This window comes from Ooceraea biroi, chromosome 2 (genome assembly GCF_003672135.1).
Source record: "Ooceraea biroi isolate clonal line C1 chromosome 2, Obir_v5.4, whole genome shotgun sequence".
Taxonomy (NCBI): Eukaryota; Metazoa; Arthropoda; class Insecta; order Hymenoptera; family Formicidae; genus Ooceraea; species Ooceraea biroi.
In genome coordinates this window covers 13,177,712-13,687,059 of record NC_039507.1, presented here as the reverse complement: position 1 = coordinate 13,687,059, position 509,348 = coordinate 13,177,712, and the positions used below count along the sequence as shown (strand labels likewise).

Here is a 509,348-nt window from a genome sequence, read left to right as displayed (position 1 = left end):
AGAGCCACGCGCTCGTTGTTGGTTACGGTGCAGTGAGGCAGCGATGCCAGAAAGCGTGCTTTGTAGCATGCAGTGGGGATGGAGTGGGAGTGGTCTTGCGAATCGTCGCACGCTTTCTGGCCTCATTGAAGTGAGTGGAGAGGGTGAGTATTTTCTAGAATTAAATAAAAGTTTTTGTGTATGATCAAGTAAAATGAGACTCCCTGTGTATTACAAGTTATTGAAAAAAAAAGATATTAACTAATAAGGACGTTATATAAAGAGAAAAGCCGAATATAGCATAGTGTAAATACGAATGACCGACTGTACAAACGACGATGATGACAAGGATGACGACGTTTCTTAAATGTAAATTTGCCAATTCGGTCTTTGCATCGCAATATCTCTGCTCGTAAGGCACGTACACAAAAAATAAAAACACTTTTATTAAGGTGCAGTGAGGTAAATGCAGACTGGGTTTTGTAAAGTTGGACATTAAATGTATATATTATCAATCTCTAACAGAAATAGTTAATATTATCGGTGTTCCAAGCATTGTGCAATTATTATTGTTCAACTTATAGTGACTTTGGTGACATTTTTCCTTTCAAATTTACATAATGACAGAAAATTGTACGACGTGTCAATTGCTCTTTCCCTCAAAACGGGGCAAGAGCGTAGATGCGAGTTAAAAAAGTGTATTGCAGCCTTATTTTATACACCACGAGGCAAGAGAGTAATTTTTAACATATCTGCTTTGAAATGCTTTTTACCGCATTGAATTATATAGTTTAGTTTCAGAGTTATTATCTTTTAAAAATACAAGAACTCTTTGGTACCTCTTTGGTGGTTACCATAAACTGATGACTGTTTTTAACAATTGATAAAATAAACGGGAATTGCATATTTTACTGCGACATCTATGTTGAAGAGAACACTAACTTCTGGTACATCTCTACATATCAGATACTCAAATTTGACTCATATAATAATAAATATAACCACTAAATACACTTGCCCCGGTTACGCACTTACCCCACCTTATATAATTCAAATCCAAGCTATCCATTGAGCCTACTCTGAACTTGATCAGCGGTTATTAATGGGGTAGAACAGGGTGACGGAACGAAAAACATAGGTATTTTTAGGAATTTTTTTGAAGCAAACAATATAATATAACACTTTTCTGTTTTATTATACATAAACTATAACTATTGAAGAATGTATAAAAAAATGTTGCAATCGATTTGATGATGTTCAGGCTTGTGTACATGTATTTCAAAATGGACGTCTCCGAAAACAGCGTTGACAGCAAATTGACCATATACTTTACTTGAAACTAAAAAATCAAAAAACTTTAGAATCTACATATAAATGGTTATTGCAGTACGTAGGGAAATTCAAAAATTTTGAAAAATAACAATTTTATATAACTTTTTTTATACGAAGAATTTGTAAAATTTCAAAGAACTATTTCATATGTCCACCATTTTGTTATTTTTCAAAAGTTTTGAATTTCCCTACGTACTGCAATAACCATTTATATGTAGATTCTAGATGTTTTTGGTTTTTTGGTTTCAGGTGAAGTACATGGCCAATTTGCTGTCAACGCTGTTTTCGAAGGCGTCCAGTTTGAAATGCGTGTACACAAGCATGAACACCATCAAATCGACTGAAACATTTTTTTATACATTCTTCAATAGTTATAGTTTATGTATAATAAAACAGAAAATTATTATATCATATTGTTTGCTTCAAAAAAATTCCTAAAAATACCCATGTTTTTCATCCCGTCACCCTGTTCTACCCCTTTAAGATACGATAATAAAAGAGGCTCTGAAATCGTCGTTTCGCGTAAAGATACACGGTCGGTCTCGCTGCGCGTACACTTGGCGCGAGCACGGTCTTATAGACAGGTCCGGCAACTCCAGTGGTGAGGGTAGGCTACTTTAGCGAAGATCGGACGAAGCTAGGAGTCACTAGGAGCGCGCTGCTTCACAAGCAGATTTTGGCTGCGTTTCGTTATTCACTGCATCTATTACAGTATTACAAAGCATTTGGTATTGTGTACTTGCTTCGTAAACGCATAGTTTTATAAGTATGTGCACGTTCATTTAAGAACCTAAGAAAACGGCACATGCTCCTAAGAAATCTGCTTGTCAAGCAGCGCTCCTCACTCCGCCTATTCGATCTTCGTTAAGGGGGGAGCCTGGTTTAGAACGCTGAAAATAAGGTATATTTTACGAATTGTTTTTGGAGAAACTATACAGCGGATCATTATAAAACTTTGATGCATTTATTAGTACATGTTTAAAGATAAAAAAAATTATTTTTTTATTTGAATATATCGCTTGTAGAGGTCGTCCTGGAGAAATCTTAGTGCAGCCGCGTCGCCGGCATTGCAAATTGGTGAGCATTCTCCTGCCTCCAAATTTCGTCTAAACTGAAAAATTGAAATATGTTCTCGTTATTTATGAATTCCCATCGTCGATGAACCAAAGAGAGAAGAAAAAAGTTGAAAAGTGCCAAAATGGTGGAACTTAGAACACAAAAGTACGATTTTTAGGCAAAGTTTTTGAACTTTTTCATGCAAAAATAATTGTTTAACTTAATGTTTTTATGAATATTAAAGGTTCATCGACGATGGGAATTCATAAATAACAAGAAAATATTTCAATTTTTCAGTTTGGATGAAATTTGGAGGCAGGAGAATGCTCACCAATTTACAATGCCGACTGCACTAAGATGCCTCCAGGACGATCTCTACAGGCGATATATTCAAATCAAAAAATAATTTTTTTTATCTTTAAACATGTACTAATAAATGCATCAAAGTTTTATAATGATCCGCTGTATAGTTTCTCCAAAAAAATTCGTAAAATTATACCTTATTTTCAACGTTCTAAAGTAGGCTTCCCCCTTAAGATAGCCTATCCCCACCACTGATTTGGCCGAGTTGCCGGACCTGTCTATAAGACCGTGCTCTCGATAAGTTACTAAGTTGCATCTTAGCGTATCAGTAATGCGTCAGTAGTGCAATATGTTATATTCTTCAGCGGCGATTGGCGGAAGAGTGTAACAACAGTTTGCCATTAATAGCAGTAATAAGTGATTCGTTGTCGCAATTGCAGTTATTTAGTGTGGTGCCAACAATTAACATGTTATTAATGTACAAGAATCGTTATATTTTTTTAAAGAAAGAAGTATTTAGCAGAAGTTTTACGAATTAAGTGCTTCTTGAGAATACAAGTTGGGATATAAAATCTATGCAGATTTGCTATATTTGCTGTACGTTTATTATTATTCTATTTTACAATATTATTTTTGTTTATTCCCATCTATTTTGTTTATTATTTTCATACCGCATGGTTTTATCATATTTTAGATTAAATTTGTGGTTTGTTTTGCATATATCAAATCGCAATCCATTTAGATTAAATTAGTTTCTAAATTAAACATCTAATGTATGAATTTTTACAATTGCTAATTTGAATGAATAAGAAGCTAAATTTTTGTCTAAACTTCTTCGTCTCTTTATCAAATTATAATTGTCAGAGTAGATATTTCTGGGCTATTTTTAAATATAATATATTCTCAAAAGATACATGTACTATCTATTAGCTGAGAGCAAGATCAATTCAGTGATACATAATCTTCAAATGACCTCGAATAAAAAATTTGATAAAAATAATGCACGAAATTTCAAGTGCAGATACATAATAAATTTATTTTGCAGATATTCAATATGGCAATAGTTTATATTTATACAGTTTCGTAATAAGTTACTATATATATTGTATGCTATATATCGTTACTTACGATAATTGCGCGACTACGACATTATAGATGTTTATAAGAAATAAGACTGATAACATGTTTACAACGCGGTAGATATCTCAGTTATAAACAGAGATCTCATCGAGCTCAAGAAACGAAGTCCACAATCAGTACCGGATCTACACATAAGCTAGATAAGCTGAGCTTAGGGCCTCACATTATAAGGGGCCTCCTAGACTCATTATTTCTTGTTAATAAAACTGGTATTATAAAATAATTTTTTAAAAATAATTTTTTGTTATTATGAACTACTTTTTATTAATTACATTTTTTATATTTATCACAAAAAATAATGTATTACAATATTTCTTCGCGAAGAGCTGTAGATTATAAAATCTTAGTTTTTTCTATTAGCTACAACAAAGGCTGTGTTCCATTATTCACTGCCAGTATTGAAAATCTATAGTATACGCACGATGTGAACTATAAATTTTCAGTACTGTTGTCAGTGTACTGTCGTCAGTGTATTTCAGAACGCAGCCTAAAATATATGAAAACTTGTTTATTTGTAACTATGGAGACGGTATGGTACGTCCGCGGTTGCGTGCAAGCATGCTTCAAAGTAAACTATGTTCTTTGAGTATTTTATATATAGAGAGTGATAAACGAAGAACTTTGTCATTCAAAGATATTGTAACAGACTTCGCGATAAGGAAAACACGGAAACAGATGTTTTAAATAAAATTCGATCCCAATATTTTGTATCATTTGTTTGTGATGTTGCAATCTTGCAATAAATATATACGGACATATACATATGTACATATGTATGTATTGTTATTCCTACGAGTGTATTAAACATGTTTTTTTATTGTCCAAGTTTACTATTTTGGGAAATATAGGGGGGCCTCTGAAAAATCATAGCATAAGGGCGACAAAATCATAAATCCGGCCCTATCCATAATTGTATTCCAATAATAGCAGTGATATCAAAATGTATTATCACAACATGCGCATGTGGTTTCATTTATATCATATGAATGTAATTTCTTATGGGAATCTATAATGTTACATTCCATTACATGTTATAATAAGTTATTATAACAAATTTAACAATGTTATAATAATTAACATAGTTAATAACACAGTTATTAGAACAAAATTGTGTTATAATATATCTATTGTGAGTATTGACAAAGTACAACACAAGCCTGCTCACTTTATGCAGAAAGGCATACGCATACGCGACATGTGTGAGGAATATTGTTAATATCAGAAGAAATATTGTGAACGTCGAAACATTAAAGCGAAACAGGATTCGAACTCGATGACAATACGCTTATGATGTAAACAGGCTTATTTGTCTAAATTTCCTCTATATAAGGAGGTACCAGGCTGGAGACGAGAGAGGCTGTTGTAAAAGTAGCCAATGAGATTAGCACAATTAAATACGTGGAGTCTTATTAAGCCTGCGGCACACGGTACGATTTTTCGTACTGATTTTCTTACTTGATTCGTTACATAATGTTAATTAATAACATGCTCTGCGTGTTCTAATCATAAGAGTGTTACTAGTTTTACTACTTCACACGTGCAAATTATCTTATGTGTTGGATTAATATTTTCGTTATAAGATTTCTAGAGATTTTAATGTAATTCTGCAAGACTATAAAAATCTTCTAGATAATAGTCAATATTGCCTACAAATATTATTGCACACAAATTAAAAAAAGGAGTTTCACACACACACATGCAGAAATATATTCATACACATACACTTGTTTGTGTGTATTAAGTTCTTTCACAAAGTTCTTTTTATAAGACTTAATAAAATAATATATATTTAGTTGGTTACAATTAAAATGTAATTGAAATCACTGTTTTTATTTATATTGAAGAATTATAAGAATTATATACAACTTTTTAAGTTAAGTTTTATAAAGGTTAGGAAAATTATCACTTTTAACTAATTATATATATATTCAATTAATATCATAATTATAAATAAAATACATAATTACTTATACAGGGTGTATTACTAAAGGTGTTATAAGCTTATATTTTTAAAACTAGATGAAGTATGAAATTTTTGTTTCCCAGCAAATATTTGGTATCGAAAATAACATCATATGATGAAATTAGTTTTTTCCTAGGTGGAGTGGTTAAAGTCACATCAAGGACATTTTGATTTTTTAACTGTCGACATATATTTTTTTATTGCGTACGATTGTAGCCCGTCTCCTGACGAGTAGATTGACCACAAATAGTCATAATAACAAAACAAAGTAATAAATCCTTAAAGCAAATGTTCGAAATTAGCGCCATTCAAAAATCAAGCGACTAAGCGCGGTAGCGTCGCGATGTCAAGGATATAAAAAAATAAGGTTCCGAGCAATGAGCATCATTGCATATACGTCGAGCGTTGCCAAATTCATTGCATAAACGTCAAGCGCTACTGCATAGCCTTATCCGGAATTTCACGTCACACAAACTTTCGATTAAAATATCTCAGGAACTACAGCCTTATTTAAAAATCTAACAGCATTTTTATTATATAAAGTGGACGCAAGCTACCGATTGCGACCAAGTCGAATAAGATTGGTGCAGTCAATCCTGAGATATTGTAATCGTATGCTAGAAATGTGACGTTTCGTTTTTCAGATTCAGATTATTCAGGTTCAGCCTCACATATGTATGATCGCACGCACACAATCAAAGCGATTTTGTCCGTCAAGGTGCGTTCACATATGCACGACTTATTTAATTTATTAGGAATTAAAAATGATTTTGATACATGAGAAAATTTTATTGGAATATAAATAAATAAAAATATAAATTGCAAAAATTATAAAAAGTTTACATTTAATTATTTTAAATTCAACGACGCGGTAGCGTCACGATGCCAAGTAAATAAAAAAAAATACATAAAACAAGGCAAAATTCGAACATATCCGATATAATAATGCTACAAATCTGTTAAATAAAGATTTATTTTGCAAGGTTAACTTGAAATTATAAAAATTCAAAATTAAAACTGTATTTACTGAAAAGATCTCTATCGGTTTGCATATATATAAAATTATTAGTGGAAATTTTCATCAAGGTGAAAGTACAATTGACGGACATTATACAAATATAATACGTGTTAAAGATACCGAATGTCAATTACTAAATGATTCGAAAGTACAAAAGTGTAGTTGGCCTCGAAATGCATATATATTTTTTGCAGACAAAAATACAAAAAATTTTACAAAAAGCAAGGAGACCCACTAACAAAAACTCACAAAGGTGAAGAAATACGCCAAGTACATAAAAACTCCCAACTTGTCAAAACTCAAAACTAAATATGAAATCAATAATTAACTAGCCAAGTATCTAGAAGCAGTTTGAGTATTTTACCCAAACGTTTTCTATGCATACTCTCTTATTGCATGATGACATTGAAGTACTTGGAGTACCCGGATCGTAGTAGTCATGTATTCTTGTAAATTTGTACAGTATCTTGATTTGTATTGTATCTTGTATCTTCATAATTTTCAATAATAACTCGCAAATGATTTTGTGTCTCTTATAATAGAACAGTACGTTTTAATATGATTCGGTTTTATAGTAAAGCACCAAGGTTACGATATGCCACGTGTTTAAGATAAATAAAATTAATATACATATGGTCTATACTTCCTTGTACGGCATATTGTTTAGCAATACAAAGCACCTTGTCAGATTATCTTCTATAATTATCTCTTATAGCCTTAAGTTAATGTTCTTTAATAATCGCAACAACACAATTTATTTTTTATTACAGCATAATACAGATACATTACATAAATGATAATAATCATTACAATTAATATCTGAAAGAATTGTGAGAGAGACGAAACGAAGGAAAGCTGCACACCATTTTACATTATTCAGTAAACGATGGTTGTTGGCGTACTACTGTCATGTGCTGTTATTGCATTTTTATATTATTATGTTATCCATCTTGCAAGATTCAGACGGCTTATCAATCTTATTCCGGGACCACAAATGTTCCCAATTTTCGGTGATGTTGCCAATGTATATGATCGTTCAGGAGGCAAGTTAAAGTTTGCAAACATTGTCAATCTGTCAACTAGGGTATGATTTGTTTATAAAACCTATCAGTGTATAGATAGTAAATTAAGATAGAAAGGGTGTATTTGCTTAATGCCTTAATGGTAATAATACGTGTTGAATTAAGTTTTAACAACTAAACTCAATTCAATTCTCTCCAAATTTCTGAATTTGCATACACTTGAATACTAAAATCAAATGCTTGAGTTTATTATTTTCGATTTTTTAATTTGGTTTTTTGATATTATAGAAGATCTCTGGGATCTTCGGGATTTACGATTTAAAAGACATCGGCCAATTTATAAACTTTGGAGCTTGACAATCGCTAACGTCGTCCTTAGCCATCCGGATGACATACAGGTACAGTAAATTAATTGTAGATCGATGTTGTTTGTTATATAAAATCTTTCGGATACCTATGATTATTTCTATGAATGATCGAAAATAAGAACTGCATGAACAGATCTTTCCTAAAGTACACTTTTCTCAAGAACTTCTCGCGAAGTGTAGATCGCGCTCTACATTTTACTACATTTTATTACATTTAAACCTCGCCCTGTTTCATGAAAAGCATTATATACATATAATTTGAGTTTTTCTGGTTTTAGACAATATTGAACAACACAAAATATAACACGAAAGGCCTGGTGTATAAACTTCTTCATTCATGGATGGGAGACGGTCTTCTCGTTAGTAAAGGTACCGCAACATAGACTTAAAACTATCTTTTGCATCTAATATAAAAACACACGCACGCACAATTATAAACTTTTTTTCTATATAAATAATACAAAAATATTTATATTTTCTGTTACTTAATGCTCATATGTGTCTGCGTTCTATTAACTTAAAAAACAGATTCATGAAAAATATTTTATATACATGCTCTTTTTAATAATAATAAACTTAAATAATTGGATAAATTTGTTATCCCCATTAAAAACATCGTGATTAAAAATGCCATCTTATTTTTATTTCAGGAGCAAAATGGCAAGAAAGGCGAAAGATACTAACGCCTGCGTTCCACTTTAATATTTTAAAAAACTTTTTTGATATTTTGGTCGTGGAAAGTAATCGTATAGTGACATCGTTAAAAAATATGAAAGACTCGACTGTTCCGGATTTACAGTCTTTCATTAGCCATCACACTTTGAATATAATATGTGGTAAAAACGAAATATCTATAATTCTAGAAAAAGAAAGAAAAGAGTTCTTGATCTAACTATATCTATGAAAACAAATTTTTTAATAACATTTTGCATTAAGCTTCTGTGGTTTGCCCTGTATGAACAACACTAAACTAGTATTAGTTAATAACGTATAATATATAATATATTATTATAAATCGATAAATGTTTATTTAATTTCAACTTACAGAAACTTCCATGGGCATTTCATTGCGGAACATGGAAGCGGTTGAACAACAGCAGTACCGCAAGGCAATTCATGACTTAACTAAAATATTATTGTACAGGTAATTATGGAGTTAATATTAAATTTAAGGCTCCTGGGTAGTCACCGCAGACATGTTGAATTATGACGTCAGAGGCGAGAAATGACACGCTGAAAATTCTTGCGTGCCATTGCCAAATAAAAAGATATTCGCATAAAACAACACTTTAGATCGCTTTAGCATACTTCGAAAATAGTCCGGAAACTAACCTTTTTTGTTAACAGTTAATCAATAGCCGTAAAATATCTGTAATATGAAAATAGTCTTGCACATGCACAGCCATTTCCGCATGACCAAGTCTCATATCACAGTTATTTTACGACTATTGACTGTTAACAGAAAAAGTTAGTTTCTGGACTATTTTAGAAGTATGCGAAAGCGATCTAAAGTGTTGTTTTATGCGAATATCTTTTTATTTAGAAATGGCACGCAAGAATTCTCAGCGTGTCATTTCTCGTCTCTGACGTCATAATTCAACATGGCCGCCAAAGTATACGGAAACTCGTAGTGTCGTAATAGTTATAAAACACTTATTGTTAAACAAAAAGTACATTTATCTTTTTATATGTATTTCAAATATATACATATTTCTCATGATCAAATTATATGTATAGAATGTTCCGTCCGTGGTATATTAACGATAGACTATTTTGGTTCTCGTCGAAATATAAACAACAAACTAAATGTTTGAAAGTATTACATGGTTTCACAGAAAAAGTGAGTACAAATAATATTACACATAATTATGAGAGTTCTTGAGAAAATTACACAATCTTTTCCAGTAAGATATTAAAAACTTTATATAATTAACATAATATATGTTTTAATGATAATTAACATAATATATGTTTGAAAATTTCAATGTTGCCGATAACCTCCTAACGAACGCATATTTTTACAACATAAGATCATTTCTTGTAGATTATTGCGGAAAGGAAACGATATCACGAATCCACTGGTGGACGATATCTAAATTTTGAAAATGAGGCAGAAGATAATGATATGATAGGAAGTATGTATAGAATAAACGCAATAATTCCGTTATCATATTAATAAACTTTTCGATTAGAGCGTCTTCCATTTGTTTTATTTGTTTAAGGCCGAAAGAAGCGCCTTGCCATGTTGGATCTCATGATAGCAGCGTCCAATAATAACCAAATGAGCGATTCGGACATCAGAGAAGAAGTTGACACCTTCATGTTCGAAGTAAACGCTTTCATCTCATTTATGTTTTTCGGAAAATATTACAAGATATGAGGAATAAATTGAACAGGCAGATTAAAATAAGTAAAAATTGTTACAACTACGTCTCATACTTTTAAATAATTATTTCCTTAGAAACTTGTAATTTCTTTTTAATTAAAAAAACTAAGCGATGCTAAGAAGTTCTATGTGAAGTTCTTTAAACATAGAGATATAATACATGTGGATTTCGAGTTATTTAATTAATTATTTCTCATAAATTAATTCTGTTTTCATCACAGAAGTATCTGTGACTGTAACATGACAAATGATGATAATAGACTTTAAAAAGCATGATTTTGTTTCAACATATATATATAATTATAGGGTCACGATACCGTATCAATGGCTCTCACCTTCACTATATTACTATTAGCCGAACATAAGGATGTGCAGGTATTTTTTATAATGAAATACCGAATTAAGATAAATACAATTAATTTAATTCAACTGTTTCATTTACTTGACTTTCACATTTAAGTGAAATTGTTGTATAGTATAGAAATATATAGTATATAGTTATAGAATAGTATACATATAATTGTGTTTTTACCTTAATAGTTAACTATACGAATAATCATATGATTCAAAATTCATCTGAAATATGAAAATCTGTTTTATGTAGGATCGCGTCAGAAATGAAGTCAATGCTGTAATGGAAGAAAACGGTGGAAAACTGACTATGACAGCGTTACAGAATCTGCCATACCTAGAGAGATGTTTGAAGGAAACGATGAGATTGTATCCTAGTGTTTATTTGATAACACGAAAGTTAGCGGAAGACGTAATGCTACGTGAGCAGTTAATAATTATAGCATATTATATAGTTTTTGTATCATATAGGTTTTGTATCATAGCAAAGATACTAACAAGGAGAACCTCCCAAGTGTAAGTCTGAAATCGGCATGAACTTTTGTAGAATGAAAGGGCTTTAAGAGTAAGTAAACACCTGTATAGACTTAAGGTGCTATGAACAGCCGTTTCGGAGAAAACAACAATTAAAAAGGACCCCGCACATTTTATAGGAAAAAATCGGCTCCGGTCAAATTGGCTGAAATTGAAATATGTTGTAGTTTAGGTGATGTTGATTAAAAGTTTCCTTAGGCAAAAACGCCAAAAATAAAAAATATAAAAGATACGACGACTTACGTGTTTAAACATTTTTTAAACTCCAATTTTGCTCACTTTAAGTCGTCGTATCTTTTATATTTTTGATTTTTGGCGTTTTTGCCTAAGGAAATTTTTAATCAGCATCACCTAAACTACAACATATTTCAATTTCAGCCAATTTGACCGGAGCCGATTTTTTCCTATAAAATGTGCGGGGTCCTTTTTAATTGTTGTTTTCTCCGAAACGGCTGTTCATAGCACCTTAAGTCTATACAGGTGTTTACTTACTCTTAAAGCCCTTTCATTCTACAAAAGCTCATCCCGATCTCAGACTTACACTTGGGAGGTTCTCCTTGTAAGACGTGCAACATAGAAATCAAGTGTTTCATGCAACAGAAACTCATGATGACATTGTTCCATAAAAAAATTGTCGATACGTTTATTGTTCGTTGCATAACATTACTGATATGCTAAGTGCATCGTTACTGAACTGAAAATGTATCAAAATTAATAATCTTTGATATATAAAATAAATACATCAATACATAATCGATCAAGTTATAAATTTAATTTAATACGCGGAAGCTGTCGTTTTTATTAACGTAGATAATAATTAATAAATTAACATTTACTCTGCACTATCCGGATTGCTTTTTAATTAATAATTGCTGGAATTATAATCTGTAATCTTACTCTATTATACTATTTTTAGAATCGTATCTGGTACCTGCTGGAGCAAACGTGATTATTGACATTGTACATCTCCACCAAAATCCTGATTTTTGGCCAAATCCAGAGGTGTTCGATCCAGACAGATTTTTGCCAGAACTGGTGCAAAATCGTCATCCTTTTGCTTATCTACCGTTTAGCGCTGGTTCGCGGAACTGCATAGGTAATCTACGAGATCATAATATCTTGTTGCGTACAAAGCAGATTATAATGCGTTTACTCATAACAGGTCAACGATTCGCCATGATGGAGATGAAAACTGTAATTGGTACTCTGGTGCACAACTTTAACTTGGAGCCCATTGATCACTTGAAAGATGTTCGATGTTCAGCCGATATAATTATTCGCATTGGGCAGCCCATACGCGTGAAATTCGTCCCAATCTAACAGAAATTGTGCAACTGCTACAAGAGAATATGCAAATTATGTCGGTGTGAAAACCTAATGTATGAAGAGAAATAACGAATTATTTATGTATATTATTTGTGTAAGCGTTATTATATTAGTAGTGTGATTTAGTTTTGAGGGTTTTGCAACAGATGGCTGTAGTGTCAGTTTGTTCCAATAGCTGTTTCCGATAACTGTTCTTTCTTACAGTGTTGACATTATCTATGACATTTAGTAGCATTATAGCAATAGATGCAATAACAGTCGTGTTTATATCATCGTAAAAATGGAACTTCCAAAAGCTCTTTAGCATTTTCGACATGCGTTGCTTTTGTTTTTTAATCAAAAGAAAACTGCGGCTGACGGTTATAGAATTCTTGTGAAAACTTATGATGATTCTGCCCCATCAATTAAGACGTGTGAATACTGGTTTAGACGCTTTAAAAGTGGTGATACTGATGTGAAGGACAAAGAACGCTCGGGACAACCAAGAAAACTTGAAAATGCAGATTTGCAAGCATTATTGCACGAAAATCCAACACAATCCACTTCAGAACTTGCCAGAGCATTAAATGTTGATCGTACAACAGTTACGAAACATTTACATGAAATGGGAAAAATTCAGAAAGAAGGCAAATGGGTTCGACATGAATTATCGGAAAGTGCCATTGCGAACCGGTTGAACATTTGCATTTCGTTGATCGCCAGGCAAAAAAAGAAGTCTTTTGTCTCGGATTGTTACTGGGGATGAAAAGTGCATCTATTTTGATAATCCGAAACGCAGAAAATCATGGGTGGATCCAGGCGAACCATCAACATCCACTCCGAGACGCAATATTCACGGTTCAAAAGTAATGCTCTGTATTTGGTGGGATAGTGTACTATGAGCTGTTAAATCCGCATGAGACTGTCACGGCTGATCGTTATCGACACCAATTGTACAAGTTGAAGCAAGCATTGGACCAAAAACGACCACCAATTGCGAGTAAAGGACGGAAAGTGATTCTTCTTCGTGACAACGCTCGACCTCACGTTGCGTTATCAGTGAAACAAACACTATTAGAGCTCGAATGGGAAGTCTTACCGCACCCCGCGTATTCTCCGGACATTGCTCCATGCGATTATTATTTGTTCCGGTCGATGCAACACGCTTTAGAGGATACACACTTTGATAATTTGGAAGAAGTGCGAAAATTCGTCGACGAATGGATCAACTGAAAAGAAGAGTGATTTTATCGTGGTGGAATCCATCTCTTGCCAGAAAGATGGGAAAAAATTATAGAAAACGAAGGAAAATATTTTGATTAAGGTATTCATTCATTATCATATTTAAATACATGCGTTTATGAGCAAAAAAAACCCTCAAAACTAAATCACACCCCTAATATTTCTCAAGTAATATCACGCACAAAATATATGTTACGTATATAAATATTTGATTGAGAATGTATAGGATACTTTTATCATTTTAGCAAAATCATTGTCTTTGCTTTAACTTTGTAGGAGGTATTTCCTCGGATAGTGTAGCTTAGGCAATGCTTTTAGAAAGAATAAGCATCATTTATATAATCTATGAGACATTATGAATTTTTTATAGCATCAATCTATGATGTATGATCGACATTTTTTTTATTATTACATACTCAAGAGTAAAATTACATTTAAAATTACATTTGTGTGTTTGTTATTGTGGTAAATAATTTGTATTCACAACAATCTCTCTTTCCCTCACTTCTCGTTGCGAATCTCGTTTAAGTAATATACATATATATATATATATATATATATATGTATATATATATATTAAGTAATATATGTACATACTTCTATTGGATTAAATATTTCGATTGTTTTTAAGAAACACGTAATCACTTCTGAAAAAGTGATTATCCTATGCAGTATGTCTTGAACAAAAATCAATAAATATTTCCAAGACAAACAAAATCTTTCTTGAAGCAGATATTCAATTGCATAAAGCTATATACATTTCTTGAAGCAGATATTCCATTGCATAAAGCTATATATATATAACCATGGATATTATGTAACCATGGAATTATACGTATAGATACTGTTACATCCAGTAGACTCCACGGTTCCTCGCTTCCAAAACGAAATATTCTTTAAAAGATTTTATATAATATTCTATGTACGATTAAATCAGCGAACGTCGTTGCCACGCGCGAAAAAGATTTCGCGTGAGCGGAGGTCTCGGGGTCACGATGAGAGATATCGCGGTTCCCGGAAAAGAAATAATTAAGGTGCAGTGGGGTAAGTGCAGACTGGTTTTTGTAAAGTTGGACATTAAATGCATATATTATCAATCTCTAACAGAAATAGTTAATATTATCGGTATTCCAAGCATTGTGCAAGTATTATTGTTCAACTTATAGTGACATTGGCGTCATTTTTCTTTTCAAATTTACATAATGATAGAAAATTGTACGACGTGTCAATTGGTCTGCACTTTCCCTCAAAACGGGGCAAGTGCGTAAGTGCGAGTTAAAAATGTATTGCAGCCTTATTTTATACACCACGGAGCAAGAGAGTAATTATTAACATATCTGCTTTGAAATGCTTTTTACCGCATTGAATTATATAGGTTAGTTTCAGAGTTATTGTCTTCTAAAAATACAAGAATCCTTTGGTGAAATTTGAAAGTGGGTTTGGTAGAATAAAAGGACATAAAATATTAAAACACATAAAATAACAAAATATTAAAATAAATAAGATATTTTACATAAAAGAACATTAATTCGGTAAATAAAAAGGTGGTTTAAAAACTGTAGAATATAAGATAAGATAAACAAAAAACAAAAAATTAATAATTCAGTTACTTTTAACAAAAACAAAGTTGCAGATAAATATTAATCAGAATTTTCACATCGTTCGCACTCGAACCATGGCAACCCTATATAAAAACCATCAATAAACAAAGCAAACTAGCAAATTTTTTAAGAAGATACATGAAGAATAAAGTCATTAAGAAATTTACAAATATCCTGGCTAAAGAAAGCAACGATGCTTCTGTCGACGGAAAAGCTCTCAGTCAACTGGTACCGGTGAATCTGGTAACCAAAACCAGAAAGCATTAAACGATAAATGAAGTCTGGGGCAAGAGCAGACCAATCTGCACTTACCTCACCACTTTGGTCTGCACTTGCCCCAATACGTAATATTAACAGGGCAAGAGCAGAGTACTGATTTTTATGTAAACTTACAAAAAAACTAACAAGCAACATTACCCAAGTGCCACACGCCGATTTTGATAAGCTATGAATATGTTGTTGTCTAGGTCAAAATATGAGACACGTATTTTTTTATACGGGCCCGTATCGCTATTAAGAGGGTGAAACACCCTCTTGAAAAAAATCGGTTTTTATATTTCTTAGCGAATACCGTGGAAACAATAAAAAATATAAAAAAAAGTTTCAAGTAAAAGTTTTATGGCTTCTAATGTACTTCATAATAGTGCAATTAGATTTTTCGAAAATGTCATATTTTTCGAAATCCCACCCCCGCCTCAATTTTTCAAAAATTTTTAAATTTATCTTTCAATAAAACTTAAAGCATATTTAATGTCAAATTCAACCATATATGATAAAGTTATATTCTGAAAACGAATTTTTCAAAAAAAAGCTAAAAGTACCTCTATATCGCTATATATACGCGCCCCATCTGTATTTGCGTTTTTAATACGCTAGTTACTTTTGGCAACAGTTTTTTCGCACTCTCACAGAGATAACAATGAAGTCGGGAGATTACTTTCAATAAACAAAATAAGTTAGGTTCTCACTCTCTGCCGGACCCAGAAATGGTCAACGTGAAACTGGTAAGAAATTTTCACTTTTTTAAAAACTTTTTCAATATTTAAAAATTTTTTTTAAGGATTCTTTGTTTTTTTGTAATTGTATATATACTAACATTTCTTAATAACATAAATTAACATATATTTGTGTATATATTTGTTACACACACACACGCGCGCGCGCGCACGCACAAACATATGTTTTATTGAAAGTTTTATTGAAAGATAAATTTAAAAATTTTTGAAAAATTGAGGCGGGGGTGGGATTTCAAAAAATATGACATTTTCGAAAAATCTAATTGCACTATTATGAAGTACATTAGAAGCCATAAAACTTTTACTTGAAACTTTTTTTTATATTTTTTATTGTTTCCACGGTATTCGCTAAGAAATATAAAAACCGATTTTTTTCAAGAGGGTGTTTCATCCCCTTAATAGAGATACGGGCCCGTATAAAAAAATACGTGTCTCATATTTTGACCTAGACAACAACATATTCAAAGCTTATCAAAATCGGCGTGTGGCACTTGGGTAGTGTTGCTTGTAAGTATTTATATTTTTAAGAAATATTTTAAATAATATTCTTTACACTTACTAAAAAATTACAACCCAAAACACAATATTGCTTAATTAATAAAATTATCTAAATAGTACACACAACTTTAGAGGTCACCACAAACTGATGACTGTTTTTAACGGTTGATAAAATAAGCGAGAATTGCATATTTTACTGCAACATCTATGTTGAAATGTTAACACTAACTTCTAGTAGATCTCTACATATCAGATACTCTAATTTGACTCATATAATAATAAATATAACCAGTTAATGCACTTGCCCCGGTTACGCACTTACCCCACTGCACCTTAACTGATTCCTGAGCGATTGCTCTCATTAGAGCCGTGAAATTTGGCACATGTCCGGCAAAACAAGTCTTTAAATCATGATTAAAACTGGGCTAATGAAGCAATTGTCTCGTTACCGCGACGTTCGAAAACTATTCATCTAGGGGTTAAAAAGGTTAATTATTGCAAATGACACGCGAAAACAATTATCAAAGAATACCGCTAAGAAATTTCTTTGACTTACAAAAACAAGTATTAGACCCATTCACAGATATCAAGTAAATTAACTATCGCAAATGACGCGCAAAAACAATTATCAAAGAATACCGCCGAGAGATACGAAAACAAGTATTAGACCCATCCGCTGATACCAAATAAATTATTACAAGCGATAACCAATTGTGCGGGAGTTTCGTAAAATACAAGTCTCAATATTGAAAAACGGACGTGTGCCAAAGATCAATCCCTCGTTCATTTTCTGTCTCCCTGTTCTGGAGAATTGGCAACCCACAACATTGAACATCGTCAAAGTAAGCAAATTTCCATTTTATAATTACTAACAATTTGAGAAATGTCTTCACCCGTGGTTATTATTTTTCATTCCTTTTAAGTGGGTCCCACCAAACGCGGATCCGAAAGTTCGGGTTCCCCGCAGGGAAATACCTCACGGGAATCCCATGCATCACAGGGAAATCAACTATCCTCGGGCGAACCATTGCGAAAAAGAAATTGTTTGGGGTCCCCTAGTACCGAATTACCCTCAACTAGTAGTTTAATTTCACAAACAACACCACCCTCTCACTCTCCTTCCTCATCGTCAGAGATATCAGAAGAAATTCCCTCCATCGTTTCATCCTCATTAACATCAGTAAATCCGTCTTTGTCTCCACACTCTTCCCCTTGCCCTTCTCCCGTTCCCTCATCACCTTGGTATTCACCCATTGGTTCCCCAGATCTGGAGGAATATCTGGATGAACCTATTCCTGCTCCAGCATCCCCTGAACCAATACCTACCTCTCGTTTTCCTTCTCTCGAAGGCCTGAGAGATTTCTACGAGCGTAGTCTCGAAGTCTTTCGGGAACATCTCCTCAACCTTTTTCCCACCTACGAGTTACCCCTTCCGCCCAATGCATTTCTCCTCGGTCCTGATCCCATTGACGTTCCTAGGTTAAGGGCCGCACTTGTCCATGTCGACCCTAACATCGTTGTTCCCCTTATTACCCGGAACCGCCAATATCCCGTCCTAATCCCTGCGTTCCTTATTCAAGATTTCTTTAGAGATTACTAATGATTCAGATATCTATCAGAATTATAAATAGTTTTCATCAATGTAAAAATTATATCGATATATTTATTTTGCGTATTTCATTCTTTTCTTATGTATTTTATTTGCGAACAATTTTGTTAATTCCTTAAGGAAAAAAGGATAATCATTCTTTTTTATGTATTTTATTGCGTTACAAATATAATATGTTAATTCCTTAAGGAAAAAGGAAAATCTAATTTATTGAATAAACCTCAATCACTCCCCTTCCCACAACAGGTCGTACAGGTCCTATCCCAGGTAAAAGAGATTGAATTCTCTTACCTAAAAGGGGACCAACGAGCAGACTTGTTCCAAATCTAAGGGTAAAATCGATCTTGGTCATTGACCCTACAGATGAAACTCGCTGTCAGCTCGACTCAAATTTTGAGACCGAGTGTCTCAAATTTTGAGAGGCGTGTGTTACGCCCTTCCCTCGAGCTCACGGAGCTCTGGACGTAACAGACCATAAATTTTGGAGGCTCGTCTGGGATTAAAGTACGATCTGTTGAGAGGGGAATGAATACGAGGTCTCAAAGTGATAAACGGGTGGTTGAAGAGAATTATAAATTAGCAATAGGCAGAATTGACGCTCCTTCATCCTCAGCTCTTCACACCTCCACCCCCATTCAACCTCGCAAAGAACTGCAGTTTTCACCAGACCATTCCTTTTCATCAGACCAAACTGTAGTCGGCGAAGAAACCTCTCTATTTGCATCCTTTGATCACAGCGAAAAAACCCTCAAACTTTGCGCTCTTGCACTCGAAGAAACTGAAAATTCGATAACCATGGCTCAAAACCCTTTCGCCACTCTAAAATACGCAATTGAGGCCGTGCCCTTTTTCGACGGTAGCAACATCCCTCTAAGCTATTTTGTCGAAGGTTGTGAAGAAGCAAAATTTATGCTACCTAATGAAACCGAATCGCAGTTCACGAAAATAGAACACGCGTAGTAGGCGAAGCTCGTAGAACAATACAGGGGCAAGTTTTCGAAACCATAGCCCAACTGACAAAATATTTAAAACAAATTTATGGCTCTTCGAAAAATGCCTATCAATTACAGGAAGAATTAGGAAATATATATCAGAAAAGTGAGGAAGATGTAGTCACTTATGCTAACAGAGTAAAGGTTTTGGGGAAACAAATATTAGAGGCATATCGCAGCTCTGGCAGCATTTAAACCGATCCGAATGTTAAAATTTCATTAGAAAAGGATATAGCAAAATGTTTCATTAGGGGATTAAAACCGGAAATAGAACAAAGAATCGCTAGAGATCTAGATGTGCACGCAACTATTGCGGATGCTTTAAGAATAGAAAGAGAATTACACGCAATGACAGATTTACGAAAACGGTCGGATAATAATTCAAACAAAAATAATTTACAGAATACAATTCAGCCCTGCCAGATATGTTACAAGGTAGGCCATACAGCTAGTAATTGCAGGAAGATTATTAGATCAGACTTAGGGAATGAGATCCTAATTTGCCAAATTTGCAAAAAACGAGGGCATAGCGCCGAGAAATGTCGTCTCCGCGATCCTCAATCGCGAGCAGCCATAAATGTAACTCCGGCAAACACAATAATTTGTCAAATATGTTCTAAATCTGGTCATAGTGCTAAAACGTGTGGTTCTAACCCGGAAAACAGCAAGAGAATTTTCGTAATTTGTCAGTGGTGCGAAAGGCCTGGTCATTCAGCCAATAACTGCTGGAAAAAACAAAGTTCCGAGCCTAACTCTAAACCAAGGATCACATGTCAACTTTGTAATAATTTCGGCCACGTCGCAAAAGATTGCCGGTTAAAATTACCTCAAAAGGATAGCCCTTCTTGTCGATACTGCAAAGAACAAGGGCATTTGATTGAAAATTGTCAATTGCGTATCATAAACAACAATAAACGAAACGGTAATTCGCAGGAAAACTACAACGGTCCTTTGAAATCGGGCGTACAGCAAGGGACCAAACAAGCACCACGTCCGTCAACGTCTCAGCAACCCAAATAGAAACGCACGAAACACGGCCAGTGACAGTAAACCTTGACAAATATGGTCGGTTGCCTACTGTAAAAATTGATATTGATAATTACTTTACGGAAATACCTTTCATGTTAGACACAGGATCTGGACCTAATATTATTAAGGAACACTTTCTCCCAAGAGGAATTCGCATTAATCACTCAAAACTCTTACAACTAAATGGAATTAATAAATTTCCGGTATATACACTCGGTGAAACCGCATTATCACTTTTTAATACATCAATCGTATTTCATATAGTACCAGATGATTTTCCAATATCTCAAGCTGGAATATTAGGAAACGATTTTTTTGTGTACATGGGATCCAAGATTGATTACGCAGATGGATATTTAGAAATGTCCGATATGAAAATACCTTTTTTTTCATCGGAAACTATCATCGTTCCCCCGCGATCCGAATCAACATTTTACATCCGACTGCAAAATCCCGAGATTAAGGTAGGCTATTTGCCGAAGATTACATTAACACAGGGAATTTATTTAGGAGACATCATCGCAAACAACGTTAACGGGAAAGTTCATTTGCCTATAATAAGTACTTTGGACAAGGAAGTGGAAATACGCGTGCCGATTTTGCGAATGATACCTTTAAGTGAATATCTGGATGATTTATTAGCGGACTTAAGTAATGATCATTTGAACAAACAAAAGAAGGAGGAAAATACAGAAACGGTAAGTATAGAGGATTATGATAAAGGAAAACAAGATTGTTTGATAAATACATATCTGGATGATCTATTGATGAAACCCAGCGATAATTCCTTGATAGAAGAATCCAATATTTCCGGGGAGGGAAGTTTCCAAACCTCTCCAAAAGATATAAATTATTTAGGAATAAGTGAGGATTATCCACCCTCAATCCAGTATTCCTGTCCTGTCGAGTGCGATGAGGGAAGTTATCAAACCTCATTAGACACTACGACTCTAAATGAAGAAATGAAAGAAGAAAATATAAAAGGAAGAAAAGAAACAAACGAGAATAGAAATAAAGAGGAAAATAATTACTCCAGAGAGGGAAGTTTCCAAACCTCTCTAAAAGATATAAATTATTTAAGAATAAATGAGGATTATCCACCCTCAATCCAGTATTCTTGCCCTGTCGAGTGCGATGAGGGAAGTTACCAAACCTCATTAGTCACTACGAATCCAAATGAAAAAATAAACGAAAGAAATATAAAAAGAAGAAAAGAAATAAACGGGAATAAAGAATTAAAGGAAAATAAAAATAAAGAAGTAAATATAAATATAGAATCAGACATAAACAGTGAAATAAGAAAAAGAAAAAATAAGAATGGAGAAGTAGCAGGTAAAAAGAAAAGAAAACTTTCCAATATAAATTTTAAATTCTCTAGAGAAGTAAGCTATCACACCTCTTCAATGGAAACCAACAATTTGGAAAATAATCAAGTAAATTTAAACAAACTACCCTCCATGGAATTTGCACCAGTACAAATGAAATCACAAGTAATAGCAAACAAAGCTATACGGAAAAGGAAATCCAAACCAAGGAAACTACAGCAATGCTTCAAAATAACAAGTGATGCATCAACGAAAAGGGCTTCCGAAATAATAGAATTGTTACGCCTGGATCATCTGAATGAGGAAGAAAGAGGCAACATTGAAAAACTCATTGCCAACAGTCAAGATAGGTTCCACTTGCCCGGAGAACAGCTGACCGCAACAAATGTATTACACCATGATATTCTGACAACAGATGATTGACCCATAAACACACAATACAGGTTCCCGCAAACGCATAAAGAGGAAATCAACAGACAGGTAGAAGAACTACTAGCTGGAGGAATAATAAAACATTCGCAATCACCATACAATACACCTATCTGGATAGTACCGAAAAAGGAAGATTCAAAAGGAAATAAACGCTGGAGAATGGTCCTTGATTTTCGCCAATTAAATGATAAAATCATAGGAGATGCATATCCTGTACCAAATATAAACGAGATCCTAGATTCAGTTAGGAGGAGCTAAATATTTTACTGTATGTGATTTAGCCTCAGGGTTTCATCAAATAAAAATGAATCCAGCACACAGTCACAAAACTGCATTTACAACCCCTTTCGGACATTATGAATTTGTAAGAATGCCGTTCGGATTAAAAAATGCACCTTTAACGTTTCAAAGATCGATGGATTTGTCTTTAAAGGGAATGCAAGGCCGGGAAGTATTTGTGTACATAGACGACATAGTTATTTACGCGAAATCTATAGAAGAACATGAGAGGAAGTTTAATTTATTAATAGATCGTCTTCGGAAAGCTAATTTAAAATTACAACCAAACAAATGCGAGTTCTTGAAAACTAAAGTAACCTATTTGGGTCACGTAATTAGCAAAGATGGTGTTAAACCTGATCCAAAGAAATTGGAAGCAGTGCAACAATTTCCCAGACCTAAAACTCCAAAAAATATCAAACAATTTCTGGGATTGGCTGGATACTACAGACGTTTCATACCAAATTTTTCAAAATTAGCTAAACCACTAACAAATTTATTAAAAAACGTTACACGTTACGAGTGGACCGAAGCTCAAGAGGAATCCTTTGAAATATTAAAACAAAAATTGTGTGAAGAACCCGTGCTACAGTATCCCGAGTTTTCAAAACCTTTCATTTTAACCACAGACGCTTCAGGTATTGCCGTAAGAGGTATATTGTCACAGGGTGAAATAGGCAAGGATCGACCGATAGCCTACGCTTCCCGCAGTTTAACAGACACTGAATTTAAGTACGATACTTATGAAAAGGAAGCCCTAGCCATAATATATTGCGTGAAACACTTCCGACCCTACTTATACGGACAAAAATTCACTCTAGTTACCGATCACAAACCATTGATGTGGTTCAAAAACGCACAGGATGCAAACATGCGAATACTCCGATGGAGATTGAAATTAGCCGAATATGACTATGAGGTGGTATATAAAGCCGGTAAAACGAATGTAAATGCCGATGCATTATCTAGAAATCTAGTTAATTATAATGAAAATGATTGCAAAATAATTAAGCCTGGATTCTATGATCCTGACCGTCCAGAAGACGCTGAAGCAATATCTAGATTACTGGAAGAATCCGACGAAGAGGAAGATGACAACTTTGAACTATATTTACAAGATGATGAGAATTTTGAGGAACTCCAGCCAGAACAGAATCAAATTGCAGAAAGGACAGAATTAGAAGAACAGATAACCGAGACAGCATTAATTCACGATCCACCTATTATGGAGAAAAGACAAACCCGCAGTCAAACCGCCAACCAAATGCAAGTTGGAAATGCAACCACTGATAACAATGAAAGAATGGAAATTACCGATAAAGAAAGTGACAATGAAAGCGAGAATGAAGAGGAAACAGAAGAAGAATCGGAAGACATGGATATAACCCTAGGGCCTATTAATCAAACAAGCAATATTATCGAATCACGGGAATTACTATTTCTACGAAAGGACAACGTAGCATATTTCGTAGATACGGACGGAAACCCTCTGGACTCTGGTTCTCAGAAACTGTTTGAGCGTAATGAGCTACCAAAGATAGGAACACTCATGTTGGGGCAAGTTAAGTAATAAAACACAAGAAATTCTTCCATATGGTATTACCCATTAGCGAAAAACAGACTGAAGGACCAACAATGACGATGGATCGGATCATTTTTGTCATACACAACTTGAGGACTATTACCGATAAATTAAATATACAAACGCTTAGTATCGCAAAAACTGATTTAATTAATAATGTACCATGGAGCAACGTGAAGTCACAACTACAAACAGTCTTTGCAAATGCACCGACAAAGCTAATAATTTGTAACGGACAAATTAAATATCCACCGAAGGATTTACGCTCCGAGATAATCAGAGAAATGCATTGTTTGCCTACGGGAGGACATCGCGGCGTTACTAAAACATACAATAGAATTAAACATAAGTATTATTGAGAAAATTTAAAAACGGATGTGCAGAAGCACATACAACAATGCTTACAATGCCAATTGAAAAAGTTAGTCAGAGTAAAAACTAAACAGCCGATGATAATCACCGATACGCCGGGTGTAGCCTTTGATAAAGTTGCTATGGATATCGTAGGACCCTTGCCAAAAACTGACAGGGGCAATGAATATATCTTAACCCTTCAGGATCAACTAATCAAATTTTGCATGGGAATACCATTACCCGATCAAACTTCCGAGACCATAGCTGAAGCATTTGTGAACAAATTCATTTGTGTATTCGGAGCACCCAAGGCCATACTAACCGACCAAGGAAGAAATTTCATTAGTGATTTGATGAGAAAGTTAGCAAAAATATTCAAAATTCGGAAATTCCGAACTACCGCGTTCCACCCACAATCGAATGGATCATTGGAGAGATCTCACCACGCCTTAAGCGAGTACCTTAAACAATACGTTAACGAGTAAAAACACTGGGATCGATGGGTTGACCTTGCGATATTTAATTATAATACTAGCGTACACGAAGCTACGAAACACACTCCGTATGAACTAGTATACGGCAAAATAGCTCGAATTCCGTCTCACGATCCTTTAAACCCCGACGATAAATTGGCTACTTATGACGAATATCTAGTAAATCTAGTTACGCAACTTCATAACATTCAAACAACCGCCCGTGAAAATGTTATTCAAGCTAAACATAAATCCAAAAGATATTATGACCGGAAAATAAACCCACAAGTCTTTAAACCAGGTGACCAGGTATTTTTATTAAAGGGACCGAAACCAGGAAAATTTGGAGACCAATATACAGGACCACACGAGGTTCTAGAAATATTAAATAAAAATAACGTGAGGATTAGGATAAAAAAGAACAGTAGAGTAGTTCATCCGAATCGACTTAGAAAATCGCATATAACACCTTAACGCGAAAATAACCTTTTTTCAAGATTCCAGATGGAACCGATAAAAACAAGCATTTTTACCTTCATATTGTTATTCACAACATGGATACATAACACACATGGAATTATTGGATACGATTGTGGTGCACCCACTACAAATATAACTACATTGTCTTTACTTAACACCGAGGAATGTGATATACCCCAAGTAACCGTGAACTCCAGCAGACAGTTCGTACAGCTGTTACAATTGAATGATTTCCAAACCGTGCACGTAATACAATGCAAGGTAAAAATAGACAGATTAATCCGGAAATGCGGGATGCTCTCCCACACCATGGATGTTCATAATGGAAAATTTGCTTATATAGAAGAAGTAACTAGAGAAACTTGCCTTCGCATGCACGTAATTGGAACCGCACAAATAGCCGGAGTCTTTATAACAGGACTAAAATCAAACGAAACCACGAGTCGGCCGGCTACATTCACTGGATATGTAGATGCCACTGGGACCTGTAACGGAGGAGGTTACTCAGATCATTACGGAAGCTGGACCGACGTTGTAGTAATCGGCACCATAAAAATTACTCTACAGGACTATGACGCAGACGTACGAATAAATACAAATCGCGTACAGCTAAAATCTGGAATAACCTGCGAACTAAGTGACACAACATGCGTTGACATAGAAGGTGGAAACACCTTTTGGGAAGCACTACCACAAGATTTTTGCAAATTCTTAAGATATAGTCTTCTATTCGAGGGATTCACAGACAAAATTATCGACAGGATAACTGAGCGTTCTCAAACAATATATTCCCTAACCGCAGAAGAAACTAGTTTTGCTCTGGCAGCCAGAGGAGAAGAAGTAATTTGTGGACATATACTTATAAGGACGGAACATCCTAAACTGATAATATTTCCAACTGAACCTGGACTCAGGTTATTCAAAGCACCAAAGCGGGTTAACAACCTGGATATTTTACCTATATGAATTCAAAGTTCGTATATGTCGAGAAATATATCAGCGCACAAATTAATCAGTTATACTGGAACATATTAATCCAACAATGCAGGTTAGAGCAACAAATGTTGCAGAATGCTCTAGCCACAGCCACGCAATCACCTGATATATTTGCATATCATCTGATGAAAAGACCAGGATATATGGCATTGTTAGCTGGAGAAGTGATACATATCGTAAAATGCGTACCTGTGAAGTGAAAATTCGACAGACATTAGAATGTTACAGTCAGCTACCAGTCACTCGCAACAATCAATCGTATTTCTTAACTCCTCAGACACATGTATTATTAAGGCAAGGCATACAGATTTCTTGTAACCCTTTGGCACCCACCATGTACCTTTTAGGAGACGCCTGGTATAAACTAGCACCCAGACCAGTGGACACTCTACCACCGGTCACAATGAAATCACTGACAAAACCAACATGGAAGTACATTAGTCCAGGATCACTCGCAACTAGTGGCATATATACACAACAGGACTTGGAGACACTCCGAGATCACATAATGTTTCCGGCTGAACGACCCGCAGTCCTTAACACTGTAGCGAGGGGAGTAATGGGCCGACCTACCACCCTACACGAAGGTTCTATCGCCAACCTACTTGACGAAACTTCCATAGAGAAAATAGCCATGTCAACCTGGGAGAAATTCTGGAATAAGTTTCTAATTTTTGGCAACCTAAGCGCAGGATGTATCGCCATATATCTAATCATCCGCGTAACCAAACTTGTACTGGACACCTTTGTACATGGATACGCGCTACACACTGTCTATGGCGGTCCGTCTATTTACTCGGAGCCTTATGGGATTCCCTCACACAATTGCTATTGCATTTAGGGCGTAAAAACCCTAAGGCCGCACCGCCACCTGACGTAATGATAATAACATCTTCACAGGATACCGGCAACGAAATCAACAATAAAACAGTAAAACCAACTGCTCCAGAGAATTCTGTCAAGCATAGTTCCTCGGCATCCAGTGTTTACCCGCTTCTGTCCTCTTATCCTCCCAAAGATGAACTCAAAAACGTTACCTTCTCATTAGACATCAAAGAATAAAATTTTATTAAAAAAAAAGAAAGAGAGAGAGGAAAAAGGGACGTCCAAGTCTACAATTTGATTACACCATTATTATAGATATCAAAGGTTCCTGATCACCATGGAAACTAAGGGAATCCAGCCCTCCGTATCACCGGTTAATGGTAGATTCCTAAGGTGATTCTGAGACGAATGTTCCTCTTGCAAAATGTCGAGGGTGGCGTAGTTTCGGCGCTACGAAGGGTTGTAGTTATCCTATCCTTGTGTAGAATTTTCCCGCGTTCAGTGACGGTGGGTCGAAGGGGTCCCGCGCATCGCGCACACTAAAATTTGATCAGCCACGAAAAATTAAGATCAAATTGAAGTGTGCGCGATGCGCGGGGCCCCTTCGACCCACCGCCACTGAACGCGGGAAAATTCTACACAAGGATAGGATAACTACAACCCTTCGTAGCGCCGAAACTACGCCACCATCGACATTTTGCAAGAGGAACATTCGTCTCAGAATCACCTCAGGAATCTACCATTAACCGGTGATACGGTAGGTCTGGGACACCCTGTATATACATATACATAATAAAAAAAAGAGAAAAGAAAAAAATATATATAATATATATATATATATTCATATAATAACGATAATAATAACAATAATAATAAATATAATACATATGAGTACACATATATTTACAAAAAAAAATTGGAGAAGAAAAAGGAAGGGTACTTTTAGTCAATTGTTTTATTGAAAGGTATCGTTTGAACTGCGAACTGAGAACTAAGATAAACTGAACACGGAAAAGGATATATAACACACATATGTGCACACGACAGTTTTTAGAATGGTAACATTAGAACTGCCTTTTATCCAGGGAAAAAACGAGAGACAAAGGCTGCGCTTTGTACCTGCAGTGAATAAAGAGAACACTAAAAAGGTAAAAAAAAACAAAAAAACAATAAAATAAATGAATAATTAACAAAAAATTAATAATAATAATAATAATAAACAAAACTTGTAAAGGAAGGATATTATATATAATGTTCTCTTTTAATCAGGAAAGAGATATACATAAACACCACATACTGTTCTTTTCTTATCACTCTATTAGCCTTGCGTAATACTAGTCAGCGATAAATACTACCTAAGTGACCACTGGAAGCAAGGAACCTTTTCTTTATTATACATTGCAAATATCGTGTACCCCCTGATATTTGTCTAAGGTGGGGGGTGTTACGTCCAGTAGATTCCACGGTTCCTCGCTTCCAAAATGAAATATTCTTTAAAAGATTTTATATAATATTCTATGTACGATTAAATCAGCGAACGTTGTTGCCACGCGCGAAAAAGATTTTGCGTGAGCGGAGGTCTCGGGGTCACGATGAGAGATATCGCGGTTCCCGGAAAAGAAATAATTAACTGATTCCTGAGCGATTGCTCTCATCAGAGCCGTGAAATTTGGCACATATCCGGCAAAACAAGTCTTTAAATCATGATTAAAACTGGGCTAATGAAGCAATCGTCTCGTTACCGCGACGTTCGAAAACTATTCATCTAGGGGTTAAAAAGGTTAATTATCGCAAATGATACGCGAAAACAATTATCAAAGAATACCGCCGAGAGATACGAAAACAAGTATTAGACCCATCCGCTGATACCAAGTAAATTATTACAAGCGATAACCAATTGTGCGGGAGTTTCGTAAAATACAAGTCTCAATATTGAAAAACGGACGTGTGCCAAAGATCAATCCCTCGTTCATTTTCTGTCTCCCTGTTCTGGAGAATTGGCAACCCACAACATTGAACATCGTCAAAGTAAGCAAATTTCCATTTTATAATTACTAACAATTTGAGAAATGTCTTCACCCGTGGTTATTACCCTAACAGCACATGATATTATTATAATATTCTATACTCATACTATGAATATACGTACGGTATATAATATAGCGAGAATATTCCTTGTATATCTCTTATAATATATTATGTTTCGTATATTCTCAGAATATACTTTTAATATCTCTTATTGTATGTAATTAAATAATAGAATCGAGTGTAGCAGGTTGACGGTGCTGATATTTATTAAACCAAAAATTTTTCCATATTTGGAACTACACAAACGTTTCGGTCAACATTTGACCATCTTCAGTGTTGAAAAAAACCTGTTAATTCAATACAAATAAATACACGAATATTATAAAATGAACACATTACGCACATGAACACATTACGCAAAAACTCACGCACCAGCGGAGTACGTCCAACGAAGAATCACATCGCTGTTATTCAATCGACATTTCAATCAGACAGAACAGAGCATCGCAAATTTATAAGAGGCAGGCAAAAATCATCGGAGTACATTATTAAATCCAAGGCGCGATCAAAGTCATCGGAGTACATTATATACATGGCGTGATCCTGTCACAAATTGGAAACCGTCAGAATTATCAATAATTTAGCATGGAGAGTAGTCAAAGTAGAGTAAAGTTAATATAATAAAATAAACTTACAGTCATAAATCTACGTGGTCACACTAATAAAATAGAGAATAGAATACAGTCATATCTCTCCGACGTTCCAACCGCGACTAAGATCACAAACATCACAGTCAGCATTACGTAAACAAGCAGATAAATCGGTAGCCAAAGCTATTTAGATGGAAAAGTATTCAAAATAGGTGAATAAACATCAGGTAACGCCAAAGTGTCACTTTGTAAATTAAGAGGATTTAATTGCCTCTTAATATTTATCATCTCAGATACCATTCGTTTTTTATATGCAATTTCCTCGTCCAAGATTTCAACATGATTCCAATTAAAATCATGCCCTGACTCCGACTTATGGGTAGAAATGACCGAAGGAGAGCCCGATCTCTTATTAATGTCTCTTCGGTGTTCGTTGACTCTAGTGTGCAGTTGGCGCTTGTTCTGTCCTACGTATGAAGCGTCGCACTCATTGCATGAAATCTTGTAAACAACATTGCAATGCGACATTCCATCCAAAGGATCTTTTTTCACACCAATGAACTTATGCAATGGATTGGTTGGTTGAAACGACATGTTAACGTTAAACTTTTTTAATCTATTGGACAAATCTTCTGATAAATTTTTCATTCTGAGTTATTTCATTTTGCTGATTTAAAACATAAATAAAAGAAACATAAAGAGATAGATATAAGAACAGCAAAGTGCATGCTTATTTTTTTATATTATTATATTATTTCAACAATCTAAAACTGTTGAGATAAGACGGACGCAAATAATATTGTTGATTACATATAACCCAGTAAGCAAATTGATTGCAGACTGCGCTCAGATTGGCAGCAACTTTGATCAAACAACCATATCAAAACCATAGCCATCTGTGTCCGCATTCAGCTTGTGTTTTGGCGACAGAGCCTGCTGTCAAGCAATACGAGCAGATTTGCAGCAAAAATCGCGTAAAGTCTGCGCTCATAATCTGGCAGCAGATTAGCGCCAGAAACCGAGCAGGGTCTGCGCGCAAAACTTCCCAGATAACATTATGTTGTCTTAAAGACGTCTAAAAGACGTCTTATATTCTTATAAGACGTCTTCTAAAACTATCAGATTGAGAGCAGATTGATTTTAATCTTATATAAATTGTATAAATAACATTAATATTATTTAAATACTAAAATAAAATTAATGAAATATAAATTTTATCGAATTATGTAATTTTCTTTCCACATTCCTTCTTCAGAATAAAGAAAACTATTAATATAGCAATATAGGTTAAGCAATATATTGTATATAGGTCATATATAAAAGCCATTTAAACAGCTGATTGGGTGCAGCGTCTGCTCAGTGTTTGCTATCAATCTGCTTTCAAGTTTTGCGCGCAGACCCTGCTCGGTTTCTGGCGCCAATCTGTTGCCAGGTATGAGCGCAGGTTTGCGCGGTTTTTGCTGCAAATCTGCTCGTGTTGCTTGACAGCAAGCTCTGTCACACTTCTGGCAGCAATTTGACAACATAATTCCAGAAAACAGATCTTGCTTCGTTGCTTTTCTGGTATCAAAAGTTTGTAGCAAGCACTGCTCGAAATTTGTTTACTCAGATTTTGCTATCTGGTATACAGGGTGTCTCGCGTAAGTTGTCCAATCGCTCAGCTGCAGGTAGATCTCGTTAAGTTGAACGAAAAAGTCTTATACCATTTTGCATTTTGCACGCAAAATTTTGAGATATTAATGAAAGAAGCTGAGCGAATCGTTACGCGCGATACGGCGCAAGGCGGGTAGGCGGGAATAGTAGGCTTGCCGCGCGCGCGACGCGATGGCTGCGAGTATCGGGTTACAGCGGCAGGTGGAACGACGCGTGGACAATGATTTCTCGGCGTCTCATTCACGCGCACGTGTTGACAGTCTCGTTCGCGCGCCGAGAATGTGTTGTCGCACATTTCTTTTTTATACAGTTTTCAAGTTTTATTAATTTATTAATATTATTATTATTATTATTACTACTAATTATATTAATTTATTACTATTATTAATTAATATGGTTAATAATATTAATTGATATTATTACTCAGTATTTTCGTGCTATCTTTTCCACACCACCTGGCGGTAGATAGCATGGCGCGTTTTTTTAAGTGGTTTCCTCAATAGGCCTAATCCACTCTAATTACTTAATGTAATAATTGTTCGAAGTGCCGTCCTCCCTCTTGTACACAGATTTCGGCTCTTCGACTAATATTGCGCGTCGCACGGTACGCCATGTCCGGCGTGATGGTATCGAAGGCCGCAACAATAGCTTCACGGACTTCTTGTTCTGCACCATCACGCCGGTGCTCTATCGCATTTTTAATATACCCCCGTACGAAATAATCTAATACATTTAAATCAGGCGACCGTGCCGGCCAGATGATTGGGCCACCTCGACCCATCCACCTGTCCGGAAAACGCGCGTCTAAAATATCCCGCACTTGCCTGCTGTAATGTGCAGGAGCTCCATCGTGTTGATAAATCTACTTCTGCCGTATGTCGAGGGGAACATCTTCAAGGAGCAATGGAAGTTGATTCTGAATAAAAGCCGCGTACAGTGGTCCGTTTAGCCGCGGCGGAAGAAGATACGGACCGATCTGAAAATTATCATGAAACGTTAGCAGATAGGAGCGGAAGAAAAGTTGAAATAAAAGCTGAAATAAAAGATGTACTCACCACTCGATTTCCAATTACGCCAGCCCAAACATTTATGCTCCAACGATATTGGAATGCACCTTCTCGAACGGCGTGCGGATTTTCTTCTTGCCATTGCAAGAAGTTGCGTGAATTAAACACGCCGTTCGGTGTGAAGGTGGCCTCGTCCGTCCACAGGATGCAGTCGGGGAAGAAAATATTCCGCCGACACTGCGCGAGGAACCCTATACGTATTTCACTGATAATTAAGACGAATAGGCGATAAATACACTGCAAATGTCAAATAAAGATAATAGAAATACCTTCACAAAAAAAGACGCGCGATTGTAAATCGCCGGGAAGAAGCTGCTGCACCCGTTGGTAATGATACGGATGCAGTCTGTTCCTCTGTAATGTGCGATGTATTACATCCTTGGATATGCCGAGTGTATTTGCTGCTCGACGCACACTGTATCCGGGATTTCTCTCAAATTCCCGTAGAATTCGTTCCTCGTCGCGGACGTGCAGATGCACTGCTCTTCCGGGTCGTACATTTGAAAGGAGAGACCCCGTTTCTCACAATCGTTGGACGTTTCGTAAGATTGTCCTTCGCGACGGATGTTGACGTTCGGGGAATCTTTCCGCGTATAAGCGTTCCGCGGCCAATGCATTTTCGCCCGCCATTCCATACGTGATAATCATATCCGTATATTCACTTGCGGTAAATTGGGCCATAATGCAATAAAAGCTCGATTTGCCTCGTACGGAACCAAATCGTGCACTGCAGCGTAAGCGTCGAAGACGAGCATTTCGACAATAAACAATTGACGCTCGCAAACTGCCAGTGCCGGAAGAAAGACATTCTGTACCTTTGATTTAATTTTATAACATTAAAAAATTTCTCTATAAAAACATCTTTAGAAACGTGGTCACGCATTATTGCATTAGATCGTACGCGGTTTGAATCGACAGATCCTGTTTCGCATAATCTTTGGACATTTTTCGATGTTTTTATAGAGAAATTTTTTAATGTTATAAAATTAAATCAAAGCAGAGCTCGGACTTCAGTGCCGCTATCCCCACTCCAGGTGCTCGAGCGCCGCGAGAGACAGTGCCGACTATGCCGGTGGAGCGGCCTAAGCAGATGAGAGGTACCGTTGCGTAAATTGAAACATTTTTTGATTGTTTGAGGGACCGTCTCTCGCGGCGCTCGAGAGCCTGAAGTGGGGATAGCGGCACTGAAGTCCGAGCTCTGCTTATTAGTAAATACTTTGCATTCCATTTGGAGTTACTAGTACTAGTACTGCTTACCACACCTCCATACACAAAATTGGCCCTTTTTAGGGCCACTATGATGTACAAATCCGACCGAGCAACCTCCCCGCGGTGTACATCGGGTAATGCGAATGCCGGCGATATGTCAACTTTGACGCTTCATATCTTGGGAACTGCTTGGGCAAAAAACAAAAGTAGGTAGTGTTTTGGAAAGCTCTCGAACTAAGCTACAAGAATATACAATAAAAGAGGGGGGGGTCCCATTTAAGAAAACATCCATCACATTGATCTGGCCTTCAAAAGGTCACTCAAGGTTAAGTACATATTTTCATCATGTGGCCCCCTTCAAACCATGCAACTTTTGTTCGAAACATTTTTTCGTATGTCCCATATTTTTCGAGATTTTTGCCCGCGGCATTTAAAATGGGACACCCTGTATATCTGGTAAAGGAGATATATGTTTAGTAATTTTATAAATACGAAAAAAATTGGATTAATGTAGTTATATACTGTATACATTAACAATTAATATAAAAATATATTAATAAAGGGGTGTGTGTGTGTGTGGCGGGGGGGGGGGGTGTAATAGTAATATAGTTATATCAATAGTAATATTTTTAGGTTGCAAAAGCTAAACCACCTATAGTAGGATTTATCCCGTTCGGCCCTGCACCCTGGCTGAAGGAATACATCGATTGCCCGAATTATCCAAATATGCGACCTTATGGGTATACAGCGGTCGTGAGACCTGTAAATCTATGGCAAAGAACGTTAAATGTTCTTTATTACATCATAGACGATTTTATCGATACTACTACTTCTTTCCCGCTTCTCAACGGCTTGCCGAGCAATACGTAGGTCACAAAATCAAGCCATTACGTGAATTAGAGAAAACGATTAGCATCGTGTTGATAAATAGTCATTTCACATTTGACAATGCAATTCCGTTGCCGCCAAACACCATAGAGGTTGGTGGGATGCACGCTCAAGTGCAGTCAACCACTGGGGTAGATGCAACTTACTACGAGGTAACGATTAAAGAAAGCAAATACTTTTCTTAAGAATGTATATAAAAATACTAACAACAATATACCAACAAAACATTTTAGGAAAAGCTAAAAAGATTTTTTTAGTACATTCCAGAATTATTAATAAATGATTAGATTAAATCGCATTTGAAGAAATACATCGCTTTCTTGTTTAGCTATAACTCATTTTGTCGTTTTGAATTAATGAGTTATATATATGTTTTTATGTATTGAAATGTATTCTCTCACGTTACCTTGCGCACAGAGTATGTCTAAATTCCTTGATGGAACAGAGAAGGGAGCGATAGTAATATCGTTAGGAACAAATGTAAATTGGAAATACGTCGGAGTAGATAAACTGAAGGTCGTCGTGTTGGCTCTGATGAAACTAAAGCAACGAATACTTTGGAAACTAGATATTGATGCACCAGTTAAAATGCCAGACAACGTGATGACCGTTAAATGGCTTCCTCAAAACGATGTTTTGAGTATGTTTTTCGATCAGTTGGAAAATTAAAAGATCTAGTATTAAGTCGGTGCATAAGTTCTTACTGATTTTGCAATTTTTTTTTATTGGAATGAAACAATCGTTATAGCATGAATCAAAATATTTTCCATCGTTTTCTGTGATTTTTTCCCTATCTTTCCTGCAACATGCGAATATCACATCGAACGATCGAAGGAGTCATCTTTTGAGGATCCATTTATCGATCCGTTGGCAGGAACGTACGCATCGACTTAATACATTAACATAATAAGAAAATCCAAACTTAACAACAAAAATATTTTAATTCATGTCAGACTTTGACTTTATAATAAGCCGTTAAGTTAAAAACTTTAAATTACATTAAAGTAAATTAAACGATTTGTAGTATATTACTATGTGATATACTTTTTGTTTAGATCATAAAAATGTAATAGCAATTTGGACGCATGGCGGACTTCTCAGTAATGCAGGAAGCCATCTGGAAAGGTGTGCCAGTGATCGAGATGCCTTTCTTCTTGGATCACACATATAACGTAGAGACTCTAGTAGCGAAAGGTGCAGGTTTACGTTTAGACTTTAAAGCATTATCAACGCAATCTGTATTAAATGCACTTGAAGAGATAGTTTACAATAAGAGGTATAACATTTGAATATCGTTGGTATCCACTATATTATATATTATATTTTATTCGTCTTTAAGTACGTTTTCTTTAATAATTATTATATAAATATTAAGAAAACAATATATACACAATAACATGTTTATAACATAATTATATAAAGTAAAACATATAGGATATATCATTGACAGAGCGAGATGTAAAATTTTAGTTTTATTTATTACTCTTTTGTTGTATCCGTTTTTCGTTTCATATTTAATTCAATTCTATTTCAAATTTGTATCTTACATTATTAGTAATACAATATCTCTCCTGCAGTTACATGGAAAATATGAAACGGTTGTCCAATGAATATCGAGATCGTGCATTGCCACCGTTAGATCTGGCGATTTGGAATATTGAATATGCCGTTCGCAATCCAAATGGCTTAGTATCGCCGGTTAGATCTCAGAGTTGGATGGAGAAGAACTTGATTGATATATATGCGATTCTGGCCCTTAGTTTGGTCGTAATATTGTCAGCTGTATTCTTTTCAATGAAGATACTATATATTTATTTATGTAAGAGTACTGCATCTACATCATGTAAAGACAAACAAATGTAAAGCCTTAAAATATTAATAACATCATTAGTCACCTATTATAAATATTTAAATATTTAATTTCCAGTGAACTTGAAAGCTTCGTTCTCTAAATAAAAAAGAATTTTTTTCTGCCCAGTAATGTATGTTATATACATTAAGGAGTCCTTCGTCCTAAATAAAAATTCATATTTATCAGTAAATAAAAATCGAATGCAAAATCTATTATAGTGTCTCGCGTAAGTTGTCCAATCTCTCTCTTGCAGGTAGAGCTCGTTAAGTTAAACTAAAAAGTCTTGTACTATTTTACAATTGACCACGTACAATTTTGAGATATTAATAACAGAAGATTAGCGAATCAGTACGCGCGTTAGCGCGGCTCGTGCAGCGAGGCCATCGGTAGGAGAGCCGCGCGCTCGTTGGTTACGGCGCAGTGAGAATGCAATGCCAGAAAGCGTGCTTTGTAGCATGCGGTGGGAATGGTCTCGTGAATCGTCGCACACTTTCTGACAACACTGAGGCGCGCCACACCTTCTTCATTTAGCCAGAAAGCTTTTCTGGGACAGGTCCAACTCAGCTAAAGTTACGTTTTGTTAAAAAATCCCATATTACTCTTGTACGTATCACCTTCTACGTTCTCTTTTCTATGCCGTAACTGGTCCTTTTAGATTTCACCTCTAATTATTTTTTTAAACTGACTTACTTGATTTTTTATTATACTATCTCGCTATTATTAATAACTGCAAATTGCTAGAAGTTATCTTTTTATCTACATGTAATATTTATATACGAAAAATCAAAGCTCAGTGATAATATAATATGACAATAAACTGATGCAAGAGCTAAGCTGGGTGTAGGTGCTTGTTATTTAAGATCGGAGATACATTGATCGTGAATCACAAACGTTTCGGTCTATACGTTAGACCATCTTCAGTGTGTTAATTACGGACGAATTGACGGCTCATCAACGGCAAACCAAGAATCCAGCACTATCATACACAACGCAAATCGCTGACGAGATCGTATTCGTTTTATTTAACGCATGTGGGAGCTCATTAACCATTGAGCGCACAAAGACGTTCGGGAACGACTTCCGATGAGTGTCACAGAGCGAGTTATGTAATATTTATGTTTTATCTCAAGGTTGACCAATACTTTGTAGTCAATAGTTAACTTTGACTTATTCATTGCATAGTTAATTTACTCATTGCATACTCATAGTTTCACCTAACAGTGAAACTAAACTGAAAACTTGATTAGTGTGTTTGTCATAATGGTGTCGAGATGGTCGTTATTTCCTTTTTTTATTATAATAGAACTCATGATTACGTCTACAGCTCCGCTGTCAATTTTGCTAGTCGAGTCCCTCATGTCGACTAGTCATCACATTTGGGCAATGACTTTGGTAAAAGGACTACTCCAAGTGGGTCATCATGTACATGTGGTGAGCATTCACGAAGCCAACATCGAAGATAATTTGGTGCAGAATTTGACATACGCTGTAAGTAGAAATTACCAGATCATAAATTATTCCGCATAAATTGTATATATTCAGCATACGCGATAAGAGAATTATCGTAATCGTGTTCTTATCAGAAAATGTTTCCAAGATTTAACGCTTTTGACGAAATTTTATTTGCTTCTTTCACATGTTCTCCTTCTGTTTAATGGTGTTTATTACTTTCAGGTTTTCGAAAATGTGATGAAAGATATACGCGAAACCAGTGGTCAAAATTTTATTGAATGCATGGACTTTAGTGTATTTTACACTACATATGTTGAATATTCTTGGAGCATCAATACGTGTGAAAAAATAATCCAGACCAAAGGGGCGAAGGAGCTTTTAGAAATGGTTAAACACCATGAATTTGACGTGATAGTACAGGACATTACGTTACATCAATGCCTATATGGATTGTGGCAGGTAAATAAAATATATAATATATGTATATATTTGCATGAGTTGCTTTTTTATTTCTATTTTGCATTATTAGTTAAATAAAGTTAAAGATACGTGTATATAGAATATATTCCTATACAAGGACTGTTTGATAGATATAATATAATAAATGACATATCCTGGTAGAAATCTGTGCAGTTTCTCTAGACGCCCCATCAGTTACTGTGTAGTATTACTGCATTCTCATTAGTTGTATCAATACTGTAGGAAATGGACAAGAATTTGATAAAGAACTGATAACTACGTAAAAAGTAAACAAACTATAAATAATAAGCTATAAATAATAAACTATAAATAATAATGCAATATCAGAATAAGATTAATAAGAGTCATAGTATAGGAAATCTTTGATATAGGCTAATATTATATATGCTAATTTGAGTGCAATATATATTGCACTTCACAGGTTTCCTGTATGGTGATTTTTAGTAACCTTAAAATTGTACAAATAAGCAAGTATGCACAAAATATGAATTTTATTAACCAAAACTGCCCATTTTATAAGCAGCAAACCTGTATTAATTGGTTGAATAGTTTCTTTATCCACTTATTGTTGTTTTTCTCCAGTAAATGAGTTTAGAGTTTGTGCATCTTTTGTGCTCAGTAACTGCAGGAAACGCATTACATCTTGATCCCAACAATTTTACTCGTCAGTTATTGGACAGAACATAACTGTTCAATAACTGCTTAAAAACTGCACGAAATTTCTACCAGGGTAATAAAATCCTTTTTCTGCCATTTTGTTCCCTTTTTCAAACAAGAAAATTTACAACTACAATTCAATACATTGTTAATGTTCAATGCATAGTTTGTGTTTGCCGGTCTGTCTGCAAAATCATATGTCTTCTTTATCATATATAATATATATGGTAAAGAAAACATATGTCAGTAATTTTGTAACTATGAAAAAAATTGGATTAATGCAGTTATATCCTATATACATGTATTAACAATTAATATAACAATATATTAATAAAGGGGTGTGTGTGTGTGTGTGTCTGTGTGCGTGTGCATGTGCGTGTGCGTGCGCGTGCGTGCGCGTGCGTGCGTGTGTGTAGCGGGGGGGGGGTGTAATATTAATATAGTTATATCAATAGTAATATTTTTAGGTTGCAAAAGCTAAACCACCTATAGTAGGATTTATCCCGTTCGGCCCTGCACCCTGTCTGAAGGAATATACCGATTGCCCGAATTATCCAAATATGCGACCTTATGGGTATGCAGCGGTCGTAAGACCTGCAAATCTCTGGCAAAAAACGTTAAATGTTCTTTATTACATCATAGACGATTTTATCCGACACTACTATTTTTTGCCCGCTTCTCAACGGCTTGCCGAGCAATATGTAGGTCACAAAATCAGGCCATTACGTGAATTAGAGAAAACGATTAGCATCGTGTTGATAAATAGTCATTTCACATTTGACAATGCAATTCCGTTGCCGCCAAACACCATAGAGGTTGGTGGGATGCACGCTCAAGTGCAGTCAACCACTGGGGTAGATGCAACTTACTACGAGGTAACGATTAAGGAAAGCAAATACTTTTCTTAAGAATGTATATAAAAATACTAACAACAATATACCAACAAAACATTTTAGGGAAAGCTAAAAAGATTTTCTTAGTACATTCCAGAATTATTAATAAGTAATTAGATTAAATCGCATTTGAGGAATTACATCGATTTCTTGTTTAGCTATAACTCATTTTGTCGTTTTGAATTAATGAGTTATATATATATGTTAATGAGTTATATATATATGTTTTTATGTATTGAAATGTATTCTCTCACGTTACCTTGCGCACAGAGTATGTCTAAATTCCTTGATGAAGCAAAAAATGGAGTTATCATAATATCATTTGGAACGAACGTAGATTGGAAACATATTGGATTAAATAAACTGAAAGCCGTCGTGTTGGCTTTGTCAAAATTGAAGCAACGAGTACTTTGGAAGCTAAATATTGATGTGCCAGTCAAAATGCCGGACAACGTGATGACCGTTAAATGGTTTCCCCAAAACAATGTTTTGAGTATGTTTTTCGATCTGTTGAGAAATTAAAAGATCTATTATTAGGTCGGTGCTTAAGTTCTTACCGCTTTTGAATTTTTTCTTTATTGAAATGAAACAATCAATATAGCATGAATCAAAATAGTTTTCATCGTTTTCTGTGATTTTTTCCCCATCTTTTCCCATCTGCAACATGCAAATATCACATCGAACGAAGGAATCATCTTTTGAGGATTCATTTATCGACCCATTGGTAGGAACTTACGCACCGACTTAATACATTAGCATAATAAGAAAGTCCAAACTTAACAACACAAATGTTTTAATTCATGTCAGACTTTGACTTTATAATAAGCCGTTAAGTTAAAAACTTTAAATTACATTAAATTAAAGTAAACGATTTGTAGTGTATTACTATGTGATATACTTTTTGTGTAGGTCATACAAATGTAATAGCAATTTGGACGCATGGCGGTCTTCTCAGTATGCAGGAAGCTATCTGGAAAGGTGTGCCAGTGATCGGGATGCCTGTCTTTTTGGATCACACATATAACGTAGAGACTCTAGTAGCGAAAGGTGCAGGTTTACGTTTAGACTTTAAAGCATTATCAACGCAATCTGTATTAAATGCACTTGAAGAGATAGTTTACAATAAGAGGTATAACATTTGAATATCGTTGGTATCCACTATATTATATATTATATTTTATTCGTCTTTAAGTACGTTTTCTTTAATAATTATTATATAAATATTAAGAAAACAATATATACACAATAACATGTTTATAACATAATTATATAAAGTAAAACATATAGGATATATCATTGACAGAGCGAGATGTAAAATTTTAGTTTTATTTATTACTCTTTTGTTGTATCCGTTTTTCGTTTCATATTTAATTCAATTCTATTTCAAATTTGTATCTTACATTATTAGTAATACAATATCTCTCCTGCAGTTACATGGAAAATATGAAACGGTTGTCCAATGAATATCGAGATCGTGCATTGCCACCGTTAGATCTGGCGATTTGGAATATTGAATATGCCGTTCGCAATCCAAATGGCTTAGTATCGCCGGTTAGATCTCAGAGTTGGATGGAGAAGAACTTGATTGATATATATGCGATTCTGGCCCTTAGTTTGGTCGTAATATTGTCAGCTGTATTCTTTTCAATGAAGATACTATATATTTATTTATGTAAGAGTACTGCATCTACATCATGTAAAGACAAACAAATGTAAAGCCTTAAAATATTAATAACATCATTAGTCACCTATTATAAATATTTAAATATTACTTATTCTCGCTCGTTATTTGGCTACAACTGTCTCTCCTTCTTTCGTTATGATTTTCTGATCGGAGAGTTTCTTCTTCGGTATGAGATGAAGAAACGAATATTCGTAATAAATCTAATTAAATTACTAAATAATTGTTTTATATTGTTTCATTCATTTTATATATAATAGTAGTAGTTAACGTTAAACATAAAAAACAAATAGGCAAAACATAAATTATCATGTGTAATAATAGAATAACACAGCGCGATATAAACAGTGCGCAAAAATAAACGTTGCTCGAAATAGAGCGATAACAAAATATACGTTGCTCACCGTTCGCTGTACCCACTTATCGCAACTACATAATAAACGTGACCTACATATATGGACGTTATGTATGTATGTTTATTATAATAAACATTACATAATAAACAAGTCAGAAGTGCGTAGTTTTCTAAACCCGGCTCCAAGATCCATGTTCCAAGGATTTGAAGCGCATTTCGCGCTATCACGACTGGATTAAGGCATTAAGGATATCCGAGCAGTCAGTCAACATTCGCACTTCGGATTAAGATGTCGATCTATTGGTATCTATTGCATTAGCTTGGCAATATTGTTTGATTGTATATTCGGTCCGAAAAGTATCAATTAAATAAACGTTTATATCATCACGTAGGTCGATGTGTGGTTATTTTATGTATTAGTCATGATTTGGACAGGACATTTAATCGTTACTTTCCCTTGAAATATTTCATTCGGCGAAATATCGGCAAACGTATTTATAATTACAGTTTTCCGCATTTATGGGCAACATTTTAAATACCCAAATACTTCAATAATTACTATTCGGAAACTGTCTACAGAAAGTATTACTGTATATATCAAAATAGTGTTCCGTGAAATAACATACGTAAGACTCCGTACGGGCTAACGATAAACCAAAAGAAAATAAAGTTCATGCGTACCTCTACAGTAAAAGATAATGAGAGAAACCACCTCGAGATAGGAAATTACAGCTTCGAAAGAATGCCTAACTTCGCTTACTTGGGGTCACTGGTGAATGAGGAAAATAAAATCAACGAAGAGATAAAAGCAAGAATAGGGAAAGGAAACAGAATTTCGCGGTAATACTTAAGGAGACGGGCTTCCTCACCGATTTCCTTCTAACTTTGCAATATCGTTTATTTTGATGAGAAAATACGATTGTGAGAAGGAAAATCGTCGCTCTCAACTAGGAAGAAAGTTATCACCTACTGAAAAATGACAGTTTCGGGGTTAGGAAAACTGTCATACCGGCGGTCTACGGGCGTAGCGCACACTGACCGAGCATGCGCGGTGACGTTAAAGTGCGCGGAATTAGAAATGTTGCGTGATTGTCGCTATCCAATAAGTAAGTTATTAACAAATCATTTAATTTATCGTACTAAAAATTATTTGCTACTAATCTAATCTACCCTAATCTGTTATCTGTTAATTCATGTGAAGCGAGGTTCCACGCAAAGCAAGGTTCTACATTGTAACTTCCACAGAGTACTTTTGGTCACCTCAAAGTTTTGTTATATTTTTTATGTGGAAGAGTACTAGGTGACGGGCGAAGCCCGTCTCCTCGTGCTCTTCCACCCAAGCATATACTTTCCCAGTATAAACTTTCTTACTTTAATATTATTAATTTTTTATACTGGGAAAGTATATGCTTGGGTGGAAGAGCACGAGGAGACGGGCTTCGCCCGTCACTTAGTCCTCTTCCACATAAAAAATGTAACAAAACTTTCAGGCGACCAAAAGTACTGCGTGGAAGTTACAATGTAGAACTTTGCTTTGCGTGGGACCTCGCTTCACATGAATTCAAAACCTATTGGATAGCGACAATCACGCAACATTTCTAATTCCGCGCACTTTAACGTCACCGCGCATGCTCGGTCAGTGTGCGCTACGCCCGTAGACCGCCGATATGACAGATTTCCTAACCCCGAAACTGTCATTTTTCAGTAGGTGATAACTTTCTTTCTAGTTGAGAGCGACGATTTTCCTTCTCGCAATCGTATTTTCTCATCAAAATAAACGATATTGCAAAGTTAGAAGGAAATCGATGAGGAAGCCCGTCTCCTTAAGTATTACCAATTTCGCTAATAAGAGGTTACTGAACTCCAAGTTGTTAAGCTATAAATCTAAAGTGCAAGTATACTTGAGTTTAATAAGACCTATAGCGACCTATGGAAGAGAAACATGGATCTTACCCAAAAAGCAAGAAAAGACACAGAAGGCTGAAATTGAACAAGCATTGTCCGATGGTAAGATATAACTTAATTGTGTTCAGAGAAATTCGATAGATATAAGAAAATTCAGTATCAATACTGGCCGTTCTTATTCGACCTTCCACACTGTCCGGACATTTGAGAACGATATCTCAATGCATTTTTGTCTATCTCCTTCTTCGAATAAAGAATATTGTATAATGTTTTTCTCTTATTGTTAGTGTATTTTCCAAGGTAAATTAGTCCTTAATTTAAATGTATCGATAAAAGTAACATAAACTATCAATACTACAAGATGCTACAGAAATAATTTGCTCACCATTTAGATGGGAGAGAAAGGTGGGCGATTAATCGAATTTGATGCCTTCATAAAAGTACAACATATATTTATTTCTCACAGAAAAGTAGATAACTTGATAAGTTGATAACTTGATCTAACTTCGCGCAATTGACATTTCCAACCATTTCCAGTACGTCTTCATGTTCTGCATTTTATTCCTAGCACATAATTTCTAGAACAAGAATTGCCTTCTTGATCTTACAATGGCACATATACTCTCTCAACAATTTTTATTTTTGTTATATTATATGTAACTGCATTAACAAATTTTAGTTTTTTATAAAGCATGCATGTTTTTAAACATATATATTTATCTGTTGTATACTGTGATATCATCTTACAATAGAACAATTTTATAATTATATCCTAATAAAGATCATTTTGATTATATGACATCCGCGGATATATCCTTTCCATAACGATTATAGATGTTTAGCAGGTTCCGCGAAAATATTTCAGTTTGTAAGATATTAAATGTAAATTAACAATTACTTTTATATGTACAGATATAGAAACACTACAAAGTGAATATATGTATATGTATTAAATTAATAATTTTATGCAACAAGTTATTTGAAAACGGAACAGTTTCTGTCACTTATTTGTAAGTTTACTCACATATTTTCAGTATACTATCAGATGATTGATACTGGTATCACTTCTGTACAGAATATATAACAGTAAAGTAAGATACCGATGCAGTACACAACTGTAACAAAAATATTAATTTGGCTTCCAAAGTATGTTATGTTATATATGTGTCGCACATATATCTAATACACTTTTACCGAAGCAAAGCCCTCTAAAGATGTTATAAACAGTCCACCTATTTTGATAAAGTGCATCTTACAGCTTCTTTGCAACAGGAACAATATGAATTTCTGTATGCGTATAGGAGCCGTATACCACTGAATGCTGTATCTGGAAAATAATAATCAGTTAATGAGATGATTTGAGATATATGCGAAATACATGAATAAGCAAAAACATTAATATTGAAGTACATGCTTTACAGGTTATGTAAATAATTATTAAAATTACTTATATATATATATATATATATATATATATATATATATATTATATATTATGGATCAAACCTGGCAGATGTCGATGTTCAGACATGAAACTTTCTAACAAAAACAACTGTGCGCTAACGGGATTTGTTAGACTTTAAAAAGACAGTTATTATTCTTATTAGAATCAAATATGAAGTATGAATAAATTAAATTCGCTGCAAAAAATGTCACCCCAGCCAAGGTTTGAACCTGGAGCCTCCCTCATACCGTGCGGTCGTCTTACAAATTCAACCACTGGGGCATGTGGCGACAATCATATTTGATTCTAATTAGAATAATAACTGTGTTTTAAAAGTCTAACAAATCCCGTTTGCGCACAGTTACTTATGTTAGAAAGTTTCATGTCTGAACATCGACATATGCCAGGTTTGATCTACTAAAATATAAGCAATTTTAATGACTGACTGGCGATTTAATAATTTCTACAGTAAATAATTAATTTCATCATGTTTATTATTCTACTCTGATATGTTAACACATTCTATGATATTATTGATATAATAGGAATCAATGACAAATTAAGTTAAATGTTTATGTGAAATATCTTACGCAGTAGAAAACATGTTGCTGTAGTGCTGTATAATTTCTTCACCGCAAGAGTTCGACAGATAATAATATACAAGTATAGCAGATGCAAATATAAGATGCAATAGAAATTCCTCTACTTTTTCTCGGAGCAATGCAGTTTCAAGTAGCTAGAACAATATAATTTTTACATTGCACATTAGTGCGAGCGCGCGTACGCACGTATGTGCGTGCTACATATTTATATGTCATAATATAGGTATACGTAAAATGGAAAATACGTAAAATGTTTTTCATATTAAATACTTTTGATTTTTTATTAAAACTTGGTGGACATCATATTGATAATGTGATGAATTTAAATTTCGTATACGCATGTATAATTAAACATTAAACTGTCCAACACTATTTTTGTAACACGAGTGTGAATAGTCATTTCCGATGTAGTTTTGCCTACTAAATACGAATCCGTTGTCCAAATTTTTCTATCACGTCACAATTTTGAGAAAAATGGCGTCCAGAGACCAAAAAAGATGATTTTGAAGGTTTTTATAACGTTGTAGCAGAAAATTTTTTCCTAAATTTCGTTTACGCCATGCGAAAGTGTCAACTTTTTAGCTCTAAAATGTGCGTTGTTTCGTTTCGGTATGATTTTTCATTCTCGAGATATATTTCACAATAATTCGGGTTCTGAAGATATACGACTAACTGCACAGAAACAACAGTGTTGCTTATAAATGCGGAGCAGTGATGCTAGATTAGAAATCGAGCACCATCATTAGATGAAAACATATGCGCGCGCATATACAAGTACCCACACAATATGATATTCTTTTATCTTTTAATCTTTCTGTCTATTGTATTCTATCAATTTTATGTTGCTTTTGTAATATGATTCTATTATATTATACAATAAATGTAACAGCACTTACTTTCCACATAACGCAGCATTAAGAAGGAATGACTTTTCCATGGGAAAAAGAGCTATTTTCAAATTACTATATCTTGAAAACGTAAAATCACATTGAAATGAAACAACGCGCATTTTAAAGCTAAAAACTCACACTTTCACATGGAATAAACGAAATTAGGAAAACATTTGCTGCCGGTGCTCTAACGTCATGAAAACTCGCAAAATCGTAGTTTTTGGCCTCTTTGACGCCATTTTTCTTAAAAGTGTGACGTGATAGCCAAATTTGGACAACGGATTCGTGTTCAGCAGGCAAAAGTTCATCGGAAATGACTATTCACACTCGTGTTACAAAAAAAGTCAATTTTGTCAGTGTTATTCTTAATATTTGTTTTATTTGTTTTCTATGTATATTTTTGTACATCTGCTGTTCCATTCAGCTTACATGTCCTGTTGAACTGCTCATACAAGAATACACAAAAATTGCAAACCTTTGTTAAAGAACTTACTTCATATAAACTAAGGCATAAACAAAGTACGCTTATCACAATTAGACTAAAGTATGTTCCATTAAAAGTAGACGTAAATAGGTCAGACAACCTTAACAAACATAAGAGAAATTTATTTCACATATACAAATATTTAAAAAATAGGAAATATAGGTGTTCCAAAATTACGTGTATTAAGTATGGCATTGCGACATATCTGAGCGCGCAAATTTTAGGTAGGTTTGATATTAGTAAACTTCAATCATTCACTTCTAAAACCTTTACACATTATATCGACATTTTTGTTCTAAAATTTTTGTCTTAGAAAGCTCATCTGCGCTAGTGTTTTCGGATCATCGTACATGTGTAACAGAAACGCACTCAATGGCTGTGCGATGGACATCCACTGCAAGACATAACTTCTTCTCGATCATCTTGTTCCTCAGATCAGTTTTTTCATAAATATTTAATATCATTGATTGTTCTATACGGTAACTACAAATAAATTTATTATTGAAATTATGTACAATATTTCTACATTTCTACTAGTATAATAGATAAAAACCATTTTACTCATAAACACAATTGTTACGTCTATTTTTACATTTGTCTCTTACCTAGCAATGCTAAATAGTCCGGAAATGTGTTTAAGGTATGCACATACTATCATACCTCCTCCCACAAGCGCAATTATTGCAACGTAAACGAACGCATATGTGTGTAGCAAAAGTAAGTAAAAATTCTTTTCTTTATCAATAAAATATTCAGTTACGAATTGCATATTGTAAAGTGGTCGAGATATATTTACGAGTAGAAAGGTGCTAAGAATCCGCGGATAAATTGGCATAAGAGTCATAATAAATGCGCAGCACCCCGCCATTACTGTAAGGATATTTTAAAATAATTGATAAGAGAGTTTAATGAATTAAGCTGGTATTTTTTATTATCTCGAAATATTGTTTTATAACGTAAATTTCAGTTTTTCTATCGTTTAAGTAGGGTAAATTCGGGTAAGATGGCAATAGTTTTTTAAAATGCAAGAAACATACGTTTATTTTTGTTATTGTTTAATAGCATTTGGCACATTATGATCACTGAAACTTAAAGTACATCTACTATCAAAATTAAAAAGAAAATAATTATTAGGAGTTTTATATTATCAAAATATTACAACATAATCATCTGACTTTTAGGGAAATGATGGCCATAGTATTACAGGACAGTTAGCTATACATATAATTTCACATATTTAGTTTTATTTTGACAACATTTATTTTGAACTGAACTCTTATACATAAATAAGCAAAACGCATATTTTAATATTTTAATACATAAATAAACAAAAACCTTGTAAAATATACAGGGTGGGGCAATAACTATTACCACCTTAAATATCTTCTAATTTATAAGGTCCAGAGGAAAATTTATGTAATCAAAATTATACGTTACGAAGGGGGCTAACATATGGCGATAATAATTTTTGTCCTGGTGGAGGCGCTTCGAAGATATCAAGGTCACCTTCATTTTTTTTAATGGGTTCGGTATGTTTTTTTCCATAATTTCATAGAGGAGCTTAAAACAAGTACGGAACTCATAACACAAAATTATTGAACAAGAATAAATGTAAATGAAAACGATAAAAAATACATTTTTTTTAATGAAACTATGTTATTTTATTACGTGACGTTTTATCTCTTATTTTATTATTAATGTTTATAAAAGGTGTTCGAAGTGATGGCCATTACTATCAATACAACACTGGATTCTTCTGATCACTGATTGGCTTGCTCTTCTAATAACGTCGGGAGCTATTGACGCACAGGCTTCAATGATCCGTTGTCGCATGATTTGAGGTGTAGACCATGTCTTTTAGGATTCCCCATAAAAAGAAATCCAGTGGTGTCAAGTCTGGTGAACGAACTGACCACCCTACAGGACCTCCACGTCCAATTCAGCGATTTGCAAATTTTTTTTAAGTTTATTTCTCGCAACTAATGAAAAATGAGCAGGGCATCCATCATGCTGGTACCACATTGTTCGTCGTGTGATTAAAGGCAGGTCTTCTAATAAATGAACCAAGTTATGCTCTAGGAAATTGGCGTAGCTGTTGCCATGTAGATGTCCGTCGATAAAATAAGGACCAATAATTTTGTTATCTATGATACCACACCATACATTCAAAGACCATTGTTTCTGGTGTTCAATCTGCCGCAGCCAATGAGGATTTTCCACTGCCCAGAAATGCATATTATGTAAATTAACATTCCCGTGATTAGTAAATGTTGCCTCATCAGTAAATAACACTGTATCAAAAAATGAGTCATTGATTCGAATCTGTTGTTGAGCCCATTGGCAAAATTCAACACGATTTACAAAGTCCATTCCATGTAATGCTTGATGAAGGCTGAGGTGATATCGATGGAATTTGTTAATGATGCAAGATGCGGAGTACGCTCCTCCGATTAATACCAGATTCTCGTTCAATTTGTCGCGAACTAATGTGCGGATTTTGAGCCACCATTGTGAGAACTCTAATTTCATTCCCTTCCTTAGTTTTTCGCTTTTCACGCTCACTTTTACGTGTATTTAAGGGGGGAGCCTGCTTTAGAACGCTGAAAATAAGGTATATTTTACGAATTGTTTTTGGAGAAACTATACAGCGGATCATTATAAAACTTTGATGCATTTATTAGTACATGTTTAAAGATAAAAAAAATTATTTTTTGATTCGAATATATCGCTTGTAGAGGTCGTCCTGGAGAAATCTTAGTGCAGCCGCGTCGCCGGCATTGCAAATTGGTGAGCATTCTCCTGCCTCCAAATTTCGTCTAAACTGAAAAATTGAAATATGTTCTCGTTATTTATGAATTCCTATCGTCGATGAACCAAAGAAAGAAGAAAAAAGTTGAAAAGTGCCAAAATGGTGGAGCTTAGAACACAAAAGTACGATTTTTAGGCAAAGTTTTTGAACTTTTTCATGCAAAAATAATTGTTTACCTTAATGTTTTTATGAATATTAAAGGTTCATCGACGATGGGAATTCATAAATAACAAGAAAATATTTCAATTTTTCAGTTTGGATGAAATTTGGAGGCAGGAGAATGCTCACCAATTTACAATGCCGGCTGCACTAAGATGCCTCCAGGACGACCTCTACAGGCGATATATTCAAATCAAAAAATAATTTCTTTTATCTTTAAACATGTGCTAATAAATGCATCAAAGTTTTATAATGATCCGCTGTATAGTTTCTCCAAAAAAATTTGTAAAATTATACCTTATTTTCAACGTTCTAAAGCAGGCTCCCCCCTTAAGCTATCGGTTTGTCTAAGTTTATCACACACATTTTTAAATGTTCGACGCGAAGGCTGAGTGCGATTAGGATATCGTTCAGCGTATAAATTTTGCGCTCTCACTGAATTTTTTGACATTCTCCATAAATGAGATCATTCTCCATCATGTTGACTGGTTCTTCAAATGAATACATCTTGCACGATTGACTTATCTATCGATACTACTTTTTATGTTTATCTTATCCTGTGAGCTTATTAAGATGGCCTTCAAAGGGTCTTTGTTTTCATTGAAATAAGTTTACGTCACTATTTATTTTCATCGATGATCCGTTTGAAGAACAAGTTGATCCTCATTTATGAGGAATGTCAAAATCAAAACATTCCAACAAAACATACTAATACTGCGTCATTTCGTATATCTTTTAAACGTAAATTTCATTTAATATAAAAATGTATTTTTTATCGTTTTCATTTACATTTAATCTTGTTCAATAATTTTGTGTCATGAGTTCCGTACTTGTTTTAAGCTCCTCTATAAAATTATGGAAAAAAGCATACCGAACCTATTAAAAAAAATGAAGGTGACCTTGATATCTTCGAAGCGCCTCCACCAGGACAAAAATTATTATCGCCATATGTTAGCCCCCTTCGTACCGCATAATTTTGATTTCATAAATTTTCCTCTGGACCTTATAAATTAGAAGATATTTAAGGTGGTAATAGTTATTGCCCCACCCTGTATAATTATATATTATATTGCATATTTCAAAATTATAATCTTTATTTTTTGGAAGAAAACAAACTAATTGTTTCTATAATTAAAAAAAACAATATTACTTATTTAGTTTTTAATTAGTATTATTGGTATAGTCGGCTATCTTACCCAAACTGTGAGGAATAGATGGCCATAGTATTTATAAATAAATAGTAATAACGACAATACAAATTATAGGTCAAATTACAATTTATGTACCTTTATTATGAATCTGACGTTGAATACGACAACTTAACTATAATTTATTTCACGTTATTGCAGCTTTTAGTAAACACATGAAAAACTTTGCAGGCAGTCGAAAGTAAAAACATTATACATTATTCACAATATTGTTATTTCGAATAGTGTATGTGCCACGGTCTTATGTACAAGTCTGGAAACAATGATAGTAGAGATAGATCCCCTTAATGAAGTTGTTTTTACTTCTATTTTCAGCCATAAGGTGCGCGATGATGGAGGGATGTCATTATTGCGACAAAGACAGAGTAGCAATTCTCTGTCTGTTTCACTACATCCCTCAATAGCAGCGACACATAGCGACAAATACACGAATGAAAAACTGCTTCGATAAAATGACTTCCCCACCACTGAAAATTCGACTTCGTTTCCAGATCTGTATATATTTGTATATAAGACAGTGATATGTACATTGACTACAGTAAATATTAATTATCTTTGAAATTGACTACCAAAACGCACTATTTAACAATTATTGGAGAAATTACAGCAGCCTATGGCCATCTCTTCCGTATGGCCATCATATTCTAGTTTATCCTATTCTCTACTTATCGTACTGTAGACCACGTATCACTGTAGACATCTTTTAGAATAATATTAAAATTGTCACAGTAATTGTGAAAAAAAGTATAAGATGTGCGCGAATTTTTTATGCATAGAAACATGATTAAAAATTTCGATTTTTTATTGTTTTATATATTCTTTATAGTTTTGTATATACACCAGAATTAAACGTTTGTTTGAAGAATAAGAAATAAACTAATAATTATAAAAATATATTAAACAACAAGTAGGAGGAACAGCTGCATTTTTCTGAGAGAAACAAAATAAGATATAATTATAATGTAATCTTTATAGTAATAATTCCAATAAATAACTATAAATGTTAACATGTTCGCTATCGGACCTCGGAGAGAGAAACCGTCCACCACAGATCACGTTATATACAAGCACTGGAAGCTAATCTGTTTTAATAATTGCGAAAGTGCGAAAATGCATTGCAATATAGCGACATACTCTCACAATCAATCTATCAGTTATAAGTCATCAGTTATTAGTTATAACTTCGGTTATAGCTTCAAATTATTTCCAAATCTGCTAATCTGCCAAGTTCTGCGTAGATTTTGTTTATTTGCGAAATCAACAAAAAAAACTGTTACCGTCACACATATGTGACACAAACGTGTTAAGTAAAAACATAAACATTAACATTAATATAATGTACGGCATTATACATATATATTTAGTGAAACACAATATATTATTAACAGGTCATAAGTACAAGTTGTTTTTTTTATCATATAATAAATAATTACTTTAATTAATTTTAATTAATTCATAATTACAATTGAGATCTCTGTTACTTCATTCATGATATTCTCCCCGTCGCCCAATCAAATAATTACTACTTATTCTGATATTAACGTTTTACATTGGAAATTAGTTTTCATATGACATTACTGAAAATGCCAGAAACGAAATTGCAGGATACCACAATGCATATGTGATATACTATGTACAAAATGTCAATCGCTTATCGCACTTTTAACAAGCGAGACGAAAAGTGGTGATGCTATTGCTCCCGGCAGTAAAACAGTTCAAACGTTTCCATATTTCTGTAATACACTTGCAACTAACTTTGCTTAGAATTGTTTGGTGTCCCTTTTGATTTGCATGTTTATACATTTATATTATAATAACTATATATATATTAATATTATAAATAACTTAAGTGCGTGCGCTCGCGGGCGGAAGTATAGGTGTTATTCAATACTTTCTTACATGTAACTAGAATTGTGATATATTCCGCGCTGTTTGCATATTTCTTTATTATAGCGATTTCGTTTTCGTCTTTTAAGTCGTTACAGGCATGCTGGAGACACTCCATAAGAGATTTCACCTATCGTATTATATTAATAATATTAATATTAGGCAATTTGTACTTGTTATTTTGACAAAATTTGTAATTAGTGACGTATACATTAAACATAATTTATCGGAAGATGTTTAGAAGTATATTCATGTAAAAGGTCAACTCACAACGTCTATGTTAATCTAAAAAGAAATTTGATGAATTACGCAGGAAAGACAAAAGAAAATGTTAGACAGAATTTTTATAATAAAATCACTAGTACATTTGGAAGTTATAAACGGTGTTAGCTGCAATTAAAAATTTATTACAGAACTATAGTAAAAAAAGTATATATGTATAATATATCTCTTATTTTAACATATCTATAACATATCCATTATAACACTGTTCAACAAAAAATGATTTTTTTTCGAACATCGGAACGAGACTAGTCGTTTCTTAGAGTTTTTTGGACACTGAACATGAATCCGGTTTCCAAATTGCTCCATCACGTCATTTTGAGACATTTACAATTAGAGTTTCAAAAAAGGACTATTTTAACAATGTTCATCATAGTATAGCTACAAAATGTAACGTGCTAGAGAAGTTTAATTGCAATCAAAATAAAGTATGTTTTTGGGACTTTCAAGCCTCAGAAGGAATTTTTGGTGTCGATCATAGTTTATAAGATATCCTCGGTTAAATATGAAATATATCAGAATACAAATAATTCGGGTCCTTCAGTTAGTTAGCGCCCCCCTCCCCCCCTCCACACACACACACTAAACACATTAAACACATTATTTAATTTTTATCCGTTATACTAATTCCAATATTTTGTATTTTCGATAAGTATTGGATGTTGGATGGATTCATATTCAGTATCATGAAAGACATCTATACATTAATTTTTGTAGCAATCTAAACATTTTTTTAAGTTTTATCATCCATCACATTTAATCCACCATTTCTAATTTGACAATTTTGACACTTGATTCGTATTCAGCGACTTAAAAAACCCTTAAGTTTAAAACAATATAATTGAAAGATACATTGTCTACGATCTAAGTCACAGTTAATTTCTGTAACAATACATCTCATATTTAACCATGGATATCTTATGAACCATAATTGACAAAAATTCCTTTTGAGAGTTGAAAGTCCTACCAACGTATTTTATTTTGATTGTAATTAAACTTCTCCAGCACGTCACATTTTATAACTATAATATGATGGAGTTTGTCAAAATAATCCTTCTTTGCAACTATAATTGCAAATTTCTCACAATTGTGACATGATGGAGCAATTTGGAAACCGGAGTCGTGTTCAGCATCCAAAAAACTATAAAAAACGACTAGTCTCGCTCCGGTGCTTCTTTTTTTTGTTGAACTGTAATTATAAAATATCAGTTTCTGTTGATGTAGGTTTTGTTAATAGGCAAACCTAAATAAACTTTAATTATTTTTTTGCATAATTTTAATACAAATTTAATTTTTATATGTTTGTTCGCGGATATTAATACAATTTATAGCAAACATAATTTATAGGAAATTTGCGCAAAGATTAAAAAAAAATTACCTACTTTTATGACATAAACTTTAAATTGTAATCCAATTTGTGTCATTTGTTGTTATCAATTATAAATATTATTAAGTAATTTATTAAAATTATTTAATTAAAAGGTATTATAATTTATACATATGTTAGAAATATACATTATCCAATTATATTTTCTATATTGATATATTGATATAATAAACATGCATAATAGCAAAGTTACAATTGTATTATACTATATTTTAATAAATAACGGTAATATAAGAATATTTTAAATATTGCTTGTTATTGAACAATTATTACAATAATAGAAAGACGTAATGCTTTATTATAATAATATTTAATGCTTTATGAAGTAATAAAACAAATCAATATATGTACACATACATACCTGAAATATAATAAAGCTATTTGTAACAATCAAAAACACTGAATATTGAAATCGGACAAATTTTGATTGGTTGTAGGGCCATATGCCAATAGCGAATAGCAAAATTCGTTGGATTCTAAAATGTTCAACTATACAGATCATTTCTCTTTGAGCATTCAACTACATCTGAGAATATGTTGATCGGGGTTTACATCTCTTATTTTCTGAAGTATACGTCGAATATTTTAGAATATTTTTCATTTAGCATAAGGTAATTTACCTATGGGGCAAATTATCTAATTGAAACAATTTACCTTATTGCTTTAAAATGAACACAATTTTTCTTAAAATTTGTCATAAACGTATGGACATACGTATAACATAAAATATTAAATACGACGTAGTAAGTAAAAGCTATGATACTATGGAAGTGCTACAGAGCATGTCATATAATGCTGTCGAAATGATACAGAAATAAAAATGCTATAGAAATAATTTTCGCGCAACTTGCGCGGGAGAGAAAAGTGAGCCGTTAACCGATCGATTTGACGACGTAATGATAGTACAACGGATATGTGTTTCTCACAGAATAGTAGTCATGACAGGATATCTTGCCCAAAGTTCGCGCAAGCGCAATTGATTTTTCCACGCAGTACATCTTCGCGCTCTTCATTACAGTTCACGCATTCGTATCGTATACATGTCTCTGAAAAGAAGCGTTACCTGGTTAATCCTACATACACATCAGTTTTGATATGACGGTAATTATGTAACATATCATTATCTGCGACTTATTACGTTTGTAAAGAATGTTGAATTGCATCCTCAAATGTCGTTTTTTTGCAAAACTCATATTTAGTGGATTGTAACATATATTCGCTTTTTAGTGTTTTTGATCATCACGTTAGTTTTATGGAAAAAGTATAACATCGTTTTAACGCAAAAAGTTGTGATATCAACATATCATTTCGATTATTGATAAGGTATAACATAATTATATTTTATAAAAATAGCCTTATTAAAAACAGCTTCTATGAAAATAACGATGTCACAAAATACCGCCAGTTGTAAATACAAATCTTCATATAAAATATATGACACGAAATAAGTTATTTCGATTCATAATTGTAATATATTTACTATATTACGATTTCTACAAAAATAATATCACAAAATGCTATAAATTGTGAATGCAAATGTTCATACAAAATGTATCACTCGAAATATCTTGATTCAAAAGTTTATGTAACTGTATGCTTTTCATTCTATTGCAACCAGTTTCTACAAAACCAGGTAATACAAAAATAAACAAGTTTTCCTACACAACATAATATATAACATGAAATCAGTTATCTTGAATCACAAATTCATAGTTGTCACATATTTATGAAAGATATATTTTTCAAATGTAATAAATACAAATCTATTTAATGTAAGAGCTTGGCGTTTCTGGAATAACTCATGTGATATTATGTGTGATATTATAATTGAACTGTGATAACCGTGAATTGTATACACTTATATAAATCATATAATTTCTAAGTTGACATTAAATAATGTCACATAGTTTGAAATCTAGTAGCCAAGTTTTTTGTATTAATTTATATACGTAAAATATGATAAAACTAATCGTAGGAAGAAAGACACAAAAGACTAAGTGCATTGATTTCATGTATATTTTTGAAGAAATAAATTTTCATAAACACTTTTTTAGAAAGAACGATACGATTTTATGTACTTGGCGTACATACTTTTTCTTTTTTTAAAAAGATTTTTGTAGGGTAAAAATATACAGAATATATCATTGACAGAGCGAGATTTAAAATTTCGGTTTTATTTACTCTTTTGTTGTATATATTCACGTTTTATATTTAATTCAGTTCTACTTCAAATTTGTATCTTATATTATTAGTAACACAATATCTCTCCTACAGTTACATGGAAAATATGAAACGATTGTCCAGTGAATATCGAGATCGTGCATTGCCACCATTAGATCTAGCGATATGGAACATTGAATACGCTGTTCGTAATCCAAATGGTTCAGCATCGCCGGTCAGATCTCAGAATTGGATGGAGAAGAACTTGATTGATATCTATGCGATTCTAGTCCTTAGTTTGGTCGTAACATTGGCAGCTGTAGTCTTTGTAATGAAGATACTGTACAATTATTTATATAAGAGTATTGCATCTAAATTATGTAAAGACAAACAAATGTAAACTATTAGATAGTAATTACGTCATTTTCGTTATGCATTAGTTATTATAGTTAATAGCTATTAGTATGTAATTCGTAAGCAATTGTTTTTATTATTCTTTTATAGCCAGTTTAATAAAATGAAATACAGTAATATTACATTATTAGAATATAACTAGATTAATATAGTACAAAAATAAATTATGCTAAATATTTGTTAAGTTTGAAATGATAGGTATTTGTGCCTCTTCATTTAGCTCATATAAATAGCTTATCTCAAAATCTGGTGGTGATGGTGGTCTGTTACTGAATCTTTAACAAGTGGGATGTAACATTTCTCATTAAATTGTTAAATTTTTATAAGTATTTCTTTATTCTTAAGATAGTTACTTCCGTAATTTTTAATTTCCGGATTGTAATCATAATCTTTAATATTGAATTTCGGAAATGTTTTGCTATCGCAGGTTTTTTGAAGCTATCCTTTTAAGCTTTTGTTACATAAATATTCATAAAATTATAAAGAACTCTGAAATAAAATAGAGATATTAATTAAGCGTCAGGATTGGTCAATCCTAAAATTAATTTTTCTACTTTTTTATTTATTTTTAATTTTTTTAATATAATACCGATAATTTTGCTTATCGAAAACTCTAGACCACTTTGAAAGAAAGCACACAAGCTATGGAACTATTCAATCTTTAATATCGGCTATGGAATTAGGTAGTTGTTAAATGCATCTAAGGTGGTGTTAATCACTGCATTTAAAATTATATTATATTGTAGAACTTTTACGTCGTTAATTTCACATATCCGCTATCGAATGTCCGCAACGCTGACTATATGTTGTTTGTTGCAATCATTCGATCTGCTGCCTGTTAATCTAATCCTATTAGGTGTGCAAATTAATTCGGTACTTTTTTTAAAGAAATTAAGATTTTAGGAAAAAAATATATACATATAGGTCAATCTTCGAAATATTTGCCATGATTTTCTAATACTTTTTTGCAGCTATTGGAAAATCGATTGAATCTCTTCTTCTGAATTTCTTCTCGAAAACAAAAACGTAAGGTGCAATTTCTTAAAAGCTAAACATTGAATTTGCACACCGAATACTTCCTAATAATGCTTCCTTACTAACTAACGGTAATTATAAAAAAGATTCAATATTTCACCGGTCAAGTAGAAATCTACGTGTAATTTTAAACTGTTTCCTGCAGGTGATAATATGATTATGCACTGTCGGTGCATTATTGTTGATTGGTAATACGTAAACCATATTTATCAATACATTCACGTACGTACGTAATAGAGAAGAGAACCTTTAAGAAAAGAAGAAAAATATTGTAAATTTCGACACTAATGATTTAAAGATATTAAAAGATATTCTATATTGTAGTTAAAAATTGTAATAAATAACCGGAGAACACTTATAGTATCTTTAATTATATTCAATTGAAACTACTACTATATTTGTTTAAAATATATTAGATTTATAAGTATTACTACTATATGTTGAACACTTCGCAGTTTGACAGACATCGAAACAATATAATTTAACTTTTTTGCAACAATGTACATTTTTATTAAACTATGAGAAAAATGTTAAGAACATATTATTTTATTTGTATTTATTTACTATAATTAGTATGCTTAGAATCTTATAAAAATTTTTAATTAAATAATATTATATAAACAATTCTTACTTTAATAAATACTATATTAATTAAATTTAAAATAAAGGATTAAAATTTAAAAAAGAATAGCCACTTTACTTGCTTTCCTATTTCGAAATTATTATGTATCATTTGTATCACAATACATTTGTATCGCATATTCATAATATATATCACATATGTAATATCGATTGCCGATTTGTTTATTATGTATCGATATTGTTGATTTTGTAAAAATTCATATGAATGTTGTTCCAACATTACGATAAATAATCGCAGCTATACTTGCATAAATACTGCCCATATTCGTACATTTCAGCTAGCTTTTACTTTTTTTATGCACATATTTACTATAAATGCAATTCATATTGCATATATACGTACTGGAAATGGTTAACAGTTTATCACACTGACTCTCATCATGATAATATAATCTTAAAATGCAAATAAAGTCAGCTGCATTCTCCAACAGCATCGCACACATGATAAATTGTTATATTGTTATAAAGTATAATTATTGTACTCAAAATTGTTATGTAATCAACGCACATCATGTAATCACAATATAAATATGGTATAACATTCGTTATATCACCAATAGTATCATCAACGTTCATGATAAATTGTTATCACCAATAGTATCATCAACGTTCATTATTTCAAGGTTGCCTATTCGCTTGCGGATATTAATAGAGACAGGCTGACTTACCAAGAGCATTCTGCTCTGAAGTGTCGACGCGTGAGCGCAGAATATTTAGTTGATCTTGACTTTATCATAACAATGTCGAGATATATATTACTTTTGTGTATTTTATCAGGACTCGTGGCCCTATCGACGGCTTCGTTGTCGATTTTGCTGGTGCAACCTCTTACGTCGACCAGCCATCACATCTGGACGATGACTTTGGTCAAAGGATTGCTCCAAAAAAATCATCGTGTACACGTAGTGAGCATCCACGAGGCCAACGTCAACGATGATTTGGCACGGAATTTGACATACACTGTAAGTAAAAATTACCAGCAAACACAGTTATGTATTATATTGTCGTAATAAACTGGTATGTAACAAATAATACAAGAAGAATATTACAAGTAACGTACTTGTAATGTCCCACTTATGTAATAGTTATAAAGTATAATTATTGTACTCAAAATTGTTATGTAATCACAATATAAATATGGTATAACATTCGTTATATTATATGTTACTTCCACATTGTATAACTGCTATAATCTGTTTGGTGCGTTATTTTTAACGAGCAAAATAAGGAAATTATTGTAATCGCGAAGTTTTTATTCAAAACATTTTCCAAGATTTAACGCCTTTTAAAGAAATTTTAGTTGCTCCTTTCATGTTCTCATTCTATTCACTGTTATTTATTACTATCAGTTTATTACTATTATTATTATCAGGTTTTCGAGGATGTGATGAAAGAGGTACACGAAACCGACGTTAACAATTTAGTTGCATTGCGGAACCTCAATGCATTTTATTCCGCATACTTTGTGTATTCTTGGAGCATTGCTGCATGTGAAAAAATAACACAAACCAAAGGGGCGAAGGAACTTCTGGAAATTATCAAGCACAATGAATTTGACGTTATAGTGCAGGATGTTTCATTACAACAATGCCTGTATGGATTATGGGAGGTAAGTAAAATATGTATGCATTATATACATATACATATATGCAGTGTTGGGAACGTTACTTAAAAAAAGTAACGCGTTACCGTTACCGTTATTTTTCGTAAAAAGTAACGCGTATCGTTACTCGTTACCAATTTTAAAAAGTAACTCGTTACCGTTACCGTTACTTAAAAAAATAACGATTCGTTACTTTTTTATAAAATATTTAAATAAAATATGTACTTGATTAAAAAATGTAATTATTTTTATTTTTACACAGTTGGAAAATTTGTGTTTTCTTGTTAAAAAATATGCCGGTTAACATTTTTGTGTTAAATATTTAACACATTCATGTGTTAATTTAACATGTTGCTGTTGTGTTAATTCAAGTCAAGTGTTAAATTTTTAAAACAACTAAAAAAAGTGTAAAAATTACACATTGTGCACCTATTTTTTATTTTACACAATAGATATGTTCCGTATTATTAGTGACAAGTTTTATCTGTTAAAATTTACAGAAAACTATGTTGAGAGTAAAGATGTATGTAAAAATAACTTTTTTTTCGAGTTAATTTTATCATTAAAAATATGTTGATTTTACACAAAATTTATTTCAAATTACTTCGCAGTTTGCATTCATTTTGGGTTAAAATATTAACATAATATTAGTGTCACCATTTAACATATCCATATTATGTTAAATTAACACAAAAATTTATGTGGACCGTTTGGGACATGTGATATCTGTTAAATTTAACACAAATTTTTCACCTGTGTATATATGTTAACATTTTATTCATATATACATATATATATATATATATATATATTATTTTAATAATAATAAATTGGTTTTGCGAAACTCTTGCACTTATAATTGCACAATGTTTTACTTAAAATGATAACACTAAAATTAATAAGTAATAAAAAGAACTTAATTAGTAACTAATGAAAAGAACTGAAAGTAAAGAGCTGTTGCCTGAGTGGAATCTGTGCGTTCATTCTGCTGATTTATTGAGTAGAGATAAAAATTAAAATAACGATAAAAGTAACGGTTAAATTCGTTACCGTTACTGTAAAAATGTAACTACGTTATCGTTATCGTTACAGACAGCAAAAAGTAACGATCGTTACCGAAAAATAGTAACGGTAACGGTAACGACGTTACAAGTAACGCGTTACTTCCCAACTCTGCATATATGTATACATATGTGTCCATGTACATATACGTGAGTTGTAATTTTATAATATATTTGCGGCATTATTTGCAAATCTAATTACAAGTGCATAGATACAATACATACATAGAGCATGTTACGAGTTACTGATAACATCAGCATTACATAATAGTAGATCACAGTCTGACGTAACACGACAATTCTAAATGCGTGAGTAATCGAATCAATCGAACGTAAAAAAGAGATAAAAAAGAGTAGAAAAGAGACAGCAATAGAAAAGAGATGCGGATAGTTATGCTAGAAGTAATTGCTTGTGATGAGAAATCAGAAATCTCAATTAATCGGTTATAATAATTTGATCGATTGTAAAACTTACATAAGAAAAAGTCTTTGGATGAACTTTTCCTTTCGTTAAATTTATCAATATTCCTTTAAATATGTAAATTTTACGTTTGTTTGTAATATACAGGGTGTTTCCTAAGTAAGTAGACAAACTTAAGGAGGATATTCCTTGGCTTATTTTAAGAAGAAAAGGTCATATAAACATATGTCCTAAACTGCTTTGTTTTCCAAAAAAAGTACATCACTGTTTTCGTTCACTTTTCGGATAGCGTGCTTTAAATCCAGTAGATTTTTTTCTATGGGGACAGCTTAAATCTTTAGTTTACGCTACACCTATTCAAAATGAAGAAGATCTCAGAAATCGCATAATAGATGGATGTGAAAGAATACGTAACACTCCAGGTATTTTTGAGCGTGTACGTCAATCAATGGAAAGGAGAGTTGAGGCGTGTATCATGGCTGCAGGTGGACATTTTCAGCAGTTACTGTGATGTTATTATTTTTCTTTTTAGTTACTATTTTCTTTTTCGTTATAATTTTTCTTTTTGGTTACTATTGTTTTTCATTTGTTTCATTTGCAATAACACAAACTGTTCTATAATAAACGAAAAGTGAACAAAAACAGTGATGTACTTTTTTTTGGAAAACAAAGCAGTTTAGGACATATGTTTATATGACCTTTTCTTCTTAAAATAAGCCAAGGAATATCCTCCTTAAGTTTGTCTACTTACTTAGGAAACACCCTGTATATATAAATATGTATATATTTTCTAATCTTATTTTCAAATAAGACAAACATAACTCAGTTTCAAATAAATTTATATCTCAAGTTATATCTTAAATTTAACGCAAAATGAGTCTTAAAATTTTGTCAAAACTTGATTTGCGAAGAGACGTTTATCGTTTGCAATTTAGGTGTATATATATGGACATCGAGATAAATGGTATTTTTCTTAGGCATGTACAAAAGAAAATCTGCGACATCTGCGAGACACATATGAACAGACGGAGCATTGCCTATTTTCTCCTAACGAAAATTGTCTCTCGACAATTGAATAATGAGACTGCGATAGAAGAGAGAGATGGATAGTCTCTCTCTCTCTCTCTCTTTCTCTTCGTGCATACACCGTTTAATAACATCGGAAAATATGGAAATAGAAGAGCACTTCTAGCTCAAGTAAATATAATTTATTGTTTGGCAAAATATGTGCAAATATAGTAAACATACACGCGCCTACTTACATCTGTATTTTATATACATATAATAATTATATTCACATAGACAATAGTTTTTATTGTTTTTATCATTTTATGATTTTATTTAACATGTAAAACTTTAATTTGTTTAATTTACAAATTTAATATAATTTTGCGTATTGCACTTTCGAAGCATTTTTGTATATGATACAATTAAAGTAAATAAATAATAAATGATAAAAGATATAAATTAAATTAATAAATTGCTGTATCTGCTGTATTTGAACATGACAACTAACAATGTACATGTGCGAAGAGAGAGAGAAAGAGAGAGAGAGAGAGAGAGAGAGAGAGAGAGAGAGAGAGAATACGTACAATCTCTGTTTCTATCGCACATTACTCGCCAAAGCACATGTTTTTAGCGGCATGTCTATTCATATAAGTCTATGGCGATATCATGATATATTTCCAGGTTGCAAAAGGCAAACCACCTGTAGTAGGCTTGATCCCGTTCGGTCCTGCACCTTGGCTGAACCATTATATAGGCGGCCCACATTACCCTAATGTGCGATCTTACATATATACAGGCTCGAAACCTACGAATCTCTGGCAAAGAACGTTAAACGTTCTTCATTTCATCGTAGATGATTTTATCCGATACTATTATTTCCTGCCTGCTTGTCAGCAGCTTGCTGAGCAATACATAGGTCACGAAATTAGGCCTTTACAAGAAATAGAGAAAAACATTAGTATTGTGCTGATCAATACTTATCCTACGTCCGACGGTGGGATTCCGTTGCCGCCAAATGCCATAGAGATTGGTGGGATGCATGCTCAAATGCAGTCAGCCGTGACTGGGGTAAATCCAAGATACTCCGAGGTAACACGCAACAAATGCTTTTTTGAAGAATTCATGAAAATATTAATGAAAGTAACAGCAGAATGTTTTAAGGAAAACTGAAAAAATTTTGTTTATAAATTCCGATATTAATAAATGATTGGATTAAACAAATTCAAGGAAATATGTTGCTCTTTGTCTAGATATAATTAATTAACATTAATTTTCATTCTATAGCTAATTAATTAATTTTTAAATAACTAATTAAATAATTGTTTAATTTACAACTACTCTGTTATAACACGCATGTGTTAGTTGCAATATGTTATTAAAATGTATTTTCTCATCCTTATCTCTCTCGTAGAGTATGCGGAAATTTCTTGATGAAGCAGAGAAAGGAGCCATCGTAATATCGTTAGGAACGAATGTTAACTGGAGACATATCGGAATAGATAAGCTAAAGGTTGTCGTACTTGCTCTGTCGAAACTGAAGCAACGAGTACTCTGGAAATTAGACGATGAGATGTCACAATTAGTCACAATGCCGGATAACATAATGTCCGTTCAATGGCTTCCTCAAAACGATGTATTGAGTACGTTCTTCGATTTATTAAAAAATAGAAAGATCTATTACATTAATATAATAAGAAAATTCTCACTTAGCAACAAAATATTTTGGTTTATGTCAGAGTTTGACTTGATATTAGATTTGCAGTTTACTATCATATGCTTTTGTGCAGATCATAAGAACGTAAAAGCAATCTGGACGCACGGCGGTCTTCTCAGCATGCAGGAAGCCATCTGGAAAGGTATACCAGTGGTCGGGATGCCTTTCTGCGTAGATCAAGTGTACAATATAGAAAATCTAGTAGTCAAAGGTGCAGGTATACGCTTGGATTTTGATACATTATCCACACAGTCCGTATCGAATGCACTTGAAGAAATAGTTTACAATAAAAGGTACGACATTTGCTATCGTATTATATCGTACAATGGTATCATATCGTAGATGTTGTTAATAATATATAACGTATTTTAATTGAATCGCAAATAATTAAATTAATCGTTAAATGAATAAAACAGTAATATGCATAATACCATCTTTATGAAATAATTATCCAAAATGATATGCATATAAAATTATGATTTACTGTGAAAATAATGATCCGAAATAGAGTGAATTCTAATTAGAATTAATGTTTTGTTGTACTCGATAATCTTTCTTGCTTAATTAAAACATGGTGCAAGTTTGTGTATTATATAATATTATTAGTAATACAATATCTCTTTTGCAGTTATATGGAAAATATGAAACGATTGTCCAAGGAATATCGAGATCGTTCATTGCCGCCGTTGGATCTAGCGATTTGGGGTATTGAATACGCCGTTCGCAATCCGAACGGAAATTTAGCATCATCAATTAGATCTCAGAGCTGGATGGAGCAAAATCTGATCGATGTCTATGCAATTTTGTTTCTTGCTCTTGTCGTAAATTTGTTATTTAATTTCTTTGTACTGAAAATGCTGTATAATTGTTTTTGCAAGAGCACTCCATCTAAATCACGTAAAGACAAACAAATGTAAACCATTAAGATATTGATAGCTTAATTATGTTATTAGGTATAATAATGATTAAGATATTAACATCTTATTGTTATTATATCTATGTTAATATGAAGAACTATTTATACAAAATTTGTAAGTAATAGCTTCTTCTCTTATTGTTTTGTTATTATTGATAAAATAGATTCTATATGCCAACATGGATAAGGTGATAATAGTAAACTTAGTAAAAATATAGTATAAGTACAAATATAGTACATAAATATAGTACAAATATAAAAAAATAAGTTACTGCAACGTACATTTATACAAAACTTATATCGACAGTCGACAGACGAAAATACTTTTCGTGCGTAGCAGCTATCGCAATAAGTAAAATATATATAGTAAGATACATGTATATGTATATGTACGTTATATTTTATACAAGAATTTTTATATAACAGTTTGTATGAATGTAATAAAAAGATATATTGTTAAAGTTCTTATAATCCAAGACTATGGGTGCGATTTCATAACAGTTCGCGTAGAAAAATATTATATGCTAATTTATACCTAATGAGGTTATACATTTTTTATTAAAACCTTAAATTTTTATAAGTATTTTTTCTATTCTAGAGATGTTTAATTCCGTAATATCTAATTTCCCATTTCAATAGTCATTATATCTTGTATATAATCAGAAAATTAATTTTGAGTATGTTACCAATCTGTATTGCATAAATAAATAATTGCGTGCATTTTGAAAGAATTCTATAATTTCCCATGTGGGTTTCGCTAATAACTCTTTTTCAAAAATTCATTTATATTATTGCGTTAAATTATCGAACGACGCAGCATTGTGAGATTAAACGATAGTTATTATTTCCTTCAAAATACATATTATAAATATAAATATGAATAATATTATCGTTTAATTCTCCGTATTCTCATCTACAATATTGCATTATGTTATGGATTACGTTGCATTATTACATGGAAATTCAATTTTTCATCGGACAAATTTATCGTGATCCTTCGTATCCCAACAAATTGTTCATAATAGTCCCTTATACATATATATTTTCATTCCATTTATGAATGTATAATTATGAATGTATAATATGGAATAAAACGAGAACGATTCTCGCGGAGAGATGCAGGGCAATATGGACGCCAGTTCGAGAAATCACTTCGTTAATGGAGTTCAAGAGTTTCTACCCCAAAACGAAATCGCGATCGTGCGCGCGTTGATCCTTTTTTCTCTCCCTGCTCGATATTCCTTTCGGAGCTACGCGGAAATGGTTTTTTCGGCATATTGATCCTAGATACACACGCCGAGGGCAGCCTCAGTGCTATTATTTCTCGTAATGTGCACTGACCTATCCTCCAGCACCCGTGTTCTTTAGCCTATCTTTTTATTTACGAGCCGATCGAACGAGCTCGCTAAAACGATCCCGCTCGGATGATGTCGTTCCTTGTATTCAACGATCGCGATACCTTAACTAGAAAAGGGCAGATCTCCAAGCGACGTGATTCCGCTCGCAATAAACCGCAAGTATCGGAACAATGCGCAACCAGATTGTCTCAGGATATATATGATTAAAAGGGATGTAATGAAACACGCGAGTACGTGAGTGCGTGCGTGTGTGGGACGCTGGATGTTTCCAAGCTTCAGTTACTGCCGATGCGAACCTCGATGACTATGCGCCAATGTTGCTATTTATTTAATAAAAAGATCTATAAATTCTTTTATTATGTCTAGGAGAAGTGTGCAATTTTTAATGATGCATTTTGAAGTTTGCGACTCTTCCACTGCGCTGTGAGAAATGTTCGATATTTGAGGAAGTTCACTTTCGTTAACACGCAAGATTAATCCCACTGAAGTAATGGTCTTCTTGATTTATTTTGTTTCCAGCGAAGTAGTGTGTATCATGAGGGATGGCTCTGCTGATGGCTAGTTCGGCAAAGTAACCCATTTGCATGCCAGACGCACTGGAGAGGATGATGAAACAGATGCGAATGTAGTAACTGCAGGCGCATCACACTCGCCGTCATAAAAAGAGTCAGAAGAAGGCTCTTCTTCTTTCTTTTTCATCATGGAAGCGAGCAAATTGACCGAATAATCTGCCTGTATAATTACTAAGAGGAAGATGCTGAATCTGTTTGAAAGGCTATGAGTCTCTCGCATTTCGTCTCATGCATATCGATCAACCTTGATTTCTTTATGAAGAAATCACGGATTTAGTAGAATAATTTCGCAACTTTTGCTTGTTTGCAAAAGTATTATGATGTAATACTATATATACTATATATTAAATATTTATGATGCACATAAGCATACATATGATATATTCTATTTCGAAATACATTTTTTAATCAAGATTTCCAAGAAATACGTGTACGTCTGAAACAGAATAAAAATGTATGAATAAAATGTTTCTCAGTACAGTAAAACTTTTTGACAAGAGCCTCGGATTTAGACTTTTATAGGATTAGGAATAGGAAAACGGCATGTCTCAACCGAGAAAATGCAGTAAAATTCAAATTATTTATCGGGCTCGAATCCGGATGTGCCCGACGCTGCGAATCACTTTAACTCGATCGCTTTGCGCTTCCGGTATGATATTGGGATATCGAGCATTAAATCGGGATTCGTCGAACGACGTAGAGAGATAAATAAGGACACCCGACAGATACAGCCCGCGGCTTTTCGACATCGTCAGATCCGATCAATCAACGTAGTTCCCGGGCTATACCTTGCCGGAGTTAAGAATACTCGAGGTGCCTTGCGCCTTCTCACCCCTCGTGAACCAGATGGGAAAGAGCGAAGCTTTTTTGACAGGCGAACGTAACTTTTAGATTACATTAATGACTACTTGCTATGAAGAATTTCAGCATTTTTCGTTTCGCAAAGTAGACGCGTAATATCTGTTTTTTATTACAATTTGCATGTTAAACAGATATTTTATATTATTTAAGTGCTATTTTAAAGCAGAGACGCGCACGTGAAGCGAAGCAAGTATACGCGTACAAGTCACATCTCGGAAGAGAGAAAGAAAAGAAAATTGTGTGATGATTATATTTGTAAAATTTACATTTGGTACACGATTACGCAGTGTTGAATATAAAATGAAGTGCACGTATTTTAACATGCAAATGTAAAAATGATGAAGAGTTATCCAGGTAAAATGTATTGAATAATAAACCACACAATAATAATGAGAATAAAAAGATTTAACTTTGAGTTTGTTAATCGTTAAGGTCCGGCGATTTGATTGCAGATCTGAAGGAACTCGCCCGTACAGATTGTACGTGTCGCGGATGTCAGAGAGTGCAGACGACAATCACTTGGGAATACTTTCTTCCCTCAGACGTTAGTAACGGTTCGCGACCGCGGCAGATCGCCCGTGAAACTGAGACCATTTTATTTTCTTGCAAACGCCGCAATCGATCTTCTCAAGCCGCGTATGGGAAATCACCATCACTTTTACAGCTGGAAAATTCCAAATGATGATAACATGTCCAATAAATGCACTTGCGTTACCACTTGAAGTTACGCTATATTTTATCTTAATGACCACTTTATTTGCTGGAGAACGTTAAATATACATAATTTGCAATTATCTGAAGATCTCCTTGATTGATTTCGTCAAAAGAGTCGCCTCTGTGAAAGAATCTATCTTTGAGGCATGTATATTTTCTGAAGTCTCAGGTGCTCCGTACAGCGTTTTAAAGTTTGAATGATAAATTTGACTCTTTCCGCCGCAATTCGATAGAGAAGATTGGATGCTGAAGATAATGATCATCGATCGCACATCACGGGCCAATTCGCGGACGGTTACATCGAGTTGACTCGAATACACGTTCGCAAGTACACGTGTCTTTTTCAAAGGTCAGTATGGTGTGGCATCGTTTACCTCCCCATTGTCTTTTATATAATATGTCACTTTATAAAAATACGTTGCAGAAACGTTAAGGTGACTTTCGCTTTGTTCGAAGAACACTCGCGGCAAATCGCGAACGATCGATCGGGAACGTCGCTCGCTTTTGTTCGAAAAGTGTCATTGCTCTAATGTGCTAAGTTGGACAATAATATTCGATAACGATGACATTTTACTCTTGAGAAACGAATTTTCAACTCTACTCTTATTCTGCATAGACATTCTCATTTGCAATAATGTAAAATATGGAGTGTGTGTGTGTGTATATGTATCTTCATAAATTTAAACTGGTCTTTATAATTACTTCATATCCTCGTTTTTGTGCATCGACGTGCTTCATGTTAAAATCATAATCCTTCCAATAACTCTCTCTTTCTCTTTCTCTGTCTCTCTGTTTCTCCTTCTTTTTTTTAATTATTTGCAGTTGCACATGCCAGAGTGTACAATAATATCGACACACAAGCCTGTTAATTACATATTTCTATCATAAACGCCATGTAATTTATATAGTCTTACGCTTACTTTTCATCGTTATCTCGACAGATTTTCGACAGTTGGGCGATAACCAGCCAGATACAACGATAATTCCTTAATGCGAGAATCTCGTTAATATTAAACATATGACACATTGCGACTGATCAGTGCTCCTTCTGGCCCATTCTGGTCCAAAAAATACTATTTAGAAATCGTGCGCCATCATATCGATCGCGTTTATCAAGAACGATAACATTTGACAGCGCATCTATTATCATATTTTGCAAGAAGTCGGAATTATATGAAACAAATGCGTGCGCAAATCTTGCTCCCCTCTCGACGCGAATGTTTTAGAAAGCACTTCTGAGAGACTTCGCACTTACCTCAGTTTTGTTTTACAGCATGGTTTCCCATAAAGATCACCATCTATTGAGATAACAAATACGAAGGGATTAGCGCGCTTGGGGGTTCTAATTCGGTTATCACGTCTGTCCTCAGGCGAAACCCATGTCGCCTCCTGCACAGGGTTTATATTTCCGATTTGGGGGACACGGATGCTACGCGCGCGCGTATTCGATCACGTAGTCGCTAAAAAAGAGGTTTTGTACTTGTACCTTCATGGGTGATTCTTTTTTAATTTACTTCTTAATCCTCGCTTGCCGGCTTGCAAGCAAAAAAAACTTTTGACAAAGTAAGAAACACAGCTGATAATTCGTGGAATGTAAAACGTCGAGCAGTGCGAATCTTAGCATATGAAGGTGTTAGCAGCAAATAGCGATCTCTACGTGACTTGTCTTGATAAAAGATTCTGTGATCGATGTAATATAATAATACTGATGTATAATTACAGCTCGCGGTTTTATAATGTGTTCTGGGTGATAAGAAGGGTATATTGCGGCGGTACTCCCTTTTTAATGATTTTTTTATAGAACGCATAGTATCTGCTTCACATCTTGTTACATCACGCTGCCGCATGCACATAATTTTACACGTATGCGAAGTATTAATAACATTAGATATTTTTTAATGAACGTATTCAATGAGAGAATATTTTCCTGCATTATAAAATCTGAAAAGAATACCTTCCCGCGGGAAAGTCATGTTTCTCTCAGTGTATCCTTTTACGCTACCACGTTGATCATCGATTGCTCTAATTTTATCGATTGCCGTTCATCATGTAAGAGCAACAGGACACGTATTTCTATGCATTCAATTCGCGAAAGGGTTTCGCGGATAAGAGACTCACCCTTTTTCCTAAGAGACGCCAATCGATGGGCAACACTAGCTGAGGCGTGAACAATGGGGTCAGGGTTGGTCAGTGAAGTAAATGAACTCATCATGCCGAACGCGACGGCGTTGCCTTTCGTCTTAATGTCGGCGATCAGTTTTATATCGCCTTCCATTCACCGGTGTGCATGCCATCGACGTCATGACCTGACGCTTTTCACGTGGGCGACGACCGGCCAAAGGGGGATGAGCAAGAAAGAGGGGTAACATGCGCAGGAAAGGAACCGACGTCGGGAACGGGACGATCGCCGCGACAACTCGTTCGTTCATCCAGGTGTTCGAGATGCAAGCTCCCCTCGAACCTCGGTCGGTGGGGGCCGTTCCACCCCTGTTCGGGGCGCAAGTTCAGCCTTCCGATTGGTCCGTGTACCCCGTGACGTCATCGCGCCGCTGGCACACGTATAACTTGAAGCACGCGGAGCTTCAGAATTCAGTCAGTTGACCGCCGTACGCCATACCGAACAGGTCTCACCTTGAAGAAAAGAGCCTGAGGGTTGCTGAGCGAACGAGTCTACGAACCCTTACCGATTTCCCCGTTACCTCGCCGTTTCTTCCGGCACTCCCGGCGTCACTCCCGAAAGGTGAGTGGCTTCAATTTTTATTACAGAGAATACCCTTCTTTATTTGCTGCCTTTGATTTATTTTTAAATTTATGTTGGAGCGAAATGATTAATTTCAAATATATGTATGCAATTTCATATTTTATAAATTTTCTGTAATTTTACAGTTTTCAAGTTATCGAAGGAAGTTATAAAAGTTGGGTTTCTTTATATACCATTTCACAAATATTTCATCAAGTGATATTCCATTTGACATTGTAACAGATTAGTGTCGAAAGTATTTTAAGTACTGATGGTAAATGATGTTTGCATCACATGAAATTGTGCTTTATTAAGTCAAAACCGCTTGGCCGGTCCTAAGTAGTATTAATCCGCAATGAGTCATAGTGTAGATGTTCCTTATTAAGTTAATTCCAACGGCGTAAAATATATTAGTTTCCTCAAGAGTTATCGTGTATAAGTAATCGTGTAGATGGATAATATTCGCGTTGACGGAGTTAATATTAGCCTTTTTAGAGTACTTTGCTGCTTCTCTGACGCCGAAGAGCAAGTTTATACATTACGTGTGTTGTTTTATATAGCGTATTCGTGAATTTCACAAAATGTAAACTTATCAGGATAAAATTGCAGAAAGATCTCTTTCATGGAAAGTTAATTAACTGCTATACAAACTTTCCGAGAAAATCTGGAAGATGAGACGCGGAGATGAGATTAATGGGTGATTTTTATAGATGATTTAATGAAAGTAATATCTGTGTGGAAACTAAAATATGCACGTGGAGAGTTTTATTTTTTTTTATTAATTAAATATCTTGATTTAAGAAATTATTCTGCAAAGTATTTTCAAGCGTTTTTAGATTTATATTTTGTACCTGGTGTCTTTTTCCCACGGAAACTTTTATTTTAATTTTAACTGTCTGATTATATTTTTAATGGAAAAGAATAAGATTTATTTAAGGGAATAAGATTTTTAATAGGAAAATGATGTAGATTAATTGATGCAAATCGAAACGTAGATTTAACAAAAATTACTGCAAATATTATCAGAAACGTATCCCTTTTATTTATTTAGCGATATTTGGATAAAATTTCATAAAATTTCTTTCTCCAATATCAATCAAATTACATACATATATAAACCGTTTGTGGTAATTGATTATCTCATAACGCAATTTCATGCAATTTTAACTCAGCATTTGTCATTTAAACCGCACATTGAGCGAGACGGGTAAGTTTCGTGGCAATGTACGATTATATCATGGAAGCAACAGGCTTCCGACGCAACATATATTCTTGTGCGAGATAAACGCGTTTCCTTTTATAATATTGAGAGTTATTTCTACATCATTAATTTATTCTTTGTATCGATAAAATTTTTATAATTTAATTACCAATTGTCCTGATCTCAGTGCTGACAGAACTTTTATTCAAAAATTATCCATGAAGATATTTTTCATTTAAACCATAGAATTTGCGTAAAGGATTATTCTCTATTGAATTTTTGCACAAAACAAAAAGACAAACATGAAATTTATCAAATTGAAAGATTTGCCATTGCAATTTAATTTGTTAGTTTCACATCTAGTATAAGAAAAAAAACGGATACGCGAAAAGGCAAAAGAAAGAAACATGCAGCTACTTTTATTCTCTCATTGGTTATAGATACAATACACGCAACAAACATGTATCAAACACATTTCTGGCCTTTATTCCTGGTTCTTTGATTTCTTGCGCATTGACGTACCATTTCCTGTTTTCTGCAACATGCCGTCATCATTCTTTTCGTTACAGGGATTGTATTGTAATACATAAATCCTTTTTCAATTCACAAGATTCAATTTACACAAGATTTCGGAAAAAATAACAGAAAAATTTCGAATGCCTGCTTCTTCTTTTTAAATCTGTATCTTTAATATTTCGCAGCATCACGTCCATACCTCTTAGAGCAACATTTTGAAAAGCGATTCCGAAGATATTCTAAAGTTAGAGTAACAGTAAAATCAGTCATATTTTAAAATGAAAATAGTGATAAATTCAAGATGATTGATAAATTTTAGTCAATTTACATTTTTCCGTGCTTTAATATCTGACGATGGGGGATATACGATTACAAATCTTTTCTTTTTTCGTGTACAATCTCGTTTGAAAAATGTACCTACCTCAAGAATTCCTCGAAACACTCCAACGTGTCGCAATACGCGGATTATACGCTTCCCCGCGTAGAATTGCTGTCGCTTTATTGATAGAGAAGCAGGAGAAAAGGATAGGAAAAAGGGCGCTGACAAGACACACCGGTTGCACGGCAGTAATTTTATTTTCCGCCCAGCGCGACGAGCGATCGAAACTAAACGCAATTTTGAGGGTACGTCAACGGGGAACTTCATTTCGAACGAGACACAATCTCGCGGGGGTTGGGGAGGAAAGATGCGAGAGAGCGATAGATAGATAGCCAGATAGCCAGAGAAAGAGAGAGAGAAAGAGCAAGGAAGTCTTAATTTCCAAAGTGCTTTACAATGCGATGCGGGACCTACACCTCTGTGCGTTACTCACTCCCCTGCGACCGTTTTAAATGCGACGCCGCCGGTAGTACCCGGCGCGTCACCGGAACCGCCTCGCCGACTTCCGGCGGCGTTATCCTCGTTAGCGCGAAGTCGGAATCATCCATGTCGTAGCCGACGTGCTCTCCAAGGGGATGAACGCGGAATTTATCGGACTCGACGGGGGACGAGATCGGCGTAAGTGCGGAACTTTTTATCGCGTGGGAGAGAGGGACGTCCCGAGACGCAGACGCAACTTTCGGATTCCGTCATTGCTTGTCCATTCGCCGTGTCCATTCTGCTTGCGGAGCTGTCTCATGTTTTTATCGCTTCTAGAATTGTCGAGCAAACTCGTTCGTTGCCGGTGTACATACGTGCACGTATTTCCCCATGGCACGCCGCAGAATTTCCGCCTGATGGGCTCTCTTGTCTCGTCTGAGAGTTCGTGCGGAAATCTCCGAGACGGGAATTCGCGCTCCTCGAATTCTTTCCGCGAGGATTTTTCGGCGCTCGCGTTGTAATACTTATACCTCGCGAATAGGAGAAAGGTTCGCGGATGTGCTCATGCGTTGCTTTACGTCCAATTTATTACGTTGCATCTCTTTGCGTTGTACATATTTGCGACGTTAGGCAATGCATTTTCTTAGTTTTAATTCTATAAATATGATAATTTATTAATTGTTTTATTATTATTTCATATAAGAATTTATTGTTATTTTGAATATATTCTTTCCTTGTATATTTTGATTATCAATATTGTTAGTATTATTATTATAATTTTTAAGGAAATTTGTTATATAGGATTTGTTATATAGGAAGTTAATTATTTTTATAACGTTACGAATGTTACGAGCAATAATCGCAAATGGTACGCTTTATGTAATAATGTTTACTTAGAAGAACAAATAAACAGAGAAAAACCAAGAGGATGTTACAATATTAATTATAGCATGTTAACAGATTTCTAGATAGTTTGTCAAATTTAATCCTTTATTTGTTTGTGAGATGAAATTGGTTCACCAATTACATTATTCAGATATGTCATGCCGAAGTAGAATTCTCAGTCAGGATAGTCTCTCTTTCTCAATCTGCGAGTATAAATTGACAGTAATCATGCATAATTTAATCTGGCTATAGCATTCTCACATTCATGTACATGTAGAAATCACGAAAGTAATTAGCAAGTTTTGTACAATACATCATTTGCAACGTATTCCCCTCGAGAAATCTAGCTCGGAGAATTAATCGCTACGAAAACTTATACGTAATTCATACAAGCGTTTCATTATCTAATTCTTATGCAACGTGCGTGCCATGATATTTCTTTGTGGTTAATTGTTTTAATTTATCTGATTACGCAATCACGAGAATATCCACAGATATTTCTGTAATCTCAGCTTGACGAGTTGTAAAAGAACGTTTCGATATTTCCAACAAATATCTTTATAGCAATTACATTTTATTAATATCTAGAATTCAATTTTTTACAGTATTTTTCCAATTGTGATAAAATATTTAATAAAACTTTTTTGTAATATTGCATTCTCATAAATACAAAAGAGATACCTTTAATATTTATATTCATTTATGTTGCACATGTTTTGTGGATAATATAGATTTGTAGCATTTGGAATAATTTAAAATATTTTCAGCATTTTAAATGTCCAAAGTGTTCGTTAACGCTAATTTCGTTTAACGCGTTACAATTAATCCGCTTTTTACGAAATTACATTTTTGCGTAAAGTTCACAAAAGTGTCACAAAATAATGTAAAGCTGTAATCGAGATGCTAATGCATATATAAATATGTAAATATCAAAATTTGCAAATATCAAAATTTATTATAAATTACCGCGAAAAATCATCAATTAATTTTTTTTATGTCGTTAATTAAACTAAAAGGGAGGAAACGGTAAAGGCTTTTTTTAATCCAGTAATTTCTGTTTTAATCTATGGTATAAAATAGCTGTAAAGATTATTATAACGCTATATATCTGTACGAGAATCGTCATTATCTTAAACATACATGATCCCATCAATTTCGTTATCATTACGCGATGCGATGAGAAAGAAGGAAATGGCATCAGTGATACTATATATGTTTTCGTTCATCTTTATTGCTCCTTCATTCGTCGTATTTGCATAGAGAACAGGACGTGCAATGTAAGCTGCGATAGGTTGAACTTTTGGGAGCGACTTACCAAAGAGATTACAGCTTGGGGAACGATAAGAGTAAGGAAAGGAATATAAGGGAATAGCAAATTATAGACTCAATTTCCAGAACTCCGCGTGGAAGAGAATTAGTAATCTTCATTAAGACACACGACGACTAATTACAATTGTGATTAGTTAAATAGTTCAACAACCGACGAGAACAGCTCCACAGCCTAGTAGTAGTATTCTCCTTTCTTCTCTTTCTCTGTGATTTCCACTAAAAAAAAGAGAAAAAATATTTTGCTACAAATATAAAATTCATTTTTATTTGGAACTTATTTTGCTTTATCGTTAATTAAGTATAATGAGTCGTATACAAGCATATTGAATAAGCCATACAATTTTGCAAATACGTTGGAACGTTGACATAAAAGTTGCACGAATTAAGTTAAATCTTATAATTAATTCGGCATAATTAGATATATGTTTGAATTAGATATATGTGTGAATAGAAGCAGAGGACGAGCATGTTTTTTACTTACGTTTGTACATACATACATACATGTCCATTTCTGATTAAAAGATGACCTATTTACATGCGAGTTTGGAAGAATGCAAGACTACTTCTTTTTATTAGAGAGGCAGCTTTCTTTAGTTCCTAACTCTTCCTTCTAAATTTTTTTATCTTTTTAATTCGTACATACATAGTTTGTACGAAGTTTTTTTACATAGACGCGTAGGTCTGTCTCTGTTTGACGAATCGATTATTCGACTGACAAATATATTATAAAAATATTGTATTAATTAATGTAGATTTTATGTAAATTTATGATTTCTCGTAATAGCTGGATACAGCGATACAATTTATTTACTTGTACTGCGTGATTTATAGTCAACTTACAGTGCAAGAAGAACGAAATATCTATTTACTGAATTATGATTTATTTTTCTCGTCGTGATAAATCGCTCTAGCATCTGTGACAACGTTGTGCGATGAGATTGCAAAGTTTGGCAATTGCTCTGTTTTTTTTTCTTTTACGTGTTCGGCGATCTAGTACTAACGTATCTGGTGTATGTGCATTCATGGTGAACGCAAAGCGCGGAGCTATCCTCGTAGCTTTTTGAGATTACTTTCTTTACCTTTTTTGGTATCCATGGCCAGTAGAATGTTCTGTTTCTTTCTTACTAGTTGATTTGATTTTATTATTTCAAAGAAACGAATAAATCTGATTTAGCAAACATTTACGTCGTGCAATTTACACCGTGCAATCGCAATGTATCCCGCGTTAATTATCGATATTTCATAACAATGATAAATTTTAATAAATATTATTCTATTCTATAGCATCTTTATTCTATGGGCAAAACACACAATGAACATTTTATAATTAATTAATCCCAGAATATATTCTATTCCAAAAATATTATCTGATGAAATACGCGCAAATACCGACACTGTGGTATTGGCAGCGGGGAGCATTCATACAAAAGAACCAGAAAACAATCGCATCTGGTCATATCGTAGATTATGTTTTCACAAACTCTTAATCTGATCTTCGGTCACGAAACACCCGCGCTCAATTGCATAACGAATAAAAAAGATGTTTCTTCATCGTTCACATTGCAGCAACTAGTCAAATTCATAAACTGCTATTTTTGCAGGATTACGTAGCTATCTATGCGCATAAATTTCGCCATGGACGCGAGATATCGATAAATGAAACCAAATTGAAAGCCATTTGTGCCGTTCAGAGCATATTGCGATCCTCCGCCGATTTACATAAACGCGTACCAGCTGATACTGCTTCGAGTTTAGATCTGTCATTTTTATCGTGATAGCCCTATCTCGAATCGCTGCCGAGCTCTGATTCTACGTAGGTCTACAGATCTACTGAATTATTCGACGGTAGACGGTAGACGGTAGGCGTTTCAGGGCTCTCGCGGGACGGTTTCTTTGTATGGATAATATATCGGATTTTATCGGTAGCTTTACGTCGCTATTTGCAGACTCGAAATCATTGCTGCCCCTCTCCTATATGGCCTTTGTAAAGCAAATTGTAGCTGATGCTTTCCTCACGAAAATTTCACGAAGCGTTTTCGAAAGCGCGAAATAAAAATTCCACTGAAACAAATCGCGATAATAGAAATCTCGAAAGAACGGTTTTTCCTTCTTATAAATTCTTGGAAAAGTTTTCGAAAAATAAATCATAATAATAAGGATACCAAAAGATGCTCGTTTCCTTTGTGCAAATTCCTTTTTCATATGTTCGTTAGTTGCTGTTGCTTGCGAGGTATTACTTTTTGATATGGACCATAGTGTTGTTATGCGAGAATAAATCAAGTAACGCGACAATTTCTTCAGTTAGTGCCACGAGTTGAAGCAGATTCTAATCGGTTTCGCACAAGATAATTAATCCGCTAAAAGTATCCCGGTGATGCTGATCACGTTCCGCCCGTAAAGATAGGCTATTAATTAAAATTTTTCCGCGTTGCGGCGACGACGCCGCGCTGATGAGAATCGCAAAATATCAGCGATAATCCTAATTAGGATGCTAATTAATCGTTACTACTCTCCTGCAAGAGTCGCCTTGCCGCAATTATGTAAAATTACGCGTCGGGGTAATGATTAGTTTCTAATGCCGCGCAGCCAGGATGTCTGACATGTGTGCGCTTGTACTACTTGTATTACAGGCGCGGTCCATAATTTCTATTGTTGACAATGAGCTAAGATTGATCAGCATGCAAAATGTTGGAAAATTATGATACATTAAATCGCGCTTGAGATTTAAAAAATGACCGTATATACATAATTAATTCGTATGTTATACGAAATAGATAAAAAATTTGATAAATCTCGCACCGAAGGAAATTACGTTTACGATTATTCTCCGGCCACTTTTCACTGGACCCTCTTCTCTCCCTTTCTCTCTGTTAATGAAATTTGCGGTTTGGTAAATTTTCCGGACACCACAAAATAATGCGAGATGTACATGTAACGATAAGTTTCATGTTCGGGCGAGTGTAAATTGGCAAACGCGATATTGCAGCATAACAGGAGTCCGACTTTAATTTCCATTCCCGCGTGATAAACGGCCGCGTATCGCGCAATATGAAAAGTTCGCCGTTTCAATCGGACCGTCGACGGACGAACAGAAAGTGTTTTACTTGTTGAGCCGCGCGCATGTCGACAATATAGTTGCGCAACGTTGCTGTCCACTCTGTCGCCGTATTGCTGGAGCTTCAACTGCGAAACGTGCACGTTCGAATCGCTTAAAATCCGCGTCTCGAATTAACGTCGAACTTTAGTTTACAATAAGCTCGTGGCCAATTGTTATTGTATTTTGGTCGGTGAATTAGCTAAATTTGTGACATGCACACGTGGGCGAAACAACGGCCTGAAAGTAGAACGCAAGTTACATAAGTGATCACTTAGCTCGGCGTGGCATACAATCGCGTTTTACTAATTTATTAGTGACGTATTCGTTTTCTCTCTCTCTCTCTCTCCCTCTTACTCTCCGTCTCCCTATCAGCAATGAGCTATTTTAAGTACCATTATATCGTCCTACAATTGTTAAATTATTATTCATAGTTAAATGCGCGCGCTCGAAATACTTCATCCGTCGCGGAATTATTCGCAGCTGCGAAACGTGCCGTTTTCCGATTACATTGTAATACATCTGTTGCTGCGTTTAACTGTCGGATACTGTTTAACTGTCGGCTACTGTTAATAGAAAAGTAGCGAGTAGTGAATAGATTTAAAATTCAATATGGGATGGATGTACCTGCGCTGCATGTCATTTCAGTCTCCGCGAATTGATCTTTCTTCGTCGTTCGTCGTGGGAATCACGCGAAGATGTCAGGCGTGTTCAATAATTCGGTGCCTTTACGCATAAAACTCAAATTATTTATTTATGCAGAAAGTGCGAATAAGATAAACTTTTCAAAATAATCTCCAAATAATCTGAAAATAATCTTCAAAAGAATCTTTCACAATAATTACTTTCTTGACTTCTTTGACTTTGTGTCATTTTCTGACTAACTTTCTGATTCCATCGTGAGAAGAATGGGGAGGTTTTGATTCAATTAAGTCGAACGGATTAAATTAAAAGCATCAAGCATCAGATCTTTCTCTCTCTCTTTTTCTCTTTCTCTCGTATAGATACTTTCTTCAGAAACGCGTCGCGTTTGCTGATGGGAATATGGAAAGTTCGCTGCGAGGCAATCTAAGGAACATTTAAAATCTCGGTGGACACGATTTGGATGTTTATACATTCTTACGAGATACAAACCGTCAGATAGAGATCTCACGAACGAAGGCAGGTCCTGTGAGTATCCTTCACGAAAACTTCATAAATCACCCTCGTGAGAAAAAAAGGGAGACAGCGGCGGGCTTTTCTCTTGGGGAAGATATGGGGAATACAGCATCGGTTCTGTCACGTCGAAAGACAATAATGGCATAAAGAAGAGGGATCTTCTTAACGTTGCTTCATGTGCAGTAACAATTACATTTAATATTAAAAGGTGATAATTTGTCTGCTAAATAGGTCGTTTAATTAATTAATTTGAACAAGAATTTTGTACGCCTCTTGCATACAACTGTAGAATGTAACACCTGTGGAATGTAACATCTGTGGAATGTTCACGCAATAATAATATAACGCAAACGTTAAAATTGCAGTCAAAAGATATAATGAAACGGTTGAGATTTAATAAATCGCATTCTTCTTTTGCGAGATGTAAAATTCTTTAACGATGTTATTTAAACGCTCGACGGGAAAAAGAATCTTCCTGCAGTGCGATACAAAGTGATCGACGTTGATTTGATTTTAATTATAAAATCTGTGATACATCAAGAGCATGCTTCACTACGCGGAACGAGTAAACTCTCTGCAATATCCGTAAGTAAATGTAACGGAGTATTTAAAATAAGATACTCCCGCGAGACGCGAGCCATCGCATCGGAAATTATTATTCGACATACTAATTTTCACGTCGCGTGCTCCGCGACTGCGTTACCGAGTGCGTTACAATTTTAATGAGCACATCGTACAAGAGCTCCCCAGAAAAGGACGCCATTTTCGTGAGGTACGCTGATAAACAAAGACGGAGAACGCATTATCGATTTCAAAGTTCTCGCATATTTCGCGACACGCAACAGCCTTGCATTTACATCTTTGCGAGACGTTGGATGTATAATTAGCGCGCGCGCCACTTCCTACCCTTTTCTTGAGGGAGGAAGAGAAAAAAATGAGACGGAGAAACAAAAAGAGAAGGCTCCAAGTTTTCTTTCGTTGAGGCCGTTATTTTAAAGAAGCATTTCGTTGTCTGCGAAACAGTCGTATCGAGATGCGAGATATGCACAGCCAGACGATTACAATCCCAACGCCGACAAGCACGATGCCGCCGGTGCGGAGATGCTTCATTGATCTATTTCGCGTGTGTCCCAGCATTCAACATCCAGGACTGAATCCCGGAATCCAGAAGATTTCGCGCTTTCGTAATATAACGCGCGTTTCACTCACACTCGTCACGCGTGCAACGATAATCTTATTTCCCTGTCGTGTCCCGGCCCGTGATATCATGCTCTTACCCCTTATTTGCGTGCACCGACGTGCTGGATCGGTCGCGTGACAACGTTATATTAACGGGAAAACCTTTTCCCGTGGGTGGGAAAAGAAAAGAAAATGTGTAGCCTTTTTACATTAGCATCGCGAGACTCGGGGTATAAAAGTGCCGACAATGTGGCGCTTTTCTAGTCAAAGAGTGGGTCACTATTTCAAGAGATTCCATAATGAGGTCTGGATGATCGAGATACATTGTAAAAAACGAATCAATATTCAAATTCTGATGCAGGTAATCTTATCTTGGTTGATTTTTAGTCGATGCGAAATGTTAATCAAGTAGTCTTGGTTGATTTTTAGTTGATGCGAAATGTTAATCAAGTTCGCGTTATCTGTGTGCGATACATTTTGGAACTATTAGCTTGCGTCGCGTCAATACATTTAAACATGATTTTAATACACGTGGGGATTTAAAATTTAAAAGTTAAAAATATTAGGTAAACGTTACGTATTTTCCTTTCTTTTCGTAGGAAACGTTTCGCCCCAATTCGATGCTCCTGAGTTTATTTTTGGCATTTGTAACCGAGAAGATGACGCTACATACTACTGCTCCATCACTGTATTATTCTATTACGCAATTGTGTTTTAGGCGTTTTATCAAGGATTTATCTTGACAGTTGGACGTGATGCGAGAAGTATTCGCATGGAAAGGTTGTTGAGCGTGAAAGATAGTGGATCGTAGGACGAAAACGGCGATGCCAGGGAGATTTCAACGCACCGTGTGATGAAGTATAAGCGGGGGGTTGTTGTGACGCACGGCAAATGCCCAACATTTCTGGGCTACGTGACAAATAAAGGCATAAGACAGAAGATAATAGATGATAGATATATACGAGACATTCCTCGAAAGATCTTGGGAACTGAGCTTTCCTGGAGCTCATTCTCCCGATGAGAAGCCGGTTAATTGAATGCAAAAAGCAACACGCAGATGAAGGATAGCAAAAGCAAGTAAAGAGAGAAGTGACAAAAAGTTACGTAAAGTAGGATGGGAAAATATGGAAAGTTACGCGACGACGGGAGGAATTATAATAATATTATTTTTTTCATAATTTAATTGATATTATCGAAACACGCGAGAATTATTGCGCTCGCTAGAATGCGTAATTGCGCGCACCGCGTAGACAAGATGAGCAAGATGTCGCGGTGAGATGAGATTCTGATTGGAAGCTCGTTAGAAATTTACGTGGTAAATCGCGGATTACGAGGCTCGAGGTAAATACAATTTGGAGGCTCTTAAGCGGTAATCGTCCTAAGCAGACAAGTTTTCTCATTGCTAGCTAACCGGACGCTAATCCGGCGGTAATTGGATAGCACTCCGTTATTGCCTGAACTTAATCAGCCCTTAAGTACAGGGATGCAAGGAAAGAAAAGAGAGAGAAAGAGAGAGAGAGAGAGGGGATGGATAAAACAGGACTTTGTATTCGTCGGCTGTAAAATTGCATGCGTGTCCAGATTCGCCGATATAAATTGAGTAATCGACGAGCAAAGCACGTTGGAAGAAACTGTTATCTCAGATTGATATCGATGAAATTCTTAATAAATTTCACTTTTATATATCGCCTTTAGTACGGCGGAAGTTATTAAGAAAATTATTTGTATTCGGAACGATAGTCATCTCTTCTCGGAAGATTTGAAAGAGTAATTCAAAGTTTAATCGAGATGTACGGAGAGATAGATGGTCGCGATAAGCAAAAGCGGGACATCCCGTATATCGTTTACAGCTTCAGGGGAATGTGTATAACTTAGCGTAGAAATGGAAGCTTTAGGTCTGTACAAGGAGGCGTAACAAGTTGAAGGTTTTTCTCTCCAAATGCAACAGGATTTACGTCTCGTCATTCAGTCTGATGAATTGCTGAGTCAATTCTGCTCAGCACCGCCATGATTAATAATCGCAAACCATTACAATTATCTTTTACTATCTAATAATAAATAAATCAATCAAATAATAAAAAAATAATAAATTTACTAGGTTTGTGCACAATAAATTGCTCAATGTAACTCCATAAATCTCTTATCGCCGTTTATCCTTGTTCAAAGAATCCAATATACCTTTATCTTTTTAAATGTATTCACATTAAAGTATGGAAATTCACTGTTTTATCAGTTTCGTAATTAATAGCAACCCAAATGTGCAACGTTATAAAGTTTGCTATCTTGACCGGGTATATTTGTAGCTTTTATATAAATAATTTCGCGAGCAAGTATATATTCCTATGTTCTTTTAAATTCCGCGCAGAGCAATTGAAATTTCCCAGGTTAAAATCGCACAATCATGCATCTGAATAGATCGGAAGAGTTATACCTGCTGAGTTCGTGGAATTGCTTTATGTACTTAAGAGAGACATTATAATTGCAAATTGCTTCACCCGGTCTTCTCAATGGTCTGCTTACCGCGAGTTCACGATATTTTAACGCAAATATGAAGTATTCTCGGAAAACTGCTACCCATGATGCGCACAAATTCGTGTTCGTTTAAGGATATTATTGTCGGTTGTTCAGCAAATCCATTTATGCTATTTATACGAGTGCGGAATAATAAGTAGAAAAACGGATTCGCGGAATAACTGTTCGTTCATCCAGAAAATATTTGATAATCCATTAAAATTGATGCGCACTGTGCTTGTAATTAGCAAACTAGCAACATAATGCGTAAAGCTCATAATAGTAAACGTAAATTATGAAAAATTATAATATGTAATAATTATATAAAATAAATAAAGCATAACAAAAATAAAATAATAAATATAAAACTATAATAATAATAATAATAAACTATGTTTATTTGATTGGTGTTCGTTTAATAGAACTTTTGTTTCTTTCATTAAAAAATCCAAACATTTTCAATTAATTCAATTAATCTTCTACCTAAATAATCACAGATTGAACAAATTGACAGGAGAGAAACATTGACGTGTTTCCCGAGAAAAGTGCGTTTACGTGCATCTTGCTAGATGACAAGTGGAGCAAGCATGGGCGTTACGTCCTTTTGCGATATGACAACAGTTGGTTGAACGCCTCGCGATCCTTCGTACCATAATCAAGGGGCGAAGCTCTATATAGACTTACTCGCTTCTTGCCTGTGTGCAACGACGTTTTGTCTCGTACTAATCCGTTTGCAATTGCCCTTTCCGGGGTTTACGTCGGGTCATGCTCATGCGGAATACCGGAAGGGTGGAACGTTAAGTGATCAAAGATATAATGATGTTGGCATTTGAAAAAAGAGTGATCGACGAGACGCAACACTGCATCACGGGAATTATATTTTTTGTGAAAATGTTTATTATATATTGTTATTTAATTACATGTTTTAAGACTTTGAATGTGAAAAAGCAGAGGGAGTGATTTTAAATAATTTTCTATAACTGCCAATGTGTAATTACGATATATAAAATCAATATACATTTTATGTATTATTTAATAATTTTATGTAATCGAGGAGAAAATTTTATCATAAAATTTGTATACTTTAATTTTGATCTGACAAATATTTGATTATCAATAAAATTTAATATTCGTTGAGTGTGCGATGTATAATTCGTGACATTGACAATTCTTTCGAGAATTATTTAATGGCAACAAACAGAAATATAGAACGACACAAGAACGTGGTTTATTTTTAAACTTTTATGCCGATTTATGATTGACACGCAATGAATTGGACGTGCATGTCCCTCGGGAGTTGTTCTGCAGATTTATGCAGCGTCGAGGGAGATGAATATTCTATGGAATCAGATATCGAAATGTATATAATATAAAAAACATATGGTGCGAGAGAAGGCAACGGGCAGCGGCGAAGCGCAAGTATAGTCGGATCATTAACTTTAAATGATACGTTTTTAACATATTTTTATTTTCCATTTATTTTTAATTCTGCGTTTTCTATGTATTTTTATATATGTATTTGTATTTTGTGAATAATGATACAAGAGATATATATTTTTATCTGCTCGTTTCGTACGCGCTAAATCTTACAGTGTATTTAATGTAATAATATTTGGTTACGCGAAATTGAGATCATATTATGCTATAATCTGTTAGACTTTCCTTTGATTTAATGTAAATTGTGTTTAAAGTAGGCGTTTTAAAGTGTATAGGCATGTAAATAATTTCTGAAAATATTATATGATCAAGAAAAATTTATGTGTGTCTGTGATTGTGATTGTTTACATTGCTCTCGCAATATATGATTTATTTATCTCGTCTGATAAATCATATGTATGAAATGTCAAAGCGTCCAATAAATAAATTCTCCACAAGGGAAAAACTGCGAAAGGTTACTTGCGATAAGAGTACGCTTGATAAATTGCCGTTTCTGGAAAGCGGTGTGTTTTATAAATTATTATTATCTTTCTCGAAAATATTTGCAATTTTAAAGTATCTGGCTAGAGTACAATATCACTCGTGTAGTATCGACTCCGCAAATTATATTTAAATGACTGGTTTATGAAATTACTTTTCCTTCCCTTGTTTCAAAATTTTATAGATACTTTTGCGGAAATATTATTATACGTTATCTTTTTATCACAATATTGTGTATCATAACTCTTTTTAGTTAAATATATAAGCGATAATAATTGTACTGTTAATTAATTTATGTAATTAAAAGAATTATGCCTATTATCATCATATAGCATAATTCAGGATTATTATTCCGTATATTCCGGTTTGTGATCGTAAGCTTAAAACAAAAGATATTAAAAAAAGCTTGGTATTCTCGACAATCTAATTGCACTGCGAGTCTCGTCTTTATCAAGTTGTTTTAAAAAGCTACAATGAAACTGTACACTTTTACGCGTCTGAGACATCACCGATAAATAAATACCCAATAAATAACAAACTGCTTGCCTGAAGAACGTAAAACGTGGCGAGGAATGATCTAAAGCACAATTCTGTCGTGCTAATTGGTGGTAATAGCTTAGATTCAGACGATGATACGTACGCCCATGATTTTTTTATTTTTCAGTTCTTCACCCTTTTTTGTCACCGTTATAAGATCGCTGCAGCTGATAAGTGGTACCGTCTACACTAAATTGTTAAAGCACAGATTACACGCAGTAGTTTTATTACTTATTTAGTTTATTTAGTTTGCACGTGAGTCTCTGCTCTGTTTGAAATTTTTTGTCACGCGTTCCGACGCGCAAGTAGGAATGCAATTACGACCTGCCTGTTTGAGCAAGAGTGCTACTTTGTAAAACAGTCGTACAGTATATTATACAATACATATACAATATACAAAATCAGAAACGATAATATACTAAAATATGTATTAAAAATATGTTTATACATTATATATATGTATATATATACGTTTTATATAATTATATTACTTTTATATGAAACATGTGTTATATATTTTAATCTTATCTATATGCACATGTTATAAACATATAAACATATGTTACAAAAATGTATCTAAAAAACATATAAAATATAATATCAAAGAAAGAAAGAAACAAAATCACAGGAAGCAAATAAAAGTTTCTATCTCCATCCGATCTTTATCTATTATTCGAACGGAATCTGATCTTTCTGTGCAGTCCGACCAAGACAGGCGCAGACTGCAATTCCATATCAGGAACGCTTTGAAACGGGAAAACGATCTAAACAATAGTCTATTGCATCCGAATGGCTACTGCTACTGTACTTGGCCGCTCGAACGGCCAAGCAAAATAAATATACCGTCGATCATCGCGATGCCTGAGAGTAAACACATGATCGGTGAAACGATGAAAGTCCCGCGGCGGTTCCAACGTAGGGTCGCATAAAAGTTTAATCGTGCTTTTGCATTTTGCATTTTAATGCTCCACCAACCGTTTTTCAGCGGACGCAACATTCGCGAGATTCGTCCAATCGCGATAAAATCCGGACGTTTAATAGATGCTCGGGGAAGCTTGTTCGTGCGTTTTCCTCTTGCTCAACCCCTTGCTTAGGAATAGCATAATGACACTCGTGCCGTAAATTATAAACCGAAACTGAAAAGCACGAGCGTGACTCGTCGTGGTTGCTGTATTCGACGACACTGTATTCAATCATTTTAATTTATGCTAAAACGATATTCTTATATATTTTTTCAGTTCCATCAAATATTACAATTTAATTCTCTTTTTCGTAAGAACACAGGGTGTCCCAGACCTACCGTATCACCGGTTAATGGTAGATTCCTGAGGTGATTCTGAGACGAATGTTCCTCTTGCAAAATGTCGAGGGTGGCGTAGTTTCGGCGCTACGAAGGGTTGTAGTTATTCTATCCTTGTGTAGAATTTTCCCGCGTTCAGTGACGGTGGGTCGAAGGGGTCCCGCGCATCGTGCACACTTCAATTTGAACAGCCGCGAAAACTTAAGATCAAATTGAAGTGTGCGCGATGCGCGGGACCCCTTCGACCCACCGTCACTGAACGCGGGAAAATTCTACACAAGGATAGGATAACTACAACCCTTCGTAGCGCCGAAACTACGCCACCCTCGACATTTTGCAAGAGGAACATTCGTCTCAGAATCACCTCAGGAATCTACCATTAACCGGTGATACGGTAGGTCTGGGACACCCTGTATATACTGAATCTGATCGGTTGATTGTAAGTAGGTGTTTATCCAGCAGATGTTTATCCTGATGCATAAACTAAATAGTCTCTTACGCAACGACAAAAATCATATGGCAGGGAGCTGATTCTGAGTGAGGGTGCAAGAAGCGTCTCGTGCATCGTAACGTAACATCCGCGAACTTCATGACCGCGTAGGACTCCCGTAATTACTGTGCGGCGTGCGCTTATCTCGCGCATTAAATCTCGACTATGTTGTTAATTGCACATGTGTAATATGCGCGTCGAATCTCTAAGTGACTACTGCTGGAATACTCGACTAAAAATAGCGGCTGTAGGCGATCATAATTTTAGAACGCCAATGGGAACCCGGGAAATTTAATTTTCACTTGCAAGTAAGAAAATTAACGACGCAGTAGATGCCTTTTATTAACTGAATTTGCTTATGAAGATAGTGGATCGACAGGCATGCGAATAAATTGCCAAAAGTGCAAACAGAATGTAGAATTATAGAGATGAAGCATCGTGCAAAACTTCTTGATCTCGATGAATTCAGATTCGAAATTATTTATGTAAAGGCTATAAATATATCCAGTCCAAAAATATCAGACTTTATAACATTATGCGACTGAATTGTTGTTATACGTACGAAATTCTCATATTAGCGAGTTGCTATAATGTAATAAAAAATATCTCTAAAAATATAAAATCGGTATGGACTTGAGGAAAAAAGAATCATTATCGAATATCGAATCGCGCATTCTCGTTTAATATGATGTTGTTAGTAAGAGTAGCAATTATCATAATACAGAAATTATATATTATTGATGGGGAACGATTTCAATAAAAATGTGTTATCTTTGTTATTAACATAAACAGCCTGAACGATTCTATTTTCAATCAGGAGCAAGTGAGCTTTGCGCATCGAGCGCGGCTTTTCAGTCGCTTTATTATTCGGTAATGCGCACAGTTTTCTCTTTCTACTTTTTAATAACAAAAATAGAAAAGGTATTTAATTTCAAATACTCGGAACCTATTACACATGCTCGTATCTATTAATATTCATCCAGCTGTGCACGTGCGTTTCAAATAGGAACTGCAACGAATGCGTATCACGTGACGCTCTATTATGTTAGCAATATTATTACACTGTTACATGTTTTTTTTTCTATTTGCTCTCGTGCAACCGCGCTGCGGAGCCGCCCGCAGAGACGACGAATTCGCATTGAATGCGCGAATAAATGTTTTATTTCATTATTCATCCCAGTGTTTATATGCGCGCCGGCAGTACACAAGGAACGAATACATCCTCTTTGTGACGGCAAAAATTGCTTTTTATCGCGTATTCCATGGCGTTCTGCGCTCCTATCTGTGAATGTAACCCGTCGGTTTTTCTTCCCTATTTTTTTCTTTTTTTTCACACTTTTCTGCATCGCTTTTACATGTGTATAATTCACTCGCACGGCGACGCGCTGTTGAATGGAAGGGCGCGTGCAGCTTGCCGCATACGTACGGCGCGGCGTTCCCTTTCTGAAAGCTTGTAAACGTTAAGAAACTTTTGCCGACAATCGACGAGCAAGACACTTTTGTTCCTGTTGTTCCATCGACGGTGCTCGGTATTGATTATGAGGCTCTGGATTAAGACGCGTAAGCTATGGACTTTATTTTCATGAGCTTAATGGTGCACGATAAAGGGATCGCGTCTCGACCGACAATGGCTGCGGCTGCAAAAGATATGAATGAAGCTAAATTTCTCAGTTTCTGCAACAAGTTAGGCAACAAGTCGTTTCTAACGCAGCTGATATCTCGTGCTATTTTTTACGTCGAGTATCAACAATGGACCGATGAATATCTTCACCGCTGAAATTGGCTGAAAACAATGGTAAGCTGTCTTATTGTTAACGCTACTTAATTTGCATCTTTGTGGCGCAGATTTTCAGCTACAAATTTTCGGCTACAAAAGTGGCACAAGAGAAAGACGCACGCGCTTCTCTTTATTAGCATTATTATATTTCTCGGAAAAGGTATGGACGTTATTATTCACTCTAATTTCGTAACGAAACTTTTAATTAGCATTAGTGACAGCTGCTTAGACATTGAGAGATTAATCCTCTTAAAACTTGCGCGAATAGTTTTAAAGAGACATTTTAAAGAGATATGTATCTTCTTGGACCAATAAACATCTTGCAATTAAACGCAAATACGCCTACTTGCGCGACTATGTATAAAGCTCCGTTGCAGAAGTGACTATACCTTAATTTCACATTTTTTTATAAAGGCTCTCTTTCGTATCTAATCTTATATCTTTTAAGCGGCGTCACACATATAATAATAATTATTCATTAATTTAATGATGCTGTGCATATGACACGAATCGCGAACTGAAATTTAATTTCAGTTATTTAACATGTAAATCGTTAATAACATGAATATCGAATTATATAAATTAGAATTATTTTAATGTATATTGCAATTGTAAATTAATGTGTACTGTAATTGTAATGTGTAATTAATTCCTCTAATCAGATCTATTTATTATTAATATTTAATATTTTAAATACAGTTGTTTACTATTGCCTGCCCACACGTTCATTCCAAATCGACTTACGATTGATTACTTCTCTGATGTTGTCTGAAATTGCATTTATGTTTTTTGCTTTTCATACATTTTATAATTTATGTAAATCACATGAACATAAAAGTTACTCTTGCATATTATTCCCTCTGAAAAGAAATTCATTCTTCTCAAACTGCCATACATATACTGCAAAAATGATGATGCTGTTTATAGACCTTTCGTAAATCTGCTGCTCGCGTTACCTCGTGTCTGCGTGCGGCGTTTTACATTTCCGACATAGAGGAGAACGTCGGGACGCGTCTCGATGGTTCCCGCAGTGGCACGTTCAACATCACAATTTAATCTAGATCTATGAAATTGCGCGATTCCGGTAAATTAGAATCAGCCGGTTATGGACGAATTGATCGAGTTTGCGAGCGCGATCGCGCGTATACGCACGCTTCCCTGCCAGCCGCGATTCGAACGACTCTTAATGAATCCTCCGCGATTGACGGATGTGCACGTCGATTAAAGCAATTACGAGCCGCTCACTGTCGCAAATTGCGTCGATCGCAGGCATCGTCATCGTCGGGCAAGCGTGACTGCGCGATCAAAATCTTCCGGAAATCTGTGTGCACACACACGCATCTCCTCCGTCGTCGTCTCGTCTTCCACTGGGATTCATACTTGTTTGCTCCGAAGTCGAGAGTTTCTCGTATAATAAAATTTAATGCTCCACGTTGAAGCGGCGGATTCATGCGTGGGAAGTTGCGTTATGTGCAGCATCCGTTGCGTGCATGAAAATCCAGCGAAAAATACATTTCCGAGCCCCGAAACTTTATGGGTCGATTAATGAAATTTCGGTGCGAGAGAAAACGCTGATTGTGCTCGCGGTCTTCGTTCGTAATAATCGAGCCGCATATCTCGCCTTACATCTCACGTAAATAGGGGGATGGTGTGTGGATAACGCCCCTACGTAAATAGACTAACGAGCGTTCTACTGGAAACGTGTGGAAGCACTTTCACCCAATCCAAGTGCAAACAACTGTGTCGCGAGGGCGGTTTATCGCAAAAGCGCGGGGCGCGCCTTTGCGCTCGAGTCTGCTCGAGATTGTTCCTTACGTCTCGTGTAACGTTCAGGAGGGGGTTGATTCTATCTACTGATTACGATGACGCATGGGGAGCATTCGAGCGTATTTTAATACGGTGACGTTCGAGCATCCGATACATATTTCCGCAGAATCAGTGAGGAACGTATTAAACGCACCTCAAGAGCAAAACACGTGCGAGACAAGATGTAATCTTTACGCAAAAGACTATGAATAATAAAGTCTCTAAATATGTTATTTGTAATTTTAACGGTAAAAATGGAGGTATATATATATTTAAAATATATTTAAAATATAAATATAAAATATATTTATGGAAATATATTTTCTGGAATAATCGGGTATTTAGATTTAATATAATAGATTTAGAAAATTGCAGAGGATTGGCTTTCAACAATTTCGAAAATTAATTAACGAATTAATTTTCGAATAAATTTTACATTAATTTCCGCGATATTTATTATTGCATACGTGATGCTTTAAAATCAGCGTCTTTCGAGGCTTCTTCATTACGCAAATGTGCGATTGTGCGCAACGATACGTTGCGAGGGACACGTTTCCCACGTTTAATGATTTTTTTATCGCTACCTTGAAAGCTCTTCGAGCACTTCCGCGCCTGGAAGGTAGTTGAGGTGAAATACTACTGCGAAGGTGAGAAGAGGGAGAAACGGGGGAGAGCGCGATTTTAATCCGTGTTCTTAAAGCGGTCTTAAAGCTACAGGCGTCGCGGGATATTGTACGTCCGATAGGTCGCTCGCTAATTTTAATCGAATTTGCTGAAATGATTTTCTAAATTCCTTCGCGAAGCCTGTCACTGCGATTATGATGGATCGTTTAGAATGAGAAAGCGATATCACGATTCAAATATCAGCAGTACGGTAAATGAAGAATAATTAAGCAGTTTCATTAATTATTATCATCGGCTCGTTCGTTGCTCGATTATCATGTAAAAATGATGATGAAAATTATGTCCGAGTTCGATGAAACCATAGATCGATACGTTAATTATCGTTTGATCCACTACACAGTAATGACATAATAGAATTTTGGATGTTGCATATAAGCAAGTGTTATCACGTCACTGAACAAGACCACGTTTTGTCAAGTCAGCTGACATTATTTACGAAAGATTAATTTCATATCATAAAATAAACAGCATGTCGCGTGTAATCTCGCGATGCGGAGCACTCGCGAAAAAAAGTACACCAGTCGAGGATTGTACAGAATTTTACAGTCTGAAATGAAACATTTTCACGCGACTCTCTGCGTATATTACATTGCAATGCGATTTAACTTTCCGGCGTAATCGGGGAGAGAATCTAATTAAATACGTAGGGGCGTAATCGTCACATAACATGTGCATCAACAATTTGTCATATATCAAGAATTGTGACGTGCTAGACTGATTTTTTTATGAACTGATTGTTTTTTTTTAAATTGTGATTTGTGGCGATATAGATTACAGATTCGCAAGAGAGAAAGAGAGACAGAGAGGCAAGGCAATCATTATAAAAGAAACTGTATTACAACCCTCAGCGCGGAAATGTGAAAATCCATTTAAGCTCGAGCACCCCCCTTTGTAAGTTGTAATATCTCTATTGTCTGAATTGTTGTTTACATTTCTCGTGTTTCCCTAATTTCGTTTTATCGTGATGTCTCGAGCTTCTTCACGCAACTCGGCGATGCTATCAGTCCCACAGCTAAGTTACAACGTAAGGACGACAATCGTAAAGAACACGAACTGCGACGAAATTAAATATGTAAATATGGAACACCGTCTGCGAGTGTAGATCGCATTATCGTGCGGGTTATTAAAGTTTCAAGTTAATTATTCCTATAAGACAGATGTGACGTTTCCCTTCGACTATCTGCTTCTTTAATTCGTGTCTAACAAGCCGAATAAAATGAGATAAAGTAAAACAAAGATGGAAATATACAAATCTATTGAAACATTTCTAAATGAAATATAGAGAAATACAGAAAATAATATAATGTATAAATATATAAAACAAAGTGTAAAATTATGAAAAAAGATGTTTCACGAAATTTTGCCACGGGCGAAGAAACATAAGAGGTTTCTGCGACTAGAAAGCAGCGTAGGTTTAGCGGATATATTTGTCGCGTGGATGCTCGTAGGTCGACAAGATATTACGCCGTATATGTCGCGTATGTGCTTTGAAATCATAGAATCCTGTGTACGTCAATCATTCATGGCAGCTGCACATCAGCGGAGTGCAAATGTCACACTGACTAACGTTATCCGTTATTCGATACGAAGCAATACACTTTCATTTTCACTTTAGTTTGCGCGACATGCGATGGAGGTGGATGTAATCGGACGCTAGGTAAACGATGTATAAAGCCGATTCGAGATGCGCTTCGTGTTCAGATAATAATGTTGAAAACGTCTATTAATACACTTCTACGTAATACTTTTGCCGACAGTGTACAGGATTGTAACTACCGCTCTAAACTACTGTATAGAATGTCTCTGTAAAATTCTGCGATAGTGGATTACTTTTGTCAAACAATTTATTAAACATCTCGCACTTGGCTCGTGTTCCACTTCCGTGCCTTAAGCTACTAACGCGTTTTCGCTTTGTAAAAAAATAATTTCGTTGGGAGTTTCGCAGTTCCAATTCGTCTCTTTCACAATCTTTTACACGATCAATATATGGAAAGCGAAACAATCCACCAGAATCTGCTTGAAGGCAATACACTCTGCTCGATCTTTCTTTCTCTCTTTTTCTCCCGTATTAAACTTCGAAATCGACTTATTATATTGAAACGATCGAAGTTAAAACTTCTTGGAAGGTGTTGTTTTATTCGCGATAAATGATATTTGACGAGATACGCAAGTATTCTGGATATAAAGAGATTTCACGAGATATTCGAAAAGGAAGTTCTTAGCTTTTTCATCCGTACTCCCTTTGCAGTAGTCCTCGTAGGCTTTGTTGCATCCTGTTGCTGGTTCTCCATTTGTTGAGATTTGTACCACAATTGTACCGTTCTCTCCTGTTTCATTCTCGAATCAGCTTATTCCTGCGCGCGTCTGTTTCCTGTCGTCTTTTTCTTCATTGATAATTGCATCCGTTCTCATTTTCATAAATTTTTATTTACCTCGCCTTTTTACGTGATATTTTGATGAAATATACAATTGTCCCTTGCAATAATTCATATTTGTGTCGTACGTTGTTGAGCGTATTTTGTTAATGTTTGAACATATCAGTGCGCAGAGGATTCTACTTTTTCTGTAATTATAAATTAACATACTTTCTAGCGTGGGTAGAATTTTCCGTTTGTGCTGACCTTTGGTTGACTCGAGAATAAAAGTAAGGTAAATATGGGCGAAAATTGCGAAATAATAGAATTCTACGAGCGTATGCGCATGTACAAGCATTGACATCGTGCGAAAAGACGTTATGTATATATAAATTAGAAGCAAAAATTCTCGCAGAAAGCCCCGTTCCGAAATATCGAATTAGTATTGACAGAAAAAGAGCATGACGCTTTTACGCTAAAAACAACATGCAAAAAACGTATCGGATGCCAAAAGTTTCATGCAATAAAACGAGCATGTGTACACACCATGTGTACATATATAAGGTGTCTCAAGTTAGATTTCCTGAATATTTTCGTTAGAATAGATTTTTAATTATATGGAATATAATATTTAATTATATTAACGCTTTTTCCAAGAAAGATCAAATTCAATTCTTTGAAAAAATTGATGAAAAATTTATCAGATTGTAAACAGAATGCGGTGTTATCCTACAAAGAAGTTGAGACAATTTATGTGTACCCATAAAACACAAATCAAAATAGACGCTGCATAACTGTCTGGCAATACAGGAAACAAGTGCATTTTTTCCGGTATTACATCTTTTGTTATGACATCGTAGATGTTTTATTTATTTTTCTAAATTTTTTATTTTTATAAATTATTTTTTATTTATATAAATGTATCAAATAATTAAAGAATAATATTTTAACACCATCTGTTCTAACACTGCAAACTGAAATATAGTCCAACTTTTTTGTTGAAAATATTTGATAACGCTGAGAATATTGATTATTGAACATATATATGTATATGTGTAATAAAAATTACTATTACATTTTACATATAAAATATTTGTAATGTTTAAAATATAGAATGGGCCCCTCCATCGTCCATTCCCGTGAGACGCAACCAACATATTGTTTCATTGTCTCTCCGATTTTTTTTTCCTTAACCAGAGTACACTTGCAATGTGCATCTGATGCGATATTTATTAAAGTCAATCATCTCATGAATGGATCGTCTCTGTTATAAAATATTTCTTTCACCAGAATACATTTGCGAAAAGCGCATCTAGTATAAAGTATTTATTAAACTTCATTTTAATTAATATATAATACAATAAATATAATATTTCATAATTTAGTACACAATTTTGAAACAACATTTTATATAATACAATTAAATAATACAATAATACAACATACTACAATAAATTGATATAATACAATAATACAACAAATATCATTTATCGAAAAACAGTGTCTGTTATATTATATTGACATTTTCAATAAAGTTACTTCTCATTATTTATTTAAAAAATATTCTGCAATAATAATAAAGATTAAGGTATTATGTGAAGAAGAAATTAAAAACTTTCCGTGTCAGTGATGGAAAATTAACAGTTTTATTTCTTATTACTTTTTTATTTTTGCCATTGCTGTGATGTATAAAATGTATAACAATTAAATTTTAAAGATACATTTAATATTTTTATGAGTAATTATTTTAGTACCTATGCAGCATCATATGCAATCATATTTTTTTTCATCACTTGAATGTTTTTATCTTTATCTGAGAAGTCGAAAAGATTATTTTAGATTAAAAACTGTTAAATAGACAAATATTTTATTTGTATCTAAAAACTGTTAGTTTTTCATCAACCAGAAGTTGAAAAAATAATCTTTTCGACTTCTCAAATAAAGATAAAAACATTCAAGTAATGAAAAAAAATATGATTGTATATGATGCTGCATAGGTACTAAAATAATTACACATAAAAATATTAAATGTATCTTTAACCTTTATTATAATTGTTATACATTTTATACATCACAGACAACGGCAAAAATAAAAAAGTAATAAAAAGTATGCATATAACCAATCGCAGAATAATCAAAGCCACGTATTGATGTATCGATGGATATTCAATATTTTCTGATTTATGCATAATGCATAAATCAGATAATAATGATATCGCAAACCTAACTAAGCCTAATGAGAGATTTCGCACACATTTAACAGTAAGTTTCTATCTTACGAATTTATCTGTAAATTAACATTTTACAAAATAATGCTTTTCCTGCAATCCTGATAATCTCGCAAACCTTAAATTGCATTACATTGTTTAATGTAGACAGAATTTCTTTGCACGTTTTTCAATTATCCGTCTGCTACTAAGGCCCAATTTCACCAACTATCTTGTAATCGGCGTTTAGCTAAACTTCGTTCTGTGTAAGCGAAGATTTTAATCGTGATTATGGTCGAGCGGATTTCACCGGTTTCACAGTAGCACAATTAATTCTAGTTTATTAAATCGAAGTTTAGGTGCAAAAGAACACCGGCAAATCGCAAATATGTGGATCTAGATGGCAATGACCATTTGACAGTAGACCATAATAACCTTTTACAATTTGTCAGCAATTTGTTCAGTAATAAGCCTTACTGAAAGATGTCAACTATTAGTAACAAGACTATTAGTAACCTCATCACAAAATCTGTGTCGTCTGTGGAAATGATCTTCTCTGTCTCGTATCCACCTTGGTCGACGAACAACAAATTCATCCTCATCATCACTATTCTCAAAAACTAATACATATCCTCTTAGCATTATTATTTCTTGTCGGTTTGATATAATGTTGGGAGTTTCCAGATGAATTTTGATGTTTGCAGTCGTAATCGCGGTTTAAATTCGTTAACCGACCAAAATCGGTCAGTTAGTTTTTAAACGTCGATTATTCCTAAACTCGATTAGTTTCTCTTGGTGAAATCCAATATCGAGGGTTAAAAACGTAATCGAAGTTTAATTTCAATTAATCGCGTTTTACGTTGGTGAAATCGGGCCTAAATCTCTTAAAGTGCCAATATATAGGGTAGACCGGGGCGAAGTTGTCACTGGGGCGGAATCGTCACTACAGTTATCTCAAAATCTGTATGTTGCGTTAACTCGCTATTAATATTGTAAACGCCACTTATGGTGCCCACGTGACCAATGGAGTTTAGTGAAGTTATGTGTCATGTTGTGATTTTTCGACAAACGTGTTTTCGGACGTTAAAGTGAAATTTTTTACGCATCAAAAGTCTTTAATATTTTAAATATTATTTTCTCTCCAAATCTCGTGATAAGATAAGGTGATTCTAAAGAGTATGTGTACTGAACACGAATCCAGTGAAGTGTTTTTCATTTTCGTTGATTTCTAATATTTCATGAGCGACCAAACTTGAAATCTGTGTCCAGGGCAAAGTCGTCACCAAGCCACCGGGGTGAAGAAACGAAATAAGAAATAGCTGAAATTATACGATACACTAGAAACGCATGCCGTGGTCGGCAATGCATGGAAACGAATTCGATTCCACGACTTCTTCCATATACAGGGTGGTCCACTTAAATCGATCATTTTAGATATTTCACTTGTTTTTAATGATACGAAAAAATGTCTAAGGAAAAAGTTGCACCGTTCGAAGGGGCTATCATGATGACAGAACAAACATTTTTTCAAGGCTATTTTTTTCGGAGATTCAAAGGTCAAGATAATTTTTTTAAATGGAACTACATATTTTTGTTTGCGCAATTTTATAGCCAACATCGAGAGGAGTTCAGCGACCTATGACAACATGACCTTTAAATGATCTTGAACGCGAGAAACAGAAAAATCAAACTTTATGCTCTTCAACACAAAAATTTATTTCAGGAGGTGTTCGAAATGATGTTCTCCGACTTCAATACATTTTCTAAGGCTCCATGGACGTTCTACTTATCGAAGCCACCTTAGATTTTCGACGGTCCAATAGTTCATATTTCTTCTATTTACTTGTCCATGGATAGTGAACATTGATTCATCGGTAAACACTCTCATGTTCTGGAATTCAATGGAATGTAAGTTTGAAATAATTCCATACATGTATTGTGTGCGTGTGTGTATGTATATGTAAATATTTATGATCGTGAAATGCTTTCGCAGTTCAGTTCATTTCCTGAGCTTCTCGATATCAGAGTTTAAATATGACTGATTATACGAAAGAGGAAAGAATAGAAATGCTTCTTATTTACGGTGAAAGCGGAAGAAGCTCTACAGAGGCGCAGAGAATGTACGGCCAAAGATACCCTGAAAAGCGTTTACCGTCTCGCGCTGCTTTTGACCGTCTTATTAAAACATTTCGTGAAACTGGAAGTGTTTGTTCACGTAAGAAAATGCGACCTCGTTTGCAAACTAATGAACCAGTAGAAGTTACTGTTTTGGCTGCAGTGGCAAATAATCCACATATCAGTTCTCGACAAATACAAAGAAATACTGGTATTTCTAAGACAAGTGTTTTACGCATTCTTAAACGCCACTCATTTCATCCATATCACATTGCATTGCATCAAGAACTTCATGGAAATGATTTTATTAATCGAATAGAATTTTGTCAATGGGCGCTACAACAGTTGGAGGTCAATGAATTCTTCTTCAACAGAATATTGTTTACCGATGAATCAACTTTCACTAACCATGCACAAGTAAATAGAAGAAATATGCACTATTGGTCCGTTGAAAATCCAAGGTGACTTCGACAAGTAGAACGCCAACGTCCATGGAGTCTTAATGTATGGTGTGGTGTTTTACACAATAGAATCATTGGCCCTTTTTTATTGATGGTACATTAAATGGTCAAAAATATGCTGATTTTTTGTCCCAACAATTACCAAACTTATTGGAAGAGGTGCCGTTAGAAACTCGTTTACAAATGTGGTATCAGCATGATGGTTGTCCGGCTCATAACGCACGTGTTGCACGTACAGTTTTACACGAAATGTTTCCGGAACGCTGGATAGGAAGAGGAGGACATATCAGTTGGCCAGCACGTTCTCCTGATTTGAATCCTTTAGACTTTTTTTGTGGGGAATGTTAAAGAACACTGTTTACAATGATGTACCAACTACACAAGAGAACATGAGAGAGCGCATTTTGAATGCATGTGCTAGTATAAATTCAGAAATGATAGAAAGGGTAAGAGTATCATTTGTGCATCGTATTAGAAAATGTATTGAAGTCGGAGGACATCATTTCGAACACCTCCTGAAATAAATTTTTGTGTTGAAGAGCATAAAGTTTGATTTTTCTGTTTCCCGCGTTCAAGATCATTTAAAGGTCATGTTGTCATAGGTCGCTGAACTCCTCTCGATGTTGGCTATAAAATTGCGCAAACAAAAATATGTAGTTCCATTTAAAAAAATTATCTTGACCTTTGAATCTCCGAAAAAAATAGCCTTGAAAAAATGTTTGTTCTGTCATCATGATAGCCCCTTCGAACGGTGCAACTTTTTCCTTAGACATTTTTTCGTATCATCAAAAACAAGTGAAATATCTAAATTGATTGATTTAAGTGGACCACCCTGTATATGTCTCGTCGTAGTAAACTTTAAAACCGCAGCATTCGATGAGCATCGCAATCAAGGAAGCAGCAGTAGTCGGGTTCCGATGAATGTTTATATTTTTAATTAAATGTTTATGTTTTTCTATTAAAAAATAATTAATAAAATGTAGCCTATCATTCTTCATGATGGGAATTATGTTTTTTCATTTAAATTTAAATTTTGACATTTCAATTTTTGCATCTTTGTCATTTTTACTCTATAAAAACGACAAAATGAAGTATTAGACTAAAAATGCCCATATAAATTTTATAGCTAAGAGTTCACTATTTACAACGGTACACCACATTTCACGAAAATTATTTATTTTGTTGTTAAAAATCGGCATCGAAAAAAAGTGACGAGTTCGCTCCGGTTTCCTCTATAATAAAAATATTAATAAAATAAATATAAATATTCAAAATAAATAAATAAACGTTCAAAAAATGTGTGAGCATAATAAAAATATTTATCACTGTAAAAAACTTTTTATTAGACGTAACATTATTTTCTTTATAAAAAAGTGTAAAACATATTTAATTATAATAAATCTTTTATTGAAAATCAGTGCGATTTACAAACTGCCGTATGCATTATTGCTACTCTACAAGTGAAAGAATTCAGCGCTCACCAATGCACGATGAAATCACACGTAATCCTAGTCCATCCATCGATGAAAGTAACCGCTTGGAACCTCCTCAGCACATGGACTATCTTTTCTTATGGTGCACCTCTCATCGTTAGGTCTGCACTTTAGTCTTTAATTTACTTTGCACTCGCGCTAACGCTCGCGACCCGATACTGTCATCGCTCAAAGTTATCTCTCTGTCCTTGATTGATTGCACTCGCGACAATACGGCACTCTCGATGTGACGGCTTTCGTGAAGCGCTAAAACGCGGTTTAGCACCATGAAACGATCGCGCTAGCTGATCACGCAGATCAGCAAACCGAACGTTCGCCCAGCTGATAATGCGTGACAGCAGAACGAGTATTCGCGACGTGACGCGTTTTATACGATGGCCGCTTAGGTTTTGCGAGTCATTGGTGGCATCGTTCCAATCTTTTCGTAATAAATAACAAAGTAATGTCACTTAACCGGCAATGCACTTGCCATATCGCCGGGGCCCGGCCGTCTCGGAACAGAGGGTCAGATTAGACACGAAGTAGAACAAGCTAGATCAATGTAAGATCAACGCGAATGAGATTCTCAACCTCTCGTTCCGCGCATAAATCGCGAAATAACTTCGAGTTTAAGCGATGCTTAGACGCTATACATACAAACCCCACGAGTCATTCGGCGACTCACGAGACTCGTACAGCTGGTGAACGTTTCCAAGAGAGAAGGGGCTTATTTACGAGGGTTTTAGGAAGATCGCTCCCCGTCCCCCGTGGGCCGAGTCCGAGCGGAGAAAGAAAATCACAGGAAGTAAACGCGGGTCGCAAAACATATTCGCATTAACATCTTTCGGAAGGGTGGGTCCGCCTAAACGGGACATCCTAACTAAAGTTTTAAATTTAATAAAATTCATATTAAGAATAAATGTCAGTATTTCTTTTAATCTCTGAGGGACAGCTAAATTAAGAGAAAAGCTTTAGAATGCTAATGTATTAACGGTTTAACTCGCAGACACTATTCCCTAAAGTATTATAAAATGCGTAAAGTTCGCGAATTGTTTCGGTCGTGGTATGTACGTGCGCATTTTCGCTCGTTAGCCAATATGATATTACTGAAAACATAAAGAAAAACAATGTTAGGTTTCCTATTACGTTAATTCTTATTGCATATCATATAATATGTAATATTAATATTTAAATATTAATTTCATTGCTGTTTTGATTTAAAATTAAAATAAGTAAAATTAAAATAAGTATAATTCAATTCAGTAAAATATGTTCTTCAAGAAATATCTAAATATATTTATGATTTTTTCCACAATAATGTCTACATTCGCGCGATGCGATCATATTCCTCAGCAATTTTCGATATGAAGTTAAGTTTGTTTAACCCTCCAAATCAACAAATAAATCAATGAACAAATTTACGCCGTTCGAGCAAAAGTAACATGTTTGTATCTGACAAACTGGCAAACCTGCTTGTTTCAATAAATAAATAATTTTTATCAAACTGACCATGACGTCAACAAAATTTGAATGAGAAAATAACGTCATCAATTACAATGTAGATCAATGTTTTATGAAAGTTTCAGATTTCTTTAAATATTTAAAAATGAGGAAAATAACGCATCGGACGCGACAGTCGACACTTATGCATTCTGGAAAGGTGATTCTGTGTCGGAGGATTACTTAAAATTTAAGCTTTCTGATAATATTCTAATGAACTAATTCTAAACACCGATCTTATTACAATATTCAGTTAATAATGACAAAATAGGATTTGCTCATGTGATTATCTGTTAATGTGATCGCGTCGAAGGGTAATCTAGGAATGACGCGCGGCTCAAGGTAGACCTCGCGATTATCGATGCCTTTTTATGTGTCAGTAACTTCAAGGATAAATAAATTCAGCATGAAATTTAGTATTTTGGCTTGACACGATGAAACATTAGGTTTTGATATGAAAAATGATGCGAAAAATACACTCGATTGCGTATAAAGTACGCACTTGATTGCGTTAATTGCTCGCGTTTCTTTTTTACTATACACGATATCCGCGTCAATTAAATAATCAAATGTAATTTTTCTCGATAATAATTCGACAGGTATCTGAAAGATTTATGGACTTACCTTCCTCGATTCTGCGTTCAATGTCCTTTCTGAGTCTCCTTCTCTCAGTCATTGATTGCATTCGCGCAAATACGGCACTCCTGATCCGATTCTAAAACACGTGAAAACACACGGCACTCCCGATGCGACAGCTTTCGCGATGCGCTAAAACACACCATAGTTTAGCACCATGGAACGATCGCGCGAGCTGATCATTTAGCATGCACGTCTCTGAATTATATGATTCCAACATTATTTCGGTAATGTGGAACACGATAGTGTATTCCAATTACAATATCATTCGTTCTGACAGCTGCAACAAACAGTAAAGAATATTATGCGTGTAAAACAAATATTGTATACATATGCATCTCGATAAAATAATGTTAAAAAATAACCGTGCAATTAAAAATGTCCATAACTATGTTATCATTCATAACGACATAAGGCTATTTAAGAATCCTTTCTTTTTCTCAGAAAGAATGCCATTTACTTATAAGTTTCATTAGAAACAAATCTTTGAAGCAGAGCGTGAACAGTGAACTAGTTTAGAACTAGTCCAACCAGCCATCGTTTCTTTTTGTACACTGGGTGCATCGCGTACACATATATCCGTCACTGTCGATTTTATCGCAGTACTTTTTCTCTAGTTTCAGGACGATTGTAGCACGTAACACGCGGCAATCTAATTTATTGCTTGCACGACGTAAATTTAAAGCCTATCACGTACACCAAGATTGATAAATTGTCTTGCTAATTATACTTACATGAAAATAAATTTCTCAAGGCACTTATCAAAAAAACACTATTCCTTTATTCTCCGATGATGCCAATGCTTATTAATAAAACTTTTTATAGTTTTTATAGTTCAGAATTTATTTAAAAAAGTCATAAAAAACTATTATTATACTAGATATAAATAGATATTAATTAATTATTATATGTAGTTTAGCGCAACGTGAAACATCTCTTTCAATTATTTTACTCCTTGTTGAAACAAGCTAAAAGTACAACTGTGTTTCATCCGCAATCTGCAACATTTCAGTATTTTCAGCAATAAACAACAATTTTCAAATTCTGTTTATGTAGGGAAGGTACTATAATAATGCATCGATTAAAATAAATAGTGCTCGTACGATAATAATAAAACAAAAAATACGATAGAAACGCGATGACCGTATGTAGCTTTAGCTGCGGTTTATTTTTAAAAGGCTGAAAATTATGTACGAGCACATAAAAGCGCCGTTCATTCGTTTATCGGCCGATAGACGAAAAATGCTATCTCACTAAAGATTTAATTCTTTTATGTCAGTCGCACCGAAAGTCCCGCTTCAACGTTTCGCTCGCAAGATCGTTATTACGCGCGGAAATGCGGCGCAGGAAAAAGGTGAGGAAACAGGAAGAGGAGAAAGGGACCGCAGCGAGATATTCGCGAATCGATATGCACGTGTGAATTCTCTTTTTTGACTTTCCGCGGACGATGACGGGAAATAATTCTCAAAGTAGCTCGCGTTGTCACCGCGTCAAGTCACGTCTGATAAAACTGATCGAAGGAACTTACGCGCTTTCGCGTGCAATCGCTCAAACGCTGTCGATCGGTCTCGCGAAGAAACACACTCACAAAAAGGTAGCAATAATGCTTTGTGCTGACGCTCAAGAAAGGAACCTTTGCATTTGGTCCACGGCGATGCATCACGTACGCAATATTTCTTGTTGCGAAATTGCAGATCTTTTGAAGCTTCTAAATGTCTATCTGTCTAAATATCGCGCTTCGAGATGTCTATCTTCGGAGAATTCCACGTTAACGTTCTCTTGTGAAGACGATCCGAGTAGTATATCGAACGGAGAATCTTTTCTTGCTTATCTTGCCGCGAGGGTATGATACGCCAGACTCCTCTTTCTGAGATTGCAAATCTGTCGAACGTAGAGAAGCCGCCTGCTCCTCGAGATTCGTCTCGGGAAGGCACGCTTTACGCTAATGCTCCTACAACTTTTTTTATTTGATACAAGTATATTTTTTCCAAGCAGCATTTTCTCCTAGCTTTTTCCTTGCTTATCGTCCATATGTGGGCGAGAAAAAATTGCCGCGCCGCTACCGTTCAAGATTTAAGATACAAGAATATCTTGACGCCTTTCCAAAATTGCGTATTAGTTAGATGCAAAAGTAACAGCAAACCAGGACTCGTCTCCGGAGGGTTTAACAGGGCTAATGTTCCCCTGCCGATCCTTCTAAAGACACCTACGTACCCGTTCGACACGGGTTGATGCTTAAGTCGTACATACATCAGTCTCCATGTAAGCTAAAACCTTTATTGGATCGTGGTAATTGTTAATTATTAAGGTTGACATGATCAAAAATAATTTCGCTAATAATAAGGATAAATATTGAAAAAGAAGAAAAAATAATCAAGAAAATGTAGATTTCATGTGAAGAGTCTTACAGCTTGTACTAAATATATTCTTGATCGAGATTAAGAGAGAAATTTAAGGTAAATTCGATCTCTTATTCTAGGCAAAGTTTGTAGGAAAACGATTAATGTCACTGTACCGCTTTCATGAATGCGTAAGATGGGTTAATAGTAAAAGTCATTTACTCTAAAGAGTCGCATTCATGTTGAGAAAGCTGTCCGATTCGCTCGCCATTCACATAGAGTAGTACGTTATATAGTACGTTACATAGTGCATCGTCCTCCCCCGTTAATATTGCATTAAGTAAATTTCATTTCAATTTATATTGTAGTTATATTGTCCGTTGTGAATACACGCAAAGGAGGTTTGTGTGAGAGAGCCTACGCAAAAACAACTTTTGCTACTGATAAACGAACAATAAATTGAGAATTTATTTTATGACGACGCACACGGCATTGCGAAATGTTAATTATCGCCGACAGAAATGTTATTTCATAAACATTATCGACACAATCGAGCAATGAATGTAAAATTTTTGATGACAATTTTTAACAAATTTAATACGGCGGAGAATTTAGTCAAAGGCTTGCATTATGTTATGTAATTACAATTAACAATCAAATAAGCAACAAATATTAAAATTGTTTATTAAAGCTGCGCCAATCGACCTAGCAGATATAAAAATGTTTTAAAAAATTACAGTTATATAAGAAAGGAAAATTATACATTTGTATACAAACATTTATGTTATCTATTAATGGCAAAGCGTAATTGATAATTATAATTACTTGCTAATTATTAAAATCACGGTTTACGGTGCCTTTAAAGAATTTGTTATATATTCTTGATCGAACAAAACGCTTCTCATAGAAACTTAATTAATTTTTCCATAACACGATTAATAAATACGCGTCCAATTTGAGATTGAGACATGCCATTCGTTCTTTAAATTATCCTTATTAATTGTTATCGATTATTCATATATGGAAACGAAACGAGTTAACGATGAGTACTCTATGAGTAACGACGTTTTACATTCATAATTGAGTTGATCATTATATTGAAGCAAGAGACTATGTTCTAATCATTCAAGAAGAAAATTAAATATTCTTCTTTCGTTTCGCTAATTGTGTAGATTTCAAAGTAAACGTATTGAACCATATACTTTACGATACAATTTTTGCAGACTTAAATATAATATTCATAAAGAGTCATTTGCGAGAGTTGCCTTTACACACCGATCGATTTGACTCGCGCGCGCGTGATCACCGCGTGAGTGGAAAGCGAAAGAGTAAAAGGGCGCGAGGGGAGAGGTACGCCTCTGCGTTTCGCCCTGTACACCCGTTAATGCAATCTCTCCGCGTAACTGCATCCCGAGCAAATTCATCTTCGGAGGGACGAGATCGATCCTGCGAGTCGCTGACTCAGCCGTGATCGGCGGAACACTCGTATTCCTCGTCCGTCTCGACTTTCGGCGACGCGCCGGGCATCCACGTCGGACTCACGAATTTCTGCACATACGTCACGCTATAGCGGAATCCCGTGTCGGCGTTGCCCTTCACGCGGCAGTTTATGTTCGACGACCCTTTGTAGAGCGTTAAGGGCGGTCCAGCTTGCCCTCGCGGCGGGTAGATGAGAATCTTCTCCAGATTCGTCCGGTCGCGACTGTATCTCGGCCTGCCGAATCTCACACCAGCAGGATCCGTTAGCCACCCTCTTCCAGTAGGCCCTGTGGCCTGGCTGGCCGCTTCATTGCTGGTTATGGATTGATTTTGTTCGTTGGTATCGCGAGGTTGCCGTTGCACGTCGGCCCTTGTCGCACCACGACATGTGCACCTCGATGGCTCACGGAATGCGCCTTGATTGTTCTTGTTATCGGAAGAGGATGATGAACAGCAGCAGTACGAGCAGTAGACTTCCTCGGTAGGTATTCCTCGCGAAGAGTCATCGTCATCATTGTCGTTCCGCTGGATGTTACCATTGCCCTCGACGCAGGTGCAGGAACCGGTCAGACACGCTGCTGGAGGATCATGAAAGGGTTCCCTGCATTCACAAGTGGATTCCGCGGTGCCGTATCGCTGCCCTCGAGGATCCCTCAACGCGAGTTTCCGCGGAGTTCTTATTACGAAAGAGGATTCCTCGCCCGTAGGATATTGCCTGATCTGCCTTTGCAACGTCCTCCGTATTTCCCTTCTCGTTTCTCGTCGGTTGTTCTCTAGATCGCAGCTCGATTCCTCGCATTTTCGCGCAATCTCGCTAAAACGGCGCGTTTGATACGTCCAATCATCCGGAAGCGGTGCGTGCGGATCTAAATCTCCCAGTTGCGCTCCATCGTCGCGATCATTCGCTCTATCATCGGCAAAACTGACGCCAACTTTGTCAAACATCGAAGCATCATCGTACATCGCCGTCTCATTCCTCCGCGAATGTTCTCCAGTTGACAAATCGAAATCGAGCGCCTCTTCGTGGTTGTTCCACTGCACCGATCTGGACGATACCTCGCGAACCTCCCTTTCTCTCGGTCGGAAATCGCGTCGATTCACGTTTTCCGGGTAGCGGCGGTGCATCGAGCGATCTGCCGTCGCCTCGTCTCGCTCAATGTCCTCGCAACAGCAGCCGAACAGCAACTTTGAGCTACCCTCGCGAGTGCGTGTCACTTTGTACAGGTTCCCAGATTCCCTCAGGAAACCAGGCCTGCGATAACACGGCAATTCTCGTTCCCCTGAAACGCCCGGCTCTCGTCGCCGTTGATCCGTGTTGTTCTTGCGCCACGATTCTCGCCAGTAACTTCTATCGATCGATCCGGCGCCCGTAATAGAGCCGGTCGCTTCAAGTGGAGGCCCCACTTCATTCTGCCGTCTAGAAGCTCGCAAGCTCGTCTCGGGCAGCCTCGACGTCGCCAACCTGTTGGAGCGAGATTTTTGGCCCCAGGAAGTCGATCGCGCGGATTTGCTTACGGGATAACGATACCCGGAGGTGTAACGTCCTTCATGTCCCTCGTTCCTCGATGAATCCTGAAGAAGTGAATCGATCGGATACGCATCTCGGTCGAGACAGAATTTATTCTGCCGTTGATTCATGATCGAGCCGCTAACGTCGCCCTGATGATTGAATCTTGACGTCCGGGCGATCTTGCTCCGATCTTCGCCGAAACGAGGAAGATTCTTAAGTTTTGCATTCTCGCTAGATGCAACGTTTGAATAAATACCCGCGTAAATCGGCTGATCCATCTTCTTCGTGTGCAGCGATTTAAACGCGCGAAGCCTCGCAGATTTCTTCTCGGTGATCCTCGAGCTGTCAATCCCACGATCGAGAGTGACATTCTCAGGGCGATTCGTGATGATCTCGAGGCTGGTTGTCTCGGTCGTTGCCGGACGCGTTCCGCGGTCCTTTCTGGAGTACCATCCGTAGAATCGCGGCGAAGACTCGCGACAATTGTACGAACCTCGTTTATTCGACGATCTTGGATATCGAAGCGTGGATTCAGCTGGAGCGTTTACCTTCTCTTTAGGGTTTCCTGGGATTGCGAGGTCGGGATTGTCGCGGAAACGGGAGTTTCGCGACGAACGGCTATAACCGCGAGCGTCCATCGTATTACGACCGGAGGACCGTTTTACCTTCCGCGCCGAAGAGCCTGTGCTCTTATTTCTCCTGGACGTTATTCGGGATTTGACCCCCTTGGATGATCTAAATCGCGCATCTGGAAACCTTACGCTGCAGTTACTGGACCTTTTTGTGCCGGCATAATCCTCGTCGCCGCTACTCACCTCGAGGCGACAATTTCGCTCGATGTCCTTAATGTAGTTCAATATGTCTTTGTTCTTCAGGCTCTCGCCGGTCTTGCCAAGTTTCTCATAATTTTCGAACCACCGAATGTCCTCTCGATCCTTCTTGCTATCCAGTTTCCCATCATTTCTCGGCATCATGTGCAACACTTTGATGAGGCAGATTCACTCGTGCGCGAGTCAGGATGTAATCATGATAGAGTTATATGTATACGTGTGTTTACAGATTTCTCGAACAATGCAGCGAGCAAAGCATCATGTTTCTTCGGCTCACGATACCTTCGTGAATAGCACAATCTTGAAACTTGATAAAGGTGCTAGGGTGGATCTTGCCTGTCGACATGTCAGTGTTGATGTCGACAGCACTCAGAAGGTCGCTACTGCATAGGGTTAGACAGATTAGGATTAGGAGCCCTTCGATACCTTTGACATCTACGGTAGCGCGCGGGTTAGTCGTGAACGTGGTCACAGAGATAGAATCGACGTTTGCCGCGACATTTTGCGTTTGACATAAATTCATGTGATCTAAATGATTCATACAGTTTCGAGAAGTGCTACTTGGTGCAAGGCACTTAGGGCAATATGCATAATAACAGATCAGGAATCTGACCTAAATGTAAACGTGAAATTTAAATCATAGCGGTCTCCGTGAAACACGCGATATGAAAATCACACGAATATTCTATGATATTCTCGTTGATAAATTTACATTTTTTAATTAATTATATATCTGACTTTTATGACTGAACGAATGAAAAAATAATAGGAACGTTACAAAAGAGGCAGCAAAACTAATATCCCAATAATTTCTCTTTTTTAATTAAATTGTTATAATATTAAAAGTCTCGAATTATGTGTATCTAACTTTAAAATCTAATCACGTCCAGGAATGTCAGTATTTTTCATTATTTTACCAGCAAAGACTTGTTATAAAAAATATATGTTCTTGTTTGCGTAATACTTTACAAATTCAAAGATGAGAGAAAGTTTGGCACAGCAATTCAATTTGTTCTGTAATCTGAGTATAGTCGGAGAATCGGATAATAGAGACACTTTCCGAGTTCGAATAATTGTAAGAGAAGGGAGCTACAGATTAATATGGATGCCAATTACGTGACGCAATCTTTGTCGGAGCCATAAAAATGTCTTTCATCAAGACAGAGCGCTGATGAAGAAACGTTGAAAACGTTGCACTTTTGCCAAGCACTTCAACAAAACGACCAAAGCGCTGCATGGCAATTTTTATTCGCATAATTAATAAATAAAAAAATTAATAAGTAATAAATTATAAATAAACGCGCCAGTTGTTTTAATAATGCTGTGGTTACTTTTAATAACTTTTTTTTCCTTTATAGCTTTTGGTGTGTCTATGTATTAGTTTCTATTAGTTTCTTATGGAATAATTTTTGATAAATAAGTATAATATAAGAAAAATAAGTATAAATTGCATTAATTGCACTCCCTCATCGCGTCACAAATATCGCACTAATTTCTATTAACGTCCGGAACATCATTATGATATTTTATCTTCCATGTAGTTTTTATTAATAGCTTTTGTGAATTAATTAATTCTTTGTAACGAATTCTGTCTAACAAACGTAGAGAATCGTAATGATATTTTCACGCCTCGTCGCTAGAATTAATTTCTATTTAATTTAATGGATAATTAATCCTTATTTTAATGTAATTGGAGATCGATCTGATTGTTCATATAAAAAGATACTCGGATCTCCATCTGATTTATATACATGACGCGTGAGGAAAGTTGTGAAACGAAAAACAAAGAAGATTCCAAATTTCAACTGATCGCGTGCGTCTTCAAGTGTATCCTCGCCGCAGTCGAGATTTCGGCAATTTTGTAAACTGTTTAACGATTAATAACGATCAGCTGCAACTGTATGCTACGCGAGAGAAAGCATGGGTGACGACATTATCAAAGTATGCGCAGGAATGGTGATATTATATTATGCTTTCGAACACATACGTGTGCAATAATTATGACGTAGCGTCAATAAATTTGCAATTGCAACTCGGGCAGTTAAGGGAAAAGTAAGTTTGTAGGTTTACATTTGCCGTCGAGTAAACAAAATTGTTAATTACCTTGTATCGTGCGATCGATGTGTGTCTGCATTAGTTTTCTGATTAAAAGTACGCGAACGTTAAATACGAGCGTATCGTTAATTGGAACAGGCCGCGCGTCTTCTTGGCATTTCCTAATTGGAGAAATTCCCGACTCTGAAAATGTATAATTTTAAATACGAAACGAACAGCGCGTGCGGTTAATTGTATTTTTTTTATGTGTTTTAAATGGCTGATACAGTGTTGTAATTGAACAAGGTTGCTGAGAAACGCGGAAAACGCGATTGAAAAGCTTCGCGTAATGGGAGACTATTCTGTATGACTGATCATGGCTATTATTTTATTGTTTGACGCTTTACGCTGCAATTGCGCTCGTAGTAATCGCGAAGTTTTAATATCTGTTGTTTAATCGCGAGCACACTCTTTCAGCAGCATTGGAAAAATCCCTTTGACGGCACTTCATCAATTTGCTGGACATAGAATTTCAAATGATATGATGACGACGGACTGTTACGAGCGAAACCTATCGCTCGATTATTATCTTTGCGGGGACATTATGCGATTATGCGGAACATTAAGCAGAAAAATCCGAACCACCTAAATTACTGCCTCGTAAATGTCATTTTAATTGTATGTACATATGTCTGTACATACGTGTATATATAAAACAAACATAAATGATTGAATTATTGGAATACAGATCATTCGAATTTAAGCCCTCGATAAATGTCATGAAGATTACTACGGCTTACGATATAATATTAAATCTCTTCGCATTCTTTTTAATATCTGATTTATATATGACATGATTATATTCACATACGTACGAAAATAATATCTTATTATTTCTGATTTTTTATGTTGAAACAGATTATAAGCTATGGGCACGAAGAGTTTGTAGTTTTGTACAAAGATAAAATATACGTTTTCTCTTTATATTCTTGCGTGCACATTGTTATGCATTTACGAAGATACGTCTTCGCTTTAAGATGCTTGCCCTTCTCCTCTGAGTATCCACTTCGTCGTAACATGGTCTGTAACGTAATAGAGCTAAATTTAGCTTTTCAAATTAAGTTATTCACTCATCCTCACGAGAGTTGATTTTTAATTAATGAAAATGGTTGATTTAGGAGTTCCAGAATATTGTATTGCCGTTTGCCATGAGGCAAAAATTATCTTCTAGTCTTTGAACTTTGATTTCTTTTTTAAATGAATTTTATTTCATTATTCACTGGAATTATAATTTCGGTACCGGTATTCCATTCCTATATCTATAATGGCTTCCTGTAATCGCTCGATGGTTGAACGCCATAGTGTCACAAGACTGTCTTCTACCGGGTCTTCGTCATAGTCGTGTCCCATCCAGGTGCCCATAGTGAGAATTATGACTATTATCACGATTCCTTGCAATATTAACAGCCACTGAATACGAAGCACGTCCTTCCAACAGTCGTTCGCTGTAATCTGCACGTTACGTTATTATAAAAGAGCACAGCGCATATAAATAATATGTTTTCAATTCGCGAAACGGCGACCACATTTTTCATTATGTACAGATGTAACTAAACAAATTGCAATTTTGGCTGAAGACATTCTTAATAATGCAATAATGAAAAATGAGCGCATTATGATTAAATCAAATTAAGGAACACACGAAAGCGGCTAGTTTTAAAGCAAATTTTTTGCTAATTCAATCGCAGCCTAAATTTAATGTGAAGCTTTATTTTGTAATGTATTCATAATTAGGGATTTTATTAGCAGCGACCTTTTCGGTATTAATAAAAATATTTCTATGCAAACTTCGCGGTTGAAAGCTCGTTTGTATTATCGTTCTCCATTCTGCAGCAAATTAATTGATGCTGAAAGGAATATTTGATAATCAATAAATTTTATTCCAGCTGTCGGATTATCTTTACGCAATAACGCGATTATTAAATGCGGGCCAATTTGTTTAATTTTCATTATGGCGAAATAAGTTCTCGGCAAGCACGCATACAGATGTCGTGAATTTTCCCTTTTATCTTCAACATTTTTTGGGGACACTCTGAGCATCATTGAATCCGAAAGTTTAAAGGTCTCACGTTGTACGCAAAGTGCGCCGTCACTCCCGTGAAAATCACGGCGCGGCTACGTAGTGCCGTAGGAATTCCATTTATCGAGTTTCTCGACAGCCTTTCTATCGATTGCTCACGTGCCATTAAAACATTTAAGCCTGTTGATGTCCTTTTGCACGACGCCGAAGTATTACTAGCAAGTTCTATGAAATTCGAAGGCGAAAGCCCAGTTTTCTCACTTTTGCCGCTTCCCGTGCGGGAATCAAATGCACCGTCGTGCATGTAGGGGCGGATTTGCGTCACGTATACTGGATATCCCTCCGGCTATAGATAGACACAAATAAAAGCGTGCAAGCGAGATATGAATGAGGAGTGTGCTGCCTTAATATTGCCGATTTATTTAAAAAAAAATCGAAATGCTCAAAGCGAGAGACTACTGCTAAAATTTTTTAAAAAGAGCGGCGAGAATAGAAAATAACGTTGATATTGAAACTCCAGTAACAGTCGTGCGTTAAACGGGGAATGGGGTATTAATTAAACTTGACCTGCGAAGAATCACCCTGAGAGAGACTCGAATCTGGATATTCTTTGCGCCTTTCGGATGCATTCTCAGCTTAATAGGCTACAGTTATCGTTACCGAAGCTTTGCAGTTACGATAAAGTGATATATATTGGAAAGAAAATTACGAACAAATTGCAGCGAACAGAGTAACCTTTAATTTGTTCTTGTATAGATCTTCATTCCTCCGTATCGTTTTAATACTTTTATAATTGAGATCATCACTCCAAGAATTCGCTCGTGAACTCAACGCTCTCGATATATAACTGGCAGTTTTACTGAACCTGGCGATACTAAAAAAAAGAGAAATAATTATTAATATATTATTCTTTATCTTTTTTTATTCTTGACATGCGTGCTAGATGATCCACGCGTGTTGTCTCATAGAGTTGCAGAATTTTATCAGGTTGTTACATATAGTTTTACGTGAGTATACGTGAGTTCGAGCAATCCCTAGACGTTCTCCTTCTCGGTCTGTAGAAAATACGAAATGGTGTCTGAGCCACGAACTTAACCATACCGAACGAAAAATTTCGCGAACAAGCGGACACGAGAAATCAAACTGAACGTTCAATTCATGCATTATCGATTTATCAGGATATCGATAGTGCAAGAAAACTTCATAAAGCTAAATGACCCGCTCTTGTTCAGTTGAATCTTGCAAGCTTCAATCAACACCATAATCCTTTGACGGATGACCCTGAGATTGGGCTCGACAGCTATCACGTAGCATGCATGGTGTCCGATCGACGATGCCGATTTCCGACTAGCGAATTGGCGAGGAACTATCGCGTGTGCGTTATCGCTCCGGCTTCGAATTTCGAAATCGATCTCTCATCATCGTGAAACAGAACAAGCGATAGCGGTTGCACAAAATCATGGGGAACACGAGTTTCCGATCAAAAACTCTCCGATCTCGTTCCGACTGGAAACGATATTTTCTTCACTCCCGCGTATAGCGCCGGATGGATGAGCCCTTTGCAGATGTGGCGCGCGATATTTCTAACTTCCGTTCTCCTGCTAGCTCCATCCGCTTGTGGTCTCACTGGAGGTTTTTGCGCACACAAACGCCTCTGTAATCGCGAAAGCGATTTTAAGAGTGATCTATCTTTTTCGAGAACGAGTGCTCTTAAATTATTTCTTTTTTAATGTGATAAATGGGGGTATTTCAGTAAGCGTCTAAACGCTGGACGGTTCCATGAGTCATTCACGAGTCATTTGTTACAGAATTATTTTCGTGCCAGTATTTAGTGATACAAGTGATATAAGTTATCTTAGTTTCAAATAAACAAACGTACCAAATGTTTCGTTGTATAATACACATACATGTTAGATCTATATCTCGAGCGGATCCTCTCGATGATTCTCGAGAATTTACCGCTCGATGTCATTTATAATCCCCCATTAGAATACTAAAGGTTAACACTGGTATTAGCCACGGCTATTAATAAGTCATTATATTATTGCCCGCTTTTACAATGGCCGCTCCCGACAGGGCGAGCGTTGTAACGCGTAATGTTCTAATTTAATATGTCGCATATCTAATGTAATTGTATACGCCATACGGTTTTCTGAAAACAATTCCGCACAGCCATTATATATGATTAAACGTATGTATGTGTCAACGTGCACATGTGTTGCACGTAATACGCAAGTCTAGTCGCTTCACGCTAACGCTATATTAACAACGGGACCTTTTACAGAATTAGTGTTGACCATGGCGTTAGTTCACTGCATAATTCGATAATATCCGCTAATGTGTGCGCTAATCTACTCGTAATCTTCCATGACGATGCACATTTCGGCTCGGAAAGTTCAGTTGATCATGATATATATGCGTGTATATCGCAAAAATATACATACATTATCGCAGAAACATCTCGCGATCGTATAATTCAGTTTGTTCAATAAGGCAAGTTTGTTCATAAAGGAATACTCCATTAACTCCTCGATATCCATTTTGAATATTGCGAGACGAGGGACGCTCGTGTTTTACACACACATACACACACAGAGGGAGTCAAACATTTTAATAAATATGCCAGAAAAGTAGCAAGAGCGGCAAACTTTCGGCAATAACGTTCGCGCGCATTGCAATCTCTCCGACTGGGGGAGGATAATTTACCCTCACCCTCTCGCGTTCTATAAATTGATCGATCTCATTTCCATCCGGCCGTATAAAATTAGACTATCTGCGTCTCGCAAGATGTGCGTAGCGAACACATCACAACGGATGGATCAGATCAGCTGGAGGTTGCAAAGGTCACGGTCCTTAACTGCGTGGGCGATGTTGGCGGAGATCTCGGAGGAGAGACCTCGTAAGATTGATTGCAGGTGCGAGAACGAAAGTAGCGAGAAACGAGTCGGAACCGGCCAGCTGTTTTTGCGCCAAACCACAACCGACTCGTGTACATCCGGCGTACGCTCGGCTGCTCGATTGCTGTGTAATTGCTTGTGTTTCATGTTGCGAGACACCAGCAAGATAAATAGCGATTCGCGACTCTTTGTCGCGGGTATAATCCCCGGGAAAATCGCGGGAAAATCTCGGATCTTTAAATCTTGCGATGCGGCTGCACGATGCAGAAGAATGCATTTTCCGGCGTGTGTCTTGATGCGGCGAACGCCGCCAACGCGAGGCTTTGTTCATGCGTTTGCTCAACGTTTGATTAATTATTCGTTTACGTCATCTTACGCATGCTACTTGTGTTTGCACCGCGGTAACGTTTGTGCGAAGTATTTCGTTCGTACTCATGAATGAAAATTGGATTATATTCGAGCAGCTGCGCGCTGGATCTTGGGATATCTCGCGATTTGATCTGAAATTTAAGTAACTTTATGCAAAGTAATGCATGGTGTTGAAAATCCTCGCACACAACAAAAACGAAAATTTTCGTCAATTGTATATCAATTGTATTATTTATTACTACAATATAACGTTCTGGGATATTTTTGAAAGTTCCTTTCGCGCTAAGCTGCGTGCTAAACGCGATTCACATTAGTGGAATTGACGATAAACGCGAATCCGTTGATCAGTTCGTTTCGTACGTAGAAACACGATTAAAGCCGTCGTCGATGAGTGCAGCTTTATTATTTTACGTTCGAGCAGCACATTGGACATTATTATGCACTCATTATGGTTTTACGAGCGATGCGCTATAGGGAGCCCCGCGCAATTTACAACATTATTCAATCAATGTACTGTGATTTACTTTTAACAGTAATTCATATCGAGTGTGAGGTGATAAACGATATAATCCCTTTAGAGACTTTTCAGTTTAACCGATTGTGTAAATCGAATGATGAATACTGAGAGCTTGATATTGATGGAGAATTTTAAGAACTGCATCGCACAGTAGCGATAAATAAATGATATTAGTAATAATAGATATTAGTAATGATAGCGATATGAATCGAGTGCAGAAAGCAGCCGAACTCACGCTGACGTCTATACGGCATTTGTGTCCAATTTGTGCTATCACGTTCGAAGTTGCTTGAGATATATGATGAAACTATTCAACAAGTTTCTTACTATTACAGCGGTCGAATCACATGTCCCAAGAATGGATGAATTGTCCATAGGACAGCTTTGTTCTTGCAGGAATATATTACATGCATCTCTCTCTCTCTCTCTCTCAAAAAAAGGGTATCTGCTCTACGTCACTCTCTTTCTCTTTCTCTTTCTCTTTATTTTTCGGAAGACGTTGCAAGTAAGTTCGATGAACTTTCCTGACACTTTGTCGCCAGATTACAGTCTCTTAAACTTACATGGCGCACAGCGCATTGGTTACGTTACATCACGTAACTGAGTTATGAAATGATCGCTTCGATAATATTTCTGAAACATAATGTCTCAAAAAATACCTTCATAATGCCTTTTCTTGGGATTTCTAAAACTAAAGTCGCGACGAACGGTACATTCGCGATAGCGTACCTCGCTAAGTTGTTCTTGGCGCGCTCCAAAGTGCGCCAAGAAAACGTTCCGTCATATTCGCTGTATAATAATTTAATCCGATTTGATTCTCGTGCATGTCAAATACTCATCTGTATTCGACGGTAATCCGCAACTACGCACAATTTCTCTTGAATTATTCGTTCGAATTAGTGTTCGTTCGACACAAGGACGCGCGAGTACGTCGAAAGATTTCGCTTCCTGCGCTTCGTGTTTGTTCGATGGCTCGACATCCTGCAAAACTTGTGTAACGTTTGGATAATAAAGTTAGCGACAGTCAAAACGCCCCCGATAATTATGGTAGCAAAGCGAAGCCGAAGCGATTAAGCGATATGGAAATCGCTGGTGGATGTATTTAGAGGCCTCATCGGGAAACACAAAATTGAATTTTTCTCCTTTACAGACACATCATTAATTAGAATCCAAATAAAGCGACGAGATCGCTCGAAATAATACACCGCTTTTTAACGACGTAATTTCAGCGTGCTTTGTGCGGCCAGTTCTTCCGTTTTTGCATGATATTCGATCAGAGTTATTAGATTTTTCTGCGGCCGTTGTAACTGAGAATCGTTATCAGTTTCTACAAGCGAGCTTTTAATTGTTTCATTAAGCGGAGAGTTCGCTTTAATTGTGTGATTTCAATGAAAATTGGAATTCCCCGAAGCAGAAGAGATAGTTAGTATTGAATATCTTATAAATATCAGAACGATCATGGGAAGATTATCAATCAAGAAACTTGTCAATACTTTTTAATTTCGGACATTTTATTTCAATTTATGACAAACATAGGTATTTCCGGATAATATTATTGACTTGAATAAATATTCAAATTTTCAAGAAATATAATATATTATACTATTAAAGATGTGATGTAACACAAGTCAATAAATGACGTTATTAAGAAATATCTGAAATAGTTATTTGATAAAAAATATGTTTGCTGTAGCCTAAAATAATTTTCTTCTTCCATCTTTACAATAATCGAAGTAGCCGTATCCATGTGCGTAGGTGAAGGGGTAAAAGTTCCTTTCTGTTATAAAAAAGATACTGATTTAACAACAGTATCATAGTTTCACTATATTTTTACGATATTTTAAAGTGTTTAAAAATAGTTTTGAAACTAAAGAAACAAAAGGACGCGTTTATCCTGTTCTTGTTACTAAATTTGGGTTTTATATTCGTAATTTTTTGTATAAATTTGTATAAATCAAGCTGTTACAAAAATTAGTGACAAAAACAGAACAGTAATTTGCGACGCGGATTCGTAGATGAGTCTCAGCATGCATTGTGACTATTCTGCATTATGTCCTGCGCCACACTCCCACTCTGAAGAAGTAAATACACTCCCGCAGACAATGAAGGCTCTCCTCCTCCCGAGTGATTTTCTCTCGTAGCGATATTTTTCCTCGAGCATTGTCTAGAATCATCTCAGCACCTCCATCGATTTCTGCCTTTTTTCATGGAAGTTCATCGTTCAAGTAAGCGCCCTCGTTCCTATGTATAGACCACGTAGATGACATACTAATCGATGTTACACCAAGCCTTTTCGCTGAACATGATACAAACGTCAACGTTCGAGGCGGTTTAAAGGTCAATAAGGCCTCAAAGTATACATCCGTTCATCCTCGTTCATTTTGTAGAAACCCCTTCAGCCTTATTCCCTTCAAAGCCACCGCTCACGAGCTTGTCGCATTTTCTTATTTACGTAACACCCCATTCAACCTAAGAATAATCAATTAATCTGCTCTCTAAATTACGTGTAACGTTATTCGCAAAATCACTCTTGTTGGAAGTCTTCAAAGGAAGTTTCGACGCATCGCGCGTCCAACATACCCTCACGAGAACTGCGGCCAGTCGATCGTCGACTTTAAGGGTAGCGTCATGTAGAACAAGCTTGCTTAGAACGATTATACGAGTGACCGACTGGCCGGCGCTGGAGGAACAGCTCACCAGCCAGCTCTCTCCATCGGTCGCTACAGTTCCTCGCGTATTCGCCACCCTCCAACCCTTGACCAACCCCCTTATCACGGTGCTCCTTTTCTCATCTCCTTCAGCCGACGCCGGCACGTTTCTCGTCACCGAGCGAGAATTCTCGCTCCGTTTACTGTGCGCGACGAAGAGGCCGACCTCGACAGTTTACAACGGTGCGCGCATTAATACGTTCGACGTTGCCGGGGCCTCTTTTTTATGCCCGACACTCGGCGATTCCACGAGATGTGATCTCGTGATGATCGAAATCCGTGGACGCGATGAATGGATCTCTCGTTTCTATTTTTCTCTTATTTTTTCATAAGCATTATGGATTGATGTTCAAAGTGTTCTGTTATCGCTAAAATTTCAAACGCTGGCAAATCTGTCGGCTGTTAGAGCAAAATATAATGTAATTGTAATGGTTCATATATTGGTTAAATATCAGTTTTCATTGATTAATACGATTAATAAACATGCTGCAGATATATTATGAACACATTGCATAATAGCCGGAATAACCGGTTCCGGTTAAGTTTGTGCACATCGTTTCTACATATCGATAACGTTTCTAGCGGTGCGTCAATTTGCCTATATTTGCGTTGAATTAATTAATTCGCCGGGACAAACTGTGGTGTGCTTAAGATGATAAAGTTTCTGCCGAAACTTACGCGTATACGGAAACTTATGTCCAGTTATGGTAACTTGACGATGTGTACACTAAATGTTTTCTCTATGTTAGATAATCTGAAATTATTAGTTAATATCTCAAATATTGCAAGTTATAGAATTCCTATTAAATTGTGCTTATATATTTATAATAAATTAATATAATTGATTAAATTTTTATATTCTATCAAAGATAATAGCTGAAGGTCTGGACTGAATTGAATAATATTATTGTTCGCCATACTTAACAGAATGCATAGTTATTTTTCTCTGGAAATGTTTATGTTTACATTAATTCTTAACGTTGATGAAGATTTAACGTGCTAGACGTTACCTAATTTATTTACACATTCATGTTGTATATGCAACATGCTAACGCCTACGCACGATATCGAATCGCGCTGAATAGGAATGCATTAAACTGAAATCGATCACCGCCTAACAATACGGCGGCGAATAATATTAATAGACTATAAGAGCAAAGAATAATAAAAAACGTCACTCTTCCAGCCGATGGCTTTAACGATATTTTATGCAAGTAGACACGTAGTACTGTGTCTTACATCGATAAATAGCTTATCTCTCTCTGAATCTTGTTTATATATCTACGTAGAAAAATAGTATTACATGAATAAATGCTCCCATGTCGACTATAATGTCAAGATATAATATGCAATGTAACAAATAATCGTTAATGTGCGTAATAATGTGCTGTTGTTTACGCGTGAACCCTCCAAAGAACGTCAATAAGTGATCCGTGCAGCTATTTTATTGCACGAGCTTCGAGCTCGTGCTTTCGATTATTCAGCCAGAACGTTTCTTATTTTTCGTGGATGGACCATGTATAGATATTCTTTGTTCTTGCTGCCGCTGGGACGCTTTGAGAAAAGCAAGCCTCTGTCCCATCCTACCGTTCGCTAATTATAGCCTCTGCTTTGAAGGGTACCGGCACTTTTAAACCGCTGTAAAATTGAATAATCGAGCAGCATGGCGAAAAAGAGATTACGCCGTTTTTATTCATCGCGCTATCGCTATTTATATATTTTTTATTTATCGTTTTATATATCGCTATATTTATTCATGTTCGCTATCGTCGCGCAATTTTTAGCTTTTCGAGTTTAAATACGCCTATTCGCTTCTCTTCAATAACAGCGTTTCTTCTTCGTGTAACCGACCGTTTTTCTCGCGCCAGTCTCAATTTGCCACTTCTTTTAATATCACGGTCGTCTATGCAGCGTCTCCTTTTTTTTAATGTAACTTGCGGATTTTCTTCTTGGAAAGGCGCTTTTCCGTCCTCTCGAATTTTCCGCGACTGCTCTCTTTACATGTTCTACCTCGCGTACAACGCGAATATTATCTCATTGTCAGTGCGATACGACTTTCTTCGACGATAAATTCGCACGCGTAATGCAATATATCACGCATTAAGCGTGCTCCAAACTCCTCGCGTCTGCTATCTTGTGCAAGCACAAGAATTGATTTGCATGCGTATCGCGCTCACGCTAAATGAACTAACGCAAGATACATCGGAACCGGTTCCTCTTTTCCTCTGAAATTAATAAATTAATAAACAAAATGTACTAGGAGATATTATTATATTATCGACAAAATTCAATTAGCGAGTCGGACGATACAGAAAACGATGCTTGCTTAAATCTTCGTTGAGAAATATTGATTAAAACAACGTGCTCCACCAGCAAAATCTGCATGTTTTTAAGAGAATTCTTTACTTTTAATGCACCTGTACATATGTCTCGCTCTATCCATTTATGTCTTCGCATGCTTGTACTCTCTCTAACGAGGAGCAGGCGTGTGATTGGAATTGGCATCATTTGAGTACTTGACGGCTATACCCGACCGATCGGTAGTCTGGGCTAGGTGAACAATCAAATGTGGTTACGTAACACGTCGATAAATTAGTTCAACGTGATGCAGCTTGACTTTCGTGTAAATGAGACCAGAGTAACAATAGATTGAATATCTATCATGCTATCATACGAAAGTTTGATGGACGTCCACGTTCAAGCGATTGGGGGACGTGCGTCGAAGGCGGATAATCATCTCCATTGGACGTATCAGCATTGAATACCTTTCTCCAGATATCGATCATTTATCTCTGTGTTTCAGAATGATTATCAGCTCGATTCTCTTTCTCGCGATCTGGACTAGTTCATCGTTCGCAGAGGAATCCGGTGATGTCGCGTCCGTCAAACGGGCGCCTATGGGGTTCCAGGGGATGCGCGGGAAGAAGGATCCTCTCATCCTCACGTCTTCGGAACACGATAACGAACTTTCCAAGAGAACGCTGATGGACTTTCAGGTAAGCGGGCACACGTGTCGAAATTGGCGAACGGAGAGAACGTTATAATATAATTATATTTTTCTTTTTTTCTTTTTTATTATATATAACTTGTGTTACATCACATCTTTAGTATAATATATTATATTTCTTGGAAATTTGAATATTTATTCAAGTCAATAATATTGTCCGGAAATACCTATGTTTATCATAAATTAAAATAAAATGTCCGAAATTAAAAAGTTTTATTAGAATTTTTTTTCTGCGGTCGTTGTAACTGAAAATTGTTACTAGTTTCTGCAAGCGAACTTTTAATCGTTTCATTAAGCGGAGCGTTCGCTTTAATTGTGTGATTTCAATGAAAATTGGAAATTATTTTTATACGTAGTTATGCTTGATTTTCCAAACGAATGTAATCATATTTCCCTGATTCCTGTTTCGAGTATCTTGTGAAGGAGGGAAATAATCTTTGATGATGATTTATATTGACAGGATATGCATAAGAAGGATGCGAGCGCGCCCGAAATCGAGGATAATCTGTTGCACGAGGAGTTTGAGAAACGGGCGCCGATGGGGTTCCAGGGTATGCGGGGGAAGAAGGATTACCTGCTGCCCGATTTCGAAGACGCGTACTTCCGCGACGACTACGAGAAGAGGGCGCCGATGGGTTTCCAGGGTATGAGAGGGAAGAAGACTCTGCTGGAGGAGGAATATTACAAGAGAGCACCTATGGGGTTTCAAGGAATGAGAGGAAAGAAATCTTTGGAGGAGGTGAGCCCGCGTGAAACGATGTTAAATTAAATGATGTTAAATTCCATTTCTCGGAAACAGATTTCGGACGCTGACCACGCATTCGTAACTCGTAAGATTCCCCTCGAACGAGGTTCTTTCATGCGAGGTTCGATATGATCGTTTGCATACGAGATTTTATATTCTTCTATATGAGATGGTGTGGAAAATGAATATACGGAACGAGTTTATGTTCCATATTATTATATCGCGCGAGTCCTCTCGGCCGTTTTAAATAATCGAATCTTCATTAAATTAACCAATTTCAATTTGCTTAAAACTCAGAAGAGCGTCATTTCCATTCGATTTTCGTATCACGCTACGTTTCACTGAAAATAGTCAAATTGCGCAAACAGGTGTTGGGCGAAATTGAAAAGAGAGCTGCGATGGGCTTCCAAGGTACGAGAGGGAAGAAGACGTACATTTTTGAGTATCCGCAAGGTTACGAGAAGAGACTTCTCGCGATGGGATTTCAAGGTATGCGCGGCAAGAAGGACGAAATTCCGACAGAGTGGGAGAAGAGGGCTCCCATGGGATTCCAGGGGATGAGAGGCAAGAAAACGTTGCTCGACGAAATAGAGGAACTCGAGAAACGAGCCATCATGGGTTTCCAGGTGAGTCGCTCGATCAGTTCTGGAGTGGCTACATGACTGAGAGATTTTTCGAAAGCAAGTGAAAAGAGAAATGGGAATTGTATTAAGTCTCCACTTCATGACTTATTGATGCAGTTAATGACTTTCAGGGCACACGAGGTAAAAAGGACGGCTATGAAAACTACATAGATTATTATATGGACCCCATGGATTTTGACAAGAGGGCACCGATGGGATTCCAAGGGATGAGGGGCAAGAAAGACTCTGACAAAAGAGCACCTATGGGTTTCCAAGGCATGAGAGGCAAAAGGAACATGGCACAAAGGTTTGGGACCGACGCGGATTTCGAAACCCGATCATCGATCGAATATCAAGGTAATCGATCTTGATTCATTTGTGATCTCGTAATTGTCGACAGCAAAAAGAGAAACCTCTGAAGTTCGTTGGGTGGCAGGCGCCAATACTAATTTTATAGTTTTTCTGACACTTAATTATTAGAAAGTTCCATTTGTATAGCGTGCTACCGGAAGTTTCTCTTTTTGCACGAGAGGTTTTCAAGAAGCCGACTAGCCACATTCGATCGATGTCAAATATAAATAAATAAATATAAATATAAATAAATAAATAAATAAACGATATTTCCATATATTGCAAATTGTACTACAAACATCGCCGAACAAACAAAGTCGGTTATGAGCATTCTATTAATTAACCGCGCTGTTCAATTAATTCTCCCATAACTGGATGAGAAATATTTTCTCTCGTTTTTACCACTCCAGGATATTTTGTGAAATAGCTCGTTGCTTCCCGAATACCCCTCATAATGGCGATAATCGATCCTCCATCAATGAGACTCCACGCGGCGCGAAGGCTTGCCGGTTGTTTGTCTTATTGTTCATTGTACGGTCGAGCCCGAAAGTATATAATCGTCGATGTTGCAAGGGCGGGTGATTTTTGTTTTCCTGTTTTGTTTGCCGCCCCGCGGAATCGGTGCGCTAAATCTCGAGAACTCGAAACTGGTCACACTGGTCCCACGTTGTGTTTCCCCCCTATCGCAGGAACGGGCGATAGAAGAAACGCTCTTGCCTTGTGCCAAGTCGAAAAGCGATCGCCCTTCCGGTATTTTGAGATGCGCGGTAAGAAAAATCCACGATGGGAGTTACGGGGGATGTTTGTGGGGGTGAGAGGCAAAAAGTGGGCGCCAGCCCCGTACGAGGACCGCAGCCCGTTCATAAGCGTACTCGATAACACCGGAAGGACCGGCGTGGTGGATGGAGACTCGTCTGCAGCATTAGGTAATTCGATTAACTGATATACACTGGCATCAATCAATCGATTATCAGTAATCAGACCATTCATTCGTCGCGACTCTCACCACGCTTCTTCGTTTGTCTTAATCGTCGTACGTGTCGTCCAATAATTGATTAATTGTGCTTCTCGAGTGTTTGTCATGTAAAGTGAATCAGCACGATGCAAAGAAAGAGCGAGAGAGAGAGAGAGAGAGAGAGAGAGAGAAAGAGAGAGAGAGGAAAAGCAAATTGTGTCGTTATTCCATCTTAGTCCAGAAATGTTTCCCTGAAGTGTTTTCCGCAATTTCGTCATGAGAAATACATGATGCATTGTTCACGGAAATCTTCACGTATCGCGAGTATCCTGTTTTCTTTTATCTTTGTCTTGCACGCACACACGCACACACATACAAAAGCTAGACATTTAAATGTACTCATAATTCTACGATATATATCGGTATCTTCTTCTTCGCTGCTGCTCTTGGCTCTTGGCTCTTGGCTACAACAGTTTATTCGTGCTTTTTAATTCCGTACTTCTCCTGCATTCTGCATATTAGCATTAACACTTACGATCCGCCCGTTTGCGAATTATTCCGCGCCATTGATGCTGCAAAAACATTTTTCCTACAGTATGGGTGCCAAGTGACATTTAGAACAAAGCTGCGGATTATCTTGCCGGCAACTACGGGACAATAGTGACGCAAGAGTCCGCTTTAAAAGTTTCCCTGCGCTTATATTGTCATCGAAAAGTTGTTTCCTATTGTGCACACACGCGCGATTGCACGCAATATCGATAAAATTCTGCGTACTAACCAGTTCGTACGCAAACCATCAGACTTGGGAAGTCTGATTGTTTGCGTATGATTTGATTGAAACCTGATTTTGAATGCATACATGCTTCCTCAGTTTTATATTTTAATATTTCAATTATTTAAGTATATGTTTATCTTTTATTTTTTATCGGAGAGAAAAAATAAAAAAGTATGAGAATGTTAATTTCGAAAATGCGCACTACGTACATTGGTTAAAATAATTTATTTATAATGGCATATAATTTTATATCAATGTCATGATGTTATATCATATATGTTACCCTCATGATATAAATAATTAATTATATTTGTTCAATGTTTAACATGTAAATGTACAAACATCAATTGACTTTAAGTGACAAATACGGATTATAGAAATAACGCAATTGTGATGATGACTTCTCATATCGTCCAATCTTACAAGTTAACAAATTTGTTTTGACGATTAGCGAGAGAAAAGAGAATGGAGACTTTATAATTACGCTATTGTCAGATTAGAGAGTCTTTCTATTAGATATTCACGGAAGAGATCGTACATAAACGTCGTCGCCTGATTTATGTTTCAGATTCACAATAATGTAGCAGTCCTTAGAGAAACGGTAATTGTTAACGAAACGTCTCCTCCAAATAATTAAACCGATGTAGCTAAATCTCTAAAACCGAAGAGAAGAAGACACGTCTGTCAGTCACGATGACAGGTGCGAATGCTGTCGTTTGATTTATTGATCCATTATTAATTCATTAATTAAACCTTTGTTAATATTATTTCACGTATCTTACTTAGGTCAACTTGAGTATTGATCTAGTCAATGAATATTGCCTCTTTTTATGTTAATATATTATAATTAGCGGGAATTAACCAAAGATATTTTGCGCCGGCTGCGATCGTACACGCCAGCAAAGTCTTTCAGAAGATGCCTATATCAGTATTATCATTAATTTGTATACGTTGTAAAAATGTAGTAATCCGTAGCAGCGGTATATTCTCGAATAAATTTGGAAAAGATTACGAGTCTGGCTCTTTAACGAAGATCCTAATTGATCGAAATTTTCGAATTCTCGAATTCGGTTGAGTATCTCGACGCAATCGAGCGTCATATTCAAATGTTAGCTAAAGTAGCTGTTGAATTTACCAAAGCGACAGAGCTTTGAGATTTAATAATCATTTGAAACTTACGACGACTATAATTCCAAACGTTAAATAATAATAAATAAATCTCGCATGCGAGATAAGAGTTTACGGCGCAAAAGTAGCATCATCCAGGAAAAATTAACAAAGAGAAATTCAAGAATCAATTGCATTTCTACTACTAATCTTTTACGGAACAGCTTGCGTATCTATGGGGCTCGTGCAGAGAGGCGAGATTTATTCTGTCCTAATTTATTAATACACACGAGCGCATTTACGATAAAGTAATTTCACGTCCTCGAAATCTCTAGTAACAAGATCTATTGTAAAACGGAGAACAGGCGGTGTGTAAGCTAAGATTGAATAGTGTATAAATATCTATAGCGTAACGCGACATATAGATAGGAATTATATTTTTCTCTGAATGTTAATCGGTAACATATATATATATATATATATATAAATATGAATATATAAATATAAATATTTATATTTATATTTATACATATTATTATTGTAGATATAAACGACTATAATCTCCCGATCGCGTCGTCCAGATCATTTTACTTTTTTCTTTGTCTTCGAGCGAAAGGCGAAATAATGACGTTGAAAAGTGACCATTTCTGTGGCCGCTCTGGTTGCGTTCAACGAGATGAAATTTTATTTTGAGACTTCTAGAGATTTCAACATTAATCTTTTCTACGCGAATCTAATCTAAAACATTGCTTCGTTGTTTAATACTTACCGATGTTCATATATCTTTTTTTTCAACCTTTCATTGAGATACGACGATAATGTTTTGCATTTAATAAATTCTTGTTGAAGAATTGTAATTTATCAACTTATTACTTACCATCACGTGGTGTACGTGGGATTTATATTGCTGTGTACCTGTGTTTGTTGCATATGTTGTTATAAAATAATAAATTGCTTGAGGCTCTAACGTTTCTATAGCCCGCAATGTTTTATTCATGTACCTTTCTTCAGTTATCTCATATAAGTGCGGAAATGGAAAAGTTGAAAATATGATCGACGTAATTCTTCTTCGTATAAAAACACGTAATTCCTCTTCGACTTCGTGTGTTGTAAGTCTTTCTGGACCTGTCATAAATTGAAAAAGATTACGAGACACTTGCAAAAATTGCTATAAAAAATTGCAAATCCATGATTGTAATTAGTAGAAATAACAATCAATAAATGACTGTTATGACAAATAATTCTATAACTTGATATCTCTCAAAACGATAGCACCCTTTTACATTTATTTGATATATATAAATGTATTTGTTAATAATTGATTGCGTTAATTGAAAAGGTAATTTGTTAATCTGCGTTTGAGGCGTTATATAATACAAATATAATGCACAATGAATAATTATGTATATACAACTGTGAAATATACATATCAATAAAAGCAATTTATTGTAATTATTCTTCACCGTATTTTTCTTAATTATGGGTAGAAAATTATGAACAAAAGATGAAGAAGAAGAACACTGACAAATCCTACTTTCTGCGTATTAAAATCAGCACAATGTTTGACGCACATTTTGCTGCTAATTTATTAGTTATCAATTATGAATATATGTATTACATATTGTGTTATATGTATTATATATTTAATAATCAACTCACGCGAGAGATTTCTTTCTTCTCTTTCTTTATCCTCGGTTGGCAATATCCTCTTTTTTTTACGTTTTTGACAGACTTCAGCTATATGTCATATACTATTTTATAAATTGTCTTTTTCTCATTCTTTATATTGATTATAATTTAATATATATTTAAATTGATGCATATTTAAAAACTTTTTACCGTTTGTAGATAAAATGGAAATGTGTAATTTCGCCCAACTGACTTATCGACTGAGTTGAACTGTCACAATTCTAACCTCCCCGATGCGTGCGAGTGTCAAATGAGTTGGTGCTGATTTTTGCAAATATCGACGTTTATCAGGTAATCATTTTCATCATACATAATTCTCATTGATAAACATAATCGCATTAAGATGTTAAACTATAAAGTTATTCACAGCATGTGAGGCAACGGGATATTTTCTCACCGATTCTTATCACATAGGTTATATTTTGCACTTTCAATGCGAGAACCAAATGAGGAAAAGCGTTGCACACTCGCAAGCTCCACAAGCAATTCTCCAATAACCAATAATAGTTCTTTATTTTTATTACTAAGAGACTCTTATGCGTTATGTAATTCATCGGGCGTCCTACTATACATATGTGTCATTTGAAAAAATTGCCGTGATTCTCGTCGCAACGATCTTTTAGCCTTCAATAGGACCCAGCCTGATGAGAGACCGGCCACTCCTCCTCGTCGAAGCGTTACACGTTACCGCGAACGTTAACGTCGGACGCAGCCAGGAATCACGTTTTGCACGGCGCACCTACTGAAGCTTGTCGTTTCGCGCGGCATCCTTGTTGAACGACACGTCTCTCTGATTCCACGACGGTCGCGTCCAGGAAGTCATCTTCAGGACGTTCTCCAGACTGCCGCGTTTTCCCCTGGCCACGTAAAACGGATCGTATCCAGCGAGGATCTCGTCGAGCGTGCCACGCCGATCCCTCGGCGCGAGTTCCTGCTGGTCCGGCAGGCTCGGTTCGCGCGTGTTCCGGTCGCAGTTGTCGCTGCCGCACCTGGACTTTGCCATCAGCAGCATCCTCAGGAGACTCCTCGCAGCTGACGGATTCAGCAGCATCCTGACGCGACTGTCCTGATCGTTGACGATTCGCGACTTCAGTGCCGAGTAGAGACGGTCCTCGGCGTGCAAAGCCTTCTTCCCGCGTGAGATCACGTAGGGCTCCATCAGTCGCAGGCTCTCCAGGATGTCCCGGTGCTTGTCCCTTCGTTCGAGCGACAGGGAGTCGTGGATCTCCTTCTCGATGTTCTTCAGCCACTCGTCCGGCAGCTGCAGCTGCGGGGACATGCAGCCCGGACCCTCGCAGGCGCTGCGCTTCTCCCGATCCGGATGGTCCCTCATCACGGAAGCTCTCGGAGCCTCGGACTCGCCGAACAGACTAGTCAGTCGCGAATCCGCCGCTCCTGCATTATTAGCAATCTCTGATTTGTCTTGCTCGTCGCTCAATTTCTTATGATTGAGATCTACATTTTGTTTGCTTAAAGTTTCCGTCTCAGATGATTTCTTTCCGCGAGACAAGATGAACGTGTCGTCTACGTTGTCGACCTGGACCTTGTTCTCCAACACATCCGTTTCATTCTTTTTAATCTCTTTGTCGGAGCTCGCATCTGTCCAGTCAACCGCATGAGTTTCATATTTTTTGCGACCCTCAGCGAATTTTTCGTTTCTCGGTATTACCGATTTGATGTTCCTCTTGTTCACGTTGAGAGCAGCATAATTTTCGTCATTATCGGGTCTTTGATCTTGATGAACAATGTTGTGAACCTTCTCGTCGATCGCGTCCACCTCGATGGATCTTCGGACTCGATTTTTCACTGACGATCGTTTGCCTTTGCTCGAATAATCGGAAAACTCATCGGAATTCTCGACTATCTTGTTCGCTTGTTCCGGATTCTTAATGCGGAAGATCTTTTTACCGCGCGACAATATGTAGGGATCACCGTTCACATTTGACGAACTATCAACGTACTCGGGATCGATCTCGATCCATCTTGGCTCATCGACGTAGAACGGCTGCTGCAGCTGCCAGTTTTGATTGTGCTTGCGATGGTTCTTCTTCGAGCAATTTTCTTGCAAATCATCGCTTGTTTTTATTCCTGGTATGCCGATTGAGATCAGGACCGTCGGTTTGCCGATATTCAGTTTCAGCTTGTCTGTATCGGGCCACCTGAAATGACGATTATGTCTCAACTTTGATATCTATAACATTAAATATAATAGTAAAATTAAACTGGAAATTAAAATTAAATAATAGAAAAATTATGAAAAGGAAGAATTAAACAATGTAAGATATTATTACTGATATGAGAACACCCTTTTTTCATATTAACATATGTAATATTAATAAATTCATTAATCATACTAATATAATAAAGAGGTAAAGTTTGTTCCATTGTTCGGGGTAATCTCAGAAACTACTAAACCGATTTGAAAAATTCTTTCACTGGTGGATAGCTTAGATCTTCCTGAGTAACATAGACTATGTGCAATCGTCTTGCAACTTCTAAAAATGTGCGCGTCGCAAAAAAATACGTTCTTTATGCTTTATATTTTCCAAATATACCGAGCGCGCGAGGAACAAGCGCCAGCTAGTTATAAATAAAGTGATTTATAGCGAAATAATTAATTAATGAATATTAATATTAATAAATTAATATAGGCGCAAATTTCTCATTTATAATGATACATAAAATAATATATTAATAATTTGGAAACGTCGACAAAAGTTTATATGTAAATTTTCCGTGCAGAAGGCAGTTAAAGTAAAATATTACGAGCATATTGTCGCATTACTTCATAAGCGCTACAGAGGGCAATTTCACTGGTTCGCCGATGAATCGTGTATCCGAGATTCGAGGGTACTGTCTATCGTCATCGTAATTCGAGGGTTCTTCTACTTCGGATGGGCTGTCGTCCTGTGGCATACGCTTTACTTTTTTTAATTGCTTGTCGCGAATCCATACTCTCTGCGGTCTCGAATGATTTTCCATCTAAGAGCAATAATGCGCATTATTAAATTCTGGTTTATTTATATTTCTTCCGCGATTCTTTGGAGCAGTGTATGAATAATTGCAAAATAATTATAGAATATTTTACATACCAAGATATTCTCGGACATTGCTGTCGATAGCAGGGTCGTGACCAGCAATAGTTTCTTCATTGCTGAAATGTAACGTATGCTTGAGTGGATTACATTTTCGCTTGATGTTTATCTGATTTAATGTTATGTAAAAATTAATCTGTCAATAACGATTTAATTATTTCTTTATTATTTTCGAAGTTTCTTATGATTTACTCGTACATAAGAAAATGTTTCTTCCCACAATCATTTAATAAAGGAATATGTGGGACTTATAATTATCGATATTGTGACGATCGTACAGAAATTCAATTTCTATCCTACTTTTCCCATTAACCTGCAGAATTTCAGAGCAGAAAAAAGATATACACAATGTTTTATATTGCAAGATCACACTCTGCTAATGACGACCTTAATATCGAGACGGCAAGATACGCGCGCTTGCGTTTTTATATATTTGAATTTAATAGGAGACGACAAAAAAACTGACATGGAAGTTAACAAAGAAACGCATGTCGAAAGTTGCTTTCACTAATATGCTGATTAATACAATCTTATCATTATCACGAGCAATGAAACAAGATTATTGTTAATTAAGCCATTGAGGTACCACCTTCGTTCATCAAGAAATATTTAACAAAACTCTGAAATTGCAATAGTCAACGGAAGAAAAATCTCAGGTCGCAGCAACTATTTCTGATAATAATACAGTCGAATGATACGAGGATTGAAGGATCGTGCAAGAACTCACTGCCCTCCCGAGTCGGTCCTCCACGTCTCCTTTACCTGTTGCGCCGTTCTCCTGTCGGCGAGCGTTGTCCGGTGTCTGCGACTACGTCGAGCAGAGTGGCGAAAGGCCGGCACCGCGTCCGGTATTTATGTCCGTTGACCGAAACTCCCGCGGGTCATCCCGACGCGGTCGAAGGATTAGGCGGATTGCATGGGGAATTCATACGGCCGGCGCCAATCTACTCCGCCGAGGAGCGCAAACATTCTGACCAATTCGCCGTCGTAACATTATGACGTATTGTTAGAAACATTATCGGTATGCGGGAAAGGTATCGCGGAGCAGCACGGCGGAAAATGTCTCGCTATTTTCTATTCTGAGGACACGTGGAGGACCCGAGGGCACACGAAGGAACCGAGGTCCACGGTGGATGCAGAGAGTGTGATTGGCTCTGGATTTTTCTGTGGTTGCATGGTTGAGGAAGTGAAAACTCTTGATTTTCAATGACGTTGGTTAAACATTTCGTAGAATTCGTGCGTCTTCTATCCTAGAAAAATTGATAATAATTAGAAAAATAATTGCAATAAAACTTGTTCATTATATATAATATATGAAATGTTCATTATATAAAATATATGAGATAGGGATGATTATGTGATACTTTTAACTTTGACTAAAATTTATAGTATTGTTATTATAGTAACAATGTTAGTTTAATCGTTAAAAGTATATTTGTGTACATGGTCTGATTTTTAGGAGAAGGGAACGTTTAGGTTGGAACAGAAGTAAGCACGAGAGAAGACGAAATAGAACATTTATAAAAATGGTAAGACTTGCTCCATAATATTGTTATTGTATAAGAACAGTTTCGTAAAATCGCAATATTCTAAATGCAATATTGCAGAATAAAAAATAAATAATTTACGTTTCTCGTATATTATTTTCCATTCACATAACGTAATCATCAGTAGTCGATAAATCGATGAATGATAAAGATTGTGTAGGTATATACTATTTAATTTTAATATTTACAAATTTTTTTTTTAATATCAGAGGTTCAGATTTCTTGGCGATGGCGATTGTCCAGATTGGTTGCTGGCAGAAATCAACACGCTTTCGCGAATGGTATTGTTGAATTTATAATTAAATCTAAGATATGTAAATATTTGTATTTCTCGAAGATATATTTAAATAATTTCCACCTTAGTATTACAATTGAACAATTATAATATAATAAGTAAAAATGTCATGGAAATTTTATGAAATATAGTATATAATATTTATTATCTTATTACTAGACTTCAATTAAAATGAAAATGCTAGGCCAAGCAGTGGCCAAGTACTTGACTGAGGGAGAACTTGATGTAAGTACAGACTTTGGGAACTTAGCAAACAAGATCAATTTTAAGCAAGACTTGTTATATACTTTGTTATTTATAATACTCGCTTTTTATTATTTCTTGTACATTTCTTTAAATTGTACATTTTTTTTATTATTTTTTGTACATTTCTAGCTTAAATTGTACATTTCTATGCACGTATTACATTTTTAATTTTGAGTGCAAGTGAAATAATTATTCTTAACAGCACAATGCTCAACTTTTCAGGAAGAAAAAATAAAAAAAATCACACAAGACGCTAAACTTGGTGCGTGTCACTATTTTATTATTATTAGAAATATGAATTACACGGTGATTAAATAAAACAGATAAGGACGATAAGGAGAAACTCATTTTATCTAGATGTCAATGACGCGAAAGCGATGGTAGCCGCTCTCGAATTGATCTTTACATCTTCCGCCCGATACGGTGTTTCCGCCGCTGACTTGAGCAGCGAGCTGCAACAATTGGGACTTCCACGAGAGCACAGTACAGCTGTAGCGAGGCTTCACACAGATTACTGTCCTCAGATCACAGCTGTTCTTTCATCTCAATCGTTGCGAGGTGATTGAGCTGAGTTCTCACGTTTTCACAAGATTAATTAAATTAAAAAAAAAAAACAGAAAAAAATATGATCGAGAGTTCAATTGCAGAACTGGAAAAACACTATGTGATTTAATATAATATTTGCAGATTCTATATTGTTTAAATTAGTTAGATTCATCAGAAATTTACTTTCAACTTGCAAGCTTACTCTCAAGAAATTTACTTTGCAGTCAGTCGCTTATCCTCCATTGAAGTCCTGCCTTGTGATAGCACCTCGCCAGTTTCCACGGTGGCACTAAAGTTAAAGAAAATAGATGGCAATGAAGAAGCTTCCACTATCAATATCTCAAAGGATGATGTGCAAATGTTACTAAAAGGTACGCACTAGATAATTGAATTGTCGCGAGGTTTGAAGAACGAACTTTCTCAAAATCAATGCTTTTCAGAATTGAAAAGGGCACGAGCGCTGATGGAAAATCTGTGAATATTAAATATAGAATATCCAATTTCAATATCTTGTCATATGATTACTGTGATTCGCCAATGAAAATTTTGCTGTTTGTCAATAAAAATGAGATCTGAAGAAACGCAAGTGTTCGAAAAATTTTCTCCCTTCGAATCCTTTTTCCTAACTCATCCATTTACGCAGGATCGTGATTGAGGAATGGTAGGGGAGGTGTCGAGTGCATATCAGGCCGCTCATCGAATAATTTATTTTTATTATTCTCTTAGTAAATGAATATACAAAGTTTACATTTAGTTTACTAGTTTATACGATGCATTGAATAATATTGATACGTTGTGACGATAATAATGTCGCTGTTAATAATCGCGCATGTCATTCTTCCCCTCCGTCTTCGCTGCGTTCACACACATTCGAGCACGATGGTCGGAAAACGTGTCAATTTACTAAAAAAAAAAAGAAAGGGAAAAGCGGAAGGAAAGCAAATTCGGAGTATGTGTAATGCATGAGGAGTAAACGCGGACTCGTTCGAAACGCAAAGCGCACATCAAACCCCTATGTACCATCAGCCTTCATTCTCTCTTTTTTTTTTTATCTCGAGATCTGCTGTATCTGTAAAACACACACGCGGAGCTGAGCGGAATAGCGATGCGAAGCGAACGGTTTGCACAGGCGGGGAAAATGAGCGTTCCGGGGGGATGAAGCCCCCGGTAGGCCGGATTCCTCGGGAAATCGGGTGCGAGGGGTGCGAAAAGCCGAGAATTACTTGCTTCGGACGGGAAAATCGGGGAAAGCAACGGAAAGATGATCTCGCGGACGTGATAGACGGGAGTAAGCGCGTATCAGTGATATTAATCGATATCCTTGCCGCTCAAACGAAACAGATGAGAATGCACGCCGGCAAATACCTTTGGCATCGTGCTCCGTGAGTATTTTGGGGGTGGCGCGCGCGGAAAGCAGTAGCGTTTATTTAATCTTTAGGTTCGAATAAATACCAAGGCTAATCTAATCAGTCTTTATACAGTTATTCGTACACATTCGCTGTATATGTGTCCGTCTCTTGCACGCGCTCGCACGCATCCGTCACTCTCGCATTCGTTTTCTTTCTTTCTCTCTTTTTCGCGGTTCCCTTCAACATTCGCGCGACGTGAATCCTTAATTATTTACAGTGTTCTTCGGAGGAGCTATGTCAATAATGACACATTGATTAAGCACTCTCTCTCGCGGTTATACATACGTTCCTGGGACGCGACTCTTTGGAGGGCTCTGACCGGCTCTTTTCTTCAATGCTCTCGCTCAGGTGGAACCAAGGGTTTCGCGCGACCAATGATTAAATAACAAAAAAAAGGGTGATTTCGATCAACCAATTTCTCGCTTACTCTTATCTTGGCGTCGTCATATTCACTTCGTGACCTTAACTCCGTTTCCAGCGAATTCGTATTCGTATTAAACGATCGTAAAGGTTTTATCAGAGTACTCATCCTGTTCCTATGGCGAAATATTTTTCAAATAATTTTTAGATAAACTCGATAGAAGAACTTGATGAACGTAAAAACGTCGAACGAAAGTCCTGAACGACCACGTTCTCCTTTGCGAGAAGTTATAGGAAAATATTTTTTTATAAATTAAATTATAAATTATTTTTTATAAATTAAATACTTGTAATCTAAGCGTGACGATTGTGTCAAATTAGACACAGATGTAACGGCCGCTAATAATAATGAATCATAATTGAATCATAATTGAAATGACTCGCCAACGGGTTAAGGTACGAGCAATCCTGCGGATTGTCACGACAATAGAGATCTTGCTCCTTGCTTCTGAAACGCCTCCGGTGCGGAGCCTTCCTCGACTTCCTGCCTACGATCACACCTACGTCTAGGTTCTAGCCAGATCTAAAACGAATTAGAGTACGGTCGCTAGACGGTAAAAAAATATTTCTGCGAGAGGCAACTCTTTCTTTTTGTATTTCGCCGTCGCGTTTGTTTCTCGCGTACGTCGACGTGGACTACTACGTGATTTTAATCGCACGCAAGTTATAACGAAGCGAAACCGTCAAGAACGGGACAGAGTCATCTCCGCGAAACATTCCGGGCGCGTGTGTGAATATCCATACATCTGCAAAAAGTATCTTTATAAATTTTTATAAAGTTATAAACATATACGGTTCTAATAACCGTAATAAACATAACGGTTAAATTCTTGCTTTTACAGAGAAACGGAAGATACTTGCAAATTACGCAACATCGAGCTACTTCATTTTTTCTATCGAGTCTTTTAACGAGTTTAGAAATGCAATAATTTTTCTATTCGTCTTCACACGAGTGGAAAAAATAGATTTTACACTTTTAATTGAATTTTATATGAAACTAAAGCTGAACACGCTGTATCCCCGAATGATCGCATATCGAGATGCATGCCCCATAATCGACGATAACTATTTTCTATGATGGTCATCGCGATTACGCCGTAGCAATATCCGCCGTACAGTTGGTGCAGTTATCAAAAGATAGTTTTTTCTTCTTTGTGCTACTACCGTTGCTGTGTGCATTTTTCAAAAATTGTATCAGTGGCGGTTACAACGGCGCGATCAAGAATGTATCGATTGTGTATACACAGGCTCGCGCTATCAGGAATCTCTCCGTTGGACGCCTGATAAATTATGGATGCTGCTCGAGGGAGCACTTGTTATCGTTCTCGTGATCGTACGGTGCTCAAAGGAACATTGAAAACATGTAACGAATAACGTGCTCAAAAGAAAATACTCGACTTTTAGACAGCTTCAGTTTAAACTCGATTGAAAAGATTTAACTTTCGAAATATAAATATAACAAATGAATATAAAAAGGTAAAAGAATTAGAAAGATTTTTTATTTCATTCAAAGTCTCCTTCTTAATTTATATTCTCTCAAAAAACGGCGAATTAATTTAGAAAATAATTTGACAAGAATTATATACGAAATTTGTATCGATAAGAAGGATCAATAACAATAATAACAGCATTCAATAAATGAGACTAAAGAAAGCGAGAATACATTTGTGAATTTCTAGATTGGAAACTGCGACAGTGGATCAACCATGGAAAAACATCGCAACGAAGTCCCCGATAGCGGAAACGCCTGCGGATTTGTGGAAGAGTGTCGTGCCGGAGCACTTGCACCGAGAAAAATACGTGATCCTAGTTATAAGTATCTACTATCGAAACAGAATCAAGGGTAGAGAGCGGATTGATTACGCGGTGACTACGATCAGGAGAGACAGCACGAAAATCTATTTAAATTTCGATTTGAATCCCGAACTCCCTTCTTCTTCTTCTTCTTCTTCTCGCTGGCGTGTATCTCGAAAATAGCGATTAAAAAATATGTTCCGTGCCGCACATTGTTAGAGCTCATTGATCATTAAGAAGTCTGGTCCAGCCCTTGATCGAAGTTTCGTGCTATTGCTTGAGTATCCTCAAAAATGTCTTCGCGAAATGCAATGGTCCTTGCGAGATGATATGTACGATCGGCAATGACGAAGCGTCCGATAATAAATCGTATAAAAGTGCTCGATTTGCCGCTCGTGATCGATTGGTCGGTCTCTCTCTCTCTTTCTTTCCTTGGCAAGCGCTCGCTTGCAAGGCGCGACGCTTGATTCCCGCTTCAAGAATCGGAGCCCGAAAGTCCTGACCGTGACTACTACAAGTCGATAGCCTTACAAGTGAACAGCTCGTGAATAGTAAGTAGTCGGTACAAGCCCGCGTGAGAAATGTCTAAACTGTCGCTAGCATACCGTGATAGAATGAGATGTTTCCTCGATATAGTACCAAGATCAATCATTACAACCCACTAGATTTGCACTCGGATTACTCTCATCACATTTTCTCAGAGTGTAATAGTATTATTAGTAGTAATAGTATTATAAATAGAGAAGCGCAGGATCTTCCGGAGTAATTCTACGATTTTTTGTGTGAGTTATTATCCTTGCTCGCGTATATGCGTAACAATTCGTAACAGAAATATGATAATACTTTATCAACGAGGCTGAGAACACGCTATTTCCACTACGATTGGAAGATACTGAAAAATACAGATACTTGAACTTTATACTGCAGTGTGCGCGCGTGTGTTTGAGACAAGTACGAGCCCCGAGCGGTGGCTCATATCCTTGCTCTCGATTCTGCTGTAGTCGCCTTTGCGGAATGCGTAAAAATCCTTTTAATCGCAGTCACATGTGCGTGTTACACTGGTATACAATCGTAATACTATTAGCATCGCGTTCATCTTTCGCATTTCGGTGATTACAAAAAATATCGTACATTGCGTCAAGTGTAATGCGACGTCTCGCAAGTTCGCCCGGAGAAACGGTACGTACAGTTTTCTTTTTTTTTTATACAAAGCTGATAATGCACTACAACATATTTAATGCGCAATCATGGCAACAACGCTCTCTCGGAGCTCATAAAGTTCTGTAAATTGACGTAGATCTCATGTGCGAGCAAACTTGCAAACCAGCGGGGATACATTGTGAGTATAATAACTCTTAATCGTTCATGCGAATTACATACTGAACGAGTTTTCACTTTTATTTCGATTTTCGATTGAAGTAACTTCGTAACTTCGCTGGAGAATTCGGCTTACGCGTTATTAGAACTCCGTCTCTCAGTGCTGCTTAGTCTATCGCAATCTACCGGAAAGTCGATGCGCTGGCTTGTACGCGATCTGCTGCCGTTATGCAGTCACGAATAATTATCAATTATCGCGATGCAAGATTTGAAATCGGCGTTTACAAATTGGGTAGACGATCGATTTTAATCGGCGATATTGTGGAAAGAATTCTCTGAGAAGCGGAGAACGCGCGTCGCGGCGCCAGCATTTATTACACGTTAGATTGCGAGAGAGACTCTGAGGAGATGATGCACATATCGTTGCGAGGCCAGTCTTCGCCGTCGCGCGTCTCACAATACCGTGATATAGTCGCGAAAGAACGCAACTTAGCGGACCGGCGTATGCTCCTTACGCGCGTACCAGCAGCATACGCACAAGCAAATGCTAGACTCGAATACAAAACGATTACGGCGATTACTTATGTTCACGAAAGGACGAAATAACATGGCAGTTGACGAGAAATCAGTAAATATAATAGAGATCTGTAGGATCCTTGCGATTAGTGGCAGTAATCGTTCCCCAAACCGCCTACGACGTGACTGCGCCTTGTCATTGTCCTCTGCTCGTGGCGCGATTCAACAATTCTTGAGCGTATATTTATATATATTCGCAGGCATGAAATAAATACTCGTTGTTCGTCTTAAATAACATCAACAAATAGGAAAATCAGGTAAAAAAGAGAGAACGACGAAAATAAGGAAACAATAAAATGAGGCGTACGAAATTTTGCACGTGCGCGCGAACTTTGTTGCGCGCGAGTTCCCTTAACGAAGAGTAGAATATCGAGCCTATGAAGATGCCGAGCATTCTCAGAAATAAATAACTAAATAGCACACATTATTCTCGTGATAAATGATCTTCAGCTCTCTTACATACTCACAGTGTGTAAGAGTAAAATGCTACGAGTAATGCCTGGGTGCCATAGAACTGCTCCGTTCTACGAACTACGCTGATCGTGCGCTGATTAATCTCGATGGCAGTTATTAATATTGCAAATCGTACGACACGGTTACCACAAGGCGGAAGATTGCGGTGTCCCGTTGTCAGGCCATAACAAGATTTAACGTAACGGTAAATTTTTACAATATATACCGCGTGAAAAAAGAATCTAATCAAGGCCGAGACTCGTGCGACTGCAATCTCTGCGCTGTATTTTTACAGTAATTCATATAAAAAAATCGCTCGCGCGTCATCTCGTACGTAATTCCCATAATATTTAAACGTACAATATTTTAATACAATAATCGGACAAATGAACATTTATCTCGATGACGAACTCGATGTATATATGAGAAAGGAGCAAGAAAGACCAAAAGCGAATATAAAAAAAAGGAAAACGTATTGCGCATAATTGAAAAACATCGCACTCGAAATGAGAATGCTTTTCTCCTTCTCGCGTTATATCGCAGCAGTACAGGTGGCTCGTTCGAGCCGCAGTATGAACAAACGATATTAGCAATATACAAATTACGTTTTAACAAAATTTACAGCGTTATCGGTAGAAAAAAGATCTTAATTATTAATACAAAAGCGTGTATGCTTATATGAAGAGGAGCGGTCCGAGGTTTTCCACGGTTTTCCCTTAATCAGCTATCCTTAATTCAGTCTATACACAAATTTCTTTTATTTAGGACAACACGTAACGTTTTTCCATACCTAAAATGGGATAACTACGTTATTCTCACTCTTGCCTGCCAACGATCAGTTCCCGGCGGATTAATATGCGGCAAAGCGCTGGTTCCCTTCGAACACTCCTGCATCCTCGTAAGATGATCAAGTGGAAATGATGATTTTAACTATAAGCACGCGCATCGACACGTACCGAAAGATGTTTGCGCAAACTCGAGCAGCGATCCATCATTATCCGTTATACTTATCGCTGATCGCGTAATCTGATCGTTAAACACACTCCCCTTTAAACTGCTTTACATACGCGTATTACATATTATTTTGCGTGACTGCCTGTTGCCTAAAAGTACCTCGCATTAACCAGGACGAAGATCTCTCGAATCAGTAAACCCCTATTGTTTATTTATCACTACTGGCTGCAAGATATTTTATTTTATTGCTGCGAGATTAGAGATTAAGTCGGAATCACAACGTATGGGATATGTAACGGGGAGAATTGGTGCCTTTTTATAGTTATAGTTATTAATCTTATCTTCACAAGATGAAACATCACGTTTACTTATGCTTCTCTCATTTTGCTCGCGTATTCGCGTTCTACACGACGCCTCGATACCTATTCAACTGAATGGAATTTTCACGTATCTACGTAACATGTGGAATAACTTCTAGGATAATGTCGTAGACATACTTATATGTATAAATAATTAGGTAAAGTCTGACCGCCGTAGTTGGAGCTGGGTCAGATGGTAAAAGTGGTTTGTAAGAAAATAGAGGTAGTCAGGGAATGCCATATTTTATACGCTAACAAATGGCAGAAGTAGTGTGATATGTCCGTTTTCAATCTTGATTCGTTCGCTTGTAAAATTCCGACGTATGTGAGCGCGAGACAAGTACAAAATACTTAATCGAGTGAGAGCCTTTCCTCACAATGATCTGTAACCTGGTAATGCAGCGCGTTAAGGGCGTGTTACGACTTTTTGCGTGATTCCTAACGTCGATTTCGAAGCGAGATATTCGTAGCTCGTCTCGAGTTCGCGCAAAACGCTTCTTCTCTGCCTGCTAACTATCACTCTCGCCCTTTCGAGTGAGCTCGTTGGGGGAGGATCGCGATTGATCGTGAGCTGTCGCCCGGAAACCGCGATCCTCGCCGTCATCGCTTCACGGCGAAGCGCGTCATTACGAAAATACCGAGCCTAATCTCCGATCACCTAATCTCGAGTTCATCGGGGCCGGTGACTCGCACTTCCTAATCGCTCCGTTCTCAACGAACGATCTTCGACGACGCGCGCTTTAGTGCGGCAGACACGTGTCCGAGTCCCCGCTGCTGGCCATGGAGAAGTTCGCCGAGTCCCGATCGCTCTGTCTGATCTGTGCGGTGGCGGTGAGCTTGTTGTTAGCCTGCGGCATCTGAGGGAAGGTGTGGTGGCCCGGCAGAGCCCACGGCTGGGTGTGCAGCTGCACCGGCGGGAACCTCTTGACGAACGGATTGTTGGGACCGCCCGGGGCAACGGCACCGTGCAGCAGCCTGACGCCGTTGTGATGCGACGGCAGGGTCGTGTGCGCCGGCATGGCACCGTGTACCTGCGCAGGCACGAACGTGTGCCGTGGCACGGAGCCGCAGCTGCCGGCGGAACCGCCGCCACCGCCGCTCATGTTCGCCCCCGCCACGCCGTGCGACGCGTGGGGCAGCGGCATCGTGGAACAGTGCGGGTACGTGACGATCGGCTGCGTGGGATAGTGCGGCAGGGTCGCCGAGGACGACTGGATGCGGATGTCGCTGCTTTCCGTGAACGAGGTCATTCTCATGTTGGTGGAACGGCCGAACGGCTCCTCAGGGTTCAGCGGATCCGTGAGCTTCGCCCGCGACAGCTTGCGCCGGATTACGACCGTCGCCTCGTTCGGGTTCTCCAGGATGACCGCCGGGCAGCCGGCGCCGATCTCGCTGGTGGCGACGTTGCTGAACGGTGGCACGTGGTTCACGTACTGCGGCGACGAGAACGACTGGCTGGTACCAGGACGACTGCTGGGCGGCGAGAACGTCGTGTTCGCCGTGGGCGGCTGCGTGCCCCGCTGTAGCGAGCAGCTGCGCCACTGCTCGCGCGGTTCCTCGCGCGGTTCTCCCGTCAGGTCGTCCACGCTGGTCGCGCGCCGCTGCGAGCTGCTGTGGCTGGCGTTGCTGGCGTTGCTCGCGTTGCTGTGCACGCCGCTCGACGACTCGCTGTTGCTGCTGGTGTTGCTGTGCCCGGTGACGGAACCGGCGCCTCCGCCACCGCCGCCCACCGCGTCCAAGGGCGGCGAGTTCGAGGAGTCGGAGCGTGGCGTCAGTTCGTCGTGGGGCATTCCCGAGTCGGCGCGACGCAGGCATCGCGGCGTTTGCCCACCGTTCATCTGGAAAGGTTCATCACGAGTATTATCGACTGACGTCACGGCGAAAAGCGTCGTTCTTCGCTTTGCAGAGGAACGTGCGTTGTGCGCATCTTCTGCGGTGTTGTAAAAGCAACGGCAACATAACAGCACGGGGACATACGATGTTAACGTAGGAATACGATGCAAAGGTACCCCGAAGTAATTATCCACACATATAGCAAGCTTTTACAGAACGCATGTATAACTTTCTTTCACGACAGATTTCATACTTGTCCCCTTCCACCGTTTCTCAATCGCACAGGACGTAGGAGTAACGTGTAGGTAATTGCATGCAGAGTCTTCAGCGTTGCAAACGACGGGCGAGATTGTCAATGCACGACAACTATTTCAACTGTTTCAGAAATATTAAAGCGCGACTTCGAACAGCATTAATCGCGGATGTGTTCTAGTGCAACGACAATCCCGTATCTTCGTCTACGTGAGCTAGACAATGCGCGGCTTTTGAGGCTGTTAGTACCTGGGCGTTTGTAGTTAGTGGCGCCGTGACAATATCGGTGGTTGGTGCGATGGTTGGAGTCGGAGGTGGCAGCGGAAGCGGTTCTTCCGCAGGATCGGGTAGAGGATCGGGAGTCAGAAGTGGCGAAGGATCACCCTCCGACGGTTGCAGGTCGCGACTCGCACTCGCGTAGTAAGTCACTTGATCGTCGTTCACGCACTCGAGCAACTGTCAAAAGGCGGGCACCGTTAGTAGACGTTATTCGAATGAGGATAAGATTTTCCTTCATGCGCAATGATGAGATTGTTAATGATGATTAGAAACACTGTCGTCTATTATTAAAGGTTTCATTTGATTAATCAATCGTTCTTCATTTTATTGTTCGTTTCTTCTGTTAGTCAAACAATCGAACGCACACGCAGTTGTTAATATGAACGTGACATGGAAGCACAGAAAAAAAAGAATTTCGTGTATCTTACATTCCTGAATTTAGGTATACCGTCCCTACGAGTTATCGACCATCTTTGCCACTGCCAAATGCAAAAAAATCTCTAAATTAAAAGCGGCAGGAGGTGCGATGAAAAAGCGTATTCGGTGCGATAAAACAGAACTCGACGATGTGAACAGAGATAGATTATATCACTACGGTTGTATATTCGCCAGAAAGCAATACGTAACAATCTCGCAGATCGCAAAAAAATTGATAAACTGTTTCGTCAAAATTTTTAACGAACTTTTTGTGAAAAGAGAATACACAATATTCCGCGCGAAATAATAATTTAAGAAATTTTCTCTTCTGAATCAAGAAAAGACAATTTGTTGAAATTAAACATATAGTTTACCTTGTTCTCCTCAGAGGTAGAATCATCGGCTGGGTCCAGCGAGGTGATTAGCGGTAATTCGCGTAGCGTGGCGTAATCTCCGTCATCATCAGGCCCGCCGTCAGCGACGCCTCGTCTGGTTTTTCCCTTATTACTAGAAAATAAGAAATAACAATCAAAAGAGTGTCCCATATTCTTGCGCGATCATAATGACTGCCAATGAAGTTCACAGAAAGACAGAGAGACAGAGGATGATAACTAGCTTGGATAGTGTATCAAGCGGAACAGATATTGCACGCACGCAGATGAAGTAAGGATTTTGTGGAAATCGCATCTATTACGCACACGTGTAGTAATAATAAAATACCAATCCCAGATAAGACGTCTTCGTTGAAATGCGACAGAGATAATACACTGATAGAGATACTGATAGAGAAGATAGGTGAAGCAAGTAGTAGAAAGTTTGCAAGAGTACAACAATATAAAATAAATTCCTAATAGTTTTTCAAATTTCTTTGTTATTTTAGTTGATTAATTATAAGTATCCCTTTATCAAGATAATATGGGAAAAGGGGAAACAGGATTCAGCTTCAGGGTGAAACGAGCGAATCGATGAAGTTCCAAGTTAAGGAATAGAGCGGACAGAGTGCTGCATGTATTACACAAGTGTAACACGGTCAGAGTGCCGAAAGCCCAGAGACAGATACACAAAGACACCAAGAGGAGGGAGGAGGGTAGTTACCGCGAGCCTGACGTACTAGGCAGGTCGTTAAAGGTGACCTTATGCTTGAGCTTCTTGTTCAGCCAACCCTTGTCGGACGTCGGTGCGCCGCTGGTGTCGCTCGGGGATTGCGCGGGTGAGGGACGTAACTTTGGTCTAAGCCAGTAGATCTGCTCGTCACCGTCGGCCGTCGAATCGCAGTCGACCCCGTCGACGTTTCCGCCTGCAACGGCAAGGACGAGAGGAAAGGGATGAATAGTGCTTTCAGGTATTAGCGTGCTTTTTATCGATTAGACTTCACGCATCTCGACGCGGTCTGTTTTACGCACGACAGTTCTCTTTCTTGTTGCCTCGAGGAGAAAAGTGAATGTTTTAAAAAATCACGTTCCTTTCACATTACGGAAAAAGTATCTTGCACAAAAGATAGAAAGATAGATAGAAAAAACGGATTAAGTTTTGATCTCTTAAGAATTTATTTTGGCACATGTTGAAGAGAGGAAACTAAGTTCGCGCGTCTAATAAGGATGAAAACTCAATTTCTGGGTTCCAAGGGTAGACACTTGGCTGACACTTTACCTTGCGATCGCGCCTTCCTCTCCATCGCAGCCTTCTGTATAACACTCATGATGGCCCGCTTCGGCGAGGTGTCGGCGATGGTGTAAGTTCTGCCGTTACCAACAACGAGCAACGGTGCGCTAGTGCCGTCGTCGTCGTCCCGGGCGGAAAGCAGGTCAACGTCGGTCACGAGCTTGACCGACCTGGCGGATCTCAAAGTGGTGCGGCCGATAGAAACCCGCAGCTTGAACGTCCAGTGTTGCTTGATGGTGAGGAATATCCAGAGTAGCAGCCAGAGGAACAGGTGGAATATCGTGCCGATGATGCAGGCGAGGATGGCGCCGTCCAGGCTGCCGCGGTATACCACGATGTAGTCGTAGAGCAGGGGTGCGCTGCAGATCGCGATCGCCAGGAACACGACCAGCGCGGCGCAATGCGGCAGATAGACCCAGCCGTTGCCCTCGCGGCTCTCCCTCGAGAGAATTATACGACGCTCACGTTCCTGGTTCAGGAACGCTATAAACCTACGCATAGCATCGCGCACGATCAGGCATACTTGCTCGCGATATCGCTGTCCGCATCTATAATTGGACTGAAGCGATAACGAGAGTCCCGTTCCTCTGAGACTTTGCGACTTTAACGAGCCGGAGGACGATCGGTTTTACGTAATTATCACGTGTCAACGAGCATCGAAGAAGGATCACTCGGTTCTGCATTATGTAACATTATCATACATGTAATTGATCTTGTTATTTGTATGCTTTGGAATTTCTAGTAGCTTCTAGTCTACTTTTTCGACAGGACTCGAGAGACTATTTCTTCTTTATATTACGTCAAACTCTTTAGTTCTTCTAAAGATAAGACCGGAAAAGGATACCCTGCGATAACGCTGTTAATTGCTATTCTTTGTTGTATGTAGCCGGGAAAGAGGAGGATCAGACCGTATCAAGAATATCATCGAGTTTTATACTGAATAATAACAGTATCGAGGAGGCATGCCTGTCTGTCTTGTGCGTACAAGTGCTGCTTTAAATTAGCGAATTAGCAAGTCAAATAAAAGCCGGATAAACGGACGGCAGAAATTACGGGGTCGTTGAATCCTTCCGCAGTAAAAATGCTTTCGCGCTCAACGATGAAAGATGAAAGATTAAAGCACGGAACGCAGCGCGACTCCCAAAAATACAAACGCATCGTAATATCAATCATCACTTTTTTTCAAACGTAAATATGTGTTTCATGAAAAGAAAGAAGGGAAGAATAAATCAACTGATAAAGGGCTGGTATGTATGTACAACCGCCCTCGCGTAATGATCCGCGCATGTTACGCTGTTATAGGGCAGACTCGTTTATTTCCCCGGTATCAGATAGCGACGGACGAGCCAGATAATTCTTGTTGCGAAAAACGAAGATCCGGCAAGTAATCTCTGGCGGAGCCTTAATCGATGAGCTACGGTCCGGATAAGCCCCGCCGTGCGTAACACGCCTCTATATAGATATTTACCTGCCGTGAGCGTAGAAGTACATGACCATGCTGGAACAGAGCACGAGGAAGGACGAGAGGGCGAAGAGCACCAGAGTTACCGGGGGATCCAGCAGAAAGTAAGAGTCTCCGAATATTGTCGAGATTGTACTGGTGGTCGCTACGGTGCGATGCCGAAGCAGCGGCAGGACCTTCAAGGCACCTACCACCTGAACCTGGGAACATTTACATTTACTGTCTGATGAGACAGGGCTTTTCGATAAATGTACATCGAGTTTAATTAATATCTTAATTAACTTTTAATTAAGATATTGATTTTGAAAGATTGACTTTATTAATTAATATCTTAATCATCTTATTTTTAATTAATTAATTAAGTCAATTTTTGTGAAATCTCGTGTATCAATAATTATAGTTCTCGTTCTTGATGGAACATGTAATTGGCAATTTGATTTTATACTTGTGTTACGAAGCTGAGAGATTATTAATCTGTCAAATTAATGCGATATAATACAGCTACAGAGCTAGCCATAAACTTCCATATCTGTATGAACGTTTTTATTTTCGGTGTTTCTTTGAAATTTTTCGTGAGCTTCTCTTCCAATTATGTCAATTAAAGTTTGAGGTTTTTCAACCCACAAAGTATCGCAATCATCTCGTTTCGTAATGTATATCCCGGGAGTTCCGACGTTTCTCGGATTCTTAGCCAGCGTTTTATTAAGTTTCCGGCTTCCGTGGCAGTGTACACGGGAACGCGCGGACTCGAGATGCTGCCGAAGTTTGCCGCGAGTTTTAACTGGCATCAGATACTTTGCGTTGCTTACCTTGTAAAGGACGGACATTCCGGCGTAAGCCAGCAGACTCTGCGCTGAATTTACGACCAGCTGCAGACTGAAAATTGTACCCAATGCTTTGTTGCACGACCAGAAGACGGCGGGATACCTTACCGAGTAGACGCCGAGCGCGGCGATGTAATTCAGATATTCCAAAGTAATCGGGCCGTATGATTCGGCTGAAAAATAGAGTGCGCGGCACATGAATATAATCGCCTTTCAACGAGAGCGCGGATATTCCGCCTGCGATATTTATTCCCGACTGTTGACATCACTGTTGCTGTCGGATCCGACGCAGATAATTTCTACCGAAATATATCACGAAAAACAGCGACAATCGCTCTTTGGCCAACTTATCACCCTGCTAATGGATTCGCCATGAAGTTTTTTGCCAACATTATAACGAAAACAAAATGCCTCCCCATTTTCTATAATCATCTTCCCCGCAATGCACGTGCACACATTAACTAATCCGCGCTCCATAAATATTTTTCCCATCAAGACAACGTTTCACGGAGTAAAGAGACGATCGGATTACGACCTGCCGGACAGCTCGAAGCCGCTTTACCTGAAGTCTGAAGCTCCAGGTTCAGGTTCTCGGGATGATCGAGATCCGCCAGGCTGTTCATCATCAACGACATGCTCTGCGCCGTCATGTTTCCAGCGGCGGCTCGCGAGGGCCTTGCCGTGGTGGATAACCGCGTGAGATTCTTCGCCTTTGACCTGCCCTTTGAACCGCCGCTTCTGACGACGCTTCTTAAGGTCGGGCGTCTTGCGGTGCTGTTCCTTGGCGGCATCGTTGTTCTCGAGTTCGCGGTTGGAGTCGGTGCTTCGGTGCTGGTACTCGTGGTCGTCGATGCGGTCCTACCGGAAGTAGGATTTGCACCGGGGTTGGAAGTAGTAGTTCGGACCAACGGCGGACCCGTGGCGACCGGGTGAAGAACGGCCGAGAACATAGTGGTTGCCTCGCCAATACGAGTCTCGACAATGTTGGGAAGCGCCGCATTCGTCAAACTGGGCGTTGAAGTAGTGAATTCGTCCAGGTTCTCGTTCACGCCTTCTTCCGGGATCTGGGTTACGTAGGGCTGAGGAGTTATCGGACCGGTCAAGGTGCTCAGGTTGCCAATCGGGTTCATGAAGCTTAGTAGAACCAGCCGATCGCGATGTATCACCATCCAGTCCAGATCGGTCCTCCATATTGCATCTAGAAAAGAGTAAAAAACGAAATTTATATAATGTAACGCGTTCTGTTCGGGATTCGAACAAGTCTTCAATATATTGCATAGTATAAAACGGGCTTTAAGACGGACTTTATTTTTGTGCTCCCGTTTTTGCTCGTTTTCGTGTGACACGTCACATCGCGAGTTCTCGTTCGCGCGAACAGCTGACTTCCTCGTGCGATCGAAAGTGACCATCAACGTATAGTATGGACTGCGTTCAGGCATAGAAAAATATGACCGGCCGAAAGAAAGAGATAGCGACTGGTGACGATGATGAACCAAGCTCTGTCTCTTTCTAATCAGTAGCGTAGTAGAGAATTGGAAAAAGAGCAATTGGCTGTCACTTACAATTCCTCTTTGTTTAATTGTAGTGACACGAGTGACACTTTTCGTACACTTCCATGTACGGATCGCGCAATCCATACTACATGTCGATGAAAGAGACAAAGCGAATTATAACATCGAAAAATGACTGATTTCAGCCTATTTTTCTAGGGATAAAGTAGCCAAGAATTCTCTCTCGATCGGCTCGTCGAAGTCCTCGCCAGTCAGTCCAACACGATCTATCGAGGGTCTAAAAGACCATCTACAATAGCAGTAAGCAGTAAGAAGAGTTTGAGCATTCAAGGAAAGTTTTATACGTGCAACAGATCGGTAATAATGAAACACGCTTTATAAATTCAGAAGTGACGAATGAAAAAGTTTACGGTAACCTAATTTATTTAAAACACTTTTGCCATCCCCTTGAATAATGGGTTTTGTGAAATTCCTGAGCTTTTATCCACCAACACGTAGCTGTCACTTTCCGGGTCGTTCAATTTTTTGTGAGACGTTACTCAATTGAATTATCCTCCAGCCGGACGAGTTTTTTTGTGATATCCTGCTTTATAACCGGCTTTATTGCATACAGTAAAGCTGTGGCGAGCTTGAAAGGGGACAATGACAGCACGGAACGTTCCTTCGATCGAGTGACCCTCGAAAGAGTCTCGTCGCAGAGTGTTCCAGAAGAGATAAGTGTCGTCATGGTGCCCATGCGGTCATAGATTTCATATCCAGTATTTGGTCACTCATCGGCCATTCCATTTATTCTTGTAAATAAATGAAAATGGAAATTGATGGGAATGTAATATAATTAAGCGCAAAATAATTACGCATATTCACGCACATTCATAAATAATATTAAAGTAATACTATAATCCTAATCAATAATACAGCAACACTAATTTTAGACATAATATCACAATGCGTACAAATTTATCTAATTATTTTGCGACAGTTTATGATGTTTAATTAAATAACATGAATATTTGCGTGCTTCATTTCTGTGATAATATATATAATAATATGAATTAATAGTGCGTCTCTGATAACGAGTTATAAAATTTGCAATTAAATTTTTGTAATATTCACTCGTGTTTGCTGAACTTTCACCGGTAGCTTTCACGGAAGTATCTAAAAAAAAGCTTTGAATAGATGTTGAAGGGCGAAAGAAAATACCAATACATCGATTTCCCATCCGGAACAATCGACTACCCTCTTTTTCCTTGATAAGTTCCTTTTTTTCCGTCGCGATTTAAAATGCTTCTTAGGTCTCTTTAAGTTCCGTTTTTCTTTTGATTTGTTTCTTATTGGCTCACCCGCTTTCTTTCCTGTCGTTTTTTTCAACCTTTGAGCCTCGCGTAACTATTATCGATTTCATTGAACCACAATCGCAGGGCGATATTTTATTCTTGCACCTTAGATAACAGATACAATGAAGACCGAGCGATTTTTAAAGCGCCTAACGTATTATAGAGCGATTGGATATCGTGCTTTCTTGCTCTTTATTTAACATCTTTTTCGAATTTAACATCTTTATTTAACATCTCTTTTTAACATCTCTCTTTATTCAATATCTTTTTCGAATTTAACAGCTTTGTGTCATCTTTGTGTTTCAAAGTCTGTCGCTTTTGATAGTTAGATATTCTAAAATTTTTAGAAATTTATTTTAGAAAAAAGTATTTAGAAAAAAAAGAGTACATATAATATTCTACTATAATATTAAAAACACAAGAAATAAATTTCTCGACACAACTCGACGAAAGCGTAATTAAAGCGTTATTATTAAATAACTGATTTTCTATATTTTCTACAAATGCATTATACGAAAAGCAGAAACGTGTTATCATCGTTCGCTTAAATTCTCTGCTCTCAGCGATTTTCTTTTTTTTTCGATCGACGTTGCCGGTGGGAAAGTGCGTTCACTTAACGGGCGAAATCACACGTGCTGACATTTACGATTGGCTCATAATGGTTTTATATGTGCTTATCGCGATTACCGTAACGTCAGCCACGGGAATGAAAGGCTCTTGCCTTCTCCAGCTGCTGTACGGTGTCTTGTAATGGCGTCTTCATTTGTAACCCGACGAAAATTTTGACACTGTACGTCCGATGTAAATTGTGTCGGGGTTTTAACTGCAATGTTTAAATTGACAGCACCTGCTGCCTCGCACGGTACGTACTTTCGAAACTTACTGTTTCGCCAGGACACATTCGAATGTGTTTTGCTCGCCTCGGAGATCTGTCATTATTGCGCGCATCTGCGATCATGATTGCATTCTCGGGGAAATTTCAAATTCCGCACAAATATATTAATGAGGCGTCACAAGATAGCCCCGTAAAATCCTTGCGGTTATTCATCGGTTAATGACAGTGATCGATAAATAATTTGATATTGCATGAAACTGATTAGGAGTTGCATTAAATGGAAAATAGCAACAAAATAGGTACGACAGACTTCATAATTTTTAACATTTCACGATTATGGAGAGAAACAATTGGCAGTTTCTTGTGCAAATTTCCCGCGTGTTCGATAATATTTATATAATAATTTATATTCTTTTACGCGTGCGGAATGTGGAAGAATTAATATCCCATTACATCTTAATAAGAGATGTCGTTAGACATGCGATCATTTACTGTAAATATAATTTTTTCTCGCATGAAATTCATTATTTCGCAATATACGAGAAATATGAATGCGGCATTGAATTAAATTTATCGGTGACGGAAAATTAAATCTGTCCGTCTCGGTAATTGGTTATAGTTAATGAGCCACCGACGAAACTTTGTCATCTAACATTCGACCAGTTGTAATATTGCGGTAATATTGGCAATACTTCTCCGCCGTCTCCGTCATTGGATAATTACATTTTAATTGTATTTTCGCCAATACCGCATTGAACATGGAATTAATAAACTCCTTTACGACAAGCTGTGATCTGAAGAACAATAAAGCTACTTGTTAATCCTACGCGCGGGACCTTATTACAATCCAATATAAATAGATTTGATAAAATAAACATGATTTACATGCATTATTGATACGCATCGAACAGCGTCAGCTAATCAATAAACTAATGTGTCCAATAATAAATACATCCTTGCCGTGATGAGAGAACATATATCTTCTCTCAAAAAACTGGGAACAATCAATTACACGCTTTACAAAATAAACGTAAATCTTTAGTGTTTTGCACGTCAACAACAATGTTGCAAAGCAAACGCTTGCAGTCGACGCTTTCGTTGTTGCAGCTTACGCGCACTGTTGCGTCATCCATTTTAATGTAGCGATACGCTGAATTTTGCAAGTTGTCGGATTCAGCGGATTAAAACGAGCGTGAAGCATCGGTATATGTATCGTGTGTGTCTGTTCTCGATTTCCTCACAAACGGACGCGCGCGGATGCTGAGAGGGCGAAAATCACGCGGGAAATCCAGTCGAAGGTACAAAGTCGCGCTTAATTGACCGTCCCTTACGTCTGTCCCTTCCGCGGGACTCGAAATATTTTTACCCTTGGAATACAGAGTAATTACAGCCGAGGGATTAAACTTCTCTCAACCTACGGCGCTCCCCCGTCCTTCACCGTTCTTCCGCATTCTCGGTATCTTTAATCCCGCCGAGGATGACGTGGAAGGATTTAAGCCGCGTGGAGGACAAAAATAACGGATATCCCGCTGCCTTAAGTCAGATTACGTCGCTTTCATTGGAGCTTCCTCGTGCTGGCGAGTGTCACTTGGCAGCTCTTAATTGCGCAAGTTGCGCACCAACAAATTACAGAAACGCGTTCTAATCAGCTTCACCTAACGGCATCAGACCCGCTAAGGCGGAACGCGCTAGGCGGAAGTGGTTCGTGACAGTTGATTCTTTTTGCAAAAACAATCGGAGAGTGATACATCCACTTTAGTTCTCGCCTGTGCTGGTCCGGAACTTGCGACGGGGCACGCATACAGAGACAGCCACGAACCCGTCTCTTATTCCAAGTTGCTCCACCATACATCCGAGATGCGTCGAAATAGCAACGAGGAGGTACAGTTGTTCCTTCTCGAAAGGGAATTCCGAAGAGATGGAACAATTCCACCCCTTTAGACAGACTTCCTCCTCTCCTCTCCTTCCTCTTCTTCTTCTTCTTCAGACTTCAGAACGGTTTTCTTGTAACGACTACAACTGCTGATCGACGACGGCAGCACGCGCGATGCACACGAACGCATTCAGAGCTGGCGAGAATTGGATGATTTGGACAACTGCATTCTTTAATCGTGAGCGAGCTTCGGTCAATTAATTAAAATGTGTATCGGTTGACACGGCGCTGTTTAACAATCGCGCGCAAAAACATTTTAATGTAAATCGAATGAGCTCGCGATTCATTATAAATTTACCAGTTCGTGCGCGTAATTATATTACTATGTACAGGCCAATGAAATTTGCATTCTTGGACGCTCGGCTTTGCATGTTTAATGGCTTATGAAACCGCATCGGCCGTTGCGCGTTTCGACTATTTTCTCCTCCATTGTCACAAAGTTTTCATTGTTTTAAGCCGTCTGTCCGCCCGTCGCGGCACACGTCACGGCATTGTATTTCCATAACAATATATCACGTTCGTTCACACGCACCCCCTCGTTACGCTCACTTTATCGTTTATTAAGATACTCGGAAATGGCCGGAAGCCGCCGTTATGCAGTTTTGCAAGCATAAACGCCGTAGTACATAGAGTTGGACCAGCGAATTCTCTCTGGCAACGCATTCACCGACACGTTTCTTTCTCTCTTTCGACGCATTTCGTGTTTCAAGCTTAAAGAAGGAAGTACCGTTGCGATCGTGCCGGCTGATGCTGCCTCCTCGCGTATGCAAGTCGGACGCGATCGGTCGGGTCGCTAACGGTCACGTTCAACTTCATGAATACAAGAGAGCGCGACGTCGGAAAGCGGAGGGGTTGCTGGCAGCTTCCAGCAACCCCTGACCCTCCTATGAGAGCTGAGCAGCCATCTACCCACTCACCCGCTCCTCCCCTCGCTGTTGACAGGAGGGTCACGACAGTGACCTTTTGTAATGGCGTTATCACCGCCACTCGGTTTCCAGCTCGATGAACAAAAAGGAGCCGCTCACAATTATAACGGACCGGTCGTGCATCTCCGCCGAGTGACTTTTCGAAATGGCTTTCCGTCCATCGGCAATGCGCCAACTCGCCACGCGAGCGTAGCACGTCGACACGTAAGGGCGAAGGGCGCGGTGGAACGTTTATTCTTCGCCGCTCACTAATTACATCCGGTCGCTAATTACGTAATGTGCGCTGCAGTATCTGCGGGTCGATCGGATGACCTGACCTTCGCGTAAAACTGCGAGGAAAAGGTGCAATCCCTGCTCTTAGCGACTGGATCAGACTTTCGGGTTGCAGCCACGTTTCTCATCACTTTTTGGTTCCTTTATCCTGTTTCTTATTTCATTTTTATTATTTCTTCTATTCCTTCAAAGGAAAATTTCCTTCAAAGCTCAGACGAGAATGGGACGAGAACCAGACAGAACCTCCGCAATGCATAATGCAACGACGCATGGATGTAAGCCAAGAAGCATTTTTGTCAATAGAGGATATTATGCGGCGAGTTCAAAGGGAAGTAAAGAACAACAGGTGCACCTGTGATAACGCCAACCATCCAAACAATCGTAAACGATCGCGCGATTTCTCGCGTGTCGAGTTATCCGCGCTTTCAGAAATGACATTGTAACGTCGAAGCGCGCGTCCGCGCGCGGATAACGTATCGCCGAAGCGTGTAATTGCCATTATCGCTTGCGCTCGACGCTGCCGCGCGTGAGCGATGCACCAGGTAGAGCGGTAATGATAACACGATGCATATTTTACCGGATATCGGGCGCCGGAGGAATTGCTCATGAAACATGTTGCGCACCGCGTTGAGTCTATGAATACGAGATGCGCATCGGGAGAGATGCACTCGGCAGACGCACCGCGTGCGCGGTATCTTCCAGCTATTTTTCTCTGGGAAAAAGTATGCAGATTATGCGCCATTATCGCGCGTGCCACCAGGTATAAACATGAGTGAAAAGCTCGATTAACGAATTCCCGCGACGCGGCTTCCGATTGGCGTATGCAGTTGCTTTGCAATCGAAACGCAATCATTTCTCATTGCTCCTGAAAACAGGATGATTATTACGACTGTTAAGAGAGTAAAGATAACGAGTAGAAGAAAAGAGGAATAAAATGCAATCATATTGATTAATAAGAATAATCAAGCTCCGCTAAATACGCGATATCAGAGGTTTAATCGATTCTGAAAGCAGGACAAAAACGAAGCTTCCCTATCTAGACGTAACTACTTTTTAATGAAACTTCCGTTCCATTCCGATCTAAAAGTGCTGAAATATCCCATTTTCTGCGGCCGATTTCCATCAAGCGGCGAATTGTAATAAACAATTGACGCATATCGATACTCTCTCGTCGCTCCGAAACCGCGAGGCCGGACACTTCCGGGTGCTCGAACGCGTGGTCGTCAATCGACAATTGCATTTCCGATTTCGCGTGATCGAGCAACACGCGCACAGCTTGTAAACCGCAGCGGGTGCGTCCTGGCACACTTCCGGTCGCGACGCGACCCGGGATGCGTTCAACTAAATTACCGATAATGAAATTGCGTAGCAGCATGCCGGGGTGATAGGCTCTCGAGCGTGTTGGCGTGACGACCGTGATAGGGGTAGGTGCCCCGTACGCGTAATCGGCCGCTCAACCCGGAAGACGGGCTCGGGGGTGGCGGAGGAGGGCCAAGGCGGGTGGAAAAGGGCGGAGCCGGTCGACGTAATTTTATGTAAACTAATTACGCGCTAATTCGGTTATGGTCAACGTGCGCGGAATAGAGCTGTCAGGCGGCCGCACTGCAATCAACCCCGCAAGGGACAGCGCGGGGCAAACAGAATCAGGAGGTTGCGCGGGGGAAAGGTTAGGAAGCGAGGAGGGTGAAGGGCAACGGAGACGGGGACGAAAAAGACGGGAGAGGAAGACCTGAAGAGAACAAGAACAAAGGGGGCGGAAGAACTTGGAATCAGCTCTACCCAGTGCGTCGTTCTTGCACGGTCTTGCCACCCTCCGCCGGCCTCCACGCGAGTCATTTCCGTGCCGCGAGTGCATGAGGAAGGAATGCGCACACGAGGGAGAGAGGAATCATTTATAATCCTTGACGGCTACAGTCGCTTATTGAAATTTTTCGCTCGCGCGAGCGAGTCTTCTGATAAGCGATCGCGTCGCCAGCTAATTAGAATTATGCTCGAACTTTTGCTGCTCCTGCTACTCGGGCGCGATTCAAATTGCTCAGGGAGTTTCATTCGACGTGTTCTTCCTGCAGATACATACTGCATACGGTAATTGGGAGGCAGATAATTCGCTTGAAAATGCATGTTAACTATGCGGAATTAGTGCACCCTTTCTCCGAAAATTAATAGTCGTACATCCATCGACCATCGTCCGCAAGAACATAAATAATAACAGTAATGATACATTCGTGCACATAAACGTAACATGCACGCGTTATTTAATTCCTCGAAAAATATGTTTATAGTTTTGCACGCGCTCCTTCATTAATTATCTCTCCTTCTCTCCCTGTTTCCTGCCAGTTACGATGTTATATGCTAAAAAAATGAAGATAATAGTAAACGTAGTATACATGAGACGTGCAGCTATTTCCATGCAAAACTAGCGTGTATATTGAAACAAAATGAAGATAATAGTTTGCAATAGTAAACGTAGTATACATAACACTTGCAGCTATTTTCATGCAAAACTAGATGCATATTGAAACAACGCTCTTTTGTTGAAGTTTGTCGGGAGAGTCCCACTGTACTTTCACTCCCGCGGAATAGCGCGACGCTTTGTTGCACGCCGCGGTTGTATTTTTAGTTAAAAATCGCGCGCTGATATTATTTTGCAACAGACCGGCCGTACCTCGCGAAATCCGTATCCGAGAAAAAGCAGTCGGTCGCCGCATGAGGTACGTGGGGTGCGAGGAGAGTTGGAGTTACGTTGTGAAATTGCATCAATTCTCCGCGAGGGAGACGGGACAGAAATCGCCGCGAGCTTTCAAAGGTTTAAACGAGACGGGGGCGTTCAAGGAGGAGGGATTTTACGAACGGGAAATCCTGCAGCAAACTGTATGCACACACCTGACCGATCAATACACGAGCGAGGACGTAGCCAGGACGAAGTTACCCTGCTATATCCCCGTCCGCCTCTTCACCCCGCCGCGGGATGAAACTTTCGCGGCGATAACGCAGTTAAAATTGGAAGCTACTTTATTGTCAGTATTATCATTAAAAAAAAAGAATGAGAGGAAGAGAGACTAAAGATTTATCTCTGGCGGCTTATTAAGCGGTGGCGGGGAGAATCAAGGTACGAGAAGACTTGAGAAAACTTGGAGATTCGGGAAGGAAGGGAGGAGGCGGGGAGGATGGAGAGATTAATGAATTTTAATCGAAAACGCGGGCGATTATTATTTTCGCGAAGTTTGCTACGCGTTCGACAGGAATCGCGATTAATCGCGATCAGGAGATGGAAGGAAGAAGAGGGTAAATATTGCACATGAGTTGAATAATTGAGACTGTGTCAAGATTCAAAAAAACGCAACTGTTTGAGGGATAAGCGATTCCGTGGAAAGCGTAACGTGAAATAACGAAACAATAAAAATCGTATCATTGTTATTAATCATTATTATTATTATGAAACCGATTGGAGAGCTGCGCCTATTTTTACATTACGTAATAAATACATCTCTATATCCTCAATTTATTTGCGATATGAGGCACGTCATATCCACGATATCGCGTCTCTTTTTGCACATTTCAGTTATAATATCGGAACATGAGAGATACAAGAGCACACAATGGGGAACGCAATAACTTGATTTTCCTTCCTTTAAAAAATTATCCGCGATTGAAATACGATCTCATGTTACCGTGGATCGCTATTAACAACGTTGCGCTCGATTCTCGATTTTCGCGTTAAATCGCGCATCGCGTATATTAAATGTCGGAGCAATATGCGCTGTATATTGTCTGACAACTTCTTTGTTTATAAAATCAACAGACAGGAGCTACACCTTCCTTCTCCGCTGCCCGCAGAGTGATTTCGAAAGTTTTGTGGCGCACAATGTTTTATCCATACATTTACGGAGGGAGTTCGAGGCGCTTAAATATTTATGACCGTCGAGGAATATCCATGGTCGTCACTTTTCCGTACCTCTTTATTCTGATATTCAAGCATACCATCCGTATGATTGCAGGAGACCAAATCGACTGCCTGCGCCGCGGATCTATAGACCTCGGGTTATAACGGACGCTCTCTGTTTGACCATTAAACGGCAAGGTCTCCTTATTTGATGCAAAAAATTTAGTATTTTTCGTGGGCACATTAAAAATTTCTGTCTGAACGAGGACGCGAGCAGAGTAAGCTCGCGAATTATTTGAGTGCATTTAATAGCGATTCCATCTATCTGCCTGCTTGTCTCCTTCTCTCTATTTCTGTCTTGAGCGCGTCCGATCATCCGACCCTTACGGAAACGAAGAGGAATTTCACCTCTTACGGTCCTTTAAAGTTTCTAGCAGGCGAATCATTAGCACGTGATCCCTATTAGCAACAGGTATAATGAGCGAACTTTGACGCCACCCTCTCCCGCCGCGGGAGTTTATGTTCAATAAACCATCTCCTCTCTCTTTCTCTTTCCCACTTGCTCGACTTCTCCTTCACTGAAATCAATCGATGCGTCAGTCGATATCTGCGCAGAAAATTGGATACGTCTCGGTGAGCTGGCCCGGGGATCCAGTCGATTGCGAGATCTCAGACGGAAAAGCGCGTCGAAAGTTTTCCAGCTACGGCGCGAATGCGAGGAAAAAGGGATCGGACATAATGATAACACGGGTTTTCACTTTAACGGTCGAATCGGGGGGTACGGATATTCATGCAAGAACAACAGCCGTTGGTTACCTGTCAGCTCTCCCTCTGACAGGAAGATCGAAGCAGGTGTAACATTGCTGTCAATCGAACGATCTGATCTCCATACAAAGTTTCCATGGTTATTTATGCGTTTAGCTAGAGATGTTGCAATGCCGCGTAAGCAACGTGGAAATCCACTCTTGCCTTGTACCACATAAAAATCGCGTTAGTACCACACTCTGCACGCATTTTCGCAATTGTGTTTTACCATTCGTATGGTTTATATTTTTATATTTCTTCGAGAGATTTTTTAGATAAACGCATTAAAAAAAAACGTTTTTTGGAAAAACTTATATTACTTATTACTATGTTTAATCTTGGAAATTCAATTGGTTCGCGCAGAATAAATTCAATTAATTAAAGCAGAGATGACTAGTCAAATAAAGTTTCATTTCACATTAACACGGCAATGTGTTCTCGCTGACGTAAATTTTATTTATGCGTATGCATAAGAACGTCGCATGTAATTATGTATAAGACCTCGAAGATGCAGGGAAACATGACGTAATGGAAGATAACATCGGAAAGCGTAACCGAGGAGGAGCCCCTATTATAGGAGGAGTGGAGAGACGCAAAGGGAAACATTTACTTTTCATTCTGACTTCTTGAACTTTGCATATAGCTTTGCACCATGCTCTAATGAACGTCAACTCTGTTTTGCGAGATATTGTCTGTCCTCTCCTCGGTGCTTTCTCTCCAAGTGCGAAATGTTCTTTACCTTTCCTCTTTCTCTTACTTTCCCTTCCCTCCCACTCTCTCTCTCTCTCTCTACTTCTTCCTCTTTTCCTTCTCTTTAACGCCTCGGAGCAAAAGAAATTACAAACGCATCGGATGTAATACCACCAAGAAAATTTCTGCGGATTACGAAGGGCCTTCGGGTGATCTTTGCAAGTTAAGGCGCTGCTAATTCCATTACAGTCCGAAGGGATACAATTGCTTAATTCGGTCGGACGGTTACTTTGAAGTCTCGCCACAAAGTGCTTACATCATTAGCGCAATAGCGGACGAAAAGAATATTTCTTGAATCGAGGATTGAGTATCTTGCGGTATCTTAATTGAAGAAACGGCGTGACTCAACAGAAGCGTATCAAGAAAAGTGCTTGAAATGTGTGCGGATTTCAATGCCGTAAAATCTTCTCTCTCTTCCATTCCAATTCGTCGATAAATTTCGCGCTGATCTGCGAGATTTATCCTCAACGTAAGGTCCTCAACGTGAATGAGATACCCATATAAAATTATGGACTCATTCCACACTCGCTCGAGTTACCGGCACTGTATTTCTAGGAGGACATATCGATCCGCTACAAAGAGACGAGCGAAATCGACGCGTATTGGCGCGAGCACGTATCGAATTAAATACAGGACGGACCGTACAGCTGCATAATTTTTCAATCGGTTCGTATGATTCATATGGGACTAATGAAATCCATCGAGTTTGTCGAACGGCCGGCGCTCTCGAATCCGATTTTCAAGCCGAGTTTAACGAAGGCCGCCCTTAACGAGGCGTATAATCTATCGATATTTACAGCGTTGGCCAGACTTTCTGCGCGAAGCAAATTATTAACAATTTCATTATCCAGGTCTCTTTCCATCGTTTTGCGGTGCAACATGGCTGAGGGCGGCTCGAAGGGCGCCGGATCCCATCAAAACACTGGCGAGTGCAATCGCGTAATGCGGTGCTAAAGCAGCAAGTTTAAGTGCGGCAAGTTTAAGTACGCCGCTCGTCCTATTTTTCAAGTGCTCACACGGTCGAGAGCAATCTTGTGTCGCATGCGCGCTCGAGGTACTCGAATCCGTTCCAAGAACTCGCAGTGTGCGCCCAGAATCGTCGGCGACGGTCCTGTCCACGTGAATTGTTGACTCGTACTACTGTGAGATACCAGCGTCGACTTGAACTCGCAAGCGACTGAGCGAGTTCTCGCTGTGCTCAGCCGGAAAATTATTCTCTCTCTCCTCTCTTGCGCGGCACTCGTATAAAACACTGTCTCGCAAGTACTCTCATCTGTCCTTGTCTGCAATCCTTTGAAATAAGAGCGCGAGTTATTGGAATGATGTAGGGAGGATTATATTAGGAAAGGTGGAGGTCCCATGGAAAAGAAGTGGAAATGTCTCTTTGTGCATTTTTATGGTGCGATGCTCGTGTACACTTGGCTTTATCCGCTTCCTCGATTTTCCAACGCGTTTCCCTTGCTTTAATTACGTGATTAAGCGCGGATTTGTATAATCGCGATTACTGCGCTAACTGGATTGAGTGCGCGCACACTATTTCATGAAATTCACACTATTTCATGAAATTTCGCTCACGCAGTCACTTGCTTGCGAGTGTTTGCTGCTAGAGAAGGTATAATCTAGCAGAGCGGGATTTTAACCCGCTATTCGGCTGACGCTGCCGTACGCCAAAGGTTTAAACGGCGAGTGCACGAATGATGTTTACTCGGCTAATGTACATACACGAAGGAGAACGCAAATATCTCACGTGCATCGGGCCAACGATATTTCTTTCAGCAGCCTTAAGTACAAGCAGCGATATTTACGGCGATATTAGCGATAGGATAAAGGAGAGAATATTGCGCTCGTGATTATGCCTCTGCTCGCCTTCCTTAGAATGCTGCCGGCGTATCATCAAATCTGTTGCACGGCGACTTTATTGCACGTATAATGCAGATTGAAGCGTACGACCATGTATTTCTCATTCACGGGAGCCAGCCGGGGAGCTTTTATGAAAGTTAAAGGCTTTCTTTTCGAGCGTTCCCCGAGGAATCTTATTATTCGCGCGAAACGGCCATCCGAGAATATTTATAATGAAACTTGAAATTTGCATAATTACAGTCAGAAGGTGAAAGGTATTTATTCGGCGCGCGGGTATCCGCGTTACGCACAGTAGAAATAAACGTTATTCACGCGGAATACACGTTGATACACGAATCCGTTTTAATTTTCTCGTTCGCATCAATCACGTACGTGTCGAGCTTATTCGGTGAATTTTGCGGATATCTTTTTGTAAATTAATAAATGAAGATGTCGAATTGTCGATGAATTTAACGATCGAGTCGGATAAAGTTCTACTGAAAATTCTTTTACGTTGTCCCCATAATTAAGTGAATTGTCAAATGTCTTCCAAGTGTTACAGATGTACAGAGAAACGAGGCATGGCACGCGATCACGGTCGAATTAATTACGGTAGTAAGAGTCGACGTAACAACGATCGTATCTCATCGAACCGCGTATCAGTAATCAGAGTCGTGGCATTTATTCAACGCGTGCTCGGCACGAAAAATGTGCCGCTCGCACGATAAAACGCTATAATGTATCATTGTGTTTCCGTGGCCTAGATTCGATATGATTATTGCGCAGTGGCAACTATGAGCGATAGAAAGGAGCAGCAATAAAAGCCATTCGCCAATTGTTCCCTGTCCTTTACAATTTTAATATTCCTTGTGGAATCCGGACATGTGTTCTTGATGTCTTGTAATATTCTCTCATATTTTCTCTGTTCAATTAATTTATAAAATCAAAACGCACCTGTTCATATAATTATATAATAATATAAAAAATAATATAAGAATAAATTAAACAAGAAATTAAATTGTAAGAGAATAATAATATTTAATATAATTATGCATACATTATTAATATAATACTTAATAAAAACAAATTTATTTGTGATGATATTAACATTTAATTATTACCAATCACTATAGAAATTATTAGTTCGCCAGTAGAATCATTAAAATTGCTAATATTTTATTGAATCGATCAATTCTGGCAATTAGTCAAATTGATTATTACACTCTAATTAGAATAATGGCTGTTTTAAAGACCGATAAATCCCGTTGGCGCACAGTTTCCGTTAGATAAGACATCTCATAACATCGAGACTATTGCTAGAATTGATCGATTCAATAAAATATTAGCAATTTAATTATTAAATTAAATAGACGTTTATCTGCAACAACGTTGACGCATTTTTTACAAGAAAGAAACGACCGATGAAACTCCAATTCGTGATTACATTAAGTAATCACGAATGTATCTATCGGTGGCCTCATTTTTCTTCAATTTTTCTCACAGTAACCGCGAGCTGTGCATGCGTTCACTATGCTCTCACTCTCGTACATTTATCCTAAGCATACCAGAGAGCTACGAAGGCACTCAATCTTGTGAATTCATGGTTTCCCAGCCACGTGCATGAACGTTGCATGGCCAAATCCCAAACGGCGTCGAGTGCCTCGATAAATCGGATTGCTTTGACGAGATGCAACCAAGTTGCACGTATACTCCGTATTTAGCGAAATAGGCGCCGGCGCGCTACGTGAAACTCGTACCTGCGACAAACTTAATTTCGGTCGGAGAACAGGAGAACGCGGAAGGGGTTCTCCGAGACAACCCAGGGGGATGAAGGACGATGGTTTCCTTGGGCGCATCCCGACGCGCGCGCAATACGTTACACGCTGAGCGGCGTGAATAGGGGTTCCTCGAGGCGTACACTTTGCACGCGCTTCCCGTGCTAAACTCCCGTAAACGTAAACATGGCCTTGCGTAATACGAGCGTTAAACTAGCGCAAACTCGCGTGCAATGGCCCAAGTTTTGATCACGCCGGACCAGACCGGCACAGGATCTATCCTATGGTTTTCTACTCCAAGTTTCGCTGCCGCCCTGATATTTTCCGCGCGCCTCCTCGTGCGAGAGGGCTGTTGGTGCCGCAAACAGTATGCACTTTTCCTGCCAGCGATATTTACATTCCTCTTCTAAATCGGACTGATACGTCCAGTTATGAGGGAAAGTTTTCCCGTACACGTGCTAAACACACGGGACTGTCCGATAGACTTGCGGGATTCGAGTGAAGTACCTCCGCTGGTGTAATATTAAATTCATTATTAAATTGGAGAATTTGTTCTAGAACCCTAATGAGAGTTTGTAATTATTGGAATTGCCGTTGTCATTATTATTATACGAACTTGTTTAATTAATGTCTGATCGAATTCCTGCTCTTCCAATCGAATTTGGGGAACAGATCGATCTTTTGGGGGTGAAGAGCAATTTTCTGTCAGAGACGCAAGAGCGGCACTCTCGTACGTATCGTTCCGCGTAAGAACGATGTTCTGCAATTATTATTTGCGCCGTCTGATTAACGCCTGTCAAGGGAAAGTACAAACTTGTTTCAGGATTGATCTACGTGTCCAACTTCCGCCATTTCTCGCTCTTGAATTTCTTTGGGCGTTATATGCGTGCGATTAATTACGGGTAAAGAGTTAAACGGAGCGCGGTAATTTATCTCGCTATTCTTCAGGCCGTCGCAATTTGCTCTTTTCGCGGGAAACCCCTTGTTTTCTGACGGCCGCGCAGCGGCATTCAACCGTGATAAATTGCGCGTGTACGTGCGACACTGATTAGAATAGCCACGCTGATTAGAATACAGCTACGTTGTCCTTATAATTGGGCTCTTGGCAAGGATAGCGTTAGTCTCGCGATCAATAACTCCAAACGTGCATTGATTCTTTCCGAAGCAAAAGTTACAAGTCACAAAAATTCGAAGAAAGCGAATGATTCATGAATCTCGATCAAGTTGAATGAAACAAATCTAAAATCGGAAGTACTAAGGTATCACATAATTTGCACAAAATAATTTCAACGTAAAAGTTACTAATAATCGGCCGACAAACATTATCCGAGAGGATAACAGATTTGCACGGCACACAGTGAAACACGAAAAGAATACGATAGTAAGCGAGAGCGTGAAAAATGTTCTTGGCACTTGACGTGGTTTGCGTTTCAGTCTATAATTAATCCTAGCTGGAGGAAAAAAAGTTCGCTCGAGGCACGGAAGGAACCGACAGCAGGGAGGTGGTCGGGGAAACAGCAGAGCTCGAGTTTGCACATCCGGTCCAGTTTGTGCCCGAGTTAAAGATTTTCATTTCGTCAACAATTTCGTGCGGGTGGAACATCCGGAGCGGCCGGCAATTACGCGCAGGCAGCCGCCGGGAAAATCGAGAGGAAAAATATATCATTCCTCAGCCAGAATCGAGCTGACTCCTGACAAATCTCTCTCTCCCTCTTCCTCTCCCTTTCTCTCTACCTTCATCCCTCTTTCTCTCGGACAAGCGAGCGTGTACGCGCGTGACGTTACAAGGCGAATATGTGCGGATGTACGAGGGTGTTTGCAGCGATGTTACCGCGCCATGATGTCCCGTCGGAGCCGAATACGTACGTCACTTTACCGTAATTACGTGCGAGCTTAATGTGCTCTGCGAATGATACCTATTTGCGAGAGCGCCAACGGTGCATTATCCCGAATACCTTTGGACGTACGCGCGTACGCACGCATGTATACGTTTGTATAAATATGTATGTTGATCCCGTATTAACGGGGCTGAAGTCCCGAAGCGCCAGCCTACCACCCCCACCCACTATCGATATTTGAAAATCGACGAGCACGAAAGCCCGGAATTGGAAAATGTAGAATCGCGATTACACTTGATTTTCCGGCATTTAATTACAGCAGTCCGTTCGAGAATGAGTTACTCACGGTTATCTCTTATTAGTGCGCCGCGGACTGCAGTATCTCTAAATTAGCAGCTTGGACTACTCTACGTCATGAATAGCGTAATTTATCAATTTCGTACCATGAATATCTATACTCCGCGCGAAAGTACGGCTGATATTATTATTCAAGTGTCAACGAGAATGATAATTGCGGTAATACGGAGTTTCGAACTGTATAAGAATCTTCTTTTTTTCTTAGTTATTAAATATAGTTATTAACTATAGTTATTAAATATAGTTATTAAATAATATAATAATTCACATTGTTATTAATTGCTGTTGAAAGAGACACATTTAGAAAATCGATCGCACATTTCATTATTTCTTTAACAAATAACAAATTACTTAACTATCTCGCACATTTTCGCGGCGTACGATCCCGATTAATTAAAAATTTTTTGCAGTGGAATAAATTTTCAAACCCGGCGGGGAGCAGACCCGCTTGAGTGGAGATACAAATTAATACAATTCAGACGTGTGCAGACGACTAATGTTCCCTACGCACCTTCGCATGCACGACGACGACATCGACGAGTTTGCCAACGCTATTATGCGTTATCACTCGCGAAGTTGGAACGTCAGGTGATATCCGCTTGAAAGTTTTTTCTCGCAGCGTGATACATTGCGCGATCGCACGCGATTGGAAGATTAAAAGGGCAATAATGACGACAATATTAACATTTCCTGATTGCTCGTGACTGCTTTACACGTGGACGTGTATAATACAACTACTAATAATACAAGCACGTAATTTCACTCAAATTAATTCCTCGGAAGTATAAATTCAAAAGCAGCTGAAAAATACAGAAACTCCGCGTTTTACTCTAGTAATATTGTATTTTCCTCTCAATCGCTCGCATCAAAATGGAAAAAAAATTGCTAATGTACCTATATCAAACACGCCGCGCAACTCTGCGCCATCGATCCACGCTATATTTTCTCGATGGTTTTAATATCCGCGCGAGAGCACAGACGTTACGCGAAATCGCATCGCGGTGTCACGAGCGGTGCACGCCGGAAATGAAGAACCGCAGCACGGGCGATGACGTAATGACATAAGCGCCCGTTAAATTTCTCATTTTATGCGTCAAGATACCCCGCCGTAAATCGCTGCTTATCGAGTTTAACTTTGACGTAGAAACGCGTTTATTCAGGTCGGCGCGACTGCTCGCCGGCTGATGACATTTCCGGTGTCGAGGACCGACTTGGCATTATCGTTCCGCCGACGAACGGGATGTGAAAACTTCGACAGAGCAATTTTTGAGAGCGCGAGCGCACGTGCTTCAACGTACTGAACGAAGCGCAGTCGTCCGATTACTCCGTTTCGACATTTTGATTCAATTTTCAGCGCGACCTCGTGATAATGTTAGTCTCGCTTCTTAATATTAGGAGTGTGATTTAGTTTTGAGGGCTTTGCAACAGATGGCTGTAGTGTCAGTTTGTTCCAATAGCTGTTTCCGATAACTGTTCTTTCTTACAGTGTTGACATTATCCATGACATTTAGTAGCATTATAGCAATAGATGCAATAACAGTCGTGTTTATATCATCGTAAAAATGTAACTTCCGAAAGCTCTTTAGCATTTTCCACATGCGTTGCTTTTGTTTTTTAATCAAAAGAAAACTGCGGCTGACGGTTATAGAATTCTTGTGGAAACTTATGGTGATTCTGCCCCATCAATTAAGACGTGTGAATACTGGTTTAGACGCTTTAAAAGTGGTCATACTGATGTGAAGGACAAAGAACGCTCGGGACAACGAAGAAAGCTTGAAAATGCAGATTTGCAAGCATTATTGCACGAAAATCCAACACGATCCACTTCAGAACTTGCCAGAGCATTAAATGTTGATCGTACAACAGTTACCAAACATTTACATGAAATGGGAAAAATTCAGAAAGAAGGCAAATGGGTTCGACATCAATTATCGGAAAGTGCCATTTGAACATTTGCATTTCGTTGATCGCCAGGCAAAAAAAGAAGAGTCTTTTGTCTCGGATTGTTACTGGGGATGAAAAGTGGATCTATTTTGATAATCCGAAACGCAGAAAATCATGGGTGGATCCAGGCCCAACCATCAACATCCACTCCGAGACGCAATAGTCACGGTTCAAAAGTAATGCTCTGTATTTGGTGGGATAGTGTACTATGAGCTGTTAAATCTGTATGAGACTGTCACGGCTGATCGTTATCGACACCAATTGTACAAGTTGAAGCAAGCATTGGACCAAAAACGACCACCAATTGCGAGTAAACGACGGAAAGTGATTCTTCTTCATGACAACGCTCGACCTCGCGTTGCGTTGTCAGTGAAAGAAACACTATTAGAGCTTGAATGAGAAGTCTTACCGCACCCCGCGTATTCTCCGGACATTGCTCCATGCGATTATTATTTGTTCCGGTCGATGCAACACGCTTTAGAGGATACACACTTTCATAATTTGGAAGAAGTGCGAAAATTCGTCGACGAATGGATCAACTGAAAAGAAGAGTGATTTTATCGTGGTGGAATCCATCTCTTGCCAGAAAGATGGGAAAAAGTTATAGAAAACGAAGGAAAATATTTTGATTAAGGTATTTATTCATTATCATATTTAAATACATGCGTTTTTGAGCAAAAAAAACCCTCAAAACTAAATCACACCCCTAATATTATACTTCTTAATATTATACGTTATATAATATATAACATTAATATTAAGACAAAGACAAAGACGTACAAAGGTTACACAAAGACGTGTTTTATTTTACTCAATTCAATGCTTCCATCAGGAGGTAATAAAATCCTATTAAAATGATTAAAACCGTCAGCCGTACATGAGTAACGAGCAGTCCAAGTGTTAAAAGCGATTCCATGGCGAACATCCATCTGACAATTTTGGTAACAAGGACTCTCTTGCACGGAACGTTGCGCACATTGCATTTGTTTCGACATACGTGATTTCGTGCACGCGTCGACTGTTTTAATTATGGGGATTATTAGCTGCCGCTCGGGCACTCGTTGAAATTTACGGGATTAATGTATGGCCGGCCTAAATTACGTGCATATCGTTCATTGCCCGCTGGACGGTTTAAAGCTCGCGACATGATGCATTCACCGAAGTCTCACCGAATGTGGTGAATCCGAAACTCGCGGACGTGGTTTTATCGCGCCGCGCCTCGGTGGTAATTCCCGCAGGCGTAAAAATACCGAGGCGCAAAATTATTCGGCGCAAAATTACAGTAATTTTTTCACCGCGATGGAAACATCGAATAAAAATATGAAAATCAATTTCACCGATGTTTCACGTGATTTACTAAATTCTTTGCAATCGCAATTTACGAAATTCGTTATCGAAGCGCTTCGTCGACGCGAAATATAAATACATTGAAAATATTTCGGTTGCGTTGTTTTGGTTGCTCGAAGCAGTCGTCATCTACCAAGTAATCGGTACTTGGCGAATCGTTCAATTCAAGACGGCGTTTACGATTCGATAGATCGGTGTGTGTTTTTCGAGTGCCATTCTCGAGCGCGCGCCGCATTAACGAACAGTAGGGACCTTCCTTCACTGCACCCTCTTACCGCACTGTTTGCACGAGCGAGGGTGCGTGCGCCAAGAGGAAAACCCTGGAAAAAAGTGATCGCGGGAAGATGCTCGGTTTCTCACGTGGATTTTATTGTTTTCCCTTCGTACATATATCTGACGCATAGTACCTCCCCTTGCATGAAAACTCAGCGAGCGTGGAACCGAGAGATGCAGGGAAAAAGTGTACATTTATGACTTTCGCCTTGAGGGTGAGCTCGGTTATTACTTATTCAATAATGTTTTATGAGGTAAGCAATGTGTAGTCTGATTGAATAAGCCGATATGCAGTGCATATAATAGTAATATTACTATTAACATTAATATAAAAAATATATTTGAAGCAACGTGTGCACGAGAAATTCGTGTTTTCACTCTTGGAATGATAAAAAAAATATTCAGGATCGATCAAATTTTTTCTCTCTTATTCGATTGAAGTAAATTAAATCATAAATTATACTAATCTGATTGGGAAAAAATATTTGCTTGCGCGATGCAAAATTTGTCGTATATTTTGTATTTTTCCGGACGAAGCGCGCATCTCTCATCTTTAGCTGAAGATGCATAACGAGTAGCAATGCAGAGACATTTATATTACCTTTTGGCAGAAATCCAGCGTATATTAGCCTCGCTTCCATGAGCAGGGAGGGCAGGAGGAAGCACATGGCCGTGCAGAGGTGCACGAAGGCCGCTGTAGGGCCGCCGTGTCTCCATAAATTATTTGCCAGACCTAAAAAATCGTATCATCCTGCTCAGCATCTTTTCCCTCGAGGTGCACATCGTGTAATTAAGATTAATCAATCGCTTTTCTGAAACGCGAATTGAAAGCCTGAATACATAACTCGTGTAGGTTGAATTAATTTGTTTCTTTCGAACCTGGCGGTATTAAATGTGGCAAGCGAGAAGAGATTGTCGCATTTATTATATTTCCATTTCATTATACAATGTGTAATATAACAAATATAGCAACACGATACACACAACATCGATAAAACTGATTCAAAATCCCGTCAAAATTTTTGTTTTACATAAACTTAAGCAAAACCGTTAACCATTTTTTTTCTTATGTTTTAAATAAATCAATCTATAAATGCAAGCTCCATATCGTTTAGGCTGTTACTATTAATTATGATTCACTTACTCGTATCGGGATTACTAGTGAGGAACGAAGACGGCGGATCACGCGAGCAGGCGCTCAAATGTCGACCGAGCTTTATGCCATCGTTCGCGAGATTGCCAAACTTGAAGATTGCCGCGCCAAGCAACACCGGAAGTAGGATGATACCGGCGCCGGCCAGCACCACACAGGCGTACAACTCGATTTTCGGTGGTGGCGTTTCCCCTGGCCATGGTAGTGCAATATAAGCTGGAAGCACAACGTAGAATTGCACAAATTAGACACGCCAATTAATGAAAAACACTGTGTAATACGCAGTGTACATTTAAGAATAGACCGAAGGCAACACGCCAGGAAACTAAAACCTTGCTCTCAATTTATCATCGTAGCTTCTTATATCAATAACAAAAATCGATCACAAGTTAACTTGACGTGTAAGATTGTATCAACTTTCATGCGGGATTCAATTACTGTCAATGAAACATGCCTCCTCTCGCGGAGAGAGAAAGATAATCTTGTCTTTGAACGTGAGTTAAGTGAGTTTCTCGATATCGCGAGTGATTAAATAAAAAGGAACGGGGAAACGAGGACCATTCGTTACCGCCGAAACCTGCGGCCGATAAAGCTAAAGTACTATCAGGAAATAGCGTTAACGTCCTGCTAATACGACGGCAGTTGGTCCACGACGCTCTGGATCTATAAACTACTTAACTATCACTCCTATCTCCGATTTTTCTGTTAATCCCGTCGAGACGGGTGGAATTAAGGGTGAAACCCGCGATGCGGCGGAAGATAGGGAGCACGAAAAATTTCGCTGGCAATCCCGTCGCTACCGTGTGTCTTTTATGTAACGACCTCCAGTAACGAAAACGTCGTACCGACTACCAAAGAGGAAAATTTACGCAGAGCCGCCATCGCGCCGGAAACGGCCGGAAAATAAGGAAAGGCAACGAACCATTCGAGACCTCGCCCAGAAGTTTTACTGATTAAAGTGACCTTAAACGAACGAGGGGAAGGCAAAGGAGCTTCCAAAGTCCCTAATGTAATTTCATAATCGGGTCGCATTGTTCTTTTCATTTCGTTGCTCACAATATAGCTCGCGCGATTCCGCGGATCCGCTTTTCTTCAGAAAATTTCACGCTAGCTTGAACGACAAATCCAAAATCGTTTACAAAATCTCGGAAAAAATTTGCAATATGAAATCCTGGAAAATCTCGAGAAATTATTGTCTCTCAGAAATTCTGAGAAGTTTAGCGAGATAATTAACTATTCTCAAAAATGATAATAATAATGAGTAAATAAATAAAAATTTGCAGACACACACACACATAATCGAGTCGCTACTCGATTTTCGCGACGAGAGGCGCATTTGAAAACGGAATAAAACGGGAAAGAACGGTATCTCACCGGAGAATCGTCTGGCGTATCTCATCGCTATGTACGCCTGAAAAGCAACAGCCAGGATGCCGTACCAGACGGACCAGAGGCTGTTCACATGACTGCGTATGCACGACTCTCTCCTGGTCGATCTTCGTGATCTCTGCCTCGACTGACTCGTGCTCGTTGTTACGCCACTCGAGCTTATGCTCGACACTACTGGCAGCGGCTTCAGCGGCTTCTTACACTTGGCCTGGTTCACATCGTTATTGTTCTCGTATCCCATCAAGCTCCCAGTCATCGACATTTTGTCCTGCAACATCAAATCAACCGTGGACGTGCTTATTACATCGGAGCTATTATTGTGGAGTATTTCAGTCACTTTGATACAACAAAGTGGCGAAACGATCTTCCTTTTTTTAGCATTTTAAATATTTTATGGAACTATAATTTTTATAACACTATAATTATTTTATTTATAATATTATAATTAGACTTATAACTGTGTTGATAACAATCTATTGAAGATTAAACGAGCAATATTTGCTTTTGCTAAATCTTAAGCGGTGTAAATGGAGTGTACAAATTACGCGTGCAATATCAGAGTTTATATCCCAGTACTAAAATTAAGCATCCTGAAAATAAGCTTTCCCTTTTCCCTTTCGCAGAATTGTTCTGCCGTCCGACTTCCCCGCAAGGCGATCGATCGCTCGACAGCAGCCGCTCGCATTAATCGTTCGAATTTATTGGCTCGAATAGATTTCCCGCGCCTGTTTCAATGATACTCGCCCTACACCTGATAATTACCCGAACCGGAGCGCTTTATCTCACGAAGGGCTTCGAGTCATTTCCATTTTGCCCGACTACACGGGAGTTTCAATGCGTACCGGCGGTTTATCTCTCGTGCGCCATTGAGCCTCCCGGGAGGCCTTTCTCTTTTTTCTCTTTTCTCTTGTGCTTTTCCCTTTTCATCGTTTTTCTGAAGTACGCGGCTTTCCTCATTCGCGCTTCCTTCACCTGGAGCACGCGGCGTCTCGTAGTCACGTTGCACGGAAACGCGTGGATATATACGGTTATGCTAAAATATTAGGTTGCCGCGCAGGTTTGCGCGTCTCTTTTTTAAATATTAAACAGGATCCGATGTACGAAACGGAATTCGAAGTAATTCCCTTCGTATTCTCCGCGCGCAAGAGCCCGCCAGCATTATGCGAAGCGACCCGGGGATTTGGCGTACGTCAACATTCTTTCAAAACGTTTTTTCCTTCTTCCCGTTTCCCGCGAATCGAATTAAGCTCCACGTACTCGTAGATTAAAACGCAGCAAATCGAAAACTCTTTAATCGTAAAAAAACTTGACTCATAATCCGCGGCAACTTTTTAATTGGCTAGCTAAGGGGACGTGTTCCATCGCCTCACGGTTTTATGATTAACTTATAGCTTTTAATTAAGTGGATCGCGCGACACATGGTGAAATGAGGCACGGTTTACCTCAGGCCGGGAGATCGTGAGGTCAGAGTAATTAAAGTACAAACGAGCGCAGTTTCCAATTTAGGGCTCGCTGGAAGAGAGCATGGCTATACCTGTTTGTTCGGTTATGAGCCGGGCTTCAACCCCTCGCGCTTGACTTCTCTAAACCCGGGGGGTTGTAAAGTGCAAAGTTTTATGATCGTTTTCGTTGGATTCGTTCCGCGATAAAATTTCAAGGGAACGTCGACGACGACGACGGTGCGTGCGAAGAAGCACGTGCGTGACCGTATCAGGGATCCGAGGCGTGTACTCGCCTTCCTGTTTCACGAACTGAGAATTTACAGTTCCCCTGCGTATACGGCCAACCACGAAATCCTCGTCTTTTACAATGCAAACCGCGAGTGTCCACGAAAATATTCAACGTCTGCAGCGCCGCGATTTCTGGCGGTCACGATTATTAAATAAAAAAAATTTTATCAACGCATTAACCACGATGTGACGGCCACCGACGACCGATGTAATAAATGTAATAAACGTATTAAGACACGCGAATAATATTATAGTAAAGCGTAACGGCTGAGGTGCATTTGTAAACGACTTGATATCTTTATTAATATTACAGAAAGTTAGATATCACGGCGAGTCTCAATAATTTGCATAAACGGAAAATTAGTTAAATAACGGATGCTGATAAACGTGTCAAGACGCGGTTTAATCAATAACACACCGCGATTGTTTTTGCTTATATGATGCAACGCAGTTACATTTCGAAATAATTGATTTGGATGATCGGTTCGTCCAAACAAGTGCTTCGTATATTTACAAACGTAGACGAGTTAATACAAACGTTCACTGGTTTTATGTTACGCAGCTTTACGTTTTATTATAGATACTCGCCGATTTCAATTAATTCATACATATACGAAACTCGTGCTTTTAGTCGAGTATCTCGATGAAACGTCCAATTAATAATATTTGATTGTTAATAATTTTAAACAATTTCAATGTTGCTGTGGCAAGTATAATGATAAGTAACAATCTGTATCAGGACTTCCGCAGCCCGACAGCAAGAACAGACAGTAAGAATGTTCGTGCTCTTCACCTGCTTGTCACTCCTACGCATCAAGCGAAAATATTAACATGGACGGAGATATCTCACATTTTATATTGCGCATATAATCTTAAAATATTTGTTGAAAATAAGTTTAACATGACAATGATTTTTAACTATTAACAACTCATGCATAATTTGAATTTAAAAAAAGGAAAAAATTCTTGATGCAAAAAAAGAAAAAAATACTTTACGCAAAAAAAGAAGCTGGCTGCTAGATATATAATTAGCAATATAAAAAAAATGTCCGGTCTGCAATATGTTAATTAGTATCCAGATCGATCTACTCGAGCATTTGAAAAAAATATTTGAAGAGTTGGGCTTTATGAAGATCTTTTACACATGCACAGTAAAAAACACATGTTTCAGTAAATGATCGAATTTGCTTTCTAAAAATTCTGCTCGCGTTTTTACATAAATATTCTACATCTCGTATCTTTCTAGAAAATTATGCAGAAACTTATCCAGCGTTACAACATTTTCACATGATGATTAATTTAAAATATATATTATATAAGATAAACGGGGATAATTATGAAGCTTCAAGGCATTTTGCTTTAAATATTAAGTGAAACATGAAGTCCCTTCAACTTCAGTGATTTCACGTCAGAATGATAAAAGCTGCTTAAAATTAGCTTCCATGCCTGAAGGATTATGCTTAAAAGTCGCTGGCAGATTTGGAAAATCTTTCACTAAGTCTGGATCGTCGTGAGAGCGTAAAATCCTCACTTTGCTGGACTTTTCGTTTTACTACGAGATCTTTGGTCGGATGGACGACGAAAAAATCCACGTGCAGAACTTGAGGGTTCAATCGTAGGTCGTGTATGTCGACGAATCGTTTCAAGTTTAAGCTGCGAGTAAATACGTGATTTAAGGAACGAAAAAGGAGAGAAAAAGTTTCGCAAATTGTAATCGTCGGAAGTGAGGCACCGCGTTTTATCCGCGTTTTTTCACAGAAAATTTATTGCAAAAAATTTGACACAGTTTAACTTGTTACGTGCGCGATGTTGCGGATCTACAATCTTGTATCGTTTCTGCGTTTACACTCGGAGGCGTTCTTCCAAGTTGCAATCCAGTTACAACTCGTCGATGTGTTTACTGCGCGCTGCTCTTCGCCGAGAAACTCCACTTGAAAACTTTTTAATCAGAAAATTCAGCCAATCACCCGACGGTACAGGTAATTTATACTCTCCCCGGGTGTGAGAAAGCGAGATGTTCAAGTTAGCGGAACTCACCAGATTTCTGTCGAGTCCTCTAAAGTCTCGAGTAGGCTTCTCCACGATAATTGATTCGAAGATCTCGCATGTTTGGCGGTGGCAGCGCCTGAAACAGGTAAAACAATAGAATGCTGTGAGTCAAATCCTCTGCAAGTCCGTAAATTTATGCACGTGTGCAATTTTAATTAACTTTCGTGCGTAAAACGGAAGCACACAGACGAGAGAGAACAGCGGCTTCATTAATCAGATTCTCGTCATCTTCGTGATGTTATTTGCATGGGATTAGGTGCTGTTTGCTGACTCGTCGTGTTTATCCTGGGACAAGAAAGCCTGGGAGCGACGTGATTCGCGAGAATCCTTTGTTGATCAATAAAATTTGGTGCTTGCACAAGTCGGATAATGAGCTTACGCGCGCTTGGACAAGCTGCGTTAATTACGCGCCACGTCCGCACTTGCGGTTTACACAACTCGCGCTTCGCATTCCCTTTTATTGCGTCGAATAACTTGCTTTATGCGCACGTACCGCGACGTATTATCACGAGTGCGTGTCTGAAAGCCTGCAGCAGTGTAACACGAGCTCTGGCGTATCGGAGTCCATTTGGCACGAAGTGACTCATGACTTACACTGTAAAATCGTTTTTAATCCCGCCGTAAAGATTATCGCTACAAATGCGCAGGGAAAAGATTAATTCTCTCTGTTGCGTTAGGATAACAAATATAAACTTTATTTCCATCTCTATTTCCAATTTTTTTCCATTTACCCTCAATTTTTAACTGACCGATCACCAAGATTCAAATAATTTTGAGACTATTTTTAACCTTGCGGCGAGAAGAATAGGTTCGAGTCCGGAGAGTACTGAAATTATTTTCCGATAAACGATCAAGTTATTGGAAAAATAGCTATAGATTTAAAAACCGATAATGGATCAATCCCTCGATCGTGGCACGTCAAAACTAAAACGACTCAATGTCCAGGTTATCTTCTTTTCCTCCAATAGCCGCGCGGTCGCTTTCACAAAGAGAAAGATAACACAGCGCCATTAGTCTGATTACAGTTTCGTATTACGTAGCCCGAGCACCACCTGAGCTCTGTAGGATGGCGTTTGGTCATTGTGCGCTTCGGTAGCTCGAGTCGAGCAAAGGTAAGCTCGTGTAGCCGGTATAAGAAGGCAAAACCACGAGTTCATTAATTTTACCCCTCGAGGCAAACCTCGAGCCGTATAAAGCACGCCCGCGAATTAACGCGGTGCACAATACGAATAAATAATTGCGCCACGGTGGACGCCGACGCCACGGACACCTCGTGCGATAACGATTCTGTTCGCGCACGCGGTGGGAATAATTTTTAATCTCGCCGGAACGTTAACGAGCGGATAATAAGAGTAAAAACGATGGCGATTCCTCGGGACGATCTTTATTAAGCACGCGAGAAATTGCCGTCCAGATCAACCTCGGGCTTCCGCGTAAAATCGCCGCTAATTTCGAGTCGGATACGTCGCTAATTGCATCACTCGCCATAAATCAGAGCTACCTTCCCGCGCGACATTAATTATCCGATGGAAGTAAACGGTGTCGCGCAAACGGCAAAAACTTCCCGGAAGAATGTCCACGTCGATAAATGTTTAGCGCGATGCCGATCCATCATCCTCGCGACTCTCGTCGCGTGTTGCAGATGCACGCGTGCTCGCGAGGGTGAATGGGATCGGGCATGAAAGAAGCGCGTATCGAAGAAATCGCGCGGCGAGATGAATCCAACGAGACAGCATTCTTCGTGAATTGCGCGATTTTTCACGCGAGAGAACGCGGGCTAACGAGAAAATCTACGCGGGATTTGTTTGTTACATTTTGTTCGTCCGCCTTGTCGCTTTTTCCTTTCGCGACACGTTTTCACACCAGTCAATGAAACGGAACTAATTCGACCGTCAAATGCGATCGTAAATATAAATCGAATTACGCGATTGTCGATATTCGGTCGAACTCGCGGATTTCATCATTTACGGCGCAACGAATAAAAAAGCAATCTCTTTTAACGCCAATCATACACTTGTTATCCGATAAATATTGGTTTCGATTAATGGCTGCTTGTAATGCAATAATCCAGGAACATTCACTCCCTCATTCATCGCGTAAAACTGCATTGTGTAACATTAAATGAAACCTTTACATTCGCAATAATATAATCTCGCACAATATTTACCGCAGTCGCGAGAAGGGAAAATGCGATTCTTGCGATGCAGATGAAAATTCAGCGCGCAAGGTTGATCGCGCAAGCCGGAAATTCCGCGAAAAATTTAACTCGCGCTCGGCTGTGAAAAGGATTTCAGTGATAGAATGATCCCGCGGGAATTATTTATCAGGCGTGGCAACACGACATGCTCTCTCAGTTCTCGCGAGTGCTCTTGCACTTGCAAGGATCTCGTATCGCGAGGATTATTCATCGCGGTGAACCGCGCTGCATGCAAAGATGCTGCGGTGCTTCCTCGGCGCGGCGGCGCGATGTCGCTCGCGGAGAAAATGAAAATCGTGATTAATTCGCGGGCCGACTTAACACGGCGCCGTTTGTATCACGGGTGAATTATCGCGCGGCGTGGTATCCGCGAAACCCCATTATCTCGCTGGATAGAGTGAAAATTCGAGTACGGCAGGTCGTGAGATGGATTTCGTCATTTTGCCGAGTCTGCGGCTTTCGTTCGAGAGCTGCCGCCTCCTACTCCCTCTCGTATTCGCTTTTCTTCCAAAAGCCGTTGCTATTTCCGCTCCTCCGGGCTATCGTTTGTCAGATCTGGTCTGGTCAAAGGAGAATCTTCTGTTATGCGAGATAAAAGATACGCGACTTCGTGAAATCGAGGGGAAAAAGAAATATCCCAGCCCAGAGAGAAATCCGCGGTTAATTCCTGTGCGGAACAAACGCGCAGTACGTATAGCGTATTTAAGCATCGGAGAGATTGATGGCTGCAGTAAACTCTCGTATCACGAGTCGTTTTTATCAAAACAGGCGACATGCGGTGTACAAGATACACCTAATACACGTAATTTACGTGGCCCTCAAAGTTTCTTGCGCCGCAGCGCCGGCCCGTGTAATTATTATTATTGCGTATTATAACGCCGCGTATATTTCAGATAACGTATTTCCCCGAGGGGGACGCTAACCCGGGGAGCAGAGCCCTATTATCCCGCCGGAAAGCGTGAAAATTCGAAAGCAGAAATCGGGATGAGTTTCGGACTTTCGCCGAGCTTGCGGTTCCGCGCCTGCAATTTCTCTCTCTCTCATACACCCCCTATCTCTTTTCCATGACGTCTGTCTTCCCCATGCGGGCGCGCCGAATTCAACGCCGCCACAATTTAGAAAGGAAAGAAGCGCGCGCGCGCGCTCACAGAAAAAAAAGACTGATTTCGAGAGATTTCCTAAAGTTGGCGGAGAGGAAGCTTAAAGCTCCACAAGCGGAGGAACCGCTGATTCGGAATTCTCCCGGAGGGGACACGGAAATGCGGCGGGCGGGCCGATGCGGTTAGAAGTTTTCGAGATTGTTTGCCGTGCTAGCCGGAATATAAATCGGGCTTAACTCGTCGGTTCCCTTTTCGTATGGTTAGGCAAATGTAGCTTTTACGAGCGCCACCAAGAAAGAGGACGTTTTTAATTCACTCGCTGCTTCGTCCTTCCATTAAGCCGTCGTGAATGTGGCAGGAAGGAGAATGCCCGTCATCGTTCGTTCGACATTATTGATATACCGCTTGCAAAGTGTTTCAAATTTCGCATCACATTTCGCATCAAATTTCGCAGTCGTTCCTTTATTTCATTTTACTGCTACTTTAATAATTTCACTAAAACCAAGTTTACAAGCATCCTGCGTCTGCACGAGTGTTTTACTGATTTGTCTTGTTGATGGAATGACACACGATGTTACTCATGAGATGTATAAACACATACAAAAATATATATAACATAAAAGTACCTAATCTAATATCAAAATTCTGATGTTAAACCCGAATATTAAATTTTTAGTTCAACCAGAATTCTCTGCGGTGACACTTTCTTTCGAGACGCGTTTGCTCGCGTGCAATTTTTTATGGGGACAGAGATTTGCCGCCCGTCTGAGATAGGCGTGGATTCGGCGAGATCGAAAACGCGCTTCGTGCCCAAAGTGCCGGATCGCAGACGGGGTTCGCAATGTGCGAAGAATAGGCAGGAAGAAGGGCGCCAGTTGATGATGAGAAATGTGTATTGTCTGCCCTCCCTTCCCCCTTTCCCCCCACCGGGGGAGGGAGATAGTTACTTATGATGCCCATTTGTGGGCGTTTCTCGATGCAACGTCGTGCCGCGGCACACTTGTGCAAATAACTCGTGCATGTGCACGCACGCACACCGCATCGGAGAAAGGAACCGCACAAAGGGGTCCCGGGGAGCTGAAGATGGGCAGAGAGATGGGGAGACAGGGGGCAGGGGGTCGCACCGTGATAATTCTAGAGCCCTTACCGCGTCACGACCCATCGTTCGGAGCCCTCCTCTCAGCCCTCGAGGACCCTACGCCAAGGCTAACTGTTGGCCGTTTCCCGTATGGCAATGCACGTCGTTTGACACGTGACGGGCCTGCGTTAATTGGACTCGATAGTGCTCGGCGACGAGCAAAAACCTTGATAAAAAATGGAGCAGCTTCACTTTCGATCCGAATCACGCACGATAAAATCAAGAGCGCACGAGTTGCTGCCACGTTGCTGTTTTGTCTACATACGTTCATCTCACGTGCACAGGTATAAAATTCAACACGTTAGGATGGTACGTAGAAAGGATGCAGATATCTCGATGTTTCTGTTATTTTTGATAAGATAACGAAAAAAACGAATGATAAAAGTAAATGGGATGATAACATGATCGCGATAACAATTATAATTTCCGATTGAAAGCATCTTGAGATGATGTAAAAGATTTAGCGTTTGAGTGTATTTCAGAGTGTTATGCTAGTTCTTCATTTCAATATCAACCCCTAATGCACGATTTAGTAACTGAGTTTTGTCGGTATTACGGATAATTACTGAATAAACAGAATTAAACATTCCTGACGAGTCGTTCATCTGGCATCTATACTCATCAGATGTGTATACATAAATAACTTTAATGTAATTATTTTTCATGTCCGAGTTAATACGAGTCTGTGTATCATTTAATGTTATGTAATATACAGCGCTGCCCGAGTTAATTCGGACTTGCGCGTTAAGAAACTCGATACAAATGCAATTGTATTCACTATTAAATAATGAAAATTGTTTTTCAACTATGCAATAATGCTTTTACGATGCGCATTTTGAAATTATTCAGAAAGAGAAACAAGTTATTATTGGTGTGTCCACAAATACCTCGTCAAATCATTAATAATTTTGTGCTGCCGCGGTCCCCCAGCGTGATAAAACTTCATGAAATATGCGCGTCCGGCCTTTCTTTTAATTAAAAATCCAGGATATCCCTTCCTCAATGCAAGGATAATAGCGTGCGACCCTACTCGTTAAGGAACCGGCAGTACCGACGTTAATTATCTCACTATGCTCCAGCAAAGGTAGTAACGTCAGTGGCGAGGGTGAACATCATTACGAAATAATAGCGCAGTACAGCACTCAAGTGAGATCAGTTACCAGCGTCGCCTGCTCCACGATTTATCTGTTAATATTTCCGGAGAGCGAAAGGATACTCGATTACCTTGGAACGTCCGTAGACACTTCAATGTAACAAATAATTAACTAAGACTCGGTCTAGAAATGTCTTTTGTATACATTCTGATTACATCCCCCTTCTCGAGCGTGCGATTGATTGATGCAGTTACTTGGCGAAATGTTCAAACGCATTAACGTCCATTAACACCGGTTCGCACCTGCACGCGATCGATACGAGCACCGTAGTAGCATAGATATCCTTCCAGAGAAGACAGAGGCGGCAACGCGAATAAAGAAAAATAAAAGGAGGATTAAGATAAAGACGAGAGGGAGAGAAGGAGAGAGAGAGAGAGAGAGAGAAACGCAGTGTACGGCAGAAAATTAGACTTGGAAGGCGAAACGAAAATTAGTCCGTGGATCTCATTAGCGTTGTTCTTGGCAGACGTGCATGCCGAAATTATCGCTGGAACTGTCGCAACCGAAGGGATAAAATAATCTGCGAATAATCGAGTCCTACGAGGACGACAGGAGACTGACGAAGTACGATATAAACGCGAACTCGACCGTGTTTGCAGGTGTAAAAGGATTAAGGAACGGTGAAAAGGGGGAAGGAACGGCAGAAGGGTTGACACGATAGCGAGAAGATGGGGTCGAAGTCGCGGCACGTGGAAGTTTCAGCGATCAATTACGTTAAGTTGCTACCCTAATCCCGAGTTTCGCAAGTTATACGGTAATAGTAGGACGGATATCTCGCGAAATTTATGCCGCAACGAATTCTTGCGATTTACGACGGTGCATTCGCAAGTTCGCAATTGCAATTGCATGCGTGTTTCACAGTTCGAAGTACATAACGAGCACCGCTAAATGAAGGGAATCATTTAAAGTCCATTTCGTGCTAACCGTATCGAACTGGCTTTACAAGTTTATCAACGTTTTCCGAAAAATATGTGGAGACACGCCGGAACAGGCTAAATTTTCCAGTAATTCAATTACGATCTTATCAGCAGCCATGCGATAAAATTACGTGTCACATTCACGCAGTTAATAAATGTGCAACAATATTAAAAAACGTGCATGGGTATAATTAGAAATCTGGACAACACGAATCACAACGCGAATTTACCGCAATTATACGCACAATTTTTAAGTATTTAAAATTATTATTGTTTGTTCAACCGTATTCGTCCAAAAAACATTTATAACATATTTTATTTCGCAGCACCGATCAGCAACACAATGTTAAACCATGGTTATCGATTATGGCCTTTCTTTCCCACTCGATGGGACAATCAACGATGTCGATGTAGCGGTACATACTAATGATCGGCCGTTTGACAGGAAAGCCGCACACACGCGCGAGCATTTTGCTCATACCGCACAAAAGAGGTTAATAGATATTTGACCCGGTGGTTTTGGCACGGTGGGCAGTAACCACCGTAGCCATTTGACTCTCCATTTGCCTCATGAAAGAGCGACACGTGAAGGGTCGGAAGATCAAGGCTCTTCGAATCGCGACGCCGGCGCGCGATTTGCATTTACTTACCTTGCGCTGCCAAGCGCGAGAGAATCCGAATTTTCTCCTCTCTTTGGCGGCTATCGAGAATCTTTATTGGGGTTAAAGAGTTTCCGCGTTATCGTGCGTTTTCGTACGAATGCGCATTGGAGAAGTGTTTTGAATTAACAGCGTGCGCGAATTAATTCGTTTGTCTCGCGCGGACGCTAATTATTCGAGTTAATCGGACGATGTTAATGAGCAACCATAATTTCGAGGAGTTAAATTAAAGGAAGCGGTACAATTTTCCTCCGTGACTGAAAATGAAAATTAAAACCGGAGCGAAATAGACGGGCGACTAAGGAACCAAAAAAAAAAAGGAAAAGGGGGAGAAAAAAAGCGTACGCATTCCGCTGGCGCAGTCGTGCAAAACTGTCGGCAGTGTTTTCACGCACACTCGAAGCTGTTCGTTCTCTAGGCTCCCGATTTTTTCTCTCCTTCGTTTATGCGAGAAAAGCGTTTACTCGGAAGGAGAGGGAAAGAGAGAAAGAGATAAAGAAAGAGGCCCTTTGCGTAAGATGAGTCAGGGCAAGTTCACTCCAACGCTCGACATCTCTTGGACAACGAGCAGTTTTCGCTGGCGCTCTCCTTAAAAGTATGCCCGTGTAAAACGAAAACAGTCGCCGGGAAGAAAAGCCGTTCCGAATGTTCAAGAGAACGGAGAGAGAAATTTAAACGACTTCAAAAATCAAGTCGCGTTCGCATGCTCGTCCGCGACGGCGGCGGCGGCAGTGGAAAAGAGGGAAAAAAGATAATGTCAATTAAAATAATTAAAAATGCTGTAATTTATATTAAGCGCTGCGTCGCAGAGCGGTGTTTCATCGTACGCGTCCAACTCGGCTCGCAGCGTTGAACATTAAAGTTATGTTTCTGCGATTGATGTGCCGGCCGACGACGTCAAGAGCGTCCCCGTAATTTAATTAAACATAAAACGCCTCGCGAATCTCGCGTATCCCAACTAAACGGTGCTCTTGGAATCGCCGCGTATTGATCAGAGTAGCGTTTCCCGAGGGAGTTTCTTCCAGTCTACCTCTCGGTAATTCTCGAACGCGGAATAACACGCCTTCCTCCGTGAGAGAGAGGAGTAACTTAGCTCCAGCTTTTCACTTTGCGCTTTGCACTTTACTTTCATCGTGTTATAAATAAAACGCGCAAAGGGAAGAGAAGCGAGAGATGCGAGGCGCCGAGCGAGGTATCGCAAAGACGCCGCGCGTGAAGAAGCCGGGAAACCGAGCCCTGAGAAAGGGCGACGAGTCGTCCTCGTTCCCTCTCCGCGAAGCTGAAGGTGAATCATACTCGGCATCGATATCCGGCGTAATACCCCGGAGAAACGCGTTTCCGTTCCGCGCGACGAAGACCAGCGACGACGCGGCAGAGAGTCGCGGCGGGAGGGTGTAAAGGCGCGAGGGAGCCAAAATGATTCCGCCAGGGGGATGGAGGCCTGTTCTGCACTTGACATTCAATGGGTTCCCGCGCGCTCGTGCGCGGCGACAACGAAATTGCATTCTGCGCGATGACGAAGGCGACGAATCGAGATGCTCGCGCGCGAGCAAGCCGCGCCGGTCGAATCGCATTAAGGAGATACACGGGGATGAAAGTCGAAGCCCGGGGCCCGCACTTCGCTGCTGAGCTAACGAGGGTGACTCCCGCGGGAGAAAGAGGAGGACACGACAGAACGTGGATGCGATCTGACGTCGATAAAGTTTGCCCCGTGCCCTTTCGCCCCCTCCCCTCCTCTCGTGTTCGATACTGCGAGAAACCGGAGACGCACCGTTGATGGTGGTGTGCCGCGGATGCGCATTAAGCTCGATGCACACCGAAACAGGCGGCGGTCACGCGAGTCCTGGCGCACCTTCAGACGGACGAAGCGGATGCTCGATCGACTTCTAACGTGGACTACAACGGTAATGCGATTACAAGCGCTGACTTTGGGGGTGGTGGTGGTGTGATACTCGCTTTGCGAGAGTTCGCTCTATTGAGTTGTAAATCCCACAAGGAGCGATACATTTCAGTCGCGTGATTTCAGCCGCCGACATGAATCACTCGTAAAAGGAATGCACGGTTCCGCTCGCTCGTTCATTCGTGCGTCCGCTTCGATCGGAATGCCTTTACGTTGCTTTACGTACAGCTCGATGAGTGTCCGTTCATCAATGAAAGAGACGCTCTGACAAAGCACTGTCGCCAATGCTTACTTACCGGGATCTTATTTTAAGGTACTCATCACTTATTTCCGATACCAGCTGCTTAATTGAGACACCGAGTATCGGTGAGAGTCATTAAAATATTGGGTTGGCCAAAAAGTAATTGCGTTGTTTTCAAATAGATGGACATACATGTCTTGAAATGTAACTAACTTCATTCTAAACCGCAAATTCATTATGTAGGTTAACAACTCACAGTTCAAGCTTGTTTTAGAAAAAGAAAGTACACGATTTCGTTAACAATTGTTTCTTTGCCGTCGATTTCAAAATGGAAAATCAAAAAGAACATTTTCCTCATATTTTGTTTTATTACTTCCGAAAGGGGAAAAACGCTGTGCAAGCTCATCAAAAGTTATGTCATGTATATGGCGAAGATGCTTTAAAGCTGCGGCAGTGTCAAAATTGGTTTACTAAATTTCGATCTGGAGATTTTAATGTGAAAGATGCACCACGCTCAGGAAGGCCAATCGAAATTGATGATGACAAAATAAAGGCACTGATCGATTCCAATCGGCGTTTAACGACACGAGAGATTGCTGAGAATCTTAACATATCAGAATCGAGTGTTGAGAACCATTTAAAACGACCATTTAAGACGACATTAGTAAGCTCGATATTTGGGTACCACATGAGCTGAAAGAAATTCATCTCACTAAGCGTATTGACATCTGCGATTCTCTTTTGAAACGTGAGGAAAATGATCCATTTTTTAAACGTATGATAACAGGTGACGAAAAATGGATCGTCTACAACAACGTCAAACGAAAAAGATCGTGGAGCAAGCGTGATGAACCTACTCAAAGCACTTGAAAAGCAGATATTCACCAAAGAAAGATTATGATGTCAGTCTGGTGAGACTTTGAAGGTATTGTGTATTTTGAGCTGCTTGCAAGGAATCAAACCATTCATTCAGACGTATACTGTCGTCAACTGGATAAATTAAATGATGCCATCAAACAGAAACGTCGAGAATTGGTGAATCGCAAAGGTGTTGTGTTTCACCATGATAACGCTAGACCACGTACAAGTTTGGTCACTCGTGAAAAATTCTTGCAGCTTGGATGGGATGTGTTACCATGATGTTACCACATCCACCATATTCGCCAGACCTGGCACCATCAGATTACCATTTGTTTCGTTCTTTGCAAAACGCCTTGAATGGTAAAACCTTTACTGCTGATGAGGATATCAAATTGTTCTTGTAATTGTTTTTTGCTGAAAAAGATAAGAACTTTTTTGAGCGCGGAATCATGAAGTTGCCTGAAAAATGGCAAAAGGTAATCAAACAAAATGGACAATATATTGTTTAATAAAGTTTTTGTTTCCCATGAAAAATTCGCCTTTTATTTATATTTAAAAAACGCAATTACTTTTTGGCCAACCCAATAGCATGTCAGAGTATCAAATGATACAGACATCTGAAATAATAGCCGTGCTGTATTTAAAGTCCGTAAATGAAGTCTCGTTGGTCAATCTTGGCTTCATTAACAGCTGTTCCGTCTCTGAGCTTGCTTTAACTCATGATCGAACCCTTTCTACTCTTTTCGACTCCTTTCTACCAATTTCAAATGAGAAATTGCTGTAATAAAATGTCGTTACCGCGCGATGTCCACACGACAGCTTAAAATTGCGATGGCTACACGCGCGTCGCGATAAATCGCACGGGTATCGCTGTAGGTATGAATCGGCCGAGTCCGGCTGTCTAGACATTATTAGCTCGCCGATATCGTTATCGGAACAGCTGTAGCGCGTTTCCTGCGATTTACAATCCTGACGTTGGGCGTATCGGCGCGCGCTCGAAGAATGTACAATTCCCGTGTCTACAAGATAGCTCGATAATGTCACGATTGTATTATATTTCTCCTTAGTGTATATCGTGAACGTGTCGGCAAAGCGTGTGGTACCATAAAATTATCGGCATATTATTACGATAACGTTAATCTCCTTTAATCTTACATGACGTAATTTTGAGCGAGAAACGCGGCTTTTATAAGACAAGAAAAATGATGGGATCAAAGAGAGCGGTCAAGTCGATAGTGTCCGAGGTATAAAAGAACCACCAAGAGAAATCACGCACGCACATTTCTCGCATAAACTAGGGCACGTCCTATTTGCGCGCAATCGATTGCTACGGAGTCGGTTGCGGCTGCGATTTTTCTCCTCCGCGTCGGGCAATTCCGCCGCAAGTTATTGCGAATTGCGGCTGCGAGCTGCACCGTGGGTTTCCAAGTGCGCAAAGATATCAAGCTGTATCGCGATACTCAAACTACCGCTCCGAAACCGTTTTCAAAATTTACCCGATTCGGATTCTCCGCATATCTGGTGTTAGCGTTGATATATTTGCGCGATATCACGATGAAAGTGCTCGCTGATAAAGTGAGTTTTGTATGTTTTCAGGATAATTTGTTGCACGACGAAAGTAGAGACAGAAAAAAGATCGCGATATAAGCTTGCAGAGTCACAAGCGAGTAAGTTGTACATTACGTAATACACAAACTGTTTCCGGAATGCCTGTACATTTTGGATAATGAAACGGCGATTAATCTGATGCTCTTGAGAGAGCTTGCGTCTGATCGTCGTTTAAAGCGCAAATGTAATTTAAAGCTTACCCACATATCGCGTCCAACACAGCGAGTTCGTGTTTCTTTTACGTCAAACATTCAATTTATAATGCAAAGAGCCGCATTAAGCCGCTGCTGGTACGGCACAGAGAGGGATGATTACTGCGAGTAAGTAAAGATAATAAAAAAGAAAAAAGATCGTGAAAACCCGGATTGCAAAGTGTCTGTAAGAAGCGTTTAATTTGCAAACACCGTAATGGTTTGGAGAAAAATTGATGATGATAAATATACAACAAAGTTAAAAATTCCTTCATTTTCATCTGTCTCACAATCAATAAAGAATACTGCACTCCAAATAAGTTAAAGTTTAAATTCGGTCCGATATTCAGACCCAGCTTCAGACAAGCTATCCGTATTTTTTTTTTTGGCTCTGTCCACACATAGAATATAAAGGCAAAAAAATAGAAGTTTTGAAAAATATATCAAACCTTGGATAAAGTGCAATAACAGACAGTGGCCGAGATAGGCGAGCGACAGTGAGCCATAGCAGCTGTTCTATTAATCACCTCCCTAAGTTGCTACAAATTGGCGGTTTACATATTCCGCGCGCGGACGCCAAGAAAGAGAGAAAGAGAGGAGAGGAGAAAGCGAGGGAAAACGGCGGTTCAGGTGCGCGCTTTAAACCCGCCTCACGCCGCCGCTGATGGGCTCATTAGCAAGGGATTCTTCGTTTACTTCCACCCTATCGGGCCTCCGGCCGGCTGCCGCACGAGGCGTCGCCGAGCGACGCCTTCTTAATTGATTATAAAATTGCGACGCGGTCTCTCGTCATCGGTGGATTATCCGCCGGGGATTAAATCGATGATTCATCGTGCAGACTCCATCCTCATCCGCCGGGAGGGAGGAAGGGAGGGAAGGCGGAACGAAGCTCTTTGTTCCGAGTCGATTTCCGCGGACTGGATAAGCTCCTTTTTCTTCCTTTCTTACATAGACACGTAAAACGTCGATCTATTTTCCAGGGCGAAGGCTCGCGCAACGACATTCCGGCCTTTTATCGCGCGACGTCCTCGCGAGCACGCGCGTGGGACTCGCTCCGCATGCGGAACCACGCTCGCGGGTAATTGTAGTTTTCGACGGCATGTCGCGGTGGTGCAGGGGAGAAAGCGCGGAATGATGATTGATCGTGCGTGTGAGTCGCACGCGTGCTTTGCACGGAAAACGGAAGTTCCCGCTTGCAGCTCGAAAGCGAATTTGTACCCGCTTCACTTTCGACGGCCGCGCGAGAACCGTTTAATGCGCGAGTGAAGCGTAAGCTTTCGCAAGCTGCACCAGCTTCGACGAGGAACACAGCTGACTTTGTGCTTCTCTCTTTTGCGCCAAGCGTTTTCGACTACAAACTACGTGATATAAATCACACTTATTTCCGCGATATAAAGCGCTTGGATTAACTGACTCATGTTGGTGCAATCAAATTTAATTCGACTAATTAAATCGGAAGTGATAAGTTTTTAGCAAGTCTGATTTGTCGAGTAATCGAATATTCGATTGAACGAAAATGGGAACGAGGAAATGTTGCATTAATCGAATAATTCAAATTGTACGCCAGAGTTTCAGGTTTTATATTCCTGAGCACGACATTCTGTCGTGCGATTCGAAACGCAAACCGTGAAGAATTACATTCTCCCTCGCCTCTATCTTATCGACTTATAATCGGGACTTTGAAAGAATCGTTCGTAAGCACCGTTAAATCTGTGCCACCCCTATCAGAAAGGGACTGAAGTGAGTGGGAAACCGTCTCTCCGAATGCGTGGCTCATTTTCCACAAAATTTCAAGTCTCAACTTTGAAGTTCGCGCTCGGGAAGGGTTAAACGTTTATCCTCCTTTTGTGAGCTCGTCTCCTCACCACGCTCTGTCACCTGCGTGAATAAGCTAAGGTGGCGGTGGAACGGAATGACAAGGAGGAGGAAGAGTAGTAGAGGGTACGACAAGGAAGCAAGAGGGGCAGCTTCCTAGGATCTTGAACGTTACGAGAAAGAATTGCCGGTGCGTGAGGGGCTGTAAAGTGCGTGACACGCGTGACAAACGCACCCAGATTAAATGCCGACACTCGTAGCGCCTTTCTGGTTCTCGAGGATGCCTGGGAGTCATCACGCTTCTATACAAATGATTCCGCGTTGACAACGAGCGCGAGATTTAGGGATTCAAGTGCGAGGGCTTGGCTCTCGTGGATCTAGCCCGTTAATCGCGCCCGTTCAATCTAGATGAGGGGCGCAGAATGTGGAATGCAAAATGAATTTATGTATGAAGATTCGTAAGCGAAGTAGCGCGAACATACGCACATACGTCCTGCCACGTACGCGCACGTATTTTCAGTTATATGATTTCCGCTATTTTGTATTCCGTTTTTACGATGTATTCTCCTTTCATTCGATTATTTCGTATTCGTGGCACGGTATGATGATTGCTGCGTGCAACATTCGTGCATCATATGATACACGAATATGAAAATATATTTTGAAACAGCAAGCTAATTATTTCGTATTACGGTTCCTCGCGAAACTCTCGTGAACGGTAGGAACGTCTGTCGAAAGCTCCATCATTCTTCTTTCGGAACGGCACGTGGATTTGCCTTTCGTCGCTGACGGCTTTCATGAAATAATAAAATCCTCTCTTGTATCAAAGCCGGAATCCTGAAGAAATGACATAAATCCACTGCTAGCGCGTCTTTTTCGTTCTCTCGCAGCTTTACGTAATCTCGAAGATCTCTTCCTTGCTTTTATTACGTACATGTCCTTAACGTGGATAAGCCTTTACTTTCGTCATCAATGATAATCCTAATGCCACGCGTCTCGAGCGGTCCACAAATCTTCGTCAATGCGAGAAACTCCGCGATAATAAGCAATTGTGATAGCATATAAAACAAATAATTATATAAGAAGTACAATTATATAATATTTTTCCGCAACAAGCAACGATGCATTGAAATATAATACATTATTAAAGCAGAGCTGATGTTTTATACTAGAGATTCGCAGAAGATTACATTTGCAACTTTCTTACGATGTCATTAGACTTTTTGATTATATTATAACTATTTATGAGATGTAAATCCAGCTGTAACGACTACAAAATATTTTCATTGACATGTTAATACGTGACTTTTTGAATTTTTCATATTTTCACCATGCGATCTCATCGGATCTCACGGTAAATGATATCCGCGCGATTTCGATCCGCGGCGGATTATATAAAATCAAAACCATCTTTCGCGAATCTCGCTCTCGGAGGCGTGTCTTCGTCCTGGTACTTTCTCTTCATGTTTTATTCTGTCATCTTAAGCGAATAGTGAGTAGAGTCTCTCTGAGATGATTATTCAAGTAGAATTTCTTCCCTGCTTTCATACCATCTAGTATTATGACGGTGGAGATTCTAAAAGGACGATACTCGACGTGTTCCCGGTGTTCCGTGCCGCACGCCATGCTTCGGAGACTTTCAAAACGGCGAAACTCGAGCGAACTGCCGAGAGAAAAAAAAATAGCACGAGCCTTTTGGTGCGCGAGCTCGCGTTTGTCTCTTCTGTTTTTCGAGGCGTGGCCCATTTTGCAACGTATTGCCCGTACCCAGTGTACTGTGATGAAAATCCCAAGATTGGTGTCCCACATCGCGCGAAAAGACATTCAGTAAAGGTAGATTAAAGTCTCCATTCTCCGCCGAGAAGGTGATCAGCACGGCTGCACTTACGCCCTATTTACTGTGAAAGCATCTCTTCCAATCGAGGATAATAGTCCTTCATCGATTTTAATGATTCTAACGTTCTGCCAATTATCTCGGGGAAGTAAGAGAGCGTGTGCCGACGAGATGCGGCTTCGCCGGAACGACAAAGATAACATCTTTAATTACAGAGGGACATTTAACAGTGACTAGTTTCTCAGTTGACGCAGTTGAGTCTTCAATTTTTACGACCTCGCTTGACGTCGCTCAGTACACGACACGACATTCTGCTACCTTTGAAGCAGCAGCGGAATACGGAACGACAAAAAAAAGCTCGCAAGTATGGAAAGAGAAAACGCTGAAGTAAATAATATTTCTACGTTGCAACAATTTTTCTACGATTAGTCGACAGAAGGAAACGGCCTTCCGGACCTCTCTCCCACCCATTATCATTCTTCATAAGATGCAACGAAGATGTATTTTCCGAATAGCACATACCTCGCGTGACTGCGGAGATCAGACAAGACCCTTCAAGGCACGGCACTTTATCTTCGTTACGTCACTACCGAAAGAATCGCCGACTTTAAGGCCACCTTCTATCATCCCCCTCTTCCTCCTACACCTTGCTACCCGCCATCCATCTCGGATAATACGTAATGCATACATTCGGAGAATATACGTCTCGTTACCAGAAACGTAGCAGAGTAATGCAAATATCCGGATCGGCGATGCACTTGTGACGAATGCTTCTCTTTTGTATAAAAGAGCAAAGATCAATTCTAATCTCGTGTGGCGAGAGATTAATAAAGATGTTTAAGAGATTTTATTAAAAATAGAAGATGTTACATTTCCTTATGCTCTCCGGAAACGTACGTTCTTATATGCTTGCTTATAAAAGAGCGAGGGTTGTAGACAAAGAGGGAAGGAGGAAGGGCACATCTCCCCCGTGATGTAGTTCTCCCGAAGTTATGGGACATTGCCAAGGTCGTTGCACGGATCACAAGCGGGCGTCCCTCGCGCGGAATAATAGATCAAGCTGCGAGGGATCCTTCGAAGGATTTTCCTCCCGGCGACTCTTCTTCTTCCGGCATCAGTGGTCCGTCCTATGAGTCAGCGTGTCACCATGGCTACAGGACATCCCTCGAGATGCCCCGAAAGTACGCGACGGATATAGGTGCGTGTACACAATTTTCACCCTCTCTCCCCCTCCCCGCCATGCCTCCCGCCTCAACGCTCTCGGCGTGACCCTTCGACACGACCCAACAATCTCATACATTCCAGATTAATTACGAGCGTATTTAATTTCAATACCGGATGATGTGAACTGTCAGTGTCGCGCTCGCGAATGCGTCGTAATTGCTTCTGCTTTCGTCTATTCTTCGTCAATCGGGAGACGCGCGATCAATATTCACCCTTGAATGAAGCTTGAATGATTCGTTATCTTTGATGACGATATCGCGGCTCCAACTATTAAATGTATTGGTTGCGTATGTGTGTACTCGAACTAGTCGCTTCTTATCTTAATCATTAAGATTAATCAAGATAAAATCTTTTTAAAGAAGACATTCAGAAATTATGTAAAAGATGGAGCAAATTTATGGAAAGTAATGATCAATATATCGAAAGATGATTATATTTTATTCTGTAAATTAGTGTGAGAAAACAAGAATTACTTACAGAATGATAATAATAATAATAATAATATTTCTATCAAAAACCGGAAAAAATTCTTTAATCCCTCATGCCGTTTTCATAATTAAATAGAAGTATTTTTGAACATTTTTGAATCATTAATGCAGATTAAAGCACGATAGAAAGCTCGAGTCACAATCTACACAGGGAGAAACGCTAGTGTGTTGGCGCGGTTTATAAATAACATCTTAACAAATACGGTCGGAGGAGTATCGGCGTAGTAACACCGGATCTCGCTCAATGCCAATCTCGTTCCGGCGAGAACGTACTGCCGTCGTATAACAAATCGAGCGTAGTATCGCGTTCGAGAATACGGGGAATATATTCCCGGTTGATAGAGAAAGTGTCCATTTCCCGTATCGTACGGCACGGCCCCGCCGTACCAAATGGAACGCAATAAAGTCATCGTCCATTACGACACCCTCGCAGAAAATGCAGCCTGGTACTCCGTGTCTCGTCGCATTTCCGCGTGCGGATATACAGGACGCGCCAAATGTTATTTAATATTTAACGATTGCTTTAATTCCGATAATGGGGCAGTCCCCTCGAACTCCACGCAAACATTTCCATCGGAATATTTCATGCAAACTGTATTTCACCGAAGTGAAGCAGAACGTCGCAAACGGACAATTCCACCGAAAATAAAAACTATTCCCCGTCATTATACGACGAGTACCAGGTAGCACGCGACAGAACGGGAATACTGCTACGAGAGTTTCAAAACTTCTCGCTTACGTTGCTGGGAATCGTTCCTGAGTGTGAAAATTGCGGCTATTTAAAGCTGCTCGTCTTGCGGATGGAAGAGCGGGGATTCCTGATGAGCCCTACCTCACGATGACAAGATTTGAGAACACAGCTTTCGACGTAAACGATAAATAATACGTTATTCAGCATATTTATCTCTGCAGGAACAAAAAGAATGTCATGCGGTGGAATACATTATTGGGTTCGAGGCTGTACCCCAGCTCGTAAAAAAGAAAGTAAATGCAGTTGGGGTGTCGACTTAAACCCTAATCTCAAGAAGATCGATCTGGGAGACTGAATTGCGACTCCTCTCGAAGAGTGTGACATGCACAAGATAGAAACCCTTCCTATATGAAGGAGGATGTCGACGGGTGACGACACGACGTTCACGATCGAGAAAATTCGTTCGGAAAATCCTTGGGACTTGAATCACGCGAGTTATAAGGCGGCGGAACTTTTCCTAAATTTGAAAATTCGACATTTTACTCAGAGAGATTTTATCAGTGAGATTTGAGCACATTTCGCGAACAGACATAACAATCAATAGTGAATTGATACTCAATTTTATTAATTTTGAATATTGCTCTTTCCCTTCTTGCCGGACAGATTTAATCATGTATTCTTTTGATGTCGGCGAGATCAAAGATCCCATTAACAATGAAAATAAATTTCGATAATTAAATACATTTCATGCGCAACGTATTTTACATAATAAATGTTTATTCTTCTTGTGTCTCTTCAATTCTCCGATTGAATAGCTTTAGAGCTCGCATCAATGGTCTCCGCCGATATCGAATCGTTATTATATGTATTTACTTTGTCGTTTATTCTCACTTGCCTCCGGGAGCATAAAAATAAATGTTCTTAGGTATCTCGTAAGGGCCGAGTCATTCCCCTAATCTTAAGAAAATCGATTTCAAGAAGCAAACGGTGCTCTCAGCTTCTTGCTACGGGCGAGCCGTTGTCGTTTATCTTTCTAATTTATAGCAGGTCGCCGTTAAACGACTAGCCGAGCAAAGAGCGTTATGAATCATAGACAAAACCTATTTTAATGATATAGTTGACAAAAAAGCCATTGCACTTATCTCACGTCGCGTTAGATAGTAATAATGTCAAATTTTATTTTCTCGTATTCGAATTCGAATATACTTTCTAGTAAATATTTCCGCACGAGAGAAACAAGTCGATATACATGTCAGAATACAAACGTGGCAGGTATTTGCTGAAAGACTGAGAATCGACGAGCGATCAAGAATATACATTGTGCACTCGGAAACTGCACCACGCACAAGTTACGTTACAGTTTATGGCGCATACGCATCACGATATATACCTCCACGCCGTTAGCTCTAAAATCTAGAATCTACGTCCCATATCGTATCGCTCGATAGCATTCGTCGAGTCTGCTGGGAGTCGTTAGAATAAATGCGACTAGCTATTTCGCGAGGACCGTGTCGTTCCCCTAGGCGGAGGAAAATCGATTTCTTCGACGGTGAGAGAAAGACGAGGGAGAGGAATGAGCAGGGAAGAGGAGGGTTATACTTCGCGGATCGCCGACCGGAAAGATGGGACCTTTTCTATGGGGTGGATAAGACGCTCCCGTTAGACCTAGCCGTCTGTTTCCCCAGAAATTGTACGATCTTCAAAGGGTCCGTAGAATCGAGTGATCCCTGTGCACACGTCTTATTTCTCGCCCACGTAATGGCGCCGTCCGTGCCAACGATATTTTCCGCATCACGGGACGTCCCCCATAACACTGCACGTCATGCGAGCACGGAAACGCACGTTCAGAGAGAAAAGTAGTTGTCCATTCATCTTCCGTCTCTGGAAAAAAAATGCTGAGCACTCGCGATACGCGGACGATTACGGTAAACGCAGTCCGCGAGACCGAGTCCACATATTACGAGCGCCGAGTAAATTTCAAGGGAGAACCGTATTTAAATCAGAGAGTGCACGCGGTGTCTGCGCAGTGTCACATCTTGTCACTCGAAAATATCTTGAACGAAAATTGCATAATGCAGGTAGGATCAATATATCGAAGGGTAGTCGATATTTTCGTGAATGCTAAACCCGGTGAACTTTTTCGTGTGATTTATCGCGTAAAGCATGATGAAATATAGGAAGGCATGATTTAAAGCTCCACTCAAGCACTTCTCTCGTTGCAATAACTTTGTAATATATGTATTGGGTTGGCCAAAAAGTAATTGCGTTTTTTTCAAATAGATGGACATATATGTCTTGAAATGTAACTAACTTCATTCTAAACCGCAAATTCATTATGTAGGTTAACAACTCACAGTTCAAGCTTGTTTTAGAAAAAGAAAGTACACGATTTCGTTAACAATTGTTTCTTTGCCGTCGATTTCAAAATGGAAAATCAAAAAGAACATTTTCCTCATATTTTGTTTTATTACTTCCGAAAAGGGAAAAACGCTGTAAAAGCTCATAAAAAGTTATGTCATGTATATGGCGAAGATGCTTTAAAGCTGCGGCAGTGTCAAAATTGGTTTACTAAATTTCGATCTGGAGATTTTAATGTGAAAGATGCACCACGCTCAGGAAGGCCAATCGAAATTGATGATGACAAAATAAAGGCACTGATCGATTCCAATCGGCGTTTAACGACACGAGAGATTGCTGAGAATCTTAACATATCAGAATCGAGTGTTGAGAACCATTTAAAACGACCATTTAAGACGACATTAGTAAGCTCGATATTTGGGTACCACATGAGCTCAAAGAAATTCATCTCACTAAGCGTATTGACATCTGCGATTCTCTTTTGAAACGTGAGAAAATGATCCATTTTGAAACGTATGATAACAGGCGACGAAAAATGGATCGCCTACAACAACGTCAAACGAAAAAGATCGTGGAGCAAGCGTGATGAACCTACTCAAAGCACTTGAAAAGCAGATATTCACCAAAGAAAGATTATGCTGTCAGTCTGGTGAGACTTTGAAGGTATTGTGTATTTTGAGCTGCTTGCAAGGAATCAAACCATTAATTCAGACGTATACTGTCGTCAACTGGATAAATTAAATGATGCCATCAAACAGAAACGTCGAGAATTGGTGAATCGCAAAGGTGTTGTGTTTCACCATGATAACGCTAGACCACGTACAAGTTTGGTCACTCGTGAAAAATTCTTGCAGCTTGGATGGGATGTGTTACCATGATGTTACCACATCCACCATATTCGCCAGACCTGGTACCATCAGATTACCATTCGCTTCGTTCTTTGCAAAACGCCTTGAATGGTAAAACCTTGACTGCTGATGAGGATATCAAATCGTTCTTGGAATTGTTTTTTGCTGAAAAAGATAAGAACTTTTTTGAGCGCGGAATCATGAAGTTGCCTGAAAAATGGCAAAAGGTAATCAAACAAAATGGACAATATATTGTTTAATAAAGTTTTTGTTTCCCATGAAAAATTCGCCTTTTATTTATATTTAAAAAACGCAATTACTTTTTGGCCAACCCAATAGATATCCATCAACGTGAGTTATCGCGTTACGTGATTAAGAGTTTTAAGGAGAGTTTTAAGGAGAGGAGAAAGTACAATAATCACTTGCAATGCGTTATTTTATATCGTAATGCGATATGGCAAGATGATAAACGCATCGAGAACGCTTGCGCCGTTCTCGCTCGGGGAAAGTATTATTTCGCGAACGAAGCGTATTGTTACCGAAAAGGGCTGTCTTCACAATTCAATAATCCGCCTCGGGCACCGTCTTACGTTAGACCAAGGGATATTTCACGAGTGCTGTTGCCATATTGCTGCTCGTGAGCATTAGGTCTGCTTGTCTTACATTCCCGAGGGAGCAGCAAAAGTCTTGGATGATACGGCACGTGCGATCCTCGCATCATTCTTACAGATTCTTAACTCGGGAGAAAATAAACGTTTGACGAATAGAAGAAAAAGGAAGCTCTTTAACGCGCAGCGTTTTATCGTGCATTACTCAGTAAATCATTTCGCTCGGGGAGATTACCTGTTATAAGAGATAATGGCCACTACTTACGGCCAGTAGTCTATTAACGATAAGTATTTTTGCTGCGAACACGATCCGCTTGTTGCAGCCCCGTGTCGTTATTGTACCATGTGAGAGCAACACGTAATCTAGGCACGTACGCACTGAGAAAGATGTAATTGCGCCCTTCGAGGTAGTTGGAAACATGAAGAAATTTCCCGTTTACGTGCCCGCGTACTTACATCGAGTCGCGAGTTCCCGTAATAGACAAAGTTCGGCCGTTTTTCCACGCCGAGTTTTATGATGAAGGATCGCCGTCCATGAATGATGCCAGGTGACAACGACGGGAAATATATTCATGAGCGCACGAAAAGAAACGAAAAAAAAAAAGAAAAAACGTTTGGATCAATTCGGAGAAGGTTTGTTCCGAAAGTCGCGTTTGGGCTTGAATAAATTCGCGGGAACGGTTGTTAAAATCTCCGAAAAGAGAATATTTATCACATCGCGAGAAATCCTTTATATCAATTTTTATTCCACATGAATTTTTAATACAATAAATATTGACGAAGCTCTTTCACGCAAGCGGGGGAAACCTAACTATTCATCTTTGTAAGAACAACATTTCGATAGGGAAAGCAATTATCTGACCCAGGGTCGGGGAAGAATCGACGTACACAACTGCCACGAGGGAAAAGAAATGGACGCGCAGGGGAGAGTAAAACGGATTTGGACGAAATTAGAACCTCGGAGCCCATTTCGGCTGCGTCGGCAGGCGGGCTACGTGCGTGATTCGAAGAAGGAAATCACCCCCGATAACTTCAACAACAATGCCGGCGCGCTAACTTGCCGCCCGATTGCTGGAAACGCCGCAGTAACTTTTTTATCCAACAAACCGAACCATTTGTCCAGGTTTACGGCGCGAATTTGTATATGCGACGAGATTGAAACGTTTTAAAAGAAAAAAAAAAAAAAGAGGAAATGCATGCGAAATAAAGGCGATCATGAAGAAGGAATCTCGACTAGTCTCGCAAAATACAGTCGAGGTAATACAGAAGATCTATGTAATTTATGTTTATTTATCAAATATTATTTTCTGACTTCTGGACAAATTTCACAGTGCTCCTACTTATATCGAATTGGATCCAATTATTAAGAGTTGTCATTTATTAATATAAATATTCTATTAAAGTAAAGAAATTATGTACGACGAATATCGTCTTGTAAAGATCTCCGTCGAAACACAAACTGCAACTCGTCAAATTAAAAACTACATCGCGCAGGACACGACGCGATAAAAAGCGTCGCGAGGAAATCGAACATAGCCGATAAACGAACCTTCAAAGTTTTTCAAGGAAAGAAAAAGAGAGAGGAAAGGGAAGGAAACCAAACGTCTTGAAATTAATTGAGTTCTCGCGTGGAACAAAAAGCGCTCGTGAACTATCGGGTGACGATGCAGTATCGAGAGGAGAGCAGCGTGCATTAGTATATTAGAGAGCACAGGGCAAAGCAACGCAAGAAGGGAGCGGCGAAGCGATTGAAGCACGGATGGCGGATCAGGCTCGGAGTAGACCGAGGAGTAGATTAAAAGTTTGTCGAGGAATTTCCCGGATGAGGGAGGCAATTCAGCACGATCGCGACGGTATCGATTCGGAACGGATTGGCGCGGGAAGGATACGCACGCAACTCGCGAGCGTTTTCACGCTCAAAGTTTCCCCGCGAACGACTCGTCGCACGCAGTTACGAACGATCGCGCCGGTAAATGGCCGCGTTGAGGCTTGCCAGCGAGCTAACTTGGTTTTTCCGCCGCACTCGGAGCCAGAAGGACCGAGACCGAGAAGCTGCGAGTTTGCATGCAGCTCGGATTACGGTTGCACAATGCCTCTGTCCCTTGCAATTCCCATCGAAACGGCGCGCCGACGATTATGCAAATACGGGGATACGATGGAGAACGTATCCTTCGACACGATAACGCAGTATTGCGCGAGAAAAAGGTCTCGCGATCGCGTACTCGCGTGTACGTAATGTAATTCCGCGTGTGACTGTCGAGAGAATCGACTTACCGGACAGTAAACTGTCTCCGTGAGGGAATCGGGCGCCAAACCGATCTGAAACAAAGAACAAAGTTTTTATTAGATTGGAAGGGTACATGCGCTCAGCCACTTGGGCTGCTCAAACTTGAAGAACTGGAAAATTGCCGATTATCTGATGGGAATAATTTCGTAAAAGACTTTCCTGTTACACTGTTTTTCCTGAAAACTGGACGGATGCCCATATCTTGTTGCGCACGAATTTACGTGGCTTTTTGTTCGTTCTGATACAGCTTGCGCTTGTACATTAACGTTATTACAAGAAACGTACCAAAAACGTTTCTCAAGTGGGATGCAAGTATTCATAAATGCATGGGATATGCCAGTTGTATCAAAACCTGAGGCGCTATGGCAAGTTGATTGCCATGTCGTGTTGGGCATAATACACCAGCGCATCACTCGCAATCAGTTTAAAGTACCTTGTTCCACGGCTTCAGAACTTGTAAACTCACGAGTAAGGCATACGACGCTCAACATCTGCAACATGAAGGCGGGAAGATTGAGCAAGGCAACTCCCGCGGTCGGAGAGTTATTGATCTCCTAATAAGTCAAATAAAAGATGAAAGCCTCGTAGTCTACCTTTGTACATTGACGCGACGAGAGGATTATGGAGAGAAAATTATTTCAGGTCTTATCCAGGCAACTCCTTTTTCCAATCAAAAGCGAATCCCATTTATTAATGTCGCGTCTTATTACACAAACAGGTCTTATTAAACAGATTTCTATATTTTTAACATCGATATAATCTCTTAAAAACCGTACTTTGTTACATAATGTTGTATTATATAAAATAATAAATATCAATTACGCGTGTAAATAAACAAATCTGATTTAATTGATATTGACGATTAATTAATAATTTGATTTGATTTGATTTTACCGTCAATTTATCCAAGCAATAATCCCGTCTTAAAGCAGAATGCTATACAACTCCTAAATGGATTTACGGCGCCCTTCGTACAGTTTACCGACAATTATCTTGTGTTACACGCAAACTGGTTGCCGCATCGTCCCAAATTTATCGATCGACCTCTGTCTCACGACGCAAATACCCGAGAACATTAATTAACCGCTGTGGCGGGCACATCGATCGACAAAGTCGCTTCTTATCAAGGTTGGAGTTCACGCGGCATCGCGATTATTAGCTGCTGACCAGCTGCACTGTCAGCGCTGATCAATTAATGGCGCATCTAATTTCCTGAATCGCTGATTTTGTGAATATCATGGATGGTTGTATCAATTATATAAATATTCCAGGTAATATACTTTAGCATAATTGCAAAGCTGAAATATTATTTCTCTTATTTTGTTTCGTATAACTCTAATTCAAATTTTATATATCATATTTTTTTATTTATATACCTATTATTTCTCCAACTTTTTATTATTGTATTATATTATATATTCATGTGAAAAAAGTTGTCTTATGCAAAATTGATACACTGTTATATTCTCTGACGCATAGTTACCAAATCAAATTCTCCAGTTACGAGACTTAAATTTGGCTGGCACTGGCGGTCACATCTACGTCAGTAAAACGAGCAAAGAGAAAGGAATAGAAATGAGAATAAAGCACGAAGTGTCCTCTTGTCGAATTATCCACATGGACGCATTTCCAAAGTTCTCATTCTGTAATGACAAAATAGACAACGACCGAACTCGAATAAAGTGTCTCTCGAAGCGAGTGTCTCTCTAACTGCGATATTATATTATGTATTTCCACGAGCACAAAAGTATGGCATTACATTTGCCTGCAACGAGTCGGGCGAATCTTCTGCCTTATCGCGAAATAGCTGCCAACGTCGTTCATTTCCGGCGAAAGAAATCATTAATCTCGGCCGTCCGATTCAGAGCGGACGTTTATTATTTCTTCGCCAAGTTTTCTCGTTAGCAATGTTGATACGCGTCAGAATGATCTCGACTACAAGTAGATAGAAATTTCCGAGTCTTATTGATGTACATAATTACAGTGCGTGCACGTTAGCACTGACACAGAAATGCCTCGATTGAATACAGAAGCGAGTGTTTCGCGACTTTTCTTGTGTTTCTCTCCGTCGATAAACACTTTGATGCAATACGCGAAGTTTCCACGGCGCCGATATTACGAGCGCCAAGATTAATCTCCAGGGGAATGTTATGATGGATGGTATCCCAAAGGAAGCATCGGAGATTATCCATTAATTACCATTTCACTGTTACACGCCTGCATATTTGTCGAGCGACACGGACTTTCCCTCAAGCACGAGAACGATTGAGGCCATAATTAGATTGATCGATCCTGGTGATTTACATGAGAGGTACAATTACGGCTACCACGATACGAAGAAACGTCCAAGTCACAGAAAAGGAAAGTGCATTTGCCAGCCACATGGTGCCGAGCAATTTGCAAATGAATGCAACACATTTTCAGCGTATTGCACATGAAAATTATCCACCACGTATGTGTCTTTAATATAATAGCCAGTAAACAATTATCCCGTAGAGACAAAGTACTTTCGATTATCAACATTCGCGCTGGTGCTCGAGGTATCGAACAGCGTCGATATTTTTCTGAAAATATCCAGTCAGCGGCGTTCTCGCGCGGCACTCGATGTCATACAAATAGAAATATCAATATCCTATTAAATTTGTGTATCTCCAGCTGTGCAATCGGCTTGATTGTATACCGACGCAATGCGCGTGTCGGTGAACGGCCACGCGCGGATCGCTCGACCGGGTTTGACACGTTCGCGCTCGCGGACCTCGGGGGCCGAGGCCGAGCGTTGCGTTCGCGTCGCTATTTGCGTTTCGCTGAGGGCACACATGCCGTACATCGTTAATTCCCATACGTTCGTGCCTCCATTTTCGCCTGGTGTTTGGACGCGCCGCGCGCGAGCATCCGGAATAGCTCGATACGACCGGCGACCGTAAATTCGCGCCGAATTATACCGACGTGCAATTTGCGAATTCGAGAAACCGCGACGGCGCCGGCGATGCGTGAGATTAGCGTCGGAGGACACTCCGATTCCCGAATACGAATACCTCCTCAGCCATGCGATTTAATCCTTCGAGGGCGCAACAGCGCAACACAAAACGCTGTGTATGTCCAGATTCTGCCGGTAATAATGCACGTGCTGTGTGTGGGTCGAATTTTGTTTTCTGAATGAAATTAAAATGACCGATTTAATCTAATCTTAATTTTTATTCTGTCAAGTCTAGTCAGATATTATAAATTATTAAATAGATACTGCCATTGTAAGCAGAAGTAAATTAAACAAGAAGCAGTCTTCAAGGCCGATATTTTCGCTGGGCATATATATGCGCCGAAAGGATGAATCGTCTGATTCGTTTGACGGCCCATGCGAGCGGAATCGAGTTATATTTGTGATTCTCTTTCTCTCTCTCTCTCTCTCTCTCTCTCTCTCTTCCTGTCTCAATATTTCATGTATTGACATTTCTGTTTCGTATTCGCGGCTTTAACATTGAGATCCTGAAGCACCGAAATTCCACCACCAAAATCGGATATAGCTGGTTAAAATATTAAGAGCGTATGGTGCCACATTTAGACATTACGCCGCTAAATTGGATTTCTCAAAGTTGAATGACCATTTTCCACGTCGCTCACTGAAATTCTCGCTTCACGCGGGAAATTTCCCGCGAAGATCCACCGCGATGAGTTCATCGCGTGTACCCCCAAGTGGTTGTTTTGATATTTACCAGATAAAATCGTCGGCGCGGCAGTATTGGTAAGTGTGCCACGTACTCTCGCAGAAAACGTCGTAGACGTTACATAAACCGCTTTCCCGCCGACGTAGGTAATTCGCGAGGACGACAAGAGAGCTGGCGGGACGATTTTTCATCTGAGTCACGTTTGCGGGAGTCTGGATCTTTCGTGTGGGAGAAGAGGGAGGAAAAAAGAAGCCCGCGTCTTTCCGCTTTCCGCGTTCACACGTACGCGCGCGAGCGTCCGCGCGCTCCTTTTTCCCCTCTGACGTCTAACCGTACGTGTAAAAGCAACGGTGTGACACGACGTTCTTTCATGGTTGTAGGCTTTCCCGGCTTTCTGGCCCTTTTTCGCTACCTTACTTTATGTGCTGCGGCAGCTGCGCGCTCATCGATTGCGAAAAATCTTTATTTACTGAAACAACAGAGAAATAACCGTCCAGCTGATATTGGACGTGTAAAAAATTTCGCCGGTAAGAAACGCGTCGTGATAATAAGACGAAGATCTGGCTTGACAAAATTCACAAAATGAAAATGAATCTTATTAAAGTATTGAGCACAGATACCTTCCCAGAGAGTGAGCAGAAAAAAGTAATACAAGATGTAAAATAAAATTTCTTTTTCAATTATTTTTTGTACTGGGATTTGCTGACGAGAAGGCCAATTATTTTCTCAAATTGTAGACTTCTGAATGATATGCAAGTATTATAAAAATATCAAAATACACGTTTGGGAAATTTTAGAAAATTAATGTACGTATATAGAAGTGTACTTGCTTGTTCTCTCATGCAGAAAATATCGATTATTCGAACAATTATGGAATGATGGGGCGGATAATTAACTGCAGTCTGGAGGTATATAGTTTGCGCACCGATATCGTCATTAAATGCGTCGCTTCTGTATAATAAAGCAGTCGCGTGGAGAGCGAGAGGCCAAGTGTAATCGAAATATACGTCGGTCCTCATCGCTTCATCGAAGCGATCCGTGCTCTGGAAACGAGTTACCATAGAGGAAAACTCGACCGCGACTGGACTGAGTTTTCGTTCGGGAAACGCGGATTGAAAGTCCCCGCGTGTTGACGATAGCTTTCGATCGCCGGGCCCATTCAGAGTGCGTCGATCTATTTTCGATTAATCGAAACGACGGGCGGCACACGTCCTCCGCTGCTTTCCACCAACGGGAGGGCTCCCGGTAATGGAATTGTCAAGTAAACGCGCGCGAGAGACCGACTCTCCAGAAAGCGAGACACATCCGGGAAAAAACAGTAGTAGCTTGAAATGGTAGCGAGGCAATATCGAGCGAACGCCGACGCGTGCCAGTTTCCATTTGACAGACGAAATATCAATGAAAACCGGCGCAGCGTTCTCTTTAACTGGCGGCTCCGAGTAACTCGTCGCGTGCGTGATTTTAAGTGTCCACAATCGGTCTTTTATCCGTTCATTCGCGGCGCTCCTCTGTGTCCTCAATCGTTTTTCCGATTAAAGCTACCTTTGAAATAATCACGTTCGATCGTTCAAAGTTTCCGCGCGAACCGCAGGATATCACGAGGGCTGAAGAGTAAAGTAAAGTTCTCGTGTTCGCATGATATGCGGAATACCGTGAGTGTGGAGTTAATTAACATAACACAGACAAAGGAGATGCGTAGCACAGCGTCACGCACTTATACAAGCATACATCGCTCGATACGCAACGGGGATGAAAATTTGGCGGAAAAGATCCAACAACCGCGCGCCGAGTAAGTTGAAGAAGCTTTTGATGTTCCACGTTGTATAGCGTAGAAAACTTACGATGTGAAGCAATCTTCCTAGGCGCAATACGCACATCCGCAGTCTCGCAAGCAATGGCACAATGCTGTACTGTTGCAAATTGAGCCGCGAAACGATTGTGCTTATTATGCGACGTGCATACGAAATATGCATACAGTTTTTAAAATTGTTTATACAATGAATCGGCCGGTTATCTTCGAAGTTAGATGTGACATGCAAACTTGGTTTACTAAATATCTGAATAATAAATTTCAGCTCGGTAAGAAAAAAATTTGTTTTTTCGTTTAAATATTAATTAATGAATGTTAGGTACTGGTATCTTTGTGATCGTGTAAAAAGCATTTCCTAAGAAATTTTCTAGAAACACGCACCCCGGTTTTTCTCAAGAAAATTAGTTTTCCAAAACTTCTCTCTCTCTCTTTTTTTCTCTCTTCCTCTCTGTTATCTGTATCATCATTACATTATTTCGGCTCTCACATTTAATTAAACATCCAAAATTCACATCAAATGTGATGCACTATCAAATGAGAATTGGAATGTCACACGTCGAAGATTAAATTTATTGTAATTATCATTGCAATTATGTTATGTTCATCACATCGCGTCAATGTTGAAACAAGTATAAATTACATATTAATGTTACGAGCACGCAATTTCGTATGCACTCGTGTAACTTACACATGACTCACCTCATTACACGATATTAACAGTAACTCGATTCGTTATGCAGAAGCAAATTTTGACGGTACATTTCTAAAATTCCGGAACAATATCTGAATCGCATCGTGCATCGGTGCATCCAATCGGCATCTCAATATCTATCTGAATCTTCGTTAATCCCTCAATAATAGCAAACTTGACGTATCTCTTCTCTGGATTCTAATTCGAACATCATTCAATTCGCTCTTATTATCTTTATTCATCTCAAAATATTATCAAAATCACACACACACATACACGCATTCATGCAGACAGATAGACAGAGATTTTCTAGATATTTTAAGCGGCCAGATAAAGGTGTCGCATCCTTTTTCTGCAAAGCACTCGAAACATTTTTGCACAGTCAAGAGCGCGATTACGATTGCGAACGATGTTGAAGCACGTGCTGAGATTTCCTAAAGCGGCGATATGTCCGTTCCAATAAGCATCTTGAATAGATTTCGAAAAGCTCTTCAGGAAAGGTGCATTTATGTATGTATAAAAAAGTGATATACACGTGCATGTACCTATGTAAAGCACGGGAAATCATAACGTCTGCTCTTTTCGGTTATAGTTTCGAAGCGCGTCGATCATTCGCCCGTTTTTTACATCGCCAATAGTTCGATTCGTTTTATCGGTTTTGCAGTACGTGTCACGCAGTATCCATTATTCTGTTATTCGTACGTACATTTTCAAACATGCAAGGTATGTTACGTGTCACATCGTTATCGATGTCGTGTATCGTCGACTATTTCATACGATGTTTAAAATCACATACGTACATGAACCGAAAAGGCCTCTTCATAAACAACAATAAGAATCAGATTTACATAAAAATTCCATCACGAGAGCCGCAATAGAAGTTACGTGAAAAAAATCATAGTTACGTCAAGTCTCTGATGTCTGTGAAGTTGGCACGACGTTCTACAAATATCGAAAAAATACTAAGAGTTCTAATAGCACTTTTCATAGTTCTACAGTTCCTGATAAAAATTAAAAAGAGTTCCGTATTCTTTCTATTAAAAATTCAAAATTGAAAAAATGTCGTGCTAACTTCGCGAATCTAGCACGACACTCTCTCCTCTAAAGTACTAAAACGCGTTGAAAATTATTATTTTTGACTAGAGTTCCCGATAGTTCCAATCGAGATTCACATATATATACAATTTCAGATCGATATTCCACCAATTAACAATTTTTGAATAATTTTTTATATCTGCGTCCAGCACGACACTTAGTGAAAATGCGTCGTGCTGATGATTTTCAGCAGTTCTAACGACAGTTCTCGACAGTTCTGCAACAGTTTTATGCAATAGAGTTAGTTTCAAGAAGAGTTCCGGTCATTAATGATTTTTTAGACAATTTTTAACAGGTATGTCCAGCACGATTTAACTGTTAAAAATTGTCTAAAAAATCATTAATGACCGGAACTCTTCTTGAAACTAACTCTATTGCATAGAACTGTTCCAGAACTGTCGAGAACTATCGTTAGAACTGCTTGAAATCATCAGCACGACGCATTTTCACTAAGTGTCGTGCTGGAATTTACTGTTAAAACTTGTCTAAAAAATCATTAATGACCGGAACTCTTCTTGAAACTAACTCTATTGCATAGAACTGTGTATTTTCAATTTTGAATTTTTAATAGAAAGAATGCGGAACTCTTTTTAATTTTTATCAGGAACTGTAGAACTATGAAAAGTGCTATTAGAACTCTTAGTATTTTTTCGATATTTGTAGAACGTCGTGCCAACTTCACAGACACAAGTCTCTGATTAAAAAATCAAAGATTGCGTGTCAACATAATTTTCTTGATCATCTATTCTACGAACAGGTATTCGTAAAGGGTGCAGAAAATGGACTAACGTGTCAGCCAATCAGTTCTATCGATCAGATCTGCGACCCATCGGTCGTTGACTCTCCCATCTAAAATTCCTTGTCGCAAACAGTCTTCTATTAACATTTCTAATACTAGATGTCCTCCATGCTTTCAGAGTACAATCGCCAGCGCATTTTATTCACGAGTCACTTCCTCGCTCTGCGACATTTCGCTACCTTGTAAGCGGAAGCGCAGAATTGATTTTCTGGAAATGCGAAGTAGGAGCATTACGGTGCTCTTCCCGGTACCGGCACGAGGCTTCGCAGAAGCTGTTCCACTTTTCGTATCGATCGCCGCGGTTGAACGACTAAACAATGAAAGCCACGAATGGCGGTATCCGCGTTGCAACATGCTCCCCGTAGGAACTTCGATTTCCCATCGAACCGTCCGGAGTAACGAGTACTCTGGCGGTAGGCGCGTACCTCGCATGGAATTCCCTTTGCGTGCGCTATACGAGGAGAAATTTTTTCTAAAGTAAGAACGCGGCGTGCATTTCGCGATTTTCGCGGATAATATGCGACGAGGTGTCGAAACGACTTCTCGCGTGTCGAAACGACTTCTCGACGATCGAGCACGCGCAAATCAATTGTCTCCGACGATGTAATGAGCGGTTACTGGTGAACGTGATTTTTTCTTTTCTCGCGCCGTAGTGGTCATGGAAACATGCGTGGTTTCGCAATGTCATCTTGACAGTTACTCGGCGGTTACCGCGTCGTCACGATGCGGTGGAGCAGACAGTCGCTCGACGCGTAATGGGAACGGAGTTGCAGGACTTTATGATCGACAGCGCGGCAAATATGCATTTTCGCCTTCGCCCGCTACAAAACAGATTTCGTCTTCGCGCTGCGGGGCTGATGATTTATTGGCAGGCACGTCGGGAACTGTTATTTCTGGCGATACATGTGCATGGTGTACCTGATTTTCGACAGTGACTTTCCGCGGCAATACTGCGTGACGTTGCACGAAGAAGCGCGGAATTTAAAGACACCGCGAGACTGATATAAATAAGTAGCCTTAAAGATTATGAAATAATCTATTTATTTATATCAGTCGCGCGTATTTTTATTATAATTAATAAGGTTATAGTAAGTAATTAAAGACTCAAATGTTTAAATGCTTAAACGTTTAAACGGAGTTTATGGAGATTTTACGAATTTTATGGTGATTATCGTGCGGCCCTGACAGAATGGTTTCAGGCGTGGCTGTGCAGCTGCGGGTCTGACATTTCTTTTTTTTTGCCACTGTCATAATTACTCGTACGCGTAATAACTAAGTAGAAGAGGACTCGTTCGACGCAACGACGAGTTCTTACGAACGAGATTATATTTAGAGCGGCAGGTTCAACGAAACCGGTGCTTTAGCGAAACCAGTATGTCGGTTTCGTCACGTCAACACCCCGAGCGTTTTCTGTTTAGCCTGCCACGCCGCGAAGCATGCACACGCGCTTCGTACAGTTAATAATTCCGAGGAAAGCAACGATTGCTGATGCAAGCGGGTTAAAGACCTCATTCAGCCACTCGTCAATACGAGGAAATTTTCATTGTAGACATGCGTGGACGCTAACGAACGTTAATACGCTGCAGAAAGCTCAGAAGCCTTTGGGATAAACTCCAAAATCATTTGAGGGAATTACGAAGCTCTCAAACTCCCATCACCATAAAAATCGTTCTATATTTAAATAAAAAAATAGAATAACGTTGAAAAATAGGACAACCTCCAAATTCTCTAAAGAAAATCAGCTTCGGACTGAGCTGCCGAAGAAACAATCGCTAAACGTAAACTCGTGGCAAATGTAATACGTTCCGCGCACGCAATTAGCATGCGAGAAGAGGTCGGCAGGAATGCCAGGATATCCGGCCGCAGTAATAAGACGACCGGTTTCGGCGTTCTTCTAATAAAGAGCGAGAGCGAGCTCAAGGCTACCGCAGAGTGGCGTCTCATAACGAGAGACGGAAGAGAAGAATGCCGGCCGTGCCGAAATCATTTCGTGCACGTGTCTCCGCGCTCAGCGTCGCAATGTGAAGCTGAGCCGGTTGGAATGCCCGTTTCCTGCTCCACCCTGCGATGCCGATCGATGGCGAGGATGCTGCGAAGCGTAGAGGAGACCGTGGACGTACGCCGGCGAAAAGGGGCCGGGATGAAAGTAGAGGGAAGAGAGTAGCTCGCCAAATGCGGAAACGCGCTCTTTTCCTTCCGTCATGTCGAGCGCGCGCTTCTCCGCTGCGTTATCGACATCCCTACAACATCCGACAAGTCGATTCGTAAGAAAAACGAGGAGATGCAGCAATCTTGGATCGCTCGCTAGCTGACAAAGCGCACGAAGCTACCAATTAACGTCGAGATAATCACAGACTCGTTCCCCGAGCTTCCGAGAGTGCTTCAGAGAGGAGACGCGCGACTTTTGGGTCGCCCTGTATAGATCGCTTTACATATTACTTGGCAAAATGTACGGAAGGAAGAACGCCAAGGTCTTGCGTCAGTTGGGAGGGTGCGCGGTGAGTCATCCCTTAAACTTTCCCCGCCCGATTCCGTCCTCCTCCTGCGGGCGTTTCTGGGGATAGATTCGATATGCGCCCCCGTATCTTGCCGGGCGCTACAACAAGCACCCCAAGTGCTCCGGGTCGTGTACATAATCGCGGGTCGCGATGTTATTTCGCCTCGCCGAGGAGAGTGGAAAGATGTGTTATCGGGGGTGATCGGGGGCGAAAGCAGGATTGATCGTGGAGCGTGGCCGTATCGCTCTGTTGAAATTACACGTGCAATTGGCGTTGTATTGGCGTTACATCGGTGTGATATTGGCCTCATGTGCGATTGTTATTTGCGTTGTTCGCGATGATGTCGCGCGGCGCAAGACGCGGCAGCTCTTAAAAGAATAGATAAACGGGGGACGCCAATTTCCCGTTTCATTTCATAATTATAATGCGCGTCGTTAAAGTTTAATTACGGCGCCACCGACAGCTTCGGTCTTCCAGGTTTTGTGTCGTGGTCTCGGCGCAATAAAAGCGCGCGCAACGCAGATTACGGTTTCGCCCAGTTTAAAACAGTCGCGTCGCGTCCGTATCAAATTGCAGAAATTAAAGCTGGTCATTATGAGAGAGAGAGAGAGTGTCTGCTGTTATTTTGCGAAATACCGCGCCGTTATCGCGATACAATCGCGGAAACGCGGATCTCGCCGAGCGTTTTAATTGCGATTCCAGTCGGCTGAGAAATTTTACGAATTCCGAAAAAAGGTAACGTTTGATTAATTAACGTTGCCACATTTTTCTTTCTGTACGCGTGCGTTTCTCCGGGCAAATGAGTTTATAATAAAAACGAGGCAATTAAAGTAAAATTAATTAAAATGGTGGAACCGAAAACTTACGTATAAAACGTTGAAATATGCGCGAACACGCCGAACTGTTTGTACACTTATGAGTTGATTGAGCAATTAATTTCTATCTGCACTCGGGACCAAGAATCACTCAGAACTGCTGGCTGATAGCTAATAACTAATTATAACTTTGACATAATAGTTATATGTCGTACGCACAATCGATTCCGCCGTGTTCGTATTCAATGCTCGCTGCAGATGTACGATCACTGCCTTGCGGTAACCGGCGACAAGCTCCGCAGAAATACGGTAAATCCGGCGTTTCTGCTTAATCGCCAGGAATATCATATTAAGGTCGCTATATGGATTTCGATTACATGGCTGCGATGTCGGTGGATATGTGTCGGTGGTTTTCCGGCATCCAAATATTGCAGCGCATGCTCTCCCAAATATTCCGTTCTAGACATTTCGTAAATGCGAATTCTCTTGCTACGGCGCTTCGCGGGAAATGCGCCAGAGCGATCGAAGAAAACGTTTCCAGATATATTTTATTATCGCAGTTGCTCGCGAACATTGTGGTTAAACGATCGTCATTAATACAGACTGCCACGTCACTCATGTATGAATGACGTGAATTTTCGCATGAGGTTTGCTATAAATATATACGTGACGGTCTCAATGAGTTAAGTAGAAATTATTTTAGCAACTATTTATAGCGATATTGAATATAAAAATAAAATATCATTAATTGTATAATAACGTATACTAATGCATTAATGTAAGAAGAATGTCGAAATTGACATCGAGCATTAGAGTGAATTTTACCCGACTCATCTTAATCGCAAAGAGCTTCTTTCTTTATCTTTCTCTCTTTTCCCCTTTCTTGTTCTTTCGGGTAAATGCTTTTTCGTGTAAACGAAGGAGAGAAAAAATCGGGAGCTTGGCATCGCAATTAGCCTCACATTTGCAAGCGATTAATTAGGATTCTGAGAAAAGAAACAAGGTTGACGAAGAAAATGGCTTTCCTTCCATTTCCGTGCAAAACATTCCACGCTTCTTCAGTCGAGGAAGAATGCCGCATTTTTGGAAACACATCTACCGCATTGAATTTTTTGCACGCAAATATTTCGTACGTGACCGGAAGCTTAAACGGCGGCAGCGAGTCGCTCCTCGAGGCGTATCCGCTTCGACCAGCCTGCTGAATTTAGTAGTCACGTATTTATGGGCCGGTCGCATTAGATTGGAGATTTCGAGTCGAGGATACGAGGCTATTTTCTGGAATTAAGCAGCGCGCAGTCCTTTCCGGGTAACTATGCGGCCTTCCGAACGGTTTGGAAAGGGTACCACCTTAATGAATATCAACGCAGATGCGTATATACTTCTCCCCGGCAAGCCGATTCCAGACGTTAAGGACGTCCGGGCAAATTCACTTTCGCTAACCGATCCGATCCTGCAAGCCCCGCAATCAAGTTCCTAATAATAAATCTGACTTTGCTCGCGAACTTAACAAAAGCGGACCGACGTGAAACGAGGAAAATCCTCGAAAAAGTATCCCGCGATTGTTGCACGCTTCAAGTATTTGAGATGAACAGAGTCGACTCCAACGAATCTCGTGCCGGACAGAACAATATCTAACTCGACGAGAGATTCGTCGCTATTGCACTTGCAATTTTCATCTTCACGTCGTTTCGTCGCGCATACGCGCGTAATTCGCGGAGAACGTCCGAGGTCTTGAGAACTTTACGCGATGCCGACGCGAGTATACATCGTATTTTTATGGACATACCGAAAATTTCCCCATCGCGCAACGCAACACAGAGTCGCTCGTTAATTTGGAGCTCTCGCCGTTATCACGGTTCCCCGTGTTTTACGCACACGGGGCGGTTTTTTCCCCGCGTGTATGGCATACGGAGAACCGGCGTAATGCATCGCACGCCGCGTGCTTCACCGAGGGTAGCCGCACGTTTAAGCGCGACAGTGCGATACGAGTAAGCGGATTTCGCACTGACGCTCTCACGTCGCTCGTGTGGAAACAATTTCTTTTTCGGAACTACGCACAGTACAGTGCGTGCACCATGCGAATCGCGCTAACCAGTTGGACGGCAAGAAAACATCGCGAGCAGGTTTATTAGCTCTGATTTTTACGCGCGAACAATTCATCGTCGCGCGAATGTCTCGCAAAAAGCGGCGCTTAAGAGATGACTCCGAGCGCTGCTCTCGACATTTCGGAGATTCTTCTGAGGTGCAATTCTCTAGAATCTTCAAAATACGTTCGGTGCACAGACGCGTGACCGACGTGCATGTTAGCTCCGAAAAAAGGGTTCATCTTTGACAAATCCTCGGCGAGGCAACCCGTATCTCCAGACATCGCGCAGATTAATCAGGACCCATAATCAGGTGAGCAGGTGTTCCTGCGCGAGCTGCACAGGTGACGTGGACTGAATTATGTTTTGTACGATATCGAGCTGCTAAAAACACCGGCGTGTAGTTCTTGAGAGGCCATTTATTTAGTCCCCTCGATTTGCATTGTCGGTTCTAGCGCAGGTTTGCTTCGCTTGAGGAAATCGTCCCAGACGTGCTATTAAAAATGTTGTATCTAATATTAATATTACAGTGACTGACAAAAAAAAGAGACCACTGTAATATTATAAGTTCTTACATCAAAAAGTTATGGAAAAAATGAAAAAAACTTTGATTATTTCTGCTGAGATGACTCTTTATTAACATTAATTGTAATGTTCAAAACAGATTGTTCTTTATTTTATTTAATTTTAGTTTCAAACTACTTTTTCAGAAATATTTTACTTATGACTAGGACAAAAAAAAGAGACCGTAATTACTTTTTAATAACAAACCTTAAAGAAAATGAGAAGAAACAAGAAGAACACATAATTTAATATTTAGTATGACTTCCTTTTGCCTTGATTACTGCCTGAAGTTGTCTTGGCATACTATTCACGAGATTTTCAAGATATTTTTCGTCTATCTCCTCCCAAGTCTTTTGAAGTGCCGCAAAATAATTTTCCTTGTTCGTCACTCCAGTTTTATCAATCTTCTTATCCAAAAGTGACCATAGATTTTCTATGGGATTGAGGTCGGGTGATTGTGGAGGCCAATCAAGAAGTTTGATTTTGTTGGATTTAAAGAATGCCTGACTTTTTCTTGCCGTATGTTTGGGTCATTGTCCTGCTGGAAGATGAAATTGTTTTCCAGCCCGAGTTTAAGCAATATCTCCAGATTTTCGGAAAGAATATCGATATAGGTATCTGCAGTCATAGTACCATTGATTTGGACTAAATTTCCCGTTTCTGACCAACTAAAACAACCCCAGACCATAATACTGCCTCCTCCGTGCTTCACAGTTTGCTGCAAATGACGCTCTTCATGTTCCTCTCCGGTTTTTCTCCATACTCTGAGTCTTGTTTTCCGATTGAATAATTCAAATTTACTTTCATCGGACCATAGAAATGTTTTCCAAAAGTTTGTTGGCATTTCTGCATACTTTTTCGCAAACTTCAAGCGCTTTATTTTATTTCGTTTGCTGATAAAAGGCCGTTTTCTTGCAAATAAGCTGTGCAAGTCTGCTTCCCGAAGCCTCCGCCGAATTGTTTTATGTGATACATCTAATTGAAGGTTCTCTTGAATAGCTCGCACCGTTGAATATGGATTCTTTTTAATTTCTCGTACAATACGATGGTCATCCTGATCCGTTGTCGCTCGATTTCTTCCTCTTCCTGGTCTGTTCGCAATTTAACCTGTCTCCCGAAACTTTCTGCACAGCTTTTGCACTTGTGTCTTACTTACATTAAACTTTGCTGCTACTTTTCTTTGCGAAATACCCTCCTGGATGTTTTTCAGAATTAATTTTCGGACTTGTGTACAAGTTTGCTTTCGAGCCATCTTCACAACTGAACTTTCTCGCTCGAAAAACAACAAACGAATGAAACAAATGTATATTATAACCTCAAACATCAAACAAAACAAAACACAGTATAACCTTGGTCCACTGAAGTAGTAAGGTGGTCCTATTATCAAATAATATTTATAATTTGAATGGTGGTCTCTTTTTTTGTCCTAGTCTTAAGTAAAATATTTTTGAAAAAGTAGTTTGAAACTAAATTTAAATAAAATAAAGAACAATCTGTTTTGAACATTACAATTAATGTTAATAAAGAGTTATCTCAGCAGAAATATTCAAAGTTTTTTTCATTTTTTCCATAACTTTTTGATGTAAGAACTTATAATATTAAAGTGGTCTCTTTTTTTTTTGTCAGTCACTGTATATCAGTCGCGTGGCACATTTCTCTCTGCCGCAGAAAACTGTGATAAATATATATCCACATATATGTAATAATTGCGATTTGTAACAATGTGTAATAAGACGCGGCAGAATGATAATATGCCACGCCTTATTACACATTATTACAAGGGTAATTATTACATGTGGGCATATATTTATCACAGTTTTGTCTTTTAAAAAGCTAAAATCTTGAGGAGTATGAATTAAAATCATCGACAGTCTATTATCAAATTAACGACGAATCCTGTGTGGTTCATAGGCACAAGTAATGAAGGGCAAAGGTTACGCGTCATCTCGAGGCAACATGAATTACATCTGAGTATATCTGATGCTCTTCGATGGATGATAATACAGGGCCGAGGTGATGGTGTAGTAGTCATTCTCACTCCTTCCTTCACACCCTTTCGCCACAACCCTTCCGACAGTTTCCAAACTCCCTGCCTTGCCTCCCGTTCAATCAATACCCAATGGTAGGGCGCACACCACTAAACGGCGCGAATCTACATCGGCCTGCAGGATACGGCCGTCTCTCCATCCAGGATTCGACATTCATCCTCTTATAAGCCGATAACGTTCCCCGGCAACTGAGCCACCGGTGTGCAATCTGTAATCGCAAATGGCACGATCCGCGCAGTCGACGCTCGTCCGACTGTCATTTTTCCGTCGAGTTTTATCCTGAAAGTCGCCTGGAAGATACTTCGTCACTAGCAAATTAATATTATATAAATTTGCATCGCAATCCAATACCATTAATTTTCTATCGATGTTACCATTCTATCGATGCACCGAGACACCAGAATTAGATACAAGCAGTTTTGAGAGAAAATTTTAAACATGTTTTTCGTGAAAAAAAGCATTCTTAAAAATATCCAGGGTAAATCTACCGATTAGCGAACCCACCTCCTATCACCTTGTCCTTGACATATATTATAGAGGTCACCCTCCTGAGTAACATTGTGCAAGTTTTAACCGTCGATCGTTGTTTACTAAAAAGTTATTAACAAAAAAAGTTTAATGATTTTGTACGAATTTTCGGCTGTCTACGCGAACCAAGAACATAATATTGACATATATTACAAAGGTCACCTTCCCGAATAACCCGCACTAGGTTTTAGTCGTCGATCGTTGTTTATGAATAAGTTATTAACAAAAGAAATTTTGCAAATATAGTAGTTATTTTGAATATTGAAAGATATAAAAGACGAATATGTATATGAACGAAGGAAGGAAAGTCATTTAAAGCAGTGAATCGTTAATATATAGAATAGTTTCTTTTAATATAAGTACAAAGTATTCTTCACTTTAACCAAAAGCATAAACAGTTAAATACAAAGTATTCTCTGCTTTAACCTAACCTAAACTAACCTAATCTAACCTGGTTAGGTTATATTTTCCGAAACTGGAGCCTCGGACAGCTCGTTTTCAGCCCGCTTCGCGGGAGGGCGGGGGCAGGGGCTTCGCCCCCCTCCCGCCGGAATCCGTGCCGTGTACCAGGTGATCAAAATCTGTACGGTAAAATCTGTTACACTGGTTCTGGCGGGGGGCGGGGGCGAAGCCCCTGCCCCCCCGCCCTCCCGCGAAGCGGGCTGAAACCGAGCGTATGTGTCCGGGGCTCCAGTTTCGGAAAATATAACCTTTTGCTTGTTGTGGACGGCTGAAAATTCGTGCAAAATCATTAAACTTCTTTTGTTAATAACTTTTTAGTAAACAACGACCGACGGCTAAAACCTTTTGAAGGTCACTCAGGAGGGTGACCTCTATAATATATGTCAAGGACAAGGTGATAGGAGGTGGGTTCGCTAATCGGTAGATTTACCATATCCAGGAAGATTTTCATTCTTTATTTTTCTGCTTGAGAAATATTTTGGTGCAATGTGTTTTTACGTTCGAATAAATCTTGGCCACATGATAATCTCGACTCGCATGACGGTTATTACGCCATCGCGAGAAAAATGATTTTGAATAGTCGCATCGTCGATCGCATTGAGATCCAACAAAGTGCATGACTGGCTGCCGCAGGACGAGCAAGGCGATATCGATAAAACCGCTTGGTCACTTATCTCGTGCGCGGCAAATCATCCCCCTGCTGCGCAAGGGCTCGCGCGTAATCCTCGTAATCCTCGAACGAGATCGGATCGACATCAAGATACGAAGCATGAGTACACCAGCACGCCGAATTCGCCGCAATGCTTCCGACCGACATTACCGTCACGCCCGACACAGTCGGATAGGAATCTCGTAATTACGCGAGAAAAACACCGGCAAAACGCGACGCGCTCGCTGAGACGAGGAATTAATCAGATTTATGCACGCCGTTGCGGCACATCGACCGCAAATCGCCACGATTTCTATCCGTACGTCCCGTCACATGCATCGACTCGCGTTCACCATTTCCGCTTTACGTCCTTTTGAAGATCAACGCACGCTCGTGCCGATCAAAGGCTCAAAGGGCGATCAAAGTTAATTGAAGCTTTGTACAAACGTGGAAAACGGCGTGCAAGCCGGTACATTTTTAATTTTTCCACTCGACACGAACGCTAGGGGCGGAGAGGACAGCGCATCGCTCGAAAATCAATATAGATCCGACTCTGACGAGACCAACACGTGAACCCCGATTTAATTATCGCTTATTGCAGTACGAGGTTTGTTAATGGGCTTGCGGAGTAATTCAGTAATTGATTTCGATATTGCGCGCCAGCGCAACGCGGCGCGGCGCGACGTGCTCGCGATTCTCGCTTCGAGGGTCGCTTCGCGAGTCGATTCTCCACCCAACCAAAGACTAGGAGGCGGCATTCCATTAGACGACCGATACACGATCATCCCCCGGCGTTCGTGCGGGCGTTCACCAGCGCGAACACGCGCGCGCGCGGCAACATTGTCAGAGTCGGTTCTGCGGGGTATAATTACCGGTGCGATCCTAATATACAAAGCACCCCCTCGTTTCGCAGGCGAGTTTGCGCCACACCCACGAGGACACGCGCAAATATCGGCCCGCTACGGGCACTTACGCCAAGATCAAACGATACCCGATAGGTGAATGGCTTCGGATGGCGCAGCCGATGGCGCGCTATGTTGCTTTGATTCCGCTCGCAATCGCGGCGATCTGATATCTCCTGCCACGATCGCTCTAAAATCGGGATCCTCGTGGACGTGTCCGCTTCGAGCTCATCTCCGAGGCGATCTCCGAAACAATTTTCTCCGATAAAAGCGTCTGGCCGTTGATCGTATCGTTAGGGCGCGTTCATCTCTGGCGTATTTGATATTTATTTTCGATGCACTGAATTGTCAGATTGTATTTTGTTATAATTGTATATTGGAGTAAGCTCCGCGATGAATACCCAAGGCAATCGTAAGCAATTAATAGATGAATTAATAATTAATAAGGCGTGCAGATGAATACGTGAGACACAATTTTCGGCGAATCAAGCGGATTATCGCTGCAGCGAATTGATTTGAATTATTTGTGCGGTCTCGTATAAATTCCTGACCTCATAAACCAAACTGAACTCGCAGCGCAAATATGTCGATCGAATTATCAAATCATATTAACGCTGAAACGTCCCAATAGCGCGATGGTCTATCAAGAAAGCGGGAAATGCCTTCGGAAGTGTAATATCAAGGTGCTCGCTTGTAAAGTCGGTAAAGATCTGACAGTGACTTGACTAACAAGCGCGCGCAGCCGATGTCAGATTTCCTGTCAGTTTCATCCAGTCAAGAGTGACTGACAGAGATGCGATAATTATCTACGGGGAATTCGTGTGCGTCGGAGGGGAAGAACCGCCATCAAGAGATTAATGGCAGGGTAAGACTTGTACTCGGTAGCAGATACTCACAGACTCGTCCGGAATATGACACATTTATGCACGTATCTCGAGAATTTTCCTCGCGTAAAGTAAGTTGTCGAAGTGCTGTAAAAGCTTTACTCCAACTTCTCTGCTTTCTCGTTTTTCTTGCGAACTTATAGCGAACGTTCAAGATTATTATGAAATAAAACAACCTTTTCGGAGGATATCGAGACTTGTACCATAAAGTTTAAACTCCAAAACTGTGATATCATTCATTCAATCTTTTATTCAGTACGTTTATTTAATTATAGTAATACGTTTCGATGTTATTCTTGTGAAATTTTATACACCATCAGGCATGCATTCGCTTGAAGCCCGTGAAGCGCGATTTTAATATCGATAATAATAAAATAATAATCCCCCAAAGTGAGATGCGCGAAGAGAAAGAGAAAAAGAGAGAGAAAAAGCAGTAATAAGCCCTTCATTCTTTCTTGACTTTATTCTTAAGATATCCTCAAGCAAACGAGTCGATTTCATCGCAGAAACGGCTGCTAACAGAAATGGTGATGACAGCGATGAAATCCCGATGAGGTATCGGTTCGTTCGTCGGATCAATTACGGGGGAAGCGTTTTCGTGCTCGGCTAGCGATAAAAAAAGACGCTTATCGCGAGCTCTCGCTGCGTTATCACGTACAATTCCGATCGCTTCGCCGTAATGTCCGCATTATGCAAATTACGCACACGATTGCTTTGTAATCACGCCTTCAGCCTCTTTAAACGATATCTTTTCGCCTGATTCCCTCGCTACATTACGTCGCACGTGCGTTTACCGAGTTAGAGATGCTGCGGTCCAGGGAGAAAGAGGGAGAAGAAAGAGAAAGGAAGGGAGATAGAAAGCAACGCAGAAAGCACCGAACGAATATACATCGATTTTCGATACTCACGGATTCGTTCTCCATTCGTGGAAAATCGCAGACACACTTGACGCGGAAAAGCGACTCGTGTGTAAAAAAGGATATTTTAAAACTGCCCCAATAACGCGCGCGCGAGGGAAATTGTTTTTGAATAATGATTAACTGGAACGGATTAACGAGCTAAGCACGGGAGAACGGTGTGAAAGGCTACTCTCGATTATATTTATTTATAGGATTACACAAACAAGGGAATATTTTATATGCGATATTGCGATATCCAGAATAAACATTCATCGTTTTCCCTCCATGTGAGTAACAAGAATTTAAAGATTAAAGAATCGATTTAATAATCTCACTTTATTTCAGGTCGCATTTTATGCTTCCCCGTTTAATTTTTAAATCTCCTTTCGTTGCACAATTTATCCTATTATCATTCGAAATCACACGAAATCTACCGCTACCACAGCGTTTGATATAAACGTGAACATGTCGTAATCCTACGTATTAATGATACATTAGCACCAATTTAATGTAAACGGATTACCCGCGTTACTCTGATGGATAAGCAAATAATTAAAATGAATACGTGAAACGCACACTCATTATACTCGTGCGGTAGGCGCGGACAAACGACAACAATAGCAATTATTCGTACGCAGCACGTGGATTACTTTCGATGTGGTCTACTTGCTAATTGATTTTTCATCTGAAATCGAAAATCCGCAGGTTTTCGTGTAGCTTTTTCGCTTCGCCGCAAAAATACACCCGTCCAAGTCCGTTCATTGTCGGATTGAGCATAATTCGCGGTCAAAGTTTCCGACATACGTCGGCAACCTTCGAGAGAAAATCGATACTTACTTGGCGTGCGACAATGTAATTTCTGTACGCACCGAAATTCCGAGACACGCAACACGGTGCCGACCGCTGTCGCCTATCGTGCCATTTCCACACTTTCTTCGTGTTTATACTGCTCGCGTCTATACCAAATGAAAATATAAACACGTAGTTTTATCTCGACTTACACAGCTGTAATACCCGATAAGTGATAAAATCGTAAAAAAATGAAATTATAAAATAGTTCACAATATACAACTCTCTCAATAAATACGAAGAAATTGCAGCGATTTCCAACGAATCAATCGAACAAAACGTTGGTCGATAGTCAAGAGAGTAAGCAATAAAAATATCAATTATTTAATTATTAAATACCAGCGGCAAATACATTATTGATCAAAGCTTCTGATTCTCCGTAGAAAAATTCAGATTGTCGGCTCTTTCTTTCTTTTTTTCTTTTTGTTAAAATGGTCCCTTAGGCACCAAGCCTGGCACTAAAGCCCAGATTGTCGGCTCTGATTTTGACGTCAACAATACGGAGAGGTAAAGCGTGTACAGATGACGCTTGGAAGCGCGGCGTTCCCCGCCCGGTCCCGGAAACTTGAAGCACGGGAATCAAGCCAAAGAGGCGCCGCAGTCGAGCCGGGCTAACTGCATCAGAAATCCAGCTACCCTAATAATCCGTTCGGAAACCCAAGCTTCCTTCCCCTGCTGGTACAATTCAGCCGGGGATATTAATACCTTTATGAATGCAATTAGTTTTGTGGCGATGGCGGAGGGTGTGGGGGCGATGGAAGCCTCCCCGGATTTAATCTTGTTCGTCTGTCGCTGTGAAAGGTATTTCAAGGCCGACAGGCATAGATTATGAAATGATGGAGTGCAGACGGGCCGGAGATCGTTAGCGAAGATTAAAGCGCCGATGAGCACTTTCAGAAGCGTAATCTTGAGCGCAACTCGCGTGTAAAGATTCGAGTTCGCTGGTGTTCGGGGGATGCCATTGGCAACGTGAACTCCCGAACGACAACTTGCAAGGTCCTCGCAAGTAAGATCACAGCTGGATGCGCGCTGGTAGTTAACGGCGTGCCGAGTCGACGTGGCAAGAAATAGACTGCCATCTGGCCCGCTCTGCGCTTGACAAACGGAGCGCGCATCGGAATAAATAGTTGGCGCGTGCAAATTATTTCGCACAATCCGTCGTCACGCGCAAGAAATATCGCAAAGTAGCCGCGTCGCCCGCTCTGACCGAGCGATTCGAACGAGTTTTCCTCCTCTCGAGGCTGCACTCCGTTAGAGAAACCGACACGCATACGCACGCGGGGCTCTTTCCACCCTCGCCCGGATACGGAAAAACGAAGTGAGACGCCGTAGCCGAGCGCGTTTCCGCTCGCGACGAAACAGAAATAACGCGTCCAAGAACGATAAAGCGCGCGTGGCAACGGCCTTATTACACCGATGTGCGTATACTATCGCGGCAGGGTTTATGTTTGCGTATGCGCCAAAGGGAAGGGTGGAAACCGCAGCTCGGCTAGAAGCGCTTTCGTAAAATTTCTAACGCAAATAAGCGTTGGGTTATGCGAATATACTCTACTACGATAATATTTCGACGAAATTTAGTAAGAGAAATATATTTTCGAAAAAATACACCACGTACGCGCGTGCAAACAATAATAATTTATTATTATTATTATTATCATTATAATAATAATAATAATGGTAATAATAATAATAAATTGTCTAGAGAAGAAACAATCGCAAATTTTAACAATAATTTTCTACACGTCGATCGCGGTATCACACAATATCTTTTTTTCTTGTTTTACTTTCCAACATTGACGACATGATGATTAAAGACATCCAACGCGATTTTAGAGTATCTTACATGTGTAGAGTGTAGAGATAATATGGCATCATTACGTAACGTCGCCGTTCAGCGTTGCTCGCATAGAGAAATATTATTCTAGCAAACTACTTCCGTGTCTATGCATATAACCGAATGCGCATATCCGTTAAGTAAATGCTGTAACTTCTAATTAGAGGAACTTGTGACTCGGGAAAGGAAACGCCCGTAAATGTACCGTAATTCAATTAGGATAAATGCTTGCCAAAAATATCCGCGTTCATCCGTTATAGTTAACATCACTATATATTATCGAAACGTACGATGTGCACATCGCACACACTCTTTCGTTAAGCTAATGGAACATGCAATAAATCGTGTGTAACTGAAAAAATTCAGTAAAAGATCACCAAATAAAAATACTTGTTATCTTCTTGCGCACTAGTGCTCGTTAAATGTATTCCACGTGATTTATTTATTCCACATTTTGCATGGTGGAAGTATATGAAGGATGAGATTGCAGAATCGAGCTTTGTAAAAAACATAACTCCCTCCTTTTTTGTCAAACGTCACGCTTTGGTACGAGCTGCTTTAACCGAGAATATCACGAAAATGTTGATTTATAATTTTCAATATAAATAGAATCGATGTGTTTTTCAGTGCCAAAACAACACGATAAATCCCAGCGCGCTGAAAAAGAAATACGAGGCGAGGCGATATGGTTGTAGTTTAAAGCTGTCGGTTTACATTAAATCACGCGTTTTATATCAAACCGCTCTTTAGCGATTGATCTTTTTTCTTGGCCTTTTTAATATCTTGCGGCAGGTCCGCAAGAAAAGGCGACGCCGCAAGCCTCCCCGGAATTTCGTGATTATCGAATATCGATCCTTCGCAGGCGCTATATTACCAGCGTGAGAGAAACTTTCCCAGCTTTCCACAAATATCGGGACATTCCCACCTCCCCCCCCCCCGTATAACCTCCCCATCCGGTAACTTCGTTCATCTGGCTCGATGCAAGCCGTGGAATTATACCGCATGGCGCTACCTGGCCAGAAATCAAATCGACTTCGCTATATCTATTAAATTTTTTGCAGTTTCGCACATTTCTATCGTGCCCTTGCAAGATGCGTTTATATTAAGTCCGAATCGCTCGTGCGATTATTTCAAATCAAGTCGACTTGAATTAAATCAGCTGAGCAGAGTATCGTCGCGTTGTCCGATTAATATCCAATTTATTTCTCCTCATGATTCGCAAATGGACGTTTACAGTAATTTTCAATAATGTGCAAAATGATTTCCACAAATTAACAGCGCCTTTGATCTTTAGATTAAACGTAAGTAAACTTTCATTCTCTTTCAGTGAAGTTTACGCTTTCAACTAACTGTCTTTATATTTTCACGTGCCGATATATTTTTTATAATGACAAGCCGTACTATAATACATGCTGATGCAGAGCAGCGCGCTAGATGCAGCTAGAGAGAAGCCTCTCATCTCGGCCGAAGTGTGTTTTCCTATCGCGCGGTTAATCTTGCTCGATATCGAACCGTGTTGAAGCTGCCATGACTAGGGGAATCAGTTAATAATGCTCACACGCTCGCCCGCCGCCGGATTTCGGAGCTTGGTAGACGCTGGACCTGCTCTCTCGCAATAATAATTCCGCGGTTAGCCGTCGCGTCCGTTCCGGCAGCGCAACGTGTTGGCAGTGCGTTGTGATGTCGGATGTACGAACGTCACGTAGTCGGAAAAGCGCGTCGGAAGTCCTAGCACTGCATACGCTGTCGTCGATGCATACGTGAATATGCATCGCCACGAATAATGAAAACGAGAGAGAGAGAGAGAGAGAGAGAGAGAGAGAGAGAGAGATTGCGTAAATTGAATATCTCTTTCATACGTAATTAAAGATGAGATCTGCTGTGCAGTACTTTTTTTGGCGCAGTGGGCTGTTTAAGAAAATGCACTATTTGCATTAAAAAAGGCGTGTTAAATACACGAAGTTTTTGAGAATACGCGTTCTTGCTTTAGAGGGATTTCCTCGTAACGAAAGCAATGCATCAATAACGGCTTTTGATTTAATCAAGAATGAATCGATTTTCTGTGGACGCTTCGCAGTTGCTGATACGAAATAATATATTATAGAGAAACTTGGAAAAACGCTTCGCTGCATTAATTCTTCAATAATGTCGTCTGGATTTTTCATCGTGTCTGTCGATGACGCGTCTGTCGGGGGTACAAAATTGTTGTTTGCTGCCGTATAACACACAGTACAATTTAATAGTATTAATACCGCTAAACGACGTTGCCGAGCGCGCATGAAATAAAATTGACGTTATCATTCGGATACCTCGCGGTGATAAGGCGTGTAATACGTGATACGTATAATCGGGCGAATTCGCGAAACGGCGGAATTCGCGACGAGAACACATCGCGTCTGCGTCGTGTCTGCCAGTTCGCGGCGAATGAAAATTTACCGCCGCACTCAAATACAGCGAGTCGACGTTGCGCCCGTGATAATATCCATATCGATATATGCACTTTCGATCGATCCGGGCGATGCGACGCACGCGCGGCTCGCTCGCGTGTATCTGTATGCGCGTGTATCACTGTGCGTCATATGTCGCCTTCGGTCGATTTAAATTTCAAATAGGCGCGAAAAAACGATCTGAGAGCGTGAATGTTGGATCGATAGCGCATCGATCAGGCTGATCATCGTACCTGAAGTAAGCCTTCCGGCTGTCGATACCGCGAACAATGTGCAATCACGTGTGCGGTGAAATTGGCGTTTCTCCGCCAGTTGCTCGATCATGTACGATTCTTTTTGCGCCACCTAGTTTTCGAATATACGCTTGAAAATATGTTGGAACAAGAATACACGTCATTAACTGTTATTACAAACACTATATAAAATTATAAAGTAATGGCGTGATAAATCAAATTTTAGTAGTTTCTTCGTACCAGTACTTTAAATTGGCGTTGCTTTCGGACGAAGAAGTTACTTGAGATCAGTTCTATTAAATTAATTATTCAGAAAAGTGTCTTCTATGATAAGAAACTCGTCTTCATTACTTCGTAACGCTTCCATAAAGTCTATTAATAAAGAAATGAAACAGAGAGAGAGAGAGAGAAATGCGCTCTTGAAATAATGGCCTGTAAATGTTTCAAGTCTACCAATAGTCCGCGTTCGCGCAACGGAAATACGCTCTGGATTATTTCCGGATAGCCCAGTAATGTTACAGGAGGCGGCGCCTATCGTTGACAGAGCAACGTTGAGAAAAGAACTTGTTAAAATTGCACGACTTACCAATCGAGTGCCGGGAAGATCGAGCGTAAATTCTGAAACACAAAAGGAGAGAACTTTTAGACGTCGCAAGAAGAGAGAGAGAAAGAGAGAAGACGGAGGACGACCACCCCGCCAATCGTTAATCTTCCATGAGGGAAACATTCGTCCTGACTCGCGAGTGTTCGAAACTTGAAACCACCTCCGCCAGTCCCGATACACGTACAAGGCATTCACAGAGAGAGTCTCCGTCTCCGATGTAGTCGGCATTTATCGTTTGAGGAAGACGAATGTGATACACAGTCGAGGTATTCCCGTCGAAGCTGTGCGTGTAAAGCTTCAAGGAGAGAACTCTGAAGAACCGCGACAAATCCGATTGCAAATCTTGTTGCAAGACATTTACGCGCTTATGTCAAAACAAAAAAAAGAAATACGCCAAAGTATCAAGTGCTAGTTATTTATCCTGTAACAAGGCATGTCACACGTAAAATAAAGTAAAATAAAAAATATAGAAATTTAGGAATCATTAAGATGGATCTCGTTCGATGCATCACAGGAGGGAATTGTGAAAATGTTTTGCACGAAACCGTTGAAGAAACGACACGCCTACACGTCGATACGGGTGGCGATAATAGTAGCATCACCATGCCTGGGGTCTCACGGTGTTTTTACAACTCGGCGTATTTCGTTGCCATGTGAAAACGACAGATTTTCCTTCGTCATTGATCACACAGCTAGCCGAATCGGAAGACAAACGGGGCAAACACGGGCGGCGGATCCGCTGTCGCAGCCACCCTGTTTCGAGCGAAAGGGAGGACGGGGACAGATTTCGTTCGTCCGCTGGCAATTACAGGGCACGGATTTGCATGAAAGCGAAAAAAAAGAAAAACTTTTTGTCCCCGTCAGGTCCTTTTTCTCTTCTCGGCCGTTTCTCTCGCTCGCCTATCGCCGGCGATTTGCAATTTTTGACCGCGATCGACAGCTGCACGCGTATTTGAATATGAAACACCCACGATTATTATCCGCGCGAACAAAACGAGAAATGCTTTAATGGCTCCAGAAAGTTACCTAACGAACGCGTAAAACTCTCGAATGACCATCAATTACTGGTACATAAATTCGTGAAAATGTCAAACTCTACTGCCAGACCTAAAGCATATCAGAACTCGATCACAATGATGTAGCAAAGTAATAAAATCTTCAAGTTTCTCCCCATTACTACAAGTATGCCAAGAAAAAAATTCATACTCAATATTCGAGAGTATTTTCCAGCCAAGAAATCTCTGCCGCTTTGTAACGCAACCCTTTTCCAGCCAACTTACTATAAATGTACGTGTGGATTGATCGTATTCATTGAAGGAACACTTCTCGCGATAAACCTGCTCGAGCGATGTTTCGCTTGCATTGAAAGCTCGCGGTTCGATAGCGGCGTAACAACGCCGCGAAAGCGTGCATTCGATACATTAGATCGCAAACAAAGCGAGCGCGGTCTGGAGTTTCGCTCCGGCAATAGATAACACGCGAAATGCGGTTTACGTAGGGCTCGCGTTTACCGGGGCACGTTCGCACCTCGCACACGTCATTAGGTCTACAAAGGGGGTCTGACCGCCGGGATTTTCCGAAATTAAAGCGCGTTATTATCGCGAGAGCGGCGCGTTCTCACGTGTGAACGGACGCGCGCGGCTCCGATTTCACGGGTCCGTAACTACGCCATCACGTAAAAGTGTTCGGGCTGGCATATGCAGCCATCCAGGAAAACATCAGGACGCCATGAGCGCTTCCGTATTCCTCCCTTTCCCAAAGGGCTCTCTTTTTCCGAGAACCTTGGGAAAACCTCGGGAGAAGCCTGCAGCTTACGCATCTTCGAAGTCCATCAAGAATATATTTTCTGGGAGAGAATAATTTCTATTGTTGGACAGAGGAGCGTAAATTGTTCAAAATAATCGAGAATATTAAATGTTGAGTAAGAAACGGACAACAAAATGTTAGGGTTACGAAGGATAATTAATGGAAGCTAAATAATTAAGAGATGTAGTTAGCGAAAGCGTGCGAAAGTTGTAGGCAAGTAATAGCTGGTGCAGTATATGCTGTATAGAGACTAGTTTAATACAGGTGTTTCATTAACGAAAATTCTATTGGAGGAACTGAACATCGTGAATATTCAAATTTGATGGAGGCCGCCCCTTCTGTGTCTTGGCTCCTATTCATCTCAAGTAGAAGCAGAAAATATAGCGCCGCGCCGCGCCGCGCGAGAGCAAAATTATCGGGTATACTTGAAATTTAGATGAAGACGAGGAACGAAATTTTCCAATCGAGCAATTGCAAATTCCCAGCAATAATGTCAATGTCAATTACAGCGACGCAGTGTCAGTTACCGCGGACTCAATGCCAATATCAATTACCACAAAATTCAAGATAACGCCGCGCCATTTCAACGTTAATTAAGTGCAAAGACTGGCTTTATATCATTTTTCTTGATGATTTCGTTAATTTACATTTAATTTTATATTTCACGCGGTTTTCGGATATAATATCAAACAGTTATTGATATATTTGATATTGTATCAAAACCGTATGAAATATAAGATACAATTATGTGAATTAACAAATTCATCAAGAGAAATGATATAATTTATATTTTATACTTGTTACAGAACATTCTTCTGATAAAAAATTCTTCTACGAAATTTACTATTATTTTTAACTATTTAACAATCTTGTGAATATAAAATATACTCCTATACTAATACTACAAAGTTTCCAAAATAAATACAGCGATTTCCTATTATTCATGCAAAATCGGACTTTCACACACAAGACGAATTTACATGCTAACTTCGTTGCTGTTTTGCAGGCTCGCCGTGTACATTGGCATGGTTAGAGCAGAATAGGACTTTAGTGTGCAGGTGCAGAGCATCACACGAGATAAATTGCAATGTACACGATAAAACCGCGCATTTAACCGCGATGTTAACCGCGATTTGTAATGTCACGGTCAGATAATTTCCGTTCGATTTATGCTAATTGCACGTAAAGCAAACACATAAAATACGAGGAAGGGCGCGTACCATCAGTTCAATGACGTTTCGCGACGCGACTGACCCTCGTGACGTGCTGACATTTAATTAATCAACGCATAAGTAATTTCAAGCAACGAGGATCGTCGTTACGTCCGCCGCTATCGAAGTGGAACTTGATTAAACGAAAGCGCGCACTTGGAGGATTACCCCTTCCTTCCTTCCTTCCTCCTGCGCACATAACCCTTGGCAGGATTTAATTAGGAATATCAAAGTCGTCATGGCACACATATATATCCACGTATTACCGTGTCGTGCTTTCGGGACTCCCAAGACTTTCATTTCGCGCTCCAGACTTTATGTTCAAGCGACGTACATGTCCTTGTTAATTGACGCGCGAATTCGTTCAACTTTATCGCGCAGCACCGTCCTCGCGTCTATTACGGAAAATTAAACTACCCGACACACACACAGCCGCACTTTAATTCCGCATACAGATGAGACAGGCGTGCAAGGAACATTACAGCGCGAGGAAAACGTTGGAATCGCGAGCCATCACTGTCAAAACCGGTAAAAGGATCGCTTGAAATCTGCCAGGTACTCTCAGCGCCCAAGAAAAACCACGCGAATCAGAACGGATGTCCATGGTAGCTCCATAGAGCAATATATCCAGTAGCACGTCTAGCCGCTGTCACCTGTCATCTCGACTTTCGATGCTCAAGAGAGATAAGGGGCAACCTGCAGCGCCGCAAAATTCCAGAATCGGATAACTTGCCGGTGTATCGGCGCGCCCAATAGAGTTCCCAAGAGCGAGAACGGATTAATGTCAGGCCTCGTCACGTTCCGGTTTAAAACTTGCAATTTCATCGTATCCTTCTTAAAAGAAAATGTAATACTATTTTACTGAAAATAAAAAGTAAATAAATCTAGATAAAGCAGGTTTTTCATAAGTGTCCACAAGGCTTGATAACTTGTGATATAAAGAATATATAAAGAACTAATAAAAAATAAGAATATATAAAAGAATATATAAAAAAAAGAATATATAAAGAACTAATAAAAATAAGAAAAATAAACTAAGAAAAAAGTATTATTTAAATTCTGTTATAAATATGGTTAAAATCTTATTTGATGACGTTTCACGATTCATGATAACGTTTCATGCCATGGCAAAAGGCTTTTGCATATAACTTTACGACTAACGTGCAACGATAACTTAATATGGGTCGCGAACATCGGCGATTGTTTGCTCAACTTTTATAGCCGTGACATCTTTATTGATCTTGTGATTATCGCGAGAACTACGCTATCTACTCTGATAATGATATTAACGCTTTGCATTAACGCAAGTTGCATAATGAAGCCATGAAAAATTTAGTGTGTGTGTGTGTGTGTCATCCGATGTATACCTTGCGCGTCTAGAGTTACGCAGCCCAAATTTAGAGCGTCCGTAATTAGAAGCAGCATTTTCCAAAGCAATGTGATCGAATACGCGCGAGCGGTATTGTTTATACGACTTCCCCTCGAGAAGTTATTAGGAAGACCCGTCTTCTATAACATCCGGTCGCGAGCGTACGACGAGTTGTGCAAGCCGATGACACACGAATTGACTCATTGATAATCTGACCACGAAACCCTAGTTAATTGCGACATATCCGTTCATTAAGAAGCAGACGATGCACACTTCGAGAACGCATCAGTTATACGTCACTATAAGATTAGCTTTACGTACGCAATGGAGAATTAAATCCAATGAAACGGTCACGATTATCGTGATCGACGTACTAAAATCAATGTTATTATTATTAGGAGTGTGATTTAGTTTTGAGGGTTTTGCAACAGATGGCTGTAGTGTCAGTTTGTTCCAATAGCTGTTTCCGATAACTGTTCTTTCTTACAGTGTTGACATTATCCATGACATTTAGTAGCATTATAGCAATAGATGCAATAACAGTCGTGTTTATATCATCGTAAAAATGCAACTTCCGAAAGCTCTTTAGCATTTTCCACATGCGTTGCTTTTGTTTTTTAATCAAAACAAAACTGCGGCTGACGGTTATAGAATTCTTGTGGAAACTTATGGTGATTCTGCCCCATCAATTAAGACGTGTGAATACTGGTTTAGACGCTTTAAAAGTGGTCATACTGATGTGAAGGACAAAGAACGCTCGGGACAACCAAGAAAGCTTGAAAATGCAGATTTGCAAGCATTATTGCACGAAAATCCAACACGATCCACTTCAGAACTTGCCAGAGCATTAAATGTTGATCGTACAACAGTTACCAAACATTTACATGAAATGGGAAAAATTCAGAAAGAAGGCAAATGGGTTCGACATCAATTATCGGAAAGTGCCATTTGAACATTTGCATTTCGTTGATCGCCAGGCAAAAAAAGAAGAGTCTCGTCTCGGATTGTTACTGGGGATGAAAGGTAGATCTATTTTGATAATCCGAAACGCAGAAAATCATGGGTGGATCCAGGCGAACCATCAACATCCACTCCGAGACGCAATATTCACGGTTCAAAAGTAATGCTCTGTATTGGTGGGATAGTGTACTATGAGCTGTTAAATCCGCATGAGACTGTCACGGCTGATCGTTATCGACACCAATTGTACAAGTTGAAGCAAGCATTGGACCAAAAACGACCACCAATTGCGAGTAAACGACGGAAAGTGATTCTTCTTCGTGACAATGCTCGACCTGACGTTGCGTTATCAGTGAAAGAAACACTATTAGAACTTGAATGGGAAGTCTTACCGCACCCCGCGTATTCTCCGGACATTGCTCCATGCGATTATTATTTGTTCCGGTGGATGCAACACGCTTTAGAGGATACACACTTTGATAATTTGGAAGAAGTGCGAAAATTCGTCGACGAATGGATCAACTGAAAAGAAGAGTGATTTTATCGTGGTGGAATCGATCTCTTGCCAGAAAGATGGGAAAAAGTTATAGAAAACGAAGGAAAATATTTTGATTAAGGTATTCATTCATTATCATATTTAAATACATGCGTTTTTGAGTAAAAAAACCCTCAAAACTAAATTACACCCCTAATATATCATTAAGATCGACGACTGCAATTCTTCAACATTTCTACATCATCACTGCAAAAATCAAGACTAAATGACATTACTACAAGCATGCTCGCTGGATACTTCAGATACATTTTCAAATAATAACAAAACGTCCACCGCGGTCCACCACGGCGCAATCGCGGTAAAGTAACGCTTTAACGTTGATGTATTACACCGGCACGGGTGACGGATTCTATCAATGGAACACACGGGAATACTTCACCCAGCTGGACATCTCATCAACCAAACTGCCACCGCGGCATCACGAAAGCCCTCAGCGGTACACGTCTCTCACGCAGCAACCCAGAAGACAATCGATGTGGCCAGCATCGCTATTAATTCGAATCGATCCGTGTAAGGCACCAACTCGATCTCCGCCACACGGTTCTTCACGCGGAAAATCCACGGTGTAAATGTACTCACTTCTCCCGGGAGAGTCTCTTTAGAACAGGGTGGAAAACGAGAGAAAGAGAGAAAAGGGGAGAGAGAGTCGAAGGACGAGAGAGCGGTCGATGGAGGAAGCGAAGTCTCCGTTTAATCCGCTGCAATCGAAGAGTCCTTTGCTCCTCCGTCGCCCCTTTTTCACCCGCTTATTCGCTACGCTCGTGCTACCACTCCACCGCGCACTGCACCCCTTTTCCTTCTTACCCTATCCTCGTCGCATTGGTAATCCCGGATAAAATCCCAAAGTGATTGCCTCGCTTTTTCCGCGGCACGGCCAAAGGATAGACGGTCGGCCAGAGGCTCTCCTCTCCTCTCCTCTCCTCTCGCGGATACGTATAGGCGGGGAGACGGTAAAAGAGAAATGCAAAGTCTCTCCCCAAGTATTCGCGCCGACGACGCTCGAGATAGGGAAACCCCCGACGAGGACTAGTGGACGAGTGTCTGGTAATCCGCGTCGAAGGGCAAACCAAACAGACTCGCGACTGTCGCAAATAGATGATGATGTGCGTCGCTAGAAAAAGAGAGTTCGAGAGCCAGAGGAGGGAAGAGAGTTTCGGGATATTTGACGGATAAAAGGGAAGCGGCTTGTAATATCTTATGAAACGCGCGTCTCTTCCTTATCTTCAGCTCCGATTGCGGTCTCAGCTCTTGCGTCTATAAGACGCACGTATTTCCTTGCGTCCGCGGATAGAAAGCGCTCCTGCGCGGCGGAATCGTCGACCGCCCGCGGCCGGATATCTATCGGAAGACGGATTAAATGATCCCCTACGGACACGGGGAAAATATTTCTATCGCGCGGAAACGGACCCTCTGCGGTCAGCACGGGCCAGTTCACGAGCGAACGACAAAACGAACGACGAGATACACGGTAACGCGTGCGAAACAAATGGCGTTCGTGGATGGAACGGCCGCATTCCGTCGATGGTGGACGGCACACATCGATCGACGTGCCGTCGATACGTACGCGCGTTTTCCCCGCACGCACCATAAACGTCCCCGAGTGACGTTTAAATCGAGTTGACATTATCCTGCCGGTCTCGGTTTAAACGTCCGGCTTACATCCCCCGTTAAGTAAGTGGCGTCGCCAACGATGCGCATTCAGCTGTAAATTACGGAAAATGGGGGCGGAATGGACCGCCCACGGCAGGTCGATGCGGCTTAAAAGGCTCTCGAGATTTCAATGCGGCATAGAGCAAACGTTAGAAATGTTGGCACGTTTCACATAAGCGCACGCTCGCTCTCGTCTTACATAGAACCCGACCGCGTACAATGGTCCGCGCTCACATGGCTATTCATTCACGCCGCGTCTTTCTCTGTGTGTGTGTATATGTATATATGTATGTATATGTGTTAACATGCGGAAATTTATGCAGACGTGCGGAAGGCGACGGCGGGCGCTCGTTACACGGAAAAGAACCGCATGAAAAAGAGAAATCCGCGACATTCCGCTCGGCGCGGTACAATGATACTTCGAGCGTGAACGAACGCCGCGCGTTTCGATACCGTTCTCGCACTCGGGCGTCAATCCTCCTCCGCTTTTCATTCCGTGATATAATAATCCGCGTAGCAAAAAAATGAAAACGCAATGCCCAATAATGAAACGAGCGTAACGAGCATTCGGCGCCGCTAAATGGAGGCGGTCAAACAGTCGCGAAATTTGACGAACGCCCCCGGATTCATCGGAACGGAATATAAAAACATATTATATTACAAATTATATTAATATATATTATATTACAAACGGTATAAATTTATGAAAAAAATCTTATAAAACTAAAAGTATAAATAACGCGAAGTCTATATAATAATTTCCATGACGCTGTCCTACGAGACATCTCGTAGCGTAGTGCTGTTAATGAAAGCCGAAACTAGTTAATGACGTAGAACTGGTGAACCTATTAGTCGTTATCTTGTGCGAGCAGATGCGAGACAGATGTTCCCGAGCTGCTCTAATTAAAGTTCGTCTGTCGGCCCTAGGGCACAAGGGTTAGTTTATTTCTATTAAATAAATGAAATATTATAATAATCACGCTAATGGAACGCGATCGTTGCGCACAAATACTTTGCTACTCGTCCGTAAACAACGCGAACAATTTTGCTTCACGTAATGTCACTTTAATATTACGATAAAAGTGGCACCAAAGACTAAACAAAACATGCAAATTTGCAAAAACGTTAAAATCGCGCCAGTAAAACGCACGCGAAAGCGACGTAATCTCAAGTGAGCCGGCCTTCCTGAGATTTTCTCGGCCGAGAAGAGATAATAGATTAAACGAGGTGTACCGAAGGAATTATGATCGGATGCAAAGCAAGAGAAGGAACGATAACAATGGACGGAATTGACGACGCCGTTTTTCGACCACTTTGACGGATTTACGTAATCGGCTTCCGTCTCTGCCGAACGCGGTGAGGACCGGCGCGGGCTTTCCCCGGCGTAATGAAGGATCCTTCGTCACTCGGGAGAGGGAATTAACATATTTTCGTTCACGACCCATAACGAGTAATAAAAGGACCGCTAAGTTCCAAAGCTGCCAAAGCTTGCATAAAATGGGGGACGCGACGCGACGTTGTCGTTTTACTCGGCGTCACAAGTTTGAGGTCGGGATAGCAAGAGGTGGGCTGTCTAAAGGAATTGCCTGCATCTCTGTGCATACAAAATAAAATAAAGAATAAAATGGAGCAATTATATTCTTTTTTAATCAATTAAAAAATGCATTTTCTTCTCTCATGCCATTTTCAACGCTAATTTCACATCAGAGTTAATGTACTTTGTCTCTGAACTGTCGGTTCCATTGAAAGTAAAATTTCGTTTTCGCGAGTTTTCAACAGTTAAACAGACGCTTTTAGAATTTCGCGTCGCTGCAGGTTTTCGGGCATTCCGCATATGGAAATCAGTCGCCAACATTTTTTCTTTTTTTTCTGGGAGGGAGGAGGGAAGCGCCCGCATGTTCGGTTCGGTCACGTTTCATGCTTTTCACGTGCGCCTGCCGCGTGCATATGGATAACAGGCAGATTGCCATCTAATCGTCGCCCCTAATTTCGAGGCGGGTTCCGTTCCACAAGATGCATCGGCAGCGTAACGCGCCGATTCCCAAAAATCGTTGCATATATGCATGGTAAATTGCTGCATGCCCGTGCGTGCGCGTGATGCGCGCGATCTCTCGTGCGATCGGTTGTACCGGGGGCGTGCAGGCGTGTTTATAAGCGCGACCGGAAGTGACCGCTCGTCGACAAGATAACGATAATCAAGCGGACGCAACGAGAGTGCGTCGAGTCCTTAAGTAAAATTGCACGTTGCCCGCGCTTAAAGCGTATACGAGGCGAGAGGGGTTAGAGGAGGAGGGGGGACCAGGAGAATCGCCGCATTAAATCCTATGCATCCTGTTCCTCTTTAATTTTCTGCTATCTTCACTTTAGCCTGTCCCTTCTCGACTCGTCGGGGCTTATGATCTTGATGACGCGCGGCGCGGACTTGCGGCATAAAGGCAGAACGGATAATATCTCTTGCGGATGAAGGGAAGGCCAAAAATAAGATTATCGTCCTTCCGGGACGATATGCGCTTTTTTATAAACAAAACAGATTACTTTCTCGTGAGTAAAAGTTTCCTCGCCCGAACAAGAGTAATGTCATCGTTAAACACCGTTTTACGTAATCTGTGACGAATACCTTAAAAGTTTGTATTTGCTGAAACATATTGTATTATAGGAAAGAGAACTGGAGCTATTAATACTGCGGCGCGCTATTCAACGTCAGTATTATCGTTGATCATTCATAATGCATTCATTTAATCATTGATCATTCATCGTATCGTTTGGCTGCACTTTAAGACGCGACGTCATTTTCGTGCAATTGTGACGAAATATGCAACTGTCGAATCGATGACACGTGTACGACACCGAGCATTTCATACCGAAACGATGCACCATGAATGAGTAATCGGTTTTTATTTCATAGCTGTTCTCGTTACGGAAGGTTTCTAAATCTGGAGGCTTCTGCTCGAATATCATTTATCCAGAAATTGAAATTCACAGAGCACGGTCGCGAATTTGCGTTCGACGATTATCTAGTTTCAGTCGCGACGCGAAATATGATATGTCATATCAGCATTCCAGCGTCGCAACGCGGTGCATTAATATGTAATGCGCAAGCATATACGAGAGAGCGAGAGAGAGAAATATTGAAAATAAGAGTAGCAAAGAGAAGAACAGGAAAAGAGGAGAACGGCCGGATGAGTAGCGGGAACGGTTATCGCGTAACGCCAAGCACATATCTTATCTACCTGAGCTTTCCTCCTCGCGCAATTGCAGTTACATACATGCCGAGGCTTGCTCGGCTCACCAACGCATGATTAGCGCAGAATTGCCATGAATAATTTTGTTTGCAAGTTAAATGAGGAGCTGTCCCTTTTTGCGGCAAACGCGACGCTCCCGCTCGTCTACGAGAGAAAAAGACGAAGAAACGGGCGAAAGGAGAAAGGACAAAGGGCGCGATGCATATACGGAGAGAGAGAGAGAGAGAGAGAGGAAGAGTGGAGTAACAGACGAAAATTAACGAGGCTGGAATGCCGCGCGGTGCGCTTTGCATAAAGGCAAGGATGCATTATTAATGGAGTAATTGTACCGTCCCGATCCACGACGTTAAATAACCGAATGCTGATATGAAGCCCCGTGATACGCGGCGACTCGGACAACTTAATGAGAAAAGTACCGACGAAACGGATTAAACAGCCTGCCAACTATGTGCCGCGATCGCTCGCGACGAGACCCCGGCCTCATCCATCACTCATAATTAGTTTCCTTCATAGGAATTTCGGTATACGAACCGCGTAATGAACTTGTTGCTGGTGGGAGAGCGTGTTTGCGCTCGGCATCGAACACGAGCGCCATCGAGCCGGGGCGAAAAGCAGAAAAACGAAGGGAGCCGACGTAATGTGGGTAATAGCGTATTCAAAGCGATGGAAAAGTGGGAAAAGCAGCCCAGCGACCGTATTTAAAGTATTGTACGTGTGTATGCACATTCGCGCAACCGATAGCAGTCGGGTACGCGGTGCACCTTTTGTGTGAGATAATGAGAAGAATTCAATTAGTCTGCGGTTGGCACATCTAATACCACCCTCTCGCTGATTGCAGTTCGACCGCCTGAACACGCCAATAAAATTCCCGCAAGATTGTTAAACATTTGCACGCTGCATGTTCAAGCACGCGGTTAAAGTTATACGAAATATAGAAAATTAATGTAGACTGGATTACCAGGTTTCCTTCCGTGAATCGGTGTCTTCTTATCGACCGTGTAAATGCGAAATTATTATTTATCGCGATTTTATGTACTCGGGATTAAGACAATGTTAAAAATGTATTTTCAATTTGTCTACTAATATATTTGTGGCTGCAAGTAACGTTCCGCGTTCGCAATCTTTAATATCGCTTAATGCGTTTCTTTGAGAGTTCATGAAATATGAAAAAGTACGCGCACTCTCAGGCACACGAACGAGTGTAAATTCTTAATTAGAATGGAACCCTTTAAGTCCTGCGGGTTCTTATTTCGCTGCAAAATCCGCTAGACAAAATTTAATGACTTATGGTTGAGGTAGCCCGTAAATTACGAAACCTACGACCAACGGAACATGCACTGCTCGTTTGTCGCACGTGCTGTCTTGGTGGAAAATTATGGCTTCAGAAAATGTTCCGAGACGTCGGTAGAAATACAACCGCCGACTGTTAAATAATTGCTGGAAAAGAACATATTTGCTGACCGCACGATTGTGGCTCTCTCTCTTCCCTCTCCCTCTTCTCTCTTACTCTCTTTCATTAATCAGAAATACACCTCTAACTAAAAATGACAGATCTGACTAAAAATAGATGACACAAAATTTACATTTTTCTACTAAGAAATAAATTCGATATTAAGAAATATATATGTAATGATTGATAATTGCATTGATTTATAAATTTTATCGTTTAAAAAATTTATTCAAGAAACACTATTTTCATATTGCGGTAATAAACCTGAAAAGCAGGAGTATTACAAGATCGAACGTCTTCAGGACGAGGGCGACAAGATTCCTTAACGCCACGCAGCAAGAGCGCGTGCAATCACGCGTAGCTTTCAGTTAGTTCGATCGCCGGAATTTAATTACGGATGGACCGGATAAAGCCAGGCGAATAGCCCTCCAATGGCATTAGGTACCAGCTATAGGTAGGTAGGATATCACGTCGTCAAACGAACCAGTCGTACTGACATCCTACGTATGCAGCAGTACATTCAAATCTCTCTTTTTAATGTGTCTCTTTTTACGACAGAAGCACACGAATAAAAATACGATTGCCTCGCAAAAAAAGCGCTCGTGATTATTTTTCGAGAGTACTATGCTATATGCAGACGCGATATTGTGATATAATGCGATATAACGTAATGTGTCATATTTCAAATATGTATCTTTTTATGTATCTTTTAATTAAATATCCGTTTCCATATGAAAACGGTTTAAATTACCGACAGGAAACATCCGAAACATCAGGTTTCACAAAGTTTGTCGTATTTATATACCTATGTGCTCTACGAATAAATATGCAATAGCTCAAAGAGAACATCAATTAATGACCGAGAGACCGGTCTCTCCACTTCGGATCCTTCAAATTCGCCGAGAGCGGTAATCCAATGTTTATTTAAAAAGCCGCAGGTGTCGATCGCACGGCTGCCATTTATACCTCGCGCGCACGCCCCTGCACCACCCTGTACTTTTTTGGGTTTCCACCGCCCCCCGCCCTACCTTTCCAGATTTTCCTCGCTTTCACTTCCATTTTGCCTTCGTTTTGGCAAAATATCCGAATATGCAGTTTGCCTTTGACGCACGCCGGTCGGAAACGCAGTTTCTCATAATTCCATAATCCGGCAGAATTCAGACTGGGACTTGTGTGGAATACAATAATATCGGAATACCACAAGCCGGGACGGAGTCGTGTATCAACATGAAACACGCGTCGAGTTTTCAATCCCATGCTTAAATATACGATTTCACCTCGCGTAAATTAATATCCAGTAAAATATTGTTACGAATCGCAATAATCGGTTTTGTCCAAAACTATCGTGAAAATTCTTTATTTATTCCGCGATTTTTCAACTCAGCAGTTTTTGCAGGCAATCAACGCGTATTTACCTATATAACAATGTCTCTGTTATACTGACACTTGCGTGTGTCGTAAGGATTGTCCTAAAATTTGTCTTGTGCCAGCGGCCAATAGAGAATTTTCCGCCCGCAGATGATGCATGAGATCATTAACGCCACAGACTTGGCGAACTTTCACGGGGTTCGCCAAGTTCAAGAAGCTTTTTCCGGTTTTCTTACATCCAACTTTTTTAGTCCAGCTTATGCCGCGCAATTTACAAGAAAAGCGTGACACGAAAGTAAACGCTATCCGCGTACTGCTTGTACTTTTCCGCCATCATCGGGAAACGTTGCTATTGAAATGATTTTGGTACCTTGCTTTTATCTTCATCTAAATATTTTTATGCATGCGCGCGAGTGTGTAATGACTAAATTTGAAGAAAATAATGTACATGCAAAAGTCAAACACTCACCAGATAAATATGATGCTATCTTCTTACAACTGGAGCTGTGCAATTCTCCCGATATCTGTAACAAAATGGTCATGCGGTCATTTACCGTGTTTCAACGATCTGATTAAGAATATAATATAATATAATACGGATATCCCGTAAATGAACGGTGGGAGATAATAATCTCGTACACGGAACGTATTTTATACGTGAAATTAGTCGGTTAATTTTTCACGCTGATAATCGGATCTCTGTTACCATCAGTATGACTCAGCAAGACAACAACATCACGCTAAACGAATGAACAAATTGGTTTGTTCATCCATTCCACGCGAGCACGACACGAGCGATCTGAGCGCACGTAAGGCTGCCACCGACTTCGAACTTGAACTCCACCAAAGTTTCCAGACTGTCTCGTTGAATATAAAAATGAAATAGACATTTCCAGCTGAAATTTACGTAAATACTAGTAATAACGCGAATCGCGCGCCGTATTGCGCGAGTGCGGTTCGCTCGAAGATTGTTCCAGGCTCGCGCCGCAGGCAACCATCGAATAATCTCTCTCGAAAGAGGTCCGAGTGTTCGCCGAGCGCTCGCATTGGTAGTTAGGACGAAGTTTCGTGGAGAATTTCTCCCCGCGAGCTCCGTCGGAAAGTTTGCACAATGGCAAAACCGGTCTTAAATGCAGCTTCGAACTTGCGGCGGTTAAAAGCCGTGCGGCGCTTTCGGAGTTGCGCGCGATATGAGGAGCCGCATCGCCGACGTGTATCGCTCGTGCGTAATTAAATACGGGCGTATCGGGTTGCGGGAGCAAGTCGGGTGTGAACACGCAAGTAAATACACGAGTGAACCCGAGCAAGATGCGACAGACTGAAAATCGAGGAAGCTTCCCCGCCGCCCCCGAGCTGACGCCGAGCGAGATGCTGCGTCGTGTCGGTTTTGCGGTTCCGCCTCTTGGCGGCCGAAACAGCTGCCAATCGAGAGACACCGGCCCGTTTTTGGAAGGACATTGTATATTATACGAGATTATACCTGTTGTCCTTTTCCCAGATTCGAGAGATCGACCCGTCCACAAAAAATTAACCCTGTGCAACAAATATGCGAGCAAGACATTGTCTGTTGAGAGTATTACTTAAGTGGAAATTGTTGTTTTTTAATGGATTATGTTTTATATTACGAACTCGTATAATGCAGTATTAACTGCAATGTTTAAAAATACGTAGAAATTGCGAGATTGAGAGAAATAAAGTAACATATTAAAAGTACGCTCTGTTTGAGTATCGAACGTACGCAATCATGTATATGCAAGTATACATACGGACACGTGTTTACGCGAGATGGATAATAAATACGGATTATATCGCGCGTAAAAATATACGTAATTTCGAAATGATATCTCGGATACACGATAAGAAAATAAATAAATAGAGCTGTCCGGTTGAGCTTCTAAAAAATATCGACATAAATGCATAATATTACTGAATCGCGAGTTTAATATTTCAATGTGGTATTGCATTCTTTTTATTAATGTGCATTTCAATGGAATGAATTATTAGTTTAGTAATCGAAATTAATTACTTCCCGGTGCGCTGCATGTGTGATTAACGTACAACTAATCAGAATTCCTGAAGGGTCTCGCGGTCTGGATGGCTAAATCAATGGCATTCATCCCGAGATATTGACCTTCCGCACATGTATTGAACAGTCTCGAATAGAGCTTAGAATACAATTTCCGGGATTAGCCCGGGACACACGAAGAAATTTACTTTCCCGTATTAATCGGGAAGGAAACGTAAACTGACGTGAAATAGTTCGGGATGATTCCGTCTCTCCATCACGGAGCACAAACAGCCCGCACGTATAAATCAATCAAGAAAATCGTCCGAGGAAGACTCAAACCGAAATCAAGGGAAGAGATGAAATCCGCGAATGGCAGCAGGGCGACGTAACGAGAAGTTTGCTCTTCGGTGAAATCAGAAACCGCAGGGCCGAGTATTCAGCGCGAACTGACGTTTACCTATGTACCTCGATGTATGACGAGACCTCTTATCGTAAAACGAATACGCCGAAGTATCGATTTCCTTATCTAGCATGACCCACGAACAGAGAGTAAGAGGGAGGAAACTGCGCTGCAAGTATGGGATCGCGTTACCACATACACGTCGATTTATATTGGACGCAGCCGGTGTTCTCGAATACTTCCCGCCAGATGAGAGATCGATGCCGGTGAGATGAGGAAAATTCCTCGATGCCCGATGCAAGCAGGAATCCCAAGAGTACTTCCCGCCTGCGAGCGAAATAAGTTGATCCGCTCCGGTGCTTGAGAATGGAAAACTCCGGCCCGAAAACTTCGCGACACGCGACACGCTACGACAGCAATGCACGTGTGTGTGTGTGTGTGTTTATAAATATAAAAGAAATACGTATGAAGTAAATGCGTCGTTAAAAAACCGATAATATAAATCATGTGCATTTACTGTTGATGCATAGGAAAAACAATCGTAAACCTCGAAAATACGGGCACCACTCGTAGACGTTCATGGCAGTATCAATCGCGTGCTGTTTACGATCCACACTTTACTTTTGCGCGGCTCTTACGGCTCTGACTGATATATCATGCCGCTTAAACAGCAATTCGCTGGTGTGGAAAGTTTATTACGGTTAGATAGGCGGGAAGGATCCATTTCTTATCGACGGATATCTCTGAATTTACGACGCGAGCGAGACGCAAACCGTGCTGTAGAAATGTGCAGAACCTGACACCTCGTTTCCAACGGTCACGGATCAGTGCGTGACGATGAAGGAAGCGCTTGACCGATCGGTACAGAACTGAAAATATAATATTTCCAATCCCGGAATATAAAGTTAATTGCGAGGAAACCTGTATTCAGCAAGGCGCGTGATCCAGGTACGCGATTGAAAATATACAGACAAGTCTGATAACAAGCGCGTAAATTCTACACGCAGAAACATCACGCGCGAGAACGTCGACGTAAAATCTCTGCTGTGCTATTTCCGGAAGAATTTTCACTCGTAACGACACGCTGCAATTGTTCCGATAACTTATCGATTAGAATAAGATGCTCTATTTTTCACTTTGAAGCAATTAAACTAGAGTAGTCCTATTTCATATTTTGCGCGAGAGGTGCAACGTCGTAACGCGCGAGCTAACGTAATTAAGATAAGGAGCGAGATAAGAATTTATTATGATAAGAATCTGATCGTATCTTGAACGTGCACGCATACATGCGTATTTGTAAAAAAATGTTTGTGTAAAAGCAACATGTATAAATCCGTGTGCAACACGGTCGCGCTGAATGTAGCGTGTGTACGAAAATTTTTATCGCAACGCTATGTATCAATGTCAAGCGGATATCCGGCGGAATGAACCCGAGGAGCGCGAACCGGCAAATGATCCACCGATTAATCTCCTACGCCCGCGGGAAAAATTCAATTAAATTCGAATTGTGACCGTGAAACGAAAAAAAAGAAATATAATCCACCTCATTGTCTGCGCGCGGGTATTAAACTCGCCGATAAAACTCGAAATAAAAACTATGCCTGAGTTTTACGTCTCATCTGAAATTTCCCGGGTAAAGAGATTTCAATTTATTGAATTTCTTTTAATGCAAATCGCATTTGTGTGAAACATTGCGTTATTTTCTAACGTCTGTCAATCGTTACTGTCATCAACCAACTTGCAAAACCCAACGGGCTATTCTCGCGAACGAGAATTCATACGGCATTCAGACGTAAATTCGAAAAGAAAATTGACAATCTATCACGCGGGGACAAGACATTCTCCGGACACTGAAAAGAGCGAAGCTTCGAGCTCAAACTCGATTATTACGCTTTCACATCGATCATCGTGTGTTTACGGATCTTTTTCTCATTTTAATCCGCAGACGCCTGCAAAGCATCTCGCTTGCATGATATGCAACATTAACGGAATCATGATTGTTACATAGATCCATTACTTAGGGAAATCAGGATCTCCTTTGCCGTCATGGCGAATAAAAATTAAGGTGGTGCGTTCGCGATCGTGAAAGACGCACCGTCATTTGTACGAAATGGAAGAAGCGAGGAAGTAATTTGTGCTTGTCCCGCGCGCGCTTGTCGAATCCTGTCGGGGGTAATAATTCATGTCAGTGGCCCCTAGCTACCACTACCGGGTATTCTTTACCTGATATACCGCGCGCAGCAGAATATATCGACCCATTAGAAATAGCCTTGCAGGTCAGCACGCAAGTTTTTACATTAACTACCATCGACCCTTCGCGTGGCAGGTTTGCTTATGGCGTACCATAACTAGCATAAACGTCATGTATTATTTTTTTTCTCTCCTCACCGAAACACCCCATTGCTATAGAAAGAGACATTCCTGTGAAATTTGCGAGCTCGAGATACGCAAGGAAGTTTAGAATCGATAAAACTGATAGCTGCCTTTACACGTCCGGATTTTGAATTGCTTATACTTTTCAATTTTCTCGATTTTCCCCGTTATCGATCTCTGAAGCTTTATTTTACGAGTTACCTATCGTGTCAGTGTGTATCAGCGGCTTTGAATTTCCGCATTATTAGCTGCGTGTGTTACTACGATCAACAGTGAACAATGACTGTAAGCTCTGGCACGATACATCATCGCGTATGAGATACGCCAACGAACAATTAAAGAGGATCGTCCGCTTCTCGGATTCAAATTCGTTCGAATATCAGCGCGCGAATCGAGCGGAGGTCTGTCCTCTTGCCAAAACATCTCGAAAGACGTTCCTCGCTCGTCGAGATCCCGCGGGATGAGCTGGAGGACGCGACACCGAGACGCGCGTCGAGAGTGTCTGACGATAAGCAGGCTAACTGTCAAGAAAGGGACTCGTCGCAAGATGCACAATAAGTGTTAGGTTACGACAAACTGGCGCGGGACAATGGACTTACGAAAGGTCTCGCAGAGACACAGCCAGACTCGGGTTATCGGGTTACCGGCAGTGCCGAGTTACCGGGAATCATGTGGCTCCGAAGGTGGTTCCGAGATAAAAGACAGCGAAAAACGCACCGCGGAACCCGTGGGAAATATTGTCCGACCGCGCAAAATGCGCCCTTTGTCCCTTGGCGTGGCGGGTGACGTTGCGTGATCGATGTATCGCGCACGTACATACATACGTACGTCCGCTTGGGGATTACAAGATCAAAAAGAGCACGAGTGCGTGCCGAGTGCACGAGCGCAAAGTGTGGCAAGTACTCGCAGCATCAAGCGCACTCGCGCTTGATCATCACGGCCGCGCGTGATTAATTAATCTGAAAACGCTGACGGCGGTTACGGATAAACGGAGCGGCGCTCGCCAATTTCTCAATATATTGGGTTGGCCAAAAAGTAATTGCGTTTTTTTTATATAAATAAAAGGCGAATTTTTCATGGGAAACAAAACCTTTATTAAACAATATATTGTCCATTTTGTTTGATTATCTTTTGCCATTTTTCAGGCAACTTCATGATTCCGTGCTCAAAAAAGTTCTTATCTTTTTCAGCAAAAAACAATTCCAAGAACGATTTGATATCCTCATCAGCAGTCAAGGTTTTACCATTCAAGGCGTTTTGCAAAGAACGAAGCGAATGGTAATCTGATGGTGCCAGGTCTGGCGAATATGGTGGATGTGGTAACATCATGGTAACACATCCCATCCAAGCTGCAAGAATTTTTGACGAGTGACCAAACTTGTACGTGGTCTAGCGTTATCATGGTGAAACACAACACCTTTGCGATTCACCAATTCTCGACGTTTCTGTTTGATGGCATCATTTAATTTATCCAGTTGACGACAGTATACGTCTGAATGAATGGTTTGATTCCTTGCAAGCAGCTCAAAATACACAATACCTTCAAAGTCTCACCAGACTGACAGCATAATCTTTCTTTGGTGAATATCTGCTTTTCAAGTGCTTTGAGTAGGTTCATCACGCTTGCTCCACGATCTTTTTCGTTTGACGTTGTTGTAGGCGATCCATTTTTCGTCGCCTGTTATCATACGTTTCAAAATGAATCATTTTCTTCACGTTTCAAAAGAGAATCGCAGATGTCAATACGCTTAGTGAGATGAATTTCTTTGAGCTCATGTGGTACCCAAATATCGAGCTTACTAATGTCGTCTTAAATGGTCGTTTTAAATGGTTCTCAACACTCGATTTCGATATGTTAAGATTCTCAGCAATCTCTCGTGTCGTTAAACGCCGATTGGAATCGATCAGTGCCTTTATTTTGTCATCATCAATTTCGATTGGCCTTCCTGAGCGTGGTGCATCTTTCACATTAAAATCTCCAGATCGAAATTTAGTAAACCAATTTTGACACTGCCGCAGCTCTAAAGCATCTTCGCCATATACATGACATAACTTTTGATGAGCTTGCACAGCGTTTTTCCCCTTTCGGAAGTAATAAAACAAAATATGAGGAAAATGTTCTTTTTGATTTTCCATTTTGAAATCGACGGCAAAGAAACAATTGTTAACGAAATCGTGTACTTTCTTTTTCTAAAACAAGCTTGAACTGTGAGTTGTTAACCTACATAATGAATTTGCGGTTTAGAATGAAGTTAGTTACATTTCAAGACATGTATGTTCATCTATTTGAAAAAAACGCAATTACTTTTTGGCCAAACCAATATATTCCGGGGACTCGAAGAGGAGCTCGGAATAGAGCGGTCCAATATAGACCTTAGAACATACGTAGCCACCACGGAGGGAAATACGAGGGCGCGGAGTCCGGCGGGCCATTTGACGGGCAAACAACCCACCACCAGCCGTCTTATTCTGCGACACCGGTGCTATTACGTAGTCAACAGCGTTATCATAACTGGCGCTGCAGTCCAAGTTTCGCGGGGCAATTTAACAACGGTTTAACGGGGCATAGTGCGTCGTGTTCGCCTTATCGCGAGGGATTACAGCGTTACGGTACCTTGACGTTGTTGACATTCGTATATATAGTCAGTATAGCTGTAATTGTACATTTTTTCCCAGATTGTCTTTTCGCGGGTTTCAGCAATAATAGTCCGAACAATGAATCTAGAAAGCGAGTCGCGTGGCTCGGTTCCTTGCCAGGGCATGGAATGGAGCAACCGCGCGCGAGCAACCTGCTCGCCGTGAATGAAAACAATAGGTGCGCCGGTAAACGTCATTGCGAGAGAGCGAACGGGCGAAATGGCCTCACCAAGAGGTTCCCTCCTCACGCGTCCTCCTGATGAAAGCTCGAAAAGTTCCCTGGCCGTAGTGGCGACCGTCATGCTGACGACGACGACGTCGTCCACGTCGTAGGCCAAGCTTTTGAGGAATTTCATAAACTTTTGTCGTCTGGAAAGTTAGCGGCTCGCCGTGAATAGAGATCGCTCCTGCTCTCTTCTCTGCTCGCCCGTACCGAGACAGAACGTGAGGAACGCGCAAACGCGATACTGCATTTCGCGTTCGTCCGGCGATACCGTACCGGCTATCTGAATACGCGGAACGTATTACGATACGATACGCATCGCCGTCTGTCAATGGTTCTCGGAGATATAGAGCGACCGGTAACGTCGGATTGTCCGCCGAGATCTGGGATAAATACTGCTGACGCTGCTGTCAGTAACCGATCTCTGATCATTTCTCACGAAGCGATAGTAGCTACATGTGACGCGTCGATGTATTTATGTAAATTTACGATGAAACGTATAATATCTCCTAACTGTTGGTGTTGACTTTTCCCAGGGATTTCGCTGCCAAAGCTACGCGTTATGATCGCATTTCGATGCGAAACAGAAGGCACGTTTACCGTACACGTGCGCGGACAGTGTTGCAGCACGTGTCGCAGGCACGCTTGTGAGTAATGCGGCGCATATGTAAGAAATGTATAGTTCGTGGCATTAATTAGCATCTTTTTATGGTACTCGTTGTCTCTGGAAACCGATACAAACAGTCAAGAGATAAAATGATCGACATGATAAAACGTAAATGTAAAATCAATGTTACAACATTTAAACAGCCAATTAAGATTGTTTAAACAATTTTATGCGTTCATAATCCGGTAATTATTTATTTTATTAAGAATTTTCTAATTACTTCTATGCTGAAGAAATTGTGGTAAATCGTGGGTGGCTAATGAATTTCAGTAACCCCTTTTCACGTTCGTTAGCTATCGACTTGTTTGGCACTCGTCTATCACCGCACTATGCATATATATGGTCAATAATCGATAATACCACGGACGTTGTAAATTTAACCCGTACCTAATCCCGTGAAACATGAACGTCAAGGGGTAACGCGTGTGTGGGTGTGTGTGTACCAACTTCCGTGAGTATGATTTGCATACACGATCTGGGAGATCTTCTACTTGAAAAGCAGCGCTCGCAGATTGTCGGTACTCGCGGATGTGGTGAAGAGTATCTTAAGAATGAAAAACAGATTTATTTGTATATCATTATATGCGTCATTTCCTCAATCATCCTGGAATTATCACCACATCAATTATAAAATCTCTTATACGATTTTATACAACATAATCTCACTTCAGTTTTTGGAGCAACTTTTAATTAATCAATTTTAAAACCAAAATATATATTTCAGATCTTAATTTATCGCTCAGAAGAAATTTAGAAACGTTGAAAGTAGAGTTTTGCAAAGTAAAACTCGTTACCGTCATTTCGTTACGTAAAATGTATTACAGTTCCAATTTCGATACCGTCGTCCACGTGTATCGCATCATGCGCACACGACCGATCGCCACAAACCCGCAGTCATGTTCGACGACAAAGCGAGCAAGATATAAAACCGTCGCATGACCACGCACGCGACACAATCAAGGAAAAATCGATCTGTCTAGTGGAATTTTATTCTAACGAGCAACGACCCGGGTGCATACACGCGATATTAGAAAATTCCGTTATACGACAGCGCGCATTTAATAGCTTTATGAGAAGGCACATTATATGAACGCCTTCAATATTTTTATGACGGTGGGCATCCGTGACGCCTGGACTCGTTTATCACCACCGTTATCGCATTACTGTAGGTTTACGGCGCCGCGGTATAAAGGATATACCCCTTTCAAAGGGAGCGTCGAAGGCTGACCAGTTGCATACGGCGATATATTAGGAGTGTGATTTAGTTTTGAGGGTTTTGCAACAGATGGCTGTAGTGTCAGTTTGTTCCAATAGCTGTTTCCGATAACTGTTCTTTCTTACAGTCTTGACATTATCCATAACATTTAGTAGCATTATAGCAATAGATGCAATAACAGTCGTGTTTATATCATCGTAAAAATGCAACTTCCGAAAGCTCTTTAGCATTTTCGACATGCGTTGCTTTTGTTTTTTAATCAAAAGAAAACTGCCGCTGACGGTTATAGAATTCTTGTGGAAACTTATGGTGATTCTGCCCCATCAATTAAGACGTGTGAATACTGGTTTAGACGCTTTAAAAGTGGTCATACTGATGTGAAGGACAAAGAACGCTCGGGACAACCAAGCAAGCTTGAAAATGCAGATTTGCAATCATTATTGCACGAAAATCCAACACGATCCACTTCAGAACTTGCCAGAGCATTAAATGTTGATCGTACAACAGTTACCAAACATTTACATGAAATGGGAAAAATTCAGAAAGAAGGCAAATGGGTTCGACATCAATTATCGGAAAGTGCCATTTGAACATTTGCATTTCGTTGATCGCCAGGCAAAAAAAGAAGAGTCTCGTCTCGGATTGTTACTGGGGATGAAAGGTAGATCTATTTTGATAATCCGAAACGCAGAAAATCATGGGTGGATCCAGGCGAACCATCAACATCCACTCCGAGACGCAATAGTCACGGTTCAAAAGTAATGCTCTGTATCTGGTGGGATAGTGTACTATGAGCTGTTAAATCCGCATGAGACTGCCACGGCTGATCGTTATCGACACCAATTGTACAAGTTGAAGCAAGCATTGGACCAAAAACGACCACCAATTGCGAGTAAACGACGGAAAGTGATTTTTCTTCGTGACAACGCTCGACCTCGCGTTGCGTTATCAGTGAAAGAAACACTATTAGAGCTCGAATGGCAAGTCTTACCGCACCCCGCGTATTCTCCGGACATTGCTGCATGTGATTATTATTTGTTCCGGTCGATGCAACACGCTTTAGAGGATACACACTTTGATAATTTCGAAGAAGTGCGAAAATTCGTCGACGAATGGATCAACTGAAAAGAAGAGTGATTTTATCGTGGTGGAATCGATCTCTTGCCAGAAAGATGGGAAAAAGTTATAGAAAACGAAGGAAAATATTTTGATTAAGGTATTCATTCATTATCATATTTAAATACATGCGTTTTTGAGTAAAAAAACCCTCAAAACTAAATCACACCCTTAATAGCTTACGCGGAGTTTGCGATGTCAGAATCACAAGCGAGAAGCGAGCGAGTAAAATAGAAAGAGAGAGAGAAAGAAAGAGGAGAAGAGAAAGAGAAAGAGAGACAGGGTCGGCTAACATAAATACGTCCGGGGCAGGTGTTCCGTAGTGATTGCCCGGTTCTACCATGTCATTAAGCAACTCTGCTGTGAAAGTTACTCGGCCAAAATAATCGCGAGCGGTTAACATGAAATGAAGAGAGAAAGAGAGGGAGAAACAGAAAAAGCAAATGAAAGAAATATGATGAAAGGCAAATTGGAAATTTTGTATCGCGACGACTTATACGGCGGCACACAACCGCCGCCCCACGTTGCGCACCACTTTCTTACGTAATTGAACAGCGAGGAGAGGTGGAAGGGTAGAGTTGGGCGATTCTTAACGGTAAATCCTCCGAACTCGAACGACTCGTTTCGTTATGTCATGTTACTATTTCGCGCAAGTTTCCGGTTTGCACGGAAGTGTTCGCCGCGAGAACATCCGCGAGACTTTATTAGTCTCGCGTTGTGCGCAAAGCCGGTTGCCAGATTTTAAGACGACGCAACTTAGTGCAACACGAGGGAAGGATTGTTATTTATCCCTTCGCACGTAATTAACAGTCCGCTTCCCCAACAAACAAAACGTTGCTTAACGTTGCAACATATTGCCGGCGGGCAATCGAGAATTCCCGATGTCGTGCGATAGGGAATTCTGCTGGTAGACTCTCTCGTCTGCAATGTGTTAAGATACAAAAAAACGAGCGGTGCAGCTGCAACATTCGCTGCAAGCAGCACAAGGTTAAGGAGAAGCGCGCCTCAGGATTGCAAGAAGGTGTTCGCAAACTTCTTGTGCCGCGAAAGAATGGACGATTATATAGGCAGGATATTAAAATCAACCATTCTTTCGCCCCGCTCGCACTGATCTGAAACCAGTGGTGATGAAAAAGTTCAACTGGATATTATCACATAAAATGCGAGATTTTTATCGCAGCGTCACGAATATTAATGGAATTTTAGGGGAAATCGATACGCGAGTGAGACATTGTGAGAACGGGCCGCTCAAGATATTTTCTCTGCTTCGAAATTTCGTAATACATGTACTTTGTAGACTAATTTTGTGTGATTCGCGTATATTTCGCGTTGTTTCGCTGAATAATTAACGTCCTAGGGAATATCGGCTAATTATCGATTCAGTTATGAATAGAAAAATAAACGAACAGGGGAAATGTAGGCGTGCATCCATGAATAATGCGCGACGGTGCTAACTAGATAGATACGCGCAATGCAAATAAGGATTACGTTGGAATAACAGGGTAGCAACAGCCGAAAAGCCAATAAGAGAGTTCATTAAACGGAGCGTATCAGAGCGAGCGACAGGAAAGCACGGCCAAACCGCGCGGTGTACAGAGAGGAATAATCAAAGAAGAATTAAAATCCACCAACGATACAAACGTTAAAAGAGATACAACTATCAAAGCAAATAAAGGATGCCAATAATTTAATTACACGCGGATCGTTACATCAAATAAAGCCTAGTATTTCAAAAACGTTTCTTCTCACACATTTTTGCATTGTTTTATATCACATACGGTAAATATAGTATAGAAATGCTTAATAAATAAAAGGAGAAACATGTGTTTCTCTTAGTTCTTACGCGCTTTTTCAATATAAAAACAAATTTTTAGTGTCAAACTGTATGTATTTATAGATTTCATTAAATTTGATTTTAGGACTGAAATTTTTCTGCTAATCTTCGAGATGACGTTTTCGAGCAGTACAGAATAAATGAAGAAGCTACAGAGATACGTTAAATCTCATTAACGGTTTAATGATCTTTTTCAGTTCTTTGCCTGTCAAAATCCATGTGGTTTAGCAAGTCTGCGGTTTGGTAGTGGCCCCGGAGTCCTTCAAATATCGTATGGCAGGAGTAGACTGAACACCCGGCAAACAGGTTTCCTGCAAGCGACGCTATTGTGCAGCAATTTAAATCAATGTGCTTTTCGATGCCCGTCCGATAATCACGACCAATATCTTGTGGCTACCGCGAATTATTATTTGTGACAACATTTGTAACAAGCTCGCGTTTTGTCGCTTTAATCGGCGACAAAAAATATCCTTCAGAAAAAATATATTTTATAATACATTAAAAGGTCTTAAGTATAAAATCATTACTATAATTAATTTCACGTGGTACGTTTAGGGGAAAGGGGAAAATCCCGCGTTTTATGTGATAATATTCAGTTGAACTTTTTCATCACCACTGGTTTCAGATCAGTGCGAGCGAGGCGAAAGAATGCTGCGAGATGTATGCGGCGAACAGGCGCGAAGAACAGCAGAGAGGATCGCATACCTGTGGAGCAGGTGTTCCACCGAAGACCGGCTTTTCGTTCTCTTTCGCCTCGCGCATGCATCTGCACGGTGAACTCGTCTGATCACTGTATTTACCTACGACACTCGCGCACAGATTTTCTGAGCACAACCAATATCGAATTGAACGCGCGCTTCATTCGCCTCGAAAGATTTTCTGTACGCAGCGCGCGGAAATTCAATTTTCCTCAACTTTACATTAAACGCGCTGCAGCAGGCGTTGCAACTGCTACGTCCTCGCTGATCGTCCCAATTTCATCACGGAATAATGTAATTGCAAGTAATCCGTGACACACTCGGGAAATTATAAAATGAGCAAGTGCCGTCGTCGATTTATTTTATATGACAAGAAAGCTTATGTAACAAAAAAGCTAGTTGTGGTTAAATATTTGCAAGAAAAGTCGCGATGCTAAACAGAATACGACAACGGATGCAGTGAATAATGTATCAAACATTAAATGAAGGAATCAACTTGCGTGTACTGGAAAGAACAAAATCTGTGCGGATTGCATACAATCACAGCGATTATCAAAAATCGAAATATACGATAACTCGATACCCGAATAAAACTGACAAACCGTCCAACAATTAGGATTAAATCAGGACGATAATTATGAATTCGCGAGACCAACCAGCGTAATAACTGTGGCGCGACGCGTGACGAATACGTTGATTAAATTACACGTCTGCGATTGTACACGGACACTCGGAGATCCTGCCGTGCAATTAATCGCCGACAATGAGCAGAGGGAGAGGATCGATACGCGAGGTACAAAACATTCGAGCATTTCGCTTGGTGCGCACTAAAATTTACTGCGTTTTAATTACGCTCTCTCCGATTGTTCCGGCCAATGCACTACGAGCACCGCGCCTGTTTATTGCGATAAATCGCCGTAAAATTTCAGTAGGACCGATTATCGATTGTTATAAACGTGTTCTGTTCCTGACCATCGAATCGCCACAGTGAAACGAGTTAACATTACGTTGCAGGCACAGACAGCTCGTAACATCAGAAAAAATAACGCACGTTAAGCACACGTGCTTACACGTCGATTAAGAACGAAACATTGAAAAATAAATATCAAGAATGTAAATTTTGGTACTGCTATCCATTAAACACGTTTTAATCCTTAAAGGCTACTATGGGTGAAATTCCACCCCATTTTTGTTTGCGAATTTTGTTTCAACCATCGCAATGTTATTTGTAACCGCTGGAAACAATAACTTCTCTATTTTTCATCTAATATTCAATTATAATAAAACATTTAATTGCTTCTGTTTGACTTTTTGATTTCTAAAATAAAAAATATGTACTGGCGAGAAATTTTATCCATGATACCATTAACGTGATAGCTTTTAACCCTTTGAAGCATACATCTTTTTATCAGCCCAATTGGAATTCGGCGATGTCAAAAACCCCTGAATCTATTACCTAACAGATAAAATAATTTTAATAGTTGCTATATAGTAATTGATGTACTAGAAACTTAAATGTTTGATTGAAGTAATTTTGGCTTGTTGAAAAATATGTACATATCTTAAAAACCTGAGTAAAAAGAAAGGTGACATGGGTATGTCACTATGCCGCAAAGGATTAAGGGTTAAACACAACCTCATCGTAATAAGAATTGCATGTATAATGAAGAAGGACACTTGCAAAAACTCACAATCACGTAGTTATCGATTCAGCTATCGCAGAAACGACGAGGAGAAGCAGGGATGATGCACACAATTAACAGCATTCATTATTATTATTATTATACGATTATATCGTATTATATTATATAGCTCTCGCACACGTGCACGCGTGTCTCGCGTTGGCGGCGATCGCTGGTTACGCGAAGCGGAGAAAAGGCGGGTATGGGAACGGAGGACGTTGACATACGCGAGAACAAGACAATGGCATGGACCAGCTGTATGTATGTAGTACGTGCTTACCGGCAAGTGACAATCGCGGTAAGCGTCAACTGCCGATCGTGGCTCGCGCCCGTCACAATAATAATCGAGGAAATAACACGTGCGGTCGATACGCGCGATACGCGCCGCGACGCTCTTTCTCTTTCTCTCTCGCTTACTCGCCTTCCCTTCAGGCCTTCATTACCGCCGTACGTCTCCGGCACTCTTTCACGCGCAGCTTCTCTTCCGTCTTGGATACGATCGACGCACGGGTATCCGGAACGATTTACTGCGGCGTGCAACAAAAGACAAGCGAGTACGTGCACCGTAACACAAAAGCTGGCATCGCGGTTCGCGCCACACCCATCGCCGTACAATGAAGAAGAATATAATGCCGTTTATTGTTAAGTATGCTCTTTTGCAGCATGTGCGTGAGCGCGCGCAGAGAGAGAGAGAGAGAGAGAAGCGTTATTTATTTTTGCGCTGTGGGACTGAGTCCACTCTAGCGTCATTATTTAGTGCATTTGATGCAAGTAATATAATTATGTACATTTTGATCATTTCATAGCATGATTAGATACAGGACAAAATAAAAATATTAAAATACTGTAAGAGGCGAAAAATAACTAGGAGACTGCCTTAGATTTGAACTCGAACTCTCCGGGATCCCTGGTTCACACGCCTAGGTCTAAAGCCTGGTGTCCACGATGCTAGAAATCGGTCCGAGTTCTCGGTCCGAGAAATATGTAGCCAATCAACTTGCGGCTTTTCCGTAAAAGTGCAAGTTGATTGGCTACATATTTCTCGGACCGAGATCTCGAACCGATTTCTAGCATCGTGGACACCGGGCTTTAGGCTGTACGGCCAATACTCCTACTGTTGTGATCAACTTGTTTTCATTCCGATCCTCTATACGACCTGTCAGTCTCGACTATCTTTCCAGATCTTACAGCTCGGCCAGCCTGACATTACATTCGTCCCCGAATGTCTCCAAATCGTCGGTTCACTCCACTTGAGTCCCTCCCAACATCCATTTTTGGTTCACTCTTCTGAGTCCCTCCCAACATCCATTTTTGGTTCACTCTTCTGAGTCCCTCCCAACCTCCATGTTGGTTCACTCCTCTGAGTCCGTCCCGACCTCCATGTTCAGGCTTCACTACCGGCCAGCTGCTTCTCAACTCCCTCCTCTCCGAGGGGTAGCGGATTTTATCCCACTTCTGAATTGTAAGAGGCGAAAAATAACTAGGAGACTGCCTTAGATTTGAACTCGAACTCTCCGGGATCCCTGGTTCACACGCCTAGGCCTTAGGCTGTACGGCCAATACTTCTACTGTTGTGATCAACTTGTTTTCATTCCGATCCTCTATACGACCTGTCAGTCTCGATTATCTTTCCAGATCTTACAATACTAAGTGATTAACTCAAAGATAAAATGAGAGATAAAATAATACATAAAAACTACAAAATCAAAAATCGCTAGGGGTATCCATAAAAATGTTAAATACAGGAAACTAGTATGTTACGCATTAAACAGAGAATATACAAAAGAAAAGTAGTTTTGCATTAATCAATCGCTCGCTAGTACGTGTACTTATACTAGAACACTTAAAAAATTTAGACAACCAGTATGAGTTAAATAAGTTAAAAGACTACCCTAGTCAAGCAGCAATGAATAGAAGCTTGATGAGTGAGAGAGAAATGGGGTCACAAATAAGGCACGAATAATTTGCTTTCGACCGCGAATCTCATTGAGAATATCGATCGCCGATGCGTCCGTGTCATTAACAGGAGCACGAAGAGCCGAGCTTGATAACTCATCTGCAGGTCAACAGAGTCGATTCGAAACGCGTCGTCGTCGGGAACCGATCGGTATCGCTGAGAGCGATACCATGACTTGCGCCGCCACGCCCATTGCTTATCGAATTGCAGAGAGAACGAAGAATAATAAATAATGATGTTTGTTGTTATATAAATACGCGCCTTTTCAGCGCACAAATGCGCGCCAGCGCGATGAACAGCGCGACGTATAAAGCGCGGTGATTCGCTCATTGAGCGCGTATTGATATCCAATGCGTCCACGTCGCTCATAGATACGGCTGCAGACTCTATAATTTATTTATCGAATCAACGATTCATCCGCGAATAAAAGTGCTGTATTAGTAGTACCTCAGTCAAATCAATATCGCGTCATTCTTTTTTTTCCGCAACGTGACTGTCTATTGTTTTCCTTTCTTTGCACTTTTCTTGAAGCCACTTTGATTTCGTGAAATTTCGCGAAACTGGAAACCTTCAGCTTTCACAGACTATGAACTCAACGATAACAAATTTCGTTTACCGTGGTAAAAGTGCGCTCTTTACGAGCGATCTTCTTTGTCACAGAAATGAGGGCCGTTCAAGCCAAGTGTGTGCTTACCGTTAAATTATCTAAAACGTCCCGGCGACTCTCCTCATATCCTATCCTTTTGCTGCGCGGATATCAGGCTTGAGAATAATTGTGTACTTTATGCGCGAGGAGTTTACTGTCTCCGCATCTCCCGACGTAAAAGATTATACATATTTACTGAAACTTTTGCTCATGTTCGCAAGTGGAATATAACGCGACTTTATATCAACGTATTCGCCTCGCAGAATAATACTTTAGTTAAACAGACGAGAGAGATATATACATCGCTGAAAGAAATTAATGAGACTTTGTAATTAATCGTATGCACACGTAGGTTTTCTTTTTCATAGGAAACCGATTAATATATCGGGGACTTGTGTAATGTGACGAAATATTCTATTTTAGGATTACACAGTAGGAAAAAATGCAGCTTATCAAAATTTCGTCTAAGTTGGTGCAACCTCGAGCCGATTATTTGTTCCGTGTGTTGGCAGCATGGAAGATACATGTTTTGACTTCGAGAGACGTAAAATCGATCAGGAAGCGTCCAGTCGATTTCTCGCCGTGTAGGGAATGGCTTCGCAGGATATGAAGGAATAAACAGGATATGAAGTAATAACCTACATCCATCGTGGCGTGCATATAAGACAAAAGATGCGGGCTTGTACGGATTTTATTGAGGCGTTACGTTCGTAACGTCAATCCATTTTCACGTCACGTCATGTCCAAAGTCGGCAAACGTATTTTACAAGGCGCCGATTAGTTCAGCTCCCTGGTCGTGAATTACTTGGGGACTTGCGTAACTTTAATGCGACGCTACGTTGCCTGACTTTAATTTCATGCGCACAATTTCGCCTCACGCAACGCGCGGACAAGAATAAGTCCACTCTCTTTTTCATGACAAACTTCGCTGTGACAGTTAAATTATTATTCTCCCCCTCGGAAATTATTGCTGCTATTTATGTGACATATTGAAGAATGAGTTTCCTATTCTGCCCAGTACCCAAAGTATGCAAAGTATTACTCTCGAATGCGGCATGCGATCTGATTCGAGGCATACAATAATTACAAAAAGTAACTTAAAAGCGAAATAAAAACGCAAATGGCGCGTAATAAATTTCTCCACGCGGTTTCGTGTGGATTTTTTTTAAATTAAATTATATGCTCGCGGGATTTCGGATTCATTTGCGAGTTTATGAGAGACAGAGAGCGCCTGGGTTTTGCACCAACCTTCGTGCAAAAAGCCAGATGCTTCGCGTATCTGCGGAGCACCAGCCGTCCTCGAGGATGAAGCTTCTTGATTCTCACATTCAGGAAACCGCCCTTAAAGAAAGACGGCGATGGCGACGTTATGAAACGAACCACCACCCGACGACTTTCAGCCCTTCGTAAGTAGCGGTAAAGTCCACCCCTATCAGCAACCCGCCGCGAGTGTTCGTTAAACGTGCGCGCCTGTGTACGCGGAGATAGGAGAAAGACGGTAAATATTATCTACGGGGAGGAAAAGCACGGACACTCTCACTACCATCTACCCCTCATTCACGTCGGTAGTATCTTACGTTATTGGGGGTTGGAGCATGCGTGCTGGGGATTATTCACTTTCGCCGGGTCGACCACCCCTGGAATGACGACGACGGCGACCAAGTATTTCCTCCAAGTGCACGCGACTCACTTCCTTCCGCGCCACTAAAGCAACTCGTTTCCGCAGCAAAGAAATAACGAATCGTTTAACGCATGCTAGTTTCCGACAGATGGGTCGCTTCTGTTTTTACGAACGAAATTGAGCTTAAGAGAGATGAAATCCGCAACGATAACGCTTCCTCAGTGTGCAAAATAAATCAGCAAGTTGTATGCACTTTAGATATCAACATTCACGAAATGCACGCGGTATGCACCGAGAGAGATATACACCTCTGTGAAGTTGGCTCCCCTTCTTCAAAATTTGAAAAAAATAAGCACAGTTCTGATTGCCCCCCGAAAAGTTCTAGAGTTCTCAGTCCTTTTTAGAAAGAGTTCTGCCATTTAAAGTAACGAAAACACCATTTGAAACACCGGGGGGGCTAACTTCACGAAACTGAAAATTCAAACGGCTATACCTTTTTTGTTTTTAATTTTAGCGCTTTGACCCTTAAGAATAATTTGTAGAACTCTTTGGGGGGCCATCAGAACTCTCAATAGAACTCCGGATTTCCAAAAACAACTTTCGGACCCAGAATTTTCAAAGTGCCAGAACATTTTTGTTTTCGATTTCAGAGCATTGGTTCCTAGGGATAATCGGTAGAACTCTTTGGGGGGCCATCAGAACTCTCAACAGAACTCCGGATTTCCAAAAAAATTTCAGACCCAGAATTTTCAAAGTGCCAGAACATTTTTGTTTTCGATTTCAGAGCATTGGTTCCTAGGGATAATCGGTAGAACTCTTTGGGGGCCATCAGAACTCTCAACAGAACTCCGGATTTCCAAAAAAATTTCAGACCCAGAATTTTCAAAGTGCCAGAACATTTTTGTTTTCGATTTCAGAGCATTGGTTCCTAGGGATAATCGGTAGAACTCTTTGGGAGGCCATCAGAACTCTCAACAGAACTCCGGATTTCCAAAAAAAACTTTCGGACCCAGAATTTTCAAAGTGCCAGAACATTTTTGTTTTCGATTTCAGAGCATTGGTTCTTAAGGATAATCGTTAAAACTCTTTGGGGGGCCATCAGAACTCTCAACAGAACTGCGGAATTATTAAAAAAATTTTCGACCTGAGGAACTTAGAAATTTTCGGACTCTGCAACTTCGACTAGCCAGAACTTTTTTGTTATCGACTTGAGCGCATCGAGTATTCAGGATAATTGTTAGAACTCTTCGGGGGGCGACTAGAATTCTCAACAGAACTGCGGAATTATTAAAAAAAGTTTCGACCGAAAATTTCTAAGTCTCGCAGGTCGAAAATGTTTTTAATAATTCCGCAGTTCTGTTGAGAATTCTGGTAGCCCCCCGAAGAGTTCTAACGATTATCCTTAATACTCGATGCGCTCAAGTCGAAAACAAAAAAGTTCTGGCACTGAAAATTCTGGGTTCGAAATTTTGTTTGGAAATCCGGTGTTCTGTTGAGAGTTCTGGTAGTCCCCCGAAGAGTTCTAACGATTATCCTTAATACTCGATGCGCTCAAGTCGAAAACAAAAAAGTTCTGGCACTTTGAATTCTTTCTGGGTCCGAAATTTTTTTTGAAAATCCGGAGTTCTTTTGAGAGTTCTAATGGTCCCCCGAAGAGTTCTAACGATTATCCTTAATACTCGATGCGCTCAAGTCGAAAACAAAAAAGTTCTGGCACTTTGAATTTTTTCTGGGTCCGAAATTTTTTTGGGAAATCCGGAGTTCTATTGAGAGTTCTGATGGCCCCCCAAAGAGTTCTACAAATTATTCTTAAGGTTCAAAGCGCTAAAATTAAAAACAAAAAAGGTATAGCCGTTTGAATTTTCAGTTTCGTGAAGTTAGCCCCCCCGGTGTTTCAAATGGTGTTTTCGTTACTTTAAATGGCAGAACTCTTTCTAAAAAGGACTGAGAACTCTAGAACTCTTCGGGGGGCAATCAGAACTGTGCTTATTTTTTTCAAATTTTGAAGAAGGGGGGCCAACTTCACAGAGGTGAGGTATACTCGCGTGCCTTTCAACGCCACGCATTTGCAAATACAAGTTACGCCCGAAATAGACAGCACCCCGACGTCATAAATAGGCTGAACGACTTTTGAACGGCTGCACTTCTTCGAGAACGACTCCGAGTGCATTTGAATAAGAAAGAAATGGTTATCGTTTGCTCGTTTCATTGCGGCGAGACACGCGAGCGAGATCGGAACCGCCGCTCGGGATGACGACTCTAAAAGATAATCGATCAGCGGACTCTCCATGAATGCACAGCCGCGGCACGTTCATTCAATATGATATACTTCGCCCCTACCACGCAACGGTGCGAGTCGAGCGTAAGCGCGTTCTCAGTTTCTCAGCCAAGGGGCGACACAATAACGAGATCCAGGCTGTTTACAGTGACGAAACGTACGCCGTATGCGTCATGGCTGTGGGTCTAAATCGGGATAAGAGGACAACGGAACCGTTGTACGCGATTTGGAAACACATGCGCGCCCTGTCGCCCGCTCACTCTCTCCTCCCTTGCCCCTTGCAGGGCGTAATAATCCCTCTCCCTACAATGGGCTCGCGCGAAACACGTGCGCGGATAACCCTATCTCGCGCTCCATGAAACGTAATCGCAGCAGATCGATGTTAATTACACCGGCGATCAACGATGATCCGTCGAGCGCGCGAAATCGTCTTCGCGAGTCATCGGATGGCGGGAATTTTTCGCGCTGAAATTTTCCTACGCCCAATTTTCTCAAGTTTTCTCTAACCATCGAAAAATAAGTATCGCGCTTCATTAATATCATTCATTGATACATCATTCCTTGCGAAATCCTGTCATCGAATTCCGAGCTGATGTCAATACTGAAAAAGAGAAAAAGAGAGAGAGAGAGAGCTCTTCGCGTTGCTTAAATGTATCCCTGCTTGAATTAAATCGAATCACCTGCGCGTAACGTTACTTGCGTGTAACGACACAAGACGAGTATAACAAACTCTAATTATTTTCAGGAAAGAAAGAGGTTTCCATTATTAAAACAATCAAATTATTAAGAAGTCATTAAAACGCGTGCTCCAACGGTTATGCTCGCGTGGATATCGCAATCTCGAGCACCTCGAGATCCGTGGATCTGATCGGGATCTTGCGCCAACCGTGCCTTAATATTCCACACGATCCCTAATGACGTTGTTCTCGTTACATTGCAGTTATTTGCTCTACATCGTGAAGATTTTGCCACACGCGGAAGCCGTGTGCTGTGCGAATTGCATGATTCACCCATGAAAGTTTGCAAATATTTCGCAATATCAAATACACACACACACACATGCAGTAATTCGTTCACCGTGCGCAGAAATTAGCGCGTCTCGCATAATCGTCTTTTCGCCAAATTAAGCCGCTTTTTAAAACGGAGAATCGGAATATCCCCCGCGGTCGACTCGGACGCGAGATAGGTATTCCGGAACCAAAAAGAAAGGGAAAAAAAAGAAGAAGAAATATTCGCACGACTCGTCACGTACAATCGTACGCCGCGCGCAAACATTTCTTGCGCCAAATAAATTCTAAAATGTAAACAGGGCGTCAGGCATGGGACCGTTCTCGGCGCCAGATGGGTTCACTGCACTCTACATTTCGTCAATAATTTTCGTATTGTCCCACGGGATCCCCATGGATCCTGCATACGATTGTTCGATCCGCCCAGCATCCCCGATGCACGACGTAGCGCGGAAAATTCGTGCGAGCATTTTCCACCTCGCAAAAGATTCTCGATCGTCGCGACGGAAATTCGTCGCCCATTTTTTTCGTCCCGATAAATTAATTTCTCAGTAATTCTTAGCGTTTTTCGCTGCGTCACTAAGCAATTACGGTAGTAGCATTAGCGATCCGCCGATCAAAAAAAGAATGTCCGCGCTACTTCTTCCCAGCAACGCCCGAATGCTTGCTTGCTGCACGCAGGCGTTGCTGCTGAGGAGCAATTTTCGCACGGTGCTGTTACACGGTGCGATGATGTATTACGCATGAATAATAATAATACCGCAACGCTCTTCGGCCCCGCGACTCTCGTGGCTCGCGCCGCAAGAAATTTTTCTCCGCAAAGTCAAAGCCGGCGAGCCGGCGCGCTAACTAACCGCGAATTTACACGCTCATTCCCGCTGTCCGTTTCATAGGTGGCGCCTATTAATTTCCGCGACTCTACCTCGACCTTGCAGAGCTAAACTCTTCGGCGGTTTACCCGTGGTATGTAACATCGTATGCGGCGTGACCTACGTACGAGCCCAGCGACCACGGGTTCTCCGAGATTGATTTTTCTTTCATTCGAGTTCTTTCGTTCGAAATATATCGCGTTAGCGATGAACGTGAGAACTTGACGGCAAGACGAGTCTCTCCCCGTCGCTTGTACAGATCACAGAGACACTAATTAGTTGAACGTTATTTCGAATATAGTCTCTCGCAGCATACTGTACTCTCCACGTTAAAAATAATCGAAACAGTGCGCGGGTCATAAATGAATTTTTCTAAATACGAAAAAAGCTCGACGTTCGTGCTTCGTAACTGCGTAGTAGTTAAAATCTCCCAGTAAAGAGACTCGATTCCGAATCGATCGGCGATCCGAATCGTCGTGACCGAGCTGATCTGTATTCCACGAGAGTTTTCTGTAATGCATAATCAATAGCGTGATCTATACGTACCTCTCGATCGCAGGAATCCCAAAGGCTGCGACTGCGTGCGTGCGCGAACGACCGTGCGCGAACGACCGTGCGCTACGTGAGACGCGCGAGCAAAGTCAGATTCGCCGTGAGTTTCACTCGCGCCGAGATTCACCACCGCGTCAACGGTATCCCGATATAATCGCCGATAATCCGGACAACATTCAGCGGCGCGGCGCGGCGGGTCGCGCGGGCGCGCGTATTTACATTCCACGACTTCGCGCGACAATGTCGGAGAGAGAGAGAGAGTACCGGGGCGCGCACGATCGACTCGCGATTCACCACCACATACTCGCGATCACGTCGTTACACTCGTCGACTGCGGGCACTTTAGTCCTCACGATCCCGCCGACGGAAAGCATGCCACTGTTCCCGGCATTCGTGCGCTTCCGTCGCTCCGCATCCGTCGACGTTCCGAGTTCGAGTCGCGCGATCGTCGGCTCTCCCGCTCTTCGGTAATCGGTAAGTGTCGCGCGTGGTTCTTCTTCGAGCGGGGCGGGGCGGGGGGGGGGGAGGGCGGCAAGGCAATTCCGATCTGTGTCGCTCTCTGAAGTCGCGTCGAAACGCGCGAGACGTAGGCGTTTCTCACACGCGGGGCGGGGGCGGGGGCGGAGATTCGGATCGAGATCGCTCTCGTAAGCACTCGCGTGCGAGCGTGGCGCGAAACGTCCCGGGCTCGTTCGTCCACTCGACTCGGGCGCGAAAAGGCCGTACGTCGGAATCCCACGAACAGGGTACTCGGGAGCGGAACCTCTGCTTCGGCGGACGTCCACGCTCGCTCTGAAGGTGACCGACGGCGGCTCGACGCTGCGCGCATCCGCGCCGCGCACTGCGCCTACCTCATTGGTCCGGCGCCCGCCGCCGATACTCCCACCACCGTTCCACCCGGCCGGCAAGGTTCTCTTCTCCTCGGTCTTCGTGATAAAGGGTGCCTCCTGATTCCTAGGGATATCCGAAGGTTTCTGGCTCCTCCGTCCGCGGTATCGGCGTTCGGATTTCGACGCTGAGCAGCGTACTTCCCGATCTTGCAACGATACTTTTGTACAACTTCCGACCGTAGCGAGCGGGACGATTGGCGATAGTGGCGACTGCGTTAACGATCTAGCATGAACAACTATGAATTGTGACATCTATGAATACATTTCTGTTTTTCTGTTTATACTTTTATAATACTTTTTACTTAGACATGTCCCTTAGATTGCAATTTGTAAGTAATGATAAACGTGACTGCAGTGATGAATTACCTAATCCTATTCTAAAAAAGGCGTGTTAACTTCGTGAAGTTTTTTTTTATCGAATATTGAGGCCTCTTTTCCGCGACGCTGATTGGTTCTCTCGCTTGGCTCGAACTTCGTGTGACTTGAACTTCGCGTTGCGAATGTCAGAATGTCATAGTGGCTGTCAGCGCGGTTATATTAATTTATTATTTCTTAGGAACGTGAAAACGGCAGCTGTCAATTCTGTCAAATTTGTATTGATGAAACACGATGAAATAAATAACACCTTTAACGCCTTTTTTAGAATAGGATTTGTGTTATTTATTATATAATAAATAATAGAATATTATTATTCGAATTTATATGAATATTATTCGAAAACATTAATATTGAAAAATAAAATAGCGCGCGCCTATGTTGTTAGTGTATATATATATATATATATATATATACACACACATATTATATATACATATATATATATATAAAATTTCAGACCGGAAGTTAGAATTTCGATAAACAATGACCCGTCTAGTTGTATCCACATTCTCTGTCGTGTATGGAGATCAACGTTCGAACAGTGTATTGTCGAATATTGACAATGTCAAACGTGATTACGTAAATCGGTATTTGACAATACACTGTTCGAACGTTGATCTCCATACACGACAGAGAATGTGGATGCAACTAGACGGGTCATTGTTTATCGAAATTCTAACTTCCGGTCTGAAATTTTTTTTTAATGAGACATGGTATTTTTTATTACGGGTTCGGATTCTACGCGAGAAAACATGCAACTTTTGTCTGAAACATTTTTCCGAAAAATGTCATCTTATGTCCTTAAAATGATCTTCAAGATGAGTTTTGAGGACATTTTAAGGACATAAGATGACATTTTTCGGAAAAATGTTTCAGACAAAAGTTACTTACTTTTCGATGGAGAATAAGAATCTGCAATAAAAAGTTGGGGTTTCAATTTAAGAAATTGAAGGTGATCTTCGCGTGACCTTCAAACGACTATTCAAGGTCAAACCAATGGTATCATCTTATGTCCCCCTCAAAATCGTGACATGTTTGTCTAAAACATTTTTTCGTATCTCTTTTAGTGTTTTAAAAAATCGACTGTATAAATTAAAATGGGCCACCCTGTATATATATATATAATAAAAAAGTATGCCTTTTACTTGAATATTAAACGCGACTGCAGTGACGAATACGTCGTAATGAATATATACGCTTCAAATGCATTACATTGCAACAATATCGATTTAAATACTGTAATTTCTAATACAAGTGTATCTTGCGTCGTTTTTTCACCACGCTTTTCCTGTTATTGTAGAATAATTACGCGGGCAAGCTTTCAACCGAAAAATATTTTCCCTGGCCGTTCGGGTAGTTATCCAACTATTACTCATTCGCCTCCTCCTGTTATTCTTCCGCCTTGGACAGCATCGGACGCACAGCGCACGATAATATAAATTCATTTTTATAGCGAAAATATTCATTTCTACTTCCTCTTTCTCAAAATCGAATTTCCCGCTTCTAAGCTCGTCGCGAAAATTCCGACTTTTTTTCCTTCGCTCGCTCGTTTATGTTTTCGAGTTTTTCGGTTCATTTCGCGCGAAAGAAACTTTGCGAGTCCAGAAACAATTTCTTTGGCCGACTGAAAGTCCTAGGAATGCCAATAAGTAAATCATAAAAATTACAGTAGACGTAAACAGAATGAAGAAGAATAGAATTTTTGTGGAAACACGTTCGCAATGTTCAGTAACACGAATAAAAATGTTGTGTTGTAACAAAAATTCGTAGCGTTATTTTAGTGAAATTCCAAGACAAAATTATTATATATAATATATGTATGCATAAATATTTATTCAACTATATATATATATATATATACCATCTTGGTCTAACATTTGCCATATCCTTCCAGAACACACACATACCCTACTTGTCTTTTTTTTCATTAAAAAAAAATTAGATAACGCTACAAACTTTTATTACAATCTGATATTTCAGATACAGATATCAAGGCAAGATTAAAGCTAGCAAGAACCGTAAAAAAGGAATGCGTCTGCAGCCGTTTCTTGAATAATGCATTATTTAAAGATGCATCACTGGAAGATAACGGCACACAAAGCCGCTTCAACTGCATTATAAAAAGACGCGTGCAAAGTATTATATATACGTGAATCGTGATAGGGAAATAATCTTCGAAGCTGCGAGCGAGCCAAGTCGAGCCGAGCGGTTTTATGTCAGCGATATCGAAGGAGAAAAGCAGACAAATGGGAGACGTCGCGGAGACATAGTCGACACCTGAGGCGAGAAAGAAGAAGTGATGTTCGTACTATTAACCCGGAGTGGTAGGAGGAGACCTCTAAATGCTCCGGGATCCTTGTCGAGCGCCATTACGCCGAGAATAAGAAATAATTGCGTGGTACAGGGGGTCAGAGTCGTGAGAGCGACCCGTTGCTTGCAATCCGCCACAAGACTCGTGACCTTTAATCTCGTCTCGTCCGTCCCCATTTTTCTCCTTCAGTTGGACTTGTCTGCCTTGTATCCTTATATACTGCCCGTAAATACAGAAGCCTCGAACCTCCTTTTATCGCGATGGACCTGAGTCGCGATCAATTGCTTTCTCGTAGATGTATTGCCGCAAGTTGGAGGATTCGAGGGTTCGGTTATCTTTACAGCCGTCATTATCTCCACGAACGTAACTGCGTTAATCATTCTGCTGAATCATGATTGCAGGCTGCAGGGTTCTGAGTCAGTCGTTTTTTCAGCGTAGGGTTCAAGTATTGTTAAAATCGCTCATATTACAAGACTATTGCTTTTAGTTGTTGGAAAAATGTTATTAATTGTCTTACAGATTTTTAAAATTTATATAAAGTTCATAGATCTTGTATTTGATTTGTCAAATATAGCTGATACTACAACTGTCGGCTTTTGTTGGCTGTCGATAGTATTAGTTTCAAGTGCTGCAGATGTTAAATATAAGTATTTACAATAGATACACATGTTAAAAAATATTGTCGCGTGTTATCTACTGTAAAATGTTGGGGTGAATGCGCTTACTTGCTGTAAATAATTATACTTTGAAGCACCGACTGTATGTAACATAAAGCTTACATACAGTCGGTAAACCAAAGGTATCCAATATGGATATACTTCAAAGGTTACCGCCACTCAGATACTGGTGTTCGGTACCTTTATTGTACCAACTGAGGATATAGCAATGCTAGATAATATTTATTATGAATATTATATAATTAATATAGAAATATATATTTATGTATTTTATATGAGTATATCATTGTTTCAAGTTTTAATTAAAAGATGATTGAACTTTCTCTATTTATCGCGTGTGAATACAACTATAGTTAAATAATACAGCCTAGTGTGCAACTGAATCACAAGAGATGGTGTTATCTTACTAATACTGATCCTTTATTTATTGTTGAAACCAAAGCTTGTACAGATAGAAAAATTTATTATTATCGTAATTAATTTTATTATTATAGTAATACAGTAATTAACTTTTTTACATAATAAATAATATAAACCATAAAACATGTCTCTCTATACATTATCTTATACGCAATCGCGAATATTTCTATAAATTTCATATCCGTATTCCTCTACACACACATATATATTTAAATTTTATTAATCATAAAAAATAAATAACAAAATATAGAAAGATATGAAAAAATGTGATGACTAAATCATTTTAAGCAAGAACTGCTAAACATGTTACTGCTAAAACTAAACTGAAGTTTAATAAATCAGCTAACTGTTTATTTTAAAGTTTATTTAAAACACTGCTTATGCCAGACTCAGCAAAAGCGCGGTGCCTCGTTTCACCCAGAAATCCGAACCTTGTGGTCCAGCTTTGAGATCTACAGCGACCACGAACGCAGATTGCATTTGGTCGCCACACCTCTTAGGATAATAGTAACAAGGACAGTTGTAGATGTCTACAAAAATTCAGCAAAACTATAATTAAACCTCTGTGTTTTTCCGCGCATTTTTTTGTAAAAAACAACAATCTTTTTGCAATAAAAATAGATTTGATTTATATCGCTTTTCTATACGTTTATCTATATAGAAATATACTATCTTCTTAGAAAATTATTTTATGTATGCGTGATTATCCTTACCTTTGAATCTTTTCTTATGCTCGACAGGTTGAAAATGTATCACCGGCATGTCGCATATAAGCTGCATGGGGGCAGGTTCGATTAGCATGCTGTTCTCTTTATTCCAGCCAGCACCCTCCAGAAAAATCGAGCGTACATATACACCGTCCTAAAGTGGAACAATATACAATCACCAGGTACGTTTACAATTGTTACTCGTGCTCGTGCTCGATGCGAACACATACACTCTCCGCTATAATTTGTATCTTTACAATGGCGCAATTGAAGGGTTTACCGCGCGCTCGAAATTAATTAATTAGATAAAATTAGATAAAATTTTTCTATTCAACGTCGTCACTCGAAAACCAGACCGACACTGCACGGATCGATTTACATAGACGAGATGTCCGTGTGTCAACGTGAACGAGCGGACCATTATTCCGGGGGGGAGGGGTGTAAGCTTCGCGCAGCAAAACGGTGCTCGATATTAGCGGTCGCGGACCAAGGCTGGCCCGATGAGCAATTAGCCTAATCGCTAGTTACCACAGGCGGCTCGATTATGGCAGACTCGTCCGTGGAGAAGACAGTAAACTCCCATGACAACGAATCGATAGATACGTTCCACCGCCTCGCCGAAGTTTGTAGCACCGCAGTAAGGAATCCGCTCGGAAATGTATACGCAGCTAGCCAGAAGAGCAACGGCGGATGAGTGGTTCGAGCCCAATTGGCGAAGTGCTCGACTCGACTGATTAGATCCCTCGTCCAAGCGCCGAGTAGTTTCAAAGACGGATACGCGGTCAGCCATAACGACGGCACTCTGCCCTCGTATATGCACGTGAAGACTTCTTCCAGCTCCCGCGACATCAGCACCAGCCCCGTAATTCCGCGCCGGAGTTCCTCGAGACTGTCGCGAGTTCTCGTCAACAACGCGTTGTATCGGCCGATCTCCTGGAGCAGCACCATGTCGAGCGGCGTCCTGTGCGGTCCTATCAGCTTCTCCGTCGTCTCGTAATCAATCGTTTCCGGGACTTTCGAGAGAACGTCGCCCGCGAGTCGCATTACCTGCAGGACACAACGGGGAGATTGATCGGTAATCCCATTGACCGTCGCAGGATCAGCGCGAGATCGCTGAAGAACACGTTAACGAAATCACGATAAAGGAATGTCAATAACGTAAAGGCCGAGATGTTACGACGATGTTGCTTGCGTTACGTTCAGTAGACGTCGCAGATCATTGATATTCTGATTCTCTTTCGATTACTCTTGTTACTTTACTTTTTCATGATGAAATAAGAGAACCGAATTTATCGTTTATCGATAGTCCATTCACCTTAGCCTCCTTGTCCTCGTACTTCTCGGTACTGATCATCTGCACCTGTAGGCTCATCAGAGTCTCGAACATGTTCCTGGCCTCCGTTATCAGGCAAGCGATATCCGCGTTCGGATGTTGGCCGAACGCCTCCGGCCTGTCAACGTTCGGCAGAATCGCGATAAAGTCGCGGTAGGACTCCAAGGAGCCATCGCGTGGCACGTAATAGGTGGCCAGTGATGACAAACGATAATGGGGAATAGTCAGGACGTCGTCCGTGAAATATTGCTGGACGTACGTCATCAACAACCGGCGGTCCCAGTCGTCGGTCACGTGACCACCATAGCAAACACCTGCTATGAGATATTTCAAAGATTCCCACGGTGTGTCTGGATATTCGTCCAGGTAAATTCGCAGCAGATTCTCGGAGACCTGCAACGGATATCCCACTATTATGACAATCGTCATGCTCCATCATCGGACGTCGACACGTCCGAGATTCGTCCGAGACGAGTTTAAGCGTTCATCAGGAGCGTTGGCTCGATTCCTGAGACACCATCTTGCTAAATAAATCGTGAGATAAGCAAAAACCCGTCCGCAACGTATGCAGCACGTAACTTCTCGCGAAAGTACCTCAAAGTCCGAATCGTTGAAGCTGTAGACAACGTTCCAACCGAGCTGTCGGAACTTCTTCCGCTCCAGAAGAATAGAGTGGAAGAAGACCAATGTGAATAGCAGCTTTTTATGTTTAGACTTTTCTTGGCACAAGTCGAACTGCGTCTCGGTGATTAGACCGTAAAGGCGCTTCATGTTGGCTTTTAATCCTTTTGGCGGCTTGGTAGTCATCTTTATCCCGGCTTGGAGGATCGATATGGGAAACTGCGGAGTCGGACTCGAGCTGAGCCACAATCTGCGAGAGAATCGAGCATGTTTTCTTTTTAAGGATGCGCTCTTTCGGACATATTTAATTGTATCTATCATTTGACAAACGTAAATTTACTTTTTATGACAGTTTTCTTTACTTTGTTTCTACTAGCAAGCTCAAAGTTATTTAAGATTAATGTTAGCCAATATTTTTGTCGTGATTATTTCAGTTGGCGCACTATATTATGCGAAAAGTAACGTCGTATGAATAAGATGAGATGATATTTCATGATGCTGGCATACCTAAATCTCGGATGTAAAGTTCGGTTGGAGCCAAGCGTTTCCACGATCTTATCTAACTTGGGCATCCAACTCAGCGAGAGATGGCAATTCGCGAGGAATATCCAAGATCCTTCTCTAGCACCGATCTCTATCATGCTGCGCGAAAAAACAAAATGATACGAAAATTAATAATTTCATACAATAATTTTGTAAGCATTATAAATATCAATTTGAATTACTATCGTAAACAATTGATTGTATTCAATACATGTATACTAGAAATACAAAATTTTCTATGTTGACTGAGCCCAAAATGGATCAAACGCGAAAACAGACGTTGCAATTAAACATTATATAACTTATTGTATAAATTTATAATTAACCTCGTGGCGATAGGCGCTTGCCCTTGGCCTAGCGACAGCATCATGAACCGAGCAGTCATGTCTTGGCTGTCAGCTAACTGCACGAGTACACTGGTAGGATCCGCTCCGGGGGAAAGGACGAATATCAATGGTGTCTGCGGTACGGAATCATCCAACGCCGCTTTTAGGTCAAGTACAGGAGGTTCCACGAAACTCTGGCTGAGATTGCGCACGATGTAGGTCGTGATGCAGAAAGATATTCTGTCAGGTCGACAGCTGCGGATGAATAACATTTTCTGGAACTCGGTGCATCCTTCCTCCCACTCGCCTACTAGTGGCGCAACTTCCGGCTCCGCGCTGATGTACCTGAACGTTAAGTGAAGTTGATAAGAAGACATTACGCGGGAACATTTGTCGAGATATTTTCAACCAACAATAACATAATTACATCCAAACAAACGAACTTAATAATATTTTATCTCATTAAAAGCATTTGCTAGTACAAGTGAGATATAAGATTAAGATAAAGAGAAATATAAATTATTTTTCGTATTCTCTTTGGCTGCCATCTGATTTTCCTTTACGACGAAATTTATGTCAATCTCCCGTTTAACTAACATACTGGTGCCGAATCTGGCAGCAAAGTTGTATGCGATTCGCAGATTAAGTACAAAGAAAAGCCAGAAAAATGTCGCGAGATTGAACGGACAAAAGGAGTGTCGAGATAACGCGACGAAATAACGATATGACGTTGTATAACGTTTTACGCACCAATTGAGCCAATCTCGTGGGAGCTGCTCGAAAGAAGAAGCGACTCCGTGAAATCCGGGCAGCTTGTCGAGTTCCGTGACGTTGTCCCAAGTTTCATCCGGCAGCCACGGCACGGGTTTGTCCGGCTGATTCTCTCGGTCCAGCACGATACCGCCACGGAGCAGAAACGCGTATTCGCCCGGGATGATCTTACCCTGCGCATCCAATATCTTGACGCACATGTGGAAAGAGAAGAGTAGCTTGTGCTGCTCGAACAGACCTCGGCACGTGTTCCTGTTCGCGAAAATAAAAACCGTCTGATCAATTTCCTATAGGATTACACGCTTCTCTCTCGTGTATCTTCCCAAAGTATCCGCGAGGTGGAGAGATTATAACACACAATGCCTTGTGTTGGTGAACTCGTGCTTGTGCACTCGTTCATTGTTCCTTTCTTCTCTCTCTTTTTTTTTAAACATTGATTTACGATACCGTGAGATAAAAGATAGTAAAAGGATTAAAAGAGGATTTTTCATCACTATTCTTTTCTCAGCTCAGCGCTAGTCAACGATGACGGTCGGCTCGATAAAATCAAGCAACGTGTTCATTAATCTTGTTCGCGATTCCTCGCCATCGGTGAAAATTAATGGCGTAAAAGCCCGCGATAAAGCTAGAATCTCTGAATTGAATTATACCTGTAAACCGCGTATGTATGGTACTCGTTCAATCTGTTGATCCTCTCGGAGAACGTGGTTGTTTTGGGACTCTTGTCGATGGAGAGCATAAACAGCGTGTTATATGCATCCAGGGAGAACTGATACATGGGATCGATAACGCTCATGTCGTTCAAGACGAAAAAGAGGATTGAGGCGCGTTTCGAGCACGGTCGATATCCTTCTCTCGCTAGGTCTATCTCTTTTTCCGTCTGTTCGCTAACAACCAGTGATTTCTGGATAGAGATAGATGTTGCCTTTGATGTTTGCAGGGTATTCAGCAGGTCTGGGTCGTCCAAAAGAGTTTCCCCCGCCGTGCCGAGTAGACTAATAGAAAAATATATTTTACTTTAATTTTAATCAATCACTCGTAAAAGAGTGCTGATCGTTAAAATAAATTTTCTCGACAATTGTTACGTATATCGTGCTTATGTTCGGAGTGAGGAACATTTGAATTTGAAAGTCACTTTTATGTTCTTACTAAAGTATTTTATCTTCTAATTCTTTGAGAGTCCGTTTATCGGATGCAATCGTGAGCACTAGATTGTCCTTCTCTTCCTCAAGTTGCGGCTTCTCCTTCCTGACCACGATCGCCAGGAGCTGGGCTTCCAGCCCTATACGGGGGACGCAGCTATATTCCCTGATCTCGTTTTATTTCCCTCCAAAGTATGCGGTAAGACAATTACTTACCTTCCTCCTTGATGGCGAAGTTGCATAACGTCGTTTTAGTTAATACCTCCGGAGCATAGTGGGGATTCGAAAGTTTCGTCGTCATAAACAGCCGAAATCGTGCATTATAAGTGATTAACTTGTCGTTACATTTGATGATTAATTGATCACCTGCAGCATACGTGTTACCGCGGATGCAGAATAATAAAAACGCAAGCGAAACACACAGAATATGAGTAATTACAGCGCTTCGTTATTTACTAATTATACATTCGAGGCAAATAAGATTATTAAAAATATTTTAACGTAATTAACAACGAAAAAAGTTTTTCCTGATTTAATGCAATTATACGCGCAGATGTAATTATATCGTATAGCCGAATTTTACCTGATTTAATAAAAGCCTTTTGGAGAATTGGGTTCAAGCCCGGATCGAGAGTCTCTCCGATATTTTCGAGCAGTACTGGGTTTCCGAACTGAATTGCTTGTTCCAGAACTCTCATAAAGTCCGCTTGACCAAAGTCGATTACTTTCAGTGACTGTGATTGTAATCGTTACGTTAAAATGACAAAGTAAATTCTCTGATTTTGCCGGCTGCATGAAATCGTTTTATCACAAAATTTAATTATTTAATTTCATATCAAATCACGCCGATATGTCAATGAGGGACATTAGTTCTTTTGATAGTTACCGATACCACACAATATCAGACATTTACATTTTTCGCTTCCATATTTTTGATCCACTTCGCCGCTTGATATTGTGGATCGATTACGAGGGGCCAACGTGTTGTCCACGTCACTATTATGCCGTTTTCCGTGCTAAATCCGTCGGGTGGTAATCCCTGAATGGTCCAATCCCTGATTGTCGAGGGATCAGCTAGGAATTCCTTCACATCTAGATCTGGCGATGTCGGTATTTCCCGAACTCGCACCTTAATAATTCGGTAAACTCGCATGTAAGCTAATCGTCATCTCTCTCTATATATACCTAATATATACTCAAAATAAATTGCTTTAAATAAAAGAAAACAAATGATAAGAAATAGTAATAAATTAAATTAATAAAATATTAATAACAAACAACAAATTAGTTCTTTACGAGTGGATGTGAAAATTAGAGTTACATGCAATAATTATTGCGAATTCTATATAACATTTGCAATGCAGATTAATAAGAAATTATCGCGAAGACTTTTCAACGAATACTCGAACTTACCTCCTTGGACCAAATACTTATCAATTCTTGTCTGTAATTGGACACAAACGGACCCAGATACGACACGAAGCCGGTGGATATCAAGCAATCACCTGGTAGCCACTCGAAAGACTCGGTTAATGATGCCACTGTATTCTCCCATCGAATTCGTTCCTCGGAAAGACTCTCCACCAGCATCGCTGCACGCTTCAATTTCAGCTTTAATAATTCAGCCTGAAAAAATATATATTTTAGCGATATGAATTTCTTTCATCACCAGAGAGCAAAAGAAAAATTCGAACTGAGCATATATTTCTACCATCAATTATTATCCAAATAGTTTACTTTAATATTTCCGGTGAAACATTTTTTCACAAATTGTTAAAGTTGTAGATTACAGTAAAACTAACTTTCCAATTAATTTGCGTAATATTGTTACACGCGGATTTCTGTGCGCGGATGACGAAGGATTCTCGTAAAGGTACATCTTTCTCATGGAAACCGAATAAACGCGGGCTCTCGCAGTTATTGACGGCACAAGCTTATGTACACAACTATATAAATGTTACTGAAGTACAAAGTAGGATTGTGCCGGCCGACTTTCCTTACCGGTCCGTCCTTTGTTGGCTTTGCGCGAGCTCATTCCCGGCGCGTTTCTAAAGCGCAAGAAGCACGGGGTGTACTTACCAGCCTAATCAAATCCTCCTTTTCTTTCATTCTCGCGTCGTACATCCGCTGTAACTTCTCGAGCTGCTCGCGCAAGTTCTGCAGCTGCTGCATCGTCTGCTCTAAAGCCATTTCCTTCTGCTTCAGTGACGCCAATGCGACCTGCAGTTTTTCCCGTTTCGGCGCCACGATCCTGCAACCCGTCACGAAGGATCATTTCTATGCGTAACGAGATGAGTAACGTACGGAGCAGAATTAATTAAGTGATGGCAGTTGTTACTTGAATGTATTATGTATTATAAAAAATTCCAAGCTTGCGAAAGCTTTACAGAAGTTGCGTGAGTCTTGAAACGATAGAGAAAAAATATTATGACTTTACTGTATTGTTATTGCAAATATAAATTATATAAATGGTTGCACTCAACGCGAAAACTGTGAAAGGAAGAAAGGAGGCTTTGTTAAGAGATTCACACGAGTTGCGAGATTTGCTTCATCTTGGTGCGACTCACCGATATAGCTTGCCGTACTGTTCCATGGCTATCGCCCACATGCAAAGTGACTTAGCGGCGACAGATACCATGCCGACCTTTATAGGATCGAATTCGGGATTGGATGTGTACTTGGCTATTGTTCGTAGAACTCGGTCCGATATATGATCTTTGTCGAAGTCCCGGAGCTGGAAATCAAATCAGAGCGAGTTAGTTTACGGAACAAGTAGAATGGACTTGTACACTACTCGCTACATTGTCGCTCACCGTATTAATGAAGTTTACGTCGCTAAGTTGGCGCTTCGCTTCCGCCCACGTGGGCTCCGAGTTCTTCAGGATCATCACAGCTTCCATCACCATCTCAACCTTCGGCGGCGGATGTGGGAAAGATTTTATTTCAGCCAAGTCCTTCTTGCTCAGAGTCTCCAGCGCCTGAAATTGCTAGCCGTTTTACTTTAAACCATAGTTTTACTTAGTAGAAGAACGTTTTATCTTCAACAAAGGTGACAAACGTATCAAAGATTTAATATAATGTTTATTATATTAAATACATTTGTCACCTTTGTAGGTGAAACGTTCTTCTCTTAAATGTGCTATCGAGCAAACTAATAGTCTGAGCGTGTATTTTATTCCCCCTTGTTTTGTCAATTGTGCAAATCCTTTAATGATTTTCTCGACAGCAAAAATTTAATTGCGAAGCAGAATCCTTTTATTTTCGATCCTATGATCCGAAGCTATTGTTATCTCAACATTGCGTATTCATTCTGTGAAAATTGTTCCTGCGCTACCGAGAGAGAACTGAATCATTTAGATAAAACGCCGCGTGAGCTAATCGTTAAATTTGTAAAAATATACGAAGTAAATCAAAGAAAAGAGAAAGAGAGGAAGAGCGATCGACAATTCCGACATTATTTAAAAGGGAATAATGTTCCCGAGAGATAATTCGATAACGACCTTCATGGCCTCGTTCAGGGCGGGTTCGACGGTCGCCAGATCAGCTCGCGCGAGTTCTTCGAGTTTCTTGCACTCCTTCTGCTCCTCGGCAATGCGATGCGATTTGGCGGTGACCAGCTTCTGCGTGTCATCGGCGTCGCGTTGTTGGTTTACTGCGGAATGCAAATGTTAAGAGCGTCGGGTGTAAGACGCGCGCTCGCAACACATGAATACCGTATGATTAATTAAGCGCGCGCGCGAGAAAAGTTCGAGCGCAGCGAGCGTTAAAAGCAATAAGCTTTTATAGATTAATCCGATAAATGCTGCCGATAATATATCACTGTCGTGCGCGCCGTGTACCTATCGTTACGAGGAATTCTTCGCACTCCAGCGTAGATTTATGAACTTGCTCCTGAGTGACTTCGAGCTCCGCCGCCATTTCTTTAACTTTCACCCGGGTATCGTCGATCTTCGAGAGACCGCCGCGGAGTTTGTTCGCCTGATCTGCTAAATCTTGTCTTTTCTCCGCCAACATCCTGCGCGACATGAATACAGCGATACGGCGCGCGCGATTTCACAAGATACACGTATGTATTATTGTACGTTTCGATTGACACGAATACATTAAATACACAAATTAATAAATAACATATCAAATATAAGTGCCAAGTTACATGTACTATAAATGAAATTATCTCGTCTCCTGGGGCGGCATCCTTGCTCGCCCGGTCAATTCTTACTTTTTATAACCGGCTACGAGCTCGATGAAATTCACAGGAGTCACGTAATTGTAACGCTTCATTTCAACGGCCATTCTGCGAGAGAACTGGGACACCGTGTCGTGGATCAAAGAGAATGATGCTGCAATTCCATCGCGCATTCGGTCCTGCAACGGCGGCAATGGGATAGCCGTCGCGGATTGCCGCGGTTCCTGCAGAAAAGCACATTCTCGTAACGTCCCGGCGTTCGTTACGGTTGCAGCGTAAATTTTTTAACCGGTTGTACCATGTCCAGCTCATACGTATCCATCCTACGCTGGACGTAATAAAATGGATTCGCATAAAGTGCGTTTATTGTGCGCCAAGATTAATGGTCGATCTCCCATGATACGCGCGCGCGTTGACGTCTAATATATTCCTTGGATTAAAGTCAATTGCATTCGACGTACGATTATTCCGGATCGTAATTGCTCGTTTAATCGAGATTTTTATGCGACATCGCGATGATGAGGAGGAATATATTATATGGAGACGGACACGTAATTGGCACAAGGAATTATGAATGCATTGCAATTAAAACGCTGAATGTGAATGATATATGAGTGAAATGAATAATAGATCGTCCGAGAACGTCGTCGTCCAAGAATAAGATTCTCTCGTGCACGCTCGGGAGGAAGCTCGTAACGACGGCGTTTTCATACTTTAAGCGGCAAAGAACCTCCCGAATTTATTCGCGACGATAAACCGGCTATTTACGCATTTCCGCATGTTCCGCGCGCACCCTCGTGCGCTTCCCGACGTGATTTTACTCTTCTTACCGAAACGAGACAATACGGAGCGCTTCCCGTTCGGAGACGGTTTTCGCGAAACAAATTATGAATGTCGCAAATGTACTTTCGCGGAACTTAAGCGACCAATCTCGTCTTCGGGGCCGGCGAAAGGAAATGCCGGCAGACGGCCATATCATCAGGGTAAGGCAAACCGTAGATGGGAAAATAATCGGATTCGCCGCAATGGTCGGCAAGGAGGTGAGGGGTTGGAGCGGACGGCGGTGGAAGATTGGTGGTAGGAAACGCGCGTTGATCGTAAGAATCGAATCGAATGGAATCGATCGCGCGGAAAGGGGCAGGGCGTACCCACCACTTTATTTTCGCCGGTGATAGTGAGCGTCAGATTGAGATTCATGAGGAACTTGTTGCCAACTTCGAGTAGAGCTTCCCTTGGCCATTCCAAGAACCAATCGATGGTCGTGCAATTGATCAGGGAAGGGTACTGCCGTAATCTGTTCCTGAAGGCATCGCCGATCGGACTCATGCACAGGATCAAATGCATATTGGCACGCGCCCTCTCGATCAGGAAGGAGTATACCGTCTCGGTCGTTGGTATCCTTCCAGCCCTTGTTACTTCTCTGGATAGTCGATTTTTAATCTGGAAAATCCGATATATCAGTATTCCGTGCGTGTCTCGCGAGTTCTCCTATCGATTTTCCTTTTGCCGAGCGGTATCGTCGAGCGAGCGCGATTTATCACGGTACCAATGTGCTTCACGTGTCTGCACTCCGCGTGTACGCGTCTTTCCTTGCATGTTTTAAATTTCGAGCGATTCCTGGTTGCATTATTGCAGCCTCATCTACACGACATCGTACAACGTATAATAAATAATTTAATTAAAGTGCTCCTGCGATAAAAATACGCGATACGTCTTCCTCATACTTTCGATCGAAGAACGACGCAAGAATGACGCCAGCAGAATTTAATAAAGGCAGAAGATAATTAAACGCGCGCGAAATACAAGTTTCAGGAGGAGTTGGTGGAACGGCACTTCCGCTGCGGACCGTCTTTTTAATTTCGCTGATTCTCTTTTCCATCGTAAAACGCCACGTACGGAGTAACGCCGGCGGATTATACCCGACGAAACTATGGCGGGAGCGTATTAGCCAACTTACGTCCTCCATTTCGTCGCTCTTGTAGAGATTAGCCACTTCGCCGGTGCTCAGCATATTGTTGACAATCTCTAGGAACTGCTCTTCCACCACTTGAGTATCGTTGAAGAGGAAACTGGTCGGTTTGTTCTCCACCCCGACTATCGAGTACAGGGTCTTGAGATCCTCGCGAAATTCCGCTACCCTATATTGCTTCGTAACGGTGATTTGATAGGTGGACAGTTCGCACATGTAACTGCCGATACGCGCGAGCGATTGTCTGCCGCTACCGCCAATTCCGACCAGAAGTACATTACCGCGAGGCTGTAGAAGGCATTATTACAGCAGGGACTTATGACGTCCAAGCGAATCTGTCCATTAGTCGCGATAGGCCAATATCGTGACCGTTCAAGGCTACGTATTGGCATTTCAGATCGTCTCTTGAATTTCAGTTTAATTAATTTTCCCAAAACACGGATTAAAACCGAATGATAAATATCAATAAATAGGATAATAAATAGAATGATGAGTAGGAGGACAATGAGGAATAAAACAAAACTTTTTCTATCAAAGATGCTACGCGGTAAGGGAGGCGAGTTACCGCAGCACGACAGATCTGTATTTTTAACAGCGTATTGCGGATAAAATGTTTACCGTTGTGCGGCACGCGACGTGAATCACTAACCTGCGATATTACGCGAACGATGCGACATACATGTTCGATCGCATCGCGGAACAGGATGAGATCGAGGCGCACCACGCCAGGAGAAACATTATACTCATCCATCTGTCCTTCCACGTGGCGCCTTACGGCGCCGATATCCGGCAGATCTTCGTATATGTTCCAGGCATTCATAAAACCACCTGCAGACATCAATTCGGTGTCAGCGCTTTGACATGCAAGATTTTTAATAACGTCAGTTGTTAAATATGTTAATAAATGGTATTTAAATTAATATTACTGGTTGGTGGATGTCTCATGCATTTACCGAAAAGGGGGCATCTCTTTTCCGGACAGATGTTATGGAAGGTCAATTCAAAGTGCCTGCCGAGCTGATCGTTCAGCTGAGTCACGAACCACTCTCTGTCCCTGAAAGAAATTGCTCAGCATTTTTTTCCTCCCGTGGCCGGGCCAAATTAAGTTAATGCCTCTTGAGCGCTTACTTCTCGTCAATAAGCCGATCGCAGAAAACTCGGAAACTCTCATGAACCCACAATCGTAGGAAGGTCTGCCTCGAATATTGATAGTCCTTATGGCTGCGCAGCAGCCCTTGGAAGACCTGCCGGAATCGATACTAATTTCTGTATCTCCGCTTTCGTGCGCGATTCCCGCTATTGGGTTTTTACGCCTTTCAACTTGACTTTTACCTTTGAAATGTCCCTCAGGTTGAATAGGTAGTGCATCTTCGTTGGGGTGGGAAGCATCTTTTGAATCACATTGTCGTACAGATCGATCGAGGCAAGTGTTATCTCGTGAGCTGAAATAATATATTGAAAAATGTTTCATTAATATGTTTATTATAATTGTTGGATTCGATTTTTGCATTGGCACTCACCTATCCCTTTCACCTCGGCATGAAATTCGGCGAGCTGTTGGTTCAGCATCGTGCCGTAGATCCGTATAATTTGTTTCTCCGTTGGAAAAGCCATGTTGATGACGTTGAACCTCGTGAGCAATCGATCCGTGATGACATTGCGGCCTCCGCCAGGCGGTCCCATCGCTGCGATCAATTGTATCCTTTGAATATATCTCCTGGTTTGCTTCTGGCGATCGTACCTGCCAATTCCAATAACATTTTATTCATTCGTCGCAACAACTTTTAATTGTTCTCCAATATGTGCTACATTTTACGCTTTTCTTCCTATTTCACGCGTTTTCCATGCTATGATGCGACGTTACCAAAATCCGTAATCGATCCACTGACGAATCAGCTCCAGCGGCGGTTGCGAGCCATAAGTCTCCTTCATGGGCATATTAAAATCGTCCAGGAAGGCGATCATAGTCTTGCCAGCCGTGGGAATGTAAACGCCCTTCGTTCGTTTCTCCAGTCTGCTTTCTATCGCGTCCTGAATCAGCAGAACCGATCTCTCGAGTATTCACGTCCGACATTTAAAAACATTTTATTCAATATTTGAGATTATCAGTCGCGATGGACGTTACCTACGGGAGTCTTACCTGCACGTTATTCGATGTAGTTTGCGCCGACATGTTTACAAGCAGAATTACGTACTTCGTGTCGTTCAGAAGCTCGAGTATCGAATGGATGGTGGACGTTTTTCCAGTGCCCACTGGGCCCACTACGAGCACCGGAAAGCCATTCGACAGGAGGGAACTTACGACGTAATCGTACCGTATCGTGTCTACGGTAGGTACTATTATCTTGTGGAATGGTAGACTGTAAATTCAAGCGGTATGTACTGGCGGCGAGTTCAGTTACGAGACGGTATAAGTTATTAACACTTATCGATCTACCCGAGAATGCATGGGCGTGATTGAATGTGATGATACGGCGAGTGTGCGATTTGAATAATTCGATTTGAATATGTATATAGGCTCGACGCATGAATATGGGTCAGATTCAGGATATCCTGATCTTGATTTCAATTCGATCTTGATTAGACATACTCGCGTGATCATCGATGCTTAAAAAATTATCATGTAGCTACTGAGAAAACAGAAATTGCAACGATTTAAAAAAAGATCCAATTATTTAAAGATGGATTAAATGAAATTGCGCTTACCCGGGCTGAGGTTTCCACGCGTGTAACAACTTCTCCTCCCAGGAAATAAACGTACGCAAACGCGAGTCTACATAGTACTCGTACACCGTGTCCCGTAACGGAAAGGAACTCTCGATCTCCCTTATGAAATTATCCATTTTCTGACGACCCTCCTCGTTGACTGCGGCGCACAGCGACCATATCATGCTGCGACGTAGCATTGACTATTAGTTACTTAACATCCTCGGACGTTCTCTCTCTCCCTTTGTTAGCGCGTCATTAGCCTGGTACTTATAGTTTAACACGACTTGCGAACCGCTACAGGACTACGATATTAGTATCACTTGGAACTGCCCGGAGGCAATGGCTAGTATTCAAACCCGAGTTAGTCGGGTACGAGTTAGCGTCGTTACCGAATTTCATCATCATGATTTATCTCGCGCGACACTGGTGCGCCTTACGTGATAACGTTCGCTAGAATCGAGTGCGATATACGAAATATATTCCGAAGAATCTCCGTACCAGAAGAAAAACCACATTTTGCAGATGATGGAAAAAGTGTCACGGTCCTCGCCCAATTCCACGCCGTTTTGCGGGGTCGCGAATACCTCGAGGAGCTTGCAGAGCGACTGAACGGCGTTCAGCTCGAGGATCGGCACGAGCTCCTCGCAGTTTCGTCTCTTGAATTCCAGCGTGGCGTTTACGTGGCTCTCGAACAGCTGATTCATCTGTTTGGGGGAACAGAGAACGTAGTGTCACTGATCCACGATGGATCACGGTGATGCAGAGGTGTCTTTACCTCTTTGGCGAATTCTGGCTTCGCGTCGTACTTTCGCAACCATGAGTCGACGTACGGACGCCAACCGAGATTCTTATAATCGAGATAAACCATTCCCGCTCTGGAGACGGTCGCGGGCGAGGCGACTGCCAGATCTTGTACCTCGAACAGCAGCGACACTTGATCGGGCATAACTACGCGATCGTTATTTATCAGGGTGAGTACCTGGAGACGGTTTTTTTTTCAGTTTGAGGGACGCAGTCGTTATCAGCCTTACGCAATTTCCGCGCCAAGGAAAGGCGAGGAGGAGTAAAGGATAGACAAAGTATACCTTGTTGTCGTCCATGACACTGTTCATGTTCTCAATCCAATCAGCGTCCACAGGTCCGTCAAAGAGGATCCACTTTTCGTCGACGGTATCCTCTATCAAAAGAACGGTGGGCTTTACAGTAGCATGCTACCCAGACGTAAATCACGTTAGCGAAACAAGTCCCGTGCTAATGATCTCTTGTTATATACGCCCCTTCTTCGCGATCTTGTTTAATATTATTATCGCACGTCCCGCACGCAAATATTAATATTACGAAAACAATGTTCCGTAACAGAGGATTCTTTCTCAGATCTGAAAACTTGTGGATACCCCATACGGAGAGCAATCGTCGCTCTCGTTTCACGAGCGTACATTCGTAGCGCGTGACATACTTATTACAGTACACATATTACGTGGCAATCAATCAAGCGCTTTACCGGAACAAGTTTTCCGCATGATGGACGATATCACCCCGTCGAGCCATTCGCCGGTGGAAAGATTGTACTCGCCGTAGAGTTCACCGAGACTCAGTGCCTTAGGATTAATGGGATGTACGTGAACGATGTTAAAGCCCGGCTTGCCATCGCTCTTCATTGTCGTCATCGTGTTCTGCAGAATCTTCCACGTTGTGGTTTTCGCGGTGTTCGACGTGCCGACGAGCATCGTTGAGTGGCGCGAGCCCTTGGTCTCGTGCAGCTCGATGACTTTCGTCACTAGCATCGAGATTGGCTGCAGTCGGGACGATTTCGTGGATGTGATTAATTAATCTCGAGATAGCGGCGGCCGAGTTATCCGGCGTGTCCGAACAATTTCTATAACTATTTCCGTTAACGCCGGAGATTAAATTCTAAGGAGAAGGATGATCTAACGCGGATCGCTCTGGCTCAGGTTTAATATACACGAATTAATATTTATAAGCGTCGGGATCGGCACGAATAATTCCTCGATAAATGCCCGGCGGGCACGGCGGTCGTAAAAATACAGACGCTGCTACCTCCCGGCAAGCAAGAATCATGGGAGTTACGTTATATCCTTCTTGAGTAGATTACCTGCAGCTTCAGCTTGATTGCCTCCTTCGTTATATAACTGATAATTTCCTCGTAATCCACGGTCGGTACGTCTATGTTGGGGAAAAGATCCGTGGTGATATCGAGGAATAGCGGTAGGTCGTCCGAGGTAAGTTTGGCGACGTTCATATCTTTCATGGCGAGAATAATTATCTGGAGGAAATTCAAGTGATCTAGCTGATGCGAGCTCGCGTTAAACGCTGCAGTATGAATTACGCTTGCTACATCGCTGCTCCGTAAATATCTCAAGTAAATGTACGAGTATGCAATGTTACAAGCAACACTCTCTCAAGTATTATTATAACAGAAACAGGTTGCAGTGGCGCTGAATTTTAGAAACAGCTAAATGCAAAATTCTCGTTCTCTCATTTTTTAAATTATCTTGTTACTCACCTTCTCGTCGGGTAAATTCGGATGCAGCCTTTTCTTCTTCCCGGCGTAGCGGGTCAGTGTTACTATACCACGCAAACCGAAGTCATAATGATATTGCTTACTAAGCTGCTGCTGGGCGAGAGAGTACAAAGTGAAGATCTGTGGAAAAGAAAAGTGCTATGCATGCAAAATTTTTCGGAAAATACGGAAACGGAGGAATTCTTCAAATAATAAGTAAAGTGAATAGAAATATGATTATTATTAAATATAGAAATAGAAATATATAGAGAGAAAATGTATATGAATCTATATAAATTATAATTAAAATTCTCTAAATTGATGCTATAAAATATTTATATTCCGTTAATGGTTTCTAAAGTTTGCACATTACGCGAATATATTTGATATCAAGAATCTGAATTAATCGCAAGAAACCTTCTTGGCCAGTACGCGCGTATTTTGAAATCCCTCGCCAAACAAGTTAATCTCAGCGATCATGCTGCTGTCCGGCACCATCATCGAGATTGGCCGGAACATGGACTTTAAATTGTCTGGAAGTTCGGTACGTCCGGCGTAACCGGGATTCATTGTGATGAAGATGCCGCAGGTGTGTACCAGGGCTATCTCGCCGCCGTCGAAAATGAATCTCGTAAGTCTCTGAGAGAGAGCGGTCAGTATCGATAGTATCTGTTGCGCCACTACTGATAACACCTCGACGTTAATTCTGCGATTACGAAACGAGATCCTTTCAGTGTCGTTTTACCGCATTTATCCTGTTCCAACTATGTTTTCTTAACGCGTCGTAATCAAAATATAAAACATTACTCGAAAATTCATTCACCTTCGCGTGTTAAAAAATTAAAATAATGAATATTTTTATGTATCAATATACATCAAATATATATACTAATTATTTCTGTTTTCAATACACGCTATTTTAATTCCTAAATTTTAATCACGCCTTCGAGAATTTAATCCAGATCAGCCTCGCGTTGTTTGACGTACAGATAGCATTTAGACTTTAAGAGTATTCAAACCGATTGAATTCGTCGAAGCATCCCCAGGCGCCGCTTTGCGCCAGTCCAGAAAATAGTCTTCCTACACTTTTGTAGTCCAACCCTTCCGAGCAATTCTGTACGATCACGTTGAAACCGAGCGCTTTCCCTAGGTCCTTCACCGTTTCGGTTTTTCCGGTACCCGCCGGTCCTTTCGGGCTGCCACCGCAGTATAAATGAAGAGCAGTTGTCAACGTGATATAACATCTGCGCGAGATAAATGCGATGAGTCATTTCATAATTTAATGCACAATAAATGTGTAATTTAATGCACAATATATGTGTAATTTACGTGAAAACGGGAAATTAAAAGCGCTCGTCAAGTAGTTCTATAGTCATAATTACAAACGTATACGATCATTATATTATTTTATGCGTTAATGCATATTTTAAATAACTATGTGCATTAAATGCACATTACAAAAGGCTCGAACAACGCCGAGCGTATTAGCGTTTTCTTATCGCGCTTTATTAACAGAATGTAAAGATTACATCTGTTTCGCTGCTGATAGTGGATTCGTGAGGGAGACCCTTCTGCAATTTACGATTCACAGCGTATCTTTTAAATATTATTGACGAAATATCTCGCCCATCAGGCCTGTATTCCACGAGCACAGTTGCAATCTGCCATTTAATTCGAGGAATACATCGGACCGCGTGTATGTTCCGTCGCAGTTTGCGATTTAATGCGTCCACCTCCCAAACGGGGGTGGCTAGTAATTTATCCATCTACAAGGAGTACGCGGAGGGGTGCGAGGAAGTTACGAAATATCGAGATTCCTGCAGGGAGACTTGGGGAGCGCCGCGGAAAGCGCGTTGTCTTCTTTCTACAAGACAAATCCTCCGTACTCCGTGGGGGTGAACGAACGAGGGGGTGCGATCGCGTGGTCTATAAATTAGAGACGGCGGTGGGTAGCCTTTTATCGCGATTAAATCGATACACGATGCGTTAAGTGACGTCGCTTACTTTCTGCAATTCCTCGGACGTGCGCAGACGTACCCTCTGTCTGCTCGACGTCATGTTCCCGATTATTATTGGGATTCGTACACCCCGAGTTGTCATTGTCGCACCGTCATCATTACACCCTCATGCATCGTACTCGCGATATTATTACTGTGTTTTCACCGAAAATGCATCCGCGCAAAACGCTCTAACTATACACCCTCAGAAAGGATTTCTGATAACAAGACGAAAAATATTCTTGACTAATTTAATCGTATTACAAGTATAAAAAATATGAAAATAAAACAATTTTTAATTTAAATCAGTAATTTCTATTCTTCTCTCTTGAATTAAATAAGATTGTCTTACTGTCTTGAGACAAGAGTAACATATACAAATTTATGCTTATATATTCTTGTATGTAGAATAATTTGATATTAGCGCCACTTTACAGTAGGCTTTGTCGATGTCGACGCATCATTTTCTCACAGTCGCTCGTCGACTCGGCGCTTCTGCGTCCTTTATTCGGATAAAACGGCCAATATTTATGTGTTGCAATCGAAAATCGGGAAAGTGTTTCTGTTATTTACAATGAATAAGTGCAATACTCTACAAGAAATATTAAAAGATATGGAAATGTAAGTAAGTATATACAATATACTTACTTAAGAAATAAGATTCGAGATAAGACATTCCCATATCTTTTGCACTTATTCATTGTAAATAACAGAAACACAGAAACACTTTCCCGATTTTCGATTGCAACACATAAATATTGGCCGTTTTGTGCAGATTCTACAAATTCTCTTAGAAGAATAGAATAAGATGTTTTTTAGATCTCACAATATTCTTAAATGAAGAATATTTTGAACTTGCTAGAAATTTGTATCTAAATCCTTCTGAGAAAATTAATGAGATAGCACCAAGATTATTTTAATCTAGATTTTCGAATTTTCTATTCGAGATTAAAATATGCTTCTTTTCAATAATAAATATGATTGTCGCTATAGCGATCTTATTTTATGATAGATTAAAGAGTAATAGCATTAAGTCCAGAAATCTTTTCTGTGGGTGTACGCGCGCGACATTTTGGGTGTTTTATGGCGAGAATTTCGAGTTAGGATCAATTCTGTCGCGCGTGAATTGGCTTTTTGCTTTCTTACAGAATGCCGGTCTGTCAATTGAATATACTGCAGTTGATTCAACTTTAAGCAAACCTGTTTACATATATCTCGCGTCCCACCGCGTCTCGCATCGCAATTGAACTCTTACACTTCCGTCCTGAACTTTTGCAGCACGCCTTCCTCCCCAGTCCTCGCGTGTCTCCGTCTGTTCACTTATTTATCGCAGAATAGCTGAGCACCGACCTCTTACATTTTACATAATCAATTTACCCTCGCCCTTGTAATTCTGATTCGGCCGCGTCAAACTGAAGTGCACGGAAGTTCACTGCGAGTGAGCAAGGTAGTGGAAGGCTTGGAACTTGTTTTTGAACTAAGCGATCATCGTGGCGTTCTCATTACGACATGTGACATTGTTCCCGCGCGCTAAGACATAACTAGTTGTATGAAGTATGACACGCGACGAGTACCACGAGTTTGCGAGCTCGCCTTAATCATGTAACGTGAGCTATTTGGTGCGATCAGTATCGCGGCAAGTTCTCTCATTAAGTACAACGGCGTACTTAAAACTTTGCCTAGGCGGACATGTGCATGCGGCGTCAAGCAATCGCGGTAATCGCAGCCGGCCGCTGACCTAACCGGGTTTGTATTACATCACCGATGTGTCGAACAGTAAGCATTACCCGCGCCGACAGACGTTACCCCCGCACGTGACAGACGGAATTATGGCCGGCCGCGATCTGGTGCCAACTACGTGAGTAACTGTGGCGATAACCGCTGAGAAACTTCTGTTTCAACGTTCGCTAAACGCAGAAACGGCGAGTTCGTCGCTGCCCGACTAAATACATCGCGACATGACGTCGCAAAGTAATTCTGCAAATGGTCCTGCGATCGAGCGCGCGCGTACACCCATTATTCGCGTTCATCCCTCTAGATCCCTCTAGCTTCAGTGTCTTTTTCCGAGCACTTTTGTGTATGGAGTCACAATAAATGCATCTTGATAAAATTGTTGTACTATCCTTTCTGATAACGATCTAGCAGAGCGTGCGATTCATTTCACACGTTCGGAAAAACGTACCGATCCGTCAGCGGGGTGATCACGAGTCTTCCGGTGTTGCCTAGGTACTCGTAACCGTACACGAAACGGGTGTTCGTCTGGTGGACGGTACAATCGTCGATGTCCTTGTCCCAATAAAATCTCAACTGCGACAGCCACTCGAAAGCGTTCTCGTCTCTGCAATCTGAAAAACTTCGGCGGATACGTTCGTTTCCGATTTCGCAGAGAAGCGTAACGTTACAACGCGAGATTCCTTGAACGATTCTTGCAAATTTGATGATATGTCTCTGGGATTGGATTTTTAGTGTTGCGCATTTTTTTCAGACATTCTGTTTGAGGTACTGCTGATTTTTGCAAATTTACGAGAGAACGCATCGACTTTTTCTCACTATAACGCGTCATAACGATATAACGCCGGTACGTGATGCGGTTGCGTTGTGCGGTCCTATAAAATATATGCAGGTTGTCGGTTACATCGGCGTGCGCGCGTGGAGTATATTTTTGCAAAACAAATGTGTACAGAACGAACGGCCACCGTGAATATTTATGGTAGAAGGATGATTGCAGAAGAAGTAAAGTAACACGCGCGCATCGAACCGAGTCATTCACGCACGACTCGAATTTGCTCGAACTTACTCATTCTGTACAGTTTCTCGATCACATCCCTCGCGTGTATCTCGATCACGATGATGGCCTTGAGCTTCAGCCGACCCAGCTTATTCAAGTCTCTCTGTATAGCCTTCGAGTATTTGTCTAGTGCCTGATCCTGCTTCCTCCTCAGCTTTCGCAACGGCCTCTTCGAGTCCGCCATCCTCGAGTACGGAAATAGATCAAACAAGATTAATCGGATCGTGAAATACGTAGCTAGCGTATCATTCCGCAGCTACATTGTTTGGCACATAATTTTATTTGCTCGCCTGTAAGGTTGAAAGATCTCGTAAAAAAACTCTATCTCTTTAATGTCTTATCTCTACCTTATATCTTCGAACAGAAAGTTATTAAAGTAACGCGAGAACGTCTTCCCTCGTTCCTTGCGAAACTATCGGCGCGAGACTCCTCGGGTCCTCACGAGGTTTGCGCTAAATCAAGCAAAACGTGAGGGAGCAACTGCGGCGTACGACGTGTTCTCCAGCAGAGCTACTTTTTCGCCGTCCAACGCATCCGACCTCGTCCCCGTTTTTCCGACCACGCGCGCGCGTTGCCTTTGGCATTCCTTTTTCCGGGACACCCGTGCAACGGAAAGGCAACGTTGGGCCTCGCGTAACAGGAGCGTTACCGGAGAGAGAGGAGTCCTCCCGAGGACGCGAGGTATTTTATTCGGTAGGTAGGGATGTACGCACGGCCGTAGGTGTGGGTTAAATTATTCGCGGTACGGCTAGTATATGCAAATGAGGGAAGAAGGGTGCTGCCCGAGGTGCCGTCGCCGGATCGCAGGACGAGACGTAGAATATGCAAAATTTCTCTTATTAGAGTTGCCGTGTCGCCCTGTCTCCCTCGGACCCGGTCCTTCTGTCATCCCCTCGGCGTCAGGACCGACCCTTTCTCGCTCCCGTGCACTACCGTCTCGCTGTCTCGCTCACGCCCTCCTCTCCCCGTGCCGGTGTCCATCAGCAGTGCCGCCCCATCACGTTTATCCCGTTTCCACCCTTTTCGAGCCGCGGTTTGAGCCGTGCCTTCGGCCGACCGACGCTTCAAGCTCGAGTCAGCTCCAAACGGCCTGCTCCCGTTCTGCCCCACGTTCCATAACTAACGAAGCTAAATTTCTCATAGGCTACCCAGTGCTAATGATAGTGCTGGTAGTGGTGCTGGTGGTACTCACTTGCAGTGCGTCAGGGTCCGCGTGCAGTCGCTCGTCCATTGGATTTGAGTGGACGTAATGCTCGGCTGACCCGGCCACTCTTTCACCCACCTGTCGCGTACCGCGAGCATTTTTCGCAGCGCTGTCCGGCACTGCTTCAACACTTCGCGCAGGGTCACTCTCATCGCGGCCTCTGCAATCGCGAATCAACCCCCCTCGTGAGTTTTATTCACGCTCACTTCCCGCCGCGTGCAACCCCCCGTTTCCAACCCCCGTTCCCAGGCTCCCGCCGAGTCCGCGTGTTGTTTCGCTCGCGCGCATTTTTATCTCTCGCAAACAGAAATCGAAGTTGCACGCCGCTGTGTGCCGGGTAATTTACGGCGGGCAGGACTCGCCGTCAGGATTGAGCATAAATTATGGCCAATTTTCCGCGCTGGCTTTTATTTACGCAGTACGTACGTACGTACATCGCATCGTTGTAAATGCCGGAGCACACCGCAGTATACTGTAAATATTTGACGAGTCCGCATTCACACGTCGCTGATCTTTCTCCTGGTTCCCGGCGACGTGGATGCAAAGGAAGTTTGTCGCCTCCATATTTCAGATGGCGGCACGCCATTCCCGATTTTACAAAAAGCAATTTATGCTCTTGTAAATTCCCACGTACGTATATCCCTTCAACGTGCGCGTACTCGCGCAGTGTTTTCGAGAAACGCGATTTACGGGGATAACATCGAAACTCTGAATCGATATCGCGTCTGTCATGGAAAAATATCAAATGCTGAAATTATATCAAGAGACATCGACAAAAAGAGTTTCGAGTTTGCTTTTCGCAGGCTCTCGCGCTTCGTGTAGAAACATATCTGCGCAACATAATTTCGCTCGTCGCTCTTTTTCGTAAGCAGTATCTGGAGGAAGCGGACTCACCGATATCGCACAGCCAGTGTTCGACTTGACCCTCCAAGAGAACCGGCAAGACAAACTCGACGTATTCTCCTTCGTTGGAGTACATGCCGTCAGCCACATTCTTCCCAGTCAGCGACTTGAAAGCAGAAAGATGCGAAATTAAGGATCCTGAAACAAAATGCGCGTTATATGCAGACCGAGCGAGCAACGGGAAATACCTTGGCGAGCTTCAAGGACTTGATGTTCACAAAGAGCTTCCTGATGTGCGGCTGCATGAGATCCGGCCGTTTCGAGTGCGCGAGGATCTCCAATAAATCGTCGTTCGAGACGAAGTATAATCTTGGAAATACGCGTCTCTTGGTCTCCAGGTATTGCTCGAGCGCCTGCTGCAACGCCTCCAACTTGTCATTGAGTTTGTTCAGGACTTCCAGCAAGCCAGCTAACAGGATCGCCAGGATGGGTACCGGAGAAAAAATGCAAATGCTTTCAATGGAATAGATTTACATTATTTTACAGTACGCGTACGCGTCGGCTCGTCGCTCGATCTTTTATTCCTTTTTGCGTTCTCTCTCTCTCTCTCTCTCTCTCTCTCTTTCTCTTTCTCTCTCCCGCATACACGCACGTTCTCTCGCTCTCTTTCTCTGTTCTTTTTTATCGCTGGAAACGGGGACGACAGGCGGTTTGTACGTATACATTTACATTAATACCCAGGCTCGGTTCTAGCTTAAATAATTTTAATCCTAGTTTAACGCTCCGAGTGATCGCGCACGATAAATGTGAAATTTAATAATCCTCTTTTCATTAGCTAATTTTACTTTACAAATATGCTTATTGAGTACGTTTTATTATCTGGAAATGTCACGGTAAGTCTCGTATCTGCCCGGGAAACGTTCATATTATTGCGAGAAATCCTCAGTCTTCCGCAATTTACAGTTGTAAGCTTTTATTAACTTATCAAATACTTTGACGTCTTCTTTTTCAGTAATATAGAAATTATCTTGAATTCCTGAATGCATTACGTGACGTTCGTAGTTAAAATTATATAAAAGAATAGATTAATTAAATAAGGAACAATTATAATTTCTGAGTCCAGAGTCACGAGTATATAAATTTAATTATCTTTTATTCCGCACACTTTGCTGTTGAATTTTAATTTGCGTACCCGTAAAACTTAAATATAATCCCGTACTTCCTAAATATCTGCTTAAGAAGTGAAAATCACATATTGTAACTCTTTTAGAATAGAATTCTAGAAAAAGAAAGAGAATACGTACGTGGACTTAGAGTGGCTGGCAATGCCAAAGCATGGGAAGCCATTCTGGACGTGAGCTCGATCAACTCGCTTGTTATTTTATCAAAATCGTCCGTCTCCATTGGAAGTTGTTTTATAATGTCCTCGGTGCTGAATATGTTATCCAGATACGTGTATTCCCTCTGTACCACCAGTACCATCTCCAGAACTTCACCGACCATCGACAGTGTCCTCTCCCAATAGTCAACTTCCTGCGCGAACGGCTCGACGAACCTGAGACAATTTTATTTGATCAGAAACGCGAAAAGTAGCTCAGCAAATCCATACCTCGTCGCCTTCATTGATGACAGTTGCACCTGATGGTCCTCCAACGTTTGCATCACGTCGTCTACAGCCTTCAGTCGGTATATCCCTCTACCTTTGTACGGAATCATCGTAATCGGCATTTTTTCCCAGGTATCCTTGATGCGTTGGAGTCCCTAGAAGATCAATAAGCAACTTAAGTTTGTCTAACATTGCGTGAAATATCACGTCATTGCGCATTCTTGCCCTTGTCGACTCACAACTTCGATGGCGAGCTCCATCGTGGCCGCGTTCGAGATTTCGTTAATCTCCTGCGCGAACTTATGCATCTGCATTCTGGCCATCGCGTCCAAGGTGAAGTCTTCCGACATCTCGTCGAAGTCTAGATTCATCGCGTCCTTCACTCGCTTCCAATGCCTCGGTCTCATCGCCGGATTCTTCAGATCCGTGATGAGCGGCAAGGTACGTCGGAACTTGTCGACTCTTGACCTGCCACATGCATGAGTATGTTCTTTCAAGAATACACAAGTGTTAGATTGTAATACTTTAAAGAGAGATAATTGCATCTAAATTAAATCTAATAATTAATAAATTACAATATTTGTCGATCCGACTGTACGATTATACATATACTACACGTAATTCTGTACATCCAAAATTTAAAAAGAAACAGAAGCTTGTATTTTCTTTTTCTATATGAAAAATGCTTTTCTTCCGTACATAACATGTACGGCGAGTCCCTCGCACATGTTTCTCCTTTGTTTTTCTTCGTTTGCAAAAATATGTTGAGTAGCAGCGGAAAGTTACACAGCCATTTATGGTATATATGCACTTCGTTAGTTTCAGAAAGTATCGCCGAAAGGACGAGCACAAATATGCCTGGTAGTTTACCATAAGCCACGTGCTTTCGCAGTGCGCAGGTTAATAAATGCCAGCATGTAATATGTGGTATTAAGCGTCTACTCTGTCCTTCGCATTACTTCTTGCGAAGTACCGTGCTCCTGCGCTGCGAGTGCACATTGTTCCGCGCAAAACAAAACCAAAAGACAAGAACGCGCGATTATTCTCGTCGGTGTTGCGTCATCGTTGCGCATACATCATCCGCTATTTGTGCAGCGCACGTATTTATCTATTCCCAAATTGCGGAAGCTTTTGTATCCTCCATTTTTTATGCCACAAAAAGTTCGTAGAAAAAGGATTAGTCCGTTCGGCGCAACGTTCGATATCCGACGTTGCCACCGAGCCACGTACGTTTCAATCATCAACAATTACTGTCGATTACGTTCTCGCGCGCGATCTCTTTCATCCTGCTGTCGTTCGGGAAAACGGCTATCCGTCATTATCGGGCGCAGTTTATTACCTGGCCGGCTGGTTTCCAGTTTTCGCGCGCGATAAATTGACATCCTGTTAAAGGATCGCTCGCGAAACACTATTTTGCGATTCGTGAAAAATGCTCGCGGCGCGAGGTCGGCACGTATTTACCGCGCGCTCGTGAAAATTGGATTACAACTGGGTCGCACCTGGTATTCTCGACGATCTCCCAATTCTTTTCTTTGAGCTCCCTGCTGAGCTTCGTGAGTTTCCGGAGGAGGAGATTAGCGGTCGTGTCCATCTCCTCGATTTCTATCGTCCAGAAATTTCCGGTTTTGTAGCGCTCCCAGGCGCCGTTCCATTCGTCCGTCAATTGCCAGACCAATTCAATCACGGCCACGTCCTTCGCGAGTAGAAAAGCACCGGGAAGTCGAACAAACAGTCATAGACACTCAAGAGGATAGGATGTACGTGGATGTCGCATTTACCTTCTCGAGTTCCGCGAGCTCTCGGGAGTCGGGGTAATTTATGCCAAAAATCGTTAGCTGCGATTTTAACAGACCTTCTCTGTCTCGCAGAGACTGGATCTCCTTCCAGAAAACGGCCAACCAGTTCAAAGCGTCTGCGACAAAGGTAATACAATACTGTGATAATAATTGTATTGTATAATAAATAATCAAATAAAATCACATTCAGAATAAAAGATTAATTTCCCACACATTAGATATTTAATATCCGAATATATTGATATGAACATAATATATGTTATGATACTCCACAATAACGCATGTTAACACGAACAAGGCTCATGTAAAAAACACCGTGCAATATCGACGAACATATTTAAAACAATCAGACGCGATGAATGCGCATGTGAATAAATAGTGTGTTTATAATTTGTAGCAATAAAAGACCTTTCCTCGGATTTTTAGTCTGATTTTTTCAAATCCTCTCACGTTATTGTTAAATTTAATTTAAAGTTTAAAAAATTTAAAAAGCAGATTTTTTCAGCCTCACATTAAAAAGAATTTTCTTTTCTGTTTTTCTAATACTCTATACACTTTAAGGTTTAAATTATCCTCTTTTCTACCTCACTCCAGTTAAGTCGCCGGCGTATCTAGTTTTAATGCTTAAGATGATAAATGTTATTTCATCCGAGTCACATTGTTACGCAAATCCATTACAGATTGTAATATATAGCTCAACGCAAGATGTACACTGCGCTACACTCAGAGGGAGTGCTCGAAAAGATATGGTAGTTGATTTATGTAGCGTCTCGACGCTATCTCACAACGAACGTGAATTTACACATCGGACGGAGAATACGTAAACCAATTTACCCTTTGAATTCCAGTCTGATGTGAAGGGACCGGTATCGTTAAATCTGCGCACTAGTGAAGATGCGTCTTCTTTGAACATTGTTGCGTCGGTGAGCAATATTTGCTTAAACTCTTCCTGCACAAAATTGCGTCGAAATAATGTTAATATTAATAGTTGAAGAGACAACTCAAGTTATTAAATAAATATTTATCTAAGCAATCGTTACATTTTTTATAATGTTGTTCTGTTATTTATGTATAAATATGAGAATAACAGTATTGAATCTCTTCTCGATAGAATCGCATCCAATTTTCTTTAATAACATGAACGAGAAAATAATATTTTGCTCTCTCATTTTACTTAATTCCATAAACGCTCAAATGTTTCCCTTCCATTATGCAAAACTGATTTCCCAAATTATATCAAAATTCCTCAGGTGTAGCAAAGTAGCGTCAAAATTGAGGGACGATTAATTGACATCGCATTTTCTTCGTAGTTAGCGTCGACGTCGGCGCTGACGCGACTCAATTTTTTACTGCAAACTTTCCAAAAGTTTTCTTTTATATGCCCGGGGAATATCGTACCTTTTTTTCGGACAGAGTAACTTCGCACGTGGCAAGTAACTCCAAGTAAGCCGCCCAGGAGCGCTCGATGTCTTTTAATTTCCTCTTGAACTCGAAAGTCAGCGGCACCTCGTATTTCTCTGAAAATAATCGACGGCACGTCCTTTCGGATTTGATTTGCGAATATAATCGTGCGAATGTATTATAAAAAAAAGCCGAAACAATTAATCCGTTCGAAGTTGACTCGCGACTTAAACCGGACGCGACGCGACGTACTCTCGAAAACTTGCGCAATTTAAAGATCATATCTCTCGCGGAACAGCCGCGTTTACAAACTTGTAAATCGTATTGCAGCTCCGTGAACAGTGTTACAGCATAGTACGTTGGATTTTAGAGCAAACTTCGGCGATTTTATGGCGCATCGAACTCCCCTTATTTAGCGCGTAGAAACATTTAGAGGTTTACCCAAAGTTTGGTACTGCTCCTGGATCTTGGGGAACTCTTCTTCCTCTTTCGGAATCTCGGCGGTGAGCCTCTCGAACAATCGCAGCGCGGATTGCATGCTGATGAGATCCGTTGGTTCCTTCGTTATTCTGCAAACGAATGAATTCACGTACGACTCGGTTCGAAATTCAAAAAGGCCCGCGAGCACGGGATTTATGGGAGTAACGCCTCGCGAGCAACGCCTCTCCGATGTTCCGTTCGGCTTGAGGAAATTTACATTAATAATATCGATTGAGAACTGAAAACGAATATATGACCGAGAGATTTGATTGTGCCGCATAGCACGCTTAGAAATAAGACGATCACTTTGTCAAAATTAAATTTCTCTGTGGTACTAAACGCATTTTCCTGCGCTTGGAGAAACAAGCTGCCCGTGCGAATTCCACTAACTTTGTGGAATTTTCAGCGACGTAATGATAAACGTGGTCGATCATCGCGTCGGTCATGCGCAGCAAAAGTGTGGTGAGTTTCTGATGCCAGATTGAACAGTGTTCGATGATGGTGGCTTTCAATCCATCAGAATTTATACTGAGAAAATGCACTGTCGTCATCGTTTCCTGCAGTTGCACGTTATCCACCACATCGAGGTACTTGGTTATATCCGCGTCGAAAGATGCCGCAGTCGGTTTCAGCTTTTCGAATCTGTGATTCATAAATAAATAGTTAAATAACATAAATGAATAAATAAGTGAAATAAATAATTATCTGTAACAGCTTTTCGTAAAATATTGTTCGGGACTCGAACAAGTATTCGAAAATTAAATCAATAATTCATTTCTAAGTTAAAGTTTCGCGTCATTAGCCGTTAAGAATTATTTTTGCGCATTCCCATTTTTGTTTGTTTTTCGATTCCGATTCCGCGTTCTTGCGTGCAATCTACGAAATATTTATAGTTTTCTTCAGTCGAGCGGTGACATCGCTGCAATCCACTGCTCCGAACGATACGTCTAGTGCGCTATGACCGCGAGTGTCAGAAAACTTTGTGCGTAGCCCTCCACTGATTTCGGCTCTTGTTAACAATCATACTATTCATGAATGTGTTCGTTTTTTATGTGAGTGCGTGTGTACCCAAGCCGACCACCAATTCCGCGTTTTCGCACCCTTCCAGTTGTATCGCGGCAAGATATCGGCCGTTCGCGAGCAAGATTTCCGTTTCGTTAGGGTGGAGTGATCTCCGCTTCTCAAGATTTCCGTATCGCGGATCTCGGCAGCAAGCGCCCGGATGGATCAGAAGATTTCGCGTACACACAAAAGAGCGGAGCCTACAGCAAGGTGAGTCCGTTCCCGCTCAAATATAAAATTTATCTATAGATTCTTATAAAGATTATATCGATTATATCGATACAACGTCGTGTATTACCTTTGAATGTACAGATCTTTATTCACCTCCCATATATCTTTGAAAGGCTCCCACGTCTTGAGGTAGCTTTGTATTTGAACGAAACAGTAGCTTACTTCTGTAAATCAGCCAATTTGTAGTTAATATAGAAATTTGTTTATATGCTACTAACGTTGTAGAAATAGAAATTATATTGAGTCAAGAGTGATAAATTTAATACTGATTACTTATTATTATTAGCAAAATATTTCTGTCAAGTTAATACTATATCTAATAATTTCAAAATAGAGACTAATGACATTTTCAATAAATCTAAAATAATATCTGAAGACTGTAAGAATTTAATATTAGTAATAAATTTCCGCTAATTTTAAGTCAATTAGATGTCCAATCCGTCGCACTACATACTAGCTACGTATGCGTGAGTGATTATTGAATTCTCATATATTAATAAAACGTGGAAAATGGCAGAAATGATTGAAGAGAAAATAATCGAGATGCATATCGAAAGTTTCATAATACTACCGTTATTGAGTTTCTGTTGGAGTTCAATCAGCTCGGTGTCCTCCTTATACAATTGTAAAAAAGGGAAGCTCTTATCTCGCATTTTAAACTTCTTGATTAACCGCGTGACGTCTTTGAAAGGTTTCAGTAAACCGTTGGAGATATTTCCTATCATCGTAGCAATCTCCAAAAGATTTGGCACGAACTTTATCTAAATAAATCATTAATTTAATCAGTACTTGCGTTTCCTTTGCATCTTTTTTCATTTTTTTCACAAAGATTTCACTTCGGTAATTCGGACATTCTCTCGTCATCATCAGATCAAAAAACGCTCAATTACCGTTAGTGATCCGCACGAGAACTTTATAGCTTTCGACAGTATACGTAAAGTTACGTGGTATGTTGTACGTGTTATGCATAGTTATGAACATACTTTGTTATCGATAATATCCGCTTGTATTGATACAAGAGGTGACGGTCCTGTCGCGCCGGTGCCATGAAGGGCTTCATACATGATGGTCAAAGAACTCCTCAAACACAACCTCATAGCTTCCTCGATTACCGCGTCGATCCTCATTAAATAATCTTTCCACTCCGTTCGACTCTGAAAACAGCAGTGGAGAAAGAAAATCATTATTATATCAAGAGACACGGTAGTGTCTCGCGCCAAGTATACGCGCAGCGAGACCGCACCGTGACTCTTTTACGCGAAGCGACGCTTTCGCAGACACTCAGTTTATTAGATCTCAATAACCGCTGAACGGATCAACTTCTAAGTAGGCTCAATGGATAGCTTGAGGTCGAATTATATAATAAAAGTGTTTTTATCTTTCTTGTACGTGCCCTACGAGCGGAGATATGGCGATGCAAAGTCTGAAATTGGAAAATTTCATTTAAGAAACGTCGTCGTCGTCATCGTCGTTTGTACAGTTCGTTCTTTTTCGTCGAGATGGCATATGGAATCACAGTTTAAATAAATATTTTTATATGTATTTATTTAATACGTGCTTTGCATTATCAGATTAATTTTGTTTTAAGCAGCTTTTTGAAGAGATTCATTTAATTTAATTATATCACTCTGGTATATGAATTATAATTAATATGATGGAAGATAAAGGCTCAAAAATATCATTCCAGAGATTGTCTGTACAGAGCAAAACCCTGCGATTCTTTGAGACTTTTTGAATTAACCGGGGAGGCACGTGCCCGCAGTAGCAGTCACGTTACGGAGCGACATATCGTAACACGAAACCACCATAAGTACACTCGTTGCTTAGCCGACTTTAGTTGCATGAAAATTACTTTGTGTGGCCTGCGGGTATGCAACGTACGCGTTTCCTTTGCAAGTATTCTTTCACTGTAGTTATTTGATCATTTTCACGTTTGTATAGACTTTACGGAAACTGACATAACTCGTCAAAAATTTGCCGCAAGCCAGCGAACCGAGTCTCGGCGGCGTGGGCGTTCTCTTACCGAGGTTCGCACAAAAAAATGACGTAACACGCCACAAAGTCCTGAAAATGATTTAGTAGCGAGTTTGTTGGAAACTCTTTACAGTTGCGTTAAGTAAACCGTACCTCGGCAATCACATGCTTGAAGCCTTCGTAGATGCCCAAGGTGTACAGAAATATGGTATTCAGTCTCCGAGCGATACTTTGGAACGTCTCGTCCCTAAAACGTGAGGGAGGTCCAAGTGGCGCGCGTTCTCCGAGCGTTAAGTTTTAGTCACGCGTCTGGATTTTAGTCGCGAGCAACGCGAAATGGAAATTCTACCTCACGTGCAGCATCTCCTCCTCCAGCACGGGCAGTGTGTACGTGTAATTAACTCGTATCTTGATCATAGGAGTGTCGCATATGCTCTCGCAGATTCTTACGATCTCGGCGTTCGAGTTCTTGTAAGCGTCGATGAACTCCTGGAACTAATGGTAACAAATCATTTAACGCTTGCGATTCTATCTCATAGAAAAACGCATTGATAAAATTATCGCTGCGTCCCATACTTGAAATTCCACCACGTTGCGTGAAAAGGGAAAAGGAACATCGCAAGGAAAAAATAATCTCCTCGCAAGATATAGAATAAATTTGCTGTCTTTTTTTTCGTGTAGATACAAAGACGAAGAAGGGAGTATAAAGGCGAGATACAAGAATATCTTGCTTAATGCTATCGAGCTCGATATCACGTTCCCATACACGCGCGCATATCTACCGCACCATAATTATTCCGTTTCTGCATTATACGGGGTCCGTAATTAATTGTTCAAACGCGGACGGACAGCGAGCGGACTTCTCTCTCTTCGCCGGACAGTTTAAAATTAAATTTTACCGCGAGGCACCGTACATATTGCATGAATTTATACGGACTTCGCACGTGCCGCCGAGGTAAGAGAGTCTAGGCGTACATTGGCCGTCTCGTTGAAACAATCCTCGATGTATGCGTCAACGTAATCCGTGCTCCACGTCAGCTTGGTTAAGCCGGGATTGATCTTTCGGTCGAGCTGCCGAATTAATTCGCGAAACAGCGCACGTTCCACCAGTGACAATGCTGAAAAATACAAGTTCTCGCTACGTTGCAAGAATATATCCACGCGGGATCGTCGCGTGTGACTGCAAATAGGAAGAACATCGCTCGCATCGCGCGCGAGAAGCATTACGAACACGTGCGCGCCGTTTCAATCGTCATCATGATATTTGCATAATGATTTTTACATTTTTCGAAGCGGTTTTCCAACGCAGCTCGAGAGAGAAAAAAGCAGAAAGATTTAGGTGAACCGCCGCGCGGATATTTAAACTATTAAGTCGGTGCACAAATTCTTGTTGAATTGATGAATAAATCGCCTCGAAAGATGACTTCTTCTTTCGACGTGATACTCGCATGCTGCCGGAGAAATGAGAATAAGTAGAAAATGATGGAAGATACTTTGATTGATTTATACTGTATCGATTGTTTCATTTCAATAAAGAAAAATTGCAAAATCGGCAAGAACTTATGCACCGACCTAATATTATAAATTACGAAACGCAACGTTGTAACACGTGCTAGAGTTCGCGGGAGAAATGACAATGAGTTGTGAGAATTCCTCGACGGACATAATTTCTCCGAATTATTTTGAAGAATCTTCCGAATCATCATTTCTATTTTTTTTAATTTGGCAAACACGGGGAACGGACCTTCGACAATCTTGTTGTACGCCAGCGTGACGGCGAGGACACTTTCGTGTATGAAGTGCAATGCGTCCCACTTGTCGCATATCAGTTGTACGTGCACGGGTATGTTGAATCTCAGGCTGATCCAATGGGAACACTCGCGGCAGAGATTCAAGATATTAGGGTCGATATTGCACTCGAGCAGGCCGGATTTGCTATCGCTCCGCCGCATCAGGAAACGATCGAGTCGTGCGCGCAGGTTTTCGCCGACCTCGTGCAACCATTTCGTGTATAGATCCCTCACGGAGTCCTCGATCGAGCTGATCACGATGTCTTGCTGATGATAGACCTTCTGGCTCTTGCCGCAATACGGCATCCACGCGGCCTCCTCCAGCATCTTCCGCGTCGATAACAGACGGTCACCTTTCAAACGAAGATTCAACGCTCGGCCGGCGTAGTATGGAGTAATCGACGAGTACTCTTCTCTCTCGTTCAGAACCTCCTGTTTTGTCCGTTGAATATCGTCGGCGAAGATCTGCCATATCTGAGCGGAAAATATTGATATGCCAGTAACTAGTTATATTTATTATTATATTTTATTATCACGTAACTCGCATATAATTTTTATACAATTTTTAGCCACTTAATCTTATGTCTCAAAGCAAAATAAAAAAACTGTTCTAAATAAAATTGATAATAATTTTTGTTGGAAACAATTCGTGTCCATTGGTAATTTATTCTTACGTATGCATTCTTGTTGTCAAACAGCGACTTTAAATTCTCGCGATTCAAGTAATTGTAGAAGCTCTGTAAGTCTTCTATCCCCTCTTGAACGTTATTAACGCCCCTAAAGACGGTGGCTATTAAGTTTTCGATCATTATCTCTAAGTCCCTCATTTCAGTATGAAATACGATCATATCATCGTTCCACGTGGATTCGTGAACAGAGAAGATCTTGTCCGAGTTCGCCTTGACTTTGCGCAAAGCCTCGTGAAAAAGTCTCTCGATCTTTTGGCACACCCTTTCGTATTCCTCACCGTTCGTACCACTAAATTTAGGACTCGAAATCTCGGCAGTCTCATCCAATCTGCGTTAGAAAGTTTGCTTTTATCGCGTTGTAAGTAGAACTTGCAAATACTGCCGTATAAATTAATAACCGCAAATGTTAGTTTCTGGAATATTTCTAATTACGAGAGTTTATACGAGAAAGTTTGAAACACAAACATCGACGTGAATGTAGTGACAAAGCAGCTATCTAATGGTATGCACATGTGGATGCGTGGTATCTTTATAAATATTATATGTGAAAATAAAAAAGGTCTATTTATTTAAATGTACCTTTCAATAAAACATTTTTAAATTGAGCTATTCTCTGTGCAAAATAATTTTAATGGAGTTGTATAGATAATAGTAAAAAAACTGATATCGCGCGTTGTAGTGCATTTATCATTGCTTGCACGCTCTGCTGTATCATACTCGAACCTTGCAAAATCAATCATTGCTTGACAAATCTCGATCATATCCTGACACCTGCCGATGAAAACGTCGACGTAACGAAATATGCTTCCCGCATCTAAGTCCCAAAGGTGGTACGTGAGATTGATGTGCGCGTTCGCGATCTGGAAATTATAAAAAAAAGATAAAATAAAAAATATATATAATATTTCCTTAAACATAAATAGTTATATCAGATTGTTATCAAAAATACAAATTAAAATTCCATTATCATTCCTACACAAAGCTTTTTCCGCTCTCAGAAGGAAGCAAGATAGAAATACAACAAAACGGATTACTTACAGCACTCTGCTTATAAAAATAGGAAAAATATATCCCATCACTCTATCGTCTAAATTAGTTTTGCTTACATAATATATTCCAGGAAGATTCGCTAAGAGAGAATAGTGCCGCAACCAGGAAAAAAGCCAGATGAAGGACCTGCAGGAATATGCGAACCGTAAAACGGTGTATAAAACGCGACTACACAGATTTTTGCGAGAGTTTGTCGAGAAAGCAGTCATCTATCCCTTCGGGCACAGGGCGCGTTAACCCCTAGCACAACTCGAGAACGAGTAGTCAAGGGAACCGGCGCGTCACACCGTTTCCCAATTCCCACCTCTATTCTGGCTTATCTGCCCACGGGAAAAGCGTAAGTAAGCGGCATTATATCGCGACCTCCACTTAAAGTGAAAGCCTCTTTTCAAGCTTCGGTGTTCTATACTTTTAAGAAGCGTCTTTCCGGCCGAGCGGAGTGTCGCTATTTCGTCTCGAAATTACTTTTATTAGCTGTCGCTGCGAAAACGACGTTTTATTGCGGCTACTTAGATCCGTAGAAAATTATTCCGCGAAGATGATCAAGCTTTCGCCGGCTGACATTCCGGATTATCATTCCTAATCATAATTACGCCTGTGGAAACCGAAATCACTTTGTAACTTCCGCATTAACGGAGAAATTCATCCCCGCGTTGTCCAACAAGGGGTCTAAGTAGCTAAAGTACCTGTGCACACATAATTTAATGGGAGTTTAACTCACCGGCTGGAAGGTGAATTTGCAGACAGCATAAAGCACCATGTTTTATACGCTCTTCGTGTGTACATTCACAAACCGGCTTTTGAGCTTACGAGTACTTTAGAGAGAAACGTACTTTTACTTATTAATTACTAAAATAAATGTATGCAAAGTTTCGAAAGCTTCATGAATATATTTCATTACTATGATTGCATCTGCGGTGCAAAGTCCAACTGATAAAATTAATGAAAGCTATAATTGAGATGAAATTACAATAAAGAATACAAAGAGAGAAAGAGAGAGAGAGGGGGGAGAGGGAAGCAAAACGTGATGCTTTATTCTTTATTACTTTGTTTCAAAAAAATTCTCGATTGACGTTTCTGTAATCTCTTTTTACTTTTTTATCTATAAAATACTTTGTCAAAACGGCAGAAGAGTTATATTACGCAAATGCAAAAATAAAAACTACGACTCACCTCATGGTACACGGTCTTATAATCCTCGCACAGTTTGATACACTCGTCAAACATCTTCATGCTCTTCCTGGTCTTGCCCGCGAATACATCCTCGAGATCGATAAAGTCTTTGCACATGACGACGACCTGGTTGCTGAGAGCACTGAAAAGATTGCTTATCCGCTCGCGTGTATTATAGTAGGGCGAGTTGAGCCAAATCGTCCTGAAGAGATGAATCATTTTTGGCAGACATCGACCGATGCTCGCGGGGTCGGTGCAGGCCTTCAGCTCGTTGCAAGTGTCCTTCAGGATGCCCAGGAACTCGATGTTCGACTTTGCCTCCACTGTGCCATGCTCGATCTCTTCCCGCAACACCAGAAACTGACGCACGTAAGTGAACTGCGCGGCCAGCAGTACATCGATAATGAGCGCGACCGTGTTCTTGTGCAGCTGGTAACTCAAACTGCACAGGTTGTCATCTAACAAAGAGGTATCGCATGTCGGAAAGCCAAAGTAACAATTGGATCTACCAAAATGTTCCGTCTAAAGAGCTCTAAATTAAATTCTCCTATTTCCGGACTATATAAGCGAAACATTCTCACGTGTAACGTGGGATATCTATCTCGCTATTATATGAATCCACGTTACACGAACCACGTTATAGGAAGTTTACGTTGTACGAGGATGAGATGTAAACGTGATCTCGCATCTGCAGGCGCCACAGGAGCACCGAGTATGAATCGGAAAATTGCAAAATGATATCATCAGTTTCCGTGGAAATATATCTGCCGGTTACGCGCGCGTGACAAAAGGATTCCCCGCTGAAACGTCGCATTAAAGGAAACTTTCGTCCTCTCGAAGAAATCGCCGGACATACATTATCGGGAAACGATTCTACCCGCGCGCAGCCCGTCCCTCCTTCTTTCGGGGTGTAAGCACTTACATCGGTAAATCCAGAAGTCATATTCGTCGTCGAGGCACAGTAACTCGCGCGGAGTCGCCTGTTCCTGGTCGGCGAGGGCCAGTTTGATTTGGGTGTTCCAACGGGCCACCACACCCTCGAGCCTCTTCACCAACTCCTTATCGGCGCTACCCTCCTCCGTGGTGAACTCCCTAGTCTCCAACGGTACATATATCACGGTTAAGCCCAGCATTTTGTACGTGAGGTCCGTTAAATTGCACAGGAAGGTGTCCAGTTGGGTGCAGAAGTCCGCTTTCACACATGTGTTTCGGCGCGGCGATTAAGGAAAAGAAAATCCAGGAACGTGGTACGACACCCCGAGGTGACTCGTTATCGTTCCTCCCGATACCACCATTTTTTATACCGTTCAACCTGTCCCGACGTCTATCACGTAGAATTGTAGCCTCGTATCCTGCACGCTACACGTCCGCTGATGGAGATTTATTGAACTCGATTGCTCCCGCTGTGTATCGGAATGATCGACTACATCGTCATTGTCGCATCAGTTCACCGTCGAAGCGAATAAACGCACGTTTTGACGAGTAAAAAAATTCGATTGAAGAAATCAAACTGTTACTGATTCCATCGAAACTTTATAGATTCCGTACAAAATACGACGCTCTTAAATTTCGCTCGCCAAGTGTATTATTATATCTATTATTTAAGAACGCGTCACGCGCGGTTGCGGAGCGAAAAGTCCCTTACGAGATCGCGTCGCGCCGAGATGAATCGGAAGATGAAAAACGCGACGCGTACTCGCGGGACGGGGATAGGCGTCCTGACACAATTAGCAAAAGCGACGCTTTGATCCGGTTAAAATCCGCTCAGGATCCATTAGAAATAATGAAGTGGCTCCCGTCCGAATGCAATGCAATCATTTCTAACTCGACAGTGGAGTAATCCCGTTCACGTACGTGGGCAAACATCGACGCTGGATTTACCGGCGGCGGTGAGTTGTGCAGTGCATTTAGCCGAAAATTATGGTAATAATAACTTCGCGCAATTCCCCGGTGTCCTCACTTTCCCGCCTAACCCCTCTCCTCTCCTCCTCCTTCTCTTCCACCCCGCAAGAGACGGGAGACGGAACTTTGTGTCGTGCATTGCGGTAACGGGATTGCAGTGCTAAAGTTGGAAATTCAGTTGGTAATGTCATCACGTTAGATTGTTATGACCTTAAGCCGGAGCGCAACTGTGGACGATCGCGATGATCGCCCTTGGCATTGTGATGGTCCTGGTACATCGTGGTACCTTTATCACTGCTACTGTCGATTGCAGCTACGTGCGCTCGTCGATGCACGATTATTAGCTTGGTGGTAGCTAACGCGATCGGCACCCTTCGGGTTACAGGCGGACTGTTCACAAGATGCGCATTGACTAATCGAAAGATGATCATCTCAACCGTTGCCACAACGTGATCATTAGAAGGATTGAATCGAAACAGATACAATGCTCCTGGAAAAAAAGAACATTATTCGTGTTACTCGGCGGAAGAAAAGATTGATCCGCGCAATACAGTTGACGAAATATCCGAAAATCCAGTAGCCTCGATTGGATTGAGATTGCTTCGCGAAAATCGATCGAAAATCGTATATCAGGACAGTTGTATATATATGTACATGTATATTGGATTGAATAACGGATTCAGGGTGGCAGCGAGTAAAACGTACGATGTCTCCCCCGGGTGTCCTTCAGTCGGTGAGTTTTTTAAGCGTACATTTAAATCCGCGGAAAACTTTAAATCACCGCCGACTGCAAAATCAACTGGTCGCGTGCGAGCGCGCAGGCCGGGCGGGATTTGAAAGTTAAACAGAATTTACATCGCGGGGCGAGGCAGTGCCTCAAGTGGGTCACTCGGGGAGCCGCGAGAGGACCGACGGGATATCGCGTCCGGACCCAATTAAAGTTCCGCAACTCGCGATCTGTACACGTACATTATTTGCTGAAACGAAACAAAAAAAAAGAGGGAGAAAGACGGAAAGGAGAGGAGAGGAGCGAAAAAATGAGAAAACTTTGCGGATCTCCTCGGTTGGCCTACCGTTGTACGACCGATCCTACTATCCTCCCCTGCGTTGCGCGAAATCGTACCGCTCGGCAAAACTTGCCGCGTTAGTGATGTAAATTAATTAGTTCGACGATGATAAACGGGAAGAGAGACGGAGAGACGAAGGATACTGTCGGGCCAGGTCTCGATGGTGAAGAAGATCGGCGCGAGCACGTTCTGCATGACGCCCAGTATGTGACTCTCCACCTTGTCGTTCATCGACCCAAAGAGAATGCGCTCACGAAAGTCCTCCGGGTAGAGAATCTCGTTGGGTTGTCTTACGAAGTAGGTTAGCTCGTGCACGGGCACGGTCGGAAATGAAAATTCTATGGTCAGGCTGCCGTTCACGCGATAGATGCTGAGCACCGGAATGCTCGGGTCGTGGAAAAACTCGCTGATAAATATGTCACACCTCCTCGTCCAATCGCTGTCCGTCAGACCGCTCAGCGTCGTCATGTCCTTAACGCACTGAATCTGGAAAGAGACATCAGATTTTTCTGGATTCCCGCGTTGATTTTGCTCAAAGCATCATCGTGTTTTATTTCTGTCACACAAAATATATCATTTAATCTCGAAGCTGCAGGATTTCTTTACAGTGAAAAGCGATTATCCATCTAAAACACTGTTTACCAGTTAATTTAATTATTACCTGGTAATAATTATATCTTAAATATAACATAATTACAAGTATGAAATATTAATTAATTATGAAACAATACTCGCTACGCCTCTTACCGCGCGCTTACCAATTCATTAAGCTCCTCTGTGCTGTAAATCGGCCTCAGCTCATCGTCTTCATACTCTTCGTATTCCTCTGCAAAAATATCCACCCCTTCCTTATAATGTTGCTCGTAAATTGTGACGAATGCCGCGACAACGACAGACGGCGGATTCCGAAAAGGAGATTCGACATCATATGCGTGCCGCACGCAACGCGCGCACGTTTCGCTGAAAAGCGAACAACGTCCCCCACGTAACTAATAAGGAAACGAGATTCCGAAAGAGGAAACAGAGAGTTCTGCGAGACGCCGCTGGTCGTTCGTTAGTCGTCAATTGGAACGGCGCGATGGATCCTAAATCCGCCAACCGGCTTAAATAGGAGACATTCGTTCTAAGGGTCCCTCGTTCGTCCCAATATCATTCCTCAGGGCCCTCAGTCTCGTCGCAGGACCCCATCCCGGGCGATCGCTGCCGCCCATTCGCCAACCGTGCCGTTCCTCCGGGCGATCTAATAGGAACTATAAATCGCGAGGAGCTAGTAAATCGACGGAAGAGGAAACACGTCGCGTCTCGTGATCGAGACGCTACCACGTAAGCCACGTCGGGGCGATTTATCCCGCTATGATGGCGGACATTATGCAGATACGACGACGTCTTCTTTCGCAACGTCTTCCGCCGCGACTTATCAGAGTCTCTCGCGCGTGTATCTCGCGCCGACTGTCGCTGCTGGCGAAATTATCAATCGCGGAGGATGTAATCGCGGATACAGTCGTCTTTTAAGTCTTCGCGGTTCCTCTTTCCGACGTAACATGGCTTCGCTCCCGGAGCCACTGCTCTGATACAAGTAATTGAATCTGCACGATCAATTAATACGAGATTAAATATAGAGATGCGTTTTATTGCAGCCGATCGTCTCGCAACGTAACACAACGTTGATTGTTCGCGGATTCGTGGATTCGATCGCTCGTTCCTCCGCAGCTCCGTATTGTTCCCGGCGAAGAAGAGATTCCGGATAATAACCAGTTAGTTCGCGTTGGATAGACGCGTTGGGTAACCTGCAAATACAGGGTGTCCCGGGTTTTAATCGATAAACTGCGGGAGCATATTCTACTAGTGGAAATAAGAAAAAATTCTTATATCGAGTTTGCTTAGAAATGCTTTATTACAAAGTTATAAACCAATATTGAAAAGAAATATGAGATAAGTAACAACGGAACATAGTGTAGAATTTGGAAGGTCGAAGATGTTTATGTTACGTGTATTCACATGTATTCATGTTCACTATGTTCAAACGATTCAGTATGATTGTTACTTTCACAACAGTAGCTGTTAGATTTCAATCGTCGTGTGAACTAGCAATTACTATCAGAATGCCAAAAGTGTTTTCAAATGAGGAATACACTGATATTCATTTCGTGTACGGATTCTGTGACGGAAATGCACGAGCTGCCGTACGAGAGTATCAACGTAGATTTCCTAACAGGAGAGTACCAGATAGATTTAAAGCAACGAATTACTAATTCAGTTACTGAGATGCAAGAAAATTTTCAGGAATGTCGTACTGTAACAAATTCTGTACTACGTCGATGTCTAGCTTGTATCGATGTGCAAGGACAACATTTTGAAATGCGTCACTAAATCATTGCGTAGATAATTTTTATTTTTGTGAAAAAATCCGTTGTTACTTATCTCATATTTCTTTTCAATATTGGTTTATAACTTTGTAATAAAGCATTTCTAAGCAAACTCGATATAAGAATTTTTTTTTATTTCCACTAGTAGAATATGCTCCCGCAGTTTGTCGGTTAAAACCCGGGACACCCTGTATAGATTATCGGTTTATCTAGTTCAGCTACTTTCGGACCGGGCAAGTACGGAGAACTCGCGGCGGACGACGAATTGGGTTCATTTTCCAGCGCGCAGTGCCAGGAACCGCGATCGGGGTCGAAGGGTAAATTGCCATAATCCCGGGGACAAATTAGGAAACGGGCAACAGCGCGCGGAATCTGCGAATGACCGATTAATCGCTGCAAGTGGCTGGCTTACACGCGATGTATCATAATTATTGAAATAGAGAATCGGTTTGTTAATACCGAGTACACTCTCGGTGCGTATGCGCGTGCGCTCGCGCAATCGTACATCTGTTATGCAATATATCTATTTCGTCTTCAAAGCTATCGAATTTATGGTTACCGAGTGCACTCGCGGGGGTGCATACAAAGCAGCGATTGCAATTGCAAATTGGACGCGGCTATCGTCGAATTCGTGCTCAAATTCGAGCGAGTCGCTGTCGAGCGGACTTGCTTCAAATTATCCGTATTATGGTTAATGCGATCGTTATTATTGCTGCGTTGTTAATATTTGCACAAGTATCGCGGAAATTACGACTGCGGCAAAAGCGATCGCGCTCTCGCGCGCGCAAACGAGGAAATAAACTAAATAAATTCGTCCTGCTTAATTAATCAGCACTGGGCGCGCGCAAGTACACCGTATAATGGAGTATTCAAAAATTTATCAGTCGCATCGCGCGCGCGTATCAATCACACGAATATCGCGGATATCGGCGGTAACGAGACACGCACGTCGGAATCTGACATGTATCGCGGTAAAAAATGAACATTGAAACAAACCGTGTAACGATCGCGCTGTCGAGAATCACGCGGAAAGCGAAAGCGAGCCCTTAAACATCCCCTCACGAACGCTGCTCGTGTCATGATCGATTCCTTTGGATTTAACGGGGTATTAGGGGAGAGAAACCCGCGCGACGGAGTCGTACGAAACAGAAGTTGAAACGATGGGCTCGAAGGTGTCGAAAATAAAACGGGCGGGACGAGGGGAGGTGGGCGAGAGCCAGAAAAGCAGGAGGGAAAGGAGCGGAAAATCGGCAGCGTGGAAACGGGGGAAGAAGTGGGCGCGCGTTTAATATTTTTCTCGTAAATCTTACCGTGCCTTTCCGCTTCATCGCTGGACTCGGCGTCCAAGTACTCTCGGTGCGGCTCCGGGGGCGGCTTATCTTTAACTTTATTTCTCCGTCTTTGCATTTTATTGACGGGGTGGTCTGCCGGCGTCGTCACCTCTCTCGCGAGCGAGAGCCCGTGCAGCTGATTTATGCGCCCGGTCCGACTGTTACGGCACCGAATCTTTCAGCGTTTTCGCCGTAGATATCCTGAAGTACTCACCGTCGCGAAGTTACCCGAGAGTGCGAAAAACTGGTCCCGGCGGCAGATCGGCTTTTGGACTTCGCGATCGTTCGTTGTCGAAGAGGTTCTCAATGCCACGGGAAAAATAAATTCTTGTTCGTAATTGCTGTTTGCAAAGTCGCGTTAAAAACAGACGAGCAGTCATTGCGGAATATTTGCAAAACTGCTTCGTCATTCTTGTGTGCGATGCCAGATTCTATTTTCATCATTTACGTAATTTATAATGATGTAGAGATTGTAGAGCATGAAGGATAATATTCATTGTATGGAAAATGATATTATTATAAATCATACGTTCAGCGTTACGCATTGTACATTGTTAATTACATCTCTATTTGTATTTATAATCATTAAATTATCTCTTCCCATAGATTGAAAGTTTCAGGACAGCGGAAACTTTCCACTTAGTTGATCACATTATGCGTTTTGTGTGAACAAATCGCGGAACTTCCGTTTATTAGGTTCATTATGGCTGCTTATTCGTTAAAATTATGTACATTACCTCGTTTCAAAGCCACTACCTCATTTACGCTAGAGAATAATTACGTCCATTTTGTGTATGAATAATCGTTGCATCCGTTATAAGATTTCGCGATATTAAATGTGTATGAGAAAATGGCACCATAGTATAAAAAAATTTTTTTCGTCCTATTTTGTGTACCGTTTTTCGGCATTAAATAATAAAATGGAAAGTAATAAAATTCCAGCGAGAGAGAGAGAGAGAGAGAGCGCACGCAGAAAGTAATATTAGCTTTAAAAGTGAGTAATTTTTTCATGAGCACACATTTATAATCTGAAAGCTGGTAACGCTTAAATTATCATTGCATGCGTTTTTGCACATGCCAGAATTTCAGGTATATCACTGGTGATGAAGTTTCCGGAATAAATCCGCGAATTGCAATTATCTAAAGTGAAGAGTGGTTCGGGCGTGAAAATACGAGACTCGCTAATTATTAATGCCGTTAATGTTAATTGCTCCCACTGCGAACTCTCGGCTCTTGAATGAATTCACCTTTGCCTGTGCAATGATATTATCCTGTGTTTCTATGATATACGACCGGTTAACGGTTATTCACTTACGCTCGCCATTTCAAGTCAATCGTAAATGTTCTTCGGATAAAGAGGAAAACGTTTGTGGACGGTTCGTGAATACGAGAGAGGAAATCCATAACGGCGACTTCGGTTGTTGGTATTTCCATACGCGTTTCAATACCGCGCAGAATTTTCCGTCTGTTGCTCTCACAAAGCTGTGCTGGATATAAAGGGTGTTTCGGAAAGTATTAATAAAACTTTTGCATATTACTGTTGTGAACTGAACTCTCTCGGCTTAATCGCCTAAAAAACGTTTCCTGACAAATATTTCCGCGGTGCACGCGACAGCCAAACAGAGATGAAACAAGTTTGTACAAGCTATCGTGTTCCACAAAACATAATCTCACAGAAAATTTGTGCCGGAAAGATGAATACTTCCAATTACTTCACAGCGAAATATAAACACATGTACTTCGCGTTTGCAATCCGTTTTATTCCCCGAACAAATTGTGAGACCTCGTTGATCGCTTTTTAACGTGGTCATTTGATGCACGAGCAAAGTATCGTAAAGCATTGGCCGTTCGAGAATGTTGCATTTATCGATGAAATATCCTGATATTTAGCTATGTGTACGTCACGTATACAATATACATCCATACATGGCTCTGCGTGGCTCGCGGAACGTTCATCGCGGGCATCCGTTTAGATCGGACGACCGAAAGGAGAAATTGCACCGGTCGGTTATGGGGGGTAGGGGGAGAGAGGGCGAGAGGTGAGGGACGAAGGGGCAGGTCGATGGAACGAGATTAAAAGAGGCGAAGCTACAAGATTAAAAGGCAAAGCGAGACCTACTCCGAATTGAACGGCGTCGGTTGGCTGCTCGCGGAGACATTTATATTCCCGGGAAATCGTTATTGACCGATCAGCCGAACCCGAACGGCTTTGTCGCACGCGCGCGTCCATTCCTCCCTTTCTTTATTTCGCACGCCCTTCCTTCCTGCCGGAGGAAGGGTGCGAGATAGCGCGTGCACATCGACATCTGTCCCGCCGAAGGGCTCCTTGCAATATCTCCTTGCATTCTCGCGCGCGTATCGCTCGATTGCGAATCGCAATCAGGAATCCGTAATTGTCATCCAAGCGTGGATGTCTGTGGAGATCGACAGCTGCTATTCCGCAGCTTCTCGGTCAACGCGTATTCGCAGTATTTATTGTATTCAACGAGATGAAAGGAAACTGTGGATTCATTGTAAATTAAATGAAAATTCAAGCCTTCGGAGATTAGCCGAATTGGACGGTTGCGGATTGCGTTGGACGGCGCTCCGACCGCGGTTCGATATTTTCGAAATTGAACGAAGGACTCACAATGGGAAGCGTTCCGGCCCTTCGTTCGCAATTTTCCTCGCCAATGGCTCAGCGACCGGTAGTAATAGCTGTCTGAAGTTCCTCCAGAAATATGGGCCGAAATGCCAAAACATACCTATAGACCAAACAGACCGAAAAGCGGAAATTGAGCTAGAGAACGCGAGACGAGTTTTGCTAGGAGGAGCTAGTTATGAAACGCGGTGCATCGAGGACAGCGCGGATCGAGGACTTCCGCGGAGCTTAATCGAGCAAAACGGATACACACGTGCTTAAACGGTGCTTGCCACAAATGTGTTTCGGCGGACGAAGTTTCCGTTATTCTGCTTTCCGCGCTTTAAAATACGGCAAACGTTACAGTACGGAGGAAGACAGCCGCGACAAAGCGCAATCGCAAAAATTTCGTCCGTTGCGGCGTTTCGTTGTTATTCCTTCTCCAATGTTTCGTTGACGGTGAGACAGCCGCAATATATTTGAAAGGGTGAAATCGGGTCGGGTCTGTAACAGCTTTATTCATCAAGAGACACAATAGTGTCTCGCGCGAAGCATGGCTATATGTACGCGAAATATCTCGTTGAGCACACCGTCAATTATGAGATCTCAGTAACGGCTGAACGGATCAAATTCGTAATAAGCTTAATTGATAGCTCACTTTTCCTAACTCAATTGTTTTTATTTTTACTCTTCGTGGTCTACGAGTGGGGACCATATTACGACGTAAAGTCGAAGTATACGAAAATAGCACATTTTTTCTAAATGTTCAGGGTATGTAAGTCCAGGGTCTGTAAGATTTGGGTTTTGAATACTTCAGAGAGACTCAGATTTTAATAAACAACGAAAAAGAAGTTATTAGAAGTATATATATATATACAGGGTGTCCCGGGTTTTAACCGACAAACTGAGGGAGCATATTCTACTAGTGGAAATAAGAAAAAATTCTTATATCGAGTTTGCTTAGAAATGGTTTATTACAAAGTTATAAACCAATATTGAAAAGAAATATGAGATAAGTAACAACGGAACATAGTGTAGAATTTGGAAGGTCGAAGATGTTTATGTTATGTGTATTCACATGTATTCATGTTCACTATGTTGAAACGATTCAGTATGATTGTTATATATATATATATACAGGGTGTCCCGGGTTTTAACCGACAAACTGCGGGAGCATATTCTACTAGTGGAAATAAGAAAAAATTCTTATATATATATATATTAATAATAGGATTACACCTGGCTGAATACTGAAGAGAAAAATCGTGGTAACGAAATTATACAGAAATTCTGATCCGAACTATCTATGAGTTAAATAAATTTCCACCTATCTATTTGTGCTAATCTCAGCTTTCAAAATAGTCTCTCTCTAGTTTCCAACCTGGTATTTCCTTATATAAAGCATTTGGACAAATAAGTCTGTTCACAGCATAAGAATTGTGATCAAATTCGAATTATGTTTTACTTTATGAATTTATGTTTTCGCTTTAGCCTTTCGGCATTGACGATATTAATGATTTTGTTCTTAATATAATATTTATATATATATATATGATATTTCTCACAATACATTCCTCGCAAGAGAGCAGCTGCCGGAAGTATCTCGGATTGGACATGTACTTACTTACGTACTTTATACGCAATTGAATGTATTTTTCGCAAGTCTTAATTGCAATAATAAAAGTTGGAATAATTATTTCTGATCTAGATTGAGTGGATCTTACGAGCTCTGCGACAGATTTGCGGCCGGAGGATTCGGTTCAGACCAAGCAGGATCGGCCTGAAGGTAAACTTTATTTCATATTTTGTATACCTTTTTGTGGTTTTGTGATCTAAACTGCATTGGTTAAATTAAATTAATTCAACCCGAGTCGAAATTTAAGATCTACTATGAACCTCTTACATAGTCATCTGTGCCTCTAATAATGCTCCTTGGCCTACAAGTTCTATCTTGAATTTACTAACGCCTTCTTTTGACCTTTATTAGATCTTGTTGTTCTATACAATTTCTACTTTCGTCCTTACAACTCCTACCTCCTCTTTAGAATCTCTTTTGAACCTCCAAAATGTATCAAAAAATTTTCTACACCAATAAAAATTTAATACAACAATAAGTAATACTCCACAAATTGAGAACAATTTCTATTATTTTAGACTAATGCAATTAATGTTAGAATATAAAATAGGCAGTAATAAATATATTAAAAAATATTTTATTCCAGTTCTTTTTTGTTGATAGGAATTCCTATGTACATTTGATGATCGATCTTCATATATACGCATACACATTTTAAAGATTTAATAGGAATAGCTATAAAATTGTCTGTTTTGTGACATTTTTGTAAAAAAAAAACTAGTATCGACTATATTATAATCGCTACGAACAACGAATGCATCATCGATCGCAATTTGTTGTACAATCGCATAATGTATTTCTCTGTGTTCACATTGACAGAGCTGTTCATTGCAATTCTAATGAACAGTTTTGATAAAGCACTGAATTTCTGCGTAGAGTGTTTGATCTTCATTATTCGCATACTGTACAACAGAAGATTCAGTCTGTAAATGTGCTTTGTACATTTGCGACACATATAAATAGCCATTTTTTAATAATCTATAATACTGCCACAATGAGATATTTTCAATGCGAATTCTTGAATTGTACAATGCAGTACGTGATAATAACGTTTGGTAATCTCCGTAATATCTTATAAGCACCAACACTATAACATTTGAAAATATTTGCTCTATAATTTTTACTTGTTTTCTGTTCAAATAAAATGTATGAATGGGACCTCTAGGCATTTCATCTATTAATCGAATCATTTTTATAAACTCTTCATGAGCCGTCGCAATTTGTGTTTCAATATGCCATGTTCCATGTATTAATTTTAAAAGCTGACCATTTAAATTCTCGTATTCAAAGCAGGAGAAAACTCACAAGGGCCCCATTTTTTTAACGTTATCTGGTAAGTGTAGTAATTGATGGATGCTAATCGAGCAAAACTGCAATCCATATAATTGTTCAAATTCACGTACAAATTTATTTAAAAAATCTCGAGCAACATTTATCATAGGAAACGTGATTTGTTCGGAATTTAGCATTGATATTGCTACTACAAGAAGGAAATAATGATTGAAATAATCTTGTCTTAAAATTCCTTCAAGAACTGGAACAGAATAATGAAACAGCCATGTTTTCAATTCTGATGCTTTCCAATGAAGTAAATCTTGTATACAACGCGGCATACGATGCACATATTTCGGCGGCTTGATTGCCATGAGTCTTCTATTAACGAAATCAATGACAGCATATAACGAAAAAGGAAAGAGTCGAAATTTAATATCGAACCATAGTAATAACATCTTTTTCACGACACCGCCATCGACGCAATGCATTCTATCAATCGCGACTCCTTCGATAAAATCTGGCATAATCTTTGAAAAAGCAGTATGTCCCTTTATACCCATGACAAGATTATCAGGACTTACTCTATTAGCATATTCAATACTTTCATTTAAAGATCTTAATTATAGTTCATTTTCAGCGATAAACATGGACCGAATCTCTTGGAATAATCGCAATATTTTCATCTTTACAATAACATGAAGGACAACCGTAGTCTCCGTTAAATTGAATAAAGTTTAAAAAATCACTTTTGGCTGGTAGATCAGCAGTTCCCATTAACAGTACACCTCTCACAGTTTTTAACTCTATATTATTACCTATTGTTACTTGAACTTGAATACCTTTACTAATTTCTCCTAACGCTTCACGGAACTTATAAATGAAACTATTTGCATTGGGCTTTTTATCTCCGTACCATAAGCCTAAGAGTAATGTATTTTCTCTTTTTTTTCCTCTCATTAAAAGGTAATTCATTGATAGTCAAGTATAAAGGCCACATACTAATTTTTAGGATTTGAAGACAGACACCCCATCGGTGTACCAACTGAAAGAAATATTGTCAGGATTGGCTAGAAATCCATCCATTTTCTGTATAACGATCCATCGTACACATCAGTTTATAGTATCAAAGAAGGACTTAATCACTTATATCTCGAGTACTACATTGGTTCTCCAAACTGAATGAAACTTGCAGGTTTAATGTAGGATAAAAATTTCGACTCGGGAAATTGCAACGTAACACACCGCAAGGATTTAACCCCTTAACGCTCGTTTTTTCGAGAAAAACGGTCCAAAATAATCATTTTGTGATAAATTCCACGACTTAATTGACGAATATTTGCATCGTTTAATAAATAAAATAAATATTAAACCCCAGCAGCACAAATTTTAGAGTCGCCCGAGTGTGACTCGAGCGTGAGCAAATCTGTCAGTTACCCACGCCCGAGTGTGACTCGGGCATGAGCGTTAAGGGGTTAATATTGGAAAGAAAGAAAGAGAGAGAGAAAGAGAGAGAGAGAGAGAGAGAGAAGTGAACGTATAACTATATATGATAGGAACGTGAAACATAAATACGGTGAGCGAGCGATTAGAAAAAGAATGTGCAACCAAACAAACAAGATAAGACGTGTGCACAATACATGTTTACTCTCGTCACATGACAGACAGACAGAGAGAAGACGAATGTGTCTGTCTTTCTCAAGTAGACATGTTGCAACTCCATCTATTGCATCAAGGAACTAATCTTGTACTCTGTTCAGCTCTTGGCCACGATTTCACATACGAAATTTGGCATGAAATTTTCATAACAATTAATCATTTTTACTACACTTTTAAAGTCGCTTCAAAAAGCATCATCGTATTCATTTATTGTGTCCCCACCCTGGACGACAGCCATTTCGTACGTACAAAGTGCCAAAGTTTTATATTAAGCACATTATTGTATGAGATTAGGCAACAAGATAACTAGAAAACTGTCATTTTCGAACTTTTTCCCGTTTTTAAAGTCTTGTTGTCCGGGGTTCATTTTTGTGTATACTTTAATCGTGGAAAAGGATTTTTCATTCTGTGCAAACAATAAAAAATTTCTTTAGAAAAAATCATCGATATAATACAGACGACTCCAGGACCCCCTTAAGACTCTTATTATATTCACTTATATTACAGTCCTACCTATAATCACTCACTTTCTCTCGCTCGCTCTCTCTCTTTCGCTTGCTGTCTCTGTCTCTCGTTCACTCGCTAATAAATTAAATCGTGCATGTGTGGACGCACCTTGAGGGACAAAAGCGCTTTGAATGTGTATGTGCGAGCATACGTACGTGAATCTAAACCTGAATTGCATGGAAAAGAAGAATGAAACGTCACAATTCTACCATACGATTACAATATCTCAGGATTGGCTGCACCAATCTTTTTCAAACTGATCGCAATCGAAAGCTTACATCCATATTATATTATAAAAGTGTCGTTAGATTTTTGAATACGGCTTTAGTTCCTGAGATAACTTAAATCAAAAGTTTGTATGACATGAAATTCCGAATAAACTATATACAGTAATGCTCGACGTTTATACAATGAATTTGGTGACGCCCGACGTATAGTGCTGTTCATTGCTCGGAACATTGTTTTTTTATGTATTTGGCGTCGCACGCGCTATCGCGTCGCTTGATATCGCGCAAACAATCTTCGCAAATACATTGCGGAGCAATGTCCACTATTGCGGAAATAAGCTTCGCCATTGTTATGCAGAGTACTTCATTGTGGGATCACGCCGCCAGTGAATGAGTGAAGTGTAGTGAAGTGAATTTTGTTCAGACAATATTCGTTACATACAATATTCGTTCGATAACTTTGATGACAGTATCGCGTCGCGAGTGTTAGTGCAAAGTAAACTAAAAGACATCCACGTGCTTTTCGACATTTCAGGGAATGATTTCTGCGAGTTAAACCATTAATACGTTAGTATTCTAAAGCTTTGTTCTTAATTTAGCTGTCCTTAAGAGATTAAAAGAAATACTGACATTAATGTTAATTTTAATACATTTAGAAATTTAGAGCTAAGATGTCCCGGTTAGTCGGCGGTCCCACACTTCCGAAAAATGTTAATATACGAAACTTTGCGACCCGCGTTTTCTTTCTTTCTGGATTTTCCTTCTCGGCTTCGGGATCGGCCCACGGACGACAGAAAGCGATTTTTTTAAAACCTTCGCAAATGGGTCCCTTCTCTTTTGGTACGTCCAGCAGCCGTACGAGTCTCATGAATCGCCGAATGACTTGTGGGATTTGTATGTATAGCGTCTAAGCATCGCCTAAACTCGAAATTAGACGCGGTTTATGCGCGGAGCGAGAGGCTGGGAATCCCATTCGCGTTGACCTCACGTTGATCTAACTTATTCTACCTCATGCCTAATCTGGCCCTCTGTTCCAAGACGGCTAGGCCCCGGTGATATGGCAAGTGCATCGCCGATTAAATGAAATTATTTTGTTGTTTATCGCGAAAAGAGTGGAAGAATGCCACAAATGACTCGCAAAAGCTAAGCGACAGCCATCGTATAAAACACATCGCGTCGCGAATACTCGTTCTGCTGATCAGCTCGCGCGATCGTTCCATGGTGCTAACCCGAGTTTAGCGCTTTGCGAAAACCATCGCATCGGGAGTATTGTATTTTTTCGCGCGTTTTAGAATTATATCGGGAGTGCCGTATTTTCGCGAGTGCAATCAAAGACAGAGAGATAACGTTGAGAGATGACATTATCGCGTCACGAGTGTTAGCGTGAGTGTAAAGCAATCTAAAGACTAAAGATGAGGTGCACTACAAAGAAAGATAGTTCAGGAGCTGAGGAGGTTCCAGGCGATCACTTTCATCGATGGATGGATTTCGTGCGATTGCATCGCGCATGGTGAGCGCTGAATTCTTGTAGAATAGCAATAATGCATGCGGTAGTTTGTAAATCGCACTGGTTTTCAATAAAAGATTTATTGTAATTAAATATGTTTTACACTTTTTCATAAAGAAAATAATGTTACGTCTAAAAAAAGTTTTTTTTACAGTGATAATTATTTTTATTATGCTCACATATTTTTTAAACATTTATTTATTTATTTTGAACATTTATATTTACTTTATGTGGATTAATATTTTTATTATTTGTATTGACACTTTAAAAAATTTAATAGTAGACGGATGATTAAAAAACGTGCAAGGAAATTCTGTTTACGTTAAATAATGTAATGGAATTTACATTATTTAACGTAAACAGTTTGCAAGAGTATTACTAGAATTGCAGGAAAAGCATTACTTTGTAAAATGTTAATTTACAGATAAATTTGTAAGATAGAAATTTACTGTTAAATTATACGTGCGAAATCTCTCATTAGGCTTGTGAAGCGATATCATTATTACTGCATAATGCATAAATCAGAAGATATAGAATATCCGTCTTTCAATATATCCAACACGTGGCTTTGAATATTCTGCGATTTGTTATGTGCACGTTTTTTAAGCATCCGTCTACTAAATCTTTTAAAGTGCCAATATACATATAATAAAATTATTAATCCACATAAAATAAATATAAATGTCCAAACTAAATAAATAAATGTTCAAAAAATATGTGAGCATAATAACAATAATTGTCACTGTAAAAAAACTTTTTGTTAGACGTAACATTTCTTATTACTTGTGAAATCTTGTTTATTGTTGTCGTTGTCTGTGATGTATAAAAATTAAATTTTAAAAATGTATCTTAAAATATTAAATGTATTTAATATTAAAATTTTAATTTATGTATTACATTTTAAAGATGTATCTAAAAATATTAAATGTATTTAATATTTGTATGAGTAGTTATTTTAGTACCTATGCAGCATCATATGCAATCATAGTTTTGTCATTATTTGAATGTCACTTTATCTGAGAAGTCGAAAAGATCATTTTTTCGACTTCTGATTGTAACAGTTTTTCATCACTGTCACGGAAAATCTTTAATTTCTTTTTCCTGTAACACCTTAATCATCATTATTGCAGAATATTCTTTAAATAAGTAATGAGAAGTAACTTTATTGACAATATCAATAGCTATCAATATAATGTAACACACGCTGTTTATTGATAAATAATAACGCATTTGTATTTAAATGGGCAATTTGTTCTATTATTTTAGTATATCATTTGTATTATTTAATTGTATTAAAGCACAAAATGTTGTTTCAAAATTGTGTACTAAATTATGGAATATTATATTTATTGTATTATATATTAAATAAACTAAAGTGTAATAAATACACCACAACTTTACACCAGATGCGCTTTGCAAATGTACTCTGGTGAAAGAAATAGTTTATGGCAGAGGCGATCCATTCGTGAGATCATTGCTTTAATAAATATTTCCCATTAGTTGCAAGTTACAAGTGCATTCTGGTTAAGAAAAAAAAAGAATCGAAGAGATGATAAAACAATATGTTGCGTCTCACGGGGATGGGCGATGGGAGGTCCCATTCTATATTTTAAACATTTCAAATATTTTCTATAAAGTGTAATATAGAAAATGTAACTTTTATTATCCATATATATATAAAATATTTACTTTACACGCGTAATATTCTTTATTTTCTGTTGCAACGAATGATATTACAAATCCGTACAAAACGTAACTTTTCAAAAATATCGATCCGATTATGATACAATATAGCCAGCAGCGCCCAAGTGTTGTTCCATTAAAAAATTTTCTAAGATTGTAATTTTGAAGGTAATTTCTCTCATGTCATGCATTTTATATGAATAATGATTGTAAACAGAAATGTAAATTAGTTGCAAAATTGTAATATAATATATGTGTTTTATTACATTATTTTATTTTCTATTCTTTCTGTAATGTGTTAATTAATTATTATAAAATAGATATACACACACACATATATTATAATAGTTATATTATACTGTATCCATAATCGAAATAATGTTATATTATACTTTCTATATAAAATCAAATAGCAATTGGGGTCTTTTTTGTACCTTTTTTCGAAAAAGTAAGTTTTGTATGGATTACATTACGAGCGTTAAAGACGCGCGAGTCTAAACGAGGATGCGGCATGTTCGGGCAGATCGTACACCAGCCATTAACTCAGCTCGCGTCGCACGGAGAATAATTAAAAAAATATGAAACACTCCGGTGGGGAAGTGTACCTTCCTCGTTATTGCTCGGCGAATTAATTAACGTGCCGATATTTCTACTTTAAACGAAACTGGGTCGATTGCTGGAGTAAAAGCAACCATAAGCCACCGTACGTATGCTAATTGAACGAGGGACAATCTGAAATGGAACTTGGCAGAAGCCTCTAATTGATCGTCGTCGCGAATACCCCGCCAGCGAGTCCCCTGCCGACAACGTGAAATCAGCTTTCGCGGCCACCCTCGTCCCGTGAAAATGCACATTTGACGAACATCCTTGCGACTTTCTCTTCATTAATTACGTCCGTAATTAATGTTAAAGAGTATCAACCGGACGCAGTATTTCCACATATATGTACGACTCGATCTGCCAAGCATCCCAGCTTCAAAGTGGGTAATTTATCCCGGCAGTAAAATCAATGGACAAATTAGTATATACGCTTTCCATTGGACGGAATAGCACGCTCTCTCGCAACACGTTCCCGCAACAACGTCGATAATGAGAAATTTATTGAAGCGCGAAAAAGCGTGGTCGCGCTTGTCGATACATTTCCCGGTTATCGCGCCGCGCGGCTTTATATCGCGTGCATTCTCCGACAGCACTTACGGCAATGTCGGAGCACTCGCACGCTCTTTCTCGCGCTGCGCTGCGCTCTCCCGTGCTCGGGATTCGAATTTCGATTTAGCCTGCCTCCGTGAAAGACCGAGTAATAGGTATGTGCCTACGTACCGTGGCGAACCTACCTACCTACCTACGTACCTACCCACGACAGGGTAGGTCCACGGTTGTTTGTCGACGAGCGTTCCCGCGAACGCTTTTCTTCGGCAATCGATTGCTCGCCGGACGAGAGATTTCCTCGAGTGCTTTCGCTGTCTCGTGCACACGTTGGGCTCCGCTCCGCCGGTTCGATCAGACACGAAAGGGGGAACTAACTGCTTTTTCTCGCGCTCGTACGCGCTCGTTCGTGTCTGATGAAAAGCCGGTTTAATCGTTCACATCCCGTCGCGACCTCGTTCGCTCTCTCTCTCTTTGTCTCTCTATATCTCTGGTTTTCTCTTTTTCTAGTGCTCTCTTTCTCCATTTCCCTCCAAAAAACTTAGTACTCGAGTAAGGTTTAAGCTGCTCCTCGCGCAAAGCAAACGAAATCATCCGTCGCGGTCCTGTGATTGTGCAAAAATCAGCGTCGGAACAATTTTCTCCTCTCTGTGCCGCGTTTACTCCTCCTCGCGGTAAACTTTGGACTTTTACATTTTCGCCATGTCTTACTTGATATCCCGAGTGCACGGTTGATGTGAGACTCAACAGAAGTTCTGCACGTTGTAAAAAACTTTATACTACTAGACGATCTGTCACGCGCTCTATATTTCGTATATTTAATACTGTAAGATGGAATGTGTGGATGTGCACGTGTACCTTGTGCGGAGCGTAGCGATCCATCATACAGCTTGTCGCGTCTCATTTGATAGATTGTCCGGTGAATATCTGTCAGTCATGATACTCCTTAAATGCGAATAAGTCGTTGGATGCATACGATTGTTGAAAATTCAAATTAAATTTGTGTATATATATTTATATATATATATATATTTTTTAATGAGAAACAAAAAATTGTAAAACACCGTCGATGGATATTTCGCATCGTTTGTTTCAATTTATCTCCTTTGTGCCGTCTTCTGGGTGGTTCCTTCCGGGAGAATTTTGTAGAACGTCGAAAAAATGTTTTCCGTCACGTTATGATCGTGACGCATTCTTTTCGTTCGGTTCGACGTGCGTGAAAATTTCCTTCGCGACCGTGGAAAGATTTTCCCCGGGGACGTTAAGCCGGTAATGTGCCGGACGGTGCATAAAACACATCGTTTTATGCCGCGGCAGCACGCTGAAAGTGCCGTGCCGCAGGGGTGATACAGTAACGAACGGAAAAGACCGAAAGAACTTTGCGATCGCGGGAAATTGTGCCTGTGTAGAAAAGTTTGCGCGCCTTGCCAATGCCGGGTGTCACGCGTAAATTCGCCATTATTGAATCCGACGTGGAAAATTTCGTCAGAGCTCACCCTTTAAAAGAGCGCGCCTTTGGCCTTCCAAAGGTTACGGGAAGTTTAAGCAGGTGCGCGCTCCGCTTTCAAAATAAATAATTTTCCCAGAAATTCTGTCGAGCAATACAACGGTTCCTCGTTGCGACCGTCGATAGTCGAGTAAATAAAATTCGGTGTAACTTCGGTTTCCTCTGGATTGCCGAAATTATTTGTAAAAGAAAAAAGAAACACATGAGTAGAAACACAGGAGGAGATATGCATCTATCCTAGAAACAAAGATTAATCACTATTTTTAATATCCCCGAGCGAGAGGGTGTATCGCCTCGTATTTGCCCGAACTGTCGATTTCCGTTGCGATTATTTCCCATAAATTACTCAGCGGCGCACATAGCGGACGTCGATATTTATGAGCAGGTCATTCGTTGCGGATTCACAGAGAGAGATGCGCTCTCCATAACGGCGCGCGACGGAAAAGCGCAAAGAGATAAAAGGGATGAAAATGTCAAAAGGAACGAGGGGGTGAAATCTTGTCACTTTTAGCGATGGCGGGCGGGCGGAAGGGTGGCTCGGGATGCAACGAAATAAATCCTCCTGGGATCCGCGTGATATCTCTCTTCGTTGTGGCGCGTTTCTTGCAGTTGTGTGTATGTGACAGTTTAAATTGAGTTCGCGTTATGCTTTTTCCATCATACGCGCTCTCGCGTGGTCTCCTAACGCTGCCGGGATAGCACGCTACAAAATCAAACGGAAGGGACCGTGATACCGTTCAATTGTCCGCCAAAGCTCTGCCCGGAGTGAAGCCCCGGCATTATTTCATTAAACACCGATCCGGAATCGCTTAGAGCCGTCCTCCGGAGGAACACGTGTCCCATATCCGGGCGAAATATCCCCCGTAAGCCTCCCAAGAATCGCGACGCAATTCTTCTTCCCTCGTTCTGGCGAATCGTACGAAATATATCGTATGAAATATATTTGATATTCAGGACATTCTCTACTGTTTTCTTATCGGATACCGGTGCAAATACTTGTTTATATGACCGCAGTTCACGCGGGGCTGTATCGATTTTGGATACGTGCACTGCTCACGCATACGTGGATATCAATTAGTGGAGTATACCGAGTGGAGATACCGAGGGTTTATCAATACGCGTATATTCCTCTCAAATCTATCAAGTAAATTTTATGTATTTGAAGAAATTTTATCGATCCTGTTTGAATTGCTATTTTGTTCGTTATTCAAAGAGCTATCTGAGAAATAGCTGTAATTTTCTGTTTGCCAGTGCGCGGAGACGCAATAGCTATTCCGTCGTCGTTGAGCTTCGCGCGGTTTATGCTTCACGTATCGTCTCCGCCGACAGGATCGCATTGTACGTACACGGGCGTACGTACATACCGCGCGTCCTTTTATCGCGATGCATTCGCGATCCTTCATAGAAATGGGCGTTTGCAAAATTCATACGTGAGCCTTCGCGTGACACCGTGTATGATCGCCACCCCCGGTCCTTTCACCTTATTCCGCCGGAAATCGATGACGCGAGTTTGAATCGCACTTGTTAGCATACGTCGTCCCATCGTTCTCCCGAATCCGCGCATCGTTCAATTCCCCACAAAGTCTCATCTATTTCCGAACACGTCACGCGCCGCATCCTTCGTCGTATCCACCCCCCCCGAATAAAGGACGAAGGTTCACCTGTGTGAAGTTAGCACCCCATTTTTGAAATTTTGAAATTCTAAAAGTTGTTCCAGGTTGTTCTAGACTTGTTCCAAATTGTTCCAGAAGATCACATTTATATAATAAAAATTTTCGCGGAAAATTGAAAAAAACATTTTTTTACCTGGCACCCCATTTTTCGAAAATCAAACTTTTAAAGGTTGTTCCAGGTTGTTCTAGTTGTTCTAAACATTGTTCCAAAGTATTAGATTGATTGGTCAAAACTTTTACGAGATATTGAAAAAAAAGAATTTTGGAAAAAATCGTTTTTGGACATTCTTTCCCAAACAAAATAACTTACAACATTGTCGATTTAGAATATATTTATAACCGTGTAGAACAACTGAGAACAAAAATTTCAAGACCATAGCAACAATATAAGGTCCACTTTATACTCTTTAATGGAAAATATTATTTTTCTATTTTCTTGGGTAAAAAACTTGTTCCAGGTTTCCCGCTTTAGAACTATCATTTTCTCGAGTAGAACAACCGGGAACAAAATTTATACGCCCCGATTCGAAACCTAAGGATGACTTTACTCTTGTACCCTACTCGAAAAATTTGGTTTTTCGCGATTTTCTTGGATATAAAACTTTTTCCAGGCTTCCCGCTTTAGAACTATTGTTTTCTCGAGTAGAACAACCGGGAACAAAATTTATACGCCCCGATTCGAAACCTAAGGGTGCCTTTACTCTTGTAACTTGTAAGGTTACGAATCGGGACGTATAAATTTTGTTCCCGGTTGTTCTACTCGAGAAGACGATAGTTCTAAAGCAGGAAGCCTGGAAAAAGTTTTATATCCAAGAAAATATCGAAAAACCAAATTTTTCGAGTAGGGTACAAGAGTAAAGTCACCCTTAGGTTTCGAATCGGGGCGTATAAATTTTGTTCCTGGTTGTTCTACTCGAGAAAATGATAGTTCTAAAGCGGGAAACCTGGAACAAGTTTTTTACCCAAGAAAATAGAAAAATAATATTTTTCATTAAAGAGTATAAAGTGGACCTTACATTGTTGCTATGGTCTTGAAATTTTTGTTCTCAGTTGTTCTACACGGTTATAAATATATTCTAAATCGACAATGTTGTAAGTTATTTTGTTTGGGAAAGAATGTCCAAAAACGATTTTTTCCAAAATTCTTTTTTTTCGATATCTCGTAAAAGTTTTGACCAATCAATCTAATACTTTGGAACAATGTTTAGAACAACTAGAACAACCTGGAACAACCTTTAAAAGTTTGATTTTCGAAAAATGGGGTGCCAGGTAAAAAAATGTTTTTTTCAATTTTCCGCGAAAATTTTTATTATATAAATGTGATCTTCTGGAACAATTTGGAACAAGTCTAGAACAACCTGGAACAACTTTTAGAATTTCAAAATTTCAAAAATGGGGTGCTAACTTCACACAGGTCGAAGGTTCTCCTGGTGAAGGCGCGAAAAAGCATGCGACGTGATCCTGGAATAAATCTGGTTGGAATAAGCGCGACATCCGGCGTGCAACGACGTCGCCCGTTAACGAGAAAGTGTTGATCGCCACGACGATTAAACTCGTCTCGACGCGACTTTCATCGTCACTCGGAGTGATGAAACGGCAAAATTGCCGCCACGAGGGTGCCTCGCTTCCGATATCAGAAGGAAAACGCGCGAAAGGTTCTGCATTCGGTCATCATACTCGGGACTACTACGTGTCTACTCGCGAATCGCATCGATTGGCGGTAGCTTTCCGCAAAGGAAGGAATCCAATGGTGTTTCTTTTGCGTCTCATCAGCGTTCGCGTGTCCCGAACAACCCTTGTTTATCTCCGACACAATCCTCGAGAGACAAAGAGTAAAATCTTGTTTCGAGTGCATCTTTCTAACCGGCTAATCGATTACCTGAAGCGTCATCAGGTGATTTCACGCCGATTCGCGGATTTATAAAACTCGGGATCGCGTTCATTAAAGCTCAGTCCTGTCCGAAACCTTTTATTTTGCGCGGATTAAACGCTTCGATTGAATAACCGTGAATTATTCTATATTTGATCAGCGATCGATATTTATTTTATTTTTGCGCTATTTTTACGAGCGAAAATAATGTTCGTAGCGTATGAGTATTCGCGTGGATTACCGTAAATGTAATAGGGTAATATTAAACTGATGCTGCGTTGTTATTCCGTATCATTGCCGGATATTAAAAGTCCCAAATCAATCATCGATTCTCTCCGCTTGGTCTATTTCTGAAACGCGATACATAAACGCATTGTACTATGCAACTATATATTATTTTATGTGCAATTTTACTTTTACACATTACAAGCATATTTTTCATGTACTTTATTATGAAATATGCACCCCGCTGAGCCACCCACTACACCCTCGGAAAAAATCTCCAGAAACTAGAGACTATGATTCTTACTATACTTTACACATTACAGCAGATTTTCAGTACTTTATCAGAAAAGCACACCGATGAGCAACCGACTACAGGTCCCACGGAATAATCTGCCGAGAACGGACAGACTACGTCCGGCAAAAGCTTATAAAAAAGAAGTTACAAAAAAAAGAAGAAGAAGAAAGCTATCGCGGAGGCTCCGCGGCGGAGTGATCGCGATCAGTCGTGGACTGCAGGAGCGACGTTTCTCCCATTCGATTAAAAATAGGGGGATTAACGGTGCGATCGGTTATTTGAAGCGATTTTCCGAATCACATGCGCGACAGCGCCGGTCGGTTCGACGCACTCTCGAAGCGAGTGTAAGCAGCGAGATTGAGTTTTGCGGAATCGCCCCTCGTTTACCGTGCAAAATCTCCATCAAATTCCATCAAGTTCGCCGATCGACGCCGACTCGAGGCCGTTATCAGCCGAGATCGACGGTCGCAACGAGGAACCGTTGTATTGCTCGACAGAATTTCTGGGAAAATTATTTATTTTGAAAGCGGAGCGCGCACCTGCTTAAACTTCCCGTAACCTTTGGAAGGCCAAAGGCGCGCTCTTTTAAAGGGTGAGCTCTGACGAAATTTTCCACGTCGGATTCAATAATGGCGAATTTACGCGTGACACCCGGCATTGGCAAGGCGCGCAAACTTTTCTACACAGGCACAATTTCCCGCGATCGCAAAGTTCTTTCGGTCTTTTCCGTTCGTTACTGTATCACCCCTGCGGCACGGCACTTTCAGCGTGCTGCCGCGGCATAAAACGATGTGTTTTATGCACCGTCCGGCACATTACCGGCTTAACGTCCCCGGGGAAAATCTTTCCACGGTCGCGAAGGAAATTTTCACGCACGTCGAACCGAACGAAAAGAATGCGTCACGATCATAACGTGACGGAAAACATTTTTTCGACGTTCTACAAAATTCTCCCGGAACGCTTCATCCCTATGCAACGTCATCAATTTCCATCCGCTAGACTCGCTCGTCTCGTCTCTTTGTACTTTGCCTCTCTGTTATTCCGTCCCTTCTCTCTCTCTCTTTTTTTAATGTATTCCATCACTTTGTCTTTTCTCTCGTTTTATTTCTTGCTGTGTACGTTATACATTCTGCCTTGCCGTCACAATTTCCAGCAGCGTCGTCTTCCCCGTAAAAACGTAGGAATATTACGATACGCCAATCTATCATGCCTTCCCTTCATTTGCCGGAAACGTTTTATTCCACTTTTAAACCGCGTCATAAAAGAGATGACTGTCTTCTTTCTATATCGGAATGTAATGTTTGATCGTTTCACCGTTGAAAGTGAATTGAAAAACGTAAAGGGTGAGTCGGTGAGAAAGGATAGGGTTGATAAAATTAATTTTGCTTTTTATACACGGATGACTGAAAATAACGGCTACGCGCGCTGTGTGCGTAAATACGGATAATGCATCAAACGCGTTCGGGCCTTACCAAGGCACCGAGCAGCTAATTTGCGCGAACGAACGAGCGCGAGGACGTGAGCTGGAAATGCGGTGTGCACGCTGCTTTTTTGCGCGTTACGGGAAACATCGACTCGCGAGAGAACACTTGCAGATAAATACACGGCAACGAATAAAGATGCAAATACGGAAAGAATGGAACGCGCTCGTAGCATCCAAATGTTGTATAATGTTCCAGATTTGTAATACCGAAAATTTAATCTTTAAAGCTCTATTCAGTCGCAAAGTATTATATTTACATGTAATCGTAATTTGAGGGTGAAAATGATGAAACAGTTCGTTGCATCATTTTATACATCCACATGAATCGTTAAATGAATCGTTAACCATTAGGATGCTCGACCAAGAGAAACAATTATCAGGCAGCGGCGAGGAATTAACTATAATTACGAACGGTGGTGAGATAACGCGCAATGTCGAGAAGCGTGTAGCACGGTTGGGTAGCCGCGATGCAAGAGAAGGGCGATTAGCACAATCGAGGAATAGAGTGTCCCCTCCACAATGGCATTCATAGCCACGAGACAGCCTCGAGTGTCGAGGCTCTCGTAGACGGGATCGTCCTCAGGATTTGGCAGCTGAAGGGGATCATGATAGCGGGGTTCCTTTATGTCGATTCGACAACAGCTCTGGGGTACCAGCAGTGGCGTCACACGATCGCCCCGCTCGACATACTTGCATCAAATTCCCCGTAAGATGCACTCGCATACCGACAGTCCGCTGCGGCGGTGCACGTAATATGAATGCCGTCATACTTCGGCTATGAATCATGATTTTTCCATATTCCACCATGTGCACCACCGGGTGTCGTTCTTACGTCCAATACGTCGACGAGGCATTTTAATGTCGCGTTTAACGTTGCTCGAACCGACGTTTTCTACGCTTCGCGCAATGAATTTTTCAGTCAGAATTTCAAATATATTCTTGTTTATCTCGCGGGTTGCGAGGGGTAGAGTCCTGCAGAACCGAAGTGACACGTTACGATTGTTCTCCTGGAAGCTGGAAGGAGTCGCAGGACTCTGGGCGCGCCCGCGTTCGCGATTTGTGCCTTTCTCGATCAGTAAGGCTCACAGTTGGGAAATGAAGTTTCTCGTTCTCATCATTGGTCCGTCCTTTCGGCGTGACCAGGCTGAACTCTGCGAATCTGAATGCCTCTATGGAGGCAGCCTCCATCTCTCTCTTTCTCTCTGTCTCTGTCTCTGTCTCTCTTTCTCTTTCTCGGGAAGCGTGCAGCGGAGTGAGCGACCACCAATCGGCATTCCGCAACTTGGCGCACTTGCTAATTCGAACTTGTCCGCGGACACATCGGCGAAGTGCGGAATGAGCTGGGAGTCATGTCGTATGTCCGCGTCCCGTGTTCTCCATCCTGACGCTTCCTCGGCGAAAGTTCCCGGGAACTTTCCTGCCGAGAACACTTCGTCACGCCGTCACACAAGAGCGGCCAGCACTCCTGCATGACGTAATGGTAAGCAAGAAGTTTCGGTCATCCGAGGTCCGTGGCGTTTATTGACCGTGCCACTTAATTCCCAGTTAAACGGGCTCGGAAATCGGGGGATATTCGGGTAACTATCGATTTAGCCGTCCCGGGATTTCATCAACTCGTTTAGGTCAACGGGCATCTTCGTGCTTGCACGTTTTGCGCGAAGGAATCCTATAAAGCATGCAGAGAGCGATTTACAAAGATGGAGTCGCCTTTGTAAATCTTAAAGGGCGATTATCGAATTATTCAGTTACCTTGTTAGCGCGAAATATCTGATGAACAATTTTATGATATAAATTAATTGAAGCTATTAAGAAACATCCTTGCACATCGATTATTCTCGTAAATATTTAATAAGCTAATTTACCTGTTAACGAAAGATCAGACAAAGATGTTAACTATTATTTTGAATAATTTCATTTGTCATTTTTATTTCTTTTAAAATGACAACGTAACTGAAAAAGATGATAAAAGATACGTCAGTGCCATTCTTTAGCTTCGAAAATGCAGCTGCATGTGCTCGAGCCATAAATCGTTCATCCGCGAAAGAACAATATTTTATCGTAGACATTTCGATGGTCGGCCTGGTTTAATCCACCGATCCGATAGCCCGGTATATCAGAAAATTCACACACCATCGACGGTTATTGGTGCCATGCGTGAATTTTCAGGTCTCCTGATGCCCTGGTATTGGAACACTGAAACGAGTTAATCCTTAAGCCGATTGAGCACGCGAATCGCAATCCTCTATAGGGGTTTGTTATGTACGTCTCTCGCGCGCTCGGTGAAACCTGGTATTAGTTTTATTAATAACACGCTTATAGCTATTTCCATTACCGATTACACGCGCTTTATAACTTTGAGCATGTCACACAAAGCTTTACTTACGCTCTCTGATATTAGTCAATTTAACTAGCGGGGGATGTCTCATTAGGCATTCTCGCTTTTAGGACAGTTCCAGCCATCACGTAAAGCGGCTTGTAAGTTCAAGTAAAAGTAATCATTCTCGTCTAAATGAATGTTTTATCATCGAGAATCACATCGCGAAAGTTAAAAAAGAAGAACGAGCTAGTTAGGAGGAAGTTTGAGGGAATAATAATGACTTTCTTTTGATTTATTATTATACCGAAATAGCGCAATTGATCCATGCACATTATACATTTAATATTTACGGAACAATATGTAAATTACGGTATCTTGGCAACATTGCTTTTCCAAAACGAGCAATTCTGCAGCAAGGAATTTCCATTAACCATATTTCGCCGCTACGTTATAAACATAAGAATAATGCGATTTACAAGTGATTACATTTTAATGCCCATGCTTAGTCTCACGAGACCGGCCAAATGGAGAACACTTCGTGGTGGGCGTTTACCTGCTTTCACACCGTGCTGAGGGTAAGAGCGCGAGTCCGTGAACACATAACTTACAGAAGAAGGCGGCTCGAGCGTCCCAGAAATTAGGAAGCAATGTTAGCAGCGTAGGATCGACGATGCTACGTCGTTCAAAGTATTCGTCTCCAGCATTTTGCTGAATGCCGAGATTCTGCCCGCAGATGTTTCCAGCTATGCAAAATCATTTTCAGGCGATTCGCAATAACGGTTTTTGTTAACGCGAGAGCTTTCCAATACCGGAAGTGGCCCGTCGTTAAAACGAAATGCTTTTGAAGTAGCCGTGGGAACGTTTCGCTACGCCATTGGAGCACTTTGCTCTCGAAAATGTCCGACGTTTTAAACGCCGCGTCTTTTTCCGGTACCGACATTCGGAAAGAAATGCGATGCGGAACCACGGAACGTCTCCATCTCGTTCGTCGACCGCGATGCTTCATTCTGTAGCTGGAGCATACCATGGGATTTTAGGAGAGTTCCGAAATGCTTGACTACACATCCGCCGTGTACGTGTACATGCGTAAAGATCTTTCCAGGAATAATACAAACATTCAGTACGCCAGTACGTCTCAAGGAAGTTGAACAGTTGCGGAATACTCAAGCGAATTTAATCGCGATTTTGATTTTAATCGTGAAAATCGCTCGAATTTTTTATATTTATTAATTTATATATTAGTTAGAAAAATTTCTCTCTTCTGCAATAATTACAATATTCAGTGCTTTTACATGCATTGGACCATATCGCTTTAAGTTTGCACTCCTAAGGACTGAATAGCTGGCAATTATACTCGCATCGAATTAATTGACTGTCGTATTACGGCCTCACGATGACGCGTACAGCAATTTGGACGACAAACCGTGCTAGATTATTAAGCACCAATTATTCGAGGATAATTACTTGATAATTACTCGAGAACACTCGGCGATTCTAGAAGCAAACCGGAGGTCGTGCTGTAACCAATAGATCTTGCTCCAATGGTCGTGCGAATCGATTCTGCAACATTGCATATGCTCACTGGAAATCTATTTGTTGTGTATTTCCTTATAAGTCTGACATTATTTGGACATCATAATCGAGTATAGCTTTAAAACTATTTAATAAATATCTTGCTATATGATTTTGTTCAAAATAATATTTTACACAGAATATCACAGAATATCTTACAAATAATAATATATTACAAATATTTTACTAATTAAATCAGCAAGAAATTATTATATGCGCGTAAAGAAAAATAGCGATTGTTTCAATAACATGCAAATGATCGTTGTCGCACGATTAATTATCAATGGAAAATATGTAATGTGTTTTTCGGTCGACTAGTTATGATAGCCGTAATCGATAATTTTTAAATTCCCGCGACAATCCAGTCATATCGTAACTATTCATTAATTAGGTAGGTATCAAGCGGAATTTTCATCAGTAATCTGCACAGAGCTCTGGCGCGCCGCGAGCGTCAGCCTGTTGGTTGATTTGCATATTATTTCGCGATAGCGTATCGTTATGCATCGTTTTCGCCACCTGGCTACCTGCAGTATGATTATGTGTCAGATTAAAGATACCTATCAATGAAGTAGTCCTTTCAAAGAGGTTTTTGCTCTCTCGATATCATCATCATTAGTTAAAAAATATTCGATAATATTGTAACATTTTATTGGAAAATGTTTTAATGTTTTAGACATAATACGTAAATATCGAATTTGGTCTCTTTTGTATAAACATTAATGTTATTATTGTTTTAAATGATTAAACAAAAGTATTTTAAAAACCAGAATTTAGCATACGTTTTATCAGCAATGTGTTTCAACGAATGTATTACAGTAATTAATTCTGAGCTCACGTGTACTTGCCAGTTTACTTTTGCTGCTTCTCTCCCCTTAGTCCTTCTAAAGTAATCCGAAAAATCGGGGTAGAGTTTCACCGGGCAGTGCAGTGGTGCAGAGGCAGTTTTGGTGAAAAGTTTGCGCTCGAAGATTTTCCTCAGAAACTGCTTCACAGTGCAGGGAGTTTTTGTAACTTTACTGTTACGCGAGAAAAAGGTCGGAACGTTTTGCGATTAAAGCGCTCGGAGTTTTGAAACTTACCTTCGGCCAGCGATCGACGAATTTGAGACACGAGACGCTCGTTCGTTTCTGAGCCGAGTCGCTATAAAACAGCTAACGGTTGTCGCGAGAGAAGACGGCTCGATAATCGTACGAAGAGTCTCAGGTTCATCTATGATCTAAAGTACGGAAACCGAACTTCCATTAAACTTCGCAGTTACACGGATTCCCTGCGTCTAACTGTCTGAACAGAATTCTTTCGAGCAAGTTTTATTCTTGATTTATATCACATTTTTAAAATTTTTTACATTTTCTTTAGTAAAAACTCTGCAATTTCATAATTTCTCCCAAAACAGGTTTCTGAAAACAGGTTTGTACAAATTTTTTATGTTCCTTGGTATAGTATAAAACAACGGACAGTAAATTAAATATATTTTGTGATATTTTTTAAATGAAAGTATTCTTTTGTTTTTAAAAACATGAATATTCCACATATTGTAGATACAAATTTTGCATCACGCGTTACATCATGCTCGCGAATGGTGCGAGTGACGTGGTTGATGAAATTACACGATATAAAATGCATACTGAAATACGGGAGGAACTTGGCGGTTCCCTAATCTGTTATCGTTACAGCAGATTTGTCAGTGTATTTTGATACATTTTTCTCATCCATGTACTTCATCCGCTGCAGAACAATTCTTTTTACTCCACATTTATTTCCCCACATATCAAGTGCATACCGAAATATCGATAGTTTGCTAATCTCCGCCCGTCCGTACCGCCGTGAGAGATACATTAACGAGTATATATAATTAAAATAAATGAGTCTCCCATTTCCCGGTCGTTCTATATATCTCGAAACCGCCCGGAAATTCTAGCAAACCGATTGGTCTCCGGTAATCCCGCTTCCCGTTTTCCGTTCTCGAGTCATATTTCCGAAATTCGTATAAATAACTAGAGAAGAGATGAATCGCAGCAACGTACCTCTTGCACCTTAACCACTTTAAATATTTTATTAACAGTTTTTTCAATATTAATTATGGCATTTATACTTTTTTATTTTGAAATAACCATTACGTGGTTTTTAATTGTTTAAACAGAACACAATAAAAGATTTTATTCGATTGTACGATTCTTTATTATTGTTTTATGCGCCAACTAGTACGAATTATGTATTATAGAATAATATTGCTCCGCGAAGCAAAATCAAATTTTTAAAAAAAGCTTTTACATTTTGCCGAATCTAACCTGACTATTTTGTAACATTTCACAATTCTTCCATTGTTTCACGAGTGGCTATTGTTATCTCACGGACAGATATGTATATAAAAACTGTATGTCACTCAATTATTAGCATTTTGCTTATATCCTATTGTATACATATAATATACTTTTAATTTTAAAAACAATGCTTATTGTTATCTCTTTCTGTTCTATGCCTCGCGTTTTCTTGTCTCACCGAGTCTCGCGTATGCACAATATTAATTCCACTTTTATATTTGATTGCACGGCAGTGCAGTTAATTGCATTCTCGATTCCGTGCCATTGAATCCTTAACGAATGTTTCAATGGGGTCACGATGCATCTCGTCTCTCTCTTTTCCTATTTCCCTTTCCCCATCCCTACTCCATCTCTCTCTTCTCTCTCATCCTCTTAGAGTTCGCGTTGTAATGAATAATTTTAGCAAAAATATCTGTAGCTTTAATTCTGAGTTTACCAAGAGAGAACCAAGAGAGAAAAAGAGAGAGAGCGTACTATCCACGTTAAAACATTTAAGCGCGCCGGAATATCAGGCTCGTCGGACATAGTCCGCGGCAATTAACGGCAAATTGCATTGAGCTCTGCATCGCTCTGAGATTTTCACGGCAGGATCCGCGAATAAACGTTTATTTTATGAAGACAAGCTCTAATCATCCAGCGATTCACAACAAAACACTGTAACGCGATGCGAATGTGAGCGCGCAAACGCACGATGAATCGTTCCTCCTCCCCGCGATTATTCGGGAATATTTCGCGTTTAAGGAACGAACGTTTCGCCACTCTCGCCGCAGCGACAAAGCAGAATTTAAATAGTGTCAAGCTCGCGAGCGAAAACTTTTCCTATCAATTTTGGCAACGTGACTTTGAGCGACGCTTTGTTCATTTTTGATCGCATTATATAATTTGCGGGTGATTTTCCTTTTGACGAAGGGGTTCGCGACTGCCGTGTATTATTAAGAACAACAATGTTCGTCTCCATGCGCGCCGCTTGTGTGGAATAAGAGGCGCAATCAAGCGAAGAGCTTTCCGAGTGGAGATATTCCAAGTTTCGCGTTGCCACTTTCCCGAACTTGTATCCCGTTCGTCCTTCCGCCAAGTGCTGGTAGTAAGTTAGTAACTGGCTAAATGGACAGCGCGAATGGAACGATCAATTTTGAAGAAGCAGCCGCGGGGGCGAGCTCGATCTTGGTTCCGAATCGCGTAGCAGTTCCTTTACAAGACATCCGCGCGTGCGCATTTCTGCCAGGGAAAAACCTCCCCCGTTTTTCTAGAAGATTCATATTATCAAGATTTTTATTATCGAAATAAGTGTACCTCGCTCGCTCGCTTGATCAAACGTACCACGATAATTCATTCGTGATCATCGCGCGCGATAGTCATTCGGATCCGGTTAATTTCCGGTTACAACAACCGGGAACGCATTTGCCAATTATCACTGTGTTCTGCTCTTTACGGGGTCACTACACCCGAGCGAGCGGGATGCGCAGTTATCTGTGCATTAAATTAGCGTGCAATTGATCCGAATTTTTGCATCTAATTAACATGTGATCGCCGGAAATCCGGTAAAACGCGCCGCGCTCATTGACAGGCGGGATTTCGCGGCCGGACGAGAATTGTCCGGGATAAAAGTAGATTCGCAAGCCAATCATGCTACGTTTTCATTAAAACCGCGACAATGATCCGCTGCAGCTTCTCTATTCGCGGATCGGATGTCACCGAACGCCATTGTTCGCGTGACGCTTGATGTAAAGCAGAAGAAGCGCGCGGATTCTGTTTCTCTGGACCATGCTGACAGACTGACTTGCTGAAGCCGTGTGTGATTCCGTGTGATCTGCTGTCCGTTTCTAGGTCTGCAAACGTCCATTTACGCGCATTTCCGCGTCGGGCTCGTTTTGTTAAACATGCGCGCGTAAGAGAGAAAAATGTAGGTAGCATTATCATATATTTTTAACGTTTTATTCTTTCCAGAGAAAGCTTGTGTTATACGTGTATACGTCGCGCGTGTTCAAATAACGCGTCAAATTGAAGATATACAAAGCGAGTGACGTCAAGAAACGTAACTTCCTGCGCACCATCAAGACGCGTGACGCTGCGAATTGTTCTTACATTCACAATTGTAATCACAATTATAATTTATTGCTTCACGCACGGAATGCCTCATCGATTCCCCGTTTATCGCCGAATCGGAACGATGATTTTTCGTGTAATTCCGTACGCTTATCCGGCAAATGCGTTTGCATATTTAATATATCGACACGGATCGAGTGGCCCATTTCTGACAAGAGATCCGGAATTTCCTCGTCTCCACACAGCGCAACTATCTTTAGTGTGGTATTTCCATGGCAGCCAGAGCGGGTTGTGCGCATACAGAGTGTGTGTCCGCGAATATACGGGGTGTTTCAGTGTTTCGTGGGCTCTCCGTTGTCACTTCGATCGTAATTATCTCTGTATGGGGGTTGCAATGCGGCGGGAACAATTGCGCGCGTCGTCGTCGTTCTGCCTTCCTTCTAAAATTATTTCCAGTATTTTATATTCTTTCGAATATAATTTGCGTAAAGTATTTCACACGTAGATCCGCGTGTGGTGCCGAGTATGCCACCCTGTACGTCGAATAACGTTACTAACCGTGACCATAGCGTTACCGTATACTCGAAACAAGACAGAAACAGTACAGGTGAGCGAGCGAGTGTGTAAGTAGGTCCGCGTACACCCGGTCTGGAGAGTACAGTGTAGATAATACACCCCCTATCATGTCCCCCTGCTCGCGCAGTGAAAACAGTCATTGCATAAATAAATGCGATTACTTTGGGATTTAGGATTTCCATGCAAGCGGCAGACCCCGATGCGAATACAATTCGCATCCGTCGCTCTCTCTCTCTCTCTCTCGCGAGATTGAGCGTCACGCTGATGTTTAATTTGAGGAAACGAAATATCTCGCCGCTTTGTACACGTGTGTAGGTGCGTGCCGTTTCACACACACCTCTCGAGGGTGGTTACCTCCCTCACGCAAATATTTTACGTGTTATTTTACATGCTTTTGAGCACTAATGCGACGGATTCATATTAATCGCCTTTTCGACACCCCCTCTCCCCTCCGCCTCGCCCTCTCGGAACCTGTTGGACGTCATAATTCTGGATGCGTGCTCGTTACAACTGATAACGCGCACGTGATACGTGATTTTTGCAAATTCAGTCGGTTATCATCGACTGTTGGAAAATTCGTGAGATCCGAGCGGCTAATTAGCACGCATAAATTCGGAGTTATTCCCCCTCTTTCTCCCTCCCTCCTCTTTCTCACTTTTACGCCGATGATAATGATCGCGAATATTTCCGCACGCACGAATTTCTGCGCCTGCGCGTGGGCTGGCTCGCGAGTCCTTATAAAAAGAACCGTTCTGATTAATCACATGGCTATCTCCATTCGTTATTTCCGTATACGCGCAACCCGTAATATCCCGTTCAAACGATACACGCAGAAGCCAAGTTTATAACCGCGATAAATCCAATGTACGTTTGCGAGCCGGCTGTCGAAACGAGCGGAATAATCAATTACCGCAGGATCATTAATTAACTCGCAAAAGTGCAACGGTTCAACGGCCGGCGGGGAGGAACGGGGAACGTGGGTACTGGATAACAGGGTTGGCGAGGTGCGGGTGAGAAGGATACGAAAAGCTGAGGGCAGGAGAGAGGGACGGGGGGATGCTGTTGCACGGTACGTATCGCAATTTCGTTGCGATCGCAACGCGTGCTGGTAATTCGCCCGCTTTTTCTTGCCCTTCCTCTTCCTCCCTGTTCCCCGTCTTTTTCCCCGTTTTTTTAATCTCGTTGCACGACAGGCACACCAGGCCTGGTTAACAACGGCCAATGAAAACCGTTTCATTATGCTCGTATTTCGGTCGGCCGTGTCGCCCAGCCGGCTGACCAGCCAATTTATCGCGTTTGTTTGCGCTCGCGTCCGGTGATTTCGCCGGGACGCGGGAAATCCGCGGGAAATCATCGGTAAATATACGTCGACGCATAAACCAGGCCAGCACACTTGACGTCTCTACAATATTGTTTAAGGGATTTGCGTAACTGTCGCCACGATCAACCACCGCAGTCGGCAGACCGCCGAACGCTTCGGGGGTGCGTAAGGCGGATTTCCGTAAAACGGAGGGGCTTAATTCAACCCTCGTGATAGCCTGATAACAGCGCGAACGGATATTTAACGGGCATGCCGGCACAAAAAGAGACGAACCGCGATCAGCTGATCGAGATCAACTGGTACCATTTGTTTTGCAAAAGTGCTTATTCTTCTTGTAGATTTCGTTCTTTCTTTCGACGGAGAGGAACGTAAATTCGCGCGTTTCCACTTCCGGGGAGATAGCAGGACGCGTTAACGCTGTTGAACGTGCGCGCGCGATCTTTTATTTATCGGCGGTGGAGTTACATTTTCTCCGCTTCGGCGACGTTCCCCTCGCTGAATGTCAGTTGCAAGAAAATACATTAGACGTGTTTGCCTTTTGGTAGCATCCATTTTGCGGCTTTTACGGACGCGAGGCTGGGGCGCAAGGAGGGAGATGGCCGGTCCACGAGACTGTGGCGCGCGGTTCTTGTGATCGATCACCCCCGTTTTCAGGACAATGCCGCTTCCCTCGGAGTATCGGTTTAACGAAGAAACTTTCGCCGAAAAACGCTCCGGTCTCCGGAATCTCCATTGTTACGGAACGGAACGCGCAATCGTGTCGGCCGCGGCATATCCGCGATTGCTTTTCGTCACGAACAGAACAGAGCAGAGCGCACTCTCTCTCGACGTACTCCTGCGCGCGATCAAATATTACATCTCCCATTCTTGGTTGTGCTTGTTCGTAAGCGCGACAACAATCGCGATGCACTTTTGCCCGTTTAATCGCGCGCGAGTCCGCTGCGTAAGGGTGCACGCAGATACACCCTTGCGGAAAGATAATTTACGATCGCGCTCACACCCAATCTCAGGCTTCTCCTCCCGCTCTTCTTTCTTATCCGAACGTCGAATAAAGATGTGAGAGAGCGACCGCCTGCTTTTTACGATCCGGTGTCGCCCGCATTTTATTCAACCCGCCTCACGCGCTGTGTATATTAGGTCGCGGCACGGGAACGTAACAGCGGAGTGTAGCACGGGTCGTTCGTAAATCCACGGTCTCGCGGGGTAGTGCGTGCGAATCTTTCAGCGGATGAAAAAGGGGAGAGATATTTTTTTCGCGTAAATGCGCGCTAATTGGAGCCTGAATTTATCAACGAGCACAACGGTGCTTCAGTTGTCATTTAGTCCGCTGACGGATCTAGTTGATGATACTTCGCGCAGCGTGCTGATTTTATAAATATTCATTTTGTCGGTGTCAGGCTAAATTACCGCCATGGATTAGTATTCATTCGGCGGGGCGCTTTCGATTTCACTCGCGCGCGCTAAAATATTTTCGCGCACGATAGAAATACAGGAATTGCTGTAAAGCGTCGCGCTTTTATTGTGTATCGAAAATCCCGCTCCTTGCCATTCCGCGAAAAGTGTTTGGACGTGACTATAATTTCCAAGGTCCCACTGTGTGGTGCGACGATTCCGTATAGTTTCTGAATCTTCTTCTTGAATACCGGCGATCCTTCGGTTCAGCATTCCGCAGAGGTATGCTATTGATCCTTTCCCACATAACTAACATAATAACATATTTTCCACCGTACTAAGTGTGAAAATATTATCAGCATTCACATTCTCGTAGACATTCATTATTGTCAGTATACCAACTAAGCCGTAATCGAAAGGTAAAAATCTAGGCAACATAATTAATTGCATTGGACAAACATGTATATTAAAAAATTGAAGAAAACACTACAATCTTTTTTATCCGCGATGCCACAGCTTGTTACATCTATTACTTTGTGTTTTGAGCATTTAAAAAGGCCAAATGCATAAATGGTACTTCCGCATAATATTTTACTTTCTTACAAATATTCTACTTTGCTAGACTGCGAACGTAATTTCAAATTACTACACGCGCTTCTCTCATTTGGATTACAATTATCGCAAATGGGAAAAATGTGAATAAGAGCTTATGAGATGTGAAATTGCATAAATGTCAGCGTCAATATATGTATGTTGTGCGGTGCTATCTGTTGGCTAATGTTTAACACATAGATCCGGTAACTAACCAGGATCGATCGGCGTTGGCACGATTTAAGCGAAAGCGTTTGTTCCCTTTGTTTGTTTGAGTTGCCGACTGCGTTGGTCGTTGCGTTTGCAATATCTTGTACACACATTGTCGTCAATACCCCGAGGAAATCTCCATCGGTTTGTTTAAGGTTTAGCTTGACTCACAACAGGATTTCACACTTTGCTTTATTCAACTACATATATCTGCGATATTTGTGCGACTAAACGTGTTTTTTCTCGATTATCTCATCCCTCTTCAATTTTTTGTTTCGAGTTTTAATTGACACTCTTTTGTTAACTGTTCCAAATGAATCGTTAATTCACCTATTGTAATTAATGAACCAAAGAATGTACATCGTGTTTCATCGATGTTCGTCGATCACGTCGTCAGTTTGATAAATCTCTCGCGCACAATGAAGTGAAGACAAAATAAATTTCACGGAAACATAAACACATTAAATAATAATGCAAATATTATTTTTTGGAAATTGAGGAAATCACTAGAGCAAAAGACGCCGACATGTGAAACAGACTAATTAGACACGCGAAATAAATAATAATGTAATCACAGGTAGAGAAATTACAATTTGTGCACGAGCACGCCGAGAATTGACGTAACTCGATATTCTCAATTATGCAGCCTTATCCTTTGGCGCCGCGAATATCGCCGAGAACACAACTCGTGCTGATCATTTGTGCTAACATTTCTCGGCAAACGCATCTACTACGCGGATGCATCTAGGACGCTCACATAAGCTATGAGCATCCGGTCTGCGTTAAAATTTTTGTATACGTGTGCATCTCCCTATATATGTACATGCGTGCGCGCGCACCTACCTTTCCTGTATGTGTATGTGCGAAGAGGGAAGAGAGGTTGCGGCCTTAATACGATCGTGTTCGTCGGCGTTCTCACGTTTCTGCGTATAATGCGAGGCGAATTCGATGAGGCAGCCGCGCGCTTCGTTCGGCGAGAAGACGCCGCGCGAGCTCGTGCTCGACGAAGAGGAGCTTCGCCGACGTGGCATTATCTGTACTCTGCAGAAGACGCTGAAATTCGGTAGTTAAATACCCGGAGTCTTTCCAGCCGTTCTTCCCCCGCAACCCCGTCCCACGTTTCGTTAGGCGGCGCAACGAGACGTATTTGGTCGCGGAACAGTGCGCTAATGTAAACGGCTTAATTCGCGTGACGAATATTATTCGTCTTAATTGCGAGACGCTTGCCGATACTCCTGCTCGCTCCCTTCAGCTGTTCTCTCTCCCTCTCTCTCCCTCCCTTCTCTCTTCTCTTTCCCATTTTCCTCGATAATAGTATATTTCGGTTTATCATTTTGTCGAAAATTATCTCATCTTTCTATTATATTCTAAATTAAAAAAATATATTCTGAAAGTAATCTTTTTTTAGAACGGAAACACAAGCTGGCTTTGGGAGAGCTCTCGTGTAATTTGTTGGCTTTGAGCACTTTCAATTTTGCGATTTCGCTTGATATCTCATTTTCGTTTTCGTAAAGATAATTTTAGTCTCCCTTTCTTGCTGTCCCTCTGTGAGTGCAATTTTAATGATTCGCAAAAATCCCGTCGCTCTTTCTCCCTGTGGATGTGTCTCGCGGATGGTCGAGATTTCGAGTTTCGGAACAGCGGAGAGATTACGTTCCGCTGCATACGCAATTTTTCCCTCCACCCTCGAACGTCCTGCGGAACGCGCGCGCACGTTAATCACTGCCTATTCTTCCATCCTCTACTCCACAGCGATTAGTTTCATCCAATGATGAGATCGGCTCGAAACAGGACGAATAGAGAAATAATTTTCTGACTGCCCTGCTCCCGGTAGAGGAAATAATGCCTTCATAACGACGTGCAGAGTAGCAGAAAAAGCAGGCAGAGCAGAAAATGTATTGTTAATACAGAGACTTGTTCTTGCGTGCATTGACGACAATAGTAGCGACATTTTTCAGGAAAAAGGCTATCTACATTCTCATCCCTCTTTTCAATCTTTTGATGTGGTGACATTGTATAACACACACAATACTATAATATTAATATGACTTTTTCGTAGCCGAGAAAACCCCGAAATGACGTACCGATGGAATTTCAATAAAGTAATGGATAAATAATGAATAAAAAAATCCTCCATCATGACGACCACGCGCAGGGCATAATAATGTCTTCTTATTTCCTCCTCTTGTTTCCTCAGTAGCAACAATGATGAAAGTGACTACACAAAATAGTCTTTTAATTGCCACCTCGAACGCAGCTCGTTCCGTGAGACCAAAATTAAAATCAACGGGATTAAAGCCGCCGAAACTTGTAACTTTAAATCTCCCCGGGGATTATGTGGCCCCAAGTTCCACCCGTCAGTTTGATCCGAGATCCCTTTGAGCCTCGCGCTGATGGCTGCGAAAGGCAAGGGGGTGGCGAGTCTTGTACTCACCGTGCTCATGGGTACGCACACGTCGACGGCATCGGGCCGTCGATGGAGATGAGCACTCCGGTCGTTTGTTTGCATAAAGTGTAGGTATACCCGCACCGGCGAAATCTATCGTTTCCCGTGGAACGAGCGCGAGAGCGCTGTATACGGTTGCATTTCACGGTTCGTACCGCACAATCCCGTACACTCGCGTGCACCCCGTCGTGGGGCGCGACTCCCCATCCACATCCGCTTTCGCCAGAAAATCGCGGAATGTACTTACGCGACGATACCCGCGGAGGCAGTATTCCTCCCTCCTCCTCCTCCTCCCCCGCACTTTTCTCTCGGGGTTGAGAGCGACATACCCTGCGACCTGGGGAAGCCTGGGGAAGATAAGGGCAAAGGTTTTGTGGAGTGTACTTCAACGATATTTTCGATGATATTTCAGACTGGCGCTTCATCAGGCCTCAATTTATATCGCAATGTTGCTGATTGAGGGAAATATTTTAGATATAAGTAAAACGTTTTTTCTATAATTCTATCGCGATAATACGAGTTACTAGTAAATTGTAAATGCTGAATTACCGCACCGTTGTAAGGTTGATTGTATAATAACGTGCAGCAAACTACACAGATCGTGCATTCGGGAATCGTGCTCTCTCTCTCTCTCCCATCTTTCCCTCTCCCGCTCCCGCTCTCGCTCTCGCTCCCGTTTTCGTTCCTCCCTTCTTCTTTCTCTTCCACCGACGGGCGCGCATTATTATTCCCTTCATCCGGCTGTGTTGCATTAGGCATCTGACCTTTATTTAAATCTTGGTGGGTGCTTTTAAGCGGTATTTGCTTGTCGTGCAGTAATTCAGTTTGCCTCGGCATGACTTGGGACTTCATTGCTCGAGCGCCGGGCTTGAGGCTCCAATGCGCTGATGGTAAAGTTTCGAATGGTATCACCCTCGGCGGTTGCCATTGGTTGTCCGCATCCACCCAGGAACTTCGATTATTCCCAACTTCGTTCTAGCGGTGCCGGCCGATCCATCTCGACGTGCCATCGACATAAATTAGCAGATAGAGGAAATTTTAAGATATCACATTCACCGACGTCCTCCCCGCCGTCTCTCTCTCCGCTCACACCGCACTTTGCGGTCCCGTCCCGGCGCGTTCTTTTACCGTCTGTCTATTTTATCTCGCGTGTCGGGGTGTAAATCGTGACGGGATGTTTACGCCCGTATGAATTGGAGAAGAGAGCTCGATAAAGCGCGACCAGCGTGTGGCCATACTTCAAATTGCGCCGCGATTTATCGCGATAAATGTTATTTAAGTTTTTTAAAATACGGACGATATCATTCACCGTTGTAAACACGCTGCATAGACAAGACCGTTGGAGCTGATCGCGGCGGAATCGATCTCGTTGGGTCGAGTTTCGAGTGGAACACGGTGTTCCGCGGTATCTCGCGCGCGGAATAAGAGAAGTTTATAATAAAACGTGGTTGCAATCGGATAAATCGAGAGGAAATTGTTTAATTTAACGCCCGCTGCGAACGATTACGTGCAGTGTTGCGGTACAGGAATCGAGAGTTGCGTCATGAGGAATTCATTTCAACTTTCACAACAATGCTCATCAGCGCGTTTTATGCCAGAGATAAAATAAATCAAGAATCCATTACGAGCGCGCCGGAACAGTTACGTAATCAGCAACCCTCGAAAAAGTCATTCCATTCCGAAGCAAAAGCAGAGTTTCGTGCTTTTCACTTATCGAACCTGGATCATCAAGGTACAATAACGTCGCTTCTTCGAATTTCCTCCTTTCCTTCTTTGAGAGGCGAAGGAGAACAAGGAGAAGAGAGAGCGAGGGTACAAACGCCAATGAATTCAGGTATCTGTAACGCGATGATTAACGCAAAATTATTTTGCGGCGATGGAGTCGAACGGCGCTCCATCACCCTCCGATTATTATCAAACGCCATATTCCGATGTTCGATGATCGCTTTAGCGTCATGCGCGATAGCGTTGGGTGTTACGAGTTTAATGCCGCGTAAGATCACCTCGTGTGCTGCTTGAAGCCCACGTATCACCCATGTGCATGTGTACCGAACGTGACGCAAACAAGATCAACGTGTAATCGGTTGTCAGACATTTGTATGCGTGACACGGCCGAAATCGTGCATGAAGTCCAGATTATGTCTCCCCTTCCAACCTCCCTCAGATCATTCTCAAGTCGGACATCACCTGATCGACGAGAGAGCACGCGTAGTGCTTATTAGCGAACTGTCGTCATACAACGTTATTAACTTATCATTTTGCGTTGCATATCGTATTGTTAATAATTAATTGATATATGCGTGCCATTAGATTCCCGCGTGCGTCACTCGCGTTTCGCGATACTTCATCTCTGTGATTCTAATATTTTATATAGATTGTTCGTTGGAAATCCATTTTGTCGTAATGTGATTTACGATGACAAATGACGCCGCGAATAAATACGGCGGCGAACAACATTCCGCGTTCCGTTTTGCGTGAAGTAAGTTAATCACGGCACTGTAGTGCCGCACATCGTATTACGCAGTAAATAAAAGATGATTTTAACAAGTAATCCGAGCATTCTGCAGTTTTTGAATATTTCGGTGAAATAGATTGATTGCGGCTTGCCGGCGGTAATACAGAATATTTATAACGGTTATAATCAGCCGTAGTCTATTTGAACGGACGATTCCGTGAAAATTTTACGGCCGTGCATACACATACCGCCAATTTTACAGCGGACGTTTTATACAAAATAGTCCCGCCGCGCGTATATCAAAATGGAGATCCGTTATTGCGTGTGTGTGCGTAAACATAACGAACAATCGGCGATACTTGTCAGAACTCGCAACAATGGGTAAATAATAAAACTGATGCAGTAACGGACGTTGTATATTTTATCTTTATTATATTTATTATATTACATTATAAAAGTATGATTACATCCCGAAAACATGTTTGCCTTTCGAAAATCATTACGGTTTACAGAACAAAATTTCAGCGCAAAAATATCGTTTTCAGCTACTCGAATCTCGGAGAACGCGAACCAATTACCACCTAAGCTAAGCAGGAAACAGTTTTTAGTTTGGAGCCAAGTAGTAATACATTATTAAACCAAGTGTTGCATTAATGTTGCATCTTTTCTCAAAATGTTGTACACATGAGAATTAGAAGGAGGCGTTCTCCACCGCAGTGCAGATAAACCGGATAACGGCGGAGCCCTCAGATGATGTCTGACGCGCGAGACCAGGATTAACCCGGAAACCGGAATAGACGTCGGAAGGCGCGGAAAGCACCTTCGTTTTCTCGACGTTTCGGGCGGGCGTGGTTGTACGCGAAGCCGCGTCCGCGTGAATTGCGAGCGTGCAGACGTTACGATACCGCTGCAGCCGTGCGACTCGTCCACGTGGCGCTAACTGGGACCCGCTGCATTAAAGTTTATCCCGGTTCTTTCTTATCATAATCGCATTTGTGGATAATGGGCCAAGGATAATTTGTTATCGCGAAATGTCATGGAGCAGAAACTTTCTAAATTACTTCGTTCTTCGAAAACTTTTCTTCTCCGGCCGGTTTCTTTCTCTCCATCTTCGTCGCCCTTTCCTTCTTTCTCTCTCTCTCTCTCTTTCTGCCTCTCTTCCTGACATGTCATCTTCCGTGCTCTCTCCGTCTCGTTCTCCAACTATCCGCGCGGATGTGGGAAAAATACGGGCGCGTTTCAACATTCACATGTGGAACGCGCGTGGATATTTTTCTGACCATTACTTTCGCCCATTCCTATCGCCGCCCGTTGCCGACCGGTATTCTTTCTTCAACCCCTCGCCAAGCGGCCCCTTGCATCTTTAAGGAAGGCGGATGGACGGACGGGCGGTTATCCAGCTCGAATGCACTGCATTCTTTAATGTTTCGCGATGTGCCGTAAGATACTTGTTTACGTCGACCACGTTTCACTCGGCTACACATTGCAGTCGTAAATAGGCGATAATTCACTGAACGTGAATTCCCATACGAGACACCCTGTGGAAGCAGAACGTTGCGATGAAAGTTCGCCGATCATTTCCGATTATTTTACTACCGGCCTCGACAGTACGCAGCAACATGGTATTAAAAATGCCACACCACTTGCCTCGCGCGTTTACCCGAATACTTATTTATTAAATAAACTGCACACATAACTCTATTTTCTAAATTAAAATGAAACATGTAAAATTCTCTTCGAGTAACATCTTAAACTATTATCCTCTGACGTATCTCGTGGATGTAGAGAATCGCGGTCTCGTCTTTAAAACCCTTATATTTTTATAAAACCCTTATATAAAAAAAGGCAAAAAGATACACAGGAAGGGGAGGAAGTACGCGCCGCGTCGCGGGTGGAGGGAATGTCATCGAAAACTATAAAATATAATTCCAGTTTGCGCGTCACGTACCTCGTCGACGATACGTCCCGACATGTACGTGCCGCGGACTCCGAACGCAACATTGTTTCCAGGATTATCGGCGGGCGGAAAAAAGCAACGACGTTATCCGTGGGGGACCGTTCGATTCGCGATCAGTCATCTGTGCATATTCGCGTCGATTTCGGCTGGCAGGGACTAGAGTGACGAGGCGGCCGAGCGCGCTCCGGGACATTCAGATTTCGTGCCAGCGTAGTTTTCCAGGCATATCAGGCATGGCCGCGTCTGGCAATCCAAATCGTTACCGCCTATGGCGACTCGAATTTTCCAGCGATATCGCGTTCATTTCCAGCGGTAGCCCGTGTTACGCGAATTACGCTATTTCACGATGATCCGCATTGCGCACGGGAAGTATGCAACGTAACATCCGGATCTAGGTTTCGTGTAGAGACGTCTGTGTACTGCGGCCGCGTGTTTTAATGAAGAACATTGCATTTTAATCAAGAACTTTGCCCGCGGAATTCTGCTGCAACATCTTATGTGTAGCACAAGATTCGATGAATTTTTTAATTATATATACATATGTTTTTTCTTTTTTTTGGGAGGCGGGTAGGGACTTATGGAAGACTTTATGGGGATTTACACGTATGATTTGAAAAGTATTTCGATTTAAATCGAGAAAAACGATGAAGAATTCAAAGTGAAGATTTTAAGACGGTGTGGTGAAACAGAAATGCATGTGGAAGGTGGATAGCCCGCGGCAAATAGAAAATAGCAACCATAAATATGCGCCGCTGGGATCACATATCGCAAAAGAATTGTGCTTCGAAATTTCAGCGTAACGAGCGGCGTGAAAGCATGGTTCATAGGCAGATTGAATTGCTGAAGTTTTGCAGAGATATGTATTTCCTTTTGTGGCGTAACAGGGAAGAAGTGATACGGGATTGCAGTAGATTATTTTTCAAATAATACAATAGTTCAAAAAGCACATTCAAATAATATCAAAGATATTTTCGAATCTTTTTTTGAGAATTACTCGGATTTTTATAGTGTGGATAATTTTAACAATTAACATCTTTTCAAAAATAAAACTTTTAAAAAGAAAAAATCATCTGTCGAAAATATACATTATAAACATTATATTTTGCAGATTTTATAAATATTATATTATTGATATCATGTTTTCGATATCATTATATCTTTTTGTAATTTATCTGCTGTTATTTAAATTCTGAAGTAAAATTTGATGCGTTTTTCCAAAAACAGACCAGCGCGTCTAGAAAAATAAGAAATTTTTCAACACATTGAATTTCCTGAGAGAAGCTCCGTGAATTCATAATGAATATTATGAATAACTCGCATACGTGGTGCGAGAATATCTTCTATGATCCGCGAAATCGATCGCAGTCGAGCTTTGTAGCCGCCGAATGCCATCGTAATGTTAATAATTTGGGAAATACTTTTGGGAAATATTTTTGGGAAACAACCGTATATTTTAGAGAGATGGAAAATAATTTTTCTTGCGTAGGAAATAATATTGCCGTTCGCAGGTCGCAGACGCCATAGAAAGCAATCACAATCAGCCATCGCAATATTGTCGGTTGATTTCCTTTCGCGGAATGTGATCCAATTAATCCTGCGTATTTTATGAAATAAAGGAGCGATTTACGCGGCAAACGAAAAACGCGAGACTTCCAGAACCTTTGCAAAGATTTCGCTTGCTTTGTTTTGCCTCAGGCGCCTCGCTCTGGATTCAATGATTTATTTTTACCGAGGAGAACGAAGGTCTTTATCCATCTCTCTCTCTCTCTTGGTCTTAGTTTTTTCTCTTCCATCGCCGATAGAAAGAAAAGTTATGTGTGCCTCGCAGTAAATTTTCCCACTTGGTAATCCGTTTATGCTGGCCACGACTGATTTATGAGATTGCTCTGCGTTCACTATACGCTATCGTACATTTCTCTCCCTTTCTCTCTCTCTCTCTCTCTTTTTTATCGAGTTATCCTGTACCGTTTCGTGGTTCCGATTGCGGTGTAGCTCGTCGTGGCGTTAACTCGGCGCAATGAATTTCGTTGATTAGCCGTAGAGATTACACATCAGACGTCACGTTACACGCAGCGATTGACGTCTGGTCGATGTGCTCGATTATTATTACATAAAAGAGCGTACATACATTTCGCGCGCGTCACTCAAAACAAGATATAAATCTTGCGCCAATTTCCATGTGGTCGCATTGCTGCCGTTAAACGTGCCTTTCCCTTCGACCATTTATCTTTGCCTTCGCAGGCTAATAGACACGTGCGCACACGTGGTGCGAGTTTGCATATCTTCTATGATCCGCGAAATCGATCGCAGTCAAGCTTTGTAGCCACCGAACAAACGAGTAAATGAGATTCGCGATGTATATCGGGTGCGACCTAGTTCGCTGCCACTATCCGGGGAGAACAATGCCGTCGTGCCCGACACACCGTATATCATACGCGCGCCCTCGCTTCATGTGTACGGGGTGTTCCAGAAGTCGAGTACTTTCCTTCGACGGTGAAATATTGATTTGATTCCGTATTATCTCGCTTTAGCGGAGATTTCATAAGAAGCGAGCACTCATTGCGTTCGGGCGACTTCAGTAAACGCCATTTAAAGACTTCCGTTTGATCGGCTTCTGATGTCTTCTAATCGGCTGGTCAGAAGACTCGATTCTCGGGACATAATGCTCTGGAAATGTGATAATCGATAACAGCGGAGCAGATTCTTCAAATGATTTGGCGTCGATGCTTTTTTTGAGAATTACTTTTTTTATACGAGATTTTAATAGAATAAAATATTTTAATGTGTAACATTGAACGAATGTAATTTTACTGGAAACTTTATCTATCGAAATTAATCAAGATATCAAGTTTTATTGTTCAAACTCACCGAGGTATCAGAATTTTAATTTTATTATGCAACCGTGTATTATGAAACCACGAGCGAGTTGGAGATGCGAAGCTATCAACGCGGAAAAATCGTCTTGAGATTCATCAAACAAACAGCGCCGGCCGTACTCTCTAATATCGGTCCGCTTTTGAGTCATCCTGTATGCGTTCCCCGTGTGTAGAACGTGACTGCCAAGAGAGGGAGAGGAAAAAAGGAGATACATGATGTACGGCTTGATTTCTTAGCGACGGCGGAAAAAGGCGCGACGCCGTTCCAAGAAACAAATCGACCCGCGTTCGTGTGCTTGTACATTTTCCGCTGTTTCCCTCAGCCACCTTTCGACGAGTCTCCCCTCAGCCGTGCTATCCGCGCAGCAGTAACCCCCTTTAGCAACATTATTCTTCTGCAGATACCCGGGGATGCAGGTACTTCAAAAGAAGGTGTAGCGATACGGATGCGCCCGACGTGGATGCGGGATTGTGTCGCGCCCGCGGACAGATATTGAGGGTGGCCGACGAAATCTCGAGGGAATCGCCAAGCCGTATCCGCGTGGATTATAATTGTAATAAATCCCGCGACATAGTCCTCGAGAAAAAGATGCGGAACCCGATGCTGCATCTTTCCGCGCCGCTGATTATTCATGCTACCGCATCTGTTTCGCGTTTCATCCCACGCAATATTTTTGACGCTTGATCGACGGACGATCGTGGAATAGCACGTTCGAATTTGATACGATTGCATATAGTAGGTTGTAATGGAATATCACGAATATTATTAAATTGTATTTCCCTCACGCAATTATCTTGTCGATTATTATATGTCGGAAATATTATTACCAATTTTCTAGGCGCGCTTGTTATATGCCGCAATGACAGCGACATCATTAGATTAATTCTCGTGAAAAGTTTGCAGTATTGATATCATCATGATTATGGTTGATCATGATTATGGTTTAATTACACTGTCCGACAAAATTTGACTTTTTGTTTGTAACACGAGTTTAAATAGTCATTTCCTATGTATGTTTGTCTGTCGAACACGAATCCGTTGTCCAAATTTGGCTATCACGTCACAAGTTTGAGAAAAATGGCGTCAAAGATGTCAAAAACGACTATTTTGAGGGTTTTTATGACGTTGTAACACTGGCAACAAATTTGTTTTCTAAATTTCGTTTACGCCATGTGAAAGTGTGAACTTTTAGCATTAAAATGCGCGTGTTTCGTTTTAGTGTGATTTTTCGTTTTCGAAATCCTTATTCTAAAAAAGGCGTGTTAACTTCGTGAAGTTCTTTTTTATCGAATATTGAGGCCTTTTTTCCGCGACGCTGATTGGTTCTCTCGCTTGGCTCGAACTTCGTGTACACTTGAACTTCGTGTTGCGAATGTCAGAATGTCATAGTGGCTGTCAGTGCGGTTATATTGACAATTTTATTTATTATTTCTTAGGAACATGAAAACGGCAGCTGTCAATTCTGTCAAATTTGTATTGATGAAACACGATGAAATAAATAACATCTTTAACGCCTTTTTTAGAATAGGATTTGTGTTATTTATTATATAATAAATAATAGATGAATATTATTATTACACAGGCACGCGCTACGCGCGCTATTTTATTTTTCAATATTAATAATGTTTTCGAATAATAATATTAGTATAATAATAATAGCACAGAACTCCTTGGAAAAAGAAAAACCTTTCTAAGGGCTAGAACTTTTTAATTTCTGAGTTCACGGTATTTTCAATAGCAGAGAACTCTAGGCAATATAAAAAATAATGATATCACCAACTCAGAACTGCTCGGAAAAAGAAACAATTTCTAAGGGCTAGAACTTTTTAATTTCTGAGTTCACGGTATTTTCAATAGCAGAGAACTCTAGGCAATATAAAAAATAATGATATCATCAACTCAGAACTCCTCTGACAAGGGAACTAACACAACTGTCCCTCACCGATTTTGATGGGCTTTGGATATGTTGTGGAGCATCGAAAAATATTAAACCCCTATTTTTTTTAGCTGCGTATCTCAACGTTTAGGGGTTGAAACAGCCCCTCGAAGATAATGAATTTTTTCATTTTTAGCGAATATCTTTGAAAATATAAGATATATGAAAAAATGTTTTATACAAAAGTTTTATAGTATTTTATACTCTTTACAACGGTGTATTCATATTTTTCGAAAATGTCAAATTTTTTAATTTACCCCTATCTTCGAGGGGCTGTTTCAACCCCTAAACGTTGAGATACGCAGCTAAAAAAAAATAAGGGTCTAATATTTTTCGATGCTCTACAACATATCCAAAGCCCATCAAAATCGGTGAGGGACAGTTGTGTTAGTTCCCTTGTGAGAAGAAAAAAATTTTAAACTAGAGAACTTTTTCATTTCTGAATTTACGGTATTTTCAATAGCAGAGAACTCATAGGCAATATAAAAAATAATGATATCACCAACTCAGAACTGCTCGGAAAAAAAAACAATTTCTAAGGGCTAGAACTTTTTCATTTCTGTGTTTACGGTATTTTCAATAGCAGAGAACTCTAGGCAATATAAAAAATAATGATATCAACTCAGAACTCCTCTGAGAAGAAAAAAATTTTAAACTAGAGAACTTTTTCATTTCTGAGTTTACGGTATTTTCAATAGCAGAGAACTCTAGGCAATATAAAAAATAATGATATCAACAACTCAAAACTTCTCGGAAAAAGGAAAAATGTCTAAGGGCTAGAACTTTTTCATTTATTAATTTAACGAATTTTAAATTATAGAGAACTCTAGGCATTATTAATATTGAAAAATAAAATAGTGCGCGCATAGCGCGCGCCCGTGTTGTACTAGTATAGCAAATTATAACAATTGAAAATAGCTCTTTTGCGAATGGAAAAGTCATTCCTTTTTAATGCTGCGTTATATGGAAAGTAAGTGCTTTTATACTTATATATGTGTGTGTAAATGCAGATATGCGCGTATATCTTTCCATTTAATATGATTTGCGTTTATAGGATGTCACAGACGTATCTCGAACTACATTCCAGCAGTAATCTGCAAGCATGTATGGCATTATTTTTCCTTTATACCTTTTTTCAAATTTTGAAAGATTTTGATGAAATCTTTCACCATGTTCATCGCTAACAGCACCTAAGTTTTCCGGGAAAAAATTTTAAGGTGAATGTAAGAAATGAACTTTTAATGACATGTTACATTTCATTTTAATTTTCGATATTAAAATATTCTTTTTAGGGTTGAAAGTCCTAACAACATACTTATTTTTTATTGCAATAAAACTTCTCTAGCACGTCACATATTGTAGCTAATAACATGACAAATTTCGTGAAAATAGCCTTTTTTGCAACTTTAATTGCAAATTTCTCAAAATTATTACGTGATGGAGCAATTTGAAAACCGGATTCGTGTTCAGCGTCCAGAAAGACTAGTCTCGTTGATGTTCTTTTTTGGTTGAACTATGTAATCTTCAGAACTCGAGAAAGTTATTGTGAAATATCTCGACAACGAAAAATCATACTGAAACGACACAACACGCATTTTAAAGCTAAAAGTTCGCACTTTCACATGGTCTAAATAAAATGTGGGAAAAAATGTGCTGTCGGTGCTACAACGTCATGACAATCCTCAAAATCATCATTTTTGGCCTCTGACGCCATTTTTCTCAAAATTGTGACGTGATAGCCAAATTTTGACAACGGATTCGTTTTCAGCAGGCAAAAATACATAGGAAATGACTATTCACACTCGTGTTACAAAGATGGTGTTGGACAGTGTTATTATTACCCACATGTTTTAGAGTCTGTTAAGCCCGTTTTAGACTATGCAATATATTGCGCAATGTTTAAATAGCAAGAAATATTGCAGAATATCATACATAAATTGCAAGCAAATTACATGTGTTTCGTAAATTGCGCAAGATATTGAAAACGTGCTCTATTCCTGAGCAATTTCTTGTCTGCTGGCATGCACCATGGTTTGTATCGAGATCTGTTCTTTTTAGCTGAATTGTCTACACTAATACAAGAAGCATATACATCTGTTCGTTTTAGCTGCCCACACTAAGTGCAGAAAGAACCTCGAAAAAGAACAAATTTTTGTTACTTGTTTTATGATTAGTGCAAGACTATGATAATCGCCTCGCTATTCGCCTCAGTATTATTCGTTTTGTTACACAGAAACAAAGTAAGTGTCAAATAAAAACTTATATACTCAAATTAACGCGTTCATTGTTTCGCATATACGCAACAATCTATAATCTTCTTAGAAGAATTTAATCTTAAATTTCAACTATATTATAGTCTTATTTCAATATTATAATTCTCACCTCAAGAATACAATATAAATATAACATTATAATCTTTGATTTAAAAATATGTTATTTTCTATCTAACATTGTTTCCTGTTTATTCAAGAAAATTCTTCTTAAATAATAAGAATATATTTTTCTTAATTGATAATTTATATTAATCTATATAAAATTGTTTTATACAAGCAAGTTTTCTTCGTTTAACATAATATAATTTTATTTCAAGATTACTACATTGAAGCTAAAGATATTTTCAAAACAAGAATTCTTTTTTTCCGTGCATATATGTTCCTATTAATAAGCACGCTATTCCTACATAATTCATACATTCTTTCATGTTTTCAGTTTGTATAATATATATTGTGTATACAAGTGTATATTGCACAAATCTTGCATCAAATACAATGCATAGTATAAAATACAATACAGTTTAACGGCAAGCAATTCTTGCAGCAAAAAATTGCTCAAGAAACTGCGTCTACTCTAGCGCGATATATTGCATAGTCCAAAACTTTAAACACTTGTTTAATTTTCTTGTACAGTCTTTTCTTCTTGTCTGATGAATGTGTCATCAAGCATCGATAATTAATACAATTGACATTGATTAACGGTAGATCAGTTGATTTGCAGTAAAAAACGATGACGATAACGATAATATTTATGATGTTAGGTAATTGACTGCATTATTCCGGCCGACGTTTGATTGACACGATAACCGTATGTTTTGATTTTTGAGCGAAACATGGCCAAAACAGGAATCATCGAGCAACGCGATCCGTTTATACGTATCTGTGTTTGAAATGGCTCAGTTCGGTACACAGATCGAAACGCGCTGCGAAACGTACACAGATTGCTGCGAGCTATTCGAGCGCTCACTAAGCGGATACGAAAACAAATTTTTATGCATGTTGCGGAGAATAAAAAAAGACCGCACGTACAATATATTTTTTGCGGGCTTTATTACTTTTGATCTGCGATTTTACCGGCTGCACTATTTGCGTAACACAGCCGCCGATTTAATTCGATCAAAACTATCGGATCGCATCGGTATCTTGTGCGATATCACCAGCGCGGACCATTCCAAGGTCTGGAAAGTGGGAAACGCGAAGCCACACAGCGAAGTATGAATTTTCATGACTAGCCAGTTCGCTCAATCATTCGTGAAATGTAGCGCATAGAACTCCATTTGTTAATTACTAGACTACACAGTCGCAGCCGGGCTACATGGCCGGAGAGATCGGCGCGTTCACTCGATAGTGCCACGTTTCTGTTGAAGACTCGTCAAAAACATGAACGTTACATTCAGATTGTGTAACGAGTATCGATCCTCTCATAGCAGCCTCTGCAATATTCCAAATATTGCGTCAAGACGCACCGCGGCACACGATAACGCGGAACAACGGAACAGCACAGAAGAAGAGATTATCGGCTTTCCACCGAGTCTTCAGATCCCCGCGGATCTCCGAAGAGATCCGAGTAACGAATTTTAATCTAGCCGCGCGTAGATTCCGCGGAATCCTCGCAGTTCCTCGAAAGTTCGGGCTCGTTGCATTTAGAATTCGCATTCGCAGCGGGATGACGGTTTCGCCGTGCTGAAACTCTGATACGAAAGGACGCGACTCGTTGTCGTCTCGTTGTCATCCCCGTGGCTTCGACCGCGAAGCGATTATTCGCCGCGCGATGAGCATTTTATCGGTTAACGAATTTATGCGGCGCCCAGAGTGCACAGTAAAATCTAACGTAACGAGATACAGTTGGCACGCGGCTTCGCCACCTCGTAAAACATCGCCGCGCTGCACTGGCACCCGGGATACGACACCCCGAGGACGCATGCCGGAATATTTTCACCCCCTCGGGAAAAGGGAGAGACATGTATCCCGACCGTACTGCTTTGCCGATACTGTGCTCGTCTCCCGTCTCTGTTCCCCTCTCCCTCTCACCCTCTCTTTCTTTCTCTCTCGTCTATCACTTTTATGCAAACAATCCTCTTGGCGTCTTTTTACGCACCAGTTTGATACGCCGCGCCGGCGAAGCTACACTTCGTCTATCAATTTCGCGCAATCAATTCCCCGGGCATCTATCTATCTCTTCGTGCAGCTTTTCGACGAGCAGCTTTTTTGTAGAGTGATAGACACGAGGAGCTTAAACGAATTACGCAGTCAGATACAATGGAAATTCATATTGTATATTATACATTGTTCACCGACGTACGGAGAGAATTTGTATTCTTTTTAGAGCTGTATTATGTATAATGACAGTATTGTTTGTCGCAACCAAAATTGTGAAAGGATTATATGCATAATAATGACATTCATAATATAAATTATTAATGTCACTGCTTTTAGTATTTCATTACTTTTTCCGTAACACGAGAGAGATTTTTTAACTAATTATTTATTTACTAATAAAATACATATAATTCATTGAAAAATGGTAAACAATACTATTCTATAAAATCGAAAAACATTTCATGTATTGTCTGAAATATTATATCTATATGCAAGCCGCGTATTGATTCCGCGTAACGCTGAGTGACGAACATCATCTCTGAATCATGTAAAGATGATCAAGCACATCTTCAATAATTCAATTTTATGCGGTACGCTTGTCGAAGCGTTATGCGAAAGTGAGTCATCCATGAGTCATAGTATCTCCCATCGTCGTAGCATAATATCAAACGTTAGGCATTTCCGCGCCTCCCTCACGTAATCCCTCTAAATATATGGAACTGCGTTATATTCGGTATCTAGATACTGTTACACTGTTACGATTAAATTATAAGCTGTCACACAAGTAGAAAAGAAAAACTAAAAAAGGCTGAAACATGGAAATTCGGAGCATCGCTCTTTCACATTTGCATAATTTGATGAATACAGCATCTCTCATTCGTTTAACATAATACGGATGTAATCAGATGACCGGGATACAGGTTGTGAGCAATTTTCGACGTTATCCATTACGACAAATAGCACGACTGCTGAATTATTTATCCACTCGCGTTACATTAATTTCGCTCTTAATTGCGTGCACCATCATCACCGCGGAAGAAATCCGCGCGCATGTGCACGCGCGTTTGACACTGCTGATAATCCCATTCCTTATCGTTTGACAGATGAACTGAAACGCCGGCAAGGCGTTCGAGGCAACCCACATAAGCAAACCGCGCGTTTCGCATTTCCGTAGAGCGTATTATGCGCCACCGGGCACGGCTTAATTCGTTCTCTGTTCGATTCAAAGCCCTTCACGTAATTGCCTGCCGCCTGCCGGTTCGACACGTTCGAAAATACAGTCGGATGCCGTCGCCGCCGCCTGATCAATGAATTTTCGTCTGACTAATGCCATACAATGAGAGCCGCGCTCGCGTCAGCCGCAAGCAAACTGTAATTCGATTCCGTATATCGCGCGGATTCCGCGGGATTCCCGCGGGATACACGCGGCAGCCGAGCCGTTAACAGGCCGCGATGCGCAGCCCGGCGAAAAGGCAGAGTTTTCAACGTGAATTTTCGGCCATTGACGCGCGCCGCCTCGTCAAATGAGCGGATTTCGGTGGTCGCTGGCGGATACATCGCGTTAGATATTGATTTAATTCATCATCCGCGCATTTCGCGGCCGCACACGCGCGCGACCCGCAATCACGGCGTCAAAAAAGAGCGGCGCGGCGCGAGTGCGTACACGCACGCACGCACACACGCGTGATCCCGTGCATCATCTTGAACGCGGTGGATATTAACGAAAAACAACGGCGTTTAATGGAGGTACAATGGCGCGAGGAGTGTTGTATACCGCAAACCGACTGCAGATGTAACTTCTGGTTGAAATTGCATATTAAATCCGCTTACGACCGGAGAACGCTTCTCGAAATAAAGTAACGAAATGTTAGAAGATGCGGCGCACGCTCCTGCACCTGCGACTGAAACAAAGGTCGACAGGAGAGACGAGGAAATCCTAGTGTCTAAATAGATACAAGTAGTTATTACCTAGGTAACGTTTAATTATTTAATTTATTATGTTATATAATTTTGGTGGAACGAGAGCTAGATAAACATTGCATAAGATAACGAAAACTGTTACTAACGCAGCTTGATAGCTTTATGTTTATCATAAAGAATTCACATATTTTACGCTTAAAATGTACGCACAAAGTAAAGAGTCGATTTTTTACTTTTCAGTTCTTTGAATATTTGCCTGTGCTGCGTTGAGCATATTGAAATTTCGGTTTGGTTTTCATCGCACGTTTGATCTTCGACTTGGCGTTGCAAGACAGGCAGGAGCCGATAAGCCACAACCGCAAGCAGGGCGGTGAGAGATTGAGACGCAGAGATTTGCAAGAGGTGACAAATTTATTTGTTGTCTGCGACGTAAAGCACCGTCTTTTAGGAACTCGTCGAACTCGCGGAATCTTCCGGTTTCATGGCAAAAATTCGCGGATACGTGCGAGCTGCATTATCGGTGAAAAGTATCGGCAAACTGGAACGAGAGTCAAAGCGTGCAGGACGACACCTAAGAACTTCCGGCCTCTCGCAAAAATATCGTCGTGTGAAAGAATACGGGATGCTTTTTTCTTTCTTCTTCTTCTTCGACTTTTTTTCTCCTCTTGGTTCATTGGGTCACGTTGGAGCGCACCGCGTCACTTTTGTGTAACGAATAAACGGAGCTTTGTGTAACGAATAAACTGAAACTACGCTCGGACAACTCCGCGAGTTTTGCTTTCCAACGTTCTCTTTTCTCTTTGGAATTTTCCTATTCCTGCTACATTATGGTTCATCTCGTCATCACGCTCGGCCAGAGAGAAACTTTTTTCGTCTCTTCCCCCTACTCCCGTATTGAAGTCATATTTTCTTGGAAAATTTTCCTGTATATTTATAACATTTATATAACTATCGTAAAAGGAATTTTGTGACAAAAAGTCATGTAATTTCGTAAAAGTACAATTGAGTGTACAATCAACGCACAGTGCTTTAACGTTTCGTTTAAATGCTTATTCCAAGTCTTGTTACAGTCACAATTACATTTCTCAAATCGTTCTCGAATTAATTTGAGAGTAAGAAGACGGCGGATCTCAAATGTACGAATATTCTTGTGACACTTGAGTTTCTCGCGTTTCTTACATGCCGACGATACCGAAAATTTCATATTAAATTAAGTGTCTCGACAACCCCGGCGAGATTGGATAAAGACCTGGAACGACCAATGGCTCTATAGGTCATGCGAGAGTTAAGCGCGGATTAAGCCCGAGCTGCCGCCACTTTGGCTCGTTAGAGTCTTCACAGTTAAGTGTATCTGTCGTATAGTAAAGAGAATGTGAAGATTGTTTGACGCTATCGCAAGAAACTGAAGCTCGTTCTTCTTTCCTTCCTTCCTACGAAACTTCGCAGGACGAAACGTATGGGTGCGAGAAAGAAGGAAATTCAGCATTTTTGTAATGGATCTTGCTCAAAGGTGAAGTTACATTTTTTCTGGATGAATAACAAAAATCTGCATTAATGTTACTAGGATTTTTCCAGCGTGAGATGCATGATACATGCGGTAACCGTGTTGGTTGATTTTCTAGCTATTATTCTATTGAAGGCGCACTCAACTCGATATTTGATACTTGAGAGTGCCGGAATGCCAGATTAACTTGTATAGTGCAAAGAGAGCGCAACGAATTTATCCTTTGACAAACCTTCGTTAGCTTTTCATCGTCACTGCGTCGGGATTCGTTTAAAGGATCCCGTCTCCGATTTTCCATCCTGCGCAGACGGTGCGCTGAAAGAGAAGATCTGCTCATTAAGGTCTCAGTTAAGCAATTTTGTTCGTTCGTCTGTGAATATTTGTATTTTGTTCCTTCTATTTACTAGAGTCTCTCTTCTGACAATAATTTTGTATTTTACTTACAGGTGTTTACAGAAAACCGTCAATTGAAAAATGGTCGATTTTTGAGAAAATCTCTTTTACATCAAACACTTTTAAACCAAACTTTGTAATTTTCTTTTTTTGTACGACTACTACAATTTCACGGAGACGAGAGCGAGTGATCCTATCAGTAGTATTATATCGTTTGTAGAAAATGCAGACTGTATATTGTGACCCATAATTTTCTATGCGGCACAGCAATCGGAACACGCCGGCGGGAGAATTCTTGAAGATATAAAATTAAATTGGGTATTAAATTGCCAATGTCGTAGCGACTGTGTTTCCAGTTCTTTGATCGAACACGAGGAAATTACAGATAATGTAACACGAACATCGTTAGCATTTTAAATTTAACAACCCGACAGTTCTGGAAATAACTTTCTCTCATCAATTTCTTTGGCAAGAAGGAAAAAAGATCACGTGACTATCTCCTATCTCCTATCCTCATCCCGCCCCCTTTCAGAACGGCCATTTCGCTACTTTTTCTTGCCGCGTTCGCATGTATATCGCGAGGGATCGCGCTTCTATTAATTATTATTTCGCTAATAATTCGCAATTATCAGGGAGAGAGACAAAAGGTGAAACAATCGAGGCCACAATAGGATTATAAAATATAATCGAATGCGAAATGGTTCATACTAATGAACCTAATATCATATACATTAAAATAATTGCTTGTATAGATTAAATGGGTTTCATTAACTCAGCTATTAGTAATTAGCGTCATTATCGTTTCACGCGCCGTAATCCCATCAGGCATACAAAATTAAAATTTTTATCGGATCATTGGCCAATCTGTCATGAATGAACATGGTACGTGTCCATCCGTGAGCGGAATTAATGTCGTAAATAATACGGCGAAAAATACGAACCGAGAGGGTGGGAATTGCGTTCGCAACAGCGTCAAATGTAACGGCACGAGGTAATAAGAGATTTACTCGCTAAATTGCCACGAGATAATGTGCAATTTTGTCAAGTAAAATTCTGGGGAAGTGAAGATAACTCGTGAAACGTATCTAAATGTCCGGGCAGTCAAACTGCGAGGAAACAAGAGCGGGAACGAGAGATAAGTAGAGAAAGAGAGACAGAGAGAGGGGAACATCGTATAGAGGATATAGACACTGGAGAACATTCGAATAAAAGCCGACGGCGAAGGCGGATACCAACGCTGGTGCAGGCAGATATGAGTTTTATTAGCTGAAACATGCTTTCTACTCGAGAGATAATGGATGCGGCACGGTAGTTGATACACGTATAAACGCGACTTCCTCCATAATTAAGAATTCGGCGCGGCTGACGAAATGTTCTATGTAATTACTGCTGGTGAACTGGAGCGGGTTGAGTGTAATTTAAAAGATTAAGAGATCGTCGAATGAACTGACACCCAAATGTCTAGTTGCGCAGTTGTTTAACGGATCTGATAAAAGCCGCTTAATAGAGAGAGAGAGAGTTGCTTATTGAATGTTGCATAAGCAGATTAAAAACAGCGTTGCGCGGTAATGAAGATAAATTATCAAACGGGCGCCCTTCCGTAACTTCCGTATTCGTCGCGGATCGTTAAGCGGTCTTGGAAAGTTACGCATTGTCAAGTTTTCTAGATGCTTCGTACGCCCACGCAGCTTATATTAATATATAATTAAAAGTCTTATCGCATGGCAGGCGGTCTAAATCAGACCGCAATTTGAGTGCAGCAAAAACTTGTGCGCTATGAACTTGCGCCTTGACTTTATTTCATTAGGCGCGTGTAGAAGGCTGTCAGAAAGCAGTTGGTTTATTCTCGCTAAAGGGAAACAAACGGTCAGTTAATCGCGATTGAAGTTCAATCTTGCAGAAGGATCTGCAGTTTCAGGTTTTTTGCTTGTATCATCGAGATCGCCGGTGCACCGACGTTTTTGCTCACGAAAGTGATCAGAAATTTATCGGGAAATCTATTATTAAAGCTGTGCGAGCTGTTTATTCCGTGTATACAAATTCGTTGCATCGTCTCTGCGGAGCGCTCCGGACTAGCAGCAGCGATCTCGCAATAACGATAAAATAAAAGTGGAAAAGCATTCGAAATAAGTTGCTGAAGAGGTTTGTCCCCATGCCACGTACATCCGCCTCACGGAGCCTGGCGGAGTGCTCGATAACACGCGCTCCGGATCTCCGATAGCTGCAACTTCGGCTTATGTTAATACGCGATTAAATTCTTATCACTCGGCGGACCGTAAATGAATCCACTCGGCGAATTCCGGGCACGTCCTAGTTTGGTGCTCTCGATTCGCCAACGGCGTTGGGTACCGCGCTGAGTACCGTCGGGAAATGCAGGGGAAGATGGACCCGTGGGGTAGCGGCCGAAGCAGGGCCGGTTTCAGGCATTAAAAACAGCTGCGATCATTTCGAACGGATAGTTCGAAGCCCTTTGATATTGTCAGCACAGCTCACAGCTCACTCTTGAAATGATTACGTACCACGTCGAGGAGTGTCCAGAGAGCGTAGAGCTAAACGTTTAATTAGCAGATAATGAAATACTATTACAAACGACGCAATTTTTGTGAATTTGCGGCGCGTGCAAATGGGACGACGCAGTTTTATCGAATTGAGTTGCGTCAATTTGACACATGTCAGGAAACTAATATTTTAATAAATTAAAATTTTAATTTTAATTAATTAATTATTAAAGTACTTTTAATAATATTTTAATGATAATTGTAATCAATAAAAATCTCGCGTAAGTGAAGGGCGACGAAGGGGCGCTGATTTCTTGACTTCGTGTCCAAGCAGACACGAACTGCCGGTCCCGGTCCTGTGCCGGAAGCTAGCTGTGAGTGGCGCGGGTCATCGCGAAAACGGCTAAAAGAAAAGCGGAAAAAGAATCGCGCGACACTCCAGGCGTGCATCACCACGTTCGCTAAATTCACGGCACCGAAACGACCGGGCGTTCGTTACAATTTCAACTTGCATCAATTACCAAGATCCACACCCTCTCTCTCTTCCCCTTCAACCCCCCGTGCCGCACCTCGCTCGTCGCTCGTCGTCGCGCCCCGTGTAATTTCCCGCGCCTGGAATAACCGGCGCACAATTAAAAGCCCTCTCGGTCCCTGTAGTTCATACTGAGAATTATCCGCGACTTTCGCCGCGCCGCCGACTTCCGGCACAGCCGAAAGTATGTATTATGCACTTATCACGTGCACAGCGAAAAACGCTCAGATTCCGCGTGGACGAAAATAGGACCGGAATCAACGCGTGATAATTGATTAACGTTTCGTTGATTATGACATCGGTCTCATTAACGGAAGATAATGCCGTTAATATACGCGAGGTTTATTCGGATTTGCACCAAAGTATAAAATATCGCGCGAGTAATTCCCGCGAAAATATCGAGCAGCGAGCTTTGCGGAAATGTTGAACAGTGTTGTTTGCGGATATAATATAATTAATAAAATTTGCTGTCATTTTCGTGGAAGATTACGATGTGATTCTTGCAGCTTTCGCGAGTTACTTATTCGTGGATTACTTATCCGGACACTGTAATGGGTAGTTGCGATCGCAGGGTGACTATTCTGTCTATCTGCGACGGCGTAATGGCGGAAACTTTCGAAAACTGCAGGGCAGGGAGTACTCGCCGTTTTGGAAATTATTAAAACCACGGCGTCCGGCTGAAATTTCACATTACAGTAAAATAAAGCAAGGACCGCGTTGAAAATGATTAAAGCGCTGCATGTACTACTCATAGCGCTGGAAACGCAAGTAATGGAAATGTGCTGTTAATAGCGCTGCAGAGATGAAAAGGGAAATAACAGACATTTTCCTACTTTGCAGGAGACATGAAATATGATTTACTACATCACGTGTATGTTCCTATCTAGAGATTACATTTAATAATGTTTTTGTACACTGTGTCTGCGCGCACGTGCAGAATGTATTTATAATATAATATTATACTCGAGAACACATATTGATTTTTAATCACACGTTTTTCTTGCCACGTTAAAAGTTAATTCTCGCTTAATACAAATCTCGAGATACGAGTCTAATTGTACTCTAAATATTTAAATTTTCATATCAAATTAAGAGAAATTTTTTCGCCGGGAAAGCTTCAGGATCATTAGATAAGGAGCGCGGCGTAACGAGGACCTTTGTTAATATTATTCCAGTGAGAATTTTATTAGAAATTTGCTCGCCGGGATAATTAACGCTGAAGATCTTTTTAAAAAAAAAGATAAGCTCTCTAATTCTCGCCCTAAGAAGAACTCTATAAGATCTGCCATTAAAATTTGATGCGGTGAAGACGGTGAGTCTACTGCACTGGATTTTAGCCATCGAGTTCTCGTGTAGTGAATAATTCCATAGAATTATAACTCCGGATGCAAGTTATAACTCCCCCGTTGAAACATAAAATTCCATAAGCAACTTCGAAATATCTTTATGGAATCGGCGACAGAATTTAAGTGAGGCAGGAAGACGCACAGGTCGAGATGCAGTTAAATCACTGGCTCAATTGCGGGTTGATAAAACCATCGTGATGGTAAATGCTATCGTGGCAATGGCGCGCGAAATTAACAAGAAGCGCTGACTATAGTTAACGCTACATTGAGCGATTCAACAAAGGTGCTACAGGTGTCATAACAATAGATAATATTGTTCGCCGTTCTCACGATTGGCTACCAATTTATGCGAAGCGGTCACTAGTAACGTCCATCTGTAATAGATCGACTAATGTACGGAGTGTTTCGAACATCATGCGCCGTCCAATTTCATTAGTAAAACTTTGATGAGAATCACGCTCGTTACGGCCCCCGTAACTAATAAATCCCGACGTGAACCGCATTAAAATTTTACAATACGAATTTCACGATAAACTAATATTTATGCTTTTTTGTATTAGAGAGTTTACGACATCGACAGTCGCGCAGAGCGGTCCACGTTAGCTTTTATATTATTTAAATCGCTCCTTCGTATCCGGGATTAACGCATCAATATTTAAACAATCGCTACCTCTTTCGATTTGATCTGCCGTGTCAGTTATAGACACGTATGCGTGTTTCTGGCATTCTGTGTGTATATACATATAACGCAAAAATAAAATGGTGTGTGTGTGTGGGAAAAAGTCGGTGGCGTATATAGAGCATAATCAATAGTATCAATGCAAGCGATCAGCACGGATCGATGCATTCAAAACGATGCACTTTTCGGACCGTAACGATATCCGATACTATCAATTATACATAGAGAGGATAATTTTCTCTCTCTATCCTATCGTACCCTCGTCCCTTCATGCTAATGCACGCCCCCGATCAGATTTTCTGTTAATTTACGATCTCGCGCGAAAACAAATCTCCAGAATGCGAGAACGCAAAGTCATGATTGTTCTTTTATTGTTCCAATTTTTAATAATAATATTGAAATAATTAATTTTAAATAATCTCCTGAAATTTATATGTAATAAAATATAGTAAAATATAATAATGTGTACCGTGTATAATAAAACAATGATATTGCAACTTTGGAAAATAATGGAAATATAGGATTGAAAGGATATTATATAACATTTAGTAAATCATTAATGATCATTTTCAAATTTTCTCTTTCTTTTCTCTCCCATTTCTCTTTTCTTTTGTACATGCATAGTTTTGTATCGTTTTAAAAAATCCGATAAAAGTTTAATTATTAGGGGTTTACCTATGAAATTTTTGAATGAAAGTTTGACATTTTTTTTAAGAAAAACATTTTATTTTTAATAAATAAAGCAAAACAGTTTTAGAAAGAAGAAAATTATACTTTTCAAACAAAAAATAATAAAGCTAAAATATGGCGGCGAGCCAGAGATGTTAAATGTTAAAGTTAACAATTCGCAAAAACGGTAACTTCATAGGTTTAATACATTTCTCGTTTTGTATCACTTATTATTATACATACGCGCATCGTAATTTGGACAACATAAATGCAAAAAATCTCGCAAAAAGAAGCAGCTGGTTAATTCGCGAAGGGTGCAAATGGGAGACTTTGGCGAGCTGTGCTCCACGGCACGCCCCCCATGGCTTCGGTGCAAATTTTTTGTCCATATAAACACGAAGACGCTTATTTCGGTATCCGTGTTGTTTTTCACAAGTTCCACCCTTCCCACCGACTGGCCTCCCTCGCACAATTGGCGAACCTCCGGCATACCAGTTTAATTCTGTATTGGTAGTTTCCGTAACCGGCGCAGCGCGAGGTGCTTTTTATCCATTAAACAACGACGTGCCGAAATTAGCCCGCGACCGTCGATATACGCGCGATTCGCGGGTGTCGGAGCACGCGCGAATATCGAGGCTCGCAAGAGGGGAAAAACGCAAAGAGGAATTAAAACTTTTTTCCCCCGATTGTCGTTATCCCGCTGGTCAACCCCGTCCAATGGTCCGTATTGCCGGATCCTCCGGTATTTTTGGTTCCGCCTGTGTACCATGTAAATTGTCTGTGTATTTTTTTATTTCTTCTCCGAGAGCTCACCACCTGTCTGAATAAACATCGCGCGATCGATGTTACCGTTATTATTATCGGCGAGAGCACGGTAAACTCCCTTTGCGATGTTTCACCAGTTGTTCAATATTTTTTGTACACTTGCGCGAGGTATGCTCGTGTGGGTTCTCTGTGTTCTTCAAGTGCTTTTTTGAAGCGAACTTTTTTCTCAAATGTGTTGTAATTTCTTTGAGGATATAGCGAGCTGTATCAAAGAAAATTTCACAGTTAAATACTTCCTGAATGGTGGAAATGGGGAACGTAACTTGTAAACGGGCGGATTCTCGTGTAGCAGCGATATCAGTTTATAAAACGGGCAGTCTTTTCTTATGAAATATGTGATATAAAATATTTGTATAAAATATTTCAATAGGTTTTACCGTATCATACGTAAAACTCGGACAGATAATTTTTGCGAGCGCGGCCAGGCGATATTGAATAACTCGGCAAAGGTCAAGGCTGCTTTTCGCATGCCGGGATGTGCAGTCTGGTGTGTGCATCTACTGTATTTATGTCTTTGGAAAATTGGGACGCGTTACTTCCACTCGGATGCTGTGGAACCATCCGTTTCAATTTGCACATACAGTATCGCGTAATTGGCCTTGCCCGATTTTGCGGTCACGGGTTAGTTGGAAAGCGCTTTCTCGTACATAAATGTATATGCATTGTGCCTTGCATATATGTGAAAGACAGGCATTTTGCAGTTGCAACTTTAACCTTTTTCGACAATGACAACTCATTGCTAATCTGAATAAAATGTACAAAAGTCAAATGTCATTTAAAAATACACAATGACGAAGCAATGCTGGCATTCTGAATCGTCGATAATTGCATAATTATGGAAATAGTAATAACAAGTCGGCACTTTTCAGACCCGCATTTTGATTGCGATTCAGATTGTCATCAGTGACTGCAAAACGTATCTCAAGAGAAATCGCATTTGCTTGAGCTGATACGATACGTTGCAGCGCAAGAAGCAAAGTTAATCAGAATCCGATTAAATTTCCCACGTCAGTCAAAATATCGATAACCGATTGCGATTTGATGGAGGACGCGATCGGAGCACGATGCTTGACGTTCAGAGAAAGAGAGAGACTGTACGACACAGCGCGATTCGCACACAATTCGCTCAGAGCAGACGGTGCATGTGTACGTATTGTACATTTACGGTACGTGAAAAGCAGCCCTTAACGAGACGCCCGCAGCGATCGCGGCGAAACGCCACGTTGTCTTCCGCGTAATGAATGCGGAATTGAATAACCCGCGACGTCAGTGCACGACATTCACTGCGAACATGCCCCCAGAACGGTTCCAACTTCCGGTAGCTGCTCGCTTATCGAACTGTTCGACTTTCGAGCACGCCTCGCCCTTTACCTGCCCCTCAACCCCCAACGCTTTATCGCTCCCGATGGTTTAATCGCGAATTTTTTTTCCTCCCGCAAAATGCGCCCACGCGTCTTTTTCCGTTCCGCTGGCCAGCGGAGCGAAACGGAAACCCGCGCTCGGCTCGGCCTCGCACTGCCGTTTCATTCGGACGCGTTTGTACTCTACGAGTCCCATTAAATCACATCAAGAATACGAAAAAAAATCTTTTTGCGCGTTCATTGTATTTCTTTTTCCCGATTTATTCGCGCATTTTCAATTTTTACTCCTGCGAGCAGCGCAGCGGTGGCGAGTCGAGGGCAACCGAGCGGAGAACGCGCACGGGGGTTGGTATATCCGCTTCGGTTCGGCTTTGCGGCGGCGGCGGATATGAATCCCGCGAAGGGAATTAAATTTTGCGAATCCATGTTCGTTTCTTAAAACGGCGTAAAAAGGTTGTGATTTCGTGGTGTTTAGCGCGTGTTACAAATTAATGCGTGCCCGTGTCGGAGAGGGAGCCGCAACGCTGACACCTCCGGGGAGGCGTGAAATGTAGAAACCGCTGTTACACGTGCTGTCACGTCCCGTTACGTTGTGGGATTTTGACATGATGACACATTATTAGAGTCCCACGATACTGTCGTCATTTAATTCGGCGTACATCTCTCGGTTCCGTTATTGTGTGCCCGTGACGTAATTACAATATAAACACATACGCGTCGTCTTGAGTGTAACTCTGCTTCAGGAGATTAGAGAATAAAATTATGGAGTTATCAAAGAATTATCCTTGGATTCCGGATCGTGGAATAATGTCATTGTTAATTTTCTCCCGGCACACTTTCGTTTCACGTGTTGAGCACGTTTTAAATCTTAGGCATTGTTTTGGCATTTATGTGGAAGAACAAATGACAGTAACGCGAGATTCGCACGCTGAAAAGAAGATTTTTTAAACGTATTTTATAAAAATGTTACAAAGGACATCCTTAACGCGTGGTACGCGTTTATCCAGTGTGCAGCAAATTTATTCAGCAAGCTGTCTGGATCCTACTTTTCCTGCGCGCGCAAAGAAATATGCTTGAAAAATACCGCGGGCGTGAGAGCTTTAATTTCACGTTTACCTCCGCCAAATATTTATCATGTCATTATGTGTGTCGTCCCCTAAACACAAACCAACATATCACTTCCCACAAAACAGTCGTCCACCCGAGGACACAGTTCCGTCCGTAATTCCTCGGTTTTTTCTCTCAACGCGTATTGTTCACGCGGGAGGAGGGGGATCCTTGAACATTGTCGCCGCAGGCTCGGTTGCAAAAATTGTCGCCGGAGGAAGACGAGCAGCCGCGAGAATTGTTTCGTCGTCATTGTCTCGAGGTGAGAAATCGAAACTGATTTCGTCGCGTATCCTCAGCCTCGTTTCCGGACCAGCGGTCACTCTTGCGCGAGGAAAGAATTTGTTAAACAAAATGATTGATGAAAATATTGGTGTCTACAGGAATAGATTATTATCAATTTCCAACATGTTGTGTGTTACATAATTTTCAAGTAAACATCGAAACGAATTAAAGGTGTCATTGTCAGCACAGAAGTGTAAATCAAATAAACCTCTGCAGTTAATTTAAATTTTATACAGAAACGAGAAACAAGTAGTTGTCATATTAACAGAGTCAAAAAGATTCCAGTGTTCCCAGGTTTGATTACTAAAACACTTCGGCCGAAATGTAATTCGAGTTTGGTCTGCTGAAAACCAAGTGTGTAACATACGGTGTACATTTTCGAACACACGCAACATTCGTCGGGGAGGAATTATCTCTTTTTCAATTTTGGCTTTTAACAACAATGCACATCCCCATGTAATAGCTGTCGCGGGTATGTACGCATGAAGACAATACCCTGTGCATCCGCGCGCGCGCGCGCGCATGCACGTAACGCTGTTGTTGCGCACGTTTGTATAACGTGATATGTCGCATGTGTTAATGGTACTAGACGCGGCTTGAGGATGACATTAAGCGGCAAGTGCAGCGGACTGTGCATTGTCATCCCCGGTTGAATCGTCGCCGGTTATACCGCACATACGTACAGTCATTCTCCATCCATCTAGTCGAACCACCCTCTAAACCCATCAGTTATTTCCTTCACTTTTTCACCCCCGTCCCTCCGCCGGGCTCCGCCACCGCGCTCGATGAAGCGAGGGAGCCACCCTGGCCATCCCTGGCGCTTTGTTTCGTTCCCGATGTAGCCCGTGACTCTCCGGCGACCACCACTCGTCCATTAAGTCTAATAACGTTTCGATGGATGCGCCGCCGCGGTTGTTATTAGCTATGCATTTGCATAAACGCCGGAGCAATTATTTCGCGCGGCGCGATTATGATGTGCCGCCCGCGCCGTTATAGCTGTTCGATTTTATAACGCGCGCGGGCGCGCGTGCAACCGTGTTATTATAATGACTATATAATGCATACTTGTACAGCTTATAGCGCGAACCCGCGTTCGTGGAACAATTAAAGCGTGCATTAATTGGATTGCGCGAATATCGACCCCCGACTCTGCTCTACATCAAATTTAATACTTTTCTGCTCGCGCTCTCTTCTTGGTGCGCCATCAATGGTCTGCCATCAATCGCGCGGAAACAAAATTATTGCGGGTAACAGCAAGTAATGTAATGTAAAATGCCGGAAGTTGGAGGCAGACCTAACTTACGAGCCCTAACTCGTAAAACGAAATTTCTACGGAATTCCGTGAGTCTTCATTTCGCGCCGAATCAAATTGCAGATAAAACAAACTTTTCTTTAGCTGGTATCTGCGTCATCGGAGTTTCAGTTTCTTTTAGTTTCCTCTATTATTTATTTATGATAATAATTTACGATGGTTTAAACTGCGTTGCATCGGAACAATTGTTTTATAATTAAACCTTATCGCGACGAGTGTGGTATGCAACTTGATCGCGACGAAACTCGATAGAACCGATCGGAAAATTTAATTGGTCGTCACCCGTCGCTCTCCGCCCTCATGCGATTGTTACAAAAAATCGAACCTTCTCCTCCTCCAGGTATAAATTTTTCGTCGTAATTCGCCCGAATTTCCCGAGAGAAATTAGTTAGTAATTATCTCGTGGTGTGTCGACGTGACCGAATGCGGTGCGTATTCGCCGAATATGAATTAATCACACTGCGGCATTCATGCGTTCGTCACGCGTTCGCCAGCCGTTAAAACCCAAGGAGCGACCTGCAATAACGTGACTTGTAGTAACACGTCCTCAAGCATAGATATCCCTTCCTGTCTTCTCGCATTTTGCGAATTTTCGCTGTACATCGCACTTGAAAGCTCCATTATTATAAGATCGCACAGCGTTTTAATAGCGCATCGGGAGTGTCTGTCACCCCATACTTGAAATTCTCACTGATGCAATGCGAGTAATTCCACAACGCTAACTCAGCATCTCAGCGTGCTACCGGAAAACAATTTTCCGCAAAGATAAGTTGCACTGAAATTAACAAAATTGCATTCGGTAAAATTATTCTTTCTTCTTCGATCGCGATGCAATCTTGCGATTTATTGCCTTCTATTGCGATTTGTTCGCATGTAACAAGTGCAAGCGATTTCGCGACGCTAATACGGTATTTATCGTACCGGAAGACAATTTTTCGTTCGTGGGCCGACAATTCGGTCTCGCGCGGCAAGAACGGACTCCGGCGGAATTGTCGAGTGGCTGGCTTCAGCGATTCTACCGGTCTTCCTCGATACTTAGATAGGGCTCTATCTGTCCCTTCGATCGTAACATAATCTTATATGGTATTACGGTGTATCCGCGTCCGTGCGTCCGGCGCTATGCATTCTCCCCAAACGATCCCTCTTCTTCTCTTCCGTCGTACCCCTCGCGCGTCCGTGCCATCCAACCCCCGCAGTTTTCCGCGACGGTTCTCTCCCTCTCTCCCTCGTCCCCGTACTCTCTCCTCCCCCGCGCGTTGCAGTATCGATTTCAATCCGCGCCGCTTGCTTTCCTCTTCCTGCATTTTCCCTCTTTCCTCTACAGCCCCGCCGGTATCCGCCATTTCTGTCCGTCTGTTTCGCGGAAGCGGCTCTTTTACATTTTCCGTTGACCCAATGAGAAAACCCCCTTCTCCCTTATCCTCTCCACCACTCCAAACTGGAGCTCGCACGGATTGTTTGGCGCGGGGCCCATCCGTGGATCGGGCTCGCTCGGAATTCTTTGCGCTCCCTACGGAAACCGTCGTGCCGGGGCACTTTCCGCGCCGCGTTGTACATGATTATTGGTGTGTGTGTGTGTGTGTGTGTGTGTGTGTGTGTGCGCGCGCGTGTGTGTGTATGTATATATGTATGTATATATGTATACGCATCGCGGCCGAAACAACGCGCGCGATTCGCCCTGGCAAACGCGGGATTCACCCCCTCTCGCGAATTATGCCGAGCACCACGTGTGCTAAGCGCCCTCGCGCGCTCGCTCGCTCGCGAGGGGGTCGCGGGTTTTATTGCGCTGCGCGGCCCGTTTACGCGAGATAAATTGGGTAGTTCGCAAAGAGAGAGACGCGGAATCGCGAGTGCCTTGCTATTGCCCTCCGTGCTTTGTGCTATTGTTTCTCGAACGCGAGAAATCGTAAATGGGATTACTCGTCGCATGAGGGGGAGCTTAACTGCGGCAATATCAAGGTTGGGGGTGAGTGGGAGAGTCTCAGAAGGCGAAATTGTACGTTATTGCATATTTCTTCTTGGAGACGCGGGAGGGTTGTTGTTGGGAACCGCGGCAGCAATCTTGACAAACGGATGTCTGGTACGGGGTGCATACGGGATGCATACGGGGACATTTTGGAGCGGAGTAGGCGGGAATAAAACGCAAAATCGCGGAGTCGACGAATGCAGGGGAGGAAAAAAAGAATCTGTTTAATTTTTTATTCAAAAAAATAGTTACACACCGACGACGAGCATTAAAGGGTTGCTCCGGTGGATGGTAACTCGCGACGCAAAAGTACCCTGATATTATTATGGTAAAGAGACGTCCACGTAAAGAGATATCAAGCGTCAGGAATATTTCATGCTCTTTATTTCGTTTCTGCCCGCCTTTATTTAGGTACTCAGCGCGCGGATTTTACGTGTTTCAGCGCGCGAAGATTGTTACGCGCCCGCGTTTATTACCCGGAGTAGGCCGCGGCCTGTTCTTGTCGCGGCTTTTCTAATTTCTTATCGTTACGCCGGGCGCATGCGCGATATCAACGCCCACGGTAATAAGACGGAGGATAAACAACAGCGGAGAATGGCCGCAGCATGAGCATTCTGCTTCCGTTTCCTCGGAAAAATCACGAGCGGGACGTTGTTGGTTGTCAGCGAGCGGGACGTTGCGCGTCCGCGATTTAATTCTCCACCGAGATAATTATTACGCACACTACGGGCGCAAATCGTAATGGATGTTCCGGTAATAGTCTAATTACACCGGCAGCACTTAATTGCTATTAAATTGTGAAGATTGTGCAGTGTGTTTGTTTATTGTGCAACTGCAGGTACACGCAGGTACGCGTTTTACTCGATTATCATTGTAATTCACGAATTACGTCTCTTGCGGAGCAAAGAAAACTAATAAAATAATAAATGAAGAGTGTTGAAAGAAAGAGAGAGAAAGAGAGAGAGAGAGGAATTTGGTACCTTTACTCAACAGAAATTATTATTGCTCTTTGCTCGCTTCTGCATAAAGCAAACGAGAAGACCTCTCGCTCACAATTGCATCTCGTTTTGCACCAATTAATGATTCGAAGCGTTAATACGCGGCGTTCGCCGTTTTATCCAATTAAAGATCGAATTAGCCGAAACAAAGTATTGCGGATCCTCTTTTTCCATATTTACGAGGCTTGTTCATTATTATCCGCGGCGAAAAATTTCCAGAGTACTTTTACACGTTACATCGCGCGGTAATTGCGAATTTCGCTGCGAGTATCGCCACCCTCTTTCCGCTCCCTTAATAAGTTCATTCAGAAACAAGCGTGCATATTCACGAGGAGTAATACCAGTACCCCGGCCCTTCTCTCCCCCTCCCCCTCTCCCCGTTGGTCGGATCGATAAATCGCGTGGCTGTACAAAATAGAATGTTACACAGTTCAATAATCCGTGCGCGTGGAATGTAAATTCGCCGATCGACGATGCAGGAGTGCATGGCGCTCATTCGAAAATCAGAGTTCGTACAGAAGACTCGATTAAACGAGCGAAAAAAATCGAGCGAAAAAAACGAGCATTTCAAAAGCATCAGAAATTGGTACCGGCGATCTCGTTCCGTTCCGAAAAAAAAGGAAAAAGAGAAACGAGAATCAAACCGATCGGAATTTTGAGAATGTTCTCCACCCGTCAGAGAAAACGACACATCCGTCGATGTGCTCGGCAAAGGATTTAATTATCAAAATACAAAGAAAAAAGAGAAGCGCGGGGAGGACGAAGTCGCGAGGAGAGAAAGAGAGGAAAATCGCGCAACCCGCAAATCGTTTCCGGAGTCTTCGTTTAATCTTGCCTGGCGTCTTATAACGAATATTGAAACGGCGAATTGTCGAACGACAGCGAAAAAATTCCTTCATATTAGGCGATCATCTGGAAATCCGGGCAGATAAGGGTGCCTTTGAAAATTCATTCGGTTGTAACGCGACGATCACGACCGCTTCGGTTAACGGGCTAATTCGAGAATTCGCTCGCGGGAAAAGCGCGCCATAAAATTACGAGAGATGTAACGCATAGCTAGAATGCACGAAGGAAACGGGATGGAGAAAAGAGGACGAGCCTGTTCGGCTCGTTAACGTCGGAAAACATAAGAATCAATCAAACTGATCGAGCCTCGGACTACTTTATCTCCGCAACTTTCGAGAGGTTTTAGGAGGACTTAATTAAAACAAATGGTCCCGCGAGTAATAAAAGTTTTCGCGTATAATGAACTCGCTTAATTCCAGGCTTAAAACTGAATTATCCAAAATTTACATTCGAGAAAATTCACGTTACGCAGCGAGCAAACGAAATGACGTAGGACGGGAGCGAGGACGCGAACTCTTTTAACGAGCGGCGTCTCTGGTGGGACCAGTAGTTCGGGCCCAGCTGTTCCACGCGGCTCGTAAACACGGTGATAATAACCCACCTCGCGATAATAATTACGAAATCTGTCGATGCGACAGCCACTTTGATGCGCGCTGAATTCTCCGCAGGAGAATCGCGAACAATCCGCGAAGATCTCACAGTGGCGGCGTTTCACACGTCGGCGTCGCGGCGCGGATTGCATCAAATCGAAGGGAGGAGGAAGGGTCATAAAGAGAACGTTCTCGCGCGAATTAATTACAGAAGTCCCGCCTCTAACGAAGCCCCTTAACGTCGTGCTTAAAACTGAATTATCCGAAATTTGCATTCGGGCGCGGTATCGCGCGGCGGGACGCGCTCGTGGGCGAAAATTCTTTCGAAAAGTAACATCTCCCTCGGGATCAATGCTCTCTCTCCCGAGCTCCCACCCGTTAACCGCCCCGGTAACGAATAACAGCGTCGTTTCAATTTGCTTGCAAGCAACGTCGCGGAACCCTCGCCCCCTTGCCAACCCCCCCGGAATAACAGTATATAAAGCCAGCTCGTGGTTTCCAAGTAGATCACCGTCTAAAGGCAAAGGACCTGCATATACACCAACTAATTGAAGCGTACCTCGTCTCTGAGAACGCCATTTCGTCGCCTGTTTTCCGTGCCTCGAACTTTCGTCGTTAAAAGATAGGATGATTCCCCGCTTTGTAATTAACCGCGCCGTGGAATGAGACGTCGCTTACATTCTTATTCAATACTCGGCCGCCGCGTCTTTATCGCTCCTTCGCTCAGGAACATTTATTCATTCGTGCGGGACAATGGAGGCGACGTGGCACATCTCTATATTTGAATTGTTTCATTTTTTTTTAATTTACGTCTCGTATGTTTATGGCACGTTCAATTCGGCGACGTTATACTTTTTTCGAGCGTTTTAGCTCCCCGTTTCGCCTACTTTGGCGATTCGATCACGATGAGGAATACGCGCGTAGTTCCCTCGTTGCTAAACAACATCAAAATATGGCGGGCCACCGCGTTCGCGGGTTAATTTTACATTATCTTGTGCTGTACTGCTGCAGGTCCGAATTAGCAGTAACAGAGTAGGGTACGTACGCGGTACGTGCACCGTATATAAGTGCCCTCGCTGCGTTTACATCATCACTGTCCATTTGTGTGGATATGCATTTTACAAGCACGAACAGAGAATGCGCGCCACTCAACCGGTCGCTGCTAACAGCTTTAAAAGGTCCGGCTAAACGAAGAATTCAATTAAGCTCGGCTCCGGCCGCTGATTTTTCGGCTGGACGAAGATTTCGTATTTGAATCGCGCGACGAGAGTATAAATATACTGCCGTGAGCTTTTTAGCGAGATATCCAGCGAGTGCCTGTTCGATAGCAAAATAGCGTGCAACATTTGAAAAGAGCTTGTTTTATTATAAAAATAGAGCATCTACGTGAACATGGTATAGATATTTCGCTGTTAGAAAATTAAACGGAGAATAACATAACGCGAGAGTTCTAAATTGAAATCATTAACTCGTTGGTAATAATTTGTGAAAATTTCAGAAAGAAGTGTCACTCTCGCGCGACGTCACGGATACACACGGAACAAGTCGAAGCTTATTTGGTACAATCGTTTTTCCGAATTGCGGGGCTGTTACGCCGAAGGGAAATCTTGTCCCGCCGTACCCGAATCATGCAAGTTACGAGAGGGAGAGTGACTTAAACCACATCAAACAAAACCCGTATCTCCCGGGCGCGTAGATAAGCGCCCACCCACATGCAGTAATATCAGTTAATAGACATAGATAATATCGACTGTCGATTCATCTTATCGTTGCAATAATGCCCTAATGGACGTCAAACTTCGCCGAACTGGCATGCTCGGGCAACTTTACTTAATCTTGCATAAGTTACAGCCTCCCCCCTCCCAAAACTAATAGTAATAGAGCGGAATACGTTCGGCGTGCAAGCACCATAAGTGCTCCGGCTGCATGTTACCCCCTCGTGTACGTACCGGAGGGTTTTCGAGGGCACGTACGCACGCGCACACGCGCGCGTACGAGCAGCGCGAGGAGGAAGAGCATGGGAGCGAGCAGGCCAAAGGGTGAAAGGGGGTGAGCGGATGGGACATGCGGCCAGTCCTCGTTAACAGCTTTGAAAGTTCGGATTAAACGCAGAATTGCGTTAAATTCCGCTCGAACGGCCCCCGAACCCTCCGGCGCGCTCGCTCTCTCTCTCTCTCCCGAGAGACGAAGCGCCATAAAAATTAGATCAAAATCCGATAAAGACGGAAAAATATGTTCTTTAATAACACCTGAAGTACACTGCCCCGCTGAGGCGCCGCCGCGCGATAAGTGTCGATAAACGCGGACGGGCGCAATAACGGCGAATTTGTTGAGATTAATCGATAATGGCGGATGATATGTGACGCCGTAACTTTCAACATAATCTTTGATATGAGTAGCAAAAAGAAAAAAAGAAATGGAGAAAGAAGACCGAGTCGCGTGTTTTGTGGCGCGGAGATGGACGGCACGGTCGCAAGAAGTGAGTCGAGATTGAGGAACGCTCGCGGTTCTAACCGCGCGAGCGACTGCGATCGATATATCGATGTATGTGACGAAATCGTAAATAAAATTATGTGCCTGAAATTGTTTTTGTTTTTACAGTATTTAAACCGAGTTGCACATGCACATATTTATCGTTTTTATCCGGTTTCACGCACCCGCGTGTTCTCATATTGTAAATTTCTCGATATTAAACGGATCTGATATTTTGTTTATGACCATACTTGTTCTCTACGTAAAATACGTAAAATAATACATCGAGAAACGCATCAAAGGGAGGATTAACGATACGTAGCTTTAAAATACCGTTGCCAGTAGAGTTCAGCATGTCACGCAGTTGAAAATACCGCTTAGTATCTAATCCGATTACCGGTTTAAAGTATACAGGGTGTCTCGTTACTGCTCCATCAATCTTTAATGGCACGATAGATTGAAAATCAATGGACCCATATCGAGTATACCGGGAAAGAGCGACACAAGAATTTCTGCCACAAAAATGTTCATTTTCGAGGCTGGATGCCTTCGCAGTTTGCTCTCAACTCACGAATCTGCTAAAACAAATCAAAAATTGCACAATAATAAAGAAATTAAACGATAAAGTATTCCATAGTAATTAATTCCGGAGATTGGTTCGCGCGAATGATTAATTTTTCGGTGTTTTCGGTACGAACCTCACCGAGAAATAAACCTTCGTTAAAGATGAACACGGATCTCTTGCAAACACTCTGTATAACATATAAATAATTTCCTACGCATATAATTTCCGTGCTTTTAATCCGCGCTGCGACGAGATCGCGTGCGCGCGCTGTTGGAGAACGGGGATGAAAATCCCCTCATGGTGTGTTGCATTATTCGCGATGGCGCTGCTTACTTCTCGCGCAGGGATGAATTTCGCTCCACAGCGAGAGAAAAATCACAATATCCCGCGGAAGAGTCTCTCTCTTCCACCACCGCTTCTCTCTCTCTCTCTCTCTCTCTCTCTTTCTTCCACTACCACTAACGTATGGGATTGTTGCGGTGCTAATCGTCGAGATAGTTATTCGGTCTCGACGTGGCGACGCAGGTCGGCGAAGGGCGCGGCTGGCGGGGGGAAAGGGTGAAAAGAGACGGGACGCGAGAACACCATCGGGGTAGCCGAGCCGTTAAAAGTTGAGAGTATTACTTCGCTGAAACCGTGGGGCGGACATAAACCTGGCGGAGTTAATGTTTAAGGGTCAATTTGACCACCGCACCCCCGGATATAAAGGTGACGTGACCCACTACCGTATCACCCCCCCCCCGCTCGTACCGTCCCCCGGCGATTCCCGTCAGACACTATCTCCGTCGAGAGGCGATTCCGCTCTCTCTTGCTTTCTCTTCTCAGAAACATGTCGCAAATGTTACGTACACGGGGTCTAACATCTTGCATAGCAGCGATATAACTTTGCGAGCTTTATACTCATCCGCCTGGTGAATACCGCTATGACAACGGCAGAATTTAATTTGTTATTATTACCCCTTGACTTTTTACCTTTCTCTCTCTTTCTCTCTCTCCGCCCTGTATTTCCGCCGCGATGTAACATTTCAGGGTTTCAGTGGTAGTACGCACGCCCGGCATGTCAAGGACGCAATCTGGCTTCATTCTGGCTTCACTATACATGCTTGAGTTTCGACGCTATGATTACTTTTTGTCGCGTAACCAGCCAACTCTCTCTCTTTCTGTCGATTACTTTTACATTATTTAATCTGTACGACATAATTTGTGATACCACAGTCGCAAGTTACTTCATCAAGTCACTGTATCAACATCCAACTGTCAGTAGACCTGACGTTTCTCGAAAGAAATTATTTATGGCGTAAAGTACTTACTGGACGCGAAACGATACCCGCGGCCTCTCCGAGGCCAAGTAATTTCCTGAATTACGTCCAGCCCTATTTTACGCGTCACCGAGTATCTCCTAACCGCTGCAACGTGCGGTAATAATGGAACGCTTTAGGTAAATCGCACAATTTAGGATGCAGAAGCGACGTGGCCTCGCCTCGTGTCGCACAGTCCGCATACGAGAATAACATTTGCCGTACCAGTAATTTAACTTTCTAATTATATGTGCTCGTATGCCTCTTGATTCTGTTCGTGACGCGTTTTCTCCCCCTCCCCCCCTCACTCTCTCACTCTCTCTCCCTCTCTTGGAAAATGGGAATTGTTATAAAACAATGCAAACTTCCCGAAGTTCTCCATGCGCTTAGAACCGCTTTTGAGACATCTCGCGAATGTTAGATCAGGAAAAAAACAAGATTTGCATGCGCCAAGTTTGCTCCAGAAAATCGCGCAATTATTTATTATTGTTGTAATAAATTCCCGAATCCGCTGCGAGTACGCGCGTGTGAATGCAGAAATGTTAGTCCCCTTGATTTCCGCTCAATTATTCCGATCAGTTTTTAATTCCGCACGAAATCGTGCCGCGCCCCGTTGTGCTGCACGCCGCGGCCGCGCGCAACTTTATTCCGGATGATAGCAAAGTTACGTGGAGTCAAGTTGAAAAGTTAAATCCCGAAAACGGGAACTTGTCCACGCGGGCCGCAAGCCCGGCTCCACGATTATTCCGGTATTTCGCCGATTTGTTAGCAACTTTGTTGCCGGAACATGTTACACGCGAGCGCGAGCGAGCGCGCTCGCTCGCGCGGGAGATATTTAACTTTTCAATTACGCGTGCGTGTTGCCCTTGAGGTCGCTCGAGCGATCAAACTTTATTTCACTGAGCTGAAAATTGGGACGCGGCCACGCACGACTTTATGCGAGCCGCATCAAACGTGGCGCAATAAATATTTTACTCCGCCCGGCGCGCGCAGCGTGTCAAGCCAGATCACTTGGGATCACTCGGGATCCCGCGCGCGTGCCGCAACTTTGGCCGGGGATCCTTCTCGATCGTCGAAAACTTTCGTGCTATCATATTCCATGATGATGATGCCGGACAACCTCGTGGCACTTGAATTCAAGCATATAAATGCGGGTTTTTCCGTGACGCGCCAAGCTCCCTCCGGATTCCGCGCGCGGGGTCGATCGATCCGCACGTTCGAGAGCATATCGTGTACGTTACTTACGGGAGCAACTTCTCGCATGGGAGTAATTAAACTTTCTCCCGCTCTTTATACACGTACACGCCATTCTCCCGGCGATATCAGCGATGTAGCTACTCGAGAGTTTGCTGTTCAGGTGCGACATACATCACCGTTGTTGAATCAGCAAATCTCTCTCTAGAGAGGAAGACAGAGAAGAGAGAGAGAGAGAGAGAGAGGGAGAACAAGGGTTTGTATTTTCACAACTGTCTTTTTATACATGTAAAGCTGATTCTAAATGATTTGTGCTTGCGAGTCGGAGCGCAGAGGAAGCTCGTTTGATTGTTTATAGCGTTCGTTCTTCCCTCAGGCAAGGCTAATGCAACAAGTATTATAAAATCGCGGCAGCGGCTTGCATCGGAATTGGCTCGCGAGTTCTATTTTATTTGATTTCTGTTTATACACGTGCACCGTAAAAAAGGGACGGTAATGACCACGCCGCCAACGTCGATATTGATTCCGCTATGTCATCTTCATCGGGGATTCGCCGCGAGTAATTTACACAGATAGATAGGAATTATTCATGAGTCAATTTAGTATGCCTCGGTAATCAAATGCGTCGATGCTTTCGCGCCGTCGAAACCATCGTGAGTGGCCTGGCAGCGTGCGAGCTCCGAAACGGCCGCGGCGCGGCGATCGGAACGTCGCGTAATGCGAAGAACGTTGGAAAAAGCGGAAAATTCGCCGCGTGTCGTGATCCTAATGAGTCAGCCGACTGATAGAACTCGCTCCGGCCGTCACCATATTTTCCCCCCCATTAAAGTTACAGTTACGTGCATGCTGATGTCTCCTCTTTTAACCCCCTCGTCGGTCACCTTCCCTCTCGCGCTTCCCTTCCCACGCCGGCTACCTCTTCGCGTCCGATTTCGAGCGCGGCGAGTGTTCGATCCTTCGTTACGTATGACGCATTGATGAAATTTGCGGATCCACGCATTACGAAGTCGCGGAGTTGCCGGCGCCGACCGTCGCTGATGAACGACCGTCACCGTTCGTCATGCCGTGAAATTACAGAGCCGGACGTAACGCAGCCCGGTCCGTCTGTTGTCCGAGGTAACGAGTTGACTTTCGCGATGCCATATTAATTATCGCGGCGCGGTGTTGCGCGCCGCGTGAAACAGCCGCGCGCGCCCGTTAACAAGCGAAGGGCCGATCAAACAGTTTAATTGCGACACTTCCCCGGGAGACTTGCGTTTCGCGTTTGCGCGGAACTTTTCTTCGGCATAATTGCGCCGAGTGGGAATTCATCGAGCGCTCGTTTCGCCGTTGCCACTTACGTTTTTACGTGGCAGCCGCGATTTGCTTGCGAGAGCTCAGAAAACTCGCGGCTGTTTTCGCTTCGCGCGACGCGACGCTCTCTCGGCGAGATCCTTCTTTCAGGTCTTCCTTGCATTGTTGTCTGCTTATGCAATTAGGGCTTATACCCTACTCTGCATTTAAGGCATGCACTGTGAAAAATTTAGTAAGCGATACAAGAAGCGGTTACCAAGCAGCATTTATTAAACGGCTTCGTAAGGGTGTAATAATCGAACGTGATTACATGGTTCAGGTGCACGATTTTACTCTGTACCTTGCTCCCATTAAGACACATTTCGTTCGCATCAGCTTGCTTAACATAATGCCACGCTTGCTCTCGTTACGCGGGTTACTCTCGTTACTCTCGCAAAATGTACAACGTCGCGAGTACCAACTCTCATGAAAATTCATACGACTATTTAAGTGTTAAACGAATGCCGGGCGGCGTGATTTACCACGAAGTTTACTTTAACGCGGCGCGCCGTCGCGGGATATTAAACCGAACTGTTGTCACGCCGAAACGCGCATGGCTGCGCGCGATTCTCAGTGCTAACTTTATACACAAATTCAGTCGTTGCGCGTTAGTTCGCGGACCAAACTAATTGCCTCGCGCAGCCAGCAACTCCTTTTATGGCCCCGCTGAAAATAAAGCCATAAAAAGTCCGCGCGGCAATTGGCCGTGATGGATAGGAGCTCGCGTGGTTTGCCGGTGGATTATGATAATTGACTCATGAAGCGCCTCCCCTGTATCCCATTCACCATCCATGCTTTTAGCATGCACCCAACGTAAACAGCGCGCAGAGCAGGTGGTAATCCAGTACTATGCGCATCTTTGGAATTAACGTCTGTTCCGTTGCTAACGAGGTCGCGTCATGGGAACGCAACGAAATTATACGCGGATACGTGTAATCACGAGATCGTAAGAAATCGTCGGGGATCTCGTTGCAACGACGCGTCGGGTCGGCAGGCAAAGCAGCGGTCAAACAATTTGTTCTAGTGCAGCGCGCGAGGGGGTAGTAGCGCCATTATCAGCGCCGTCACCTTCCTCGTTATGCGAGCCTCCTCTGCGAAATCCCGTTCCTTAAACGTATGCATGACTCTCGACCGATTCGAGCCTGTTAACATATAAATTGCCGCTTAACGGCGAGACAATCAGTTTCGCGGAAACTCTTGGGAAGAGGGTGACGACGAAGACGAGGACGAGGACGGCACGGAGGGCTGGAGTAAACGAGATGGCAAAGGCAAAGGGTGAAGGAAAATAAAATGAGAGAGAGAGAGAGGCAGAGAGAGGGGGAGGGAAATAGAAAGAAAGAGACAGGGTTGGAAAAGGGAACATCGCAAAGGGACGACGCGAGATGAGGTCACCCCCGAAAGCAAGAAGAGGAAGAGCGCGGAAACGATGGGTGAGGAGACGGTGACGCGCCGGGGGAGCAAGGGGGAGGCCGTCGAAGAGACAGAAACGGGGGGGAGGGTGGCATTCAATTCAATTTCCTAAGAAACTCTTTAGTGTTTGAGATACAGCCGCCGAAAGGATGCGCGTGAGGTTAGATATGTGGTGGAGACGGTGGGTGCGATCGCGGTGGGGGATGGAAGACGGATAAACGAGGGGAGAGTGTGGGGTGGTCGGGGGTCGGGGGAGGAGGAGGATAGAGGGTGGGTGTGTGGGATAGAGAGAAATCCGTAGGATGGATAGAAGTGCGATCGTGGCTGCGCGCGAAGGGACGAAGTGGAAGGAAGGAAGAGAGGAGACGCGTCGCGCCGCGGGAAGGACGGAGCGAGCGTGCGATGGAAAAACTGTAATGGCGAGTGAGTCAGAAGACAACTACAACGATAGAAGGCCGCATAAAAGAGAAAGAAGTTCCCGTGTGAGCGCGGGGGCGGGAATAAGAGGGTGCGCGAAAGCGAGGAGGAGAGGGGCGGGATTGATATCGCCGAAAGAGAAGGAAGACAGCAGGGACAGGACGAGGGGTAGCAGGGAAGGGGTGCCAGGATACGAGAGCGAGAGCGTGGACGGAAGAGAACGCGGGATAAACGGAGATGCGCGGGAGACGGGAGAGAGAGACTGACTAACTGACTGCGACCGACCAGGGGGCGAAGGGGAATAAGGATTCTGTGCGCGGGCGCGAAGCTGGCGCAAACTCTTCGTGCAGCATCCCTCGTCAGTTGCAAGTCAGGAACTATCGCGGCCGCGTGGCGTGCTTGCCCGTGTCGCCCGCTAGTCTTGCCGATCTCGAACGCGACGCCGATCGACGGCCGATCGACGACCGAAACGAGCGACCGCTACCGGAAAAATACCGAAGAATACGTAACGTGCGCGAAGGCTCGTCCGTGTGCGGATTTCTCGATCTTCCCGCGCGATTTTCGATGTCGCTCCGCGGCGTGACACGTCTCGGCTCGCGCGAGTAGGTTTCTATGAGACACCGAAGAGAAAACGGAAGCACCGTGGTACCGATCGAGGAGCGGGAATATATGTAGAAGGGAGAGCAGAGAAGAGACGCGCGCACGTTACAGTGACACACAGTTCTTCCGGCAAAAATGGATAAAGACTTTCGTCGGAAGTATCACGGAAAAATGCGATGTGCTCTGCTTCACCTGCTGCTGATAGTGGGGGGTAAGTTTCATCACGCGGTGCTAAGTTCAGCAGGAAGGGACGCTCCGAGAGTGATTCCGTGTCCTTTTACCGAGCAGCGCGCTGGTAACGCGTTCTCCATCGAATCATCTAATCTTCGAGAGGGGGGCAGGGTCCCCGTTCAAAGTGAATCTTTGCCGCCGCTGTTTCATCATTAATGCGAAAGTAATGGTGGCGGTATCGGGAGAAAATGTGTTTTCTCAAGCAATATCGAAGCTGAGAGTACCGAAGGGTACTTTGAGCAACGCTCCGCGCAGAAGAGGAGCGTCGTCTTTGATAAAAGCTCGGAGACCCTTCGCGGTCCTATCGGCCATAGTTTATATTACTGGATAGCGACGGGTAAAAGCGGGGGAGGATGATGTCTGCTCTTTCGTATCGCACCAAGAAGGAGAGACATAAAACGGTTAAGTTCCCACTAAGTTGGGCCTGCAGTCGTTAAAGGAGTCGTTGGGAGCTTTCGGTCTTCTGCGCCTCCTCCGGCCGCCTCGTTGCTTCATAAAGTTCCGAGATCCGCCGATTCGGAAGAGGACGCGGGATACCTGCGATCCTGGGGAATGGCCGGCCGTTTACAACCGCGCTACGATCGGCAGAAACGACATCATTACAACCAAGTTCGACTCGTTTAGATCATCGAGATTGTAACCGATAGATCACGTTCTCGACGAGATAACATCATTGCGATTCGCTATTCGCTAATTTTGTTCTATATTTACATGCGTCACAGGAAACGCATAGTTACGTTGTTATTTGCGCTCGGCTTCATTGATCAAAAACACTGTGGATCTTCGTTTCACGCGACTTGTATAAGTAACGTTTAACTGATTCGTGTTCGCGCTCTTCTTGAACCCGACCCGGTGTGCCTCTCAAGCGGACCAGGAAAGATTGCAGCGCGAACGATTTGCTCTGATTCACATCTTGGACGCGAGCCACTTTAGGATGGCTCTTATGGAATAACAATTTTTTTATATTGGCCACCACACGGACGAGCACGCTAAACTTTGATTTTGTCTCGTCGAAATAGGTCATCGTACTCTCTTCGCAGTGGTCATACTAGGTAGGAACTCTTCGGGGCACGACCTTATTAGAGCCTGTCCTTGGACGTGAATCATCTTAAACGAATCTTTTCCTGCCCCATTAAGAGCAAGTATCTTTCTTAGAATATAACTACATGCATTCACGTACACGCACATGCTCATAGACTCCCGCTCGCGTATTGTCTCGTAGTTTCATGTGTACATGACGACAAGTGAATAGAATTGAAGGCCTAATCGGATTAGAGTTAAAGTTTCTCACGCTTGAGAGAAGGTACGGTGCGTAAGAGCGACTGCCTCGTGACAATCGGGAGGGTTAATGGAGTAAGTTAAAGTGAGTGTAAGTGAGTCTGTGCAAGCGCGAGTTTTTGCACACGTCCAAAGAAGAGAGTGATGCATGCATTCGCCGGGACAAAAAGCGTAACGGGGCGAAAACTTCCGAAACTGTTCGAGATATCGAGAAACCATTTCCAACCTTTTTACGTTCGTAAACATTTAAAATACTGCGCACGTACGTCTATGCTGACTACTAATCGAAGCGAGACTATCGTGAAAAATCAAGTACCAAAAAGGTCTGCAAAAAATAGGAGATTATTATTTTTTAAGAGAAATATTTCGAATTTTTTATAATATTCAGTGTATGTAAAAGTTATAATTTTGCTTCATACATTGTTACGTTCATGCTCGTGAATATTCCAAAATATTTAACGTATTGATGAAATATATCGAAAAAATGAGGTGATCAATTTATAATCAATCCAATTCGGATTTCTATGGATAGAATTCTATACTAGAATTCTATGGTAGAATTTATATCAATTCGCTGAACATATTCGTCGACTGGAAACAGCATTGAGACGTTCGCTTGTCACTGTGCTTTCTCCGAGCGTTTAGTAAGATTATAATTACGTTCGTACGTCGGGGTGGAAGATTTCCAGAGTCACGTCGTGCAGTTTTCATTTCCTCGAGCGCGGAATCCAGCTCAGTGTGTTGGCGAAGTTTTCGGGAAAGCGATACGCTACCATTTTTGCGTTGTAAAGCTCAGTTGTTTCCGATGAGACAAATTTTCTCGACAGAATATTCGCCCTTCCGCCGGACCGCTGCTTTTCCGCACGATTGCGCCGCGCAACGACAAGGCGAATAGATACGTGAAAATTCCTTAAGAAGAAAGAGAGGGAGAGAGGACAAGAAAATAGAGGAAGTAGTCGAGATAGAACAAATCGTAGCGAACGTGCACCGGAATGCAGACATATCCGAGATATACACTCGCCTCTTTCGCCATCTTCTCGCAGATACTTTACCTCCATGACGCAGCATTCTCCGCGAACGCACGTCTCCTGAATCCGCACTCTCTCTTATTGGGGAAATGCTATAGTTTAGGATACGCCGATGACAAGTTGATTTATTTCTTTCGCGGAAAGCCGCTTTTAGAACGGCTCTTTGCGCTGCTTTTAGAACGGTAGATTTTCATGCACGATGATTTTTGCTGTCGCTGCTCTCTCTTTCTTTGTTTATCTGTCTCTCTGTCTCATTTGATTTTGATATCTTCATATGCACGATCCCCACACATTTTGTGAAGGGAACTACGTTTTCCTGCGAGCGTACCCTGATTCCGCAAGAGAGAGAGAGAGAGAGAGAGAGAGAGAGAGAGAATGAAACGTAAGATCCTCGTCGAAGAACAATACCCTCGGAATTTTCCTTTATTTCTATCTGGTACTGGGGTATTTTCGAAATGAGCGTGTTTGCTTCTGAGAGTGCACCATATTTTCAAATGCTTCTATAAACTCCGTTCACTCCGCGAACAGTTTCAGTGCAAAACGTCTGTTATCTTTCACAACTTTATTCACCGTTGCGTCGCGCGGTCCCACCCATACTTTATCGCTATTGTTAAACATTTTTACACGAGACAGGGAAAGTTAGCGTCTTCATTGAAATCTACATAAGCGTCATGCATAATTATTATCAGTTGTTCAAATGAGAAGCAGGCAGTGCAAAGTTAACGCAACGCGGCAGTTATTTCAAAAGTCGAGAAGATCATTTCTAGTTTTATGCAAATGTAACTATATTTTTCCAGCATTAGCATTAAGTATTTCTGAAAAACGTTTCCCCGCGATTTCATCATTTCACTTCTGATTCAGCTGACGATGGACTCCAGCAAAATTGATTCGCACCGATCAAACGTGACAGATTGATTCATTATCCAATGTAAATTTTTAACATCGTTTGATAACAAATTGTCAATTGATCTCGATTGGTGATCAGCGGTCAAATGATTATTTGTTCAAATTTGTTAAATTTCTGCGCCACCGTTTCATTACGCTGTGTTTGCTCAGCAACGTGTATAGTTTTTACGTTGAAATTCGCGCAATGAGCACGCGCGAACGTTTGCGATTGAAACATTCAACTCTTACTGACTTTGAATAACGTTTTAATCCGTTGATGGGAGTGATACTACCTCCATTAAAATGCATTTCTCATAACTTGCATAAAAAGCTCGATAATATGGAAATTTACGCGCCTCATAATGTCGGCGGCCGATGTTATAAAAGTAAGAATGTAACATGAAAAATATTCGTTCTCTCCAAGTTCTCCTGCATTTCTTATTACATTGCAAAACGTAGGATGGATTTAATTCATTCCGTATAAAAGCGCACTAAAAGGGAAGCTGCTCGAGCTGCTCCGTCTTATCCAACCCTATGAATTTTAATCTACTAATTGCGCTTTAGTCTTAATCGATTGCTGCGCATGTTAACCATCCCGTCGTCGGAATATCTCAAATGAAGCTGAGCGAAAAAAAATGAGTGATGATACATTGGCAATTTTCTTTATGCACGTCTAAATGAACCATTTTTCGCTCTCGAGGAAGTGCAAAAAAAAAACGCCAAGCACAGATCCATTACAAATAATCTTGTGCTCGTCGATTGCGAAGCAGCTCGCACTTTCGTCCGTGATTATTATATTATCCGTTGCAATTTAAGCACCAATGACTGAACAAACTCGGCGCGCGGTTCTGCCAGACATTACTTCTAATTACCTTATTAAATAACCTCCCCTCCTTTATTCCACCCCGTAGCGACAGCTGCAGTTGGAGCGGCAGAAGCACCGCGCGCTCGTTCTCTTCCTCCATTCCTCTCTCCATCCTTCCCTCCTACTCCTTCTCTTTCGCGGCAGTGGATCAAATTTTGACCAATTACTTCCAGTAACGCCGCCTTTATCGTTTACGCCCGGCGTTAATGAACATAAACTCGGAGACGCCCGGTTATCCGACGTGAGCTTTACTCTTCGTTAAGCAAACTCGATCCACACTCGTATAATAAACACAATGCCTCGTTCGCGCCTCTGTTAGCGCGGTCTCTTCACCTCGGCTTTCCTCCCCATCCGTTCGTCTCTCCCCGAGCCTTCAATCCCCGATTGAATCCGGGACGTTAAAAAGTAAGATTGAACGAGACGAGAAAGATCTCGTTAAAGAACGCGGAGCGCCGGCTCTATTGCCAGTCCGATAATGATCCGGCAAGCCAAACATTTTATCCACTCGTCGTGCCTCGATTCGTGCCGAGGGAGGGCGATTCTCCATTCTGATCCCCTCGGCCGTCTCAAGCCGGCTGCAATCCGCGGCAGACAGCCCGAAAGATTTCCACGAGACGTCAGAGAGTTCCGTACTCTCTCTCTTGCTCCTTCTTCTCCTTCTCTCCGTTCCCTTTTTTTGTCCTCTGAATCGGAATGCAAAGGATGCAGAAATGAAGAAGGTACTTCCGTCCACAATTCGAAGACCTCATCGCCTTCCGCCTCGGCCCGATTGTCCCGTCTACATCCCGTCACGGTCGTCGTCATGCCCCTTTGTTCCTCGAGTTTTCTCGAGTTGCTCTCCTCGGCGCGGCCGAAACGACGAGGAAAGGATTTCTCCGAACGGAGACGTCCTCGCGGACGCTCGCCCTCGTCCTCGGATATTACTTTTATTCTGTTTCGAACCTGGTTGCTGGCCCGGACACGACGGAGCGTCGTGTCTCCTCCGCTTGAGCGCGGTGGTCCTTTCATCTTCGAGTCGTTTTGTATCATCGCGCTTGTATTGCTCGCGCGCACGTGATCAGAATCCGCGCCCGGAATTCTCTACGGGGAAACCGGTGGCGCGTACGACCGTATCCTTCCGTGAAGTACAATTTCCCCGGACAAGAACAAGTCGTGTACGTCTCCTTGTGCCATCAGCGCGAACTTAGTCGCTGCCATGAATTGGAAAACGAACTACGTTCCACGCGTTGATTTTCAATTTGCCGGGTTCAAAGCATAAAGGCAACCCCGCTGTCGGTTTTACGTCGCGAGCACGTCGCGAGCACGCTCGCTGAAATTAAAATGACCATCCGCTTGTGATGACGAAAACCCTGAAAACACAGCCGCCATACGCTGCTTCCGAGTGTCGAAACGGGAGCCGGATCCTCCTTGAAAATTGAATACGAGAAAAGAAGATGGTACGCGGATCATGGAGGATGACAGGCAAGTAATGCGCCCGGTCGCTCCGGTTAGCGTCGCGCTCTGCTGTTTCTGCTGTCTTCTCGGCAAGATCTCGACGTGTCCGAAGTTACGTCCGCGCCACTTAACATTTAATTACGCGAATCGTCCGAGTCACGCAGTGCTCATGATCGCTTGGAAATTAGATCGACGCGGGAGCACCGCACGCTGGAATTTATCCTATAAAACGCCGCGATCAGCCGATCTGGAACGATCGCGAGGAAAGAACGAGCGGAGAGGCAACGCGAGGGCGAGCGAAAAACAAGGATAAAATTGAAAGTCGATCGGAGAGGGTGAGCGCTTCCGGATGTAATTCCGCAAATACGTTCCGGTTTCCGGTCGGGCGAGTTGGGCCAGTCGTCGGCCGAATCGTCCACGTTGAAATTCGTTCGTCCAGCGTTCGTCCACGCCGGCTTTCGGCCACGCGCCATGTGTGACCAACGATGCGCCCTTTTTGCGGCTCGTGGAGCCAGAAAATGATGGCGCGTGCGCCAGGACACGCTTCTTTTTACGGTCGGGAAAGAGCCCCCGGAGTTGGCACCGCGGGTTGGCGGAGGGGAAGGGGAGGATAATTTCATCAGCGCGGCGGAGCCGCGTTAAGGATCGCCGTCCGGTTCTGAGGCGGCGCCGTGCTCAACTGAATTATCGTCGTCGGCTCTTGCGGAGCGTTAATCGCCGGCATGTTCCCGGATGTCATCCCCGCGGATGGACGTCACATCTCGCGGGGGGCGAGCGAGCCGATTTAATTGTTTTCGCGATCGCGAACGGCCGCGGCGAGCGCCGCGAACGCAAATCCGGTCGGATTAATCGAATTGAATCACACCGGATTTATAGCTAATTGGAGCGTGCCGCGTTGTTTCAATAGGCGACTGTAAAATTCTGATAGCGTAATTACGGTCGGTCTGGTCCTCTGTCCCTCTGACCTCTCCGCCCCCTGACGACACGCACTTTCGGATTCAAATTACGGCGGGGTGAGCGGAAGCACGCGATTTTAAAATTGCATGTATTTCAATAAATCGACAGGCCTTTTTTTATTTTCTCATGCGTTGCGAGCTTTGTACACGTGTTTATGATAATAATGGCAATTAAAATTATAGGTTGGAATTATTAAAACACAGTCAAATAAATTTAACGCTTGAGTATGTTTGTAACAACAAAGTAATATTCATTATTTTTAATAATTTCACACGAATTATTAATTTCGTGTTGTTAGATTTATTTATCTCGATATTATCGATATTGTAACTTTATAATATTTATAATATCAATAAATTTGTCTAAACAGAATATTCTCTTTTAGAAAAATATCACGAGAAATCAAAATAAATGTTCTCCGATACAATTAAACGACATTAAGCAAAAATCAGGATTACGTTTAACACAGAAGACTCATTTGGCTACAATCAAGACGAAGTGCACCTATTTCTGAATACGAGAATAGAAGTAACCCGTAAAACGCCAAGCGCGACTTGTATCGCAATTGTCCCAGCAAAAAAGAAGTTCGAGAATAGTGCTTTATACCGCATTTAACGCACCTTTATAACGATTGCACTTGACGCGGTGGCGACAAAAGATTGGTCCGCCGATAAAAGAGCCGTTACGGCTTCGATACGAAGAGAAACGGGGAGCAGGTGAACGAGTGGGTCAAGAGGGAAACGAGTGGTGATCTCGGAGGGTCAGAGGCGAACGGAAGAACAAGAGAAGATCGGAATCGAATGAGGAGGCGAGAAGAGAATCGCAGTGAGGCGTGCGTAGTGAAAGAGAAGAGATCGAACGAAGACGGGGCGAAAGAACGAGGGTGGGAGGGAGGACAACTCACCTTCGGCTCAAAAGTTTCTCAAAGAACTGCGAGGCGTTGGCCATTACCGTGGATCGCTGTGATACCTCTTTCGCTTCGCTTCCACTCGCTCGGCGAAACGCACACGTAAACCACAAACGCTCTCGGACGGCGAAACTTTTCGTCTGCGCTCGTCGAGAGTGAAAAATTTATCCGCTTTAAAACTGATTAGGCTGCGCGCGCGCACACACATGTATTCGTCGTTCCGCTGCGCAAATGTCTCACTTTCGCCCTAATTGGAAAGAAAATCTCGAATCACGATGCAACTACGCCCCCCAGTTATTTAATCCCTCCGTAGAAAATGCACCCTCTCTCTCTCTCTCGCGCGCGCGCTCTCGCTCTCTCATTCCCTCTTGGCTCAAGATCCTCTCGCGAGGAAATTCGACGTGAATACGGGATCTCTTGGGTATCCACGGTTGTCCTTATACATTTAATGGATTCCATGGGACCGGTTTAATCGCCCTTGCAAGCACGAGACGGCTGCGGGCCGGGCGAATGCACGGAGATGAGGGTTGGGATTACACCGGAGCGGTTGCGCCATTTTTGCTTAGTCGTCCTTCTGAATGCGTCGCCCCGGGTGGAAACACCTAATCGAATACCTCAACGCTGCGCTTTTGCAGTTATTACGACTTTATTGCGCGTGATACGGGGATTATTTATGGCGCGACGTCCGGCTAATTTTTCCCAAATGGCGCGTCCGTGAGAATTGCGCGCGGTGGATTACGCGATACACGCAAAACTACTTCAATCCAAGTAACGTCGCATTGCAGAACGGATTTTCACCGCTGATGACCCGAGTGCGCTCTCGACGGAATTTTTTTTCGCGTTCTCGTCTTTAATAACGCTCACCAATAACGTTCAGCGTCACCACTGCCGGCACGAACACAATTAACAATCTCCTGTTACAACATTTCCCTCGCCGGGAGATAACAATCAGATACAATTACGTCGCACATGATCAAGCATCCATAGCGGTCCGGCGCTGAAAGCGAGATCGTTACCATTATCGTCGATACTGATTAATAAATAAAGGCGACCGCGTTTGCTCTCACCCGGGAGCAAAATTCCCTTTTGAACAGATATCGTTTAAGATCCGCAGGGGGAGGAGGATGAGGAGACTGGCGGTGTATCGGTGAGATTCTCGGCGCGAGGAAATTTGGAGGCAAGCGCCTCGGATGCCTCCTTTGCGTTGTCTTAATATATTTCGTATACTCGCGCGCACGGGGGTTGCACGGTCTTTGTTGGAAAGCCACTTACCCCGCCGAGATACGTAATCTTGCCCGATGGCCCCAGGGCTTACATCGATCTAGGATTTTGGCTAACGCACGTGGGGAACCAAAGTTTATTAAGAAGCCTTCGAGACCACGCCGTGGAGAACGACGGCGCGCATCGGTTATTACGGAGAAGGGCTTCCATGCTCGGACCAGCTGCAAATAATTAATCTGCCTAGCTCGGGTATTTGCTTCAACGTTGCGAGAGCGCCGCCGTGAGCGCCGGGTCAACCGAGACTGCGATGGACGCAAGATTCTTACGCGTCTCTTACGTAATTTATGCATGAATGTATTGAGCGGTTCGCCGCAATCGCGTCGAGATATACAGTCAATTGCTTCGTTGCGTCACTTTCCTCCCTGCAATCTTGTAAAACTGAATTTTTCTGATCTGACGGTAAAATGATAACGCGGAATTAATTATCGCGTGTGTTCCATGGGTGATTTTAATGAATATATTTTATTGGAATCATTAAAGTCGAGACAAGCTCCAACTTTCGATTTACGGCTTTCGATAAACGATAAAAGAAATTGTGTGGAAACTAACGCTTTTTAACTTTTAAAAAAGATTCATTGAGGTAAAACAGATATACCTTTGAAAGATAAGAGCAGGGCAATTGCGCAGGGATAGGACTGTTAACTGATCGTTACAATCGTCTGCTGCGTAACAACTCCCCGTTATTGTCGTAACAACCCTTACCGCCCCGTACCGCTGGTCCTCCCTCGGTCCCGATAAACGTGACAAACGGTTTAAAAATAGTTTTAACCTAACGGCGGGGCACAGACGCAATGCGAATAGCAAAGAAGAAAGATATTAAGTGAGTCCAGAAAAGAGAACTCCATCCGGGGACGCGCGCTGGGGCTAACCCCGCCCGGGGTACGCAGTATCTCAAGCCAGCGTCTCACCGGCTGTACTTGGCGGAGCACTGGTTTCCCTTGCGATAACAAACGTTATTTCCGTGCTCCATGCGCGGAAGAAACTAGCTACTCTGGTGGCCGGGGCGATATACATTGCCGATTTTTGTCGCGCGATTTATTCGGAGTCCAGTAAGCACCGCTGTTCTTCATGACGATGAATGTCGCCGGGACGCTTTTACGTTATTTATTATTCTTCATTATACGTTGAAGGACCCATAGCTGTTTTTATTGCTGGCTACTTTGCTGGAACAAAAACGATGTACTTTTAATGCGTAAATGATAAAAAATAATATGTTAGGCAGGGAATCCTGGAGTCGTCTGTTTTACCATGAAATTCATTCCAATCAAACTTCTTTTTGGTTGCATGAAACAACAAATCCTTTTCCATAATTACAATATACATAAAAATGCGTGCCAATAGACTGGACTTTATGTTACAAACGGAAAAAATTTCGAAAATTACAGTTTTATTACCGACTTGTGGCTTGTCTCGTATGATAATATACTTATAATATATAAGTTGTGCAGTTTGTATGTACAAAATGAGTAGCTATTGGCAAAGAGACAGAAGGAAAGAATATAAGGAAGCTTTAAAAAGAGACTTCAAAAGTCTAGTAAAACAATTAGAATGGAATAAAAAGTTTGAGCATATGTGCATCTGTAAAATCGTGACCAAGAGTAAAACAGAGCACAAGAGCATTAGTTCCTTGATATCGTGCAAAAGGATTTCTTTCATCGTGCAAAAGGATTTTTCATTCTATGCAACCAATGAAAAGATCTATTAAAAAAACTCACTCATTTCGTTGGTAATACAGACGACTCCAGGATCCCCTTAAGAGAAAGCAAAGATGTACTTAGAGAAAGGAAGATTACACATGTTTGTGTAATCATCTGATTCCTCGAGTCTTTTAAGAAACTTTTGGCGAAACTCTTTGTAGATCTCGCAATTGTCGTGTGTCTGTTGATGTGAGTCAAAAAGCAAGCGCTTTACCGGGCGAGTAGTGTCGGCGACCCTCGCGACAACGGCGTCCTAATTAAATTTATTCGGCGATGGAGGCAATTATGGAGGCAATAAGAGTACGAAATCCCTTAACAAAATAATGTCTTCAAAGTGAAGAACAAATTCTCGACGAAGCACGCCCCAAAGCGCGGCTGGAGATAATACGTACGAGCCGCCGCTCGAGGAACGGGACGAGGGATGAACCGAAGAGGGTGTCCCGGTCACCGCGCCCTACGGGCTACATTTAAAAGTATAATTTAAAAATGGCGGCGCAGAACACACGAAATGGCTCATAAGCATAATTTATGCGGTCGTTTCGCCAACCCCTCGGCAAGTCTGTCTCTCACACTTTCTCTCTCTCTCTCTCTTACGTTTAATAAAGGGTCTTCGCCGCGTGCTTGGCTGGCTGACTAGGACGTCAGTCTTTTTGTTTTCGGAAACTGTCGCCCTTCCTCCGGCTGTCCTTACCTTTCATTTGAATTCGTTAACTCGACGATCGTCGAATCCTCCCGCTTGCGCCCTCCTCTCCCCTTCGCTCTTCGCTAGCCGCGTTTCGGAGCTGGAAGCTGCGGGCGGAATCGATCTTCTTACGAATCGAGGCAGAATAATTCGCAAGAACCGCGACGGCCTGCATCTCATCTCCGTCGAAATAAATTTCAGCGAAGAAACTCGGAAACAGAAGAAGAAGGTGTTATTTGTTACCGTCGGAAGCGCGTCGGGTAGATCGCGGAAAAAGCGGGGGTGGAGAACGGCCGATGGGGAGGGAGAGGGGAGTGGAGATCTGCTGCGGCATAATTCAGGCCGAGCTCCAGTGGATGCAGTCGTTATAATTTATGCAATGACTGTTCAGATTGAATTTGTCAATTAATTGAATCTCCGGCGTGATAATTTGTCCTATAACTATGAAAATTTAAACTCCACGCAATTTCCGGTGCACGAATTTCATCGCAAACGCTCATTAATCTTTTACAACGTAACGATCACGCGACCAGCTTCCATGGATACTTTTATCTCGCGTGTTTACCGTTCCACATTTCAAACTCACTTTCATATTATTTAATGTAACTTTGTGGAATGTAAATTAATCGATTTTTCGACTAAGAATTCTTAACGAAAATAAAACAATAAAAACAAAAATAAAAAATACAAAATTGAGTAAAAATTGGAGCGTGTCAATTTCGTTTTTTTAACAATGAGTTTACAGTTATTTGTATCACGCTATAAATGTCAGACTGGTAGTAAAACTGCATTGTCGGATATAGCTGATTGCACGGATTGCTACTCCGGAAAGACGGAACCGTCTCGCTCACAGTTCGAGTTATCCCAGACGAGGAAGTTCGCTTATTCTTTTATTATCTTATTATTTTATTATCTTATTTATTTTATTATTTATCTTATTTTATTATCTTATTTATTATTTTTATTATTATTTATTCTTTGGTAACGGGGAGCAAAGTCGCACGATTTATCTGCGAGAGAGCGATACTACTAACGGACGTTTCTACGATTCCGGCTGGCATCCTTTGATCATCGAGCATCGCAACATTGCCGCATGCTGACGGATGTCGTATTTCTTTAAGTTAACCGTTTGTGGATTAAACATCAAAATCCTTTCTGAATTATCTTCCCTGTGCACGACGTACGTTTCACAAGAAACCACCGAGAAATAATAAAACGTGAATGTGTTACATTGTATTAAAGAGAAATAACTTGTATTAGTAATGTTTAATTACGGTATCCCGTGCAGAAAATTGTTAGGGCCTAATATGAAAGTAAAGGCCCCTATAAGGAATAAATAGGGATGTCCTAAAAAGGGATGCCCTATCATTGCCACATCGTGGCCCGATTAGATATTATATTTTTTATTATTTCCTTATAAGGTCCCGAAAAAAATATTTGTCCCTTATAAGGTCCCGAAAAAATATTTGTTACATACCATTCTAGGGCCATATTAATATTGAGGAAAATGAATCGGGTCCTACTTAGGACCCTATAAATTTTTTTACACGGGATATCGCGCCCTTAAACAAAACTGACGATTATAATGCGGCAGTTTTTACGTACGTCACTAACGAATCTCGTGCAGAAAGTCCTGCAAATTACCTTCGCGTAATCCCGTAAATACCGGTTACAGCGGGGACTTTAATGCAAGTTTAATTTCGCGCAATTATGCTATATTGCGTAAATTGGCTCTGGTCCAGGAGATGCATGTCGTATGCATTTCCTCTTCTGCGGAACGGAACAGTGCTAAAATAATCAACGAGACTGTTGAGAGACGGTTTACGTAGCAAAGCTTGGAATTAGTCGCACGTGGCAACAAAATATTTTTCAATCGCATTAATTCTACAAATTTCTGTAACATGTGTTTTATTTTTCAGGTTCTCTCTGAGATCTTTAATGCCTCTTCCATTACTTCTGTGGCGTAATTTTTCGGAGCTTTGAGCCAAACAAAACGCGTTCTCCAACTGGGTCAGTTTAATACTTTATAACCATGAATCACGAATCCTTTCGCGAGAAATTTCGCGCGCAGAACAAATTACTCCTTTCGAGCTTCTATTCGGACTTGATGATGTATAACCACAATTCGCAATTTCATCGACTAAAGCGCGCTTTTATTTAATGACTTGACTTGTTTAAATGGCTTTCTCTTCCGAGAATTTTCAGCCTTCAAATCTTGGAATGTTCTCAGTATATCTCAAAATGCATAATTTCCAAAGACACCTTTGGTGTAATTTTAACCTTTCGATATGGATAAAGTACATACTTTAAAACATTCGTAACTTTATCTTGTATCCTTGTTTGAATCGTTGTATCGTTGTTTGAAAAATGAACATGTTTCGTAACCGCGTCTAATCACGTCAATTATCCCAAGAGGAATCCAACTGTGCGTCACGCAATTCGAATGTGAGACGAGAGCTTTTTTTCCGCGTTTGTCAACCAGACAAGTGAATGTAAATTGCAAAGTGCTCGGGACATCCCGCCGAGAATTGCGCTGTTTGCGCCAATCGCATTAAGCAACTTTGTAATCGGAGTCGATGAAACGAGTTACTTTCGCAGGGAACTCGGAGGACAAGTCGTACTCGTCCGCAAACTTCTCAACGTTCTCATAGAACACCGGGGCTGCCACTTCGAAATTTCATGGAGAGTACACAAAAATCCAATTGGACGAATTAACGCATCTGTTGATCTTACGGATAATTACGTCGCGATCGCGCCGCGATATCGCCGTGGATCATTAAGCTGGATCCTTCAGAGCGGAGTTTGCGCTAGACGCAGGTAATACCCCCTACATCTCCCACTTTACGTGGCTCCCCGGAAAAAATTTCAGCGAATGAGGGCTTTTCAGCAGGAAACGGGATCCTTTGTATCCACGGCTCATTAGATGGAATCCTTCTATGGGGAATGTTAAGAACTATATCCCCTTTCTTCGTTTTACGAGTTATTCAACGGAGTACGACTATAGTAAAAAATTTGTATAAGTCCAACTTTCGCCTTCAATTACACCGCGTTATTCTACAGCGAATTCTCGGTAGCAAGGATACCGCGTTCACTTCATGGATCGCATACCTCCAACCGACTGGTCGAAGTCTCCGAATACCCGTTTCCAGGCATGAAATGTTTTACGTATTTGCGTTCACCGTGCCATCCGTAAGATTAAAATGAAAGCTTGGATCAGACACCATTATTCAATGCTTCTTGGGCAAGTAGACTTTATACTCGCCTGAGGTGTACTTTAATTACTATCAAATCAAATTAGAACATCTGCATATCTTATTCATAAACGACGGAATCAGCTTGCGTAATAAAAGAAATAGATTTTTTAAATAAAAATTGTAATAAATTTCCTTTATTATATAATAGTTTCTTTTTATTTTACATAATTTTCTTTATTACATAAAAGTTATGTAATAGTTAATTTACCTTATTATATAATAGTTACAAGAAAATGTTTTGCGGAAATATCAATATCAATATTGCTGTTTACGCGGAAATCTAACTAGCGGGATACCAATACACGTAATCGCGGTGTGAGCGTTAAACGCGATAATGAACGAGATTGCTTCCATCGAAGCGGAAGCGACGTAATTCCTCGTTATTTCTTGCGGCATCAAATTGATCCATGTTTAGACAATGGCGGCGGACGTCACGGTAAAAACGTCGCTTTGCCCGTCGTATCAGATTAAACGCTTTAGACAATGGCGCGAACTTTGGAAGTCTTCCTTCCCGTCAGTCGGCGCGTGTACGTATCGGCAAAAAGCACGCCAAGCGGGCGAGAGACGTTTTATCTCCTATGGGGAAGTTTTCCCTCAATGCGCCGCGGCTCGCTGGATTTTATTCGTTCGCGCTTCGTATTTCCGCAGCCGCTACAATAAAGTAAGTCCCGTCGTTCGATAAAACGTCAAGCCACGAATTTCCGGCGACTTTCCGAGGACGTCAACATCGAGGGCTGGCGAGCGCGCGAGCGGAAAAAAAGAACACCCTTTACGGAATCGACAAAATGCGCCGGGGATATTTGGTCTCTCGCGAGAGAAACGCTCGAAAATTCGCCCGGTCGGTGAGGAACTTTACGCCGCAGGGCGCGTCGGATTATCGTTCTTTCCACGTGATGACTGGAATATTTGACGGCCGGATTTCTTCGCCGAGGAGGTATTTGTCTTGCATTTGGCACTTTGCTATTGGGACTAGTGGAAATGCAAAATTGGAACAACGCATTATCAGCGGTGACGCGCGAGTGGCAGCTGTAACGCGCGAGAGACCTGGAGCAGCGGCGATGTGTAAAATTTACTGATATTGACAAGCATCGATTGTTAAGAACAAGTTGCATGTACATCATAATGTACGTATAAATGGAGATGAAGCAGTAGATTCGTACATTCTTTTTTTGAATTTACTATGTAACAACAATGTGTATTTATTGTACTTTCGTAATATATAAAACTGATTGAATAGCATATATTGGGTCATTAAGTATGAAACTTTACAAATAGAACATAAACTGTTGCATTTTTTGGCACATGGACATGATTTATTTTCAATCGAAGTATGCGCCCATGTTATCTACACACTTCTGCCATTTTAGTGGTAGTTGATCTATGCCTCTACTATAGAAGCCAGGAGTACGGGAATCGATGAAGTCGCGGAAGGCTGTTTCGACTGCCTGTTGAGAATTGAAGAATTTTCCCACCAAGAAGTTGTCCAAATTCCGGAAGAAGTGATAGTCGGTAGGTGATAGATCTGGTGAATATGGTGGATGACGGAGAGTTTCCAATTCCAACTCCTGTAGCTTTGCCACGGTCAGTCGTGCAGTGTGCGGTCGAGCATTATCATGCAACAGGATTGGCATTGACCGATTGACCAATTTCGGTTGTTTAATAGCAAGTTGTTGCATCATTTCGTCCAGTTGCTTGCAATATACTTCAGCCGTTATCGATGTACCAGGTTTCATAAAGTTGTAGTAGATAACACCTGATCTGGACCCCCAAACAGTCACCATAAGCTTCTTCTGTGTAATGTTGGGTTTCGCGTGATGTCTCGGTGGTTCATCAGCGTTCAACCACTGATGTGAGCGTTTACGATTGTCGTAGAGTATCTACTTTTCATCGCAGGTCACAATTCGATTCAAAAAAGATTCATTTTTGTGACGGGAAAGCAAAGAAAGGGAAGCCTCTAGACGTTGCGCCTGCTGCGCATCGGTCAATTCGTGCGGGACCCATTTGTCCAACTTCTTTATCTTACCAATTGCAGCTAAATGAACAATATGGTGGGTATAGAAACATTGAATATCGATGCCAATTCACGTGTACTTTGAGATGGATCGGACTCTACTACGGCTCTCAAGTGATCATTATCCACCTTCGTCTTTGGTCTTCCACGTGGCTCATTAGCGAGGCTGAAATCTCCATCTCTGAAGTTTTTGAACCAATTGCCCACCGTTGCTTTAGTAGTTGAACCTTCACCAAATACAGCGTTGATATTACGAGCTGTCTCCGACACTGTGGTTCCACGGCGGAACTCATATTCATAAATCACACGAATTCTGAACTTTTCCATAGTTCTATAAAAAAGAATCCACCAATAAAACTAATGAAGATATTTGAACAAACAAATATGACATTTGAAGAGCGAACATACATCTATTACACTAACCTAACCTGATACTGACGTCTGGCGCCAAATTTGAGATAACAAATGTTAAAGATGGCGCTTTTACATTTGTAAAGTTTCATACTTAATGACCCAATATAAACGCGAAATTATTTCTTGAATATTATTTCTCTTCGGTCTCGTAACATACTTTTATCCAGTTGCGATCTAATGACTGATTAGCGGTGATTACGAGATAAACAATTGCGGGAATTTGTTCATTATAGGATTATATTTTTCGAGAAAGATGCCACTATTCTCGCGCGATTCGTTATACCTTATTTGTTACTGGTGGGTTCCGGACCGGGTCTTTTCGCGGTTTTTTGGCTTCTCAGGGGAGCGACGATTCTCAACGATTCAATCAGCGCGGCCAATCGAATTCGACAATTGAGTAATCCGGTACTCCGTTCAGCGTTTCTTCTTTTCCTTTAGTGCTTCCTCGTACTCTCCTCCGTTACTCACTCTCTCGAAGAACCGAGAAGGCGCTGCCGATTACGAAGGGAGAGATCCCCGAACGCACAGCGGCTGAGGCAAGAGATGTGAGAAGTAACGAGAGGCCATTAAAGCGAAGAAAGAGTTCACGCCTCCAATTTGTGTTAAATTTTAAGCGGAAACTTATCTCGATAATGAAGATGTCGGTTTAAAAGCGAGTTCGCGCGACTTTAAGAGACTTTTCAGCTAGAAGCGATTATATGATAAATGATACGAGGAAAATGAGGAAAATACAAATTCACATAAAATGATTTATTATATCAAGCTCAATCTCAAAGCCACAAATTCAATTATATACCGAATTATACTATTTTAATATCAAGACACATTTTAACCCTTTGAGTGCGGAGCTCTTCAGATTGAAACGCTCTATGATGACGGCGCGCGGCTCGCAGTTGCGATCGCTGTGGACAGAATACTTTTTCATTATGAACGCATGTATGAGTTCGTAGTCTACGTCGATAACTTTCTCCGGACGCCTATGAGCGCCCATAGCACTCAAAGGATTAATGATTTTTCGAATTCTTATCGTATACGCAGAAAATGAGATGCGTCTAAATTATTGGGCAAAAATTGCATTATTTTCCTTTGCAATTAAATCTAAATAAATTTGATTGTAAAATGCAGTTGCGTTCTATTTGTGTTATGTAATACAAAATACATTTGTTGGTACATAGATGGAATTGCTCAAATTGTATACAGTGGAAAGTATTTGAATTTGCATTTACACATTTAAAACTCATTAAGATTCGCGCATATTCCCGAACCGAGAGCTACAAAGGCACGATATTACAATGCTATAATATGCTCAAGATTCCTCTTACAAGCAAACGCATATTTCGCGTGTAGCTACGCGAAATCTCTTGCTCGCATCCCATTTTAATAAGAGCAAGGGTGGAGGACCGAAATTTTCAGCGAATAACGGGTGCCTGCTTTCTGCGAGATTGCATACCTACTCGGGGAAAAGCCTGCAGCACGTGAAAACTTCAGCTAAGGAAATTACTAATCGCAACGAGTGCTAGAACTCGCACACGCACACACATGCACTCGCGCGCACGCGTACACATGTGTATACACACACACGCGCGTACCACGTTACATTTGCGTAGTACGTATCCCCGGAATTGGACCTTGTCTGCGACTGATAAATTCCCGTCCGCGCGCGGAATAATTTTCTTTAACAAGCTTCGTGGTTTATTTCTATTAACACAGCGAAACAGCGAACTTGCTGTCAGCTAGATTGGAAAAGAGATCATGATCAACTTAACATAATCGCGTGGCTAATGTACGAACTGATGATTTACATAATTTGTGACTCCGCGAGAGATCCGAGTTCACGATTTAACGAATGGAAGAAAGATGATAATCTTGGAGAAAGACAGAGAGGGGAGACGTCGAACCGTTTTCATCATCGGCGAGATCGTTGAAAACGCGGAGAGATGCGTCGTGCGTCGTTCGCGTTTCGTCCTCCTTTTATCGTGGGATTTGTCGATAAACGTCGACGAAAAGTTGCGGGCAACCCGTTTGAAGAGATAAACGGCTCCCCACAAATCGACGTTGCAGCTGAATCGCAAAAGGTTGGGAAAATCGTAGGTACGTCATCACGTTCCCGGCTACATCAATCTTGACTCCGACTTGTCAACGTCAACGACAATCGCGGGCTCATCGCTCGCGCGTGGAAAATATTTTCTCCGAGATCGAGGAACTCATCCTTTAAAGCGGCGCGGCGGGCGGGGGTGCACGCGAGGGGTGCTCCTCGCTCCCCTCAAAGAAGTAACCGCGAGCAATACTTTGAACACTATAGTTTTCATCCGATTTGCGAGAAGCGACGTATTAAGTGTTGTTTAAAGCGGCGTAGCTTCAACTTTTTAAATTTTTTTCTGCTGTAAACTGTGATACCTATATATACATGTTTTAACATATGTACATGTACGGCTCGGAGATGTATTATACGACGTGATGCAGTGAGCGAAGTAAAGTAAAGAGATGGCGGGGGAAAAACTTGAGATTGAAGATGTTCTCCTTCCTTCAAACCACCGCAGGATTTTACATCTACCGAGGCTGAGTGACTGCTTTACCAGCGTCGACGATTATCCAACATCGAGCATTTATATTCCCCTGCGGGGAATTTCGCTTATTTCAAACGGAAAGAACAGATACGCGCCATTGTGGCTTGCATGTATATTTGATGAGTATTATTGATGATCCAGTGTTTCGTTTTTCGTTCGCGACTGAAATCTACTTGTGCGCATTTGAATTTAAAAGAGGGATATCTTAAAAAAAGGAGAAACGTACTAATTACTTAAATGTAAAATTTGTAGCTTGGAGAACGGCTTTTCCAGCTATAAATGATCTCTCATTTTCCATTCTCCGCATATCGCATCGCTTTAATTAAAAAAAGCGCCCATTGTCTAGCGACATGAACGATTAAACATTCTTTATTCGACAGGAAACGCGTAAGGCTATCTGGAACACGTCATTCTCCGGGATTGGCGGATCCCCCGCGCTCGCTCTGCCGCCCTGCCGTGCGGGGGAGGGCAACGAAGCGCGCACATCGCATGTAACTTTATTTAATAAACCGCGTTCATGTGCACGAGGCGCAAACAGACACCTGGTGTATGTGTACGAATATACAGTAGATGGGGCGCGGCGTTTCGGTGTGCCTCGGGCGCAGTGGTTTTCTCGATTTCTGACAATTTCTGTTTGGTTCTCCATCGAGGCAGCCGCCCTTCACTCGCACGTGCCGCCGCGTCTCGCTTCGTTTCTTCCTTTCTCTTTTCCTTCCTTTATTTTTTACATCTCGGTGGTCGCCGCGAGCGGTTTTTATTCGTCGCCACGCGCTATAGCGCCGGCTCTAGCTGGTCGATTCTCAGCCGGTTGTCGCGGTGTCGTCCTTCAGGTTTTTTTTTCCCACCGTCGTCGTCCCGGCGGAAACAATGCGCCTGCGGTTTCACAATATCGAGCAATCATTTATTTCCGGATTCGAAAGGCGGGATGCACATGCGGCGAGGGAAAGCAAAACGTGAGACAATTACTCAATGTTGCCGGAGCTGTGCGCCGCGCCGGGTGGATTTTGCCGGTGCGGTTATTGAAGATAATTGGGAGCAGTCACCGAGGGGAGAGAGAGAGCGAGGGAGTGAACCAGCGTCGATTCTGTGCGCGCGCGTGTGAGCGAGAGACACGATGGTATGACAGTCGCACACCACGTATCGTCGACCCGTGTATGTGACGTTTATGGATGGGTACGTCGGGGGAGAAAATACAGGGCAAATTCTTGGGCCCCACCGAGGGTTGTTCACTGTACTTATTTACATAAACATTCATCCCTAAGTAAGTGGACAACGCGGATTAGCCGTGGATTCGTATCGTCATGTAAATTCCGACGAAGGGGCGGGGAAATGCGGAATATTTCGGATTCAAATTCGTGATTTCTTATACAAACATTGTGAAACATTGGGATTTCGTTGGATTGAGAGATCTAATGTATCTGTTGGAGCGTACTTTTAACTAGGGCTCTGATTTTATTTTGTTTATCGAATATACGTGTAAACGTTAAATGTTTATCCGTTTGCACTTATTTCCAGAAAAACGTTTACTTGTGGGTAAACGTTTAAACGTTTAAACGTTTATTATACGATTATTATACGTTTATTATACGAATTAAAGATCGAAGTTTCGAAGATGTGAAGTAGTCTTCGAAGGTCAATAACTTGAAATTATGCGGTAATCGACTACATGCAACCAATTTCAGCTTGTGTTATCCTCGTGGTGTAACGTCGTCGTCGTCGTCGTCGACTTGGTGTAACGTCAATGACAAGCCAATGACGAGCCAATGAAATTAAAAATAAGAGGTGGAGAAAAATGTTTACTTGTAGAAAAATGTTTATACGTAAGGCGCGATTATAAACAGATAAACGTTTAATATACGTGTAAACGTTTTCCGCTTATACGTATAATACCTTAAAACACGTATATTCGGGAAAACGTTTCTAATGAACGGATATGCTAATTATACGTGTAAACGTGTTTCCGTTTAAACGTATAATAGCGAGCTCTACCTTTTAACGTTAATGATGTCAGACTGCAAATATTGTGCATCTTTTTTCGCGCAAGCACATAAATTTCGTAGAAACTCTAAATTACGCAGCAAGGATTTTCCCGACAAACTTTACGCGATGCAAAAAACGACGGGGAATGCATTGCCGCTCCGTCTATGAAATTAAGCGCATTACGAGCAACGCGTGGAATTAGTCGAACTTTTGACGAGAGAGCTCAACGATCTTCGCCCCCTTGAAAGCGTCGCTGTTCAAGAAAAATTCTTATGAAGTTTCCACGGCAAGACTGCTCGAGAAAATGCCCTGCTCGAACTTGGCTCGTTATTGGCAAGTAATTAAATCGAAACCTTTACGCATCTAGAAAGCCCCTGCGAGTTTTGGAGAACGTGCGCTCTCGCCATTGGTCGATTCCTCGGGCATAACGAAATCCTGATAATCGACTGGATCGAAGATGGTCGTCGTGGCGATGTCTGTCAATGGATCTCAACGCAATCCAAACTAAGTAGCCATACATATGCCGCCGCACGTCGCTGCATTCAGCTCGAGGAAGCTGGCGTATCCCCTAACAGTGTATATGTTCACAGCTGTTACCTAAATCTGCATTATGTTACAAGCGAACGAGCCCCGCGCAGCGTGCGCAAATGAGCTGCTGAAGGCGTTACGTTCGAGAAAAAGTCGTTGCACGTAATTGCGTGATTGCGACTTTACGATTATTGCCAACCATTTGCGGAATATCCGGCGTAAATACGGAGTTGCACCGGTCGGGGGTAACGCCGCGGAAAAAAAGCGCTTTCCGCTGAAATGCGGGTATTTCCGTCGCGTCTCGCAGGAACGGCGAGGCATGTACAACAAGTACATGCACGCGCAATGGTAACTTCTTAGCGTAGATACGCTAAGCAATCGCGTGTCATGTATCTGCTGAACGCGAGCAAAAAATTGAAAAGTTACTTGGTGCACTCGCAGAGACGCCAGAGACGTCGAGCCGAGTTCGGCAAGCGCGTTCGCGATCCGGATCGCATCCCGAGCATGCAACACGTTCCCGGTGCGCCCGTTCCCGAATTTTACGGTGGCGTCGGGGTACACACGGGCAAAAGTTCGGGTCTTCCGGAACTTCGGAAAGGCGGATTTGGAAAATTATTCCGTGACCCGAGAAAGATTACTTCGCCGCGACGAGCGATTCCCCGGGAGGGTGGAACGTGCGTACCGCTCGGGAAAACAGCGAGGGCGGGCGAGAAGCGTTTCCCGTCCGTGACGGTTGTGTCTGTGGACGGGAAGGGGGGGGGAGAGGGGGTGCTCGTTGCACCGTGTAGGAACGGCATCGATACGTACGTACGGGGAACGGTAAACCGGTTGAAAACTTTCCCGGCGTCGGCACCACCCACTCCGACATTTCAATCGAACCGCTTTCTCGCGCAACACCCCGTACATCGAGTTTTCCGCGACTAAAATTCCCTATCTCCGTCTACTTGCATGGCCCTCCTCCCCCGAAAACTTCCACATCTCTCCCGCCCCTTTCTTTCATTCCCCTTTCCGCAAGACCCCCATTCACAACACTCCCTCGTCTTTTCCGTGCCACCACGTTCGCCCGACCGTTTCCCTCGTTCGTCGTTCCTCGCCCGCTGAAAGCGCGGAATTTTCTGCACCGCGAAACTTCATCTGCTACGTCGCATGCCTATCCAAGATGCTTGATTAATAATCAGAATTCCGATAGATGAAAGAGAGGGGAAGGGAGAGAGAGAGAGAGAGAGAGGGAGGGAGAAAGAGAGAATAACCGAAACTTGTAGGAAATCTCATTTTTACATAGTAAAGTTTCTATGTTTAAGTTACTGAACATGCAAATATGTGGAGACTCGTACAGTTTCATAAATAAAACTCTCTCATATACCTCGATGTCCATTTTCTGTACAGTATGAGATGCAGGTCCGCAAACATTAATTTAAATTTAATTAAAACATTAATCATTGTGCTAATCCTTTGCACGTGAATCATAGATATTGTAGAGCGATTAACACGCACGTAATCTTTTTAAATTCATTTCCATGAAACTGGTGATTTTTCAATTTTATTTTGTTAATTATGTGATGTAATAAGCCAGAGATAAAACAGTACGAACTTATCGAGCTTTTAATATTTGCTATAAATTCACGAGCGCTCCGCGAATTATCTCCCAGCGATCAACCAATTTCATCAGGCTTTTATCGGACTTTTGCCCTCAATAAATTGACGGAATTGCGTACAGGCCATTGTAGATACATATTATCACGCTGTTTCACTGTCGGTGAATACGTCTCTGCAGACGTGTCGGTCTGGCCGCAGCGAAATATCCTGATCTATTATTGGTTTATCAGTTGGATCCCTCTACGTGCCCAGCCGTTACAGTCGATTATCGTAAATCGTTACCATGCGTCAGTCATGTTAGGACAGAGCGAGGGACAATAATTCTCGGTTGACAATCTAATCCTGGATGGCACAGCTCCGATGCGGATGTAATTTAATGGCGAAACAAGTCGGGCGTACGTCAGGCCCTGATTGAGAGAACGAACTGCAAGATAACGGTCGTGCATCTCGATAAGTGATGATACGCGAAAATATAAATCAGACGCATGCCCACGCGTAATTCACTGGTGGGTGCTCTTGTGTGCGCAATGTTCTTTAAATGATGCGACAGCTTAAGCCGACTGATGGCTTGACAATGCTTTATTAAACGCTATCACTTTGAGATAAGCAACTTGCAGAATAAATGTACAATTCTATCATGAGGAAAGGCGCTCCTGAGGCTTTCACGTATTTACGCCATCCTTTTAATGCTTTAATAAAATGCCAGTTTCAGTTCAGAGATAAACTGTTTCTCCTCTGGATTATTCAGTCCCTCCCATTTTGAAGCATCTTGTTTTGTCACGACATTTTGCGTTTTCCCTCAAACGGTGGTTTATACGCGGGAGCTGGAGTGGCGAACGACGGAGTCGTTCCGAATCACCCCGAGACACCGTCCGCACAGTCGACAATTATCATTACTGTCATTATATTTCCTACGGGCTACACTCGTTGCTCGAGAAATTAGATTTACTGTACCATAAGCCATGATTCACGGTTCGGCCAGACGTTAGGTAGATACGACCGTGCAACCTATAGTAATCTATCGCGAAAGGGGCTTTCGGCCTGCACAATCGCTCCGATAACGCGCCATGGCACGGTGATAACAGGGTTTACCAGGTGGGGGATGAGTTGAGGTCGCTGGAGGGTGAGACGAGAGTAACGGTAGGAGAAGGAGAGAGAGAGAGAGAGAGAGATAGAGAGAAACCAAGAGAGAGATAGAGAGAGACAGAGAGGGAGAGAGCAGACCGAAGAGTAACTTGTCGAAAGATCGTATCGATCGAATGTGCAATCGAACGTGCAACGTTTCGAAATTTCCGCCACCGCTTTCCGCTTTCTGGTATCCCCTCTGCCGTGGGTAATTTGAGTTTAAAGAATTCCTGCATCGGGATAGGATTAGCTAGCGATTGGAGGTAACACCGTATATCCCGTGAAACGTTAACGGGATGTTTTTTGCGCCGAATCCTCTCAAGGTAGAATATTCTAAATGGCAGTCTGCGTTTATACCGATCAGTAATATTTGATAGGAAAAACGCGAGCGCGCGGCTAAAGTAGCAAATGCAAGCACTGCGAGGGAGAGGGAGAGGGAGAGAGGGAATGATTGCGTGAATGTGCTTCGACGAGTGCTCTCAGTGCATCAGGAATTGCGATAAATAAGTAATCGCCCTTTTTCTTTGAGCACCTTACAGCTTTTTTACGGCTCGTTTAAAGCGCAGGATTTGTAATTGCGCAGCACTACGTGCAAATAATAAATCAATTATGTAAATGAAGGTCTGTTAATGTCAATTGAGCATAACGTGTAATAAGATAAATCCGAATATTGACATCATTACTTATTAACGATCGTGATAAATATTATCTCATGCAAAGTCAAGTTATTATTATATAATACGTTTTAATTGGGCATGTTTTATAATCGCGTTATCGCATGATATGCATACATTATTCTTACATCATCATTATTGAAACTAATTATGATTCAAATATCTATTATGGCTGCAATTGTTTATCACATGTCCATTTCGGTACGGGAAATAGGATAAGACACAAATTCAATATTCAGCCGATTCAACTTGAAAATACATAAAAGAATACAAATTCGCACAGCACAGTATGAATAAATATATCATATAATATCCAATTAATATTACGATGCTTATTATTTCATCACTAAACTGTACAAGTAGAGTTTATAATTTTAATACGAGTTTAACAAATTATTTAACTTAACAATTTAAATATATTAACAATATTTCGCCAAAATATTCGTCGTACTCCACTGGAAACGTTGAAATAACTTCATTTGCGAGTCGCATCTTATTCTGATCGAACAGGCAACCACCGCACAGTGGTCCAGGAGACTCGAAAAAGTAGCCAAAAGTCAATTACAGAATTGTGGAAAAAACTGTATGTCATCATTATCTAAACATGTTAATGAACATATAAAACAATTTTTACGCATAATAATTAATTATTGTTCCATTGGTGTGTGTTCGAAAATACGAAAATAGGAATTAATAGAAAGCTTATGTTGTTGCAGTTCGTTATCAGTTTTATAAAGTATTTTTATAAGCATTTTTTATTTTGTTTTACACATTCGTGTAGAAACTTTATCGGAAGAAAGAAAAAGTTACAAAAATATGCACACTAATTTAATAAATAAGATGCTTTACTCGTGAATTGCGTAATTTTTAGTACTGTTGCTGCTATCGTTTGATTACTCCAGAAAACTCCACTTCAAAAAAATATTTTTGAAACACCAATATGAAGTTTATGGAATATACTACAATCCTAGCCTGCACAAATTTGCACCTTTTCAGATTTGATCAAGAAATTCCATGAAAACTCAGTGCGTGCGCCATGGTCGGCGCTTGTGGTTCATGCAATTTCCTGTGTCGCGCGTGGAAAAATAATAATCTTTATTACAACAAAACTATCATATAAGTCGATGCATCGCAATACATCAACATCATATAGTACAAATAAATTTTTTAGAAAGTGATGAACTATTTTGAGCAAATTCAATTCATTTTTTCATTGTGAGCTACCATTTTGAATCCGCCATTTGGATTTTTATGATTTCAATATTATATTCATAATCAGCGACCTCGAAAACGTTATATTAGTACGTAAGTATACAATTTAAATCAAAATTATCCGAAGTCGGACTTTTGGCCACTTTTTCGTGTCTCCTGGATCACTGTGCACCGGCGAGTTGCGATATTGTTTACTGGTCCGTCGACTCGCGATAACACTTTTATATCCCTAGCACCAGTGTCGCGAATGTAGCCGAATGTAACATGCATACTGTGTGTTCGGTTGCCAACAGTGCCGATTTAATATTCACGTGCGCTTTACCGTGTATCCCTTATCTCCGCGAGGTGTTACACCCTCCCCATTTCCATATAAACGTGATACACGATAAAATAACTCGAAGGGTCGGCCCGGCTTTCATGAAAGTCGACGAGCTCGCCGCGCATACGTTAGCGTGTTTCCGACATCATGTTTTACGCGAGGTATTTAGCGATTGTTAAGCGCATCCCTATATCTCGATGTGCGTATCTCGCGCGATCGATCGCGCGCTCCTGAATCTTTTTTATTAGGTACGAATCACCGGGTTTACGGAGCCCGCGGTGTTAACTTCACCCTCAACTTCTTTTCACGTTCACTCCGGTGAACGGGATCTCTCCCTCGAACATCCCCGGGGCGAATAAATGTCCCGCGCGCGTACCAGGGAGATATCCGGCGCGCTGTATTTTACTAGACAACAACTTCGACGTTAACCAGTCTGAGGAGCTCATCTGCATAACAACCCCTAAAATATGCGCGTGACTGTTTATCAAACCATAATTATACTGTTACGCGTCAGGGAAACTGGGTGACTGCATATTCGGACCACCTCATTCGCTTCGTCCGCTTCGTTCTCCTCTCCTCTGCACGCGCGCCGCGCGCGCGCTTTACATCGTCGACCTTCGCGCTTCGAAACGCCACGCGATTTTAATTGCCGACGATCATTCCACGTCGCCGCTCGACATTTATCAAGTCGATCGTGTAATCGATACCGCACACACCGACGTGCGCCGAATATAAATGGCCGGGCTTGGCGTGGCGAAGTCAAACTTCGCTGACACGACCTCCTCATTCACCCCTCCGTGTCCTCTTCTTCTTGTCCAGCCCCTCCTGGAGAGAACGTCCGAAAGTATTTCTCGAGCTATGCCGGAGCGGAGGCAGCACGCCGTGCTTTTCTCCGCGAGCATGCCAGGCCGCGCAAAAGTTCCTTACTTTTCCGATAATTTTCACGAATTATTCAAGCACCATCGCGCGTTCGCTAACCATGAACAACGCCCGATTTAATGTGCAGCGGGGATATTTCTCCACGCTAATTACCCCCGGCGAGCACGAGTCTCGAACTAATTAGGTTTAATACGACGCTCCGTGCGTCGGTCGCTCGTTTCTTTCTCTCACCCTCTTTTCGCCTTTTTTTATTCCGGGAGTGGAGCGTGCTCGCGGTAAATGGATTATACTAATGACACGGGGCGATCCGAGTAAATCAGCCTCGCTCGAGGAAAATTGTGTGGATGTAGCACTCGATGCGAGAATAATTTCGTGACGATAGCTCGCGTTCTCGAATTAGGAGCCGGCCGGTATGTACAACGAGCGAAGGAAAACTAGCGCGCCGTTACATGTTACATTGTTGACCGTCGTTTATATTCCGTCGCTGTTTTGCGTCACCTAATTCTCGCGCGGGGGCTTACGTAAATTTATTCGTCCATTTATTACGGGCGTGATGCCTGCGCAAACATCGCGCGCGCGCGCGCGCACGTGTTATCATCCGGCCGGATGTGCGCGTTCGACGAGACTTATTTTCGGTCTACATTTTAAACGACGTGTGATTCGGTAGTCATTGTCGTTTTCCGTGCGCGCGCACGTTCCTGGGCATTTAGAGAACAATAAAAAGGAACGGACCTTGGTTTCGCATTAACATTACGTGCGCAGTCTCTTTTTTTTTCTTCCCTTTTTAATACGCTCATTTCGTTTTTTTCATGCCGGTTAAGCGATGCGCGATGTCCGTACCGCACGCGCGCGCGTGCAAGCGGCGACGAGTTTCCTGCGCGATCTTGTTTCCGTTTCCATTTATTGCGGCGCTTTTTGCCGCAGTACGCCGCTGAACGCCAACATCGTTTGCTATTTGCTCGCGCGCTGTATTTATCCTGTTAATTATATTTGCTTATGCTCCCGGCGTGCCGACATCGTGCTCTCGAGCGTCAATTGCGCTTTTGCATTATTTTTTTCTCCTCTCTTTTTTTATTCCACCCGTGTTTTTTCCCTGTTTGTTTTTCCCCGTTCTCATATCCCTCGCCGCGCGGTTTGGTATTCCGCGCGGCGCGATTTCGCTTGATATTGCAGCTCGCGTATCGCGCGCCGGAAAGCCCCAGCCACCCCCGGCCGATTGGCTCTGTCAAAGTTTCGTCGGTCCGCTTGAGGCGAGCGATAAATTCTCGATCGGTACGATTTTCTTTCTTGGCCATTTCGCCCTGCCCGCGCGCGCGCGCGCAGGCGAGAAATAACGCGCGCTCTCTCTTTCTCTCTCTCTTCATACCGGCGTCGTTTTTCATTTCAGTTTTATTCCGCAGCCGCGAGAACTTTACATTACATCGCTTATTTACCCGGCATGGCCAACTTTTGCAATCCCGCTGGCGCAGTCAACTACCCTCTCCGCTATTCGCGGTAACTCTTGCGTGGCTTTCCCCCGTTATTTCACCGTTGTAGAAATGCTCGCACGTACTTGCAGCGATCGCGCCATTCTTTTTACGTTTAATTAATTCGTCGCGCGGTATCGCGCGATCGTACGTTGATTTGTTGCTTTAGCGTTATTCATTCATCACGTGGAAGTGCACAGTGGTCCAGGAGACACGAAAAAGTGGCCAAAAGTCCGACTTCGGATAATTTTGATTTAAATTGTATACTTACGTACTAATATAACGTTTTCGAGGTCGCTGATTATGAATATAATATTGAAATCATAAAAATCCAAATGGCGGATTCAAAATGGTAGCTCACAATGAAAAAATGAATTGAATTTGCTCAAAATAGTTCATCACTTTCTAAAAAATTTATTTGTACTATGTGATGTTGATGTATTGCGATGCATCGACTTATATGATAGTTTTGTTGTAATAAAGATTATTATTTTTCCACGCGCGACACAGGAAATTGCATGAACCACAAGCGCCGACCATGGCGCACGCACTGAGTTTTCATGGAATTTCTTGATCAAATCTGAAAAGGTGCAAATTTGTGCAGGCTAGGATTGTAGTATATTCCATAAACTTCACATTTGTGTTTCAAAAATATTTTTTTGAAGTGGAGTTTTCTGGAGTAATCAAACGATAGCAGCAACAGTACTAAAAATTACGCAATTCACGAGTAAAGCATCTTATTTATTAAATTAGTGTGCATATTTTTGTAACTTTTTCTTTCTTCCGATAAAGTTTCTACACGAATGTGTAAAACAAAATAAAAAATGCTTATAAAAATACTTTATAAAACTGATAACGAACTGCAACAACATAAGCTTTCTATTAATTCCTATTTTCGTATTCGAACACACACCAATGGAACAATAATTAATTATTATGCGTAAAAATTGTTTTATGTGTTCATTAACATGTTTAGATAATGATGATATACAGTTTTTTCCCCAATTCTGTAATTGACTTTTGGCCACTTTTTCGAGTCTCCTGGACCACTGTGAAGTGGAAGAGCAGAATGTTGATAGTGAATGTATGCTTATGTGCGCCATGGTTTGACATAAACTTTATGAAAATGTCGAGACGGTTATATAATAAAATAAAGGAACTATTCCCCGTTTACGTAGAGACGGAGATTGTTTCTCTTCCAGTGCGCGTAACGTCATAATAATCATCTTGTCGTCGTCAGGAACATGATAATGAAAGAAATAATTGCCTGTAAAAAGAAAACTCTCGGGAAGTTTGTATCAACAGTACAGAAGGACGCAAAAGTTATTAAAGAGTGCTACGAGTGCGCTACGATTGTTTAAGGCTTGCAAATAAAACAACTGCGAGAGGTGCTTTGTTAGCAACTGTTGCGCGATTCGATAATCGGATTGGGAATTCAGAGCCGTTCCGGGCTTTTCAGTGCCAGGGAATCTGCGTGTAAGCTCGCGCTTCGACAGAAAAATCGATTTAATTCTCGCGAAAAATTATATCTCGAGGATATTGCGCAGGAATGAACCGGACACAAATCACTTTCTCGTTGCTCGTCAGCCGGGCTGCTGCATCTAACAAACAAATGCGACATTATCATGGCCAACAGAATTCTGGCGGGCAGGGGGTTGCAGGAGGACCAAGTCCTCAATCGATATACGTTATGCTCACCGACCGGTACGGCATTTTCAATTATCTGCGAATCCCCGAGCTGCGAAGGGGATGGTTCCGAGCTTCGTGCCTTGTTCCGCGTCCCCTACGCTCCGTTTCTTTCTTTCTTCCTGCCTGCCACCACCCTCTCCTTCACGTTACGCCAAACTCCGGTGTCTCCTTTTTCCATCCCCTCCGCGCTTCTCCTCCCCTTCCCAACCCCTCAAGAAACGCTGTTATCGGTTTTCGGCACGTCGCCGGGTAAAAGCGCACGCAGCGTTTCGCGTGTCACTCGTACGAGTGCTCCTCGTGCCCTTTGTCCATTGTCGTTTTCGTGCCGGCGAGGGCTGCGCACCCCTTTCCCCTCTCCGTGATAACGGCGAGTACGTACGCACGTCCGACGATGCACACTGCGCCCGGAAAAAAGCGACCAACGGTCCTTTCACCCCTTGCAGTCGATGTCACGATTTTTTGACTCTTTCATCGCCCGCGCTTTGCCGCTTCCTCTCCACCCCCCCCTCTCTCTCTTTTTCTCTTTTCCTCTTGCTCTCTGTTGTTGTTGACACACGGAGACACACGACCGCTCGAAAGAGGAAAGCTCGAGTTTGAGTTCCGGCGTCACCGGGAAACATTTCCATGCAATTCAACCCTTAAACGCTCGCGCTCCCCTTGCGTGCTCTCCTTCCGCGCGTGCAGGTTCAAATCTTTTTCGGAGCGAAAATTTCACGGGATCAACTCAATCATGAGAAAGAAATATATCGTCAAGCGTATTAAGCGTGCGTCAGGTATTTGGATTCGATGTTGCGCACGATCGTTTTACCTCGAGGAGCGCGAGTGAATTCATGACGCAGAGAGGGACGTTTCCGCTTCAGACGCTGAAATATGTAGATTCGAGTTCGATCCGGCACCTCTCGACGCGCGTTGGGAGAACGCCATGAGAATATGAAAATTAAATGAACTCTGAATTATTTTCTTTCCTAAGAGTCGTCGGGAGAGGAAGAGGGGTAACGTGTGATGTAACTTAGATTAAGGAGACATTTACGTAAATTTTACGTAACGACGTACTAAGAATTGTATAATATACAGTTTTCGCGAACCGTTTTCATTCTCCCCACGATCGTTAATAAAAGTTTGCATAATTATACGACATAAATAACGGCAGAACAATCATCACAATTTAAGATTCGTAACTATTATTACAATATACGAATGTGACGTGAATGAAGATCTCGGATTTCGTCGACGCGACGTATACACGCTTTGCGAGCAGTTTATCCGGCCCGCACCTGCTTCAAGGGGAGATGGTATTTTTCCAGCCAGTTTATAAACTTGTCGCTTGATAAATCTAAGGTTACGACGGTGTAATTCTGTTGCGAGACGGCACTAAAAGTTTCACGGCGCTCGAATGGCCACTTTGTTTGTTTCCTGTGCCTTATCTTCGTTACAACCGGTAGATATCCCCGCGCTGAACTTTGGCTGGATCCCCAAATAAAGCATAAAACAAAATGTACAGAGAACGACGGGCGATGGAGGGCGGTTAGAGGGCTGAGAGCTGAGGGCTGAGGGAGCGGGGCGCGATAAAAATATTTCCATCGAGGGATAAAAGTCTCGCGAGAATGACCCTCCAGTCGGTCGAGAGGACCGAGCAAACGAGGGAGAGAAAGAGAGAGAGAAAGGGAGAGAGGGAGAGAGAGCTAGGGCGAAAAAAGGACCGCGCTCAACTGCGGACTGACCTTACGTGGTGCGACTAACTGTGACTTTATCCCTTTACTTATCCTCGCTCAACTTCGTAGCCCTCGGCCATCTTTCAATCCTGGGCCCTCGACAATCCACAGTTCTACCCAGGTTTTCGACGGCGGGCGATTTTTCTCGCCCCGATTTCGAGGAAATTTACGAGCCGCCGCGGCTGGATGGTCCCGCCGATAGTCTCGGGGTCGCAGCATCCCGCGCGTGGATCCCGCCGAGAAAAATCGACCCGTATGTTTATCTTAAGCCGTACACCCGCCACGCGTTATTAGTTACACCCTTAATATCCATAAGCCGAATATATCGCGACTGCCGGCGTCGCCCCGCGGATTGTTTCAGATGCGCCGCCCGAGAGTTCGCGATGGGACGCGTGAGATTTCTGTGAACGTGGCTCATGGTGTGCCCCGTTTGTTATTTTGAGGTTTCCGGGTTCAAATTGTCATTTACGAGTTCTTTGACAAATCTAAAATGGATTTGCGATTCTCGTTCCTACGCATACACATTAGATCTTGGAGAGATATCGTTCGATGAATTAATCGTGCGATAAAATGCGCCTGACAATGTTGCGTGTAATTAGCACGGATTATCCTTAAGCTTTCTCTGAGCTAATTAAATAACGCAGCATTAGCGAAATGCCGATGAGAATGGAGCGAATGTATTTATCACGTGTATTTACGACGGGATGAATTGATGTGATTGATTTTATCAGAGGAAGAGTTATCAGGAAATTGAAGCGTTAGCTTGAAAGCGCCAGTTATTTATTGAAATTGCCTCGAAATGCATTTAATGTGTGCATCGCAGTAAAGATACGATCAGTTCAATCAGATTCAATTCGTAAAGCACCCATTTATGATTACACAACGAACTCTCTTGGTCTCTTTTTTTTCAGACAGCTGCACATTTTTTATTAAACTCCGGTACTCTTCAAAATACATAAAACATATATTTTGACGGCTCGTTGGAAATCGGATATTCCGAGAATTACATAAAAACGTCCAGCGGCTTTCAAGGGATTTTGATCCTTTTTGATCTGTAACCACTTTTATTTAAATAGAATACCTTTCTTCTCGTGCGAGATTTACCATGAGAAAGGTAAACAACATCGCAAACATTAAATTTGCAATTATTCGTTTACCGAATCGAGGCGTATTCCTCGCGCGCGCAGAATTTTCAGGCACGTCGCAAGGAAATAACGGGAAAGAACTGTTGCTGTACTCGGGAAAAAAAGGCCCGATAAAATCAACCGAAATTGTAAAAGAGAAGAGAGGAAGAGTTAGATCCGTAACAACCTGATTCTGCAGTAATGATACGTAGGTACGCGCTCGTAAAAAAGGCCAGTAAAATGCGAGCCGTGTAATTATAGCAGAACTCGCGGTAGTCACAGCCGCCGTCATCCTCATCGTCGTGCGAGCCGATGCGTGCTCGCGCGAGGACCGATCGATCCAAAGGGTTGCGCTGGTGGACTCTTTTTCTCTTTACACGTATCTTATGTGAACGTCGCCATGAATGAAACAGACTGAAATGATTGGTTATTTTTGTGGCGCCTTTCGAGCAGCAAAATGAACAAAAATTAATTCTCGTAAACATTTTTTCCTCTCGATGCGCATCAAAGAACCCTAATCTCAAAGTATCCCATCGCACGTAGGCTGAGGTCTTCTGAAAAGTGAATGAAATAATATTACTAGATCTCGCGTTCGACTTTCGAAAGGAAGAGAGAAAGGGAGAGAGAGAGAGAGAAAGAGAGAATCCAACCAGCACACGGCATTTATATTTCGTCTCGCCCTGCAATTTCTTCTGCGATTTCCCGCGGGAGGGCGAGAGAGCGCCGAAAAGGGAAGCCAGCGGGCAACATAAAAATCCTGTGGGGCAAGCAAAATGGAAATTTGCTCCTGCAGAAAGTGGCCGATCACCTAAACTCAATCTAACCTTCATCCCTCGCGGTTCTATCGAACTAACGATAACGGGGAGGGAGAGAGAGATAGGGGGATGCACAGAGACTGCAGGCCAATCGAGGTGGAGTAAAATCGAGATGTGTGGATACCGGAAAATTTTTCGAAGGAACACACATGCACGCGTGCGCGTCGGCTTAGCCCGACGGAGGTGGGAACAGTTTATCTTGGAGGGAAATTTGCCCGACGAACATCCCCGGGGACCCGACACCGCGCTCTATCGGCTGTATTCCCATGAAACCGGAAGCCACTCCGGGTAAAAGCGCAATCGTGTGTGTTGCGAAACTGACGAACGTATACATATACATGATTCCGCGTGCGTGCATGTATTTTACGTGTACGCATCGTGGCAAAAGTCTTCCACTCCCGGTGTGTGCACCACCATGCGCGGCTGCATGCACACACGTCGTCCCTCGCGTCCCCGCTACAAGCAAGGGAGATAGGGGGTGGTCGCGGCGTGTGATAACATCGGCCAAGTTGTCAGGAAGCCCTAGCAGCGCACTTCTTCACGATATAGCGTCTTTCACTTATCCCCGCGAAAAATCTCTCGTCACGGCGGAAAACTTTAGAGGCAACTGTCGTTTCCGTGGCAACGTACGTGTACTGCCTCGTCGATCGGGAAAACGCAGCGCGAGGACAACCGTCGTCGTCGTCGTCGGCGTCGGCGTCGATGTGCCGCGTCGATGAGAGTCGGAAACTCGTTGCCGATAAGCAGCAAAGACATTCGAATCGAGATTCAGCAGATCTGGCTCATGTCGTGGTCGATTTCCCTTATCGTCTTTGATAAATCATTGGAAGATTTCAACAATTTCAACAATTTCTCCGCCGTTAAGTCGTGACTGTGTGCGCAGTGTAACGGCGCTTGTACAATTTATCCCCTAACGAATGATTTCACGGTGTCAATTCGTTTCAGCACGGAAAGCGGCGGCCGTTACATTAACTTCGTTCCCGATCGATGGCGTCGTATTGTCTGGGAATCGCGAATTGGCCTGGCGCTGACTTGGGGTTTTCTAATAAGGGAACAATGTCCGTGAAAAGTGATCGGCACTTGGGAATAATGTCCGGCGTCTGATATTTAGCACGTATCTGGAAAAGGGTCGATGGTTGGGTATTAGGATCGATGAAGATTCCGTTACCTCTTTGCTGGCAAGGAGGAAAGATTACAAGGAATCGTCCTCTAGGATCGTCACTCCCTTCAAGTCTGTCTATATACGGACCTTCTAACATTTGGCGCCATTCTTTCTTGACAAAAATCTCATAAGAGACTGTCACATATAAATATTATGCATTCTCGGGTGTTTATATGAAGAATTTTTTCGACATCCGTGAATAATGAGAAAGACTAGAAAAAAATTGTAGATGCAAAATTTATTGTTTTCTGGATAATCTACGCTACGTCAATTCTCATGATAAAGTTGCATTTATAAATAAAAAAAATGTCAAATCTATAAATCGTAGATTTGTGTGATAAACAACGGTGTTAAATTGATTGTACATATCGCATTAAAAGAGACCACTTCTGTCTTCCTCCTTTTTTTTATCGTTGTAATCATTGATGCCAGTCGACGCGTTGCATTTGGGAAAACCCTGGCCGAAACGTAAACACGAGTTGCGTAAATATTTCACGAGCGATTTTATTGCAAGAGAAATTCTCTTGCTGCGGCGGTAATGCTGCGTCGAATTCGTGACTGTCGATTCGTGGATGTACCCAGTGGGAAACGCATTAAAGTCCAAATCCTATTTCGCCACCCAGACGAAGCAAACTCGAGACGATAAGACGTGGTAACGACGAGGCGACGATAGTTCCTGCGAAAATACATGAAAATCAATATGAACCGGCGCACTCCGCGAAATGGGAGTCGTATAATGGATCACCGTATCTTATCGGAATAGTGTTTTCAGACGATTTCCAAAATGATTTTCCGATCTTGTTACTTATGACTGCCGATAGTTCAACACAGTTTCTGCGTGTTGCACAATTACCTAACATTTAAAACAAGCGATACATTCATTTATATTCATAAGTCCGCGACTGTTGTGCTTTTATTAATTAAATAGTTGTTAAGATTAAAGAAAATGGCATATTAGTCTGAGTTTGTTCAGAAATAATAATTTAGTTAATAATTTACTAACAAGTAAACCTACGGAAGTGTCACTCTCCGATTTTTCTGAAATTTGGATATGTTATAATACATGAAAAACTAAGGGACACGTATTTTTTTTTAGCGGCGGAAAAACATATTTAGGGGGTGAAACGACCCCCCAAAATGGGGGGTAAAATGGAAAAATTGCGATATCTTTGAGACCAGTGAAGCGATTTTAATGATTTTTGGTATGAAAGTATCTTTCGATAGAAGACGAAAATCGGCCTAGGTATGTTGGAAGGGGAGTGAAAATTCAAAATCTTATTAAATACTCATGGTATAAAAGTGGGTATATAAAAGAAAAACCGTTGGAATTTGATAATCCCGTTGATTTCTGTTTTAAAAATTGTGAGACATCTTGCGGGTTCTGCAATGTGTGTGCAGTAATAAAGATGTGCTTGGTGCAAAAACTCTTTGTGCACAATACATTTTTTTAACAAATATCATGTATGCAAAACTTTCAAAAAATGATTTAATTGTCAAATCAGCCATTTATCAAATAAAAGTAATAATAAAAAAATTAATGAAATAAAAACACAAAAAAAATTAAAACGACAAAAAAATAATAAAATTGAAATAACAAAAAAAATCTTTCGTTACCTGTACATAAGCGTTCTAACAATGAATCGTGTTCTTACACACTTACAGAAAATAGTGAGAGGCAAGGGGACTCACTCTAATCATTTTTCATTTCATTTTTTAGCTACTTTGTTTAAACAATTTTGTTATAAACGATTAATATTTTTAACATGGTTAATTCACTTCACATAACTAACAATAAATGTCAAAAGTTGATTTTATTGTATTTTGAAAGTCGCATGTCGAGTTACTGTCTATTCAAGTAATTTTTCGAGTTTTCGTCCGCCATATTGGATCCGCCATATTGAATTTTGAAAATCTGATTTCAGATTCGGATTCAGCGACTTAAAAAACCAATATATTAAAAAGATCGAACAGTTAAAAAATATAGTTTCACAAGGTGTTTCATGCGCAATGCCAAACGAACGCGGCAATTTAGGAATTGTTTACCCCCCAAATATTTATATAAAACAAAACAAAAAAATACGTGTTCCTTAATTAGCTTTCCTCTTGAAGTTTTAATAGATTTTACTTCGATCAGATCAAAACTGAGTTTTTGCAGCAAGAAATTGGTCACTTTAGGGGTAGTTCACCCCCTAATTTTCACTTCCCTTCCAACATACCTAGGCCAATTTTCGTCTTCTATCGAAAGATACTTTCATACCAAAAATCATTAAAATCGCTTCACTGGTCTCAAAGATATCGTAATTTTTCCATTTTACCCCCCATTTTGGGGGGTCGTTTCACCCCCTAAATATGTTTTTCCGCCGCTAAAAAAAAATACGTGTCCCTTAGTTTTTCATGTATTATAACATATCCAAATTTCAGAAAAATCGGAAAGTGACACTTCCGTAGGTTTACTTGTAAGTAACAATAAACCGCTCGGAATTGATGAAAGATCACGCCTTGTAATTTTTAATTCGTACTATTTTCCAAGTCAGGATAACGGTTGCGCTTATTGGTGTAGACACCAGATCGTAATCGTTAATATATCAGGAAACGTAGCTTGCCGCGTTAAATGCATCAAGAGAAGCGAAAACTTTCTTATTAGCGACAGCAGCTGTGGAGAGATTATCGCGAACTTAATCGCTACCCCGGGTAAAGTTATCGCGTCGTTTATCTTCCGATCCCATTTTTCTCGTAGCTCTCGTAGCTGCTAAGGCAGATTCGGGCGGTGTCCATCCGCCCGGCGACAGAAGCGGGAAGCGGATGCTGAGCCCGGGAACCGAAGAAAAAGATTAAAAATTAAAAGTTTCGATTTGTTCGTTCAACTTGACGATAATCCTTCCTCAGTGATTTCAGACGATCCGACGGCGGGGGCTGAGGAAAACCGGAGGAGAGGGATAGATAAGACCGAAATAAATCAAGCTCCTCGTCTTGAAGATGTCCGCAGGTCCTGGAGGAAGGATAACGAGGTGGAAGGATCGTCCTTCGAACAAGAACTCTCCGTCCATCCCGTTCCCAACTCGTTATCCATCCCCGACGCCGTGCCATTTTAATTCTCACTTTTTCTCCCGATTCTTCGATTCCGCTTTTCTTGCGCTTTCTCGCTCTCGTTACTTTAACCACCCCGTTCCACCCTCCCACGTAACGGTGCCGTGGACGGGCTAGCTGGGCCGGCTGGAGAATGAGGATTAGTCGCGTTACGATGGCGGACCGCGGAGGTGAACTAATTAATGAATGATAGGATCCGATCGACAGCTAATACTATATCTCGCTGCTCCCCGGGAACTCGATTTTGCCCGCTGGAAGAACGGTTAAACTTTTGTGTGACGTTTCATGGTGGTCGGCCGGATCGGATTAATCCACGATCAGATTATGCTGGTTCTTTCGCCGCGACTCTGCTTTCGTCGCGGAAATGCCAGCCGGAGAATACGGAATTAAAAGTGAAGCAAAAGCGGAACGCCGGCACAAACGTGACGATCCTGGTCGGTGCATTTTTTTCACGAACTGACGTTATTTGTTTATCCCACGAGCATGCAGCAAAAATGTTGGGAATATGCGGACGCAAATTTAATAACGGTCGTGATCCGCCATCGAAGCGAGGTTTACACGTCGTTTTTTAATTTTTACTTGAAAATCAACAGAATGGCGTAAACGCGATCTGCGCACAAAATGGCTCTGCGCGTACGTATTATTGTCTAATGCTCTTCGCAATAATTCAGAATGCAGAGAGTGTCTCGTTTTATTCAAAGAAATTTACGGGATACATCATCGCGCGAGTTTAATTAAAAATGCACAAGACGCGGAGTCTAGTTATTCGGTCGTCTCTTGTTTCGGGCGACGCGACGAACGAAGTCATAATTGAACTTGCAGTGCAAAATGAGCTTTTGTTCATCTTGCGGTTACGGGAAAAGTGAAAGATTTTGATGATCGTTATCTGAAACACAAGTATTGTTCCCGCTTGCAACGGGAACTTTATTACTCCTCTACACAGAAACTACTATTTTCTCTGTGTGCATGTGTGTATGTACGCGTGTGTGTGGTGTGTGTATCTTGTGCATGTTGTAACTGAATTAATTATCATAATCAAGAACCTACACGAGTTTGTAATCAACTTAACTGTTTTCGTGCGCAGCAAATGAGTACCGCGGTTAAGGTGTTAAAGTGTTAACACGTCTTGTGTATAACAACACACCCTTTTGTTAAGTAATACCTTCTTTCATTATATATGTACAATAATAAAATATTAATAATTACAAACAATAATTAAGGTCACATATAAAATAAATGTTCCAAGCATGAAAATGAATTAAAAATTTCATTTATCTTGTTTCTCCTGCAACATGCAGTTTGCAAAACAATTATTATTATATAATTTATAAACTGTGATGATTATCGTTAGCATGGTTCTCTGATGATCTAAATAAACGTTCGTTAGAAATTCCTAAAGGTTTCTATGCATTGCAAGCGCTGATTACTAATTACGTTCGTTCTCGAGACATACTATAATTTTCAGCAAGGTAGATTCGGCCAGATTGGCGAGGAAGAGGGTGGGAAGCGCCTGTAATTGGACCCGTGAACGTGGAAAGAGCTTCATTTGCGCTTCGTTTTGCACGTTAAAGCGCGGACGAAAGTGTAGAGAAACTTGTATCGCGGCTGAGTGGATTTAAGATAGAAATTAAGAGGACCCCACCCTCGTCTCCCTCTCCACCCCAAAACTGTCGAGCATTTTCGAGGATTGGTAACGGAGGACTGGTCGACGTATAACCGACATACGTTCATTATTGCAACGATATACCGCGTGCCCGTGAATACGCTTAGCATCGCGCAAACATTTCGCAATCAGCGCGTGTGTCTACGTAATACCACCTAATTAGGTCCAGGCTGTTAATAACGGCGAAGTCAACAAGTGCGCGACATCCCTCCAACAAAGTCGGAATCAGGTCACATCGCGCTCGCACTCACACGCACGCGTTGCTCGAGGAAAATGGCAAAGCCGGAGAATTTTTCCGCGCCAAATATTTCACCGGTCGGCGGCTACACGATAAAAATCAATCCGAATGAGCCCAATTTCCGGCGGTACCGCCCGTCGAGTGTCGGTGTATTTTTCAGCGCGTTTCCGCCCGCGCGCGAGTACTCGCGGTTGCGAGGTTTTTCCCCGAGTTTACCCCGTCGTCGGAGAACTCGGAGGCGGTCGGGGCTGCAAGGGGCGAGGGGTGAACCGTCGCAGCGTGCCCGGAGAAAACGCCGCGCATTCCGGAGCGTTAGCTCTTACTGCTGACGGATGGAACGTCGTACGTGGCACTCCTTGGCTCGGTCTCCCGTCACAGCTCTATTTTTCGCGATCAAGCCATCGTCGTTAGCGAGCCACTCTGAGCCACGTCGGGGGTGCCCCACGTCGGATCGAAGGGGTGCAAGAAGAAACGAGGCGAGAGATGGAAAGTCGACGGCGCAGGCGGGGAATGCCGGGGAAGGAGAGCGGGGGTGCGCCTTATAAAAATGCAATATCTGCAGACGGTACCTGCGCGAATTACTCGTCCCCCTTTCCTTTTACTCTCTACCCATGCCAGTTTTTTTTCCCTTTCCGCCCTTATCCCTTGGCCGGCTCGTTCAATCTACATCCCCCGCCGTCGCGCCGTCGGCTAATGGCGAAATTATGATCAAGCCCAACTTCTTTTCAATGGAACGACGGTAATTACCGCGTCGGTTGTTCCTGGATACCGGTGTTCGTGCATTATTCAGCAGCCACGTATAAAAGTATCTCGCGTAACGGCGGGAGGTGAGAAGGCGACGACCTAATCGCACTTGCCGCCCCTCGTCGCCAAGAACCTCGTCGCTCGCAATCGTCTCTATTGCCAATTTTCCTGGGGAAGTGGCAATAACGTTAATACCGCGTACAAATGATCGGCTATGTCTAATCGCTTGCACTTAACGTATCGTCCGCGATAGTCGGTAGTCGCAGTTCGCGGTAACGCGAAATTTTAACGCGGCCAGAAATTGCGTGCTCAATCGCGCTATCGATATAAGCGCCGAGGTGCTGATTGTAGAACAATGCTATTGAGGATGTTAAAAATTGTACCCCATCTGCAAATATCACATAATGGAATCACGTAATTTAGAAACATAAATTTTTTATAAAAACAGTTTCCGAAAATGTTAAATCGAGAATAGAAATATTGATTTTCTATGCTCACACGCGCGCGTACACACGAAGCATTTTTTATGATATATATTTAGACCAGCAGGTTTTAAATAAATAATAATTTAGCGCCACATTTTTCCCGCGGAAAAATTCCATGAGGGTCTATCGATCGATATCGCACACTCTTTGTCGGAAGAATTCTCGAGTATTGCCTCGATGTTCATCTCGTTTGCGCGTCCCATTGCTCTTTATGTACGCGCGCAAAAAGTAAGCTATGACTAAAGACGCGCGTTTTTCACGCCTCGTTCAGTCAGGGGCTCCGCTGACCGTACAGAAATTCCACTTTTTTTCGCCCTTTTATGATGCCTATAAACTCGCGTTGGGAGATCGAATAACGTAATGCAGTAGCCGGCATGGGCGGTGCCTTATCATGACGTCATCCTACTGGATTTATATTTTGTAATTCGACTTGCGATATCTTTGACTGCCTGCAAAATTCGTTCACGAAGAGGGGATGATAAGAAGAGCACGTGATAAAACAGTTGTGCCATTAATCTGGAACGCCAAGGTGATCGACAGTCATGATACTCGTAAATGTGTCAGGAAAAATAAGACGAGAAAATTTTCGAAATATTCTAAAGAATATTTCTTTTTTTTTAACGAAGACAACGAAAGAAAAATAATTGGAGAATGCGTTTGCGATAAGTAAATAAATAAATAAATTGTTGAGCAGGAAGGAGAACTTATTGTGGTCTACTTACAAATTTTCGTGTGTCTGATAAAGTAATTTCTTCTTTCAGATTTTCTTGAGGCTGTCACCGCATAGTTGTTCAAAGCCGTAGTATGCAGTTTAATATTCCAAATTGCTTGCATTTTTACGCAGATCATAAACATTCTTCGTCGGAGTCCTTAAATTGCTCCGGTTTGCCGCAACGTTGTATAATTTAGCAAGGCGCTGTACAGTTTATGTAAAAATATACGGGAATCATTAATGTCGCTTACCGCCGGTCGTTAAATATCGCGCGATCACGGGAGAACCCATACTAATGATTACTGTTACATAATGCGAACACGTAAAGCGCATCGTACGTTACACGCACATTCCACGTAATTCATTAGCGATTACGGGAAAGTTTACACTGTCGGCATGTTGCCGTTTAGTGTGCGGATCCTTTGAACCGTAAGTTCATTAACTCCGGTATCCAAAGTTCATTAACTCCTCCGGCTATGGAATCAAGAGAACCCCTTAGAATCTGTGAATATCCACTGCCACAGAGCCTTAATTAAGCATGACGCAAGGTGTTTAGAAATGTGAAGCATTTATTTCAACTTTGCGACACCCTCGATCGAAGCCGAGCGGTAGAATTTATGGCGACGGTTAAGTCCACGCGTCATCTTTTCAATTACGTGACGGCATAACAGTTTACATTTTCCTATTGATCGGACCGCATTATTACGTCATGTGCCACGCGGTATATTGAGTATTAGTCCCTTATTTAAATATCGACACAGCGCATCAATCTTCGCGATGGTGGTCGTGGTGTTACAGGTGTATAATACCGGGTACGGGGATAGTGTCTAATTAGGCAATCAGAGGGATCGACAGTGACACGATCGCAATACGAAACCGAGCCGCGGCAACCTCCATCCTATGGTCTACTCAATTTCCGCAGAACGACACGCGGGACAATCTTGAAACGGGAGCGCTTCCTGACCTCCGGCAATTTATATAGCCCGAGCTTGTTATACACTTATCGTGGTAGTGATTGGATGGCCAGGTCGATGCCGTATCGTAGATGTTATCGCGGGCACAGCCTGCATTCGCGTCCCAAAAGCCGCGTTAAACGTCGCCGATTAAACGTTCAGATTTCCTAGTAACGATGTAAATGTAAGCCACATTCAACTACACGTCCGTCTAACCGAATTTCGTCAAAACTCATTCATTCAGTCTGTCAAATCTTCCACGATTTAAATTTCCCTGTGCGTTGAAAAATCGTATTCGAGATCGTGTGTGTGTGTGTGTGTATGCACACTCAACACACATCACACACATGCATATATGATGTAAATATGAATATAAAAATATCGCGGAAATTTGTTGGAAAACCAAACCCTCTGGTTTGTTTTGGTTTCTCGTGTTTGTTGATTTACCAAATCGCGCGAATGCTCGGATCAATTTATTTCATCGAGATTAAACTGTGAATTAAACTCCTTAAACAACTTTGTAGCAGAGGAAAGCTTCGTTTTCGCCTTCAGACCGTGATTAGAGACACCATTAGAGACGACAGGTGTACTCTCCGATTCAGATGCCGAGACGCGCGCCGCATCGACAAGTCGCGGGAAGAAATATCCCCGCCCGGGCCCGATCCCCGATGGGGTAATGAAAACGTGATCCTCAGACGAACCCCCCGCGGTGCCAAGTATCGGAGATCGCTTAAACCGAAGTAATACGGTCGCCGGATCGACTTCGACCCCCACGTCTCAATTCCCATAAAATGGCGATGGTGTCCCGCGCCCGCCACGCTTGGTATCGACAATCGTTGCCTCCGATAATAAAACAACGCCCTTTGCCGCCCTTTGAACCTCTGTCTGTCTCGTAAGCGGTCCCAGTTCCGCGCGCCGCGCCGCCTCGATTCTCGCGTCTGTCTGGCCGCGCCGCGCTGAAAACGCGGCCCTTCCCCTTTACGGTGATTGTAACGTTCAACTAGCGTAAACGTGGAGTACGTCACAGACAGACGACGCTGTGATTACCCCCCCCCCCTCCTCCCGTTTATTCGGCCGGAAGTGCTCCTACGGCTTAATTTGAGCTGCTTTGTCGCTGACGTCGCTATTATCTGCTTACTCAGCGACTGCTCAGACTTACACGTGCGGTACACGTCGAAGCATGTCGACAGTGGTCGATATGCACCCCAAAGTAACATACATTTTTTCCCTCCAGCAATGAGGATGACGAGAGAATGGAAGTATGACGAGAGAATTTTATCGGGGGCGCAGATATTAATGAAAAGGGAAGAATACACGAGGATTTCATTCCCAACCGCGGAGTGAGTCCGTTACGCTTATTCATTAACGTTACGGTGTATCGCCAAGTATCGAGAGCGTGCAGAGACGTCACGGACCGTGATGCGTTTTGTGCGATCATCATGTGTCAGTGTCACTGGCAGGGAACATTGACGTAATCGTTACCTCACTAGAGGCGAAAATGATATTTGGATTAAATCCGAACGGCTCTAGCCGCTGACGTTGTCATTATCCGTAATTGCTCGCGTGCGTCTACGTATGAATGCACAGGATAGACAATTTACCGAGGTATAATTAATGCGTGTGCTGCGAGGATACGCCTGTCGCAAGAACGAGAGAGCATCGAATTAAATTCTTCATTACTTTCCTTCTTGATAATTTACGGTTTACTTGTGTCGTATACATTATGTACAGGGTGTCCCATGGGAAGTTGCTGAAACTAATCAGCTGTCATTTTTAAACGTATGCAGTTATTGAAAAAACAAAAATTGCGTTGGAAAGCGGAAAGTCTGCAGTTTTTAATGGGTATAAATAAAATTTAGCAAAATGTTTGTACATCAGTTTATTTTATTAATGAAAAATATGCTAATAATCAAGTAAGCTAATGATAAATATTTTCAAAGTGTGCACCATCTGAATTTGTACAAAAATCAATTCTTTTACGAAAACTTGTGAAAACTTTTTCTAACATGTCGTCTTTAATGTTGCTGACGACCTTTTTAATAGCTACTACTAAATCTGACACTGTTTCTGGATTTCCGGCATAACAATGGTCCTTAATGTATCCCCAAAGAAAGAAGTCACATGGATTTAAATCCGGCGAGTACGGTGGCCATTCTAGCCCTCCCTGGGCAAATTTGGGGTATCCCAGACCGATGACTCGATTGCCATAAACTTTATCGATTGTTTCGAAGACCTCCTGGATTCGATGTGGTGTCGCTCCATCCTGCATGAAATGAAATCCTCTGACCAGGCCTCTTTTTTTTGCATGAGGGAAGAATTGTGTTTCGAGAAGCTGCTTGTAACTTTCACCAGTGACTGTTGATTCGAAGAATTGCAGATAAATTCCTTTTACCGAGATCGCAGCCCATGCTATTATTTTTTGTGGATGTAAAGGTTCAGCCAGGGAAACGTTGGGATTTTCCGACCCCCAAAATCTATAATTTTGTTTATTAACATAACCATTTAGCCAGAAATGTGCTTCGTCCGTGTAAATTATCAATTTTGCATCAAGTTCTCCATCTTCAAACATTCCATTTATCGTCTTGCAGAATTCCACACGTTTCGTATAGCGCGTTTGGTTAGCAATTGATGCGATGTTATTTTATAGGGATGCATTTTCAGGAAATGTTTTAAAATCCTGTGTAACGTTGTTTTGGATATTTCAAGAGCTTGGTCAGCTTTCCGAATGGAAGAATTTGGATTCTCTTCAAAATACTTCTTAATATCTTCAATGTTTTCTTCTGCAGCTACAGACACAGAAGGACCTGGCAGATCATGTCTACGGTCTTGGATAGTTCCATACTGCATAAAATTATCGATAATTCTGATAAAAATAACACAAAACATTATTTTAATGCAGATTTATTGCCAAAAATGGAGTGACGTAACGCATACGTTTAAAAAAATAATAAATTCTAACCTTTTCAGCGTGTTTTCGCTCTTAACTTTATGTGTTCCGTATTTAGTACGAAACCCCCTGTAAGCATTGCTACAAACTTTTCCTCTGGAAAAGAAGCACTCGACAAGATAAATCTTTTCTTCCGTCGTCAGATTACTCATTTTGACGCGCACGGACTTGCATCTACCACAATCAGAATAAAACTGCGGACACTCAGATGAACGACCGTTAACCGTAAGACCCTTTGTGAAGTCATGGAGGGGAGAACCAATCGTTTACTTTCAGCAACTTCCCATGGGACACCCTGTATATTGTATATATTGTGTATGGCGTTGTTCGAGTGCTTTTCGAGCGTCTCGCCGACACGCTTGAACGGGAAAGTAATTTTTGAAAAAAGCGCCGGCTCCCATTTTCCTTCGTTTTCACGATATACATCCGGGTGGAAATGCATTCCGGAAAAGCTCGAACGCGGCACGAAGGAACTTGAAATAAACGCGGGAGTGAGCAATAACGGGACGAGGATAACAATCCGCAGCGATACGTCGCATATTTAAAATCAATATTTCATCGACAGCGGAAGCAATCCTGCGGCGCGCAAGGATATATACGGGGGAGTACAAATAAAGTATTATAGCGAGCTCCGTCGCCTCGAGTCAATCGATCGACCATTTCCGCAAGGTAAATTCCTATCGCGAACGAAACGGCGCCGCAATGTTTAAAATCCTCCCGTGCGCGAACGTGCGCGACGAATTTGCAGCCTCGGGACGGAGCGAGAGGGAAAAAGGGAGAAAAAGAGAGAGAGGAGAGAAAAAAGGAAGGGTAAACGGGGAGAAATATTCTTGCGAGGTAAGAGATTTCGTGGGATAAAGGCGGGCTACGGATGGAGACATTCGTTCATACAGCGAGCGATAGCGAGCGAGCAAGCGTTTCGGTGGGCTCTCGCGCGAGAAAACGATTTTTCTCCTTTCACCGAGGAAAATCAGTTAGCTATCCCACGCGTTTCGCAGACACGTCTGTAATATGTACGTTCGTCAGTACGATGTATCACGTTAACCGGATACTTACAACGCGGTATTCCTGGGCACGATTGAAGCACGACGGAAGCGACGCGGAGTTCGGCGCGCGCAATATGCGATACGTTAATACATTTGCGATATCAGAAAGCGGAATCCTATGATAAATAAAAAAAAACAAGAAAGAAATCCTGTTTCTACTCCATTGAGCAAATTCTCGTCGGATCTTTGATGTTTTCACGTCTCGCTCGAGAATCTGTGTATACAGTGCAGTCGTCTGATACGCTTTTAAAATGTAAGTGGAGACTGATAGACGAACGTTGTAAGCTGAGTTTCGAAAATTTTTGCGGGTTGCGAAAATACTGGGCGCGCGTTCGGCTTTTTTGCAAAATGCGCTCGCTGCAGCGTGCAAATATCTCCGAAGCTATTGCAGATATCGAAAAGCTCTTTGGATCCTCATGTTTCATGCAAAAATGTGAAAGGTCGCGAGTGCAAGCATACGCGTGTGTTCTCTGTAACGACCAATCGGCTAAGCCGATTAAAACTATCTGTACGTCGAAAAATTGGTTTCCTGGTCTAGCTATACTGCCAACGATTGGCGAACATTATTGTTTTTGGTACTAAATGGTATCTATATGCTTATCAATTTACCTGTTTTGCCCGAACCGGAATTGATTTATCAAATTTCAAGCATCTGCTCAAACATAATAGTTACTCGCAAGTATAGTTTATTCTCTTATTTTCAATTTTACGGTCTCAAATTTTCAATTTTATTGCTATCAATAATGCGTCAATTATCCTTCGCAAAGAATCAAATTATATTTTCCTTCCTCATATGAATAATCAAGAGGCAGATTGCGACATGTGATAACATTTTTCAACAATTTTTTCGTCTCTTCTCCAATAAGACGTTCTTATGTAATTGCGTTACACGCTTGTGCCATTAAAAACGCAATTTACGTAGCTCCTCTTCGGTAATTACATTCGTAATATCGACACAGTATATGTAAGTAAGAACAGTAGGTACATTCTGTGTCCACTATATCGTTGATTGTGCGCGACTATAGCAACCGCACACTGATAATCCTTTCTATTTATGTAATAATTTATATAATACTAGGATAAATTTATATTACGGTTTAGTTACCGTAAGTTGTACATTACGATTTGATTTTGTCAATTCATTACGTAGACCTGCATTGAGAAAAAAATGTAATTGATCTTACGAAATGTTTTGTCACGGGCTGCCAACAAAATATATACTTATTTCAACAAGTTATATATTGAAACAAATATGTAGTTCTTGGATTATGGATATGGATGTGTAATCACACATATGAGAATTATAATCCAACAATTATATATTTGATTCAATATATAACTTGTTGAAATAAGTATATGTTTTGTTGGCAGCCCGTGACAAAACATTTCGTAAGATCAATTACATTTTTTTCTCAGTGTGCAATGCACATGTACAGTTAAGCTATGAGATTATGTCAGTGCTAGCAGACGACAATCGCCGTGTTGTTAGTTGTCCATTCATTTACCAACTTTTCGGGAGAGTATACTTACTGTTCTTTCTTATACTGTGATATCGATCCGCGCTGTAACTCGTAACAATCGCGATTCCATTGAACTACTTTTTTAATTCGGAGCTAATTCGTATTCTCTATAATGCAAAAGGTTAATATCAGATCCAGCGTATTTTACCTATGTACTTTCCAGAGCCGCCGCCTTCTCGAATCCCATTTCCTCTACTTTCGCATTCACTCGCCGGGTTCCCCGGCCGCTTGCTGAGTGGCAGCTTTAATGAACAATTTATAGTTCAACTTGCACTGCTTCCTCACTTTTTTCACGACTCTCTTTCCAGTTCCTCTCTCTATCTCTTATGATTATTCCGTTCTCGAATACCGCGGGCTATTCTACATCCTTCTGCCGTGTATTCAACCGAGATACATGCCACGATATCGTATGTAATTTCCCCCTTTCTCCCTGTTCTCATCTCCCTTTTATTCTTTTTTCCAGAATTTTTCCGGTGACGTTAATGTAGCAATTGTTACAGACAGATTAGATCCTTTCGTTGCGTGCATTGAAGCTATGCAATTTCGCGGAGTATATAATTGTCGTCTCTTTAGTTCTTTTGCATTTCCTGCTCGCGGAATTCCGGAACGCAGTCTTCTGAATTGTTATAAATCTCATTATATATATTTGATTGTATACTTATTTTACTAATATATTCTATATTATACTTATTATTAATAATGCTTATTAATTATCACAACTTATTAATTAATGTTAGTTATACGCATGAATTGTTATTTTCTTGTAATGGAATAGTCGCAGCAACCCAACCTCTGATAATTTTATGGATTTATTGGCGATACACTGCATAACGCGACTGACTGATCTCCGTGATAGTAAAACAAACAAGCGTGTTTAGTCAGTGTATTGCTGTATGCACCGTCTATCTCGATAGACACGTTTGACACGGCCATATTTACTTAGGCTTGATGATGTTTCGCTTTGAGGATTAAGATCAGCGTCGCATCTAGACGCGGATACTAATTTGATCATGGCCGTTACGGAGATTCGGCACGCAGTAGGTATATTGTCGCCCGGAACGAGGACGGATGTCGATGAAAAAGTCCAATTCGACATTTGTCGACGCGGCAGAAAATCGACATGACCTCACCTGTCCATCCCCTTCGCTACGTACGTGATCCTGTCACGGATCAATCTCGCTCGGAAAAAGTTCTCTCGGCTACTGCTACCGAAAATTTTTCAACGGAGATCGTTCGGCTCTGATTGGCTTCACCCTTTCACGTCGAAACAGTAAATCAAAGATGTTTTTTCAACTACATTCAGCTTTACTTCGTATATTAATTCCTTCCAGGGCGACACGTTGTATCCAAAGCTTGTGTTGCATTATGTTTAAGCGTTCCAGTTTAGCGTCCCAACATGTAATCGCATGTGTTAGTGATACGTTTTCTTTAATTAATATCAATATTTCAATATCAATATTTTTAATTTCAATACTTCCAATATCAATATTTTTAATTTTAATAATTTCAATATTAATATTCTAATTTCAATAATTTCAATATCAATATTTGAATCAATATGTTATAAGTGACACAGATAATTCCGATAATGATAATAATATCTGATCTGATAATAATTAAAAGATAATACAGACGTCAAAGAGGAAGACGAGAGAAGACTTCCTTTTCTCCATGTAAATATTAAGCAGTAATGGGACAAACTCATCACCGATGCAGAACGGATCAACGTCCGGCCGCTGAAATTTCCGTTAATACAACCGAGCATCCAATCCGAGGGGCGCAAACGTCAATCCTGCACGAGTAACTGCCGATGCATTTGCAGAGAGGATGCTATACATATAGTGCAGCCTGATGTCGAGAACCAGCTGCCAATACCAAGTACCCTGAGCGTTACATCTTTGCCGCTCGATTGCAGACACGTGCGGATTGCGAAGAACGACGGGACAGATAGCATAGGCTGCAAACATCCACGAGCACTCCACGTCCCTTTCGCGCACCCTTCTTAACCCGAACCCCCGTAAACGGTCACAGCGGGGATACACGACGTCTCTATCTCGCGGGAATTGCTTGCGAAACTGTGCGCATATGCACGCAGCGTAAATATCGAGACTCGTTTCGGAAATGGAAAGAAAGAGAAGAAACACACGCGCGGCGGAAGATTTAAATTTATCAGAATATTTTTTAAATTAGTCGCTATTTTGAAATTAATTAATCCGGCGCGCCTTAATTATTGGTACATTTGAATTAATGATACTAATTAAATCTAAATTCGCAATTAAAAGTACCATGCAACCAAGGGATCTGTATCCAAGTTCGCTGTGTAAAATAATTTCGTCCCGCGACTCTTAACCCTTAACGATAAGAACTGTCTTTAAACCCAGCGACACTCGACCATTCTCACTTTGCTCGCAGGGCGCTCCATGTACACTTCTTTCGAGACTCCTCGATTTTCCCAGGACGGATGTATATTGCTGGCGGGACTCCAGCGTTTCCTCTTAACCTGATTAAACGACGTTTATTGCCACCGGGAATGAGGGAAGACGGCATTGAAGAAACGAAGGAACGAGGGATGCGGTGGACGTCTGCTCTCTAACCGAAACGAAGCAGGACGAAGAGCGGGACTGGCGCGGCAGAAGCGCGCGAAGGGGTGGTTCGCGCGGCTTTGGGCGAGCGGATGGAAAACGGAGGGATGCTCGATAACCGCGGGATGAAACTTCGCGGGAGGAGCCGGAGACACTCAGACGGCACTTGGCACGAACGGGCAAAGAGTTTCTCCATCGGCAAGAGATCTCCCCGAGATTCTCCCCGATGGAGACTGTCAGCGGAATGGTTTTGTTGACTTTGCGGGGACAGCGCGTTACCGCGTGCCGCCGCCGCCGCCGGGGAACGTCGTTAATCTTATTTCGTTAGAGAGACCGCCCGATGAAATTGTCGGCCCACTTTGATTTATCGAATTGAACGCCCGCGCGGTGCCGAATTGGCGCGCGCGGTGGAGGAGGGCGAATTTATCGGGTACACACGGGCGCGCGGTGCGGTGTAGCAATCTTTCTCGGTTGTTCCCCCGGTACGCCCGGGCCCGGCGGAAAATCGGATATTTATGCTAACGCGAAACACGTCCATGGGATTCGCCTAAGTTGGTGCGCGCGCCAGTCCGGATATCTATGGACCGCTGTTAATAAAGCCCCATAGCACGGGGAGGACTACGGGCTGCGCGCGAAACTTCGGGGGAGATAAATAAATGTATAGCCGGTGTGCTAAGTTAAAGCCGGCCCGTGCTGCTTCCCGGGAACCTCGCCATTAAATCCTGAAGCGCTTTTAAATTCAGTACCGGTTGTCGAAAGTAACGCCAATGATTGGCTATATTTTTTCGGTTTCCGCAATTGTTTCTGAACTGTAATCGTGCGTATGTGTGAGAACTGCTCCTTTCTAGAGACTTTTTGTATAGTAATCGTGATGATACCTAAGACAGGAAAGAAGAGATCAAAATGCGAACGTCGCGCGTTTTGCAATGAAATTGTAGCGGCGCAATAAGGGTATTAAGGGGTTCGGGATCGGGTGAGAGCGTTTGTGGATTTTATGGACACACAAAGCACATTTCCCCCGTAATATCGAATCAGCGCGTAAATCGAATTGCGCCACCGTGAAGTCTGCCGTCGGATTGAAAAGACGGCGTGCCCGAGAAAAATAATACGGTGTTGTCAATCCATTTTATCGATATAAGGTTCGAGATAGATACACTGTGCCTGCGGTGACTTCGTTTCGCCTTCGCTCTTACTTTGTGAAATGGCTTCTGCATCACAATGGGACAAGCCACGTGAAATCCTGCAGCGCGGCTGATTTTGAAAAATGTACATCTCCGCAGCCGGAAAGAAACGAGAAGCGGAAGAAAAAGGGAAAGAAAGTGAGACTGTACTACCACGTTATAATATAAGAGAAAGAGAGAGAGGGAGAGAGAGAGAAAGAGCGGACGATTGAATTTTTCATTTGTCCACAGGTGGTGAACACGCGCGATCCTTTCTTGCCTCTGCAAAGAAATTCGCTCCTCCCCGAGGAGCTCCTCTTCCATTTTATTGGCCGGTTAATATTTTATGTTTCGCTACAAAGCATGCTTATAAATCCACTTTGTTAAATACCTATTACCGAGATTGACGGTATTGACGCTGCAGAGAGTAAACCGGTTGATTGGATCTCGGAGGAATATCGCCGGAGATATTCACGGTATGCGTTGGAACGAGACACGCGGTGTTATTGCCGCGAGTGCAACATTTGTTTCTCGTCGTGGAACCATCCCGTCAAACGTTAACGTTAAAGTAAACATAATTCACGCTCGATTGCCACCCCTTCTTACCTCGTTCTTGTTCACTACACCAGAAAATTCAAACTTAAGAATCGAATTGAAAATCGAGCTCGTCGTTGACGTCTATCTAATTGAATAAACAGTGAGCGCATAATGATACGCAGCGAGCTGAATATTAAAATAACATTACGTACGAAATATCGTTGTACGTAATTCTCACCACGAAAATACGCGTTTAATAGTTCCGCAGCTCGTTGCCGCGAAACTTTTGCGCGGTATCTATCGTATCTAAGGGTGGGTCTACGGCGGCGGGCAAAAGCAAGGCGAGAGAGAAAGAAGGAGACCGGCGAATGATCGCTCTCGCGAGCGGTATGTTTAACGCCGCAGCCACTGTAAACGCACATTTACCTTGAGCGGAAATCTTTCTGGACACCACAGTGTTCGAGGACATCGCTGTACTTGCTGCAGCAACGGAGAGGCATTTTATAAGCCGCTCCGCGAAGAGTAATGGCGTCGTTAGAGGCTCACGGGGAAGCGGCGGAAAAAGAGATGCATTATCGCGGAAAAATCGCGGGCAGGGTAATTATTTCTGTCGTGCGAAGCGCAATTGGTCACGGGAAGACCTCGAACATCCAACGGACGGGCGCGGCGCCGTCGAGAGTTAGTCGAGAAATATAAATGGAAAGAAGGGAATACGAAAGAACGAAAAAGATGTGTTATTCAACTTCTAATCTTTCTTATTTTACATCGTTTGCATATTGTTAATTTCCTCACGTATCTCGATAATGTGGATTTGATCGAATGGCAATGGAGCCGCGAGAAAGCGTATTAAAACTGCATTATAAAAATATCCCTTGATGATACGGTCGAACAGGTCAAGCTTATCAATATCCGTTACAATGAAAATGGACCGGCCCCAGGAGTAGTCCACGACAGCGCGAACTTTATCAGGGGAATGTTATTTTCATGAGCCCGAAACTTTTCCGCATTCGACCCGGCGGAAGTAGAATTTTAAATCATTCCATTCTGGTGATAATTTGCGCGGGTGGCTTCTTATTAAAGTATGCATCAAGAATTTGAGAAATTCGATCAATATAAGAATCGGATGAATTTTACATGAGACTTTCGGCTAAGTTGCACGGAGCGGAGATACTTCGTGTACGAAAGTGTGCTGCTTTACGCCGTTCTCTCGTCTAGCGTCTAATAGAATAAAATAAAGCAGGAGCGCCCGATGAATTTTCTAGTATTCCACGGTGTTGAAGGAAACTTTCTTGCAACGGAGATAAAAGATACTCTCGGCGCTTCCTCGTGGCGGAAGATTGATTTTTCATCCCTTCCGGATCGTCAGTACATCGCGCAGTAAACGCGACGACGAGAAGAAAAACAGGAGACACTAACAAGAGTGGCAAATCAACGTTGTACACGGATGTCCTAACTATAAAGATTCATGATAGTAGTGTCTTATGGCGGTATACCAGTGTATGCAACTTGGGAAAGTTTTTTGCGACATGTCGTGATAATCAAATGGCGTTTCCGAGCGTATAAAAAGGACATTATGTCAGAGGTAATATTTTTCATGTTAAAGACACATGTTGCGAGAAAAGATGAAAGTAGCGTTTCTTTCGCTACATTACAGCGATAAAGCTCGATGAAATAACATCTTTTTATATCTCCGAACTTCCGTTCGACCTGATTTGATTTACGCAGTTATTTATTATTTTTTCTATAGCTGTTACCCTCGCTATCGTAGACGTAACATTATATTCCCAAAATAATTCGGATAAAATATCAAGTTTTAAATAACAACACGTATTATTCAGAAATATAATTTCATATTATTTCAAACTATTATTATTATATTTGAAAAATATTATTATTTCAAATTTATTTATATTATATCAAAAACTATTACTATTTGATTTAAATTAAAAGAGATACTGTAACATCATTTGAGGTCGGATCTCGATGCACCTATGAGACGTACGATGCACACGGCGGACAAAGGGCTTGTATCTTAAACTTAAATTTATAATGCACCAACATTGGCGGAAACCACGGGAATTTGCTGGGAGCCGGCACAATGGCGGTCACATGTCGCAGGGCAAAACGCTAAAACGGAACGTATACGTATACGGCTTCCGCGCGGTAATCCCGCGCATCTGCGATAGTGCAGGCTTAAATTCCACCCTTCTGGTTTAAGGCTTTTACCCCCGCGCCACAAATTTCTACGGCGATTGGTAAGCGGCCCTTAAGGCGCGTTACAAGCGATACCATCGAGTCCACGATCGGTTTCGAGCTGCCTCGTGATTACGCCGGCGCCAACTTTATTGCTCGCATCTTCAGGCCGGGATACCAGCCGAGGGAAATTATTGTACAACAACCGCGAAGACAACGTTGGTGCGGTTCACGTAAATTCACTGTCGATGCGTCGCAAAGTGCCAATGTAGTTTACACGATGTAGTTACGGTGACCCTTCACTGCTGCTGCTGCTGCTGCTGGAAGTACCGGGTTGTTTTAATAAAACGGAACATTCCTCCGGCTATATCGGGTAAACACACGTTTAACTTGAGCACTGGAATGAACGAGTGAATCGACCGTTCGAACCGCTCGTTCGTTTAATTTTAAACGGGCGATAAATTGATTAGCAAACTCTTCTGATGCGTTAAATCGACCGCGTAAAATATATTTATATTCGACATTCGTTACATTCGTCGTATATAAATTTGAAATTCTGATGAAATTACACGGCTCTATTTATTAAGTATTCATTAACGCTTTTTAATCCAGTAGTTATAATCGTGTAGAAAATTAATGGAGTAATTAGGATCGTAAACTGCCCGTCGAGTACGCGAGTGAAAATAATCGTTATTTTTGGAACGCTGCGTTATTCAGACAAACTTTTATGTCGGAATTCCGTTAAATTGCGTAAAATGCGTGAACACGGACAACATTCAGCTGCGATTCGCCTTATTGAGCGATTCGCGTATTAAATTTAGTATTCAATCCTGTGAAAAGAGTAGTTCGCGGCTTTAACAGTTCCGCGGTATATCAACGCAAAATATCCTACCGAAATTTCCCATGTGACACGCCAGTTTCTCATTACCAATAACGAAACTCGCGTGCCTGGTTCCGCTGGTAACCTGATGTCAGTGCTTACATATTAATGACATTTTACCTCGTTGAAACGAGAGAAAGAGAGAGAATGAGAGAGAGAGAGAGAGAATCTGCCGTGAAATACCCGTGCTCATTCTCGCATCTCTAAATTCCGTATTACGCGTTCCCGCCGTGCGAATTTGTTTGGTGAAAATGATAATAGAAGCCACATGGATGCAGTTTCGTGCGTGACGCACGTTTCACGTGCGGGAAAATAGTCGTTCCGCCACAACGATGGATTGACCATGAAAACCATAAAACGTGCGTCCGAAACCTTTACTTAAATAATATAACGAACAAAAAGCGATGAGGAAAGGAAGCAGAGATCGTTCGATGGACACGTATCATCAATGGTAAAATTTCGTAAATGTTTGCGGGACGACGATCATTTCTATAATCCTGGGAAATTATTGCTAAAAGAAGCGTACAGGTACATGCATGTGTCGGTCAATTTGCATGTGCGCTGGTATCAGGGATGCAATCCTGACACGTTATAATCTATGCGTGTTTTCCATAATTTCGTTAATTGACCGGCAAACTCCGTGCCGCGCGATGTCGCGCGGCATTCTGAACAGCTTCGATCGGCGGCGAAATCAATAACGACTACTTAACATTTATCCATATTCATTATTAGCTGATCCTGTCACTACTTACCAATCAGCTCCGATAATTACCCGCGTAATTGGGCCACGCGACGCTTATACGTAATCATCGCGGAATACATTCGCGACGCGTTAATGAGTGAATTTTGCCTATTATGTAACATTTGGAAGATGCTTGAAATGTTGATGAGAGCCCCCGGCGAAACCCCGGATATGCCCAGGTCGATCCCGAAACGCATCCGATAATGAATATCCTGCATTCGCAAAACTGTGTTATTACCGCGATTGTACATATAATATAATTTATACTTTAATTTATATTTTAATCGATGACGTATATACGGGGATGACGTACATACCACGGTTTTTATCGGCGCATTAACGTCGTAAATGACGGATCGAGACGTGCGAATGACCTGCTCGCGTTTCTTCTTCATGTGTCTTCGGCATCGCCGTTATATTCCCCGATGACTCATCTTCGGGAGCGAAATCGCGAAATAAAAGCGGCGAATAAAAAAGCAACGCACTTGATGGCCAAGTCATCTCTTTTATCGACCCCGTATATCATGTTCGACCGCGCAAAAATGATGAATGCCTCCGGTAACACGATCACGTGCACACGCGTACGCATTCAACATTCAATTGCCTTTTCTTCTCTCCCTCTCTGTCCCTCTCTCTTTTTTTTATAAACCTGCCTAAAAAGCATTCGTTGCGCGCGTATATGTAGCTTGCGTGCGTTGAACCGCGCCGATCCGCCGAATTCGCGTTTGTTCGTAGCTATTTACTGAAATTGGTCGCTCGTACGCAACGATCGCCATTACGTTCAGCTTAAATGAATGAAATTTCTCGCCAAACACGTGATACTCCGGCGTAATGCATCGCGTCCCTGCCAATTAAAAAGTGCCAATACACCATTGCAGAGAAGCAATAATGCCTCACGTAAAAAAAAATTCGAAAAATACGTGACATCACGTTCAACGAGTAGAACATCTCAGCAACACTCCACAGAAATAATCCACAGAATAATACACTGGATAACTATAATTTTTATTTTATTTGCAACTTTATATTAATTAATTACGCTCGCGACGGAGCGGATTCTGCTTTCTACGTCACGCGTAATCGTCCGATGACAGACAAATTATTTAGCGAAGCCCAACCGTTTTCCTATTAGGAAGAACGTTTTTGCTCGCACTGGCGACGCATTACTGCCGTCAATGACGGGAACATGCCGAAAATATGTCGTTTGCAGAACGAACGTCGCGTAAACGCGTAACGCGATCGATAAAAGTGGCAGAATCCCAGTTGTCGCGTTACGAACGAATGAGCGAGCGAGCGATTCTCTGCGGAGTTACCATCGATTTTCCTACGTGGACACTCCGCCGCTACACAACGGCTATTGCTTGTTTATGTGTAATGTTATATCGGCAATCGCGGCACAACGGTCCGCGCTCGCGCGGGTTGCATTTGTATTGTATTTTACGTCGAGATTGCGAGCGCGCGGAGGCGCGACGCTCCTGCCCACCGCACAATCAGAGTAATAGCCAATAAAGCCCGTTATTTTGCAATCAGCACGGGCATCCAGAGAAAAATGCTTGTTTTCTTTTCTGCCGGCTTTTCGTTGGGCGAGAAGCGGGTTTCTCGCCGCCGGTTTATTGGGACGCGGTAATTAAGCCGTGACTATTGTTCGCGAATCACCGATTGCCAAAGCGGGCTTGCAGTTGCTTGTCGTAAGCAACGACGTAGATTGCAATGTACGAATAATACGGAAATGCAAACAGTTTTGCCTCTGTGTGTGTGTGTGTGTGTGTGTGTGTGTGTGTGTGTGTGTGTGTGTGTGTGTGTGTGTGTGTGTGTGTGTGAGGGGCGGGAGGGAGGGAGGGAGAGAGAGAGAGAAAGAGAGAGAGAGAGAGAAGGAAAGCTATTATCTAAGCGCAAGCGTTTGACTGCTTTTATCACGTGATTAATTTATTAATAATACAATTTTGCCATCGAGTTTGTTAACGATTAATTAGTCTCTGTTATCTCTTTGTTACGTCATTCTCTCTCTCTCTCTCTCTCTCTCTCTTATCCTCCTTCCTCTCTCTCCATCGTGAATAAAAATTGGATTTACCAATTGTAATGTACGATAAATCATCGTGTTTACTCGAATCTCGTGATGAAGCGCGTTAGCGGATAAATAATATTAAAATATATTTTAAATTGTTTGTACACGTTCGTTATTTATTTGCGCCGGGATGAAATTTAAATTTTTGATGCATTATGTAACGGTGTTAATTGATTTTATGCAAACGCGGAATGATTTCGTACGGTATTCCGCATCTGATATCTTTTGCAATTCTGATTTATTCATATTGACTCACACAGTCACGAAATAAAAAGCATCAGCAATTTTTAACCGCGTCATATTTTTTCACACACATATACGATACATATAATATAAATTGCGCTTATAAAACTTGAGCGAATATATATCTCAAGATGTATCGCAACAGGACGTATCGCGACACGCTGCAATATTCCATAAATGAGCAGAATATCGTAGAATATAAAATTGATACTGCAAATGCTGGGTAAGGAAAAAAAAGAAGAAACTGTGGGACGCATTTTTATCACATCTTCGGCGATACATGAATCAATCTACTTATCCGGATCCGTCGTGCACTTGGGCGCGACATTCGTTTTACGGGTATTTACATGCGCGCGCCTTTTACGGACAATAAATTGCCGCAATATCGAGAGTATTTTGCGAAACGAGATGATGCGGCATTTGCATGCTATCTCGTGCTCCTTCGCGAAATTACGCTCCCGCGTTGCACTCTCAAAAAGCACAAGATCCAGCGCACAATGACGTTATCTGCACGCAGCTTAGTGCAGCGCGCGCGCCTCGGAATTATTTATTATACTTAATCACCGATCTGCGGGCCCTTGGTAGCAGTTAACCCATATTTCCCCGCCTTAATGACGAAAACAAACGGCACGCGGCCTCGACCGGATATCTCCTCGAGCAACTAAACGTCTCGCGGGCATCGTGCACCCCCGACGCAAGACGTCTAATCGTGACGTTACGAACCGTTTGCGCATTATCCTCGGCTATTTCGCGGGGATGCATTTCCATTCGCTCCCCCGCGGTGCAATTCCGCGCGGAGCAGGGTAAAAGTGTCGAGCGTTGTTCTAGCGATGCGGATCCGCAGAGTTTGTACGAAAACGACCTGAAAACCGAGCGAGCAGAAATGCGGGAACCAACGAAGGGCGACTCGGAAGTCCTCGAAATGATACAAAATCGAAAAAGCGACATCGGATCGTCGTTCGTTGTACTGATGCATTTAGCGTTACTGGCACATCAGTGTTTTACATTGAAAATTGAAAATCTTTGATTTATATATTTTGTGAGAAGTAATTTCATTTTTGCGGATTATATGGATTTGCATTTCCCGCTTATCGGTATTTTATGCGATGCTCGTCCGTGTCGATCGTCAATTGTCGAAGAACGAGAGGACGAGCAAAGGATAGCTCGTTGCGATCGGATTGGATGATTGACGCTTGTGTGCAATTATTGCTATTAAAGTTCACTATTCTCAATTGTTGTGGCTCACATCCTGAAAACGCATCCCTCTACATCTTACAATTTGACATTAAATATTTTAAAATATTTGACTCCGAGATCCATGGAAGTTGAATTCGACTTCCACGGAATTCGCTGGAAGCAAGCACCGACTTCCCGCGAGAACGCGTCGCTGATCTGATTTCCGGGCGGTAAGACCGATGGTCATTCGCGTCCAACGACGTTTCTTGCAGCTATTTAAGTGTCGAGGGAGGTGGGTGTACCTACGTACATGGGGAAACATAATGTTTTCCCCGCGTCTCTTGTGCCTTCTATGCCGCACACGTTCCATGCATTTTTATCCCATTTCAGAGAGCAGCACGTTACGTGCGCGATGCACCTACATTATGTAAACGTTCCCGTGCGCCTCTCTCCCTCTCTCTTTCTCCTTCCTTCTCTCTTTTTGCTCCTGGTCTCTCTCACTAGATTATTTATTATACTAATTACGGAATTGCGAGAGTGCGCGAGGAGCGGCGGGAGTTCCACTTCCGTGCTGGCTTGACGGCGCGAATAAAGTTTACCCCGCGGAATAAGTTGTACACCGCAAACGCGCGCGCGCCCTTTACGATACGTTCAACAAAGTTTATCGAGAGAGCATCCGACCTGATACTAACACGTACATCGAATTAATTTAACTCACGCCGGATACCGCATTTCCTTCTTTGTGATTGCCCCGTAGTGGACAAGACAAAGAGAACGCCTAGGAAGATCGCCGATTGTACCCTTCTCTCTCTCTCTCTCTCTCTCTCTGTCCTTGTCTCTTTCTCTTCAGGATGGTAATAGAAACTATCGACTGCCTTTTCCCTTTGATCCAGTTGAAATAGGATTCGAAGCGTCTCGGGGAGTCGACGGGGAAAGACGGCGGCGACGGTTCCGGTGACCGCAAGCGTTTCGGCTAGAAATTACTGAAAGACAACCACGTCGCCCTTCGACAGTGTCTCAATGGGAAATCTCTCTCTCTCTCTTTCTCTTTCGCGAAACACGTTCGCGCGCACGACCGCGGCAGCCCTAAGCGCAAGTAAAGCGTTTTCCGATCGTCCGACAATCATTTGCGAGCTTGTCTGGTTGTCGATTTTCCTCGGGGTTGTTCCTCAGAGTTTGTAAACGAACGCGCGAGGAGACTCACGAAGAGAAATGGATCATTAAGATCACAACTCGCGCTGCAGTCGCGCGAGTCGCGATGCACCGCGAGCGCTTCTTTTTTTCCCTTTCTCTCTACCAACTGCGGTAACCAACTTATTGTTTGCAATAATATTTTTGTCGCGTTCGTTATTTGTTGCAATATCGAGAGCGCACAGTTCTCAGCGCGAGATAACGAGCGCGAGGACAACGCGTCAAGTTCCGTCGCATTTATCTATTAACACGACCGCGTTGATCGCGCTTACGTTGAAAATCGTATGTATTATGCCGCAGCATTATCCAATTGAGCGCTTTAACAAACATTGACGAGGCATAACCAATTGTACCAAATAAATTAATTATGCACAATAATAGATTTGCCACTCCGCATAAGGGGATGGTGGTTGCGCGCGCTTTAATGAAATTTTCAGTCGATTTCTATAAATGTTAACGTTCGTCATTATCAATCATGCAAATAATAGCCATTCGTGTTACCCCGATGGCCCTGACGCTGACAATACACAAATTGCTTGTCGAAAGAAAAAGAAGCTTTTTTATTATCCCTACACCGGTATAGATTCAACTTGCAATCGTCGCTGCTAAATCAACTTGTTTCTTTTTTTTTACAAAGATTGATGGCGTTGCAACTTGAAAACTGTTATTCGTGCGCGGAAACGTGCTTAAGAAGCAAAACGCCTTTTCTCTGGAGACCGAAAGAGATGAAAGTGGAACTGATATAGGCTTAATCTCGAGATAGGATGTCTCCCCAGGAATATATCCCTCGTTCTCTCGGTATCCTAGCGGATAATACGACGTAACAGGACGGAAATATCAGCTGTAGCTCAGCAAAATAACAAATGGTCTTCGGAAAATTATTTCCGCGTCTTTCGTGCTTCAACTCGCCAGCTCACTTAAATGGGTATCCGATTTAATAGAGAGAGACGCACGGTTACGTAATAATATTAAATTAATGATACGTTATTTCGCGCACACTGATGTAAATCGTACTTGATGGAACATATCATCTCAACGAAACGTTTTTTATTGTTTTCAGGTGCAACAGGTTTAAAAGATCTAACGATAAACGTACCGGCCATGGTGAGATCCGGTGACACCGTGACATTGTCGTGCCATTATGACCTGGAGGGTTCATCTTTGTACACTATACAATGGTTCCTCGAAGAAAAGGAATTTTATAACTACAAAGCCGATCGTAAACCAGAACCGTACAGCACCTTCGACGTGGCTGGTATACGAGTTAATGTGAGTAATCTTCTTGAATAATTATAAATTCGGGGAAACCTCGATAACAGCTGCAGGACATAAAGTTTAGAGAAAATGAAAAATAAAGTATGCATATTTGAAAAATTATTCAAAATTAATCAGTCCTTTATAGTTTCATATTTTTTATAGCTTCATATTTTTCATAATCATTTTAATATTTATCATATTTCTGGTGAACGTTTTCGTAAACTGATATTTAATCTCTCAGTTGTGGTTTAGCTTTAATAACCTTTTGGGCTGAGCGTGACGTTCGATTACCAAAATGTTTAATATGACAATAAACTGATGCAAGAGCGAAGCTGGGTGTAGGTGCTTGTTATTTAAGATTTCTTGTTGATGTCGTTTTTATGTTCTGTTAATCTCATGTTAAGTTGGCGTTTTATCTGGCCGACGTATGAAGCATCGCAGTCACTACAGCAAATTTTGTAATCGGGCACGCCGTCGGTCATTTCTGCGCACAGATTCGAGTTCGATCACGTCTTCGATTGGGATAATGTACGGGTAGTAGACAGGGAAGGATCATATAAAAAAAGACTGGTATCTGAAATGGTTAATATAAAAAAGCAAACAAATCCTCTAAATTTACAGAGTGATACCCAGTCCTTACCCGTTGAGTATTTTCCCATTTTGAATTTGTTTTCCGACTCCTAGCCTTTGTCTATCCGCGGATGTGTGTTTGTGTGCGCGACTCTATCCGCGCTCACTCGCTGTGATACTCGTCGGAAGTCGTTCCCGAACGTCTTTGTGCGCTCAATGGTTCGTCGATTTTTTATATATATTTATTTTATTTATTAATATTTAATCTATTACTTGTTATTTATTTTTGTTTTTATACATTACCGTTTTTATACACCTTTATACTTTTTTACCTATTGACTATCTCACGTATTTATATTCGATGATTTTAATTTTTGTGACTCATCACCGTTGATTATTTATTGTTATTTACAATTTTTTTGTTACCATATTTTTATTTTATACTACGACGTTTTATTACTTATTTATACTCGATGGTTTTAACTTTGTTTGACCCATCACCGTTTATTTATTGTTAGTTTAAAATTTTTTGTTACCACAATTTTAGTTTATTTTATAACCTTTATAACGCATATATAAACAATACAGGTTACTGAGCTCCCACATGCGTCAAATAAAACGAATACGATCTCGTCAGCGATTTGCGTTGTGTGTGATAGTGCTGGATTCTTGGTTTGCGGTATGTTAAGCTTTTTATAATCTGTCATTTTACTTTATTTTATTTTATCTATATTCTTACATTTGCGCTACTAATTTGTTATGACCCAACATATGTTATGTATTTTATTATTCTACTGTTTACCCATTTTCCACTTTACGATTGGTTTTTTTTCTTTTATATTTTATTCATTATATTGTTCAACATTCAAAAACACAGGTTGATGAGCCGTCAATCCGTCCGTAATTAACACACTGAAGATGGTCTAACGTATAGACCGAAACGTTTGTGATTCACGATCGATGTATCTCCAATCTTAAATAACAAGCACCTACACCCAGCTTCGCTCTTGCATCAGTTTATTGTCATATTACATTATCACTGAGCTTTGATTTTTCGTATTTAAAATGTTTAATGTTGAAAATTGAAATGTGGAAGACTATGACATGCAATCAAGTTACATATAGCAGCGATAATTCTGAGACGTGCGTATTTTATATTTTCATATTTCATATTTAAGTATAACCAGTAACGGTAGTATACGGTAGTAACTAGTTTACGGTAATAACCGAGCGCACGGAGTGCGTTTATCCTTATTACACCCAAGTTCTCAATTGGTCCGCAATAAAATCTTATCTCGTTAATAGTACTTTCGCGAGAGTACTATTTTTATTAGATCAATCTCAGCTATTGCGATGTTCATTACGGATGGTGCTCAGTTGATACGCTTGGAATCATGACAAAAAATGGAAACTCGATCATTATTACAAAATACGACAACTGAGCAAACCGATTCAAGCAACGCAAAAGAACCTGACGATTTGATGCGCTCAAAACTGCAAACCTTAAATCACACAATGTCATACATTTTTGCACGTCGTAATGTATTATAAATTTTATTTCCTAAGAGAAGAGATGCGCCCATATCGATGCGACGTTCGATACATTTATCACATACACACAAGTTTTCTTTCTCTCTCCCTGCCTCCCTCTCATAGAGTCATCGAGATAAGAAGCGGTGGCGATTTTTGCGTTCGCGAGTAAACGACCAGCTGCCTTTTTGCGGACTACTCTCGCTCGTGATCCTAGCGTGATCTATTTTTCCGCGGAAGACACAGCCTGCAAGCAGATTCGATAAGCGGTAAGATCTGCCCGCGCTCTTCCGGCGGAGCTTCTTGCCGGTTCCCTGGACAGCCGCCTTCTTCCTCTCTCCCTCAACCCTCCCATCCCTCGCCGTGATCTCCCGCAGCGCATCCCCTTCTAATCTCCCATGCGTCGTGGCGCCTCCATTTTTCCGCTGGTATGGCCACGACGAGGGCAAAAGTTTCTCCCGCAGGGGGTGGGTGAGGGGAAAGAAGAGAGAATCGATAGGCTGATTTATGGCATGTACTACGACCGCGACACGACTTGAACCTGGGTCAAGCGAGTTCCGTGTTTTACTGACGTCGATTCAACGCCGCCGCAATCGCGCCGTGCGACTGTCCTCTCCCTGCCACTCCTGCGGTCCCTTTGGCCACCTTTTTCTCGGTGGCATCGTTCTCCGAAGGGGGTGCGGGTCCTTTTTAAACTCTCTGACGCTTCGAGAAAATGGAATATTCCTCTTTCTGCGCGCGAGAAAAAATAATAAAGCGGAGATACGTATACAATCCCCTGTGGAACGATACAAGCGTGTCGAAGAAAAATATTGGAGATTAATTCTGTATTTGCGTTTATCAGGAGTACATGTGTATAATAAATAGTTAAATAAAGAGAGTTTCTTGCGATACGGTCAACGCGATGCGCACTCTTACGTCTGATTTATTCATTTAATAAATGCAGGATTACGAATCTAGTTTATGTATCGATAAAAAGTTTTAATACTGAAATATTATGTAGACAGATAGATAAATCTTGAATTATTAAAACTGGTCATATTTCACCGGTAATGTCTAATACTGTTAACATTCCTTTTTCTTAACACTAATTTAAAACCGCATAATTTTTATATACACGTCAGTTAAAAAATTTAAGTTTGATTAATACGCGAGAGACAAACGCGTGAAACTGATATCTCTATTTAGCAGAAAAATTAAAATCAATATTTTAACCAGTTATTCGCTGGTGCACCTGCACAATTCTTCCTTCACAAATTTCACGGTGTACACAATTCAGGCAATAAATATCTCAGGTGGAAGGTCGCGCAAGGAGCGATGAGCACAGGAAGATGTACATAGAGCCCTCTGCGCGTCGGTAGAGCGTGTACATTTAATAGCGTCCAGCTCTGGCTTCCTTTTTGCCTCGTATCCCGTTGCCCTTTGTCCGACGACTCAAAGGAAGCACGCCGAAGTCCTGCAGGAAAATACTCCCGTGGGATCTGCGACGTGCTTTGCTGATAATTACCGCAAAGGGGCGGTCGGGCGGCGCGCGAAAGTGGGACGAAACTTTGGAATAAGGAAAACGTGCCGGCATAACTTCGGAAGGGCACACGGCCGGAAGAATGATGCGGATGATGCAACACGAGGAAACCTGATTATGCAATAGACGAAATATCGCGGAGCGCTTTATATAAAACAGTAACAAGCGAATTATTAGGAGACGCGCGATGTAACGAGGAGATTACAAGGCGCGGAACGATCAGGACAAAGCAACGCGAACGAAGGGAGTCAACGCGTGTCTCCAGGTGAGACTTCAGGAGTTTCGAATATTTCGAGCCGAACAGAGAGCGTGATAAGAGGAGGAGAACGATACGAGCGGCCGGATCTATCCATGGAAGCTACGGCGATGCTGACGACATCCAGGGCTTCATCTGGCGCAAGGTCTTCTCGATTTCTTCCTTGCGAATGCGACAGTAAGGATTCAATTTTTCCAACTTGCTGGGAACTCCGCGTGGAATCGGAGTCATCGCGCAGGATTTTCCGTCTCGGAGTGCGTCCCACCCGCGATTGCGATTCTCGTAATAATTTCTATCTCGCCGATACTCGCGCCGGGAGAAACCCAGCTGGGATCCAGCGAAAATCGTAAAAGTTATCAACGATATCGCGTCACGCGTAAATCCGGAAATAATTAAACGAATGGACACTATAATTCCACAGCAATAGTTCCGGTGTATATATTAGGGGTGTGATTTAGTTTTGAGGGTTTTTTTGCTCAAAAACGCATGTATTTAAATATGATAATGAATGAATACCTTAATCAAAATATTTTCCTTCGTTTTCTATAACTTTTTCCCATCTTTCTGGCAAGAGATGGATTCCACCACGATAAAATCACTCTTCTTTTCAGTTGAACCATTCGTCGACGAATTTTCGCACTTCTTCGAAATTATCAAAGTGTGTATCCTCTAAAGCGTGTTGCATCGACCGGAACAAATAATAATCGCATGGAGCAATGTCCAGAGAACATGCGGGGTGCGGTAAGACTTCCCATTCAAGCTCTAATAGTGTTTGCTTCACTGATAACGCAACGTCAGGTCGAGCGTTGTCACGAAGAAGAATCACTTTCCGTCGTTTACTCGCAATTGGTGGTCGTTTTTGGTCCAATGCTTGCTTCAACTTGTACAATTGGTGTCGATAACGATCAGCCGTGACAGTCTCATGCGGATTTAACAGCTCATAGTACACTATCCCACCAAATACAGAGCATTACTTTTGAACCGTGAATATTGCGTCTCGGAGTGGATGTTGATGGTTCGCCTGGATCCACCCATGATTTTCTGCGTTTCGGATTATCAAAATAGATCCACTTTTCATCCCCAGTAACAATCCGAGACAAAAGACTCTTCTTTTTTTGCCTGGCGATCAACGAAATGCAAATGTTCAAATGGCACTTTCCGATAATTGATGTCGAACCCATTTGCCTTCTTTCTGAATTTTTCCAATTTCATGTAAATGTTTGGTAACTGTTGTACGATCAACATTTAATGCTCTGGCAAGTTCTGAAGTGGATCGTGTTGTATTTTCGTGCAATAATGCTTGGAAATCTGCATTTTCAAGCTTTCTTGGTTGTCCCGAGCGTTCTTTGTCCTTCACATCAGTATGACCACTTTTAAAGCGTCTAAACCAGTATTCACACGTCTTAATTGATGGGGCAGAATCACCATAAGTTTCCACAAGAATTCTATAACCGTCAGCCGCAGTTTTGTTTTGATTAAAAAACAAAAGCAACGCATGTCGAAAATGCTAAAGAGCTTTCGGAAGTTGCATTTTTACGATGATATAAATACGACTGTTATTGCATCTATTGCTATAATGCTACTAAATGTCATGGATAATGTCAAGACTGTAAGAAACAACAGTTATCGGAAACAGCTATTGGAATAAACTGACACTACAGCCATCTGTTGCAAAACCCTCAAAACTAAATCACACTCCTAATATCACGACGTCACGAGTTGGTCTCGCCTTACTCGAGTTAAGGCGCAGGCCGCGCGAGATTTAAGCTCGAACCAACCCGAGACAGACAGGAAGTCGAGCTGGGAATTTTCACGTAGAAACACATAAAGCACCATAAGTCCGTGGATGCAGCGGTAATGAAACTGCAGCCGCGTAATCTTTGCACGAAAAATTTACAACGACCGCGCGAGCTCGTACTAGTAGCCATTGCTGGACGCTTTCTTGCGATCATCCCTGATGTCGCGGCGCTTGCAACAAAATTACGTCGTCCTACCGCGACGATAAGGGACGCCGTGTCCCTAAACGACAGCCACCAGGTAGCTGTGCCGGTAATCTCGCCTTTTTAGCGTTACTCGCGAGGATAACCGATCATTACCGCTCGTGTTATCGCCGAACTGAAGTTCTCGCGGGAGGAATGACTCTGTTCGTGGCGCCATAAAATGTGCGCGATCAGAAGCGCGCCCGTGCTCGAAGATTTAGGATAATAATTTTTCGCTATTCGATTAAATTTCTATCGTCTGTTCCGATTGGCTCCGTACGAGCTCCGAGCGAGTATTTCCGCTCGATATAAGAATAGGCGATATTTGTTCCGCGTGAGTCATGGTTTGTAATACCATGCAACGATATTGAGCTACTGTTACTGCGCTGTAATCGAGACAGAATGGCTCGCTTGTGCGATCTCGTAAAGTTTTAACGAATATCAAGAATGGAATCTCGGATGCTGTGTATCTCCGCGTTTGAACGAAAACACATGCGTTGCGTAGAGATACTCAAATATACAGTGAGTTTAAGTATAATAATATTTTCGTGCGAATAAATGCATTCGCTGTCAACAACAAGTGGTCGGCAACATTGGAAAACATTTGGAAGATATCTTTCATTGTTTTCTTTTCAATCATTTACTTAAAATATAAACATTTATTATAATGTCATTCGATATTTGCAATCATAATGCGATATTAAGAGCACATATCGAAATATTTATATTTATTATGTTATCAATAATAATTTTATATATCTTTATATTGTCGTTTACATTTAACTCTTTACTTAATATGCATTACGTGCATGCGACCATGTATTCGCTCAGACAGCTTCATTTAATCAGGAATATAGGACGCGCTGAAAAATAAGGTGCATGTTCACACTTTTCATAAAGGGGGGTAACGCGTGGGGCTCCCGCCGCAGTTTCCGCCCCGGCAGGTCCGAATAGTCGCGGCGCGCAACCCTTTTCAATGATATTTTTCATCGAACGTCTCGTCCACACCGATGCCAGAAGCGGAAGAAACGATGAAAAAGACTTGTCCCCTCATCCGATATAGTTTGTAAAGGAGGCGGAGACGTGATGAATATAAATGCCTGCGAAGAGGAAAGGAGCGCCGCCACAAAAAGAGACCGCCGACACGAGCTGGATCATCGAATCCAGATTTAAACGCGAAAAGATTCGCATGCAGAATCGATCGGCGCTACTAGCGAAATCCAGAGTAATATCGGCGGTGCTCAATATCAAGCGGGATTGCGACGCGGAGCTATCGGTGGAAAAAGAGAGATGGATGCCAGATTAGTCTACGTGAATTTGAGATATCGCGAAGATTGAAACCCCCCCCCGCGCATAATAACCACGAGCAAATCCGTTTGTCAATTTCACGGTCGGCGATCTGAAAGTGTGCACATCGCAATTATGCGCGAGTATTAATAATCCAGCTAATCTTGATTTTTCTCACTCCTTTCTTGGACCGATATTTGTTTTTACATTGCGCAATTGCTCTATTTCACTTGCTTCGAATCTGTTCATATTATATGTATTCCGACTTTTTATTTATTTAGTTTTTTAAGTTTAGTAATCAGAAATAAGAGACTGTACGTCCCGTATCGCCATATCGCAAACTTCTCGTGATAGACGCGCGCGTCTCCGGCATACATTCGAAAGTGGCGGCGGCACAAAGTCGAGGCACGCTAGTAACTTATTTTTGACGTAGAAGTCATACACGTGTTTCGAATCGATGATGTCACTCACGATCGATGCTGCAAGGCAAGAAACTTTCCTCGTCCTTTGTTCTCCGATATCTACGAGATAGCTGGAACGTGATGCTCCCTGCAAAGATGCGCCGGTAAAAAATTCTTGCCCGCGCGTAGTAATCTATATCTAACACCATCAGGCTTCCCTCCCTCCCCCTCCTCTTGAAGCGCCTGTAAAAGCACTCCGAAGAACGTCGTTTTCAAAAGAATCCTCCCGAGCAGCGTTACTTCAGTGACAGTCGCACTGAGATCCATGCTTTTAGCGAAGTTGCCCGAACGCACAATCGATACTTATTATCGTCTGCTCTCTCCCTCTCTCTCTCTCTCTTATCCAAACAGTCGCACCGATGGAATAATATGATAAAATGATTACTTAATAAATACGATTGATACGTTCTATGTGGACTCGGTTTCGTGTCGTCTCGTCATTTCCTGCTCGTAATATCCTCATCGCGGAGGAGAATGTATAAAGTAGAAAAAAGCAGAAGCATAAAGTATGCGGAAACGGTGAACCATCCGCAATGAATATTCCTCGCAGTTTACCTACTTGCTGCTTTCCGTAAACTTGCAAACGGGATGCGCGAAGTTTAATTGAAGCAACATTGGAAAACATGCTCGAAAAACAAATAAAACAAAATGCTGCAGATGCGATAGCCGAGAGTTTCCGTATGAATTCTTACAAGATCGCGCGAAAATCAGTTCACGCCGGCGTGAATTATCGGCCCGGACGGAGAGAAAGAGGAAAAAAGGGAAACACTTCCAATCGAGCACGGGGAAATCGTGGAATGTGGAAAGCTCGCGGGGTTATGAAGCATCTCTAACTATCGACATGGACTTGTCGCGCATGAAAAATGGCGAAAGTTCTCCGCGAAGGCAGCGGTGGCGCACCGTTAAAACCCCGGGCGCAGGTAGGGCGAACGGCCGGGTCGTAAGGGCGGCGGATCCCGGGGAATGACAGGGGTGGAGCGGGGCATAGGTGGTGACACGGTACATCAGGCTTCACGTTTTACAGGTCTCCAAATCGAACACGCACGACGTGACGTTGGTGAACGTGTCCAGGAGCCTCACCGGCACGTACAAGTGCGAGGTGTCCGCCGGCAGCCCTTCCTACCACACCTTGATCGCGAGGGCCAAGATGGAGGTGGTCGGTAAGTGTGTCCTGGAATTAAAACATTAGTTTTCTTTTTGACGTGACTACGTCTTATAACTCGATGGATGCCAATTTGAAAAGTTGAGCGTCACGCATCACGGGACGCGTGACGAAATTTCTTTCATTCAATTTTAATATACAGTCTCATTTTAATTATAATTATAATATATAGGGTATCTCACTTTATCTTATTATAATATACAAGGTGTCGACTTTGGATTATAATATATAGGGTGTCCGATTTTTATTGACCAACCGAAAAATTTTTATTTGCGATTTTATAATATTCTCGGTGTCGACTTTTGATTTAAATATATAGGGTGTCCGATTTGACCAACCCGAGAAACTTGTAATATTGTGATATTGAAAATATACACAGTTGATTGAAACTACTATCTTTCTTTGAACTCTTTCCATTAACATGACGTATTCACGTTAAAAACTTGCGGCCGTGTCCCGACACAGCCTACCCCGACTTTTTTTTTACCTCTTCTCGGCTCCTTCCAATTACGCGTTCTGGGATCGTTTCGGGATATACGCGCGAGCACTCGCATGTCTTCCGTTAAATCTCGATACTCGATCCCGAGGCGATACGTATCGGGATCAGCGATCGGCTCTGTAATGCCGGATTTAGGCAGAATCGATGTGGCCCGTGTACGCAACGCCCCAATAAGATATTTCGTCCATTCCAATGGAGAAACTGGATCGCGTATCCGTATCGATCTTCTTTTCCGATTTTTTACTTTAATCCTCTGATGCACAATCGCGCTTTTATCTCGCTCGACATGTAATATGAAACGTAGTTTCGATTAAACAGCTGTATTTTACCAGTATTCGGTATAAGCTGCGCAATCTGTAAAATAAAATAAAATTCTCCACCACTCTACGTTCTCAATGAAAACGGTAAAAGCTATTATGCTTCCAGTACGCATCGGGGAATCACGTCGCTACATCATCGCGACGTATCGTTGTTGTCTGCTTTAAATGTTTCATTGGACTGTTTCCCCGCGGAACTAGAAATTTCAAAGAAAAATATATTACCTTATTGTTGTTGAATATTACATGCAGCCGGCTCCGCGCGGCCGGAGGGAAAATACGTCAAATAAACTGCATGCGCACCTACCCCCTTTCCCTTTCCCTCTCCTTTTCTCCCCACACACACACACACACATCATATACCATATCACGACATACGTGACACATGTTACAAATTGTTAAACAAAACGCGCAGTGACGACGTCGCGGGGGCGCAGGGACGGGGAGGAATGGTCCGTTGGAAACACTAACCCCTCGTCGCTCGGTACCAGACACGGTGGGGTTGTTCAAGTGTTTCCGGGTACGGTTCCGTGACGCCCTCGGGGCGCGCCGCTGGCGTGTCGCCAGGTGTCGAGTTAGTGCCGTGGCAGCAGTCGCATGTGCTAAACGACATAATTATTATGCCTTAGACGCCCCAAAAACGGATCCTACGATTCGTACGGAGAAGGAGCGCATAGTGGTGGGCGAGACGCTGCGGGTGAACTGCATCACGGGCAGCTCCCGGCCCGCCCCCTCCGTTACGTGGAAGCTCAACGGGAATCGCGTAAGTATCGCCTCTCGCCACCCCCGCATCTTGCACCCCGTATATATATATACGTCTTCGTAATCTTCGTGGCTACGTGACCTTACTGAATGATTAGGGTTGCACGCTGCGCCTACCCCCGTTCTCTGGTTTGTTTTCTCGTCCCGTCCGTCTCGTCTACCCCGTATTACGCGTACCCCGTCATTCTCGCCGCTAGGGGTTCTCTCGTGCCTCGACGACGTCAATGTCGGGACGCGGAACTGGAACGCGCGAAGGAATCGGTGATATCTATGGTACAGCTGACAGATGCGTTTTGTAAAAGTATCTTCTTGGATGTTTATTTTTGATGTTGTAAATTTGTATAAATAATAATAAATATAAATTTAAAATAATAAATATAAAATAATTTACAATAATAAATATAAAATAACAAATATTATTTATGTAGAAATATTATTAATGTTCGCATGGTCGATAAGCCACTAAAGGATGGAATTTTGTGTATTTTCAGATTATAAATCCGCGTTATTAATTCAGAGTATTAATCTACATTTTGACCTAGATTGCATTTCGCCGGACACATGCAAGCACTTTTTCCATAGTGCGACGCAAATATAATTTTTTATTAATGCCCGCGATAAATATTAATGCTGCAATAATTTCTATGATAATTCATTTGCAAGTAACAGCTCATAAAGCGAGATGTATTTCCCAATTCGTAACGGCACATTAAAGTTTCACATTGTTCTCGATTTTGTCCCTTTGACAGAACTGCGTGCTACGAAGTAGAATGAAAAATTGATCCGTAGATATTAGAATCTCAAATCTCCCAAAACAAAGTATCACAATATCTATAGTCAATGCTCTGTAGTATACGCAATAGCGATATACATAGGGATCTTGAGATTAAGGATTTAGTTAGCGATTTGCTGCTAAGCATGAAGCTCGTCTACAGCAACATGTCAATATCAAGGCTGTCAGACTCCTTGACAATCAGAATTTAGTTAGTTGAACAGAACAAAGTCCTTTGAATTAGTGTGATGCTCGGAATGAGGACAGAACACAGCAAGAATAGAGCTACAGCAGGTGAAAAATAACGTAGGATAGCTTTAGGTGAACTACGAATTTATGTATTTAATTTAAGAGTTTAGAAACAAATTAATGGTTAGTCTCCAAAACTAGTATTAATACTCCTAAACATCACAGGAAAGTGTATTATAATATTAAAAAAACAAGAAGATATTAAATCTCTGCGACACTACCTTCTGATATTGTCGTTCTGATAATGAACACGAGCGAATTATTACGTTTTTCTGACACGTTCCGTATCACGCGAATAGATTGCGCATGTACACGTATGCCTTATATTTCCAGCCCCCGTTTGACGACGGCATTGTAATCCACTGCGCATTTTTTCAATCACCGTCCGCGTTTTCGATACATTTTTCATACATGACGTCGCATATGCAAAATTCCATACATAATTTCTCGCACAAAATATTTCGGATGGACTTGGCTCCATGTCGGAACGCGCGTATAGATTCGTCATTCGTCAGATTGTTGCCATAAATACAAGAGCGGCCTGGTTTTATCGCGATTCGTTACCAGCATACTTCGTCGATGAAAAAACAGCTGGGATACCGTTCGACACGGGGAATTCTCGGAAATATTCGGAAATTCAGTCACCCGCTTATTATTACGGTACTATACGTCTGAATGATGGAAATATTAACTGCGAGACGCGAGCATGTGCACCGCATACGGCTGGTTAAAACGAAAGTCCCATTACGACGATGGCTTATCGGCTGCACGTCGTCGGACAATCGCCACCGGTAACGCGACGTAAATGAAATACGCGCGCCTGTTACAGAATACGTCACGTGATTAACTATAAAGACGTGCCGGGCCCTTTCGTTCCATAAAGTAGATAAATCTCGAGGAACCTTCAAGTGGAAAAGCTTCGTGCGCTAGTAATCTGTAGAGCACTCCTGTCGAGTGCAGCGTCAGACGAGCTACGATCGCGCAAAAGAGTACTAAGGGAAACAGAAAACAAAAAAGAAAAAAAAGAAGAAGCAGAAGAAGCAAAACGGGGGGAAGGTGGTGGCGGAGGAGAAGAAAGAACAGGCGGAGAGAGAGGATTAAGTGTATAGTTGCTCATCCGTATCCCCGTGATCGCTGGGGCGCCCTACGTATCGATCGGCGAAGTTTCATCCCTGACGCCTCAATTAAATGTTTTTAAGTGTACGACGTCCCTCTAGATTGCATCCCGCTGAATTTTCTCGGGACTGACATTAACTGCGTTAACAAGTTACGTCGTTGCGCACTTTTAATCGCAGCACTTCGCGGCAAGAGCGAGCGCTCGCGCGCTCGCAACGTGCCTTATGATTTAATTCGGCTTTAATCGCATCGGCGTCATTACCGAGAAGCTTTCCCGGCGCGCTTGCGGAAACAAGCTCGATATTTACGCGTCAACCTGTCGAGCGGAAAAAAAGGTCTGAAAGAGAAAAAGGCAGGGAAAAAAGACACACAAGAGCGCAGACGTTTATCTTTACCATTGTTGATCCGTTGCTCTCGCGGGGGGATGCTATTGGTTTAAATAACCGGGGCACGAGAGAGGCGCGATATTTTCCACTGAATATTCAGTTGCACAGGCGCTTTGTTTTTGAACGAGCAGATTTATGCCGTCCTTTGACACTTTTCATTCCGACGATTGAAACGGCATAACTCACTTTCGGCCGATGAAACCGGGAAAACGTCGGCGCGGCGAAATGACGGCGCAACGATTTAACGGAATAATTTAGTTGATTTAACGAAACCCGTGGAATAATGATTTGTTTGCGTGCCGTGGCATCCGTGGCCCTTCAACCGAATGTGCGAATCCATTCGGATGAGTCTTGCTAAATACGATGCCCGTACCGTTCCACGCAGGAATTTCATTTTGTCCTCGCTCAGAGATACACGACACTACCTCAAATCCACGTTACGGGACAAAATATCGAGAGAACAATGTTGCGTTTGACATTCTCTTCCAATCTACCTTATCGTCGCGATAACAATGTATAAATAAAATGATACAGAATAATTCTACAGAAAAATCTGTTGCACGTTTTCCACGAAATGAAACATAAAGCACCGCGTATTAATTCAAGTCGCTTTATACAATACGAATGTTTGGGCACACTGGAATGGGATTGAATATAATTATAAATTATAATAAGCTTTAATATAATCGTATCGATAGGAATTAAAATATTACGAGCGACGGAAGACGTTATCGGAAGCAAACCGAGCGTCAAAGGCTTTCGAAAGCTGGTTTCGGAAATTACGGATGCGTGCACGAGCGATTTTAAATAGACGGCCGGAATGGCGCGTGAAATTGAATCACACTCGGCTCTTCGAATAAAACGAAGCGGAGTAAGCAACCACCGGGCGCGTTCGGACGAGCGTAAGTGAAAATTCGCATTTCCGGCGTCGAGAGGAACAATGGTGCCACTCTGGTGAAAGCATCCCGCTCGAAAGTGCACGAGGGTCGTCGTCGTCGTCGTCGTTCCATCCCTCGCCATTTTCGATTTTCACCCACCCCTGTGTGACGTGCGTCACATCGCTTACTTTCCTTGATTCTAAGCGCCGCTATTGTTGACAATTTCCTCCGCGCGGCGTGTCCTAACGAAACACTTTTCCCCTATTGCAGGCACATTTTCCGTTGACTCACCCACGATTCAACGGTTTTCGCTGTTCGGCACTCTTCAAACGTGTTCCCCCTATTTTTCTCGCCCGTAATCCGCACGTTGATATAATAAATTGATACGTTGGCGTTATATGTCAATGTCGCATTTAATGCGAGATCATTTATTATATTACCTGACTTGTCGTATTTTAATTACTTTGCTTTCAGCTTACATTAGCGGGAAAATATTAATTTCAGCGAAATTAAGAAGTAGAGTTGTTTACAATTAAAATTGTAAATTGTATATATAATATGTAATTGTATATTATAATTTATGTGCAAACTCTTTATCTTATATTATAATATAAAAGCAAAGCAGCATATTTCATTTGTCATTCATTTATTTCACTTTATTTAGTTCAATTTATTTATCAACGACAAGTCGACAGTGTTGATGAAGTAAAGGACATCGTTACTCTTTCAATCAAACGCTTTCAATTAAAAATATCGCGAAGGCGCAATGCTAATTCGAGGAGAGAGTACCGTGTGAGACGTCACAAGGAGATAATTAAACGGCTCTTATTCTCCGATAAGGGAAGAGAAATTAGCGATCCAATTACGAAGCGGTAGTCTCCTCCTCCCGAGATTTCCGGGTTCTCATGTGCATTTGGAAAACAGTCTTATCGCTCTGCGATTTCGCGAGAACGCGGGAAATTCAGTCACCGTGTCAGAAAATCGTTTTCATCGATTGACCATCTACTTACAGACGGTCCACTCCTTCCTCCCACCCTCCATTTCACCGTTCTACTTTCTCCTGCGTGAGAACGTGTACATAATATCAGGTACATACATTCGTCCGCGCGTAGGTAGGAGTATATAAGTGTGCACTTGATCCGCTGCCAAGAAAACTCGGTCCCCACCTATCTCAAATCAAGTTTTCGCTCATATTTTCTCGCCGCCAATATTTCCGCCTTGCTTCCTGCGCCCCGTCCGACCAAGAGAGAAAGAGAGAGAGAGAGCTCTGCCCTGGCATATGAAACATCCACCAATACTGGGGGCAAATAATCCCTCCCTCTCGCCCGGCTATGTGCATTCTCGTAAATCCGAGTACCGGGAAACGTAATTTTCGGACTTTTACTGTGCTCCCCCTGTGCGCGCGCGCGCGGTCTGGTTTCCATTTCGAAAGTTCTCCTGCGTGGCCGGCTGAAAATGTCCGTAGAACTGTTACGTAATAAATTATACAGTGAATATAAGTGCTAACGAAGCGCGAAAAACGAGGTACGGGAACTCTTTTATGCTCGGGGCCCTTTGTGATATCCGGTGATATGGAAAACTCAGTCTTGTCAGTCAGTCTTGAGGAGAGATTTCCGATTTCACGGATCATTGAAAACGTAACATACAATTCTAGAAAAATTGCTTCGCATTCTTTTTATGTACAACAGATCGTATCTTGATACCCCATAACCGTAAATAAATGGATCATGAATAGCGGAAGAGAAACATAGACAGAAAAAGAGAATCGTTTTTCAAGCCGGCGTCTAACATAATCACGCGAGTTTGGTTACACGTGGTATTAGATTGATCCAATCTGCACGCGTGCACACGGACTTCTAAATGCACAGGCGGACAGTAGATCGCGGAGATTGGCAGGGATCCGCAAACGCATCATGGAAACGTACGCGCTGTACGGGGAACGCGCGCACAGTCAGCGGAAACTATTATTTTTTGCTTCGTAAAGACAATTGTTGTCTGACAATAGCAGACGAATGACAAGCCTCGTCGAAGCCACCCCATGACATGTCATCGTGATGTCAATCAATGCCTCATTTCGCCCAGACGGAAGTAACGCCTCAGAACTGCGCGACTCGCAAAGTTGAAGATACCAAGATTGCACGTAATGCACCCTCTCCGGATACCACACGTGCACTCGAGGGGGATGCACACGTAGACACGCAAGAACTTTCAGCGGCACTCCCGTGACATATAGAGGCGGGGGAAAGAAGGTGCGAGGGAAGATGGCATCCGTGATGGCATCAGCTTTATGCTTTATGCTTTATGGATGTAGCCTGTATCCGCACGTGACACTGTACGCCCGCGGACATGATGTATGTTCTTGTTTGTTCTACAAATGATAACGTCGCCTTCGGAGTTGCCGGTTCCTCGCCTTGTTCTCTCTTTCTTCCTCTTTTTCGATGGCGTAGCGGACGATCGAAGACAAATTTGTTTCTTCCCGGTCGTATATTCTTCTGGAGAGTGGCCCCTCTTGTACATACATAAATAAGGCTCTCCTCATGCGTATTTATTGCGGATCGTACGTGCGTTTATGGCCCTCCTAGTTAAGGTGGACGACGTTGACGTGGATTAATCGGTAAACGATGAGAACGTACGCTTACGCTCGCGCACTTCAAAAATTGCACCGGCATTCATGAAGGATAACTATTTTATCAGCCGTTTCTTACGATCTCGGCGCAAGATCGGAGCCCGTGATACCGTTACCGGGATTTACGAGTCGTGTTTCGAATTATCCGGATCACAAATCCGCCTTCCGCCGGATTCTTCCGGGTACACATCCGGATCTGCAATTCTAAATCCCGATTTTCCGCGATACGCGCGATTTGCCCGGGCAAGCGGGACTTGTAACTTCAACTACCTTCGCTCCCCAGATACGACCCAAGCACGAGTGGCACGAGTGAGTATGCGTGGGTACATATGCGTGCGGCGTCAAGCAAATCGGTAAACCTGGAAGAAATTTCGAAGGGCCCGCAATCCTCGCGCGATGTCTGCGACGGTGTAGATAACATGGCCAAAACGGTTGAGATGGATCTGCGTGTCAACGCTAAGTTTATAGTCCATGAAATTTTATAGTGCACGTTTCATGTAGAATCGCGTTATTGCGGCTAAATCCGATGAATGCGCGCATTCGCGTTTGTTCCTCGGAGTAATAACGCTGAGCGACCGCTCAGCTTACCGGCTCCGCTCCGCGTTGCCCCCTTTTTTTTCTCATCTCATTCTCGTGCGCAGACAAAGGCTACCATTAGACGTAGTGAGACAAAAGGCAAGCTTCATCTGCGTTAAGAGCAACATAACCGCGTGATATCTTCAGCAAGCAGCAATAGTAATCCCCTTTGTGGAATATGATAGTAAATGCGAGAGGTATCTCGATTGCCGCGCGGATCTTCGGCGCGCGGAATAAACGATCAAGGGTTTTCTCTCAAGCGTCGAACGCCGACTATTAATTATCTCGTATTGAGTAGTCCGCAACTCGATTGAATTATGTACGATCACGAGGTATTTCTCGAGTTGTGCAGTCACCGCGAATTCCCGCGCAATATTCGCAATATCGTGTTAGAATAATCGGATTAGAATAATAAATTCGGCATTGCTGAAGAGAGAATATATAATTTCTTTAATTATTCAAAATACGGGAAAAACGTTTAATTGAGATATGGATTAAGAAGAATGAGAGGAGAGCTAAACAATTAATATCATTTTATATCGGATGTTTAATTATTAATTGTACATTCAGAAATATGCGCTGAAACGTGCAGGATAAGCACTGATTCGATGATGATGCTTATCGTTTCAGATCGCGAACGACAGTATGCATTACAAAGTGTGGCATTACCAAATTCCGCACGAAGACGAGATGCAATCTGCAAAGTCGCTAATAGAGATCAGAGTGACCAGCAACATGTTCCGTAGCGGACGCCTGAATCTGCGCTGCACAGCCTCCATTTCGGACGTTTATCGGAAATCGGCGGACATCGAGATCACCGAGGACGTGCCACGTATCGCATCGATCACCGGCGAATCACCACCGTACGATCACCGTAAGTATCCATCGAATTCGTTGCGCCATTTTCCGCCATTCCGGTCTTATCATGCCTGAGGATCATGGTTGTTCGGAAAAATACGAGGGTTTGCAACATTATTTGGTTTATATTGAAATATAATTCTACGATTTTTCAAAACTTTATTTTTTTTCTTAGTTCAAATAATTGCATGTGTATAAAATCTGTAACGGCATCCGCATACTTTAAAATTCGATCTAACTTTGATTGCTCACAAAACATTTTAAAACAGTTATTTTTGCTTTCGGCACATTTATTGCATGTTGATTTAATAAAATCTCGCACATTCGGAAAGTTTTAAAGTGTGTCTCGCTCGCAGTCTACAGACTTTCTCCTTTTTTATTCATCTTATGAGAAGAAGTTTGCAAAACACACAGCCAATAATCGTAAACGGCGATCATTTAACTCATAACAAGCATGCAGGTTTAAGCTGCGCGCGCCATGAAAATCGATTCGAAAGAGAAAGAGATGGTAGAACGTGTGCGTAGCAGTGGCGGGAACACTTTTTGAGTCGTACAGGGTGTCCCATGGGAAGTTGCTGAAACTAATCAGCTGTCATTTTTAAACGTATGCAGTTATTGAAAAAACAAAAATTGCGTTGGAAAGAGGAAAGTCTGCAGTTTTTAATGGGTATAAATAAAATTTAGCAAAATGTTTGTACATCAGTTTATTTTATTAATGAAAAATATGCTAATAATCAAGTAAGCTAATGATAAATATTTTCAAAGTGTGCACCATCTGAATTTGTACAAAAATCAATTCTTTTACGAAAACTTGTGAAAACTTTTTCTAACATGTCGTCTTTAATGTTGCTGACGACCTTTTTAATAGCTACTACTAAATCTGACACTGTTTCTGGATTTCCGGCATAACAATGGTCCTTAATGTATCCCCAAAGAAAGAAGTCACATGGATTTAAATCCGGCGAGTACGGTGGCCATTCTAGCCCCCCCTGGGCAAATTTGGGGTATCCCAGACCGATGACTCGATTGCCATAAACTTTATCGATTGTTTCGAAGACCTCCTGGGTTCGATGTGGTGTCGCTCCATCCTGCATGAAATGAAATCCTCTGACCAGGCCTCTTTTTTTTGCATGAGGGAAGAATTGTGTTTCAAGAAGCTGCTTGTAACTTTCACCAGTGACTGTTAATTCGAAGAATTGCAGATAAATTTCTTTTACCGAGATCGCAGCCCATGCTGTTATTTTTTGTGGATGTAAAGGTTTAGCCAGGGAAACGTTGGGATTTTCCGACCCCCAAAATCTATAATTTTGTTTATTAACATAACCATTTAGCTAGAAATGTTCTTCGTCCGTGTAAATTATCAATTTTGCATCAAGTTCTCCATCTTCAAACATTCCATTTATCGTTTTGCAGAATTCCACACGTTTCGTCATAGCGCGTTTGGTTAGCAATTGATGCGATGTTATTTTATAGGGATGCATTTTCAGGAAATGTTTTAAAATTCTGTGTAACGTTGTTTTGGATATTTCAAGAGCTTGGTCAGCTTTCCGAATGGAAGAATTTGGATTCTCTTCAAAATACTTCTTAATATCTTCAATGTTTTCTTCTGCAGCTACAGACACAGAAGGACCTGGCAGATCATGTCTACGGTTTTGGATAGTTCCATACTGCATAAAATTATCGATAATTCTGATAAAAATAACACAAAACATTATTTTAATGCAGATTTATTGCCAAAAATGGAGTGACGTAACGCATACGTTTAAAAAAATAATAAATTCTAACCTTTTCAGCGTGTTTTCGCTCTTAACTTTATGTGTTCCGTATTTAGTACGAAACCCCCTGTAAGCATTGCTATAAACTTTTCCTCTGGAAAAGAAGCACTCGACAAGATAAATCTTTTCTTCCGTCGTCAGATTACTCATTTTGACGCGCACGGACTTGCATCTACCACAATCAGAATAAAACTGCGGACACTCAGATGAACGACCGTTAACCGTAAGATCCTTTCTGAAGTCATGGAGGGGAGAACCAATCGTTTACTTTCAGCAACTTCCATGGGACACCCTGTACATCGATACTTTATCATAACATCGAATCAATGCAGCACTGAGATAGTAACACGATCAACCATCTCTCCGATAGCAGAAAACTATGAAACTGGAACGAACATTAGTCCAATGTATCTATCGCGACTGGCGGCCGTCAAGAGCGCTCACGAGTTCGGCAACGCTATTGAACTGAACGAAGTTTGTTGATCAAGCTAAATGGGACGGCACGAACAGGCAGAAATACTCTTTCTATACGCAAGTAACGTAATGTTCGGTGAGCCGTACGCCGATCGATCTGAATCGCGCGATTCGTCTTCAAACTTAACGAGGCACAAACTTCATCGCGTGCTCTCGGTTCTCTTCATTTAACGGCGATTTTTACCAAACGCGCGGAATAACGTCAAAATGATCGACGCATTTGAACGTGTCGCTAGTGATGTACGATGTACGTGTGTAACAATCAGGATTATAAATTAATACTCTTGACTTTTATAATAATAATAAAATATTCTTATATAAAATATTAATAAAAATATTATATATAATAAAAATAAAAATAATAAGTAATAAAATATTCTTAATAATAGCCTCGAAATTAAATGTTCAACCCTTTTTCACAGAAATTATGTACTTTATACAACTCTCATGTAAAATATGTTATGCGACTCGCGATTATTTAGCGTCGCATTGTTTGAGACTCGATCCCGGTGCAATTTTGCGCGATCAGGCGCTTTGTGTCTGCACAGGCCACTGGCCACTTCCTGGCAGGGACATTTCCGGGAGCGGCTGTAATAAGGCTAACAGCGACAATAACATTTATGGTCCCAGCGACCCCATGAATGTATCGAGCCGTGTGCGATCTTTCACGTGAATCACGCCGCCCGGCGACAGTTATGTGCCCTACGTAGCCGTATCAGCAGCTCGCCAAGAAGCCGAAGGGGCTGTGCGATTGTTCCAGCTGAAAAAGCACAACCGTTATCCAGTTACAGAAAATGGCATCACATCCGTCTTCCCGATCGAATCACTCCGCGCGATTCGCCCGTCACTCCGATCTAATGCGTGTCTTATTTCCCACCCCGCTGCGCTTCGCCCCCGCATGCACTCGCGCAGTTGCAGGAGCAAATCGCTCTCCTTTGTGGAAAGGGTGACTCATAGTCATCAAGAGCATCCCTTTGTGCAAACGCGTCAGTGATCTCTACGATACGTAATCGTACAATTGATAACGCGAAATCGACGTCAAGGTTGCATCAGAAATAAATTGAATTCGTGTCGCAAAACTATGAATCATTGTCGCTTCACAATCATTTTTTTTCGATAATTCTCGGTAAAGTTTGCAGATGCTGTTACAGACTTTAACGTTATAGAACTATACCTATAAGAGAAATAATAGTAGCACAATGTTGAAAAATCGTAGAATTATATTCAATATGGTCATCCGTGTCGCTGTCGAAGCACGTTGTGCTTTAGAACTTCATTCATTACATCCGAGAACACCTTTGAAGTGGTGTTCGCGATAGCGTTGGGAAAGTGGGAGGCTTCCAGGCGCCCCTCCGTTATCTGCCGGTAGAGATTTACTTAAGGCTGATAAAGAGCTGCGCAATTTTTCTAAAGATTTTTAAATTACCGAGCGGTTTATAAATAGGGGATTATGCCGAGGGAGAGAGGGGTGTAAGCGCGCCGTGTTATACACACCATATTTCCTCCGTGCACCCGCGCGCGCGCGCAAAGCCGCAAAACTTCCTGAAGATCCCTCGCCGCGAACCATTAATCAATGACGGAGGGGGTAGTAAGGCCGAGTTACCAAGTTATTTGATTGACACCATAAAGATCGTTAATAGCGAGAGTGCCATCGTATCAGCGCGCGAGTGGCATGCACATTTATCACAATGTCGGTAACAGCAATTTATACACACAGAGACGCGGACAACGGCGCGGTAGATCTCTCTCGTTCGCGTAATTTTAACGATGATTAAACTGCGCCTCATTACAAGAGGTAACAAAATGTAATTGAAATCGCTCGTTCGCACGCGCCGATATCGATCGCGCTGTCAACGCCTATTTATCCGCATAACAGACGAGACACCGCAGAATCATTTTTATGTAAAATATATATTCAGGAGAGGGAGAGAAAACGGAAGAAAGAGAGAGAGAGGTAGAGTGAGCGTTTAGGTATTAATTAAAACTCCGCCACGAGAGTACGAAATGCTTCGATGTACCCCCGGCGCACCCGTTTTATCACGTGATAATATCGCGCGCCGGGTAGATATTAAATAATAAAATAAGAGCGCGCGCGCGCGCGACACCGATATTATGACTCAGGATTATTTTCCGCGGGATGAAGACCGACGCCGTAGGGACACCAGCTATTTCTCTCGTCCCTGAAATTGTCGGCTCACTTGGGAGGTCCTCCTGCTCTCCGCCAAGCCTTCCGGCGCTATTAATCAATGAGGAATTCAGCAATTAACGCTCCGCTTTTATTAACGTGCCACGAGAGTTCCATCGCGTGTGGGCGTGTTGCGTGCGCCTGTGCACGGCCGATATCTACGGGAATACTTTGGAATACAAGCTTGCACTCGTCACTCGCATCTACGGTACGATTTTACGACGTTCCGTGTATTAAACAGACATCAAGAACGCCGGCGATCACATCGGCGACGATGAAGCACCGTGAAACATTTTACAGCCGCGCGAGATGCAAACAGATATCATTCGAAAAAGATATAACGCACGGTTATGACGAGTCGAGTATATTTAGCAGCCCTTCGGTCACCAAAAGTAAGATCCGCCCTCCCGCAGGAGCCGTTACCCGGGTAGAAATTGTGTTTGGTAAAAGTTAGGGCCGAGTAAGGCATGCCGGCTCTGACATTCGGTCCTGATTCGGTAAACCAAATTCGGCCCGGATAAGGGGTGTAACGCATTTTACAAGTTTGGACCGGATCATGTCTGCCGTATCTGTTCCTAAGTAAACGCAGGGGGGAATTCACAACTCAAAATTTTGTATACCACTGCCGATTTTAAACAATGCTATAAAATTCGAAAAAACACTGCCAATTATTCTATATAAATTAATTATTCTGACCATTTAATCAAAATCCCCCCGTACCTCCCGTAAAACGACAATTTAACTTCACAATTGTCTCAATTAATTAATATTAATGATTTATAATAGGCCACTGCTTATTTTTTTCAGTCCACTGCGGTTTTCCAGATGGTTATTTATAATGTAATAAGCAAATGTTTCTTGCGAGAACGTCACGCTTGGCCTGGCCATCTATCGGTCGCTTGGTAAATCAGAAAAAAAGAATATTCGACATGTCAAATAATTATTGGATCTGGCATGCCGAATCCGGTATACCGATCAAAAATCGTATTCGGGCCTTATTTGGCATACGCTAGATCAGGCATGCCAGACCAAATTTCTACCCGGGTAGAGTTTACGTCGATGCTCGACGGCGCAAAAAAAGGTCGGCCGTTGCCGGCAATCTCAATTCGTGTCGCAGCGCATTCGTCGATGCTAATCGAAGATCGACCCTCTTTGTCTCTTTCCCCTTCATCCCCCCATAGTCGGGACGGGAAACCTTCGTCCTCTGTGTACATCGAGGGAGGGAAAATCTACCTCCGTGAGTCGCAACGAGGGCGAGTCGTTTACGAGCGAGCGGATGGTACCCCCGGGAATACGCGACACTCCCCGGAAAACGCGTTCTCGCGCGGTGAACGATCCGCGTTTACGATTTACGTCGTTACGATTACAGGAGATTTCACGAGAGAGTCCGCCCAAGAAACCCCGCACGCGAGGAAGCGCGATAAAACTGCAAGCAGAAACCGGAACCACCCTTCGGTTAGGGGGTGGTCGGGGGATCTCATTGACGCGCGGATGGCATCGGTGCCTACCCCCGGTCGCCGATACCATTACTTCGCAGTAAAAGCAACGTAAACGTGCGGCGTTAGGACTGGCATGAGTCCCGCGCCCGCAACTTTTGCCCACTTTTGCCACCCTCGGCGCGATATACGCCCTCGCGCCACCCCGTCGCGCCGCGCCGAACCCTCGTCTTTTATATGTACGTCGGCGTCTCGAGACCCACTAAAATTCCGCGTCCTCGAATCTTAATACTATTCGCTCGTGATGCTAGTATGACTAGTCAGCGATTCGCTTCTCATGCGAGGCGCAGAGAAATTTTGAGCGATCTGACATGAGTGATGGCGATCTGAGTGATGGTGATTACTAATTGAGATAATATTTAATTAAAAAATTTATTTTATATGACGTGGATGTGAGAAGTAATTTTTATTTTAGCTTACTGAGGATCGTTAAGTGTCCGTCTTACTTTCAGTCGAGACTGTATATCGGCGAATCTGAGATGCGTCGGCACGACGCAGGTGTACTCGCTTGCGAGTCTGGTACATACGAGTAGACTGGGTATCCGAGTTCGAAGTAGTTGCTGTGTCGACACGGTTCGGCCGTGAAGATACGGGGTAAATATGACGGAATTTGTGCGCGACGGGACGTGCTTTCTTGAATTATTTATACAGCTGTTACAAAATATTATAAGATACCAGAAGGAAATTTCATCTTACGTGTAAATGAATAAAAAAAGAGAGAGGAAGAGAACGAAGGATGAAGGAGCGGGAGAGGAGTATGTTAAAATTTTTTGTCATACAGATATTTCGTACGAAATTAAATGTTCGTTTTTTAGCTGTTCTTGTTTTCACCAAATTTTGATTAAATTTGCTGAGTAATAATCCATTAAAATTTAAATCCTGAAAACTGCGAGTCATGACAAAACGTAACTCTTGGAAAACGGGACTGCGGTCGCGCGAATGAAAACGTAATTTTATAAACACACGGACGCGTTTATAAATCATAGTATCGAATCGATACGATACTGAATTATTTTTAAATAGAGAAATGGTTTTTTCACGACGTGCGACGTAGGAATGGTATATATACCCGGAGCGATCATAATTCATAAATCGTAGTGAGTTTCGAGTCGAGTCGAGCGATCGCACGTATCCGCGGCTCCTTTTTTTCCTCCTCGCCGATGAATTTGCATATCCGGTTGCGCTGCCGGCTCACGAAAATTTGCATGGCCGGCTGCGCGGTCGGGCAATGGAATTGGTATGGCAGTCTATAATCCGCATTGAGATCGCTCGTCTGCTCAACCCGAAAATCAAGCGGTCTACCATCTACGATCGATACCGATAATAACGTGCACGCGGTATGACAATATGGTGGGGCCGGAAGATTAGAAATTCCATCGCATCCATATTCCGTCAAGCAAAACCCATCGGGCACGGTGCACGTGTACAAGAGCGAGGAGCTTTTAACAGTATCGATCTAGAAACCGGCATATATGTGCGAAATGACGAAACAATAAAACAGATATATATATATACAGGGTGTCCCGGGTTTTAACCGACAAACTGCGGGAGCATATTCTACTAGTGGAAATAAGAAAAAATTCTTATATCGAGTTTGTTTAGAAATGCTTTATTACAAAGTTATAAACCAATATTGAAAAGAAATATCAGATAAGTAACAACGGAACATAGTGTAGAATTTGGAAGGTCGAAGATGTTTATGTTACGTGTATTCACATGTATTCATGTTCACTATGTTCAAACGATTCAGTATGATTGTTACTTTCACAACAGTAGCTGTTACATTTCAATCGTCGTGTGAACTAGCAATTACTATCAGAATGCCAAAAGTGTTTTCAAATGAGGAATACACTGATATTCATTTCGTGTACGGATTCTGTGACGGAAATGCACGAGCTGCCGTACGAGAGTATCAACGTAGATTTCTTAACAGGAGAGTACCAGATAGATTTAAAGCAACGAATTACTAATTCAGTTACTGAGATGCAAGAAAATTTTCAGGAATGTCGTACTGTAACAAATTCTGTACTACGTCGATGTCTAGCTTGTATCGATGTGCAAGGACAACATTTTGAAATGCGTCACTAAATCATTGCGTAGATAATTTTTATTTTTGTGAAAAAATCCGTTGTTACTTATCTCATATTTCTTTTCAATATTGGTTTATAACTTTGTAATAAAGCATTTCTAAGCAAACTCGATATAAGAATTTTTTCTTATTTCCACTAGTAGAATATGCTCTCGCAGTTTGTCGGTTAAAACCCGGGACACCCTGTATATATATATGAGGATTAAAATATATATATATATATTATATATTAATCCTCACTTCTCTTGCATTGCCGATTCTGTTAATAGCGAAAGCTTAACATTATTCCACATATTTTATTCAGTTTTGTGTTTGATATCGTTTAATATCACAAAAATATTTATTTTTTTCTTTCTTCCTTCTCTCTCTCTCTCTCTCTCGTGCGGGAGAGTCAGATGAAAAACTTGATTGTATCAGATCGATAGAGAGAGGAGGGGTTATAAAATCCCCGAGATCGAAAGAATATTTTATATCCCGGCACTCGGAAATAGCCGAGTGAGCGAGTAAATAAGAACGAGCGGATTAGAAATTCCGTCGGTATCTATGTCCAATCATTTCCACGAAAAGCGAAGCGCCGCCAGGTAGTCGTTAATATTCATCTCCGGCTGCCGGCGCCCTTTAGATTCGTCCTGTCCTCAGAATTGGAAAGGAATCGCAGCTCGATACGTCTCCGGTAAGAAGACAGCCCGCGTGCTCCTTTTTCCCCTCTGCCTCCGTCCTCTTCTTCCGTCTCTTCTTCTTCCTCTCGTCGTACCCCAAGAGCTGCCCTCCCCCGCCCGCCCTCGTCCTTTTCCTGCAAGAAATCGGCTCGCCTCCGCTCCCGACACGGCCCTATCCCATTGGCAGGATATACGTTTCGCATTATCGATGCGAGGCGAGTTCGCAGCCGTGCTCTCGAAGGTATCCTGGAATAGTAAGAAGTAAGCACCCGGGCGTGCGCGCGAATGTCGAAGTCTGCAAAGTGAGGAAAGGGCTGCGAAAAAAAAGAAGAAGAAACGGTGCGAGATGGAGTATACGAAGCGAAAGTTTCGTGGTGCCGGGGAGAAGGAAAAAAGCGATTACATACATAGAGAGGAGAGAAAAAGACCGGGGAGAGCCTCTCGGAAGAGATTCGCTTCGATTAGTAAGTTGGCGACGTCGCGTCGGTTGCGTGCCGATTCGGAGATCTTTCGCTTGCCGAGCGCGTTGAGATGTTCCTCTCCGATTCCGGTATCATTACGTGTACAATGCCGCGAATCGTGAGACTCCACGAAAGAAAAGTTCGACGAATGCTGCGAAGATCACGTTGCTTAATGGAGAGATCGTATCGGATTCTGCGATACAGATATGCTGTTAATATCTCGACTGCTATGTCATCCGTACATTGTGATGGTTTTAATAATTCAAGTGAAAATAGCTTTATTAATTATATTTATACATTTATTTATATTTATTAATTACATTTATAGAGATATTAAACAAAAATAAAATAAAATATTCGTATATAATATATATTAATGTACGAGACAGAATTAACATATACAACCGATTTAATTATTAGTGAAATTTGAAGACATATGAAAAAAGAGTTTATACCGATATGTTCAGTACAAAGGGGGACACCATATAACGGATACGATTATTTTATGAGTGGAGGCGTTGAGGACATTTCAAAGTCAACTTCTTTTTTTTAATGGGATGCTGTATTTTTTATTTTATAGGATAGTAGCCCTTTTTAATATAAATTTAATGATACATTACATAAAAACATTCAAGGTCAATCAAGGCCAAAAATACATGATAAAATAAAATTCAAATGTATGATCTGTATTTCTGTTCTTCACAATAAATGTTCAAAGTTTTGACCTTGAACTCGACGACACAGATGAATTGTCTTGCTCGTGATATAATCCGTAATATTGAACGGACATTATGTCTATGTCGATCTGGATATCGTTCATTTAATACTCTTGCAGTTTCAGCTGCATTTTTTCCACATTCGCCAAAAGTTATCAAAATGTCTACAATTTGTGAATTATTGTAATTAGCCATTACGTTCAGTGCTACGACTAATCTCATACTAAGGCTGCGTTCGCTTTGGCACTCACAACGTTTGTAAGCATCACTTGTCCTTACACTCTTCGTAATAATAACATTATGATAGCAGTTTCCAAAGAAAACACAGCTCATAAACATAGGCCTAGACATACTGAGAGCCAAAGCGAACGACAGACGGATATACAGATCATACATTTGAATTTTATTTTATCATGTATTTTTGGCCTTGATTGACCTTGAATGTTTTTATGTAATGTATCATTAAATTTATATTAAAAAGGGCTACTATCCTATAAAATAAAAAATACAGCATCCCATTAAAAAAAAGAAGTTGACTTTGAAATGTCCTCAACGCCTCCACTCATAAAATAATCGTATCCGTTATATGGTGTCCCCCTTTGTACTGAACATATCGGTATAAACTCTTTTTTCATATGTCTTCAAATTTCACTAATAATTAAATCGGTCACTTTATACGAATCACCCTGTATATTGCCATGGATTCACGCTCGAAATTAACTGGGTAGTCAGAGAACTGAAGGAATAAAATACAGTAGGTATAATGGAAATAAAATATTGTAAATGGAGAATAGCAAGAAATAAATAAAACATGATGATGCTAAGGTAGAGGGTAATGTTGGCGTATCTATGATATTATACAACACGCTTTGCGAATATTACTCGTGACTTCAGATTATCATCACCAGACGAGGAACCGTGCAAGTTGCACAGAGCGGCATGAAAATGCAGTCCTGTCATTATACCACGGCGAAACGTGCACTAATACGAAATGCTTCGATGAGCATCATAGTTGCTCAATTTGCTAACTCGCACGGAAGCGGAGGAAAACAGACAAAGCGGAATCCCTTGCTCGTTATTCGAGTTTCCGTACGCAGCTCCTCTTAGATTTTCTGTTCGTTTGCACAGAGAAGACAATTTATACTGTACGATGATGAATTGTGATAAATGTGTATGTAGCGGAATAACTGATGTAATATCCGCGTCACGACAGAATAAAGTGAACAACGTTTAATCTTAACATAAAAAAGTTTTTCATATTTTTCAGTCCAGCCTGTATGGCGAATCGTATAATCGGAATATCGTTAAATTCCGTTTCTCCCATTTAAACAATTATTTAAAATACCGTTTCTCCCATTAAATAATTATCTTGTTTAGCAGAAATGTTTTGAGTGACATTTACATACGTCAGCGAATATAAACAGTAAATTCAGAAAACACTTTGCATTATTGTTAGGCTGAGAGACAGAACGAATTTCTTTCACAAATTGGTCCGTGAAACGCCGGGCACTCCCTACAATGTCTATGTAATCGCGGTACATAATAGCTGTACCAATATTGATCAATAAATATTGCATACTTAATTATCAGCTGTAATCATATTAGGGATCAATCCATTAACGCTTATCAATTATGCACCGTGTTAATATGCATATCCCTTGCTTCATGATTATTTATATGCGTATAAATAACGATCTCGCGCCTACCGGAAAACATCATCAATTATCATGTTAATGATAAATTCTGCAATAACTCTTCGCGGTTTTATCGATTATCGATCGCTCGCCGCGTCGTCCGGCCGCAATTATTGTACTTTTTTCGATTCCGATGAAATTCCGGCTTGGCGACACAAAATTCCGGAGCCGCGAATCGCGATCGCGAATTCACTTTTCTGTGCGATCCAAGAATCGGTATTTCGCCGTTTCGTCGACGCGTCGTTTCAATCATCAGCCGAACTTTTTTCTCCGCGCATAAACGCTTCATTTACATGCAAATAATAGCGTCTGCGACAGCCGTCGGTCCTTTGTCTTGCTGTACTATCGGTTCAGGTGCAAATTCGCTGCAGTCTGAGTCTATCGACTGCAAATTACGTTGAGCCGACTAGTACGGGAGTACATGCTATTCTTCTGTGTACCGGATGTCCGGTTTTCCTAATTTTTCTCTGCGGGGGAAACTCTTTGAGCAATTTGAGATCGACCCTAGCCCAACGAGAATCTAATTGCACGCTGGCCTCTCGCAAAATTCCTCGGTATTCCGCATTGATTGTCAAAATATTTTCCTGCCTGAAAGTCCAAGCAAAAATGAGATTCGCATTCCAGCACCGTTACTTCCTGAAAATCCGCGTTTTCGCAGTATTTTATTTTGCGATATATTTTCATGATTCCGATAGAAGAGAGAGAGAGGAAGAGTTACGTGATTTGAAAAATTTAACGAACCGTTGCAGTAGATCACTGTCAAAGAGAGAAAGGGATGTGTGTGTTTCGATAAACCGCGCAGGGATGCATGATGAAATTTACGTGTCCTGACAATCAGGGCAAAACGATTTCAAGTAACTCGCCGATTGGCAACTTGATTGAACGTGGAAATGAGTTATCAGAAATGGAAATCAAATTCCGAAACGGGAAGCGGTTAGATCCGCTCGAAAATCGACCAGCAAGTTTGTCGCGAGAGCACGATGCAATATATCCTGTTTTATCTGATGGCGCACGATCATCCTTCGCGACAGTCGCGCGATAACTGTATCGTACATATTCACGAGACGAAGTACTTCATTTGCCCGTTTCCATTATTCTTCATCGCATAAAGATCCTTTGTTCTCTTTAGTTTCTCGTTATGCTCCGCAAAAGGATTTATCGTGATGTACATGCGCTTTCCGTGAAATTCTTACGCGGTGCTCTGTATCAGTCAGCATCTGCAAGTGATGAGACATGGTTATTACTTATCGTGAAACACGGACGATGACCTAAGGATTTACTCATGGAAAACGTCAAAGCATCAATGAATAATATAAAAAAAAGAAAAAAGAAGAAAACGTTACATGTACATCGAAGCCCAAAATATTAATAAACTCTAGAAGAGTTTTGCAAAAAATCGCGAAAATACCAGAATTCACATCTCGCTGCGGGGAGGCTTTGTCTCCTCGATCGCAGGTAATTCGCGTTCGGTGGCGTGATCTCATGGGGAGATTAAAATCACGTTCCGCTTCAATCAAGTTACGTTTGATCAGCAGCCGAAACTAATACAGTCATTTCGGGAGAAGGGGGAGGGAGGATAGGAAGAAAAAAACTTGTTTCTCGTCAGAGCAGTAATTACGCTCGACCGCTATCGAAATTGTTATGAAGGGAGCCATCGACGAGTGACGTTGACAGAGGGCGAGCCGTGGCTCGTTCCCGCACGTTTCCCGCATCCCCCTTATCATGTATACCCGTTTGCAAATCCTTCTCCTTGTCCGCTTCGATTCGGCGCGTTTATCAACACCGACACCGGCCGATTCACCGCAACGTCGCGATGCAGCATCCCCAATGCATCCTGACAGAGAGACGCCGACAACGCCGACTCCCGTTTGGTTCCTACCTTCGATGGATCGAGGAGGGTAGCCGGAGGTCGTGGCGCTGGGGAAATTGGGGGTTCCGCGAGCGCACGGGTCGCCGACCCGCGCTACGTACATACATATGTATGTGTGATCCGGCAAATAATTTGGCTACCCGCCAAAACGCTAAACTCCCACACGCGCTGGACGTCACGAAGCCACCGGGAGCAGGGACGAGCGTCGTGACGATGAAATTTCGCGATTTTCACCCCCGCGTGAGTCACGAATGTACGAGCGGACCTGACCCGACCCGACAGCGGACGCGGAACGACATGGACGACACGTAACTCGCTCCTTGCCGTGACACTGCGAAGGCAATAGTCAGCGTTGCAATAGTCAGCGATAGTTGTTGGCGCACGTTGTTACTTTCAGCTCGTCGTCACGTGGGAATCCGGGTCGACGACGTCGTGCGGGTCCACTGATCTTCTCTGCATCGTTGACAGCGACGTCACAGTCGACGACGCTTCTTGGAGTCGACGTGCTGTCACGGTACTTCGCGAAGAAGCGATTAGTTCTCGAGAGACCGCCGTTTGCGCATGCAGCAGAACCGTGACGAACCGTGAAGTTTCACGTATCGTAATTATTTTTCTCTCGCTATTTCATTTTCCGTGTTACTTATCTATACATATAAAATACCTATTCTGTCTGTCGTTGAATTGATCGGGTACTTCCCGACATGCTAGAAACACCAAATTTCGCATGGCGATGGGGGTTCACCCCCAGGTAATGGGAAAATTCTTGAAATCTTTAATTTCGGTCCAGGGACTACCTGGCGTAGACAGGCTTTTTCTCTTGTAATCTTACATTGTCTGTATTTTCTGTATCATTTTTCTCGCGTTGCGTTATTATTTCCGTATCATTTTTCGAATATTAATATTCTCTTATATTTTTCTGGTACACATCCGAAAAATTTCACATCTTATTTCGTTGCGAGAGCCTCGATCAAGCAAAGAATAATTCGCCGGTTCGGCGAGGAGTGTTTACCTTAAGTAACGCAACCTCATGGATTCCCCAAGTCACCATTGTAACGCGATAATAAAGTTAAACGGGGGCAAACGGTCTGCGGTTTAATTGGGTAACGGGTTAAGCACACACGAGTACGATCTACCGCGAGCTAAGTGAACCGTAACGAAGGTAGCCCATCGAATGAAGTGGCGGCGGAGGTCGATTGACAGCTGGAGAGCGAACGTGTCGTTAACAAAGTAATTTTTCAAACGAGCAAGCATTATTTCCGAGTTAAGCCGATGGCCGATGGTTTATCGAACGCGCGAAACAAATGCTTCGTTCCGTGGCCCATATATTGATGTGTAGGTATACACACACACGCGCGTACGCACACATGCCGACACGTGCATACACGAGGGAAAAGCGGACGTGGGAAAGCAGAAATTACGTCCTGCGTCCGGCGTTGCGAGCGAAATAATTTCCCGAGCGCGACGTGAGACGTCGTCATTCTTATAATTAAGAGCCGCCAACGACTGTCCGATAAGCCGTCCAATTAATTTGGCGAGCGAGATTATGAGTCCGCTAATTATATACACTCGATCGATCGTCATCCCCTTTCAGCGAGAATAAGATATTTTGCGCGGTTCGCCAATAAAAAGCCCGACGTGTCAGACCACCATTGCTCCTGCCGGACTCGTAAAAAGTCTATTCGCAGACGTGGATGTCGCGATGGCGTTGTGTCTTGTGGAACGTGGAAAGGCAATATCCGTTATACCGTGTTGCAGTGGTGAACGCAAAGTGAACGTATGGGCGTACGAGCGGCTCTCTCTTTCTCTCTCCCCTGGGTACACATTTTTAAAAATTGACGCTCTCGCCGCGAACACACGGCGGAATCGATGGAGTTGGTGGCGAGTTCCTTATTCCTCTCGGAAGTGTAACCTAACGTTAACCTGTTTTAATATCAACGAACGAAAGTTGTGACGCGTCTCGGGGAGAACGTCCCCGTGAAGAAGGAGGAAAGTTAAATAAGAAAAACCGGAGCGCTTTTCAGTAGAAACAACTGTGCTAAATCTTCAAGTGCTCTCGCTCCTCGTCTTGTCCGATTCGTGAAAGAAGAGAGAGAAGAAGGAGAGGAAGCTCTCCTCAGTTTGATATACACCGCGCGATAACGTTTGTTTCGCGGAGCGCGTAAACTTCATCGAGCGATTTAAAGATTAAGCACGAAGATCCGACGAGCGAGCTCGCCGCGCGAGAAATCACACGAATTATTTCCGTTTTTTTTCACTTATTAATACAAGCTCCGCTTCGTTCCCAAGTCACTCCGAAGCCGAAGCGGGAGAAGACCGAATGACGCGCGTGGCGAAAGCACGAGGAAAATATGAGTCGCGATGCACGTACTACCAAAAGTCGTAAACCGTCAGCCGTAAAGTCGAGGCATTTACGAACACGTCGCGCGCTGGAATCAGATCCTTTCCTCGCGCGAAACTTTTCGGCCGCATGCGCGACTACAATGTTCCATTGAAGGAAGTCGCAGTCGTGATCAGTCTTGTTGTCATCTACAAATGTATCGTGACGCGCGATGTAGATCTCTTCGTCTTGCTCTCGATTGATATTACTACTGTTACGCTTTTCATAAATTTCTTATTATCGGGGAACACATTCGGAGACCTTTAGGGTCTGTCAGAGTGCGTGTAAAGTGGCGATGACACAGGGTGATTAAGAAGCAATGGTCCAGATTGCGACGTCTCTCGCAGCGGCAGGAAAAAAAGATAGTGATCAAGCGGGATGTTAGCCGTTTTCTCTCGTTCTCTTTCTCTCTCTCTCTCTCCCTCTTGTTGGATGTAATAACGAAATATAATAAATAGCACGTTGTTACCAGCCCTGGCAAGTGTCCAGAGTCTTGCCGACGTGGATCGGGGATTGCAAAAGGAATAAGCTCGCGGAAAGAATCGATGCGATTCTTTCGATTCAATGCGAAATGCCATTTTCGAGGGGGTAGAGTAAAAGTATGATTGCATAATGAGGAGAATCGGAAAATTGATGATGTCTGTGTTGAAACGACGAAGAGATTCAAGTAAAGCATGTACGTCATTTCTTGAGGATATGTGCGAAAGCTTTAATGGGCTAACACACACCGGACACACCGGAGGCATTGGATGAGGCAAAGGGTTTTTGTGTTATTTTAAATTCTTCCTCACGGTTGTACGTGCTTCTGTGACAGCCAGATTTCCGGGCGTATTTTCTCGCTGCTGACATAATGAAATATACGGCTAAATCGACTTGCTGTTATTCAAGTAGACGTATTAATCTCGCAAGTGCTGTTTTTTTGCTTTCTCATAACTGGAAGTGGCAGTCCTCAACGGGGTTTATTAATCCGATGAGCCATGAGTGTAGAAATACGCAGGCTGAATGTCGGTAAATTTATCACGTTACCTGACGGACGAAGACGAATGTTCCGCAACAATTAATGACTGTTGCTTCTCCACGCAATAATAAGTGTGTGCGCAGGAAAGAATTATTGTTGATTCGATATTTGTCGTAATTGCAATATATCATGCGCTCATTAATAAGATAAATCCAATTTAAATCCAACCAGCGAAAGGTAGAATACAACTGGCGAGTCTCGACGAAAATGTGCATACAATGACGCTCCGTGTTAACCGATAATTAGGTAAATCGTAAATAAGAAAATTTTTCGACGTAATCGGGGGATAAATTATAAATCTTTATTCGCAATATCTTCGTACTGAATTTTCTCGTGCGTTGTAATTGCAACAACCTCGCGATATAAATATAGAAATAAAATTGTTAATAACCAGCGATGCAAGCACCAGCGTTGCACTGCGCGATGTTTATGTCGTACGTGCCATTTTCATTTAATTGGATTCGCGACAGGTCAAGCGGGAGAACCTTAAATTGTGAGATTATATCTTTAAAATATCCGGTCGAGAATCCGACTTAAATTTCGCAAAAAAAGCAGAAAGGAAAGAAACACCCAAGTCGCTCTAATTTTCGTTATAATTCGCGCAATACTTTCGTCGCTATCCGTAAATTGATTAGCAGAGCCCAGTGAAAGTCGACTTTAAGTGACGCGCAAAGCCGATTAGAGCGCGCAGCATCGGCAACTTGTTAATCTCATTTGAAAATTGTAGATAGTAGTAGTGTGGCGCGGCATAGCTGAATTATGATCCGCGAAAAGATGGACGAAACTCTTACGGCGCCGCGAGCACGAGCGGACTTCCCGCTCGTTTCGAAGCTTCGCGAGCGCAACCGTTCAAATTATTTCCTCGTTCGAGGGAAATTACTATCGTGCACTTTTTGCCGAGGTTCTTTGCATCTTCCTGCCAACGTTATCCGACGGCGACCGGCACGGCCCTTCCGGTAATTTGCTTTTTCCCTCCCGGTTTGCTTGGCTCCTTTCTGCAGTGCTGCTACTCTTCTTCTTTCTTGAAAATTTAATCGCGGAGCCGCGACGTCGCCTTTAATGCGATTCTTCGCCGCGTTTCTTCTTTTACCTCGCCTCGTTTTACCGAAGTTTTATTTCATGCCGCCGACATCCGCCGACGCGGGACTTTCTTCTAAAAGAGCCATCCGCATCCGTTGCGGTTAATAACGGCAACCTTTTTCAGAGGACACTCGCTAGATCTTACGGAGGAGAGAGAGAGAGAGAGAGAGAGAGAGAGAAAAAAAAACACCAGTGTTCCGGAATTATAGCGACTGGTTAATATCGGCCCGCGCGGCACTGAAAAGCCGGAATAAATCGGTTTTCGATATTAACGAATGCCATTTCAGGGATTGGTTAGCCGGAATTAAATACGTCCACTGGTTGGGAACGGAATCACGTTCTAAATTTTGCTACCGTAAGCTAGATCCGAGAACCAATTTCGACTTTTACATTCAATTTCGTCTTACTTCAACTTTCAACGTTCAAATCCGTTAACGTTTTAAGAACGCTTACAACGACGAACGAAGCGTATAATATGCTAGACCCGGCCAGAGAGCAGTCGTGAAATTACGAGATATTACCTAAGAGACGGTGAATCGTAATTTTTGCAAAGGATTTCTTGGCTGTCGTAATGAAAGCGTGCTTGTTCCTGCATGCTCTCATAAAGCTCGAGATGTGAATAAACATTAGGGGAGACCGGTGTCGATTGTAACAAAAATTCAATAACATTTTTTTTCAGTAAACCGTTCGCAATTTTTGTTTCACACTTTTTTTGGAACAAACCTTCAAGTTTGGTGCTACTTATCAGATTTTTATAATATAGCTATCGGGAATCGTCTCGAAATATATTCCATTTTTATCATAGTGCGACGAGCGTTACTATCGACACCTCTCTGGTGTCAATTGTAACAGGGCTGGTGTCAATTGTAACAAATACTTTTATTATAAATAATATCGAGTAAACATTGAAATAATGAAACGAAAACAATGAAATAAACGAACAATAAAGCAATAAGAACAAAACAAAACGAAATTCTAAAAACCAAGTGAAACATAAACAAAAATATTAATCAGAGAGACAATTAATACATAAAAGAAACATTTTTATCAGTGCAGCTGAGATGTTTGGCAGATTATTCCCCTTTCGGTTTTTCTTGGTCTTGGTTTCACCATTTTTCACCCGGTAGCTAAATAATTACCAAAAAATGTATATTAAAACATACGAAGTAAATGTATAGATGTCAATTGTAACATCCCAGGATGTTACAAACGACACCGTTTTTCGTGTTACAATAGACACCTCTATGCCATTTCCGAAATTATCCTGTTATTTTCTTATATGTTTCTTTACCTAAAATATCTAACCTACACAATAAGATAGTTCAGGCAACATATAATAATGGGCTGTTATCGAATTTTGAATAAATACAGTAACCTAAGTTGTGCACCAAAAAAGATTTGTGAGAGAATATTTACTTTTGGTCGTAATTTCCGTAAATTTGGGGATAACGTGGACAACAAGAACGTTACGATGACCACATTCGGGACGGTAATGCGAAGTTGTCTCTTATTACTTAATGAAGGCTACTTCGTGTTTTTATATAAGGTGGCTCTAAAATAAGCTCTGTTACATTTGACACCTGTTACAATTGACACCGGTCTCCCCTACATAATCATTTATATCCACGGGGAGGATTCCGAAAATAATTAATAAAAATAAAATAGTTAATAAGAATGATGAGCCGACTGTCTCTCTCGTTCTCTCCCACAATTTCGAGATTCGTATTACCCAGACACATAAAGCTCCCGTCCATTATCGCGAATGACTGCGACGACAAAGTTAAGTCTTCTCAACTCGCACTCAACCATATTTCTAATACGCACCGGTGAAATCAACAACTCGAGTTACTGTCTGCCCGTTTCGCATCGAATGAAATTACTTAGCCGTCGTAGGTACCTGCGTAGTATCTACGTAGCGCTCGTAATTGCTAAGAGAACTTGTTGAAAAGATGCTTAAGTTGGGCGCAACTTTCTTAGGCTCGTTCTCAAATTTACATTTTCCTCGGCGCGGGGGAAGGATTCCGCGGACTTCCACGGCGACTTTTACCGCCACCCGCCACCCGCCATTGCCGGGTATTAATTAAACTTGTCGCGCACCCCGTTCGGGGTAACATCGTATCTATTACTCCGCGAGGGCGCGAGGTGCACTTCGGCCGTGATCTACACCGACACGTTCCATAAAATTTCATTACCCCGCCGCGGTGTTATCGCGGTTCGTTAACATGCGACTACTTTCTGTTGAGCAGGGGCGAACGGATGTGCCGGACAGAACTGGCCCTGGAACGGTAGTCGCGGCGCGGCGATAATAATGGCCACGGTGGCGGCCACCCTGTTCCTGATGATGACATCGCTGACGATGACGGCACTCCCGATAACGAATGTACTGCCGAGGAGCGAGCCGGCGGCCAGCAGGTAGCTCGCGGGCCTCCACCATGAAGATATCGCTGCCACTATCTGATCCGATTACGTCGTCCATGTAAAACCTAGTAGTCTAGGGCTTCCAGTTATGTATGTTACTATGTATAGAATAGATAGTCGAATAACGGATGATTTTTATTCTCGAGGAGCCTGTAAGAACGGCGGGGAAGCGGCGATGCGCTAGCGGAATCGAATACGCGGGGCTGCTGCGCGTATTAACTCTCACACACGCAATTATTACTTTACACACGTTGTCTTTTCATGTAAATTGTTGATCGCTGTCAAGCGGAGCGCGGCGAGACGAAGACGAGAAGCGGAGAGCTGTCCGCAAGGGACGGACGGGGATGTTTACTGCATTTACAAAGTAACGCGCGGAATTGTGTCGCACGATCGGATTTAGAGGGTGACAGCTGTTTCGACGTCTAGTGAAGGAGCGAGGCGGTGGGGGTTCGACTTCCGTTTGCATGTTTTACGTTCGAATTTCTCCGACGGTTCACGTCGCACGTGTCGGCCGTTGCGAATGCGATATTTATTAGCGGTCGGAGTGTTCACCAAGTGTCGAAAGATATAGATTATACAGGGGTAACTATGGTAACTGATATACATATATATATATAAATATATAATAATGTTAGCGCAGTAACGAGCGGCGTTCTGCTCAATATTCGCTCCTTTTATGATGTCTAACAGGAAACGCATCAAGATAGGTACCGATTTGTAATCTGTACAAATTGTAATAAATTATAATATTAACTGTATTCACGATTCTCGGCCTCGTTAATTCACAAGTCAGCGCAGACGCGCGTCAAGCTACTCCTCCGCACACATCCACTTACCGGATAACTGTTACGCTGAAAGTTCGTACGAGCTCGAGTTCGAGGTAAGTACGTGTTCCCTTATTCGCGTCCTTTCATTTCCCTTTACGGCTTTTTGTTGCGCCAGTCACCGTGTATCATATATTCCGCTGCAGTATCTTCGTCGCCGGCGTATTTGCATTTGCATGTATATCTCGCGCTCACGGCGCAAACTCTCACGATCGAGGAGCAGGGCAAACAGTATAAGATAATTTCGGGCCCGCGTGCTTTTAAAGCTGAGCCCCAATCCAAGTCCAAGTAGGGATGCTTTCAAACTTTCATACCTTCAAAGCGAGTTAACATTGACTTATCCACTTTACGCGAGCACGCGCGCGTTTACACGAAGTGCCCTCAGCCCTCCGCGCGGCACCACGGCTTAGCATAAAAATAATTATCATCCGGCTGCGTTTCTTACTAACGAAAACGCGTCCCATTTTCGGCGTTCGCAGAAATATGACTATCCACGGGCTCGATTCCACGTGGATCCTAATTGGACCAATCTCGTCGGATGCCTGACGTTTCAAGGCGCTTCTCCCTTCAAGAGAGAATGCACGAAGATCCCTTGTACTGTACAATACGTCACAGTGAGTCCAGCCTTGGCTGTGCAACGATAATGAAGAATAAGCTTGACATTACTATTTCCAGCTTCAAAGCGCGAGCAGAATGAGAACGAGTCATCTTGAGCGTCACAGACTGACATCCACGCGCAATTTTAACGTAACTGTACAATTTTCCGTCCTACTTTCCACGAGGCTCGCGGTACTTTATCAAAGAAACACAACACGGCACGACGAACAGTGTCGGAAGCCTCGCTGAAAGCGGAATAAAACGTTATGGACAAGAAGAGGGTAGCAAAGGCGGCGAGGACGATCAGGCACACGGAAAGGAGAGTGAGATTGAAGCCGTGAAATTAGACGGATTAGCTATTCCAAAGGGATTGGCAAATTGCAGGGACCGGGCTTGTAAGCGTTTTCACCGGTAAATTACGTCTCTCCGCGTGGCAGAATATAACGACGGAATATACCGCGCGCCGCGATATACCGCGGGAACGGTAAAGAAGACAGAAATGTAATTGCAATCGCGCCGTGAAATTGACATTAATCAAACAGCGCGGGAGGAGCGAGGTAACGAGGGTGAGTGGTGCTCGGTGGTGGTCCGCTCGGTTCGTCGTCGTCGTGGAAATTAAAACTTCGGATGCTGGATGCGGGGCACGCGCACGTGTCTGACGTGCTGCGCGTATCAGCGGCCAGCGCGCTCCTTAACGTCAGCGTGGCACGTGGTCTGCGAAAACCTTGATTCAAACTACTACCTCTTGGACCCTTGATACCCTGCCGTGCCGTTTTTCTGCTCGGATTATCGCTGCATCTCTCGCGTCGTGTGGTCACTCTTGCACAAAGTTTCGTGATCTTTGCAGCCGCGCGCAAGTATAATTAAAGGGTTGCTTGTGTTGTGCAAATGTGAAATAGATTAATAGTTAATAATTAATAGTTTGATTTGTTCGTGTATGAAAATTTATAGATATATTAGGAGTGTGATTTAGTTTTGAGGGTTTTGCAACAGATGGCTGTAGTGTCAGTTTGTTCCAATAGCTGTTTCCGATAACTGTTGTTTCTTACAGTCTTGACATTATCCATGACATTTAGTAGCATTATAGCAATAGATGCAATAACAGTCGTGTTTATATCATCGTAAAAATGTAACTTCCGAAAGCTCTTTAGCATTTTCGACATGCGTTGCTTTTGTTTTTTAATCAAAACAAAACTGCCGCTGACGGTTATAGAATTCTTGTGGAAACTTATGGTGATTCTGCCCCATCAATTAAGACGTGTGAATACTGGTTTAGACGCTTTAAAAGTGGTCATACTGATGTGAAGGACAAAGAACGCTCGGGACAACCAAGAAAGCTTAAAAATGCAGATTTCCAAGCATTATTGCACGAAAATCCAACACGATCCACTTCAGAACTTGCCAGAGCATTAAATGTTGATCGTACAACAGTTACGAAACATTTACATGAAATGAGAAAAATTCAGAAAGAAGGGAAATGGGTTCAACATCAATTATCGGAAAGTGCCATTTGAACATTTGCATTTCGTTGATCGCCAGGCAAAAAAAGAAGAGTCTTTTGTCTCGGATTGTTACTGGGGATGAAAGGTGGATCTATTTTGATAATCCGAAACGCAGAAAATCATGGGTGGATCCAGGCGAACCATCAACATCCACTCCGAGACGCAATATTCACGGTTCAAAAGTAATGCTCTGTATTTGGTGGGATAGTGTACTATGAGCTGTTAAATCTGTATGAGACTGTCACGGCTGATCGTTATCGACACCAATTGTACAAGTTGAAGCAAGCATTGGACCAAAAACGACCACCAATTGCGAGTAAACGACGGAAAGTGATTCTTCTTCGTGACAACGCTCGACCTCACGTTGCGTTATCAGTGAAAGAAACACTATTAGAGCTTGAATGGGAAGTCTTACCGCACCCCGCGTATTCTCCGGACATTGCTCCATGCGATTATTATTTGTTCCGGTGGATGCAACACGCTTTAGAGGATACACACTTTGATAATTTGGAAGAAGTGCGAAAATTCGTCGACGAATGGATCAACTGAAAAGAAGAGTGATTTTATCGTGGTGGAATCCATCTCTTGCCAGAAAGATGGGAAAAGTTATAGAAAACGAAGGAAAATATTTTGATTAAGGTATTCATTCATTATCATATTTAAATACATGCGTTTTTGAGCAAAAAAAACCTTCAAAACTAAATCACACCCCTAATATTATTGCAGGAAAGTGACACATAATAATATCTTTTGCACAAAACAGAAATACTCAGCTGTGCAGTTAATTATTTATTTAGTTAATTAGGTTATCCATTTCCATGGACTGAATAGTATATTGAAACTGTTATAATAATAATAATAATAATGCATAGATAGTGTTAATAGAATGCAATTAATCAGTCGGTTATTCTACAGTTGTAGTAATAGAATAGCTTGGAATTCCCGCAAGAATCGCGTTTCCGCGGTATAATCTGCATTGATAAACTGAATAGAGAGTTTATCACGCTTCGGCCATTCTAGCCGGATAATTGAAGAATTAATACCTCTCTAAGGGTATTAAGGACGACCGCGAATACCTCGAAGCAAGTCTTATCGTAAAGCTCTGGACATCTTATCCGGTGAAAGTTTATACCGAACTAAAACTATCTATTACTCTTAGAGCTCCGCTGAATCGTGTTCCATGGATCCGAAGAAGAAGAAGAAGACAAAGAGAAACAGAAGAAAGCTGCAGCTCGCAATTCCGATATTTAATCCACTCGATGTTATAGTGCATCAAATTACTCTTACGAGGATTTAAGCATCCTATATTTTCCAAGAGAATGTCTCGTTATTTGCGGCATGTGGACATTAATATTTTGCTCGAGACAGCTGCGTCATTCGATATTAAATATTGTTTTTATTTTTTTTCTAAAGTACACGATATTAATAATTTTGTTGCTATAAATCACAGCATCTTTTATCAATTTAAGAGTTGTCTCTTTGTCATTGCGATTAAATTTCTAATTCTCTCGCTTAATGTTCAATGTTCAATTTAATGTTCAATACATGTATCGACACATAAATCACTTACGTAAGCAGGTGTAATTCGCTAAACAAGTAGTCGCCCGTACTTGCAAGCTGTTGCAATCCAGGCAAGACGCGGCTGTCCGTGTAAAACGAAGTCCCGACGAAAATTTACTTCGTAATGCCTCGTTCAAACACGCCTGACAAAAATCGGAAAACAGCGCGCTATTTCGTTAACGACTTCTGCAATTCGAGCACGCTTCCAATAACTGGATGCATCAAAATCTCGACGATAATAACTGCCATTCAGTGCGGTCGTGTTAGTTACCTCCAAGCGAGCGATTTCGTCAAATTAAAGCCTCGCAACGACCGAAGAATACAAATCACACTGCTTACGGTGGAAAAGCGTGATGTCGAAACTTTATTAAAATATTTGAATATAATTGCAGCATTCTAATCTCCTTCTTTCCCTCGATGTGCCTCTGCAATGAGTACGAAGGTCTCGATTTGTTGCAATGGCAAGCGCGATTCTTCCGCAACTCTTATCAATCTGTTTCACTGAAGACCCCGAGCTAGATTCTCTAGTTTCATCAACAACGCAACTTGAATCGCCAGTTTAAGTCCCGGAGCCGGCGCGAGTCTTAGGTCAGACTTGGTTAACGTGAGCTTCTATCGGCGAAGTTTGGTCGAGCTAAAGAGATTCTAGCCCGCACTGAAACAAGACGTTATGCACTCGAACCGCAATACAGCGTGCTCCGGAATAGCGAGAGAAGCGCGGGTTCCGAGTCGGCTTTAACGATCCTCGCAAGTAACGACAATGTAATTCACGGTAATGTCGATAATTATTTCCTGAGAATAAGCGGAGAATAAGACAGGAACGAGAAACGATTTCGCTTTTATTTAACCGCAATTCTCTGACTGAACTTGAGTCGCGGCTAATGAAAAATCCTTCATTGAAATCCGAAACACGGAAGCAATAAAAATCAATCAAGTACAAGAGAATCGACGTTCTTATAACAAAAGGGACCGAACGCTCTCCTCGCGCCAATCGTGAATACAAATATAGTTCTCCATCTGTCAAGGAGATCGGCGAGATCATCTCGTCTTCTCGCAGCAAAAAGCTTGATGAACGAGGGAACGACGAAATTGTCTGAAATGTAGCCCGTGGCGGGCAACAAAGAAAAAGAATCGCCGCGAAGATGGCCGAAAGAAAGAGCCGGACGAAAAAAGTGCGAGAGGGGTGATAAGAAAGGCACGAACACGCAAGAGCGCCGTCTTGGCACGCCAGGAGTGAAAGGATATGGACCGTTTCCGTAAACCATCAAGAAATTGCATTAACATGCTTATCGCCGGCAGGAGTGGCAGAAAATTCCCTTAGGATTCGCGCGGCACTGCGGGGAACTTTGGACTAAGAAAAAAGGAAAAAAACCTTGAGAAATCGATGACTAATAAAACGTCTTCGCTCCTACCCCCTTCGTAAAATTACGCGACAAATATTTATTCTCAATATGTACCTATCTTCAGAAAAATTCTGTAAAAGTAAAGTTTCGTTCTAAAGAAACCTGTCAGAAAGCATATCGCAACTCGATACGACGATATACGTGTAGATAGTAGTCTACTTCAAGGATTTATTTATATAAATAATAGTATTCGATAGAAAATTCTATTTTTTTTTATAACAAACTACGACATGATTCGAAGATGAAAGAATGAATTTCTTGAGATATAATTCTAAATTCTAAATAAAGTTAAATGTAAAGAAAGCTCTGAAAAAGCGCTAATGCGTCGCTACAATGTGAGGACGAAATTTCACGTACGATCGTTGAGAACGTTACCGTCAGCGGCGAAGCAGTTAAAATGCAAACGCTCGCACGATTTGTGATCGGCGATAAGCTGTTCAGGCGAAAAAGAATAACAGACGGGAAAGAATCGTATGCTCTTTTTCTCTCCTCGTCTCGAATTTATCTACATTTTCTTTTCACAGCTCTCCGTTTTTTTGCATTCCTCTTCCTTTACCCAGGTCGGACGAATTAATCGTCCTTTCGGTAATTTCCGCTTTGCGTCGTCGATTGCGATTTTAGCGAAGTAGAGCGCAGACAGCCGACTGCGCGAGCGAAAAAGCTTACGAATCAAATTAAAACCAATTACGCGAAAGTTTTTGCCCTCCATCTGATTCATGCGTACCGTCGGTCGAAATTCATTAATTAATTACGTGAAAGAGAGTAACCGCAACGATTGTATCCGGGCAAAAAAGTTTCCCGGCAAAAATGGATCACGGCATACAAAAGTGCGACGAACTAGACCGGACTGATGAGCCTTGATGATACCGACCATTTGCACTTTTAATTAAACGTCGTGACAAAGCAATAAATTGGCGTAATAAATTGGTGTCGCCAGTTCCGACAATGCCGGCATAGACGATATGAATTGCTCCAACACTCTGCGGTATAAAAAAGTAGGGGCAAAACGCGATTAGGCAAATTAAATTTAATGACAAGCAAGATTTACTTTTGATACTTTGATACTAAAGCTTGCCAATAATAAAGTTTGCTCACTTTCCTTTCCTACAAAAAAAAAAAAGACAGAAGAGGAAGAGAAGAGAACAAAAGAGGACGCAAACTTGAAAAGGAGATAACACGATATACGCGCGTTGGGATATGCACCAATGAAAAACTATGCAAGACTGCTTGCGCATAATATCAAGTCAAGAGAATAAAAAGACCACGCAACAGCGTAGCTGCACGACACCTCTACATAAAAATGGTATTTAAACCCTAACAGAGCGCGGTGAGACAACGTCGCGATTTTAATATCCGCCTCGCTAAGTCCTCACTTAGATATTTATGCTTTTTTGCTTTTCAATTTTGATCCCATTAGAGCGACGCGGTGATACGTCGCGTCGTTACAAGCCGCGACGGCGCTATTAGCATAATAATTTAACGTGCCGTCGCTTCGAGAAATAACTACGTAACAAGTTAGACAAGCTTAACGTGCGGGAGATAAGGCAGGCGCGGACATTCTTGCCGCAATAAATTGAATCATCGGAATTATCAATAACTTATTCCCTCATCGATCGCGTTTTTGCGCGCGCCGCGCTGCTTCGAGAATCGTCATCGATCGACGACGAGCGTCAATCAAAGACACGTCTCGGCACGTCGCGCAGCCTCTGGACCATAAATCCATGTCGCGATGACTCGCACACAGTCGCACGTTTCCCCGCATCACCAGTTACATCGCTAATACGCTCAAGATAGATCGGGGTCACCGGCCGAACGTTTCCTGATCGTCATATCCGAAAGTACGATCGCCTCGGAACACGCGAGCGCGTGGCGACCCGACAATCATAATTACTTAACAAATTATTCGGGCGACAGACGCTTAATTAAATCGCGGGGGGGGGGGGGCGAAACGGCGCGTTAGATCTGTGCTAGAGACTAATCCATCACGATTAGCAGCCGCTGTTTCTAATTTGACGCTCTCGACGTTCTCCATATACATGTGTCCGATAATGCCAGCGTGCATTTATCATCGGATTAATAGCGAGGCGCCTTCGCTATTGCGACCCTGCGACTGCCTCTACCGGCGTTTATCATTGACCTATCAATTTAAGCTCTGCGTAGGAACACGTAGTGTTTCGCGGGAAACGAAATGGTATTATACTCCTGAATCCTTTACTTTTCTCCATCTGAAGACGCAGAAGACTTTCGGAGCGAGACGTTTAGATGTTTCGTTAAACGAATTATTATTTGAGCAGCGAATTTTGATTCAGCAAGCGACATCGAGGCACCGAATGCAGTTAACTAATAATAATAAAATGATTTTCATGACGAATGTTTACGATGAGCGCAAATGGATGCGAAACGCAATGGCATTCTGCTCTACGTCTCGCGAGCCAATCGATCCAACCAACGTTTATCGCTGACCTATCAACTCCCCCGCATCCCACGGAAGTATGATACAGGGGCACATTGATAGACCGTGCGTGCATCGCAATTTCGGCGAGCCCCGCAGAATTATACGGCCGCAACGCTGTGCGTTGGAAATTCGTTATGGCGAATATAATTACACAAATTCCCCTCAAACTGAGAATATGAATATGTCATTATAGAATATCGCGATTATAATACACGCGTCGAAAATGCCTTTAACATGTGACATATTGATTTAATAAGTATACATTATTAATTGCAGCGTCGGCGAACCGATCGCCACACCCGTGTTTGATAATGATATCATTTATGTTGCAAAATAGTTCCCATTTGCGTTGTCTTTCTGTACTGACGCATAGAAAATAACGAACTTGTATGACACAATAACGATGTGATTATTTTGTGCGTATATAAAGTTTAATATTATCCATTCCATGAATAAATAGACGTGCCTATGACACATGCGATTATCATGTAACTCGCGTACAATTTTAACATGAGGTTTAATAATTGCATTCAATATACACACAAATATTATAATATACTACAATATATAATAACATTGCGTTTGTTACCCCCGGAGGAACCCTCGCAGACAACAATGCCTCAATATTGTACGCATACTCGCGAGGAGAAAATAAATCGACACTCGCAATTTGTTCATAGCGTCATTTATGACGTTAACGTCCACGCAAATTAATCGTAACATAATAATAATGCGGTAATAAGGATTGGCGAAACGGAAAGGAACCACCATTGTAATCAGCTATCGGAGACGTCTAATAACGCGCGTCAGACAAGACGGCGGCCTTAGTTAACTAAACGAGCGTCTCTATAACCGTTATCATTATCATTCCGTATACGGTATGCAGCGGCAGACTATCTCCGTCTGTGTATGGGCGAAAAGCGGAAACCACGGTTACACCAGCCCCGATGAGAAGAGCAATGTACTCGAACTGCAACGACGACGATGGCGCGACGATGGGTATCGGCAATTAAAATTCATGCCGACGTTGTTACGCAGCCCTTCGCGTGCACGCAGCAACGGCTTAATGCGCATCCAACGAACCGATGTTGCTACGTGCGAACGCATTTTGTGCCACACGTAATGGAACAGGGATGAGATGAATCCGCGCGCGATCCGCACGCGGTCACACGGAATGTCAAGCGGTCGCTTCCGATTCCGGGGAACAACCCCCCCGGAGTATTTTATTCCAACCCTCATGAGCGCACGCGACAATGGGGGTGTTCCATCGAACAATATAATAAATGCTATTCATTTTAACCCTTTTGCACCTAACGCCCTGACTATAATAGTCATTCATGAAATGGTGGTTTGTGGATTCCATACAAGGTTCGATAAATATTGTTTCTACGTAAATTTTATTTTTATGGGAAATTATGTATCTTTAATATAACTTTATATAATATTTATTTATATATTTTTTAAATATAATTTATATAATTTTAATATAACTTATATAATATTTATATTAATTTTATGTAATACTTTAACCCTTTCGCACCTAATGCCCTGACTATAATCATCATGAAATAGTGGTTTGTGGATTCCATACAAGTTTCGATAAATATTATTTCTACGTAAATTCTAATTTTGTAGGAAATTCTTGAAAAATTATGTATCTTTACTATAACTTTATATAATATTTATTTGTATTTTTTTAAATATAATTTATATAATTTTAATATAATTTATATAATATTTATATTAATTTTATATGATACTTTAACTCTTTCGCACCTAACGCCCTGACTATAATCATCACTCCTGAAATGGTGGTTTGTGGATTCCATACAAGTTTCGATAAATATTATTTCTACGTAAATTCTATTTTTATGGGAAATTCTTGGGAAGTTATGTATCTTTAATATAATTACTTAAAATAGGAGGGAGTAATTAAAAAACGTGAGTCTACTGTTCACGTTACTGTATACGTAACGCTCACGGTCTATTAGGTTGTAAAAAAAATCCGTAGTGTTGTTTAATTTTTTTTAATGAAAAAAAAGATGAAAAGTTTCTTTTAGAATTTCATTAAAATTACTACAAACTTTTGTTACAACCCAACACATCACCCTACGTTATAATCGCTAGACGTTGTCCCAGTTAAACATTTCCCCATTTTTCGAACGAGTTTGGGAAGTAAAAGGAAGATGAAGCTTACGAGACGCGTTGAGTCTTGAAAGACTCGCGGATTGTCACGGCCGTGTATAAAAAATGTACGAGAAAGTATTTCCGGACAGAAATTCTGAAACCAATGCACGGTTAAATTCGGTGCTATGGGAATTCTTTAGTCCGTGCTTCCGGCAGTGACTTGCTTACCGAAAACTCCCTAAGCGGCGGAGTCAACCGCAAGTGATTGCGGGATTGCAATAGTCTTAAGCCAATCCTGTTAGTCCTTGGCCTGAGCCCGTCTTATCTTGTCTGTTTTATCCGACAGGCAAAAAAGGATACTTCTAGCGACGAGGCGACGAGCGCTTCCATCAGCAGCCGGGAACAATATGCATGATAATATCCTTGCGGGCGAGAAATCTTCCAATTCCTGAGTTTCAAAACAAGCCACTACTTTGGTCGTGTTACCCTTCCGCCTGGAAACATCTCCAAATGCATCATTTATTTTAATTATTAATAATTAATATATTCTTGTATTAATTATTCATATTAACTCTATTAATTACATTAATTATTCATGTGGCCCATATTAATTTATATTAATTATATCAATACTTTTGCAGAATTTACTGTGTAGCCTGGCAAACATTGCACGCACGCGAGACGCCTAATGAGCAACGAACTTGCCAGGCGCAGCGTCGCTCGCGATCACAACAATCGCTCTTTAGCCGGCGATTGATCGCATCAACACTAAGAATCGCACACTACGGTTACACTACACGGTTACACGAGCCGATACCGTGAATCACACTAATATCAAGCCACAGCACACTAGACGCGCATATTCCATTTCGAAATGCGTATACGGCCGAGCCCGTATACGTTAATTGGTAATTGCACAACGGTAACGCACCGATTGATACGTAAATGGAGTGGGCAATTATGCGAGGATGTAAACAACAATCCGGTCTAGTACCACGATGCCGCAAACGAAGCGACTGGATGCACCGTGCAAATCCGGGGCTTCCTATCTTCGCTGTCGCATCCTGCCGCCGTCCTGGTTGACGCTGATGCAACGAAAGTGACGGTAAGCGGTGTTACATACGGGAAATCCCCTGAAATTATGTCGACGACGTGGCTCACGTGTCGCGAGTCTTCCGACAAACTCTCAGACGACGAACTAAACTTTTGCCTTATTGTTATTTCCTTTTGATTATGAGCTATCAGAATGAAATTAACATGTAGAATAATCAATCGCCGTGCTTAACTACTTAAACCGAGCAAGAAATTAATGTTACGTTATCTGTATGCAGTAATGAAAGGCCGTTCGTTATTTTACGATGTCGCAAGAAAGAGAAAATGTACGTGAATGGGAGGAGGTATACGCGATCGCTATCAAGATGATTTTCCTGCATTTGATTGCGGAGGAAAGTACTCGAGCAAATTATCCAAGATTACCGTATAATCGTATTCGCGAAATGAGAGGCATTTTTGTGGATTAAGCAATTGCAATAATCTCGCAGAGAGAGAGAGAAACGGCCACATTACTTGGCGATGATTTCGTTAACGCTGATTCTCCATAAAAACGCGCTCTTCGTAGCTCCGCGATTTCGGACCATCACTTTCTGAAATCCCATATCGAGCTCGGCGAGCTAGGCGGCGCGGCGGTTTTGTGTTTCATCAATCTCTCTCTCTCTCTCTCTCTCTCTCTCTGTTGTATATCTCGGTGATGATGGTCCTTGTTGGTCGATCGATCTTGATGAGAGACAGTATCATCGCGATCTTCGATGGTCGCAGCTGCGCCGATTCCCGCCGATGATGCCCAAAAATGAAACATCACGGCGGAGAGAAAAAAAAAGAAGATGCGGGCAGCTGCGGCACAAAATGTGCAGTAAATTGAACCGCGCCATTAAATTATCAGGACGTGAGGCGTTTTATCGTTTCAATGCCGCCCCGCGCTCCTTCTTCCCTTTTTTTCCCCCCGCAGCTTTTCGCTAGCCCCTTTATCGCGAAATTATATTTCCATTACGCACGACCGTATTTAAGCCATTACGCGTGATCGTTGCCGCACTTTTCACTGGAACGCGATTAACCCAGATTCGCCAGATGTTCCGCGCAGGGCGCGATTCATATCTCAGTCTCCCTGACATCCCTGAAAATACGGATAATTATGAAAATGCATAAATCATTCGGGGATGCATGGCGCGGGGATTGCCGTCCCGCGCGGACTGCTGCAGGCGGCAATGAGCACCGGAGCGTTCAATGGTCGCCGTAATCTCTCTAATTATTTCAAGGTAACCGTCGTGTTTCTTCTCTCCTTTTTTTTCTTACTTTTTCGGACGGTATTATTAAACGCGATGAAATTACATCTTATATCGTTGTAACTGCGATTTATAGGAGGGCCGCTTGCGTGCGCCGGTACCGTCGTGCACATTTCTGCGATGCAGCACACGGAGAAATAGCATCGTTACAAAAATAATCGCGGCCGTGTATCACGGAGGCGGAACGGAGGAGAGAAGTAGTGAAAGAGAAAGGGGACGAGAGATGGAAAGAGAAAAAGAGAGAAGAAACGGGATGAACGCCAGGAGAAAACTGCGAAGATGTAGATCCGGCCAAAGATAATTAACTGTACTCCTAATTAACGTTTACCGGTGTAATTACATTTTCCATGTAATTTGCGAGTGCAAAGGGAAGATAATACCGCTACTCGCCAATACCGAATCGCTCGACGCCACGCATCCCGACGGCGAACGAAAGCGCGCAAAATGCGCTCGCACCACATTAATCTCCATTTGGCGATTAAATCGCGAGGCAAAAAGGGGATCCACCTCACGCCGAATTAAATCCTTTCCATATCTGATCTAAAACGTGCGCGAAACGTCCACCTCCTCGGCATGTCATTCGTCTCATTTCACGTTCGTCGTCGTTTCTCGAAACGGAGATCGATCAACGGTGAGGCACAGTGGTTTAACGCAATTTTCATTTCCCGAATTTCGCTTTTAAATGAACGCGATGATTCCTTACGTTGCTTCCTGTTGAGAGATTAATGTAGAGGGATCTCTCTCTCTCTCCCTCCCTCGTTTTCTCAGTCCTTCAATTTTATCCACTTTCTCGTTCCCAGAGGAATAACGGTTCTCGTCAGAAGTAAAATTACTCTCTCTCGTTTCCCCCTGTCGTTATTATTAAAATATTGCAAATTACATTTATTTTGTCTTCTCGCAAGTGTTGCGCGAATCCGAGCGTGAACGCTGCGCACCCTGTGGGAAGTCGTCAAACACAGCGGGGGATGATACTCTTGGCATACGTTAATCATGTGTGCGAGGGCGCAGGAAGAAACGGAGAGAGAAAGAAAGAGGAAAAGGGACAGGAAGGGAGTCAAGGAACAGTCTCGCCAGTTGAGACAAAAGAAAAGGGGAATAAATACACAATTGGACGACACTCGAATCTCCAACAAGGCGAATCTTCTTAGGGGTGCCGCAGACATCAATGGCCGCCATCCAAAAATATTTCTGGACGAATTCCCCGTCGTCGGTCGCGCATCGGGGAACGGAATGGAGTAAAAAGGAACGGGGGGACACGAAGAGAGGGACGGGAGGAATAAAAGACAAACAAGCAAGAGGGCGACTGCTCCGTTCATTCTTATGTACACACATAAGTATGCAGTTTTCGTCGAGGGGAGAACGGGACCTCGAATAGATTTATTCTCGTAGATGTCCATCCCTTCGATTTTCGTATGTAGGTACGTCGTGACTCGATTTTCGTAAACGTCGTGCGCGCGCGTCGATTCTTCCCCCGTTCCGAGTATGTGTGTGTGTGTATGTGCGTCTGTAAGTCTCGGCAGCTTGTTAGCAGCGCGCATCCCCGCATCACATAGAAAGTAAATTGAGGAGTACACGAAAAGTTATGGAATAACTCGCTATTTATCTTCCGACCACGCGGAAAGGAAGAAGATGATCGCGGGCGCCGCGTTATTGAAATCGAATGAAGCCTCCTCAACCGAGACGTCGATTCGAACAGGATATCGTAATCACGAAGATACGGTTACGCGTGGTCTCTTCTCGTAGAGTTGCGTGTAAGAGACATCCGAGATATGGATTTAACGATTGGAGAAAAAGGAAACTTGAACTCTCCTTGAACACCCTGCGAAAAAAAGATGATCGGATTACGCAGGTGCGTGAATTTCCATACAAAACTCCGTAGAGCCCGCGTAGTTTTGTACACGACAGGGGACAGCGTGAAATAATTATTTTTTCAAAATGCTTTTAGCGTACGGGGCCACTTCACATGGCGGTAACGCGCGGCTACGTCGCCCACCCTGAATGACGAGATAATTAAACTTAATAATAATTAAAGAACGTAATTTTAAATGCATGCGCTCCGCGCTGGGGTACGGGGCCGCGTGCGAAAGTGTTAGATAATTTACCCCCGTAATTGGTACGCCGGCTGATGATCTGGATCCTCTTTGTGGCGTGCGCGTTTCATACTCGCGCGCGACAGACTCCAGCTCCAATGGCAAAATTATCAATTATCCGCGAAAGTAGTTTAACTCCTCGCGCGCGATACGCGGAGCGCCCTTCGTTCCCTTCGACGTCGCGCGACGGTAATCGACACGGTAGCGGCGGCAAACTTGTTTTGCATCTCAAAGTGCGAAACGCCAGGTAAATGCACTGCGCGGAGCGGAGCCGTGAACGCGATATTGCCCGCATTAGACGATCATTCCCACGACGACGCGCCACGATCGATGAGCGAAATCTCTCTCGCGCTCTCGACGCTAAATCGGTCGCGAAAATCCTCCGGCTTGCCATTCCGAAGTTAGGCCGACATTGTTGCGACATCGCCGGGCCGACGTCGTCGTGCCGGCACGACCGTGTCCGGGCCGTCCTCCCCAAAGCGAATGGAAGTTTGATGCGCGCGGATTAAATTCACATTCCAGGTCGATGTACCGGGTGTGTATGTACCGCGTGTCGGATTCCCCCGTTCCAATGTGGCCGAAAACGCGCGGGCGTTTACACGCAAACATACACACACACGCACATATTATATACACACCGACAGATCATGGATACGCATTTATGCAGGCACGTGCGCTGCTGTAGATACCTCAACTGTGGACGCGCCGAACTTTGCCCACACCGTGGAGGTCCTTCAAACTCCGAAACTCTCTGCTACTTCCTCTTACTGTCTCCTTCCGTCCCTCAGCGTGGCAAACTCGTCCTGCTTCTACATCGCTCTCCGTCTTCCACCCTCTCTTCCTCCCGCTCCCGTTTGGCCTCACCGACCGCTTTCTGGATAACGCTCGCCGTTTCTTCCTCTTCACGTGCTGCATTCGATCTTCATTCTTTCGTTTTTCGTCCCCCTTTCGCTCTCATGCCTGCCGCTTATTTCGACCCTTCAGAACGGCTGCGCCCTAAAGGGACCGTCGTTCGTGCTGTTCCTTCCTCTCTCTCTCTCCCTTGCTCTCCTCCTTTCTCTCCCACTTTCTGTCTTGTTTACCACTCTTCTTCAATCGTGTTTTGTCCACGTCGCCCTTCACTGTCGCGAGTCTCTTCCACCCACGTCGATGCATCATCAGCAGCACGTAAATTTAGTTGGTGCAGTGCGTGTCGCCAACCGACGAGACGCGGCCTGACTTGCAATTACCGTTCAGCGAGACAGCGCTCTTCCTTCATTAAAATTACATCAACGTCGGTGTACAGAGGCGTATCTTCTACATACCGCGGCCGCTGTAGTAATGCGTTTGGGGATTTCCGACAAGCATTTCGGCAGCCACGTCCAACATGAGGGGGTGCGACGGGCTCATTCGGCGGTAGGGGTTCGTGGATATACAGCGTACGGGAAGCTCGCCGAACGATCGTTTGACTTTCGTCTGCTCTTCTTTTAGATCTTTACGGTATCGGAGGAACGAATCGAGATGCGCGATTAGTCGCAACGATGCAACGTGGTAATAAGGAAGACTCACTCAAAAATACACTTTAAGTCGTGCAGGCTTGACGCGCATCTTGAATCTATTTAAAAATGGGAAGAGAAGGGTAGTTTTCGCTCTTACCTGATTTATTAACCTTGGGATATAATTAATTGAATTCTGATAGTTAAGAAAATTAAGTGGCTTTATATTAATAACGCACTGAAGCTAACACTTTCTATCTTTCTTTTTATCTGAAAGAAGAAAAAGAATAGAAAGTGTTTTGTGGCATTCGCAGTGCTAACTTACAGCCTGAGATGATAAAACTGAATGCAGTTGAGCGATATCAAGTCACACATCTGCTACATAAAGCATAAAACAGACAGAAAAGGGAGAGAGAGAAAGAGAAAATGTCAAGATAAAGCGGTTTGATGAGTTATCAAGAAGGAAATACGCGTGAAGCGGTAGTTAAATTACTCGCAATCGTTCGAAGTGAAGGAAATTCACGAGCACGCCGCCAGCTTCCACTCGCGAAACAAGATTAACCAGACAGGTAATAACCTTAACTTTCACCCTCTCCATCCCTCCGCTGACTACTTTCCAAGGTGGTGCGCGCCGCAGTGCGAATTAGAAACATCAAATTCGATGGTACTGCGCGCCAATACGTGCGATACGAGCACGAATTCTATCGAGGGGCGGTAGCACCAGGGATTCAACGGCATTGATCGCGCCTATCCCATATGAATCCGACCTGCAGCGTGATCGCACATATTGTACAACGTTCTAAGGAAATTTTACATATTCGATTTCTCGCGTGGATGTAGATGTGGATGATAGATGCCATCCATATTGATACGCATACGCTTGCCGCCGCACACAGTCGCGTCGCCTGGAACATTACATTGACGCAAATTCGTCTCTCGTGATGTGGGGATTTAGATATCGTTCTAAAATCGCTTTTAAATATCCGAATTATATCTTCTAAATGAAATTCAGCAAACTGAACATCCGGATGCTTTGACGAAGTAAGAAGAATCATCATTAACCGAGAAACAACCCTCTTATACGTACTCATATTGCGATCAACGCTGTAATAACTAATAACGTTGATACGCCATAATGCCAAATCGGCATTCGGTGATTTTATTACAATCCGCGGCTTTATATTTCGCATTCCAAGTGATCGGTGCAGCGGCACCGTTGCAAGCTCCAATCGAGGCAGCAAAGTCCGCGCAGATCGGCAGCATCGGCACAAACGACTAGCGAAATAACTGAACGCTATTACGCTCGGCGGTACGTAATTGCAACATCGGTGGAATCGCTGGAATGCCCTGCATCCCGTTAAGCCGGAGGGGGCCCCGATCAACGGGAAAGAGTTATCTCGCCTTGATATTGGATCAGGAGAAAACGATAATTTTCGGGGGACTTTGCCGTCGACCGGAAGTAG

General features: G+C 41.4%; 10 protein-coding genes and 2 long non-coding RNA genes across 17 annotated transcripts; 7 read left to right on the top strand and 5 right to left on the bottom strand.

Annotated features, from left to right (window-relative positions):
- The first annotated feature begins 2,930 nt into the window (after positions 1-2,930).
- Positions 2,931-12,867, top strand: LOC113563638 (cytochrome P450 4C1-like). Of its 2 annotated transcripts, XM_026975498.1 has the most exons (13): positions 2,931-3,267; positions 7,562-7,834; positions 8,102-8,211; positions 8,460-8,550; positions 8,832-9,017; positions 9,229-9,325; positions 9,919-10,021; positions 10,226-10,316; positions 10,404-10,510; positions 10,874-10,942; positions 11,172-11,340; positions 12,369-12,548; positions 12,615-12,867. In XM_026975498.1, exons 2-13 carry the CDS (start codon positions 7,678-7,680, stop codon positions 12,770-12,772), a joined length of 1,518 nt encoding a protein of 505 aa, XP_026831299.1. In that variant the 5' UTR covers positions 2,931-3,267; positions 7,562-7,677; the 3' UTR covers positions 12,773-12,867. The 2 variants fall into 2 exon arrangements, with proteins under 2 accessions (XP_026831299.1, XP_026831300.1); XM_026975499.1 differs by lacking the exon at positions 2,931-3,267 and having other exon boundaries at positions 7,786-7,875.
- A 16,892-nt stretch (positions 12,868-29,759) lies between these two features.
- Positions 29,760-30,769, bottom strand: LOC105279990. Its single transcript, XR_894037.2, has 3 exons — positions 30,214-30,769; positions 29,951-30,121; positions 29,760-29,865 (listed from the first exon to the last, which is right to left on the bottom strand). It is a non-coding gene; the product is annotated as an uncharacterized LOC105279990 (long non-coding RNA).
- Positions 30,770-34,779: 4,010 nt separating this feature from the next.
- On the top strand, positions 34,780-43,015 carry LOC105279991 (UDP-glucuronosyltransferase 2B1). Its single transcript, XM_011340138.3, is given in 10 exon segments — positions 34,780-35,137; positions 35,403-35,625; positions 36,041-36,090; positions 36,092-36,263; positions 38,144-38,325; positions 38,512-38,748; positions 39,894-40,301; positions 40,590-40,812; positions 41,229-41,448; positions 41,750-43,015. Coding segments are annotated over 10 exon segments (2,271 nt in total). The 5' UTR covers positions 34,780-34,867; the 3' UTR covers positions 42,036-43,015.
- Positions 43,016-44,689: 1,674 nt separating this feature from the next.
- Positions 44,690-56,513, bottom strand: LOC105279988. Of its 3 annotated transcripts, XR_894035.3 has the most exons (11): positions 55,774-56,513; positions 54,014-54,133; positions 53,756-53,873; positions 48,286-48,550; positions 48,050-48,163; positions 47,690-47,780; positions 46,295-46,440; positions 45,455-45,587; positions 45,285-45,375; positions 45,008-45,183; positions 44,690-44,838 (listed from the first exon to the last, which is right to left on the bottom strand). XR_894035.3 is itself a non-coding variant. In XM_011340132.3 (10 exons), the coding sequence occupies exons 3-9, from the start codon at positions 53,859-53,861 to the stop codon at positions 45,322-45,324; spliced, it is 909 nt and encodes a 302-aa protein (XP_011338434.1). In that variant the 5' UTR covers positions 53,862-53,873; positions 54,014-54,133; positions 55,774-56,512; the 3' UTR covers positions 44,690-44,838; positions 45,285-45,321. The 3 variants fall into 3 exon arrangements, 2 of the variants coding, with proteins under 2 accessions (XP_011338434.1, XP_011338436.1); XM_011340132.3 differs by lacking the exon at positions 45,008-45,183 and having other exon boundaries at positions 55,774-56,512; XM_011340134.3 differs by lacking the exons at positions 45,008-45,183; positions 47,690-47,780 and having other exon boundaries at positions 48,031-48,163.
- A 3,809-nt stretch (positions 56,514-60,322) lies between these two features.
- LOC105285273 (UDP-glucuronosyltransferase 2B1) lies at positions 60,323-67,114 on the top strand. Its single transcript, XM_011349391.3, has 6 exons — positions 60,323-60,625; positions 61,036-61,272; positions 64,438-64,845; positions 65,168-65,396; positions 65,544-65,763; positions 66,099-67,114. The coding sequence occupies exons 1-6, from the start codon at positions 60,404-60,406 to the stop codon at positions 66,385-66,387; spliced, it is 1,605 nt and encodes a 534-aa protein (XP_011347693.1). The 5' UTR covers positions 60,323-60,403; the 3' UTR covers positions 66,388-67,114.
- A 5,349-nt stretch (positions 67,115-72,463) lies between these two features.
- Positions 72,464-128,789, top strand: LOC105285279 (tachykinins). 2 transcript variants are annotated; one of them, XM_011349397.3, is made up of 7 exons: positions 72,464-72,631; positions 124,126-124,318; positions 124,790-125,068; positions 125,443-125,700; positions 125,829-126,054; positions 126,738-126,974; positions 128,347-128,789. In XM_011349397.3, the coding sequence occupies exons 2-7, from the start codon at positions 124,127-124,129 to the stop codon at positions 128,355-128,357; spliced, it is 1,203 nt and encodes a 400-aa protein (XP_011347699.1). In that variant the 5' UTR covers positions 72,464-72,631; position 124,126; the 3' UTR covers positions 128,358-128,789. The 2 variants fall into 2 exon arrangements, with proteins under 2 accessions (XP_011347699.1, XP_011347700.1); XM_011349398.3 differs by lacking the exon at positions 126,738-126,974 and having other exon boundaries at positions 72,465-72,631.
- A 1,215-nt stretch (positions 128,790-130,004) lies between these two features.
- Positions 130,005-136,880, top strand: LOC105285277 (COMM domain-containing protein 4). Its single transcript, XM_011349394.2, has 8 exons — positions 130,005-130,865; positions 135,129-135,198; positions 135,426-135,497; positions 135,671-135,736; positions 135,980-136,019; positions 136,115-136,315; positions 136,528-136,674; positions 136,744-136,880. Exons 2-8 carry the CDS (start codon positions 135,196-135,198, stop codon positions 136,779-136,781), a joined length of 567 nt encoding a protein of 188 aa, XP_011347696.1. The 5' UTR covers positions 130,005-130,865; positions 135,129-135,195; the 3' UTR covers positions 136,782-136,880.
- LOC105285278 lies at positions 130,424-134,919 on the bottom strand. Of its 2 annotated transcripts, none has more exons than XM_011349395.3 (4): positions 134,397-134,919; positions 133,667-133,728; positions 133,360-133,556; positions 130,424-132,733 (listed from the first exon to the last, which is right to left on the bottom strand). In XM_011349395.3, the coding sequence occupies exons 2-4, from the start codon at positions 133,724-133,726 to the stop codon at positions 131,314-131,316; spliced, it is 1,677 nt and encodes a 558-aa protein (XP_011347697.1). In that variant the 5' UTR covers positions 133,727-133,728; positions 134,397-134,919; the 3' UTR covers positions 130,424-131,313. The 2 variants fall into 2 exon arrangements, with proteins under 2 accessions (XP_011347697.1, XP_011347698.1); XM_011349396.3 differs by having other exon boundaries at positions 134,432-134,919.
- Positions 136,881-136,999: 119 nt separating the features above from the next.
- Positions 137,000-266,917, bottom strand: LOC105285275 (protein tincar). Its single transcript, XM_026967762.1, has 16 exons — positions 266,124-266,917; positions 242,815-242,869; positions 228,716-228,747; positions 202,364-202,408; positions 178,246-178,333; positions 174,464-174,746; positions 173,081-173,305; positions 172,538-172,669; positions 150,877-151,512; positions 150,300-150,487; positions 149,497-149,690; positions 148,017-148,519; positions 147,462-147,663; positions 146,741-146,873; positions 145,920-146,126; positions 137,000-145,423 (listed from the first exon to the last, which is right to left on the bottom strand). Exons 6-16 carry the CDS (start codon positions 174,738-174,740, stop codon positions 144,326-144,328), a joined length of 3,795 nt encoding a protein of 1,264 aa, XP_026823563.1. The 5' UTR covers positions 174,741-174,746; positions 178,246-178,333; positions 202,364-202,408; positions 228,716-228,747; positions 242,815-242,869; positions 266,124-266,917; the 3' UTR covers positions 137,000-144,325.
- Positions 266,918-270,713: 3,796 nt separating this feature from the next.
- LOC105285281 (dynein heavy chain 2, axonemal) lies at positions 270,714-314,459 on the bottom strand. Its single transcript, XM_026967986.1, has 66 exons — positions 314,363-314,459; positions 311,445-311,512; positions 310,791-311,172; positions 309,906-310,109; positions 308,579-308,909; positions 307,718-308,222; positions 306,095-306,402; positions 305,362-305,822; positions 304,397-305,308; positions 303,949-304,241; positions 303,370-303,510; positions 302,025-302,195; positions 301,613-301,802; positions 301,109-301,205; positions 300,139-300,390; positions 299,710-299,837; positions 299,266-299,384; positions 298,702-298,816; positions 297,850-298,019; positions 297,571-297,764; positions 296,311-296,539; positions 296,075-296,226; positions 295,770-296,020; positions 294,712-294,934; positions 294,517-294,623; positions 293,611-293,782; positions 292,428-292,603; positions 291,813-291,975; positions 288,653-288,877; positions 288,051-288,339; positions 287,637-287,774; positions 287,226-287,396; positions 286,614-286,905; positions 286,198-286,289; positions 285,888-286,091; positions 285,611-285,816; positions 285,110-285,295; positions 284,544-284,763; positions 284,268-284,434; positions 283,924-284,144; positions 283,736-283,845; positions 283,532-283,647; positions 283,357-283,457; positions 283,053-283,231; positions 282,392-282,691; positions 281,587-281,874; positions 280,468-280,658; positions 280,088-280,263; positions 279,749-279,900; positions 279,062-279,226; positions 278,816-278,982; positions 278,328-278,499; positions 277,662-277,874; positions 277,162-277,377; positions 276,832-276,982; positions 276,465-276,614; positions 276,256-276,388; positions 275,757-276,101; positions 275,086-275,358; positions 274,336-274,680; positions 273,974-274,108; positions 273,440-273,716; positions 272,828-273,238; positions 272,041-272,559; positions 271,519-271,666; positions 270,714-271,335 (listed from the first exon to the last, which is right to left on the bottom strand). The coding sequence occupies exons 1-66, from the start codon at positions 314,457-314,459 to the stop codon at positions 271,184-271,186; spliced, it is 14,607 nt and encodes a 4,868-aa protein (XP_026823787.1). The 3' UTR covers positions 270,714-271,183.
- Positions 314,460-389,948: 75,489 nt separating this feature from the next.
- Positions 389,949-492,271, top strand: LOC105282898. Its single transcript, XM_026975307.1, has 6 exons — positions 389,949-390,413; positions 453,199-453,407; positions 462,025-462,160; positions 463,608-463,741; positions 470,974-471,217; positions 491,342-492,271. Exons 1-6 carry the CDS (start codon positions 390,338-390,340, stop codon positions 491,509-491,511), a joined length of 969 nt encoding a protein of 322 aa, XP_026831108.1. The 5' UTR covers positions 389,949-390,337; the 3' UTR covers positions 491,512-492,271.
- LOC113563582 lies at positions 402,826-404,310 on the top strand. Its single transcript, XR_003407512.1, has 2 exons — positions 402,826-402,868; positions 402,899-404,310. It is a non-coding gene; the product is annotated as an uncharacterized LOC113563582 (long non-coding RNA).
- Positions 492,272-509,348: the final 17,077 nt, after the last annotated feature.

Excerpts from the sequence above, each read along its gene's own strand:
- LOC105279988 (XM_011340132.3), bottom strand. The coding sequence starts at position 53,861 with ATGGAGTGTCTCCAGCATGCCTGTAACGACTTAAAAGACGAAAACGAA. Across the intron at positions 48,551-53,755 it reads TATCACAATTCTAGTTACAT|TAATGGCGGGGTGCTGCGCA; the intron begins GTAAGAAAGTAT and ends ATATCCTTACAG. Across the intron at positions 45,588-46,294 it reads AGCAACATGTTTTCTACTGC|ATACAGCATTCAGTGGTATA; the intron begins GTAAGATATTTC and ends ATTATTTTCCAG.
- LOC105285273 (XM_011349391.3), top strand. The coding sequence starts at position 60,404 with ATGTCGAGATATATATTACTTTTGTGTATTTTATCAGGACTCGTGGCC. Across the intron at positions 61,273-64,437 it reads GCCTGTATGGATTATGGGAG|GTTGCAAAAGGCAAACCACC; the intron begins GTAAGTAAAATA and ends ATATATTTCCAG. Across the intron at positions 65,397-65,543 it reads TCCTCAAAACGATGTATTGA|ATCATAAGAACGTAAAAGCA; the intron begins GTACGTTCTTCG and ends GCTTTTGTGCAG.
- LOC105282898 (XM_026975307.1), top strand. The coding sequence starts at position 390,338 with ATGGATAAAGACTTTCGTCGGAAGTATCACGGAAAAATGCGATGTGCT. Across the intron at positions 390,414-453,198 it reads CCTGCTGCTGATAGTGGGGG|GTGCAACAGGTTTAAAAGAT; the intron begins GTAAGTTTCATC and ends TATTGTTTTCAG. Across the intron at positions 462,161-463,607 it reads GGCCAAGATGGAGGTGGTCG|ACGCCCCAAAAACGGATCCT; the intron begins GTAAGTGTGTCC and ends ATTATGCCTTAG.
- LOC105285281 (XM_026967986.1), bottom strand. The coding sequence starts at position 314,459 with ATGCAAAGACGGAGAAATAAAGTTAAAGATAAGCCGCCCCCGGAGCCG. Across the intron at positions 299,838-300,138 it reads GTCGCTGAAAATTCCACAAA|AATAACGAAGGAACCAACGG; the intron begins GTTAGTGGAATT and ends ATTCGTTTGCAG. Across the intron at positions 276,983-277,161 it reads AAAATATGGAAGCGAAAAAT|TCACTGAAAGTAATCGACTT; the intron begins GTAAATGTCTGA and ends TTACAATCACAG.
- LOC105285278 (XM_011349395.3), bottom strand. The coding sequence starts at position 133,726 with ATGAAGAAACTATTGCTGGTCACGACCCTGCTATCGACAGCAATGTCC. Across the intron at positions 133,557-133,666 it reads CAATGTCCGAGAATATCTTG|ATGGAAAATCATTCGAGACC; the intron begins GTATGTAAAATA and ends TATTGCTCTTAG. Across the intron at positions 132,734-133,359 it reads CCCTCTGTAGCGCTTATGAA|GTGGCCCGATACAGACAAGC; the intron begins GTAATGCGACAA and ends TCGTCATTTCAG.
- LOC105285277 (XM_011349394.2), top strand. Across the intron at positions 136,020-136,114 it reads CACACAAGACGCTAAACTTG|ATGTCAATGACGCGAAAGCG; the intron begins GTGCGTGTCACT and ends CATTTTATCTAG. Across the intron at positions 136,675-136,743 it reads TGTGCAAATGTTACTAAAAG|AATTGAAAAGGGCACGAGCG; the intron begins GTACGCACTAGA and ends AATGCTTTTCAG.
- LOC113563638 (XM_026975498.1), top strand. The coding sequence starts at position 7,678 with ATGGTTGTTGGCGTACTACTGTCATGTGCTGTTATTGCATTTTTATAT. Across the intron at positions 9,018-9,228 it reads CACTTTGAATATAATATGTG|AAACTTCCATGGGCATTTCA; the intron begins GTAAAAACGAAA and ends TTCAACTTACAG. Across the intron at positions 9,326-9,918 it reads ACTAAAATATTATTGTACAG|AATGTTCCGTCCGTGGTATA; the intron begins GTAATTATGGAG and ends TTATATGTATAG.
- LOC105285279 (XM_011349397.3), top strand. The coding sequence starts at position 124,127 with ATGATTATCAGCTCGATTCTCTTTCTCGCGATCTGGACTAGTTCATCG. Across the intron at positions 125,701-125,828 it reads GAGCCATCATGGGTTTCCAG|GGCACACGAGGTAAAAAGGA; the intron begins GTGAGTCGCTCG and ends AATGACTTTCAG. Across the intron at positions 126,055-126,737 it reads ATCATCGATCGAATATCAAG|GAACGGGCGATAGAAGAAAC; the intron begins GTAATCGATCTT and ends CCCCTATCGCAG.
- LOC105285275 (XM_026967762.1), bottom strand. The coding sequence starts at position 174,740 with ATGTCGATGACTGGGAGCTTGATGGGATACGAGAACAATAACGATGTG. Across the intron at positions 172,670-173,080 it reads CACTAGTAATCCCGATACGA|GTCTGGCAAATAATTTATGG; the intron begins GTAAGTGAATCA and ends ACGATTTTTTAG. Across the intron at positions 151,513-172,537 it reads CGCTGGATTTCTGCCAAAAG|ATGCAATATGGAGGACCGAT; the intron begins GTAATATAAATG and ends ACTCTTTTCTAG.